Source organism: Phocoena sinus, chromosome 14, assembly GCF_008692025.1.
Source record: "Phocoena sinus isolate mPhoSin1 chromosome 14, mPhoSin1.pri, whole genome shotgun sequence".
NCBI lineage: Eukaryota > Metazoa > Chordata > Mammalia > Artiodactyla > Phocoenidae > Phocoena > Phocoena sinus.
In genome coordinates, this window is record NC_045776.1 from 73,485,649 (window position 1) to 74,062,364 (window position 576,716).

At 41.5% G+C, this 576,716-nt stretch overlaps 10 protein-coding genes, 1 long non-coding RNA gene, 1 other non-coding gene and 1 pseudogene across 29 annotated transcripts in view; 7 read left to right on the top strand and 6 right to left on the bottom strand.

Annotated features, from left to right (window-relative positions):
• Window positions 1-62,699: 62,699 nt before the first annotated feature.
• Window positions 62,700-92,371, top strand: ALDH2 (aldehyde dehydrogenase 2 family member). The gene is made up of 13 exons (XM_032603144.1): window positions 62,700-62,935; window positions 73,032-73,136; window positions 75,269-75,409; window positions 76,545-76,624; window positions 78,767-78,878; window positions 79,385-79,513; window positions 79,950-80,063; window positions 82,469-82,571; window positions 83,175-83,359; window positions 85,743-85,907; window positions 87,748-87,905; window positions 89,477-89,591; window positions 91,798-92,371. Exons 1-13 carry the CDS (start codon window positions 62,816-62,818, stop codon window positions 91,828-91,830), a joined length of 1,560 nt encoding a protein of 519 aa, XP_032459035.1. The 5' UTR covers window positions 62,700-62,815; the 3' UTR covers window positions 91,831-92,371.
• Window positions 87,901-113,647, bottom strand: LOC116739069 (putative uncharacterized protein encoded by MAPKAPK5-AS1). Of its 2 annotated transcripts, none has more exons than XM_032603155.1 (2): window positions 112,685-113,647; window positions 87,901-88,596 (listed from the first exon to the last, which is right to left on the bottom strand). In XM_032603155.1, the coding sequence occupies exon 1, from the start codon at window positions 113,643-113,645 to the stop codon at window positions 113,235-113,237; it is 411 nt and encodes a 136-aa protein (XP_032459046.1). In that variant the 5' UTR covers window positions 113,646-113,647; the 3' UTR covers window positions 87,901-88,596; window positions 112,685-113,234. The 2 variants fall into 2 exon arrangements, with proteins under 2 accessions (XP_032459046.1, XP_032459047.1); XM_032603156.1 differs by lacking the exon at window positions 87,901-88,596 and adding an exon at window positions 89,601-90,912.
• On the top strand, window positions 113,501-154,172 carry MAPKAPK5 (MAPK activated protein kinase 5). Of its 3 annotated transcripts, none has more exons than XM_032603146.1 (14): window positions 113,501-113,649; window positions 123,991-124,064; window positions 124,550-124,625; window positions 125,418-125,515; window positions 126,910-127,018; window positions 128,448-128,537; window positions 129,289-129,384; window positions 139,825-139,905; window positions 142,390-142,577; window positions 144,728-144,848; window positions 147,387-147,517; window positions 147,781-147,896; window positions 149,249-149,353; window positions 151,194-154,172. In XM_032603146.1, exons 1-14 carry the CDS (start codon window positions 113,614-113,616, stop codon window positions 151,286-151,288), a joined length of 1,416 nt encoding a protein of 471 aa, XP_032459037.1. In that variant the 5' UTR covers window positions 113,501-113,613; the 3' UTR covers window positions 151,289-154,172. The 3 variants fall into 3 exon arrangements, with proteins under 3 accessions (XP_032459037.1, XP_032459036.1, XP_032459039.1); XM_032603145.1 differs by having other exon boundaries at window positions 113,522-113,649; window positions 147,781-147,902; XM_032603148.1 differs by lacking the exon at window positions 139,825-139,905 and having other exon boundaries at window positions 113,522-113,649; window positions 147,781-147,902.
• Window positions 154,173-155,478: 1,306 nt separating this feature from the next.
• On the top strand, window positions 155,479-158,227 carry LOC116765031 (disintegrin and metalloproteinase domain-containing protein 1a-like). The gene has a single exon (XM_032654069.1). The coding sequence runs from the start codon at window positions 155,690-155,692 to the stop codon at window positions 158,225-158,227; it is 2,538 nt and encodes an 845-aa protein (XP_032509960.1). The 5' UTR covers window positions 155,479-155,689.
• Window positions 158,228-158,879: 652 nt separating this feature from the next.
• On the bottom strand, window positions 158,880-271,651 carry TMEM116 (transmembrane protein 116). Of its 4 annotated transcripts, none has more exons than XM_032603152.1 (11): window positions 257,889-257,969; window positions 257,268-257,314; window positions 256,685-256,748; window positions 249,631-249,762; window positions 194,197-194,301; window positions 188,319-188,368; window positions 187,301-187,384; window positions 186,603-186,741; window positions 184,500-184,644; window positions 183,876-183,949; window positions 158,880-159,101 (listed from the first exon to the last, which is right to left on the bottom strand). In XM_032603152.1, the coding sequence occupies exons 1-11, from the start codon at window positions 257,934-257,936 to the stop codon at window positions 159,039-159,041; spliced, it is 951 nt and encodes a 316-aa protein (XP_032459043.1). In that variant the 5' UTR covers window positions 257,937-257,969; the 3' UTR covers window positions 158,880-159,038. The 4 variants fall into 4 exon arrangements, with proteins under 4 accessions (XP_032459043.1, XP_032459041.1, XP_032459042.1 ...); XM_032603150.1 differs by lacking the exons at window positions 158,880-159,101; window positions 257,889-257,969 and adding exons at window positions 182,580-183,101; window positions 271,477-271,651; XM_032603151.1 differs by lacking the exons at window positions 158,880-159,101; window positions 257,889-257,969 and adding exons at window positions 182,580-183,101; window positions 271,402-271,651.
• Window positions 256,867-256,974, bottom strand: LOC116739388. The gene has a single exon (XR_004345565.1). It is a non-coding gene; the product is annotated as a U6 spliceosomal RNA (small nuclear RNA).
• A 157-nt stretch (window positions 271,652-271,808) lies between the features above and the next one.
• On the top strand, window positions 271,809-279,542 carry ERP29 (endoplasmic reticulum protein 29). The gene is made up of 3 exons (XM_032602378.1): window positions 271,809-272,105; window positions 276,675-276,813; window positions 278,717-279,542. Exons 1-3 carry the CDS (start codon window positions 271,962-271,964, stop codon window positions 279,217-279,219), a joined length of 786 nt encoding a protein of 261 aa, XP_032458269.1. The 5' UTR covers window positions 271,809-271,961; the 3' UTR covers window positions 279,220-279,542.
• A 1,437-nt stretch (window positions 279,543-280,979) lies between these two features.
• NAA25 (N-alpha-acetyltransferase 25, NatB auxiliary subunit) lies at window positions 280,980-355,816 on the bottom strand. 2 transcript variants are annotated; one of them, XM_032602377.1, is made up of 24 exons: window positions 355,728-355,816; window positions 344,477-344,562; window positions 343,521-343,659; window positions 340,227-340,345; window positions 335,755-335,829; window positions 334,515-334,622; window positions 334,076-334,154; window positions 330,140-330,251; window positions 329,030-329,119; window positions 327,808-327,977; window positions 325,540-325,652; window positions 318,562-318,769; window positions 317,649-317,738; window positions 313,674-313,854; window positions 312,656-312,755; window positions 307,517-307,668; window positions 306,856-306,981; window positions 302,306-302,549; window positions 301,755-301,878; window positions 300,286-300,351; window positions 298,234-298,331; window positions 296,357-296,467; window positions 290,259-290,405; window positions 280,980-283,841 (listed from the first exon to the last, which is right to left on the bottom strand). In XM_032602377.1, the coding sequence occupies exons 1-24, from the start codon at window positions 355,783-355,785 to the stop codon at window positions 283,719-283,721; spliced, it is 2,919 nt and encodes a 972-aa protein (XP_032458268.1). In that variant the 5' UTR covers window positions 355,786-355,816; the 3' UTR covers window positions 280,980-283,718. The 2 variants fall into 2 exon arrangements, with proteins under 2 accessions (XP_032458268.1, XP_032458267.1); XM_032602376.1 differs by having other exon boundaries at window positions 290,244-290,405.
• Window positions 332,232-333,240, top strand: LOC116738722 (60S ribosomal protein L22-like). Its single transcript, XM_032602380.1, has 3 exons — window positions 332,232-332,266; window positions 332,514-332,842; window positions 333,212-333,240. The coding sequence occupies exons 1-3, from the start codon at window positions 332,232-332,234 to the stop codon at window positions 333,238-333,240; spliced, it is 393 nt and encodes a 130-aa protein (XP_032458271.1).
• A 19,463-nt stretch (window positions 355,817-375,279) lies between the features above and the next one.
• Window positions 375,280-396,005, top strand: TRAFD1 (TRAF-type zinc finger domain containing 1). Of its 2 annotated transcripts, none has more exons than XM_032654310.1 (12): window positions 375,280-375,401; window positions 377,292-377,350; window positions 383,531-383,666; window positions 383,776-383,829; window positions 387,931-388,333; window positions 388,996-389,202; window positions 390,604-390,680; window positions 391,914-392,144; window positions 393,194-393,314; window positions 394,017-394,356; window positions 394,801-394,873; window positions 395,103-396,005. In XM_032654310.1, the coding sequence occupies exons 2-12, from the start codon at window positions 377,304-377,306 to the stop codon at window positions 395,160-395,162; spliced, it is 1,749 nt and encodes a 582-aa protein (XP_032510201.1). In that variant the 5' UTR covers window positions 375,280-375,401; window positions 377,292-377,303; the 3' UTR covers window positions 395,163-396,005. The 2 variants fall into 2 exon arrangements, with proteins under 2 accessions (XP_032510201.1, XP_032510202.1); XM_032654311.1 differs by lacking the exon at window positions 375,280-375,401 and adding an exon at window positions 375,666-375,942 and having other exon boundaries at window positions 395,103-395,995.
• A 10,108-nt stretch (window positions 396,006-406,113) lies between these two features.
• HECTD4 (HECT domain E3 ubiquitin protein ligase 4) overlaps window positions 406,114-576,716 on the bottom strand; it is a 190,588-nt gene continuing 19,985 nt past the window's right edge. For 2 of the 9 annotated variants that reach the window (XM_032654312.1, XM_032654318.1), the window contains exons 2-76: window positions 546,875-547,392; window positions 542,791-542,880; window positions 541,997-542,127; window positions 538,757-538,865; window positions 537,946-538,084; window positions 534,957-535,127; window positions 524,726-524,918; window positions 520,363-520,521; window positions 515,007-515,120; window positions 514,128-514,268; window positions 509,648-509,880; window positions 509,093-509,238; window positions 508,202-508,272; window positions 507,193-507,298; window positions 506,477-506,597; window positions 505,661-505,789; window positions 503,539-503,663; window positions 501,819-501,972; window positions 501,259-501,359; window positions 499,262-499,460; window positions 497,024-497,170; window positions 495,794-495,898; window positions 494,573-494,736; window positions 493,749-493,982; window positions 492,553-492,745; window positions 492,255-492,359; window positions 491,687-491,775; window positions 491,125-491,300; window positions 488,522-488,657; window positions 488,287-488,428; window positions 488,031-488,197; window positions 485,390-485,536; window positions 484,521-484,705; window positions 482,350-482,503; window positions 480,960-481,240; window positions 480,557-480,746; window positions 479,483-479,564; window positions 478,266-478,468; window positions 477,430-477,565; window positions 476,440-476,622; window positions 475,809-475,973; window positions 475,244-475,413; window positions 474,219-474,334; window positions 465,927-466,030; window positions 464,596-464,757; window positions 464,332-464,480; window positions 463,965-464,044; window positions 461,747-461,910; window positions 459,130-459,367; window positions 458,182-458,318; window positions 457,567-457,693; window positions 450,726-450,863; window positions 449,014-449,150; window positions 447,245-447,405; window positions 436,794-436,975; window positions 435,164-435,369; window positions 434,747-434,877; window positions 434,250-434,455; window positions 432,452-432,631; window positions 428,822-430,128; window positions 427,605-427,812; window positions 423,712-423,935; window positions 423,464-423,615; window positions 421,982-422,088; window positions 421,158-421,281; window positions 418,057-418,247; window positions 416,759-416,905; window positions 415,565-415,684; window positions 414,521-414,676; window positions 412,778-412,881; window positions 412,306-412,527; window positions 410,197-410,363; window positions 409,716-409,911; window positions 408,915-409,137; window positions 406,114-408,348 (exon numbers count right to left, since the gene is read on the bottom strand). In XM_032654312.1, the coding sequence (XP_032510203.1) occupies window positions 408,212-408,348; window positions 408,915-409,137; window positions 409,716-409,911; window positions 410,197-410,363; window positions 412,306-412,527; window positions 412,778-412,881; window positions 414,521-414,676; window positions 415,565-415,684; window positions 416,759-416,905; window positions 418,057-418,247; window positions 421,158-421,281; window positions 421,982-422,088; window positions 423,464-423,615; window positions 423,712-423,935; window positions 427,605-427,812; window positions 428,822-430,128; window positions 432,452-432,631; window positions 434,250-434,455; window positions 434,747-434,877; window positions 435,164-435,369; window positions 436,794-436,975; window positions 447,245-447,405; window positions 449,014-449,150; window positions 450,726-450,863; window positions 457,567-457,693; window positions 458,182-458,318; window positions 459,130-459,367; window positions 461,747-461,910; window positions 463,965-464,044; window positions 464,332-464,480; window positions 464,596-464,757; window positions 465,927-466,030; window positions 474,219-474,334; window positions 475,244-475,413; window positions 475,809-475,973; window positions 476,440-476,622; window positions 477,430-477,565; window positions 478,266-478,468; window positions 479,483-479,564; window positions 480,557-480,746; window positions 480,960-481,240; window positions 482,350-482,503; window positions 484,521-484,705; window positions 485,390-485,536; window positions 488,031-488,197; window positions 488,287-488,428; window positions 488,522-488,657; window positions 491,125-491,300; window positions 491,687-491,775; window positions 492,255-492,359; window positions 492,553-492,745; window positions 493,749-493,982; window positions 494,573-494,736; window positions 495,794-495,898; window positions 497,024-497,170; window positions 499,262-499,460; window positions 501,259-501,359; window positions 501,819-501,972; window positions 503,539-503,663; window positions 505,661-505,789; window positions 506,477-506,597; window positions 507,193-507,298; window positions 508,202-508,272; window positions 509,093-509,238; window positions 509,648-509,880; window positions 514,128-514,268; window positions 515,007-515,120; window positions 520,363-520,521; window positions 524,726-524,918; window positions 534,957-535,127; window positions 537,946-538,084; window positions 538,757-538,865; window positions 541,997-542,127; window positions 542,791-542,880; window positions 546,875-547,392 (13,107 nt within the window). In that variant the 3' untranslated portion in view covers window positions 406,114-408,211. Of the gene's footprint in view, window positions 408,349-408,914; window positions 409,138-409,371; window positions 409,912-410,196; window positions 410,364-412,305; window positions 412,528-412,777; window positions 412,882-414,520; window positions 414,677-415,564; window positions 415,685-416,758; window positions 416,906-418,056; window positions 418,248-421,157; window positions 421,282-421,981; window positions 422,089-423,463; window positions 423,616-423,711; window positions 423,936-427,604; window positions 427,813-428,821; window positions 430,129-432,451; window positions 432,632-434,249; window positions 434,456-434,746; window positions 434,878-435,163; window positions 435,370-436,793; window positions 436,976-447,244; window positions 447,406-449,013; window positions 449,151-450,725; window positions 450,864-457,566; window positions 457,694-458,181; window positions 458,319-459,129; window positions 459,368-461,746; window positions 461,911-463,964; window positions 464,045-464,331; window positions 464,481-464,595; window positions 464,758-465,926; window positions 466,031-474,218; window positions 474,335-475,243; window positions 475,414-475,808; window positions 475,974-476,439; window positions 476,623-477,429; window positions 477,566-478,265; window positions 478,469-479,482; window positions 479,565-480,556; window positions 480,747-480,959; window positions 481,241-482,349; window positions 482,504-484,520; window positions 484,706-485,389; window positions 485,537-488,030; window positions 488,198-488,286; window positions 488,429-488,521; window positions 488,658-491,124; window positions 491,301-491,686; window positions 491,776-492,254; window positions 492,360-492,552; window positions 492,746-493,748; window positions 493,983-494,572; window positions 494,737-495,793; window positions 495,899-497,023; window positions 497,171-499,261; window positions 499,461-501,258; window positions 501,360-501,818; window positions 501,973-503,538; window positions 503,664-505,660; window positions 505,790-506,476; window positions 506,598-507,192; window positions 507,299-508,201; window positions 508,273-509,092; window positions 509,239-509,647; window positions 509,881-514,127; window positions 514,269-515,006; window positions 515,121-520,362; window positions 520,522-524,725; window positions 524,919-526,700; window positions 526,782-534,956; window positions 535,128-537,945; window positions 538,085-538,756; window positions 538,866-541,996; window positions 542,128-542,790; window positions 542,881-546,874; window positions 547,393-576,716 lie in introns of those variants that run through there. The other 7 variants (XM_032654317.1, XM_032654314.1, XM_032654316.1 and 4 more) reach the window with 7 other exon arrangements.
• Window positions 409,911-412,719, top strand: LOC116765112. 2 transcript variants are annotated; one of them, XR_004353149.1, is made up of 4 exons: window positions 409,911-410,255; window positions 410,588-411,799; window positions 412,357-412,491; window positions 412,581-412,719. It is a non-coding gene; the product is annotated as an uncharacterized LOC116765112 (long non-coding RNA). The 2 variants fall into 2 exon arrangements; XR_004353148.1 differs by lacking the exon at window positions 409,911-410,255 and adding an exon at window positions 412,031-412,211 and having other exon boundaries at window positions 410,357-411,799.
• On the bottom strand, window positions 515,106-517,099 carry LOC116765110 (annotated as a pseudogene).

Below are 576,716 nucleotides of genomic sequence, written 5' to 3' on the forward strand. Positions count from 1 at the left end.
GCAGTGCGCGGGCTTCTCATTGTGCTGGCTTCTCTTGTGGAGCACAGGCTCTAGGCATGCGGGCTCAGTAGTTGTGTCTTGCAGGCTCTAGAGCACAGGCTCAGTAGTTGTGGCGCATGGGCTTAGCTGCTCCGTGGCATGTGGGATCTTCCCAGACCAGGGCTCGAACCCGTGTCCCCTGCATTGGCAGGCGTATTCTCAACCACTGTGCCACCAGGGAAGCCCCTCCATTTCCTTTTAAAATAAATTTATCAAGTTAAAAAATAGTCAACTCAATAAAAATAATAAATAATAATGTGTCACTGGGTAGAGCAAAATCATGACGGTGGTATGCAAATGACTAAAGTTGGCATATAGTGCAGTTACTGAGAGTGATGACCTGAGGCTCCTGGATTAGATCTGTGTTTAACCAGCTGTGTACATTTGAGAAAGGAATTCAGTGTGTTTGGGCTTTGGTTTCCTCATCCGTATGGTACAGGGTTGGGCTGGATGATCATCTCTGCATCCTCTAAACCAGTGGTTCTCAACTGGGGGTGATTTTGCCCCCTGGGGACATTGGGCAGTATCTGGAGACATTTTTGCTTTTCACAACTGGGGATGGGGGTCGCTATTGGCATCTAGTGGATAGAGGCCAGAGATGCTGCTAAACACTCTGCAATGCATAAGACAGCAGCACCCACCCCTAACAACAAGAATTATCTGTCCCTAAATGCCAGTAGCACCGAGGTTGAGAAATCCGGATCTAAAACAACAGGCTTCTACAATCTGACCATGGGATTTGTTGCCTGAGAAATATATAAATGGGTTATACACAAGAGAGGCTGTGATGTGAGCCCAAGGGTGCCTTTGGTTGCTCTTAAGAATTCGCGTCTGGAAACCAGCTCATAATAGAGCCATACCACTTAGGCAAACAAACAAATAAACAACAACAACAACAAAACCCTTCTGTTTTGGGCTGAATCGCCCCCAACACTGACTAAATTGCTCCGTACATTCACTCTCTCTTCTAGTGATTTGGCAGTCTCCACTGCTCAAACTCATCAGAAAACAACTGCTTTATGCTCAAGAGTTGGGTATTTTCGGGTCTTCCAATGCCCAAATATAGAAAGATTTGTGATTTAATTTTCTGTGCTCACATTTTCCTACTTCTTTTCAATGATCTTGGCCCTAAACACACTACTGATGTGTTTTGTACATAGATCATTCATCTGAAGCTATTTTTAGACACTTCCAATTTTTTTTTTTTTTTTTTTTTTTTTTGCGGTACACGGGCGTCTCACTGTTGTGGCCTCTCACGTTGCGGCGCACAGGCTCCGGACGCGCAGGCTCAGCAGCCATGGCTCACGGGCCCAGCCGCTCCGCGGCACGTGGGATCTTCCCAGACCGGGGCACGAACCCGTGTCCCCTGCAACGGCAGGCAGACTCTCAACCACTGCGCCACCAGGGAAGCCCCTAGACACTTCCTAGTTTTATTTCATTTCAAGAATTTGCCAAATATTTGTTATGTCTTATTCTTTCTGCATCACATTCTGATTTAATCTGTTGGCTGGCAAGTTAATTATACCTATTGATACTGCTCATAATAACTGTTTCTTAAGTGAATTCCCCTCCCCCCATTTTCTCTTTATTTTTCTTTGTCATTTTCAGAGTAAACTGATTGTAGAAGTAGTATATCATCCAGTTGTCAGGACAACTGAAAACTTTTGCTGGTGGATAGGCAAAATGCCTTTAATCTATTTTTCATAGTTTGTGTTATCACTGCTACTACTACCCTTCTTGCTCTTAGTAAAAAGCCTAGATGGGCTTCTTGGTGCCTTTCTGTGATAAAAGGAAACATCATTATCTGAAGAGTCAAGGTTTAATTGCCTGTTCTGCAGGATGTAGTTTTGTGTCTGAGGTGTGTATGTAGGCAAGTTAAGTGTTCTGGGAAGACAGGTGGAATAATGCACCAGTTAATATTGGTAATTTAATTTACACTTGACAGTCACTGGGAGAAATAAGCTTTTATTGGGGATTAATTTTTTACGGTGAACTTTGAAATTCCCAAGTCATGAAGAAGTCCACTGGATTATATAGTTATCAAGGTAGTTGGCCAGTAAGTATTTATTAAGTAACCATCAGAAGTTGGTATGGGTTTGGTATTAACATTATAAAAGCCCTTTAGGATTTATGAAAATACAAATCCCTGTCCTCGAGAATGATTCCATCATTGCTTGTGTAAGAGAGTGTGGTCAAACTGGGCAATCACCAGTCTCCTATGGCTTCTCTATAGCTCACACCAGAGGAAATAGAATATAGTGGTTAAGAACATGGTTGCTAGGGTAAGACCCAGTTTCCAACTGAGGCTCCCCCAGTTACTAGCTGAATAACCCTGGGTAAGTTAGTTAACCTCTCTGACCACCAGGCATTGTGTAAGTAAACAATTTTGTTCACTAATGTCTTCTTAAGGCCTAGCACAGTGCTTGATAGAGTAGGAACTTGATACATTTTTATAATGAATGATGTATGTAAAGCACTTAGCACATTGCCTAGCACAGAGTCAGTGCTCACACAATAAGACGTTAAAAAAAGCCACCTTGGGAATTCCCTGGTGGTCCAGTGGTTAGAACTCCACACTTTCACAGCCAAGGGCACGGGTTTGATCCCTGGCTGGGGAACTAAGATCCCACAAACCACTCAGTGCGGCCAAAAAAAGCCACCTTGATCTCAGAATGTCAGATGTGTTACATATTAACTTGGCCTGTATGGTTGATATTAACCTCTTCATTTATCCAGAACATTTATTGCATAGAAGCTGTTATGTAGGAGAAACAAGGATTTATATGTTATGATACTTGTCCTCAAAAAGTTTACAGGGGCTCCCCTGGTGGCGCAGTGGTTGGGAGTCTGCCTGCCGATGCAGGGGACACGGGTTCGTGTCCCGGTCCGGGAGGATCCCGCGTGCCGTGGAGCGGCTGGGCCCGTGAGCCATGGCCGCTGGGCCTGCGCGTCCGGAGCCTGTGCTCCGCAACGGGAGAGGCCACAGCAGTGAGAGGCCCACATACCCCAAAAAAAAAAAAAAAAAAAAAAAAAAGTTTACAGTTTAATAATGGATAGAAAACGTGACTAGAAATAACTATAATAATAACCAGTATTGAATTATATTAAACAGTATATTAAATACCTTATAAATGATGCTTTGCATTTTTTGGAATTCAGAGAAGGGAGATATTATCAGATACAGTAGCATAAAACTAAAAGTCTGTGTGCTTTCTATTATCACTATGAGCTGGCAATTCTAAACAATGTCAGTGGCAACACATTCTTACCTCCCCCCTTGGCATGCCACTGACAATATTTGACAAAATTGATCAAGGAACACTTCATGACTGTGGCCCTTAAAGGACATAGGGAATTATATGGGCAAAGATGGAAGGCAAGGCAAGTAGAGAGAACAGCTTCTCCAAAGACCCCGGGGCAGGAAGTTGTGTTTGGAGAACAGCCAAGGAAGAAGAATAAAGTTGTAAAGGTAAAGATAGGTTGGCATTGGCTCCCAGAAGAAGGAAAGATGCCATTTATTGAGTACCAACTACGGGTAGCCAAAGGATTGGCTTACATTGTCTAGCTTAAAACTTACAATAACCTTTCCACTTGGGTATTATTACCCCCATTTTATAGATGTGGAAACAGGTTCTGAGAGGGTCAGGGTCTTGCCCAAAATCCTGCAACTAGTGAAGGGCAGAGTTGGTATTAGAACAGAGATCAGATTGCTTATAAAACCTGTGGTCTTTCCACCTATGTAGCTTTGAATGCTGAGCTGAAGACAATGGGGGGGCCATTGGAGACTTTAAAATCGTGAAGTGATCTGAATAAAGCTGTAGTTCAGGGAGGAGAATCATCTGGCACTGGTGTTAAGGATGAGCTCACGGTGAGAGCTGGGAATCAGGGAGGCCAGTTATGATGCTGCTGGAAGAGTCTAGATGAAAGGGATGATGGAAATGGGGAAAAGATGTCAGAGAGGCTGAAAAGAAAGAATTGCTAGGATTTGGAGACTGACTGGAGATTAGGGAGTGGAAATGAGGAAAAAGAAGGATGCAGAGATGCCTCTGAGGTTCTAACCTGGGAATCAGAATGATGGTGCTATTGCCAGAAACAAGAAAGCCAGAAAAAAGAGGGAGAATCACACAATCATGCCCTTTGATCTGGCTATGGCCGAGGACATTTGGCCTGTCCAGGGAAATAAGACAAGCATATAATCAGTATAAACATAGCAATTCTAAGAGTGAGTTGTTGATGAGATGTTGGTCAGGAATTATATCAATGGGCTTGAAAATGAAAAGAGTTGGCCTCATCTGGAAGAAACCTCCTTAAAGGAAGCTACACTGGATGGAAGAGAAGGGCTAGAATACTTGACAGGAGGAGAAAGGTTATTCTCTGTAGTTGGAAAAGCATTAGTCAAGGCCTGGTGATAGGAAACAGCTCACAATGGCTCCATGCCTGCGGGAATGGAAGCGCCTCTCTTTTACTGGGCCAGGGTGACTACAGGTGGAGTGACCGTTTTCCCCATCTTCCTCAGTTCCCATCTATAAGCAAAGAGCATTGGACTTCTCTTCCTGACAGCTCACTCCACCCATCCACCCCCAATCTAATAAAGGAAAGGATTAGGGAGAGAAGCAGGCCTCCCTGATGGGTTTGGAAAATAACTGCATAGAAAAAAGCTGGATGCATGTTCTATTATACATTTGCAATTACAAAAATCAAGAATTTGCAAAGGCTTATATTCAAGAAGGCAAATGAAATCACCCAATTAAAAGAAAAGAAGATGGCAAGGACTCAAAAACTGGTTACAGAATGTAATTTAATTGAAGAAAAACCAAGTCTGGCAAAGGTATAATCTGCATTTCCCCTGGGTCTCAATTGAGTGATTCAGCTTTTTTTAGTAAGTGGGTCAGAAAACTGTTAATCCTATAATGATTCTGTTCAACTGCATTCAGCTGGTACATTTGTTTCTTGCAGATTTTAAAAAGCAAGTATGTTAAGACTGTCAAAGTTGTTGTTAACCCAATATCACATTGCTTTGTTTATCACCCATGAATAATGTAGTTATTTTCTTGATTGAAGTCTGTTCTTTTAATTGACAAGTAGTGACAATATTGTTTGCGGTTTTACTTTGAAATTTTGTGTTTTGTGTTGCATAGCTCTATGGTATAGCTGATACAGTGATACCATATAATAGGGAGTCTCAAACAGAAATTTAACAGGACAAGCCATTGCACTACATGAGGACAAATATAGGAGCTGATATATTGGTTTTGTGGAGGCAAAGCTCAGGTTTAAAAACATAAGCCATGAGTCACCATGGAAGAGCTATTTTTTTTCAGTCAGTCCCTGGACGTAGTAATCTTAATTAACATGAGTCCTATTCTAAAATGTGGACCTGCTCTTGATGTGCTGGCAAATCAAAGATTTCAAAGCCTTTTAGACAATAGACCAGGGCCAGGTCATAGATGTCTCTGAAGCTCAGTTTTCTTATCTGAAAATTGAGTTTAAAAATAGTGCTTACCTTAGGGTTTCCATGGTGGCACAGTGGTTAAGAATCTACCTGCCAATGCAGGGGACACAGGTTCGAGCTCTGGTCCAGGAAGATCCCACATGCCACGGAGCAACTAAGCCCACACGCCACTACTACTGAGCCTGTGCTCTAGAGCCCACGAGCCACAACTACTGAGCCTGCGTGCCACAACTACTGAGCCTGCGCTCTGGAGCCTGCGAGCCACAGCTACCGAGCCCATGTGTCACAACTACTGAAGCCCATGCACCTAGAGCCTGGGCTCCACAACACGAGAAGCCACCACAATGAGAAGCCCTCACACAGCAATGAAGAGTAGCCCCTGTTTGCCACAACTAGAGAAAGCCTGCATGCAGCAACGAAGATCCAACCAGACAAAAATAAATTAAATAAATAAATTAAAAAAAAACCCCTCATATTAAAAAAAAAAAAAGTGCTTACCCAGGGGCTTCCCTGGTGGCACAGTGGTTGAGAGTCCGCCTGCTGATGCAGGGGACACGGGTTCGTGCCCCGGTCTGGGAAGATGCCACATGCCGCGGAGCAGCTGGGCCCGTGAGTCATGGCCGCTGAGCCTGCGCGTCCGGAGCCTGTGCTCCGCAACGGGAAAGGCCGCAACAGTGAGAGGCCCGCGTACCGCAAAAAAAAAAAAAAATTTTTTTAATTAAAAATAAAAATAAAAAAGATAACCAACAAGGACCTACTGTATAGCACAGGGAAATCTGCTCAATGTTATGCAGCAGCCTGGATGGGAGGGGCGTCTGGGGGAGAATGGATACATGTATATGTATGGCTGAGTCACTTTGCTGTGCACCTGAAACTATCACATTGTTAACAGGCTATACTCCAATATAAAATAGTTAAAAAAAATAGTGCTTACCTTATGGAGTTGTTGTAATGATTAAATAAATAAATACATGTAAAGCGTTGAGAACAGTGCCCCGCACATAATAAACACTATAAAAATGTTGATCTTATTATTGATGGGAAATTCTCCAAGGCATTATTACCGTATGAACTTTGCTGGTAGACAAAGTCTGACCTCAAGGAACACATTTGCTTCTTTTCTGTTGGAATCTGCATAACTCTTATTCTCAAAGCACAAGCAAAGTTGCGAGGGATTTACCTGGCTTGTCTATTCTTACCTCTTCATTTAGTGCCCCTCCCTCTGCTTCCAGGCACCCCACACCCTCAGGATTTTGTGCTCTGGCAAGACAAAGCCAGCACCCCACAGGCAGTAAGTACCCCAAGCTCTGGCCTTCACATAACCCAGCTTGCAAGTTCCTAAGAACTGGTCACTGTAGCCAGTATGAGAAATTGACTGATGCCAATGAAGTCATGACTGATAATGACAATGGATTACACACAGGTGTGTTTTAACCTTCCTGGCAATTTATCGCCAACATCCAAAGGAATGCTCTCAAATTGTAGAATTTAATTGACTGAGATTGGCCAATAGGGAAAAAACCCTATTTTTTTGGTGCCACCTCTCAAGTCTATAGTTTTCTCTACTGTCCCTTGGAAGAATTCTGGGCCATTACAGAAAGAGAACTTTTGCTCTTGTTGTGAATTCAAGGGGTTTTATGAGATTTGCAGGACTTCGGGTGAGACTAGAGAAATTCTTGGGCTAAATTAGGGGTTTCCAGGTGTGGGCAAGCTGTGGAATAGTAAGTATAAGGTAGTTCCGGGGCAGGTGCAAAAGAGTAACAATGAAATGGAGCTGGTCCGAGCCTAGGACAGACATTGTTTCTTTTGGAGCAAACTAGGCTTGGTCCAGGGGACCTAAAGCAAAGAGATGGACTGGCCACCATTCACTTTGCTGCCTTCTAATTGTGAGTCAGTATATGTTGCCCAAACTAGCAGATGGTTCAGAGAATCACAAAATATGGTTAAACAATTGGTAAATAGAACTTACAAAGAAAATGTGAATGAAGAGAATTATTTAACCAGAGACAGGTAATAACATACCCTGTGTTATTTTACTGAAGGTTGGTTGTATCAGTTCTCCTGGAAAACAGAACCAATAGGAGATATCTATCTATCTATCTTTATCTATATCTATCTATCTATCTATCTATCTATCTATATATATATATGTAGAGAGAGAGAGAGAGAGAGATTTATGATAGAAATTAGCTCACATGATTATGGAGGCTGAGAAGTCCCACCATCTGCCCATATGTCTTCTGGAGAAGCAGGAAAGCTGGTGGTGCGATTGAGTCCAAGGCCCAAAGCTCAAGAAATGGGGGGCTGCTATTGTAAGTCTAATTCCTAGTTCAAAGGCCTGAGAACTGGAAGAGAAACTGTCCAACAGCAGAAGATGAAAGTCCCAGCTCAAGCAAAAAAAAAAAGCATATAGAGCTTTGCTCTGTTTTTTTGTTTTGTTCAGGCCCTCAACGGATTGGAGAGGGTGAACTTCTTTGTCAGTCTACCGATTCAAATGCTAATCTCTTCCAGAAGCAGACGCACACAGAAATAATGTTTCACCAGCTATCTGGGCATCTCAGCCCAGTCAAGTTGACTCCTAAAATTAACCATCACAGTGGTGATCAATTGTTCGCTAATTGCACTGAGGGTTTTAATTAAACATCAAAGAAAACTTTCAGAAAATGCTGGTTACCTGACTCTGGGATCATTTACTGAGTTTACAGACTCGCTGGACACCTTTAAAAAACTGGGGAGGTGGGCTAGGATGGCTTGGATGTGGCCATGGTAAACATCTAAATATGAATGAATGATACACAAATGCCTTATCTCTATTATAATTAACCATGAAAACAGAAGTTAGTGTGTATTGACCTAAGCTCACCCACTATATTGGTCACATATGTCAGCATGTAGTGACAACATTTCCAGAAAGTTCTTGACCTTAATTTAACACTTAGGTCATTATGGTAACTAGCCTTTGCAATGTCTGCAAACAGATCAGGATGGTTCGTGTCAGCTGTGGAAAGTTTTGACAATGAAAAGTGAAGGATACAATTTTTATCAAAGACAGCTGCGACTTCCATGATAAATATTTCTTTTCATACAAATCGACTTTGACTTTAAAGCTAAGATTAAATTTTCAGAACATAAGTTGGGTTATGGAAGCTCATTAGATTCTTGTGTAATAGATATTGTGAATTAGGTATTACCACAAACTGTTACTCTTAAGAAATGAATTCATGACCATTTCCTGGGTATGGGAAAGCTTTCTATGTCAAAGCCACCTAGAGAAGAGTGAAAAGTCCATTGTTCACACAGGTTTGGGCCACTTACCTCATTTACCTTCCATTCGTTTTTCCCTTGAAGTTTTGAGTAAGTGGGACTCCCTTTTGGGAGGGTGCAAATATAGGAGAGAGAGGAAGAGGCCAGAGGAGAAGGAGTGGAAAAATTAAGCGAGGAAATTGTTTGATCAGGGTGTCAGATCAGAGCCAGCTGTCTCAGTCAGCTAGCAAGGGAAAGGGGGTTTTAGATTTGTCCACGTTTTGGCCAGTTAAAGGGGGAACTATGGAGAAAGTCAGAGATGTGCTGGGGATTTTTGTTTTGTTTTGTTTTTTGCCAATTTCTTTTTCTCCTTGAAATGAACACCAGGGAAGTCATTTAAGGTATAGAATCATTGTACAAAACTGAGAAAATATACAGTATCACATGCAATTGCTCTCATAAAAATGGGAATGTCCCAAGAGGATAAATTTACCAACTTTAGTTATGCTGCAGCTCACTAAAAATTGAACCCTAACTACGTAACTTTTAGGGTTTAGTCTTTTCAGAACACATTCTTGAGGGTGTGAAGCATAGTCATCTGGTATTATTTCAAATGATGATTAAAAGTGAGTCCTTTGTGGTAAGGAGTTCTGTTATTTTTATTTACTTACTTACTTATTTATCTATCTCTTTATTTATTTATTTTAAGCCTCCTTGCCAACCACTGTGGTATAGTTCTGCTTATTTTAGGAAGCATGCATACAATTTGCCATTATTGTATTCAGTATCAATTATCCACTTGCTCTGTGTGGGTGAGTTGCAGAGTTGAGAATTTCCTTAAGAAAATGAGTTCTGATTTTTAAGTTTACTTTGATCACTTTCTCATTTCAGCTGGCTACCTGGGGTGAAGAAAAGCTCAAAAGACATCTGATGCTGCTTTTAACTTTTGGCTTGAGTCATACAGATTGGATTTAACTTTAATGAAAACAGAGGAAATAAACTCTGAATGTATGTGTTTGTCCAAATAAATAGGTCTTGGACAAGAAGCCTGAGTTGTTTTTAAAAATTCATAAAGAATGCACTTTTCACTTTTGCTGTTTGAAATCTCAGGTATTGCTTAGCCTAAAACAATCAGGCCAAGAAAATGATGTACTATTAGATTCTTGGCAAAAATTTTTTTAACTCTACCTCTCCCTTGTCAGCCCTCCCAGGGTCTACCTCTCCCTTGTCAGCCCCTGCTTTCCCCTCATCAACACAAAGACACCCTCATCAGCTTCAGTATGGTAATGAGCAGGGCCCCTGCCTACCTTATTTTCTTTCATCATAGAGACTGTTTCTCAAAGTCCTGTTTGTGATTAACTAACCTTGGTGGTTACGATAACAAAAGGTCAAACAGTTCAAGCAGCATGTGGGAAATTTCCTTTACAGATGGTTTCTTTCCCTTTGGTGGAAAAAACAGAAACTACTGGATGGCATATATTGGCTCACAATTAATCATAAGCCAGGTTTGATATCCATCAAGCTGACTCTCCCAGAGTGTTCTGATTTATAGGATTGCCTCCTTAACAAGAAGGTAGGTGGTTCATCCTCACCTCTGTCTGGGTCTAGAAGGAGTTAAGCCAATGAAAGATTAAAAACGTCTCAGACAAAAACATCTTAGATCTGGCTTTTTATCCAGAAGAATTTAAAGCAGGGTCTTGAAGAGATATCTGTATATCCTGTCCACAGCAGCATTATTCACAATAGCCAAAAGGTGGAAGCAACCCAAGTATCTACTGACAGATGAATGGATAAACCAAAGGTGGTAGAAACACCCAATGGAGTATTATTCCTTACCAAGGAAGGAAATTTTGATATGTGCTTCAACATGGTTGAATCTTGAGGACATTATGCTAAGTGAAATAGGACAGTCTCAAAAAGACACTTATATAAGGTACCTAAAATGGTCACATTTCTAGAGACAGAAAGCCAGATGGTGGTTGCCAGGGTCTGGGGAGAAGGAAGAATGAGGAGTTATTTAATGGCTGGCTATTGAGCTTGCCTTGCAAGATGACAACGTTCCAGGTGTTGGTTGCACAATGCCATGAATGTACTTAACAATACTGAACCGTGCACTTAAAAATGGTTAAGATGGCAAATTTTCTGTTACGTGTATTTTACTACAATAACAATACCTGGAAAGAGGAGTCAGTGAGAAACACTGACTGGTGCCAAGTTTGAGACCGCGACAGGGAGAGGCAAGTGTTGGGTCCTGGACACAGATGGGGCTGTTGTGGTTGGCACCAGCCGTCCCCCTTCGGGACTGAAGGGCACTTGTCACAGCTGACACACCCCTGTTACCAGCCCTCAGCTGTCAGCCTTGTATGAGAATTGCCCTCGGCATAAGAAAGCCATCCTACCCAGTGTCACAGCCACTTCCCCAGGGCAGCTCACATCCAATGAGAAGTCAAGGCAGGGGCAGAAAAGGCCCAGTCCTCTTGGCCCCAGATGGGGACAGCTCTGAAGGGTAAGCCCAGCTTCAGAGCTCCCTGAGGGGTCAGCTGGAATCTCCCTGTGACTATGTCACAACTTCTCTCTCTGTCCCATCTTGCTTCCTTCAATTGCCCCACAGGTGTCGTGCTGAGAGCCTTCTCTAATAAACTTCCTGCCTGCTAAGCTCAGCGATAAGGGTCTGAGTCACATCACCAGCTAAGACACCAAAGCCAGCAGTGGTGGTAGCTGAGATGGAGGTGAATCCAGACCGGGTAGTGGAAGAGGAAGAGAATGAGGACCAACTGCAGCAGCAGGGGCCGCGGCTCAGCCCACTAAATCCCGCTTCCAAGTTCTCCCTCAAGAAGAGAGACCCACGGGGCCATGGAGGAGCCAGTCCATGGAGGAGAGTACATGGAGGCGGGGTCCAAGCAGAGCAAGAGGTGGACTGTGGTAGACACAGAGATGTCCCATTCAGATCCCTCTTCAAGGAAGGGCTTGCTGCCCAGCTGTGAGGAATGCGGTCAGCAGATGGCCTCCAGCTGTCAGCTTCTTCAGGGTCAGCCTCACCTGAGATCATGCCCTTCCCAGGGCAGCCTGCATCAGGGCTAAAAGGATGAGGACATATAAAGGAATGGCTGTTTTGTCCTGTGAGTTTCCTGCTGGGTTGACCCAATATTTGTGTCCCTGTAAAACCTGTCTGTTGAAACCTAATCCCCAAGGTGATAGTATTTGGAGGTAGGACGTTTGGGGGATGATTAGTGCCCTTAACAAAAGAGACCCCAGAGAACTCCCGTTCTGCCACGTGAGGTTATAGCAAGAAAACAGCTGTGTGACCTAGGGCTCTCATCAGACACAGAATCTGCCAGCACCTTGATCTTGGACTTTCTAGCCTCCAGAATGGTGAGAAAAATGCCTGCTGTTTATAAGCCACCCGGTCTATGGTATTGTGTTTTAGCAGCTCAAGCGGCCTAAGCCATGGGTTGACCAAGGCTCTGTCAAGCTTGCATTTGCACTTTGCCTTCTGCCTCTTCCCAACCTTTAAATATCCTGCACCCCTCGAAAACTCTACCTTGGTGTTTGCTTCCATATAATCCAACACAACATAAGCACCGATACTTTTAGCAGGTATTTTTAACTTATTTCATTGTCTACCACATTGTAGGTCCTCACTAAATGTTTGTTGAATAAATAAACAATATTAACTACTATGTAAAAAGCATTATTATGCTGGTTATACAAAAAAGAATAAGTAATTCTGTCTTCACTGGGGCTTGTTGTTCAATGCCCTCCTAGCTTGCACAATGGGCCCATGAACAAAGGGACTGGGGTGGCAGAGGTGGAGACGGTGCCTTTCTCACAATTATACCCAATGATTCTCATTTTTGGAGGAGCACTTAGGCCGGGGACACAGGGAGGGTTCCACTGAATCGCACACTGTGACAACACTTAGTCACTTCAGTCACATCCTCATGTCACCGAACCAACAGACAGAGAAGGGAGTTACTGCACTACCTGGGTTAATCGGTTCTGATTGCCGGGGTAATTACTAGGGCTGCTGCTATAGTTGGTCCTTGAACAACATGAGTTTGAACTGCGAGGATCCACTCATACTCAGATATTTTTCAATAGTAAATACTACAGTACTACATGATCTGGTCTATGGTTGGTTGAATCCATGGTTGCTGAGGAACCATGGATGCAGACAGCCAACTATAAATTGTACGTGGATTCACCCCCTCGTAGTTCAAGGTTCAACTGTATTTAACAGGGGCAGGATAGAGAATGTCTGGAACCCAGAGGGTTCACTAGTGTTATCACTTGATACTTCTATGCTTGGGATGACTGTTAGTGGGCAGTTACAATAACTGCGACCCGACAAGGGCACCTAATCATTCGCACCCCTTGGGGATGAACGTCTGGGTATGCCATCAGGCAAGTCACCTTGACCAACAAAAATACTAGCTGAAGATGAGGGAAATCCAGGTGGGTAGTGGAGGAGGGAGATGATAAATGAATTATGGCCCTAGGACTTGCTATAGCAGTAGAGACTGTGTATTAGTTTCCTATTGCTGCTGTAACAAATTACCACAAACTCTGTGGCTTGGAAAAACACAAATTTATTTTCTTACAGTTGTTTAAGTCAGAAGTCTAAGATGGGTCTCACTGAGCTAAAATCAAGTGTCATCAGGGCTGTCTTCCTTTCTGAGGCTCTAGGAGAAAATCTGTTTCCTTGCCTTTTCCAACTTTAAGAGGCTGCCCACACTCCTTGGCTAGTGGCCCCCTTTCTCCACTGCAAAGCCAGTAACGTAGCATTACTCAGATCCTTCTTATGTTGTCCTGTTTCTCTTTAACCACAGCTGGGAACAATTCCCTTATTTTAAGGATTCATGTGATTAGATTGGGCCCACCTCGATAATCCAGGCTACAGTCCCCTTCACCCAAGTCCTTAACTTTATCGTATATGCATTTTGCCATGCAAGATAACATATTGACAGGTTCCAGGGATTAGGATATGGATATCTTTTGGGGATGGGGCATTATTCTTTCTACCACAGACTGCAACTTGTGTCACTAATCCTCTTGTCTCAGCCTTCCTGGAGTTTGTGACTGCCACCTTCCTGAGACAAACTCTGTAACTGATTGAACTCGTTTCTCTCCTCTTTGGGAAAGAGTAAGGGCAGTGTGGTTCTTACAGACACAATGGTGGCCCAATATTATCCTATGGAAGGGCATGAATGGACCTGAGTCACGCAGGGGAATTGCACTTTATAAACCTTTCCAGGTTTCTCGACTACCATCTTCTTTCTTCTTTCCTGATCAGCTTCCTACCCACACTGAGTTGTCCTTCTACTTCCGGGCTTGATGCAATGCCATGCATGGGAATTTTCCAGCCTGGGTGGCTGCAAGGTGCCAGGTTACACAACCAGGAAGTGTAGGGAAGTTAGTTTCCCAAGCAATGAGTCTTGACCACTGGGAAGTGGGAAATGGGAGAGAGCTGAGCAGATACATTCTCTCTCCTTCCACCCCTTCACAGATCCGCTCTTAGCTGTGTTTTTTTCTGTGGCCCCTCTGGAAAAATCTGTCTGCCAAGCAAACAAGCTTCAGCTTCCTGCTGTGAACGATTGGGATCAGTGGCCAGCATGGAAATGCATCACGTTGCTTTGCATCTTTTCTCACCTCTTTTCTCTTTTTTTCCCACATCCTCACTTCCATAGGATTTTACCTCCTAAATAAAGTGTCAGCACATTAATCTTTGTCTCAGTCTCTGTTTTCTAGATGAACCAGGCTAAGTAAGTAGAACCAAGGAAAGGAAACTTTGTTTACGATTGGGGAAGGTCCATAGTGTCAGGCCTCTGGGTACTTATCAAGAAGGTTGTAAGATTGTAGAAAAAACTAAAAAGGAAGGCCCTAAAGGCGTGTTTCCCTGACTTAACACTTCTGTTGAGGCAAGCCTCTACAATTGGAGATAAAAAAGGGAATGTGGCCTATTCAAATGTCACAGTGACACAGAGAATGTCAAGACAGAAGGAATTCAGAACTTAAGGGGAGAAATTCCATAAAGCCTTCTTTCCTATAAGCTACAGTCTAGTTTTTCATCCATCCACCCGTCCATCCATCCATCCATCCATCCATCCATCCATCCATCCATCCATCCTCTACTGAGCACCTCCTTTGCGTCAGGTACCACACTAGGTGCTAGGAAATAGCAGTGGAGGGAGATAATGATTCTGGTCCTCATGGAGCCCACATTTTGCAGGGAAGACAGAAAGGACACATATAAATGAAAAGTGCAGGATTAAAGGGGAGAATTTTTTAGGAGCTTTTGGTGTCAAGAACCAAATGGTCTCCTATTACTACAAGCATATGAATGGAAATGAGCAAGGTAGAAATCTCAAAAGGCTGCCAGGTCTCATGGGAATCCAGATAAAAGCATACAATTCAGCTTCCCTGCATGTGTGGAAACTGGATCTTGTTGGGTTTCTGAATGACTAGATTGTAGGCAGGAACTGTAAGGCCCTTCAGATCCAGTGCAGTGATCCCAGCTCTATTATTTCCATGAATAGGCTACTATAACAAACAGACCCCAAAATACAGGGATTAATCAAGTTAGACATTTCCTCCTTTCTCACATTCTTGCCCATAGGTAGGAGTTGGTCCAAGGCGATGAGGCAGCTCTGCTCCTGGAAGACGAATGGGGACCCAGGTTCCTTCTGTGTTGTTGCTCTGCCATACCGGGGTGGGTACTGTCTGTATCTACACAGTCCAAGCTGGCTCTCCAGCACTGCATCATCATTTGATCCTGTGAGAAGGGGGGAAATGGAGGAGTTGAGTGGGCAAGTTGCTGAAGTGACACACTTCACTTCCACTTGCTCTACTGACAAGAACTAGTCACATGACCACTCCTACTGCCAGGGAGGCATGGAAACAGTCTCTAGCTGGGCTGAAACTCCTATTACTAAAAGGAAGAAAGGGAGAATAGGTACTGGATAAGATGGCCAGAATTAGCACATAATAATCCCAGTTAACATTGAATTTTAGATAAACAACAATTTTTAGTATAAGTATGTCCCATTTAGACATATTCATTGTTTATCTGAAAATTATTTGTCAGGTATCCTTAATTCAAAGCTAACCGTGTGTCCTATATTTTCTGTGTCAACACTAATAATAGGGCACAAAGAGCATTGTCACTTTTGTCACTGATATTGTCTTTTTGCATTGGTTACAAGTGAGCCATTAAGGCACCCAGGTTCAAGGGGAGGGATTAGAACATCTCTTGATGAGGAGGGAGTGACAAGGTCACACTGCAGAAGGGTGTGTGGGATGGAAGTCATGATTGTGGCCATCTTCAGAAAACACAGTTTGCCTTACATGTTTTATCTCATTTGAGCAAATCAAATGTCACGCCTCTTAAACACTAGTTTCATCTTTCTCTTGCACCAAGTCTGTTTAAGGGCACCTGACCCACCCTGGGCTCTCTCCCAGGAATCTGAAATTGGAAATAGAAAGGAAGGAAATGGGAGGAGACCTGGAACAAAGTGTGTGCTCTTTAATGGCAGTGCTCTGGAGAAAAAGTTCATTAGTTGCTATTGAATTCTCAAAACTCACCCTTGGTTTCTTCCTTTTATAAATTTTAATTGTTCAACTCTTCCTTTGATGCCACAAAATACCTCTAGCATCCTTTCATTAACTTCTTCTTCTCTCATTCGGTTTTTTTTTTTTTTTTTTTTTTTTTGGTTTACACTAACTATAGGACACTTCTGTTAATTGCAATCAAAATTTTGCAAGCAAGACATTGCACACAGCCAAATTTAACCTTGAAAGAGGTATAAAAGACGGACACTCTTTGGGGAATATTTGTCATTTCTCCTGACGCATCTATAAAAGACATCACTTTTGTCAGCAACAGGACTGAATATGCCACCATGGTTTATATTTTACTGTTGTTGTCACTGCTGTTTAAAGAAACTATCCACCGTCTGTGTTATCAATAAATAAGAGGTATAGATTTATGGTGACAGCTATCACTCCAGTATTAGAAAGGTAGAATTTGAATACATTTCCACTATTAGACTGGCCAAGAAAAAACTGACCAGTGGAAACTTTATTTACTTTTCTCTCCAATCTAATAAAGAGGGGGGAAAAAAGGGCAGTGGGGAACAAGAAAAACAGAGAGAGGATAAACAGTCCAGGCAGCCTACAAACTGAAGAATCATATTGGGATATAGAAGCATCAAAAATGAGAAAATGCTAAGGAGATACTTCCAGGTAAAGGGTCCTGATATTCAGGCTTAGCTGGGAGGTTTAAAAGATAAACTAATAGGAGAAGTTTTGATAAGAAAGTCTTAGAGGAACACTTCTTGATACCTGAGAGGTATGATTCAGTGCAATGAGAAAAACAAGAGGGGTTGTTGAGCGTTATCTCTGGGGGAGTTGAAAGAAAGAGCAAATTACTTGTACCCATTTGGGATGGGCCATGTGAGCTCATCAGATCCTTCAGAGCCCTATGAATCATCCTTGGGGTTTCTTAAGGTTTTACGCTCCTAATCATTTAAGCTGCTCTTTTCATGTGTGTCGTGACCAGCACAGTGCCTGCTCTCTGTGATCTTCCTTCTCTGCTCCCCTCCAGCTCCCTGGAGGGGATGGCTGTTGGAAACCATTATAATGACTTACAATGTACTTGAAGCACAGACCACAAGTTTCTGGATGCCGGGCACCCTTCAGAAAAACTATTAAAGAATCACAACATGCTCAAAAGTGCGACGGACTTAACAATCTGTCACCCAAAACGTGCTGATCATGTGGAACAGTAGCAATCAGATTCATGGCTAACTCTTGTGAAATAGAAACGTGACACTTCAGTGGCTGCCAGGTGGTGCTTAAATAAACTGGGACACTTCACCTTGAAAGCTTTCAGTAAGTGCGGGGAAGCTGTGTCCTGTAAAAACAGAAATAAATGATTTTAAAAGCCCTGGCCTCGGCATAAGAGTAGCTTGGTCCCGTGCTGTACAATGTCAGTCTAGTGCTGTTGAGCACTTGGATTGAGGCTAGTGTGATGGAGGAACTGAAGTTATAATTTTAATTAAATTTTATTAGTTTCAATTTTTAAAATCAAGGTGAAATTCACATAACACAAAATTAAACACTTTAAAATGAACAATTCCATGGCATTTGGTACATTCACAATGCTGTGCAACCACCACCTCTACTCAGTTCCAGAACATTTTTATCACCCCAGAAAAGACCCCGTACCCATTAAGCAATTACTCCTCACTCCTCTTCCCCCAGCCCCTGGCAACCACCAACCTATGTTCTGTCTCTATGGATTTACCTATTGTGGACATTTCATATAAACAGAATCATAAAATATGTGACCTTCTGTGTCTGGCTTCTTTTACTTAGCATAATGCTATTAATTTCCATGTTAAATTTTAAAACTGATAAACTTGATTCCATTATTGGAAAAACTTTTAAGTATTTTTGGAATTCCTTGGGTATGTGAATCTACTTTTTTTTTTTTAACATCTTTATTGGAGTATAATTGCTTTACAATGGTGTGTTAGTTTCTGCTTTAATAACAAAGTGAATCAGTTATACATATACATATGTTCCCATATCTCTTCCCTCTTGCGTCTCTCTCCCTCCCACCCTCCCTATCCCACCCCTCTAGGTGGTCACAAAGCACCAAGCTGATCTCCCTGTGCCATGCGGCTGCTTCCCACTAGCTATCTATTTTACGTTTGGTAGTGTATATATGTCCATGCCACTCTCTCACTTTGTCTCAGCTTACCCTTCCCCCTCGCCATATCCTCAAGTCCATTCTCTAGTAGGTCTGTGTCTTTATTCCCACTGTACCCCTAGGTTCTTCATGACTTTTTTTTTTTTGGCATTTTTCACAGAAGTAAAACAAAATATTTCACAATTTGTATGGAAACACAAAAGACTCCGAATAGCCAAAGCAATCTTGAGAACGATAAACGGAGCTGGAGGAATCAGGCTCCCTGACTTCAGACTATACTACAAACCTACAGTAATCAAGACAGTATGGTACTGGCACAAAAACAGAAATATAGATCAATGGAACAGGATAGAAAGCCCAGAGATAAACCCATGCGCATATGGTCACATTATCTTTGATAAAGGAGGCAAGAATATACAGTGGAGAAAAGACAGCCTCTTCAATAAGTGGTGCTGGGAAAACTGGACAGCTACATGTAAAAGTATGAGATTAGAACACTCCCTAACACCATACACAAAAATAAGCTCAAAATGGATTAAAGATCTAAATGTAAGGCCAGAAACTATCAAACTCTTAGAGGAAAACATAGGCAGAACACTCTATGACATAAATCCCAGCAAGATCCTTTTTGACCCACCTCCTAGAGAAATGGAAATAAAAACAAAAATAAACAAATGGGACCTAATGAAACTTCAAAGCTTTTGCACAGCAAAGGAAACCATAAACAAGTCCAAAAGACAACCCTCAGAATGGGAGAAAATATTTGCAAATGAAGCAACTGACAAAGGATTAATCTCCAAAATTTACAAGCAGCTCATGCAGCTCAATAACAAAAAAACAAACAACCCAATCCAAAAATGGGCAGAAGACCTAAATAGACATTTCTCCAAAGAAGATATACAGATTACCAACAAACACATGAAAGAATGCTCAACATCATTAATCATTAGAGAAATGCAAATCAAAACTACAATGAGATATCATCTCACACCAGTCAGAATGGCCATCAACAAAAAATCTAGAAACAATAAATGCTGGAGAGGGTGTGGAGAAAAGGGAACACTCTTGCACTGCTGGTGGGAATGTAAATTGATACAGCCACTATAGAAAACAGTATAGAGGTTCCTTAAAAAACTGCAAATAGAACTACCATATGACCCAGCAATCCCACATACCCTGAGAAAACCATAATTCAAAAAGAGTCATGTACCAATATGTTCATTGCAGCTCTATTTACAATAGCCAGGAGATGGAAGCAACCTAAGTGTTCATCATCGGATGAATGGATAAAGAAGATGTGGCACATATATACAATGGAATATTACACAGCCATAAAAAGAAATGAAATTGAGTTATTTGTAGTGAGGTGTCTAGAGTCTGTCATACAGAGTGAAGTAAGTCAGAAAGAGAAAAACAAATCCCTATGCTAACACATATATATGGAATCTAAGGGAAAAAAAAAAGTCATGAATCTACTTTTTCAAGTCTAAATTTTTGAAATCTAAATACAAAGCAATAATTTCCAATCAAATTTATCATCTCGGGAGTTCCCTGGTAGTCCAGTGGTTAGGACTTGGCACTTTCACTGCCGGGACCGAAGTTCAATCCTTGGTTGGGGAACCAAGATGCCGCAAGCCGCACGGCACGGACAACAAATTTATCATCTCAATTGAGATACGCTGTAAGTATAAAATAAGAAAGAATGTAAAAGATCTAATTTATCTTTTTTAAAATTTATTTATTTATTTATTTATTGGCTGTGTTGGGTCTTTGTTGCTGCGCGTGGGCTTTCTCTAGTTGTGGTGAGCAGGGGCTACTCTTCATTGCAGTGTGCGGGCTTCTCATTGCGGTGTCTTGTCTTTATTGTGGAGCACGGGCTCTGGGTGCCCGGGCCTCAGTAGTTGTGGCATGCGGGCCCAGCAACTATGGCTCGCGGGCTCCAGAGAGCAGGCTCAGCAGATGTGGCACACAGGCCCAGTTGCTCTGCAGCATGTGGGATCCACCCAGACCAGGGATTGAACCCGTGTCCCCTGCATTGGCAGGCGGATTCTTAACCACTGCACCACCAGGGAAGCCCTCTTTTTTAAAAATATTGATTACATGTTGAAATGATACTATTTTGGAAAACTAAGTTTAATGAAATGTATTACTAAAGTTAATTTCAACAGTTTCTTTTTATTCTTTTCATTGTGGGTACTAGAAAATATAAAATTATGTGTGTGGGGAAAAAAATTATGCATGTGACTCACATTATATTTCTATTGGACAGTGTTGGTCTAGTCAAAAGATCTAACTTGGGCTTCCCTGGTGGCGCAGTGGTTGAGAGTCCGCCTGCTGATGCAGGGGACACGGGTTCATGCCCCGGTCCGGGAAGATCCCATATGCCGCGGAGCGGCTGGGCCCGTGAGCCATGGCTGCTGAGCCTGCGCGTCCGGAGCCTGTGCTCCGCAATGGGAGAGGCCACAACAGAAAGATCTAACTCAAACTAGATACTAATTCAAAAAAAATTTTGAGCACCTACTGTGAACTTTTTTTTTTTTTTTGCCATGCCACATGGCATGCAGGATCTTAGTTCTCTGACCAGGGATTGAACCCATGCCCCCTGCAGTGGAAGCACAGAGTCCCAACCACTGGACCGCCAGGGAATTCCCTACCATGAACTTTTTTTTTTTTTTTTGCTATCATGTGAAAAAGTTGGTTAGAAATAATGTTTGCCAATTTTATTGACCTTTCCTTAGACTTTACCCTGGACCAGAAATTGGTTATGCGTTAGGCTGGGGAGTTTGATGAAGCTTTTCTCCTCTCCTGCCAGTTACTGATGTTCATACAGATCAGAATCACTAGGAAATGTTTTACGATACAATCATTAAAATATTTTAAATGAGGGAAAATAAGGGATGTTTGCTGGCCTCCCTGCTTTTTGACTCATACTTAATGATATACTCTCAGTTTTGGATGAAACAAAAGTATGCATCTTTCTGCTACTGAGAACAGAAAATAAGCACTTGTTTATGTACATTCACTCATCAACATATTGGATGGATATTGTGTGCACTATGATTGGTGTTGAGTATTTAGCAGCAAAAAACCAAACAAGGTACCTGTCCTCAGGAAGCTTACATTCCAGTGAAAGGAGACAGAAAACCAATGAATAAGATAATCATAGATTCTGACAAGTTCTATGGAAAAAAATTAATATAATGATTTGGTAAAGAGTAACTTTATCAAATGGTGGGGAGAGTGTGTGTGTGTGTCTCTAATTTAGGTCAGGTAACTGGGCAATCTCTTTGAGAAGATGACATTTGAGCAGACACTTGAAGAAAAAGGATTCAGCCATAGGAAGAGCCATGGGAAGGGCAGTCCAGGCAGAAGGCACAACAGACGCAAAGGCCTTGAGTTGGAGGAGAGTTTGATGTGTTTGAAGAACAGAAAGTAAGTCATATGACTAGGATGTGGTGAGCAAAAGGGAAAGGGATAGGAGATGGGATTGGCAAGCAGGAGCCAACAGCAGCCAGTAGGTCATGTTAAGAAGTCTAAATTTTATTTTAAGGGTAATGGGGAGCCATTGAAGGTTTTAGAGCACAAGAGTAACCAGATGCTTTTTTTTTTTTCTCACACAGATGATCCAGTAGTAGTTTCAACGACAGCTGACCCTGTTCTATAATTGCCAGAAAGAACTAAGAACTGATTGGTTTGGGTAGGTGCCCTCCAATATGCAATAGTATTTTAGTTAATAATTCCATATACCAAGACACCTTGCATGTACCCTGTTTGCACCAGGGGCTCAAGAACCCCCAGGAGATAACTCATCAAAAGGAAAGACAGATCAGTCAAATAAATAAGTCAGACTCAAAATAAGGTTAATATTTGGCTAGAGTTTGGATGGGTGATTTCTGAGGAGTGCGGTGTACCTGTCACTCAGATTAGTTCTCACGACCAGTCCTTATAGACTTACCATGCCTGAGTTTTATGTGGCTATGGCTGTGAGTAAAAACTAAGGGGGTTGTTTAATGAAAACCTCTTCTTGGTCCCCAAATCAATGTTGGTCTAGCAACTCATCCACACGGTGGAACACAGAGTGGCTGGGGAGGCATTCCCCTTGACTGAACATCACCATTGAACATCCAACTGCTTTGGCACCTGGCACCTTGTGTTAGTTAGTACCTGATAGGAGGCAGCAGTGCCTGGTAGGAAAGGTGATACCCAGTGATACAAGGTGGCGATGACTCTTGGATAAAGTGGAAATCAGTCAAGGTAGTCGGTCATAAGCAGCAGAAATAGCAGCATGCCTGGTTGATACAGGGGTGCCCAGAATAGGAGAAAAAGAGGAAAAATCCACAAACATCGTAGCTGACTAGACTTGTTTCTGACCATATGTGACTCCCTCCTGGGCACCCCCAGAAATCCTGATAGGGAGTGAACTTTGCAGGAGCCTGGAGTTCTACAATAAATAGCAGATGAGGGTACGGTGGGCTGTTTTGGGCTGGGTTCCCCAAGAAGCTCATTCTGAGACAAGGATTCAAGGGCAGGTAGTTTATCTGGGCGACGATCCCAGGAAAAAACAGGATGGGGAGAGGGAAAGGGCAACACAGAAAGGAAGACAACCAATAAAAGGCATGTGGCAAGCAAGTGACTGCTACAGGCAAGTGGAGCTCAGCATCCCCAGAGGGCATTATCCTGGCCTCACATTATCTCAGTGGAAGGACAGGAAGCTGGGAGATTCCTCTACCAACACCCATCCATCACTGGGTGGGGCTGTTTCTAGGGACACAAACTCTTTGGAACTTCCAGGCCATCCTGCTTGCTGGCCAGGTGTGCTTCCACAGCCAGAACAAAGCCCTCACTCAGAGTCACAAGTGTAGCAATGAGCATCCTTTGGTGTGTAGAGAGGAGTGTTGAGGGACTCTGGGCAGGGCCCCAGCTGCATCTACTACACAAGAGACTACACCAGGTACAAGCATAGAGGAATTTATCATATAGTCTCATTTCTGGCCCAATTGCATCCTCATTCTTATTTTGTTTTTCTTTTTCTCCCTTCTCTCCTACTTATAATTTATGCAATCTGGTTGTTTTATGTATCCTTGTAAGCTGCCTTAAATCTTTTTTTGGAATACAGCAGCACATAAATAAATAAACACTAGCAAGGTTTAACATTTTCCCTTTATTTATTGACCATTTTTCCCTTCTCTGAACTTCTTGGACCAGAGCCTCATTTACCTGCATCTATCTCTGTGCTGGGCACATCAGAGGCATTTTATCATTGTTCTGTAGACCGGCACAAAGATATACAGTTGGTTTATAAACTGGCTCTGTGACCAGAAGCAGATACAGAGGCACAGGACTCTCTGGCCCCTTCTTTCTTGAACCCAGTGCTTAGAACAGTGCCTGCACATAACAGGTGCTCGGTAAATATCTGTTAAATGAAAGAATGAGACTTGGAGGACCTATATCCATAAGGGTTCCCATAAATCACCATTTAGAAATCCATCAACATACTGGAATTGTGTGCTTTGTAAGGTCAAACTTGCCCTGGAAACCACTATCATGTGGATGTACTTATTTTCATGAGCACAAGCTGGAAGGCAGGGACTAAAGATAGATCTAGAGATGGTGTTTTAAAGTATATACCCAGCAGGCTCCGTGCATCTCAGAACACCCGGTGCTAACTCAAATGCAGTCCGTTTATGAACGTAATCTTTGCTTGTAGGTGTCCTGGCAAACATCCCTATTGAGAAACTGGGTTCCTCAGGAATCTCAGATGCTAGAAATTGAGTGACTGCTTTACATCCCGTGAATCAGAAAGAAATTGTTAAGTGGTGGGTCACATGCATGTAGGTATCTGGGTTTTTTGTTTTGTTTTGTTTTGTTTTTTGCTGTAATATTTTTCCCCTTAAGAGGCAAGCACAGTAGTTTTATTTAATAAAACACTAACTAGAAATTTTTTTTTTGGCTGCATTGCACAGCGTATGGGATATTAATTCCATGACCAGGACTGAACTCGGGCTCTCAGTGGTGAGAGCATGGCGTCCTAACCACTGGACCACCAGGGAATTCCATAAAACACTAACTAGAAATTTAAAAGTTTAGCCTTTGAAAAACAAATTTTTCCGTTTAATAAATCAGCATTACCCATAAGTAGGTTACTTCTAGGAAGCTCCATTTTTATGTAGATCTTAGCAAAGAAGGAGAGAGAAATAGTTTGGCACTTCTGCTATTTGTGTTTAAATTAAGATAAAATTTACATAATATAAAATTCATCCTTTTAAAGTGAACAATTCAGTGGTTTTTAGTATATTCACGATGTTATGCAAACAACACCACTATCTAATTCCAGAACTGTTTCATCACCCCCAAAAGAACCCTATACCCATTAGCAGTCATTTCCTATCCCCCCCTCTTCCCAGCTCCTGGCAACCGCTAGTCTATGTGGATTTGCCTATTCTAGATATTTCATATAAATCGAATCATACCATATGTGACCTTTCCTTTCTGGCTTCTTTCACTTACCAGGATGATTTTAAGTTTCATCCATGTTGTAGCATGTATTAGTACTTCCTTTTTTTACGGCTGAAGAATATTCCATTGGTGTATGGATACACCACACTTTGCTTATCCATTCATCCATGGACAGACACTTGGCTGTTTCTACTTTTTGGCTATTGTGAACAAGGTTGCAGTGAATGCTGGCATACAAGTATCTGTTCAAGTGCTTGCTTTCTATTCCTTTGGCCCTAGGAATGGAATTGCTAGGTCATATGAGAATCACCTGTTTTCTAAAGTGGTTACACCATTTTACATTTACACCAGCAATGTATGAGAATTCTAATTTCTCCACATCCTCACTAACACTTGTTATTCTGTGTGTGTGTTCAAAGTATAGCCAACCTGGGACCTCCCTGGTGGTCCAGTGGGTAAGACTCCACGCTCCCAATGCAGGGGACCCGGGTTTGATCCTTGGTAGGGGAACTAGATCTCGCATGCATGCTGCAACTAAGATCCCACATGCCGCAACTAAAAAAAAGATCCCACGTGCCATAACTAAGGTCTGGCACAGCCAAAAAATAAAAATAAAAATAAAATAAAGTATAACCATCCTAATGGGTGTGAAGTGGTATCTTGTGGGTTACCTCTGTTATTTTTTTTGAAAATTTAAGTTTCTCCCTGTCCTGGAAAAAACATCCATTTTCCCCCCATCTTTCCTCTTTCACACACTTTTGTTTTGTTTTGCTTTTAGAACAATTTTAGGTTTACAGAGAATTGAGCAGACAGTATAGAGAGCTGCCATATACCTCTTCTCTCTTCCTGTCACAGTTTTCCCTCTTAGTAACATCATACATTAGTGTGATATATTTGTTACAATTGTTGAACCAATATTGATACATTATTATTAACTGAAGTCCCTAGTTTACACTAGGGCCCTTCTTTGTGCTGCTGTACATTGGTATGGGTTTTGACAAACACGTAATGTTATATATCTATTACTGTAGTATCACACAAAGTAGTTTCACTACCCTGAAGATCCTCTGTGCTCTACTTATTCATTCCTCCCTCCCTCCCCCAAAGTGCTGGCAACCATTGATCTCTTCCTGTCTCTTTTAACTAGAATCCTTTTTACTTTTGACTATAGTTTTGTCTATTCCAGAGTGTAATGTAGTTGGAATCATATAGAGTTTAGCCTTTTCAGAATGACTGCTTTCACTTGTTTGTTTACCTTTTGAAGGACATCTTGGTTGCTTTCAGATTTGGGCAATTATAAATAAAGGTGCTATAGGCATTCTCAGATTGAGTGATGACCTGGAGAAGCCAATGCCATTGAACGACTGTTTATTACTTACATTCCTGAGAGAAGGGGACATGCCATGCCACTCAGGGCCACAGGGAAGGTATCAGGTTTTGATCAAGAGGCAGAAGCAGGAATAAGAGAAAAGCCTAAGCCAGAGCCTTTATTGGAGTTTCTTCAGAAAAGGAGAGACAGTTAAACAGTTTAGGATGGGCTCCTTTGAATAATTCCAGTGGGCTCTAGGGCATAGGACCTGTCTTCAGCTGTCTGGGACCTGATTCTGGGATGATTAAGACAGAGGAAATATTGGGTTGGTATGTGAGTTACATAAGCAGGTGGGTGGGGACGTGGCACTGGGTCAGGTGGTCTGCGCATGACTAGACATATTCCAGGCAAGCAGTCCACCTCCCCTAGGAATTAGCTAGCCCTATAAGGGCAGTCTCCTCTCAAGTCTGAAAGGTCCCCCAGGATGTCAAAACATCATAAGATACAGAAAATAAAAAACATGATGAATACACTGAGCTTCCCTAGAGGGATGGTTTTGGGATAGGTTCTCTGGAAGCAGATGCTTACATGGAGTTTGGGAAACAAAATGCTTATTAAGGATCAGCCCCTCTGAAAGGAAAGGAAAAGTCTAGTAGCAATACTAGCTTGACAAAGGCTTGGCCAACCCAGAGGGAAGCTCTGGAGTGAGGACTGCCCATCAGACTGTCCCGCATCTGGAGGAAATGGGCAGCCGTTATAGCCTGGCCTTGCTTGGTCAGCAGTGCAGGCTGCTCTGGGAAGGACGTGACCTTGAACGAGGCAGCTCTCTGCCCCTAAGGCAGACCCTGAAGGAGCTGACAGCTGGGGGCCATCTGCTGACCCCACTCCCTGCAGGTGGACAGCAAGTCCTTCCTCAAGGGGGAATGTGGGCAGCACATCTGTGACCGCCTCAGGGATCCTGTTCCAGTTGGCCTCAGCAGTTGCTGGCTTGAGGACACACTCTTATTGGCTACCTTTCTTTCCCTGCCTCACTTCCACACTCTCCTTTACCTCCCTAATAAACTACTCTCACCGAAATCTTTATCTTAGAGTCTGCTTTTGGGGGAACTGAAACGAAGACACATCCAACTCACCTGTAGAGTGATGTCCCTTGGGGCTGTTCTGGCAGTTTCCAGTTACATAAAATGTACTTTTCTTGCATTACATATACTTAGGGTGATTCCAGTCCTGGTTTGTTCAACATAATTCCTGTTTAATATGTTGCCCTGATGTTCCATTCCATTGATGCCCCTTTTTATCTTAAAACTATCCTGGTTTGGATGATACATTTTATGATCAACCTACAACTCTTTAAAGTGAGTGATCCTTAATAAGATCCATGGACAGGGAAAAGTGGTTTCTTTTGATCTTGAATGCCATCAACTCACAGTTTATTTGGGGTGAATCATCCAATTTTAGAGCTGGAAGCAACTCTATGGCTGGCTTATCCATTGACTCAGCCTTTGGCTTATCCATTGACTCAACCTTTCTTTTTTTTTTTTTTTAACTATTGGAATGCACATGGTTGGATATTCACATTTATAACAATCCCATGGGAATTCCCAATATGCCAGCTGTAACTCCACTCCTTTCCTCCTACCAGGAAAGCGTATTGAATGCTGGCAAGAATTAACGTTGTTACAGGGATAATGTATTATTTTTAAAATGATGAATTATTCTCAAGTCCTGATACTTTAACCATTAGCATCAAATCAGTCATGACACAGTTCATGACTGATTGAATTTGAGAACTGCTGATCTCATTCTAAATCCCTGCATTACATAAAGAAGTCATTTAGCCACATGGTGGCTCCATCTTCTCACCTGGAAATGGGGATGCTAAAATCTCGTTCCCTGTCTGGCTGAATTATGGTGGAAGGCAAATGAGATAATGAATGTAAAAGCTTTGGGAAAGGGACTTCCCTGGTGGCGCAGTGGTTAAGAACCCGCCTGCCAATGCAGGGGACACAGGTTCGAGCCCTGGTTTGGGAAGATCCCACATGCCACGGAGCAACTAAGCCCGTGCACCACCACTACTGAGCCTGTGCTCTAGAGCCCGTGAGCCACAACTACTGAGCCCGTGTGCCACAACTACTGAAGCCTGCGCACCTAGAGCCCGTGCTCTGCAACAAGAGAAGCCACCGCAATGAGAAGCCCGCGCACTGCAATGAAGAGTAGCCCCTGCTCGCTGCAGCTAAAGTCCATGCGCAGCAATGAAGACCCAACACAGCCAAAAATAAAGTTAAATAATTTATATTAAAAAAAAAAGCTTTGGGAAGTATAAATCCTTTGAACCAATGGAAGCCATTGTGGTGGTATCTGTAGATGGGAAGAAGCAGCCATATTTGCTAAGCATTTTCTAGAGCCACACCAGAATTTACAAAATAGCTGAATTTGCACCCATCTGGTTTGCACAGTACATCTATGAGTGAAAATTTTACCAGTGCTCCTGGTCATTATGTGAATTCTCTTTACAACTTTGCTAAGATGTCTTAGTCAAAACCCAGTGGTTGCAGGAGAAAAAATCCAACATGAATTAGCTTGAATAAATTAGCTCACATAATGAAAACATGGGAACGGCCTGGTCGGAGTTGGCCACAGCGATGGCTGGAACCCGAGACTGGAACATCGCAAGGATTCTCTGTGTCTCTCACCCATGCTGTTCTCTATGTATTGGCTTCGTTTTCTCAGAACAGCTTCTTCAGTAGGTGCGGGCTACTGAATGCTGGGCTCCCATCTTTACCTCTTTGTGATCATAGAGGAGAGATACCCTTTTCCCCTCCCTGCCCCCTCAGATTAGTTAGAAGAACCCTAGAGAGGTACTCTGATTGGCCCATCCGTGGACCAATCACTGTATTCCAGGAAATAACCTGTAAACTAAGCCCGTTAAGCCAGATGCCCACACCTCAGATCAATTACTCAAGGGCTTCTCATGTACACAGTTGCTTCAGGGATTTTTGGGAGCTGGCAACCATCAGATCTGTGCCTATCATTCAATGAAAATAAAGTCTTATAGATTGTCAAACCTTTATTCCTAATGAATCTTTTATATTCCTAGAGCTATAAATAGTAAATCCTTTCCCTTTCCTTCCAAATGCAAATATTTTGAATTTTTAATGATTGCTTTCCAAAGCCTACTTTCAGAATCACTCTTCAAAAGGTTTGTGCCAACGTATACTCCCACAAACAGATGGTGGTAGGCATTCTTGAATTGTAAACTGTCACTGATCTATGCTGGTGGTTCTCCATTGAGGGTGATTGTGACTTCCCAGGGTATAATGGCAATGTCTGGAGACATTTTTGATTGTCACAACTGGGGTGATGCTACTGGCTTCTAGTGGGTAGGAGGACAGGATGCTGCTAGACATCCTGCAATGCACAGATAGCAGCTCCCCACAATGAAGAATTATCTGGTCCAAAATCTCAATAGTGCTGAAGTTGAGAATTTCTGATCTATGCAAACAGACATGGTCTTTATTTTTGTATATAGAGAAGTCTCAACAAGAAGACTTGCCTCGACAGAAAAACTTTGGCAGCACACTCTATGGCTGGTCTTGGCATAGGGAGGTACACTTGAAGTCCTATTTTCCCAATTTGGGAGGAGGGCATTGAACATGGCAGGTAAAAGTTTTCAAAGTGCCCAGTTAAACTGCTTGGAAAACTCACTCTCCCAAGCTCTGCTGTACTCTGTTTTAAGGATAGTATTTAAAACACTTTAGCAAAAAGAGGGGTAGCTCAGTATACAACTGAATGTGAGAATTACCCATGCTTGGTTTATTTCTATTCTGATCCTTGGAAAATAATAGTCATATACTATCATTAAGGAAATTTAATGCAGGACAAAATAGAATGTAAGAAAACCCCCACTAACAGGGTCTGGTCTCAGCAAATTATACAACAGGAAATAATTTATCTTTAGCTTTCAGCTTCCTGGTTTTGTATCTTTCTCCATGTTACTCACTGCCTCCCTCTACCCATTGACCCCAACTAATGGTACCACCTGCTGCTTCTTTTCAGAAGTAGTAAAATGAGGCACTAAAGAGTAAAGGCTCTGGCATTAGCCCACCTTAATTCAAAGCCTGACTCTGCTAATTACTATTGGTGCAACTTTGGGCATATTACTTAACTAAGTTTCCTCATCTGTAAAGTAGAGATGATAATAGTGCCTCCTCATAGGGTTGTTGTGAGGGTTAAATAGGTAATATACACAAAGAACTTAGAGCAGTGCCTGGAACATACCAAGTACTATGTAAGTGTTAGTAATGTTATTTTCAATTCTCTACCACTTTATCGAAACCTGATGTTAGACCAATACCCAGTTTGAAGGCTTAAATGAATGGGAACAACTGAGTATGGAGTGATGGTGATAGCCTTTGGGTTTCAGAACCTGAAATCTCAGGACTTCCCTGGTGGCCCAGTGGTTAAGACTCTGCACTCCCAACGCAGGGGGCACGGGTTCCATCCCTGGTCAGGGAACTAGAGCCCACCTGCCGCAACCAGAGATCCTGCATGCTGCACGCTGCAACAAAGATCCTGCGTGCTGTAGCTAAGACCCGGCACGGCCAAATAAATAAATAAATATTAAAAAAAAAATTTTTAAAGAACCTGAAATCTCAACTGGACAGTACCCCACATACAACCCAGCCAACACATTCTCTACATACTTAAAGCTCATCCAGGAATAGAAATATCTAGAGCAGGGGTGGGCAAACGATAGTCTGAAGGCCAAATCCAGCAAGCCTTTTGCTTTTATAAGTAAAGTTTTTCAGAACCCAGCCACACCCATTTTTTAATGTATTTTCTAAGGTTGCTGTTGTGCTATAATGGCAGAACTGAGAATTCACAATGGCGGAGTTGAGTAGTCACAACAGAGACTGTACAACTTGCAAATCCTCAAATATTTCATCCACCACAGGACAAGTTTGCTGGCTTCTGCTCTAGACCCTTGCGACTCAAAGTAGCAGTCTGTGTACCTACAGCATCAGCATCACCTGGGGGCTGGTTAGAAATGCAGTCTCAGGCCCCACCCCAGACCAAGTGCATCAGAAGCTGCATCCCCAGGGAGTTTGTGCGCACAGTAAGACTGGAGGACACTACATAGAGTACACTTGCTTTCCAAGGAAGAGTAATTTATGTGACTTTCAGGGTTCCTTCTAATGCTGAGCTTCAAGTGAAGAACTTAGTTGATTCCTTTTTACTTTTTGTTTAAAATTAATTTATTTTATCTATTTTTGGCTGTGTTGGGTCTTTGTTGCTGCACGTGGGCTTTCTCTAGCTGCGGTGAGTGGGGGCTGCTCTTCATTGTGGCGTGCGTGCTTCTCATTGCGGTAGCTTCTCTTAGTGTAGAGCACGGGCTCTAGGGCGCTTGGGCTCAGTAGTTGTGGCACATGGGCTTAGTTGCTCCACGGCATGTGGGATCTTCCTGGAGCAGGGATCAAACCTGTGTCCCCTGCATTGGCAGGCAGATTCTTAACCACTGCGCCACCAGGGAAGTCCCCTTTTTACTCTATTTTAAAAATTTACTTTTAATTGAGCTATAATTGACAAGTAAAATTATATTACTTTTAGGTGTACAACAGAATGATTTGATATATGTATACATTGTGAAATGATTACCAGAATAAGTTTAGTTAACCTCCATCACCTCACGTAAGTTTTTTTTTCTTGTGATGAGAAATCTTAGCAACTTGCAATTGTACAATACAGTATTGGTATCTTAGTTGATTCTTATTTGTCTCTCACTGATCTGAAATCTTAAACTTTGGGGGTATTACTTGAAATTAATAAATTTTGAGCTGGAAAAAACTTTAGAGATGCCATTTCTTTCTTCTCCCTCTTCTTGGTCCATTTTCCTTTTCTTTGTCACTTTTCAGGGTTTATTTATTTATTTATTTATTGGCTTCTACCCAGAATAAAACTAAAGAAGTAATATCAATTTGGTGGTAGCCAGCGAACTAGGAGTCAGATAACGTGGGTTCCAGCCTCGTCTGAACTCTGCTCTTTCCCTGCGGCAAGGGCCTGTGCAGGCTGGGTCTCAGTTTCTTCACCTGCAAAACGGGAATAATTTTACGTGCTCAGGGCCTCCCTCACAGGATTGCTATGAGGACAAGTTGCAATACTGTATGTGACAATGCTCCATCATTGGTAAAGGAGCATAAAAATGTAGGGAATTATTTATAGATTGCCTGGCATAGAGCCTTGAATACAGTAGGTGCTGCGTAACTGTTGGGTAGAATTTTTTTTTTTCTTGTGGGAACTGCTCCAATAACAGCCAGCAGATGGCAGCAAAAAGCAAGCTTCCCCTCAGAGGCTCCCTCTGGTCCGCTCCCGGGGTTTTACAGTAGTAACGTAACTGAAGGTTCTCCCTGATTTCTAACAGGTTCATACCCCTTCACTCACTTTCTGCCCACATTTTTGAGGGCACTAGGGACTGGGCCTGCTGGGGCCGATGGAGAAGTTGGCCCTGAGTGAACTCATCCATTTCCATTTCTCCGACTATTGCCTTTGTTCCAATGACACTCAGGTCTCCATCACCAGCGCCATCATCTTTCTTGATGGCACAGCTGACCATCTAGTCACTCAACAGTATCCACATAATGCATCTGGTCCAAAACTGAACACATTGCTTTTCTCTCCAAATCTGCTTTTGCTCCTATGTCCTTATTTGCACCACTATCCAACAAGTCATGAATGGAGAAACTTCAGGATCATCTATGACTCTTCCCTCTCCTTCATTCTCCACATCCAATCAATCACCAAATCCTGCTAACACCACCGCCTGAAAAACACTAGGGAAAAACACAACTCCAAAGCAGATACAGACTCGTTTTTGAAACATTCACAGAAAAAACACTGAAAAACACACATCGAACTGTTTCACTGTTTGGAAGACTGGTGTTTTCTTTGTGCCTTCCGCTTTTCTTTGTTTTCTAAAATTTCTGCACTGAGCTTGTGATTCTTCTGAAATTAGAAAATTTTAAAACCTACAATAAATGTTATTTTTCTCCCGAAAGTACATGTACACACAATTGCTAGGACATCACACATAGCTCTAGTGTACTAACATGCAAAAATAATTTGGCCGTGAGTACAATATTTTGCCAGGCATCTGTGGTGAGGCTGCTCAGTGGATCAGCTGGCATGGTGACCCTGTAAGCCCTTCGTTAAAAACGGCACTTCCGGGCTTCCCTGGTGGTGCAGTGGTTGAGAGTCCGCCTGCCGATGCAGGGGTTCGCGCCCCTGTCTGGGAAGATCCCACATGCCGTGGAGCGGCTGGGCCCATGAGCCATGGCCCGCAGAGCCTGCGCGTCCGGAGCCTGTGCTCCGCAACAGGAGAGGCCACAACAGTGAGAGGCCCGCGTACAGAAAAAACAAAAACAAAAACAAACAAAAAAACGGCACTTCCTCCACACATGGCTCCCAGAAGCACTTCATTTTTGGATCCATTTATTTAATGTGGAAAAAATTTCTGCTGTAGAAATTCATTGTTATCTCAAGTTTATAGAGAAGATATTTTCTTCTCATGGAGTGCCAATACCTCTGAAGGGAAGCAGAGCCCTGCCGAGTCCTTCTTTCAACAAACATTTATAGGGCGCTGACTTAATGCCCTGGGTATAGTTTTAGGAGTCTGGGTTCCAGGGGTGAAGGAGACATTCAAGGTCCCTGCTCTTAAGAAGAGGACATCATATAGCTGGTAAACAGATGAACAAGATGGTTACAGAGAGTAATAATGCGAGGGTGGTGAGGGAGAAAAACTAAATCAGTAAGGGTGGCTAATTTTGGGTTGTGTGATCACCCCATAGGAGGGCACATTTGAACCAAGAAATAAACTACAAGATGGAGCTAGCCATCTGCAGAGCTGCTGATAGAGCCCAGCCAGAGGGAATGGCAAGTAGAAAGGCCGTGGGGCAGGAACAAACTTGGCTTATTTGAGGAAGAAAAAGGCCAGTGTGGTTTTTGAGAGGTAAGCCAGTGAGGAGCAATGGGGCAGATGAGGGGGAGAAGGGGGACAGAGTTCAAGCAGGGTCTTGTAGTTTATTGACAGAGGTTGGATTTTACTCCAAGTTAAAAACCAACAATATACAATAGCTTACACGTATGTATTATGTACCTACTATGTGCAGGTACTATTCTAAGCATTTTACAAGTATTGTTTCATTTAATCATTACAACAACCCTGTGAAGCAGGGATTATTATAATCCTTATTTTTCCCGAGAAGAAAACAGAGTCATAGAGACTTAAATAACTTCAGGTTACACAGGGAATAAGCAGCTGAGCTGGGATTTGAACTCTGGATGGAGTTCTACTTCTGTACACTGTCCAGTGAACCAGGCATATGAACTCTACATCTAATGTGACCAGAAACAAAAAGCTTGTTCCAAACCAATTCCATCTTTGCTACTGTGAGATCATCACAATAATTTGTATAAATAGTTGGAAAAGTCACTTGCTTAACAAAAACATATCAAATACCTTCAATGTGCCAAGTATTGTGTGGATTGTGTTGTTTTTTTTTTTTTTTTTGCGGTACGCGGGCCTCTCACTGTTGCGGCCTCTCCCATTGCGGAGCACAGGCTCCGGACGCACAGACTCTGCGGGCCATGGCTCACGGGCCCAGCCGCTCCACGGCATGTGGGATCTTCCCGGACCAGGGCACGAACCCGTGTCCCCTGCATCGGCGGGCGGACTCTCAACCACTGCACCACCAGGGAACCCCAGATTGTGTTTTTTATACATTTCTATCATTTTGTCTCCTCAAAGCCAGCATCTTAAAAAAATCTGATAAATGACTTCCTGCTTCAGAACTCCACACTATCTTGCCACCATTGTCAGCCATCGCTTAATAATGGTGGTAATGAGCAAAACAGCCAAGGAGCCAGCCCTTTTATACCAAGAGTAGAAATAATAGAAATAATCTCTTAAATTGCGATAGCTTTTTTTTTTTTTTTTTTTGCGGTACGTGGGCCTCTCACTGTTGTGGCCTCTCCCGTCGCGGAGCACAGGGTCCGGACGCGCAGGCTCAGCGGCCATGGCTCATGGGCCCAGCCGCTCTGCGGCATGTGGGATCCTCCCGGACCGGGGCACGAACCCGCGTCCCCTGCATCGGCAGGCGGACTCTCAACCACTGCGCCACCAGGGAAGCCCTGCGATAGCTTTTAACCGTTCTCCAAAGGCTTCCCTACTTGCTATTTAACTTGATCCTCTCAGCAATCCTTACTCTTTTCCAGTTGGATGTGCCTGTGTGACTTGCTTTCGACAACGAATTGTGAACAGAAATGACAGCACAGCTTGGTGGGGCTTTGAAGAGCCAGTTCGTGATTCACCACAGCTTTTCCCTTGGTCATGACCACCAATGGCTTTCAAGATGATGGCGGCTCCATCAGCCTGAATCCCAGGGTGACTATGGTGAACAGAGCCTCTTGTCAACAGAAGATGGGCATTTAGTGTGAGCAGGAAATAAACCTTTGCTGTATTAAGTCATTGAGATTTTGAGTTTGTTGCCTTGGTATAACCTAGGCTAGTGGTTCTCGAATTTGAGTCTGCATCAGAATCAACAAAAGACCTTGTTAAAACACAAAATGCTGGCCCCTCTCTTAGATTTTCTGATTCAGCACATCTGGGGTGGAGCCTGATAATTTGCATTTCTAACGAGTTCCTCAGGGCTGCTGCTGCTGCTGCAGGGACCATACTTTGGGAATTATTACCTCGCCTCTCTTTACCAATTCAATATTATCCCAAGGAAATATTACTCAGCCATAAAAAAGAATGAAATAATGCTATTTGCAGCAACATGGATGGACCTAGAGATTATCATACTAAGGGAAGTCAGTAAGAGAAAGACAAATACCATATGATATTACTTATATGTGGAATCTAAAATATGATACAAATGAACTTATCTATGAAACAGAAACAGAGTCACAGATATAGAGAATGGACTTGTGGTTGCCAAGGGGGAGGTGGGGGGGGAGGGAAAGATTGGGAGTTTGGGATTAGCAGGTGTAAACTATTATATATAGGATGGATCAACAACAAGGTCCTACTGTATAGCACAGGGAACTATACTCAATATCCTGTGATAAACCATAATGGAAAAGAATATGAAAGAGAATATATATATATAACTGAATCACTTTGCTGTACAGCAGATAATACAACACGGTAAATCAACTATATTTCAATAAAATTAAAAAAAATCTATTATCCTGAGGCAATCAAAGCTCAGGCAAAGCTTGTTCATTCCTTCATGTATTTACTAAGCCAGCTACGTGCCAGGCGCTAACCTAAGTTCTGCATAATCAGTGACAAACAAAGCAGACACAATCCTTGCCCTTTTGTCTCATAAACTAGTGATTTGCTCAAGTGTACACAGCTAGTGGTGGAGCTAGCAGTTGAATCTGTGTCTTCTTACTCAAAATCCAGTATGTATTCCATTATGCAATAAGCAACATTGACAAACACCTCCTTGGTTGCTATTTATTTCCCCCTTCAATATCTTCTAATAAGGAGGTAACTCTTAGTTCGGGGTAATTCTCAGACCCTTTGTTTGTGGATGGGTTTGCATTTGCAAGTTTGGAGAAGGAAGCTTCAGTGGGGGTGAGGAATGTGAGGGGTCCTCAGCCCTGTGAGGAGACGGGAGAAGAAGGGAAGCCTCCCTGATGGCAGCTGCAGAAAGAGAGAAGTGAGTAAGGAAGTGCTGTAGGTACTGTGATGTGCTGTCCAGATTCCCCTTCAAGGATGAAGGACTTACTCTCCCAGCTGCTGGGTGTATTGCTGGCCGGCAGTCCTCAGCTCTCAGCTCCCTATGAGGACTACCTTTCCTAAAGAGAGCCACTTCATCCAAGGTCTCAACCCATTCCTATAACCAATAATTGATGGGGGACCAAAAAGCTCTGAAAGGCCAACCCAGCTCCAGAGTTCTTCACAGGGCCAGCCTTTGGGGTGACTGCATCACAGCTCAACTTTTCCCAGTCCTGCTTTCCTTCCGTCCCTTCCCAAAGGTTGGGGTCCCAAGAGCACTCTTTAATAAACACCTTTCATGCTAATCTTCATCTCAGAGTCTGCTTTCCAGCAACCCAACCTGTGACAGGGGATTTCAAGGTATCTGCTGTGGGGTACCTCGAATCTAAATCTTCTCCTGGTCCCTTTCAAAAGCTTTGGTGAAATTGGCATTTCTCACTCATGCTTTTGTGAGACAGTATTATAGTGGATAAAAGGGTGTTCTCCCCAATCAAAAGAATTTTTTTTCATGCCTACATGGAACCTAAGAATGTGACCTTATTTGGAAGTAGAGTCTTTGCAGATGTAACTAGTTAAGGATCTCAAGATGAAATCATTCTGGATTTAGTCTGGGCCCTAAATCCAAGGACTGGCATCTTTATAATATGAGGAGAGGATGCAGGGAGGCCCACATGCAGAAGAAGGCCACGTGAAGACAGAGGCTGAGATTGGGGTGATGTGGCCACAGGACAAGGAACAACTGGCACCACCAAAGGCTGGAAGAGGTAGGAAAGATTCTTCCCTGGAGTCTTCAGAGAGAACATGGCTATTCAGACACCTTTATTTGGGACTTCTAGCTTCCAAAACTGTGACAATTAAATTCCATTGTTTTAACTCTTCAGTTTGTGGTACTCTGTTATGGCAGCCTTAGGAAACTAACACAGTATTCTATTGATGAGGAAAATGAGGTGACAGCTGACCGTCATATGAATGGAAATGAAATGTTCAGTGCTGGGCATGGAGTAGGCATTCAGTAAATGCTTGTTGAACTAAACTGAACAAAATGCTCATAAAGGGGGAAGAATGTGTTTCTTAGGATAACTTCTTGATTTATTTTCTTTAGGCTCTGGGTATGTGGGCATCTGCTAATATGCATAGTTGCTCATGGTATTTGAGTGTATCCAATGGAATTGTGGAAGGGTCAGTATTCATTTTTGGACAATTCTAATAACTCCTTAAAAGTTAGTCACTAATGAGGTCCCTGCAGGGACCTAGATTTATAATTTTAAAATGTCCCTGGCCTTTTCTTCCTTCCTTTCTTTCTTCCTTCCTTCCTTTCTTTCTTCCTTCCTTCCTTCCTTTCTTCCCTCCCTCCCTCCCTCCTTCCTTCCTTCCCTCCCTCCCTCCCTCCCTCCTTCCTTCCTTCTTTTTCTGCTCCTCCCAGCCCCTCAGGAGAACTCCAGTTCTATTTTTAGGCATCTAGGCAGGTGGATAACATGCAATTTATATACAAAGGTTATTTAAGAGCTCTGCACAGCATTAAATGTGAATGCCCTTGCTAGTGCTTGTCTTGTTAAGTCACAGCTGAGTCAATCACCACCACATGCCTCAGTTGGCCTTATCTGTAAAATGGAGCTCATACTTCCTTTTCATAAGTTAGCAGCAGTAAGAGGATAAAGTGAATTACCTGATCAACTCTCATAAGCTCAGCTGCTCCTCTGATCACTTTTGCAAGTCCCAAATCATTTCTGAATCCTGCAGGTTGAGTCTTTGGATCAACATCACCCAGAGGAGAGTTGTGTTTATCAATGGCCAGAGATGTAAAATAAATGATTTTCTGAGCTTTATGTGGGTTGTAAGAGCCCGGAATTAGCCCCAAGACACTAGCTTTCTTTGTTCTTGCCTACTTCTTCACACTTAGGACTATAGGAACGATTTTCAAAGACTAACTAAAGTCACAATGAAAATTTCCGGTCAATCATAAATTGATTTTCTTGCTTAGGTAGGACACTCTAAAAGATTCCATTGGAGGATGCAGACATAGGGTTTCTATAACTGAAGGGGCTCAAGGAGGATCTGTGAATACCCCTTAAAGTGCCAAGAGAGCCTGCAGAGCTTGCTTTGGGAGTTGGGTCCTCTTCAGTGACACATGGTCTGATGTTCCTCCATCTCTTACCCCCTAAAGAAGTAGCAGGTTATTCTTATTAAGAGATAGTTGTCAGTGAGGGTGCTTTTGATTGCAGCCTAACTCCAGATGGCTTAAAATTACAGGCAATTTATTATCTATTTGCTCACATAACTCAACATCTATACGTAGGGCTCCCTTCAGGTAAGGCTTGATCCAGTGGCTTACAGAATGTCACCAAGCATGTCTTTCTTTCTGCCTCTCCGTTCTAACTCCTATAGTATTGGCATCATCTCCAGAGTCTACCCAGTGGTCCTATGGCTGCTCTGGATTCTGCTACTTTTAGTACATCTCATATCTTCATGCCACACCATTTAGGGGAGGAAAAAATAGATCTTCTGGTATCTCTCTCTCTTTTTTTTTTTTTCTTTTTTTCTGGTATCTCTTACATGAGTCCTGGTGTAGGGCTAGCCAACTGGAGGATGAGAGGTCATGTGGAGGAGAACTGAGGCTCCTCAGATGACAGTCAGTCCCCACTACCAAATATTGAGTGAGACCATCTTAATCTTGTAGCCCAGCCCAGCCAAACTTCTAGCAACCCAGGAGTATTGCTTGCTGGTCCCACCAATATGTAGAAAAACAGCATCTCTGATGCAACTTAAACTTAGATTAAAGAAGGTTGGCCATTGTATTTATACTTGGAAAATAACAACTACTAACTCATATAGAACATTTTTAATGTACCAGGCACTATGCTACCTTTACATAGCATTTCTCCCTACAACAGTTCTGTGACATAGGTACTGTATATTAGCTCCTTTTTATAGATGATGAAACTGAGGCGCTGAGAGATGAACTGACTTGTTCAGAGTCATACAGCTTGTAAGAGCCCCCGTTACACAACCCTGGGGAAATGGAAGGGAAATCATTCACGTGGACTGCAGCGCTGGAATTTTCCTTCAGGGGGCACAATTCACATTGCATTCTATGTGTACATGCTGTCCAACCTTGTGCTTCTTTACTCATTATTCTGTACTGTACTGACTCCAACTGCCCATTCTGGATGCACAAATTAGGCCAACAGAACCTTTGAGAGACGAAGGATACAAAATAGCGTGACATTAGCCATCAGTGCCATGCTGGGGATCTGGAGTCTTGGAAGTCGTCCACAGCCAGGGAACTTAGCAAGGGGGTGGGAACCAGTCGGCAAGCATTAGATGGAACCCTGAAGCTGCAGCTGGGGACCCAGGTAAGACTATGTGTCAATCTAGGCTGGTATGCAGAGACTAGAAAGGCAGAAACTTTAGAAGGCAAAAAGAAGGGAAGTGGTCAAGACTGGGTGGCTGGTTGGAAGCTAGAAAATGCACTGATAGAGGCAGACAGCAAAAGTCCCTGTGCCTTTGCTGCAAACTCGGGCACTCTCTCTCCCAGACTGGTTTGGTGGGTGCCAGTCCCAGGGGTATCCATCATCAGGAGCAACAAAGAGGGTGAACTTGAGAGGTACCACTGACATAAAGAAAGCAAGTACCCAAAGCCAGGAAATGGATACCTATAGCTAGGTATGAAGATGTGTTTCCCCCCCCACCCTCCTCTCTTTCTCTGTCTCTCTGTCAGTTTCTTAGTCCAGGCCCTGAACCTTGCTAATAATAGGAATCCATATTTGCATCTCATTGGAGGAACATGCCAGAGACTTGAATGCCTTCCATCAAGGTTACTAGTCCACAGGATCAGCACGATCTCAGGAACTTGCACCACAGGGCAAGTTTCAACAGGGGTTCAAACTCTTTATAAAGCTGTTTGGGAGGCTTATTAGCATGTTTGAGGTTCTGCCAACGGTTTGTAATAAAAACACAATGGAAGGACACAAGAAGTTTTAGGGAGATTATTTTCTATAACAAAACACTCTTCTAAACAGACCCCACTGGTTTATATTCCATTCCAGGACTTGATTCCCTTTTGCAAGTGCAAAGGTCTCTATGCCATGTTTTACTGAGTCAGGTAAGAAAATAACTGTCAACTCCACATTCTTAGGTGCAGGTAACTTAGATTTTTTTTGGCTGACAACTCGAATAATGCATGCTTATTATTAAAAATAATCGGATGGGCTTCCCTGGTGGCGCAGTGGTTGAGAATCTGCCTGCCAATGCAGGGGACACAGGTTCGAGCCCTGGTCTGGGAAGATCCCACGTGCCGCGGAGCAACTAGGCCCGTGAGCCACGACTACTGAGCCTGCGCGTCTGGAGCCTGTGCTCCGCAACAAGAGAGGCTGCGACAGTGAGAGGCCCGTGCACCGCGATGAAGAGTGGCCCCCGCTCGCCACAACTAGAGAAAGCCCTCGCACAGAAACGAAGACCCAACACAGCCAAAAATAAATAAATTTATAAAAAAAATAAAAATTAAAAAAAAAAAATAAAAATAATCGGATGTGGCCAGGTGTGGCAAGGCCCCCAACGGTAACGAGAGCTCTCACCCTTGGTCCACTCTGAGGCTGCATTCAGTGTTTAAATGCAATGCTAGGAGACCAGTTCCAGTCTGCTATACATGATGGAGCGATAAAGTTTTACTGAAGATTTTTTGGAGAAGGTGTGGAAGAAGAGTGACATTGCATACCACGTGGCAAACATCACAGCAATTCCCTTTAAACATCTATGTTCCACTGGAATTTCCTCTCTAAATATCAGCCTCCTGGTACTTCCCTGGTGTTCCAGTGAGCAAGACTCCGAGCTGTGGTGTTTCAAGGACAAAGGACGACCCTGCCTGAAAAGGTTTCAGCGTCACACGCCCTACTGGACCCTTAATCACCCTCCCTACCATGTTTCCATGGTTACGAAATTCCTGAGCCCACCTGGGCAATGGGACCTGTCCCAAATAAGGAAAGGCATCTGCCCTGTCCCAATCGCACTCTATAGAAGGAAGGTATATGTGCCTCGACCAATCAGTAAATGAAATTTTCACCTCGGACCATTCCTTTGTTCTCTGGCTATAAAAACTGAATAATAGCACATGTTTGGAATAGGAAGTCAGCCCACTGTTCTGGCAGCAACCCTTCCCTCTAATAAATTCTATCTTCTTTACATTCTGCCTTGTGTCTGGAAATTCTTTTCCAACCCGCATTTGGACCACGACACGCGCTCCCAATGCAGAGGGCCCGGGTTCGATCCCTGGTCAGGGAACTAGATCCTGCACGCGTGACGCGACTAAGTCCACATGCCACAACTAAGAAGCCCACATGCCGCAATTGAAGATGCCATGTGCCGCAACAAAGACCTGGCGCAGCCAAAAAAAAAAAAAAAAAAATCAGCCTCCTGTCCCCCATCCCCTTCTCCTTCCCTGTCTCTGTCTTTGTTCCCCATCAAAACATAAATTCCCCTCAATGGTCTGGAAGAACTCAGTTCTGGCTCTCAACTTGCCTATCCCACTCAAAAAGAGAAAAGCTCAGTAGATGGCTGATTGTACTCTGACCCTTTTGAAAAAGAAAGCAGCTCAATATCCAATTATTTGTCAAGAATGGCTGGGAATGGGCACTGGAGCTAGCTTTCTCAGGCTTGAGAGACCTAATTGCGTGTTTTTCTTCTCAGTTGCACATTCAATGAAATCACGGTGGCAGCTTGAAACGGGCTGTGGTTGTAGCATTTATAGCACAGAAATTGGCGAACACTGTAAAGCACCACCTCCCCCCCTCCACCCCAGAAGCTAGCTCTTAAGCATTTACCAGCACACAGCTGGACCCACTCTACAAGATATATCTAAAAGTTTTTACCAAACAAAATTAGGTCTTGTTCTGTGGAAGGCAGTGCCAGGGCGTGGGGTTAGGGTGGGAGATAATTTTTGACGTCAAGAAAATAAAAGATTTCTCCATATAGTGACATGTATAATATATATTGTTAAAGAGAAAAAACACTGGCCCCAAATGGCATCACTTGTGCTAGTGCCCATGGTACCAAACCTAGATTTCATACCTAATCTAATTGCAGTTTTGACCTTCACCAGAAATGCAATCTTAATTAACCAGCTTGGAATTTTCTGGTCAGCACGAATGTGGTAATCTGTCATGTGGGTCCTCTCCATTCCCCCCACCCTCACTCCTGTACCAGTGGATGGGGAGGAAATCTGCATGATAATATCCTTGCCTGTTACCTCTCTCCAAAAAGATATCCTGGCCTGAAAATAATCCTTATTTTCTTCTGCTAAGAGCTCCCTTGCCCCACCCTTCTTCCTATAAAAACGTTCCATTTTGTACAACCCCTAGGAGTGCCCTTCTAGTTGCTAGATAAAATGCTGCCTGGTTCCTGAATTGTTGAAACCAGCCAGTTAGATCTTCAAACTTACTAGGTTGAATTTTAGTTTTTCAACAATATAGAAAGTTTAACTGCCATTGCTTTCCCCTCTCACAGCATGCATTCTCCCCAGATAACCACTGTTAAGTTCTGTACATACTTTCCTCATTTTTTTCCCAAGCATCCACAATACTCTTGTAATTTGTATGGGATTATGCTCTACTTCCTGTTGCTGTCTTACTTTTTTTTTTTAATCTAACAAGGTATCTTGGACATTTTTCTTTGTGCGCATAGAGTTAATTTTTAAAAGTGGATGCATAGTATTCAATTGTGTGGTTCTAGATATGGAAAGTAATGGGAAGGGCGTTTGAAGGGGAAATTAAGCATCTGGTCTTGGCCCAGTTTACAGTTGAGAATTATCCACTGCATGGGCTCTCCCTGTGCGTGGCCTTTAAGGCAGGGTTTCTCAGCTTTGGCACTACTGACATTTGGGCCAGTTAATTCTCTATGATGGGGGTCCTGGCCTGTGCAACAGCCGGAGTTAGTACCACCCTCATGTCCAAAGGTGCAAGCCCGGGCTCCAGTTACAACTACAGCACAACACACAACTCCAAAACTGCGTGCCTGTCAACAGCGACAGCAATGATCTTACTCATGAATCTGCAGTATGGGGACAGGATGGCTTGTTTGTGCCACTGAGGTGGGTGGGTCTCAGGCAGGGGACTGGAATCACCTGAAGGCTTGCTCACACCTGCATGGGGGCAGAAGGGAGCTGAGTTCCCTGAGCCTCTCTCTGTGTCTCTGTGTTTTCCCACCTGGTCTCTCCAGTATGGCAGCTTCCGGGTAGCTGGACTTCTGGCTCAGGGCTGCAAAGCTGTGTGTTCTGAGGGGAGAGGGCCAGGCGGGAGCTGGTCACCTTTTCTGTCCTTGTCTTGGGAGTGAGTCACTCAGCACTGCTTCCACCTGCATTGTAATTGTTAGAAGTGAGATGTTTCCAGGGGTGAAGGATTAGACTCTTCCTTTTGTGGCAGGAGTGTCAAAAACCTGCAGACTTGTTTTAAAACCATCTCAGGGAAGGAGTAATTACCAGAACCCAGACATGGCCGCTATGTGGAGAGGGCTACCTGACCAAAGCTGTGGCCCTTGGGAGAGGAATATCCCTCAGTCTTCTGCTGAGAGGGAGGTGGGGAACTAATAAGCAAGCCCCCTTCCCACCACCGGCTGGTGTCCCAGTTGGCTGAGCCCGACTGAGCCAGAGGGCAAGGGAGCTGGTGGATGCAGCCCATGCAGGCTCCCGGGGAACATGGGAGGGGTGGGGAGTGCTTCTGAAGGGGTCAGCAAAAGACGCCCAGCACAGAATACACCCTAGCGGTCACTTTTCTTAGCGCTGTCTCCATCCCTTCTGTAGCTCCTTCAGGCTGGACAACGTGCTATTCCATCCGGAAATGGCCGAGGTGCTTGCCGTCCTTGACTGGGAACTCGCTACCTCAGGTGACCCCCTTGCCGACGTGGCCTACAGCTGCCTGGCTCACTACCTGCCATCCAGCTTTCCCATCCAGCCAGGTAGGAACTGCCGCTGGGGGAGTAAGGGATGGAGCCAGCGCTATTCTCAAAGCATAGGACAAACTCGGCTAAGCCACTATTCCCCGTTTTTGTTACGGTTTTGCAATAAAAGATAACCAAGAACATTTAAGTAAACAGAATGGCTGCTAAGTCCAAACGGTGATGAACAGGTCTGATTGCCTGTAGGCCTTTTCTAGTGGGCTGCTGAGTTCTCACTGCCTTCTGCTCCAGTGCCTGGGGATAGCTGGATTGATTCTGCCATTAAGAATTATCCATTCTAGGGACTTCCCTCATGGTCCAGTGGTAAGAATCCACCTTACAAGGCAGGGGATGCGGGTTCGATCCCTGGTCAGGGGACTAAAATCCCACATGCCGTGGGGCAACTAAGCCCACATGCCACAACTACTGAGCTCATGTGCCTCAACTAGAGAGCCTGCGTGCTGCAAATTACAGAGCCCACATGCTCTGGAACCTGCACGCCACAACTACAGAGCCCACACACCCTGGAGCCTACGTGCCACAACTAGAGAAGAGAAAACCCGCATGACACAACTAGAGAGAGGCCCGCGTGCCGCAACGAAAGATCCCACATACCTCAACAAAGATCCTGCGTGCTGCAACTAAGACCCGATGCAGCCAAAAATAAATAAATAAATAACAAATAAATCTTAAAAAAAAAAAGAATTATCCATTCTATGGATAAAGAAGATGTGGTACATATATACAATGGAATACTACTCAGCCATAAAAAAGAATGAAATAATGCCATTTGCAGCAACATGGATGAACCTAGAGATTATCATACTAAGTGAAGTAAGTCAGAAAGAGAAAGACAAACATTATATGACATCACTTATATGTGGAATCTAAAATATGACACAAACGAACTTATTGATGAAACAAAACAGACTCACAGACATAGAGAATGGACTTGTGGTTGTCAAGGGGGAGGGGTATGGGGGAGGGATTGATTGGGAGTTTGGGGTTAGCAGATGCAAACTACTATATATAGGATGGATAAACAACAAGGTCCTACTGCGTAGCACAGGGAACTATATTCAATATCCTGTGATACAGCGAAGGAAAACATAAACAAGACAAAAAGACATCCCTCAGAATGGGAGAAAATATTTGCAAACGAAGCAACTGACAAAGGAGTAATCTCCAAAATTTACAAGCAGCTCATGCAGCTCCATATCAAAAAGACAAACAACTCAATCCAAAAATGGGCAGAAGACCTAAATAGACATTTCTCCAAAGAAGATATACAGATTGCCAACAAACACATTAAAGAATGCTCAACATCATTAATCATTAGAGTAATGCAAATCAAAACTACAAGGAGGCATCACCTCACACTAGTCAGAATGGCCATCATCAAAAAATCTACAAGCAATAAATGCTGGAGAGGGTGTGGAGAAAAGGGAACACTCTTGCACTGTTGGTGGGAATGTAAATTGATACAGCCACTATGGAGAACAGTATGGAGGTTCCTTAAAAAATTAAAAATAGAACTACCATACAACCCAGCAATCCCACTACTGGGCATATACCCTGAGAAAACTATAATTCAAAAAGAGTCATGCGGGCTTCCCTGGTGGCACAGTGGTTGACAGTCCGCCTGCCGATGCAGGGGACACGGGTTCATGCCCCGGTCCAGGAGGATCCCACATGCCGCGGAGTGGCTAGGCCCGTGAGCCATGGCCGCTGAGCCTGTGCGTTCAGAGCCTGTGCTCTGCAATGGGAAAGGCCACAACAGTGAGAGGCCCGCGTACCGAAAAAAAAAAAAAAAAATCAGATACCTGGGAGAGGCCGGGGTTCCAGCATTCAGTCTGCACCACCCTCCTCCCCTACATGTCCTAAAAACGTTGTTCTTCTGTGACCCCCTCAAAGGTTGGAAGCCCACACAAAAGAAAGCTCTTGCTGGGAATGGCAATTCAAATCAGTTGTATTGATTTCACAAAGAAGAAGCAAACCATTGAGACCAAACAAATATTTCACAACACTCTGTACAAAGAACAGAAGTGGTCCAGTGTGTTTGGATTACTGAGCAAACCTGAGATTCAAAATCTTCTGAGTTGAGACCGTGTTTTTTTTCTTCTTTGAAAAGAAAATGCTCCTCTCTAAGGGCTCAGGTATAGTATATAGTACTCCAGTCCCATCCTGCAGAGAAGTTTGACCATACGTGTCAGAAGTCTTACACAGTGCCATAGTATTCACGTGGCTGTTCCACTCACAGGACTTGGTCACAAGGAGTAATTAGATTTGATACTAGGAGGCTCACCACAGCCATGATTATAATATGTCGGAAACAACCTATAAGGATAACAATCGGAGCCTAGTCTAGATAACTGTGATATGGGCATGAAATTCCAAAACAATGCTATAGAAATCTATTTCTTTCTTTCTTCTTCTTCTTTTTTTTTTTTTTGGCTGCGCCACGTGGCATACAGGGATCTTAGTTCCCCAACCAGGGATGGAACCTGTGCCTCCTGCAGTGGAAGCGTAGAGTCCTAACCACTGGACCGCCCGGGAATTCCCTAGAAATCTATTTCTTAATATATAGAGAGATGCTCTTAAATGTAAAAAAAAAAAAAAAAAGCAGGCTACAAAGCATTATATAGAGTATGACTCCATTTTTGGTAAAAAGTACAGATGTATGTATATGCACGTACAAACAGTGTAGAAGGGTATCCACCAAATATTAAGTGTAAGTGACTAGATGATGGGATACCGGGTGTTTGTATTTTCTTTTTTTGTCTGCAAATGTGTACTATTTCTGCCATGAGATATATTATTTGTGTCATAACTATTTTTAGTTAAAAAAGCAGAGGGAGAAGGATCCCTTATAACCTTTTCTGATCACTTGTGGCTTTCAAAGACTGTAGAATCCCCGTTGCAATAATGGTTGGCAACAAGGGGGCTCTGGCAGCCAGACTTTGCTCCCGAGGGCGCCCTCTTGGCCTGTGTGAGGCGCCCACAGTCACTGCCTAGTTTGCAGAGTAGCCCCGGGCCAGAGGCGGCTCAGAGCAAGCACTGTCCCCGCCTAGCAGCGGAGCCTGCCCAGAAGGGGTTGGCTGGCTGGAGTAAACGGGTTCCCAGAAGTAATTTGTGCAGCCACCACGCTGACTAGCTCCGCAGTGCCCACGAACTTTGTCTGCGTTTGACTCTTCTCCTTGGAAGTTTCCAGTGGCTGGAGAGCTGGCAAAGTGACAAATGCTGCATGGTCCCGCTTCTGCCCCTCTTCCCCTCCAGCCCTCTCCTGTGTGCTTCCACCCACCTCCTCTGCAGGGCACAGCCCCGAGCCTCCCATCCTGTCTCCTGTGTCCGCAGGCGAAGTCCCGAGTGGGCCCCTGGTAGAGGAGGGCACGGTCTTGGCCGACACCACCCAGTCCCGCGTGGAGATTGAGCAGGCCCGGCTGCTGGTGCTGAAAGCTGCCCACCTCCTGGACGTGGCGGGAAGGAGGTAGCAGGCCGAGGGGCCTCACAGAGGACAGGTCCTGAGGTCACGGTGAGGGACGGAATCTGTAGACTCGAACTCTTCCCTCCCCATTCAGCAAACCACAGAGAAAGCGCTTGGCTCTTTGACATAAATAACTTTGACAAACTCTCCTTGGGACTGCTCGGGCAGCTTTTCAAAAATGGAAAAGGTACAATAAAAAAGGATGGAACTGGGCTTCCCTGGTGGCACAGTGGTTGAGAGTCCGCCTGCCAATGCAGGGGACACGGGTTCGTGCCCTGGTCCAGGAAGATCCCACATGCCGTGGAGTGGCTGGGCTGGTGAGCCATGGCCGCTGAGCCTGCACGTCTGGAGCCTGTGCTCCGCAACGGGAGAGGCCACAACAGTAAGAGGCCTGCGTACTGCAAAAAAAAAAAACTGAACTTTCTGTTTTATTGACCCGATGAATTTCAGGGTCCAAGACAGTGGGCCTGACAGGGCCACACGGCCCCCGGCCTCAGCTACAGCCCCGCCTGGACTTCCAGGCATCAGGCAAGCTAAGAGTAAACAAAGGAATTAGCCAAAAGAGAAGCTTTACTTTCAGGTGTGACTTTATTCCTTAAACGGCTCTTCTGAGGGCCTCTATCTCCAAGCACGATGCCACGCTGACCCCTGCCTCCTCCAGCTCTCCACGGGGCCTCCACCCTTTAGCCGAGAGCCTCGGTATGGGTGGGGGTGACCCAGACTCAAGTTCCCAGTTTCTTGGTTCTTTAGTGCCAGCATTGAGGGCTATAAGGGACTTCACTCAAATGCCCACACTCAGGGTAGATCCTTGCAGCTCAATTCCCCAGAGTCCTGGCTGGCCTTGGTCCAATGTCCAGTTGGAAACAGAGTGGCCATGACCCTGAACAAAGCACAAGCCAGACTACACACCCACTCACACTACACAACATCCTGAGTCATCCTCCTAGTCACCACCGCCTCCCCCTCCACCCTCCTTGGTGCTGGATACACACTGTACACGAGGCAGGGCTGCCTCCTGGAGCTTGCGGTCCAGCGGGACCTCAGGTTCTGTTCTGCGCTGTAGTTTCTACTCTTCCCTGTGAAACCGATCATTCTTCCAAGCGTTTGGCCCTCGGGTCTGCCCTCCTAACCACACTCCCGCTTCCTTGCAGGCTGCAGGTTTGGATATTGCCATGATTTAAATGGTGGCCCCATCCATGGCCTGCTGAGTGACTGATCATTCTATTCTGGTGAGCACAGACAGCGGATTGGTGGTTCCGTTGAATCATTTACAACAGATGCAAAACTCCCTCTCCTTCAGCTGCCCTTTGCGCACACTCACCACACGTGACTTTCCTTTTCCTCCTCAGAACAATGCTATGAGGGGTCCTATTCCCTCCTCTATTTTGAGTATGTGGAAACAGAAGCTCAGAAAAGTGAAGTGACTTGTCCAAGGTCACTCAGCTTGCAAGGAGCTGAACTCAGATTTGGGGAACCTAGGTCCTTCTTTGAGCAGGCCCAGCCTCCTAACCATGCAGGGTTGCCTCCTTCCCAAATCTCAATCCCTGGCCCCAACAGAGGGATTTCCCGATGGCAGAAGTCACCTAGCAGAGCAGACCTGGGAGTCTGGCATCCCTGGGATGGCAAGTGCGGCCCCACCTGAAGTCTTCCAGAACATCGTTATCACACAGGTGTCAGGGGACATGCCTGGGAACGTGGCTGTTATGAGCTGTTCTGAGATCTTAAGAGCAGGCACTTGTTCCTGGGGTGCTCAGGGATGAGGGCTCACTCAGGGCTTCCCCCTTCCTGCCCTGTGTCTTCCAGGCCTTCAGAGCAGCAGGGCTGAGCAACAACTACCCACTGGCTCAGTTCTTCGCCTGGGCCTGAGCCCTGCACTTTGCCCTGATGAGGTACACAGGGCGGCAGTGGCCAAGACAGAGCTGAAGCGCTGCATTTAGACCCACAGGACTGCAGGAGCCCAATCGTCCCTGCAGGGCCTGCAGGGCCTAAAACTTTAAATGATGTGCTTTGAAAGTCCTGATATGTGTGATTCTTGCACCCTGCCTTGCAGGTCTGTCCTGGGTCCCTTACTGTGAACTCAGCCTTGGTGGGTCCCCACAGAAGACACTTCTGTGAGAAGCCTGGAGTTGCCTGTTTCAGGCAAGGAGGGAGGGGATTAGCCAAGAGCTGAGTGGGTTTCAGGACAGAGGGTGGAGAGCTGGTCTTCAGTCCAGGCACCCGGTTGGGCAGCCAGGCCCCCTTCTCTCTGGCTGTGGCGCGTAAGGGCTGTGGGACTCTGCGCGAACGTTAGGAGTCCTGCTGGCATGGGGGGGGGGGTGCCCGTGCTCGCTCACTGCTCTGTGCCTCCACACCCCCGCTCCCAGCTGATGGCTGCAGCCGACAGACCCAGGGCGGAAGTGATCCTGGGAAAAAGGAATGAAACTCCAATCATGAAGCCACTGCCATCTGATATTCTTCCTTTGAATGTACAAAACACAGAACACTGACATCTATTTTGCAAAGGAACTCTGGGAACACAAAAGAACAAGAAAATATACCTCAGAGATGTCACGAATGTTCAATGTCATACAAAAAGAATGAAGAATAAAGGCTCACACTTCAGCCCCTGTCTCAGTACATCAGTTGCCTCCTAGTACCTGAGTTTACTTGGGATCCTGCCCAGTGCGTCGGCCCACTTGTATGCATGGGGGGCACAGACGTGGTGACCCCTGGTAGGTCCTGAATTGGCTGCCTCACTGCTGCTCATGTAAAGGTCAGCAAAAGACCACGGCTTTCCGGTGTGTGAGGGCCACTCCTCCATCTGCTCTATAGTTAGAATGTTCTGGGGGGAGGGGAGGTGGTGGACAATATGTCATTACAATTCAGAGAGCAGCATTTTTCCCTTGGAGAAAGGTGGACATGCTTGCTCACCTGAGGTCCGAGCTCTTCAAGGAATGGGTGTCCCATGAACCCAGGTGGCAGGCAGAGATAAGCCACTGGCTGTTAGGACCTGGACTGCTAATCTCATGATCTGGGATGATGTAGCAAACAGCTGCCCATTTCAGGTCAGACCAGATGGGCAAGGACCCTCATCCCCTTGTCTGCTGCATTGCAGACTTGACCTCTTTGAGGGAACTGCTTTACTGGAGAGAGCGCCCACCTGCTGCAGCCAGGACAATGGGCCTTCAGGGTACAGGGGAGTCATGGGGGTGTTGTGAAAGGGCTTCCCAGACATTCTTGCCCCAGTGGTCTGGGGAGACAGGTCCTACTGCTTGTTGCTCACAAAAGGTAAAGTTAAATTCAAACCCCCAAACGAATTGCTGTCACAACACCAGCCACACTGGCAAACAACCTTTTGCAAACTCTGGCAGGGTTCTAGCAGCCTAACCTCCCGTTTCAAGTCTTAGGAAGGAGGAAGATGCTTTGAAAAAGGAAGTGCTTTGGCTGGTGGCCCAGTGTATCACATGGCCCTAGAATTTCTCTCATGGCCTCTGAGGTTAACTTTGCTTGTTAAGTAGTACAGCTGCAGGGATGAAAATAGAAGCAGTGCTGTGGGGCGACTCCATGTGTCCCTCAGATACTGTGCTGCAAAGTGGGGAGGCCCAAGCGTGGGACAGTGAACAGTGCCTGAAGGATGTGAGTCACAGAGATGTGGCCTCCAGCAGCCCCTCAACCAGGGTCTCCCATTCTGTGAAATAATTCCACTCATTGCTGTCAGTTGCACCCCACCTCTGGGCCTGGTACTGGTCTAGGCCTTGGGGAATGAGCAGGAAAACAAACAGGTCAAGCTGCCATTATCAAAGGGCCCATATCTCAAGTAGGGGATGGTGGTGAGAGTCCGAGATCATGGTGGGTGATGTGGGTGCTGTGGTGGGTGATGAGGGTGCCGTGGTGGGTGATGTGGGTGCCGTGGTGGGTGATGAGGGTGCCGTGGTGGGTGATGTGGGTGCCGTGGTGGGTGATGTGGGTGCTGTGGTGGGTGATGAGGGTGCCGTGGTGGGTGATGTGGGTGCCGTGGTGGGTGATGAGGGTGCCGTGGTGGGTGATGTGGGTGCCGTGGTGGGTGATGTGGGTGCTGTGGTGGGTGATGAGGGTGCCGTGGTGGGTGATGTGGGTGCCGTGGTGGGTGATGTGGGTATGTGGTGGGTGATGAGGGTGCCGTGGTGGGTGATGTGGGTGCCGTGGTGGGTGATGTGGGTATGTGGTGGGTGATGTGGGTGCCGTGGTGGGTGATGAGGGTGCCGTGGTGGGTGATGTGGGTGCTGTGGTGGGTGATGTGGGTGCTGTGCTGGGTGATGTGGGTGCCGTGGTGGGTGATGAGGGTATGTGGTGGGTGATGAGGGTAGTGGTGGGTGATGTGGGTGCCATAGTGGGTGATGTGGGTGCTGTGGGTATGTGGTGGGTGATGAGGGTGCCATGGTGGGTGATGTGGGTGCTGTGCTGGGTGATGTGGGTATGTGGTGGGTGATGAGGGTGCTGTGGTGAGTGAGAGGGTGCTGTGGTGAGTGCTGTGGTGGGTGATGTGATAGGCACTGCTGGGGGTGAGGAGCTGCGGGCTCAGGAGGGGCACTCGCTCCAGAAGAGGCATTTGAGCCAGACGTGCATGACATGAACAGGCAAGCATGCTTCAGAAGAAGGAGCAGCAGATGCAGAGGCCCTGGGGGGCAGCCCAGTGTGTCTGGGTGAGGAGCACAGAGAGTGGGAGGTGCCAGGTCTCGTGAGGCCTCAGGGGCCTTGGTCAGGAGTTTGGTGTTGATTCTAAATGTGACAAGTGTGAGTTTAGATAGCGGTGTGACTTGCTTTGATTTGAGTTTTTAAAAGATCCTTCTGCTTTCCAAAGTGCACCAGGATGAAGAAGGAATAAAGGAGGATTAGAGCTGGTTCCCTAATGCTGCAGAAGGCTCCAAAAGAACCACCCACAAAATTAAAATTAAAATTAAAAGAAAGAGGGACTTCCCCGGCGATCCAGTGGTTAAGACTCCATGCTTCCACTGCAGGAGGTACGGGTTTGATCCCTGGTCGGGGAACTAAGATCCCACATGCTGCACGGGGCAGCCAAATAAATAAATGAATAAACAAACAAACAAATAAATAAATAAAATAAGATAAAAAAGAAAGAAAAGAGAAGGAAAGCCAGGGGAATGGGGGCAGAGCCTTAACAAGATACGAGCCAAGAATCTAAAGGATAAAGGAAATCTAACCTGGCCCTCATCTGGCTTTTTCCCCACCTTCAGCAGACAGTTGGCATTTCTGGTGGGCCAATGCTGTAACTGGTGTGGTGATGCGCCAGCACTGTGGTCCTCTGGAGTGGGGTCAGCGCGTGGTGTGGGCGCACGCTGGGCGTGGACAGGCTTGGTGTGGTGATAAGCATGCCTGACCAGTTTTATCTGTGGCACACTTAACATCTTGCCACCAGCCCTACGTGGCTGGGCCTGCCTTCCTATTAGCCTGCCTTGGGAAAGGGAACAAAATGTGATCATAACATATTAATGATTTTTTTTTTTCTTTCTCACAGCAATTTTCTATCCCCAAACGATTGAACACACATTCCTCTGCTCGTCCCTTGGCATCAGGGGCTAGATTCCTGTAGGGCTGAGCCCTCCCCAGCGGTCCCGAGACAGTCCCCGGGCCTCAGGGTTCCATCCAGGATGCCAGCTCTGGAGAGGCTTCCATCCTTCCCTTCCTATTCTCCCCAACCTCATGCTCCCTGCAGCGACTTGTGGTCTTCGCATCCACAGCTGCCTGTGCTCCTCCAAGCCCTGATTTCAGATTCTGTCAGATAATTCCAGAATAATCCTAGAGAGGCTGTAAGAGACCAGATTTCAGGCAACTCGCCTGGGTGCGACCCCTTCAGGACGTCACTGGGAGTGATGTTGAAAGAACAGGCTCCAGCGTTCTCCACCAACATTCCCATCCTAGAGTCCCCCGTGGTTGTCTAAGAGATGGCTCCTGTCTGTCACCACCCAGGACTTCAGAGTTCCCCAGGGATGCCTTGGGGATGCCAGGGCTGTGCTGCAGCTCACCTCTCTGCACTCACAAGGAAACCCAGCGCGAGCCCAGGGCTGAAGCATTGGTTGAGCCCCTCTGGGACATCTGGATTGGTATTTATACTGCCCTCCACGGTGCCTTGTGGCTACAGCCTTCTCCCCTCTATTGACCTCGCCAATGTGTGTGAGCGTCAGAGCAGAAAGATGGAGGAGTCCCAGACTCCAGCAACCTGGGGTCCAAACCTGTGATCACCTATTGGATAAGTACTCTGGGAACAGAGTTCTTTTAATCAAGATGGCTGAATAGAGAAATGATTTCAGGGAATTCTATATCTTATTAGCATTAGATAGATAACCTAGTGGTAAGGAGCTGTCACAGGTAAACAAAGACAGACACTAAAGTATTAAGAACAGATATTAATCAGTAATATGCTATTTCATATATGCTATTTTCTAGTAGGAAAGTGGGCCCGGCATAAACTGACCTCAACTTCCATTTGTACAGAAGGCATTTTAAAGGGAGAATGAGGGCTTCCCTGGTGGCGCAGTGGTTGAGAGTCCGCCTGCCGATGGACGCGGGTTCGTGCACCAGTCCGGGAGGATCCCACATGCCGCGGAGCGGCGTGGGCCATGGCCACTGAGCCTGCATGTCCAGAGCCTGTGTTCCGCAATGGGAGAGGCCACGGCAGTGAGAGGCCCACATACCGCAAAAAAATAAAAAAAAATAAAAAGGGAGAATGAGAGAGCAGGGAGGGGCAATGGCGGGGTTTACACATGGAATTGCCTGCTAAATCTATAAAAAGTGGGAAGGTGGAGGGCTCTGGTCCACATGAAACTTACCTGGGTTTGCTAACTGGCACTTAAGGAAGTTTGGCTCCTAGCCTTTCAAACAGACTGGGAGATAGGGCCCTATCTTGAGGCGTTGGATGGAATAAACAGTAACTTCTGGCAGCTTTGAGTTTTCTCAGGCAGGCACATTTGCCAGGTTCCGGTGTGGCCTTGAGCTATTAGAAACTGTGTTAGTGTTTGTTCAGGTCTTCAGATGTAGTGGAGGTGGACTAAATCATTTGTGCTGCAGTTTTTATAGGCTGAGGTTGAGGCTCAGTCAGGAAGAGAGTTTAGGGACTTCCCTGGCTGTCCATTAGTTAGGACTCGGTGCTTCCACTGCGGAGGCCTGGGTTCAATCCCTGATCGGGGAACTAAGATCCCGCAAGCTACGTGGTGGAAGAAGAAGAAGAAGGAGAGGGAGGAGGAGAAGGAGGAGGAGGAGGAGGAGGAGGAGAAGGAGAAGAAGGAGAAGAAGGAGAAGAAGAAGAAGGAAAAGAAGGAGAAGAAGAAGAAGAAGGAGAGAGCTTAGAGAAGCCTAGCAAGAGTCCTGTCAAGGAGAGGCTCTTTGTCAGCTGTGCTTCTGGATTCCAACTTCCCTGGGTTTCAATCCTGCCTCTGTAACAGACAGGCTGGGTGACAAGAGGGAAGTGATTTTTCATCTAGTAGGGCTATTTTTCTCATTTGGAAAATGGGGAGAACAGCATTCCCTCCCAGGATTGTTTGAAGATTAAATGAGCTGACCCACAAAGATTACATATGAAGCCTGCAGTACATGCCAGTGTTTCACGTGGCTGGAGTCCAGAGGGGGCTAAAGAGGAGGCTGTGCTTCAGCTGAGATACAGTCCTGCAGGGGCCCCACCAGGGCCTGGCACAGCTGGACCAGCTGAGGCTGCAGCCTCTCACAGGCTAATGTGCAGAGGAATGAACCCGGGGATCTGGTTATAGTGCCGAGTGTGACTCTGCAGGTCTGCCTTCCTAATGCGCTCACCGTGAATGCTGCTTGTTTGGGGACCCCATCTGGAGAAGCTGGGCAAAGAGAATGGCTAGACTCCCCTCACCTCATTCCCTGGATGGAGTAATAGCTCCTAGGTATTTAGTACCTACCAGGTGCCAAGAACTGCACATGTATTATTTTGAACCCTTAAAACAACTGGCAGATACATTTTTCTGCCCATTTAGGAGGTGAGGAGACTGAGGTTCAAAGAGTTTACATGACTTGCCTAAGATCACACAGCTAGTCAGTGAATTCAAACCTAAACTACAAGACTGTAGAGCTCTTTCCACTTGGAGGCATGGATTTTTACCATCTCTGAGGGGCTTCCTGAGAGGTGCTGGCTGCCTCACCAGTAAAAGGAGGAAGAGGAAAAAGCCCCACCCAACCAAGGAGGGCATGTCCTGCCATGAAGAAAGTGTGTGAGTATGTTTCCAGAGCCGGGGAATCTCGGGGGTACCTCCTCACTGCCTTAGGGGGCAGTCCGTGTGGTGGGTGTGTCTCCTCCAAGGGCTGGGCTGCAGGTGGGGCAGGGTGAGTTGCCTGCGTGTGTGTGTGTGTGTGTGCGTGCGCACACAGGCAAGTAAGGAGGGCAGCCTGCACACAGGCTGGATCACATTTTTTCCTCTTGCCTCTGAGAGAGAATGTCTTCCTGTTTAAATGTTGCTTTGAATTAACCCCACCATTTTTTGCAAAAAACAAAACACACCTTCCATTTGATAGTGTCAGTGTCCCAGCACTGGGACTATATAAGCAAAGAGCTAAAATCTCACCATTTTAGATGGACACCTCAGTTACCACCGTTTTTGGAGAGCAGGTGGGAGTAGATCTTTTTCAACCTGAAAACACACTGTTGGGCCATAACAATGAAATGTTTTGGAGTACTTCAAAGTTAAGACTTTGTATATTTTCTTAGAGGAAGTGAATGACTATTTCTTACCCACCTCGGTGCTTCTCCCAATGATCTCAGCACTGTGGGAGGACAACATTTATTCACGTCAAAGTGTTCCGCATCTCTCCCCTCTGCGGTACCTGAAAAGAAGTTACATTTTGCTTGCTTAGTTCCTCCCCCTGCTTCATTCTTCTTCCCTTTAAGGATGATTTGCTTTTGTCAGTTCCTTTCCCGGCAGTGAGTTCCATAGACAAGGGGCAATGGAGAATAAGAAAGTTGGACCCAGAGAAAAAAGAGATTAAAACAATCAGAATAGGGACTTCCCTGGCAGTCCAGTGGTTAAGACTTCACCTTCCAATGCAGGGGGTGCAGGTTCGATTCCTCCTCAGGGAGCTAAGATCCCACATGCCTCGAGGCCAAAAAACCTCGAAGCAATATTGTAACAAATTCAAAAAAGACTTTAAAAATGGTCCACAGTCAAAAAAAATCTTAAAAAAAATCAGAATAAAGACTTACAGAAGAGCACGAAAACAGATTGAAAGAAAGATGGAAGAAGGAATAGAGCCAACACAGATTGTCAGGGAGAAATCTAGGTTGAGAGTTGAATTGTATTTAATGCTTTGGTCAGACTGAGCCAAATGGAGCCACAAATATATTAGGGTTTCAGTACATGCAGTTAATCTTTGGCTGCAGTGTTTGGTTGACCTTGAACTGAAAATTGTGTGAAAGCAGCTAAAGGAGGCTAGTGTGGTTACAGAAGTCTTCCCCAGAAGACGGGATTTGAGTTGAATCTTGATAGGTAAGATTTCCTTAAGCAGAGAGGGTAGGATGGGCATGGGGAAGATGGGTCCCCAAAACTAGGGGACCAGGGGTGAGAAAGCTGCTGGTGGGGTATGGTGAGCACCACAGACGAACAAACCAGAATAAATGAACCTGTGAACCAACGTGTGCTAAAATGATACACACAACCATGCATACCAGTGGGGATCCAAGCATGTCGCCTCACGCTATCTCAGCATAAATGAATGTCTATATGTTAATGCATTTCTCCTTCCTGTCCCCACAAGCAAATTTACTGTTTTTCCTGGCTTCCACTTCTTAGTGAACAGCAGAAGGTAGAAATCTCAGCACCATCTTCCACTCCTCCCTCACCCTCATCTCTACCAAGTGACCTGCCAATTCTACCTCTGTGCCCTCCTTCCTAACCATCCCTGTTGCTTCTAACCAGGCCCTCATCATTTCCCAAGTCAGCTCTCTGCTTCCAGGCTGTCTCTTCTTTACAATCGATTTTCCACGCTGTCTCAAGAGGGATCCCTCAAAAGCATATTTGCAAACTCATCACTTCCAGGCTTAAAAATCTTGGTCAAGAGAAATGTTAGTACAAGAGATTAAGACTTACAAGAAAGCTATAGTGGCCACAACAGCATCATACTGGCATGTGAATAGGCAGATCCATGAAACAGAATATAGTTCAGAAATACTCAACTACTCAAGCGCATTTAGTACAAAAAGATGGCTTTTCATATGGGTGGGGAAAAGATTAATTATTGAATAAATGGTGTTAGGAACTCCAAGTAACATCAAAAAAAAAAAAGAAAAAGAACTGGATCTTTAAATCTTTCCTTGTACCAAAATTAATAAAAGAATCAAATTTTAGAGCATAAAATATGAACAATAAAAGTACTAGAAAATAAAGAAATACTCAATAAGTGGTGTTGGGAAAGCAGAAGAATGAATCTGGACCCCTATCTTACATCACTCACAAGAATTAACTCGAATTAACTGGAATAAAGACTTAAGCATAAAACTCCTGGAAAAAAAACCATGAAAAAATCTCCTTGACATCAGTCTTGGCAATAATTTTTTGGATATGACACCAAAAGCACAAGCAACAAAAGCAAAAATTAATAAATGGGACTACATCAAACTAAAAAGCTTCTGCAGAGCAAAAGTAACAACAAAATGAAAAGGCAACCTTCAGAAGGAGAAAAATATTTGCAAATCATATATCTGATAAGGGGTTAATATACAAAATATTAAAAAACTCATATAACCCAATAGCAGAAAAACAAATAACGTGACTAAAAAATGGGCAGAGGAACCAATAAACATCTTTCCAAAGAAGACATACAAATGGCCAACAGTTCCATGAAAAGAGACTTGCCTCACTAATCATCAGAGAAATGCAAGTCAAAACCACAATGAGATATCACCTCACACCTGTTAGAATGGCTATCAACAAAAAGTCAACCATAGCAAGTGCTGGTGAGGATGGGGAGAAAAGGGAACCCTTACATACTACTGGTGGGAATGTAAATTGGTACAGTTACTATGGAAAACAGTATGGAGGACTGCCTTTTGATCTCTCCATCCTACTTCTGAGTCCAAAGAAACTAAAATAACCATCCCAAAGAGATATCTGAACTCTCATGTTCATTGGAGCACTATTCACAATAGGTGAGATACAGAAACAACTATCAACAGATGAATGGATAAAGAAGATGGAATATTATTCAACCATGAGAAAAAAATCCTGCCATTTCAACAACATGGATGAACCATGAGGGCTTTATGCTAAGTGAGATAAGTCAGAGACAGAATGACACTGTATGACTGTATTTGTATTGGAATCTGCAAAAGGTAAACCCATAGAAACAGAGTAGAATGGTTATGGTGGTTGTGAGGGGCTGGGGATTGGAGAAATGAGTAGATATTGGTCAAAGGGTACAAACTTCCAGTTATAAGATGAATAAATTCTGGAGATCTAATATACAACGTGGTATTACAGTTAACTATATTGGTAATATAGTTAACAATATTATGTACTCGAAAGTTGCTAAGGGAGTAGATCTTAAATGTTCTCACCACAAAAAAGAAATGATATTTAGGTGATGTGATGGGGGTGCTAGTTAATATATCAAATCAACATGTTGTATACTTTAAACTTACACAATGTTTTATGTCAATTAGATCTCAACAAAGTTGAAAAAAAAGTACTTGAAAAAATATAGGAGAAATTAAAAACAATCTCAGAGTGGAAAAGGCTTTCTAGACATACTATAAAAGTCAGAAGGCACAAAAGAAAGCATTGGCAAAAAAACCCCACCAAAAACGAACAAAAAAATCTCTAAAACAAAAATAAAAACAAGTTATAGACTGAGTAAAGAGATAAATGAGGACTGACAGAAAGTATTTGCACTACATGTGACAGAATAATGGTTAATTGCTTTGATATAAGTGAAGTCCCTACAAATCAATTTTAAAGAAACCAACAACCAATCCAATAGAAAAATGAGCAAGGGACATGAACAGTTAGTTTGTAGCACATGAAGAATATGTGACTTTACACAGGCAAAGACACTCAAGCTCATTCCTAAGAAGAGAAATTCAAATTAATGCTATTTTTCATCTACCAGATTAGCAAAGCTAAAAAATATAATCTGATAAGCTGTATTTGTGAGGGTGTGAGGAAACTCAGACATGATAGGGGGTGGGGCATAAATTGATCAAACCTGTACGGAGAATAATATAGTAATAGCTATACTTAAATTGTAAATATCCTTCAGCTTAGTAGTTCCATTTCTATGAATTTCTCAAGCAAGACAAGGATATACATTGCAGCATTGTTTATAATGACAAAAGATCAGAAACAACCTAAATGGTCATTCAAGAGCACTTTCCTTGGGTGCAGGTACAGAAGATCTCCCACACACATTACTAAGTGAAAAAAGCAAGATGTCTTGGGGAAGGGGAACAGGAAGTGGGGTCTGGGTGCTGCATTCAGAGAAGAGAGGGAGACTCACTTTGCAGTTTATCTCTGCAGCTGATCTCCAAACTTATTTCCCCTTCTTCCTGGGGACATAGCCTGTTTTCTAGACTCCTTTACATGGAGGAATGGCCACATGACTGAATTCTAGCCAATGAAACAGGCTCAGCCCAGAAAAACCTCCCTTGTGCCATCCTTAATGCTTTTTTCTCTTTTGGTTGTCTGGAATGGTGCTGAGACCTAGGGCGACTTTGGGAATCAGGTTTTGACCTCAGAGTCACCTGGAGGGGAACTACTGTGTGAGACTCATGTGGGCAGGGACTTTATTGTGTTTAGCCATCAGAATTTTGTGGCAAATCTATTTTAGCAGCTTTGTTAACTATCACGATATCCTTTTGACATCATATTAGCTCTTCAAAGCAAAACTCTCTCTCTCTGCTGGTCTCCTTCAGACGCTGGATCAACACCTTTGCCTGGTACTTCATACTTGGGCCTTGTTCAACCTCTTTGGCCTCAGTTCCAATGGCTGGAGTCTTAAACAGCTCCCCAGGTTCGAGCCCTAGTCTGGGAAGTTCCCACATGCCTTGGAGCAACTAAGCCCGTGAGCCACAACTACTGAGCCTGCATGCCACAACTACTGAAGCCCGTGCACCTAGAGCCCATGCTCCACAACAAGAGAAGCCACCGCAATGAGAAGCCCGCGCACCACAATGAAGAGTAGCCCCCGCTCGCCACAACTAGAGAAAGCCCATGTGCAGCAACGAAGACCCAACCCAAACAAAAATAAATTAATTAAAAAATATATAATTGGCCAAATGTAAACAAAAACCTGGAAGAACTGTCCTGTATGAGAGATTTAAATCACCTCTTTATTGCACTCCTCCTCATTAGAGAGGATGCCCATACCCTTTCTCTTTGGGTATGTATTTCTGCCTAACTTCTGACTTACATAAATAAACTGCTTCTCTGTGTGTTCTCCCATACAGTTGTGCTGTGTCTCTAATAATAAATTTTGTACCTGATTTTACAGTTTTTGCCTCTTTGAACCATTCTTGCTTTCAAATGGGGGAAGGAGCCAGGGCCACTTTGCTTCTAGCCTCTAGCCCCTGGTGGTCTAGTGGCTAGGATTTCTGGTTTTCATCTAGGCTACCCAGGTTCAATTCCTGGGCAGGGAACTAAAAATCTCTGCTCAGGACCACTCACTGCTGTCTCTCCGAGATCTATCCTTCCCTTCCAAATCCCTCACCACTGCCTCTAAAATCCTTCCACCTCTGGCCCTGCCCACCTCTCTCTTCTCACCTCCCAACCCTCTCCCCCTTGTTCACTGGCCTCCAGTTTTTCCCTTTCTGCAACACAAGTCAGATGTCCCATCTCAAGGCCTTGCCCTTGCTGTTCCTCCCCCTGCAATGCTTCCCTTAGTCACAGGACCTTAACAATTCAGGTCTCAATTCCTGACCAAGGGATTTAAAAGCAGTGCCTTCTGCCCCAACTACCTCTTCACCCTATTCATTTCCTTCACATCCCTTATCACAATCTGAAATTACCTCGTGTTTGGTTTAAGGTTGGCCTCTCCCACTAGAGTGTAAGCCCCCTGAAGTCAGGGCCAGGGTCGCTTCGGTTCTTGCCTGTACACATTAAGGGTTCAGGCACACAGTAGGGGTTCAGCCAACGTGCGGTGAACTCGCCAGATCCTGACACGTTACACCCACGGCGCGCCACGCGCAGGAGGATCAACCTTCGATCCCCATCCGCCCCTTCGCGGGCGCGCGCGCGCGCGTATTGGTGGCGAGCGGCCGAGGCGCAGCTCCGCCTGGGGCGGGGAAGGCGCGGGTACGCCCCAGGGCCCCGCCGCGCGCCTGCCCATTGGCGGCCGCGCCGGGGACCGGAAGAGGTCGCGCACGGGGCTGCCCGCCCGGCCGTCCTTCCAGTTCGAGCCGCCAGGGCTCCGCTCGGCACTCCAGCGCGAGCCTCGGCATGTTGCGCGCAGTTGTGCTTGCCGCCGCCCGGCCCTACCAGGGCCGCCGGCTGCTGTCGGCCGCCGCCACCCCGGCCGTGCCGGCCCCCAACCAGCAGCCCGAGGTCTTCTACAACAAGGTGAGTCCGCCCCAGCGCTTTGTTCTCTGGGGACGGAGGCCGCCGGGTGGGAAGGGACTGGATCTCTTCGGGCCTCAGTTTATCCAGCTGGGACTCGAGGGGTTTGCTGCAGTTGCTGTTTCCGCACATCTTCCCTTCCCTGCCTGCGAGCAGTTTGGCCCCTTCGCCGCCCCTGACACCTCGGTTCCATTATGCAGCTGTGACTTTGGCCACTTATTTGTCTTGTCTGGCCGCTGCCCGTTTTCCAGTTCCCATCCCCCGCCCCCTCCCCCATCCCCAGTCGTTCTCGGCTTTCGGGCCTTAGTCGTCCTGTGTCTGCGCAGAGTCTTCACGACATCACCCACCCAGAGGACATGTCCATTTAAGACCCTCTTTGCAGGAACAGTTTTGTCTTTTCGTAGTCTTTTATCCCTTGACTCATGCCCTCGTCCAAGAACGTCCAAAAGGAAAAACAAAAAGGAGTCCTTTTCAGCTAAGGGTCACCAGTTCGCCGAGAGGCCAAGGCCACGGCCCCGGCCGCTCGGCGTCCTGGCTCTTCCACTGCTGGCAACTGGGAAAGGGTGGAGACCTTCGCTACAACAGCGCAATCCCCAAATGGTGTCTGTGCCTTCCAAGGCTCTTTCTTTGGTCAAAGAAAGGAGGGACTTTCCAGGATAACGTTGACTCCCAGTAGCTGATTTCTTGCTCAGTCAGGACTTGGGAATATTTTCTCTTTTGATCTTTGAGTTTGGGTAAAGTGCTGAAAGTCACAGAGAAGGAAATTGGTTATGAGAGTTCATTTTGTTTGTGTAAAAAGTGTAGTTGCTGCCCTTCTCTGAGCTTCAACTTCTATAAAGTGGGAAGGGGTCAGAGGGTGAGCACAGGGGTTCATACACCACGTGGGCACTTAACAGGAGTAACAGCTCATATTCTCTGTGTACCTCCTTTGCACCTGGCACCAGTCTAAGCATTTACTTGTTGTGCCGTTTAATCCTTAAACAGCCCGGTGGGGTAGGTACTGTGATTATCTCCATTTTACAGTTGAAGAGACTGAGTTACAAAGCGGTTTAGTGAGTTACCCAAAGACTCGAGTCAACGGCAGAGTTGGGGTCCACATCTAGGCCCCCAAGAGTAAGCCGATAACCAGAACCTTCCATGGTACTATTGTTGCAGCTCTGGGTGGGAATAAAGGGGTCACTGCTGACTTAGGATGCTGTAGAGATGGCCCCTGACTGGCTGCTTTCAACAGGGGACCTGCTTGTCTGGTCAGGAGCTTGGCTGCAAATCTGCACAGAGACAGTGGGTAAAGGCACATCTGTGTGATTTAAAGCGTGTTACAAATGGTCATTTGCAAGGGAATAAAAACAAAAGGTAAAATAAGATGCCCTTTGCATAACACAAGCCAAAAAGGCAGCGGCTGCTGCTCCTTAGGCTGCTTAAGGAGGAGTTCATGCTTGGAAGACTTGAACATCAAGCAGAAATATCCTCAAGGGAAAGGCAGCAGCATCCCAAGCCTTTGTGGCCACGGGATCTAATGAAGATCATCCTCCTTTGTGCTTATGTGGAGGTGAGGAAACAGGGTCCAAACGTGCACACAGCTCTGGTCGATAGCACGAGTCCTGTTCTCTAGATTAAGTTCATAAGGTAAGTTGGAGCAGAGTGAAATCTTCCTGCAGCTGCTTTTCTTTATCAGATTTTTTTGAGATCCTAAAAGTAACCCTTGGACTTACCAGCTGGTCCACTGGTTAAGACTCCACGCTTCCACTGCAGGGAGCCCCTGTTTCGATCTAAGATCCCACAGGCCACGTGGTGCAAGAGAAAAAAAAAAAGAATGCTATTTAAATAAAAAAGGAACCCTTGCTCACTGTATACAAACGCAGAAGTAAAACTTTCCGCATACCCCATTGCACTCCCTTCAAGAGCACTGTTAACTGGTAGGTCTGTGATCTTGCAGACTTTTTCTTTGCCTCAGTGTGTGTGTGAGAGCGTGCACCAGGTTTTTTTTGCTTTTACTTAAATGAGATCCTTGCACTTACTGTTCTGAAGCTGTCTTATTGAACAATGTATCTGGATTGTCTTCCTAAACTAGTACATTCAGATCTTATTTATTCTTCCCAGGGGTTGCAAAGCAATCCGCATGAGCAGTCCACACTCTGCTGGAACAGGCCCCTTTTAAAGCTTCTTGGGCCATTTTCAGTGTTGAGTTGTTGCAATCCCTGATGGCAAGAATGCCAAGGTCTAATCCTAACATTTTGAGTCTCTTACCAGGAGCTCTAGGTACAAACTAGATCATATGCCTGGACATTTCCCTGGGGATTATTGATTCCTTGACGTTCAGTGAACTGTTCTGGAGTCTGGAGTTTCCCCAGAAGGAGCTGTTCCAGGCTTTGAAGTTGCTTCTATAGGCGCTAGATTTTCTCACCCAAGGGTATTTGGGGGAATGTTGCATTTCAAGCTTGTTGGGTCTCTCCTTGAAGAGGGGGTGGCACAGGCAATAGGTCTTTTCCTTCCCACATCTATTTCATAACCAGAAGAGTCTATAGAGTGGGGTGGTTTGGTCAGCCTTCCTGGGGTCCTCTTGCCTCTACTTGTCCTGGGTGGAGCTGCAGGGTTGGGGGAACTTCTTTGTTGGGTTAGGGAGATTACAGGACAAGTTCCTCCCCCACTCACCAGCAGGGACCTGTATGGGGAGCTGATGATGGCCAGGCTTCATGAAGATCAACATTTCTCATCCTTGGTGGGTTTCCGGGACACAGCTCTGTCAAGGAAACTGATTTTCATTCCTTTTTTCTTCCCTGACTTGGAGAGTAATTAAGGTCTGGAAAGACAACTCAAAGGAAAACTCAAGGGAGTGTGGTTTCAGCAGAGTAATTCCTTTGGATGAGGTGTGACTAATACTTTTCATCTTCAACATCACCAGTTCATGTTGGTTGATAATAATAATGAAGATGAGAAAAATCACTGGACACTATTTCACTCTCTGGACTCAGGCTGCCTGTCACTCAGTAACATCAATCCGGGTAGGTTCACTCATTCAAAAGACACCTCAGCAACCCCAATTCCAACCAACAAAACAGGCAAGAATCCCTGATCATGGGAAGTTTGCATCCTGGAAGACAAGCGAAATGCATAGTATGGAGCAAGCTGATCGATCGGTGCTATGGAGAAAAATAAGGCAAGGAAAGAGGGATATGGAGGGTGGTACAATTACTTAGCTCTGTACCTTAGCTGCTACATCTGTAAAATGGGTAAAAATCCCATCTACATCATATGGTTGCTGTCAGGATAAAAGGGAGGCATCCTTGCACAGCCCTTAGCAAGTGCCTGGCTCATGGCTTCTTGCACCTCCGTATTTACTGCAGCCTTAAATAGGAGATAACAGTGATGCTTTTGAGCTTAGAATATAATGGTGGTATAACTCCATTTTATGCGGGCACTGTTGCAGTTGTAATTTGCTTCCTGGAGGGCTGCGCTAGGTTGCGGTAAAGTTGAATGGGAGTTCGGGGTGAATTAAATTTGTGTCTTGGGAACTCCCTGGCATTCCAGTGTTTAGTTTTCTGCGCTTTCACTGCCAGGGTTCAATCCCTGGTCGGGGAACTAAGACCCTGCAAGCTGCGCCTTGTGGGCAGGAAAAAAAGATTGTGTCTCTATTCTTAACCTTTTGACCACAACATTCAGGAACTAAAGAGAAAACTGACAAAAAGAGAATTAAAAAAGGGTCTCTCCTTATATCGAATTTTCTGATTCCAATAGTAATACATCCTCAGTACAAAAAGTCAAGCATTACAGAAGTATGTGAGGTGGAAATTCACTGGACATATACATAGGCACATATAGATGTTCATTGCTGCATATTAGCAAAAACCAAGAAATAAGCCAGCCTGCCTTCCACGGGGAAACAGATGAACAACATATGTTACAGCTATAGGAAAGAATAATTCTGTGCACACAGTAGTTAAAGGAATTAGCTGGAACCGTATGAATAATGGATCTCAAATACAATGTTTCAAGAGGGGAAAATGTCTAGTACTCTGAGTGATGTGAAACTAATTAAAATTATCAAAACAGACTTTCTATCAAATGTGGATAAACATAGGTCCATATAAATGGCTAAAAATATCCTGGAAGGAAAATGCTCCTTGGCGTGAGGGCAGGGCTGCATAAGGAACCTGCTTGTGGTCAGTGATTCAAGGGGACTTTAAATGTTTTATTTCTTTAAAAATAAGTGGCCTATAAGCTAATATAAAAATGAAAAAGAAAAGAAAAACAGTCCTCTGATATCCCACCCCTGCAATTAATCACTGCTAATAGGTGGTATATACAGAATAGGAGTTTGATTTATCTTGTTTTCCTTGAGAGATTGTTATGGAATGAGCCAAAACCTGTGTTGGGCTAAGCAGTGGTTTGGAATGGCTGTGTGCTGAGTGAGTCAAGTGACATATCTCCACACTGATCACGTTGCTTTTATTGCTTGTTTAGGAGTTTTAAGATCTTTGTAGAAATAACAGAAAGTCCAGGAATGTGAGACCAAAGGCCCTGGGGGATGAGGAAAGAATGTTCAGGGAGACATTCTGGGGGAGGTGGCTGCCCTTGGCCTTAACCCCAAACTAACCCCGAGGTACCTAAATGATTGTGTGGATAAGTGTGAATGTGGGTGGCATTCCATGTTTATGTTTCTCTCCTTATGATCTGTTTTCTCTTAGACATAAATTACCCAACTGCCACTGAAAAAGCAGTTGCCAGCAGGATTCACCCCAGGATAGAAAGCCACAGCATTTCCTCACTCCTTCTTAGGGAAAATAACATATTCCAGGGGTGTAGATTTCCTAGGTAACAGATCCCTAATTCTTTCATGCATCAAAGCTTGAAAATAAAGTCTTTCTAGGATGGGTCCTGCATCTGTAAATTGGAGCTGCTGAGTGGCATTTAACCTTTTTTGGCGACCTTGGGCAGATTATGACTGTCCATTGCCATGGGGTGGAGGTGGCACTAGAATATCACTCTGTCCTCACTTTGGTTAAGAGTCCTCTCCAGGGTCCTGCAGTCCTGCTCCCAGGTCTACTGTCCTGCCCCAGCTTCTCACCCCTCCCCACAAGTTTCTGTTTGCAGTTCCTAATCCGCAGGGGCCTGGAATAGAAGATATCCGAGGAAGCCACGGATCATGTTATCCTCCAACTCAGTAATTCTAAATACAGTAACCTGCCGCAGCTTTGCAAAGATGCATGTCTAAGGATGTTTGCAGCAGCAGCACTGTCAGGAATACAGGCAGGCCTCGTTTTATTGTGCTGTGCTTTATTGTACTTTGTAGATACTGCGTTTTTTACAAATTGAAGGTTTGTGGCAACCCTGCATTGGGCAAGTCTACTGGCGCCATTTTCCCAACAGCATTGGCTCACTTCCTGTCTCTCTGTCACATTTTGGTAATTCTCACCACATTTCAAATCCTCCACCAGCAAAAAGATTATGACTTGCTGAAGGCTTGGAGGATGATTTTTTTAGCAATAAAGTTTTTTTAAAAATTTAATTTATTTATTTATCTATTTTTGGCTGCATTGGGTCTTCGTTGCTGTGCCTGGGCTTTCTCTAGTTGTGGCGAGCGGGGGCTACTCTTTGTTGCGGTGCACAGGCTTCTCATTGCAGGGGCTTCTCTTGTAGAGCACAGGCTCTAGGCGCGTGGGCTTCAGTAGTTGTAGCACGTAGGCTCAGTAGTTGTGGCTTGTAGGCTCTAGGTGCAGGCTCAGTAGTTGGGGCGCACGGGCTTAGTTGCTCTGCGCACGTGGGATCTTCCTGGACCAGGACTTGAACCCACGTCTCCTGCATTTGCAGGCGGATTCTTTTTTTTTTTTTTTTTTTTTTTTTTTTTTGGTGGTACGCAGGCCTCTCACTGTTGTGGCCTCTCCCGTTGCGGAGCACAGGCTCTGGACGCACAGGCCCAGCGGCCATGGCTCACAGGCCTAGCCGCTCCGCGGCATGTGGGATCTTCCCGGACCGGGGCACGAACCCATGTCCCCTGCGTCGGCAGGCGGACTCTTAACCACTGCGCCACCAGGGAAGCCCTGCAGGCGGATTCTTAACCACTGTGCCACCAGGGAAGCTCCAGCAATAAAGTATTTTTAAATTAAGGTATGCACATTGATTTTTTTAGATATCATACTATTGCACCCTTAATAGACTGTGGTATAATGTAAACATAGCTTTCATATGCACTGGGAAACCAAAAGATTCATGTGACTCCCTTTATTACAATACTTTATTGCGATGGTCTGGACTGAACCCAAAACATCTCTGAGGTCTGCTTGCAGTGAAAACTTTTCCTAAAAGTGCATTTGTAGGACATGATTAAATAAATTGCGGTCCGTTAGTTTTTTTTTTTTTTTTTTTTTGCGGTACGTGGGCCTCTCACTGTTGTGGCCTCTCCCGTTGCGGAGCACAGGCTCTGGATGTGCAGGCTCTGGACGCTGCAGGCTCAGGGGCCATGACTCATGGGCCCAGCCGCTCCGCGGCACGTGGGATCCTCCCGGACCGGGGCACGAACCCGCGTCCCCTGCATCGGCAGGCGGACTCTCAACCACTGCGCCACCAGGGAAGCCCGGTCCGTTAGTTTTGAAGATTGCTATGTTGCTTAAAATAATGAGGCAGATATGCCTGTGGAATAACGTCCAAGATAAACTTACTCATAAAAGCAAGTTACAGAATAAAAGTCCATTATCGGACTTCCTGGTGGCACAGTGGTTAAGAATCCAGTGCAGGGGACACAAGTTCAATCCCTGGTCTGGGAAGATCCTACATGCACAGAGCAACTAAGCCTGCGTTCCACAACTGCTGAGCCTGCGCTCTAGAGCCCGCGAGCCACAACTACTGAGCCCGCGTGCTGCAACTACTGAAGCCAGCATGCCTAGAGCCTGTGCTCTGCAACAAGAGAAGCCACCCCAGTGAAAAGCCCGCGCACCGCAATGGAGAGTAGCCCTCGCTCACTGCAACTAGAGAAAGCCCGTGCGCAGCAATGAAGACCCTACGCAGGCAAAAATAAATTTATTTAAAAAAAAAAGTCCATGATCCCCACTGAGAATGGATACTCCCCACATCTGTCCCGTTCCCTCCAGGACCCCAGCACCAGTGCAGGTCCTGGCACACAGTAGGTGCAGAACCCAGAGCCCCCTCTGTTCTCCCCCACCCTCTCTCTGCAGCCACGGGGCCCTTTTGGTTCCTCGTGTCCCCAAGCCCCTGCCTCAGGTACCCCCTCTGGTCCTCACTGTTGCCTGCTTGTTTCTGCTTCTCTCTTCATTTGCTTGTTGATCATGTCTCTCCTTCCGGGACTTTGGTTCAACGAGCCAGGACTTGGCTGTTTCACTCAGTGCCCAGCATGGCAATGGCACTTGGTTAACACTTAACCACTGCATGGATGAGTGAATCCAACTTATAAAATGCAGTGAGATGTATTTATTAAAATGTAGAGAAAATAGAGCATTTTGATGGAAAAGCTCTATGAGTTTTGCCAGCAGTCCAGATTCAAAGTGTCAGCTTCTGATGCCATGAGGCTGTCTGTCCCTCTGCTTCTAGAAACTATAATGGGGAAGTGTGAGCCCGGTAGGACCCCCTCCCAGGGAGAGTGAGTTAACATGTTATGTAAGTTAGGCGTTGGGTTTTTGGCCGAGCGGTTATGAAGCATTTGGCCTAGAGTCCACTCTTGTGTTTATTCAAGATGAGTCACTGTGAAGCTCTCCTCACTTGAAGCAGAACTTTGGCAGAGGCTTAGTATGAGAACGGTTCTCACCCTAGCTCCCCCTCCCCAAGGAGGGCACCACTGAAGTCTGGCTTTAGGAGAAGGGAAGTGGGAACTCTAAACAGAAGGAAGGAAGATTCCAGGTTCCTGCAAACCCCAGCTTATCCTATTAGTTAGAAGGGAGGATGGACTATTGAAAATCCAGCAGTGGAGAGTGACTCAACAAATCCAGGGCATTGAGAGGCAGACAGGGACCAGGGAGTGCTCTTTCCAGGGTCCTAGACAAGATCAGGGGACGGTGTGGGCCCCGCCCAGGGAGGAAGGGGTGAGGACCTGGGGAGTTTAACCAGACTGGCCCACTCTCCGCTTCATACTTCCTGATCTTTGCAAAATAACAACGAAAACTTTTTCAGGATAAACTAATTTAGTATGCTGCTGTGCAGGTATCTGGAGTAGTGTACTGACTGTGGTGGTGAGACACACTGTGTGTGGGGTCCTGGCTTAGGAGCTTACACCCCTCGTTGAATTTAGTCCTCACGTTTAAGCCCCCGGATGTGTCATCCCCAGAGACTGATGAAGCATCTGGAAAGGAAGGGATTGGCCCCAAGGTCACAGCTTGTGAGGGGTAGAGCCAAGATTTGAACACATGTCTGTCTGGCTTAGAGGCTGGTGCTTTTTATAGCACCCATAATAAAAACTCAAAATCAAACTTGCAGCAGGGCAGTTAAGTAAACCATAAAGATGGAGATTAGGAAACAAGAGTTCTGACCTCCTCGAAGGCAGACATGGGCTCTGACTGGAGTCTGGAGTTGGGGGGAAGAACTGGGCAAAGAGCACAGGCCTTGGAGTTCTGAAGACCTGGGTTCAAATCCCAGCTCTGCTTTCACTGCTGTGTGACCTTGAGCAGGTGGCTTGACTTCTCTGTGCTTCAGTGTCCCCCAACTGTAGGGAGGATGCAGCTTACCTAGGTTTGCTATGAGGTTTAAATGGGAATGATCCAGTAATGGAAAGCTTCTGGTACAGGGGCTGCCACATAATGAGTAGCCAGGAACAGTCAATAGCCATTTCCATGACATGCAGGTGATGGGTAGATCATTCACATGGTTCCAGGTGCTGACATCTTGGTCAGCAGAAGGAAACAGTACAAGGCCAGCCAGGCTCACCCCCACCCACTGCGGCCTGCCTTTCTCTGTAGCTGACCTCCTCCTTAAAGTGCTTCAGCGAATCGGTGTGAGGCTGTGAAACCTGAGCCAGGGCCTTTGCACTTGCTGTTCCTGCTGCCTGGATGGCTCATCCTCCCATTCTTCCCATGGCTGGCTCCTTTTCATCAGTCAGGGCTCAAGTCAAATGTCTGCTCTTCAGAGAAACCCTCCCTGACCATCCCAGCTAGAGCTCTCTCTCTTCCTCCACTTCGGTACTCTCTATGGATCCTGTTTTTCTCCTTTGCACTTATGACTGCAGTCTGAGACTGCCTTGTATATTTGATTGCTTCTTTATTTTCTGTGCCTACCAGAACGCCAGCTCCATGAGAGAAAAGTTCCTGAGTTTGGTTCCCACTGTGTCCTCAGCCCTAGAACCGTGCCTGGCCCATTGCAGGTGTTCACTAAATATTTACTGAATGGATGAAAGAATAATCTAACTTGGTTCTCATAACAACCCTACTACAGTAGTGTGGTAGAGGAACAGTGGTTGCCAATTCTTCATTGCTCCTCCCAGGCAGAGGTGGAGGCTCTCCTCCCTCCCTGTGAATCTGGACTGGGCCTGTGACTCATGCTGACCAATGGAATTGGTGGCAGAAATAAGGCCATGTGACTTCTGAAGCTAGGTCTTAAGAAGCCTTTCAGCTTTTGCCTGGTGTCTTGGAACACTCTCTAGGGAAGCCAGCTGTCATGTGAGAGGTCTGACTAGCCTGAGTCTGCCATACAGTCAGGAAGCCCAAGCAACCATGTGGTGCCAGACATATGAGTGAAGAAAGTATCTTGCACCTGCAGCCCCAGGTGCCCTCGCTCTGCAACCACATGACCGAGCCCTGCCCAGCTGAGCCTAATCAATGGACACAACTGTGAGAGATAATAATAAAGCATTTTAAGCTACCAACTGTTGAGATGATGTTACACAGCAGTATATACAGATTACTGATAAGAAAGGAACATAGTCTTCATTTCTCAGGTCAAAGAAACCAGGGCATTGAAAGGTCAAATGACTTACCCACAGTACTTGGCAGAGTGGGTGCTCCAGCTTGAATTGTCTCCAAGGCCTGTGCTTCTAACTTCTAGGCCACATCCCTCTGAAGCTAATTCCTATTTGTTCTTTCTGATTTTTTTTTTTAACATGGCTGGTGGTCAGTATCAGGTTGAGAGCTGATCCTGAGGACTTTCTTCCTTCTCATTGTAGATCTTCATAAACAACGAGTGGCATGATTCTGTCAGCAAGAAAACTTTCCCCACCATCAATCCATCCACTGGGGATGTCATCTGTCACGTAGCTGAAGGGGACAAGGTGAGATATGGTAACTAAACTTCAGGGCAGGGCTGAGTGGGTTGGGGGTGCACAAGGACGGTTTCATTCTCTAACATGTTTTTTTATGGTTGAAACTGTGTGTGTATTACTTTCATAACTAAAAATGCCAATTAAACTTTTTGAGTTAAGTGAAACCACAGAAACTCTTCCTTGCAGGTAAAAGTGCTAGATTGTACCCGGGTTCAAGAATTCATACAGTTGTGCAAAGAAGATGTGGCACACAAATACAATGGAATACTACTCCACCATAAAAAGAAACGAAATTGAGTTATTTGTAGTGAGGTGGATGGACTTAAGAGTCTGTCATACAGAGTGAAGTGAGAGAAAAACAAATACCGTATGCTAACGCATATATATGGAATCTAAAAGAAAAAAAGGTACTGATGAACCTAGTGGCAGGGCAGGAATAAAGATGTAGACAGACGTAGAGAATGGACTTGAGGACACGGCGGGGAGGGGGAAGCTGGGGCGAAGTAAGAGTAGCATCGACATATATACACTACCAAATGTAAAATAGATAGCTAGCTAGTGGAAAGCAGCAGCATAGCACAGGGAGATCAGCTCCGTGCTTTGGGACAACCTAGAGGGGTGGGATAGGGGGGGTGGGAGGGAGGCTCGAGAGGGAGAGGATATATGTGTGCATGTGGCTGATTTCACTTTGTTGTGCCACAGAGGCTAGCACAGTCTTGTGAAGCAGGTTATACACCAATAAAGATATATTAAAAATAAAATATAAAAAAATTCATACAGTTGCAGAATTGTAGACTTGGAATTTAATTTGAGAACATCTAATCCGATCTGTCCATTTCAGACCTGGAAGTTGAAGGTCAGAGAAGGGAAGTACAGAGCTAGATGGAAATCTTCTTCAGCAGAATTCAGATCTCCTGAGATCTAGCTATGGTGTCTATAGTATATTTGGATTTGATTATATATACCCATAGTAATGAAAAAACAGTAATACTAATTTTAAAGTTAAAAATTAGACTTTCAGGGGCTCCCCTGGTGGCGCCATGGTTGAGAGTCCGCCTGCCAATGCAGGGGACACGGGTTCGTGCCCCGGTCCGGCAAGATCCCACATGCCATGGAGTGGCTGGGCCCGTGAGCCATGGCTGCTGAGCCTGTGCGTCCGGAGCCTGTGCTCCGCAATGGGAGAGGCCACAACAGTGAGAGGCCCGCGTACCGCAAAAAAAAATATTAAACTTTCAGTAAAAAACATTTCATTTATTAAAATAGAAAAAGCATTAAAAATAATTCAAGAATGCCTCCTGTCCTCTGCTTTAAAACAGTCTTCTATATGTACATTTAAGGCCTTTCTCCCTTTGCTAAAGGAAAGTGTGAATACTTTCCTGGCTCATAGAGTAGTCTAATGGTAAATGTATTTAATATTAATGAAAACTATGCTCCGTACCTCCTGATACACATCTCCCTATATGGAAAATGGTAGCTGTGTTGATTTTATTGCTTTCCCAGGAGAGGGAAGCTGGTTAAACCTGCATTAGTTGCAGACTGCCAGTCGTCTCCGAAGGAATGGTTAATTTCACTGGGCTTGTTTTGAAAGGAAGAGGGGAAAAATGGCCAATTTCTAAGTGCTGATCCCTGAGTGCCTCTCCCTACTTAACTCTTTGGGGGATTTTTTTTTTTTTTTTTTTGTGGTACGCGGGCCTCTCACTGTTGTGGCCTCTCCCGTTGCGGACCACAGGCTCCAGACGCGCAGGGTCAGCAGCCATGGCTCACGGGCGCAGCTGCTCCGCGGCATGTGGGACCTTCCCGGACTGGGGCACGAACCCGTGTCCTCTGCATCGGCAGGTGGACTCTCAACCACTGCGCCACCAGGGAAGCTCCCCTCTGGGGGATTTTGAAATGGAAATCCAGAAATGGAAACCATCAGGATCCTCATTCCCACCATGACTGCTGGGAAGGAGAGAAGCCCAGTCATTTAATTCTGAAGCTGGTCAAACAGAGCCCTTTTGAGGCTGGGAGGAACTGTTTGGGGCAGTTCCCACACAGGCATTGACCGAAGCTCCTGTGGGCACGTTCGGCAGCGGGGCAGGAGGTATTTGGAGGTGGTTATTGCTGAGAAGGCCTGAAGTACCTTGGTGGGTGTTTTCCAGGAAGACGTGGACAGGGCAGTGAAGGCTGCCCGGGCTGCATTCCAGCTGGGCTCGCCCTGGCGCCGCATGGATGCGTCCAAAAGGGGCTGGCTGCTGAACTGCCTGGCTGATCTGATTGAGCGGGACCGGACCTACCTGGCAGTAAGTTCTCCGCCCTCTCCCCTCTCATCCCACATGGCGAATGGATATCCCACGGATAGCCAGGAAAGTGTTGCCTTGCTGACAAGTAACTGGCCAGAATGGCGTAGGCTGGACACCTTTGGGGTACCCTCCTGTACCAACCTGGGAAGCCTCAGTGTTTCCTTTGATGCAGTGGGTTTGGCTAAGAAAGGAGGAGACTCGGGTGGGGAGGGGGCTATGATGGGAAAGCCTTCCTGGAGAGAGACCCCCCAGAGGGATGGACACCTCTCCCAGACCCTTTCTGTGTGGTGGGCCTCCTCCCTGTCTGCAAGAGGCAGAAGAAACCAGGAGGCAATACCCTCTCCTCCCCCAGTCCATACTGCACATAGCAGCCAGAGTGAAGCTTCTAGAAGGCAAATTATACCATGGCACTCTGCTCTTAAGCCTTCCATCACATTCTGTGTCCTTAGGATAAAGCCCTGTTCCCTCAACATAATCTACTAGGCCTTCCTGATCTGGCTCTATCTCCCAACTGTGGCCCTCACACACACAGCTCAACTCACCAGCTTTCCCTCAACTTCTTCGCTGCCAAGCTTTGGGCCTTTGCACATGCTGTTTCCTCTGCCCAGGGTACTCTTCCCTTTGTCACCATTCATACCTTCGCCTTTGCCTTGTTCCTCCTACATATCCTTCAGGTTTTAGCCTAAAGGGTGCTTCTCAGGCTGGAGTTTCTCCAACTGGGTTGGGCACTTTGTAACACTCTTTTAACACTTGTGACTAATTCATGTCATTATTTGCTGGCTTTTTGCTCTTTTTTCTTTTTAACATCCTTATTGGAATATAATTGCTTTACAAAGGCATTTTGTTCTATAAGCTCCATGATCGCCTCTGTATTCCTAGCACCTGGATCCGCCATAGAGTAGAAGCTTGAAAAAAATATAGTGAAATGATTGAATGAGAAGTTGGTGCATCCTTCCTCCCATCCCCCTCCTCTTGCTCCCTGCCATTGAAGAGGCCCAGAAATGCCTCAAAATTTAGCACAAAGGGGCCACCAGCCCTTCTCAGACCATGCTGAGCCTCAATGCTGTTTGTCACCTGATTTACTGATTCATTCCTGTGCCCCTGTGTCCGTGTTGATCTTGTTGTCTTTGCTCAGGCCTTGGAGACCCTGGACAACGGCAAGCCCTACGTCATTTCCTACCTGGTGGATTTGGACATGGTTCTCAAATGTCTCCGGTATGGGCTCAGGCTTCCTGTTCTTTGTTCTGGCCGTGCCAGAGGGGAGGGAGTGTTGCTGGAGGGGTGGAAACAGAATAATGTAAAAGGATCCACAGGAGTTGGAGAAATGTATTCTAGTTAGACTCCATCTCATGGGAATCATCCCTCAATACCAAAACTGTAATTGAGTCATACACGTTTTCTCTTTCAGTTTTGGTAATTTATATGTTAGTTGGAATTTGTCCATTTCTTCTAGGTTATCTAATTTGTTGACTAGAGTTGCACATAATATTCTCTTATAATGATTTTTATCTCGTTTTTACAATGTCCCCGCTTCCATTTCTGATTTTAGTTATTTGTGCTTCTCCCTTTTTTCTTAGTCTGGCTAAAGGTTTGTCAATTTAGTGAATGTTTTCAAAGAACCAGCTTGTGGATTTGTTGATTCTCTGTTGTTTTTCTGTTTTTCATTTCACCTATCTCTGCTCTGATCTTCATTATTTGCTTCCTCTTGCTAGCTTTGGGTTTAGTTTAATCATAAACATTTTAATAACCAAGAAATACAAGATGAGGAATAAGAGCTTTGTCAGAGCCCTTGGGTCATAGGTAACAGGAACTCACTCAGCCTAACTTGGGCAACTGTGGAGAGTGAGGGGTCTGAAATCCAGAAGGCCATTCAGTCTAACTGCTGCCTACTTGCTTCCTTCTTCTCTCGACTACACTGGCCTCTCCTGGGGCCAGTCTGCATGTTGGAACCCGGCTGCTCACACCTGGGCTGGCTGCTGTATGAGTGCTTCCGGCCAGACTAAGCTGCAGTCCCTTAGTCCTCGTGCCAAATTCCTGGAAGGGGGGCCCTGACTGGCTGGCCTTGAGTCTGACCAGATGTGGTTCAGGTGGACAGATCATTGTTCAAATAATGGCTGTTCCTCCGTGACCATGTGGACAGAGGTGGAGGGGAAGAAGCGGTGCCAGAAAAGTATGGGTTGGACAACAAAACTGTAGTTATCCCTCATAACAGGGTTTCTCAACCAGGGCAATTGCGTCTCCCAGGGGACAGTGGCTAATGTCTGGAGACGTTTTTGGTTGTCACAACTGGGAGGGAGGGGTGCTACTGGCATCTAGTGCATAGATGCCAGGGATGCTTTAAAAATCCTGCAGTGCACAGGACAGCCTCCCACAGCAAAGAATTTTCCAGCCCCAAATGGCAGCAGTGCCAAGATAGAGAATGCTCTGCAAGGATGCCCCAGAGGGAGCAGCCTGGTGAACAGCAGGCAGAGTCCCAGGCCTTCCTGTGTTTTAGCAGAGTGCCTCTGTGCCCATTAAATACCTGTTCTGAGGCGTGCAAACACACGTAATACAGACCTGGGAAGACGGGAGCAGCGATGCCTTAATTTGTTCAGATTGGCAACTCCGTGGCTGTATTTCTCCCTGGCGTCACAAACCTATGTTCACACCCAGGTCAAGTCTGGTCTCAGGCTAACCTCAGCAGACACATTCATTTCAGAAATCTCTCTTTTACACTGCATGTTGCATCTCTCCCCCATCTTCCATTCTTCCTACTTCCCTGAAAATCATCACATACTATAAACACATGACTCTTCTTTTCCCCCCAGCTCTTATTTGCTGTGTTTTTGCCATTTGTGTCCCTATGTGTCTGGATAGTAAGCTTTACAGGGTTGGGACCCAGTCATTGATTTGTTTCTGGTCACTGTTCACTCAGTCTTAGTACGATGCTCTGCACACAGCAAGTGCCAGCTGTTAGATGGGTTTGCACTTTCCCACTAGAGTCGATCCATGGTTCTCAGATGCTAATCTGTGGTACTGGGCTGGTGCGACAGTCACAGTTTAATAAATCTGAATGTTTATTAAAAATACTGATTCCTGGGCATCAGCCCCAGAGTCAGTTGAGTAGGTCAGAAGTGGGTACCTGGAATTTGGTATTTTTTATGAGCACCCCAGGTGATTCTGAGGCTTAGAGGTTAGTTACTGAGAATGAATTATTGTGACCCTAGCAGTTAGTTAAGTCTTTCTGGAAATAAGCCCAGAGCCAGGGCAATAATCAGAAAGACCCAGTTGGACCAGTTTGAGTCTTCTCTTTCTGCCAGAGTTTACAGGGGTCCCTGACAGTCATTGACGGAGTTTGGAATTTTTTTTTTTTTTAAGTTACTATGCAGGCTGGGCTGATAAGTACCACGGAAAAACCATTCCCATCGATGGGGACTACTTCAGCTACACCCGCCATGAACCTGTGGGAGTGTGCGGGCAGATCATCCCGGTGAGTGTTAGACTCATAATAAACAAATGAAGGTTTAGCAGGAGTGCTGTGAGAGGCAGCAATCTTGGGCAGGTTCATTGCCAAGGTGGGAGGGTCTGTGGGGTGATGTTGGAAGGCGGCCTGGGCAGTGGTTGAGAACATGGTCTTTAACAAAGCCAACCAGCCCTGCCACGGGTGAACTCTGTGACCTTGGGCAAGTCACTTATCCCCCTAGGACTTGGTTTCCTTATCTGAAAAGTGGAAGTGATAGTAGCTGTCTTAGGGCAGTAGGGAGGATTGAAGGCGATGATGTAGCATGGTGCCTAGTATGGAAAAGCATGAATGCGAGTCACTAATATTATCACCCACCACCTGCCTTGTTTATCTGTCTTAAATCTACAATTGAGTTGTGAGGGGAACACGAGAGGTTCAGAGAACCTGGTGTTGCTTCTGCTCCCTGGCTGCCACTTTCTGCTGCCAGTGCAGCTCTCGGCTGAGATTTCGGGAGTGGCTGTTGTTGATTGCAGTGGAACTTCCCGCTCTTGATGCAAGCATGGAAACTGGGCCCAGCCTTGGCGACTGGAAACGTGGTTGTGATGAAGGTGGCTGAGCAGACTCCACTCACTGCCCTCTATGTGGCCAACTTGATTAAGGAGGTGCGTGGCTTGCGTCCATCTTGACCTCTATATGCCTTTGTAGAGGCTTGCTCTATAGGAGTGCTGATGAGGGGCCCCCGTAGTGGGGACGGGTATTTGTAGAGAAGGGAGTGAACCCCCCTCATCCCTGCTCATCACACTTCACCTGAAGTGACCTGCACCACCTCTCTTCTACATTGGGTTTCATTGCAAGACCCCTCTGAAGGATGAAAACCATTCTAAGTGAGTGCCATGGGGGCAGGGGCAAAGGGCACAGGGAATCCCACAAAACAGGCTCCTTGCTGCACCGTTTGGAATTCCTGAGCAGTACCCGGTAAGACTGCTCACCTGTGTGCTGGGCAGACTGCCGCAGCTTCTGGGAGGGGATGTGTATTCCTCTGTCCAGACCCTTTGGAGCGGGAGAACGACTCGCGGTGTCCCTGGTGTTTGCCTACAGGCCGGCTTTCCTCCTGGCGTGGTCAATATCATACCTGGATTTGGCCCCACAGCTGGGGCCGCCGTTGCCTCTCATGAGGATGTGGACAAAGTGGCCTTCACAGGCTCCACTGAGGTAAGGCATCCTAGGACCTCAAGCTTGTGGTATGTTTGGCTCAAACGCCCCCAGTCCTCAAAGGATGATGCGTTCAAGACTAGCCTCTGAGGGACTTTCCTGGCGGTCAAGTGGTTAGGACTCGGTGCTTTCACCGCTGTGGCCCAGGTTCAGCCCCTGGTTGGGGAACTAAGATCCCGCAAGCCGTGCAGCGCAGCTAAAATAAAGTAAAATAAGATTAGCCTCTGGGTACTGCATGGGGGTCTACCCCAGGACTGCCTTTGAGTAGCTCAAGTGAGGGGCCCCATGTGTGCCAGCAGGGACCATCAGGGTGGAACCCTTTGTGGATTGGTTGACACTCCAGCTGCTGTAGGGGGGTGGCCTGGCATCCCATGTGGGATAAAGAGGCCAGGACTGTCTATGTCTAGACTTTATAAAGCCCAGAGCTGACTGCGTGCCAAAGGTCAAAGCACCTTGGCTGTGTCAGACTCTTTGACTGGCACTGCCCTGGCAATTAAAGAGAGTGGGCTTTAGGGAGACATGAGTTCAAATCCCAGCCTTGTCATTATGACATGAGGCAATTCACTGAGTGTCTTTGGGGGCTCCATTCATTGTGTTTAAAATGAAGATGGCAGTGGGCTTCCCTGGTGGCGCAGTGGTTGAGAGTCCGCCTGCCGATGCAGGGGACACGAGTTCGTGCCCCGGTCTGGGAAGATCCCACATGCTGCGGAGCGGCTAGGCCCGTGAGCCATGGCCGCTGAGCCTGCGTGTCCGGAGCCTGTGCTCCGCAACGGGAGAGGCCACAGCAGTGAGAGGCCTGTGTACTGCAGAAAAAAAAAAAAAAAATGAGGATGGCAGTATCTACGCAGTACAGACAGTGGGTGTGGTGTAGTGGGGAAGATAATGCGTTTTGGAGTCAAACTAACTGTTTCAGCAGCACTTACTTAGCTATGCGACCTTAGGCAAGTCAGCCTCCTGAAGCCTCCTTTTCCCCACCTATAAAATAGGGATAATAACTGTGCCCACCTCCCGGGGTTGGCCTGAGTGAGATAAAGCTTATGATGTATTCTGCGAAAGTCTAGCCCAGAGTAAGTGCTCAGTGAGTGAGTGAATGAATGAATGAATGAGTGAGTGCTGCTCTGTGCCAGGCTCCGGAGAGACAAAGACATATAAGATGCCTGGGGATTCCTTAAACATAATCACCTTGAAAGCAGGGACAAAACTCCTTTTTCCTATCCTTGAATTCTTGGAAGGCTTCATTGCATGACTTTAGAGAAGGCATGCTGAATAGTATAATAAAGGTGATCTTTAAAATGATCCCCGAGGTAAAGATACCTTCAGACATTCAGTCTGTATGCAGAGATGGCGGTTGCGGGAGGGCAGAACTGTGGCCTAGATGACACAGTCCAGGCTCTTTCTTGGCTTAGTCACCACCTAAATTAATGCCTCAAGGGGATGTTGAGAATCTTGCAGATGGGATGGTTTCTTTCTTTCTTTTCAAATTAATTTATTTTTGGCTGTGTTGGGTCTTCGTTGCTGTGCACAGGCTTTCTCTAGTTGCAGCGAGCGGGGGCTACTCTTCATTGCAGTGCGCGGGCTTCTTATTGCGGTGGCTTCTCCTGTTGCGGAGCACGGGCTCTAGGCGTGGGCTTCAGCAGTTGGGGCTCGCGGGCTCTAGGTGCTTGGGCTTCAGTAGTTGTGGCACATGGGCTTAGTTGCTCCGCGGCATGTGGGATCTTCCTGGACCAGGGCTCGTACCCGTGTCCCCTGCATTGGCAGACGGATTCTTAACCACTGCACCACCAGGGAAGTCAGACGGGATGGTTTCTTGACCGCGGTATGTGTGCTCATTCAACAGATAAGCACAGGGGTTCTTTGTGCCAGGCTCTTGGAATATGGAGGTGAGAAGCACACCATCCTTGCCCTGTGCTAGGAGATACCATTTAAAACACTGTGAGAATGAGGCAGGATAGCAGGTCTGAACTGGTGCTGGATGCAGTTTGCCCAAATGTGAATTCTGACTCCACATTTACTGTGTGACTTTGGGCAAGTGACTTGACCACTCTGAGCTATAGCTCCCACATTTCTATATCAAGGGAAAGAGTCGGCCCTACCTCTGAGGTTGACGTGAGGGTTGAACTTAATGCACACAAAACACTTAGCACAGTGTCTGGGATGTAGGTGGTGCTGAGTGTGTAGAAGCCACACAGCAATGACCCTGCTCGTGTCGTTACTGTCATTGTCATCCTAGGAGCTCAGAGGATGGGGCAGTGATGGTAAGTGAATGGCCAGATTTGGTGAAATTCTCCAGGTCTCTTGTAGTCCAGCTACTCCCTAAGGTTGCGGGGGCTTCTGTTCTGTGTGTCTGAGAACATTTGGTTTTGTTTTCCTCCGCTGAGTTTGTCTCTGTTCCTGCTTCCCTATAGGTTGGCCACCTAATCCAGACTGCTGCGGGGAACAGTAACCTCAAGAGAGTGACCCTGGAGCTAGGAGGAAAGAGTCCCAATATCATCATGTCAGATGCTGACAGTAAGTTTTCAGGGGGGAGGTCTGATATCAACCTTCCGCTAGCTCTGTATTCTGTGGTTCCACTCAGTTCCGCAATCCTCAGCATCCCTCGGATTGGTTTCTGCCCCCAGGGCCTCAGGATGAAAGTAAGACTCCTCAGCATGGCCCTCTGGCCTACACGATGTGGCCTCTCCCCCAGCCTTTCTCCTCTCTGCTCCCTGTAATCCAGCCAGGCTGAGCTACTCACTTGCACAAGAATGCAGCATGCTTTCAGATTAGACTACTTTTCCTCCATCACATCCTTTTTCCTGGTCCTGCTGAGGTGCTCCCAGATTCATCCTCCTTGAGGGAGTCTTCCCTGATGGCCATAGGCCAGTTGGTTTGGTCCTCCAGCCGCCCTTGGCTCTATTACCACAGTGGGTGATGACCACTGTCCTTCGTGTCTATCTGTCACTTGGTCTCCACACTCAGAGAAGGGAGCGATCGGCCCTGCCTTGTTCCCACACAGAGTCTGGCACCCAGCAGGCATGAACACTGCTGGTAGTGTTAACGGGTTAAGGGTAGCAGCCACTGGGGCCAGGCTGCTCCTTATCCTCTTCTTATGGTTGCCTTCTGCCTCCACAGTGGACTGGGCTGTGGAGCAGGCCCACTTCGCCCTGTTCTTCAACCAGGGCCAGTGCTGCTGTGCAGGCTCCCGGACCTTTGTGCAGGAGGACGTTTACACCGAGTTTGTGGAGCGGAGTGTTGCCCGGGCCAGGTCTCGTGTGGTCGGGAACCCCTTTGACAGCCGGACTGAGCAGGGGCCGCAGGTAAGCCCAGTGGTTGCACGCAGGTCTCGGTGTCCGGAGCCACCATGGAGAAGCGGAAAGGGCCTTGGACTCTGAATCCGGCAGGCCTGGCTTCAAGTCTCAGCTCTGCCAGGTACCAGCTGTGCGCCCTTGGGAAGCCGCACGCTCTCTCCGAGCCACCATTCTCTCATCCATAAAGCCTGCCCTTCGTAACTCACAGAGTGGCCGTGAAGTGGAAATTAATAATGGAAAGCCCTTTGTAAATTACATACACATAATAAATATGAGGAATGGCTGTGAGAAAGGGAATGCATGTTTCCTGGACCTTGGCCATCCATATAAATGCATCTACCAGAAAGACACACACATACCTGTTGTTAATCGCAGTTACGTCTGGGAGAAGGGCGGAGGGCTGTTGTAGCAGAGGGACTTCATTTCACTTTATACTCTTCTGAGCTGTTTGATTTAAAATTAAAAAAAAATTTTTTTTTTACAGTGAGCATGTATTCATTTTAACTAATAAAAATATAGTCAATAATAATTATAACAAAAGGAAACACAGTGCCTCACCCCACCACATCCTGATCCTTTTTCCAGCATTGGCCTTAGACCCAGCCTGTCTTGGGCTCACTCTCCACAGGGCCCTGTGCTGGCCTCCTCCAGCCTCCTCCTCCCAGGGATGAGGAATCCACAGGGTCAGGGATGCTTCCTCCCACAAATCCCTTGCACGCAGCCCTGAGCCCACTTCTGGGGCCAACAGGGGCCTCTCTGCAGGCTTCATTGTCCTGGGGACGTCTGTGTTCCTTGTGTCTACTCCCCAGGCTCCAGTGCTGGCCAAGGCAGCCTTTTTTTTTTTTTAATTAATAAGTTCTATTCTTTTAGAAAAATGAGCAGAAAGTACAGAGTTCCCATATATCCCCTAACCTCCCCATCCCCTAGTTTCTCCTATTATTAATATCTTGCATTGGTGTGATACATTTGTTATAATTTGATGAGCCAATATTGATATATTATTATTAAATGAAGTCCGTAGTTTACATTAGAGTTCACTCCTGGTGTTGTACATTCTGTGGGTTTTGACAGATGAATCAAGACATGTACCCATGATTACAGTGTCACACAGAATAGTTTCAGTGCCCTAAAAATCTCCTGTGCTCCACCAGTTCATTCCTCCCTCCCCCTAACCCTTGAACCACTGATCTTTTTACTGTCTCTGTAGTTTTGTCTTTTCCGGAATGTCATATAGTTGGAATCGTATAGTCTGTAGCCTTTTCAGATTAGGCTTCTTCCTCTTTTTCTTTCTTTTCCCCGCAGATTGCCTTCTTTTACTTAGCAATGTACATTTAAGTTTCCTCTATGTCTTTTCGTGACTTGATGGCTCATTACTTTTCATGGCTGAATAATATGCTACTGAGTGGATAGGCCACATTTTCTTGATCCATTCATCAGTTGACAGACCCTGGGGTTGTTTCTACTTTTCAGCTATTGTGAATAGTGCTGCTGTGAATCCCAGCGTCTTTTTTTCTCTCATTTTTCTTTGTGGTTTGTGGCTATATAATTATTAAGGTAATACAAATTTGTATTAAAAACTTCATAAAAAGGAGTTTAAAGTAAAAAATAAGATCCCCTTGTCCCCTTCATGTCCATTCCTCATAGGTAACCACATACACACAGAGTTACATTTTGGCATGTTTGTTTTAGCAAAAGTAGGGTCATATAATATATTTCATCCTACAAGCTTCCCCCCTCTTTACAGAACATCTTAGGCTGCCATTCTTTGTCTGTCTGTGGACAGGTCTGTTGTTAATGATGCCAACATATGGGTGTGCCATATTAACCAGCTCCTCTACTGATGCATACTTGCGATTGTTTCCACTTCTTGCTTCTGTAAGATGTTCCCCAGTGACTATCCTTGTTCAGGTCCCTTTGTCACATGTAGAATAAATTCCTAGAAGTTAAATAGCTGGGTCAGAGGATATGAACATCTAATTTTTTGTCTGATATTAATAAGCCATTTGCCCGAAGAGCTGTACCAGCTTACAGTCCTTTTTCTTTTTTTTAAATTGAGGTGTAATTGACCTATAATGTTGTATCAGTCCTTCTAATAATGTATGAATATTACAGAGTATGCAACATACCCTTGGTATCAATGTATTTTCTTACTATTTAAAATTTTTAGTAATCTCATACTTGAAAAACAAAAACAGTAGGCTTGATATTCATTTTGATATTCATTTCTTTGAGGGCTAATGAGTTTGGTGGAACCTATTCTTATGTTTTTGGCCTTGCTTATTCATGATCTGGCCCATTTCCCAGTTGGCTTCTTGCCTGTGTGGTTCTAAGCCTGAAGCTGGGAGAGGTATGGCTGTAGCATCTCTGTAACTCTGGGCTCCTTCTCCCTCAGGTGGATGAGACTCAGTTTAAGAAGGTCCTTGGCTACATCAAATCTGGGAAGGAGGAGGGGGCGAAGCTGCTGTGTGGTGGAGGGGCGGCTGCTGACCGTGGCTACTTCATCCAGCCCACCGTGTTTGGAGACGTGCAGGATGGCATGACCATCGCAAAGGAGGAGGTTAGCATGCGTCCAGCGCTCGAGGGAATGTTCCTAGGAGGAGAAGCGGACAGTTCAGTCCAGCATCTTGACCCAGGACCCATCCACTGGCCTTGGGCCAAATCCTGGCTCTATGCATAAGACAAATGATTTGCAATTCACTTCTGATCTTGTGCCTCTCCTCTTCAGTCTCTTATGGCTGCCAATGGTTGGGGAGAACGTCTGAATTCCCCAGCAGAGCCTACAGGTCCTTTGTGTTCTGGTCCCTGCGAGCTGTGAGTTAAAGGAATGACTCTTCCCAGCCCTTCTCATGGCCTTCATGTAAGCAGACACTGGACTAGATCAAAGGGCTGACTTCCCCACATGGCGAGAGTCCCTTGATCTTCTCTCCCCCTTGGCACTGATTACGAACGTAGGGCAGCAACTCCATCTCATTCATTCGTTCATTTCACAAAATTTTTTTTTAACATCTTTATTGGAGTATAATTGCTTTACAATGGTGTGTTAGTTTCTGCTCTATAACAAAGTGAATCAGCTATAGGTATACATATATCCCCATATCCCTTACCACAAGTAATTTTTGAATTCCTACTATGTGCAAGGTGCTCTACAGACACTGGAGATCCAGGGGTATCCGACATGTGTACTCTGCCCTTGTGGATTCAGACTCCCTCCACTTCCCCCAGCAGGATGAAGCCCTTTAGCGGCCCTATGCAGGGAAAACATTATACTGCCACCCCCTTTCATGGATAATTCAAAATAAAATAATATTAAAATGCAAAATCAGGGTAAGAGAGTACAACAGAGTTCTGCCTCTTTTCCCATCATGACTACTTTGATGCTATTTTTTTTTTTAATCTTGATGGAAATGGAAAATATCCATTTTCGAGAAGGGCAGGGGCTGCCTTTGCTTTGCTAGTGCCCGAAGTGCAAGATGCCCCGTCTCGCAGTCCTCGCTTCAACCATGATGGGCTCCTGGCAGTCTTCTCGCACCTCCGTCTTGACACTCTCCACCCAGTCCTAGAATCAGTGATTTCTTCAAGAAGTCCTAGTTCCTTTAGTGGAGAATGGGATGTTGTAAGAATGGGTGTTGCGTGTGCCGGTGCCTGGAACTCCATTTCCCTCCTCCCTGCTCCTCATCCTCACTCTGGTTTGGCCAGTTTCTGCTCGTGTGGTGTCACAGCTTGACTATCACCTCTCGAGGCCTTCCCTGATCCCCTGCCTCCCATCACTCAGGCCAGGTAGCTCCTCTGGGCTCCCACCACTTGTCACGGTCACATGCCAATCACTTGATTACATCAGGATCTGTTCCCCGGGGTCTCTCCCCTGATAGGGCTGAGAGCAGCCACACCCCAACCGCAACAAGCACGCCTAGCTCCCATGTTTTGGTTTCTGAAGCCCACTAAAGCCCACTAAAAGGAACCAGGATGCCTTGAAGAAATGGCTTAGAAATAGGGCAGGGAAAGTATAAGATAAACTCAGAACATCTTGAGATCAGAGACCCTGTTTTGTTCATAGCTTTTTCTTCAGCATCTAGTGTGTGCCTTGTTGAATGACTGACTGAAATTCTTTGAAACTAAATTTCCATGTGACCTGTCAGTGCAAGCCCCTACCTCACAGGACTGTTTAGAAATAAGATAAGGTATGTAAGGTCCATGGCACACAGAAGGTAACCAGTCCCCTTAGCTTCCTTCCCTTTGTATTCCAGTGAGTGTGAGAGCTGTCTTCTCCCTCTGGAACTGTTAGGGTGTTTCTGGAGGCTTGCTACCACATCTGGAATCATCTGCTCAGCGCTGTGGAAAGCTGGGTAACAGGTGGTTCCGTGTCTGCCCCACCCACCCATTGTGCTCTCTAACCCCAGATCTTTGGGCCAGTGATGCAGATTCTGAAGTTCAAGACCATAGAGGAAGTCGTTGGGAGAGCCAACAGTTCCAAGTACGGGCTGGCCGCAGCTGTCTTCACAAAGGACTTGGACAAGGCCAATTATCTGTCCCAAGCCCTCCAGGCTGGCACCGTGTGGTAAGTGCCTCCCAGCAGCCTCTCGCAACCCAGGTAGTAGAGATCCCCAAGCCAGGGTCTTCTGGAATCCACTACTCACATCCCAGAATTGGGGTGCCGGGCTTAGTTCCTCCTGGGTCAGGGTGTGGTATAGCAGATGGGGATGTCCTTCCCCCTCTCCTCCAGATGAAACTCCCCTCCAGTACATATGCCTGTGCAGCTGTCCTTGGGCAAGCAGATGGATGACTGGGGCTCCTTACCAAGCTGTAACAAGAGCAGGAAACCAGAGCTGAGGGCCCACATCTATGTAAACACTGGTCTTAAAAGCTTAGCACCTATGGCACACCCACTAGGATGGCTGTAATTTATTTATTTTTAATTTTTAAAAAAAAATTATTTTATTTTTGGCTGTGTTGGGTCTTTGTTGCTGCACATGGGCTTTTCTCTGGTTGCGGCAAGTGGGGGCTACTCTTCGTTGTGGTGCGCGGGCTTCTCATTGTGGTGGCTTCTCTTGTTGTGAAGCACGGGCTCTAGGCATGTGGGCTTCAGTAGTTGTGGCTTGCGGGCTCTAGAGCGCAGCCTCAGTAGTTGTGGCGCACGGACTTAGTTGCTCCGCGGCATGTGGGATTTTCCTGGATCAGGGCTTGAACCCATGTCTCCTGCACTGGCAGGCAGATTCTTAACCACTGCACCACCAGGGAAGCTCCGATGGCTGTAATTTAAAAAACAGAAAATACCAGGTGTTGGTTAGGATGTGGAGAAACTGGAACCCTTACACATTGCTGGTGGGAATGTAAAATGTTGCAGCCACTAGAAAAGTCTGGCAGTTCTCAATAAGTTAAACATAGAATTATCATAGGACCCAGCAATTCCACTCCTGGGTACATACCCAAGAGAAAAAAAACATACATCCACACAAAAAAGTGTATCTGAATGTTCATAGATTATTCACAATAGTCAAAAGGTGGAAATAACCTAAATGTCCATCGACTGATGAATGGATACACAAAATGTGGTTTATCTGTGCAGTGGAATATTCAGCCTTAAAAAGAAATGAAGTACTGATAACCTGCTACAACATGGAAAACATAATACTAAATGAAATAAGCCAGACACAGAAGGTCACATATTATATGATTCCATTATATGACATGCCCAGAATAGGCAAATCCATTCTGGAGGGGGGGGGGGGGATGGGGAGTAACTGCTTATTGGGTATAGGGTTTCTTTCTGGGGTGATAAATGTTCTGGGATTATATAGAGGTAATGGTTGCACAACATTGTGAATATATCATAAAGCACCTTTAAAGTGGGGAGTTTTAAATTCAGTTAAAATTTAATAATTAAAAAAAATTGCCCCCAAAAGCTTAATACCCAATTAGCAAAAATGATTCATTAAAATGGGAAGGATGAGATGACTTATGGCTTTATTTCATGTGGCCTGCTTTTGACTTCTATATACCTAGCTATTAGTAGGGTTCTACCCATCCATTTTTCTCAATAAAATTTTAGAACAATACAGGAGGTCCGAGGGGTATGATGCTTATCCTCCACCCCAAAAGTTACTTCTGAAATCTCATCTTAAATTATAGGGTCAACTGTTATGATGTGTTTGGGGCCCAGTCACCGTTTGGTGGCTACAAGCTGTCTGGGAGCGGCCGGGAGCTGGGAGAGTATGGGCTGCAGGCATACACTGAAGTGAAAACTGTGAGTATGGGCACCTTCTCAGCCCTCTCCCTCGTGCTGGGGTCCATCAGTATTGACTGCTAGTTTCTTGTTTTAAGCCATGGAAGCTACCAAAGAGGGTAAAGACCCAGTCTCTGCTGTGTCTCATGAGGAATAAGTAGGGACTTGATCACCACTATGCCTACACAGTCCTTTGCTGGGCTTTGTTATACACTGAGTTCTGTAAAACCTGAGAGGAGGCAAAGATCCCAGTGGGCTGAAGCAGTGAGGAAAAACTTCTAATAAGAATCAAGCTATGAGGCATTAGATATCAAGGGGCATATCCTTTGCTTCTGCAATCCTGAAGAACTAAGCAGAAATAAAAAGAAAGCTTTACTTCCATAAATAGCCATCACAGCATTCTCCAACAGGGAAAAATCAGATGTAACCTAAATGCCCAATAAATTATGGAATATTAAGTAGCTGTTAAAGTATTTTTGTAGAATATTTGATATGAAAAATGCTTATCCTTTAAAGTAAAAAAGCAGGATACAAAGTGATGTATGCAGTATAAGCTCAACTTTAAAACTGTATATGCCCATATACAGATACTCAGATATCTTTATCAAAGTGAAAAAAGACAGGAAAGAAAGATACTAAGGTAAAAATGATTTTCTGTCTACAATAAATACTAATTATAATTTAACCAGGAAACATACTCACAAATGATATTTTAAGAAAAGAGAAATGGGCACAGGGCAAGCAAACCAGCCTGGGGGTAGGGGGCGGCGATGGGAGCAGGATGAGAAAGGGGGAACAGAGCAAGAAAAGGTAAACAGTGGTCTTCATTCAGTATATACTATATAGTACGAAACTCTAATAAGATACAACCTAAGCTCTCAAGAAGATCACTGGAATAAAGTAAACATGTTTACTTGTTTATTGAAATGTTTCCATTATATACAAGAGGTGAGACCCAGATTTGATATTGACATTGAGATGTCATTAGCCTATAACTGTTCATCAAAACAATAGTTATGGAGGAGATTATTTAGGTATGGAGTGAGGGAGGAGGGAGGCCTAGGACTGAGCCCCAAGGAACTGCAGTATTTAAGGATTGACTGGAGGGCAGTGGAAGAGCCTGAAAAGGAGAGGCTTGAGTTGAGGTGATTTGTGGAGGAATCCAACTGTAAGCTGCGAATGCTGGAGCCCTCAGGAGATGAGATGTTGGGGAGAACTCAAGAAGGCTTTTGAAGAAATGGCAGGACTTGATGGCCTAGGAGGGTTAGAGGATGTGGGTGAAGGGGGCAAAGCTGATTCAGCCCAGCATCCACACTGTGCTTGGTGCTCATGATAAAAAGTCCTGTAAAAAAAAAAAAAAAAAAAAAAAAAAAGTCCTGTATTTTGAGCTTTAGGAACTCGAATGATAACACTAACAAAAATAAGGATTTGTGTGTTATCATTCACTAACAAAAATGACTGTTGCATGCTGAAGGTCTCAGAAGTCAAGTTTGCAAGGGGGACTGATGAGAAAATTTCTTTTTATTTTTACTGAAAGTTTACTTTGTGCCAGGATCTGTGCTAGACTGTCTTATGTATGTTACATCATTTAATGCTCACAACAACCCCATGAAAGAGATACTGCTGTTGCCCCATTTTACAGATGAGGGAACGAGTCACACAGAGGTGAAGCACTTGCCCAGTAGCGGGGAACGATGGGATTCAACCCCATATCCATCTGAATCTGGAACCTTCCCCCTAACACACTGAGACACCTGTGAGCTTGAGCACATTATCTTTTCCTGGCTCTGATTCTTGTGGAGGAACATATGGATCTCGGTCAGGGTCTCTCAGCCTTGGAACTGTGGACACTTGGGGTTGGATAGTTCTTTGTGGTGGGGCTGTCGTGCAGCATAGGATGTTGAGCAGCATCCCTGACTTTTGCCCATTCAATGCCTGTAGCAACCCTCCCCCCAACTGTGACAATCAAAAATGTCTCCAGACATTGCCCACTGTTCTCTGGGGGGCACAGCTGCCCCCGGTTGAGAATGACTAGGTCAAGGGGAGGCAGAGTGTGATCTCATGCAGAACACAGCCCTAGCGGTTGCTGGGATTGGCCACTGGCCATCGAGATGTTAGAAGTCAGGAAAGCCCTTCTGTTTATAGCTCAGGCAGCACCCAGCTGAGGGGGCCTGCAGACCAAAGGGAAGCATGAAGATTTAACAGCTTCTCTGCACCCCTCTTACAGGTCACAGTCAAAGTTCCTCAGAAGAACTCATAAAGAACCATGCTGGCTTTACTCATCCAGTGATGGAAAGTTCAAGGAGATAAGCAACAAAACCAAGAAAAATGACTGTTGCATGCTAAAGGTCTCAAAAGAGAAATTCTGCCAGAAAAATCTCTTGGATCAAGAAAGTTCCAGAATTTGAATCAATAAATAGGGTGGGAGTGGGACAAAGGGTATATGGAAAGCCTTTTAAACTGCAACAATACTACTAGCTTTCAGGGTGATCTTTCAAAGATAGATTCAAATATCTCATCCATTCCATCTGAAACACTTCTGTAACTTGCCTTAATGGGGGAAGAAAAAGCCATTGTTTACCACTGTTCCATCTTTGAAGTAGCAACTAGCACCTTTCTTTGTATTCTGGACTAAAACTCATTAAAAACAGTGCTGCTCTTCACTTTTTAGGTAACTCTTCCTCCATCTCAACCCAAGGAGATGCTGTCACATAGATATGTTGTCCCCTCTGTGTGTATGTCACATTGTAAACAACTGTCACCCATCCCCTACTGTGGATAAATAGCCTTTGTTTCCTGCACGTAGTTAACAGATGTTTCCGGCCTGCCCATGTGTGGTGGGCCCTGTACAACACACTGAGGACGACACCTACACAAGACTCCCAGCCCCTGCCCTCAGAGAGAGGGAGGTAAACCAGGAAACACACACTTGACACCTAAGGTTGGTTCTCAGTGTTTTAAGTTCAAAAACTTGGTCAGAACAAATGAGACAGATTCCTGCTGGACCAGTTTTGTAAGAGATTAATTTGAAATCCAGATGTCAATTTACTCACTTTAAGTGAGGTCTGTATTTCCAATAGCCGGACCTTTTGAATCTTGTATCAAGAACACTGCCTTACTTTAGTCAAGGGACCTGGCAAATTAGTAATCAGTATTATTAGTAAATTAGCAATCAGAAGATTCCTTAGTGAGCAATGGAATTGGAGCAAAAAGAATTGACTCACAGTAGTAGTTTGTGAGTGATCACATTTGGGTCACAGATTCCTTTAAGAATTTGAGGCAAAGTTTGATCCTTTCCTGAGGAAAAAACACCTGTATAATATTTGCAGACAGTGTCAGGGAGTGATGGAGCTCACTGTTTAACCCCTGGCTTTATTTCACTGAGGCTTATAGGCGATCCCTATTCCACTAGAGACTAATTGGACTTCTTTGAATAGCACTTCTCAATTTTTGTCATATATGCATATACCTGTACTATCATTTACTTTTTTCTTTAAATTGACTCTTATTTAGATAAAAATTTTGAAAAATCCTTACTGCAATACCTAAAAAAGAATAATAGCATTTAACTGCCATAAATAGAAGACATTATAAAAAAGATGAAACAATGTTACTAAATTTAAAATAATGAAATACAAGTAAAGCTAATCTTTTAGATTTTATATATGTATGTATACAAATTAATCATTCTATAGCTGAAATAAGTGTACCTCATTGAGGAGACAAGGATTTTACGACCAGTCAGCAGTAATGGGATATTCCAGTTGACGGTGCTTCAAGAAATGATTCTGTATTTTAGCTTTGATGATGAGCAGCAGCAACAGTGCCATTACACGTGAACCGAGCAGCAAAGGGCAGAGCTTTGAGCTCACCCCCGTTCTCCCATCTTCTCTGCAGCTTCTTAGGCTTAAGGTGGTGCACGGTGGCACCAGGTCAACTGAAACGTCTGTCCCTGTGCTCATGGCACTTGCATCTACCTGGGGAGAGAGGCATTAAACATAGGGATATAACAGGAAGAGGGTGTTCCGAGAGTGCAAAAGGGGATGCCTGGCCTAAGCTGGGCCTGGTGGAAGAAAAGGTCACGCCCCTCACACATGCATCCATCATAAACAGTTACTGGGAGGTTACTGAGTGCTAGGTACTGGCGATGCAAAGACAAATAAGACTTGTAAGACACTATCTAGAAGCTCAGGATCTGGTGAGGGGAACAGACTCTCAAAAGTGATGATTGTAATATAATATAGATGCCAGATATTGACAATGAGAGCGATCAGGTAATGACATCATGGAAGGATAAGAAGGGCCCCTGCTGACTGCAGGCAGGGAAGAATGCTCCCTAGACAATACTCATGTATTTTACTTGCTTTCCAGGCTTCTTGCCAGAAGTTAAATTCTTGAAGGTTTGAGCCTGGGTTATTTGCCTATAATTTATGCCCTTTATGTAAATGGGAGTACCACTATTATCTGCTAAATATTTACCCTAAGCAATAATAAATGCATGTCAAAATCTGATTTTCAGAAGTTAAAAACATGACTCCTATGTGAATATAAGATGAGCACAGGTCAAAGATTTTACTCATTAATTAATAAGATGATGAAGCGGATAAACAACAAAGTCCTACTGTATAGCACAAAGAACTATATTCAATATCTTGTAATAAACCGTAATGGAAAAGAATATGAAAAAGAATATATATATATAACTGAATCACTTTGCTGAACACCAGAAACTAACACAACATGGTAAATCAACTATACTTCAATTAAAAAGAAAAGATGATGATAAACAGAAAGATAGATCAGTGGAACAGGATAGAAAGCCCAGAGATAAACCCACGCACATATGGACACCTTATCTTTGATAAAGGAGGCAGGAATATACAGTGGAGAAAGGACAGCCTCTTCAATAAATGGTGCTGGGAAAACTGGACAGGTACATGTAAAAGTATGAGATTAGATCACTCCCTAACACCATACACAAAAATAAGCTCAAAATGGATTAAAGACCTAAATGTAAGGCCAGAAACTATCAAACTCTTAGAAGAAAACATAGGAAGAACACTCTATGACATAAATCACAGCAAGATCCTTTCTGACCCACCTCCTAGAGTAATGGAAATAAAAACAAAAATAAACAAATGGGACCTAATGAAACTTCAAAGCTTTTGCACAGCAAAGGAAACCATAACCAAGACCAAAAGACAACCCTCAGAATGGGAGAAAACATTTGCAAATGAAGCAACTGACAAAGGATTAATCTCCAAAATTTACAAGCAGCTCATGCAGCTCAATAACAAAAAAACAAACAACCCCATCCAAAAATGGGCAGAAGACCTAAATAGACATTTCTCCAAAGAAGATATACAGAATGCCAACAAACACATGAAAGAATGCTCAACATCATTAATCATTAGAGAAATGCAAATCAAAACTACAATGAGATATCATCTCACACCAGTCAGAATGGCCATCATCAAAAAATCTAGAAACAATAAATGCTGGAGAGGGTGTGGAGAAAAGGGGACACTCTTGCACTGCTGGTGGGAATGTGAATTGGTTCAGCCACTGTGGAGAACAGTATGGAGGTTCCTTAAAAAACTACAAATAGAATTACCATATGACCCAGCAATCCCACTACTTGGCATATACCCTGAGAAAACCAAAATTCAAAAAGAGTCATGTACCAAAATGTTCATTGCAGCTCTATTTACAATAGCCAGGACATGGAAACAACCTAAGCGCCCATCATCGGATGAATGGATAAAGAAGATGTGGCACATATACACAATGGAATATTACTCAGCCTTAAAAAGAAATGAAATTGAGCTATTTGTAATGAGATGGATAGACCTAGAGTCTGTCATACAGAGTGAAGTAAGTCAGAAAGAAAAAGACAAATACCGTATGCTAACACATATATATGGAATTTAAGGGAAAAAAATGTCATGAAGAACCTAGGGGTAAGATAGGAATAAAGACGCAGACCTACTGGAGAACGGACTTGAGGGTATGGGGAGGGGGAGGGGTGAGTTTTGACAGGGCGAGAGAGAGTCATGGACATATACACACTAACAAACGTAGTAAGGTAGATAGCTGGGGGGAAGCAGCCGCAAGGCACAGGGATATTAGCTCGGTGCTTTGTGACAGCCTGGAAGGGTGGGATGGGGAGAGTGGGAGGGAGGGAGACGCAAGAGGGAAGACATATGGGAACATATGTATATGTATACCTGATTCACTTTGTTATAAAGCAGAAACTAACACACCATTGTAAAGCAATTATACCCCAATAAAGATGTTTAAAAAAAAAAAAAAAAATCAAATGTTCCCCAAAAAAAAAAAAAAAAAAAAAAAAAAAAGAAAAGATGATGAAGCAGGTTCAAAAATCACTGAGGAACTGGCCGTTTGTGGGCATTTTAATAAAGGTTTTTGCAGCAACGAAGACCCAACACAGGCAAAAATTATATAAAAATAAATTTATTTTAAAAAAAGATTGCTAGGTTAGATACAAAACTGGTTAATGTCCTAGAAAGCAAGAAACAGTAACTAACCATGAGCATTTTGTTTTTACCAGATAGAAATCATTTGCAGCTGTACTGGACATAAATCTATATATAAATTATAGGTCACTTCACAGAGTGAGCTCTTAATTAGTTAACAGCAAATTCAAACAATGCTATGATCTCCTAGGGCAGAGTTGACAAGCTTTTTCTGTAAAAGGCCAAGGTGATAAACATGTTAGGCTTTTCAGGGTACATAACATCTCTGTCACATTTTCTTTTTTGGCTTTTAGTCCTTTAAAAACGGGGGAAAACCCAACATTCTTAGCTCGAGGGCTGTACAAAAATCGGCCACAGACTGGATTTGGTTTCCTGGCCGTAGCTTGCTGACCCTTGTCCTAGAAAATGAGAAAATCTTGGGTGGGCCTGTGAAATGGGGTTAGGCATGACTTTGAAAGGACATGCACTTGGCCATACTTTTAAGTTTTGGATAATTTACAAATATGTAATCATTAAGACAAAGTTTGCTTTTGTACCACCTGAAGTCATCTCAGTAACACCACTGGTGGGCAAAGCTTACTTTGGGAAACAGGATTCCTTGTACATCCCAGCGCCAAGAGTCTCCCTCCAGCAGTTCAGACTGAACAAATTCATAGCCTTCGGTTCACTGCTTCTCTGACGAGATTTGGGAACTGCCCAAGCCAACTTGGAGGAGATAAATGGGGGGACCTGAGATTACCATTCCCTTGCAGCAATGTGTTAACAAATCATTCTGGCAATTTTTTTAGATTTTTAAAATTTTACCTTTTTTCCATTCATTTATCTGTTCCTTGTTTCAGGAAGTCTTAAGTAGCACTTATCATAGGCTAGGTACTGTGCTAGGTAACTGCTTCCTCAGGGAGTAATAATGCTGGTGACATTACTGGCTCCCAATGCTTAGTCTAGCTGTGGAGATAATGAAACAAGCGATTGCACTAAAGTGAAGTGTCACAATAAAATGACTAGACACTCCCAGATTGTGGGATTACAGTATTGGGGGCTTTGTCACCCTCCATGCACTAAACACAGTTTTTAATGTAATATTTATTTTGTTAATCATAATAAACACTCTTTTAATGTTTTGTTTTACTGGTTACAGGGAACAGTGAATTAGGAACTATAGAGGCAAAGCTAGCATTATATTACCTAGGTTGGTGTCTCTTTCACTGAGTTACAAGGTTCTGACTCTTCCACTCCTTGATTTTGTTCCCAGTCCACATTTCTCAGGCAAAAATAACAACTAAAATAAGGATAAAAGTTTATTTCTCTCTCAAGTAAAAGAAGTCCAAAGTTGGGCAGTTAAGGGCTATTAATGTGATTCCACAAAGTCTTTAAGCAACCTGGGATCCTGCTATTTCAATGTTCCATTATCCCTAGAGTATGACCCTCATCCTCAAGGTTTAATATGGCTGCTAACATTCCAGCCATCACATCAACATTCCAGGGAGTAGGATGGTAAAAAGGACAAAGAAAGGTGGGACACTCTTCTCTGTAAGGCAACTTCCCAGAGGTTGCCCACAAAACTTCCATTTATATGTCTTTGGACAAAATTAAGATACATGGCCACATCTAGCTGCAAAGAAGGATAAGGAATATTGTCTTTTCAGCCAGGGATCAGCGTGCCTAGCTAAAACTGAAGTTCTTAATTCTAAAGAAGAAAAGGAAAATGGATTTGGGGAGGCAAATAGCAATCCCTACCATGATGTGAAACAGTACCCTCAAAATTTTGGGTGATGCCTCTCCTATGCCTAACCTTACCACAAATTTAATCCAAATCTCATGATGTAGGGTGAGAGTACTGGGAAGATTTTCTGAACAGACAGTGTATTACTTAAGAATATTTTAGTTGCAAGTGTCAGAAAACCAAATTCAAACCAGTGTAAAAAAATGGTTCCTATATTCCAAAATCCTGACATCTCAGCTTTGGCCATGGCTTGATTCAGAAGTTCAAAAAGTTTCCATCTCTTGGCTCCACCTCTGCCAGGTGGGCTTCATTTTTAGACCATACCCATTTTGGTTCTGGTGGGTCTGGATCCTTAGAAGAGCCAACTGACTTCAACAGCTCTCATCTCACACCCAGCCAGACTCAAGTCCACTGGCTAGGAGAAAGTCCCTTTTTGCTAGCCCCAGCAAAGAGGTTCATGCTAATTGGTCCAGCTGATGTGACATCCTGCCCCTCCCTCAACCAGTCACTGTGGCCAGAGGGTTGAGGTGTGATGATTCACTTAGACCTGAGTCATAATGGTCCACACTTGTGGCCAGGACTGGAGTCCCCTCTAGTCCATCTGGGCTGAAAATGAGGGAGGGATGGATCCCCCAAAGAATACTGGTGCTCTTATCTGAGGAGAAGACATAGAGATTGGAGAGTTTCCCGAGTTACTGCCGACCTTTTAATATTTCAGTGTTGCCAAAACCCCTGTTGGGGTGAACTGGAGAAAACAGAGGAATGTAATGTTTCTTGCCCCCACCCTGTGAATTAGACTCATTGTAATTGTAAGAGAATCTGTTTTTCAAACTGACAAATAACAAAGGAAATGCTAGCTATTAAGAAATGTCTATAATGTTGATTCTGACATCCTAGACACATTAATCTCCTTATGCTTTTAGTGACAAACCAGTTAGAACACTAGCTATCTAAGCAAAAAGATCTCAGGTTATAACCTAATCTCTCTGGGTATTTGGATATGGGTCAGTCACAGGAGTATTGGGTGTAAAGCTGCTGTTTCTGCCTTTAGCCTTGCCCAGTGCCCAAGAGGAAATGTCTGAATAAGGGACACAAGGAACTACGCAGCCCCAAGAACCGAGCTGATGAGGCGTTTTCTGAGTCTAGGCGCCACCTCGTGGTCAATAAGTACAACTACAGTGTTATGCTCTCCGAGAGCTGATAGGCTAGACCTACCAGGCTGGTGTGTTTCAAAGATGGTGTTACACAAATGAATTTATTTACAAAACAGAAAAAGACTCACAAACTTATGGTTACTAAAGAGTATAGTGGGGGGCGGGGAGATAAATTAGGAGTTTTGGATTAACATATACACACTACTATATATAAAATAGATAAGCAAGGACCTACTGTATAGCACAGGGAACTATATTCAAAATCTTGTAATAACCTATAATGGAAATGAATCTGAAAAAGATTATATATATTATATATTATATATATATATAACTGAATCACTTTTCTGTATATCTGGAACACAACATTGTAAATTAACTATACTTCAATTTTAAAAATGGTTAAAACAAGCAAAACAAAACAAAACATGGTGTTACATACAACAAAACTGTATATGGGCAATACCTAGCAGGCAAATGCAATGAGAGAATCAAGAGGCCAGGGTCACATACCTAGAATAACTGAAAACAGGGACTCCAACAAAAACTTGTTCACGAACGTTCACAGCAGTACTATTCATAATAGCCAAAAGGCGGAAACAACCCAAATGTCTATTAACAGATGAATGGATAAGCAAAATGTGGTCCATTCACATAATGAAATATTATTCAACCATAAAGAATGAAGCACTGATACATGCTATAATATAGATGAACCGCAAAAACATGATGCTAAGTGAAAGAAGCTGAACATAAAAGGCCACATATTGTCTGATTCCATGTTTATGAAATGTTCAGAATAGGTAAATCCATAGAGACAGAAAGTAGATTGGTAGTTGCCAGGGGCTGGGGAAAGGAGGAAAGGGGATGGATAATAGATATGGGTTTCCTTTGGGGATGATGAAAACGTTTTCAAACTAGATAGAGGCGATAGTTGCACAACATTGTGAATGTACTGAATGTCACCGAATTGCTTACTTTAAAATGGTCAATTTTATGTGAGTTTTACCTTAATTTAAAAAAATCAGCCACATTACCTCTGGGCCTCCATTTCCTCACGATCCCTACAGTAACATCCAGTTCTCACTCAGCTCTTTTGTGAAGAATAAAAGGGAACTGATATTCATTTACATTGATCTTATTAACCCTTTTCTGAAAAGGAAATAAAACAAACACGGTAAAAAAAAATGTTCAGTGAAATACACCCCTAGCTCCCAATCTGGTGGCCCCAGGAAGAAGTATTTACTGTGTATCTACTAAGTGCCAGGTGATGCTGATGCTGCTGGTCTGGCGGCCACACTTTGCGAACCACCGCCTGAGGAAAAAATGTATCAGGTCGTTCTTTGACCCTTCCATACAGAAACCCTCATTTCCTTAATATGAGAGGGATCTGAACTTCCTTCAGAAAGACTTGTGTTAGCTCTTTATTTTTTATTTTGAAATTATTTCAAACTTAGAGTTTTGAGAAAAGTACAATCATCTCTCATATACTCTACCCAAATTCATCCATTTTTAGCATTTTCTCCCATTTGCTCTATCCCTTCTTGCCCCCCTTCCCAACTCCCATTATATATTTTCTTTTTTTTCTGGACCATCTATGAGTAAGTTGCAGGCATCATGCCCATTTACTTCTTAATACTTTAATGTGTTTGAATTTTTATCTTGGATATTCCCTTAAGTAACCACAGTTCAGTTACCTAATACAGGGAATTTCATTTGATACACACTGACCCAATACTTGTGGGAGCTTTTGACAACACTAGGAACATCTGGGGAACAGGATTATCCTGGGGGAAGCTGGTGATATTTCCTGGCCCTACTCTGCCTCCTTAGAGACTCTTATATGCCAGCTATGATCCAGGAAGAGGGCCCTCACCCAAACCACGTTGGCACTCTGGCCTCAGACTCCTATCCTCCAGAACCGTGAGAAATACGTTCCTGTTGCTTCTAAGCCACCCAGTTTGTGGCATTTTGTTGGAGCAGCTCGAATAGACTAAGATAGCACCTGCCCTTCACTCGTTTCTGACTCCTGCTGATTCCTCTCTTCAATCCCATTGCAAAGGGTAGAGATAAGGATATCAGTTCAGTATATTACCTGTCAATAACAACAATAAAAACCATCATCACCATAATCATCTGAGCATTTAATGGTTTATTTTTAAAGCTATATCAAAATGTCATGTTCCTGTGTCTCGTTTCAGGTAATCTCTCTGTCTTGTTTCTCAGCTGAAAAGTGGGAATCACAGTCGTCAAATGAGATATTGTAACTCTTTGGAAATTGTGCCTTTTCAGAATCTTACTTTCCCCTTGGGGCTTCAAAAGACTACCAAGTGAAGTGGTTGTTTAATGGGTATAGAGTTTCACTTTTGCAAGATGAAAAAGTTGTGAATATACTTAAAACTACTAATTCATACACTTAGAAATAATTAAGATGGTAAATTTGATGTTTTACAGTTTTTACCAAAATAATACTTAAAAAAAAAAAAAAAAAAAAACTACCAAGTGAGACATCTGAGGAGCTGTCCCAGAAGAGGGATGATGTTTCTGTGGCTCCCAAAGGAGAGACCCGAGCCAGTCGGTGAACAGTGAGGGAAGCAAGCAGGAAATCTCTGGCAATGGGCAGAAAAAGCTGCATGTGGGAAGGTTCACGCCAGGTCAAGGGAAGTGCTCCAGCAGGGGCTGAGGAGCTGCAGAAATGCAGAGCTGCACTGTGGGCACAGGGTTGGACTTGATGATTGCTAGGGTCCCTTCCACCTCAAGAGGCTGAAGGAGTTGAACTGAGTCAAGTTGAGCAAATGCTAGAACTTTCCATTCACAGACTGTCAAATTTTATTATGCTATATTTGAGGAACAGAAATTTAGGTAAAATCCAGTGCATGCTCTCATACTATAGGAGAATATAACTTGGTATGACTTTTCTGGTAGGAATCCACTGCTAAAAATTTATCCAAGATAACAAATGGACAAGTGGACAAAATATGTTTATTTCCTAAGTGCTCTTTCCAAGCACTATTTTTGATAGCAGAAAACTTCAAACAACTTAAATGTCCATTAAGTGACCACTCGGTGACACTCAGAGGGTCGAGACGTCAATCTGAGTATCAAGCAGAAGGGAGATGTTTGGGGCAGGATGAGGGACAGCAAATACCAAGAGAGACTGGATGCTGCTCCTCTTTGCTTCTCTCCACAGCCTTCTCCTTCCTCTGCAGGTTGGCTTTCACTGCTTTAATATTCATGCAGCAGACGATGACTGCCTCAGCCTGGACAGCACGACTCACCGTTGGCTTAATGTTCCAGTCTCAGTTCCCATGAGCTTCTGATAGGTCCAGCTTGGCCCAGAAGTCCATTCCTGAGCCAGTCAGCTGTGGCTGCAGGATGGGGCCACATGGTACTCACTAGATGTTAAGCCCATCCCCTAAGCAGGGGCTGTTGGGTGATGGGCACCCTGGAGGTGTCTACACTCACTCATCAGTGTGGTCCAGGACCAACTGGCAGCATCTATAGCACCAGGCAGCTTCTTAGCAATGCAGATTCCCAGGTTCCACCCCATACCTAATGAATCAAAATCTGCATTTTAATAAGGTCCTCAGGGGTCAGTCTGCATTAAAGTTTGGAAGACACTGATTTATCACAAGAAAGGATGGTTCCTTCCCATTTTCTTCCTTCCTTCCTTCTTCCTCCACCCCCTTTCCTCATTAAAATGCCTTTACTGAGGTATAATTCACATACCATACAATTCACCCATTTATTTAAAGAGTACAATTGAATTTTTTTAGTATGTTTACAGAATTATACATCTATCACCATAATAGATTTTACAGCATTTTGACTGCTCTAAAAAGAAGCCTGTACTCCTTGGCTGTCATCCCCTAATCCCCCCCACTCCCCCCACCCCAGCCCCTGGCAATCACTAATCTACTTTGTCTCTAGGGATTTGCCTACTCTGGATATTTCATGTAAGTGGAGTCATACAGTATGTGACATTTTGTGTCTGTCTTCTTTCACTTTTTTCTTTGGCTGTGCCTTGCAGCTTGCAGGATCCTAGTTCTCCGACCAGGAATCAAACCCGGGCCCCCTGCAGTGGAAGCACAGAGTCCTAACCACTGGACTCCCAGGGAAGTCCCTGTTGGGAGTTTTTAAAAATTACGGATTCAATTTCATTACTGGTAATTGGTCTCCTTATATTTTCCATTTCTTCCTGCCTCAGTCTTGGTAGATTGTACATTTCTAGCAATATACCCTTTTCTTCTAGGTTGTCCATTTAATTGACATATAATTGTTTGTAGTAATCTCTTATGATCCTTTGTATTTCTGTGGTGTTGGTTGTAACTTCCCTTTCATTTTTAATTATTTATTGGAGCCCTTTTTCTTTTTTTGATGAGTCTGACTAAATTTTCTCTTTTCAAAGAAACACCTCTTAGTTTCATTGATCTTATTTGTTGCCTTTTAAATCTCTATTGCACTTATTTCTGCTCTGATCTTTATGATTTCTTTCCTTCAACTAATTTTGAGTTTTGTTTGCTCTTCTTTTTCTAGTTCCTTTAGGTGTAAAGTTTGGTTGTTTGAGATTTCTTGTTTCTGAGGTAGGCTTGTATCACTATAAATTCTCCTCTTAGAACTGCTTTTGCCGCATCCCATAGATTTTGGATCACTGCGTTTCCATTTTCTTTTGTCTCCAGGTATTTTTTTATTTCCTCTTTGATTTCTTTGGTGAACAATTTGTTGTTCAGTAGCATATTGTTTAGTCTCCACATGTTGGTATTTTTTGCCATTTTTTTCTTGTAGTTGACTTCTAGCTATCACTGTGGCTGGAAAAGATGCTTGATATAATTTCAGTTCTCTTAAATTTATTGACACTCGTGATCTTTCCTGGAGAATGTTCCATGTGCCCTTGGAAAGAATTTTCAGTCTGCAGCTTTTGGATAAAAAGTTCTACTTACATCTATTAAGTCCATCTGGTCTAATGTGTCACTTAAGGCCAGTGTTTCCTTATTGATTTTCTGTCTGGATGATCTGTCCATTGATGTAAATGTGATGTTAAAGTCCCCTACAATGATATGTTACTGTCAACTTCTCCCTTTATATTTGTTAGTATTTGCCTTATGTATTTAGATGCTCCTGTGTTGGGTACATATATAATTGTTGTATCTTCTTATTGGCTAGATCCCTTTATCATTATCTAATGTCCTTCTTTGTCTCATTATGGTCTTTGTTTTAAAGTCTGTTTTGTCTGATATAAGTATTGCTATCTCAACCTTCTTTTTATTTCCATTTGCATGGAATACCTTTTCCCATCCCCTCACTTTCAATCTGTTTGTCTTTAGATCTGAAGTGAATCTTTTGTAGGCACTATATATATGGGTCTTTTTTTTTTTTTAACCATTCAGCCACTCTAAATCTTTTAATTGGAGCATTTAATACATTTACATTTAAAGTAATTATTGATAGATATGTATTTGTTGCCATTGTGTTAACTGTTTTCTGGTTGTTTTTGTAGTTCTCTTTTGTTTGTTTCTTCTTTTTTTGCTTTCTTCCTCTGTGATTTGATGGCTATCCTTAGTGTTGTTTGGATTCCTTTGTCTTTCTTGTGTGTGTATCTATCATAGGTTTTTGGGTTGTGGTTACTATGAGGTTTATATATAACAATCATATATACATATGTGATTATTTTAAGTTGATCTCTTAAGTTTGAACACATTCTAACCACCCTGCATATTTACTCACCACTGCGTATAATATTTAATGTTTTTGAAACCATATTTTATGTCTTTTTGTTTTGCGTAGCCCTTAACTACTGATTATGGATATAGATAATTTTACTACTTTTGTCTTTTAACCTTTCTACTAGCCTTATAAGTGGTTGACCTACTACCTTTACTGTATATTTGCCTTTACATTTTTCCTTTAGTAATTTGTATATTTCTAGTTGTGGTCTTTTCTTTTTTTAAAGATTTATCATTTATTTATTTATTTAATCTATTTTTGGCTGCATCCGGTCTTAGTTGTGGCATGCAGGATCTTTCATTGCATGCACAGGCTTCTCTCTAGTTGTGGCGTGTGGGTTTTCTCTTTTCTAGTTGTGGCACACAGGCTCCAGGGCATGTGGGCTCTGTAGCTGTGGTGCGCGGGCTTAGTTGCCCCGTGGCATGTGGGATCTTAGTTCCCTGACCAGGGATTGAACCCATGTCCCCTGCATTGTAAGGTGGATTCTTTACCACTGGACCACCAGGGAAATCCTGTGGTCTTTTCCTTTTCACTCAGAGAAGTCCCTTTCACATTTCTTGTTAAGCTGGCTTATTGGTACTGAACTCTTTTAGCTTTTGCTTGTCTGTAAAACTCTTTGTCTTCCCTTCAAATCTGAATTATAACCTTGCTGGGTAGAATATTCTTGGTTGTAGGTTTTTTCATTTCATCACTTTAAATATATTGTGCCATTTCCTTCTGGCCTGCAAAGTTTCTGCTGAAAAGTCAGCTGACAGTCTTATAGGAGTTCCCTTGTATGTAACTACTTCCTTTTCCCTTGCTGCTTTTAATGTTCTCTCTTTAATTTTTTTTCTATTTTAATTACAATGTGTCTTGGTGTGGACCTCTTTGTGATGATCTTGTTTAGGACTCTGTGCTTCCTGGTCCTGGATGTCTGCTTCCTTTCCTTGGATAGGGAAGTTTTCAGCTATTATGTATTCAAGTAAGTTCTCTGCCTCTTTCTGTCTCTCTTCTCCTTCTGGGACCCTATAATGTGAACTTCAGTATGCTTGATGTTGTCCCAGAGGTACCTTAAACCATTCTTATTTTTCAAAATTCTTTTTCCTTTTTTGTGTTCAGTTTGGGTGATTTCCACTACTCTGTCTTCCAGTTTGCTGATCTGTTCTTCTGTATAATCTATTCTATTGTTGATTCCTTCTTGTGTATTTTTTATTTCCACTATTGTATTCTTCGGCTGTTTGGTTCTTCTTTATATTTTGTTAAGCTTCTGTGTTCATCCATTCTTCTCCTGAGTTCATTGAACATCTTTATAATAATTACCTGGAATTCTTTAATGGTTAGATTACTTACCTCCACTTTGCTTAGTCTTTTTCTAGGGTTTTACCTTGTTCCTTTGTTTGGAACATATTCCTCTATTGCTTCATTTTGCCTAATTCTGTTTTTAGTTCTATGTATTAGGTAGATTGGATACAATTCTCAATCTTGGAGAAGTGGCCGTATATAAGAGATGTCCTGTGGGGCCTAGCAGCACCTTCTCCTCTGGTTACCAGAGCTATACACTCTAGGGGTGCCCCCATGGGGGTTTCATGGGTCCATCTGTTGTCACAGGGCTGACTACTTTGAGCACACTGGTAGGCAGGGCTGGCCTCCAGCCCAGTTGGCTGCCAGGCCCTGCCTTGTGTGGAGGCTGCTGGCCTACTGGTGGGCGGGGCATATCCCTGCATGGCTGGCTGTTCAGCTTGGGGATCCTGGGATCCCCAACTGGCTGGTGGCGGTAAGGCCCTGGTACTAATAGGCTAGTAGGAGGACTCCAAAATGGCACTTGGCAGAACCAATGTCATGGTAGAATGAGCTCCTAAAAATGGCTGCCACCAGAGTCTGTGTCCCCATGGGGAGTCCCAGTTGCCTGCTGCCTCTCCTGGAGGCCCTCCGAGATCAGCAAGTGGGTCTGACCCAGGCTCCTTTCAAATTATTGCCTCTGTACTAGGTCTCAGAGCATGTGAAATTTTGCATATGTCCTTTAAGAGCCAAGTCTGTTTTGTATAGCCCTCTGGTTCTCCCATACAGAAGCCCCTCTCATCTTCAAAGCCAGACGTTTTGGGGCTGGACTCTTCTGGATGGCCTACCCTGAAGGTGTGGGTCTTAACTATACTGTATCTCTGCCCCTCCTATCTGCCTGGTTGTGGTTCCCTTTCTTTCTTTTTTTTTTCTTTTTGGCCACACTGCACAGCTTGTGGGATCTTAGTTCCCTGACCAGGGATTGAACCCAGGCCCTTGGCAGTGCAAACAGAGTCTTAACTACTGGACCTCCAGGGAATTCCCTGTAGTTCCTTCTTTCCATCTTTAGTTGTGGAAAATCTGCTAGTCTTCAGGTCATTCTCATCAATAGTTGATCTGTAAATAGTTGTAATTTTGGTGTGCCGATGGGTGGAGGTGAGCTCTGGGTCTTCCCACTCCATCATCTTGGCCACACCCATAAATGTCTAATTCAAAGACACCCAGTCTACAGTATTTCCTTATAGCAGCCCAAGCTATGACAGATTTTGGTGCTGAGAAGTGGGGTGCTGCTATAACAATTACCTAAAAATGTGGAAGCAGCTTTTGAACTGGGGAAAGGGCGGAGGTTGGAAGAATTTGGAAGTACATGCTAGAAAGATAGATGTTTCTGGTGAGGGCTCAGAAAGAAAAGAGGAGAGGTGGAGAGAAAGCTTTCATTTTCTTAGCAAACACATAAATAATCATGAAAAGAGTGTTGGCAGAAATATGGATGGTAAGGTCCACTTTGTTGAGGTCTTAGAGGGAAATGAGGAACATGCTGTTGCACAATGGAGAACAGACGATCCTTGTTATAAAGTGGCAAAGAACTTGGCTGAACTGTGTCCTAGTGTTTTTGCAAGGTACAGCTGGAGAGCAATGAAAATGAATATTCAATAACTGAATTATTTTGCTGTACACTTGAAACTAACACAATATTGTAAGTCAACTATACTCCAATAAAATTTAATAAAAAAGAAAAAATCCTGCTGCAAGTAAAAGATCAAAGTTAAATATTTAAGTCATATTTGTAAAAAAAAGAAAATGAATATTCAGTGAAGAGATTTACAAATAAAGTGTTTGGAGAGTAGCTTGCTTCCTCCTGACTGCTTACAATAAAATGTGAAAGGAAAGAGATGACTTAAAGAAGGAATTGTTAAGCAAAGGGAACCAGAATTTAATGCTTTGGAAAATTCTCAGCCTGTCCATATCCCCAAAAATGAGCAAATGTGTTTGGAAGAGAACACTAAACGGTGTGGATGGACTATCAAATGATAAGAGATTATTGGATTATAGGAACAGAAACACTGCCTGTTTGTGCTGAAGGGGACTGAGATGGGAAGAAATGCTTTCAGATGTTGATTCTACCAGACAGGATGATAAAGCTACTTGGCTATGAATGTGCACTATTCAAGAAAGGGGAAGAATGATCCCACAAGCAATTCAGAAATCATCAGGGCCATCACCTTGGTTTCAACAGGACAGACAGGTTTCATCTGAAGTCATCTGAAGTCAGGACCCTTGCCTGGGCAGAGCTGCAAAGGTAGGACCACAACCCAGTGGATCCAGAGGGCAGAGCATCAAACCAAAGAGGATTATTCTCAAGCCTTAAGATCTAAAGGTATTTGCCTTGCTAGAATTGGACTTGGTTGGGACCCATCACTCCTTTCTTCCTTCTGATTACTCCTTTCTTTCTTCTGATTACTCCTTTTTGGAATGAGAATGTCTACCCTATGCCTATCCCACCACTGTATTTTGGAAGTAGATAACTTATCTGGTTCCACAGGTTCACAGCTAGAGAGGAATTTTGTTTCAAGATGAATCATACCTAGAGTGTCACCTATATCTGATTTAGATAGTATTTAGATACTTTATTTTTTTAAGGAAGGCTTTATTCTTTTTTTGACTGCACCACACAGTATGTGGGATCTTAGTTCCCTGACCAGGGATTGAACCCATGCCCCCTGCAATGGAAGCATGGTGTCTTAACCACTGGACCACCAGGGAAGTCCAACAGTATCTAGATACTTTAGACATTAGAGTTGATTCTGATGAGTTAAGACTTTGGAGCTGTTGGAATGAAGTGAATATATTTTGCATGTGAGAAGACATGCATCTGCAGGGCCACATATTTTGTAATAGCAGCCTGAACTGACAAAGACAGATCATGTTTTCCTTACAGGACCCTGGGTTTGATTTTGCTTGAAAGCCATAGCTTAATTTTAGCCCTGGTTGCCATCTAGAGAGACTAAAAAATTTCAAAATCATCAAGTCCTGACTCCTTATTGTTCAATAATTTATCTCTCTTCTCCCATTTTACTACAAGAAGGAAGACGAAACCAGGCAGCACCTTCTGTTTGGTAACTGCTTTAGTTAGATCACCCAGTTCACTAGGAACATTTTCTCTTTCCACATACTTGCAGATGATACTATTGCTAAACCTTCTGCCACTTCATAACAATGATCCTCTTTCCTTCAGTTTCCAATAACATGTTCCTTACTCCCTTTTGAGCACTCATTGGCAGCATCATCAAAGTCCAGATTCCTACTAAATTTGTTCAAGATAATTTAGGCTGTCTCTAACACACTCCTCAAAATCTTTCCTGCTTCTGTCCACTGCCTGGTTCCAAACCACTCCCACATTTTAGGTAGTTGTTATGACAGCACCCCATTTCCAGGCACCAAAATCTGTATTAGTTATCTATGCTGCATGACAAATTGCCCCTAAATTTAGTGCTTTAAAAACACTTATTATCTCACAGTTTCTGTGGGTCAGGAATTTGGACACAGCTTAGCTGGGTGCCCCTGGTACAGAAGGTTGCAATCAAGTTGTTGGCCAAGGCTGCAATCATCTCAGGGTTCAACTAGGTGAGGATTCATTCTAAGCTCACTTATGTGACCACCGGCCAGGCCTCAGGTTCTCACTGACAGTTGGTGAGACATTAGTTCCTTGACATATGGAGCCCTCTATTGGGCAACTATAGTGGGCTGACTAGTATCCCCTCCCCCATTCATGTTCACATGGAACCTCAGAATGTGGAAATAGGGTCTCTGCAGATGTAATTAGTTAGGTTAAGATGAGGTCATACTAAATTTGGGTGGGCCCTAAATCCAATGACTGCTGTCCTCATAAGAAGAGAGAACATAGAGGCACACAGAAAAGGTCATGTGGAGATGGAGGCAGAGATTAGAATAATGTACCTATAAGCCAAGGAATGCCAAGGACTGCTGGAAGACTCCACTCTTCCCTAGAGTCTTCAGAGGGAGCATGGCCCTTATGACACCTGGATTTCAGACTTTTGGCCTCCAGAACTGTAGAGAATTTCTGTTGTTTTAAGCCACCCAGTTTGTGGTAGTTTGTTATGGCAGCCCCAGGAAACTAATAAAGCAGCTCACATTTTTGACCTGCCTTTCCTCAGAGCAAATAAGCAAGAGAATAGGAGAGAGAGGGTACCCAAGATGGAAGCCACAGACTTTTTGCAACCTAATCTCAGACATGCCATCCCATCATTAGAACCAAGTCACTCGATCAGCCCACGAGCAGGGTGAGGGGATTAAACAAGATCATGAATACCCAGAGGTGGGCATCATTGAAGGCTATCTTAGGCTATCTGCTACCTCCCCAGCAAAAAAATGGAAAAAATGGAGGAAACCTCTCCTTCCTCAGGGCTCTGCCTTCTCCATTCCTTGATTCCTTCAACAAATATTTATTAAACACCTACAGTGGGCCAGCTGTTGGGGATGTGACCAATAATACAGACAAGGTTCTTTCCCTTGAGAGTATTTAGTCTAGTGTGGGAGAGAACACTAAAGAAAAAAAGCAAGTGGATATATAAATTAAAATTGTGATAAGTACAACGAAGTAAATTATGAGGTAATAGGAATATCTGATTTAGATTGAACCAAGGGTCAGGCCTACTCTTTCTGATAAAATAGTATTTCGAATGTGGTTGAAGACTGTGTAGAAATTGGGCTGTGTGTGTGTGTTGGGTGGGGAGAGTAAGTCTCTAGATAGATAGTAATGTGCAGATAACAGCCAATAAGTTTAACTGCCAGACTCAGAACATTTAAGGCAGGGATTTCATCTCTGCATCTCTACTATGTAGCACAGTGCCCGGCACAGAGAGGCACTTGATAAATTCTTACTGAATGAATGAATGAATCCAAGGTACCTTCTATTTCCTAACTGTTATAGATAATGTCAATTCAAGTCATTTTGAAGTTTTCTCCCAAAGTTCACTGCTGGATCACTGTTCTTATTTGTATTAGGTAGCATAAACAAAGCTGCTATAATAAAAAGACGTAAATAGATAAAAGCTCAACACAAGAGGTTTTTTTTTTTTTTTTCCTCATGTAACAATGCTGAGTGGGTGTTTAGGTCAACAGGGCAGAGTTCTCCTCCACCCAGGTATCTTCCATCTTAAAGCCTTGCCTTCTCCAGAACCTGGTCATCATCTTCCAGCTGGCAGAGTAAGTAACAGCATCTGTTGACAGATTTTCTGGTCCAGGCCTGGATATGTGCACATCCCTTCTGCTCACTTTCCACTGGGGGAGAGCATAGGCATATGGCCACTTTAAGGGGGTTGAGGAATGTACTGTAGGTGTATGGCCAACAGAGAGAACAACTAAATAAGTCAAATACTTGACTTATTCTCTGGTACATTACTCAAGAACCTCAAATTAACCAGATAAAAAAGAACTCTGGATTCCCTGCTTTCACTCTCATCTGAGTCTTTCATTCACTGAATGGCACCACCATCCATGCAAGTTGCTTAAGGCAGTCTCCTGGAAGTTATTCTTGATTTGTTTTTGTTGTTTTGGCCGTGCTACGTGGGATGTGGGATCTTAGTTCTCCACCAGAGATCGAACCCATGACCCCTGCAGTGGAAGTGCAGAGTCTTAACCACTGGACCGCCAGGGAAGTCCCCTTGATTTGTTTCTTATTTTCATCTTCCACGTGGAGTCCTTCAGGAAGCCCTTTCAACTCTACCTCCAAAACATATCATAAACCCATCTATTCTATCTTTACTGCCACTTTCTTAGTTCAAGCTTCATAATAATCTGGGTTATTCCAAAAGCATTTTAATAACTTTCCATGTCTCCACTTTCGCTTGCCAATATTTCATTCTCCATACAGCAGAGTCTTATCTTTTAAAACATAAATTTGATCATATCACTCTTTAGTTTAAAACCTTCCAGTGGCTTAGAATAAAACCCAAAGTTCTCACCATGACCCCTAAGGGTGTATATGATACAACCTCTGCCTACCTCTCCAACCTCATCCTTTATCACTCTCTGCTACTCACCCTGCTCCAGCTACAATGATCTTGCTGCTCCTTGACCACATTTACCTTACTTCCACTTTAAGACTTTTGCACTTGCTGTTCCATCTGCTCAGAAATCCCCTTGGATTTCCAATAGACAGTTCCTTCTCATTAGAGGTCTCAGCTTCAAGGTTACGGCCTGGGAGACCTTCCCTGATTATCTACTTGGAAAAAGCCCCCACACCGTTATTCTCTTACCTCAGCATCCTATTTATTTGCTTTTTAGTATCCACAAACTCTGTTTTTCCCTCTTTATTTTCTGCTTCCCTTTCCTGAAAATAAGATCCATGAGCAGGTACTGTGTCTTTTTTCTACTGTTTCCCCAGGGTCGAGTAGGCGTGGCACACAGCTGTGCTCAGTAAATAAGTGAATGAATGAAGAGGCATCAAGAGGTAATTAACCAAAAGCTCCTGAAAGGTTCTTTGACAGATTGTTGGTGTCGTTTAAGGAGCACAAACCTGGGTTCCGGTTCGGACTTAACCACTTCTCAGCTGTGCGCAAATGAGTGCCGCTCTCTGAGGCCCTCAGTTGCCGCATCCGTTAACAGGAAATAAGCACAAACTTACCTGAAAAGGCCAAATGCCTACTTTATAAAGGAGAAAGGAACTAAGAGAAGAAAAGGGCTTCACGTAAAATAAACGCTCCGTATATATAACTTATTATATATAATTGTTTTTACCGTAGGACCCGCCCGTGGCCTCAGTTTCCTCTTCTCTCTCACTAGTCGATATCCCCGGCTCCTTCCGCAGGGTGTTTCTAGCGCCACAAATCTCGTCCGCGCCGCTAGGAGAAAAGAGAAACGCTCCCGCAGCCACTAGAGTCCGGCGCTGAGGCCCAACAGCCCCGCCCCGCGAGCCTGAACCTTTTACGTCATCAACTCGGCGCCAGCGCTGCGGAGGGCCCGGGGGCCTATCCTGGGTGTGGCGCCACCTTGGGGAGGCCTTGGCGGACGCCTGCAAGTCAACTGCTTGGTTCGGGGGCGGCTCGGAAACCGCAGCTGACCGTGACGAGGGGCGCGTGGAGCCGTGGGGACACGAAGTCGGGCGGCAGGAGAGGCGGCCCGGAGCTCAGGCGGGGCACAGCGCCGGCAAGCGGGCGCCTGGCGGGGCTGCCCGGCGCGGGTGTCCCGGCGATGTGTGGCGCTGAAGCGGCAGCGGGAGCAGCGGCGGCGGGCTCGGCCTCGGCTTCGCGGCGGTGCCGGCGGCGGAGGCGGAGGCGCAGGCTCCTACTCAGGACCTGGCGAGCCCGGGCCTAAGCGGCGGCCCCGCGAGGCCCCAGCACATCGCCCCGGGTCGGGGCCTTCGCCGCCTCGCCCTGCCCCGGGAGCCTGCCTCCCCGGCCGGGGATGAGGCCGGGAGGCGGCCGCGCGGGGCCCAGCACAAAGGCTTGTTCCCGGGGGCCGCTGCCGCCGCCGCCCCCAGCCTAGAGCCGCCCGCCGAGGCCGAGCCGGCGCCGGGGCCGTCATCCCCGCAGGTCCCTGGGGGCGGCTGCTGCCCGTCTCCCCGAGACCCAGGGCCCCGAGCGCTGAGCCCCTTGTTCCTTCGGCTGCGGCGGGATCCGGCAGCTGCGCAGCCTCCGCTGCTTCCGGCCGTGCGGGCCCCGCGGAGCATGTGGGAGGAGAGCGACATGGAGAAAGCCATCAAGGTAAGGGGGAGATGCCCCCTTCCTCCCCGCTTTGTCTCTGTGACATTCCTCTCGGCTCCAACCTCAGAAAGCGGAGAGAACTTGGAGCAACTCCCGGGTTTCGGGTTTCACTGGGTTCCGTGGACTGCGTTTTACAGCACTGGGGCGAAGGGTTTGTGTGTGTAGGGAGGGACATCCGACTCTCTCCAACTTACCTGCTTAAAGCAGGGATATGATTCCCCGCTTCGCTAGAATGGAAGGTGAGTGGCGTGGAGATACTTGATGTGAGTAGGACGGAGGGGGCCCCACTACTGTTTTCGATCATTCCCCAAGTGCCATTAGCATTTGCTTTCAGATGATCTGCTGCAACACCACTTGGAGAGCTGGACCTTACCCATCGCTCCAGATTTGTTTTAAATCTGCTGCTGCGGAAGGAGGTGATCGCCTTCTTACAAGACCTGTCCTTTGGCAAATAAGTTGTTCTCACTTTTCCGTGTGGTCCCTCCCCTATTCCTGTTTCCTTTTCCTTCTCCTCCTAGGTAGCGCTAAATTTATTTAGAAGGAGCTAATGGTGTCCTGTAAGTTACTGCTCTGTTAACCAAAAGAAAAGCAAATATGTGTGTTCCAAAGTGACCCAAATAAAATGACACATTTTTTAAAACCTGCTTTTTACTCTTTTTTAAACAGGCAGACACTGAGGCATTCAGTCACAGGAGTCAAAGTTATTATTTAGCTGTACTTAGGAAATTAGGTTCTTATGTGAATTGAACACTGAATCTTAAAGTTTGATATGTATTATTTACTTATTTTACAGTATTAGGTGAACTCTGTGCATTTAAGAATTTCATTTTCCCTTGAGGGACAGGCAACTTGGGGTTATTTTCCCCATCAAGACACAATCACTACAGTCAATAACGAATTAATAACTTACACATCTAACAATTTTGGGGGTGGTAAAGTTTATAGAAGTCATCAGTCACTTCAAAGAAAATTCACCATTTAAACGAGGCATCAAAACAGAACATACACATTAAGGAAGATCAAACTTTAAATAATAGAAATAAAGGTTCTAAAAGACTACTTTGATAGATACATTTTTTTTCTTTTGGTTTGGATTTTATTGGTATAGCGTCGTGAATTGCCTAAAGTTATATGATTGGGTTGTGAATCAAAATATGTTTGGCAGATTTTTAAATACAAGAAGTATTATCTGCTTTGTGCCAGGTGCAGTCTTAGGCACTTGTGGTGCAAAGCCAGACTCCTAGATGTCCCTCTTTCATAGAGCTTCTATCTAGATGGTGGAGTTAGGTAATAAACATTGCCAGGTGATATAATTAAGTATTAAAAAGTGGGGAGTACTATGTTAGGAAGGGTAGGCAGGGAAGGCTTTCCTGAGGAGGTGACATTTGCATAGAGCTTTGAAGGGAATGAGGGAACAAACCTCCACTGTCTTGGGGAAGAATATTATAGGCAGTGGGAACAGCAGGTACAAAGGCCCTGAGATAGGTGCGGGTCTCGTGTGACCCAGGAACAACAAGGTGGCTGGAATACAGTGGGTCAGTATAGATTATGTTAGAGATAGGTGATGGGAAGCCACAGTATACACAGGGCCTTGTAGGCCATCGTAGGAACTTTGGCTTTGACCCTGAGTAGAAGGGGAAATCTCAGAGAGTTTTGAGCAGAACAGGGACATAGTTCTAGTGGGCAAATGTATAAACGGGGAAGCAGTGTTACTGAGTGGTTGTTATAGTTTCTCCAGGTTGACTGATGAGTTGAAATTCAGCCTGGCCATTCATTTAACTGTGTCCTTGAATAAGTCACTTTACTTCTTTGTCACTTAGTTTCCTCATCCATAGGAAGAGGATAAAAGAATCTCCTCAGCTTAGGGTTTTTTTGAGAATTTAATAAGCACATGTATCTAAATGTGCTTACAGTACCTAACATTTAGTAAGAACTCAATGGATATTAGCTCATAGCAACCTAAGAATGGTTTAGAAAGAGTTGGGGTTTTCTTCAGTCGGTCACTATTGTCCAACTTAGTTTTCTTAAAACTTTTTAGCTTTTCTTCATGTACTTACTAATAGGTCATTGGTGAATCTTGCGACTAATTTGGGTGTGTCCAACCAATACAAATTAGTGGAGTTGAAAATATCTGATCTAACAACCAGTACTGATGAGGATATATTCCCTTGGCAGCAAGCCAGCATCACATCAAATAAAACTTTTGGTCTGTGGCATTGTGTTGTATTCATTGTTTTGCTTTTTTGAGGCTGTCCCTCATTTGGTAAGAACTGAGACCTCTGGAGTTCAGCTGGAAAAGCTATTTCCCTGGGTTCTAACCACAACATTTAAACTTCTGCTGCCTGATTACCTGAGAGTGGGTGGATTGGACTTTAAGATCTCATCCTATTACTCTTCAAGGTATTAGGATAAGGCCAACTGTCTACAACCATAGACTCTGTCTTCTCATTTCTGTCTCTGCTGCCATAGGCCATGACTTCACTGCTCCCAAGTCACTTAGCTAAACCTAGATAATGAGCATTTTGGGATTAGAGATTGCCTTACATATTTGTTTTCTGTTGTATATGGCAGAGTTTTTAATACTTTATGAACTTAATGAAAATTCATTTTCTTAGTTTTAAAAACATTTAAAAAATTGCAGTTATAAAATTCGCCCAAGGTAAGTGTATAATTCAGTAATTTTTAGTGAGTTTATAGAGCTGTGCATCTGTCTTCACAATCCAGTTTTAGAATTTTTCTATCTCGCCTCCGTCTCCCCCACCCCACCCCCGTCCCTGGAAAGTTCCTTCTGCCTCATTGTAGTCAGCCTCTACTGTGACTCCCCACCCCAGACAACTGCTGATCTGCTTTCTGTCACTATTCTTTTGTCTTCTCTAGAAATTCCAAATAATCAAAATTATATAATATGTAGTCTTACGTGTTTGGCTTCTTTTACTTATACTTTTGAGGTTCATCCATGTTAGTGCATGCATTAGTAGTTCACTCCTTTTTATTGTTGAGGAATGTTTTTATTGTTTATCCCTTGTTGATGGACATTTAGATTGTTTCCATTTTTTAGCTATTATGAATAAAATGATAAATAAAACTTGTCCATACAAGTTTTTGTGTGAACGTATGTTTCATTTTCTTCTGGGTAAATACCTACATGTGGAATTATTGGGTAGTACAGTAAGTTTATGCTTAACTTTTTAAGAAATGGCAAAACTTTTCCAAAATGGAATTGTTCCAAGACCATTTGTTCAAAACACTGTCTTTTTGCTTGTTGAATTACCTTTGTTGAAAATCAGTTGATCATAAATGTGTAAGTTTATTTTTGGATTCTCTTTTTTTCTTCTTTTCCTTTTTTCTTTTTTTTGTGTTTGTTTGTTTGTTTGATTGATTCTCTTTTCTGTTTCATTGATCCATATAACTATCCTTATGCCAGTGCCACACTGATTTGATTACTGAAGCTTTATGGTAAGTTTTCAAATTGGGTAGCATGAGAACCAACTTGGTTTTTCTTTTTCAAAATTAAGCTGGCAGGACTTCCCTGGTGGTCCAGCGGTAAAGAATCTGCCTTACAATGCAGGGGACGTGGGTTCTATCCCTGGTCAGGGAACTAAGATCCCACATGCCGTGGGGCAACTAAGGCTGCACGCCACAACTACTGAGCTTGCATGCCTTAGCTAGAGAGCCTGTGTGGCCACAGAGCCCACGTGCCCTGGAGCCTGTGCGCCACAACTAGAGAAGAAAAAACCTGCCCGCTGCAACTAGAGAGAAGCCCGTGAGCTGTAACAAAAGATCCCGCGTGCCGCAACTAAGACCCAACGCAGCCAAAAATAAATAAAATAAATAAATAATAAATAAATCTCAAAAAACAAACAAACCCCAAGAAACCTAGGAAACTGAAGGTTTCTCTATATATAAAAAAATTAAGTTGGTTATTTAAGTTCTTTGTATTTCCAAATAAATTTGAGAATCAGCTTGTCAATTTCTACCAAGAAAAGTGTGCTGGGATTTTGACGGGGGATTCCATAGAATCTGTTGGTCAGTTTGAGGACAGTTGCCATCTTAACAATACTGTCTACTAGGCCAAGAACATGGTATAACTCTCCATTTTTTTCTGGGCTTTCCCCTATTTATCAGTGTGTTTGAGTCTTTAGTGTATAGATCTTCTCTTGATAAATTTATTCCTAAATATTTTATTCTTTATGATGCTATTAAGGGTGGAATTGTTTTTAAAAATAAATTTATTTATTTAGTTATGGCTGCATTGGGTCTTCGTTGCTGCGCGCGGGTTTTTCTCTAGTTGCAGCGGGGCTTCTCACTGCGGTGGCTTCTCCTGTTGCGGAGCATGGGCTCTAGGTGTGTGGGCTTCAGTAGTTGTGGTGCACAGGCTCAGTAGTTGTGGCTTGCAGGCTCAGGAGTTGTGGCACACAGGCTTAGTTGCCTCGCAGCATGTGGGATCTTCCCGGATCAGGGCTCAAACCCGTGTCCCCTGCATTGGCAGGTGGGTTCTTAACCACTGTGCTACCAGGGAAGCCCCCATTTCTAATGTTAATAACTTGTGTTTTTTCTCTCTTTCTCAGTCAGTCTAGCTAAAGGTTTGTTAATTTTGTTGACCTTTCAAAGAATCAGCTTTTGGTTTTCATTTATTTTTCTCTATTTTCTGTTTTCTACTTTATTGATTTCTGCTCTACTTTTTAATATTTCTGCTTGCTTTGGGTATAGTTTGTTCTTTAGTTTTTCAAGGTAGAAGCTTAGATTATTGATTTGTGATCTTCCTTTGTTATAGAGGTGTTGATAGCTAAAGCAGTGTTTAGTGTTTTCATCTAAATGCTGCTTTAGCTGCAGCTCATACATTTTAGCTTATTGCGTTTTCATTTTCCTTCAGATCAAAATATTTTCTAATTTCCCTTATTATTTCTTCTTCATTGGTTATTTAGAAGCATGTTACTTAGTTTCTATATATTTTTAAATTTCCCAAATTTTCTTCTTTTGATTTATAGCTTAATTCCATTATTGTTGGAGAACTTTACATAATTTTAATTTTCAGAAGTTTATTGAGACTTATGACCTAGCATGTGGTTTATCCTGGAGGATATTCCGTGTGCACTTAGGAAGAATATATATTCCCCTGTTGTTGAATGGAGTGTTTTATAGATGTCAGGTCAGGTTCATTGATAGTGTTGTTTTCTACATTCTTGCTGATTTTCTGTCTAGTTTATCTGTTATTGAGAGTGGAGGTTTTGAAATCGCCAACTATTATTTTTGTTTTTCTTTTCAATAATTATTTATTTATTTGGTTGCACCAGGTCTTAGTTGCAGCAGGGGGGCTCCTTTAGTTATGGCACTTGCGCTCCTTAGTTTTGGCATGCCTGTGGGATCTAGTTCCCTGACCAGGGATTGAACCTGGGCCCCCTGCATTGGGAGTGCGGAGTCTTAACCACTGCACCACCAGGGAAGCCCTTGAATTGATCTTATCATTATAAAAAGTTCCTCTCTTTCTCTATTAACATCTTCTGTTTTAAAGTCTGTTTTATCTGTTGTCAGGTATAGCTACTCCAGCTTTCTTTTGGTTACTTGTGGTATATTTTTTTCCATTCTTTTTTTTTTTTCATTTTTTTAGTAAAGCATACATAGCATGAAATTTACCATCTTAACCATTTTTACCTGTATAGTTCAGTGGTATTAAATATACTCATAATGTTGGGCAACCATTACCACTATTCAACTCCATAACTCTTTTCATCTTATAAAACTGAAACTCTACCCAGTAAGCAGTAATTCCCCATTGCCTCCTTTCCCCCAGTCCCTAGCAACTGCCATTCTACTTTCTGTCTATGATTTTGACTACTCTGAATACTTCATATAAGTAGAAGCATACAGAATTTGTCTTTTTGTGAATGGCTTATTTCACTTAGCATAATGTCCTCAAGGTTCATTCGTGTTGTGGCATATTGCAGAATTTCCTTCCTTTTTAAGGGTGAATAACATTCCATTGTATGTATAGCCCACATTTTGCTTATCTGTTCATCCATCAGTGGGCACTCAGGTTGCTTGCATGTATTAGCTATTGTAAATAATGCTACTTTGAACATGGACATACAAATATCTCTTCAGGATCCTGCTTTCAACTCTTTTGGGTTTATACCCAGAAGTAGAATTACTGGATCATATAGTCATTCTATTTTTAAGTTTCTGAGGAACCACCATACCATATTCCACAGCAGCTGTACTATTTTACGTTCCCACCAATAGTGCACAGGGGTTCCAGTTTTCTCCACATTCTCTCCAATACTTGTTCTTTTCTGTTTTGTTGTTGTTGTTGTTTTTAATAGTGGCCATCCAAATGGGTTTGAGGTAGTATCTCATTGTAGTTTTGATTTGCATTCCCCTAATGATTAGTGACATTGAGCATTTTTCATGTGCTCTAGGCCATTCATGTATCTTCTTTGGAGAAATGTCTGTTTGAGTCCTTGGCCCATTTTTTGAATTGGGTTGTTTGGGGGGTTTTTTGTTGTGTTTTAGGAGTTCTCTACATATTCTGCATATTAATCCCTTATCAGATATATGATTTGCAAATATTTTCTCCAATTTTGTGGGTTGCCTTTGTTACACTGTTAATAGTGTTTTTTGTTTGTTTGTTTGTTTGTTTGTTTTGCGGTATGAGGGCCTCTCACTGTTGTGGCCTCTCCCATTGCAGAGCACAGGCTCCGGATGCGCAGGCTCAGCAGCCATGACTCACGGGCCCAGCCGCTCTGCAGCATGTGGGACCTTCCCGGGCTGGGGCACGAACCCGTGTCCCCTGCATCGGCAGGCGGACTCTCAACCACTGCGCCACCAGGGAAGCCCCTAATATTTTTTTTTTTTTTTTTTTTTTTTTTTGCGGTACGCAGGCCTCTCACTGTTGTGGCCTCTCCCATTGCGGAGCACAGGTCCGGATGCGCAGGCTCAGCGGCCATGGCTCACGGGCCCAGCCGCTCTGCGGCATGTGGGATCTTCCCGGACTGGGGCACGAACCCGTGTCCCCTGCATCAGCAGGCAGACTCTCAACCACTGTGCCACCAGGGAAGCCCTAATAGTGTTTTTTGATGCACAAAATTTTAAATTTTCATAACATCCATTTTGTCTATTCTTTTGTGCCTGTTCCTCTGGGGTTTTTTTAAAATTTAATTTAACTTTTTTATACAGTAGGTTCTTATTAGTCATCCATTTTATACATATTGGTATATACATGTCAATCCCAATCTCCCAATTCATCCCACCTCCACCCCACCCCCCACTTTCCTCTCTTGGTGTCCATATGTTTGTTCTCTACATCTGGGTCTCTATTTCTGCCTTGCAAACTGGTTCATCTGTACCATTTTTCTAGATTCCACATATATGTGTTAATATACGATACTTGCTTTTCTTTCTGACTTACTTCACTTTGTATGACAGTCTCTAAGTCCATCCACGTCTCTACCAGTGACCCAGTTTCACTCCTTTTTATGGCTGAGTAATATTCCATCGTATATATGTACCACATCCTCTTTATGCATTCATCTGTTGATGGGCATTTCAGTTGCTTCCATGACCTGGCTATTGTAAATAGTGCTGCAATGAACACTGGGGTGCATGTGTCTTTTTTTTTTTTTTTTTTTTGTGGTACGCAGGCCTCTCACTGTTGTGGCCTCTCCCATTGCGGAGCACAGGCTCTGGATGCGCAGGCTCAGCGGCCATGGCTCACGGGCCCAGCCGCTCCACGGCATGTGGATCTTCCCGGACTGGGGCATGAACCCGTGTCCCCTGCATCAGCAGGTGGACTCTCAACCAGTGCGCCACCAGGGAAGCCCCTATACGTGGATTTTTGACTGTGCCAGTGCCAGCACCCCTAACCCCCTATCTTGTTCAAGGGTCAACTGTACTTCATTCCATGAGTCTATATCCTTATTTAAGACAGTGTATAGATTAAAATATATATATATATATTTATTTATTTGGTTGTGCTGGGTCTTAGTTGCGCCAGGTGGGCTCCTTAATTGTGACTTGAGGGCTCCTTAGTTGTAGCTCGCCTGCTCCTTAGTTGCAGCACGTGGGCTCCTTTGTTGTGGCTTGTGAACTCTTAGTTGTGGCATGCATGTGGGATCTAGTTCCCTGACCAGGGATAGAACCCAGGCCCCCTGCATTGGGAGCACGGAGTCTTAACCACTGTGCCACTGGGGAAGTCCCAGTGTATAGATTTCTTTAGCAGAACCCAGTCAATGTATTTGTCATTGATACATTTGAGGTAGTCCATAATTTTCTTCAATAAAGTGTCTTAATTGACCCATGCCTTTTTACCTTCTCTTTGCCATTAAAATATGTGAGAAAATATGCCATCTACACATAGAAGAGTCAGCTGATGTGAGAATGTTACTTCTTTTGCCCAGCTGGGCTTAGTGAAGTCTTAGAACTGGTTAGTGTTTATGGCACCATCAACAAATGTGCAAGAATTAAACCTGGTAAAGAGGACAACAGACGTAAGAAAAATAGGGTTCAGAGATCAGGGCTGTAGAGAGATCTGGTAGTGCTTCTCTTACCTTCTGCAAAGCCAAGTGTCAAAACTTCAGTCAGAGCCTCTATAATTTGAACTTTCTTGGCTGTCCATTAGGTAGAGTACCATCTTAATAAGCACCAGTGCAGTGAAGAATTTGGTCTAATACTATTTTTACATCCCAGGAACTGGACATATGAATAGTCCTTTGATCTGACTGTAACAAATAATTCCGTAGAATGAATCTGTCTTTTCCATTGAGTCTCCAGTGAGTGTATGTCTTCATTAGAGGCCTGGCAAATTTTACTCTACCATGAAGCATAGACTATGCTCCAATTCTTTCTTTCCCAATTCTGTCTTCCTCTCTGTCTTCTCAAATACTTCTGAATCCGGCAGGATAGGCAGTGGAAACATGAAGGAGGTAGACAGGTTAAATGGGTAGGTTTGAATTCTGTTTAGGAGATGGTGAGTGGAGACCTGGGACCTCCCTAATTGGGCAGGATTCATTCCTAATCCTCATGCAGGGGCCTGGGCAGTTACCCCTGATAGCTGGGGATGATGCCAAAGATGAATGATGCTGGGGAAGAGGCCAAAGCCATAGTTTCTCGTCTTATCAATGCCTATAACTCACTGTGTGACTCCTTAACCCTGATATACAGTTTTTCAGAAGAGAGTTTGTGTAATGATTTTGCTAGTCTCTCGCAAATCAATGTCCTTCCATCACCTGGTTTTAGTCCACCTTTCTAGTCATTCATTCCATAGTTATTGAGCATTTACTATATGATGGGAACCTTTATCAAGAACTGGCAGCAGGAAGGTGTGGAGATGAAGGCTATTCTAAACTTGTTTTATACACTTACATATTCATTGGACAGAAGCTCTATTTTCATCTCTGAACTTATCCTGGTGTCTGGCACTTACTAACTTGCTCATTGAGTTTGTGTTACATGGACAAATATTCTGTTCCTATACCTGGGAATCAAGATTCTGTTGCTAATTATAATCTATCAGATTTTCATTGCAACAAAACAATTTGATAGTCTTATGAGTTTTGGCCTAATTTCTCCAGGTCTGTAGTCGGTTTTCTTTTCTACCCGTGGAACCCTGAAAAATGAATTTTAGCCTACCACAGTTTAAGTGTATGGCTTTCTTGCCTAAAAACATATGGCAACAGAAGTTCAATATTTGGTGACTACACAGTAATTCCATAAAAACTTTAATTAAACTGTAGAGGCTCTATCTGGAACTATTGAAAGCTATTGGAATCTATTAAAACTGTGAAGAATATAGTTATACAGTGAACGTGACAATATCTTTGTACTCAAAATAGCACTTGAAAACTAGATAAATGTACTACAATATTTATTACTATTTTATTTGAACTTTTAAGTTTTAATTTATTCAGTTATTCCAATTTGATCTTGTTCAAGGATATAGACCTCTATATCATAGCAGCATATATCAGACCAATCTTTCTAGAATCTCAGAAAATATACTTGACCATTTGGCAAATAAGTACTTAGTAGTGAAACATTTTGAAAGAATATCTTCTTCCCACACTCAAAAAAAAAAAACACGAGTATTTACTCACATGGACCTTGCAGATGAGCTGAAGAATTTCTTTTTATCCTAAAGTTTGCCTTCTCTTGTTGGAAAGCAATGCCTAGCATGGTCCTGTAGGCGAAATGTGTAATTATAAAGCCCTACACAAAGCTCTACTTATCAGCTTCTTTCAGAAGCTGAGATGTTGAGCATTAAGGTTTTCTGTTGTCCCACCTCTACTTAACTATTCAGCTTTTTAACTGGAGAATCATTCTCTGCCTCCTCCATTTTTATTTTAATAGGAAACCTCCATTTTAGAGGAATACAATATCAATTGGACTCAGAAGCTGGGAGCTGGAATTAGTGGTCCAGTTAGGTAAGAGACCCATGTGCAAACTATGACACAATTGTTCTCAAGAGGACCTGTTCGAAATACATCTTAAGTTAGAAGCATTAGGTTTGCCAGATTTGTGAAACAGCCTTAATTTAACAAGCAGAGGTATTTATGATAGGCTTTTTCTCATCCATTTAGAAATATATTTAAGTGACGAAGTCACATGATCTGTAACAGAATCATTTAAGATGTTGATACCATGGAGCCACTGTATGAGTCACTTGTAGCCAGCAGAGGCCATTTTGTCTTTCTTGGCCAGCATCAAGTTGATTTCACATGTCTAAGGCCTGTGAAGGGTGGGCGAGATGCATTTCTGCCTTTCCATCTGCTAGACATGGGGGCAAGTTTGTTCTGATGCGCCTGGATATATTTTTGATTAGAAGCACAGTTCTCAAAGAATAGCTTGCTAAATTAGTTTTCACTGTAACTTAGATAATTTCTGATTGAACTTTTTTCTCCAAATCTAGAGTCTGTGTGAAGAAATCTACCCAAGAACGGTTTGCACTGAAAATTCTTTTTGATCGTCCAAAAGCTAGAAATGAGGTATGGTCCTTTATTGCCTTGATTTGCCTAAATATTTGAAGTGCCTAAGAATTATTCTTTTTACAAGTAAGGCAGCTTCATGGAGAGAATACAGAGATTCACAAAGAATTTTATGTTCACACTTACTCTCTTTATATTCATACTTTTTGCTATTCCATGTTATCATTATAAAGCAGTTCTTCATCCATCAATACCAAAAGCTGTTAGTGAAGTCTTGCTTCCTTTCAAACCACCTTTTGTTCTTTTTCAATTAATGCGATTCTTATACCCCAAAATACTCAGGTTTACTTCAGCTTTTGCTTATTGGAAAAGGTCTTTAAAGAGTGGAGATAAAATAGTATGAGGAAGGTTCTAGTGAATAGTGTATTGAAAAGGTGTTGCAGGAGAACTCTGAGGATGTATTTCTAGTTTTTAATAATAGGCATTTGTTTAAAATTATTTGGATGTGGTGATGACATGTTAATAATATGCAATGAAGGACTTATTCTTTTGCTTAGAGATATATGAATAATTTCTGAAATAAGATGTATTATTTACCAAATTTTTCATTTGCTAATAGATAGGACAGTAGAAGTAAATAAACCTGTTGGTGAGGTTTTTTCATGGAAAGAGCATTAAGGAGGTAATCTGTGTATGAAAACACTTTTTTTTTTACATCATTCCAGGTGATAAGGTTTTTTACTGTAATAGGCTCATCCACAGGCCTAGTGTGGTCAGTTTTGGGGGGAAAGTTTGGAGAGAAAATGTTGGCATCCCCTATGTACAGAAACATTTCCTCTGTTCTTCTTTAAGGTACGTCTGCACATGATGTGTGCCACACACCCAAATATAGTTCAAATCATTGAAGTGTTTGCTAACAGTGTACAGTTTCCTCATGAGTCCAGCCCCAGGTAAGACTACACAGGGTCATTATCACATGACCACCTCTCCATATGTAAGCCAAGGTGTAGTGGGGTCTTCTTTTCTTTTGTGCCCTCTTTCTCTCCCTTCCCTTCCCTCCCTGCCTGCCTCCCTCCCTTCCTCTTTCTTTTTCTTCTCTCCTTTACTTTTTAATTTGGAAATTTTCAAACATTTGTAAAAGAATCATGTAATGAATCCTTAAGTACACATCACCCAGCCTCAACAGTTATCAACTCATTGCCAGCCGTGCTTCATCTATACCCTACCCACTCTCCTGCCCCCCCCCCTCCGCCGAGTAATGTGGAATTAAAACAGATTCTATTTCAAATTAGCAAAAGGAGACCAAATATTATTCTAGGCAATGTCTTAGAAGTTGATATGGCAAAAAGCCCTTATTGCTGAATCTGACATTCCTTTTAAAGGAGGAAATCAACATCATTCTTTTAGCCTCCAAATGTTTGGCAAGCTCATTGGGTGTCATTCTAAATCTTTTCCAGGGAATTCAAAGTTAAATAAGGTATGGTTTCTATTGAAGGGACTAGCAGTGTGATAGGTACCAAGGAGAGGCATGCATAAAATATTTTGAGCTTACAAAGGAGGAGAGCTGCCCTCTGTAGGCTAGGGAGGCGAGGTGTCTCAGAGCAGTTACGTGGGGGCGAGGACTTGAAGGGGGTGAGTAGGAGTTTTCCAGATGGAAAAAGATGGAATTTGTAAAGAAGAATGGGAAATCAAATGATTATTTCTTAAAATTGTGCTCTGTTGGTGAAAGCATTTGGATGGAAGCTCGAAGCATTTATATCAAAGAGTGGTAACCAAAATTCGGATTTTTTTTTTCACAACATGAGAATTTTTGCTTTTATTTAGTAGCTGTGTAACCCTATCTGGCTATCTTGCTGGGCATGCTGTGCCTTGTATGGAAAACTAGTGGAGTGGGGGCAGGGAGTAGAGAGGGGGAGACACACACACACACACACACACACACACACACACACACACGAGAGTGAATAACCAAGACAGCCCAACTGAATGACTTGATATTCATGTCCTATACAAAGTCGTATTCTGTTTTCGATACACTTTCAGTGTAGCTTCCCTAAAATGTATATACAAGTTAAGTACAGAATCTTCAAAAGGATCATTGTCTTCAAAACTAATTCTTCTGCTTTCTTTTAGCTTCTTAGAAACCTTTAGGTCAGGGATAGTCCTTATTCATATTGTCCAGCTGGTAGTGACAAGGGACCCAACTCAAAGGGGCTTGGTAGGACTAGATTTAGGAAGTAGTAACACTTTGTAGATGAGGTATCTAGGTTAGCTACTTGATGTTTCAGTTTTGTTTTGTTTTGCTTTGTTTTTTAACTTAACAAAATCAAATGCTTTCAAACAGGGCTCGACTCTTAATTGTAATGGAGATGATGGAAGGGGGAGAGCTATTTCACAGAATCAGCCAGCACCGGCACTTTACAGAGAAGCAAGCCAGCCAAGTAACAAAGCAGGCAAGTTAACCCCGGGTACCAATCAAACTGCCAACAGTGTTGGTTAACAAGCACAATTTCATTGAGGGGAATAAAAGAAAGCTTGAAGAAAAGCTCTATTTGATCTCTCATTGCCTGCTTTGTTATGTAATTAGAAAAGATACCTTGACAGGAGGAATGTGACCCCCTTTTATGCTTTGGTGGGGGGAACCTGTATTCTTAAGTGGTTTTCAATTGTTTGCCTATGATAAGATTTAAATAAACTCTGGAAGGAAGGTAATCTTAACTCCTTTTTAGATTGTAGATAATCTTTAGACGTATAGCTTCCAAGCACTGTTATTGGACTTTGAGATAAAATGCTAGTGATACTCACCTGAAAGACTGTATGGTGTAAAAATATGTTCAAGGCAATTACATATAAGATACTTTTTGCTTATGAGTCACCTTTCTCTCATCAGATTTTAATAGTAGTCTAAGGTCTTTGTAATTCTGGGTTATTCCTGGTTTTATGTTCTATTTTGACATCACATTTTATTGCTAGAGGAATGATGTACGTCACAAACAATACTAGGAATCCAACTGGAAATAACCTCATGAGGAGATGAAAAATCTAAACCCTCAAGGTTTCTCTTCAGGCCAAGCAAGCAAAGCAGAGAGAAGCAGGACACATAGCCCAACTGGTTCTTAATGAAAAAATTCTTCCAAATTTTCTGTGAGCCTCAAGCATTTTTTGATGCCTCCTTTCTAGTAGGGAGGAACTGATATTTGGAATGCCAAGGCAATTCCATACAGAGTGTTAAAGAACAGATAAAATCTGTTCTATTTGATTTTAAAAATTATAGCTTGTATTTTTCAAATATTAGGCCTAAAGGATGAGCTCTGATAATCTTCTGTAAAACCAAACTCCTTTAAATCCACCTAAACAGGCAACATTTTCAACCAGTGGGACGGGCAGATTAGAACATCAGGTGGAAAAATCCATTCAGCTGCTTTCTGTTGTTCTTGAAAGCAGAACTTCAAGTTGGGCTCCCTGAAGAGTGCAGTTTCCTTTGAGTCAGGCGTTAGTGCCACTGCCCTGCTAGGGGGAAGCCAGGCCCTCTGAAGACTGCCTGGCCCAGTGTTTGCTTTGCAGTACTTGTCACATCTCAGATTAATGGAAGTGCAAGTATTTCATTTTTCCCATTTCATACAGGATTTAACCATCAGTTGATTATGACAAAGAATTGTTTTACTGTTGTATTTTTTCTTTTTGTTGAACAAAATACAGCTTAATTCATTTCTATTTCTTGATATCTGAAATCTTACTTAATTTCTGCTTTAAAATTGAAAACTGACCACAGTCTTAATTGACTTAGTAAGGATCATTTTTTAACATCCTGAGTTCTCTAAACCAGGGGAATTAAAGAGCTATCTTTTCTAAGATATGGTTGCTCCATTATGTCCTTTCCAGATAGCTTTGGCTCTACAGCACTGTCACTTGTTAAACATCGCACACAGAGACCTCAAGCCTGAAAATCTGCTCTTCAAGGATAACTCTTTGGTGAGATGACTTGCCCTTCTGTATTTTAGTGCTGCTACTCTGAGTACAGTTCAGGAACAGTGTGTAGGTGTGTATATGTTTGGAGTGCTCTGAATCCATGGTGAAGAGGCTTTAGGCCAAAGTGCTGCAAGCAGCTTACTTTTCCCAAATCTGTTTCCTTGCTAGAGGCTCAGAGAAATTGTACCATACCCCTGGCATCGATCATTGTGGATGACACTGATGTGTGTTTGTACATAAGGACTTTAGATTTTGGATATTATTTGGAAGGACTTTGGGAAGGGGCAGGAATCTATATGCTGTTATATGTTACCTTGGAACTTAATGGTTGTGTTTAGTGTTAACCTTCATAAGGTGTGTTTTCCTCTCCAGCCCCAATCCATGCCCCATGCACTGTGTCCCACCAGATAACTTACTCTGGCTATCATGAAGCTGATGTTGAGGGTGAAGCAGCACCCTAGATTGATGAGAGATAATGGGCCAATAGAGTCAGGAAGCATCTTGATTTTAGTGCTGCCTTTACAAGTTATAAAACAGGGATGATTGTGAGTGGGTAGAAATTCCTTACTTCTGTATTACTAAGAACAATTTCTAAATATTAATCATTGTCTCCAGAGCTAAGGACATGCTACTCATAGGTTCAGGTCTCAGCTAGAAACTCCTGAGAGCTTAAGGTAACATGTCTTGCACCTGCATTTTCCTTTAACGTTTTCCAAGAACTGTGGAGCAGTGACTCCCATTTGTTTTATTTCAGGATGCTCCAGTGAAGTTGTGTGACTTTGGATTTGCCAAAATTGACCAAGGTGACTTGATGACACCTCAGTTCACCCCATATTATGTAGCACCTCAGGTAAGCATGTGCTGTTTCTTCCGTAGGATGTGTCACCAAGCTGCCTGTAGACTCACGTTTCTTCCATTCCACAGCATGAGTGGGTATATATTACAAATGGAAGAAGGAGGACTCAGCTTCATAAACCTATAGGCTGCTTAATTTGGTGCAGGCATTTTATTCTTTTAAAAGCAGCCTTATTGAGGTATGATTAATATACAATAAAATACTTCTACATTAAGTGTAGTTTGATGAGTTTTGACAAATGGATACTCCTGCATGAACATCACCACAGTCAAGATGCAAAACATTTCCATCACTTCAAAAACTGTCTTGTGTGCCTTTGCAGTCATTCTGCTCCCAACTTAATCCCCTTAATTAAAACCACTGATCTACTTTCTGTCATTATTGGTTAGTTTTGCCTGTTGTAGAATTTCATAAAAATGGAATTCTGTACCTTTTGTGTTTCACTTCTTTGGCTCAGCATGTTTTTCAGATCCATCCATGTTTCTGTATGTATCAGTAATTAGTTCCTTTTTATTGCTAAGTAGTATTCCATCATATGAGCAAGCCACATTTGTTTTTCCATTCACTGACTGATGGCCATTTGGGGTTGTTTCCTATTTTTCACCATTAGGAATAAAGTTGCTAGGAACATTCATTTACGAGTTTTGGGGGACATACCCCTCCCCTTTTGGTAAAATCTTTTTCCAAAATGGTTGTATGCACCACTAATGTAATGTAAATGTTCCAGTTTCTTCACATTCTTATCACCAACTTATGTTTGTTAGTGTTTATAATCTTGGTTATTCTGGTAGGTATGTTCGTGTTATTTCGTTATGGATTTAATTATAGCATTTTCCTGATGGCTACTGTTGTTGAATATTTTTTCATGTGTCTACTGGCTGTTCTATTGTGAAATATGGGTACAACATTCTGTTGTGTAGTATGGGTACAAACCTTTTGCTCTTTTTGTGTTGTCTTATAAATGAGATATAAGAATTTTTTAAATTATATTCTGGATACAAGTTCTTTGTCATATATATGTATTAATATTTTACTGCTGCTGTAACAAATTGCCACAAACTTAGTAACTTAAAACAGCACACATTTATTACCTTACAGTTTTGGAGGTCAGAAGTCTGAAATGGTTCAGGATGTCAGCAGGACTGTGTTCCTTTTGGAGGCTCTAGGGGAGAATCCATTCCCTTGCCTTTTCAGCTTCTGAGGCCACCTGCATTCTTTGGCTTGTGGCCTCTTTTTTTTTTTTTTTTTTTTTTTTTGCGGTACGCGGGCCTCTCACTGCTGTGGCCTCTCCCATTGCGGAGCACAGGCTCCGGACGCGCAGGCTCAGCGGTCATGGCTCACGGGCCCAGCTGCTCCGCGGCACGCGGCATTCCCCCAGACCGGGGCACGAACCCGTATCCCCTGCATTGGCAGGCGGACTCTCAACCACTGCACCACCAGGGAAGCCCTGACTTGTGGCCTCTTCCTCCATTTTCAAAGACAGCAGTGTAGGTAGCATCTTCCAGTCTCTCTGACTCTGACCAAGGATAATTGGTCAGATTATCCTGGGTAATCCAGGATAATCCCCCATCTCAAGATCCTTAATTTAATCAAATCTTAGAAGTCCCTTTTGCTATGTAAGGTAACATATTCATAGATTCCAGGGATTAGGACAGGACTTCTTTGGGAGGCCATTATCCTGCCTACAACATATGTATTATGAATATTTCTCTCAGTCTGTGGCTTGCATTTCATTTTTTTTTTTGGCCGTGCCACATGGCATGTGGGATCTTAGTTCCCTGATCAGGGTTCGAACCCATGCCCCCTGCATTGGAAGCACAGAGTCTTAGCCAATGGACCGCCAGGGAAGTCCCCATCAGTTTTCTTAATGATCTTTTGGATAGTAGAAGTTTTAAATATTGATCAAGTCCAATTCACCAATTTTTTTTCAATGGTTAGTGCTATTTGTTCCTAAGAAGTCTTTCCATATCCATGGAGATGAAGATTTTCTCATGTTTTCTTATTAAAGGTTATAGTTATAGCTTTTACATTTTAGACTGTGATCCATTTGAGGGGTGTGTGTGTGTGTGTGTGTGTGTGTCTGTGTGTGTGTGTGTGTGTGTAAAGGGTCAAGCTTCTTTTTTCCCCTTATGGATGTCGTTGTTTCCATATCACTTGTTGAAAAGACTATCCTTGCCTCATTGAATTACCTTACAGTTTTGTCAAATTGAATTATTTTGCAGTTTTGTCAAAAATCAGTTGACCATATATGTGTTGGTCTATTCTAGGCTCTATTCTGTTTATTTGATACATATGTCTATATATCATCTGGATCACTGTAGCTTTATATTAAATCTTGACCTATAGTAAGTCTTGACCTCAGATAGTGTAATAAGTCCTTCAAATGTATTCTTTTTCAAAATTGTTTTCACTATTCTGGATCCTTTGCATTTCTCTGTAAATTTTAGAATTCAATTCTCTATGACAGAAAAGCCTCCTGGGATTTGATTTGAATTGTATTTAATCTATAGATGAATTTGGAGAGAATTGACATCTTAACAATATAAAGTCTTCTATTTAATGAACGTGGTATATCTTTTTTTTTTTTTTTTTTTCCTGTATGCGGGCCTCTCACTGTTGTGGCCTCTCCCGTTGCGGAGCACAGGCTCCGGACGTGCAGGCTCAGAGGCCATGTCTCATGGGCCCAGCCGCTCCGCGGCATGTGGGATCCTCTCAGACCGGGGCATGAACCCGTGTCCCCTGCATCGGCAGGCGGACTCTCAACCACTGTGCCACCAGGGAAGCCCAAACGGTATATCTTTCCATTTATTTAGGTCTTTCATTTTTCTCAGAAACATTTATATTTCTTAGTGTATAGGTTTTATGCCTATTTTCTTAAATTTTTTCCTATATTTTATGTTTATGGAAATTATTGGAAATGATATTTTTAAAAATTTCATTTTCCAATTGTTTGTTTATAGTTTGTAGAGAAATAAATGATTTTTGATCCCTTGAATCCTGGGATCTTGCCTAAATCGCTTATTAATTCTAGTAGATTTTTTAATAGATTTGTTAAGATTTTCTACATACAAAGTCATGTCATCTGTGAATAAAGATAGTTTTACTTTGCTCTTTCCAGTATGTTTGCCTTTTATTTCTTTTCCTTCCCTTATTGTGTTGGCTAGAACTACCAGTTGAATATAAGTGATGAGAGCAGACATCCTTGCCTTGTTCCTGATCTTACAGAAAAAATGTTCAGTCTTTCACCATTAAGTATGATATTAACTGTTATGTTTTTTGTAGATGTCCTTTATAAGGTTGAGGAAGTTTCCTTCTGTTCCTAGTTTACTGAAAGGGAATGTGTTAAATTTTACCCAATGCTTTTTCTGCATCTATTGAACTGATGATATATTTTTTCTTCTTTATTTTGTTAATATGATGAATTAATTGATTTTCAGGCATTATACCAATCTTACATTCCTAAGATAAAACTCAGTCATGATGATTGATTTGTTTTGCTCATATTTTGTTAAGGATTTTGTGTTTTTTAACAAAAGGGATATTGGTCCATAATCCTTTCCATAATGTCTTTGCCTTGTTTCAAGGTATCAGGGTAATAATGCTGACATCATACTATTAGTTGGGAAATGTGTCTTCCTCCTTTATTTTCTGAAACAGTTTATGTAAGATTGGTATTTTGGAGTTTTCATTGTGGATTTTTAATGATGTAATCAATTTAAAAATAGGTATAGGTCTATTGAATTTTTATATTTCTTCTTGAGCCAGTTTTAGTAATTTGTGTCTTTAAGAAATTTGACTGTTTTTTAATTTATTGGCATAAAATTATGATAATCCCTTATTAACCTTTTAAATCTTTGTAGGATCTGTAGAGATGGAGGTGGAAGTTTGGAAGTCGGCTTGCTGCTTCTGCAGTTAGTCCTTTAGTATGGGAGTAGGGAATTGAGTCAGTCTACTTAGGAGTTGAGCTTAGTGTGAGCTCTGTTGTTGCTATTGTTATTTTTACTGTGTCACTGGCTTGAGATTCCTCTCTTGTTACCTTGTGCTTAGGGTGGGGTTTGGGGTGCCACAGGTTTGTGTGTTTTTTTGTGTTTCTTCTCCATCTTTATCTTTGGCATTGGCTGTGTGCCTCTGCCTCAGAGGGGCTTTTGCTTCACAGTCTTTTTCTGCCACTAACAGTGGACTGCTGTTACTTATTACTTGGTGCTTGCTAGCCTGATGGAGGGTGATGGCAACGATGGGTGGAGAGGTATCTCTTTTCTGAACCAGCCTCAGTCTTGGTCAGGTCCTCTTTTCTTGAGTCTCAAGAGCAGAAGAGCATGCGAGTGGGTGCGAATGCCCCTTGTTTCCATGGCTCCTAAGGGGTCTGCTAGCCCCAACTTTGCCTTTAGCAATTCGTTAAAAATTTAGCCAAATTCTTTTTATGCTTATGGCATGCTATAATGCTTTCTCCTGGGCTCTGTCACAGATGAGCCAGTCTTTATGTGTTGTCTCTTCTTGGAAGGGACAAGAATACTTTGTTGCTTTGAGACCTCTGATAAGTTCAAGAAAAGTGATGATTTTATAGTTTATCTGGATTTTTCTTGCTGTTAGGGTGAGAGTGACACCCTTTCCAGCTCTCTACATCCTAGCCCAGCCGTTTGATTATAGTATGGGTGTTTGTTTTTCCTGCTAGGGGTTTATTGAGCTCCTTGGATCTGTCGGTTTATGGTGTTTACCAATTTAGGAAATTTTTCAGACATTTATTCAAATATTTTTGTGCTTGTCCTCTCTGTGCCATTTTAACGAGACTCCAGTTATATGTATGTTAGATCACACACTGAGCATTGAGGTTCTGATCTTTTTTTTTTTTCCTTCATTTTTTTTTGATATCTGTGCTCCACTTTGGCTAGATTCTATTGCTAGGTCTTCAATTTCACGACTCTTCTGCATTGTCTAATCTGTGAATTTCCTCACTTCAGATTTATATAATCTGTTTATCTTCTCATTTTGTTAATGTTTCCCTTTAAGTACCTCAGCATATTTAATAATTTATTTAAATCCTTGTCTGCTGATTGCATCATCTGTCGTTTCTGAGTCTGCTTCTGTTGATTGATTTTTTTCCTTCCTGGCTATAGATCCCATTTCCTGGCTCTGGATAACATTTTTCTGCTTCCTTGCATGTCTAATAAATTTTGATTGGATGCTGGATCTTATAATATTATGTTGATGAATGTCTGGATTTTGTCATTGAAGAGTATTAAAGATTGGTTTGGCGAGTGGTTAAGTTACTTGTGGATTAGCTTGATTGTTTTGAAACTCATTTTTAAGTTCTGTCAGGGCAAGTCTAGAACAGGATTTATTCTAGGGCTACTTCAACCCTACTCCCCAGATGAATCACTTCTGGGTCCTCTATTGATGCCACACATGTTCAGCGAGGTCTCTTTACTCTGGCTAGTTGGAGCTCAGATACCTCCTAGACTTGTGTGACATCTGGGAATTATTTAGCTTACAGCTCCAGTAGTCATTACAGTACCTGGTTGCTTCCCTGGCTTCATGGAGTCTTGCTCTACTATGTGCAGCTTACTATTTAGCTAGACTCAAAGGGATCCTTATGCAGGTTTTTGTGTACCTTCCCCACAGTTAATACTCTGCTCCACTAATTTCAGCCACACTGCTGAACTCTGTGAACCCCCTGTGCCCTGCTTAGATTCTCTTTCCCTGAACTGCATTCCACAAAGTGCCTTTTGGTAGTTCATTGGACTTCCCACATTTGCTTGCTCTCTCTCAGGGTTCACTGACCTGTATTTATTGCCTATTCAGTGGCAGAAAAGGTATTTTTTATATTTTGTCCAATATTCTAGTTGTGTATGGTAGAAACGCAAGTTGTACTGGTTAATCCATCATGGCCAGCATGTCATTTATATATATATATATATATATATATATATATATATATATATATATATATATATACATACATACATACATATATGTGTGTGTATGTGTGTGTGCGTATATATATATATATATATATACATATATATATACACATATATACACATATATATACATATATATAGCTGGTGCTTATTCTTTTCGAGATTTGTTTTATATAAGCCTTCTTTTAAAAATTTTTTTTATTGAGATGTAATTGATACATGATAAACTATACATATTTAACTTGCACAACTTATAAGTTTTGACATACACAAACACACTCATTAAACCATCGCCACAGTCAAGGTAATGAACGTATTTGTCACCCCCCAAAATTTTATTGTGCCCCTTGAAATCCTTCCCTGCCTCTCTGTTTTTCCCTTCATTGCCAGGCAGCAGTTGATCTGCTTTCTGTCATTATAGATTAGTTTGCATTTTCTGTAGATTTATATATAAAGTAGCACATCATATGGTATTTTCTTTTGGGGGGGTTTTCTTTCACTCAGCAAAATTACGTTTAAGATTTATCCATGTTATTGCATGTATCAATAGTTCTTTCATTTTTACTGCTGGGAAGTATTCCACTATGTGGATATACCATGGTTTGTTTATCCACTCATCTATTGATGGACATCTGGGTTGTTTTCAGTTTTTGGCTGTTAAAAATAAACATGTTACAAACATTTTTGCACAGGTTTTTGGATGGACATTTATTTCCTTTTCTCTTTGGTAAATACCTAGAGTGGAATGGCTAGATCATGTGGTAGATGTATTTAACTTACTTAGAAACTGCCAAGTTGTTTTCCAAAGTGGTGTTCAATTTTACATTCCCATCAGCAGTGTATGAAAGTTTCAGGTCCTCCACATTCTTACTAGCATTTGGTATGGACAGTCTTTTTATTTTTTGTTTATTTATGTATTTTAATTTTTTTTAATATTTATTTGGTTGCTCTGGGTCTTAGTTGCAGCAGGTAGGGTTCTTAGTTGTGGCTCACAGGCTCCTTAGTTGAGGCTCGCCGGCTCCTTAGTTGAGGCTCGCCTGCTCCTTAGTTGTGACACGTGGGTTCCTTAGTTGAGGCAGGCAGGCTCCTTAGTTGTGGCTCGAGGGCTCCTTAGTTGCAGCTTGCTGGCTCTTTAGTTGCAGCACATGGGCTCCTTAGTTGTAGCATTCATGTGGGATCTAGTTCCCTAACCAGGAATCAAACCCGGGCCCCCTGCATTGGGAGCATGGAGCCTTAACCACTGTGCCACCAGGGAAGTCCCCTGGACAGTCTTTTTAGCCATTTTAGTGACTATGTAGCAGTATTTCATTGTGGTTTCAATTTGCATTTCCCTAATAACTAATGATGTTGAGCATCCATGGTGCTTCTTTGCTGTCTGTATATTTTCTTTGGTGAAGTATCGGATCAGATCTTTTCCCCATATTTTAAATTGGATTGTTTATTTTCTTATTGCTGAATTTTACAGTTTTTAAAATATATTTTGGATGTAAGTCATTTATCAGATATATGCTTTGGAAAGATTTTCTTCCAGTCTGTGGCTTATCTTTCATTCTCTTAACAGTGTCTTTTTTTTTTCTTTTTTTAAAAATTGAAGCATAGTTGATTTACGGTGTTTCAGGTGTACAGCAAAGTGATTCAGTTACACACACGCACACACGTATATATACTTTTTCAGATTCTTTTCCATTATAGGTTATTTCAAAACATTGAATATAGTTCCCTGTGCTATACAATAGGTCCTTGTTGTTTATCTATTTTATATATAGTAGTGGGTATCTGTTAATCCCAAATTCCCAATTTATCTCTCCCCCACTTTCCTCTTTGATAACCATAAGTTAGTTTTCTAAGTCTGTGAGTCTATTTCTCTTTTGTGAATGAGTTCATTTGTATCACTTCTTTAGATTCCACATATAAGTGATATCACATGATATTTGTCTTTCTCTGTCTGACTTCACTTAGTATGATAATCTCTAGGTCCATCCATGTTGCTGCAAATGGCATTACTTCATTCTTTTTTATGGCTGAGTAATATTCCTCTGTGTGTGTGTGTCTATCACATCGTCTTTATCCATTCCTCTATCGATGGCCATTTAAGTTGTTTCCATGTCTTGCCTATTGTAAATAGTGCTACTGTGAACATTGGGTGGCATATATCTTTTCAAATTAGTGTTTTCATCTTTTCTGGATATACGCCCAGGATTGGGATCACTGGATCATATGGTAACTCTATTTGTAGTTTTTTAAGGAGCCTACATACTATTTTCCATAGTGGCTGCACCAATTTACATTCCCACCAACAGTGTAGGAGGGTTCCCTTTGCTCCACACCCTCTCCAGCATTTATTATTTGTAGATTTTTAAAAAATATTTATTTGGTTGTGCTGGGTCTTAGTTGCAGCAGGTGGGATCCTTAGTTGTAGCTCACCAGCTCCTTAGTTGCAGCTTGCAGCCTCCTTAGTTGCAGCACTTGGGCTTTTTAGTTGCAGCAGGTGGGCTCCTTAGTTGTGGCATATGAACTCTTCGTTGCGGCATGCAAATGGGATCTAGTTCCCTGAGCAGAGATCAAACCTGGGCCCCCTGCATTGGGAGCATGCAGTCTTAACCACAGTGCCACCAGGGAAGTCCCTATTTGTAGACTTTTTGAAGATGCCCATTCTGACTGGTGTAAGGTGGTAACAACATCTTCTGAAGAGCAAAAGATTTTAATTTTGGTGTGAAGGCCAATTTGTTAATTTTTTAAAAAAATTTTATGGACTCTGCTTTTGGTTTTCTATCCAAGAAATCTGTCTTAACTCAAGATCACAAAGATTTTATGCTACAAGTTTTATAATTTTAGACTTTACATTTAGGTCTGTGATCCATTTTGAGTTAATTTTTGTATAATGTGTGAGGTATGGATCCAAGTTCATTTTTTAGCATTTGTATATCTAGTTGTTCCAGTACCATTTGTTGAAAAACTATCTTTTCTCTACTGCATTGCTTCTGAGCCTTTGTCAAAAATCAGTTGAATGTATATGTGTGGGTTTATTTTTGGATTTTCCACTCTGGTCCATTGATCTCTTTGTCTGTCTTTACACTAATACCATACTGTTTTGATTATTGACACTTTTTAATAATTTTTGATATAAGGTAGTTTTAGCCCTCCAACTTTGTTCTTCTTTTTCATAGTTGTTTTGGCTATTAAAATTTCTTTGCATTTCCATATGAACTTTAGAATTGACTGTTTACTTCTACAAAAAAACATGCTAGGATTTTGACTAGGGTTGTTTTAAACGTATAGTTCAGTATGGGATCACTGACATCATAACAATATTGAGCCCTCTGACCCATAAGCCAGCTGTATTTTTGTCTTTGGTTTTGCTCAGCAATATTTGTATAGTTTTCATGTACAGGTCTTTCACATGTCTTTTTAGATTTATTCTTAAATTTTTTTTTTTTTTTTTTTTTTGCGGTACGCGGACCTCTCACTGTTGTGGCCTCTCCTGTTGCGGAGCACAGGCTCCGGACGCGCAGGCTCAGCGGCCATGGCTCACGGGCCCAGCCGCTCCGCGGCATGTGGGATCTTCCCGGACCGGGGCATGAACCCCTGTCCCCTGCATCGGCAGGCGGACTCTCAACCACTGCGCCACCGGGGAAGCCCAATTCTTAACTTTTTATGCTCTCATAAGTGGTATTTTCTTTTTCAGTTTTAATTAATTCACTTTATTATTCTTGTGTGAAAACACAAGCCTTGTGCAACACAAGATGGTCAATGAATTGCTGATAGGGAGCCTTGGTGAGCACAGTCCCCTTCGAGAGGTCAGGTGTAAGATAGCTGTAGGTCTTAGAGGTGGCATCGAAGGTGGCCTTGGTAAAGTTGCCCAATGAGGCTGTGCAGCCGCTGACCAAGGTGTAACAGTTTTCAGTGCCTGCTGTCAGCAGCAGCTTTGTGGCCACGAAGACCAAGACACTAGCAGTGGATCTGGGTGCAAGGATGAAGCATACCAGCAGAGAGCTGCAGTATCCTGTCACCTTCAAGGAACTGTATGGGGTTTGCCAATCTTGTGTTTCCAGGAGTCCCATTACCCATGACAGCGGAGTGGTTGGCCAGGAGGATGGCCCTGTGGATGGCAGTGGTTACCTCCTTGGAGCACTTAACACCCAGACCCATGTGACTATTACAGTCCCTCATGGCAACAAATACCTCGAACCTGAACTGCTGGCCAGCACCATTCTGCTTTCACTGCTTTCAAAGGCATAAGGGACTCCTCTAGGGAAAAGTAACCTCAGATCGAGAGGAAGAAGAGATAAATCTCCTTCAGGGACTTAATCTTCATGTCCTTGACCTCGGCAAACACTGGTAAATTGCTGATTCCAAGAAAGAAAAAGGTTTTTGAAAGTATTTATGTAGAGTTTTTTCAGTTGTTGATTGTTGACTGCCAGTGACTACCCTCTTCAGCCTTCCAGCAGTCTGTCTCAAGCTGCAGGTCGCTGGTGTGATTTTCAGTAAACTGTCCCCTTTGGTATAACTCTGACAGGTACTGGAGGCACAGAGAAGGCATCAGAAGGAGAAATCTGGCATCATACCTACCTCGCCAACACCCTACACTTATAACAAGGTAGGAGAGGAGATACTAATCTTTACCCCTTGGGTGTAGCCCCTCTTCTCCTATGAGGTGTTTGTGGCTCTCTGGGAAGGTGGCAAATTCCATTCTTATCCCTTAATATTGCTGCCCAAGAGGCTGAAAGCAGCCACATATGCAGAAGAGTGGAATTCAAGTATTTGTCGGATGAAATAAGATTCATACCAGTTTAGGTTTTACAGCAGGAACCAAAGGCTATGGTCACCTGGAGGTTATATATTTGGCTAGCTGTACAGTCCACTGATCACATTTAAAGATATGTTTGTCTTGCTTTTTTGAGGTGGAGGCCATTTCAGAGAATATTATTTGTCTATTTATGGTGCCATTCTTTCTAACCCCATAAAATACCCAACTTAGAACAGTGTCTAGTACACATAGCAAGTGCTCCCAAGTGTTACCTGGTACTTCACAGTTCTTAATCAGTAGCCTACACATCAAGCTTCTCTGTTCTAAAGTATGAGAGGTTTAGGGCCTCTTGAAACAGGTCCTAGAGGTCCTGGAGTCACTGAGTAGATCAGAAGAAAATGATGCTGCTTGGGGACTCCAGGTGATATAGATGGTAGAGAGGGAGCTGAGGATGGTAGAAAGGCAGGCCAGCTCTTCCTGGTCCCACACCTTTAGAGGGCCCCACATATTCCTAATGCATGTGCGTGCACACATGCAGGCATACATATCGAAGAACACACAGGCTTCTGTGGCACTCAGGACCCTCCACTTGCATTGGCACTGGCACTGGCACAGCATGACCAGAACGCTAAACAACTACTTTCATGATTAACACTGTTCAGTCCCCAAGTAAGAACTGCTCCACATCATCTTGATCTACTTGCAAAACTGTAGGCAGCTGTGCCCTTATATAGTGAAGGTTGGAAGTGAGGGCTGTGCTGATTATAGTCAGTCAGAAACTGCTTCCTGCTTCCCAGTGCAGACAGGAATTGAGTGGTAGAAGCACTTAGCTAACAGAGATATTAATTTACTTGATACGGTCTTCTCATCATGAATACAATAGATTCTTGTGTGATACATTATTTCCCAGTACTATTTTTTTCTCCTCTTCCTGTTCCATTTTGTGAATCTAGTGGTGTTTGTGAATTAGCATGGCATTCATAAAATTTACACTCCACAGATGAGTAGTATATTGAAATAAGTTCATATTACTTTTGAATGTGTATATATGTTGGTCTAGTTATAATCTTTATATTGGCAACAAAGTGAACACTGACTGCTACATTTACAAATAATTTTTTAAATAAAAATAAAGTAAAAAGATGTAGTTAAAATTTCAAAAGGTAAATAAATACATTAACGTTAATTAAAAAGAAAAAGAAAAAGAGGCAGTAGGCCAGGTGACTTGCTGTGACTCCACCACCATTCAGCTGTATGATGTTGGTGGTGCACTTAGTTTCACTCTTGACAGATGACCTTAGAGATGACAAGATCTCTGTAGTATCAGTTTCCTCATGTGAACTATTTTTTAAGATTTCTCTCCACCTCTATAATTTTATAAGTATGTTCTACAGCATGGGTCATGTCATCTATAAATGTCTACTAGTATGATGCCAAGACATGGCTGAGAGTACCTGAGACACCTCATTTTCCAGGCTTCACTCAGAGCAGCGCCCAGCTGTGGTGTGAGGAGCGTGTGGCCACAGTGGCAGGTTCCCTGGGCTGCCTTTCTCAGGTGGACACTGCTTTTGTCCTGCAATTCAGGAGGACAAGCCTCTGTGTTGAAGCCTCTGAGGACCCAGTTTCCGAGGCAGGTAGAGCTACGTTTAATTAAAATAGGAGTCCTTTATTAATAAGCATGCTGTGACTACAGGCCATGAAATCGCCTTAATATCTACAGACATGGTAGTTGGTGGCAGTTTTGTTTCGTTCAGAATATCTTCCCCAAGAATGGTCTTGCAAATGGGCACAGTGAGTCCTTCATGGCCAAAGGATTGCTTTTAGCTTCCTGTTTTTCCCTGCAGTGCCTATCCCTAAGCTTTGTCAGACTGCTTTGGGCCTTTATAAAATGACTTGTGCTGTTTTATAGAGTCAGCCCACCCGTGTCCTAGCTGCTTTGTTCCTGCACCCTCAGCCCTGCCCAGGTGGACAGAGTAAATGTTTCACAACCAGCTGGCTTATAGCTATCACTTTTCTGGCTGGGGACAAAGTATCCTACATCTGTACCCAATAATCAGGTAGCAGCTTGGGCCTAAACAGTGAGAATAAGTGACTATTTTACCCCAGACTGGCCTTGTATATATGGTGTGCACACGTGTAGTGTTGGTAGCACGTAACAAATAAGGAGAGAATGGTTAATTCTCTTAAGACTTCCTGAAGCTTTTACAGTCTCTGTGAAGTGATTCTCAGAGATATCAGCCTGTGTATATCAGGGGCTGTTTCTGGGTCAGTCCTAGGGACTTTATTTTAGAGCTGTGCCTCTGCTGTGAGTGACCATGTTCTTTTTGCTTTCAGAGCTGTGACTTGTGGTCCCTAGGGGTGATTATCTACGTGATGTTGTGCGGATACCCTCCTTTTTACTCCAGACACCACAGCCGGACTATCCCAAAGGATATGCGGAGAAAGATCATGACAGGCAGTTTTGAGTTCCCAGAGGAAGAGTGGAGCCAGATCTCAGAGATGGCCAAAGATGTTGTGAGGAAGTGAGTCCCCAGGCCACTGCGGGGGGAGGCCAGGGAGGCCTTAAAAGTGGTGGAACACAAAGGAATGTTGGGTAAAGGAAAGTCATTTGTTTCCCAGGCATGCTCCTTCTCATTTTAGCATCACAGAAAATTTTCCCTGGAGCCTGAGATGAGAGTTCTCAGTGTCCACACCTTGGTGAAATTGGAGCTTTGCTCCCTCCTGTTGCACTCCTAGAATTTGTCCTTAGGGTTGAATCCAGGTCCCTTGGTAGCCATTGTATCTGTGAGCATTAATTTAGGACCTTAAATGGTAACCCCCCTGGTGTACCCTTCCTGCACGGAGGCCGGTCATTTGGGACAGACATGATTCCAGGAACTGAACTGGGGTGCTAAAATGACCATGATGCTTTTGGCTTTTCATTCCTTAGCTGCTGTGGGAGTGTGTGATTGGTTGTGCGGGGCCTGGACCCCACCTCCTGCCCTTCCTACTGCTAGTTGGTTGCTCTGGTGTATATTAAGATGGAAAGATTTAGAAGAATTAGGGGTAGTGAATGGATGATGGAGACTTGACATTCAGAGTCCTTTGGAGAAATTAGCTAGAGCACTAAGAAAGAAGTCAGACCTAAATATGAGGTGTCTTTGCTTTTTCTACCCACCTGTGTCAGAGGCTTAGCTGACTGGAACTTGGACGCTGTTCTGGTATCCTACTGCTTGTTCTTCACTGAGTAACTTTTCCTCTTTTGGTTTCAGTTTCTTCATCTGTAATGCGATAAAGATAAGCATTAAAAGGGCAGTACCTGGGAACTGTCTCCTAACAGTACAGCTGTTTCTGTATGGAGATTACTCTCTTTCAGAAGTGAGCTTGTTCTGTTGGTTAGGTGTTTATGTATTCAAAAAGGGACTAGTTTCTAAAATATACAGGTGAAAGTTTTTTAGGAGGGTGGAGGCAATGTTTAAATCATCATTTGTCTTCCTATGCTCTTTCCCTGCTGTATTCTCAGTTACTTAACCAAAATATCAGTATCCTCTAATTGGTTCTTTGCAGTTCTGTAGAATATATTTCCTCTCCCTAGAGCAACATTGATTATCTTCTTTCAGCATTGAGATTCTTTTCTAAATAATCCTTTCTTTAGAATCTGAAGCTGTTTGTTCACAATGATCCAAAAGGTTACAGAGAACATGAAAGAGCGAGTAGGCACGTTGTCCTGACTCTGATGTTTGGAATGGGAGGCTATGTATTTGGAAGAAGGTGCTGTAAGAGGCCCAGGGAACATGCTGGGGTGAGCTAGGAATTGCATTAGGATAAATGTACAAGATGTAAAGAACTATGGTCAAAAAGCCGATGGTACAGAACAATACATTAGGCTTAGAAGGAAATGCCATCCCCTTCTCAGAGATTAGATTTTTAGCTTTTTGTTGTTGTTTTGTGTGGTTTTTTTTTGTTTGTTTTTTTTTTGCGGTACGCAGGCCTCTCACTGTTGTGGCCTCTCCCGTTGCAGAGCAGTAGGCTCCGGACACGCAGGCTCAGCGGCCATGGCTCACAGGCGCAGCCGCTCCGCGGCATGTGGGATCCTCCTGGACCGGGGCACGAACCCGTGTCCCCTGCATCGGCAGGCGGACTCTCAACCACTGCGCCACCAGGGAAGCCCTAGATTTTTAGCTTTTGAATGTCTTTGGAATAAAGGGTTCATGTCCTGCCAAATGGTGACAAGAGTTTTATCACAAGTAGCAACCTGGATTTTCAGAACCGTATGACCCCTCGACTAATTCTACAGTCACTGTTAGCCAAAAGAGCACTTTGAGTCCCTTTTGGAAATTATAGCCCACTGTCCTAGAAACATTAGTCTGGGGATTCAGTGTCTCAGGAACTGTAAGCCATATGTAAGATTACTTTACTGAACCTAGAACTCAGTCTGAGGTATCACTGGACTAAGCCTTTTCCTACCATTCTTATCTCAATTTATTTAGTATAGAAAGAACTGCCTAAGGACAGAGTGCCCTCACAACTAACGGTTAGGGACGAGAGCCCCACCTCTGTCCTGCAAATAGAAAGCCTAGGCTTATAAGAGTTGGTGGAAAGTCAGAAGCTGGAGCTGGTTAGAGCCAGACCCAGGAACTTCCCGGCCTCTGGAAGCAACTGCATGGCAGCCCTGTTGGCCTTTTCTCCACAGGCTCTTGAAGGTCAAACCAGAGGAAAGACTTACCATCGAGGGAGTGTTGGATCACCCCTGGCTCAACTCAACTGAGGCCCTGGATAATGTGCTACCCTCTGCTCAACTGATGATGGATAAGGTTTTGAATGATGCTTATTTTGTTGGCCAAAAAGGCTGTGTTGGGAAGGAATGCTGAGGCTTGACTCAATGAGGGGTTAAAGGCAAAACAATGCAGAGCACACAGTCTTTCCCAGAGAAATATCTCTGGTCTTCCAAAGATCAGGATTGGAAATAAAGAGATTATTTCCGTAAAAGACCAGATCAAGGCCTGGTAAATACACTAAGGGAACACTCAAAGGACTGTCCTTCATATTTGTGCTATGGGGTTGGGGGCCCAGAGCAGTATCAGACACCGTTCTTTTGCCCAAGGAGTTTAAACAAGACTGGTTGGAAAGACCAATAAACACAAAACAAAGAGGGAACATTTTCAGACATCAGAGCTTTTGCATGCTAAATTTTCTGTGAATGCTATGGAAATTCAGAAAAAGAGAACATCTTTGAAGGGCTGTAATTAGGGAAGGGTTCCCAAAGAGAAGGCAAAAACCATCACAATTATTAACTGTTGTGTGGCATTTCTTAACCCCTTTACATGTTTAACCCCTTTACATGTAATGAAGCCTGACTTCATTGATGGGAAGTTGGTAAAATGGGTGTGGCAGACCTGGCTTTGAAAGTAGACAGAGGGGTTTAAGTCTTGGTAGGACATAATTGAGAGGCTATTGTAGATTTTTGAGAAGAGATTTGCCACAGGGAAGGTGTTTAGAGATGGTTAGTCAGACTTGCAGACTTTCCAACCTAATACTTTTACAATAATCTAGAAGCTGAGAAGCTGCTCTAGGAGCAGAGAAGTAGAGATGAATGAATAGGCTCAATATTTTTGAAGACAAATTTCTACAATTTTTGGTGACTGACTGGATATAAGGGGACAGTGGGCATATCTGGTGACACCATTGACAGAGGGAAATCAGGAATGAGGCTGGTTTTGGGTGAAGGGAAGTCTCTTAGGTTTTAGATATTGTTTAAGGTGGTAGATGGATGTGTGGTGTGGAATCAGAATGTGGCTGAGAGGGAAAGGCAGTGACACAGACTTGAGTGTTACTGACTTAGAAGGGATGGAGTTGAAATGTAAGCGAATAGGAAAAAAGAATGCTAAGACCTCCCTTAGTTTAGCTGGAGTATGAGAGAGAAAGGAGAGCTAGAAGGAACAGAGTTTTCTGCTATCTCTGATTTGTGTGCAGTTGTCTTCCTGGTTTAAATGTGCCCAGTAGTCCAGAAATGGTTTGTTTGGTCAGTCCAGAATACAAAAGGATTACTTATACCCTCTGGTTGTCAGCAATTGAGTGTTACATTGTGGCTTTCCTCAAGATCTTGAAATGGAGAAATAAGATTGCCTTCTGGAGTTACTTTAAGATTAGTGTATAATGAAGCCAAGTATGGATATGCATAATCTTCTTAATGAGGAGGAGTAGCTCCTGGGCCTATAAGATGGAACTGCAATGTGACAGTGTATTCCCATTTTTAAAGAAATGATGTGGTCAAGATGCAGGCTGGTCAACTTTGGAAGTGTAGAAAAAATGTCCACATATGCAGAAACTGAATAGTGTCCATCTAAGCTGTGCCTAAGAGATGGAGCCTGAGCTCACAACCTTGAGGTGTTCTCATCTTTTTGGTCGGGCTGTCACGGATAAGGAAATAGATTCAAGGGTCTGGGGGCGTGTAGCCAGGGCCAGTTAGTATAGTTCTCTTAAATGAGTTCAAACTCTTCCTGATCTAATTGCATGCTTACCAAGGAACTATTTTTGTAAATTGTCAAATTTTGTTGTTGAAATTCAAACAACGCGGAGGTATATAAAATAAAAAGCAAAAGTTCCCTTTCATTACCCTGCCTCAGTCTCACCCCTCAGAGGTGAGGTGACCTATGGCTTGGTGTATTCTTCCTGATCTTTTTCTGGGGAGACACACACACACTCATGGAGTTTGTCTTTTTTTTTTTAATACAGAAGTGGGATCGTCTCATTCTTACAAAGCCATTTCTGATTATTTGCCTTCCCTTATTGGTCTGCCCGTAGTGAGAGAACGCACTGGTCATAAAGACAGACTTGAAGAGTGCTAGACCTTATGACAATTATTTCTCATTGTAAATTAATTGACTGGCTTATAGATCAGTTTGTGAGGGTCTGCTATGCTCACCAGGTGAAATGCTTGGGGTTCTGAGCCATCAGGGCTAAGGTGACTGTCTACACCATGGGGGCAGTGAGGGAGGCTTCTCAGGCGGCAGGGAGGCTTCTCAGGCGGCAGCCTGCTAGCTTTTCCCCTGATGTACATGTATGACTCTCTTTACACTTGCCCTTGCCAGTGACTGTGAGTATGAGCCTTGTTAGTATTTCTTACTTGCATTTCTGTCAGCCCACAGGAAAGAAGGGCTAGCTGTTGGCCTGGTATTCCCTGGGCCCTGCTGATCCATGGGGAAGAGTCCTCTGCCTTATCAAAATTTGTATACTGCCAGCATAAGAATGAAATTGCCACCTTAGTTCTTTGTGATTCTCCTTCCCACTGTCTTAGATTGGCTTTTTAGGTGCCCAGAATGTGGAAAACTGATGACAGTGTTTGCATTCAGGCGGTGGTTGCAGGAATCCAACAGGCCCATGCAGAACAGTTGGCCAACATGCGAATCCAGGACCTGAAAGTCAGCCTCAAACCCCTGCACTCTGTGAACAACCCCATTCTAAGGAAGAGGAAATTACTCGGGTAACTGAGCTTATTTCTTCAGTTCTCCCTCATGGCTGGTGTGGTTGAGTACAGGGTTCTGAAAGGTCAGCCAGGGGTCTGCCCTTTTTTGTCTCTTAAGAGGGTGGAAAGGATATGTTCTTTAAATAGCATCAGAAGTTGGAGATACTCTATAGTTAATTATTTATCTGAAAAATCTGTTCCTTATGTTTAGCATTAACATCTGTTAAGAGTTGGGTTTTGGAGTCTCACCTTGTTATTACCTCTCTCCCAAACTTCTAAAGCACCAAGCCAAAGGATGGTGTTTATATCCACGACCGTGAGAATGGAGCCGAGGATTCAAATGTTGCCTTGGAAAAGCTCCGAGATGTGATTGCTCAGTGTATTCTCCCCCAGGCTGGTAAAGGTCACACCATTTATGAATGCTCTGTGCGTGTCTGTGTGTGCACACATGCACATGACTAAAGGAGTGGCTTAATTTGAAGTTGTCTGTTTCATCTTTGTGTTATAAGAAAATAAGTACATTATACAGTTTGTGCCCACTGAAAAGAATGGACGGTGGGAACTCAGAAAAGTGAGGCTCTGACCCACCTTTGGTTTCCTGTAAAATTTCTAGTTTCGGTTTAATTGCCAGCGTCAGACACAGCACGTAATTTTGTATTTTCCTAGTTTGTTAATGAGATTACAGGATAGAGGATGAAAAATGTGAACAGGGTCAGGATTAGGTTGGGAAGGTCAGGAGGGTTGGGAAACACCATATCCAGAGCCCTTAGAGTACAAGGCTGTCATTAACTTGTGAATATAAAGAGACGATCTCTCAAGTTCAGAAGCGGCCCTGGCTGCTACTTGTATCATGGGCAGGGTGGGACTTAAACAGAAGTCCTTTCGAGGGAGAGCTCTCTTTTCAGTATGTTCTCCTTCCACCTAATGGGGTATGATGGGCTTTTCTCAGCAGATGAATGAGATGCTTCAAGTAGTAGGCCAGGAAACTGTTGAGTTGACCAGTCTTCCTAGATTCCTTGGCTTTTAGGGGAGCTTACTAGTGTGCCTCAGGTAGCCTTCCAAAGTAAGAAATGAGCTTAGGAGAAAGAAGGTAGCCCACTCAGTCTTATTCTCCCTCCGGCTCATGGTCTCTTAAGTTAACCAGGTGCTTTTGCTCAGCAATAGTCCGACATCCTATGGGTGCCTATTTCCCATCCCCCAGTGCTAAGACTCTGGGGGCATCAGGGAATTTGTGTGAGGTGGTCAGAGCAGGAAGAGTTGAGAAACCAGAAGCGGTCTACATCAGTGGTCCCCAACCTTTTTGGCACCAGGGACTGGTTTCGTGGAAGACAGTTTTTCCATGGACGGGGGGCGGGGGGGGTGGTTTCAGGATGATTCAAGTGCATTACGTTTATTGTGTGCTTTATTTCTATTATTATTACATTGTAATATATAATGAAATAATTATACAACTCACCATAATGCTGACAGGAGGCAGAGCTCAGGTGGTAATGTGAGCGATGGGGAGTGGCTGTAAATACAGATGAAGCTTCCCTCACTTGCCCACCACTCACCTCCTGCTGTGCGGCCCAGTGGTTGGGACCCCTGGTCTACATGTAATGTAGGGACTAGAAGTAATGATAGTCTGGTAAAGCTTGCACCTTTAATCATCACTTCTCAATAAGTTGGACCTCATGTCCTTCCATCTCTGACACTAAAATCCCATGATGCTGCAGGAAAATGCAACTTCTTCTTCATCTTTATCAATAGGAGAGAATGAAGATGAAAAGCTGAATGAAGTAGTTCAGGAAGCTTGGAAGTATAACCGGGAATGCAAACTCCTAAGAGATACTCTGCAAAGCTTCAGCTGGAATGGTAGGAGCCTTAATTATGCCTTTCCCCAGGAATGCAGAGAAGTAATTGTGTTTAGAATATGTAGGATCTCTGGGGGCTAAGCTGGGACTGTTTTCAGGTAAAGTAGGGCTGGCGAGTGAGTGGAATACTGTGGGACAGGGGGTTAGCCCTACAGTAACTGCCCAGGCATATCTGGACATCTGGCCCTTTCGCTTGTTTTCCAGAGTTCAGATGAATTATGTGTCGCAGATTCATTGCTGCAGAGCCCCCGTCACATAGCACTTGGGCAAAAAAACAGATCTCAGAACTCCTTCCAGATACCTGAACTGTTGTTCACTGGGTATTAAGGAGCAGTATACTCTGAAGGGGAGAAAGAGGGCAAAGTACCACAGAGTCCGCCCTGCTGATCTGCTTAGCTTAGAGAAGACCTGTTTCACTGAAGAGTAGAGAATGCCAAATCTGCTGCTCTTTGAATTTTTTTCCCCACAGGCAAACAAGGTACAGGTGTGTTTTTTGAGCTGCTTTTGTATTGTCTTTCTACTTTAGCAGACTAAACTAGACTTAAGGTCTAGGATGCTCAGGGAAGGAAGCAAACTCATTGCCTAGCTTGATTCTTGGACATGAGAAATCCAAAGTGCTAGCCTGGCCATTCCCATACTTGGAGGAGATTAGCTTCCCTAGGATTTTTTTTATTTTTGAAGATTTTGAAATATCAATACAGAAAAGTGATCACATTTGAGGTATGCACGTCCGATGAATTTTCACAAAGTGAACACTCCCATGTAACAGGCACCTAGAACATGTAGTGGAGCATGTGCCCTCTTTTAACTGCTACCTCCCTCCTCACAAGGGTAATTATGATCCCAGTTTCTAGCAGTATGTATTAGTTTTGCCTGGTTTTATATTTTATGTAAGTGGAGTCAGAGAAGTCTATGTTCTTTTGTGTCTGGCTTCTTTTAGTCAAGATTATATTTGTGAGATTCAACCATATTGTGTGTAGCAGCAATTCATTCTCATATATATGTATGTAACTATATATATATTCTCTCTGTATATATTTTTCTCCATATATATACACATATATATTTTTTGTATTTATATCTATCCATTCTGCTGTTGAACGGACATATGGGTTGTTTCCAGGTTTTGGTAATTAAGGAAAGCACTGCTATAAACACTCTTGTGTACATCTTTTATGAATATTTTAATGAACTCACTTCTCTTATGTATCTAGGATTGGAGTTGCTGGTTCATGGGGATATTCATCTGTTTAGCTTCAGTAGGTACTGCCACCAGTTTTCCAAAATGGTTGTACCAATTTACACTTCGACTAGCAGTGTTTGAGGGTTCTAGTTATTCTATATCCACACCAACCCTTGCTATTGTCTTTTTCATTTCAGTCATTCTGATTAATAAGTACTACTGGTATTGCGTGTCATTTTACTTTGCCTTTCCCTGATGACTATGAGCTTAAGCACGTTTTAATGTTTATTGGCCATTTAGATTTTGTTAAGTGCCTATTCTTTTGCCCATTTTTCTATTGAGTTGTATCTCTCTTATAGATGTGTAGGAGTTCTTTATATAGTCCGGATATGAGTTCTGTTGTCGACATACATATCACAAAGAACTTCTCCCTCTTTGTGGTTTCTTGCTGTGCTGTTGTACTGAACATTGGATTTTTACAGCCAGGTTAATAAGCTGCTCAGTTCTACTTGAAAAATGGGGGAGTTGAACTGCTTTTGATCAGTGTTGGTGATGGTTCCTCACATACTGGTGAGATGTACCTTATTGGGGCTCTGTCAAGAATCTTATCACCTCCCAAACAGTTTGGAGACTGACCTTTTTCTTTTTTGGGTTTCAGGTCGTGGATTCACAGATAAAGTAGATCGACTAAAACTGGCAGAAATTGTGAAGCAAGTGATAGAAGAGCAAACCACATCCCACGAATCCCAATAATGACAGCTTCAGACTTTGTTTTTTAACAAGTTGAAAATTTATTCATTAATGTATAATTTGTATGTAAATTAATAAATCATAATTTCATTTCCACATTGCTTAAAGATGCTGTATAAATTTAGATACAGGATTTACTTATAGTTCATTTGTTTTTAAGAAAAGCTCAGTTCCTAATATATTATTACTTTAGGATTGTTTAGTCATATGTGGTAAAGCTGACAGATGGTATTGTCAAGCAGGATTGTTTTATTTGTAATAAAGTATACAAAAACCATTTGCCAGTGGTAGGCAAAGGACCAACTATACTGACCTTAGTAAACAGTTGAATCAAGTACTGTGGAATCTGGTTTCAATTGCCCTGTGTATTTTACTTTCTGCACTATCAGTGGATTAGCTCTGGTGCCAAGAAATTTTTGTGGATCCATGTTGCAGACTGCTTGCCTGTTACAGGGTGCCACCTCCCATGATGGAAGAGGCAGGGAGTTGAGCCCTCATTTCTCTTATCCCTAATTCCCTAGAGAAGAGTGGTAATATTCCTTTTTTGTCATATTTTTTTAAAAGGTATTGGTGTATTTCTTAAATCTAATGGGATTCTCTATTGAGTTTATTCTTTTCATGTTTAACCAGAGCTTCAGCCCTCCCACCTCCTTTGAGATCCTACTTTGTCCTCTCCCTTTCCTGCAGCCCTCACCAGCTCCATTGCTTCTTATCTCCTTTCCCTGTTCTTCTGGCCCCTTTTATGGGATGATTTTTCTGAGAAAGTTACATATCATAAAAACTGGACTATTGGGTTAGCATCTAAAGATGGTCCAAGTTTTTTCTCTTAAAGCTACCCTTTTTCTCTAACTTTTCTGCCTGGGTTTCATGGTGGCATCCCCTGGGATGCATGTATTTTAATTTATCACCCTTCATTTTCAGGAAGCATGGTTCTGGCCCAGAGATCAGATACTTGAATAGAAAACAAGGCTGGGTGCTTTTCTACTTTGTTGTTGTACATATGGGCATCCATAACACACCATTTTTATTTATTTTTTTAGCAGTTCTTGATTGGTGGTTCTGTGTTGGTAAATGGGAGAGCTAATAGGCCAACTCCAATTCACAGAGGAGAAGAAAAGGATCAGTAGGCTCAGTTATTCAGTTTCATCCCATCAAATTCTCTTCAATCAAAATCAACCCCACAGAGCTCACTTATTTTCTAACTCTTCCACTTTGTTGAGTATGTCTTCAGGGTGACATTTGCTTAGTATGTCCCATATGTGTGTGAATGACTGTAGGAATATATGATAAAAACATTAAGTATCTCTTAGAAATTACCTTACACATTGGTTCCCTTTTACTTTGGAGAGTTTTAAATTCAAGGCATTTTTTGAGGTAAGGCTCACTAATCTTCGGTGATTGATAACTGCTACAAATGGATACCCTGTAAGGAGAATTCAATACTTTTTTTTTTTTTTTTTTTGAGGTACGCGGGCCTCTCACTGTTGTGGCCTCTCCCGTTGTGGAGCACAGGCTCTGGACATGCAGGCTCAGAGGCCATGGCTCACGGGCCTAGCCGCTCCGTGGCATGTGGGATCTTCCCGGACTGGGGCACGAACCCGCGTCCCCTGCATCAGCAGGCGGACTCTCAACCACTGCACCACCAGGGAAGCCCGAGAATTCAGTACTTTTAAACATGGCAGAATCTAACAAACAGGCAGCAGAGAAAAACAAAATGTTTTCTCATTTACTAACCAGAAAACTTAGCTGAGAGTTGAATTAAGGGTTGAATTATTCTGTTTTTTCAGTGAAATGCAGTCTTACAAATCAAAATCACTTCTTACAATCAGGAAAAACTCTGCAGTTGTTTCTGGAACAACTGAATACCTGTTATTTTTCTTATCTTAGGGTAGAGGTTCAGTATTCGCTTGGGAGAGAAAGGCAGTAATTAACTTTGTTACTCTTCTTTTTCTTCAGAGGAATCTTCTAGCATGCCCAGTCTACCATTAACTTCTCAAATTTGTTATCTGGGTGTCTTCTAGAGGCTCAAGATGATTTCCTTCCCTGTGTGGTGAATTTTAGGCATGATCTAAAAGGGTATCCAAAAGATTCTTCCTTTTACTCTGAGCAGCAGTTGCCCGTGTCTCTTTAGTCTGAATTAAACTGGCCGTGAAAATGAGTGCTGTATCCAGACAGGTCCATGCTGAAAGTTTGTGAATACCCTGGAGGATGCTCTAGCTGTTGTAACTCAAAAGTGGGTCCTATCCTACAGAGAGCTCCTTGACAAAACAACAGCTTCCAAAAGACTCAGCAATGTTTGGTCTTTAAAGTGGAGTGTTGTTTATGGAATTTGTTTGTAGGCTTTAACTTTACCAGTCAGGTTTACTAATAAAACATTCACATGTACTGGAAGTGAAACACAATCATCCTTGTCTCTTTTGGCCTGTCTAATGCCTGTACCTGCAGGAAGTTCACACTGTAAGAACAGTTCTCATAGGCAGGAGGTTAGAGTCTTCAGTTTTCCTACATGATTTGCTAACCCTCTGCTTACTATAAAACCATTACTCAAATACCTTTAGACTTTACCATAGTTATTAATCTGCTTGATGCGAAACAACTTTTGTATTTTTCTAGCTAATGTATTGTATAAGCTATAGGAGAACACGTGGGAAATTTATTGTCTGAAACATATGATAGGAGGAACTGCTTTTTAAAGAGTTTTGTTTTTGTATTCATTTGAGATAGAACAAGTTGAAGGAATTATTGGTTGAAGAAGTCAAATGATTTAAATCAGATCTTGTGTGTGAATGCTTGCGTGCGTGTGTATTTATTGAAGAAAATGTGTCTCAATTTGAGAACTGGAAAATTGGATATTTGATTTTAATTATATTTTTATTTATTTAAAAAAGTAGAAGTGGTCTTTCATTATTGATTTTTTTGTCCCACAGAATGACTTAAATTTTCCCTGCCTGTTTGGTTAAGACACAGGGAAACATCTTAAATCTGTGATCATTTCCAAGTTACATAATTTTAAGAGGCTTTCCTCTTATACAGAACACAAGGAGAAAAGAAATCCAGCTGGAAATCATTTCACCATTTTTGCTATAAATTTTTTAATGTGTTTGTGATATGATAGTATTAATTTTCTTGCTAGATGTAGATGATTAATTTTTTCATCTGTATTAGGAATTAAATATTATTAACTGGGGATAATGAGTTGATCTACTCTCATGCTTATATCTGAGATCTTGTAGTACTATTCCATTCTCTTTTGAATTATATAAGGCATTTCTCCATTTTTGTGTGGTACTTATAGCCATAACCCTTATTTTGAAGGTTTTATATTGTAGATATTTGACTTAATATAAAATTATTTTTATGCAAGATAAAAGATGTAGAGTCTTTAGTTCATCTTATGATGCAAAGGAGAATAACTGGGCAAGGAATGTGGTTAAATAGGGCTTTTTTCCTTTTAAATTTATACTGCTAAATACACCAGGAGATCAACATCAAAATCAAATCCAAGGACTTCCATAGACATTACAGTTCAAGAAGTCTTTAAAAAGCTCTTATACAGTCCATTTTTATTTTCTTGATGAAATGGTAACTAGATACCTGGTTAATCAGAGTTTAGTTTTATTCCAGACTTTGTTTTTATGTTGGGAGGAACTGAACTTTGATCTTAGTCACTTGTAAGTCTCCGTAGTGAAACTGAACTCCTTTCATTTAACACTTAGTACGTTTGTGCATTAGGAAAACTTATTAGAGGAAAATTATGTATATATGCAGACACAAAGTGGCTAAACTCATCTGTTATGAACAAAAGTTAATGAGGGAGAATTTGTGCATCCACATACAAGTTTTCTTGAATTAAAGGAGAAAAACCAGACCCTGACAAAGGAGGGCTGGACTGAAAAACAGTACCCTCAATACTACAGAAATGAGGAAAAGAGGTAATGGGCAACAGAGAGCTTCGTCCTGCTCTGAGATCCCGAAGAATCCCCATCCCCTCCCCCCTGACCTCCTGCCAGAATGTTGGGTTTCAAAGAATGCGCAGATTAACGGATATCAGGAGTAGTGTGGCCCTGGGCTGAGGATAAGGATAATTTACCTGAGTAACAGTCCTGGCTGAATCATTACAGGCCTTCTACTTGGTATATCTCTGTGTAAGCGTAAAGGGAACTTAGCCAAGGAACATTAAAACCATTGCTGTTGGAAGGAAGTCATATAGTAAGGAAACCACTGAAGGCCGAGAGAAAAGCAAGAACAGAAACACAGCCCCAAGGTCTCTAAGACTGAGTTGGGCAGTACCCACCCATAAGGGAGCCAGCATAGATCTGAAGTGAATACCTGTGACAGAGGGTCTGCGTGTCAGGGAAAGCTGCTGCTGCTGGACATAGGCCCTGCATCATCAACTGATTTAACATGGCAGCATCTGTGACACACTCTGCCTCTATACTGCCTTCTCTACGGAAAAACCAAGTGGCCCTGAAGGAGGGTAAGATAAAGTTTCAGACTTGGGCTCAGCAGAAGAGGGATTTGAGGCTGGGGGCAGTGCCAGGATCTTCATGTTTCAGTTTGAGGATTGTGTTGCTGTTGGTGATTTCTCTGCCAAGCTTGTACTGTGACCTGGGATCAGTATATTACTCTTCCTATGAAACAGTCACCCCCAAGAGTCTGACAGTGGAAGGAAGGGAAGACCAAGTGGAAAAGCTCTCCTATGTGCTATTTATGCAGGGCCAGAAACAGCTGATTCACCTGAAGGTGAAGAGAGACTATTTTGTGAATAACTTTCCAGTCTTCAGCTACCACAATGGCATCCTGGGGCAAGAAATGTCTTTCATCTCACATGACTGTCATTATGAAGGCTACATAGAAGGAGTCCCAGGTTCTTTTGTTTCTGTCAACACCTGTTCAGGCCTCAGAGGCATCCTGATTAAGGAGGCAAAATCCTATGGCATTGAGCCCATTCACTCTTCAAAACGGTTTGAACATGTGTTGTACACCATGGCCCATGAAGCTCTAGTCTCCTGTAGTGTCACTTCCAATGACAGCCAAGTGGCATTCACCAGCCGGCAACAGGAGAGCAGCAAGCCTCGCAGTCAGCAGGTGCCATCCTACTTGTGGTCACATACCAAATATGTGGAGATGTTTGTCGTGGTCGACAACCTGCGGTTCCAAATGTGGGGCAGTGACGTCAATGAGACAGTCCAGAGAGTAATGGACATCATTGCTCTGGCCAACAGCTTCACTAGGGGAATAAACACAGAGGTGGTGCTGGCTGGAATGGAGATCTGGACCGAGGGGGACCTCATACAGGTCCCAGTGGACCTGCAAGTTGCACTCAGGCATTTCAATAGCTGGAGACAAGAGAGGCTCTTCCATCGCGTGAAGCATGATGTTGCCCACATGATCGTTGGACACCATCCTAAAGGGGATACAGGGCAGGCATTTCTCAGCGGTGCCTGTTCAAGTGGTTTTGCAGCAGCCGTTGAATCCTTCCACCATGAGGATGTCCTCCTGTTTGCAGCGCTCATGGTCCATGAGCTTGGGCACAACTTGGGTATTCCGCATGACCATTCGGCCTGCGTTTGTAAAGATAAACCCTTTGGCCTCATGCGTGAAAATATCACTAAAGAAAGTGGCTTCAGCAACTGCAGCTCTGACTTCTTCTACCAGTTCCTCTGGGAACACAAAGGGGCCTGCCTATTTAACAAGCCTGGGCCCAAAGGCCGCGTACGGAGGGATTCCCGCTGTGGAAATGGTGTTGTAGAAGAGGGGGAGCAGTGTGACTGTGGTTCTGACTGTGACAATCACCCATGCTGTGACCAAACATGTAGGCTGAAGGAGAATGCAGAGTGTGGTGATGGACTCTGCTGCGTTAAATGCCAACTGAAATATAAGGGATTCATGTGCCGTCCTGCCTTGGGGGAGTGTGACCTCCCAGAGTATTGTGATGGTTCCTCTGGAGAATGCCCCATAGACAGCTATAAGATAGATGGTACAGTGTGTGACAGAATTCACTATTGCGCTGGAGGTCGCTGTAAGAACCCTGATAATCAGTGCATGGATATATATGGGTTCTCTGCAAGGTCTGCCCCAGAAAACTGTTACATTTCAATGAACAGAAGAGGGGACCGGTTTGGAAACTGTGGTATTACCAACTCACCTAGGTTAAGATATTTGAAGTGTGTAGATGATAATATATTTTGTGGGAAACTTATATGTACAAATGTTAGACAGGTACCACAAATCAAACCAAATCATACACTGATCCAGGTCGCTCATGAAGATGACTGGTGCTGGAGCATGGATGCCTATAACACTACTGATATCCCTGATGATGGAGATGTACACACTGGCACTCTTTGTGCTCCAAACAAAGTCTGTGTAAATTACTCTTGTACTGATTATGCTGTGCTAAAGTATGACTGCAAACCAGCAGAAATGTGTAATGGTAAAGGAGTTTGCAACAATTTTAGGCACTGCCATTGTCAGGCTGGCTATGCTCCCCCTGACTGCAGAGGTCCAGGAGATGGTGGTAGTGTAGACAGTGGTCCACCTGGCAAACCAACTGAAATTCAAAGTGTAGGTCTAGGTGGTGGTTCTTTTCATCGTAGCATTCAGTTTAGAAATGTTGGCAAGCTAATTTTCATACTCCCTTCATTTCTTTTAATATTGTTGTTAGTTTTAATATTTTACATTACCCTCAGGGCTGTAAATGAGTCAGTAGAGACCCTAGGGCATACCTTGGAGCAAAGTTCAGAGGAAACCACTAGTGAGGGATTCTTAACGAAGTTTCTACCAGTGGGGCTACAGGAGGAGGAGTCAGAAGAGAAGGACCAGGAAGAGGAGGCCCCCCCACCGGAGGAGGCCCCCTTGCCGCTGCTGGAGGCTCCCCCCCCGCTGGAGGCAATGCTGCTGCCGCCGGAAGCCCCACCAACAGGAGAGCCAGCACCATAAGAGGTAGCAGGTAAAGGAAAAGGATAACCAAAGGCAGAAGTGTATTGGTGGAAGAATCCAAAAATATCGAATATCTCAAGCACTGAGTGGGAAAGAGGGGCTCAGAGAAGCAAAGGTGAAGTGAGAATTGATGGCTTCTGTAGCTCTGAACAGGATATATAGTCTACAGAAACATACTAACATGGGAACAGAGACGCCCCTGCTTTCAGTATTCATTTTAGTAATTTGGTTATATGTTCATATATGAACTCATAAAATATTCAATTTTTTGCTTTTTTCCCATTTCATGAAACAATTTTATTTAAGCTCTTCTCATGAATCATACCTATCAATATCATCTTTCATTTGGGCCAATTTCTGATCTGAAATTACTTTTCAGGGCCTACCATCTTCCATCTACATTGTTTGATACACAGTATTATCTCTACCTATGACTATCACAGGGTCATTAATCCCACTCATAACACATTATCTTAAAAATGTTATCTGTTGAGTAATCTAATTTGCTCCAAAAGTTGCTATTCACGAATAAAAGGTAATTTAAAATAAATAAAAAGCTATTTTAAGATGAAGCATCGCTTCAGACTCCATACAGCCTAGTCCTTGAGGCTTCTTTATTTTGGGGCTCTCTTGGAAGGGGCTACATCTGATCCAGGGTTGTCCGATCACCCTGGGTCTGGGTGCATGGGGGAAGGGGAGCAACTTAGGCAAGAGACAACCTTGTCTAGTGCAGAGTTCAATTGAAAGTATTAATCGTTCCTTCTTTTCTGTTTTTCGACTGCACTTATTATATTTATTTCTCATTTCCTTTTTAAGTTAACATATTGTTGACTGACAGTCCAAAGGAACAGAGCTTTGGAGGGTAGTCAATTGTCTGTAAAGAGAGCACATACAATATAACATTATGCATTCTGTGCAAGACACTGTGCTACTTTACATTTGTTGTCTTAAATTAATCCTCCCATCCACCCTATGAGACCTCCATCTTGTACATGAAGAAACAGAGACCAAAGACTTTTGCTCTAGAGTTGATAAGGGGTGGAACCTGCATACGGCCCCAGGTATGACTGAATCTACATTCGCCACTGCCTCGTGAGCCTGTTCCTTTAGTAAAAAAAAGTGAGCAGGAAGACAACTGACATGTCCTTAATTGCCCAGGTGATTAGTGATGTTGAGCACCTTTTCATGGACCTGTTGGCCATCTTTATGTCTTCTTTGGGAAAATGTCTATTCAGATTCTCTGTCCATTTTTAAATTGGACTTTTTTCTTTTTGATATTGAGTTGTATAAGTTCTTTTTATATTTGGATATTAACCCCATATCAGATATATGATTTGCAAATATTTTTTCCCATTCGATAGGTTGACTTCATTTTGTTGATGATTTCCTTTGCTGTGCAGAAAGAAGCCTTTTAGTTTGATGTAGTTCCACTTGTTTTTTCTTTCCTTTTAAAATATTTATTTATTTGGCTGCTCCGTGTCTTAGTTGCAGCATGCAGGATGTTCATTGCCACGTGAGGGATCTTCCTTGAGGCACGCAGGATCTTTAGTTGCAGCACGCAGGCTTTTAGTTGCGGCATGTAGGATCTAGTTCCCTGACCAGGGATCGAACCCAGGCCCCCTGCATTAGGAGCATGGAGTCTTAACCACTGGATCACCAGGGAAGTCCCTAGTTCCACTTGTTTTTGCATTTGTTGCCTTGGCTTTTGGTGTCAAATCCAAAAAGCCATTGTCAAGGCCAGTGTCAAAGAGCTTACTGCCTATGTTTTTTTCCTAGGAGTTTTATGGTTTCAGATCTTATTTTCACATCTTTAACCCATTTTGAGTTAATTTTTGTATATGGTATAAGACAGTGATGCACTTTCATTTTATGCATGTGGTTGTTCAGTTTTCCCCTTTATTGAAGAGACTGTTCTTTCCTCATTGTATATTCTTGGCTTTTTTGTTGTAAATTAATTGACTATATATGTATGAGTTTATTTCTGAGCTTTCTATTCTGTTCCATTGATCTATGTGTCTGTTTTTATGCCAATACCATAGTGTTTTGATTACTATAGCTTTGTAATATAGTTTGAAATCAGGAAGCATTATGCTTCCAGCTTTGTTCTTTTTTATCAAGACTGCTTTGGCTATCTGGGGTCTTTCATAGTTCCAAACAAATTTTAGGATTATTTGTTCTATGTATGTGGTAAATGTCATTGGAATTTTGATAGTGATTGCACTGAGTCTACAGATTGCTTTGGGTATTATGGAAATTTTTTTTTTTTGCGGTACGTGGGCCTCTCACCGTTGTGGCCTCTCCCGCTGAATTCATTTATTATAGTTCTAACAGTATTTTGGTTGAGTCTTTAGGGCTTTTTATATATAACATGTCATCTGCAAGTAGTGACAGTTTTACTTCTTCCTTTTTCTTTTTTTTTTTTTTTTTTTTTTTTCGGTACGCGCCTCCCACTGCTGTGGCCCCTCCTGTTGCGGAGCACAGGCTCCAGACGTGCAGGCTCAGCAGCCATGGCTCACAGGCCCAGCTGCCCCGCGGCATGAGGGATCCCCCCAGACCGGGGCACGAACCCGCATCCCCCGCATCAGCAAGCAGACTCCCAACCACTGCGCCACCAGGGAAGCCCACGTCTTCCTTTTTGATTTGGATGCTTTTATTCCTTTTTCTTGCCTAACTGCTCTGCCTATGACTTTTAATACTATGTTGAATAAAAGTGGTGAAAGTGGGCATCCTTGTGCTGTTACTGATCTTAGAGGAAAAGCTTTCAGCTTTTTCACCACTGAGCATAATGTTAGCAATGGGCTCAAATTTCATTCTTGAGTAGAATTAATCATTTGGGGTGGGTGTGGACCAAAATCTCACTGAAGTAGTCTCTTAAAAAAAACAAAACAAAAAACAAAGGCAATCTTTCTCCACCAATGAAAATGCTGAACAACTTTAAAATAATTTTCACCTGCTTCTATACATAAAGCTGTCAAAATATTTAAGCTCCATTATTACACAACCTAAATGTACAACGTTAGATGAATGGATAAAGAAGATGTGGTACATATATACAATGGAATATTACTCAGCTGTAAAAAGGAACGAAACTGGGTCATTTGCAGAGATGTGGATGGACCTAGAGTCTGTCATACAGAGTGAAGTAAGGCAGAAAGAGAAAAACAAATATTGTAAATTAACACATATATGTGGAATCTCGAAAAATGGTACAGATGAACCTATCTGTAGGTCAGGAATAGAGTTGCAGACGTAGAGAATGGACATGTGGACACAGGGGGGTAAGGCGAGGGTGGGACGAATTAGGAAATTAGGTTTTACATAAATACACTACCATGTGTAAAATAGATAGCTAGTGGGAACCTGCTGTATAGCACAGGGAGCTCAGCTTGGTGAGCTGTGACGACCTAGATGGGTGGGATGGCAGAGTGGGAGGGAGGTGCAAGAGGGAAGGGATATAGGTATATATATATAGCTGATTCACTTCACTGTACAGCAGAAACTAACACAACATTGTAAAGCAATTTTACTCCAATTAAAAAAAAAAGGCTATCTTCCTCTAGCAACGAAAATGATGAACAACTTTAAAATAATTTTTCACCTGCTTCTATACATAAAGCTGTCAAAATATTTAAGCTCCGTTATCACACTCCATAATATATGTCATGGCTCCAGGTGATTACTCTGGAATGAGGAGATGAATCTTTCGTAACCCTCCCCCCAGAAATATGCACACTCCACCACCTTATGTTCTGTTATGGAAAATCCTTCTAATTCCAGATGCTGATTGGTGGGGGGAGCTAAATACTTTGACTATGACCTTACCTATGAGATAGATTTTGTGTTTTTGAAACCTGTAGCATAATGAACTATAATTACAGACATTTCAAATTCTCAGTAGTTTTTGCTTAATCAGAGTCAAAGGCAAAATCTGCATTTACTTGTGGGAGAACCTTTCAGTGAAATTTTAAGATAAAACTCAAGGCCTATTCCTCACTAGAGTGGTTGAGACATGATTTATACAGCTCGACTAAACTTAAAGATGAGCTGTCTTCAGTGTAGGCAAAATTACATCCTTATGGAGCTCATTGTAATGTTGATCACTGAGAAGGAAGGATTTTGTTGAGAGAAAAGTTGGAAGTTGGGGACCTAGGGTCTGTTTAAGAGGGTCCAGGTAAAGGACCGAGGCACAAGAGGCTGGAAGGTACTGCCCTCTGGAAGACTGCTGCCTCTTGAGTTTTGATGCATTGATGTCACACATCCATTATCTCCTGTTTTCTGAATTGTAATCCCTGTTATTTTCAGAAAGCCCAGACCCAAATACTTTTTTAAAATGGGATCCTATCCTACATGCTCCATTTATTTTGGACTCCCTCCCTTTAAGAAGATGCTATCTTAATTTATTTCATGATCATCTCCTCTTTTTACCCCCTTCACTGGCTGCAGCTCTCACTTTGTTCTTGAAAATCACTGCTAACTTAGTGTACAACTTTCCATATCCTTTTCCATAGTCATGTAAGTATATATACATATATATATATATATATATATATATATATATATATATATATATATATATAGTGTGTGTGTTTTAGGGGTAATCTTTTAAAATTGAGCTCACATTATTTATATTCCTTTGAATCTTGCTTTTCTCTGCATAGTGGCAAGCTCAGCAAGTCATCCTATATTTCTAAATCATTTCTTTTCATGACTGCATAGTATTCCATGGTATTTTGTTAAGTATCTTCTACAGTTAACTCAACCATTTTCAATAGTTGGCCATGAATTTTGTTTCCATGGTTTTGTTTTTAGCCTCTACAAATAATACTGCCAACAAAATACTTCTAAATACACAAATCTGAATATAGTACATCTAGGATTTTCTTCTGGGCCCTATTCTCCAACTATGCTATCTTCCTGTTATTCCTTTCTCTTCTCCACCACTCCTCTTGGCAGAATTCTACTCTCAGGATGACTGACAGACATGTTCAGGAAACTAAGACCAGGTGAGAAGCACCTCCCAGTATCATGCTTCAAGCAATCCTGTTACCTTGAGTTAACTCAAGCTTTGGCTGCTTGTGTTGTGCTGGTTCTGAGAGGCAGTAACTCCACAGCTAGAATTCATTATTGCTAGCAGGGGATAAGGCTGAGGTGATTTATGGGAGCCTGCCCCTCTCCTTTAAGGCCTTGCAGAGGTAGTTTCAGAGGACATCTCTCTATGAAAAAAAAATTAACAAATTTTCCCAGACACCTCATTAAGGGTTTAGGAATAGTACATTGGGCTTTGGGGCCTTCTGCTCCTTCAATGCACTCACTAAGATGGAATCTAAACTTCTAATCCAGGCATACCACTTCCTATACCACTGGCCAACTCTAGGGCTATTTTGAGAGGTTGGCTAAATCATTTGGGTTTTGAAGTCACAGTGATTTAGCTCTGAATCTCTACTCATCTTTCTTAGCAGTGAGTTTGGATAACTTAATTTTACCCTATGAACATCAGTTTTTTTCAACCATAAAACTGGATAAATCATAAATACCCTGCAGTGTTATCGTGTGGATTACTAATATGTAAAACTTTTAGACTTCTGCTCAGAACAAAATAAAGTCAATAAATATTTGTCCAGGTTACTATTGTTTTCCTTTGTTGCATATCATATTAACAAATTAGGCCTTTATAGGGTATTTCCTGCCCATCCTACATCCTCTTAATCTCCACAAGTTATAACAAGTTATAAATCCCAGAAATTTCTAACTAGGGTCTACCCTGAAATGAGGACTCAGTTTATGCTTTCCAAAAATTCCACTTACATTTAACTAGATCAAACTGTCTTCTTTTTTTGTAATACTTATCTTCTTAAATGAATATTTATGGGAAAAAAACCTGTCAGGAAGTTATAGAAGAAGAGGGAACTGGTAGAGTGGGAAGAAGGATCTTCAGAGAAGGAAAGTAAGGAGCTGAGTTAGCCTCAGCGTATGTGGTTTTGCCTAGAGTTTAGTGGTCAACTAAACTAATAAGTCTCTTATCGGGACCCAGCTCCACGGTTGAGCTATTCATATTCATCCTGACCATCCATTAGATGTCCCAAACTGGTACTTTCTCATGTCTTTTCTTCTTTTTTTCAATTGAAGTATAGTTTATGTACAATGCTATATGTTACAGGTAGACAGTACAGTGATTCACAATTTTTAAAGGTTATACTCCATTTACAGTTATTATAAAATATTGGCTATATTCCTTGTGTTGTACAATACTGTCTTTTCTTATTAATAACACAAATGTCTTTGAGGTTAATAGAAATAGCTCAATTTTATATATGAGGCTCAGAAAGGAGAACTGTTTGGCAATGTCACATAGTTAATTAGTAGCAGAGTCAGGACTGGAATTTTAGGTCATTTGATTTCATCGTCAGTTTTCTTTTTGGTATTAGTGATGTGCTGGAGCAAGTTAATATCGCTGGTGAGAGCTCACTGTAGCATATCTTACCAATTCTGTGTTCAGTGACATCATACTGGTAGCTTGAAATTGGCCATGGTGGTGGGAGTATTTACAGCACAGAAATAGGTAAATCATACAAATTTGAGTACCAATTGTCAAACACTTACGAGCATATCACCACAATTATTTCTGGTAATACAAAGAAATTATAAACCATGTTCCCTGAATCCAAGGAATTTATAATCTACCTGTCTTTGTAGACAAAACAATATTATATGAACCCAACTGGTTGTGATATGTATAGGACTAACTGTAAGTTCATTAATAGAATAATGTAAGTTCATAACACCAAATAACAGTCAATTGATCAAATGTAGGTGATAAATCCATGGACCTTGACTTACCCTAGAATTATGAATCAGGATTAAAATTGAGAGACTTCCCTGGCGGTGCAGCGATTAAGTATCTGCCTGCCGATGCAGGGGACACGGGTTCAATCCCTGGTCTGGGAAGATCCCACATGCTGCGGAGCAACTAAGCCCGTGCGGCACAACTACTGAGTCTGTGCCCCTAGAGCCTGTGCTCTGCAACTTGAGAAGCCACCGCAAAGAGAAGCCCGTGCACCGCAACGAAGAGTAGCCCCCGCTTGCTGCAACTAGAGAAAGCCCACGTGCAGCACCGAAGACCCAACACAGACAAAAATAAAATAAATAAAAAAAAATTAAAAAAAGATTACAATTGAGAAACTAACGGTCAATAGCTTTACTGTGAATTGCTATTAAATATGAAATCTGACCTCAACACATTTGTTCACTTTTTCATTGATTCATTCTTTCATTCAAGCTTTCACATTCAAGAAACATTTATATGCCAGGAACTGCACTAGATGCTGAAGATAAAAACACAGATTCTGGATGTGGAAAAACTGGAACTTCTACATATCATTGGTGGGAATTTAAAAATGGTGCAACCACGTTGGAACAAAGTTTGGCAGTTCCACAAAATGCTAAACATAGAGTTACCATATGACCTAGCAACTCCACTCCTATAAACATATATATCCAAAAAATATGAAAACATACACCCATACAAAAATTTGTACACAAACGTTCAGAGCATCACTATTCATCCCCAAAGTGGAAACTATGTAAATGTCTATCAACTGAAGAATGGATAAATAAAATGTTGTATAGCTATACAACAGACCATTATTCAGCAATAAAAAGGAAAGTAGTATTGATACATGCTACAGTATGGATGAATCTTGAAAACACTATGCTAAGTGAAAAAAGCTAGTCACATAAGGTCACATATTATATCATTCTATCTATGTTAAATGTCCAGAATAGGCAAATCCACAGAGACAGAAAGCTGGGGTGGAAGAAGCTGAGGGGGAAAGTGAGGAGGGACTGCTAACCAGAACAAGTTTCTTTTTGGAGTGATAAAAATGTTCTAAAATTAAATTGTAGTGATAGTTGCACAATATTTATTCTAAAAACTTTTGAATTGTGAGCTTTAAAAGGGTGAATTTTGTAGTAGCTTAATTATACATCAATAAAGCTATTCTTAAAAGTAAAAAAATTAGGGAATTCCCTGGTGGTCCAGTGGTTAGTACTCCACACTTCCACTGCAAGGGGCACGTGTTCGATCCCTGGTTGGGGAACTAAGATCCTGCAAGCTGCGTGGTGTGTACCAAAAAAAAAAAAAAATTATAAAAGTAAAAATATTAAATATAAGGCTAAAGTTCCCTTTTATCAGTAGTCCTAATCACTTCCTAATCCTCCTCATTGGGAACCATTATTATCAGTTTAGGGTATTTGTTTCTAGACCTTCTTTTAAGGTAGAAAGAAAATATATAGTATTGTTTCATGTATGTAAGTATAACATAAATAGTACCATGCTTTTTTTTTTAACTCATTATGTCTTGAAGATGGGTCCATTTATATATAAGCTCCTCAAAGAAAGTGCTCTGGTGGGATCTTGGGCATTATAAATGCTTACTGTATTTGATGTAATTCAAATAAATAGCATCAAGATATTTGGGGAAAGGCATTGTCATTTCTGCAAAGGATTTCATGCCTGGCTAATTCCCTGGACCTTCATGGTGGGTTAAATATTCCTGATGATATAGTAAGAACTTTGCTACAATCTTCTTCAATTAAAAAAAAACTTTGCTCCAGCAAAGGGTTGAGAGTACAAGCCCTGGGACTTTGTATGGAGGAGCCATACTGGAGGTAAAATAAGAAACAGGAGAGGGTCACGTATGGAAAGCCAAGTGCAAAAGTGTTTGAAGGAGTGATCAACAGTATTTATGTAGGTTATTAACCAAAAAGCTTAACTAAATGGGATTCTAAAAATTAATATGAACATACTTTAAACAACTTGAATATTCGTCTATTGGACTATTGTTTGATGTGGTAGGGAAGAACCTTTATTTCTGTTTGGTTCATTAATGGAAGTAAAATGTAAATAGAGAATGATTCATGATTTTTTTTAAAAGAGCCTCTCTGCCATTTACAGTTGTCGTGTTCACATCTAATGCTATAATATATATTTTCAAGTAGCTTTTCCAAATCATTTGACTCAGTGCAAAAACGTTTTCTCTTTACAGTCACATCTTAACACTTTATGTAATATTTAATTGGGTACTATAGTCATAGGTACCATAGTCGTAAGTATAACTTGCACAAATAAGTTTGGAAATAAACATAACTTGGTACTTGGTGGAAGCAGATACGTAAGGAAAGTAGATATTAAAGTATAGCCTACTAATGCTAAATGTCCAGTGAGTTGTGACTGTCACTTTGTTTTAGAGAAAGAATGGAGAACATCAGTTAATGAAATGAGTAGGTCACTTTGTTTTACAGAAAGAATGGAGAACATCAGTTAATGAAATGAGTAGGTAAGTGAAGGGTAAGAGAACTTCCAGTACATACCAAAATATTAATGTTAAATGAGTATGTTGGGCATTATAGGATAGTTTAAAACAATTACAGTCATCACCCCAAACTTGTAAGGTCAACTAGGCTGCAGTTTAAAAATGTGTCCTGAAAAGACAGACTCTTCAGCAAGTGCTGTTGGGAAAGCTGGACAGTGCATGTAAATCAGTGAAGTTAGAACATACCCAAAAATAGACTCAAAATGGCTTAAAGATGTAAATATCAGACATGACACCATAAAACTCCTAGAAGAGAACATAGACAAAACATTCTCTGACATAAATCATAGCAATGTTTTCTTAGGCCAGTCTCCCAAGGCAACAGAAATAAAAGCAAAAATAAACAAATGGAACCTAATCAAACTTAAAAGCTTTTGCACAACAAAGGACACGATCAACAAAACGAAAAGACAACCTACGGACTGGGAGAAAATATTAGCAAACGATGCAACTGACAAGGGCTTAATTTCTAAAACACATAAACAGCTCATACAATTCAATAACAAAAAACCAAACAACCCAATCAAAAAATGGGCAGAAAAGCTAAACAGACATTTCTCCAAAGAAGACATACAGATGGCCAACAGGCACATGAAAAGATGCTCAACATCGCTAATTATTAGAGTAATGCAAATCAAAACTACAATGAGGTACCACCTCACAGCGGTCAGAATGGCCATCATTAAAAATTCTACAAATAATAAATACCAGAGAGGGTGTGGAGAAAAGGGAACCCTCCTACACTGTTGGTGGGAATGTACATTGGTGCAGCCACTATGGAAAACAGTATGGTGATTCCTTAAAAAACTAAAAATAGAGTTGCCATATGATCAGCAATCCCACTCCCAGGCATATATCTGGACAAAACTCTAATTCAAAAATATACATCACCTGAATGTTCACAGCAACAATAGCCAAGACATGGAAGCAACCTAAATGTCCAGCAACATGAACATGAATGGATGTTCATGAATGGATAAAGAAGATGTGGTATAGATATACAATGGAATACTACACTCAGTCATAAAAAAGAATAAAATAATGCCATTGGCAGCAACATGGGTGGGCCTAGAGGTTATCATACTAAGTGAAGTAAGCCAGAAAGAGAAAAACAAATACCACAGGATATCACTTATATGCGGAATCTAAAATATGATACAAAATGAACTTACTTATGAAACAGAAATGGACTGACACACATAGAAAACAAACTTATGGTAACCAAAGGGGAAAGTGGGTAAGAGAGGGATTAGGAGTTTGGATTAGCAGATATAAACCACTATATACAAAATAGATAAACACAAGGTCCTAATGTATAGCACAGTAAACTACATTCAATATCCTGTAATAAACCATAATGGAAATGAATTAGGTATATATATGTATAACTGAAGAATAGGTATATATATGTATAACTGAAGAACAGGTGTATATATATGTATAACTGAATCACTCTGCTGTACACCAGAAACTAACACATTGTAAATAAAGTATACTTCAATAAAAATAAATAAATAAGCAAATAAATAAATAAAACTGGGAAAAAATTCATGGGAAAGGGGAAATCCTAGGAAAGTTCTCAGTCAAAAGGGAATATGTGAAGGAAGTTGATAACAATATCCTGTGCCTGTGTAGCACTTTTTATTTTACAAAGCATTTTTACAAATATTATTGAATCATCAGAAAAGCTCATATAGATATTATTTCCACTTTACAAATGAAGAAGCTGATGCCCAAAGAGAGTAAACGACAAAAATAAAAAAATTTGCAAATAAACAAACTAAGCCTTGAATTCGGGTTTCTATGTTAAAAAAAAAAACAAAAAAAAACACCTTGTAGTAAGGCTCCATATCACAGTTCATGAAAAAAATTGATTTACCATAGGATGTAGCATTCAATTTCTTAAAGGCTACAAAACAAATTTAAATATAAGGAAGAGAGATTTTCAGAAGGTGGCAGCAGCAGTGCAATTTTTAAAAATCTCCTCAAATCACCCCATAAAAACAGACAAAGCACTATGATGGTAAAAAATCAAACCCTACAAACAACAACAAAAAAAGGTGATAAGTCATCTTACAAACCCCAAGGTATGGTGTATAAGGACAAACTACCAATAACTCCAAGACCCAAGTGGTAAATAGTAACTGTCATGGAGAAAGCAGAGAGAAGTAATGGGATGCCTATTGGACCTGAGAACAGGATAAAACCAAATATCCAATAGATACTCGCTGGAAAGCATAGTGAGCCAATTTGAAAAAAAGCACCTGAAACTGAAGTTTTTGACACTTAGATTTTGGGGAAAATGCAAGGCGTCGATTGTAAAGGGTGAAGGGGCCAGAGAAGTCTGAGGCCTACAACTTTAAAAATTAAAGGACAAAGTCTTCTAGGACAAAGTCTTATGCTGGGGAGAATCTGCTGTTAGTAGAATTCAAATTGTCCAGGATGAAAAGACAAAGGAAAGAGATTTTAACTGGAAACACTTTCATTGTTTCACTAATTAATATGTTATTTGGCATTACATTTTGGTAAATGGTCTTCACCATGTTTATGTAGTATCTTTGTTTTCCCATTAAAGTTTTAAAATAGGGGGCTTCCCTGGTGGCGCAGTGGTTGAGAGTCCGCCTGCCAATGCAGGGGACGCGGGTTCGTGCCCCGGTCCGGGAAGATCCCACATGCCGCGGAGCGGCTGGGCCCGTGAGCCATGGCCGCTGGGCCTGCGCGTCCAGAGCCTGTGCTCCGCGGCGGGAGAGGCCACAGCATTGAGAGGCCCGCGTAAAAAAAAAAAAAAGTTTTAAAATAGGAATAGCCAGTGAATTTTAACAACTTTTTGGCATGCATTCATATTTTATATTTATTTCTCCTTTAACTTTTTTGTGTGATGAATTATGATGATACACTTCTTAATGCTAAAACTCATGCTTATGTTTCTGGCATAAATTCTTTTTGAGCATGGTGTTTTCCTTGAATATACTACAAGGTTCTATTTCTAACATATCTTTTAAAATTATTTTAATCTACATTCAGAAAAAGTGAAATTTATTTTGGAGTTTTAAAAAATGCCATCTTTATCAAGTTAGGGAATTAAAATTATATTACCTCCAGGCTTCCCTGGTGGCACAGTGGTTAAGAATCCGCCTGCCAATGCAGGGGACATGGGTTTGAGCCCTGGTCCGGGAAGATCCCACATGTCGCGGAGCAACTAAGCCTGTGAGCCACAACTACTGAGCCTGCGCTCTAGAGCCCACAAGCCACAACTACTGAAGCCTGCATGCCTAGAGCCCGTGCTCCACAACAAGAGAAGCCACCACAATAAGAAGCCCGCACACCGCAATGAAGAGTAGCCCCCGCTCGCCACAACTAGAGAAAGCCCACGTGCAGCAACGAAGACCCAACGCAGCCAAAAATAAATAAATACATTTAAAAAATTATATTACCTCCATAAAGAATTTTTGGTATTTTCCTTTGGATTTTAAAATTTAGCGATGATAGAGTTGCACAAATAGTTTTGTATAATTTAAAATCCTCTGTACCCATATTATACATTCCTAACTTATTCATTTTTGTACTGTGGTAAGAACGCAACAATTTTTAACAAAAATTTAAGTGTACAACACAGTATTTTTTTTTATTTGGGGTATAGTTGTTTTGCAATGTTGTGTTAGTTTTACTATACAGCGAAGTGGAGTTCCCTGTGCTATACAGCAGGTTCTCATTAGTTATCTATTTTATACATATTAGTATATATATGTCAATTCTAATCTCCCAATTCATTCCCACCCACAACACAGTATTGTTGACTCTAGGTACAATGTTGTACAGCAGATCCCTAGAAATTATTCATCTTGCTTAACTGAGACTTGATGTCATTGATTGGTAAATTCCCATTTCCCCATACCCCAGCCTGTGGCAACCACCATTCAACTCTTTGATTCTATGAATTTGACTAATTTAGATACCTCATATAAGTAGAATAATGAGGTATTTGTATTTCTGTGTCTGGTCTATTTTACTCAGCATAATGTCCTCAAGGTTCATCCATGTCATCACATGTTGCAAGATATCCTTATTTCTTAAGGCTGAATAGTGTCATATGTATATCACATTTTCTGTATCTGTTGATGAACATTTAGGCTGTTTCCACATCTTAACATCTGGTTATTGTGAATCTTGGCTGCAATGAACAAAGGAATGCTAATATCTCTTTGATATCATGCCATTCCTTTCTGGCCTACAAGGTTTCTGCTGGAAAAAACACTGAGAGTCTTTTGGATGTTTCTTTGTATGTTACAAGTCACTTTTCTCTAGCCTCTTTCAAAATTCTCTGTCTTTGACTTTTGACAATTTGATTATATGCGCCTCAGTGTGGATTATCTTTAGATTCATCTTGCTTGGTGATCTCTAGAGTTTGTGGATCTGTATGTCCACTTGCTTCTCTATATCTGGGAAGTTTTCAGTCAATTTTTTGAATATGCTTTCTGGTCTTTTTTGCTCTCTTCCAACTGGGACTCCTATAATGGTTGGCTTGATGATATCCTGAAAGTCCCTTAAGCTTTCTTCACTGTTTTTCATTCTTTCTGTTTTCTCCTCTGACTGCATTATTTCCAAAGTTCACTGATCCTTTCTTCTGCTTGATCTAGTCTAATGTTGAACCCTTCTAGTGAATTGTTTTTCAGTTCAATTATTGTGTTCTTCAGCACCATGACTTCTGTCTGGTAGTTTTTAATATCTTCTATCTCTGTGTTGAAATTCTCACTTTGTTCATGCATTGTTCTCTTGACTTCAGTGAACATTTTTAAAAGAGTATTTTTAGACTCTCTATCAGATAAATAATACATGTTCATTTCACTAGGGTCAGTTTCTGGAGATTTATTTTGTTCCTTTAATGTGGAACATCTTTGCCTGATTCTTCATATCTTTGACTTTCTGTGTTGGAGTCTGTATATCAGACAAACGAGGCACCTCTTTCAGTCTTCATAGACTGGCCTCATACAGGAGAAGACCTCAACCAATAACTCTGGCCAGAGATTCTAGGGGCCTCTACCAACTCTTTCTCTCCCCAGGAAGCAGCAGGCATCTGTGTTTTTTATATGCTTGCTTTGTGCTGAGCCAAGGGGAGGAGCTGTCTTTAATTTTTGCCAATTTGATTACTGTGTGTCTTGGCATGTTCTTCCTTGGGTTTATCCTGCCTGGGACTCTGTGTACTTCCTGGGCTTGGGTGACTGTTTCTCTTCCCATGTTAGGGAAGTTTTCAGCTATTATCTCTTTCAATATTTTCTCAGGTCCTTTCTCTCTCTCCGTTCTCCTTCTGGGACCCCTAGAATGTGAATGTTGGTGCATCTGACGTTGTACCAGAGGTCTCTTAGACAGTCTGCATTTCGAGTCATTCTTTTTTCTTTATTTTGTTCTGCGGCAATGATTTCTGCCATTCCAGGTCATTTATCCATTCTTCTGCCTCACTTATTCTGTTATTGATTCCTTCTAGTGTATTTTTCATTTCAGTTATTGTATTCTTCATCTCTTTGTTCTTTAGTTCTACCAGGTCTTTATTAAACATTTCTTGAATCTTCTCGGTCTGTGCTTCCATTCTTTTTTCCAAGATCTTGGATCATCTTTACTATCATTACTCTGAATTCTTTTTTGGGCAGATTGCCTACCTCCACTTCATTTAGTTGTTCTTCTGGGGTTTTATCTTGTTCCTTCATCCGGTACATAATCCTCTGCCATCTCATTTTGTCTTACTTTCTGCAATCGTGGTTTCATTCTGCAGGCTGCAGGGTTGTAGTTCTTCTTGCTTCTGCTGTCTGCCTCCTGGTGGATGAGGCTGTCTAAGAGGCTTGCACAGGCTTCCTGGTAGAAGGGACTGGTTCCTGCCCACTAATGGGTGGAGCTGGGTCTTGTCGCTCTGATGGGTAGAGCTGTGCCAAGGGTTGTGTCTAGAGGGCTATGGACTCAGGAAGACTTTAAGCAGCCTGTCTGCTGATGGGTGGGACTATGTTTCCACCCTGTTGGTTGTTTGGCCTGAGATGTCCCAGCACTGGAGTCTGCAGGCTGTGGGGGTGGGACCAGGTCTTAAGAAAATGGTGGCCTCCAGGAGGGCTCATGCTAATGAGTACTTCCCAGATCTGCTGCCACCAGTGTCTCTGTCCCTGCAATGAGCCACAGCTCCCCACTGCCTCCACAGGAGACCCTCCAATACTAGCCCAGTTTAGTAGGCCTGGCCCAGTCTCTTATGAGGTCCCTGCTTTTTCCTTGGGCCCTGGTGCACATGAGACCTTGTGTGCATGCTCCAAGAGTAGAGTTTCTGTTTCCCCCAGTCCTGTGGAATTCCAGTGATCAAGCCCTGCTGGCCTTCAAAGACAGATTCTCTGGGACCTCCTCCTCCCATTGCCAGACCCCCAGGCTAGGAAGCCAGACGTGGGGCTCAGTACTTTCATTCCTGTGGGAGAACTTCTGTGGTATAATTATTTTCCAGTTTGTGGGTTGCCCACCTGGCAGGTATGGGATATGATTTTATCATGATTGCACCCTCTCCTACCATCTCACTGTGGCTTCTTCTTTGTCTTTGGATGTAGGGGATCTTTTTTGTTAGGTTCCAGCGATTTTTTTTTTTTTTTGGTCAGTAGTTGTTAAGCAGTTAGTTGTGATTTTGGTGTTTTCATAAGAAACAGTGAGCTCACATCCTTCTACTCTGCCATCTTGTCTCTTGTCTCAAGCTAAGGTTCTTGACAAGAGCTTTTACTTTTGACGAGATCCAATTTATGGATTTTTTTTAATGGATCATGCTTTTTGGTATCATGTTTAAGAATTCTTCACCAAGTCTTAGATCCTGAAGATATTCTATGTTTTCTTCTAAAAAGTTTTATATTTTACATTTATATCTATGATCCATTTGAGGTGATTTTTTTTTTTTTTTTTTTGCAGTACATGGGCCTCTCACTGTTGTGGCCTCTCCCGTTGTGAAGCACAGGCTCTGGACACGCAGGCTCAGCGGCCATGGCTCATGGGCCTAGCTGCTCCGTGGCATCTGGGATCTTCCCGGACCGGGGCACGAACCCGTGTCCCCTGCATCGGCAGGTGGACTCTCAACCACTGCGCCACCAGGGAAGCCCCTGAGGTGATTTTTGTATGAAGTGTTAGGTTTAGGTTGAGGTTCCTCTTTTTTGTCTATGTATATCCAATTTTCCAGCACAATTTATTGAAAAGATGCTCCTTCCTCCACAGAATTGCTTTTCCCCTTTGTCAAAAATCAGATGACCATACATGTGTGGGTTCTCTATTTCTGAATTCTCTATTCTGTTCCATTGAGCTATGTGTCTATCCCATCACCAATACTACACAGTCTTGAAACTCAGTAGAGTGGTCCCTCCCACGTTACTCATTCCCAAAATTATTTGAACTATTCTGGTTTTTCTGCCTTTTAGAAAACATATATTCACAATAAATAAATATTTCACAATGTGTACATATATATCAAATCATCATATTGTACACTTTAAATATATAAAATTTTATTTGTGAATTATACCACAATAAAGCTAGGGGGAGAAAGTTGAGAAGAAAAAAATGCCGAGAGCTTGATAGAAAAAGGGGAAAAGACATTAACCGACAATTGTTAAAAGATATAAAAATGGCCTTTAAACATATTAAAACATTTCAAATTCACTCAAAATCAGAAAAATACAAATTAAACAATATCGACCTGCTACTTATCACCTATCAGTTTGGTGAAAATTAAAACGTATGGCATGGCAATATACTCTGTTGCTTAGACTTTGGAGAAATAGGCACTCTGATACACTGCCAGTGGAAATGAAAACTGGAAAAAACCTTCTGAAGGGGAATTTGGCAATATCAAACAAAGCTACATATGCAATTAGCATGAACACTACCATCTCATTTCTAGGAATTTTCCTCCACAAAAATATACATGTGCAATATTATTTGCTGATGATAGCGTACAATTTCAAAATTATATAAACAATGCAAAAACCCATACATAGGAGAGTGATTGAATAAATTATGGTACATCTATAAAACTACTATGTAGCTATAAAAAAGAATGAGGAATATTTCTATAAACTGATATGGAGTGATTTACAGGATGTATCTTTAAGTTTAGAAAGTGGAAAATATTATGCTACATTTACATAAGAAAAAAAGGGGATACAAGGAAATGTATCTGCTTATTTGTGCAGAAAGAAATACAGGAAAAATAAACCAAGTACTATTGAGACTGATGAATGAGAAGTGGGTGGAAAGAATAAGGACATGGGAACAGGTTAAAGGCTTTGAATACACTTTTTTGAATAGTACTGACTTTTAGAATCATGTAAACATTTCACATACTCCCTCCAAATCATCAGCAACATCCCAAACATGGGGGCAAACCAGAATGAAATACAAACAGTAACATATGACCCTAACTGAATTAAAAATGAATAACATGACCATACTGAATAGGTCTGGATAGAAAAGTACCAATCTAAATAATTTTGGGAAGCATTATTGCAACCTCATACTGTAAGGCTAAAGATAAAAAGAACTGAACATATTGGGTTGACCAAAAAGTTCCTTTGGTTTTTAAGTAAAAATAAAAGACACATTTTTCCTTTTTACCAAGAACTTTATTGAACAACGTATTCACCACTTTGTTCCACTACCTTCTGTCATTTTTCAGGCAACTTCATAATTCCATCTTCCCCAAACTTTTTTTTTTTTTTTTTTTTTTTTTTTTTTTTTTTTTTAAATTTATTTATTTATTTATGGCGGTGTTGGGTCTTCGTTTCTGTGCGAGGGCTTTCTCTCTCTAGTTGCGGCGAGCGGGGGCCACTCTTCATCGCGGTGCGCGGGCCTCTCACTATCGCGGCCTCTCTTGTTGCAGAGCACAGGCTCCAGACGCGCAGGCTCAGTAGTTGTGGCACACGGGCCTAGCTGCTCCGCGGCATGTGGGATCTTCCCAGACCGGGGCTCGAACCCGTGTCCCCTGCGTTGGCAGGCAGATTCTCAACCACTGCGCCACCAGGGAAGCCCTTCCCCAAACTTTTTAATCTTTTTGAGCAAAGAACTGTTCCAGGTGCCTTTTACAGTCTTCCAGGGAATTGAAATTTTTTCCATTAAGAGAATTTTGTAAAGACCGAAATAAATGAAAATCCGAAGGTGCAATGTCTGGTGAGTACGGCAGATGAATCAACTTCCCAGCCAAGCTGCAACAGTTTTTGTCTGGTCATCAAAGAAATATGCAGTCTTGCATTATCCTAATGGAAGATTATGCATTTTTCTGTTGACTAATTCCGGATGTTTTCCATCAGGTGCTGCTTTCAGGTGGTCTAATTGGGAGCAGTACTTGTTGGAATTAAACGTTTGGTTTTCTGGAAGGAGCTCATAATAGAGAACTCCCTTCCAATCCCACCATATACACATCACCACCTTCTTTGGATGAAGACTGGCCTTTGGTGTGGCTGGTGGTGGTTAATTTCACTTGCCCCACGATCTCTTCCACTCCACATTATTGTACGGTATGCACTTTTCATCACCCGTCACAATTTGTTTTAAAAACAGAACGTTTTCATTATGTTTAAGTAAAGAATTGCATGCAAAATACGGTCAAGAAGATTTTCTTCACTTAACTTCTGTGGAACCCAAACCTCAACGTGAATAACATAACCAAGCTGGTGCAGATGATTTTCAACGCTTGATTTGGATATTATGAGTATGTCGGCTATCTTCTGTGGTATAACTTTGATTGTTCTCAATTAACGCCTCGATTTTTAAAAAATATTTTAATTAATTAATTTATTTGGCTGTGCTCGGTCTTAGTTGCAGCACGCAGGATCTTCATCGCAGCATGCGGGATCTTTAGTTGAGGCATGCGAACTTTTAGTTGCAGCATGTGGGATCTAGTTCCCTGACCAGGGATCGGACCCAGGCCCCCAGCATTGGGAGCACGGTGTGTTAGCCACTGGACCACCAGGGAAGTCCCTAATATCTCAATTTGATCACTAACAACTTCAACTAGTCTACCCGACCATGGAGCATCGTCCTGCAAAAAATCTCCAGCATGAAACTTTGCAAACCACTTCTAACACATTCAATCAGTCACAGCACCTTCTACATACACTGCACATATCTTTTTTTGCATTTCTGTTGTGTTTTTACCTTTCTTGAAATAATAAAGCATAATATGCCGAAAATGTTGGGTTTTTTCTTACATCTTCAATATTAAAATGGCTACACAAAAATTCACCAATTTTGATAAGATTTTTTAAAATGCATGCTGTTATGACAGCTATCACGATACAATCTACCAAAATTGTTTCAAATGAAGTTAGAGACAACTAAGCACTACTAGAGCCATCTTACAGAAAAATCTGAACGAACCTTTTGGCCAACCCAATAAACACTGTTCTCCAGTTCATATACTTGCTTTTCACAGAGGCATGGGTTAGTTACTCTAAAAATACTTTACATGTATCCTAGGATTGAGCAAATAAACAAACATATTGTGAATAATTAAAAAAAAAAAAGGAAAAGGATTGGATGTTTGAAATGGGCTGTATGGTACAGAGTAGGGAATGGTGCAAAAGGCATTAAACAGCAGAGCCCTGTGACCTACCCAGAAATCCACAAACCTCTGCTCTGGAAGTTAAGTTTCAATGACTCAAAAGAGTACTGGATGACAGGAAGGGAAGGCTGTTCCATGGGAACTGGGACTAAGGGAAGAGGTTATATATTTTTCTTTTCTTGGGGCCTGATCCTGGATCGTTGTACTGACTGGACCTCTGAAAGTTTCCTCTCCTTGGTATACTCCTCTATGAAGACAGCAGGAGCTCAGCTAAGGAGCACTAAAACTGTTGTTCTTTGAGGGTGGTTGCAAAGTAAGGACACTCCAGAAGAGAGAGAGCTCAAGAGTAGGAAGAGACATAGTCAAAAGGTAGGTGTCATCATGTAATACTCTGAGGGTGGAAGCAGCTATCCTTCTGGCAGGCAGCATAGCTTTGATCTTTGGCCAAACAACTGTGTCACTGACAAAGATTTGGGTCCAAGGGAAGTCAACTCACAGAGGTCTGGGATCATTTGCTGTTTCACTTGGGCCATGACAATGACAACCCCAGTTACTTACTTTGCCTGCCCCCTGTCTTGTCTTCTATGAAATCAAGTGGTCATGGATAAGGTTTGGAGTGATGTTTCTTCAAGGAATGCCGCTTAGAGCATTTGAGAAAGGGCCCTTCCCATATTAAGCTGCATGTCACTTTATTGGTAATTGTGACTATTCTTCCAGGGATGCACTGTAGTGGGAATCTCTTTATTATGAAATAGTCTTCCCTAGGAACCTGATGATGTTCAGAGAACTAGAAGAAAAAGCAGGAAAGGTGTCCAATGTCCTGCTCAAACAAGAAAAATGGCATACTATTACGTTGAAGCAAAAGAAAGAATTATTTGTCAAGAAGTTCCCTGTTTATACACATCAAAATGGGAAACTAGTCTTGCTTTTATTCAGGATGACTGAGTATTCAGAGGATGACCTGGATTCTTTTGCGACAATCAGCACTTGCTCAGGGCAAAAGGGAATCCTGACCTTAGATGGCACTGTCTTTGGTATCAGGCCTATATATATTGAGCATATATGGTTTACAGCATATCTTTAAAATCAGGTGAGTCTTGTGTAATCCGTGGAGGTAAGCAAGAGGAGCTCTTAAGCACTTCACAATTTCCGAGCAAAATAGAACCTTCCTCAGCTCCTATGTCCTATATGTGGCCACTTCCCAAGCATGTACAAGTTGATTGTGGTTGACAATAAGTGATTCCAAATGTGGAATAATAATGTTACCAAGACCACAAAGATGTTAATAGATGTCCATGCTCTGGTCAACAGGTACGCGAAGGATATAATGTGAAAGCGGTGCTTACTGGGTTAGGGATATGGATAGAGAAAACCCTTGTGCAAATCTTCCTGAATTTGCAGGAAACACTTCAAAATTTTAAACACTGGAAAGACTGGAATCTCTTGAGAGGGGTGAAACATGATGCTGCTCATGTGATTATTGGCCAAATTCTTGGGAAGTCTGAGGGCCATGCAGTTCTCAGTGGTTACCTGCACTGCCAAGAATGAAACCATTGCTGAATCTTTCTTTCATGAAGATACACCACATTTCACAGCTTTCATAGCTCATGAGGTTGGCCATGACTTGGGAATGAAGCATGACCATGTGGCCTCCAAGTTCCATGGCCAGCACCTCTGTACTATGCATGACTTTATTACTGTAGATATGGGCTTCAGCAACTGCAGCTTCCACTATTTCCACCAGCTGTTGCATAAGCACAGAGAGGGCTGCTTATTTAATAGAACTGAGCTCCAAAGCTCCTTTTGAAAGCCATATTGTGGGAATAAGATATTAGACAAAGGAGAAGAATTTGACTACGGCAGTGTTCTTGACTGTCAAAAGGATCACTGTTGTCCGCCCTCATGCCAGCTGAGGAAGGGTTTAAATTATGCATTTGGATCTTGCTGCAAAAACCGCAAATCTCTAAAAGCAAACACAACTTGCCACCTCAGTGTGGATAAGTGTGACCTCCCAGAATACTGTAATGGCACCCCCAAGTGCTGCCACACGGATACCTACAAGCAAGATGGCACTCCTTGCAAGGAACAAGGTTATTGTTGCCAAGGCCGGGGTTGAAGCCTGGAGAATCTGTGTGTTAAAATCTTTGAAAGGGGCACAAAGGTTGCCCAGAAAAGTTGCTAACATTAATGAATACCAAGGGAGACAGGTTTGGAAACTGTGGCAGTGAATCTAAAGGGATATTTAAAGTCTTCAGCAAGTGCAAGGCCAGAGATGTAAAAAGTGGGAGGCTGCTATGAGAAAACATCCAAAGGCTCCCATGCATTGAAAAACATCAAACACCCAGTTCCTCATGCAGAACACGTGGTATTGGGGTGCAGAGATTTTTTGAAGCTACAGACTGGGCTGAGGAGGAGGAGGTGAAGGATGATACAACATATGGTTCAAGGAAGATCTGTATTAATCAAAGCTGCATCTGTATTAATCAAAGCTGTACTCCACTATGACCGTAAACTGGACAAGTCATGGAGTCATGGGAGGGGTATTTGCAGAAATTTTAAGAACTGCCACTGTATCTATGTCTATGCTCCTCCTACATGTGAATTCAAGGGTTACATAGTTTGAATAGTGGCCCTCCTACTCTCAGCATGACGAAGAGTTGATAATCCCAATCTTGCCTACCATTTTATTATTTTCCATTCCTACTATCTTTTTATTTGCCTACATCTATAGAATATCTAAGACCAGTGTCAATGCAAAAAATTCATCAGAGAAGATGAACAAACCTGACATATATTTGATAATTATCTTCTTTCTGATAATAAAGTCAAATATGAAGTGATACCGATAGGACATTTTAAGAATTGGACTCCTAAATTCTGGTGTCCCTCAAGGTCTACGGAAATGAGAATCTTGTTTCCATCTGTCTTTCTATATGCTGAATTCTTATTAGTTTTTAAATTAAAAGAAATTAAAGCAGCTCTCTAGGTAAGGCAATCTTTCTTGTTCTGTGCTACCCAGTAATCTGTACTATACATCTTAGGAGGCCTCAAGATATGTTCTTGACATAATGAAGTCAGGTTACCATCCATAGTAAGGCTGAAGCTCATGGCCTAAAACCTAAAGAACTATTATTGAGCTCCCTAACATTTCTACTGAGAACTCCTTTGGAAAGATCTCTGGAACTTACTTTTCAGAGTATACTGTCTAATGCACCATTATAATCTACTCTGTCAATTTCCTCTAATCTTAAGGATTTTGCCTTGCACTGATGAAGGGAATTTATCAGGTGAAAAGTATCTGATTATTAGTTCCAGATGTTTTAGTTGATTGTCATTCCAGTTTTTGTCCATTTGGCTCTCCCCTTTGTTTTGGCATCATAGTACCTGATGCCCTGGCCTCAGTTTGGCCTTGTTAATGACTTACCTGGAGAGACCAAACATCACTTGTTATGTGGCTAAAGAGGAAGAAACATTAAACATCCCTACCCATGAATGAGCCTCTTCAGTGTGGGAATCTTTTCTTTCCCCAAAGGTTAAATTCTACTTGTTAGTCATTCATTCATCTGTGCATTCATTTATTCAATACACATATATTTAGCACTTACAGCCAGATTGAACCATGTAAAATTGACATTAGACCATTTTCACCTACAAAAATGGCAAGTTCATATGGTTCAACCTAATTCTACGTCCAAGCACTATGAAACCTACCTTGAGTTTTTGCTTATAAAGGAGAGTTGAGAAGTTTTTGATTCAGAGTTTTAGTCCTAATTTCTCTTAAATCTTATTATCCACTGTAACTTCAAAAGACTGGCCTTAATTTTCTGGAGCAGGAAGGTTCCTATTGCTAAGGCCTAGAATGGCATGGAATATGTAAGAGACTAGGATGTGGTGTGTATGAGGATCCCACTATCACTTTTTTTTAATTAATTAATTTATTTTGGCTGCGTTGGGTCTTCATTGCTGCACGCAGGCTTTCTCTAGTTGCGGCGAGTGGGGGCTACTCTTCTTGCGGTGCACAGGCTTCTCATTGCGGTGGCTTCTCTTGTTGCGGAGCCCGGGCTCTAGGTTGTGCGGGCTTCAGCAGTTGTGGTTCACGGGCTCTAGAGCGCAGGCTCAGTAGTTGTGGCGCACACACTTAGGTGCTCCACAGCATGTGGGATCTTCCCCGACCAGGGCTCGAACCCGTGTCCCCTTCATTGGCAGGCAGATTCTTAACGACTGCGCCCCCTACTATCACTTTTTTTGGCAGCTTCTGTCCTTGCTTCTTCTGAGTTTCCAAAACTCTTCAAAGAATGTAAACCCAGGACTTTGTACAACCAAAAGGAGAGTAATAGCAATGTGAAGATCTGAGAAAGTTGTTGCATGCCACACTACTTCCCCCACAACCATGGAGTAGAGAGCCTAGAAATACTTTATATAAATAATAACTTGGAATTTATTTTTTGTAGAACAGACTTAGACAAATCTAATATCTATTGAAATAGTATGAGTCTATCTCTTAGGTGGAAAGTGGCTTCATCTCCCTGAATAGTGACTTTACTTGTGAATCAGAGAATAATGATTAGATCCCACCCACTTCACCTAGAGTAGCTACTAACCATGGCACTACACTCGCTTTCACTTCCGTAGTTTAAGGCATGGTTAGAAAAGACTTAAGATGTTCTTCCCAAACATTCCTCCCAAACCATTAGTGTAGAATCATTCCAGTTCTGGATGTTCCAGTTTTACAGTTTCAAAGAATGGTGGAGGTGCTAGTAGCAAAAGCCATGGTAGACTCCAGTGGATCTAGGCCTCTGCTATAGAATCTCTTCTGTGAGCATAATAATGGTGTCTGGGTGTCTGCATCATGCCGAGCTTCTTGCTTTAGTTGGTAGAACTTGTACTGTGTCCAGCTGTACACTCCACAGTTGAGCAGACCCTGAGATGATGCTGTTAGAGCCTGGAGAAGATGAAGGGGTGATGGAGCCCATCCTTCAGATTTTCAGAGATTTGGGGAATAGTTTCCATTCCTCTTATTTATAAATCACTGTTATATTTATTCTATCTCAAAATCAAAATTTGGTGTCAGTTTTTAAAAAATATTTTTCTAGCTCTTCCTGAACTCACTCTTCACACCATACCTTGTTATGGATGACTGAGAGTTAGTCATATTTCTTAGTATATACATAAGGATAATGAAGTCGTTTCAATATCCCTCCTTATTGCCCCATTTCCCAGGTTAGGCTTGAAGAAACTGCCCTATCACCATAGTCAGATAGCCCAAAAAACCCTTCTTAAATCTGATAAAGGATGAAAAGAGAGAATCATTTTTTCTTTACTTCTCTCTCTCCATTCACCTAGAATAGCTAATTTATCCCATTCATTTCACTCTGGGTGAGAGAGAATCATGTCACTATCAGAGTTTCATAAGAACATTATCTGGTAGATCTTGTCTTTTGTTACTCATCCCTTAAAAGAAAACACATCAATGAAATGAAGTTGGCCTGAGATATACATGCTCTGGAATGCATGGCAGCACTTTCACAAAGGTATCTACCTCATCTGTGAGGAAATTTCCACATTCTTCATAACTGAATATAAATAATATATTTCTCTCTTACAATGCAGAAAGAAATACCCTAAGGGGAAAAATTGTGCTTACTGAATAATGGCAATGTAAGAGAACAGGATAAGAGAGTATAAGAACAGAAATGCTGGATGTTCAAGGTGTTACCTGGAGAACATAGAGGGCCATGTGAAGTTTGGTGTCCTGTGGCTTAGTCATCTTTATGATCATCAGAATGACAGCTGTGAAAACACAAAGTATAAATCTTGCTGCCAGCCCTGGCTGCCTGAGCATAATTTTTTTCAGTATACACGCCTAAGCATTGTGAGAATTATAGGCATAATGAAGACTAGCAGTGAGATTAACCAGTTATATAAACCACTGGCCTCAGATCTCCAACCGCTATTCCTCATTGATTAAACTTTGCAGATGATTAGAGTAGCAATGGTGGCAAGACATACTACAGGAACATCATAAGTTACAATTCTTAACTTCTTATGTTTACCAAGCCCTTTCATAAACATTATCCTATCTGATCCTTACACTTTAACTTTATGTAGTAGAAAGGGCAGGTGTTAATGTCTCTGAGTTCTGTCAGTACATTTCCTCTCATATCATCTCACATCTAATTCTCTTAATTTCTAAAACATAAGAAGATACGGGTGGAATGAAGGTAAATTTCACATGCTGGACAGAAATTTGTAGTCATCCTTCTTGGTGAGACTACTTTGCTTGACCACAATCTAATGGTTACCCTTTTCACTGCCCAAATCTTTCCATTAAGATACCCACCTGGGCCCCAGCAGCAAAAGAAGGCCACTGGGTAGAAGCGTACTCGCTGCTCCACAATGTGAATCACTGCCCACTGTTCACTCCCCAGAAAGCCAGTCGATTTCAGAAACTTCTTATAAAGTGTCTGGGCTTGAATGAGTAAGACCTAAACATGAGTATAGCGGTGAGTAGTCTGCCTAAGGCTTACTAAAACTTCCCAGGTCTAGCCTATCATTTTGGAGAGATCCTTCTCTTAGGATCTGACAGCAGGAAAGACCATCCTCCTGTCTGTACCATCTGAGACCAGGCTTTTTTTGAGAGAAAATTATCTCTAGCGTGATCTTTTGCTTGGCCAGGTAAATTGACAGATATTAGTCAAACTATATATGTTCAATACATAAACCTTACATCAACCCTCAGGCTTTCATTTTTCTCAATGAAGTTAATCACAATATGCATGGGAAGTTAAAACTAAGATATAACCAGATTCTCTTTTAAAACACTTTATTAAAGGTTGTGTTGCAGGGAGATCAGCTCGGTGCTTTGTGACCACCTAGAGGGGTGGGATAGGGAGGGTGGGAGGGAGACACAAGAGGGAGGAGATATGCCGATATATGTATATGGTGAATTACATATACAGTACAGCTGATTCACTTTGTTGTAAAGCAGAAACTAACACACCATTGTAAAGTAATTATACTCCAAAAAAGATGTTCAAACTAAATAAATAAAGGTTGTGTTATTAAGTGTTCTGTGCTTAATACCCCTAAAATAAATACTTTAGCACTGTGACAGAGCTTTAATTCTCAACTCCCAGAAAAAAAAGTTTTAGGAAGTCTCTTTTTGCACTTAGATGGAAAACAGATTGTTTTTCCCTTGCATTTGGGAGCAATTTGAATACGGTTTAGTTAATGAAATAAATATAAATCAGTTCAATGTCCTTTTTGTGGGGAGTAAATTAGGTAATAAAATCTGTCCAAATCTGAAACTTTTCCTAATAATCCAGATCCACTCTGTAAGTTAATAACCCAATTACTTAAGGTTAGCCATGTGGTTTCCTTTCCCCACAGACACAGGAATCATAAAGAGGCTTGAACTTATTTGAGAATATTTACATCTAGTAGAATCAGTTCGCCGTTTGCTGATTACAAAAGAATCAGAAGGCCAGTCCTGAATGCCCACTGAAGTCTGGGTTATTCTGAAGGAGCAAACAGGAATCCCTAGGGTGCCAGGTTTTGGGACACATGTCTCTCCTGTCAATCAGTTCTAAATGAAAACCATCAAGGCCATTTTAATATAAACTAGTCATTGTGCATTCTTTACAAAGTTGCTGATTTGATCTAAGCTATCTCCATAACTTATTTTTGAATTGTCAAAGAAAATTTTCCACAATTGTATTTCATTCACAGATGTTGGCTGTGTTAGCAAAAGGAAAAAAACTGTGGGATAAAGTTGGTCTGCAACCAGATAGTTTATAATTCCTGAACTAGCATATGAAAAGTGGAGAAAATGATACTGAAAAGTAGATATGACAAATAAAAAGGCATGTTCACTTGCTTACTGATTTTGTACTGGGCAGTTATATATATAAATAATGTATTGTCCCATGGATGATTACTTGTCCATCAGTCTGATGGTGTCAAATGAGTATTTAATAACTGTCTGAGTCACTCAGCACTTTAAACCCAGTTAGACATAGCATAAATGCAAATTTATAGTCAATAAAGAACTGAGAAAAGAAAACTCTTTAATTATTTGGAAAATTAAAACAGAGAAGATGTCCTGTGTTCCAGAGTATCATACTTTATAAAGAATATACCTGACACGTACTAGTTTTCTGGTCTGGTCCTCCATGAGGATCCACAGGAACACATTATTTCTAGAGTGAGCATAATTCTCGCATAATGAATATAGGCTCTTTTCCCCACTCATCATTTGATCTTGGGAAGTCCAAAAGACTGAGGTAGTAATTAAATTAAATTAATTGATAATTAAATTATCAATATCTACTAGACACTTTCTTAGTTCTAGGACTATAAGAAGTGCCTCTCCGCCCCATCTTTCCCAGGCCTGGGTATACTGCCCCATCCCACCCAACCGCCCCCCCTCTCCATAAAGCCATACCACAATGGTGAGGAGGCTGAGTAGAAAGCTGGCCAGGAAAATGATAAGCCCATAAAAATAAAGTGTGCTACAGACTGATATGTTGGCAGAAGGCAGGACTTTAGCCATGGCTGTTGGTGGTGAGTACATCAGGATACACCTAGGAAGAGAACCAATGGTCAGGAAAGTTGCTACAGGTATAAGACCAGAGAGATACCTATTTGGTGCAACAAAAGTTAATGAGTATGTAATTTAACTTATCATTTAGCTAAGCCTTGCCCATAATACCTTATTCCTTCTCACTGACACATAATCATCTAGTCATTTTGTGTTGTATTTCTGCTTATATATTTTTGGCCTTGACTGTACAACTTGTCCAAAGCCCATTTCAAATACAAGCACCTTGGCCAGAATGTATGTACAAAGTCTTCCTCCATCTTTTTTTTTTTTTTGTGGTACGCGGGCCTCTCACTGCTGTGGCCTCTCCCATTGCAGAGCACGGGCTCTGGGCATGCAGGCTCAGCGGCCATGGCTCACAGGCCCAGCCGCTCTGCGGAATGTGGGATCTTCCCGGACCGGGGCACGAACCCGCGTCCCCTGCGTCGGCAGGCGGACTCTCAACCACTGCGCCACCAGGGAAGCCTATTTCCTCCATCTTTGTTTATAGAAAAGAACAGGTGTAGTCTATTATAAAAATGATAGGTTTGGTCCTTACTTACCTGTGGCTCTGGCTGAAGTTGCGGAAACATTCACTGGCATTGCCCAAACAGAATACAGGTATCATCAATAGTAGAGGTATCAGGCTGGGAGGAAAAAAACTTATCACCCCAATATTCAAACTTTTTTTATGCCATTTTCCCTTTGCAAAATATTCTCCTGTCCTTCTTCCAACTCCATCACCCCACCAGCTCTCCGCAAATACATATACATTTAATTCCTTCAAGAAAAGTACCTCAAAAACTTTAAGTATACCTTCTTTTCAAGTTCCTGGGGAAGTGGAGTGGGAAATGTATTTTATACCTAGGTTAATAAACCCTAACAGAGTTTCACAGAGAGTCTCTGGGAGCTGTATGATCAGATTAAAAATCCAAGTGGGTAATCGTGAAATGAAAAAGCTACCAAGGAGCTCTGTGATCAGTCTGTTTCACTTTTCATGGTGACCAGTAATAACTTCATTCTCATCAGCTCCTTCCTGAGAGCTTCTCCAAAGCACAGCTTTAATCAACCAGTTATTTATGCAGCTAAATATATCCAGATTCCTATAAGAGGAAAAGATCTAGGTAGGAGTAAAAGGTATAAAGTCTAAAACCAACTCAATGTGACTACCACTTTAGGTGAGATCCAGATCCTTTCTGAGCTTAATAACTTTAAGAGTCTCACCCAATGTTATAAAGGTGAAGAAGATCTTGAAAACCACCTACTACAACTTTTCATGATATATGAAAAGGAATTAGAAGTCAAAAGACTTAAAGGGAAATATTTATTGAAGGTCATACAGAGTTAATGGCAGAATTGCGACTAAAACCCAATCTGAAACTTCAAATTGCTTGCCTATTTTACCTGGGAAAATGGAATCAATGATCACACATTTGTTGTTTCTTACTTAGTAAAGCTCTGTGAGGACTCAGGAGTGACAGAATCAATGGAAATAAGGGCATTGTCCTCCTATTTGTTCCTACCTAGACCCAAGACTAACAAGAGTCTACACCTTGCTAGGAAGGAAAGCAAAACTCTTACCTTGACAAAATGATGGCTATTTGACTAACTCGACAGGTATAACCTATAACCTATGAAAAGAATAAATGTGAGTAATGTCTTAGGATATTGCCAATCATATTACAATAAATACCAGATCATCACTTACCATTTGATAGTACAAAAATTCCCAACAGCAGGTTTACTTCAGTTAAGCAATATTTGATATAAAATTCAATGAAATAGGGGGCTTCCCTGGTGGTGCAGTGGTTAAGAATCCGCCTGCCAATGCAGGGGACATGAATTCGAGCCCTGGTCCAGGAAGATCCCACATGTCACGGAGCAACTAAGCCCGTGCGCTACAACTACTGAGTCTGTGCTCTAGAGCCCGCGAGCCACAACTACTGAAGCCCGTGTGCCTAGAGCCCGTGCTCCGCAACAAGAGAAGACACCGCAACGAGAAGCCTGAGCGCTGCAGCGAAGAGTAGCCCGCGTGCAGCAATGAAGACCCAATGCAGCCAAAAATAAATAAATTTATTTTTTAAAATTCAATGAAATAAATAGCTCCTTAGCACTGAAGATAACAGAATTTTATCTGTATTACTATATTCTAAAAAATACACCACAAGCCACAAAGAGGGCCTGTAGAAAGTAGCTTAATATAAGATTTGGATACCACAACAAATTCTCTTAAGAAGAAAGGCAAATATGAAATCACACCATAATCCTTCATCTTCTAATAATAGTTCAATCCTCTCCTCTTTTAGATCAAAGGAGGTGTAGACTTTTCAGATCATATGGGTGGAGTAAAAGTCTATGTATAAGATGACCAGCAGAAACCATTATAGGCCAGTTTCAGTATAATAGGGCAGAGTCAAAAAAGCCCTTTGAATATAAGACCTATCTAGAAGAAAGAACATTTCAAAAATTCCCAGTTGCATTAGACACTGTAAAACAACTTACAGAAGAATGGCCCATATCCCCTAGGAGTTTATGGAGAAAGATTTTGAAGAGAACGTCTTAATATAATAGAAAACAAAATTTTTTCTATTGGATTGGCCAAAAAGCTCCTTCGGTTTTTAAGTAAAAATAAAATACACATTTTTCATTTTCACCAGGAACTTTATTGAACAACGTATTCACCATTTTGTTCCACTACCTTCTGCCATTTTCCAGGCAACTTCATAATTCCATCTTCCCCAAACTGTTTAACCTTTTTGAGCAAAGAACTGTTCCAGGTACCTTTTACAGTCTTCCAGGGAATTGAAATTTTTTCCATTAAGAGAATTTTGTAAAGACCGAAACAAATGGAAATCCAAAGGTGCAATGTCTGGTGAATACGGCAGATGAATCAGAACTTCCCAGCCAAGCTGCAACAGTTTTTGCGAGGTCATCAAAGAAACATGCAGTCTTGCGTTACCATGATGGAAAATTATGCGTTTTCTGTTGACTAATTCCGGATGATTTTCCTCAAGCGCTGCTTTCAGTTGTTCTAATTGGGAGCAGTACTTGTTGGAATTAATCGTTTGGTTTTCTGGAAGGAGCTCATAAAAGAGGATTCCCTTCCAATCCCACCATATACACAACATCACCTTTGGATGAAGACTGGCCTTTGGTGTGGTTGGTGGTGGTTCATTTCGTTTGCCCCACAATCTCTTCCATTCCACATTATTGTACAGTATCCACTTTTCATCGCCTGTCACAATTTGTTTTAAAAACAAAATGTTTTCGTTACGTTTAAGTAGAGAATCGCATGCAGAAATACAGTCAAGAAGGTTTTTTTCACTTAACTTCTGTGGAACCCAAACCTCAACGCGATTAACATAACCAAGCTGGTGCAGATGATTTTCAACACTTGATTTGGATATTTTGAGTATGTTGGCTATCTCCTACGTGATATAATGTTGATTGTTCTCAATTAATGTCTCAATTTGATCGTTATCAACTTCAACTGGTCTATCCAACCATGGAGCATTGTCCACCGAGAAATCTCCAGCACGAACTCCGCAAACCACTTTCGACACGTTCGATCAGTCACAGTACCTTCTCCATACACTGCACAAATCTTTTTTGCACTGCGTTTTTACCTTTCTTGAAATAATAAAGCATAGTATGCCGAAAATGTTGCGTTTTTTCTTCCATCTTCAATATTAAAATGGCTACACAAAAACTCACCAACTTTGATCAATTATTTTAAAATGCATGCCGATATTGCTGTCACAATACAATCTAACGAAATTGTTTCAAATGAACTTAAAGACAACTAAGCACTATTAGAGCCATCTTACAGAAAAAGCCAAATAACCTTTTTGGCCAATCCAATATTTTAAGGCAGAGATCATATTATATTCTGGAATGCCATTGTTAGGGATCAATAAGGATTAAGTGAGCAATTAATCAATAATCAGAGGTGGGGGCTTCTGTGGTGGCGCAGTGGTTGAGGGTCCGCCTGCCGATGCAGGGGACACGGGTTTGTGCCCCGGTCCGGGAGGATCCCACATGCTGCAGAGTGGCTGGGCCCGTGAGCCATGACCGCTGAGCCTGCGCGTCCGGAGCCTGTGCTCCGCAACGGGAGAGGCCGCGGCAGTGAGAGGCCCGCGTACCGCAAAAAAAAAAAAAAAATCAGAGGTGGGTAACTGATTTTCCCTAAGAACTTTGGATCAGGAATAGCAAATGATTTAAAGTAGAACAGCCAGTGTCGACTTCAGGTAAAATGGGAAATCAGTAAAACTAGTCTTTGGTGACCTCTCCCACTCACGTTTCTTCTTCTCTTTTTATTCTATCATCTATCCATCATCACGTGGCTATCCTGTGTTTAACTGCTGTTCTTATCCACTGTCAATGAATCTCTGGTAAAAAGCTTACTAGTAATAGTTTAGGGCCGAAGTCTTCCTGGGGTATTTAAAAGAGAACTCAAAAATGAAAAACAAATCTTCAAGGCTCCTGATATAAAGCTATAATGACAGAATAATAGGCAGTGGGGGCAAATTTGGAGATAGAGTTTGTTTTCTTGGAATTAGTGTCATAGCATGGGTTATAAAGAGAAGTATCAATACTGCATTTGTATGCATAGAAAGCAACAGAATATTATATATGAGAGTTAATCTTACATCTCTCCTTCTATTTTCCTTCAAAAATTAAATTGCTCTGTAAGCAACAAGGATATATTATATGGCACAGGGAAATATAGCCATTATCTTGTAATAACTTTATTTTTTTTTATTATTATTATTTTTTGAGGTACGTGGGCCTCTCACTGTTGTGGCCTCTCCTGTTGTGGAGCACAGGCTCCGGACATGCAGGCTCAGCGGCCATGGCTCACGGGCCTAGCCGCTCCGTGGCATGTGGGATCCTCCCAGACTGGGGCACGAACCCGTGTCCCCTGCATCGGCAGGCGGACTCTCAACCACTGTGCCACCAGGGAAGCCCCTGTAATAACTTTAAATGGAGTATAATCTATATAAATACTGAATCAATATGTTGTACACCTGAAACTAATATAATATTGTAAATCAACTATACTTCAATTTAAAAACAAGGTTAATTTGTTCTACTACCAGGAGCCCAAGACTCAGGATAATATTCCCCCATGTTGTCCCCATCCTTGGCTTCTGGTCTCATGACTACTTCTTTAGAGAATAACTCTGTGCCTGAAGAACTTCTCTCAAATTCCAGTTAGTCTCTTAGCTTATGAGTGAATGAATGAATAAAAACTTTAAATACTATATCTATACATTTCTTGAACTTTTTTGACATTAATCTGCTTGAAGGGAGGGAACTGAACTAATTGTTTCTTTGTAGTATCTTCTAGCTCCAGGATTGCAGGATTATGTAAACAAACATGTAAAATGGATATATAGCCATGGGTCATTACTAAACTGCAGGGAGTTAAGAAACTATACAAGTTGAAAATATAAAAGAATACTTATAAGGGTTGAATCCTCAGAGGTAAACAAGAGATAAAGGGATCAGAATATAGTCCTGGGCTGTACAATACAGTAGCCACTAGCTTCACGCGGTTAAGTTAAAATTAAGATTAAATAAAATAGAGATTAAAAAAAATTAAATGAAATAAAAATTCAGTTCCTCAATCGCATCAGCCACATTTCAAGTGCTCAGTAGCCACATATGACTAGCGGCTATAGAACTGAACAGTACATAAAATATTTTAATCATTGCAAAGAGTTCTATTGACAGTACTTGTACAGACTGTAATATCCTGTCTGGGATGCTGATAAGGGGGTCTCGTCATATTAATTTTTCAAGGATTTCCTTACTGCACTTTGTCCTTACAACAAAAAAGAAAAAAAAGAGAGAAAAAAATTTAAAAGCATTCTATACTCCTGCCCTTTTCCAGCAGTATGTATCTAGAGCAAGGCTACAAAAAGCAAGAAGAGTATCTTCTTAAGAAGTCAGTCAAGTGAGAATTTAAGAGAATTGTAGCATTTTAGAGCTGGAAGAAGACATTAAAGATCACAAAGACCAGCACTTCATTTTTGTGATGAAAAGTTGAGGCCCAAAAAAGGGAGATGACATGTCCAAGGACATACAGGAGATAAATGACAGAACTAGGTTTATAAGACAGATCTCCTGATTCACTTTCAAATGCTCTTTTCACAGTGCTATAATACCATTTATTCATTCAACAAACATTTGCTGAGTTTCCCCATATACATGACAGTATACCACTTTCATTTGTTCTAGAACTGATCTGTAGGCTCTGGAAGAAGTATGTTGGGAGGATTTCCAGATTCACTTACTCCATGGTGCTCTTGAACAAAAATTCCCCTTCAAAAAGCCACAACAGAATGGATACTACAGAAATAAAAGGGCTAGAATATTTGTAAGATATGTATAGTAAGATTAAAATACATAAAGACATTTAAAGAAATGAAAATTGCTAACATCAGAAAAATGTCTTCTGTTAAATCACTTAGTGATTTACTGAAAGAATCAGAAATAAGAAACTAAGTGTACTATACAATAGAATACTATTGAGCAATAAAAAGGAACGAATTACTTAGACACACTACAATGAATGAACTTCAAAAGCATTATGCTGAATAAAATAAACCAGACACAGAGACTACATTTTGTATGATATATGAAATGTCTATATGAAATGTCCAGAAAAGGAAAATCTATAGAGACAGAAAGTATATTAGTGGTTGCCTAGGGTAGGGTATGGAAAATGGATTAACAGTAAATGTGCATGAAGGATCTTATTGGGGCAAATAAAATATTCTGAAACTGATCTATGATGATAATTTTACAACCTGGCAAGTTTACTTTTAAAACCACTGCATTGTACACATGAAATGGGTGAACTATGTGACATGTAAGATATGTATACACAAAAAAGAATACAGATGTACTGACTCACTGACTTTGTGTTCTCCCCTCTTTTTGTAATGCTAGACAGTGCCCCAAACTCTTTGTGAACCAAAGAAGGAAAGACAGTTGCTCCCTGGATCCATCTTGTTTTCTGATTACCACACGTGAATTCCTCTGCCCTTCTTCATACCAATACCTGTTACCCACATGTACCAAAGAAATACATCAGAGCAGAACAAACACCCTCCCTTTCCAATACCTGTAACCCAAATCCCATGTTAGCTGGCTGAGCACTTTCCCTAACTGCTCTCCAAGATCTTTTTCTTTACTCTAAAAATAATGACGGATTGGCATAGAGCCAAGAAGGATTTCCCTTACTGAAAGGAACCAGGCAGGAATGGCAATACTATAAATAATATTTCCTATAATCAAATCCTGTTGGTGGTGGTGGTGATGGCAAGAGAGAAGAGAAAGTCAAGCCAACAGACCGGAAACTCCGCCAGTGCTGAGTGCTAACTGTTTGTCAAGGTTGTATGGGTTTGTCTTAGCATACTGTTCATAACAATTAGCTCTGAATAAAACTTACCAGTGGAACTGTGCTCTGTCCACTCTGGTGGGGTTTCATCCTCAGCTCTTTGTACAGGTACCAGATGTAATTGACAGTGTAGAAAAATGAGGAAATGTAGAGTATCTAGATGAAAATCAAAACAGCCCATCATAACTGTCCCACTATGGCTTCCTTCAATTTTCTACATTATTTTCTGCTGTAAGAATCCTACCTACTGGTCTATTAGTAACTTACCATCTACTATCCATACCATGCAAAACAGGGCCAAGTCTGGGAAACCTACCCAGGCCTAAAATATGTCCCAGCTTTCTTATTTTATCCTTTTGAATATTCAGAAGAACCACAGCATTATCCACCTCCTCTCACCCAACTGTTCCAATTTTATGAGGATATCATAGAATCTTCTTCTACTTTATTTTTTAATTGAAAAGGACATAAGAAGGGTACAAATGACCTTGTTTACAAAACAGAAGTAGAGTCACAGATATAGAAAACAAACTTATGGTTACCAGGGGATAAGGGGTGGGGGGAGGGATAAACTGGGAGATTGGGATTGACATATACACACTACTATATATAAAATAGATAACTAATAAGGACCTACTGAATAGCACAGGGAACTCTACTCAATACTCTGTAATGGCCTATATGGGAAAAGAATCTTAAAAAAGAGTGGCTATATGTATATGTATAACTGATTCACTTTGCTGTACACCTGAAACTAATACAACATTGTAAATCAACTATACGCTAATAAAAATTTTCAAAAAAGAAAAGGCCATAAGAATTTCCATTTCTAATAATGATAGCCTAGGCTGTCTTAACCAAACTTTCCAATCAAAAGAACTAAATATGCTGAATAAAATGTTCTTTAAATCTTTAAAAGCATCAAAGAGCTGACAAGATCACAATGAACCAGCAGCACAAAATCCAAGAGAAGGAATTTCTGCTTCCACCTTTGATGAAATAACATGAATAGAACTTGTCTTTCAGCCTTAAAAACTAAAAATTGGACAAAATATATGAAAACACCCTGTTTTCAAACACTGGATAACATCATTACAGAACAGTAATCCCTGAAAGAAGAAAAACGAACAAATTGAGTTCATCAAGTTCCCCAGCTACCTGGCTAGGAAAAGTGAGTACAGTGATGGGGAATCCAAACAGAGACAAGCTGTCCTGGTGAGTTGAGGAGACATTTCAGTGTTTGGGGAGGCCAAGGCAGCTAAAATGTGTGAAGCAAATTATCAGAGAAGAGGCAGACACACAGAGACATAGTGCTCTGGAGATGTGCAGAGGTACCTTCAAGTCTTTGATTAAGTATTGATCTACACACATGGGATAGAAAACCATGAAGAGAAGAGAAAGAAGCACCAGAAAGGAATAGGTGGAACAATCTCCAAAGGAATCCCTGAAGGAGTAGTTTGTGTTCCCATCAGCCAGTGTGGAATGACTTCCTAATCCATAGGCTGGAATGGCAGTACTGTAGAATAATAAGGTAGAATCATATGAAGAGTATTGCCTCACTATTGGGACCAAATTAGCTGTACATGAAATACTTCCCTAACTAAAGCTTGAAAGCAAGCCTTCAAAAAATAAAGGATCAAACAGACTCAGAGTTAACTATATATAAGACAAAATCCCCAAATTTAAATGGGATTTATATATGTATATAAAATTTATGCATGTATATAAAACCTAATACCCAACAATGTTAAATCTAGAATGTCTGGTGTCTACTAAAATATTGTAAGTCATGTAGATAAGCAGGAAATTATGGCCCATAACTAAGAGGAAAATTAATCATAGAAATGGACCCAGATACAACACAGATTATAAAAATTAGGAGACAAAAATATTAAAGGAACTATTGTAAATATACTCAATATGTCCAAGAAGGTAGAGGAAAGCATGAGCACAACATTGAGAAATGGAAGATATAAAAAAGATCCAAGTTGAAATTCTAGAGATTTTAGAAAAATTCTAGAAAAATATAATATATGGAATTTAAAATATGGAAAATTAAAAAACACAAAAAATTAGTTAACTTGAAGACACAGAAATAGAAACTAAAATGAAACATCTAGAGAAAAAAGACTTTGAAAAAAATGAACAAAACTTCAGTGAGCTGTGGAATACAAGTGGGCTAACACACCTGGGACTGGAATTCCAGAAGGAGTAGAGAGGAAGGGAAAAACAAAGAAAATATGTTTGAGGAAATAATAACCAAAAATTTTCCAAATATGATGAAAATATTAACCACCATGTCCAAGATGCTTAACAAAACCAAACATAAGAAACATGAAGAAACCACACCAAGGCACAAGGTAATCATGAATATAGATGCAAAAATCCTCAACAAAATATTAGCAAACCAAATTCAACAACACATAAAAAGAATCATACACCATGATCAAGCTGGATTTATTCCAGGGTCACAAAGATGGTTCAGCATATGCAAATCAATCAATGTGATACACCACATCAACAAAAGGAAAGGCTAAAACCACATGATCATCTCAATAGATGCAGAAAAGAGCATTTGACAAAATTCAACATCAATTCATAATAAAAATTCTCACCAAAGTGGGTATGGAGGGAAGATATCTCAACATAATAAAAGCTATTTACGACAAACCCATAACCAACGTAATACTCAATGATGAAAAGCTGAAAGCCTTCTCACTGAATTCAGAACAAGACAAGGATGCCTACTCTCACCACTTCTATTCAGCACAATATCGGAAGTCCTAGCCACAGAAATCAGACAAGAAAAAGAGATAAAACGTATACAAATTGGAGAGGAAGAGGTAAAACTGCCACTATCTGCACATGACATGATACTCTATAGAGAGAACCCTGAAGTCCCACACAAAAACTGTTAGAACTAATAAATGAATTCAGCAAGGTAGCGGAACACAAGAATATACAGAAATCTGTTGCATTTCTTTGCACTAACAATGAAATATCAGAAAGAGAAGGTGAAAAAACAATCCCATTCTAAATCGTATCCAAAAAAAAAAAAATACCTAGAAGATGGAAGACCAAGGAGATGAAAGATGTATACACTGAAAACTACAAAACATCGATAAAGGAAATAGACGATGATTCAAAGAAATGGAAAAATATCCCATGTGCTTGGACTGGAAGGCTTAATATTGTTAAAATGGCCATACTACCCAAAGCAATCTACAGATTTAATGCAATCCCTACTAAAATAACCATGACATTTTTCACAGAACTAGAACAAATAATCCTTAAATTTATATGGAACCACAAAAGACCCAGAATTGCCAAAGCAATTCTGAGGAAAAAGAACAAAGCTGGAGGCATAATGCTTCCAGATTTCAGACTATACTACAAAGCTACAATAATCAAAACAGTGTAGTATTGGCACAAAAACAGACATATAGTACAACGGAACAGAACAGAGAGCCCAGAAATAAACCCACGCACCTAGAGCAAAAAGACACATAACATACATAGGTCAACTAACCTATGACAAAAGAGGTAAGAATATACAATGGAGAAAAGACAGTCTCTTTAACAAGTGGTGATGGGAAAGCTGGACAGCCGCATGTAAATCAATGAAGTTAGAACATTCACTCACACCATATACAAAAACAAACTCAAAATGGTTTAAAGCCTACATATAAGACATGACACCATAAAAGTCCTAGAATAGAACATAGGCAAAACATTCTCTGACATAAATCGTAACAATGTTTTCTTAGCTCAGTCTCCCAAGGCAATAGAAATAAAAACAAAAATAAACACATGGGTCCTGGTCAAACTTAAAAGCTTTTGTACAGCAAAGGAAACCATCAACAAAATGAAAAGACAACCTATGGAATAGGAGAAAATATTTGCAAATGATGCAATGAACAAGGGGTTAATATCCAAAATATACAAACAATTCACACAAATCAATATCAAAAAAAAATCAAACAACCCAATCAAAACATGGGTAGAAGACCTGAATAGACATTTCTTTAAAGAGGACATGCAGATGGCCAATAGGCACATGAAAACATGCTCAACGTCACTAATTATTAGAGAAATGCAAATCGAAACCACAGTGAGGTAACACTTCACACCAATCATAATGATTATCATCAAAAAGTCTACAAATGAAAATGCTGGACAGGGTGTGGAGAAAAGGGAACCATCCTACATTGTTGATGGGAATATAAATTGGTACAGCCACTATGGAGAACAGTATGGAGGTTCCTTAAAAAACTAAAATTAGAGTTACCATATGATCCAGCAATCCTACTCCTGGGCATATACCCAGAGAAAACTCTAATTTAAAAAGATACATGCACCCCAATGTTCACAGCAGCACTATTTACAATAGCCAAGACATGGAAGCAACCTAAGTGTCCATCGACAGATGAATGGATAAAGAAGATGTGGTTATACATACACAATGAAATATTACTCAGCCATTAAAAAAGAATGAAATAATGCCATTTGCAGCAACACAGATGGACCTGGAGATTATCATACTAAGTGAAGTAAGTCAGGGAATTCCTTGGTGGTCCAGTGGTTAGGACTTGGTGCTTTCACTGTTGTGGCTTGGGTTCAGACCCTGGTCGGGGAACTAAGATCCTGCAAGCTGTTCTGTGTGGCCAAAAATGAATAAATAAGTAAGTGAAGTAAGTTAGACAATGAAAGACGAAACATTTATATACGGAATCTAAAAAAAAATGATACAAATGAACTTATTTACAAAACAGAAACAGACTCATAGACATAGAAAACAAACTTATGGTTACCAAAGGGGAAAGGTGGGAGGGGGATGGATAAATTGGGAGTTTGGGATTGACATATACACACTACTGTATTTAAAACAGACAACCAACAAGGACCTACTGTATAGCACAGGGAACTCTGCTCAATATTCTGTAATAACCTAAATGGGAAAAGAATTTGCAAAAGAATAGATATATGTATATGTATAACTGAATCACTTTGCTGTACACCTGAAACTAACACAACACTAAATCAAAATAGTCCAATATAAAATGAAAACTTTTAAATAAAAATAAATTAAAAAAATAAAAATTAGGGCTTCCCTGGTAGCGCAGTGGTTGAGAGTCCACTGCCGATGCAGGGGACATGGGTTCGTGCCCCGGTCTGGGAAGATCCCACATGCCGCGGAGCGGCTAGGCCCGTGAGCCATGGCTGCTGAGCCTGCGCGTCCGGAGCCTGTGCTCTGCAACGGGAGAGGCCACAACAGTGAGGCCCACGTACTGAAAAAAAAAAAAAGATGGAAAAAAATAAAAATAAAAAAAAATATTTTTAATTTTAAAAAGTTTTAAAAAAGATGTGGTATATATACAATGTAGTATTACTCAGCCATAAAAAAGAATGAAATATTGCCAATTGCAGCAACATAGATGAACCTAGAGAATATTATCCTTAGTGAAGTAAGTCAGAGAAAGACAAATATATATGATATCACTTATATGTGCAATCTAAAAATAATACAAATGAATCTGTACACAAAACATAAACAGACTGAGATATATGAAACAAACTTATGGTTACCAAAGAGAAGAGGGAATGGGGAGGGACAAATTAGGAGTATGGGGTTAACAAATACAAACTACTATACATAAAATAGATAAGCAACAAGGATTTCCCATATAGCACAGGGAATTATAGTCAATACCTTGTAATAATCTATAATGGAAAATCTGAAAAAACATATATATAGAACTGAATCACATTGCTGTACACCTAAAATTAACACAATATTGTAACTCAACTACACTTCAATTTAGGAACTTCCCTGGCAGTCCACTGGTTAAGACTCTGCACTCCCAGTGCAGGAGGCACAGGTTCACTCCCTGGTTGGGGAACTAAGATCCCGCATGCCTCATGGTACGGCCAAATAAATTAATGAATTAAAAAATATATACTTCTAATTAAAAAAGGGGACATCATAATCAAATCACTGAAAGTCATGGGAAAACAGAAAATACCAAAAGCATCTAAAGCAAAAAGACACATTACATACATAGGAACAAAGATGAGAATGATAGCAGACACAATGCAGAAACAATCAGAAACAATGCAATCCAGAAAACATTAGGAGCAACATCTTTAAAATACTGAAAGGGAAAAAAAAATCTGTCAACCCAGAATTTTATACACAGTGAAAATACCTTCCAAACAAAGGACAAAAATAAGGACTTTTTCAGACAAACAAAAGCTGAGAGATTACACTGAAGCACACCATTACTATAAGAAATGTTAAAGGAAGTACTTCAGGGAAAAAATGTAATAACAGATAGAAATTTGGATCTACACAAAGGAATTAAGAGCATCAAAAATGTGAATCATTTGGTGCTTCCTCAAATAATTAAACATAAAATTACCGTATGATTCAACAATTCCACTCTTAGGTATATACCCAAAATAATTGGAAATAAGTATTCAATCACATGCACGTGCATGTATATAAAGGTGAAAAGATAGAAGCAGTGCAAATGTCCATAATCAGAAGAATAAATAAGCAAATTATGATTATACACACAGTGGAATATTATTCAGCCATTAAAAGGAATGAAGTACTGATACATGCTACAATGTAGACGATCCTTCAAGACATTATGCTAGGGCTTCCCTGGTGGTGCAGTGGTTAAGAAGCCACCTGCAAATGCAGGGGAAATGGGTTCAAGCCCTGGTCCAGGAAGACTCCACATGCTGCAAAGTGACTAAGCAACAACTACTGAGCCTGCACCACAACTACTGAGCTTGCACTCTAGAGCCCACGAGCCACAACTACTGAAGCCAATGCACCACAACTGCTGAAGCTCGTGTGCCTAGAGCCTGTGCTCCACAACAAGAGAAGCCACCGCAATAAGAAGCCTGCGCACTGCAATGAAGATTAGCCCCCGCTTGCCGCAACTAAAGAAAGCCCACACGCAGCAACGAAGACACAATGCAGCCAAAAATAAATTTATTAAAAAAAAAAATCTTCCCTGTGTAAAAAAAAAGACATTATGCTAAGTGAACAAAGCCAGACACAAAAGGTCACATTTTGAATGATTTTATTACTACATCAAATAATATAGAATAGATATAGCCATAGATACTAAATTCAGATTGGTGGTTCCCAAGTGTTGGGAGTAGGAAAGATGGGGAGAAACTGTTTAATGAGTAAGCTGTTTTACTTTGGAAGGACAGAAATGTTTTGGAACTAGATAGAGATGGTGGTTGCACAACACTGTGAATGTACTAAATACCACTAAACTGTTATTCACTTTAAAATGGTTAATTTCATGTTATGTGAATTTCACCTCAATAAATTATTTTTCAAAACCTTTGTGCATGAAAGGACATTATTAAGAAAGTGAGGGCTTCCCTGGTGGCGCAGTGGTTGAGCGTCCGCCTGCCGATGCAGTAGACACGGGTTCGTGCCCCGGTCCGGGAAGATCCCGCGTGCCGCAGAGCGGCTGGGCCTGTGAGCCATGGCCGCTGAGCCTGCGCGTCCGGAGCCTGTGCTCCACAACGGGAGAGGCCACAACAGTGAGAGGCCCGCGTACCGCAAAAAAAAAAAACCAAAACCAACACCAGAATATATTTTAAAAACTCTTACAACTCAACAACCAAAAGACAAAGCTGTGGTGTCACTCTACACAGCTCACCTCCCAATACACACCAAGAGTCCACACAGGCCTCCACCAGCTCTATGGAGCAAAGAGGGCCAAGAGCAGTGGAGGCTGGGAAAGTGATTGGCTGTGAGGGACAAAGGACACCTGCATCCGAGGCTGCATCTGAGTGGAGTCGCAGGCACTTACACAGGCAGCACATCAGACCTCTATCTGCACATGAGCCCCCCTTGCTTTGGCACTCCCCTCCTCAGGGGCAAGAGACCTGGTGTGGGGAGAGCGAAAAACACACATTTAAAGGGAACAGAGCCAGCCTGAGTCCAACCCTCAGGGGTTCTGCTCCAATAACTTGGGATCAGACCCTGCCCCACATAGGGTCATGATGGTCACTGAGGAGAGGGAAAGCCCTGCCTCACACAGTGCCAGTTCGCGCCCCTCCATCTCCAGCGCCACCCCCTACTGGGGTGATAGCTGCCAGCACATCCTGTGGAAAGATGTGACTGGCATACAAGTCAAATCCAGGTCTCCCACCAAAGGCACTGGACACATGCAGTCCGTATAGGAACACTCCCTCATAAGAGTACCCCTTCAAGACTGCAATAGGTAACTATTTCACCTAAATTCATAGAGGCAGAGGAAGTTACACAAATGAAAAAGCAGAAGAACTACTCTCAATTGAAAATCCCTGAAAAAATGAAATGGAAAGAAACAATTTACCAGATAAAGAATTCAAAACATTGGTAATGAAATTACCAATGTTAACTGAATTAGGGAAAAGAATTGATGCAAACAGCGAACATTTTAACAAGCAACTAGAAGATATAAAAAAAGACCCAATCAGAAATGAATAATTCAATAGCTGAAATAAGAAACAACACACTAGAAGGGATGAATAGCAGACTAAGTGATACAGAAGAATGCATAAGTGATCTGGATGACAGAATAATGGAAACCATCCAATCATAACAGCAGAAAGAAAAACAACTTTTTAAAAAATTAAAGCAATTCAAGAGATCTCTGGGATAACATTAAGCCTACCAACATTCACATTATAAGGGATCCCAGAAGGAGAAGAGAGAGTGAAGGGGATCTAAAATGCAATTAAGGAAATTATGGCTAAAAACTTCCCAAACCTGAAGAAGGAAATAGATATCCAGGTACAGGAAGCACAGAGGGTCCCAAACAAGATCAACTCAAACAGACTCACGACAAGACATATCATAATTAAAATGGCAAAAATTAAAGAGAATACTAAAGGCAACAAGAGAAAAACAAAAAGTCATATACAAGCGAATCCCCATAAGGCTAAGAGCTGATTTCTCTGCAGCAACTTTACAGGCCAGAAGGGAGTGGCATGATTATTCAAAGTGCTGAAAGGGAAAAACCTGCAACCGAGGATACTCTACCCAGCAAGACTATCATTTAGAATAGAATGAGAGACAAAGAATCTCTCAGATAAGCTAAAACTAAAACAGTTCATCAATATTAAACCTACCCTAAAAGAAATGTTGAAGGGTCTTCTCTAAGTGGAAAAGAAATAAGAATCTACAGGAAAGGGGAAATCCCACTAGGAAAGGCAAATATCTATATGGTAAGGACTGGGGATCAACCATTAAATAAGCCAGTATGTAGAATAAAAGATAAAAAATTGTAAAAGTGACTATGACTAAAATAAATAGATAAGGGATAAGCACAAAAATGTAAAATATGGCATCAAAAACACAAAACGTTGGGGAGGGGAGTAAAAAATGTAAATATTTTAGAATGTGTTTGAACTTAAAAATTACCAGTTTAAAACAAGTTGATATAATTATAGGTCAACATATGAGTCCCATGGTAACCACAAATCAAAAACCTACAATAGTTACACAAAAACTAAGAAGAAAGAAACACAAGTATACTTCTAAAGAAAATCATCAACATAGGGGAAGAAACTAAAAGAAGAAATGAACAGAGAAGAACTATAAAAACAATGAGAAAACAAGCAATAAAATAGCAATAAGTACGTATCTATTAAAAATTACTTTAAATGTCAAGAGACTAAATACTCCAATCAAAAGACATAGTGTGGCTGACTGGATGAAAAAAACAAGACCCTTCAATATGCTGCCTACAAGAGACTTCACTTCAGGGCTAAAGACATACAGACTGAAAGTGACAAAATGGAAAAAGATATTTCAAGCAAATGGAAATGACAAGAAAGCAGGGGTAGCAATACTCATATCAGACTAAATAGACTTTAAAACATAGGCTATAATAAAAGACAAAGAAGGGAATTATATAATAATAAAGGGATCAACACAGAGGAGGCTAGTACACTCATTAACATATATGCACCCAATACAGAAGTGTCTAAATATATAAAGCAAATACTAACAGACATAAAGGGAGAAAGTGACAATAATAAGTAGGGGACTTTAACACCCCATTTACATCAATGGACAGATCATCTAGATGTAAAATCAATAAGGCAACAATAAACTAGTTGGACTTAGATATCAACAGGCCGTTACACCCCAAAACAGCAGAATAGACATTCTTTTCAAGGGCACATGGAATGTTCTAAAGGATAGATCACATGCTACACCACAAAACAAGACTCAACAAATTTAAGAGGATAAAAATTGTATCAAGCATTTTTTCTGACCACAAAAGTATGCTAAATACATTAAAGGGATCATACACCATGATCAAGTGGGATTTATCCCAAGATGCAAAGATGGTTCAATATCGGCAAATCAATCAGTGTGATACATCACATTAACAAATTGAAGAACAAAAATCATGTGACAGGGGCTTCCCTGGTGGCACAGTGGTTAAGAATCTGCCTGCCAATGCAGGGGACATGGGTTCGAGCCCTGGTCCTGGAAGATCCCACATACCACAGAGCAACTAAGCCCGTGGCCACAATTACTGAGCCTGTGCTCTGGAGACTGTGAGCCACAACTACTGAGCCTGCATGCCACAACTACTGAAGCCTGCACGCCTACAGCCCATGCTCTGCAACAAGAGAAGCCACTGCAATGAGAAGCCCGCACACCACAATGAAGAGTAGCCCCCAATTGCCACAACTACAGAAAGCCTGCACACAGCAGTGATGACCCAATGCAGCCAAAAAATAAATAAATAAAATAATAAATTTATAAAAGAAAAAAGATCATGTGACAATCTCAACATATGCAGAAAAAGCTTCTGACAAAATTCAACACTCATTTATGATAAAAACTCTTAACAAAGTGAGGATAGAAGGAACATATCTCAACATTATAAAGACCAATTATGACAAGCCAACAGCAGCATCATACTCAACAGTGAAAAGCTGAACGCATTTCCTCTAAGATCAATAACAAGACAAGAATGCCCACTCTTGTCACTTCTATTCAACATAGTATTGGAAGTCCTAGCCACAGCAATCAGACACGAAAAAGAAATAAAAAAGGAATCCAAATTGGAAAGGAAGAAGTAAAACTGTCACTGTTTGCAGATGACATGACACTATGCATAGAAATCCTATAGACACCACCAAAAGACTATTAGAACTCATGAATCAACTCCATAAATTTTCAGGATACATAATTAATATGCAGAAATCTGTTGCGTTTCTATACACTAACAATGAACTACTAGAAAGAGAAATTAAGAAAACAATCCCACATACAATAGCATCAAAAAGAATAAAATACCTGGTAATAACTCTAACCATGGAGGTAAAAGACCAGTATATGGAAAACTTTGCGACATTGATGAAAGAAACTAAAGATGACACAAACAGATGGAAAAATATCCCATGTTCATGGACTGGAAGAATTAATACTGTTAAAAAGAACATAGTACCCAAGGCACTCTACAGATTCAATGCAATCCCTATCAAAATACCAACGGTATTTTTCACAGAACTAGAATAAATAATTTAAAACTTTGTATGGAAACACAAAAGACCTTTAATAGACAGAACAATCTTGAGAAAGAAGAACAAAGCAGGAAGAATCATGATCCCTGACTTCATATTACACTACAAAGCTACAGTCACCAAAACAGTATAGTACTGGCATAAAAACAGATACACAGATCAATGGAACAGGACAGAAAGCCCAGAAATAAACCCATGCACTTATGGTCAATTAATCTACAACAAAGAAGGCAAGAATATACAATGGAGAAAAGACAGTCTCTTCAATAAGTGGTGCTGGGAAAACCAGACAGCTACATGTAAATCAAATTAGAACATTCCCTAACACCATATACAAGAATACATTCAAAATGCATTAAAGACCTAAATGTAAGACCGGATAATATAAAACTAGAGGAAAACATAGGCAGAACATCCCTTGACATAAACACAGCAATATTTTTTTGGATCCTTTTCCTAAATAAAGGAAATAAAAGCAAAATAAACAACTGGAGGGCTTCCCTGGTGGCGCAGTGGTTGAGAGTCCGCCTGCCGATGCAGGGGACACGGGTTCGTGCCCCGGTCCGGGAAGATCCCACATGCTGCGGAGCAGCTGGGGCCGTGAGCCATGGCTGCTGAGCCTGCGCGTCGGGAGCCTGTGCTCTGCAACGGGAGAGGCCACAACAGTGAGAGGCCCGCGTACCGCAAAAAAAAAAAAAAAAAACAACTGGAACCTAATTAAACTTAAAAGCTTTTGCACAGCAAAGGAAACCATCACAACAAAAAGACAACCTACAGAATGTGAGAAAATATTTGCGAATGATATGACTGATAAGGGATTAATATCCAACATACATAAACAGCTCACACAATTCAACATCAAAAAGCAAATAACCTGATTAAAAATGGGCAGAAGAACTGAATAGACATTTTTCCAAAGAGGAAATGCAGATGGCCAACAGAAACATGAAAAAGTGTTCAACATTGCTAATCATCAGGGAAATGCAAATCAAAACCACCATTGAGAGGAGCTTCAAGATGGCAGAAGAGTAAGACGCGGAGATCACCTTTCTTCCCACAAATACATCAGAAATACATCTACATGTGGAACAACTCCTACAGAACACCTACTGAACGCTAGCAGAAGGCCTCAGACCTCCCAAAAGGCAAGAAACTACCTACCAGGGTAGGGCAAAAGAAAAAAGGAAAAACAGAGACAAAAGAATAGGGACGGGACCTGCACCAGTGGGAGGCAGCTGTGAAGGACGAAAGGTTTCCACACACTAGGAAGCCCCTTCGCAGGCGGAGACTGCAGGTGGTGGAGGGGGTAAGCTTTGGAGCCATGGAGGAGAGTGCAGCAACAGGGGTGTAGAGGGCAAAGCGGAGAGATTCCCACACAAAGGATAGGTGCTGACCAGCACTCACCAGCCTGAAAGGCTTGTCTGCTCACCCGCCGGGACGGGTGGGGGCTGGGAGCCGAGACTCGGGCTTCAGTCGGATCCCAGGGAAAGGACTGGGGTTGGCTGCGTGAACACAGCCTGAAGGGGGCTAGTGTGCCACAGCTAGCCGGGAGGGAGTCAGGGAAAAAGTCTGGAGCTGCTGAAGAGACAGGAGACTTTTTCTTGCCTCTTTGTTTCCTGGTGCGCGAGGAGAGGGGATTCAGAGCACTGCTTAAAGGAGCTCCGGAGACGGGCACGAGCCGCGGCTATCAGTGCGGACCTCAGAGACGGGCATGGGACGCTAGGGCTGCTGCTGCAGTCACCAAGAAGCCTGTGTACAAACACAGGTCACTCTTCACACCTCCCCTCCCGGGAGCCTGTGCAGCCCGCCCCTGCCAGAGTCCCATGATCCAGGGACAACTTCCCCGGGAGAATGCATGGCGCACCTCAGGCTGCTGCAATGTCATGCCGGCCTCTGCCACTGCAGGCTCGCCCCACATCCGTATCCCTCCCTCCCCCCGGCCTGAGTGAGCCAGAGACCCCAAATCAGCTGCTCCTTTAACCCCATCCTGTCTGAGCGAAGAACAGATGCTCTCAGGCGACCTACATGCTGAGGCGGGTCCAAATCCAAAGCTGAACCCCAGGAGCTGGGCGAACAAAGAAGAGAAAGGGAAACTTCTCCCAGCAGCCTCAAGAGCAGCGGATTAAATCTCCACAATCAACTTGATGTACCCTGCATCTGTGGAATAACTGAATAGACAATGAATCATCCCAAAGTGAGGAGGTGGACTTTAGGAGAAACGATATATATATATATTTTTTTCCCTTTTTCTCTTTTTGTGAATGTGTATGTGTATGCTTCTGTGTGTGATTTTGTCTGTATAGCTTTGCTTTTACCATTTGGCCTAGGGTTCTGTCTGTCCGGTTTGTTTTGGTTTTTTTTTACTTAAAAATATTTTTTTCTTAATAATTATTTTTTTAATAACTTTATTTTATCTTCTTTCTCTCTTTCTTTCTTTTTTTTCTCCCTTTTATTCTGAGCCGTGTGGAGGACAGGCTCTTGGTGCTCCAGCCAGGCGTCAGGGCTGTGCCACTGAAGTGGGAGACCCAAGTTCAGGACACTGGTCCACAAGAGACCTCCCAGCTATACGTAATATCAAACGGCGAAAATATCCCAGAGATCCCCATCTCAATGCCAAGACCCAGCTCCACTCAACGACCAGCAAGCTACAGTGCTGGACACCCTATGCCAAACAACTAGCAAGACAGGAACACAACCCCATCCATTAGCACAGAGGCTGCCTAAATCATAATAATGCCACAGACACCCCAAAACACACCACCAGACGTGGACCTGCCCAACAGAAAGAAAAGATCCAGCCTCATCCACCAGAACACAGGCACTAGTACCCTCCACCAGGAAGCCTACACAACCCACTGAACCAACCTTAGCCACTGGGGACAGGAACTATGAACCTGCAGCCTGCGAAAAGGAGACCGCAAACACAGTAAGTTAAGCAAAATGAGAAGACAGAGAAACACACAGCAGATGAAGGAGCAAGGCAAAAACCCACCAGACCTAACAAATGAAGAGGAAATAGGCAGTCTACCTGAAAGAGAATTCAGAATAATGATAGTAAAGATGATCCAAAATCTTGGAAATAGAATGGAGAAAATTTTTAGAATGAAGAAACATTTAACAAGGACCTAGAAGAACTAAAGAGCAAACAAACAGTGATGAACAACACAATAAGTGAAATTAAATATTCTCTAGAAGGGATCAGTAGTAGAATAACTGAGGCAGAAGAATGAATAAGTGATCTGGAAGACAAAATCGTGGAAATAACTACTACAGAACAGAATAAAGAAAAAAGAATGAAAAGAATTGAGGACAGTTTCGGAGACCTCTAGGACTACATTAAACGCACCAACATTCAAATTATAGGGGTCCCAGAAGAAGAAGAGAAAAAGGAAGGGACTGAGAAAGTATTTGAAGAGATTATAGTTGAAAACTTCCCTAATATGGGAAAGGAAATAGTTAATCAAGTCCAGGAAGTACAGAGAGTCCCAACAGGATAAATCCAAGAAGAAACACGCCAAGACACATATTAATCAAACTATCAAAAACTAAATACAAAGAACAAATATTAAAAGCAGCAAGGGAAAAAAACCAAGTAACACATAAGGGAATCCCCATAAGGTTAACAGCTGATCTTTCAGCAGAAACTCTGCAACCCAGAAGGGAGTGGCAGGACATATTTAAAGTGATAAAAGAGAAAAACCTACAACCAAGATTACTCTACCCAGCAAGGATCTCATTCAGATTTGATGGAGAAATTAAAAGCTTTACAGAAAAGCAAAAGCTAAGAGGATTCAGCACCACCAAACCAGCTTTACAACAAGTGCTAAAGGAACTTCTCTAGGCAGGAAACACAAGAGAAGGAAAAGACCTACAATAACAAACCCAAAACAATTAAGAAAATGGGAATAGGAACATACATATCGATAATTACCTTAAATGTAAATGGATTAAATGCTCCAACCAAAAGACATAGACTGGCTGAATGGATACAAAAACAAGACCTGTATATATGCTGTCTACAAGAGACCCACTTCAGACCTAGGGACACATACAGACTGAAAGTGAGGGGATGGAAAAAGATATTCCATGCAAATGGAAAACAAAAGAAAGCTGGAGTAGCAATTCTCATATCAGACAAAATAGAATTTAAAACAAAGACTATTACAAGAGACAAAGAAGGACACTACATAATGATCAAGGGATCAATCCAAGAAAAAGATATAACAATTGTAAATATTTACGCACCCAACATAGGAGCACCTCAATAAATAAGGCAAATACTAACAGCCATAAAAGGGGAAATTGATAGTAACACAATCATAGTAGGGGACTTTTAACACCCCACTTTCACCAATGGACAGCTGATCCAAAAAGAAAATAAATAAACACAAGCTTTAAAGGATACATTAAACAAGATGGACTTAATTGATATTTATAGGACATTCCATCCAAAAACAACAGAATACATATTCTTCTCAAGTGCTCATGGAACATTCTCCAGGATAGATCATATCTTGGGTCACAAATTAAGCCTCGGTAAATTTAAGAAAACTGAAGTCGTATCAAGTATCCTTTCCGACCACAACACTATGAGACTAGATATCAATTACAAGAAAAAAATCTGTAAGAAATACAAACACATGGAGGCTAAACAATACACTACTTAATAACCAAGAGATCACTGAAGAAATCAAAGAGGAAATCAAAAAATACCTAGAAACAAATGACAATGAAAACACAACGACCCAAAACCTATGGGACGCAGCAAAAGCAGTTCTAAGAGGGAAGTTTATAGCAATACAATCCTGCCTTAAGAAGCAAGAAACATCTCAAATAAACAACCTAACCTTACACCTAAAGCAACCAGAGAAAGAAGAACAAAAACCCCCCAGTTAGCAGAAGGAAAGAAATCATAAAGATCAGATCAGAAATAAATGAAAAAGAAATGAAGGAAACGACAGCAAAGATCAATAAAACTAAAAGCTGGTTCTTTAAGAAGATAAACAAAATTGATAAATCATTAGCCAGACTTGTCAAGAAAAAAGAGGGAGAAGACTCAAATCAACAGAATTAGAAATGAAAAAGGAGAAGTAACAACTGACACTGAAGAAATGCAAAGGATCATGAGAGATCCTTTGAGATACTAGATACAAGCAACTATATGCCCATAAAATGGACAATCTGGAAGAAATGGACAAATTCTTAGAAATGCACAACCTTCCGAGACTGAACCAGGAAGAAATAGAAAACATAAACAGACCAATCACAAGCACTGAAATTGAAACTGTGATTTAAAATCTTGCAACAAACAAAAGCCCAGGACCAGATGGCTTCACAGGTGAATTCTATCAAACATTTAGAGAAGAGCTAACAACTATCCTTCTCAAACTCTTCCAAAATATAGCAGAGGGAGGAACACTCCAAAACTCATTCTACGAGGCCACCATCACCCTGATACCAAAACGAAACAAAGATGTCACAAAGAAAAAAAACCACAGGCCAATATCACTGATGAATATAGATGCAAAAATCCTCAACAAAATACTAGCAAACAGAATCCAACAGCATACTAAAAGGATCATACACTATGATCAAGTGGGGTTTATCCCAGGAATGCAAGGATTCTTCAATATATGCAAACCGATCAATGTGATACACCATATTAACAAACTGAAGGAGAAAAACTATATGATCATCACAATAGATGCAGAGAAAGCTTTTGACAAAATCCAACAACCATTTATGATAAAAAACCTCCAGAACATAGGCATAGAGGGAACTTACCTCAACATAATAAAGGCCATGTATGACAAACCCACAGCCAACATCATTCTCAATGGTGAAAAACTGAAAGCATTTCCACTAAGATCAGGAACAAGACAAGGTTGCCCACTCTCACCACTATTACTTAACATAGTTTTGGAAGCTTTAGCCACAGCAATCAGAGAAGAAAAAGAAATAAAAGGAATCCAAATTGGAAAAGAAGTAAAGCTGTCACTGTTTGCAGATGACATGATACTATATGTAAAGAATCCTAAAGATGCTACCTGAAGACTACTAGAGCTAATCAATGAATTTGGTAAAGTAGCAGGATACAAAATTAATGCACAGAAATCTCTTGCATTCCTATATACTAATGATGAAAAATCTGAAAGTGACATTAAGAAAACACTCACATTTACCACTGCAATAAAAAGAATAAAATATCTAGGAATAAACCTACCTAAGGAGACAAAAGACCTGTATGCAGAAAATTATAAGACACTGATGAAAGAAATTAAAGATGATATAAATTGATGGAGAGATATACCATGTTCTTGGATTGGAAGAATCAACATTGTGAAAACGACTCTACTACCCTAAGCAATCTACAGATTCAATGCAATCCCTATCAAACTACCAGTGGCATTTTTCACAGAACTAGAACAAAATTTTTCACAATTTGTATGGAAATACAAAAGACCCCGAATAGCTAAAGCAATCTTGAGAAAGAAAAACGGAGCTGGAGGAATCAGGCTCCCTGACTTCAGACAACACTACAAAGCTACAGTAATCAAGACAGTATGGTACTGGTTCAGAAACAGAAATGTAGATCAATGGAACAGGATAGAAAGCCCAGAGATAAACCCACGCACATATGGTCACCTTATCTTTGATAAAGGAGGCAAGAATATAAAATGGAGAAAAGACAGTCTCTTTAATAAGTGGTGCTGGGAAAACTGGAGAGCTACATGTAAAAGAATGAAATTAGAACACTCCCTAACACCATACACAAAAATAAACTCAAAATGGATTAAAGACCTAAATATGAGGCCAGACACCATCAAACTCTTAGAGGAAAACATAGGCAGAACACTCTATGACATAAATCACAGCATGATCCTTTTTGACCCACCTCCTAGAGAAATGGAAATAAAAACAAAAATAAACAAATGGGACCTAATGAAACTTCAAAGCTTTTGCACAGCAAAGGAAACCATAAACAAGACAAAAGGACAACCCTCAGAATGGGAGAAAATATTTGCAAACGAAGCAACTGACAAAGGAGTAATCTCCAAAATTTATAAGCAGCTCATGCAGCTTAATATCAAAAAAACAAACAACCCAGTCCAAAAATGGGCAGAAGACCTAAACAGACATTTATCCAAAGAAGATATACAGATTGCCAACAAACACATGAAAGAATGCTCAACATCATTAATCATTAGAGAAATGCAAATCAAAACTACAATGGGGTATCATCTCACACCGGTCAGAATGGCCATCATCAAAAAATCTACAAAGAATAAATGCTGGAGAGGGTGTGGAGAAAAGGGAACCCTTTTGCACTGTTGGCTGGAATGTAAACTGATACAGCCACTATGGAGAACAGTATGGAGGTTCCTTAAAAAACTAAAAATAGAACTACCATACGACCCAGCAATCCCACTACTGGGCATATACCCTGAGAAAACCATAATTCAAAAAGAGTCATGTATCAAAATGTTCACTGCAGCTCTATTTACAATAGCCAGGACATGTAAGCAACCTAAGTGTCCATCAACAGATGAATGGATAAAGAAGATGTGGCACATATATAAAATGCAATATCACTCAGCCATGAAAAGAAACGAAATTGAATTATTTGTAGTGAGGTGGATGGACCTAGAGACTGTCATTCAGAGTGAGGTAAGTCAGAAAGAGAAAAACAAATACTGTATGCTAACACATATATATGGAATCTAAAAGAAAAAAAATGGTCATGAAGAACCTACAGGCAAGATGGGAATAAAGATGCAGACCTAGTAGAGAATGGACGTGAGGATACAGGGAGGGGGAAGGGTAAGCTGGGACAAAGTGAGAGAGTGGCATGGACATATATACACTACCAAACGTACAACAGATAGCTAGTAGGAAGCAGCTGAATAGCACAGGGAGATCAGCTCGGTGCTTTGTGACCACATAGAGGGGTGGGATAGGGAGGGTGGGAGGGAGGGAGATGCAAGAGGGAAGAGATATGGGGACATGTGTATATGTATAACTGATTCACTTTGTTATAAAGCAGAAACTAACACACCATTGTAAAGCAATTATATTTCAATAAAGATGTTAAAAAAAAACACCATTAGATTTCACCTCACACCTGTCAGATGGCTATTGACAAAAAGTCAACAAATAACAAATGTTGGCGAAGATGTGGAGAAAAGGGTACACTTGTACACTGTTGGTGGGAATGTAAATTGATGCAGCCGCTATGGAGAACAGTAGGGAGGTTTCTCAAAAAACTAAAAATGGAACTGCCATACGACCCAACAATTCCATTCCTGGGTACATGTCTGAAAAAAGCAAAAACACTAATTTGAAAAGATATATGCAACGCAATGTTCATATCAGCATTATTTACAATTGCCAAGACATAGAAACAACCTCAAAGCTCATCAGCAGATGAATGGATAAAGAAGAAATAGTATCTATATACAATGGAATACTGCTCAGACATAAAAAAGAATAAAATTTTGCCATTTGCAGCAACATGGATGGACTTGGGACAGCATTATGCTAAGTGAAATAAGTCAGACAGAGAAAGACAAATACTGTAAGATATGTGAATTCTAAAAATACAACAAACTAGTGAATATAACAAAAAAGAAGCAGACTCAGATATAGAGAACAAACTAGTGTTTACTAGTGGGTGGGGGCAATATAGGGATGAAGGAGTTGGAGGTACAACTATTGGGTATAAGATAGGCTCAAGGATGTATTGTACAACACAGGGAATATAGCCAATATTTTATAATAACTGTGAATGGTAACCTTTAAAAATTGTATAAAAAATAAAATAAGTAAATTAACTACAAAGAAAAAAAGAAAGATTCTGAACATCACTGAGATCACTCAACATCACTGAACATCATCTGAGAAATACAAAATCAAACCACCATGATGTATCACCTCCCACCCATCAGAATGACTTTCCTTATCAAAATGACAACAAATAGTAAGTGTTGTAGAGGATGTGGAGAAAATGAACTCTAGTGCACTGTTGGTGGGAATGTAAACTGGTGTAGCCACTATGGAAAACAGTAAGAAGGTTCCTCAAAAAAACTAAAATTTGGGCTTCCCTGGTGGCGCAGTAGTTGAGAGTCTGCCTGCCAATGCAGGGGACATGGGTTCGTGCCCCAGTCCGGGAATATCCCACATGCCGCGGAGTGGATAGGCCCATGAGCCATGGCCGCTAGGCCTGCGTGTCCGGAGCCTGTGCTCCACAACGGGAGAGGCCACATCAGTGAGAGGCCCACATACTGCAAAAGAAAAATAATAATAAAATAAAACTAAAAATTGAACTACCTTATGATCCAGCAATTCCACTTCTGGGTATCTTTTGAATACAACAAAAACACTCGAAAATATATATACACACATATGTTCACTGCAGCATTACTTACAATAGGCAAGATATGGAAGCAACCTACATGCCTATGGATAAAGAAAACATAGTGTCTGTGCGTGTGTGTGTGTGTGTGTGTGTGTGTGTGTGATGGAATATTACTTGGCCATAAAAAAGAATGAAATCTTACCATTTGCTACAACATGGATGGACCTAGAGGGTATTATGGTAGGTGAAATAAGTCAGACAGACAAGGACAAGTACTGAATGACTTCACTTATATGTGGATTCTAAAAAAACAAAACAAATGAACAAACATAACAAAACAGAGTCACAGATACAGAGAACAAACTGGTGGTTGACAGAGTGGAGAGATGTTGGGGGATGAGTGAAATAGGTGAGGGAGATTAAGTGGTACAAACTTCCAGTTGCAAAATAAATGAATCTCGGGGTGAATTGTACAGCATGGGGAATATAGTCAATAATAATGTACTATCTTTGTACGGTGACAAATGGTAACTAGACTTATCATGGTGATCATTTTGTAAAGTATAGAAATGTAGAATCACTATCTTGTGCATCAGGAACTAACATAGTGTTTGTAAGTAAATAATGCTTCAAAAAACAAAGTCATAGAAAAAGAGATCAGATTTGTGGTTACCAGAGGCGGGGGTGGGAGGAGGGGGAATTGACGAAGGTGGTCAAAAGGTACAAACTTCCAGTTATAAGATAAATAAGTACTAGAAATGTAAAGTACAACATGATAAATATAATTAAAACTGCTGTATGGGGCTTCCCTGGTGGCACAGTGGTTAAGAATCCGCCTGCCAATGCAGGGGACACGGGTTCGAGCCCTGGTCCGGGAAGATCCCACATGCTGCGGAGCAACTAAGCCCGTGCACCACAACTACTGAACCTGAGCACTAGAGCCCACAAGCCCCAACTACAGAGCCCGTGTGTCACAACTACTGAAGCCCACGTGCCTAGAGCCCGTGCTCTGCAATGAGAAGCCACCACAATAAGAAGCCTGCACACTGCAACGAACAGTAGCCCCTGCTTGCCGCAACTAGAGAAAGCCCGTGTGCAGCAACAAAGACCTAATGCAGCCAAAAATAAATAAAAACAAACAAACAAAAAAACAAAAAAACTGCTGTATGTTATACATAAAAGTTGGTAAGAGTAAATCCTAAGTGTTCTCATCTCAAGGAAAACTTTTTTCCTTTTCTTTTATTTTTATCTACATGTGATGATGGATGTTCACTAAACTTATTACGGTAATAAATTCCTGATTTATTTAAGTCAAATCATTATTCTGTACACCTTAAACTTACACAGTGCTATATGTCAATTATATCTCAATAAAACTGGAAGAAAAAAGTTTATCTCCTATTGACAGCAAATAGTTGGATCTCTGCCTCGATTCAATTGTTTAATCCGTTCACATTTAATATTATTATTGATATAGTTGTATTTTATCTGATATTTGCCATTTATTTTCTATTTATCTCATGTCTACGTTCTCCTTTGTTTCTCCTTTATTACCTCGTTTTTGCTTAAGTGAATATTTTCTAGTGAGCCATTTGAATTCTTTAATTTTTTTCTTTTCTTTTTTTTTTTGTGGTATTCAGGCCTCTCACTGTTGTGGCCTCTCCCATTGTGGAGCACAGGCTCCAGGCGCGCAGGCTCAGCGGCCCTGGCTCACGGGCCCTGCCGCTCCGTGGCATGTGGGATCTTCCCGGATTGGGGCACAAACCCATGTCCCCTGCATCGGCAGGCGGACTGTCAACCACTGTGCCACCAGGGAAGCCTAATTATTTTTTTTTTAAACATCTTTATTGGAGTATATTTGCTTTACAATGGTGTGTTAGTTCCTGCTTTATAACAAAGTGAGTCAGCTATACATATACATATATCCCCATATCTCCTCCTCTTGCGTCTCCCTCCCACCCTCCCTATCCCACCACTCTAGTTGATCACAAAGGAACGAGCTGATCTCCCTGTGCTATGTGGCTGCTTCCCACTAGCTATCTATTTTACATTTGGTAGTATATATTAGTCCATGCCAGTCTCTCACTTTAATTATTTTAAACTATATTTTTGGAGCTATTTTCTTGGTGGTTGCCCTAGGGCTTAAAATGTACATTTTAATTTATCAAAACTGACCTCAGATTTATACTAACTTAATTCCAATAGGATATACTCCTATATAATCTTTAGATAATTTAATTCCAGTAAGATTACTCCTATATAGCTCCATCTACTCTCCTTTTTATTTCTATTTTTTATTCATATTACATCTGTATATGTTAACTATACATTGTTATAATTATTGCTTTCTATAATGTCTTTTAATGAACCTAAGAGAAGAAAGGGGAGCACAAATCTATAAAGTTATATTAACCTTCTTATTTATCACTTTTGGTTCCCTTTATTTATTCATATGATTTATCATCTAATAAAATGTTCTTACTGCAATATAGCCTTATTCCCACCCTAACTTTTGTGTTGTTATTGTTAAATATATTACATTTATGTATGTTATAGGCCCAACAATATAATACAATTTTATAGATAGTTTTATGTGATTGCTTTTTTTTTTTTTTTTTTTTTTTTTATGCGTTACGCGGGCCTCTCACTGTTGTGGCCTCTCCCGTTGCGGAGGACAGGCTCCGGACGCGCAGGCTCAGCGGCCATGGCTCACGGGCCCAGCCGCTCCGCGGCATGTGGGATCCTCCCAGACCGGGGCACGAACCCGTGTCCCCTGCATCGGCAGGCGGACTCTCAACCACTGCGCCACCAGGGAAGCCCTATGTGATTGCTTTTTAAATGTAAGTTGGGACAAAGTGAGAGAGTGGCATGGACATATATACACTACCAAATGTGAAATAGATAGCTAGTGGGAAGCAGCCACATAGCACAGGGAGATCAGCTCGGTGCTCTGTGTCCACCTAGAGGAGTGGGATAGGGAGGGTGGGAGGGAGACGCAAGAGGGAGGGGATATGAGGATATATGTATATGTATAGCTGACTCACTTTGTTATAAAGCAGAAACTAACACACCATTGTAAAGCAATTATATTTCAATAAAGATGTTAAAAGAAAAGAATTGAGGGCTTCCCTGGTGTCACAGTGGTTGACAGTCCGCCTGCCAATGCAGGGGACACGGGTTCGTGCCCCGGTCCGGGAAGATCCCACATGCTGCGGAGCGGCTAGGCCCATGAGCCATGGCCACTGAGCCTGCACGTCCGGAGCCTGTGCTCCGCAACGGGAGAGACCACAACAGTGAGAGGCCCGCGTACAGCAAAAAAAAAAAAAAAAAGAATTGAGAAGAAAGAAGCAGAAACATGTAATCACACTTTCACCATTACCTACATAATTATTTTTACTGGAAATCTTTATTTTTTCATGTGGATTCACATTATTGTATTGTATCACTTCCTTTCAGCCTAAGTAACTTCTTTTAATATTTGTGTTTGTTTTTTTTTTTTGGCCACACTATGCAGCTTGTGGAATCTTAGTTCCCTGACCAGGGATCAAACCCAGGCCCTTCAGAAATTGAGACACAGATGTAGAGAACAAACGTATGGACACCACGGCGGGTAAGTGGCAGGGGGGGCAGGGTGGTGGTATGATGAATTGGGTGATTGGGATTGACATGTATACAATGATGGGTATAAAACTGATGACTAATAAGAACCTGCTGTATAAAAAAATACATTATATTTAAAAATTAAAAAGGAACGAATATATATATAGGAATACAAAAATATCCAGCACCCAATTAAAAATTACCAGGCATGCAAAGAAGTAGGACATTAAGGTCCATAATGAGGAAAAATATCAATCAACTGAACCTGACCTAGAAACGACACATATGATAGAATTAGCACACAAAAATAGTTATAAAAACAAAAACAAAAACCCAGGCCCTTGGCAGTGAGAGCACGGAGTCCTAACCACTGGACCACCAGGGAATTCTCTCTTTTAATATTTCTTGTCTGCTAGCAACCAATTCTCTCCATTTTTATTCATTTGGGAGTGCCTTTATTTAATCATCATTTGTAAGAAATAGTTTTGCTGGGTATAGGACTCTCTTGGTTGGCAGAATTCTTCCTTCAGCACTTTGAATAAATATTCCTCCACTTGTTACATGTCTTTAGGAAAATTCCCAGGGGCTTTAAATAGTTGTTTTTTGTTTTGTGTTGTTTATAATTTTGACAGTTAAATAGCTGCTTCACTGGGGATAGTGTCTGCCAGGCTCTTCATAGCATCTTTCCAGAAATCCGGCCTCTGTGATATTCAGATTTTTTAAAATATCTTTTAATCACCAGGTTCCCCTTCCATTTTTTGATCTTTTTTAAATTGAAGAAACAAGATTTTTTTTTTTCCTATAGTTCCCCCCAGTCTGGATTTTTCTGATTGCATCCCTATTGAGACAGGCTGGGACCTGGGACCCAGGTCCCTTTGCTGCAGTGCTTGCACCTGGGTCTCCTCAAGCAACAAAATACAAAGAAGCTACACAGGACTAAAAATAACTGTGTACATGTGCAGTTGGGGCAAATTATGAACAAGATACAAAAAGACCAAAACCCCACATAGCACCACCAAGGGGACAGGCAGACCACCTAAGCCACCCCTCTGCCCCAACCCCTGGACCACCCTTACCCTCACTACCCTCAGGGAGCGAGGAGAACCTGTTACTTGTTTTTGCTCCCCCTGCTGCAGCAGGGGCCCCAATAAAGCCTTGCCTGAATTTTTTTTTCTGGTTTCTTATCAATTTCTATTGATTAGGCCAAGAACCCTGGTTGATAACACTATGGTATAGTTTATCATATTTTTCTGTCTCTGTATTTCCCATATATTAGATATATACCACCATCCCAATAGATCAATTTCAGATTTGATAATTTTTTGCCAGTAATACTTCGTAGTTTGTGTTGTGTTCTTCAATCGGAGACACATAAATCAGATACTCTCTCTTTTTGTAATATAAGCAGCTGTCAGTGTTCAATACTTCCATCTTTTAGTTTATTGGGGGAACATTACCTTTAAAGGATGGATACTGTTCACTACTTGTATGTACCATTATTTAGTAAATCATTCCCTAACAGGGATATCTGGGTTCCAACTTTTTGCTATTATAAAATATTATGTATGAATATCCTTGCAATTCTTTGCCCAGTTGTGCAAACATTTCCTAGATTCCTAGAAGTAAAATTGCTGTAAGATATGAAAAATTATTATTTTGAGAGATGTCACCAAATTGCCTACCAAAAATTTTTTTACCAATTTATATTTCCATCAAATATGCCTGTTTTCTCACATTCTTACCAGCTGGCGTTACCTGTCTTTTAAATTTTTGCCATCTCATTATCACCTTAATTTATACTTTAATTATTAGTGGGGTTGAACATATTTTCATTTATTTGCCTTTGTACTTCTTCTGGGAGCTGCTCATTTACACATTTTGTGGGTCAAATTCCTTCACCTCTTGTAAAGTCCACCAGATTCAGCCAAACAATCAAACTCACATGACTACCATTAGCCACATTTTATACTCAGAAAGATACGGGCCAGGAGACACAGTGTAGGAGCAAGGCAGCATCAGGCATTTCTCTTCATTGAAGACTTTGTGACACTCCAGGAACTAGTCACTGCCCCCACCCACACCAAGTGAAAGCTTAAGTAGTAGGGGACACAATCACATTGTCATTATCAGGGTGTGAAAACCACCTTGGTTAATGTCTCAAATAGGAACCAATATCTCTATTACTGCCCATGAACTTAGCTTCCAGGTTCTCTGTAAGGAACATGCCTAATTCCAAGATTCACTGTATTCAGAGAAGCCTAAAGATATCACTTCCTAACAGATATTTATATTTTATTTACAATCTTCCTGGTCTAGGTGTATTTTATCTAGCAGAGGTCATTTTTACCATAATCAATGTTGCCTGGTAACAGAACTGATGTTCCATCTTATCAGGTATCCAGGAGAAGAGAGCAGAAAATTAATTCAAGGTCACATTTGTCCACAGAGACAGAGAAAGGAGTTTTTCTTAATACTTTTCCCACACCTTTCTAAGCATCAGTTTCAGTACAAGAATAAAAGTATCTACCTTTGTAGGGTTGCTGTAAAAATTGCATGAAATAATATATAAAAAGTACTTTTTGTAGTCCATGGCACATAGTTTAAGCATTCAAAAACTAGTATGTGTCATTATTTACAGGGATTTTGCAAAGTTATATTGTGATATTTAAATAAAACTAACAGGGAAGCTGTTATTAAAAATAACAGAGAAAATAATGGATGTCAGTTGAGTCACAAAAAGATATGGGGTGTAGCAGTCTCAGTGTCAGAAAGGAAATCAGTGGCAAGAATTTGGGTGAACTACATTGAGCTCGTGTACAAACAGCCTGAATGAGATCACTGGGTAAAATGCCAGGTCTCCATTTTTCAGTGGCTAACCATAAAGTCATGTACTACCTATATCTGCACTGTCCAATAAATTAGTTACTAGACACATGTTGTTATTTAAAATTAAACTAATAAAGTTGAAATATAACTTAAAATACAGTTCCTCACTCATTCTAGCCATATTTCAAGTACTCAATAGCCCAGTGTGATTACCAGTTACCATACTGGACAGCGCAGACAAAGAACATTCCTATCACCACTTATCTTGAGGCCTGATGTTACATCCTTCCTTACATTGCCTGGCTTCAGACCATTTTACTGTTCAAGTTGCTCAGGAAAATAATGAAAGAGAGGAACCTCAGATAAAATACATTTTGTTCCTAAGATGTACAGTAAGAAGAGGCTGAAACTTTTGGTTAAGTGAAACTTTTGGTTTTGTTACCCTTTCTGTGATATTTTTCTCAATTTCTCCAGTTAGAATCAATCACTTCTTTCATATTCCTAGTTTATACTTTTATTAAAGAACTGAATTTGCTTTGTGCTGTAATGATTTATATAAAGTATATATGTCCATCCTCCCATTAGGTTTTTTTTTTTTTTTTTTTTTTTTTTTTTTAAGAATTTATTATTATTATTATTTTTTTTTAATTATTGATTTCTTTATTGGCTGTGTTGGGTCTTCACTGCTGCGTGTGGGCTTTCTCTAGTTGCGGAGAGCGGGTGCTACTCTTCGTTGCGGTGCGTGGGCTTCTCAGAGCGCAGTCTCAGTAGTTGTGGCACACAGGCTTAGTTGCTCCATGGCATGTGGGATCCTCCGGGACCAGGGCTCAAACCCGTGTCCCCTGCATTGGCAGGCGGGTTCTCAACCACTGTGCCACCAGGGAAGTCCCCTCCCATTAGGTTTTAAGCTCCCTGAGGTAAGGAACCATATTTGTATCTATATTTATACCACCATACACAGAGCCAATCTCACCTTCTAGAAGCTTAGCACAGAGCTTTATATACAGCAGGCACTCAACAACATGAGGTGAATTATTACTAGAACTGTAAACTCCATGAAGGTAGGAAATTTATTTATCTTTTTCATCAATGTGTGCTCCAGAGTGTAGTATAGTGACTGGCACATTGTAAACACTCAATAAATATTTATCTAATAATTCTGAGTTCCTTTATCCAAGGCCACAGGCAGGTTCAAATTTAGCTTTCTGAGAAGATGTGTAGAGAAAGATCCCCCAAACTTAACCATCATTACTAAGTAGACATGTGAGAGAAGTGATGGTCTATAATAGGAAATAATGTCCTCTAAATTACATGGCTCTCCAACACTGGCAGTAAAATTTTAAATGTGATCTGATTCCCTTGTCTTCCCCTCTCCTATTGCTTCCATGCTGAGGCTGAAGTCTTATGAAGCAATAGGTAATTTCATTTAAGCCCAGTAGAGGGAATCAGGATGTCATTATATCCGATACATTCCTCCACCCTCACACTAGACACATAAACATTCTAAATTTGACCTTTCTTGCAATTTTCAGATTTAAAAGTTTGTTAAAGCCTGAGAGGTATTCTTGTCAATAACCTTGACCATTGTGATTAATGTTAACATTCTACAATGTCAAACAGAATTGACTAATCGTAAATTTATCATCTTAACTACTTTGTATTCTTTTGAGAAACTTAAGACTCATCAAATCCATCATCTTTATTTTCCTAAAATCCCAGTGAGGCAAATAGTTATTGAATGGTTACCATGTACAAAGGAGAATCTATAATAGGGAAGACAAACAAGAACACTCCACTCAATCTTATATTTGTATGATGCTTTATAACTGAAAAGTACTGTAACATATATGCTGGCATTTATTTACCCAATTTTTGTGATGAGAAAACCAAGACTATAAGTGATTTAGTTTTTTAAAGTGACTGAAGGTCTGTTAGGTGGTGGAAAGTATTTTGCTTCTATTACTAAATTAATAAAAAACTAATGTAAAAAGTTATTTGCCCAAAATTTCTCCTACACCAGCTGGAGGCAGATCCAAGAAGGTAACTCCAGAGCCCTGGTTTTCAACCAGACTTTTTAATTGCCTGTGTCTAAATGAGACCTCAATAGCTTATTTAGTGCACTCTTTTACAAGATGAACATATCTAAAACTATCTCAAACATGTAGTTTTCTACTTCTTTGTAAAATTGTCTTGAAAAGATGGCAGCCCAACCTTGTCACAGAAAATAGAGACAGAGTACAATTAAGTACAAAAATACTCTCAGATGAGGTTTTCTGAACAATTTAATTCTGCCTCTATGCAGTCAGAAGCCATTTTCTGAGGAACAGAATAAAAGATGGGAGAGTTCCACTCTAATGTAGACTCTAGACATCCCAAAACACTTGGGATGATAGGTAAAGCTATTTCTACTACATGGACCTAGGGTACAAGGGATTTTTGTTGCTGTTTTTCAGTGCTTACTCCTAACAAATGGAATTGGTCATGATACAAATCTGTTCTGCTACAGATCAGACATGGTGCCATGGCATTAATCAGATGTTGGCTAAAAGAGGTAAAAGCTAGCTCAAGGGGGCTAGGATCAGAAATATACCCATATAGAATGGCCTAGTGCCCCTCAGCATAGCATTAATCCAGGGAGGTGAGCTATGAAATAGCAAAAATTATTTGAACTCTTTTGATATTTAATCCATTAGAAGACCCTAAAAATCACAGTAAGAATGTTATGTAAACCCCCAGCCACTCTAAAATTTAAGCCTTGAAGTTAGGCAGGTTAAGTGCAAGAGGTCAGAGGGGCAGTGAGAATACATTAACTAGCAAAGATCATGAAATCTAATCCTAGATGAAAGAATCTTTTATTAGACCCAGATTTCTATTGCCAGACAGATTCAGAAAGTAACAGATAAGTAACTACGTGGAGGAAAAGAAAGGCCTGACAGTCAATTCTGTTCCTAAGGAGGTAAGCAGAGATTCTATTTTACCTCCATAAATAATTATAATTTAAAAAACAACAATAGTTTACACTAAGGGCAAGCACTTTGCATTTGTTATCTATTTAATCTAATAAAGAATACTACCATTATTCCTATTTTACATGGGGAAACTAAGACTTAGAGAAATTAACCTGCTTAAAAATCACACAGATAATCAGAGATGGGATTTGAACAAAGGTCTGTTTGACTCCAAATCCTTTGCCTTAACTCTAAGCTACAAACTTCAAGTCATTTGCAATCTAAACTGGTATCTCTAAATTACCTGACTAGCACATTCTTTCAGGAAATGAAATGGTTCATTCAGAAAAGATGACTGTTGACATTTCAACTTGTGTCAAAATAAACACTAGAATAGCCAAGAGTAAATAAGACAGGCTGGACAGTGTCTGGCGCTGTCATTTCCCCCCCATCTTGTTTCTCCATAGCAGTTACTTTTGATAAACAAAAATATAAGCACAGTAATACTTCCAGATCCTTTTGGGAAAAGCATGGAATTTTTTCCTGACCCCAAGACTGATCTGGGGGACAATCATACACAACCAAATTAATCCTCTCAGTGAAGAGCTAGTCATCTAACAGAATTTTTAAAATCTCAGTATTTTAGACTATGGATCAGATTCCATCTTTCTGAGCCTGATGCTGGAGTCTAGACAAAGTATTCTGATCCAAATACTATTCCAGTACTGTAACATCTACTTAGCTGGTTGCCTGAGCTCACAAAGAAACAGCACTTGGAAAACCCCACATCTCAACTTATTAATCAAAGACTAAAATTACTTCTGATGGTTTGGTTCTCAAACTTACTTTGCTCCTCAGGTAAGTTCCAGAACAAAAGACTGAGATCGGCTGGGACCTGGGACCCTTTACCAGAGTGCTTGTACTTGCACCTGGAGAAACATCTCCTCCAGCAACAGAATACAAAGAAACCATAAGGGACTAAAAATAACTGCACGCATATGCAGCTGGGGCAATTATGAACCAATAAGATACAAAAAGGCCACGAATCAACTGCCATTTCTGAGGTGCTGGGAGCAAAGGCAGGTACTGCGCATGATCCCTGCACACAGCATCACCAAGGGGGTGGGTAGACCACCTAAGCTGGCCTCCTGCCCAACCCACGGATCCACCCCTACCCTCACCAGCTTGCCACCCATCCCACGAGCAAGGGCACCTGTTACTTGCTTTTGCTCCTCATGCTATAGCACGAGTCCCAATAAAGCCTTGACTGAACTTCTTGTCTGCCCTCTTATCAATTTCCATTGATTAAAGAGTCCAATGATCCCAGTCTGTAACAAGAATAGCTCTTGGTAAATGGTTGATTTCTTCTGCTTCAGTTCAGTGAAGTGGCATAAGAGTGACCCAGCTATATTGAGCCAGTTCTCTCCCCAGTCAGCTCTGGGTTTCCTACAACACTCTTTTCATTATCTGAATCAGGCAGGAACCCAATAACTTTATTATGTAGGCACATAATAAAGTTATAAGAAGTGAATAAGCCTGGTTCTAATTTGCACTCCACATCCACCCCAGTAGAGGAGAAAAAGCTCAAAACAGAAAAACATTCATGCGTCCTGAAGCTTTAGCATCCTAAACCTGGAAAAAACTTTGAAAGGAGATTTAGTATAATAATTTCCAAATGCTGGTTTACAAATTAGTGCTGATCCCTGACAAAACAGTCATTAGTCTAAGAAATACTGAGAAAAATATAGGCTATGTTATAAGTTTTGCCTATGGCTAAATTTACTGATTTAAAGAAACCATCCTTTATTCTGAGATTATATTTTGCCCAGTTTTTAAGTATCAATTATTATGCCCACAACTAGGGTGCCTGTAGGCTGCTGGCGGAGGACTCTGACGCCCAAGGAGATGCGAGGAACCCCAGAGTGAACCAGTAGGACGTAGGGGGACTGAGGGGGGAAGGAGGAGTGGAGGCCAGACAGGATTGGCGACCCTGAGGTGAGGGAGATCAGGAGAGGCAGGTGGGAGGGACTCTCCGGGAGGAGCTAAGGGTGATGGCCTGGCCCACTCGGGGCGGGGAGCCTGCTGAGCTCCCAGGCTGGTCCCCTGCTGTCCAAGGCACCCCCTTACCCACCTGGCCACATTGGTCCTGGGGCCATAGGAGGGAGGCCAGGAAGATCAGGAGAGTCAGGCAGGAGGGGCCCTCCCAGACCCCAGACCAGAGGAGCAGGAGAGGAGAAGAAGGCGTTTGCCCTGCCCACTCGAGCCCAGGAAGACCGCTGGGCTCCCAGGTGAGGTCCGCTGCCCTCTGAAAACAGGGGTTGGTGGCATGCCTGGGCCCCTTCTGTTCCTTGAGCCTAAGCCCCACTGCCCACAGCCCACAGGGGTCCTAAGCATTGGCCCTGCCCACCACCCAAACCTCGCCCTTTTTTTTTTCTTTTATTTTCCTCCTCCTCTTTTTTACTATTGTGGTACTGATGTACCTTCCGGTTGTGATTCACCTATATTTTTATTTTTACATTCTTTCTATCATGTCTGTTAGTTTCCTAGTCTAATCTTACTTTTTTACTTTGGTATTGTTTTTTTTGCCACCCCATGTGGCTTGTGGGATCTTGGTTCATGACCCTGGGGTCGGGGGTAAGTTCCTGCACTGGGAGCTCTGAGTCCGAACCACTGGACTAACAGAGAACCTCAGAACCAGGGAATATTCATCGGAGTGAGGTCTCACAGAGGTTCTCATCTCAGCACCAAGACCCAGCTCTACCCAACAGCCTACAAACCCCAGTGCTGGAAGCCTCAGGCCAAACAACCAATAAAACAGGAACACAACGTCACTCATAAAAATAAAATGAGATGGCAAAAAAATATATCACAGATGAAGGAGCAAAGTTAAAACCTACAAGACCAAATAAATGAAGAGAAAATAGGCAATCTACCTGAAAAAGAATGCAGAATAATAATAGTAAAGATGATCCAGAATCTCAGAAACAGAATGGAAGGATTGAGAAAATACAAGAAAAATTTAACAAACATCTAGAAGAACTAAAGAACAAACAAACAGACATGAACAACACAATAACTGAAATGAAAACTACACTAGAAGGAATCAATAACAGGATAACTGAGGCAGAAGAACGAATAACTGAGCTGGAAGACACAATGGTGGAAATAACTGCTGAGGGGCAGAATAAAGAAAAAAGAATGAAAAGAATTGAAGAAAATCTCAGAGACCTCTGGGACAACACTAAATGCACCAACATTAGAATTATAGGGGTCCCAGAAGAAGAAGAGAAAAAAAAGGGTCTGAGAAAATATTTGAAGAGATTATAGTCGAAAACTTCCCTAACATGGGAAAGGAAATAGTCACCCAAGTCCAGGAAGCACAGAGAGTCCCATGCAAGATAAACCCTAGGAAAAACACACCAAGACACGTATTAATCAAACTAACAAAAATTAAATTCAAAGAAAAAATATTAAAAGCAGCAAGGGAGGGCTTCCCTGGTGGCACCGTGGTTGGGAGTCCGCCTGCCGATGCAGGGGACACGGGTTCATGCCCCAGTCCAGGAAGATCCCACATGCCGCAGAGCGGCTAGGCCCGTGAGCCATGGCCGCTGGGCCTGTGCGTCCGGAGCCTGTGCTCCACAACAGGAGAGGCCACAACAGTGGGAGGTCCGTGTACCGCAAAAAAAAAAAAAAAAAAAAAAAAAACAGCAAGGGAAAAACAGAAAATAACATACAAAGGAACCCCCATATGGTTATCAGACGATTTTTCAGTGGAAACTCTGCAAGCCAGAAGGGAGTGGCATGATATACTTAAAGTGATGAAAGAGAAAAACCTATAACCAAGATTACTCTACACAGCAAAGATTTCATTCAGATTCGATGGAGATGTCAAAAGCTTTTTGACAAGCAAAAGCTAAGAGAACTCAGCACCACCAAACCAGCTTTACAACAAATGCTAAAGAAACTTCTCTAGACAGGAACCACAGGAGAAGAAAAAGACCCTCAAAAACAAACACAAAACAATTAAGAAAATGGTAACAGGAACATACATATCAATAATAACCTTGAATAAATGGATTAAATGCCCCAACCAAAAGACACAGACTGGCTGAATGGATACAAAAACAAGACCCATATATATGCTGTCTACAAGAGACCCACTTCACACCTAGGAATGCATACAGAATGAAAGTGAAGGGATGGAAAAAGATATTCCATGCAAATGTAAATCAAAAGAAAGCTGGAGCAACAATACTCGTATCACATAAAATACACTTTAAAAAAAGACTGTTACAAGAGATAAGGAGGGACACTACATAATGATCAAAGGATCAATCCAAGAAGAAGCTATAACAATTATAAATGTTTATGCACCCAACATTGGAGCACCTCAATAAATAGGGCAAATGCTAACAACCATGAAAGGAGAAATCGACAGTAACACAATAATAGTAGGGGACTTTAATACCCCACTTACAGCAGTGGACAGATCATCCAAACAGAAAATAAATAAGGAAACACAAACTTTAAATGACACAATAGACCAGATAGTTCTAACTGATATTTATAGAACATTCCACCCAAAAGTCGCTGATACACTTCCTTCCCAAGTGCACACAGAACATTCTCCAGGATAGATCACATCTTGGGTCACAAATCAAGCCTCAGAAAATTTAAGAGAATTGAAATAGTATCAAGCATCTTTTCTGACCACAATGCTATGAGACTGGAAATCAATTACAGGAAAAAAACTGTAAAAAACAAAAATACATGGAGGATAAACAGTGCAATACTAAATAACCAAGAGATCACTGAAGAAATTAAAAAATACATAGAAACAAATGACAACAAAAACACAACGACCCAAAACCTATGGGATGCAGCAAAAGCAGTTCAAAGAGGGAAATTTATAACAATTCAATCTCACCTCAAGAAACAAGAAACATCTCAAATAAACAATCTAACCTTACACTTAAAACAACTAGAGAGGGCGTCCCTGGTGGCGCAGTGGTTAAGAATCTGCCTGCCAGTGCGGGAGACACGGGTTTGAGCCCTGGTCCGGGAAGATCCCACATGCCGTGGAGCAACTAAGCCCGTGCGCCACAACTACTGAGCCTGTGCCCTAGAGCCTTCAAGCCACAGCTACTGAAGCCCGCGCGTCTAAAGCCCATGCTCAGCAACAACAGAAGCCACCACAATGAGAAGCCCATGCACAGCAACGAAGACACAACATGGCCATAAATAAGTAAATTTTTAAAAAAAACTAGAGAAAGAAGAACAAAGAAAACCCAAAGACAGTAGAAGGACAGAAGTCATAAAGATCAGAGCAGAAATAAATGAAATAAAAATGAAGAAAACAATAGCAAAGATCAATAAAACTAAAAGCTGGTTTTTTGAGAAGGTAAAGAAAACTGATAAAGCCTTAGCCAGACTCATCAAGAAAAAAAGGGAGAGGACGCAAATCAATAAAATTAGAAATGAAAAAGGAGAAATCACAACTGACACTGCAGAAATAAAAAGGATTATAAGAGACTACTACAAACAACAATATGCCAATAAAATGGACAACCACAAAGAAATGGACAAATTTTTGGAAAGGTACAATTTTCCAAGACTGAATGAGGAAGAATTAGAAAATATAAACAGACCTATCCCAGGTAATGAAATTGAAACCGTAATTTAAAATCTTCCAAAAAACAAAAGTCCAGGACCAGATGGCTTCACAGGCGAATTCTATCACACATTTAGAGAACAGCTAACACCAATCCTTCTCAAACTCTTCCAAAAAATTGCAAAGGGAGAAACACTCCAAAATTCATTTGACAAAGCCACCATCACCCTGATACCAAAACCAGAAAAAGATATCACAAAAAAGAAAATTATGGACCAATATCACTGACGAACATAGATGCAAAAATCCTGAACAAAATACTAGCAAACAGAATCCAACAGCACTTTCAAAGCATCATACACCATACCATGGTACATCATACCATCATACATCATACCATGATCAAGTGGGATTACCCCAGGATGCAAGGATTCTTCAATATACACTAATCAATCAATGTGATACACCACATTAACAAATTAAGGAATAAAACTATATGATCATATCAATAGATGCAGGAAAAGCTTTTGACAAAATTCAGCACCCATTTATGATAAAAATCTCTCCAGAAAATGGGCATAAGAGGGAAACTACCTCAACATAATAAAGGCCATATATGACAAACCCACAGCAAGCATCACACTCAATGGTGAAAAACTGAAAGCATTTCCACTAAGATCAGGAACAAGACAAGGATGTCCACTCTCACCACTCTTACTCAACATAGTTTTGGAAGTCCTAGCCATGGCAATTAGAGAAGAAAAAGAAATAAAAGGTATACAAATTGGAAAAGAAGAAGTAAAACTGTCACTGCTTGCTGATGACATGATACTGTACATAGGTAATCCTAAAGATGCCACCAGAAAACTACTAGAACTAATCAATGAATTTGGTAAGGTTGCAGAATACAAAATTAATGCACAGAAATCTCTGGAATTCCTATACACTGACAAATGAAAAATCAGAAAGAGAAATTAAGGAAACACTCCCATTTACCATTGCAACAAAAAGAATAAAATATTTAGGAATAAACCTGCCTAAGGAGGCGGAAGACTTTTACTCAGAAAACTATAAAACACTGATGAAAGAAATCGAAGACGACATAAACAGATGGAGGATTATACCATGTTCTTGGATTGGAAGAATCAATATTGTGCAAATGACTATACTACCCAAAGCAACTTACAGAGTCAATGCAATCCCTATCAAACTACGAATGGCATTCTTCACAGAATTAGAACAAAAAATTTTACAATTCATATGGAAACAAAAAAGACCCCGAGCAGCCAAAGCAATCTTGAGAAAGAAAAATGGAGTTGCAGGAATCAGGCTCCCCGACTTCAAACTATACCACAAACCTACAGTAATCAAGACAGTATGGTACTGGCACAAAAACAGAAATGTAGATCAATGGTACAGGATAGAATGCCCGGAGATAAACCCATGCACAGATGGTCACCTAATTTACGACAAGGGAGGCAAGAACATACAATGGAGAAAGGACAGCCTCTTCAATAAGTGGTGCTGGGAAAACTGGACAACTACATGTAAAAGAATGCAATTAGAACACTACCTAACACCATACACAAAAGTAAACTCCAAATGGATTAAAGACCTAAATGTGAGACCAGACAATATAAAACTCTTAGAGGAAAACATAGGAAAAACACTCTTTGACATAAACCACAGCAAGATCTTTTTTGACCCACCTCCCTGAGTAAGAGAAATAAAAATAAACAAATGGGACTTAATTAAACTTAAAAGCTTTTTCACAGCAAAGGAGACCATAAACAAGACAAAAAGACAGCCCTCAGAATGGGAGAAAATATTTGCAAATGAAACAACAGACAAAGGATTAATCTCAAAACATACAAACAGCTCATGGAGCTCAATAACAAAAAAACAATCCAGTTAAAAAATGGGCAGAAGACCTAAATAGATATTTCACCAAGGAAGACACACAGATGGCCAACACACAGATGGCCACATGCAAAGATGCTCAACATCACTAATTATTAGAGAAATGCAAATCAAAACTACAATGAGGTATCACCTCACACCAGTAAGAATGGCCATTATCAAAAAATCTAGAAACAATAAATGCTGGAAAGGGTGTGGTGAAAAGGGAACCCTCCTGCACTGTTGGTGAGAATGTAAATTGATAGAACCACAGTGGAAAACAGTATGGAGGTTCCTTAAACAACTAAAAATAGAAGTACCATATGACCCAGCAATCCCACTACTGGGCATATACCCTGAGAAAACCATAATTCAAAAAGGGACATGTACCACAATGTTCATCACAGCACTATTTACAACAGCCAGGACATGGAACTAACCTAAATGTCCACCGACAGATGAATGGATAAAGAAGATGTGGCACATATATAAAATGCAATATCACTCAGCCATGAAAAGAAACGAAATTGAATTATTTGTAGTGAGGTGGATGGACCTAGAGTCTGTCATACAGAGTGAAGTAAGTCAGAAAGAGAAAAACAAATACTGTATTCTAATGCATATATATGGAATCTAAAAAAAAAATGGTACTGATGAACCTAGTTGCAGGGCAGGAATAAAGAAATAGACATAGAGAATGGACTTGAGGACACGGGGTAGGGGGGGAAACTGGGGCAAAATGAGAGTAGCATCGACATATATACACTACTGAATGTAAAATAGTTAGCTAGTGGGAAGCAGGTGTTAGCACAGGGAGATCAGCTCAGTGCTTTGTGATGACCTAGAGGGGTAGGATAGTGAGGATGGGAGGGAGGCTCAAGAGCGAGGGGATATGGGGACATGTGTATGCCTATGGCTGATTCACTTTGTTGTACAACAGAAACTAACACAGTATTGTGAAGCAATTATATTCCAATAAATATCTATTAAAAAGAAAAACCTAAATGATGAAAATATTCCTTTTTTAGGGAAGTAAGTATTTCTGTCTTGATATCCAGGTTTCTAAAGAGTATTAAATTAGGTACCAGGATGCTCCAATAACATGGAAAAAGAGAAAAGAGTCAAGTTTGGGTTTGCTTTTGTGACATAATAAGAAATATAAGGGTAAGCTGGGACAAAGTGAGAAAGCGGCATGGACATATATAGACTGGCATGGACATATATACACTACCAAATGTAAAACCGATAGCTAGTGGGAAGCAGCCGCATAGCACAGGGAGATCAGCTCAGTGCTTTGTGACCACCTAGAGGGGTGGGGTAGGGAGGGTGGGAGGGAGAGAGACACAAGAGGGAAGAGATATGGGGATATATGTATATGTATAGCTGATTCACTTTGTTATAAAGCAGAAACTAACACACCATTGTAAAGAAATTATACACCAATAAAGATGTTAAAAAAAAGATTTAAAAAAAAAGAAGAAAGAAATATACATTTGGTCTCTGTCCCTGGTTGCTGACACAGAGCTCAAAAACCCTTGGAATTTCCTGGGTGACAGGAGTGTCTTTTGTTCTAATGAGGCGATTCGTGGTAGGCTCCTGGCTAGCTTCAGGATTGGGGCTGGTCACCAAACAGATCAAGCCATAATTAGAGGCTTGGAACTTTCAGCCCTATGCCCAATCCTCCGGGGAGGGGAAAGAGATTGGAAATTGAGTTAATAATTGATCATGCCCACATGATGAAGACTCAATAAAAATCTCTATAACAGTGGAATTCGGAAAGCTTCTGGGTTGGTGAAGACATCTGTGTGCCAGGAGGGTGGCCCACCTCAACTCCATGGGGACAGAAGCTCCTGTGCTAAGGACCCTTTTGGACCTCGCCCTCTCTCTCTTTTTAAAAAAATGTATTTATTTATTAATTTATTATTTTTGGCTGCATTGGGTCTTCGTTGCTGCGCACAGGCTTTCTCTAGTTGCGGTGAGCAGGGGCTACCCTTTGTTGCAGTGGGCAGGCTTCTCATTGCAGTGGCTTCTCTTGTTGCAGAACACAGGCTCTAGGCACATGGGCTTCAGTGGTTGTGGCAAGCGGGCTCAGTAGTTGTGGCTCATGGGCTCTAGAGCGCAGGCTCAGTAGTTGTGGTACACAGGCTTAGTTGCTCTGCGGCATGTGGGATGTTCCTGGACCAGGGCTCAAACCCATGTTTCCTGCATTGGCAGGTGGATTCTTAACCACTGCACCACCAGGGAAGTCCCCGTATCTCTCTCTTCATCTGGCTATTCATCTGTGTCCTTCATTATATTCTTTATAATAAACTGGTAAATGTTAAGTATTTCCCTGAGTTCTGTGAGCCATTATAATTATATTATTAATAGCAAATTACCAAACCTTAGGATGGGGTCATGGGAACCCTGATTTGTAGCCAAGTTGGACAGAAGAGAGGGTAACCTGGGCACCCACTTCTTGCAATTGGTGTCTGAAGTGGAGACCAGTTTTGTGGGACTGAGCCCTTAACCTGTGGGATCTGTGCTAACTCCAGGTAGTTAGTGTCAGACCTGAACTGCAGGATACTCATTTGGTGTCTGGAGAATTGAGGAACTGGTTGGTTGGGAACAACACATTAGGTGTCAAAAATGTTGTGAGTAGAGAAAGTTTTCCTTTAGCTTTTTAATGTAATAATAGAACAATCAATTATATCATCTAATTCCCAGCTCAAAAGTGGAGAAAATAGAAAGTATTCTTTTTTTTTTTTTTTTTTTTGCAGTACGCAGGCCTCTCACTGCTGTGGCCTCTCCCGTTGCGGAGCACAGGCTCCAGACGCGCATGCTCAGCAGCCATGGCTCACGGGCTCAGCCACTCTGAGGCATGTGGGATCTTCCCGGACCGGGGCACGAACCTGCGTCCCCTGCATTGGCAGGCGGACTCTCAACCACTGCGCCACCAGGGAAGCCCTAGAAAGTATTCTTAAACAATTCTTACTGAGTAGTGTAAAGGTGAAGGTTAGGTCCTGAAGACCTACTTAAAATATTTTCATCTGAATTTGTCTAAGGAGAAATTTAGCTATAGTACCAGACTCAAGGTGATCTCTTAACTAACTAACAAGTTATGATCTCATAAGTAGTGCTAGGAAACTCTGATTCTGTAAAACTGATGCCTGGGTGTGCTCTCAAGTTAAATAGGTAAATAGTAATGGATTATCAGAAGATCCAGACTGGCTATATAAAAAAATGACTCTGAATGGAAATTTCCACTCTATAGACAGGTGAAAAGGGAAGAAACAAGGGTCTCTCAATCCACCCTTTTCCCCTGGATCCCAATCAGGAGAGGGAAGAAAAAGGCAGCTCTCCTTTCAGGGGTGGCTGTGGCTCACTGTGGGGACAAGGACACAGGTGGTAATGGGGAATATTCATTGGTATGAGCTCTCCTGAAGGCTGCCATTTTGACACCAAGACCTGGCCCCACCCAACAGCCTATAGGCTCCAGTGCTGGGATGTCTCAGGCCAAACAACCAACAGTGTGGGAATGCAGCCCCACCCATCAGCAGACAGGCTACCTAAGTCTTCCTGAGCCCACAGCCACGTCTAAACACACCCCTTGAAATGGCCATGTCCACCAAAGAGACAAGACCCAGCTCCACCCACCAGTGGGCAAGGAGCAGTCCCTCCCACCAGGAAGTCTGCACAAGCCTCTTAGACCAGCTTCACCCACCAGAGGGCAGGCACCAAAAGCAAGAGGAACTACAATCTTGCAACCTGCAGAACAGAGGCAGCAAACACAGAAAGTCAGACAAAATGAGACAGCAGAGGAATATGTTCCAGACAAAGGAACAAGATAAAACCCCAGAAGAAAAACTAAGTGAAGCGGAGATAGGAAATCTACCTGAAAAAGAATTCAGAGTAATGACAGTAAAGATGATCCAAGATATCAGAAAAAGAATGGAGGCACAGATGGAGAAGATACAAGAAATGTTTAACAAAGAGCTACAAGATACACTGAACAAACAGAGTTGAACCATACAATAACTGAAATGAAAAATACTGTAGAAGGAATCAATAGCAGAATAAATGAGGCAAAAGAACAGGTAAGTGAGTTGGAAGACAGAATGGTGGAAACACTGACATGGAACAGACTAAAGAAAAAAGAATGAAAAGAAATGAGGACAGTTTGAGAGACCAACATTAAATACACCAACATCTGCAGTATAGGGGCCACAGAGGAGAAGACAGAGAGAAAGGGCCTGAGAAAATATTGTAAGAGATAATAGCTGAAAACTTCCCTAATGTGGGAAACAAAACACTCACTCAAGTCCAGGAAGCACAGAGAGTCCCATACAGGATAAACCCAAGGAGGAACATGCTGAGACACACAGTAATCAAACTAACCAAAAATTAAAGAAAAAGAGAAAATATTAAAAGCAACAAGGGAAAAGCAACAAATAACATACAAGGGGATCCCCATAAGGTTATAAGTTGATTTTTCAGCAGAAACTCTGCAGGCCAGAAGGGAGTGGCATGATATATTTACAGTAATGAAAAGGAAAAACCTACAACCAAGAATACTCTACCCAGCAAGGCTCTCATTCAGATTCAAGGGAGAAGTCAAAAGCTTTACAGACAAGCAAAAGCTAAGAGAATTCAGCACCACCAAAACAGCTTTACAACAAATGCTAAAGGAACTTATCTAGGTTGAAAAGAAAAAGCCACAACTAGAAATAAGAAAACTAAAAATGGGAAATCTCACCAGTAAATGGAAACATACAGTAAAGTTAGGAAATCATCCATAAACAAAGCCAGCAATCATGAGAAGAGGAGAGTACAAATGCAGGATATTGGAGATTTATTTGAAATAAAGAGACCAGCAACTTAGAACAATCTTTTATATACGTAGACTACTATATCAAAAGCTCCTAGTAAGCTCAAACCAAAAATCTACAATAGATATACACACTAAAAAGAAAGAGGAATCCAAACACAACACTAAAGATAGTCATCAAGTCACAAGAGAAGAGAACAATAGAGGAAGGGAAGGAAAAAGACCTACAAAAACAAGTCCAAAACAGTTAATGAAATAGCAATAAGAACATACATATTGGTAATTACCTTAAATGTAAATGGATTAAATGCTCCAACCAAAAGATATAGACTGGCTGAATGGATACAAAAAACAAGACCCATATACATGTTGTCTACAAGAGGCCCACTTCAGATCCAGGGACACACAGAGACAGAAAGTGAGGGGATAGAAAACGGTATTCCATGCAAATGGAAAGCAAAAGAAAGCTGGAGTAGCAATACTCATATCAGACAAAATAGACTTTAAAATAAAGACTGTTACAAGAGACAAAGAAGGACACTACATAATGATCAAGGGATCAATCCAAGAAGAAGATATAACAATTGTAAATATATATGCACCCACCAAATGAGCCAAAAAAGGAGAAATTGATAGTGAGGGACTGAAATACCCCACTTACATCAAAGAACAGATCACCCACACAGAAAATCAATAAGCTAACACAGGTCTTTAATGACACATTAGACCGGACAGACTTAAATGATATTAATAGAGCATTCCATCCGAAAGCAGCAGAATACACATTCTTTTCAACTGCACATGGAACATTCTCCAGGATAGATCACATGCTGGGCCATAAAGCAAGCCTCAGTAAATTTAAGAAAACCGAAATCATATCAAGCATCTTTTCCGACCACAATGCTATGAGATTAGAAATCAACTAGAAGAAAAAAAAAAAACTGTAGAAAACACAAACATGTAGAGGCTAAAAATATGCTACTAAACAATCAATGGATCACTGAAGAAATCAAAGAGGAAATAAAAAAAATACCTAGAGGGCTTCCCTGGTGGCGCAGTGGTTGAGAGTCCGCCTGCCAATGCAGGGGATACGGGTTCGTGCTCCGGTCCGGGAAGATCCCACAGGCCGCGGAGCGGCTGGGCCCGTGAGCCATGGCCGCTGAGCCTGCGCATCCGGAGCCTGTGCTCCGCAACGGGAGAGACTACAACAGTGAGAAGCCTGCGTACCGCAAAACAAAAACAAAAACAAAAAAACCCCTAGAGATAAATGAAAATGAAAGCATGATGATCCAAAACCTATGCGATGGAGCCAGCCCTTCTCTGGCTGGAAGCAGCATTTCTCTGGGCGCCAAGGTGAGAGTGGAAGTGGTGTTGTGCAGGGAATGGGGGCCAAGGCACCATGGGTCGGCAGGCAAGGCGCGAGGTTCACGGTGCTGGGCTGGAGGTCAAGGATGCATTCCAAGACAGTTCTAAAAATATGTCACCAGCTCCAACCTTATAGTTGACCTAGCCATGGAAAACCTCATTGGAACCTCACGAGATCAGACCATACTGGCACTCTTAAAAATCCTTCCCATCAAAAAGTATCAGGGGGCTTCCCTGGTGGCGCAGTGTTTGAGAGTCCACCTGCTGATGCAGGGGACACGGGTTCGTGCCCCGGTCCGGGAGGATCCCCTGGGCCCGTGAGCCATGGCTGCTGGGCCTGCGCGTCCGGAGCCTGTGCTCCACAGTGGGAGGGGCCACAACAGTGAGAGGCCCGCAAACTGCAAAAAAAAAAAAAAAAAAAAGTATCAGGAATGAAAATCAGGAATGATATATACCTACGACTTAAAGAAAGTTCCTGTATCAGCTAACAGTTTAGCAGATCAGCTAGTTTCTTTGATCATCAAGCAGACAGTCAACCCAGTAACACAAAAGAGGAAAACGTCTCTATATCAGTGTTTTTCACATTATGCATGTGACCCATTTAGTAGGTCATGAAATCAATTTTGTGAGTCACAACGAACATTTTTAAAAACAAAATAAAATATCAGAGTGCTTTGCATGAATCCTTTGCCAGAATTTTACACCTTGCAAGGAATACTAAGGTCAGTTTCAATATGTGGAAAGATATTTGATGGAGGGGATATGAGGAATAGAATGTACATTGATTGCCTAAGAAATGTTTTTTCAATCATTTGTCTGCTGATGTCTTATTTGGTTTTCATAATAACAGGTTGATGTGCAATCTAGTTTATATATTACCATGACTTGCAACTGGATATAAAGTCTGAGATGTTCCACTGAGATTCAGCTGCAAACTTCATTTTTTGGAAAGATGTTATCTAGGCTATAAAAATATATATATATAAATATATATATATACATGAATGGCAATTATAGTTAATGGCAAATATTATAACTGCCTCTTTTCAAAATTGCTTTTAAAATGGATCATTTCTTTTTTAAAAGAAAGAGGAATAATGAAGTGAAATATGCAGAAACATGTTCAAGTCCTATTGCTGGATCTCGAAGTATGAATAGTGACAATATAGAGAAAAATGTTGATTCTAATCTGCAAACATCAACTTCGTTTGAGCCACATTTCAAAAAGAAAAACATAACTGCAAGACATTATAATGAAGATTATTTAAAATATGGTTTTATCAAATGTGAAAAACCCTTTGAAAATGACAGTCCTCAGTGTGTTATTTGTAATATTCTTGCAAATGAAAGCTTAAAACCTTCAAAATTAAAAAGGTACTTAGAAACACAGCATGCTGAACTTATTGATAAGCCTCTTGAATACTTTCAAAGAAAGAAAATAGATGTAAAGTCATCAACACAATTTCTTAGTTGCTCTACTACTGTTAGTGAGAAAACATTATTATCATCATATTTAGTTGCATATCGTGTGGCAAAAGAGAACATGGCTCACACAGATGCTGAAAAAATTATTCTTCCAGCATGTCTGGATATGGTGCATACAATTTTTTATGATAAATCTGCTGATAAATTAAAAACTATTCCTAGTGATAACACAGTATCTCTTCAAATTTGTACGGTTGCAGAACATTTAGAGGCAATGCTTATTACTCAGTTACAGTCGGCAATAGACTTTGCAATCCAGCTTGATGAAATCACGGATACTGGAAGCTGCACAGCACTTTTAGTCTATGTCAGATATGCGTGGCAAGGCGATTTTATGGAGGATTTTTTGTGTTGTTTAAACTTAACCTCACACCTAAGTGGATTAGATATTTTCACAGAATTAGAAAGGTGCATTGTTGGTCAGTATAAATTAAACTGGAAAAACTGCAAAGGAATTACAAGTGATGGAACAGCAAACATAACTGGAAAATAGAGCAGAGTAATTAAAAAGTTGCTACAAGTTACTAGTGCTGCGTGGAGTCACTGTTTTTACATCGTGAAGCGTTAGCATCCAGAGAGATTCCACAGAAGCTCATGGAAGTACTGAAAAATGCAGTGAAAGTTGTTAACTTTATTAAAGGAAGCTCACTAAATAGCCGAATTCTTTTTTTTTTTTTTTTTTTTTTTTTTTTTTTTTTTTATGCGTTACGCGGGCCTCTCACTGTTGTGGCCTCTCCCGTTGCGGAGGACAGGCTCCGGACGCGCAGGCTCAGCGGCCATGGCTCATGGGCCCAGCCGCTCCGCGGCATGTGGGATCTTCCCAGACCGGGGCACGAACCCGTGTCCCCTGCATCGGCAGGCGGACTCTCAACCACTGCGCCACCAGGGAAGCCCCATAGCCGAATTCTTGAAACATTTTATTCGGAGATTGGAGCTAATTATACCCACTTACTGTATCATACCAAAGTTCGCTGGTTGTCACAAGGGAAAATACTAAGCAGTGTTTACGAACTCAGGAATGAGATCCACGTTTTTCACATTGAAAAGAAATCTCATTTGGCAACTATTTTTGAGGATGATATTTGGGTAACGAAACTGCCATATTTAACTGATATTTTTGGAATCCTTAATGAACTACGTTTAAAGCTACAGGGGAAAAACAGTGATATATTCCAACATGCCGAACGTATCCAAGGACTCCAGAAGGCATTATTGTTGTGGCAAGTGAGGCTTAAAAGCAACCGTCCTAGCTACTACATGTTTCCAAGGTTTTTGCAGCACATTGAAGAGAATGTTGTTAATGAAAACATTTTGGAAGAAATAAAACTAGAGATATTGTTGCATCTCACTTCTCTATGTCAAACTTTTAACCATTTATTCCCAGAAGAGAAATTTGAAACATTAAGACAGAATTGTTGCATAAAAGATCCGTTTGCTTTTTGAAACCCAGAATCAATAATTGAGTTAAACTTGGTGCCTGAAGAAGAAAATGAATTATTGCAGCTCAGTTCTTCATATACATTGAAGAATGATTATAAAACACTAAGTTTATCAGCATTTTGGATTAAGATAAAGGAAGACTTCCCTTTGATAAGTCGAAAGAGTATCCTGCTATTATTACCATTCACAACAACTAGTTTGTGTGAACTAGGATTTTCAGTCTTAACCCAGTTAAAAATAAAGGAAAGGAATGGATTAAATGGTGCAGCAGATATGCTAGTAGCATTATTCTCCTGTGTTCCAGACTGGAATGAACTTATGAACAGGCAAGCACGCCTACCACGTTAAATAAATCTTTTTTTTTAACTGGAGTATAGTTGCTTTATAGTGTTGTGTAAATAAATCTTACCTGGGTTTTTTTTTTTTTTTTGCAAAAAAAAAGCCTATGTGACACATCAAAAGCAGCTCTAAGATGGAAGTTTATAGCAATACAATCTTACCTCAGTAAACAAGAAAAATCTCAAATAAACAAGTTAACTTACACCTAAAGCAACTAGAGGAAGAAGAACAAAGAAAACCCAAAGCTAGTAGAAGGAAAAAATCCTAAAGAGCAGAGCAGAAATAAATGAAATAGAGATGAAGAAAACAATGCAAAAGATCAATGAAACTGAAAGCTTGTTCTTTGAAAAGATAAACAAAATTGATAAACTGTTAGCCATACTCATTAAGAAAAAAAGGGAGAGGGCTCAAATTTATAAAATTAGACATGAGAAAGGAGAAGTTACAATGGACGCCACAGAAATGATCCTTTGATCATAAGAGACTACTACAAGCAACTCTATGCCAATAAAATAGACAACCTAGAAGAAATGGACAAATTCTTAGAAAGGTACAATCTCCCAAGACTCAACAGGAAGGTACAGAAAATATGAACAGACCAATCACAAGTACTGAAATTAAAACTGTGATTTAAATACTCCCAACAAACAAAAGTCCAGGACTAGATGGTCTCACAGGTGAAACATTTAGAGAACAGTTAACACGTATCCTTCTGAAACTATTTTTTAAAATTGCAGAGGAAGGAACACCCCCAAACTCATTCTATGAGGCCACCATCGCCCTGATACCAAAACCATACAAAGATACCACAAAAAAAGAAAATCGTAGACCAATATCACTGATGAACATAGATGTAAAAATCGTCAACTAAGTACTAGCAATCTGAATCCAACAATACAATAAAAGGATCATACACCATGATCAAGTGGGATTTATCCCAGGGATGCAAGGATTTTTCAGTATTCTCAAATCAATCAATGTGATACACCACATTAACAAGCTGAAGAATAAAAAACATATGATCATCTCAATAGATGCAGGAAAAGCTTTTGACAAAATTCAACATCAATTTATGATAAAAACTCTCCAGAAAGTGGGCATAGAGGGAGCATAACTCAACATAACAAAGCCCATATGTGACAAACCCAGAGCTAACATCATACACAACAGTGAAAAGCTGAAAGCATTTCCTCTAAGATCAGGAACAAGACAAGGATGTCCACTCTCGCCACTTTTATTCAACATAGTTTTGTAAGTCCTAGTCATGGCAATCAGAGAAGAAAAAGAAAGAAAAGGAATCCAAGTTGGAAAAGAAGAAGTAAAACTGTCACTATTTGCAGATGACATGATACTATACATAGAAAATCCTAAAGATGCTACGAGAAAACTACTAGAGCTCATCAATGAATTCAATAAAGTTGCAGGATACAAAATTAACACACAGAAATCTGTTGCATTTCTATACACTAACAGTGAAAGGTCAGAAAGATAAATTAAGGAAACAATCCCATTTACCATCAAATCAAAAAGAATAAAATACCTAGGAATAAACCTACTAAGGAGGCAAAAGACCTGTCTCTGAAAACTATAAGATGCTGATGAAAGAAATCAATGATGACACAAACAGATGGAAAGATATACCATGCTCTTGGACTGGAAGAATCAATATTGTGAAAATGACTATACTACCCAAAGCAATCTACAGATTCAATGCAATCCCTATCAAATTACCAATGGCATGTTTTGCAGATCTAGAACAAAAAAATCTTAAAATTTGTACGGAAACACAAAAGACCCTAAGGAGCCAAAGCAATCTTGAGAAAGAAAAACGGAGCTGGAGGAATCAGGTTCCCTGACTTCAGACTATACTATAAAGCTACAGTAACCAAAATAGTATGGTACTGCACAAAGACAGACTTATAGATCAATGGAACAGAATAGAAAGCCTGGAAATAAACCCACACGCCTATGGTCAATTAATCTATGACAAAGGAGGCAAGAATATACAATGGAGGAAAGATAGTCTCTTCAATAAGTGGTGCTGGGAAAACTGGACAGCTACTGTAAGGGAATGAAATTAGAACATTTTCTAACACCATACACAAAAATAAACTCAAAATGGTTTAAAGACCTAAAGGTAAGACCAGATACTATAAAACTCCTAGAGGAAAACATAGGCAGCACACTTTTTGACATAAATTGCAGCAAAATCTTTTTCAATTCGTCTCCTAGAGTAACGGAAATAAAAACAAAAATAAACAAATGGGGCCTAATTAAACTTAAAATCCTTTCCACAGCAAAGGAAATCATAAAACGAAAAGGCAACACAAAGAATGGGAGAAAATATTTGCAAATGAAGTGACTGACAAGAGATTAACCTCCAAAAGATGTATGCATCTCTATGTTCACTGCAGCACTATTTACAGTAGCCAAGACACGGAAGCAACCTAAATGTCCATTGACAGAGGAATGGATAAAGAAGATGTGGTACATATATAAAATGGAATATTACTCAGCCATAAAAAGAATGAAATAATGCCATTTGCAGCAACGTGGATGGACCTGGAGATTATCACACTAAGTGAAATAAGCCAGACAGAGAAAGACAAATATATGATATCAGTTATATGTGGAATGTAAAAAAAAATGATACAAATGAACTTATTTGCAAAATGGAAACAGACTCAGAGACTTAGAAAATAAACTTATGATTACCAAAGGGGAAAGATGGGAGGAGAGAAAAATTAGGAGGTTAGGATTAACATATACACACTACTATATATAAAGGGAACTCTACTCAATACTCTGTAATAACCTATATGGGAAAATATTTTTTTTAATTGGGGTATAGTTGTTTTACAATGTTGTCTTAGTTTCTGCTGTACAACGAAGTAAATCAGCTATATGTATACATATATCCCCTCCCACTTGGACCTCCCTCTCACCCACCCCTATGCCACCCATCTAGGTCTCCACAAGGCACCAAGCTGAGCTCCCTGTGTTATAGAGCAGGTTCCCACTAGCTATCTATTTTACACATGGCAGTGTATAAACATCAATCCCAATCTCCCAATTCATCCCAGCCCCATTCCCACCTGCCGTGTCTACACATCCTCTCTCTACATCCGTCTCTATTCCTGCCCTGCAAATAGGTTCATCTGTACCATTCTTCTAGATTCCACATATATGCATTAACATATGATATTTGTTTTTCTCTTTCTGACTTACTTCACTCTGTATGACAGACAGGAAAAGAATCTGAAAAGAATAGATATGTGTATATGTATAACTGAATCACTTTGCTGTATACCTGAAACTAACATGACATTGTAAATCACTTATACTCCAATATAAAATTAAAATTTAAAAAAAAGAAAAGAAAATGGCTCTGCCTGTTTACCTAGGGCTGGTGGAAAACTATACTTAAGCCAGACTTGGAAAGTTTCAGGCTTCAGTGCTATTCAGTTTAAAAAGAGACTTCAGAGACAAGAGAGGTCTCACTGGGTGGTTAGAACCTTAACTCTTAGAAGAGGTGTTGAGGGAGTTCTCTGGTGTCCTAGCGGTTAGGATTCCTGGCTTTCACTGCTGTGGCCCGGATTCAATCCCTGGTCAGGGAACTGAGATCCCGCAAGCCGTGTGGCACGGCAAAAAAAAAAAAAAAAAAAAGAGGTGTTGAACTATATACAATGCAGTTCTGGTTTGATATTGACCAAGATTTCCTAATCTCTGATTCAGTGTACTTTCTACTATTTCTTTTCTAATGGATTGTACAGTTGGAGCATATTTTATCTTCTCATCGGCTCTCCTGGGCCTGTTAGCTTTTGATAAATGATTGATTTCTTCTGTTCCAGTTCAGTGAAGTGGCATAAGGGTGCTGTGGCTGTATTGAGTTAATTCTCTCTGACCAGCTCTGGCTTTCCTATAACTAGCCAAACATCTGAAACAGAACATCTAGGCAATTTCTGACCAATTTTGGGAGGAGGCACTAATGCCTCGACAGATCAGCACAGTCAACCTATCTTGTCAAGAGAAGTTTCTGCCTTATCAAACATATTTATCCATAGGAAAGTATCAAAAATGAGGTTCTGAAACCTTGCCAAGTGGAGAGATAAACTGAATCCACTTTCAGGACTAGGAAGAAGCAACTCTTGGTATAGGATACAAGATTAACATACAGAAATCTGTTGCATTTCTTTACACTAACAATGAAGTATCGGGAATTCCCTGGCAGTCCAGTGGTTAGGACTCTGCACTTTCATTGCTGAGGGCCTGGGTTCAATCCCTGGTCAGGGAACTAAGATGCCAGAAGAAACACGTGGACATAAATAAATAAATAAATAAATAAAGTGTTCATCTGTTTAAAAAAAAAGCAATGACGTATCAGAAAGAGAAAGTAAGAAAACAATCCCGTTTAAAGTCACATCAAAAAAAAAATAATAAAATACTTAGGAATAAACCTGACCAAGGAGGTGAAAGACCTATATACTGAGAATTATAACACACTGATAAAGGAAATTGAAAATGATTCACAGAAATAGAAAGATATCACATGTGCTTCAATTGGAAGAACTAATATTGTTCAAATGGCCATACTACCCAAAGCAATCTACAGATTTAATGCAATCCCTATCAAATTACCCATGACATTTTTTACAGAACCACAACAAATAATCCTAAAATTTCTATAGAACCACAGAAGACCCAGAATTGCCAAAGGAATCCTGAGGAAAAAGAACAAAGCTGGAGGCATAACCCTTCCAGACTTCAGAAAATACTACAAAGCTATAGCAAACAAACAGTGTGGTACTAGCACAAAAACAGATGTATGGATCAATGGAACAGAATAGAGAGCCCAGAAATAAACCAACACACCTACAGTCAATTAATCTTCAACAAAGGAGGCAAGAATATACAATGCAGTGTATAATTCAGCCAGTGGTGTTGGGAAAGCTAGACAGCCCACATGTAAATCAGTGAAGTCAGAACACTCCCTTACCCCCTACACAAAAATAAACTCAAAATGTCTTAAAGACTGAAATATCAGATATGACACCATAAAACTCCTGGAAGAGAACATAGGCAAAACATTCTCTGACATAAATCCTAACAATGTTTTCTTAGGTCAGTCTCCCAAGGCAAAAAAAAATAAAAACAAAAAGTAAACAAATGGGACCTAATCAAACTTAAAACCTTTTGCACAGCAAAGGAAACCATAAACATAATGAAAATACAACCCACAGAATGGGAGAAAATATTTGCAAATGATGCGGCTGACAAGGGATTAATCCAAAATATACAAACAGCTCACAGAACTCAACAGCAAAATACCAAATAACTCATTCAAAAAATGGGCAGAAGACCTAAATAGACATTTCCCCAAAGAAGACACACAGATGGCCAACAGGCACATGGAAATGTGCTCAACACTGCTAATTATTAGAGAAAAGCAAATCAAAACTACAATGAGGTACCACCTCACACAGATCAGAATGGCCATCATTAAAAAGTCAACAAATAACAAATACTGGAGAGGGTACGGAGAAAAGTGAACCCTCCTACACTGTTGACGGGAATATACACTGGTGCAGCCGCTATGGAAAACAGTATGGTGGTTCCTTAAAAAACTAAAAACAGAGTTGCCATATCATCCAGCAATCCCACTCCTGGGCATATATCTGGACAAAGCTCTAATTTAAAAATATACATGCAGGGCTTCCCTGGTGGCACAGTGGTTGAGAGTCCACCTGCCAATGCAGGGGACACGAGTTCGTGCCCCAGTCCAGGAAGATCCCACATGCCACGGAGCAGCTGGGCCCGTGAGCCATGGCCGCTGAGCCTGCACATCCGGAGCCTGTGCTCCACAATGGGAGAGGCCACAACAGTGAGAGGCCCACGTACTGCAAAAAAAAAAAAAATATATATATATATATATATATATATACATGCACCCAAATGTTCACAGCAACACTATTTACAATAGCCAAGACATGGAAGCAACCTAAATGTCCATTGACAGATGAATGGATAAAGAAGATGTGGTATATATACACAATGGAATACTACTCAGTCATAAAAAAGAATAAAATAATGCCATTGGCAGCAACGTGGATAGACGTAGAGATTATCTTACTAAATGAAGTAAGTCAGAAGGAGAAAAACAAATACCATATGATACCAAATTTGTGTGGAATCTAAAATGACACAAATGAACTTATTTATGAAAGAGAAAGAGACTCATACACATATAAAACAAACTTATGGCTACCAAAGGGGAAAGGGGGTGGGGGAGGGATAAATTAGGAGTTTGGGAATAGCAGATACAAACTACTGTATATAAAATAGATAAACAACAAGGCCCTACTATATAGCACAGGGAAGTATATTCAATATCCTGTAATAAACCATAATGGAAAAGAATATGAAAAAGAATAGGTATATACATGTATAACTGAATCACTTTGCTGTACAGCAGAAATTAACACAACACTGTCAATCAACTATACTTCAATTTTTAAAAAAAAGAGAACATTGGACAACAACAACAAAAAAGAAAAGAGCCACGTAAAATAGTATTTTTTTTTCCCTCCAAACTGGCAGAATTTATCAGGAGGAAATGCAACGGGGAATATTAAAAGTTTTACTTTAATCTGGAAGAACCTGGACATTTTTTCTTTTCTAAAGAATAATTTAGACATTCACTAAGAATTATTTATATAGTATATTCTCCTGAATCTGCCAAGTTAACCCTGAATATCAAAAGGCTGAAGTTTTTTAGCATAATCTCAGTCCCTGAGCTTTATTTATGACATCTGTACCAAGCACCTGTGATTTAAAAAACACTTGATATTACAATAATAACACAATGAATCCTGGCCTAATAAACATCACATAGGTGGTTAAAAAATACACTTTATAGGGTTTCCCTGGTGGCGCAGTGGTTGAGAGTCCGCCTGCTGATGCAGGGGACACGGGTTCATGCCCTGGTCTGGGAAGATCCCACATGCCACGGAGCGGCTGGGCCCGTGAGCCATGGCCACTGAGCCTGCATACCACAACTACTGAAGCCCGTGCGCCTAGAGCCTGTCTCCGCAACAAGAGAAGCCATAGCAATGAGAAGCCTGCACACTGCAACGAAGAGTAGCCCCCACTCGACACAGCTAGAGAAATCTTGCGCGCAGCAACGAAGATCCAATGCCAAAATAAATAAATAAATAATTTTTAAAAACCCACACACGGGGGCTTCCCTGGTGGCGCAGTGGTTGAGAATCTGCCTGCCAATGCAGGAGAAACAGGTTCGAGCCCTGGTCTGGGAAGATCCCACATGCCGCGGAGCAACTAGGCCCGTGAGCCACAACTACTGAGCCTGCGCGTCTGGAGCTTGTGCTCCCTAACAAGAAAGGTCATGACAGTGAGAGGCCCACACACCACAATGAAGAGTGGCCCCCGCTCGTTGCAACTAGAGAAAGCCCACGCACAGAAGCAAAGACCCAACACAGCCAAAAAAAAAAAAAAAACACACACACGTGTTTAAAAAAATAAATAAATTTATATAAGATAGGTAACATATTAGTACATGGATTTCATACCACTAACTACATATTAGTATTTTCCTACTACATTGAAACAAATTTCCCCTCTAGTAACAAATCCCAGAGGAAGCATCCAGCAGTGAGTACAGACTGCATATTAACCTCTACTTTTTTCACATCCCAAGTCTCAGAAACATTATATACTGATGGTACTATGTGGGTGAATCCATTGATAAAATCTATGAAAGATATATAACTCATATATAATCATATGTAGTATTTCCAAAAGTTAATGTTTATTAATGTAATAAAAAACATGCAATAATCTCAAAAGATGTAGAAATATATTCCATTACATGGAAATATGGTCACACTATGTTGAATAATAAAAGCAGGTTACCAAAAGTATTAATGTGTTATTTGTTCTAAAATGCATATACCTAAAGAGAAGAAGACTGGAAATATATAATATACATAAAATATTAAAGAATGATTATATCTGGGTGATTTTAATTATTTTTCTGCTTCTCTGAATTTCCCAAATTTTCTGTAATAAATAAGTCGTTTTTTAATGGGGAAAAACAATAAAAGCTATTGTTTCAAAGTGTAACAATAAACAAAAGGGTCCTACTTCCCAGGATGGATTATCTTTGCTTCTTATTTAAATAAGCGTGTGCCTTTCATACAAGGTACTATCACAATCTAGTAGCACTCACCTGTCCAACTGCTTGCAAGTTATAGCAGACGATGTCCTTATTGGCTGCTGAAGTTCCATAGAGAAGTGCCTCAATGAGCCAGTATATCCCCAGGAGGAGGTCAGAGAAGCTCAGATAAACGAGTGGCCTTATCTGTAAAGGAATAAAATTCATAATTTCAAAAATGATATAGACAGGAGAATGTAACAATTAATTACTTTTATGTTTTACCCTTCTAGAAGAAATCTGGACATAATTTTTCTGGGGCCTCTGCTATTGGTTGACTGGGGAATATAAAGGAATACTCCAGGTAGGAAGTAACCTGTAATCACAACTATCCCAACTGTTCTGGAACCAGACTATTCATGGAAGTATTAGCATTGGAAATTCTTCCTCAAGGAAAGAGTGAAAAGATGAGAAATTCTGTGATGGAGACATACCACAAATGGGAAATTTTAAGTGCTCTAGCTGCACAGTCAACATCTTCTAACAATAAGAAATGAGGGGCTTCCCCAGTGGCGCAGTGGTTGAGAGTCCACATGCCGATGCAGGGGACACGGGTTCGTGCCCCGGTCCGGGAAGATCCCACATGCTGTGGAGCAGCTAGGCCCGTGAGCCATGGCCGCTGAGCCTGCGCATCCGGAGCCTGTGCTCTGCAGTGGGAGAGGCCACAACAGTGAGAGGCCCGCGTACCGCAAAAAAAAAAAAAGAAAAGCAATGAGATTATCACCTGAGTGTTTTAGGATATGGTTGAGAACTCAAAGAAAATGAAAACAGGTTTTTTTAAAATCTTCATGAGTTTAATTTGCATTTTTCTTTTTTTCTTTATTGAAGTATAATTGGTAAATAAAACTGCAAGATAAAGTGTATGTGATGATTTGATGTACATATACATTGTGAAAGGATTTCCCTCAAGTTAATGAACACATCCATCACCTCACATATTTACCTTTTTGCATATGTGTGTGAGAACATGTACGTTCTATTCTCTGAGCAAATTTCAATTGTACAATAGTGTTATCAACTATTATCAACTATTATTATCAACAATAATATCAACTATTATCTAGTACATAACATGGTGATGTTATGTACTAGATCCTAAGACCTTATTCATTTTACAGGTTTTCATATCAATAAAAGTCAAGGTGGAGAAAAATATCAGCATGAATTGTATATGTTGTCTTTCAATTTCTATCTACATTGCTGAAGTCTGTCTTTCTCATTTTCTAATATCCTTCTCCTTTTGGCCTCCCCAATCCCACTTTCCTGATAATAGTTTTGGCCCCTCTGTAGAGAAAATTATAATATGTTTATTGAAAGATACCAAAGATCTAAGGTAAAGAAATATACCATGCTCATGGACTGTAAGATCCAATGTTATGAAAATGTCAGTTCTCCTTAAAGTGATACACAGATTAAATGCAATCTCAATTATGTATCAACATATCTTCTTGTGGAATTTGACAAAGTTGGCTCTAAATCTGATACTGAAATACAAAATATCAAGTTAATTATGACACTCGAAGAAAAAGGAGAAGGAGGACTTGTCCTACACATACCAAAACAATATAAAGCTGGACACGATATAAAGCAGATGCAGTGGTACTAGCCCAGAGATGGACAAATAGACCAATGGAACAGAATAGAGAGCCCAAAACAAGCCTAAGCATATATAAATAAATGTTTTTTTAAAAATAAGTTTATTTATTTTTGGCTGCACATGGGCTTTCTCTAGTTGCAGCAAGTAGGGGTTACTCTTCATCACAGTACGTGTGCTTCTCATGTGGTGGCTTTTCTTGTTGCGGAGCATGGGCTCTAGGTGGGTGGGCTTCAGTGGCTGTGGCACGTGGGCTCAGTAGTTGTGGCTCACGGGCTCTAGAGCGCAGGCTCAGTAGTTGTGGCGAACAGGCTTAGCTGCTCCGTAGCATATGGGATCTTCCCAGACCAGGGTTCAAACCCATGTCCCCTGCATTGGGAGGTGGATTCTTAACCACTGCGCCACCAAGGAAGCCCCTAGAAACTATTGATATATGATAGAGGTGGCTTTTTAGATGAATGGAGAAAGAACAGTCTTTTCAAAATGTGATACTAGAACAACTGGGTATCCATATGGATAAAAATTAAATTGGGCCCCTACTTTCTACCTCACACGCTCAAAAATCGGCCCCAAGTAGTTTAAAGGCCTAAACGTGAAAGACAACATTTATAAAGGTTTTTTTAAGATAATATAGGACAATGTCTTTAATTACTGGTTAGGGCAAGTTTTTCCTAAGCAAAACACAAAAAGATCTAAAAGAAATAGTTGAAAAATTTGCCCACATTCAAATGAAAAATGTCTGTGTCAAAAGACACCATAAAGAAAGTGAAAAGACATGCCACAAAGTGGGAGAAGATATTTGTTAACACATATGACTAACAAAGGACCAGTATCCAAACAATATTAAAAACAAAGCACGGACTTCCCTGGTGGTCCAGTGGTTAAGAATCCGCCTGTCAATGCAGGGGACATGGGTTTGAGCCCTGTTCTGGGAAGATCCCACATGCCGCAGAGCAACTAAGCCCGTGTGCCACAACTACTGAGCCTGTGCTCTAGAGTCCATAAGCCACAACTACTGAGCCCACGTGCCACAACTACTGAAGCCCGCACACCTAGAGTTTACGCTCGCAACAAGAGAAGCCACTGCAATGAGAAGCACGTGCACCACAGTGAAGAGTAGCCCCCGCTCGCCGCAACTAGAGAAAGCCCGCGGGCAGCAACAAAGACCCAGCGTAGCCAAAAATAAATAAATAAATAAATTTTACTTTTAAAAAACAAAGCAAACAAAAACTCTTACAAAGCAATAAGGAAAACCAATAGAAAAAAAATGGACAAAAGATTTGAACAGGTACTTAAGAAATCCAAATGGCTGTAAAAATGTGAAAATATGCCTGACCCCATTAGTAATCAAGGAAATTAAAAAATTAAAACTATAAGGAGACCACAAGTCAATAAATCAATCAATCTACAATGGGATGAAAATTACACACCCATGGCAAAAATTTTTAAAGTCTGACAATATCAAATATTAACAGGAACATGAAGCAATAGGACATTTCATACACTGCTGGCACAATTATTTGGAAAAAGTCTGGCACTATCTAGGGGATATGAATATCCTATATTCTGTTATTAGGTAAAATCACTAGAGAAATTTTTGCATGTGTGCATCAGAAGACATGTAAAAAGACTGTTTATAGCAGCACAGATAGATATATTGTGGTATGTTCATAATATAGAATGCTAAGCATCAGTGAAAAAGAAATGAACCAGAGCTGTACACAAGCCATGGACAAATCTCAGAAGTGATACTGAGGGAAAAAAGCAAATCACAAAGCAATACATACCAAAAAATAGTATTATCCCATTTATGTCAAGTTCAAAAATGCAAAACTAAATTGTTTAGGGATATATACATTACTGGTAAAACTATACATAAAAGCCAAGAAATGATTAAGCAAAAATCCGGATAGTGGTTACTGCTAGAGGTGAGGTTGTGATTGGGAAGGAGCACAGTAGGAATGTTTGGGGATATGAGCGATTCCTATTTCTTGTCCCAGGTTTTGTTTATAGCCATCCATTATATAGCACACTTGAGTTTTATGCCTTCTAAACCATGGCTGGTATATCTCACAGTAAAAAAGTAAAGTTAAAAATTTTTGGTGCCCCCACCACTGGGTCCACAGGCTGGCCCGGTCCCTGGGATGTGCCCCCGCTGCAAAAAAATTTCTAAGTTATCAACAGATACTACCTAATATAAGAACTAATCTCCTCAACTGTACAAAAGGGAATTTTTCTCATACTTTTCTTCCAAATGAGAGGAAAGTTAAGATGCTAATACCTTGCTAATAGGGGTAAATGGTCAAGCTGCTTTGGCTAACACAAACAAAAACAAGTGAAATAATATTTTAAACTGTATTTACTAAATATCAGATACAATTATTTTAACAACATATATTCTTTGCTACAAGGAAGCCTGTTAAGGTTCCAGCCAGGTGGCATATTCATAGATTTTACTGGTCTATGACCTATCACAAGTTTATAACTGTTAATGGGTAAAAAATTAAAACTGAATACAAAATAAACTCTGGAGCAGAAAGGCGGCCAAGCAGCTTTTGTGAGCAAGAACATAAGTATGGTCATTGAGTCAATAAATAGCCTTATATATAGGGAACTGTTGGCCATTAAAACACACCTAAGGTCTTTGGCACAGAAATAAAGGATAAAAAGAGGTTTATATACTTTCACTCATGGTTGGAAAATCATGAGTTCTAGTAACAGGAGATAAAATCAATCAATTAAACAACAAAACTTAACTGAGCACCCAGTATTGAAATTAAAAAAGATTCACCCCTTCTATGTTTAACAAGATATTGTGTCAAAGGTAATACAGAGAAATGTATGATACAGGTCATGCTTTAAGAAAAATACAAACAATCAAAAATTTTTAAAAAGGGACTTCCCTGGCAGTCTAGTGGTTAAGACTCCGTGCTTCCACTGCAGGGGGCACAGGTTTGATCCCTGGCTGGGGAACTAAGATCCCACATGCTGTGCAGCGCAGCCAAAAATTTTTTTTTTAATAAAAAAATTAGGGATTCCCTGGTGGCGCAGTGGTTGAGAGTCCGCCTGCCGATGCACGGGACGCGGGTTCGTGCCCCGGTCCGGGAAGATCCCACGTGCCGTGGAGCGGCTGGGCCCGTGAGCCATGGCCGCTGAGCCTGTGCATCCAGAGCCTGTGCTCCGCAACGGGAGAGGCCACAACAGTGAGAGGCCCGCATATCGCAAAAAAAATAAATAAATAAAATTTTAAAAATTAAAAAAAAAATTAAATTAAAATAAATAAAAATACAATCAGCATAGTGCATGGTAATAAGAAGAAAAAGCTTAAGACATGATCCTAAATATGAAAGCAAAAACTTTAAATATATTTGTACTTGTCTCATTTAAATCAAGAGCAAAGTAAGGTGCAGGGACGGAATGCATTGTGTGAAAGGCTTTCCCTAAGGAGGTTCTGGGTCCAGGTCTAACCTGGTAAGGTAAAACACCTAAAGCAACTCATATTTATACTCTTCCAAAACCCTGCTTCCTGATATTTCTAGTGAAATCAAGTTACAAAGAATATCAAAAGTGACCTTCACAAGGAAATGAAGTACACTTCACACAAGTGCAGCAAAGTATATCTGCCTCGTGTTTTTTTTTTTTTAACACTGGCTGGCCCGGGTTACTTTCTTCTCTCTTAAGGTTGCCTCTCTGAGTTACTCTGAGTTACTGTCTAATCAGCTAGTCCCCTCAAAGATTTCCCATGAATTTCTCCAATTTACTATAATCATTAATTTAATAATTTTTGTCTTTTTCAGATTATGCCTTCCATGTGTTTATGCTGTTAAAAATGTTATTTGATGAAGAAATAAAGGAAAACGGTGGAGCATGGCTGACATTTTTAAGCTGGAAAAATTGGAATCTTCCCTACGCCAAAAAAGCAGAATGTGTAGGAACCACTGAATTAATGATTACTAAGGTCCTTCAGGCTCTGGTTATGTGAAAGGTATGAGAACCGAAGCCAGAGAAATTAAAGGTCACATCCCAGGCCAAACCAGACCCTACATCTTTATAAAGCTCTAACCCACTGTTATGGCAGAGGTCACCCTAGAGCAGTGGTTTTCAACCAGGAGTGACTGCCTCTCTCAGAAGACATTTGGCAGTATTTGAAGATATTTTTGGTTCTCACAACTGGGTGAGGAAGGTTGCTGCTACATCTATTGGGTAAAGTCTGCTAAATATCCTAAGATGCAGGACAGCCACCCATAACAAATAACCATCTAGCCCAAAAGGTCAGTAGTACTGAGAATCTCTGCTTACCTCTCTCCACAACGTAACTTATACTTTATTAACTTAACCACATCTGAACTCAAATTTCAACAAACATTCAGGAAAGAAACATTAGGGAAATCCACATCACAGGAAGATGTGTGGCCTAAGATTACTTTGGCAGGCAATTGGCAATACAGTATCAAGACTTCTACTTTCTAGTTTTACTTACATAGTCACATTCTACCTCTGAAATTCAAAATTCTCTTTTCATTAGACATTATATTTCAGTGGTTTAAAAGTGTATGTGAGAAGAAGCTTTGGAACAAGACAAGTCTGCCTCAACTTCTAGCTCTAACACTTACTAGCTATGAGACCTTAGCCATAGCTAAGCTAAATGTGTCATTTTCCACTTTACAAAAGCTCTCTCATACATGTCCTAAACTACATTTTGCTTAATTTTGTGCCACTTGGCCTGATTAGAAAAACAGTTTTGTTACATTTTTCTTAAAATCTTTTTTTTTGAGGGGGAGCACACCATGCAGCTTGTGGGACCAGGGATTGAACCTGGGCCACAGCAGTGAAAGCCCAGAATCCTAACCACTAGGTCACCAGAGAACTCCCTGATTGATTTTTTTTTTAATACCTTAAGTATATACTATTTTTATTTGTCAATTATACCTCAATAAAAGGAAGCTTTTTGATTTGACTTTTTTGGTATGAATAGTTTTACATAGGATGTATTTTTGTTCTATTTTCACCATTAAATTGTAATTGCCTAGAAAGCCAGAACAGCAAAATAAATACCTTTTGTATAGCAGTGCTTGAACTACTTCCAGCCCCACCAGCAATTTTACCAAGATATGAACATCAGAAAACTCACCTCTAGGCAGGACCCTACCATGCTTAGAATGAATATAGGCTTCAAACAATACTCTGTTTCTTTGACTTTAATAATTAATGCATACCCCCAAAAAATCTACATTTATCCACTAATCCACATTTAGTCAATTCCTCAGTATTAAAAATTATAATTAAAATAACTACCTAAAAGAAAAGGGAGACCTTTGGGGCAATGTCTAAAATATCTCAATGTATTATATCAAAATGACAAATTTACAAGCAATTCATAGCATTATTCCATCATTTATAGGGGACCCCTTTCTTTTTTATTTCAAAGGCTAAGTCACAAAAAGTTCAAATCCAACACAGAAAGAGACTGCTCACCTCTGGAGATTTCTGTATGTTCTGGAATACAGCATAGGCAATAAGTGAACTTGAACCTATAACACTGGCAGAGATAAAAGACTATCATTAAACAGGACAATTGGGGCTCCTTTGTTTTTGCTACTTTTCTTTACAGCTTTATTGACATATAATTGATGTAAAATAAACTGCACAAATGTTTTAAAAATATGGAATGCTTCACGAATTTGTGTGTCATCCTTAAGCAGAGGCTAAGCTAATCTTCTCTGTATCATTACAATTTTTAGTATACGTGCTACCAAAGTGAGCACTTCACAACTGATTTTGCAAATCAATCCTGTTGACCAAATTGTCCTTTGATTTTCAGATGTTACCCTTCAATCTGGTTTTTTTTTGTTATTATTGTTGTTGATGTTATTACATTTTATTAATCAGATAATGTCAACATGGTAAAGAACAGCATTTCTAACTAATGAGTAAAAGCAAATCCCCAGGGAAAAAAAATATATATAGACACTTCAGAATTCTCCAGTTTTGCTTGTCTCCAGTTTTGCTAGTTGTACTAGTTCAAACAGTCACATTACATGAGGTTAAATAAACTTACCTCAGAGTAGCCATAACAAACTGTATCCACTGTATTGCAGGAAATAACTAAATAAAAAGAGAAAGTAAGAATAAAATTAAGCCTTTTAAATTTAATATTCAACCTTTCTCTAATTTCACTGTTTGTTAACTATCTGTGCAAAGCACAGACTCTTCAGTGCCTAATCAAAACACACTACAAGACTGAGAATGAGTAAAAAGGGTGAATAGACCCCTGGAAAGCCAGGGTGGCTCCTTTATTCCTCCCTTATTGCTACATTGCTGGGAAACCGTAAGATAAAAAGAACAGACAGGTGGATAGAAAATGACTGAAGGAAAAAAAGAGAGTTGGATGAGAAAATTAATAAAGGGAAGAATAAAATGGAAAAGAGGTAGAAAAAGTTAAATTTTAAGAGAGAACAGACAGATATGTGGAAAGAATGGGTAACAGTAAAGGCAAACAAATACTAAATAAAGTTAACTGACAGAGAGCTAGACAGACAGAAAAAACAGAATAGTAAGCAACAGGGGAAAAGGAAGAAGAAAAGTTAGTATGGAAAGAGATGCTGTGAGTGAAAAATACAGAACAGGGAGGAAGGAAGGGGGATCGAAAAACGAAGAAAGGGGCTGCTTCTAGTCTCACCAAGTTCCAATTATCCTCCAAAATGCTAGCCTCCAGTAGGCAGGCCATACGGACTTCAGCCTCAGCTAAATTCAAGCAGCCTGATCCTTCCTGGTCAGGTTCTGAATCCCAAGCAGTAAACAGGTAGCTCCACCCTTAACCCAGCTGGGCTCCTCCCTACCCAATCCTGCCCCGTATCTTGAGGGCAAGGAGAGAAAGTAGCGACAAGTGGAGGAGAAAGCCAAGCAGAAAGAACAAAAATAGAAAGAGCAGGTGACAAGGAAACAAAGTTCTAAAAAGCATTAGGAATTGTAAAAAGGGGCAAGATGTAGGACTAATAAAAAGTACAGAGAATGAGTTACCATGAAAAGGTAAATAGAGCTGCAAGAGAGAAATAGAATAGAAAAAAGGGAGAGAAAAATAGGGAAGAAGGGAGGTCTGTTTGAAACCTGTCCTGTTTAGGGACAGAAGCCTGTGTTGGGGAAGACAGACTATATATTTACTCAATCAGTAAGTTTTTAGTAATATCTGGAAAAGGCGTGAAGAGAAAGCGTTATTAATATCTCATAATACGAATGTTTTCTTAAATATTCTGTACCAAAATTCCCACCATAAATATAATAAATGTAATATTATATAATATTTGTAATATTATATTTGTAGTAATATTACATTTATAAATGTAAATATATTACTAAATTATACAATTCATTGAATATGCTTATGTTTATATATCAACTTTGTGTAAAATGCTGTGTTATGGAAAATATAAAGACAAAAAAGATCAGACCCAGACTTCCAGGAGCTTATAATATAGTAGGAAAAATAGCTTGAATACCAAATCTCAAATAATCTGTACACAAAAATAATATACACTGATTGGCATTTGAACATTATTTGGAAGAACTGATAAAATTTGGACAAAAACTGGGGGAAGGAGAAAGCAGAAGGAAGAACATTTCATTTACATAACCATTTATCTTTCATCTAACCATACACTCATACATTTTACAAATATTTATTGATAACATAAATTAGATCATTTGCATGGCTTGAGTAATTTAAATATATTATTCATTTATTCATATGAAATTAAGAATATCATGTGCAGTGGAATACAGGACATTGTTAAGTAGAGGTAGGCTCTAATCACTTTGCTTACATTATTAGATAAACAAATTAAAATACCAGTATATTTCTGGATCAGAAATCCCTACCATAAAATCTTAGGGAGTCTTTTGAGGCCTCTAATCATATGTCTATCTAATAAGGGTGAGGGGACTAATGACAGTCTCACCAAGTGATAAGAGAATGCTTTTGGACAAAGGACTCTTGTCTCAGTCAAGAACAAATCTCAGATTGTTCAGAGAACAACCATGGCAAATCAGTCTGCTGCTCTTGACAAGAGAACTTTTCTCTTTTGGCATCTATTCTAAAATGTCTTATGCCACCAACCAACATTTGGGGGTTTACTTTTCTATTTTTCTCTCTAAATTAAGCCCCTCCCTTCTGTATATTTAGCACTGTTCCCCCTTGAAGTGTCTTTGGAATCATAATTCTCCCATTTCTTTTTCTACAAGGGCTAACCCAAGCCCAAATGATGAACTGGGTGATATTTATTTTCAGTTTTGTCTTTTCTTTTTACTTAGCTCCTTAGCAAGCTCAAACACATCTCAGTTCTCAATGTAATGGGCTACTACTATATATTACATATCAATTTCAGTTAACAGATATTCATTAAACTTCTACCATGAGCGAGTTACTGCAGTGGATACAAAGTCAAGAAAAACACCTATGTAGTAAAGTATTTTAATTTAAGTAAAAATAGTACTTAAAGAAAATTTCTAGTAATAATAGCTACCAATCATCAAGTGCTTTCTCTGTAAGCATTTTAATCCTCAACACAACCTTTGAGGTAAGAAGTATTATTCTTACTTAACAGATGAAGAAACTGAGGCTTAAAGAAGTTGTGTCACTTTCCCTCTGGTTACAGAATTATCAAGTGGTAACACCAACATTCAAACTCAGTCAGTCTGATCATAGTTCTCACTCTTAACACATACAGTACTCTTAACAGGAAACTGGTTAATGGGAAAACAGGTTAAGGTAATTTAAAAAATTAATGGGACATCAAAAGAATTATTAGGCAATTGCTTCTTAGATATGACAACAAAAGCACAAACAACAAAAGAAAAAAATAGATAAATTGGTCTTCAAAATTAGAAACTTTACTGCTTCAAAGGATACCATCAAGAAAGTAAAAAAGAAAACCCGCAGAATAGGAGAAAGTATTTGTAAACCATATATCTAATAAGGGACTTTTATGTAGAATATATAAAGAATTCCTACAACTCAATAACACAACCCAATTTAAAAATGGGCAAAGGTTTGTTTTTTCGTTTTTTGTTTTTTTGGCTGCACCTCACGTCTTGTGGGATCTTAGCTCCCCGACCAGAGATCGAACCCAGGCCCTGGCAGTGAAAGCATTAAACCCTAACCACTGGACTGCAAGGGAATTCCCGGGCAAAGGTTTTAAATTAGAGATTTCTCCCCAAAATAATACGAATAACTAATACACATGAAAAGATGATCAACATCATAAGCCACCAGGGAAATACAAATTAAAATCACGAGATGACATTTCACACCTACTAGGATGGCTATAATAAAAATACAATAGCAAGTGAATGTTGAGAAATAGGAAACCTCATACACTGCTGTGGAAATATAACATATTGCAGCCACTGGTCAGGGAACTAAGATCCCACATGCCGCGGGGCAACTAAGTCCATGCGCCACAACTACTGAGCTTGTGCGCCTCAACTACAGAGCCCACGTGCTCTGGAGCCTGTGCCACAACTAGAGAAGAGAAAACCCGCACACCACAACTCGAGAGAAGCCAGCATGCCACAACAAACAGCTCACGTCGCAATGAGCGCCACAACGAAAGACCCCACGTGCTGCAAGGACGATCCCAGGTACCGCAACAAAGATCCAATGCAGCCAAATAAATTAATTATTTTTAAAAATGTCCCAAACAGGCAAATTTACAGTGACAGAAAGTAGATTAGTGTTGCCTAGAGCTAGAAAGGTAGTTTGGGAGGGAATGGGGAGTGACTGCTAATGGGCACAGGCTTTCTTTTTAGGATGATAAAAATATTCTAAAATTAGATAATGGTGCTGGTTGTACAATTCTATGAATATACTGGAAACCACTGAATTGTACACTTTAAAAGGATGAATTGTATGGTACGTAAATTATATCTTAATAAAGCTGTTATCCAAAAAAATGACGTTTGGGACAAAAGCAAGGAAGGATATATCCCATTGCTGAAACTCATGGTATAGTGATTAATGGATAACATGTTTCTCTCTCCTACTGAAAAGAATAATATTTAGAATAAAAAGTGTAAAACATTGTAAGAGGGAACTGAAGATAAAGATTGTAAGAGAGCATCTGACTGCTCTAAATGAATACAGCACTCCTGGCCTGAACAAATTACACGCCAGGGCTTTGGTAAAACTTGCAGGTTAACCCAATAAACCATTGAATGAAATCTGAGAGTTCATGTAAAACTGGAAAAATTGCTAGAAATTGCAGAAATTGCTACAAGTTGTAGAAAGCTGTTGATAACTAAACACTTTTTATAAGGAGAAAGGATAGTAGAATCTGCAAAGATCTTAGTATTTATCTCAGACAAGATTCTAGAATGAACTATCCAAAAGATGTGTTTTTATCAATTTATTTATATTTGGCTACATTGGGCCTTTGTTGTTGGGTCTTACTTGAGGCACACGGGCTTTCTCTAGTTGTGGCAAGTGGGGGCTACTCTTCGATGCAGTGCACAGGTTTCTTATTGCAGTGGCTTCTCTAGTTGCAGAGCTTGGGCTCTAGGCGCGCGGGCTTCAGAAGTTGTGGCACGTGGGCTCGGTAGTTGTGGCTCGCGGGCTCTAGAGCACAGGCTCAACAGTTGTGGCACACGGGCTTAGCTGCTCCACAGCATTTCAGATCTTCCTGGACCAGGGCTCAAACCCGTGTCCCCTGCATTGGCAGGCAGATTCTTAACCACTGTGCCACCAGGGAAGTCCCAAGATGTGTCTTTAAAGAATTAGAAAAAAGTAACCATTAATTCAACATGGATTTATAAAAAAAAATCATGCCAGACTAACCCCATTCTCTTTTTGGACAGAATTACTAGACACAGTGTATATGGTATTTTGACAAAACATTTTGTGAGAAATTTCATGATATAAAAATAAGAAAATATATTGGGAATTCCCTGGTGGTCCAGTGGTTGGGACTCCGCACTTTCACTACTGGGGCCCGGATTCGATTCCTGGTCGGGGAACTAGGATCCCATAGGCCGAGCAGTGTGGCCAAAAGAAAAAAAGAAAGAAAGAAAAGAAAAGAAAATGTAGACCAAGTAGAAGCACAATTAAGGGCATTTCTAAATAAACCTAAGGTTGTGCTAACTAATTGATAAATATCAACTTAAAAATGGCTTCTAAAAAAAAAAATGGCTTCTAGTGGAGTGAACCAGAATTCTGACTTGACACTGTTCTGTAAAACATTTTCATCAATAACTTGAAAGAAAATACAGTGAGCATATTTATCAAATATGTGTGTTACTTATCTATTGCATCATAACAAATGTCCACAAATTTAGCAGCTTAAAACACACGTATTATCTCACAGCATCTGTGAGTTAAGAGTTCACGAATAGCTTAGTTGGGTCTTCTGCTTCAGTGTCTCTCACAAGGTTATGACCAAGATGTTGACCAGGGCTGGGTCTCGTCTGAAGGCTCAAATGGAGAAGGATCTGCTTCCAAGTTCATACAGTTGTTGGCCTAATTCCGTTCCTTGAGGGTTGTGGGCCTGAGGGCCTCAGTTCCTAACTAACTCTTGGTGCAAGGCTACACTCAGTTCTTTGCCATGTGGATTTCTGCAAGATGACCTCCTAGCGACATGGAAGTCTCAATCTTCTGTAAGCAAACGACTGAAGTGACATCCCATCACCGTTCCTGTATTCTACTCATCATAGATCTTGTCAACACTCAAGTGGAGAGGATTACACAACAGTGTGAATACCAAGAGGCAGGCATCATTGGGGGCTATCTTAGTGTCTGCCCACCACTGTGTGTTTATCCAACATGTCAAATACTTTTCCAATTCAGATAATTTGCAATAGCTCTTCCCTCTCTGGAATGCTCTTCCCCCAGATAATCACATGACTAGCTCCTTCTCATCCTTCAAGCATCAGGTCAAATGTCATCACCTCAGAGATGTAACATTTATTTAAATTCCAAAATATCTTGTTTGTTTGTGTGCCTATTTCTCCTTACTAGACTGTAACTTCCTTGGGGCCAGGCAACTTATCTGTCTCATTAACCTCAATATCTCTAGTGCCTAAAAGTGACTAAAATAGGCATTCAGTATTTATTGAATGAATGTACCAAAGTTGTGAGGGATAGATCTTATACTTTAGAATAATGAGTTTTATTTTATAATAATATAAAAGTTAATAGAAATAAATGCAAGTATACTGCACTTGGGTCTAAAATATCAACTGGACAGAGATTAGGATGAAATGGTAACCCAATCCCATTTACCATCACATCAGAAAGAATAAAATACCTAGGAATAAACCTATCTAAGGAGGCAAATGACTTGTACTCTGAAAACTAAAAGACAATGATGAAAGAAATCGAAGATGACACAAACAGATGGAAAGTTGTACCGTGTTCTTGGATTGCAGGAATCAATACTGTTAAAATAAGCATACTACCCAAGGCAATCTACAGATTCAGTGCAATCCCTATCAAATTACCAATGGCATTTTTCACAGAACTAGAACAAATTTTTTTTAATTTGTATGGAAATACAAAAGACCCCGAATAGCCAAAACAATCTTGAGAAAGAAAAACTAAGCTGGAGGAATCATGCTCCCTGACTTCAGACTATATTACAAAGCTACCATCATCAAAACAATATGGAACAAAAAAGACACACTGATCAATGGAACAGGACACAAAGACCAGAAATAAACGCATGCACTTATGGTCAATTAATCTATGACAAAGGAGGCAAGAATATACAATGGAGAAAAGACAGTTTCTTCAATAAGTGGTATTGGGAAAACTGGACAACTACATGTAAATCAATGAAATTAGAACATTCTCTAACACCATACACAAAAGTAAATTCAAAATGGATTAAAGACCTAAATGTAAGACTAGATAAACTGGACAGCTACATGTAAATCAATGAAATTAGAACACTCTCTAACACCATACACAAAAGTAAATTCAAAATGGATTAAAGACCTAAATGTAAGACTAGATAAACTGGACAGCTACATGTAAATCAATGAAATTAGAACTTTCTCTAACGCCATATACAAAAGTAAATTCAAAATGGATTAAAGACCTAAATGTAAGACTAGATACTACAAATGCTGGAGACAGTGTGGAGGAAAAGGAATCTTCCTACACTGTTGGTGGGAATGTAAATTGGTGCAGCCACTATGGGGAACAGTACGGAGGTTCCTTAAAAAACTAAAAATAGAGTTACCATATGATCTAGGAATTCCACTCCTGGACACATATCCAGAGAAAACTCTAATTCGAAAAGATACATGTACCACAATGTTCATAGCAGTGCTGTCTACAATAGTCAAGACATGGAAGCAACCTGAATGTTCATCGAGGGATGAATGGATAAAGAAGATGTGGTATATGTATACAATGGAGTATTAGCCATAAAAAAGAATGAAATAATGCCATTTGCAGCAACATAGATGGACCTAGAGACTATCACACTAAGTGAAGTCAGACAAAGACAAATATATGATACCACTTATATATGAAATCTCAAAAAATGATACAGGGACTTCCCTGGCGGTCCAGTGGTTAAGACTCCATGCATCCACTGCAGGGGGAATGGGTTTAATCCCTGGTTGGGGACTAAGATCCCACATGACGTGACGTGCAGCCAAAAAAAAAAAAAAAAAGATACAAATGAACTTATTTACGAAACAGAATTACACAGGCATAGAAAACAAATTTATGGTTACCAAAGTAGAGAGAGGGGAGAGGGATAAATTAGGAGTTTGGGATTAACATATACACACTACTATATATAAAATAGGTAAACAACAAGGTCCTACTGTATAGCACAGGGAACTATATTTAATATCCTGTAATAATCTATAATGGGAAAGAATCTGAAAAAGAATCACTTTGTTGTACACCTGAAACTAACACAACATTGTAAATCAACTATACTTCAATAAGAAGAGAGCAAAATTTTTTTAGAAAAGAAAAAGTTAGCAACATTTTACTTTAAAAATCTAGTCATTCTATCCAATAAATATGTAATGTGAGCCATATATGTAACTTAAAAGTTTCTAAAAAACTTTTAAAAAAGTAAAAAGAAACAGGTAAAATTAATTTTAATAATATATTTTATTAACCCAAATATTTAAAATTTTGTCATTTCAACATACAATCAATATAAAAATCACTGCAATATTTCACTTTCTTAATTTTGTACTTTGTAATTCAGGGTGTATTTTACACTTATGTCTCAATTCTGGTTAGCCACATTTCAAGAGCTCAGTAGCTACATGTAAATTTATTTATTTATTTATTTCTGCATTGGGTCTTCGTTTCTGTGCACAGGCCTCCTCTAGTTGTGGCAAGCGGGGGCTACTCTTCGTTGCGGTGCACAAGCTTCTCATTGTGGTGGCTCCTTTTGTGGCAGACCACAGGCTCTAGGCCCGTGGGCTCAGTAGTTGTGGCTCACAGGCTCTAGAGCACAGGCTCAGTAGTGGCACATGGGCTTAGCTGCTCCACGGCAGCTAAGATCCTGGGAAGATCCGGGGATCTTCCTGGACCACGGCTTGACCCATGTCCACTGCATTGGCAGGCAGGTTCTTAACCACTGTGCCACCAGGAAAGTCCTACATGTAATATTATAAGTGGCATTTTTATTTACAACTAGATTGTAGAGGCTCTTGCATTTGAATTTTATCCTGCAGAGGTGCCATTATAAACTTCTGAGCAAATAAATGACATGACATAATTACCATATAACTCGTCCTTAGTGAGTATGTAGTATATGCCAGGCCCTATTCTAAATGCTTCCTATACATTAATTTAATCCATTCACAATCCTATGAAGCAAGTATTATTATTATCCTTTTACATGATACTATCATGAGTAACATGTTGGCAGTGTGCAGGATAGATTAAAAAGGGAAGAGACTGGCAAGAATTAGGTTATTTTTATTTACTTATTTACATCCCACTTTGACCTAGACAGTATTTCAGGTGGCTTATGACAGTGCATAAGATAAGACAAAACAACATGAATTGAACATGGGACAAAAGAAGAAAGAAAAACATCTCTGCTGAAATGGTCTGATCCCTGGATGTTAAAATCTCTATGCATTTTTTTAATGTTACTTTATTGAAAAAACAATATTGAAATAAGAGAAATCTAAAGTAAAAAGTTTGCTGCAATCTCATCTAGTCAAAATGAGTTTTATTTTTGTTACTTTAAGTCTTTGTCCTTATGCATATTCGATTTTTACATGTTTGTAGTAATTCTATAGCTAGTATTTTATATTCTACATTTTTGCTCAACATTATTCCATAATAACCTTTTTTCCTTTTGTTAGAGTATTATTTTCTTTCTCTCCACTCCCCTGAACTGTAACCAATGCAAAAAGCCTGGTATATTTCTCTACATCATTCTCTATTCTCATTAAAACATATCCAAATATATATATATATATATATATATATATATGTGTGCTTCTATATACACACACACACACACACACACATATACAGAGGTTGTTGCAGTGGTATGGTAGGTTTTTTAAAATGGGATCATATATTTCTGTATACATTACTGTTCTCACCTGTTATTTCATGGATATCTCTCCACTTTAATATAAATAGTTCTAATCAATTTTGATAGCTGTATAGTATTCCACATAAGATAATTTATCCAGCAATTCCTCTCGTGATGGACATGTAGGCTTTTTTCAGGTTTTGTTTTTAATTTCCTTTATTTATTTTTCGTTCTGCAAACAATTCTGTGGTAAACATCCCTACATCCCCGCATACATAATCTCCTTCTTTGCTGATGTTTTTATTACTAAAAGACAGATTCCAGAATGGAATTCTTTTTGTTCCTCAAATATTTCAAGCTTTTTCATTCTGTATTATTTTATTGGTCACACCATGCAGCTTGGGGAATCTTAGTTCCCCCACTACAGATCGAATCCAGGCCCCCAGCAGTGGAACCACAGAGTCCTAACCACTGGACCGCCAGGGAACTCCCTCTTTCTCATTCTAGAACCTTTGCACATACTAGGGTTTTTTCCTAAAATGCTTCCTAACACATAGTAATGTGTAATTTAAATTTATTTATATAATTATTTAATGTTTGTTTCATCAATCAAGGGTAAGTTCCTTGAGAGCTGAATCCCATTCATGCTTTAGGTCTTATATCAGCTCAAATATAATTGTTTGTAGAGGTCTTCCATGCACCTCAATGCAAATTTATTCCCCCTATCATATTCTTTCATAAGCCCTCAACTTTTCTTTCTTAGAAATCATCACAATTTGTAATTATATATTTATTTGTATACTTATTTAATGTTGGTCTCTCCTCTAGGACTGCAGGGAGCACAACTATTTTGTTCACCAGTGAACCCTTGCCTCCAGAAGAGTGTGTGGCGTGTAAAATATGTTCAGTAAATAGTTATTAAACACTGAAAGCTTCTTGGGACTTCCCTGGTGGTCCAGTGGTTAAGAATCTGCCTTCCAACGCAGGGGACACAAGTTTGATCTGTGCTTGGGGAACTAAGATCCCACATGCCATGGGGCAACTAAGCCCGCTCACCGCAACTACTGAGCCCGCATGCTCTAGAGCCCGCACGCCACAACCAGAGAGCCTGAGCGCTCTGAAGCCCACATGCCGGAACTAGAGAGAAGCCCACAGGCGGCGATGAAGAGCCCGCATGCTGCAACAAAAGACCCCACGTGCCACAACTGAGACCCAATGCAGCCAAATAAATAAATAAAATATATTTTTTAATTGGTATGATGTGAATAATCCTGCTATTAAAAAATATTGAAAGCTTCTTAAAGGAGGATGGGGCTTGGAGAAAATCATACTGTGGAGTAAATTTTCCTTCTATAACACTTTTTTAATGTGAAATCTGCTTTAAGTGTTCATTAAGACATCTATGTCAAAAAAACTAGTGTTAATATCACCAAAACCTTGCAGGGGAAAAGCAATTAGCTCTAAGGGATGGGATAGCTCCAAAGTACAATATGTGATCTAAGAAGGGAATGCAGAAAGGACCAATGGAATTTTGAGAGACAGCTATGGAATAGTTCCTCTTCCATTGACTTGACTCATTTATTCACTGCACAAGAATGTACTGAGCATCTACCATGTGCCAGACACTGTTCTAGGTGCTGGGGATGTAACAGTGAACCAAAAAGACAAAACAAAAATAAAAACAAAAACAAACCCATCCCTCACGGGAAACAGATACTTAGAAAAATAAGCAGGGACTTCCTTAAGTGGTCCAGTGGTTAAGAATCCGCCTTCCAATGCAGGGGACGCAGGTTCAATTCCTGGTCGGGGAACTAAGATCCCACATGCCGTGGGGCAACTAAGCCCATGCGCTCTGGAGCCCGTGCACCACAACTAGAGAGCCCATGCGCCAAAACTACTGACCCGCATGCCCTGGAGCCCACAGTCCACAACTAGAGAGAAGCCCGCATGCCACAACGAAGAACCCACGTACCGTCACAAAAGATCCCGTGTGCCACAACTAAGACCCAATAGAGCCAAATTAATTAATTAATTTTTAAAAAGAAAATAAGCAAATTATACAGTATGTTAAGCTGAAGAGTGCTATGGAGAAAATAATAACAGAGAGAAGGGAGATGGAAAGCAGGAAGGTATCAGGGAGGAGCGATTTTTTTTTTAAGTATGGTCAGGGTAGATCTTAGGAAGCTGACATTGGGTCAAAGACTTGAAGGAAATGAAAGAGCCGGCCATATGAATATCTTGAAGAAAAGTGTTCTAGAGGGAGAAAGCCAGCACAAAGGCTCTGAGGCAGGAACATGCCTTGTGTATATGAGAAATAAAAGATGTCAGTGCGACTGGGGGCTCACCAGCTGGATGATGTTAGAAAAAAAGATGGGAGAATTTATGTATTAGTTGTCTTAGCAGACCATGCCATTTTCCTTCTCCCTTACTCCAGCTGCTACACCGAGTCATATGCACATTCAAGTAACATACCTTGCCACCTCCTCCTTCCTACCTCACCCAGGTGAGACTTTTGATTTTCCACAACAGAGTCAACTGCGGGATTTTATGACTTCCTAAATATGGAGAGTTTTACTTGGCTTATTTGTGTAGATTGTTGTTGTCAAGGTCCTGAAGCCAAGAATCTAATTATACCATGAGGTAACTGACTGGGACCAGGGCACTATTAAAAGGCAGCATTAAGACAATTACTGCACTTTTGCAATTCATAACAAAAGTACCAATATTTCCCTTCCCTCTCCAACCAATCCACTTCTTGCACTTTTCTCAAAACCTACTTCTAAACTAATCATGACTAAAAAGTCACTCCTGATCAATCATAGTAACTACTGTAGATGTGCTCAATGCATTTATATACTCAGAAGTGGATAATAGCTCCTTATTGACTACAGGACAAAATAGCAATTTCCTAATTTGATTTTCAAGATTCTCCCCTACCTGGGCTTAAAACTGTCTTACTATCTACTGTTTTGAGAACTCCCTCAAGCAAGCCGGTCATTCCCCAAAACATCATGCTCTTTTCCACTTCTGCTCTTTTTTCACTTGTTCTCCACCTAAAATGTTCTCCGTTTCCACCTCCTACATGAAGCTTTCTTTAACCACCTTAGCTCACAGTAATTATCCCTTCTTCTAACTTCTATTCATTTGTCTATGTGGTGCATTTTCTTTAATAATTTATTAGGGCAAACTCAAAATAAATTTTTCTGAACCTTCCCAACACACACACACACTGGACTCTCAAAATTTCTATCTAAACTGGCTGCCCAAGATTGGCTATTATCTTTGATGACTACTTTATACATACATACATACCTACACACACATTTATTGGACACATGCAATGGTTAACTTGGTGCTAAGCCCCTTATAATGCATTATATAATTTATTCTCTTACCAGCATATCCATTTGTTCAAGTCTTGTGAATTCTACCGTATAAAAGTTTCTCAATCCCAACCTCACCTTTTCATCTTTTTTTTTTTTTTTTTTTTTTTTTTTGCGATACGCGGGCCTCTCACTGTTGTAGCCTCTCCCGTTGCGGAGCACAGGCTCTGGACGTGCAGGCTCAGCGGCCATGGCTCACGGGCCCAGGTGCTCCGCGGCATGTGGGATCTTCCCGGACCGGGGCACAAACCCGCGTCCCCTGCATCGGCAGGCGGACTCTCAACCACTGCGCCACCAGGGAAGCCCTCATCTTTCTATTAGGTCCTATTACAGGACCTTAATCTCTCCCACCAAGACTATTGCAGTGAACCTCCCTGACCTCAGCTTTCTCCATTCCAATGCATCCCCTTTATTCCCGAGTGACAGCAAATCTAACATCACTCTCCTAGCTACAGCCTCTGGTGGCTCCAAACCCTTTAGCTTGATAAGACCCTTTACAACGTGCCCATTTACCTTTACAGATTCATCATGCTTTCCCCCTTGCTAGAGATATCCTTTGGTGTTTGCCCTGCAAACACCTCCTCTTCTTTCAAGATCCAGTTCAAAAGTCATCTCCCGTCTATAACTTTCCCTGACATTCCTGAGCAGGGCTGACTGAATCTCCATTTGTGCTTTCACGAGACTGTAATATAGTCTTATTTTCTACCGATTACACTGTAATGATTATATTGCTATTCCCACGTCTCCTTCCACCACTGAGTTTGTTCAGTACACTGCTATCTCTTTCCTCTTGATTCTGTATTACCGCAGGCAAAAACCAGGATCTGGTGTAAACTATCCTGAACAAACACCTGTTGAAGAGAATTACTAGGATTTAAAAAATATATATCTTCAGGGCTTCCCTGGTGGCGCAGTGGTTAGGAGTCCGCCTGCCGATGCTGGGGACGCGGGTTCGTGCCCTGACCCGGGAGGATCCCACGTGCCGCGGGACGGCTGGGCCCGTGAGCTATGGCCGCTGGGCCTGCGCGTCCGGAGCCTGTGCTCCGCGGCGGGAGAGGCCACAGCGGTGAGAGGCCCGCGTACTGCAAAAAAAAAAAAAAAAAAAAAAAAAAATCTTCAGAGAGCCCAGGACACAGCTCGACGGGTACTCAGCTTTCAGGGAAGCCTGTTTTTATAGGAGCCTGGAGCCTCCCTGGTGAGGCACTCACCACAGCGTAGGCCTCATATCGGACTGGGAAGCGGCAGGAGTGGCCCTGACTACAATACTGACGAATAGCTGAGTCTCACTTACCAACTCGGGTCGTGGCTAAGGGAGGGAGAGGAGTATGACTGAGGGGTAGTAGCACAGTCAGACTGACAGACTAACCGAAGGTAGCAACAGGTCCCAACCGACTGCCTGACGGACCAAAGGCAGGAAGAAATGACGGCTGGCCTCGTCATCTTCTTAAAAGAGGATAGCCATCGAAGAACTGCAAAGACGCCGAGCACGCGCTTCCCGCCGCGGCTCACGCGGAGAAGGACGGGAAAAGAGCAGGCTGGTAGCAAGCCTCGCTGAGTGCGCGTGCGCGGCAGTCTCTCCTTCCTCCCCTCCCCTAGCCTCCCCGGCACTGCCGTCCAACCCCCACACTGCCACGCGGCCAGGCCCGCTCTCCCTAGGCCTGCTGGGGCTTCGCCGAGTGCGCACGCGCGGCAGCTCCATTTCCCCGCCCCTCACGTGGCTCCTCCCTCTCGCCACGCCGGCCTGGCTGTACACGTGAGCGCACCCGTGCCCGCCTTCCTAGCCACGTGACTCCCGGCTCCGCGCTTGCTCCACTACAGCCTTCCGATCTCTTACTGCCAGAATCCGGCGTTATGGCTGCCGCTGTTCCCCGCGCCGCTTCTCTCTCCCAATTGTTTCCCCTTCTCCTGTTCCTCCTGCTCCTCTCTGCTCCGCAAGGCGGCAGCGGCCTGCACACCAAGGGCGCCCTTCCCCTGGATACAATCACTTTCTACAAGGTAACGGGGCGGGGGACATCGCGCACAGGTGCAGCCAGACTGCCCAGGGGAGCGCGCACCCGTGGGGGACACAGGGGACAGAGAGCTGGCAGGAGGTGGTCTGTAGCGACAATCCCGTGACTTCCCACCGTCCTGTAGGACTGGTGGAATCTGGGCCGAGGCCGTATCATGACCATGGAGCATACGTGTTCCAGGGTCCTCGCGCACCTTTGCAGTATTTGCACTTGCTTCCTCTTTTGCAAGAGAACTGCAGAGGTGCAGCTGAGGGCGCCGGGTGCCTTCTTCCCGTCGCTTATGGGAAGAGGGAGGTGCCGGGCGAGATCCAATCCTCAAATCCCAAGTAGGAGACTCGGAGGGCGGTGCTAGGCGGACGCCACCCGTCTGTGGTGGGGCAAGGTTGGAAACGCGGCTCGTTAGCCTGCGTTTCAGCGCCCCTCTCCCTTTGGCTTGGCTTGGATTGCAGCCACTGTCCAGATATTCTGCGTCTCCTTGAAAAGTGCTAGGGTTAAAAATAAGCTTCGGTTCAACCACCCTACAGTGAGTGTCTTGGGCCTGGTGACAAATCAAATCGGGTCGAGACATGGAAGGAAGGATTCGCCTCTACCCCCGCCTTCATATTTACAGAATTGAGGTCTTGGCCTCGGTAAATGGAAGTTGGAAATATTGAAGGCTGAATGCAGTCCCAATCCCTTAATTTTACACCCACTGGCACCTTTTTAACTTCGCCTATGAGATGGGCAAGCTAAGTGTTGAGATTTATTAAGTTATTTTCTTAATTTGTACCCACTGCTGGGAAGTGAACCAAGAAGTGAAACCAAGAAGTGGAGCTCTAAATCTCTAAATCTATCTCAAGTGGTTTAACTCTTCGTATTTTCAAAAGGGTTCCTTGTGGAGTTGGCACCTGTGGCTCATGGAATGCAAAGTTTCAAGAATTTAAAACTTTGCTGGTTGTCAGGCACACACCCCACAGCACCCTTTGCTTTAGGGGGCTTTCCTGGCAAAGGGACACCCCTACCACCCAACATGGATATGGGGTAACATCACAGACCACATGTGACTTAGAGGGAAACTGCATTGTAACAGTAGTAGTATTTCCTAATCAATTGGTGTGCTTCCATCTTTACAGCTACCACGCTAGTCTAGGCTATGGTTATATAGCCTCCTCACTAGTCTCCCTGTTTTCACTCTGGAGCCTCTCAGTCCAGTAGCCTAAGACCTACGTGATCTGACCCTTGCTTCCCTCTCCTCTCATCTCCTAATCATTCTCTTCTTTGTGCCCTCTGTCCTTTGGCTGTTACTAGCTCAGTACTGCCTTTAGGCCCTTTGTACTGGCAGTTCTTTGTGACTAGAACATTCTTTGCCCAGTCTTTGAAAGGCTGGTTGCTCCTCGTTGTTCAGGCTTGGGGTTAAATGTTACCTTCTCAGATTTACCCCTCCCCCAGTCTAAAGTGCCAGTCACATTACCCTGTTTGATTTCTCTGTAGAGCACTCATCACTGATTTTTTTTTCTTGTCTAGTGTATTGTGTCCCACACTAGGATGTTATATGCTTGTGAAGAACTACCTTGTGTATCTTGTTCACTGATCATCTGCACAACCTAGGAGGTTACCTGTTACATAGAAGATGCTCAATAATAATTTGTCGAATGAATGAACAAATGTTTTCTCCAGTCCCTTTCTAAATCTCACTCTCTTCCTTCACTATTGAACAAAAAGGGAGCTTCCTAGGGTTACCATATCCAGGAGACTTGTTCCGTGCTTTGCCTTTCAGAGATTTCCAGTGTCTTTTTTTTTTCTTGCCCTTTACCATCACTAAAAATGAGAAACCCTGTCTGTTTTCTTTACTGCTGTGTTCACTTAGAACAGTGCCTGGCACACATGTTAGGTCCTCACTACCTTTTTATTGAATGAATGAATGAATGAATGATGAATTCATCTATACATTGAAGAAGCAAGTCAACTAAATGTAGTTTATGGTGGAGCTGATTCCTCAAGGATGAAGAAAGGAGAGACTTCTATTTCTTTCTCTTTTTTTTGGCCACGCTGTGCCACATGTGGGATCTTAGTTCCCTGACCAGGGATCGAACCCGTGCCCGCTACATTGGAAGCACGGAGTCTTAACCACTGGATCACCAGGAAAGTCCCGAGAGAGATTTCTAAAGCAGTTAAGGGGTACAGGTTGAGTAAAAGAACAAGAAAAAATTAGCTGTGCAAATGTTTGCCATTCAAAACCATTCTGCTGATGGCTAAGAATGGTGAAAATAAAAGATGAAGGCCTCTCAATTCTATTTCAGTGTTACACCACTGTATGATTATTAATATTATTCCATAATATAAATGTAGGCCCCTTGAAGTTAGGTTTTCATGTGTTCTTTTATAAAATTTTCTCCCTGGACATGTAGCATCTGCTATCAAAGCCTGCCCTGGTTTTGTTCATTTATCAGATATTTTCAGAGCATCTGCCACATGCCAGGGCACTGCTGGGCACTAGCGATAATACAGCAGAAAACAGGTCAGAGACGGTCCTTATTCTCATAAATTATATTTTAGTGGAGAGGACCGACAATAAGCAGATAAGGATTTCAGAGAGTGGTTAATGCAGTGAAGAAAGTCGAGGGCAGTAGCCTGCTAGAATATGATGGAAATGAAGCAGAATTAGATGGTATGAGTGGGGGAGGCCTCTCCGTTAGGAGACGACATTTGAACTGAGCTTTGACAACCATGGAAAGAACCAGGGAAAGGGCACTCTAGCCAGCAGAGACAGCAAATGAAAAGGCCCTGAGTGGGAATGTTTGGTGTGTTGAACTGAAATAAGGCCAAATGGGCCAGAGGGATGTGATCTGATTTATATTTTTAAGTCTTCCCTGCTCTTAGACTCCAGAACTCAGAATTTTTGGGGTCAGTGACCACTTAAGGATTACCTGTTCTGGTCCCTTCTCTCTCTTCCCTTGTGTCCTCTGGTACTGTTAAATATTTTTGAAAACCTAAAACGAAATGGACAGCAACCCACAGTAAGAAACAAGGACTAACAAAAACTGGACTGATGTCAGCTTGTCTTAATTATGGCAGGATTGCCTGTGATGAAAAATTAACCCGTAGTGATGACTTTGATTAGAAAAATTAAAAGTTGTAGGAGGAGGGGAGGCAGTACTACCAACCAGAGGCGGCTTATTAGATAAAATCTATGCATTAGGGGCTTCCCTGGTGGTGCAGTGGTTGAGAGCCCGCCTGCCGATGCAGGGGACACGGGTTCATGCCCTGGTCCGGGAATATCCCACATGCCGCAGAGCGGCTGGGCCCGTGAGCCATGGTCTCTGAGCCTGCGCGTCTGGAGCCTGTGTTCCGCATCGGGAGAAACCGCGACAGTGAGAGGCCCACGTACTGCAAAAAAAAAAAAGTAGAGCAACTGAAAATCTATGCATTGGGTGAAACCATCAAAATGAAGTTTTAGAATTCCTCAATAAGTTAAATATAGAATTGCTATATGACCCTGCAGTTCCACTCCTAGATATATTCCCAAAAGAGATGAAAACAGGTGTTCAAATAAAAACTTGTACACAAATGTTTATAACAGCACTATTCACAAATAACCAAAAGGTGGAAACAACCCAAATGTCCACCTACTGGTGAATGGGTAAACAAAGTATGATATATCCATACAGTAGAATATTTGGCCATAAAAAGGAATGAAATACTGATGCATGCTACAACATGAATGAATCTTGAAAACATTATGCTAAGTGAAAGAAACTAGACACAAAAGGTCACTTATTGTATGAGTCCATCAGAATAGACAAATCCATACAGACAGAAAGCAGATTAGTGGTTGCCGGCAGCTGGGGGAAGGAGGATTGGGGAATGACTGCTTAATGGATACGTGATTCCTTTTCGGGTGATGAAAATGTTCTGTAACTAGATGTTAGTGATGGTTGTGCAACACAGTTAATGTAATAAATCCCTGTGATGTAAATTTTACCATAATTGAAATAGAAGTCTGGACCGTGACAGTTTAGGTCTTAGAGATCTAGCTTCAAGGAAACTGTAGTTTAGGGAGGGGACATTGTCCCAAGCCTGGCCTCTCAGCAACTTCCTATGAGCCCTGAAATTGCAGAGTGCAAACTCTGGACTCCCTAGCCAGAGCATCCTCCGTGGTGCCAACTCCTTTATAGACGGTTGTTTGGTTTGGGTCAGATTTCTGGTTCATTGCCAGAGAAAGGCCCCTGGGATGATGGGCACGACAGGGGCCAACGTAAAGTGGCTAAGGATGCGTTTCCTTAGCCTTACCAAAAGGGCCACTGGAGGAGAAGGCCTTAGTACATCTATAGCATTGTTTGTTCCAGACAGTTTGATTAGTGTGAGCAACTACTTAATGGGGTACTCAGTAGTAGACACCGTCAAATTGTTAAGTGAATCAATGGGTGAATGAATGAATGAAGGTTAGTATATGAGAGCTTGTCTCCCTTGTGGGCTTGTTTTCCACTCTGTTTCTTAAACAGGGGTCCCTTGGGAAAGGGAATTAGCCCCAGAGGTCCTTGGGAACCCCCACTTGCTCAGCTGTGTATGCCCTCAGGTCATTCCCAAAAGCAAGTTCGTCTTGGTGAAGTTTGACACCCAGTACCCGTACGGTGAGAAGCAGGATGAGTTCAAGCGTCTGGCTGAAAACTCGGCTTCCAGCGATGATCTCTTGGTGGCAGAGGTGGGGATCTCAGGTATGGATAAGTCTGGGATGACTGAAGAGGGCAGAGAGGGAGGAAACTAGGAATTATTTCCCTACTTATAGGGGGAATACCCAGTGCCTTTCTGTCTGAGCCACACACGAGGAGTATAAATGGGGTCATGTCCTCTCAAGGAGTCTGGTACCCACAGTAAGCTTAGCTTGAGCAGATTCTGTGACCACAGAACCTCAGCTCAGCCTTACAGGTGCCTGAGGGGAGGGAATTCACCATCCTTCACCCTTCACCCACACTGACATCAAACTTATTGTGAGAGCTTGGAGCTCTCCTTGCAGGGGACTGTAGTCAGAAGGGGTGCCTTGCCTCCCGGGGGACAGCGTAGTCAGTTTTTCCATCTTCATTTCAGCTCTTTTGTACCAAAACTATTGGGTTTGGGCTTTAGCTCAAATCCACCAGAGCTGCCACTAAACCAAGGGTAGCTCTGAATGATAGGGACACCTTTAATACATAGTTGCCAACATTTAGTGGTTTTTCAGTCTGTAAAGATGTAAACAGACATTGCATTTTTAATCTTTACTTGAACCTCGCCTGAGAAGCGAGATGCATTATCTCCTTTTTATACTTGAGGAAAACTGAAGCTCAAGGAGCTTAAATGATTTGTCTCAGGCTGTGGGGTAGCAAGGGGCTCATTCAGAACTCCTCCTAAGTGTGTATTCTTAGGAGGAATGCAGTAGGTTCTTCCCTCTCTGCTTCCTCCCAGCTGAGATGCCACAGTTCCCTAGTGAGCTCTTGAGTCTGGTCTTGGATAGAGGTAGCTGTCACACTTCTTCAGGGCAGTTGATCAAGTCTAACTCAACTGTGAGTCCACTCCTTTGGGGCTTTAATAATATTAACAATAGCTGACATTTCTGAAATGTTTATTATGTGCCAGGCCACTGTGCTAAGTGTTTTACATGTATGTCATCCTGTGGCAACTCTGTGAAGGAAGTTTTATGACTCCCCAAATGAAGAAACAGATGCTTAGAGTAACTTGCTCAAGATTATAAAAGCGCCAGAACTAGGATTGGAACCCCACACTTCCTATACTACTACCCAGTAATAGGTGGTCTTGGCCATTTCTTCTGGCCAGGTGTAAGAAACCAGTTGTAGCCCTTGGGGCTGCTGCTGCCTTTTGGGAAAGACATAGCAAATACTAACAGCTACCACATATTAAACACTTAACTCTGCCGGGTTAAGTGCACATATCCCCTCATTGGGTCCTCCCAACAGCCCTCAAGTGATAGGGACGGAGTTCGTTACCTACCACATATTCACTAAGCTCCAGCCAGACTACACTTTGTAATCCTTAAATATACCCAGCTCATTCCTGCCTCAGAGCTTTTGCACTTGCAGTCGTTTCTGCCTGAGACACTCTTCCCACAAATTGACGTGTCTGCTGTTGATGTGTCTGATATGTCTCCTACATATTCAGGTCCCTCAGTTCATGTCATCTTCACAGGGAGGCCTTCCATGACCGACCAAAGTGGGCCTTCTCACCCAGTCACTGTGTCATATCACCATTTTATTTTCGTCATAGCACTAATCACTTTGGTTCATTTTATTATCTCTCTTCTCACTTTTTGAAGAGTATGAGCTCTTTGAGGTCAGAGAGCTTGATACTCTTAATCACTCTAAATCACAACTAAGTCCCCAGCACTTAGAACAGTCCCTGGCACATAGTGGGCATATAATAAATATGCAGAATTCCCCTTTTTCAGATGAGGAAAATGAAGTTCAGAGAGATTAAAAGGATTTGACTAATGCCACATGGCTAGGAAGTAGCAGAGGAGGAATTCAAACAGCCGAGATTCTTCTTCCCTTCAGCTCAGATAGGCTTCACAGCAGCCTCCTGCCATACCTTCCTCATGTTTTATTCCTCATTTCTGGTTTCTACTCACAGATTATGGTGACAAGCTGAATATGGAGCTGAGTGAGAAATACAAGCTGGACAAGGAGAACTACCCAGTCTTCTACCTCTTCCGGGATGGGGACTTTGAGAACCCAGTCCTATATAGTGGGGCAGTTAAGGTTGGAGCCATCCAGCGCTGGCTAAAGGGACATGGGGTTTACCTAGGTATGCCTGGTTGCCTGCCTGCGTATGACACCCTTGCTGGAGAGTTCATCAGGGCCTCTGGTATGGAGGCCCGCCAGGCCCTCTTGAAGCAGGGGCAGGACAACCTTGCAAGTGTGAAGGAGGCTGAGAAGAAGTGGGCTGAGCAATACCTTAAGATCATGGGAAAGATCTTAGACCAAGGTGAGGACTTCCCAGCCTCAGAGATGACCCGGATCACCAAGCTGATTGAGAAGAACAAGATGAGCGATGGGAAGAAGGAAGAGCTCCAGAAGAGCCTAAACATTTTGACTGCCTTCCAGAAGAAGGGGGCCGAGAAGCAGGAGCTATGAAAAGGCACTCCAGGGTTTTCAAGGGTTTGGTGGGGTGGGGAGGGGTAAGCTACCTGTTGGCTGTGAGACCCTCCTGGGATGTAAGGGAGTGGTAGGAAAAGTGGCACTAAACCAGAAATCTGAGTATGCCCAGATATTGATGCTGGTGTGACAATGCTTGGAACATCGCTGTAACCAGTCTGGTACAGCCAGTACATTTACTCAGATGGCTTGTGAAATTCCCCCTCAGAAGGAACTGGTGCTATAAAGAAGAGTGTACTGCCCAGGTTTTTGATAGATACAATTCTGATTCAATTAAAGTTTCTGTGTTTTGGTTAAAAGGACCTGAAGCCATTCAGTTTTCTTTTACAAATTATACTTTGGCCTATGACCTGCTTTCTCCTTTGAATTTATTTTTTAATCTAAGGTGGTGTGGACTCTGCTCTACCAGGGTAACAGACTACCAATAACTGCTATTCTCATATGGAAAATAGTACATTACCTGGGGCCCACTTTTACTAAGATATATGGAAGCGGAGGTTGCAAAACTGTTCCCCAAGCATAAACTACTATAGGCACCCCACAAATAATTTTTATAAGCATTTGGCTCATGGTTGCTTAGCCTCCACTTGTTAATATGAAACACATGTCTGCGTCGAGGCAGTGACAGCATCTCAAAAACGGAACATGAAGAAGTATAAACTGAGCCCACCTTTTGGGGAAAGTCAAAAATGGCAGTGAGGTATATCCAAGTACCCACTTTTTGTTAAAGGAAAAAGAGAATGTTGGGGTGGAGTTAATTCATAACTGAAGAAGCAGGCAAGAACTTTTTCAGGGCTCAAATAAGGGCATTTAGTATCATAGGACAGAAAGGAAACTAGGAGGAAAAACAAACAGCTCCTCTTTCTGCTGTGTGTGTGTCTGAATAAATGATCTCAGCCTGTGGGTTCATATACCCTTGGATAAATCATGTCATCCGCCTGCCTGAAATCCTCCAGTAACTTCCCACTAAATTTAGAAATCTCATTTCTTCCCCTGGCTACAAAATCCTGATTGCTCTAATCCCCACTCCACCTTCTATCTCCATCTGTACCCCTTTTCCGCTCCTTTCATTAAGTCCCAGGCACTTGAGCCTTTTTTTTACAGTCACTGGAACATGCTCAGCAGTTTCCTGCCTTGGGGCCTTTGACTTGTATTCACTTTTCAATGGCTGACTCTTCATCATTCAGGTCAGATGGGACCACTCAAGAGGTCCTCTTGTGACCCCACGTATCACATACCCTGACATATTTTATTAATCAGGACTTAATTACAAACTAATATTTTTATTGTCTCTTCCCCCACTTCAGCCACTAACTAGGATATAGAGTTCATTTACCATTATATCAGCAGAGCCTAACACGGAATCTGGCACGTAGTAAATAAGTGCTCAACACATAAATGTTGAATTAATGAATGCGAGCACGCAAGGTACTTTAAACAAAATAACTAGTGGCCTTGGAATAATTTTAAATTCACAAATATTACCATCTTGCTGAGGAATATAACAATACAAAATTGAGATGACTCATACCATTTAAAAGGTTGTGGCTTCTAGGAATCTGAACAAAAATGAACCAGGCAGAAATGCCAACTTAAGATGAAAGTGTTTAAATAAATTAACCCATCCATTTTAAATAGATTTGCTATGCTTCACTTAATTCTGAAGGAAGAATATATACTTCCCATATTAATAAATCACAGCAAAAAAGTAGGAAGAGTTTCAATAACAAGGCTGTAGATACATTGAAACCCCTTTTTATATTAAAAGTTAGAATGAAAGACAAATCCAGATTGAACATAGTGATTGCAAAATATAATGCAATTTTAAACAATTAAAATTATGAAAATATACAAAATTGATGGGCAACACAGCTAGGCATTTGTACATTTTCCATTATGTGGAGAACACTAAAAAGTTCTCTACCTTTTATCCACATCAGATAAATGATTTAAACCAAATGTTTGCTTTGGAGAGTCTTAGGATCTCAGTAGTATAAAAAGCAGTAATTTTTCAGTCTGTAAACAGTAGTCGTGTTTTTTCTCCTTTCCTTTTCTTTTTTTTAAATATCAGTTTTCCACACAAAAACAAAATAAAACAAAAAACCCACACAAACTAAAAACAGCAGCAGCAGCAATGAGTTATTTGGGAATTCTCTTCAAATACCAATTACATACAATTGCTGGAGAGGGTGCTTTTTACTCATGTAAGAATATATGTGTATATATATATATATTTTTTTAACTGTACACAATTTATAGTGCATGACAATTTCCAAAAGAACAGATCAATAAAAGATATTGGCCATTTCTGCATAATTTCATTCTTTTTACAATTATCTCAAAATGTAAGAGGTTGGATGTAATTGAAATGCTACATTTAGTAGGGAAATCAACATGTAACAAAGGAAGCATAACCCCAACATAACATTATCTGTCACTAAAACCAGTAGAGGACCCAGATGCCCCTAGACAAGAGACTAGGTAGGTAGACCACTGGAGTCACACACTGTCCCTGAGGACCAAGGCCAGCCCACTGAGCACACATATGCTAGAACGATCACTGTCAGTTAATAGACTTGTTTCAAAGAACATTTCTGTTTCTACGTATAGTATTTTTGGATATTCAAAGAAACATCATTTCAAGAACACATGCCATACACATACCCCCAACCCCATACACAAAGTTCCATCTAAATAGACCATAGTTTTATGAAATTATGTTATTAAGTTAGATTCAGAATCAATCAGAATTTTTAATTCATCTTGTTCAAGGCAGTTCTTTTCTTTTGGGATGGGGTATGACAGTTGTGGCTACCAATTAACATCAAAACTGGTTTTTTTAAATTACTGGATAGACTAGGATTTCCAACAAGTCTTATTTTGACCATGTAATTCAGTAATTTTCAAAAAAGTTTCCCTACAAGTTGAGACAGTTATTAATCACCCTACCAAATTGTGAATCTAAGAAAGTCAAAATGATAGGGACAAAATGCAATTGCTTTGCATACAGAGATTTTCCAAGCTCTTTTTTGGTTGCTTTTAAAAGAAAAAAGTATCACATTTCACTGGAGAAGTGAGTTGGAAAGGACCTTAAAGGTCTTCAAGACCAATCCTCCATCAGATATTTGAATCTCATCAAATTCATTTCTTTGCTTTTCAGAATTATTAACTTTAACGGTATTTGGGTAACACAGACCAAAAACAGAGGCACAGATTCAAACACAAAAAAGTTACCAAAGCAGTTGTATAAAATGTGTAACATTTTCAAGAGCAATGTTTATCTTTTCTGTCAAACCAACCTCTGAAGCCATAGTCTTGGGGAGCTCCAGATGAACAACGTAAACACCATCCTGGTAATAATTCTCAAGTTTGAAAAAGGTAAACTGAACCTCAAGCCCAATTGATAACATTTCTTTTGCCAGCCTAAATCTTAAAACCTAGGTCAAATCCATATTAATATACATTCCTTTCTTCCTTCTCAAACCTCCCACTTAAAAAACACTAAAGTATTAAATCTTTACTTTCAAGCATATATGCATGTATATACATTTACATATACATGTATATACGGTTGAAAATATACGTATATATGTAAAAGCATATACATATATATATAGCTCACAAAACCAATGACACTGTTATTAGACTTGCCTGCATAAATTATGTACACCTCTCTTCTTTAAAACAGTGATTCCCATCTTTCCCAAGTAGACAAAAGACAGCAAGCTAGTCCTCAGCAGGCTTATAAGTGGTCTGCACTACTTTCCCCTCCAAACAGCTGTAAGGTAACAGAAGGCTACTTCTGATTTAACTCTCACAGGAGCTAGGATGGGGATGTCTTGGCCAAGACATCGGCCATTAAGCTGAAAACCGACAGCCTGTGGGCATCAGAGTGATGTCCTTCAGTGGCAGGTGCTTATGCCAAATTTCATCTGAGGTCCTTTGGGTACCTGCCTTGGGTTCTGTGGGAGCCAAGCATTTGAGGAAGCCTCAAAACTAAACTGCTAATGTGGAAAGAGGGCCTGCTCCCAATCATGGTCCCCCTCTTCTTCTGCTTTCTGCTTCCTAAGGCTCAAGGACCAGACCAAAACACACACTGCTATAATGGTAGGGCCATTCAGCTGCTCTGAGGTCAATGCTTTATGCTTAATTTCTATTGCTGCTTTCCCCCCACCCCACCAGATGTTTCTGGTGATAGAAGGGAAGAAGAGTGGGGTTCTCTTGTGGCTGCCATATGCATATGAACATGTATAAAAAGTGGTAAAACCCAGATGAGGGTCCTGCTTCTGGTTTATATACAATAATTTAATCAGTTGTACACATTTAATACCTAAAAAATTAATTCACGATCAAAGTCCTTCATGCATTTTATGAGGAAGTTCTGGATTAAAATGATGGTCAATCAGATGTAGCTTTTGCCTGGGAAGATGATGTCATTTTCTGTTGTAGAGTCATCAGTGCTTGTGGTTCACACTAACTTAAATTTTTAGTTTCTTTGTAGTCTCAAGTCTTTTTTTCAGCAGCTCCCCAATTTCCAGAAGTGAGTGCAGGTAACTGCTCTGCACCTTCCCTTGTACAGTCTTTGAAAATTTTCTCTCTTCCTACAAAGGAAATAAGAATTAGTGGTCTTGCTCAGAAAGCATTCCCCCAGATTAGAGATCCTCAGGTATAAATTAAAATTACCACTACCTCTGGTCTCACTGCAAGCTCCATCAGAATAGAGTGGGTCATTTTCAATTTCATTAAATGCAAAGATGGCTAAACTCATCACAGATGTATATTTTTCCATGTGACTTTTCACTGAGACCCCTGTTGCTTTAGCATTACCAATCTTTCAAGTAACCTTTGTTATAAATTATATCAAGTCGGAAAAGCGAGATTTCTGATTTCTAGTTTTCATCAAGAGAAAAAGTTAGGGGCTTCCCTGGTGGCGCAGTGGTTGAGAATCTGCCTGCCAATGAAGGGGACACGGGTTCGAGCCCTGCTCTGGGAAGATCCCACATGCCGCGGAGCAACTGGGCCCGTGAGCCACAACTACTGAGCCTGCGCGTCTGGAGCCTGTGCTCTGCAACAAGAGAGGCCGTGACAGTGAGAGGCCCGCGCACCGCGATGAAGAGTGGCTCCCGCTTGCCACTTCTAGAGAAAGCCCTCGCACAGAAACGAAGACCCAACACAGCCATAAGTAAATAAATAAATAATAAATACTTTTTTAGAAAAAGAAAATAAGTTAGAAAATTATTACTAAGTACTTTAGCCATAAAATCACTACTATTTTGTTATGAGCTGTACAAAGTGGAAAAATTGAGATTTCTTATTATTAGTTTCATCGGAAAAAAAGTAGAAATTTATTATTCATTTAGACTTATCACAGCCACTTTTTAAGGGCATCAAATTTACCAGTATCATCTTTTCTAGTTACAATATTGACAGGCCTCCCTCCATATTGACAAAGTCCACGATCGTGTTCCAGAGGCCAAACAACTAAAAAAGACCAGTTTTCCTAAGGCTGCTCAAATATGTGAGTTAAATATTTGCTGCACGTTTGACCTGTGGTAGAAAGCACAAAAAATAAAGGGGATGGAGTGTTCAAACACAGAAAGAAGGTTGGCTGAAAACTGGTTAGCTTTACATGAAGTTGGCAGTACTTTAAAGCCCAAAAGAAACCAGATAAGCACATTTTATGACCCAACAAGTGCATAAAAAGGTATGTACACAAATACATTTCATTCAGTACTATATGTAAAAGCAAATGTACAGAAACAACCTAAAATATGTCCAATGGAAGTGGTACATTCATATTTTGAACACTGTACAGTTGTTTAAAAGAACAAGATTGATCTAGATGCAGCAGCCTGAACAGAACTCTTGAATATTGGTTGAGTGAAAAACTCATTGGTTGAGTTTATGCTTCTGAATAAAATAAAGTGTATATAATTTACTTTAAAAAAACCTAACAGATGTTAGAGTACATTATAAAGTTACATTAAGACCAGATGGATTTTTAAAAAAGGGTGGGGAGGAGGACACTTCCCTGGTGGTCCAGTGGGTAAGACTCCACGCTCCCAATGCAGGTGGCCCAGGTTCGATCCCTAGTTGGGAACTAGATCCCACATGCATGCCACAACTAAGAGTTCGAATGCCATAACTATGAGCCCACATGCTGCAACTAAAAGATCCCACATGCTGCAACAAAGACCTGGTGCAACCAAAATAAATAAATATTTTAAAAAGGAGGGGAGGGGTGTCTTGGCATACAACCAGTTTCAGTGGATACCGCTAGGGAAGAGGAAAGGGGACCAGGACTAGAGGTAGTACTCCAGAGGCCTTGTTCACAGTGTTTCAAGTTTAGAAAGAAAGGAAGGAAAGAAAAAAGTGAACCTAATGTAAATGGAACTGAAGTTGTTCTTTTTTAACCCAAAAGAAAGTACTGAGCACTACATGGATCCAATATTTGGTGGCCCGTGCTGCTCAGTATGTTATATGTATCATGACTTTAACAAAATAAGGCAATATGCAGCCATTATTGTTTTGTTTAATCTTCACTATAACCCTATGAAGTAGGTATTATTTTATCTGAGCAGGACACTATGGGGCCTTCCTGGGACAGGCCTTCCCCCATATCCTCTGCTTTAGCTCTTCTCTGAAGTACCTAGATAATAGTATTTGATGCAAATTTCCTGAGTTGTTTTGCAGATGTGAAATCAATCCCCCCACCAAATGGAAGATGTTAACTACTTGATGACCATGAGCACATAAGCCCCAGGCCTCCTGGAGCCTAAGGACTGATAAAGTTAACCCCTGTGACACCACCCTGTTCCCCCATCATCAGCCAATCAGAGAACTGTGCACGATCTGATCACACACCCTGCGACCCTCCTCCCTCACCTGGCCTTTAAAAATGCTTTGCTGAAACCCTTTGGGGAGCTCAGGGCTTTTTAGGGCATGAGCCACCCGTCTCCTTGCATGGTCTTGCAATAAACCTTTCTCTGCTCCAAACTCCAATGTTTCAGTTTGTTTGGGCTCACTGTGCACTGGGCATGCGAGCTTGCATTAACATTATTATGATTTCCATTTTCCAAATAAAGAAATTGAGGCCCAAAGAGGTTAAGCGACTTTCCCAAGGTCAAAAGATGAAGACAGAACCAGGGCTTGGAAAATCTAGCAAGTAGCCCAGAGTTAAGGATAACCTCTAGAATAATCAAAATGAGAAATCTTATTCCTCATTTCAGGAGGCAGATAGATCTTTCAACAAGAACAACCACTCAATCCTCTTGACAACAGCAGGGCTACTATGCCTGTCACCTTTGTATCCAACAGTCCTTCCCACATACCACTGAGGCAGGAGATAGATGGGCTCCAGGCTAGGCATTTACAACTGGCCTTCTGTTCACACCTCATGGGATAAGGAGAAGATAAGCTCCAGGCTGGACATTCATTACCAGTCCCTATTTACATTTCCTGAAGCAAGAGACAAACGGGCTCCAGGACTACATGTTTATGACTGGACTCCTGTCTATATTTCGAGATGTGCACCTCAATATAAAAACCAGCAACAGGGGCTTCCCTGGTGGCGCAGTGGTTGAGAGTCCGCCTGCGGATGCAGGGGATATGGGTTCGTGCCTCGGTCCGGGAAGATCCCACACACCGTGGAGCGGGTGGGCCCTTGAGCCATGGCCGCTGAGCCTGCGCGTCCGGAGCCTATGTTCCGCAACGGGAGGGGCTACAGCAGTGAGAGGCCCGCGTACCGCAAAAAAAAAAAAAAAAAAAAAAAAAACCCAGCAACAGGAACAGGGTAAATAACCGGACACTGGGCATTTTTATGGCAGGGACAGACTGGGACTAAACCCTATTAAATGATCCAGAGGTCACACACCTCCCATCCTTGGGGCAAGGGAAACACTATGCATGTGCAAAAGCCTACACAGCGTCAAAAAGGCAGGAGACGCCAGACCATAGTAAGTCCTGCCATCTCCTCCCAGAGGCCTTTGCAGTGGGATCCATCTTAACTTAGAGGTGCGTGCGCACCCAGGGGAGGGTCCAGAATTAGCCCTGGGGTCAAACAATACAACTGGCCAAAAAGAAAATGAAGACCCGAAGACTGACACCTTATAAAGGATTTAAACTTCCCAAAGGCGCTACTCTCTGAGTTCGCCCATGCATCTTTCCACATGTACTTTGCTTTTCCAATAAACTTCTTACTTTTCTTTACCTTCTGCCTCCTTGCCTGAATTCTTTCTTGCCAAGGCATGTAAGGACTAGGGACCCAGGCCCTAGCTGCTGGGCCCTGTGGTCCAGTGGTTAGGACTCCCAGTCTGGGAACTAAGATCTTGCTTCCTACTACTGCTCACTGCTGCTTGATGCAAGCTGCCGCTTACTACTGCCTGCGTCCGAAATCACCATGGGCTCTGGCTCTGCCAAATGACTCATGGTGCACCACACAATTCACTTTCCTGCCTCTGTGCTGTTGTCTGTGCCTCCTCCTGCTTGGGATTCCTTTCCTCCATTCCTGTCTGCCTGGTGAAAATTTATTAATTCTCAAATGTCCCCTTTCCAGTGAGACTCTTTTTGACTCACTCAGATTTCTGTGCCTATATCATATCTCCAACTTAGTAATTTGTATGCATCGCTCTACAGCCAGACTCTACAGTAGGTCTTTGATCATTATATTTCTACAAGCTTTAAGCCCAACAATAGTGAGCTCAATAAATTTATATCTACTTATTGAAAATCTCAAAGATGTCCGGCAAAGCCCAACCACATGAAGCAATGTGACATCTGTCCAAGTGTGCAATCCTTAAGATTTTAAAAAATAGGTACTATAATTTCGAGTTCTTACTTTTCTATACTATTCACAAAAGGGGATGGGAGTTTAGAGCACAGAATGAGTTTGCATTTAATCTAAAAAGTCAAAAGTTAAACAGCTCCAAATTACTACTATGAATTACCAGATCTCTTTATAGGTAAAAGGGGTCCAAAAGGACTAGCAAAGACCTTTTGGCATGCACGTGGGGGCGGAAGGCAGATTCCTGCCTGGGATGTACCTGTTTCACAAGGATTTAATTACTAGGCCTTTACTGGGTAACCAAGTACCTGGAAGTCATAAAGGCTAATGGCAGACACAAATGTGTTTAAAGGGGATAGAGAAGAGGGAGAGGTGGAGGTGGTTCTGGATGGTGGGACTGGGAGGTGCTACTCTCTATTTTCTAATTCTCTTGTAACAAGCATACATTTTTGTCTGTAAAGAAACAGTGAAACACTACAGAGCAGTTAAAAGGAACAAGGTAGATAAGTTACTTATATGTAACGATCTCCTAAAGACTAAACACAAAAACAAGAGACTAAACAATATGTATAATACGCTATCATTTGTGTTTAAAGGCAAGATGTGGGGGGGAGGGGCACGGTCATAACATACTTGTAAATGGGTTCTCTAACTCAGGAAGATTACACAAGAAATCATTGATAACAGCAGTTCCCTCTAAAAAGGGAACTAGGGAATGGGTTAGAATGGAAAGGAGGCAATTCACTGGATATTCTTTCTTTACTCTGAATTTTTTTTTTTACCATGTACATATTTTACTTTTTAAAACAATGTAAGGCTTAAAAAAAGGAAGACAAAAATACTAAAGAATTAATAATCCATCAATCAGTACCTCTAATTACCACTGAAGTCTATATTCATTCTAGTGTACATAAGAAAGCAGTTGAATATATAGCTTAACTGGCTAAAACCAAACTTCTAGCCAACACTCGTCTGCTTTCTTTAATCAGTCTTTGGAAATGTTAAATGCTCTGAGCCCTTTCCCACAGCAAGCCCTTTTTTCAAAGCTCTAACATGTTGACATTTTACAAAAGAGGGGCTTACAACCTTTTAAAGCTGGTGTGCCAAGCAAGATTCCATTCACTCCCTTCCCTAGAAGGGCCTGGGTGGAGGTCTTAGGCTAGGATGATGCCTGCCCTCAGATTGCTGGATGAGCTTCCTCATCAGCAGAGGCTTAGGTCAGACAAAATACTCAAGGAAAGCGTTTCCTCATGATCGGAGTTTCATCACTGGAACAACTAGCCAGAATCAGGTGGCTCCACCATTGCTCTTCTGGCTCCTATCAAAATCCTAAACCTACTCCAAGCTGGTGCATGTTAACTCACCTGACACCATTTGTTTGTTTTATTTAATTAACTTTTTTAAAAGAATCCACATTTTTTTTTTTTTTGGTACGTGGGCCTCTCACTGTTGTAGCCTCTCCGGTTGCGGAGCACAGGCTCTGGACGCGCAGGCTCGGCGGCCATGGCTCACGGGCTTAGTCACTCCACGGCATGTGGGATCCTCCCAGACCAGGGCATGAACCCGCGTCCCCTGCATCGGCAGGCAGACCCTCAACCACTGCACCACCAGGGAAGCCCAAGAATCCACATTTTTTAAAGTGAGACTTTATCAGGGATTTTGCTAGCAGAATTTTAAGAAACCAGCCTAAAATAATGATCAGGAGAAAACTGACTAGTACCTTTGATTCCATACTTGTTTCCATTCCTTTTTGGCTGGCTTGCTCTGGCCTCATTATTACTGACATAATTAGTTCTGATGTCCAGCATCTTTCCTTTTCCATGTGATAATAGCTGGGCTGGCAAAGAAACCAGCCAATCCAACAGCAGGTAAGTTCTCAGTCAAGGAGATTGTCCCTGAATCTCAAAAGTATGGCTGGTTTCCTATGGTGCTCAAAACAGGGACAATGCTAATTCTACTCTTCAACAATTCATCAGTTGTTTTCATAATAAAAGAACACCCCCAAAAATGTATTCAAAGGTGGAAAGCGGGAGGGGGGATGAAGGGGGAGGAGACACCACCACCACCAAGACCACAGCAAAAAACCAGTGCCAGGCACCTTCTAATCACAAGTCCCATAAGGAGAGAATAATGAATTAAAAATTAACTTGTCCCTGTGATAACAATAAGAACACTTGAATATCTATATATAAATTATTGCTGATCAACTATAGTCTCTTACCATACAGTCTCTTACCAGTGAGAGGGAAGTGTCTTCTAAAATAAGTTCTTCAAGTTTAAGTGCAATTAGATGTGTTTCAAGTCCTTTAATATGATCCACAACATTCGAAATTAAAGTCTGAAGCCCAGTAACATAGTCTTGGAAACTGGTAAAGACAGGTGGCTGGAAAAAAAGATTTTTAAAAAGTTGAAAGATTATCAAACATATTTCTCCCATGCTATATCACATAAGATATACTAATTTCATGCTATACCATTACTTAATTCTATTAATAGTAACAGGATGGGACTTCCCTGGAGATCCAGTGGTGAAGAGTCTGCACTTCCACAGCAGGGGGCGTGGGGGTTCAATCCCTGGTTGGGGAAATAAGATCCCACATGGTGTGTGGTGTAGTCCCCACAAAAAAAAATAGTAACAAGGATAGATACAGTTTTGGATATTAAGAGAGTCTCTCAAACCAAGGTAAATTTAATAGCCACCAAATGCTAACTCAGTAATGATGACTTTTTTTCAGTGTGGTTTTATTTCACTCTGGGGAAGTAGAGGTGAAAAAACAAATAAAAAATCTTAGTTGGTCATTATTCAACTTCAGGTTGGGAATCTCCTAGACCACTAAAGGAGATGAGAAGAACCAAGTCTTCATTTCTTCTCTTTATGTCTTTGAGATTTCCTCTAATGTTAATAACAGAAACAGAAATTCTAAATTCTAATGGAAAAAATGATGGGTGACAACAATCAAGAAAATTCTGAAAAAGAGCCGTTATGGGGAACTTGCCCTAATAGATATTAGAGTATATTATAAAGTTACATCAAATCCCAATGGGACTGGCATATAAGTAAATTGACAAAGACTGAAAGAACACAAATCCCAAGATAGAGCAAAGAATATAAAGGAATTTAAATGGTGACCTTTCAAAACAGTGGTTTTCAAGTGGATGAATGGTACTGAATAGCTAGCTAGACATATTGTGAAATATAAAATAAATAAAATAATAAATAACAAAATAAATTCCAGACAGATTTAAATACTTAAATTTTTAAAAAAAATCCATCGACGCACCAGAAGAGGATTTAGGTAGTGGCTTTTGCGATCATAAATTGAAAAGGTCTTTCTAAACATAATACTAACCTAAGAACAGTTTAAAAAAAATCTTGGGGGAGGGGCAATAGGTGGGTAGGGGAGTGGGAGGTACAAACTACTGGGTTAAGATAGGCTCAATGACGTATTGTACAACATGGGGCATATAGCCAATATTTTGTAATATCTGTAAATGGAAAGTAACCTTTAAAAATTATACAAGAACTAAAAAAAATTTTTTAATCACCATACATTTGGAAGTTATTGAATAGCACCTAAACAATGGTCAAAGAATAAATCACAAGAAGTATTAGAAAAAAATGTTTGCTGTGTCAGATGAAGATATGAAGTACCAAATTTGTGGGATAAACATAAAGTGGTGATTAGCAGCAAATTTGGAGTCCAAATCCCATTAGAAAAAGGATAAAACCATAAAACCAATGATCTAAGCATTAATTCAAAGGAGTTAGGCATGACAAAAAATCTTATTTTTTAAAAACTACTATATTGACAAAAAAATCACTCAAGTTAAAAGACATGTCAAACTGAAAAAAACTGCATCATATATGAAAAAGGACTGTGTTAACACTACTATGTTAAGAGTATCTAATAGCTCAAAATATATCAATGGAAAAAATACTACCACCACAATAGGAAACTTGGGCAAAGACAGAAACAGAAAATATATCAAAGAAATCCCAGCAGTGATACAATTTAAAAAACAGATAAACACAAGAAACCTAGCCAATCAACTAGTTAAGGCCAGCTTTTCACTCAAGAAGTCTTCTTTGAAGGTGCAACATCAATAGAATTTTTTTAACGCAAATTGGAAAAAGGAGAGTACCAATGTTTGCCTATCTAATGGGTAAGGATACAGACACACCACACCACTGGGGAATGTAAAAACAGGTATCTCCAGCTTTTTGAAAGTTCGCTTCACGCCACTTAGCTTTCACGAAAGACCTACATTAGTACCTGTTTTGGCTAACCAAAAGAAATCCAAAGAGGATTTTCGCTTTTACAGTTAAAAGGTGGCAAAAAGCGTTTGCAGCAAGCTGTTACAGAAGCAGCGCACACCGTTAGCAGCAAGAGTGGCACCGGAAGTGCCACTCAACATCAAGCCGCCACAGCGGTGAACTATGTCTGTAAGCATCTGTGCTTTATCTCAATTTACTTTGTGCATCCATCGTCCTAAGGTAATTGCTTCTTCCCTTTATGCCACCTGGGCTTACGAAAGGTTTCAAAGGAATGCTATACTTCTGGATAGCAGGGGAAACCTGTATACATAGTAATGTCAGATCTAAGAGATAGCCTAAGGAAATCATATTATAAATTCATCTTGTGCTTGTCCTTTTTTTTTTTTTTTTTTTTTGCAGTACGCGGGCCTCTCACTGCTGTGGCCTCTCCCGCTGCAGAGCACAGGCTCTGGACGCGCAGGCTCAGCAGCCATGGCTCACAGGCCCAGCCGCTCCGCGGCACGTGGGATCCCCACGGACTGGGGCACAAACCCGCCCCCCCTGCATCGGCAGGCGGACTCTCAACCACTGCGCCACCGGGGAAGCCCTGTCCATGTTTTAATAGCAGCACTATTTATAATATTAAAAGAAAATCAGAACTAAACATTCAACAATGGGAATAAGTTATGATATATTAATATAACAGGATAGTACATAACCATTAAAAGTAATGATACATCTATATTTGCTGAAATGAAGAGATGTCTAAGATACCCTATTAAGTGAAAACAAAAACAAATAGCAAAGTTGCAGAACTTTCTATAGAGCATGATTCTGGTTTGTATGCAGTGGCTATCTCTGTTTGCTGGGAAAACGGGTGATCTTCACTTTATTCATATATTTAGGTTACACTGACAATCAGAAAAATAGGCGGCTATTCTCATTTTTGGAAATTAGAAAAGCAGTAACTACAAAAACTCTCACAAAATTCAAATACCAAAAGCTATCTGACAAGTACTAGGAGTGTAGGTTTTCATTAGAAGAGAAAGTAATCACACAACTCTGATCAATTCTTTCAAACTGCACTCATGGTCTGTTAAATTATCTTGAACAAAGTGAAAGAGAGAAATGAATGAATGGCAACACCCAGGACAAGTGTCAAATCTAAAATTGTTACTGAATTGTGCAGGAAGTTAATATTACTAATAAATCCATCAACATTTTCAAACAACAATGTTACTATATTCCTACAGTGAACAAAAGTCTTCCATTAATAATAAGATAAATTCGAACATTAACAAAATAGCATGCCATTAGAGAATAAATCCTAAACATCTTTCCTTATGAAAAGGATATAAATTATGTTAATGTTTTACACATGCAAAAATTAAATCAATTAAGATGGGAGGAAACTCCAAAATTGAATACAAACAGAAATAGATGAATCTTATTTACATCACACTAATATAATCTGAGTTTTTAATTCCAGTGCTTTTACAGAGTACCTCAGCTGTCTACATTCACTGGAACATATTTTAAGGACAAAAAAGAAATGCAAAAATTTGAACTTTATTTAGTGGGTTTGTTATTGGAACTGGTAGTGGAACCAATGTACTAATTCCAAAACTATTTAGTATTTATTGTAAAACAGCAAATGAATAAATATATTGATGCTGTTGGGAACCATGGTTCTTACTCTGAAAAGAAAACTACAAATATGGAATGAGGGAAGGAATGGAAGGAAGAACACTGATATTGGATTAAAACTGGAGGTATCAGTAAGAATTAATTATTTAAAACTGTGTGTGTGTGTGTGTGTGTGTGTAAATAAATTTCCTGTCTCTCTTCATGGCCATTAACTAGAAACAGTAAAACTCTAATAGCAATTAGTATACCTAACAACTAGATCTTGGTATTTTGAATACCATTCCCCATAAAGGAACCAGGGCTCATTGAAAAAAATGACTGATTTCAGTTCAGTGGGCGAGTACAAAGTGCTTGGAGCATTTTTGTTGTTTCAAACAGTAAGGGCTCAAAGACCAATGATGTTCAAGGACAGGAACCAGCTTAAAGTGGCTCCCATTAGCCAAATCTGTGCATCCAAAAGAAAATGATGATAATGGTTTACAAGGTAAATTTAAAAAAGAATGAGTCCACAGTGATACTAAAATAGTGATATTAAAAATATACAGCTCTATTTTTACAGAATGCCAGTTAATAAATGATAAATGATTGGTAGAATTTTTTTAAATCACCATTGTGGAACCACCAAAGAAATAAATGATTCATGCAAGTTAGACTAACAATGGATGTTAAAACCAGTGGGTGAAAGGCTGGTGGGGAACAGGATATTCAGAGTCTCAAAGCATCATCTCACAGATTAATTACACGGGGAGGAAAGACACTCTTACAATAAAGAAATCCGGCAGATACTTCCTTTATCAAATAATTAAATCTGAAATTATCAATAATGGGACATAACAACATTAGTGCCTCCTAATTTAATTGCTAAAAAGGACACAGCATCTATGTTTAACCTAAATCTATGGAAACAATTAGCCAAATCCAGACTGTGGGATACTCTACCAAAAACCTTGCTAGACTTTTCAATAATAAAGACAAACAAAAGCTAAGGAAGTACGCTTGATGAAAGAAAGGTACAGAGAAATGACAACTAAAAGCTGTGTCAGATCCTTAGTAGGATTCTAGTATTTTGAAAAAGACTATACAGGATGTAACTGGGATAACAGGGAAAAGGTTAATATGGACATTATAATATTATTGTATCAATATTAAATATCTTGAGTATGAAAATATCTTGAGTATTATGGCTTTGTAGGAGACTGCCCCTGTTCTACCCTGGTGTGTTAAGTATCACAGTCTGTACTTTTCTTTCAAATGGTTCAACAAATGGGGGTGGGGGAGGTAGAGAATGAGAGAGAGAGGTGGGGGGGGAGAGAGAGAGAGAGAGAGAGAGAGAGAGAGAGAGAGAGAGAGAGAGAGAGAGAGAGGAGAGAGGGAGGGAGGGAGAGGGAGGGAGGGAGAGAAGGAGAGAGAGAGAAGGAGAGGGAGAGGGAGAGGGAGAGGGAGAGGGAGAGGGAGAGGGAGAGGGAGAGGGAGAGGGAGAGGGAGAGGGAGAGGGAGAGGGAGAGGGAGAGGGAGAGGGAGAGGGAGAGGGAGAGGGAGAGGGAGAGGGAGAGGGAGAGGGAGAGGGAGAGGGAGAGGGAGAGGGAGAGGGAGAGGGAGAGGGAGAGGGAGAGGGAGAGGGAGAGGGAGAGGGAGAGGGAGAGGGAGAGGGAGAGGGAGAGGGAGAGGGAGAGGGAGAGGGAGAGGGAGAGGGAGAGGGAGAGGGAGAGGGAGAGGGAGAGGGAGAGGGAGAGGGAGAGGGAGAGGGAGAGGGAGAGGGAGAGGGAGAGGGAGAGGGAGAGGGAGAGGGAGAGGGAGAGGGAGAGGGAGAGGGAGAGGGAGAGGGAGAGGGAGAGGGAGAGGGAGAGGGAGAGGGAGAGGGAGAGGGAGAGGGAGAGGGAGAGGGAGAGGGAGAGGGAGAGGGAGAGGGAGAGGGAGAGGGAGAGGGAGAGGGAGAGGGAGAGGGAGAGGGAGAGGGAGAGGGAGAGGGAGAGGGAGAGGGAGAGGGAGAGGGAGAGGGAGAGGGAGAGGGAGAGGGAGAGGGAGAGGGAGAGGGAGAGGGAGAGGGAGAGGGAGAGGGAGAGGGAGAGGGAGAGGGAGAGGGAGAGGGAGAGGGAGAGGGAGAGGGAGAGGGAGAGGGAGAGGGAGAGGGAGAGGGAGAGGGAGAGGGAGAGGGAGAGGGAGAGGGAGGGAGGGGGAGGGAGGGGGAGGGAGAGAGAGAGAGATAAAGCCAATGTGGCAAATTGTTAACAAGTGGTGAATCTAGGTAAGGATGTCTGGGTGTCATTATACTAGTCTTTCAGCTTTTCTGCAGGTGTATATTTTTTTTTAAAAGCTGGGGAGAAAAAATGAATGCATATTGGGTACTATGATCTCTTACAAAATGCAGGAAAACAGTGAAAAGAAAAGGCAGCATGCAGCCAGATTGTTACTTGTGTTTTCTCTGTTATTACCATGATGATGCTGGTTTCTTTTTTCTTCTTCTTCTTTTTCTGTAAATTTAATTTGTATGGTCGCAGGACACTCTCACAGTAACTGGACACCCAAAGGATAATAGAAATAGTCTGAAAGAGGAAAAATTGCAAATTCATCAATAAGGATTACACTCAAGATATCTATCAAGAACAAAGATTATGAACTATACAAATTCTATGCAAACAGCTCTTCTATGCAAATCTCTTCAAGTTCTCTTGTAACTCTCCACTCTCTAATTTCTACAATCACCACACTGATCCAGGTCTTCTTCATCTCCCACTCAGAATACTGTCTTTATTCTTTCTTCTGGCTCTCCCAGCTCTAAACTCATCCTCTACTCCAGTGGTCCCCAACCTTTTTGGCACCAGGGACTGGTTTCGTGGAAGACAATTTTTCCATGGACGGGGGGATGGTTTGGCGATGATTCAGGCTCATTACGTTTATTGTGCACTTTATTCCTATTATAATTACACTGTAATATATAATGAAATAATTATACAACTCACCATAATGCAGAATCAGTGGGAGCCCTGAGCTTGTTTGTTCACTTGATAGGGTTTTGATATGAGTCTGCAAGCAACTGATTTATTATGGTCTCTGTGCAGTCAAACCTCTCTGCTCATGATAATCTGTATTTGCAGCCACTCCCCAGTGCTAGTATCACTGCCTCAGCTCCAACTCAGATCATCAGGCATTTAGATTCTCATGAGGAGCACGCAACCTAGATCCCTCGCATGCACAGTTCACAGTAGGGTTCGCGCTCCTATGAGAATCTAATGCCGCTGCTGATCTGACAGGAGGCAGAGCTCAGGCGGTAATGCAAGTGATGGGGAGCAGTTGTAAACACAGATGAAGCTTCGCTCACCTGCTGCTCACCTCCAGCTGTACGGCCCAGTTCCTAACAGTCTGTTAACAGACTGGTTAACAGTCCGTGGCCCGGGGGTTCAGGACACCTGCTCTACTCAGTCCAATTTTCTTTCACTTCCTTGCAGGAGATGGGGATCCACTAAAATCCTTTTCAGTGAAGTGAAAAGTCCAAATTCCTAGGTATGGAATCCAAAGGTTCTGTAAAATATGCCTCTCCCCACCCACCTCTCCATCCAGGTAAGATACTGCCTCACCTGCAAACCTTAAATTGTGTATGAAGAAATCTCCCCAGTTGGTCAGCACATATTCTCCTTTGAATTAAGTTAGGTGTTTTCACGTCTTCACCTATGCTACAGCGCATTCATGTACATATATACATGCAATTATTTCTCATTCACTCATTAAGTATCTCTTAGGCACTTAAAATGTCACCAAAACAGAGAATATTGCCTTCAGGAAGCTTACAGACTAGTAGAAAAAGAAAGTAAATAAACATGTGACAAAATAAACGGAAAAAAGATAATGGATTATGAGTGTTTGTGATCCTTCTCTCTCTCTCTGGCTAAAAGAAAAGAAGTGTTTTGCTACATCAGCTCCTGGATTCTCTTTCATAATGCAGAATCTCAGCAATTAGTGAACAGCAGCAACAAATTTAGAAAGCTGGCAGAATTAACTTAAACTACATAACAGTTGAGTCAAAAAGGAAAATGAACAGAAGAGAGCTAGATTTGCAGTGAATCTGAGGAATCTTTAGAGATTTGTAAAGCAAATTTCAAGAAGTTTTACCCTAACATTATGAATGAAATTCTCCTGATACCCTTGGAAGGAATTAGTTCAGAAAATTGAAATTGCTTTTCAATTAACAAAAGGTGGGAGTGAACGGTTAAATTACAGGCATAAGGTGCCTATTACCTGTTCATTTTTGAAAAATTAATCCTGCATACAATTAAGGAAAACTGAGTTTTTCACAAAGAGAACAAAAACATACCTCAACCAAGAAGACTAGATTTTCTAAAAGAGTAGGATGTGTTTTCAAGTTACCATCTTTAACTTCTAAGAGATCACCTTTACATTTACTAAAGACATCTGAAAACAGAAAAATAGTTTACGGTTTTAGTCAGCTTTTGTTTCAATGTTATTTTTAGGAACACAATGCACAATCTAATAAAGAATAAGCAAATAAAAAGACTTAATCCAGAAAGCTCCCCCACCCCAATGAAACAAACACCAAAGAATATCTGTTTTAAGCTCTTTATTTTTTTTAAGTTTATTTTATTTTATTTATTTATTGTTTTTGGCTGCATTGGGTCTTTGTTGCTGCCCTCAGGCTTCCTCTAGTTGTGGCGAGCGGGGACTACTCTTCATTGTGGTACGCAGGCTTCTCATTGCAGTGGCTTCTCTTGTAGTGGAGCACAGGCTCTAGGCGCGTGGGTTTCAGTAGTTGTGGCACGTGGGCTCAGTAGTTGTGGCTCGTGGGCCCTAGAGCGCAGGCTCAGCAGTTGTGGCTCATGGACTTAGCTGCTCCGCAGCATGTGGGATCTTCCTGGACCAGGGCTTGAACCCGTGTCCCCTGCATTGGCAGGCAGACTCCTAACCACTGTGCCACCAGGGAAGCCCTATTTTAAGCTCTTTAAAAAGCCACACGACTACTGCTCTATTGTCTTCAAAACATAAAAGGCAGACTTATAAATTATATATTCTAGGGTCTAAACACCAGCTACGGGGACTTCCCTGGTGGTCCAGTGGTTAAAACTCCACACTTCCAGTGCAGGTGGCCTGGGTTAATCCATGGTCAGGGAACTAGATCCCACATGCACACCACAATTAATAGTTCACATGTCACAACTAAGGAAGCCCACGTGCTGCAACTAAGGAGCCTGTGAGCCGCAACTAAGGAGGCTGCCTGCCGCAACTAAGACCCAGCGCAACCAAATAAATAAATAATTTTTAAAAAATAAATAAAATAAAATATGGGATAACTGTTTAAAAAATAAATAAACACCAGCTACACCTTTCCAGAGATAGGCCATTGGCACAATAAAAATAAGACTTCAAGTGGATGGTTTAAAAGAACTTGTGCCATTATAGACTAAAAGACCAATGTGCATGGTAGAAATGCACCTTCATAACAAATACCAGGTTTTATTCTCATAATCCTGATCATCTTTTAATTCTCAGTCTTCATTTGAGCAACAAAATAAAAGACTTTTTAGGCTCCTAAAAAGAAAGACCCTTATAGATTTAAAATGCACAATAATCTATAATGGAAAAGAATCTGAAGGTGTATACCTGAAACTAACACAGTATTGTAAATCAACTATAGTTAAATAAAATAATAATAATTTTTTTAAGTATTTGAGAGAGTTAAAAGAAAATTCATATGTATATTCTTTACCAAATAATTTCATTGCTAGGAATTTACCCCAAGGAAATACTCAAATAAGTACCCAAACAATTGTGTCCCAAATATTTATGTCATCATTGTTATGCATAATATATTATGTACTCAGAGCATATAAATAAATCTGGTACACTGATACAATACTGTGGAATATTATGCAGCCCTTAAAACAAATGGGGTGTGTATATAACTGACATGGTAAAATGTCCAAGATAATAATTAAAGCCAGAAAAGCATGTATTATACCTTTTCATATATATTTTTTTAAATAATCACTACTATGTATTTCCATACACACATATATGACTGTTTAGGTGGTATGTAGAAATACAGACTGCAAAGTGCCAACAGCACGTACCTACTTACTTCTGCAGGAATGGGGCTGGGAAAGGGGAAAAGACCATACCCACTTGTGTACTGTTTTACAATAGGTGTCTACTACTTTTGTAATCAAAACTTTTTAAAGTTAGAAACAAAGTCTTTAAAAATACCAAAAACGAAAAAAAAAAAAAAAAAAAAAAAAAATACCAAAAACGTGTGTATTATTATTTTTCAAAACCTCTTGCAAGTTTCTACGGAAAAATGAGCTATTGTCAGACAATCAGATACAATATGGGAATCCACAGTAAGACCACTTACCTTTTAACTGTTCTAGTAAAGACTTAAGACTATTCTCTACTCGCTCCTGGATCTCCATTGTATCCTCTAAAATTGAAACACAATGAAAAACTTTCAATTCAATTTTTAGTAAGATAAAGAAGTAAGACCAATACCTGGAAGCATAGGCAAGGACATTTTGTTTTCTCTTAAGACCCACAGGCCTCTAAATTCCATTACTGAGAGAAAGATGAAGGACAGGAAAAGGAGAAAAGGAAAGAGAAAGGGAAAGAAAAAAGGCAAAGAAAGGTATTAATTACTGTTCTGCCAAAAGCACTACCTAAGATTCTCTAGGAGGACCAGAAATCTATGTGTTTCAAATACTCTAAATGACAGGATCCACAAGCCTTATGACTTGTGAAAAACAAAACACAAACAAAAAAACATGACCTATATGGTATTTGTGACTCTCGCTGGGTTGACAGCTTAGAAAAAAATCTTTTTCTCTACAAAGTTTAGGCCTTCTTCTTTCTTTTTTTAAATACTTATTTATTTATTTTGGCCGCACCAGGTCTCTGTTGTGGCATGCGGGATCTTTAGTTGCAGCATGCAGACTTCTTAGTTGTGGCATGCAAACTCTTAGTTGCGGCATGCATGCGGGATCTAGTTCCCCAACCAGGGATCAAACCCCGGCCCCCTGCATTGGGAGCACAGAGCCTTACTCACTGGACCACCAGGGAAGTCCCTAGGCCTTCATTTTTAAGTAAAGAATTTAATCTGATGCAAATGAAGTTATTTATAAAACAGAAACAGACTCATAGACATAGAAAACAAATTTATGGTTATCAAAGGGGAATGAGGGAGGGATAAATTAGGAGTTTGGGATTAGCAGATACAAACTACTAGACATAAAACAGATAAACAACAAGGTCCTACTGCATAGCACAGGGAACTATATTCAGTATCCTATCATAAACCAGAATGGAAAAGAATATGAAAATACATGTATATATATACAGGTATAACTGAATCACTTTGCTGTACAACAGAAACTAACATAACATTGTAAATCAACTATACTTCAATTTTAAAAAAATTTTTAAATGAATGAATGAAAAGAATTCAACTTGAAATCCAACAATATTTCAACAAATCAAGGATTTCTTCAACTTTTGGCCCTAAAAAATGATTTTAAATATGGAACAGACTTAAAACAAAAGTGGGAAAATGAGGGAAAGGGAGTGAGCAGCATTTAGAGGTGCTGGGGTGGGGGTGGGGGCGCAGCAGGGCGGATTAAAAAAAAATATGGAATGGACTTAAGCTTCTAAACATTATTTTGTAAACTGTTTAATGGACTTTCTTGTATAGCAAACCAGAGATTCCAGAACAGCTTCCACCTCCCATCTCCTCCAAATTTTTCCAAATATGTGAGGTTATAGATATTTTGTTGCATTTACTAAGTTTTCAGTGACAAAGACCCTGTAAACATACTCATGCAAGTATACACTTACCTAAACCATTGATGTCCAGCTCATAAATATCACTAACAAGATAAAAAGAGCTGGTCTGACACTGAGAACAGCCAGAATTAAAGAATCCAGCCATTCTGGTAGGTACAGGACCAAGGAAAGGATACTGGAAAGGAAAAAAAGTTCTTTAAATGTTCTTTAAATCCACTGAAATTTAAATTCATAAAATACAAAATGAGAAAACAAGGAACTGGATAAAAATCTATCTCCATGATTAAGTTACAAAGCACTGATCAGCAAGCTAATAATAACCAAATCATTATGGTGAAAACAGAAACGCTGTATTAATTTGTTGACAGGTATTAAGAAGTTTACCATCACAAAAAAGCTATTTTGCTTTTCCTCACTATCCAATTTGGATACTGAGGAAGCATCTGCAATTCCCCAAGTTTAAAAAGTTTGTCTTTTTCCTATAGATGCCATAAAGTGGGACAAAATGCTGTTCTTTACTACTCACCCATCCCCAATTCCTATTTTCAAAAAGACAGTCACATATTATTGCAGCTTTGATTGTAAATACGCACTGATGATACCTGAATGTCCTTCTCAATAAATCGCTTTCCCGTCTCCAGGGCCACCTCCAGCTGTTGAAGGAGCAAACGGAAAATATCAATCCGGGAGGATACTCCATTCTCAGTGGTCTTCTCTGAGTTCTCTGGCCCAACAGAATGGTTAAGACTTGGAAGTCCACTGATCAGCCTCAAGGTTAAGGAACGGATTCTTAACCACATTGTCTCCTCCTCCAAGGAAAGTTTCTTATGTTCTTCAGAAACATCCCTTAAAAAGAAACATCCGCAAACCATCCATTTTATTCATGTTAACTTTAAAGCTTTCAAAGTTCACTTTCATCAGTCAAGACGCCTTTGAATGGTCTCAGCTTTCATTTAATAGCTGAATGATCTTGGACAAACCAAAACAGTCCAAGTCCCCATTTCGGTATCCATAAAATGGGAAAGATAACCTACCTAACAGGTCGTTTTCCCCTTACATGAGATTCATTTTTCTGATGATAAAATACATAATATAAAAAATTCAAATGACAGAAAAGTAAAAAAAGTAAAAGGAAAACGGGACCTGATAACCAAGAACCCACAATATATATATATTTTTTAACCACCAAAATGGTTTTATTTTTGACTGCCAACATGCACAACAATGCATTACTTTGGTTTCCTTAAACATTACTTAAGTACGCATTAGAAATATATGTTTACATTTAAGAAATATAACACATTAAAAAACTCCTCCATAAACAAATTCTTTCTCAATATATTTTCCTGCTTTGTTTCACACATAAATAACATAATCTACACAAAGTAATAAATAAAACTATTAACTCTTATGACCTAAAAGTATATACAAATTTTGGAACCTGACAAGAATGTCTTTTATCTGATTTTACATAAATAACAACATGCAGTATTTGCAATGTTTTTTTTTTTTTTATGCGTTACGCGGGCCTCTCACTGTTGTGGCCTCTCCCGTTGCGGAGGACAGGCTCCGGACGCGCAGGCTCAGCGGCCATGGCTCACGGGCCCAGCCGCTCCGCGGCATGTGGGATCCTCCCAGACCGGGGCACGAACCCGTGTCCCCTGCATCGGCAGGCGGACTCTCAACCACTGCGCCACCAGGGAAGCCCTGCAATGTTTTTTAATTAAATGAATGACTTACAATCAAAACTTTTATTTTCTTCCAACCAGTTCTCCCTATAATAGACCTTCAGTGTACTTGGTAAAGATGTCATGTATTTAAAAAGTCAAAGTGGTCAAAAGACTAGATTTTTAAAATAGAACAGAAGGTTGCCATTAAATATTATTAAGCCTTATTAAAATCACTTCTGTTTGTCTGAAGAACAAAAAATGCTCCCAAAGAATATATGCTTGTACTATCTTTTTTTTTCCTTCTTTTTTTAAAATTTTTGGCTGTACCCCGCAGCATGTGGGATCTTAGTTCCCTCACCAGGGATCAAACCCGCACCCCCTGCATTGGAAGGTGGAGTCTTAACCATTGGACCTGATTTCCAGGTAAGTCCCTATACTATCATTTAAATGGAAGCTAACAAAGTCTTAAAAAAATCAGATTAAATTTGTATTAGTCTTGGGAAAAATATTCCACTGAGATTCTGTTATAGGAACAGAATCAATGCTATCCTAAGTTTTCTAAAATTTATTTTGAACCATCACTTCAATTAGTTAAAACTTTCAGGGTAAAAATGACACATAAAAAGGATCTTAGAAAGGCATATTTAGAATTCCTGATACAGAACACTTGATTATTTAGTTTTTGTTTAATGACTGGAAATCTTTATTCCTTCAGAAAATAATAACATTATTTGTTGAGTGATACCATCTATTTAGTGATTTACTAGATAACCTCTCAAGGTATATTAAGTAAGCACTCAAATTATTTTTATGTAACAAAAGTAAAAAACACTTTTCATGTTGGAATTGTTTCATTATGCATTATTATTTTTAAGGCCGTGATTTACAGAGTATAAAAATTAGAAAGAAAAACATTCTCAATTAATATTCTCACTAAATTTAGATGATTCAAATGATAAATAATAGTAAGCTAAGTACTGTCACTAGATTTTAAATTAGATTTTAAAATCTAAGTTTCTAAGTTTCATTTTTTAATCAATACAAATATGATCTGCTTCACACTATTAACTGCCAGTCAAACTTTATGTTAAAAAAAACTAAATATTCTTTGTTAAAGAGCAGTTTACAACAAATGTTTTTCCATGCTCTTATAAAAAAAAGATTCTGATATGCATAATGAATCTAAGTCAAAATCCACAAATGGTAGCCAAAATTGTCAACTTTCAGCCTAACACAACATAAATCCAGTTATTCTGCATAAACAATTCAAAATTAAAGTTTATAACGGAGGGCTTCCCTGGTGGCGCAGTGGTTGAGAGTCCGCCTGCCGATGCGGGGGACACGGGTTCGTGCCCCGGTCCGGGAAGATCCCACATGCCGCAGAGCGGCTGGGCCCGTAAGCCATGGCCGCTGAGCCTGCTCGTCTGGAGCCTGTGCTCCGCAACGGGAGAGGCCACAACAGTGAGAGGCCCATGTACCGCAAAAAAAAAAAAAAAAAAAAAAAAAAAGTTTATAACGGAAGTGTCAACAAGTCATAACTACAACATTACTACTGATGGAGAACCCCCAATATTAACATGCTTGGTATAGAGCCTTTCAGACTTTTGCAATACGATGTACGAAAATGAACTACAAATATTTATGTAATATACTTTAAACAGATAAAATGGGTTCACAGTGTTTATACTATTTTGCAAACTGCATCTTTTTATGACAGTGTGTACAGAAAACAGTTAACATAGGGCTTGCCTGGTGGTGCAGTGGTTAAGAATCTGCCTGCCAATGCAGGGGACACGGGTTTGATCCCTGGCCCGGGAAGATCCCACATGCCACGGAGCAACTAAGCCTGTGCACCACAACTACTGAACCTGTGCTCTAGAGTCCATGAGCCACAACTACTGAGCCTACGTGCCACAACTACTGAAGCCTGCGTGCCTAAAGCCCGTGCTCCACAACAAGAGAAGCCACGACAGTGAGAAGCCTACTCACTGCAACAAAGAGTAGCCCCCACTCACCGCAACTAGAGAAAGCCCACACACAGCAACGAAGACCCAACACAGTCAAAAATAAAACAAACAAATAAATAAATAAATAATCCCCCCACCAAATATTCTTTAAAAAAAAAAAAGGTTAACATAGCAACCGTGAAGCTATTATCTTCAGAAGGGCCTACTTGCAAGGTTGGCCCTTGCCTGATGTCTGGGAACCTAGCAGGCCAACCATTCCCTAAATGACAAGAGTGGCTCACCTGCCTAGATTGTTCGTACAAATTATGTGGTTAAGGGTGAACAGTGCTTTCCTTCTGGGAGTCTGAAATGTTGGTACATGCTAGATAGACTGAGGGTGCCTATATCACCAGCCGATGAAAACCTTGGGCACCAAATCTTTAATGGGCTTCTCTGGGTAGAAATATTGCACAGAAATACCGCATTTTTTGCTGCTGGAAAAAGGAGCACACGCTCAGTATATTCCTTCATAGGAGGGAGAGAACACTGGAAGTCTGTGCATGGAGTTTTCCGAACTCCACCTGTATGTCTTTCCCTTTGCTGATCCTGTCATGTATCCTTTTGTTATAAAACAACTTAGTTGTGAGTCCAACTGCATGTAGAATCCCATGAGTCCTGGCGAATCACTGAATGTAGTCTTGGCAGCCCCTAAATTACAGCATATTCAGAACTACCTTCTATACATGTCTCTACATACTTGTGCACTTATTCCTTAGTTTCCACTTTCCTAGAAGTGGTTCTCCTGAATTAAATGGTACACAGCCTTTTCAATCTTGATACATATAACTAAAATTCCCTATAGAAAGGTTATATAAAGTTTTACTGCCATATAAACTCACAACAACCACTTTCCCGTAACCTAGCTGAGAACAAGGATTAATCTTTTTTTATGGGATAGGTTAAATCTTCGTCTGATAGATTAAAATCAAATCTTTATTGCTGTAAAGTACATTTCTTTAATTTCCTATTAAACCCTTTGCCCCATTTGTTTTTCATTTATCTTCTTCTTATTGATTTATTGAGTTCTCTGTATATGTGAAGGATATTAATATATATGAAGAAATTTACCAATTTACCAGATACCTCTAGAACTTGTTAACAAATTTACTTCTATATAGAAGACTAATATTTAGAGGTCAAATCCTTTGTTTCCAGATCTGATGTAATGCTGAGAAAGACTATCCCAACCATTTAAAAATATTTTTTATATTTTCTTCTAAGTTTTAACATATATAATCTTTAATCCATCTGGAATCTGTTTTCATGTATGCTGTGAAGGAGGAATTAACTTTTAGATTAACCAGTAATCTCAACATAGGGGTGAGGTTTTCTTTTCTTCCTTTGGCTTAACTATAGTTTCTGATCCCTACAATAAAAATGTTATTATATATACATAATATATAATATAATATATAAAACTCTTAAATTCATCTTGATTCTTTAAAAATAAATTGCTTGGGGTTAAATTCAAGTTACCTGTCTTTTGGATCCCAGCTAAAGAAAACATTTAAGTCTCTGTTGTCTCGCAAGGCTTCCCATGGAATGTCATCTTCTTCTGGCCGAAGATTCATTGACTTTATACTTTCTGCTAAGCTGGTTGATCTGTGATAATGAAAATTTATTTCAGTATTATTCAATAATAAAATAGTCATGAAAACATGTTAGCCAGGACTTTGTTTTACTAGAAAGAGAGAAAAGGAAAGAGTGAAGGAAGAAAGGAAGGCTTTAATATTAGGAAGTAAAAGCTCATATAACGTGAAATAGAACCAAGCACTGGTTCTGGCCTGCTACACAGCAAAAGAAAGGCATCTGGAGGCCCAACCAAAATAAAGTTCATCAGCATTAATTCCTGAAATCCCATGTTTGCAGGGTATGGGGAAGCTTGTAAACATAATATGGGCCAGGGATGATGACCATGGTCTAGCTGGTTTCTGTATGGAACCTGGGATGGTGCTGGCAGTACCCTATCATTCCCCGTGACAGGCACCTTCCCCTTTCTTCCCTGTTCCCTCCTACATATTTTTTTTCTCATTTTTCTTTAGCTTAAGGCCGCTAATGACACCCATGAGGCCCATTAATGGCTCTCAGCATCTGATCTAATCTCTTAGTTCCTTATTAGCTCTTGTGCAATACTTACACATTTGCTTCAAGTAGAAGGTCTAACAACATCCGTTCAGTACGGACTTGTGCAAAATGAAGAGAATTATTCAGCCTGTTCCTAAAAGCGATAAACTCTGGGATCTTCTCAAATGCACCATATTTGTAAGCTTGAATAATATATTCTGAGGTCTGGGAAGGAAAGACATCACCTTGGTATAAACATTTCACATGTCAGGTAACGAAGACATACCTTGCCAGACAAAACAAAACAACACTCAAACTAAAATCAAGATGTTGAATCTAATCTTTAAAGTTCTTCGTCACCAAACAGAATATCAGCTTTTAAAAATGACATTTTTCTTCTATCCTATACTGGAGTCAAATGTCTTCTTCACTAATATTACTACTAATAATATTTAGCTGCTGCTACCACCATGTAGACTTTCTCCTAGCAGTTATGTTCATTTCAACAGGACTGAAGGTTTTGTTATACTACAGCAATCAAGGTTTTGGTTAGTGCCATTGTGGAAGGGATATTACTCCATGTTTTTCTGCATCTAAGATAAACTTTGTTTTATACAAAGGTTCCCAAAATACCAGAATAATATAACCATCCCACCACCACCACAAATAAAAATTACTGTCCTTCAGAAAAAAGACAGGCTGCTCCTTGGTTTTGTTTACTTCTGAATAATATATCACAAACATAGGAATATGTGTATTGCATCAAGATAGAAGACACCAAACAAAAGACCTATAAAAATTCATGTCATCATCCATTCTGAGGACAGAAAATGCAAAAACCAGGTTACCTGTCCATCCAAACTACTATGCTAGAAAATCCCATAACATACACCACATGTGCGTTAATTAGATTAATACATATATACAGATGAAACATGAACAGAGGCAAGATAAAGAATCCTAAACAGAAATTCTGGCACAACAGAAGAAAATCTCAGGGAAGAACATTTCATGGGTGTGGGCCTACGCCATCAGGATCGGAAGTCAGAAGGGCACCCTTTTGGGCTAAGTACTAAACTCAAAGTTGATGTCTGCCCCCAAAGATCCTTTCTAGAAAAGACAGTCTTTTTGCACAGCCTCAGTCAGCTCTGCCCCCATCTCCATTATGACCGAATAATTTGCCCAACAGGAAAATAGGCCAATAGTCAACAACATACCCTCTGATACACAGCCTCGCAGGGTTCATTTCAGGCCGCGGGATTGCGCCACGGGCGCTAATTCAACTGCATTCGATGCGGCTTTTAAACCCCCATGGGACACCTCGGCGAGCTGTTTGCCTGCAGTATCTGGAGAAATTAAAGACGGACGGACACAAGAAAATTAAAAAGATTACTTGTGATCCTGCAGGTTTAAAGAAGGACTATCTGAAAAAGCTCAAGTGTACCTTCTAGCTTGATTAAAGGACAGTGATACGCTCAGTCAAGAAGAGGCCAGGATACCCTAAACACATATGCCTATCCAATGGCCTCTTGGTTTGGAAAACATAGCAAGGTTTACCAACAGCCCTTGCAACAGGACCTTACAGTTTGAAAAAAACGGCTGGTTAGGAACATATGATCCAGCAACTAATCAGGATAAAAATTTGACTTTGGTGATTCCAATCAAATTTATTAATTACAGCTCCAAAATACACTATGGTTAAAGGAAAGAACTCAGCCTTACCAAGTGTAGAGGAAGTTTTAACTTCTGAGTGGTCTATGGAATACCACTTTAGAAAAAAGGCAAGAGAAAAATAAGGGGCCACAAAAAAGGAATGCAGTCCTTTAACAAACTAAGAAGGCAACTATAGTTCTCTGGCTTCTTTTTTTAAGATAGTCCTCCTTTAATACTGCAGTAAAGTATCACTGCAGAGCTAGAAAAGGGCCTGGGCAGCTACCAATAGGACAGACTGAGGAAGCACCATGATTTGAAGAAACAACGACCTATTGGAACTGCAGGCAAAACTGGAAGCCATGGGTACTTTAAAGACTTCTGAATATCAGAGAATGTTGTCTGTACCCATTTCTACTCATTTATGCACCAATGAGGCTATTGAGATCCCATATGGATTCCTGAAATGAACCCTGGTCACTGTAAAAATTAGCGAAATACATGGACATCAAACCCTTGAATAATGATCTTCATGAATACCTAAAATGCAGACTTGTAAAGGCAAATTTTTTTTTAAGTACGAACATGGAAGTTACTTTTGGAGATATGTAAATCTAAACTCTAGTTTTATATTATAAAACTCTATTCCAAATAAGATGACAGCAGACAACGACCTTTCCAAAAAGAAAACCCCTATATCGACCTTCCAAATACAACTTTCAATCCCACAGCACAAAGCCTTACAAAGCAGATTTCCATTTAAGGAGTAGATGTTCTTTCAAAGAGCTAGTTGGTAATTGAAATACATCAGTCACTCAAGGAAAAACCATCTGGGGGTGCCAAAAACTACCAAGAATAAAAGATGTAGAGCATAGAGCTTTAGCTTTCCAGAGATGTATTTCTAATACTATCAGAAGGTTTAACACATACAGTATAACACTACAATCGTGATCTATCTTAGCTTCAAACTCCTGTAGGAAACAGTCCACACCACAGTCTCCATTTTCCTATTCTGGAACTTGGGCTGGGCATTACGGTTTAAGGTATGTTTTCCTTGCTGTACTGTGTTTTGCTTTTATCTCCAGGACCTAGCCCCCTCCATGCTCTCTCCCCAGTTATCTACTTTAATGTGATTAAATAGCTGTTTTCTTAGTTAGTAGTAATAAAAATAAATTTCAAGCAGAGAGTCCTAGTCCCAGATTAATAAAATGCTTTACTTTTATCAGCTTCAGCATCACATACATTCAGATGAATTAGTCACTCCTGTCACACACAACCATCAGCAAAATATCAAACAAAGATACAAAAAGCCACTGAGGACAACATGCCCTCTCATATCACTCCTGGGGATCTCCTTTCCCTATTACAATACTTTCGGTTGGTGTGTGTGTGTGTGTGTGTGTGTGTGTGTGTGTGTGTGTGTGTGTGTGTGTGTGTGTGTGTTGTTTTCAAAACACTTCTTCAGACACAGTATTTGTGGGAAGAAAAATTAGAGCTTGATTTTTATTAGTGTAAAATAATGTGCCTTTATTGACCAATTCATGAACAATATAGTTCTTCTAGGATACTGGATGACTGAAAATTGGAGTAAAACCAAACACCAGGCTTGGATTAATCCCTTATTTACACCCCACATCCACATCAAGCTATTTGAGAAACAAAAGTTTGAAAAGGATTCTTCACTATATCAAATGTTTACTTAACCTCTTCCTTAGAAACACAGTAATCAGAGCCAGAATAATGAGATTTGAAATATACTTTTCTTTTGATTTTTTTCCTCAGTTAGTGAAACTTCTTGAAAACAGAGAAGGGCAAGCATGGATACTTTTTTTTTTTTTAATTTTTATTGGAGCATAGTTGCTTTACAATGTTGTGTTAGTTTCTACTGTACAGCTAGGTGAATCGGCTATATGTATACATATATCCCCTCTCTTTTGGATTTCCTTCCCACTTAGGTCACCACGGAGCACTGAGTAGAGTTCCCTGTGCTATACAGTAGGTTGTCATTAGTTATCTATTTTATATATAGCATCAATAGCGTAGATATGTCAATCCCAATCTCCCAATTCATCCCACGCTCCCCCATTCCCCCTTGGTATCCATGTCTATGTCTCTATATCTGCTTTGGAAACAAGATCGTCTATACCAATTTTTTCAGATTCAACATACATGCATTAATATACGATATTTGTTTTTCTCAAGCACAGATACTTGAATATACAGTGAAAACTCACAGATTTATAACTCAACTGCCCACTTATGCTAAGAGATTTTAGAGCCAAGGTCCTAGAGATGCCCTTCTGACAGTGAAGCCAGGCTAGCAGCTTCTGAGCAATATGTTTAAACGCTGATGCCCACTTCTGTCTCTCCCTGATCAGAAGCTAGGGCACAAAATGAGGTTTGAACAGAGATACAATCACTGTTGGGAAGTGGAGCCATGGGTGGAAAGGGATAGAGCTCAAAAGCCAACTGATGATGCAAAGATCACAACCCCGTGCTACACCAGCCCTCTAGGCCATGACCTGAAGTGTGTCAGAATATAATCATTGCAAGATGAGAACAATAAACCTATATTCTATTGGTCAGAAATGCTTTTGCCCTGTCCCAGCTTTCTATTTAACACAAGCTTAAAGAATTAGATGGAAGATAAATTAGGTATAGCAGTCATATTTACAAAAGGGTTTTTAAAAAAATCCTCATGAGTGCTTTGCCAAGAAGAACCTCAGAAACCAGCTTCTTTGCCAAGTTTCTTAGCTGCTGTCAGACCATGAAAAATGGAACACTATGGGCAGATACCTGGCATGGCGAAATTCCAGGTGATGAGTCTTAGAAGCACATGAGAAGCAAGCAGGTAGTGTGACCACTGTAGAGAGGTACCTTATCTCCACGTATGTTCCTGGGTGGTTTTACATACCTCGACTGAGTAGAGACCATATAGTTTTTCCACAATAACTTCTGCTTAACTGACAAGTGGAGATCACATCTGCTTGCAGTGAAAAATATGGTGCAAATCCCATCCTTTCATTATGGCACATAAAAGCTCTATCTTATTGTTACTTTAAAAAACATACTACTGACCTAAGTTTCTTAAAGTGTCCTGAATTGGTCAATTTTATAATTGTAAAAAAAGGTAAGTATACTCTGTTGATAAAGAACATGGTGGTTATCAACTTCAGAAAGCAATAAAAGTAAGCGAGAACTGCTATTGCAAAATCATATATGGCATCCCAGGCTATACACTCTTATGGGCTATTTCTTATACCCTTAGAAAGTCTCTTAGAGATTAAAACACAGACCTAAGAGGCACTTCATATTCTGCTAAAACCCAGTTTTAAATGCACCTTCTCATGGATTCTATTAAACATACCCTTACGAACAACCACAAAAACTCCTTACCTCTACCTAACAGCCTTGGCCAGTAAGCTATAGACTAAGGGCACATGTGAGTACAGCGTGGTGCACCTTAATATGTGTACTTGTGACCCGAGGGAAGACGCTCTCTGAATCATGTTCTTTCAGCAGGCCAAGACCATATTAAAAAATAAAATTTTTTTTCACTTACATCTTTCTGGTTGGAGTGGAAAAACCTGAGCGCGAAGTTACAGGACTGGGATGCAGCAGCATACTGACCTAGGGATTCGGCGTATCGGGTCAAAAGGTAACTAGGTCGGAAGGAAAGAAAAAAAAAGGTTATACCTACCCACCTCTAGTATCAAATACTACACTTCAAATTACTATGGTAGAAAAACAGCTAAGCATACGAAAAGTTAAAACATGCGGCCATAGAAATGATCTATTTCACAGAATCAAATTTTAAAAAACAGCAAAGTTAATTCAGTTTTGTGGGAGACCTAAAGCTCTATGCCATGCTTTCTTACACTCAGATGATTAATGGAACACAAGTTGTTAGAGAACAGAATATTGTCTTCCTAAAACAGCTCTACAGGACACAGAGAAAATACCCTTGATTCATCACAAAGAACAGTCAAAATACAAATTCAAAGGATCTCTGGGGTCAACATACAAGTGTCAACCTCAACTGCAAGGCAGAAGTAAAGACTTGAAAACAATGTGTGCTAAGAAAAAGAGTTCAAAGTATATAACTGTTACCTGTATCTGGGGAAAACTTTTTTTTTTAACCATTTCTAAATTATACACATTTGAAATTACCACAAAATGCTGAGAAAGATAAAACTTTCTGCTTTGCAATGGGTCATAACAGGTGATTAATCTACAAAGCTTAATACTGGGAACAACTTTTCTGCTAAAATCAAAATGTTAAAAAAAAAAAAAAAGGGGCTTCCCTGGTGGCGCAGTGGTTGAGCGTCCGCCTGCCAATGCAGGGGACGCAGGTTCATGCCCCGTTCCGGGAAGATCTCACGTGCCGCGGAGTGGCTGGGCCTGTGGGCCATGGCCGCTGGGCCTGTGCGTCCGGAGCCTGTGCTCCGCAACGGGAGAGGCCACAACAGTGAGAGACCAGCGTACCACAAAAAAAAAAAAAAAAATGTTAAGAATTCCATATATGAGGACCCCACACTGCTGTAGCTGGCTGCTCATTATTCAGAGTATATACTACCAACCCAATGGTGTCATGCTGGATATGCTTAGCATCAAGGCTGGAATACAGATCCACCACCGGTTCAAATGCCCCCAGCATACAGTAGATTCGAACAAGCAGCAATTTGAATTGAGCATTGGAAGGGCTGTGAGTTAGTCCCTCTTCCAGCAAAGTCAGGGCCTGCCACACAGCGGTCTCATCACCTAGAACCAAAATATAACAGCATTATCCACAGACCTTGACAGCAAATGGGGGTTTCTCAAAATTAAAAAATAAAAACTAACTGACACCATCACCTCCCCTAAGTATTCTAAGGATGTGGTTGGGTGGCAGAGAACAAATTTTAGATACACACCTGTAACCAAAATAGGGAATTTCCCTGAAAAGACAGTCCCTCAATAGTTACCTCAGTTCTTAAACCTGCATCTGCAAAAATGATGCAAACTTTGAGCTGCCAGGTCTTAAAAGAGAAGTCTGGAATCTCACAGGATCCTAGATTCTGAGAAGAGATGGACTTTGAAGGAGAAGTAGAATCCACCAACTTTCCCAGTACAGGATTTTCTCTACAAGACCCCAGACAGATGCTTTCTCTTGACATCATTTTTCTTCCACATGTAACTCTACTAACAGATGTCAACTAATATTTGAAAAAAGAACTGCTCATTAATAACCAAACTAAAATGATACACATTTTTGGCCTACTAAAATTCAAAACGTTACATGCATCAATATTCTTAAAGAAAAATAATTTCTCTTTTATGAAATTATCTGAAGAAAATAATATGAAATGCAGATAAAGCTTTATATACAAAAACATTCACTGTACTAATAATGGGGGGATGATTAAGTAAACTGTAGTTACACCCACACAGGGAAACACCATACAGCCATTTAACGTTAACAAGGAGTTTTTAACAGCAAGGGAAAATAATTATGCAATAATGATCAGTAAAACGTACAGAATTCAAACTATTATGAAGAGTTCATCTCAAGTATTTAAAACATTCACAGAGAAAGAGAGAAGGAAATATGCAAAAATGTTAGTCTTTTGGAAGTTGGAAAAGTGAGATTAAAATAAACCATTTGCCAAATTTTTACGAGCTACTTTTACAGTTAGAAAAAACAGCTAAAATAAAAAGCTCCCCCCCCAAAAAAAAAGCTCCATGCACTGAGCTTTTAAAATTATATTCTATATTTCCAAAAGAAACAAGACATAACCAAAAATTGGGGATTTAGATAAATATCATCCATAATCCTACCCAAACTACGTAAACCACCCATGATCTACTCAAACTACCATTGTGATTAATGTACTGCTTTTGAACTATCAATTATGTATACATAACATTACTATGTAATGTATCAATTATAGCTCAATATAACGAGAGGAGAAAAAAATGACATCCTTCACTCCCTATTTTATTTTTGCAGCACAATTTTACACAGTAGTAATCATGGCATACACCCGATTTTGTGTTTTCCCATGTTGCTCCCTGGTCTTCACAATCATAATTTTATTTAATTCAACACTCAGTGACCTAAACTCTGCAGTAACACTAGATATAACACCCAAAGATAAGAGTCATAGGTGGTTCCAGGCCTCAAGAGGTTCAGAATTGAGTAGAAGAGATAGTTGGACAATTATAGATAATAGATAATTTTTTTAAGTCCTACTTATTCAAGGATAACCAATATCAGAATTTTTTTAAAAAAGTTCTTGAAGATCTCTTTTAAATGGAAACAAAATTTCAAAGTAAATAGTTTTTAAAAAAAGGTTTAATTTACACTTCTGAACTATTAAACCCAACATTATGATGACATTTATCATCTTATTTTATTTTGCAAAATTTAGAATATAACTACAACTCTATGCCAAATCAAAGAGCATCAAGGGTTGATGAGGATTTGGGGGACAAAATTTTTTAAATCAAATTTTATAATATAACAAAATGATATAATAAAAAGATATAAGATAAATAAATTCTGGGGATATAATGTACAGCATGGTGACTACAGTTAACCACACTGTACTGTGTATTTGAAAGTCGCTAAGAGAGTAGATGTTAATATTTCTCATCACAAGGGAAAAAAAAGTAGCTATGTGAGGTAATGGACTTTAACTAAACTTATTGTGGTAATCATTTTGCGATATATCACTATATTGTATACCTTAAACTAATACCATGTATCACTATATTGTATACCTTAAACTAATACAATGTAATGTATCAATTATAGCTCAATAAAACTAGAGGAGAAAAAATGGCATCCTTCACTCCCCATTTTATTTTTGTAGCACAATCATAAAGAAATGCTTTTTTGCAAAAAATATTTGAGAGCATCATCAATTTAACCTTAAAATGCTCTTCTTAATCCTGTCACATTCAAATCAGTCTCTTTCAACATCCTCACCAATTTTCTATACATTTCTAATTTTTGTCATATCCACCTTGAACAATGACTATTGTTCCAGCCTACAACTGGAACATTCAACATCACTTTCACTGACTTCAAGAAAACTTGCATCTATATATATATAATATCTAGAACTTCCCATGTATTTGCACTGTATGATTTTGGACAACCCACCTAACTGCTTTCTCTCTGCCCTGTATTTCCCACATCTGTAAAACTGTAACGATCTTAACTGTATTGTTACAAGGTTTAAAATTAGCTAATTCATATAAAGCACTTTCAAGTGCCTGATGATCCACAACTGTTAACTGTTATTACTATTATATGGTCAGATATCTTGCTCCAAAACCAAGAGATTAGCAAAGCCACAGTCACTAAGAGCAAGAATAGATGCCAGGAATAAGTGGGGAAGGGTATGAGTAGGGGCCAAATTACTAAGTAGTCAGTTCATTAACGGTTTTACATTAAGATGACTTTTACAGCCCTATGCAACCTCCTGAATGTGGGGTTCCAGATACCAAGTACTCTGATGAAAAGGATTTCATCCCCATCCCCGGTACAATACAGTATAACAAGTACTATCATATGGATATACACAACGTCCTACAAAAGTTCAGAAGGGGCATAAAATCTGCAATGAGGAAGGGGGTGAAATCAAGACAGGCTTGTCAGAGGCACTGTTTGAGTAAAAGTGAGATGAAGGAGGTAAGAAAGTTATTTCAAAGAGAGGTAACATGATGTTCAGTGATAGTAGCAAAAAAAAAAAAAAAAGTAGATTCAGGGCCTTAAGTACTAAGAATCTGGAGATGTAGACAGACACTAGATTATAGAGAGCATTGTAAACCATCCTAATAAGGCTGATCTTTATCCTCAGGAAAATAGGGCATATCTGAAGGACTTTAAGCATGAGGAAGATAGTATCAATATTGAGTGCTTGGTTAAATGACCCATGAGGGCAGGGTGGTGTCTGTCTTGCACAGCACTGTCTCCCAGCCCTGTTTCTTCTGCAGTTTATTCTCATGAATAATATGCAATAAGTAGCTAAAGTTATTTTTTCTCAAAAACTGCTAATAAGAGAAAATGTCAGAAAGTGAGACCTAAAGAAAAGGCAATCTCAGTACCCTCTGCTGAATCATCCTTCTCTTGCTTAATGACTCATGATGCTTCCTTTACCATGTAGTATATATTTGTCTTAAATGGGCTAATCTGAACTATATTCCAAAAAAAGTTTATTTTCCTATATAAACTGAAGTGAACAAAAATGGCTATTTCATTCCATGGACCCATACATCTATATCTGAATCAGTTTCTCTGTATTTTAATTATTGTAACTTTGTAATAGGTTGTTTACTCACTATGCAGAAATATTTTAAAACAGAACAGATATCCACTGATTTAAGATTATCCTAATTACAGAGAGGAGGATACTTGGAGACTTTGGTTCTTCTAGAAGCACCCTGGAGAAGGGCAAGGAAGAAAAACCTAAAAGCATAAATCAAATTCTTGGATTATATACTTAGTCTAAGGATTTATAGTCAACAAAAACAAAGAGTAAAGTTAAACTGAAATCACTGCTCTTTACCTGTTTCTCTCCATATATCAATAAGCACATGGACAGCAAGGAGACAGTAATAGTCTGAAAATTGCAATTCGGTTTTCAAACAGGATTTCCCTATAGGGAAAAAAAAAATCATATCTGTATTTTAAGATTTGTTCAATTATTACTGCCCCAAAGGAGTTTTTTTAAAGCAAGAAAGTGACAGGAGGAAGAAGAGAAAAAGAGGAAAAGAAACTAATAAGAATGGAGTAAATACCAGAAGAAAAATATAAGCCATGAATCAAAAGAGTCAAAAGAAGGTGAGACCACACTCAGCTGGAGCAGAAGGAAGGGTTCCAGAATAGAGGTGGTATTCCAAATGGTCCCAAAAGGAGAGCAGCAAGATTTGGAAGGAGGTTTTAGGTGAAGAAAAGAACAGAATCCAAGAGCCATGTACAACTAATGTAATATTATGCTCATTACTTCACCTAATTTTTTAGAATACAGTTAGAGAAATACTAATATCATCTAGTCAGATAATTTATATTTTATCACACATATCTAAGCAATCTGAAGATCATCTACTTCTAAACTAAATATTTATCTCACAATTTACAATTCTTTTTGGTCATTTACACAGGCTATATATTTAGAATATTAAGGCCTATAAGCAGAAAATATGACAATTATCATAAACTCTGCAATTCATCTGAGCCCCACTGTGATAAAGAGTTGGCTGGCCAGATCAGGAAGAATATGGATATCTGGGAGCCAATTATAATTTTTAAAACTCCAAGCTTAAGAAAGGGTTTGCATTTTATTACCTGGATAGTGTTCCCACTTGACAAAATATTTTCCTTGCCAAAAGCATTACAACAGCATGCTATGAGAGATAAAAAACTAACTTCTAAATCTTAGCAGATCAGGGAACTACTGCACATTTTGAAAGGCTGCTCACCAAATTCTAGTCCATGCTGGTACCTTAACATCAATTCTCTGACCACACTCAATTTCTGATTTTTATCCATCATGTGGTACAAGCCAAGTAACCTCGTCAGCTGCACCACACACAAATGTTGCTGCAGAGCTCTGATGTCAGCAGGCAGTGCCAGCTTATCCTCTGTTGGTGTTGACAAAGGAACAACTCCAAGTAACTGATTAATAAACTGCAAAGTTGAAAGAAAAAAAGAAGTACAGGTCTCAAAACAGAACTAGTCTTTAGTAGGCCACAATTAACAAATACTGAAATGGTCTAGAAAAAGGTATCAAGAAAAAATACAAATTAAAACCCCTTTAGTATACCACTTTCTATCTACCAAAATTGCCAAAACAAAAACACTTCTAACAGCACACAGTGCTGGTAAAACTCCAGTGAAACTGGCACACCCATTCATTGCTGGCCAAAAGTATTATGTTAATACCATGTAGTATATGCACTAAAAGATTAAAAGAACTGTGAAAATGTTTCCTAAATTACAATACATTGACATAATATGTAACGTAGCAATGAAAAAGTTTAATTAGGAAGACTGTAAAAAGAACAATTACCCCAAAACAAACCTATCATACTGATATACTACAAATAAATTCTTAAAGGAAACATTATACATTGAAAGGAATGGTTGTCCTGTCAATAGCCTTAAATTGTTTTTTTGATTAAAGCTTTAATTTTGAGATAATTATAGATTTGCATGCAATTGTAAGAAATAACACAGTTCCTGTGTACCCTTCACCCAGTTTTTCCTAATGGTAACATTTTTCTTTTTCCTGTGGCCGTACCGCACGGCATGCGGGATCTTAGTTCCCTGACCAGGTATTGAACCCATGCCCCCTGCAGTGGAAGCATGAAGCCCTAACCACTGGACTGCCAGGAAATTCCACCCCAATGGTAACATCTTGCAATATAAAATGTTTTTAATTCTCTAAATTCGGTATAAATTTTTAAGAACACCAGTTCCACAACCAATACAGTTGCAATATTGGCAGAAGTGAGAAGGGACCCCTGCATCACATACAGGGTGTCTGTTTAAACTTCCCACATGGTCGTATACTATACTCTTCAGCTGTTAGGATGTGAGAAAATGCTTGGGCAGCACGAGTCTGGGGTTCTAAAAGGTGTTTATGGACAGGAAGTGCAGCCAAGGGGTCACAGGCATCACCCTTGTGTCTTCCCTATATTTTGTGATCCAAAACTAATAAATTATTTTTAAAGCAAAAAAACCCAGTTCCATTTACACATGTATTAAACACAGGCTATTTTCACTCCCTTCCAAGATCCTATTAGGATGACAGTAAAGAACAAAAAAGGAATCAACCCCAAAGGATCAAGAACATGTGAAGAGATGACAGCAAATAATAAACATTAACAAGATTTCAAAAGATAAAAAGCAGAAGGGCAGGTGGTAAGTAATAACCAATGTACAGGGCCAAGAAAGCTGGAATCCAACAGTATGAATGGGGAGACCACCAATAAGCAGCAAGCCTCTTCCAGCCACAGAACCTTGGAAGACTCAGAAATTAAGGGCAAGAGGTACGTCTGAAAGCTAAAGTGCTGGTGGGACTGAAACAGAAGAATTTGCTAAATTCTAAGAAATTAGACCCCTCCCCAAGCTCACTGACTGACTTCCTAAACCCAGCAGAAGCCACGGGTTTTCTTTACCCCCAGGAGATACTGAACCAGAGACACTGTAGACTCAAGGGGAGAATGGAACAGATCTATTACCTCATGTTTCAGAATACACTAAGAGGAGTTTTAAACTTTTATGGTTCTGTCAGATTGATTGGGGTAAACTGAACAAAAAAATATTAACTCCAAGAAAGAAAGTTAAGAAAGGTAATCTCCACATACAAAGTGGCTTAGCTGTGAATATTTAGTCATTAAAATATAAATACTGCATAATTACTAAACTATACTGGGGGAAAAGTAGGTAAGGGGAGAAGTGGGATGTTATGAACGAAATTATTGCCTTCCACAGTAAGATACAAATAGATGAAAACTATAACTGTAAAAATAAACAAATAGCTAAATAAGCCTATAATTTAGAAATATGGAGTTAAATAACAGAAGAAGCAGCTAAGGGTTGAAAGTGATTTGCCTGTACAGAGCCAGAATCAGGGCTAGAGAAGGCAAAGAGCTGCAATTGTTTTTCAATATAAGCCTTGTAGCACTATTTGACTTTTTCAATTTTATACATGTAATTTTTGGAAACAAAAATTAAATTAAAATAAAAATCCTACTCAACATGCAGTTTCACATCTGTAATGATTTTACTTCAATTTTCTACAATTGTGTGAATTTTAATTATTATGATCAGATAATCACATTTGTAACAAAGAAACTGTGGCACTAGTTTCATGTTTTTGATTAAGTACCTATATAATTTCTATTGCCAGCTCTTCCATTCTTGTAAGCCATTTTATATACTAGTTATGTTTATTATTAAGGCCTTCTTTATTGAATGCTAAAGAATCTTCCAAACAGGTTTTGTCATGAAACAATACGTTCATTTGCTATTCTAGTCTGTACAGTTTCACTGCTACACAAAAAGCTTCTTTAAAAACTGGAATTATTTTATTGTTAGCTTAAAACCCCAAGGCAAAGGAAACAAAATATAAAAACGTCTCTATGGGTGAGCCTCTTCAGGATAACTGGACTCAATGGCCTCCTCTTAGGGGCCAGTCCCATTTTAAAATGCGTCTCCTAATTCATTGGGACAACAGTTCTCAGTCTGAACCTTACTTGGACAGTTTGCAATCCTCTGACAAACATACTGCTGAGTGGCAGGATTTTTAGCTATTGAAGTCATCCTACATTTAAAAAGTTGTGGCAGCAAAATTACCCCTCTCAATTAAAAATTTACACAGGACTACAAAACTCACTGCAACAGCTTTAAATCCTTTGTCTCACTGAACAATGACCACTTCATCACTGCTAGTATTTCACTATTTCTAGAGGGTTCCTCCCAGTAGATTATTAGTATATGCAGTCACAGAGGTGATCTAAGATTTTCAAACATGCCAATAAAGTAGAGCTTCTGGTACTAAAATTTATGCTAGCAAACCTATATGAATCTCAGCTAAATATGATATAAGCATTCCTCTAATGCTTTCCCATCATTTGATGCTTTAACTTACAAGACAGTAAGCACTATAAAACATGATCAATCATTCCTTACCTTAGCACTTAGCACATAATATGTGCGACAAACACTTAGTGAATGAATCTCTCCCACGTGGTTTTATTTTCTGCTTAAATCCCTCCAGTAACATGAAACTCCCACACTGTGTTTTTTAGAGAATTGTGACTATAAAAAAGATCTTTCTCTCACTGAGCCAAATTCTTAATTCCCTGCAACAACTTCTTGCTGGCCCTGTTCTCTTCCCTCTTTTACAGGACAGCTTTTCAAATTATGAGAAATAAAGTACTCTGTCATCACCATACCAAACCTATCTCTTCCACTCAACCATTTCTCTCTCATAGGCTTTCAAGTCTTTCTATAACCCAGAACCCTCTTTTCTGGATATGTTACAATTTATCTAGAAAACTTCTAAAGTTTAGCCTGTGCCCTATAAGCACAGCAACCCAAGAACAACTTTTTCTAAACCAAAGTGAACAATGGTAGTCATTTCAGAACCCAGTAGAGACCACTGGCTCCTTAACAGTTTGGGAATGCACTGCTCCATCTGCCCTAGATGTGTAACCTCAAGACTGCCAAAGTATCAAGTGCTGGTGAGCTAAGGATATGGTCACGAAACAAATACTGTAGTCATTGCCACTGTGTTCCCATTGAGTTTCACTCATTCCATATGGGGATGATAGTCTTTCTGGAAAAACAGGTTGTGGTAGCCCTGTGATAGCAAGACTTCCAACATTCACTAATTAGAGTTTTTTATGAGTAAAGCTGACCAAAGTCACAGACTCTCTTGATACATATCAGTATTTCTTTACATGATGTTGATATACATATAATTGATTTACATTGATTCTATCACATCAAAAACTCCCAATAGATGACAATTAACTACAATATGGTACCCAGGCTTAGATCCCAGAAAAGAAAAAGGACATTAATGGAAGAGCTACAGAAATATAAATAAAGTCTAGAGGCCAGTTAACAGTAATGTACCAAAGTTAGTTTCTTAGTTTTGACAAATATACCACTGTAATTTAAGATGTTAATGTTGGGGAAAGCTGGGCGAAGGGTAGAGTATAACCTTCTTTACTATCTTTACAACTTTCCTGTAAATGTAAAGTTATTCCAAAATTAAAGGGTTTCTTTTCTTTAATTTTATTGAAGTATAGTTGAGTTACAATATTGTATTAGTTGCAGGTATACAGAAAAGTGATTTAGCTATGTATTTTTTTCAGATTCTTTTCCATTATAGGTTATTACAAGATATTGAATATAGTTCCCTGTGCTATACAGTAAATTCTTTTTATATATTTTGCTATAGTAGCCTGTATCTGTTAATCCCATACTCCTAATTTATCCCTTCCCCTTTGGCAACCATAAGTTTGTTTTCTACATCTGTGAGTCTGTTTCTATTTTGTAAATAAGTTCATTTGTATTATTTTTTAGATTCCACATATAAGTGATATCATATATTTGTCTTTCTCTGTCTGACTTACTTCATTTAGTATGATAATCTCTAGGTCCAACCATGGTGCTGCAAATGGCAATATTTCATTATTTTTTATGGCTGAGTAATATTTCACTGTGTATATATATACCACATCTTCTTTATACACTCATATGTTGATGAACACTTAGGTTGCTTCCATGTCTTCACTACTGTAAACAGTGCTGCTATGAACACTGAGGTGTGTGTATCTTTTCGAATTAGAGTTTTCATCTTTTCTGGATATATGCCCAGAAGTGGGATTGCTGGATCATATGGTAGTTCTATTTTCAATTATTTAAGGAACTTCCTACTGTTTTCCATAGTGGCTGTACCAATTTACATTCCTACCAACAGTGTAGGAGGGTTCTCTCCACACCCTCTCCAGCATTTATTATTTGCAGACTTTTTGATGAAGGCCATTCTGACTGGTATGAGGTGATACCTCATTGTAGTTCTGATTTGCATTTCTCTAATTATTAGTGATGTTGCACATCTTTTCATGTGCCTGCTGGTCATCTGTATGTCTTCTTTGGAGAAATGTCTATTTAGGTCTTCAAGTTTATTTTTTTTTAATCCCTTAGATTTAAGAGTCTCAGACTGCTTCAGCAAGAATGAATCATGATTTGACATAATCAGCAATTAACTGCTACAGTTTTGAGCAAATCAGAGACAAGATATTAAAAGGAAAGTCCACTGGACTTCATCAAACTTTAAAACTTTGCTCTGAGAATTCCCTGGCGGTCCAATGGTTAGGAATCAGTGCTTTCACTGCCGGGGCCTGGGTTAGATCCCTGGACGAGGAACTAAGATACCGCAAGTTGCATGGCATGGCAAAAAACAAACAAACAAACAAAAAAAAACTTTGCTCTGCAAATGATCTTGTTAAGAGGATGAAAAGACAAGCTACAGACTGGGAGAAAATATTTGAAACCACATATCTGACAAAGGACTTGTATCTAGAATAGCTAAAGAACTCTCAAAACTCAACAGTAAAAAAACAAATCAACTAGAAAATGAGCAAAAGACACTTCACTGAGGAGAAAATACAGATGGCAAATTAGCACAGGAAAAAATGTTCAAACGCATTAACCATTAGGGAAATGTACATTAAAACCATAATGAAACATCACTACACACTTACTAGAATGGCTAAAATAAAAAATAGTGACAACACCTAATGTTGATGAGGATGCAGAGAAACCAGATGACTCATACATTGCTAAAGGAAATTTAAAAGATATCGAGTCACTGTGGAAAAGTCTGGCCATTTCTTTAAAAAACTAAATGTGCAGCTACCATAAGACCCCACAACTGAACTACTGGGCATTTTTCTCAGAGAAATGAAGACTTAGGTTCCCATAAAAAAAACCTGTATACAAATGTTCACAGCAGCTGTATTTGTAATAGCCAAAAACTGGACATACCCACATGTTCTTCAACACGTTAAAGGAATCATGGTACATCCATACCATGGAATATTATTCAGCAATAAAAAGGAATGGACATGGTACATGTAACAACATGATGAATCTCCAGGGAATTACGCTGAGTAAAGAAAGTCAATCTCTAAAGGTTATAAATAATATGATTCCATTATATAACATTCTTAAAATGACAAAATTATAGGAATAGAAAATATCAGTAGTTGCTGAGGGAGAGGGATGGGGAAAGGAGGAGATACAGGGAGGTGGCTGTAGGTAAAAAAATGTAGGGAGCACATGGAGGGACCCTGGTGGTGAAACTACTATGCATCTTGTCTAGGTGGTGGTCACATGAATCCATACACTATATACGGCACTAAATATACACACACAAACACACCACACGTATACACACAAATGAATGCATGTAAAATTGATGAAATCTGAATAAGGTCAGTGGATTTTATCAATGTCAGTTTCCTAATTATGACATTATACTATAATTATGCTAGATCTTACCATTGGGACAAAGTGGGTGAAGGGTATACAGATCTCTCTGTATTATTTCTCTTACAACTGCATGTATATCTACAATTATCTCAAAAAATATATATATATATACACATACATACATACACACACACACACACACACACACACACACACACACACACACACAACAGAAGAATCCAATTATCTACCAGGGGCTTATTCTCATTGCGGCTCAACTTTACAAGAAATCATGCCTTTAATCTGATAGCACCTAGACTACTTGGCTTGATAGCACAATATCTTGATATCTCATGTTCACCACTTTCACCCATTTTAGAAAGGAAACCCAAACACTTAACCTAGTTGCAATAAATACAGGTACCCAACAGAACTCTGCTTACTTTTGTACACTGTGTAGCAGGCAAGAGGTCAACAAACACCTTGAGGTCTGTGAAACAACAAGGTTTATCCCCAAACTTTTTAAAATACTGGAACATTAATTCTTCTGGATCACCTAAGAGAGAGGGGGGGGGAAATATCACTAAATTATTCATGGACTGAAGCAATCTCTAATTTAAGTGAGAAGTCTGACTTGAAAAACATTTATTTCAATTAAATGAAAATTTTGCTTGAATGAGAATGAGGATGACAATGAGGGCCGGAAGATAGCTTGCCAGTTTAAAAATAAATACTAAAAAGGAGTTGAATCTTGCGAACTCAGTTTACCTGTTATTACACTGAGGAAATGTGAAGTTTTTCATTCAATTAAAGTTTAAATAGTTTAAAATTTTTCATTAAAGTTTAAAGACAAGTTTATATGCAAACATTAAACAAACATGCTTTTCTCCACAACAGTTCCTGAACTACTTAACAAATATTAAATATATGTTAACTAAATGAAAGGTAGTGTTTGTTAACAGGCACACCAACAGAAGAGAAAATAAATGGGAGAGCCAAGGGCCAATAACTCCAAAGTCACTCACTATGGAAAATTTAAACCTGGATATGCTGAAAGCTACCAATTCATTTTATTTTTCCTCAAATTAAAAATAAAAATAATAAAAGTAAAATACTCTCAAATTGGACTAGATTTAGGAAGGAGAGATTTTTAACAAGGTCTCTGTAAGATTTTAGGTCTGGGTTCCTGCTCACACATTTCTGGGAACAGAGATTTCATGGCTTTAATCAGATTCTCACATGCCTCTGTGATCCAAAAGAGACTAAGAATCACTCACTGGTCTGGTAAAAAAACAAAAAGAAAAAAATTTTTTTGTGTGTGGAGACAAATTTGTAAGATTCACCAATTTGTAAGATTCAGGCTGGTGAGAGAGAAGAGAAAGACAAGGGATGAATATAGGAAGTGTGAAAACAGATCCAAGTAGTTTTATATCCAGCTTTGGAAAGAAAGCAACTCTTTTTTATTTTTGGCCACATCAGGCGACTTGTGGGATCCTAGTTCCCCGACCAAGGATCGAACCCAGGTCCCCTGCAGTGGAAGCACGGTGTCCTAACCACTGGACCATCAGGGAAATCTGAAGAAAGCAATTCTTTGCAATATACTTTAACAATATTTTGCTGAAGGTCACATAAAAATTTTCATTTGCGATTCTAAAACAAACACCAACTAAAGTAATTGAGGTAGACCCAAAGAAAGAAGTCAACATGGAATTCAAAATTGGTTATGAATAATCTACATAGGAAATGACAGAGAGATAGTCACAGTTAATTTTAGAATGAGCTGCAAAGAACATTAATTACATGATTAAAATGGACAAAGATGTTCTAGGATAGGTTTTAGGTATTGAGAAGTGCTCATCATCTCAGGACAACTGGTCCCTAAAGAAACCTTCTTAAAGTTATTCAAGTTTTAATGAGAACTAAATTTCTATAATGACGAGTGGGGAAAAAAGTTTTCTTTGGAGCTTTATCTTAAAAAAATGAAACTAAAGAAATTTTTAAAGTTTATTCTCCTAAACTTAAAAAATTTAGGGTATAATTAAAACTAAAGCTAATTCTTAGTATGAGCAAAGAATTACTGATTTTGGGGGGAGTGGTGCTTTTTTTCCCCACAAAACTGTGAATTAGTACAATATGACAACATTTACTTCTTATGTAGTATGCTCAAAAAGAACCATTTTACAAAAACCTCTAAGGGTTTCATCAAATTTCCTGAAGGCCTCTCTTAATGCTTTACTATCCAAATCATACTTTTCTCCCATCTTGTCATTGTCCTAATAAATTTTCTCAACTGTTAACTGCTCTTTAACTGCTCTAACTCTGCCAGATGTTATTTCGTCAATGGTTTTGTGAGTGCTTAGGGTAGATTTTCAAGAAACCTTTCATTCACTTCTTGAAATCCTGAAACTTTTATAAAACTGGCTATTTACTTTGAAATTGATTTTGACATTATTGCTGGGTCAGCAAAAGAATGCCTGACAGACTCTGATGGAATAGGGAGAGATGCTAAAGTTAAGCTGAGTTGCATGTGTGATTGAGGGTTAATTTTATAAGTGATCCATTCATTAGTTAATATTTTCAGGTTATGAAGACATTTGCTTCTCAAACACAACTTTATCACTGTAGGCTTCAGAGAATAGATACTGCACTTGGGTACTGAGGGCATCCCTGTATCTTCTCCAGGGTTCCCAAATATCATTACAGCTTCTTACCCAGTTTGTACTCATCATTAAAACCTTGACGTCGCAAACGTCTAATCAGCTCCAGTTTAGCCAGATGTGGTCCTCGGAGATGGCGAGAACTTTTAGATTCTTCTGTTATCCGATCTTCTATAAATCTCACAGCCTCTTCTGCAGAATAATGTACTTCTCCTTCTAAAGAACTAGGTATAAACACATGAAAAAGGTATTTTGTGCCTCTATCAAGCCAAATTGATTTTAAGAAACAAATTAAAAATAACAGAAAGTACTGTGATAATTATAAAACAACACAAATTAGAATAAAAGAGAAATATGAGCATATTCTGACAGTTAACATGGCATATGATTCCTCTCAATTTTGTCATTTGATTATTGCAGAGTGACTAACCACCTCTACCTCTTTCTTAAAAAAAGAATGAATAATTTTGCATATATAAAATATTACCTAATTAAAAACATAAGTAAATTTTATTGCTAGAAAAATGAGGCTGAGAAAAATTAGATGACTTACTTAATATTATAAAGTAAGCCTCAGTTCATATTTGGTATCATAAACCCTATTTTGTTATTCACTTTTTTAAAAGAGCTCATTATATTTATTGTGGTATTGTCTGTAATAGCCCCCAAAACAGGAAGCAGCAACAATAATGGTATCTATCAACAGCAGACAGATTAAATGAATTTGGTACATTTCTAAAATGGAGTTCTCTTAAGTCATTAAAAAGAATTAATCAGATCTGTATGCACCATATATGGAAAGATGCCCAAGATACACTTTAGGGGGTGAAATACGAAGTTGTAAACCATTACATCTAACATAATTGCATTCTTATGTTAAATAAGAATAATTATATTAGTATATGCATAATATAAATAAATCTGGAAGAAAAGACACCAAACTGTCTTTTCCAAATAAATCTGGAAGACACCAAACTGTTATCAAGAGTTATTTCTGTGTCAATTACATCTCAATAAAACTGGAAAAAGAAAAAAATCATCCTGGGATGATAGGAAAACTAGGAACTAACACTTTCCACACCATACATTTCTGTACTAATTTAAGATTTTTGCAATGAACACATATTTATTTTAAAATTTAAAAATGGAAAAATGTCTTGCTTTGAAAGGGATACATTATTGAGACAGAAAAAGAGAATTCAATTAGGCTTACAATGAAATCATTTTGCTACACCATACTAAAAAGTGTTGTAATTCAGGAAAGAAGACAACTTACTGTTCACCTTCAGCAGGAGGAGTCCAGGCTTCTTCAATCAGTCGAAAGACAGAATCGAAATAAGTCAGATAGAACTGCCAGTCATCTGAGCTAAAATCAGATTGAATGGTGCACACAGGATTAAACCCAAGTTGTGACAAATCTGCCTGAGGAACCATGTTATTCAACTTATTTTCTAAGTTATATTTTAGTCTTTACTAGGAGAAGCCCAACCTTCCCTCTGGGTTTCTTCTACAGCCCTAAAAGGGCAACAACTCCAGAGGCATTTTCAAAGTCAAACATTTTCAAGAAACTACTCTTTCCTTCAATAAAATGACCAGGTCTAAAAAACTAATATTCTCAGGACTTCCCTGGTGGCCCAGTGGATGAGACTCCGCACTCCCAATGCAGGGGGCCCGGTTCAATCCCTAGTCGGGAAACTAGATCCCGCATGCATGACGCAACTAAGAAGTCTACCTGCCACAACAAAGATCCCGCGTGCCACAAGTAAGACCCAGAGCAGCCAAAATAAATTAAAAAAAAAAAAAAAAACAGCTCATGCAGCCCTTAATAAAAAACTAATATTCTTAACAGAAAACTCCCCACATTAGTGCTTTCTAGGGGGGCTAAGGGGAGGGTCTCTCTTTTAGACCAATATTGAGTTTGACAAATTAATGACTTTTCAGCATTCATTCTGAATACTTAGCACCCTGGTGGCTTAAGTTCCATTACACCTCTTTATTGAAAGATGAAGGCTTGGGCTTCCCTGGTGGCGCAGTGGTTGAGGGTCCGCCTGCCGATGCAGGGGACATGGGTTCGCGCCCCGGTCCGGGAAGATCCCACATGCCGCGGAGCGGCTGGGCCCGTGGGCCATGGCCGCTGAGCCTGCACGTCCAGAGCCTGTGCTCCGCAACGGGAGAGGCCACAACAGTGAGAGGCCCGCGTACCGCAAAAAAAAAAAAAAAAAAAGATGAAGGCTCATTAAAAACTTTAAAAAAAATATCCAGAACACACAACTAAAAGATTTCACTTTATGCCCAGAAATCTCAAAATATATAGACCAAAAAAATCAATGGTGAGACCTGAAAGCCCCACTCCAGTCTCATAGTCCAAAAAGAAGCATCTACTTACTTTTTCAGTAAGAGGCGCCGAGAAAGGGCATTGCACTCTGGCCACCTGCTCAGCTTCTTGTACATAGCCATGCATTTATTTTCCCGACTCTGAATCTCACTTGTTAACTTCTCTACAATTAAAAGTTATAAAAGTTGGTAAGCTGGTTTCATTTCTGCTCAGAAACCAGAACAAAATCCATATACAAGAAGGAAACTGTCACATTTTCTTATTCACTCTTAGAAAATGGGACCACTATTAGATACAAACTACTATCTCACTAAAGATTACTTTCCTGAAAGGAAAAATCGTATATTTCTGATACTAAACTTTTTAATCCTTTTCTTCTACAAAATACAAGGATCCAGAATGTCTTGAGTTGAGGATCTAGTGTGTGGGATACACATAAAATCCCAACAGCGTCTAAGGACTGGTATATTTAGACCTGATATATTTAGACCATAGACAGACCATCCATACATTTCCAAAACATTGAATAAGCTTGGACTGGAATGAGATGAGAAAGGGGAGATGTTATGAGGAAGATAAAAAAAGAAAAGAGATGAATCAAACTCTTCCAACAGTTGAGAACAAAAAAACTAGGACTATATTTCTGACCAAATTAGATATGCCCTGTCCTTTTAGAATGGTTTAGCAGATTAAGGATGCCAACAATTACATTATGAATTTTCTATAGAGAATCTAAAGTGTAACTATCCATACAACTACAACCTAACTGAATAAAAACAAAGTTGACTTGTACCCACCTGCAAGGAGGCTAAAGTTAGAGAGTAACATTAAAAATAAAAACAAAAACAAAACTCTTTCTACATTTTATATAATTAAAGTACTTAACTCAGTTACTATTACAGTTTTGTGATAGCACAAAGTCTAGTAAAGGATATACATACTTGTAAAAAACAAAGTCTTTTTAATGGCTGGACCTAATGAGAGTTCTGAGGCTACTCATCTACAGTTAGTTACTCCCAATAACCATAAAGGCACAATTAAAAAACCAGGGTTGTCAAAATGATAACTGCATTCCCACGAATTTCTCCTAAGGAAATCAAAGATGTGTAAATATTTAGGAACCAAAATCCCCTATGTGTCCAAAAATAAGGGAATAGTTAATGCTATCTATGAAGTTCATACAAATCAGTTTTCCAACAACAAAGGAGGAAGTATTTTCACAACAATGGAAAAGAGCTAACTTCTTTAACATGTAAAGTACTCTTGCAAATCAATAAGCAGATTAACCAAATTTTTAGAAATAGGAAAAGGATAAGAAAAAGCAGCTCAGAGGAAAAAAATATATTAATGGCTTTTAAACAAATGGAGAAATAATTATCCTCCCTCATAACTAAATAAAAACTGTAAGGTATGTTTTACCTATCTCATTGAAAAACATAAAAGGTTTGATATGGGACTTCTCTGGTGGGCCAGTGGCTGACTCCACGCTCCCAATGCAAGGGGCCCAGGTTTGAACCCTGGTCAGGAAACTAGATCCCACGTGACACAACTAAGAGTTCACATGCCACAACTAAAGATCCCGCATGCGGCAAGGAAGATCCAGCATATGGTAGCGAAGACACGGCCTAGCCAAATAAATAAATAAATATTTTTTTAAAAGTTTGATCTAAAATTTTGATAATATAAGTGGGTAAATATGCAAAGAAACAGGCCCTCTTACAATCTAATAGCAAATACAGCTGGTGGAAATGCACACTGTAGCCTCTTAGAGGGCAATTTGGTTTATAGCAAAGATGTTCCTTGCAAATAGCCTAAATACCCTTCAAAGATGAGCTATGTAGTAAACTGTCTACGTTTATACTATGGAACACTGGGCACCATTAAAGAGAATGAGGTAGTGAGGTATATCTCTAAGACACACTGTTTAGGTAAAAAAACAATGGGTCTAAGAGTATGGAGAGAAAAGGTCACAAACTCAAATGCCTTCATAGGACAGACACAATAAACATTTTAAAATTTTAAAGAAAAAAAATATTTACTAAGAACATTGTGCAGAGTAAGATTACTCTTAGGGTCAAGGTACAGTATATTCTCAATTGTGGTTTAAAAAAGTGGGGGGCCCCTTTCTGCCTCCGCTGCCACCATGGCGCCTGGTAGAAAGTTTGTGGCAAAGGGGGGGCAAAAAAAAAGAAGCAGGTCCTGGGGCCTCCCTGGTGGCGCAGTGGTTGAGAGTCCGCCTGCCGACGCAGGGGACACGGGCTCGTGCCCCGGTCCGGGAGGTTCCCACGTGCCGCGGAGCGGCTGGGCCCGTGAGCCATGGCCACTGAGCCTGCGCGTCCGGAGCCTGTGCTCTGCAACAGGAGAGGCCACAAAAGTGAGAGGCCCGCGTACTGCAAAAAAAAAAATAATAAAATCAAATTTAAAAAAAAAAAAAAAAGCAGGTCCTGAAGTTTACTCTTGACTGTACCCATCCTGTAGAAGACAGAATCATGGATGCTGCCAATTTTGAGCAGTTTTTTCAGGAGAGAATCAAAGTGAATGGAAAAGCTGAGAATCTTGGTGGAGGTGTTGTAACAAACGAAAGAAGCAAAAGCAAGATTACTGTAACTTCTGAGGTAGCTTTTTCCAAAAGGTATTTGAAATATCTCACCATAAAATATTTGAAGAAGAAAAACCTATGTGATCGTGATCGGTTACGCGTAGTTGCTAACAGCAAAGAAAGTTACGAACTGCATTACTTTCAGACTACTCAAGGTGCAGAAGAGGGGCTTCCCTGGTGGCGCAGTAGTTAAGAATCCGCCTGCCAATGCAGAGGACACGGGTTTGAGCCCTGGTCCGGGAAGATCCCACATGCCACGGAGCAACTAAGCCATGCACCACAACTACTGAGCCTGCACTCTAGAGCCCGCAAGCAACAACTACTGAAGCCCACGTGCCACAACAACTGAAGCCTGCACGCCTAGAGCCCATGCTCCACAACAAGAGAAGCCACTGCAATGAGAAGCCCACACACTGCAACGAAGAGGAGCCCCTACTCGCTGCAACTAGAGAAAGCCTGCGTGCAGCAATGAGAACCCAAAGCAGCCAAAAATAAATAAATTTCTTTAAAAAAAAAAAAAAAAGATGAAGAAGAGGAGGAAGATGAGGATTAAAACTCAATTATCTGGGGACCTCCCTGGCGGTCCAGTAGTTAAGACTTCACCTTCCAATGCAGGGGGTGCAGGTTTGATCCCAGGTCAGGGAACTAAGATCCCACATGCATCATGGCCAAAAAACCAAAACATAAAGCAGAAGCAATGTTGTAACAAATTCAATAAAGACTTTAAAAAAAAATGGTCCACATCAAAAAAAAACAAAACAAAACTCAATTATCTGGAATATTTTGTATGAGTTCTTAAATAAAACTTAGGACCCCAAAAACAAAAAAAAGGGAAGGGGGAGGGGCAAGATACTACTTTAGAAGGATATACAGAACAGGTAACTGGAGAAGGATGTAGAGGGCAGAGGGTTGGAGATCTGGGGTAAAATCATACTCCCTGAATTTTCTGAATCCATGAATTATTTTCATTCATTCATTCATTCATTCGGCTATGCCAGGTCTTAGATGCGGCACATGGGATCTTCGTTGCCACGTGTGGGATCTTCCGTGTAGCATGCGGGATCTTTAGCTGCGGCATGCGGGATCTCAATTGTGGCATGTAGGATCTAATTCTCTGACCAGGGATCGAACCCAGGCCCCCTGCATCGTAAACGCGAAGTCTTAACCACTGGACCACCAGGGAAGTCCCCATGAATTATTTTCAACTAAAAATTATTTTAAAAAAATAAATACAGAAAAACCTGAAAGAATCTAAAATGATCGCAAGTGATTTTTTTAAAGTCTTTATATCTTTGTTTCTGTATGTGGAAGAAATTTTCCACAATAAAATGTCATGTTTAAATAGGAAAACAAAACAAAAAAAACTTTAAGAAAACTCTAAAAATTACCTCCTAATTTTCCTCTGATGACATCCAAGGCTTCCTGGTACTTTCCCAAACGTTCTAGGATCATATAATAAAGTTCAACCTTACAAAACAAACAAACAAGAAGTGCAACCATTGAAACTTTTCAATAATAAAAAGATAAGTCATTTGTATGTTTTTAAAAAGCTATCTAACAGAAAAGAACACTATATCTTCAAATAAGATGAAATTAACAGTGAGAATCAGACCATAGTATCTCTCCTATCTATATCTCAGCAGGGTACTTTCTAGAAACATGCTAGAACCTCACTCATTATACCTAGGCTGGGGAGTTCCAAAGCTTCACATTTACACAAAAGGCAAGAGTGAGGACCCAGTTCTCTAAATGGAATAAAGCAACAGTTCATAATATTGTAACAACATCAAAAACATGCAAATACAAAGTGGGGCTTAAATTACTCACTTCAGCCTCTGCTTCTATCTTGTCCTCTTTTACCATTTTTTCTACCATTCTCTCAGCAAGGGGCAGAAACATCGTTTTTGAGAGGTTTTCATCCTGCGCTGATATAGACTGAAGGAGAAAAGAAAAATGTTTGCACTATTTATATTATTACCCTGCAGACCATTATTGTGACTCTGGCACAAAATTATCAACCCACTATGTCAAATATCAGACCTAATTTGAACTTGAGAGTGGTTTGCTTTATAGGAGATTTCTTTACTAAAGATTCTTATTGTATGCATTCTTGAAATACATAGTTTCCACAATATGACCTAACTTTTAAATATTAGACCATTCATACATTTTTTTCTAGAAATATGTTAAGAGGGGATACATTTATACTATTTAGTATATATAAAGGGTACCAGGTATTTGAAGAGTCAAAAACCTTTGAGATGTCTTCTTGAGACCTTCACATATTAGAAGGAAAATGCCAATTCCTTCTATTTATAGTATGGCTTACTATTAGCTACAGTTACCTTAACATGATATTAATCATTTTAACATTGCCAAAGATTCTGCTCAGAGCTCATTTACCCCCTGAAAACAACCTTTCAGGGTAGCTATTATGCTTATTTTATAGTTAAACTAAGGTTAAAAGATTCTCCAACAGCTCAAGAGACATGGTGAAGCCAATGTTTGAAAGCAGACCTGTCTGAACCCAGAGCCTCTCTGTTCTTAACCTACATTTTAACTCCAGAGCCTCTCTGTTCTTAACTGCTACATTTTAACTCTTTTCTCCCCATCCTCTCATACACAGTGTCTTATCTTGGTACTTATAGCTGCTCTGGGAGATGAGCATCTCCATTCTGCAAAAGAGCAGACTGAGGCTCAGAAAGCAGAAGTGATGAAACAAGGTCACCCAGTTCAATGATCCGTTCAACAACCAACAATAGTGCCTTAAAGACAAACCTCAAGTTAAAATATCAAACATTTCGAGGCTCATACTTGATCAAGTAACCCAGTAATGGATCTAAGATTCAGAGGAAATACACTCTGTGCTACACACAAATAAACCAATATATCAACTCAAAAAGAATACTAAAACTCCTCAACTCAAAAAAATCAACTGACAATATGTCACATCCCTATTTGACACATGCTGCAACACATTACCCAAGATGTTCAGAGGACACATTAAGGACAATTACTATATACAAAAATAAAAACAAATCTCAATCCCATTGAATGCCATACTCACTTGCATTATTAAGCTCATCACAGACCAAAAGTAGTAAGGGTTTTTGGGGACAATCTTATATAGAGCCATGCCAGCCTGAAAGACAGAGAGCCATAAATACTTAACTTAGAAAACATCATACAGAGGGTAATTAATGACCTAGACATGTGGCAAGAAGTTTCCTAGGAAAATAGCAACATGTTTACATATGCTGGTTACTGTAAGTGCCTAGTAACTTGATGGATGTTCTCTACAGCATAACAATAGAGGTAATCCCAATATCAAGAATGATATTTCACCTTTTGAATCAGATTTTCTTAAACTGAAGACCCAGTGTTCCTAGAGAATACTGCAATCCAATATAGTTCTGGTAGACTACCAAGCAAAAACAAAAGTTGGGTTATGAATGTATATCAATAAACTTTACTGAAGCCATTGCACTAATCAGTTATAGTAAAACAAAGAAATCCACACAGTATATTTAAACTTCAAAATCAGACAAAATTACTCTGATACAATTCAAAAAATAGTTCTTAGGTTAGGAAAATATTCAGGTTCTTTCAATATACCATTAATTAGAACTGAAGCCTCTCATTGTGAAATGTATAATATGCAAATACTTAGAAGTAGGAACATGGCACAAAGGAGCAAAGTAGATCTATTCACGTAAAACTGAGAATCTGTCCATAATTGCCAACTAGTAGTCAATGCTAAGAACTCTGTCAGCTAATTATCACAGTTACTATTTTATTTTTTAATCTTTTGCCTATCTTCAATCCACTTGAAAAAAATACATGGAGCCCCTATTAAGTGGAAGGAAATGTCTATTCCTGCCAAGGATACAAAGATTGAGTCCCGATCCCCAAGGCACTTAAAAGCAAGGGAAAGAGATAAGACAAATATTCAAACGACTAAAATATTCTTGGCAATAAAAATAAACATCTTATACAGGGAATTCCCTGGCGGTCCAGTGGTTAGGACTCGGCACTTCCACCGCCAGGGCCGGATTCGATCCCTGGTCAGGGAACTAACAATATCTCACAAGCAAAGCGGCACAGCCAAAGAAAAAAAAGGAAAACAAAAACACCCTATACAAAAACACCACACTAGGGTGTTTCCAAGGAAGGCAAGGTTAGTATGTTTGTTTATTCCTTTCTTTTTCTTTTTTTAAGGAAAAGTAGGGAAGAGCATTCTCCAAAGTAGCAGTCTTTCAGATGGACCTTGAAGGTGAAACAGAATATCTATAGGCAAAGATGGGGGGTAAGAATACATATACAAATAATACAATTATTTGGGGTGAATGGATAAGTGAATGAATCAATTCGAAGTAGGAGCAAAATGAGTAATTAAACAAAAACATTAAAGAAAGAAAAGATATATGTTGACAAGAACAAGTAGGACATCTAGCTGAAACAAAAAATTAAGAGCAGGAGAAGGGAAAAGGGCTAAAAGGTAGACAGAGGTACCTTTGTTATAAGGCATTCCAAAAGGAGTCTATACAGAGTAAGCGAGTGATATGTATAAATCTATACTCTTCTAGGAAGAGTATTTTAGCAGTACTGTGAAGAAAGAAAATAGGGAAAAATAAGAGGTGAGGCAATGAAGAACTAAACCAGGATGAGGTAGATCAAATAGAAAAAGAGACCTCAGGGAATTTCCTGGCAGTCCAGTGATTAGGACTCCGAGCTCCCACTGATGAGGGCATCGGTTTGATCCCTGATCCAGGAACTAAGATCCAGAAAGCCCCGTGGCCAAAAAAAAAAAGAGAGAGAGAAAGAGAGAGAGAGACCTCAAAGACACTGTGGAGGTAGAATCAAGATGATCTGGAGACAAAATGGACATAGAAGATGAGAAGGAGAGTCTAGAATGGCTTGAGGTCCCTGCTCTTAACACCAAACCGGAGAAATGAAATAGAAAGTGTTAGAAAACCAATTTTATTTGATAACTTGGGGAAAGAAAACATTTTTATAATGACACACAGAAATAAAAAGGAATAGAATATTAAATTAACATGAACTTTTAACATAAAAGAGAAATTTCATGCCCACACCCTACTATCTTATAGGTGATAGCATTCTGCTGCTACAGAAAACTTTTGACCAGAGAGAAATTTGAAAAACGTGGCTGCAAACTGGTGACTCAGAGAATAGGAATGTCACTTACAGAAAAAGGAAAGTCTAGTCACCATATGAATGACTAGCAACTCTTTATTCAAGGTGGTTTTAAATTTACCTGCCAGAGATGATCTGTGGGGCAGAAGTCCTTAAATCTTGTGATTCCCTGGCTTCCCTCCTTCCTACCTCCACCAGTTTATGCAAATCACTCATTTATTTAACAAACATTTATCATGAAGTGAGGATTCAGCAGTGAACAAAACAAAAGCCCTTATGAAACATAACATGTAATTTATAAAATACCTATTACCCCAGACTGACATTCCCCTTTCAAAATAAGCATACATATAAGCTAAGAACTGTAACTACCTTAAGCAGCAACAAAGACAGAATAAAAATCAGACGTTCCATTCTAAGACATTTAACACTAGAGGACTCCATTCTTCCAACATATTAGACTAAAATAATGCAAAAGCAGGCTATGGTTAAAACATATTAAGAAACCATAACTACTAAGCCACATCAAAGCTATGTCTCCAAAAAGCAAGATGCAAAATTGTATATATCTCTGGCAACATGTAAAGTTAAACCATACAAAAATATAATCTGTTCAAGTGGTAGATTATTTTTTTCCCTTTTTCAAAATTTACCTTAATATTGCTATTGCATGAACTTGTACTTTTTGTTATTTTATAAATGTGTGTATAATACATATTTCAAAAATATATTTCGTGGGATCATAAAATTAACACATGCTTAAAAAAAAAAAAAAAAGAAAGAACAGAAATTAAGATGGAAAGTATCCACAGCCCTATATCCTGGCGACATTTCGGTACATATACTTAATAAGGAAGGGTGGAGGGGAAGGGAGTGAGAGAAGGCCATTTTACAACCTGCTCTTCTCACTTAACATATATTGGGAATATCTTTCTATGTCAACAAATAAAGACACACAGTACCATTTGGGGGGGGGCGGGGTGTTGCATTATTTTCTACCACATAGGTGAACTATAATTTCTTTCACTCTGTCTGTATTAATGTACATTTAATATACTTTACTTAAAACATATTCCTAGGGGCTTCCCTGGTGGCACAGTGGTTAAGAATCTGCCTGCCAATGCAGGGGACATGGGTTTGAGCCCTGGTCCAGGAAGATCCCACATGCCATGGAGCAACTAAGCCTGTGCGCCACAACTACTGAAGCCTGCGTGCCTAGAGCCCATGCTCCGCAACAAGAGAAGGCACCTCAGTGAGAAGCCCGTGCACCGCAACGGAGACCCAACGCAGCTAAAAATAAATAAAATAAATTAAAAAAAAAAAAAACATATTCCTAGAAGTAAAAATGATACTAAGGATTTATATGTATATATGGTTAGTGCTGCCAATTTAAAAAATATATACCCATTTTACAATAAAAGAAAAATTATAATCTGTGAATATTTTTCCTGAGAACATATCAATACTCCAATGATAAATAAAATAATGATAAAATTTCTTCAAAGAATTATATTTGGGCCAAAAAATCTCTTCCAATTTAAAAACTTACATAAGCAAATACAAAAACTGATTTGAAAGAGAAAGGGTTTATCTTAATATAGTATCTTCCACCCTCCCTGGTCTACCTACCTATTGTTATAGTTTGATATTTCAAGTAAACAAGACAAAATAAAAATCCAAGTAGGAAAGCTCTGCCTTCCAAACACATTATACCCCCAAACAAAGCATTTCTTTAAAAATTCTAGCTTGACATCATAACCCTTTATGAGCTTAAGAGTGCAAATTTCATTTCTCTGGGATGCCAGCTTTATGCACCTATTAGTCCAAATGTATCCAAATAAGGCTCCTTCACATGTGTACAAGGAACACCTAAAATGTGCTAACTGGCAGATAAGCTGCATCCAGAAAAAAAAAAAAAAAAAAAAACAAGCATCCCAAGCAATAGGGGTTTTCCCGCCATGGATTTAAAAATCTTAGCAGGCTATATAAACAGTTAAATTTACAAAATAGATGTAAACTTTTACAGTTAATCTTTCTATAGTCTGTTCATTTTTTGCTCTAGGATTTCTGCCCATTTTCTGAAAATACAACAGCAATCTGATGCAGTGAGACAATCTGAAGCCAACTTACCAGAACCAAACAAAACATACCATCAGGCCACAAAGGAACAATCACATTTCCCAAAGAAAACATTTAAAGAACTTGAATAATTGTTCATCTTTAAAACACACACACAAAATAACTGGCTGATCTCCACACACAAATACATAGATTCACTTCTACACATATATGCAAACACACACATGCAGACACACATACCACTGCAGTTAAACCACATTAATAGAAAATCCTGCAGCCCAGGAGGTTTGGGCATCAAGTTACCTGTTGCATTTTCTTGTATTCGCCCACTCTGGCATAGGCCATGAAGAGGTGAGAGTGATATTCCTCACTATTGGGAACTTTCTTCACAGCTGCCTCATAAAGTTTTGTGACTAACTCCGCTAAAACAAAGAGAAAGAGAATTTTCTTTAATTACTGAAGTATAACAAATCTTAACAGCATTTAATTTTTTTCCTATTTGGAGGAAATAGATGTCTCCTATCATTAAGGAAGGAGAAAGTATTTGCTTTGCCTCATCTGCTCATTACTCTTACCTTGCTTAGGTGTTTTCCGATGAAGCATGGAATAGGTCAGGCCTCCCCATGATGTTTACAATGTACAAGACCCTCCAGGATCTATCTAGCCTTTCTATCTTCTTCCAAACTCTTCCCTCCTGCACTTTATGCTCTAGCTACATCAAACTACTTGTAGTTCCACTAGATTCTCTGTGCTGTATCAGACCTGCATGACTTTAACACTGTTCCTTCTGCTTGGATTCCCTTTTCCTCTCTTTTCTACTGAGTGAACATCATCCAAGACCCAGTTCAAATGTAATCCTTCCCTGAACACGATCTCTGCTCCTCCATCCCAGTTTGTACACTGCTTCCTTCTGCCATCTTTAAATCTTTTAAATAACGCTCTTATACAATTTATTAATACATAATGCAACATACTATCTATTGATCTATGTTTCCTCATAGACTATGAGTAACATGAAAGCAAAGAATACCTTTCATCTTTGACTCTGATACAATATTTTTCATAGAAAAACATTCAACCAATACTTTTAGGACAGATAATTTTTTTTTTGAAATGCTGGGAGAGAATCCATATCCCTAAATCAACATAATCCCTAAATAATCAGATATAATACCTCAATTCTTAAGTTTTATCTTTCATAAGAATGAAACACAAAATTGAACTATAAAATAACATTTTCTGCCTGCTAGGTTGGCAAAAAATTTATTTTATTTTTTTCAGTTTTACTGAGAAACAATTGACAAAAGCTGTATATTTTTAGGAGTACAACATGATGGCTTGATGGCAAAATTTTTTAAGTCTAAGAATACCAATGACGGGACTTCCCTGGCGGCGCAGTTGTTAAGACTCCAAGCTCCCAATGCAGGGGGCCCGGGTTCAATCCCCAGTCAGGGAACTAAATCGCACAGGCATGCTGCAACTAAGAGCTCACATACCACAACTAAGGATCCCATGTGCCGCAACTAAGGAGCCAGTGAGCTGCAACTATGGAGGGCGCCTGCTGCAACTAAGACCCAGAGCAAATAAATAAATATCACATTAATTTTAAAAAAAAAGAATACCAATGACAAGCATATGGAACTCTGATACACTGCTAGTGGGAAGGTAAATTTAGAAGATAAGTTGACACCATGTTTATCTTTAAGCTGAACCTACCCTATGACCTAGCACCTCCACTCTAGATTCTAGTGTAGTCAACCAGTGAAGTATACTGTGGCAGTAAACATGAATTAACTACAACCACTTGGAAATTAGATGAAAAGTGCAAGTCACAGAAAACGTACAGCATGAATCCATTTATGTTAAGTCCAAAATAAGTGAAACTAATAATGTATTACTTAGAAAAACAAATGTGATAAAGATTTAAAGACAAGCAAGAGAATAAAAAATATTCAAGATAGCAAATCCCTCTTAGGAAGTTAAAGGGGAAATGAGATTGATGAAGGACACACAGGAAGTCTTCTTAGTACAGACATACCTCATTTTATTGTACTTCCCTTTACTGTGCTTTGCAGATATTGTGTTTTACAGATTGAAGGTTTGTGGCTACCTAGCAACTAAGCAAGTCATTAGCACCATTTTTCCAACAGCATTTGCTCACTTTGTGTCTCTGTGTTACATTTTGGTAATTCTCACGATATTTCAAACTTTTTCATTATTATTGTATTTGTTATGGTGATCTATGACCAGTGATCTTTGAAGTTACTACTGTAATTGCTTGGGGGCACCACAAATCACAACCATATAAGACCCTGAACTTAATCAACAAATATGTGTGTGTCCTGACTGCTCCACTATCTGGCCGTTCCCATCTACCTCCCTCTCCTCAGGCCTCCCTATTTTTTGAGACACAACACTGAAATTAGGCCAATTAATAACCCTACAATGGCCTCAAGTGAAAGGAAGAGTGCCACATGTCTGGCACTTTAAATCAAAAGCTAGATATGATTAAGTGTAGTGAGGAAGGCATGTCGAAAGCCAAGAAAGGCTGAAAGCTAGGCCTCTTGTGCCAGTTATCCAAGTTGTAAATTCAAAGGAAAAGTTCTTGAAGGAAATTAAAAGTACTACTCCAGGGAATTCCCTAGAGGTCCAGTGGTTAGGACTCCGAACTTCCACTGCAGGGAACACAGGTTCAACATCTGTTCAGGGAACTAGATCTCACGAGCCGTGAGGCACGGCCAAAAAAAACAAGTACTACTCCAGTGAACACATAAATGATAAAAAAGTGAAACGGAGAAAGTTTTAGTGGTCTGGATAGAAGATCAAACTAGCCACAATATTCCCTTTAGCCAAAGCCTGACCCAGAGCAAGACCCTGACTCTCTTTAATTCTATGAAGGCTGAGAGAACCGGGAAACCAAAAAATTCATATGACTCACTTTACTGCAATATTTGCTTTAATGTGAAACCAAACGCACGATACCTCCAAGGTATGCCTGTACTGATAATGCTCTATTTCTTAAATTGGGTGGTAGGTTTATGAATGTTCATTTATTCCACATCAAATGTTCTAGTGCTACATAAAACATATTCTTCTATAATATGTATTACTAAAGATATGTATTTCATAATAAAATATTTAAGAAATCAACAATGAAAAACTTTATTTATAGATGAAACTAGGCAGACTACCTAGGATATGCTTAGAAATAATCTGGCAGGCAGAGGGGTATACATAAAATTGATCATGTCTCAATAATTGCTGAAGGTGAGAAATGGACACAAAGGGATTTATTATGCTATTCTCTGTTTCTGTGTTTGAAGTTTTCCATATTAAAAAGTGGAAAAAAAAGCAACTCTTTCATTTAGCAAATCAAAATGTCATAAATGAAATTCAAGTCCTCATTCCAATCCAAGGATCCTAATACATGTAAAATATCCACTCTGCCTACAGCCTTTGCAAGCCATGGTTAATGCATTTTTTACCTGTTGCTATCCATCAAATCATGAGTGATAAGTAAATCGGACAAACAGAGAACTCAGAAATACCCAAAAAATTAAGCACAGTTTTAAAGACAATGAAAAGAAAGAAACATACGTCGATGCATCTCCCGGTAAAGAATGGTCAGTGCCTGCAGCGAGTTGTCGTCTGTGGGTTCAAGGGCTGCCACCTCCTGCGCCAAGGTGAAGGCTTCCTCTTGCTTTCCAGTTCTCTGTAAACCAATTGCTTTTAAAACCTGATAGAAAGAAAACACAAATCAGTTTTAAAAGGACAGAAAAGGAAATATGAACCAAAGAAAGACAATTTGAAATCACAAAATAAGTTATAAGGTATGCCTAGGTTGTGAATCAACTATTTTACTAAAAATATCAGCAAATAAAGATTATTGCCAGGGCTTCCCTGGTGGCTCAGTGGTTAAGAGTCCGCCTGCCAATGCAGGGGACACAGGTTTGAGCGCTGGTCCGGGCGGATGCCACATGCCACGGAACAACTAAGCTCATGCACCACAACTACTAAGCCTGCGCTCTAGAGCCCGCGAGCCTAACTACTGAAGCCAGCGCCTAGAGCCCGTGCTCCGCAACAAGAGACACCACCGCAATGAGAAACTTGAGCACCACAACAGAGTGGCCCCCACTCGCCGCAACTAAAGAAAGCCCATGCAGCAATGAGGACCCAACACAACCAAAAGTAAATAAATAAATAAAAATAAAGTTCCCTTAAAAAAAAAAAGATTATTTCCTATTTCAGTCATATTAAGAATGCACAAAACAAAAAGAATGCACAACGTTGCTTAAAAGGACTTTGTGGGGTGGGGGGGGAAGGACTTTGTGAAAATAAAATAATTAAATTAGATAAGTCATGTCCAAAAAAACAAGCAGCTAGCTTTTAATTAAATACTCTTTATGGCATTTCATTTAAGTGATCAGGCAAATAAATGGCCTAAAAAATACTCTGAAAAACACAGTCACTAAAGAGATTAAACACCTCTTCCCTTTAAAGATTACAGTACATAACCCACCAAATATAAGTAACTCAAGGGCAAATGAACTTACCTTAGCACAATGAAGATCCTTATGCTTTTTCAACAATTTATCTGCTTGCTGAATTGCCATTTTATTATTACCATTATCAAGATAATCTATGAAAACAGAAATTATGAGTTATTATATTCCTTCAAAAACAAATATGAAAAATGCATAGGCTAGTATCAGCTGTTTCAGAAAGTATCCTAACTCGGTATTAAAAACATCTTGGAGCTGATTTTAACTCTAAATGGCTAGGATGGTCCAGAACACAATCTTAAATTTCTATAGTCATCTCTCATCCAAGAGCAGTATAATCCAGTTATACTAATCCTTAATGAAGATTCAAGACCAAATATATTTAGATGATAGATGACGCTAATATTTTTACCTATGGAAAACAAATGGGTTTACTTGCACAAAAATTAAAATATCTAAAAAAAAGAAACCTTTATTACATTCAAGCTTCAAATCTACCAAATGGACCATGTTACCTCAATAAAATGTTCAGTGAATCTTACTATGCCACAGAGTTAAGAATAATTCTTCGAAGAAAAGAATAAGAACAGTGAGTGGGGGAGTAAATCCAGCAGTATCAGGAGTAGGCAAGGATGTAGAGAAAGCAGCACTTTCATACACTCTGGTTGAAATAGAAACTAGCACTGACTTTGAAGAAACATTGACTTCTAGGTTCCCTAAGCTATGTGTCCATTCCAAAATTCAAGGCATATAGAGACCTGCTATAAAATTGTGTTAAGGAAGAAAAGCAATCAATTATTATTCAAAAGTCTAACAAAAGCAAAGATTAATTTTCAGATGAGAGGATCTGAAAGAAAATGATTAGTGTTTTAGATGGGAAACGGTGGTAGCTGTCAATTCTATATATAGAAAGATGACTAAACACAGGCCAGTCCACAACCTACTACTACTACCAAGTCCCTCTTTGCTCATCAAGGTCCCAAATCAGTATAGGGACAGACAAAACATAAACAACTCAAATTAATCTGTGGACCAAATGCTGGTGAGGACATGGAGCAAAAGCAGCTCTCATTCACCGTTAGTGGGAATGTAAAATGGCACAGCCACCTTGGAAGACTGTTTGGCAGTTTCTTAAAAAATTAAACATACTCTAACCATATAATCCAGCTCCTTGTTATCTACCCAAATGAGCTGAAAACTTACTTTCACACAAAAATCTGCACGCAAATGTTTATAGCAGCTTTATACAAAATTGCCAAAACCTGGAAGGAACCAAGATGTTCTTCAACAGGCAAATGGATAAACAAACCGTGGTATATCCATCCATACAATGATATATTATTCAGTGATAAAAAGAAATGAGCCCATGCGCCACAACTACTGAGCCTGTGCTCTAGAGCCTGTGAGCCACAACTACTGAGCCCACGTGCCACAACTACTGAATCCCACGGGCCTAGAGCCTGTGCTCCACAACAAGAGAAGCCGCCACAATGAGAAGCCTGCACACCACAACAAAGAGTAGCCCCCACTCGCCACAACTAGAGAAAGCCTGCATGCAGCAACAAAGACCCAACACAGCCAAAAATAAATAAATAAATTTATTTTAAAAAAAAAGAAATGAGCTAGCAAGCCACAAAAAAATATGGGGGACTCTTAAATACATATTGCTAAGTGAAAGAAGCCAACATGACAAAGCTACATACTATATGATTCCAAGTGTATGACATTCTGGAAAAAGCAAAATTATAGGCAGAGTAGAACAATCAGTGGTTGCCAGGAGCTGGGGGAGGGATGAATAGGTGGAGAACGGGATTTTTCAGGGCAGTGAAACTATTCTGTATGATACTGTAATGAAGGATACATGTCATCATACCTTTGCAAAATGCATAGAATGTGCAACACACAGAATGAACCTTAATGTAAACTAGTAAACTATGGACTTTAGTTAGCAATAACATATCGTATTGGCTCAGCAACTGTAGCAAATGCACCACACTAATGCAAGTGTTAATAACATGGGAAACTGGGGGAGAAGAGAGGTGTGTGGGGGTGAATAGGAAGGAACTCTGTACTCTCCACTCCTTTTCTGTAAACTTAACCTAAAACTGCTCTAAAAAATAAAGTCAATTAATTAAAAATATATATCTAATAAAAGCAAAAATTAATTTCTAGAAAAGGAACATGAGAGTGTTATAAATGGGAAATAGGGTGGTAGATGTAGATTTGAAATACAGAAAGATGACTGAACTCAAGCTAGTTCACAATCTACTACTACTATTGGTCCCTCTTTGCTCATCAAGGTCCCAAGTCAGCAACAGGGACAGAGGAGGGACAGACAACTCAAGATCATCTATGGCCCTGGTGGCCCAGGGCCAAATAACAGAAATACACTATCATTTTACCTAACGGTTTCAATTTTTCTCCTATGAATACTTTACCACAACCTTTAACAGACAGCTACGTGAACACATGAGTTTCATCTCTTTAGTTTTTCTTCAATGCACCTAATGTTGATGAGCACCAATAACGCTAGGTAAAAAGATTAAGAAGCCTTACTCTGGAGGGAATCACAGTCTAGAAAAGATCAAAGACTTAACACTCAGGTAGAGAGATTAGAGAATCAGAAATCACAATCTTGGCCTGAATACCCAAATATCTAATACCAGTTTTCTTAAGTCCTCATCTCAGCCGATAGGCCACCATTTGTCCTTACAGAATATCTGACAGAGACATTTCAGCTCAATAAATGATATCTTCTCTTCCTAATAACTTGGTGCTGATCTCATGCTGAGTGAGCTCTAAGTCACGTCTGACTCAGTCTTCTTGCAAGACTCCAGGTTCACAAAACGTATCTTGAAGTCTTCTCAAAGAGCAGGTATCTTTGATGAAACCCCAGCTGAGGGTCTGCCCATAGATGGATCAGACCAGAGGTCAGGACTACAAGGATATTGAACTTTTCCCTCTGTTGTTGACAAGGCCCTGATATATAAATACACTGCACCCATGCCCTCTTCTGTGGGCATGGTTTCCACAGACTGCTGAAGGGGTAGAATTGGATAAGCATGTCTAGATCATGCAACTGAAGTCTAATGGAGTGGACATTTGACCCAAACTGGGTAAATCAAGTTTCTTCCTGGTAATTTGTAATTACAACACTGAAATCTGGAATCAGAAAGCTATGGACAGACTTCCCTGGTGGCACAGTGGATAAGGCTCCACGCTCCCAATGCAGGGGGCCTGGGTTCGATTCCTGGTCAGGGAACTAGATCCCACATGCATGCTGCAACTAGGAGTTCGCATGCCACAACTAAGAAGCCCACGTGCCACAACTAAGGAGCTGGCAAGCCACAACTAAGGAGCCCACGTACTACAACTAAGGAGCCCACGTGCCACAACTAAGACCCAATGCAACCAAATAAATAAATAAATATTAAAAAAAGAAAAGAAAAGAAAGCTATGGAGAACCCCATTTGGAAGGCAATAAATATTTCCAGTTTGAGATTACTAGTGGCAGCTCCAGAATCTCCATTTGGAAGGAGCCTTGGGAGATGCAAGTTAGTTAATGGGGAGTGAAAAAAAGGAGTTATCTCTTGACTCTTCATTCATATAACATTTATAAAAGAATAAAGAACGTCAATTATCTTTATCAAAAAATTGGGGGAGGGGCAGTGCTGATGAAGCTTGTGGGGGGAGGCTAATGACCTCTCCTTACTCTATTCTCAGCTTGGTGTGGCCACAAAGCCAACATGTTGGGCCCCAGGTAAACTGATGAGTAAGCAGAAAAAACAGTTTGAAGAACCTAGCAGAGAAAAGAAGAGCCACAAACAGATAAGAGCAGAGATGAGCATCTGAGAAAGAAGCTTCAGATCCTGACAGCTTTCCAGTTTCCATCAGGCTCTAGAACACTGCATTCCTGCCCTAAGCTCCCACAAGGGTTTATAAACAACCTCCCTCTACTTGAGCTTGTGTCAAAGGGTTTCTGTTCCTTGCACCCAGAAGAGTTTTAATTTTAACTAAGACACCCCACCACATTTAGACTGCTGTCAAGGTCCCCCTTCCTGGACACCTAGGTGATTGCTGATTAATTGGTTGCTGAGGCTTTTGGGAAAGTTTACTTCCATTTTACATTGCTGACTTTGTAATATAAATTATGTAGTCAGGGCTTCCCTGATGGCGCAGTGGTTAAGAATCTGCCTGCCCATGCAGGGGACACGGTTCTGGGAAGATCCCACATGCCGTGGAGCAACTAAGCCCGTGCACCACAACTACTGAGACTGCGCTCTAGAGCCCACAAGCCACAACTTTTGAAGCCCGCACGCCTACAGCCCATGCTCCGCAACAAGAGAAGCCACTGCAATGAGAAGCCCACACACCACAACGAAGAGTAGCCCCCACTCTCAGCAACTGGAGAAAACCCGAGTGCAGCAAAAGACCCAATGCAGCCAAAAAATTAAATAAATGAATAAGTAAATTTATTTTAAAAATAAATAAAATAAATTATGTAGCCCTTGGAGAAAACAGGCCAATAAAAATGATACCCTAAGTCTGTTTTTTAGCCTTTTTAAAACTTACTCAAGGGTAACTGTGGCTTGACCATGAGGACTGGTATTGTTCCCTTAATATGAGGAGTAAGCCAAGTCAGCCGTCCACAAATCAGGCATAGGAAATAATAAGATGATGATGTATCAGTTAAAGCAGTGTTTTTCAAAGCATGGTTATTACTCCAACTAAAATGTTTTTAAGTGGTCCTTGCAGGCAGCACTAGATAACACGGATAGTGAGAAAACTGACCTTTTGTAATATTTCCCTTATATTAAGGAGATAGTCTCATTTTGGTATCAGCCTGTCATTTCTTTAACACTTGCTGATGCCTTTTTTTTTTAATGGAAAAGGAACAGGTCTCAGATTTAGAGTTTCTCAACTATCAGAAACTAGTTAAGACCTTAATAACATTGTTTTGTTTTCACTGTGTGTACTTAATTTTATGGTTTTGTTTTCTCAGGGCAAGTGACAGGTATTCCACTGATGGTAATGATACATATTATTTCTATTTTTAATTTTAAAAATTTATTTATTTTTGGCCACGCAGAATGTGGAATCTTAGTTCCCTGACCACGGACTGAACCCATGCCCCCTGCAATGGAAGCGAGAGTCCTAACCACTGGACAGCCAGGGAATCCCTCCCACTGTCTCTAAAACAAACTTCAAAATCCTTAAAATGGCTTACAAAGTTGAGTCCCTCTACCTCTGTAGCCTCATCTCACCCTTCTCTACATTCCAACCACACAAGTCTTTTCTTAGGTCATCAAGTACATACTCTATCTTTCTTACACACTCTGTCCATCACTCCTTTCCATCTGATCACCTGACTAACCTCTGCTCTTTTTTCTTTTCCAAAGTAAAATGTCACTTCCACAGAGAACCTTTTCTTGAAATGTTCCCAACAGTCGAGATGCCATAGTGTGTGCTCTCACGGTAACCAGTACTTTTCCTTCAAAGTCCTTAACACAAATGTAATGATTATGTATACTATTGTATAAAAAACCTCTTGAGACTACAAGCTCCCTGAAAGCAGAAATCGTGTCTGTGCTGTCTGGTACTCTCTCATTCCCTGAATCTACATTGTGCCTAACACATATTAGGCTCTCAATAAATAAGCTGAATGAAGAAAGGAATACATAAATGAACAAACTGTATAGGAAAAAAAATCTTCTAGAAATTGAGTAGTCCATCAGGGGAGTGAGAGATATATACATACAAAGTGACCACAACAGGATGTTCTAAGAACCAATTATTAGTGATGGCTTCCTGCTATTAAGTTAGATTTTTTAGTCTTTTCAATTAATTTCTTAGGGGACTCCCCTGGTGATGCAGTGGTTAAAAAATCCGCCTGCCAATTCAGGGGACATGGGTTCAATACCTGGTCCAGGAAGATCCCATGTGCTGCGGAGCAACTAAGTCCATATGCCACAACTACTGAGCCTGCACTCTAGAGCCTGCGAGCCACAACTACTGAGCCCGAGTGCTGCAACTACTAAAGCCTGCATGCCTAGAGCCCGTGCTCCACAACAAGAGAAGCCACCGCAATAAGAAGCCCGCGCACCGCAACAAAGAGTAGCCCCCACCTGCCACAACTAGAGGAAGCCGGTGTGCAGCAACGAAGACCCAACACAGCCAAAAATTAATTAATTAATTAAGAAAAAAAACCCAGACATTTAAGAGTGAAGACAGAGGGAACACAAATTTATTGGGTGTCTACTCAAAACCCAGCAAGGTACCGTTAGCAACTCCATATTACAGAAGAGGCTCAGGGAGGTAGGTTAATTGACAAAATCATAGCAGAGAGTGAAACCCAGTTCAGTCTGGCTCCGAAGGTCTGCACCCTTCATTGCCTCAATTTCTCTAGAGAGAACTCTTAGAGCAAGAAACTATATAAGTACAGATAGCTCATTGATCCTAAGGAGACGAAGAACAAATTTGAAATTTATTTTTCTTTTCTTTACTACCTTGCCACAATCCAATCACTTCAGTGAACACACAAAAAACATATCCCAAATGGCCAACTGGTTTCTCCTAATTCTCAAGAAGATACTAAGTGCAGTATTTTTAATTAAAGTATTAATCACATGCTCTGACAGAAGAGCATGAACAAAAGAATGAAAAGGAAGTATGCACCTTTAAAACCCGATTTACACCCACCATCAGGCGTGCACTGGGGTAGTTCCAGCACTGACTGCCTCAACACCACCAGGCTAAGCCTGCTGCATTTGGTCTTGGTAAATCATCCCAAACCAAATGTGTTCCCTGGCCATCTGCCCTGCTGAGAAGGCTGTGCGCCAGTCATCACTGTTTATTAGGGGGAAAGAACATGGACAAGAATATTCTGCCTTCAGGGAAATGTTTCAAACACTCGGTTTACATCTGAGCAATTTTTTAGTAAGAGCTGGACTTCGGTGCCAGAAAGGCAACAAGAAGCCCACGCACCGCAACAAAGAGTAGCCCCACCCCCCCACCCCCCCCAACCCCCGGCTCAGAGCAGCTAGAGAAAAGCCCGCGCGCAACAACGAAGACCCAACACGGCCAAAAATAAATAAATAATTTTTTAAAATAATAAATAAATTTATATAAAAAAGAACGTTATCTGAATGAAACCATACAGTATCTGATCTTTAAAAAAAGTAATGTCTTAAATAATAAAAATAATACATGTCATAGTAAAAAAAAAATCCAATAGTTCATACAAGTATAACATGAAAAGAATTATCAGTCTCTTAATCTTGCCCCATGCTCACACTACCCTCTACTCTATGCATTCTTCCAGGAATGTTCTGTGCATTAACATCTGTCTTTTTAAGTTTAAAATGTTTTTAGAATTTAAACGTCTAAGAGCTTTTTAAACGGTCATAATTTCAGAACAGGAGAAAACAGGTTGTGCCAAGTGACTTTTCTACAGAAAGGCAAGATAATCTTCACTCACCAAGATGCCCTGCCCCGGCCGGGCAAAGGACAAGACTCACTGAGCTAACACGGCCCAACAGAAGGCTCAGAATACATACAACACCTGACCGAAGACCTGGGAAATTTTAATAACGAACTATAACAGAATAATTACCTGGAGTCTGGCCACACATGGGAAGGGAAATGTCCTAACACAGCAAAGAAGTGACTATCATTCAGGAAACACAGCTGGGAAATATGTTACACCTGATTCAGGCTAGAGCAAGACTGCAAGTCAGGAACCATCAAGGACCTACTGTATAGCACAGCAAACTCTACTCAATATCCTGTGATAATTTATATGAAAAAAGAATCTAAAAAAGAGTGAGTATATGTATATGTGTAACTGAATCTCTTTGTTGTACACCTGAAACTAACACAATGTTGTAAATCAACGATACTCCAATAAAATTTTAAAAATAAGTATTAAAAAAAAAAAAAGACTGCAAGTCAGTAACACAGATTAGAACAAAGGATCTTGTGCCATAAAAGTAAATGTGTGTGTGTGTGTATTCTAAAGACTATGGAACTTTGAAGCCTCTATTTTTATTTTACAATTCCTGCATCCTATAAAAAAATTTTTAATAAATGAATTTTCTATACTTTTTTATACAGAAATTCTTATTTATCTATCTATCTATTTATTTATTTATGGCTGTGCTGGGGCTGTGCGCAGGCTTTCTCTAGTTGCGGTGAGTGGAGGCTACTCTTCGTTGCGGTGTGCGGGCTTCTCATTGCGGTGCCTTCTCTTGCTGCGGAGCACGGGCTCTAGGTGCGCAGGCTTTAGTAGTTGTGGCTCGCAGGTTCAGTAGTTGTGGCTCGCGGGCTCTACAGTGCAGGCTCAGTAGTTGTGGCGCACGGGCTTAGCTGCTCTGTAGCATGTGGGATCTTCCCAGACCAGGGATTGAACCCGCGTCCCCTGCATTGGCAGGCGGATTCTTAACCACTGCGCTACCAGGGAAGTCCCCTATAAAATTTATTAAGTGCCATACCTGACCATCTTCCAACTCTACCCATCCCCTAACCACTATAAACATTTTAAAACAATAATGGTAGAAGAAAGCACTAGGGCTCACCAAGTCACATGAGGATACAACATCTGTTCAGAACCACATAGCACAAGAGAATAATTTTAGCAAAAGAAGAAAGAATAATAAAGTAGGTGTTCTGGAAGGTCAAGGTGGTTTTCAAAAACCAAAAATGCACTACCCAAACTTACCAATTTATGAGTAAAGAGAAGCACTCTGAAGATGTTCAACTAATCAACTAGCTATTTCATACCTAGACACCAAAAATAGAATTTCAACCCACCATAATTTCACAATTAATGACCCTGTCCACTTCTATCCTCAACAGTATCAGCAAGAGCTGAGGTCATAGGCAAAGTTTCTAACAGCTGTAAAATCCTAAACCTTGGCAATATAAATAATGCTGCATAAAGATCGTGATGCTGTGGGATCTGAACTCAGTGAAAGGCTGAGCTCTCCAGTGGGAATGCTTGTGTTCAAATCCCAGCTCTACAGTTTACTAGCTGCAATTCTGAGCAAGTTAATGTCTGGCATTCAGTTTACTACTATGCTCACAATAATCTTATCTACCTAATAGGACAGTTAGCACACAAATAAGCACTCAGTCAACACTGAGTGTTGGTGAACTTTTGGCTGGTGGGCAAGCACAACCATGCATAAGCATGTTCATCTGTCAGCTAATGAAGGTCTAAATTCAAGAACGACAGTGGTTTAGGGATACTAATATATTTAAACACAAAAGCAGAGGCTGTCCCAAAGTCTAGAGGTCAAAAGTCAAAAGTGCTGAAGTCAAGGTCAGTCTTTCTTTTCCTATTTCTGTCAGTTTATAATTGCCTTGGAATTCCTAAAGAAAGTATTTTCTTATCTTCTTCCCATGTAACTATAACAAAAGCTACATAATTCTGGCTTCAGTTTTGAGAATATGACCTATCACATCTGTTTAACATATCCTGATGTTTACCAGCATGAAACGGACTAGAGGTTTTCCTTATTGGATAGTTTCAAAACATTATTATTTCTAAGTGACTTATGGGACCCCAAAGGCATTTTCTTTGGTTCTCAAGAATAATTTTAGAAATCCAATTATTCCTAAAAGTTAAAAAAGAAAAAAATCTGCAGGCAGCTGCTGCAGAGAGCTGTAACCAGCCACCAATTGTGAACCCTGGATTCAGTTCTTACTCTCAAGCACCCTTACATATGTCATCTCTGCCCTTTAAAATGTATACTGGAGGGCATGAGAATATGTAGCCCTGGGAAAATGGAAATCCACCACTCTCCACCTACATGACCTTTGGCAAGTCAGTGTCTCCAGCTCAAAGTGAGGTGATTTCTAGCACAGTGGTTAAAAGAGTAAGCCTGGGACATTCCACAGGGGTTAAGATCCTAGCTTCATGTTAGCTGAGTGACCTTAGACAAATTACACATCAGTAAAGCCCCAGTTTTCTCATCTGTGGAAAGGAAAGGGGGAGAGAGAGGGAAGTGGGACTGGGGGAAAGTAGCCACCTCCGAAGAATGTGTGAAGATTAAATACTTAAGACCAAGGACAGTGACTGACATAATTAGCAGTCTATACATACATATTAGCTATTATTATTATTTCTCACCTCACAAGGTTGTTGTTGAAATGAGATGCAAGAGCAAAGCATCATGTAAATTACAAAAAGCACTACCAATTGTACCAGAAACATAGTTATTACCTCCTTCCAAAAAAGTTAAATGATCTCAGCTATTGCAAAGAAGCCCCCATTTAGTAACATCCACACTACAAACAAGAGATCTAATTCTGCAAAAACCACTGAACTTGAAGCCTTCCTCACCATGAACTGAGCTAGACCAAGACCGCACAACCATCTAAGAGGAAAGGAAATACAAAAGGGACCACTATCAAATTATTGAACAACTTGGTTACTGAAGAGGTATTTCTCCCTGACTCAAATGTGTGATTTTTCACAACCGGGATAGCAGAATGCCATCAAGGTCTTAAAGCCTGAGGGTTGAGGTCAACGTTATGGAAGGGGATCCACTTAGCACGCGGAAGACAAGCTGCAGAGAAAAACCAGAGAAGCTTCAAAAAAGAAAAGCCCTGCATGCCCCTCGACACGGGCTATTACAGTCGCTTCACCGCTATTTTGGGCCCAAGCCAACCCCCCCCCCACCGCCTCGCCCCACCCCGCCCCCGCCTCCCACGTGTGCCCAGAGCAGCTGTTCCTCCGCCAAAGAGCTCTGGATTGGGATCCTCAAATCCGGGCCTGCTCCAGACTCGATCTGGGTGACCTTGCGTCAGCCCCTTCCCCTCCCGGGACCTCTGTTTCTCCATGTGCACCAAGTACAGTTAGTCAGACAACACTTTAGGCCCCGTTCCCATAGGTAAAAAGTCATGAGCGGGTAATTTTCCCTCAAGTAGGGTATCCCACCCTCACGTCGGAGCCAGCTTCCACCTGCGGGCAGACCTCGGGTCTCCCTTGGCGTGGCCCCGACAACGTAGCCTGCGTGTAGCGCAGGTCTCTACGAGAGGAAGTGTCTCACAGGGCTCGCCTGTCAGGCCAGCTCTGCCGACCTGCCGCTGCCCTGACCGCGCCGCTGCCACCTCAGGGCTCAAGAAAGCCAGGCCGGCGCTTACGCGAGGCCCGTGGCTGCGGCCTAGAGGCCCGCGCGGCCCGCCCCCTGTGCCCGCCAGCCCTGCTCCCGGCCCCTCAGCGCCCCTCCCGGGCCTTTGCCCCGGGCTCCGCAGCCCTCGGCGCCTCTGGCTGGCAACCAGACTGGCCCCAGGTACTCACCGTAAATGGGCCGGAGGCGCCTGTCGTTAGGGTCCTGCACATGGCCCCGCGTCGCCATGATGACAAGCGCAGAACCGCAGTGCGCACGCGCGGGGCAGGCCCCCGAGAAGGGGCTGTTAAAGGGCCAGCTCCGATCTCTCTCTGTCGCAATGGTCGCGGGGTTGTGACAGAACGCGCCGGCGCGGAAAGGGACGACACCCACACCGCAAACTCCCCCCCCCCCCAGTTGTCACTTAAATGGATCTTTTTCCTCCCCTTTGCTAGTAGAATCAACCTAGCTGGTAGAAGCGGCCGTTGCTATTAAAATCCCTTCCGAGTCACATACTGGAGAGTGAGGAAAGGAGGGGAGAAAGTCTTGGTCAAAGTTAGGGCTCTGCTGCTCCTGCTTATCCTGTTTCTCCTCTGTGCTGTAGGACCAGTTAGACTTGTCTTTGTTTAATTGTTGAGGACCCGGGAACTCCTCTGGGAAGGTGACCCAGGGGACAGCAGGGGACAGAGGTGCTGATCAACTGTAGAAATCTGCCAGAAAAGTTCAAGATCCCTTCACCCCTATCCCGGTGCTCAACCAACTAAGAAGAACCTTAGATCTATAGTAATCCAGTCAATTTATTTATCAATTATATCTCAATAAAACTGGAGGGGAAAAGTAATTCAGTCAGTATATGCCTAGACACTGTGCTGCAAGCTCCAAATGTATTATCTCATTAATATTCGTAACAACCCTAGTATCTCCCTAGGAGGTAGATTTTTTTAAATTTAATTTAATTTATTTATTTTTGGCTGAGTTGGGTCTTCGTTGCTGCGCGCGGGCTTTCTCTAGTTGCGGCGAGTGGGGGCTGCTGCTCTTCCTTGCAGTGCGCGGGCTTCTCCTTGAGGTGGCTTCTCTTGTGGAGCACAGGCTCTAGGCGCACGCGCTTCAGCAGTTGTGGCTTGTGGGCTCAGTAGTTGCCACGCGAGGGCTCTAGAGCACAGGCTCAGTAGTTGTGGCGCACGGGCTTAGCTGCTCCGAGGCATGTGGGATCTTCCCAGCCAGGGCTCGAACCCGTGTCCCCTGCATTGGCAGGCGGATTCTTAACCACCGCTCCACCAGGGGAGCCCCTATTTATTTATTTATTTATTTATTTATTTATTTATTTATTTTAGTATTTATTTGGCTGCACAGGGTCTTAGTTGCAGCACACGGAATCTTTAGTTGCGGCATGCGGGATCTAGTTCCTTGACCAGGGATGAAACCCGGCCCCCCTGCATTAGGAGCTCGGAGTCTTAACCGCTAGACCACCAGGGAAGTCCGGGGAGGCAATTTTATATAGATAGTGTGGTCAAGGATAGCCTAGCTGAAAAAGTGACGATTGTCAAAGACTTAAAGAAAGTGGGAGAGAGAGGGAGCCAGGCAGGTGTGCCAGGCTCTGTGGGGTCATGACCTAAGGCCACACTAGTAACTGTGATTCAAACCTAGGCCCTTCTAGGGGCTTCCCTGATGGCGCAGTGGTTTAGAATCCGCCTGCCAGTACAGGAGACACGGCTTCGAGCCCTGGTCCGGGAAGATCCCACATGCTGCGGAGCAACTAAGCCCGTGCACCACAACTATTGAGCCTGCACTCTAGAGCTTGCGAGCCACAACTACTGAGCCCGTGTGCCACAACTACTGAAGCTCACGCGCCTAGAGCCCGTGCTCCGCAGCAAGAGAAGCCACCGCAATGAGAAGTCTGCGCACCGCAACGAAGAGTAGCCCCCGCTCGTCGAAACTAGAGAAAGCCCACGCGCAGCAACGAAGACCTAACACAGCCATAGATAAATAGATAAATAAATAAATAAATAAACAAACCTAGGTCCTTCTAGTACAGAACCAGAGTTAACCCCTCCACTATGCTGTCTCAAACCCAGTAAATATCCCCAGTGTCAGCCTTGACCAGCTGGGGTTGACCCCTTTTATTGGTGTTCCATCCCTCTCCCTTTCTGTGTCTTTTAGGGTGTAAGAAAATGATTCTCCAACTTTAGTGAACACCTTGGGAAACTTGATAAACATGAGTTTCCTGGGTTCTACCCCCAGAGGTTCTAATTCGATCCGAGGACCCCTCTTTGAAAAGTAACTAACTAATGGATCTAAATGAAATGATTTTAGAATCCACCAGAAGAGCAAGTTAGAAATTGCTATTCAAATTTTAAATATACATCCCCAGGGGGGAAAAAAAAACTGTAATGTTAGTAGTAGCAATAATGATAGTGTGTGTTTATTGAGCTCTTATTATGTGCCAGAAACTGTACTAAGCTCTTTTACATACATCATCTTATTTCATTCTCACAAACTGGTGGGATAGGTCCTATTGTGATCCTCATTTTAAAATGAGAATTTTGAAGCATAGACATATTAGGTCATTTGCCCAAGATCACACAGTATTCTCTGGTGAAATTTGTGGTGGTCTCACTCCAAAATCCACACTCTTAGCAGTTAACACCAAAAGTATTACAGTGGTTACCTCTTAGGAGAGCAGATGTTTTCTCCTCTTACTTCATGCATAGCTGCACTGTATAATGAGCGTTATTACATTTTTAATTTCTAAAAGGACTTTAAATTTCTGTTTACAAAAATCACACACACACAAAAAGGTAAACAATGTCAAGCCTTTTGAGCCAAAATAAAATCCTTTTATTCCAAGGAAATAATCAGCAGACCACAGAAAAATATAAAATAGAGATTGTTTCCTAACAATCCTAAGGTCCTAACTATCCATCAAGAGGGACTGATGAAATAAATTATGATACACCATGAAATGGAAAAAGGCAGCCATTAAAATTAATGAAGTAGGGCTTCATTTATAGATATGGAAAGATGCCCATGACATGTTGAGTTTATAAAGCAGGTTGTAGAAGAGTATGGATGGCATGAAAAAAAATTATGTGGACAGATAGCTACCTAGCTAACATAGACTAGATTTCCATGGTGGTCCAGTGGTTAAGAATCTGCCTGCCAATACAGGGGACACAGGTTCGAGCCCTGGTCTGGGAAGACCCCGCATGCCACGGAGCAACTAAGCCCGTGCGCCACAACTACTGAGCCTGTGCTCTAGAGCCCACGAGCCACAACTACTGAGCCCACGTGCTGCAACTACTGAAGCTCGCGTGCCTAGAGCCCATGCTCTGCAGCAAAAGAAGCCACCACAAAGAGAAGCCTGCACACCTCAACGAAGAGCAGCCCCCGCTCGCCACAACTAGAGAAAGCCTGCGCCCAGCGATGAAAACCCAGCACAGCCATAAATAAATAAGTAAATAAATAAATAAAAATTTAAAAAAATAAAATATTTATTTAAAAAAGACAGATGTCATATATATCTAGAGAGAGATCTAAAAGGACATTTACAAATGTCAAGCTTCCTCCTCTCTTAATGATGGAATTTAGGAGGCTATTAACTTAATTTTTTAAAACTTTTCCTTACTGTTTGAATTGTTTATAATTTTTTTTAATTTTAGTAGCAATGAGCACACCTAACATCAAGATTTTGGTTTCTAATACCACTCTCCAATGAAAGAAAACAGGGCTCCTTGGGGAAATGACTGATTCAAGGGCCGGGGCAGGAATATACCAGATAAGCTTGAAGCATTTTGTATTGACAGAAAGAAGGGAAGTGCTCAAAATATAAAAGGATGGAGGGGGGACATGTCAAAGGGATACAGGAGTCAACCTGAAAGTACTCCCAAGAGCCAAAACTAGAACTATTTGAACAAGAAAATAAATAACACAGTATTGGGTTATAACCTAAAGTGTAAAATATGTAAACATACTAAGCCCATGCTGATATAAATGTTATCAAATAAATAAATGGAGAAGAGATTCATTGTCCTTATAGAATTCCAAGCAATGTGTGTAGATACTCCTTGCTCCAGAAAGTGAAGCTTAACTTTTCCCTTCCCTCCTGAGTGTGGGCTCTAATTATTGACCAGTTTCCAAAGAGTTGAGTATAGAAAAGGAAAAGTAATAACTTCACAGCTAAGAAACCTGATAAGCACTACCTTAACTAAGGGATCAAAGTTAACATTACCAGTGAAAATTCATGTTGATATCATGGACCCCAATTTGAGGTGATGATAAAGGAACTTCACTTTTGTAGTATTTTTTCTGGAAAACCCATAAACCCAGACTAGTCATAAGGAAAACATCAAAAAAATCAAATTGAGTGACATTCTGACCAGTACCCTTCAAGACTGTCAAGGTCATGAAAAATAAACAATGAGAAACTGTTACAGACCAAGGATGTCTAAGGAGACATGACAACTAAATGTAATGTGATATCTTGGTTGGTATCCTGGGACAGAAAAAAGGGCATCAGTGGAAAAACAGTTGAAATTCAAATAAAGTCTAGAGTTTAGTTAATAATATTGTGCTAATGTTGGTTTCTTACTTTGATGACTGTACCATGGTAATATAAGATGTTAACGTTAAGGGAAACTGGTTGAGGAGTATATGAAAACTTTCTCTACCCTCTTTTCAACTTTTCTGTAAGACTAAAATTATTCCAAAATAAAAGATTTTTAAATGCATTTTTTAATAACCCGGGGGGGGGCTTTTTTTTTTTTTTAAACCAGATGCACCGGAAATTCTCATCCCAATTCTGTCCTGAGGCTAGCTGAAAGAGAAAATCCTGGAAGCAAAGTGCACAGAGAAATTCTTATCGAGAATGGGGATGGTTGGGGGATGGGGGGGTCCCTCCAATGAATCTATAATCTGTGATCATCATGGAAAATCCTTCCTAAGGCTGAGGTTTTAAAATACCCCAGATAGAGAGCTTGGCATTGGGGGAAGTTCCTTCCCAGATCAGTGGTTCTCAAGACACGGTCCCTGATCAGCAACATCAGCATCACCTGGGGACTTGGTAGAACGACAGATCATTAGGCACTACCCCAGACCTACTGAATCAAACACTCTGGGAGTGGGGCCCAGCAATCTGTGTCTTTACAAATCCTCCTGTGATCTGAATTCAGACAAAAGTTTCATTCTTCTGCTTTAGGTCAGAAGTGGGCAAATTATGACCCACAGGCCAAATCTAGCTTACTACTGTTTTTGTACAGCCCGTGAGCCCAGAATGATTTTTACATTATTAAATGGTTGGGGAAAAATAATCAAAAGAAGAATAATATTTCACAGCACGTGAAAGTTACATAAAGTTCAGAGGTCAGTGTCCATAAGTAAAACTTTATAGAACACAACTATGCCCATTCATTTATGCATTGTGTGTGTTTGCTTTGGTGCTGCAGCTGCAGAACTGAGTAGCTGCAACAGAGACCATATTGCCCAGAAGGTTAAAATATTTACTACCTGACCCTTTACAGAAAAATTTTGCCAACCCCTGCTCTAGAATAATGGAAGCCGTCTAAATACTCCCAGGGTAATTGGGATTGACACATGTACACTATTGATACTATGTATAGAATAGATAACTAATGAGACCCTACTGTATAGCACAGGAAACTCTATTCAGTGCTCTGTGGTGACCTAAATGGGACGGAAATCCAAAAAAGAGGGGATATATGTATACGTACAGCTGATTCACTTTGCTGTACAGTAGAAACTAACACAACATTGTAAAGCAACAATACTCCAATAAAAATTAAATAAATACTCCCAGGGTGATAAATAAATACCCACAGGGTAGAGTCGTCAGATAAAATATGATGCAATATTTGGGGCATACTTACACTAAAACGATATTCACTGTTTATCTGAAAAATCACATTTAACCAGGTGTCCTATATTTTTTAAATTGAGGCATGGTTGATTTACAATATTATACTAGATTCAGGTGCTCAGGTGTTCTGTATATTTATTTGCTAAATCTGGAAACCCTATCCCAGGGAGAACACCATGCTCCCAAAATCATGCTAACCAAAAAGAATGAAAGTCAGCAATGTAGCCAAAAATAAATTAAAAAAAAAAAAAAAAGTCAACCTCCTCCCAAGGCTGTGTATACTGATCAAGTCTAAAGTGCCACCCCCAGTCCACCCCACCTCCCCACCCCCGTCACTGTATCCCATTATCCTGTAGTAATGTTCTTCATTACACTTATTATATAAATGTATCTTACATATCTTAAAAAAAAAAAGAATGAAGGTCAGGAGCCTCCAGTAAGCTGACCCCAGGCTTGCTCTGAGGTGATGTGGCCAGGTAGGACCGGGCTGAGGTTGGGCTTGGAAAGGGGAGAGGTGGGAGGAGACATGGGGTTCATCTATGGTACAAGCGAAAGAGCCGATGAGTTACCTGAGTTTCAAGAATTTCCAAGAATGGAAAAATACAGCACCTTAAAGGGGGCACATACGAGGCTCCTGGCCAGGACTGTGGTTACTTAGCTATGTTCTTAGGTTACCTTTGATGGCCTGGCCCCAGAGGAATGCTGACACTTTTCACCCTGTTCCTGAACTTGGCAGGGCCAGAGCCTTATGGACCTACCTAACAGAGACCTCTAGATCCTTGAGTCACCGTTCTGGGTGGAGTATGTTTCCCTCCACCGTGAAAGCCTGTTTGGCATTCAAGCAAAATGAATGGGCCTTTCTCTTTTCTTATTCTTACCCCTTGTCCTCAGAAACTAAGGCTGAAGCAGTCACTTGGCTCTGGGCCTGTCCTTACCTGCTCCCTGGGAGGCAGCTTCCACACCCTTTGGCCTGAATCATTTCAGGTAACAAATGAGAGGACCCCCCAAAGAAGCCAAGAACCTATCCTTCTTACTGTACATTAGAGCTGACATTATGGAAAAATGCTTGGTATACAACAGATGTTCATTATATAGTGGTTTCCATTTCATTGACTTAGAACAGGGGACCAAGCCCTTCATTCTTGTCCTATGTGGTGGCAGATTTGCTCTGGTGAGAAACTCTTTTGCTCACGAGCATCTTAGGCACACAGGTGCATTGTGCCAGTAGCTGGGGGACACAGGGCAGGGGATTGCATTACTTGGATATGGTGGTTGTGGGTATCTCCACTAGATGACTTTTCCAGTTTTTCTTTTTTCTTTTCCACCTTGATCCAATACCTAACCCTCCACAGAATAAACAGAACAGTGACATATTTCATAGTTTTCATGGTTGATTTCCTGCACTTGTGTGTGTGTGTGTGTGTGTGTGTGTGTGTGTGTGTGTGTGCGGAACTTACCTGACCAGGGATGGAACCGTGCCCCCTGCAGCGGAAGTGCCGAGTCTTAGCCACTAGACCACCGGGGAAGTCCAGATTTCCTGCACTTTTGACAATAGAATAAACAGCAACTCTGGATTTGAAATCAAACAGACTTCGGTCCAAATCTGGGCTCTGACATTTATCAGCTGTGTGATCCTAAGCAAGTGACTGAACATCTCTGAGCCTCAGTTTCTGCATTTGTAAAATTATGATAATAAAAGGACCTACTTCATAGGGTTGAGGGGAAGAATAAATGTCCATGCAAAGAAACAGGCAGAAAGAAAGTATTCAACAACAGTTATGTACTATTATTATCTTTAATATTAGTATTATTACTCCCTTCTGTTAAAACTGCAGAAATCACCTCCTGATACTTCAGAACACCAAGGAAGGAATTTTTTCCAAGTCTGTCCACCAGGTGGCATATGAGTGCTAAATTGCCTAGGCCACTTTTGTACCAGAAGGATCTCATTTTAATTGTTTTTTTAAAAATAAAACGTAACAAATATTTTTGTAAGCAATATTATACATGTGCGTGTATATATTTACTTATTTATTTATTTTTTGGGCTGCGCGGCTTGTGGGATCTTAGTTCCGCGACCTGGGATTGAACCTCCTCGCCCCAACAGTGAAGCTCGGGGTCCTAACCACTGGACCGCCAGGGAATTCCCTATATCTTTATAATCTTTATACTCAACTTTATTGAAGTGTTATTTACATACCATAAAATTCACTCGTTTCAAGTGCACAATTCAATGATACTTTACTACATTTTGACCAAGTTGTGCAACCATTGTAATAGTTTAATTTTGGAACATTTACATCACCCTAATATCCCTCTATATGCTATATTTCCTAACTTAAAAAATTATGAAATGTTTGGGAACTTCCCTGGTGGTCCAGTGGTTAAGAATCTGCCTTCCAGGGCTTCCCTGGTGGCGCAGTGGTTGAGAGTCCGCCTGCCGATGCAGGGGACACGGGTTCGTGCTCCGGTCTGGGAAGATCCCACATGCCGCGGAGCGGCTGGGCCCGTGAGCCATGGCCGCTGAGCCTGCGCGTCCGGAGCCTGTGCTCCGTCCGCAACGGGAGAGGCCACAACAGTGAGAGGCCCGCGTACCGCAAAAGAAAGAAAAAAAAAAAAAAAAAAGAATCTGCCTTCCAATGCAGGTGACTCAGGTTCGATCCCTGGTTGGGGAACTAAGATCCCACGTGCCGCGGGGCAACTAAACCTGCATGCTGCAACTAGAGAAAAGCCCGCGTGCCTCAACTACTGAGCCCGTGCACTCTGGAGCCCAAGAGCCACAACTAGAGAAGCCCGCAACAAACAGCCTGCACGCCACAATGAAGACCCAGCACAACCAACAAAAAAAAAGTACAATAAAAAATTATGCAATGTTTCAAAATCTGTAAAAGTAAATAGAATAATAACCATGTGTGCATATCACACAGGTCTAACAAATGTTACATTTTATAAGCATAGACTTGATACTGCAGGTACACTTCTGCATCTCCTCACCTCCCTGCCTCTCCAGAAATAGCTAGTATTCTGCTATTAGCCAGTGTCTTTCCTTCTATGTTTTAATATTTTTATTGCATGTGTATGTATCCATAAACAATATATGATAGTTTTGTTTCCTTTAAAATTTCCATAAATGTTATCATATTATTTATAGAAAAGTTGTTTTTTTAACCTAATATTGGGTAAATATTCTCTAATTTCACCTCACAAAGGTTGTATCAATTTGCATTCTCACAACCAGTGTGTGAAAACTCCAGTTTCCCTTGCCAACACAGTGTGCTCTCAAAGTTTTATCTTTTATCTTTGACAATCTCATAGTGAAAAATGACATCTCAGTATAATTCTAATTCATGTTTCTCAGGTTATGAATGATACCTAGCATATTTTAATCTATTAAAGATCAATTTGTAATTCATTTACTTTTATCAATCTGGTCATGTCCTTTGGCCTTTTTTTTTCAGTTTGTCAGATTTTTCTTATTAATTTATAGTCACCCTTTATATACTAAGGAAATTAACCTTATGCCATAAATAGGTGTTTCAAATATTTTTTTCCAGTGTATTGTTTGCCTTTTGACTTTTGGGATACAGGGGCAGGGTTTGCAATGAGAAAATGTTTTATTTTTTTCAGGCTTTTCCTACCCCAATATTATTTTTAAATTACTTTACGAATTCTAGTATTGTTTTTATTATTTTTTAATTTATTTATTGGCTGCATTGGGTCTTCATTGCTGCGTGCAGGCTTTCTCTAGTTGTGTCAAGCAGGGGCTACTCTACGTTGCGGTGCGCGGGCTTCTCATTGCCGTGGCTTCTCTTGTTGTAGAGCACAGGCTCTAGTCATGGGGGCTTCAGTAGTTGTGGCACATGGGCTCAGTTGTTGTGGCTCGTGGGCTCTAGAGCACAGGCTCAGTAGCTGTGGAGCATGGGCCTAGTTGCTCCACGGCATGTGGGATCCTCCCGGACCAGGGATCGAACCCGTGCTCCTGAATTGGCAGGCAGATTCTTAACCACTGCACCACCAGGGAAGTCCCCAAATTCTAGTATTTTTGTGGTTTCATTTTTAACATTTATATCTTTTATCTGTTTGGAATTCTATTCAGTGTGAATAATGAGGTAGGGTTCCAATTTTACCTTTTCCCGTTGCTTCAAACCATATTTATTGAATAATCCATCTTTTTCACAAAGCATACAATGCCATCTTTATCATATAATAAATTCCATATGCATTTCTGTCTAGTCATGGAACAGTTTGCAGGCTCCTTTCAAGGGCAGGTCAAAGCTGGAGGCCACAAATAAAGAATCTGCAGAGCTGGCTGGAGTCTGTGTTCTGAGTCAAATTTCTCTATACAGCCTCTGAGTTGCTGAACTCTGGGGAGAGCCTTGTCGGCTGCATTTGGCTGCTGGATGCCAAGAAGGTGGTCTTTGATTTAGAAAGATGGAGTTCTCTGGTTAAGATAAAGCATAAAAGGTAAGAGATTAAAACTCACAAACTGATTCTAAAATTTATATGCAAATGACCTATAATAGTCAAGATAAATCTCAAAAAAAGAGGAACAGAGTAGGAGGACTTACATTACCAGATTTCAAGACGTACCATAAAGCCGCAGTCATTAAGACAGTGTGGTATTGGCCTAAGATAGACAAATAGATTAGTAGGACAGAGAGTCCAGATACAGCCTCCTACATATCCTTGGATTTATGACAAAGGCCCAAGTGCAATTCAATGGAAGAAAGAAATCCCCCTCTCCCCCGCTCCCCAGTAAATGGAGCAACAGGATATCTCTTAAAAAACAAAAAACCCGGGACTTCCCTGGTGGTCCAGTGGTTGAGACTCCACATTTCCACCGCAGGGAGCATGGGTTCGATTCCTGGTCATCGACTAAGATCTCACATGCCCAGGTGTGGCAAAAAACAGAAAAACAAAAACAAAAAGCCCTTTACCCCTTCCTCAGACCATACACAAATATTAACTCAAGATGGGTCATAGAATTAAATGTAAAAAAGTAAAACAATAAGGCTTCTAGAAAAAGACATAGAATATCTTTGTGACCATGGGGTAGGCAAGGATTTCTTAAATGGGCACAAAAAGCACAAATTATAATAGATAATTCTTCTCTTTATTCAAAATTTGTTGAGTGCCTACTGGGTGCCGTTCTATGCTAGGTACCAGACATGCCTTAGAGGAGCTGGTTCAGTTTAATGGGACAGACAGGCACCTCCTCAGGCAACAATACTGTAGCTTTCTAGGGGCTCTGATTAGGTAATCACAGTAGGCAGTGGTGGCAAGAGGAGGGGAACCTTACCCAGAGTTCTTAGAAGGCTTCTTGGAATATGTGAAATCAAAGCCAAGCCTTAAAGGATGAGGGAAGTCTGACAGGTTGTAGCAGAAAGAAACAGTGTTTTTGAAGTGCTGGCAGGGCCGGAGTTGGTGGGTAGAACTGCAAGATATTCACTTTGTGGAGAGCAGGTGGTTGGGACTGGATATAGTTTCAAGAATGTATGTATGTTGTTAATTTTCCTTTAATTGATCACTTAAGCCAGAGGGTTCTCCAAGATCACTGAGCACAAAAATCACCCACAAACTTCTAAAATGAACATTCTGGGACGCTGCCACAGAAATATTTACCCATTTATCCAGTATGTGTGAAGTGGGCCTGAAAATCTGCATTTTAACAAGCAGATTTTCCCCCTCTCCCCCAATGACGCTAATTCTGCCAGCCATCAAACCACTCTTTGAAAAGCAGTGATGATGCATTAAGGTTCTTCCCCCTGGGAAATTGAAAGTACTTTCTTAGGCAGCATGGGGTAAGAGAGCTGAGAGCTTTTCTGGATAATCAGACTATGATGCAAGTAAGCCTAGTAAGTTTCCTCTGGAACCAGAAGGGCCCTGTGCAAGCATCTGAGGGATGAGGAAGCAAGGAGGCAAGAGCAGCAGCTCCTGGGAATTCTGCCTAGTAACCAGGAGGTCTAGAAAATTTCCCAGCATGCTCTGGGGACTCAGGTCCAATCTCCATTCTCCTTATGAATATGTATGAGCCCCCAGAAGTCAGCTGGTTTCCTAGCCTCCTGCTTCAGAATTGACAAAATAATGTAAACATTACAGAGCCTGAGGACATACACATAGCATGTTTCAGGGCCTGGCACCTCGATTAGGAAACTGTTTTCTAGCAGTGGTTTCACAAGTATTTCTCCAGTAATAGATGAATATACTTGTGACTATGTGCAAAATATCAAACAAAATGGATTTTTTAAGGACTGCCCTGAAAGTTCTACCTCTATCAACAGGGTTAGTGTGTATGATTAGTGCCTTTCCTATAGCAGACACTGGGTTGACAACCTAATAGCAACCTCCTGGGAATTCCCTGGTGGTCCAGTGGTTAGGACTCCGGACTTTTACTGACAAGGGCTGGGGGTTCAAGCCCTGGATGGGGAACTAAGATCCCACAAGCTGCACAGCACAGCCAAAAGAAAAAAAAAACAAAGTCATTGCTAATAGCAACCTCTCCTTTACTCCCTGGCAGAGGCCTTATATCCCCTTCCTAGCTTGTCAATTGTCTAAGCCCATCTGGGTCATCATAAGAGGACCAGCTAATGGATCAACCCCTGGGGTCATTGAGAAATAGAAGATAGAACCCAGAACTCACAGGTGGAAATTAATAGGCTAGTGGGGAAAAAAAAAAAGCAAAGGCTAACTATTAAATACTTGAGAATCACCAACTCATGAGAGCTGGAGATATTTATGAATACATGGATGGCTGGAACTTTTTTTTTTTTTTTTTTTTTTTGCGGTACGCGGGCCTCTCACTGCTGTGGCCTCTCCCGTTGTGGAGCACAGGCTCCGGACGCGCAGGCTCAGCAGCCATGGCTCACGGGCCCAGCCGCTCCGCGGCGTGTGGGATCTTCCCGGACCGGGGCACGAACCCGTGTCCCCTGCATCGGCAGGTGGACTCTCAACCACTGCGCCACCAGGGAAGCCCGATGGCTGGAACTTTTAATAACCAAAAACTAAATAAATGCATACCCTACAGCCCTGCCCAGCAATTCCACTCTTGGGGGTATATCTAACAGAAATAAATGTCATATCTAACCAAGAACTAGAATATTCATTCTTGGGTGGAACAGAAACAAACCAAATGTTCATCACTGTAGAATGAGTTAATAAATTGTGATATGCTCACAATTTATTTGGAATACTATACAGAAATGAAAATGAACAAACTAAGGCTATATGCAAGAACATGAGTGAATATAAGAATCAAATATTGCATGAAATAAGTCAGATACAAAAGACTATATAATGTATTATTCTGGTTTTTGTTTGTTTGTTTTTTTTTTGGCTGCGTCATGTGGCATGTGGGATCTCAGTTCCCTGACCAGGGATGACCAGGGATTGAACCCATGGTCCCTGCATTGAGAGCTCAGAGTCTTAACCACTGGACCGCCAGGGAAGTCCCCATAATGTATTATTCTATTTACAGGATGTTCAGGAACAGGCAAAACGTATTCTTATTTATTTATTTGTTTATTTGAGATATAATTGACATAAATTATTGAGTAAATTTAAGGTGTACAACATGTTGATTTGATTTGATACATTCATATATTCCAATATGATTACTACCTCAGCATTAGCTAACACCTCTATCACCTCACACAATTATTTCCTTTCTGCGGTGAGAACACACAACTTATTCTTAAATGATAGAAGTCAGAAGACTGGTTATCTTGTAGGAATAGGGAATAGGGTCATACAGGGAAGGAGCCTAAAAGAACTTACTGGTGCTGGAAATATTCTATTTCTTCATCTGGGTGGTGGTCACATGCATGTATACATATGTAAAAATTCATTGTGCAAACTCCCATCCTAGGTGGAATTTCTCCTAGCAAAATGAGAACATATGTCTACACAAAAACCTGCATACAAATGTTCGTAGCAGCATTAATCATAGTAGCCAAAAGGTGGAAACAACACTTTATTAGTTTGCTATGGCTGCTATAAAAAAGTACCACAGACTAGGTGCCTTAAAAAATAGAAATTTATTTTCTCACAATTCTGGAGGCTAGAAGTCAGAGATACAAAGTGTCAACAGAGTTGGTTTCTTCTGAGGCTTCTCTCATTGGCCTTTCTCACTGGCTTGTATCTTAACATAGTCTTCTCTCTGTGCGTCTGTGTCCTAATTTCCTCTTGTTCGAAGGAAACCAGTCATATCGGATTAGAGCCCAATATGACTCATTTTACTTAATTACCTCTTTAAAGACCCTGTCTCCAAATACATCACATTCTTAGGTACTTGGAATCAGGACTTCAACATATAAATTAAAAAAAAATTTTATTGAAACATAGATGACTTACAATGTTGTGTTAATTTCAGGTGTATAGCAAAGTGATTCAGTTATATATATATATATGTATTCTTTTTTAGATTCTTTTCAATTATACGTTATTACAAGATATTGAGTATAGTTTCCTGTGCTTTCAACACATGAATTTTTGAAGGACACATTTCAGCTCATAACAAGCCCAAATGTCCATCAACTGATGACTGGAAAAACAGAATGTGGTATATCCATTATAAAAGAATATCATTTGGCAGTAAAAAAGAAATGAAGTATTGATCCATGCTACAACATGAATAAACCTTAAAAACATCATGCTAAGTGAAAGAAGCCAGTCACAAAAATGTACATGTTGGACTTCCCTGGTGGTCCAGTGACTTAAGACTCTGCGCTCCCAATGCAGGGGTCCAGGGTTCGAACCCTGGTCAGGGAACTAGATCCCACATGCCACAACGAAGACCCAATGCAGCCAAATAAGAAAATAAATAAATATATATATATTTTTTAAAGTACATATTGTCTGACTCCATTCATATGAATGTCCATCATGGGTAAATCCATGGCGACAGAGAGTAGAATAGTGGTTGCCAGGCCCAGAGTGGAGATGAGGGAGAAATAGGGAGTGACTACTCATGAGCTCAAAGGTTCTTTTTGGGGTGGCAAAAATATCCTAAAATTAGAGTGTTGCACAACTCTGAATATACTAAGCACCACCAAAATGTTTAACTGGGTGAACTGTATGATACGTGAATTATATCTCAAGAAAGCTGTTATGAAAAATTCATTGCCCTATACCCTTAAGATTTCTGCACTTTATTGTGTGTCATATACCCCAATACAAACTAAAACAAATCAAAACTATATGAGTCCCAGGGCTTCCCTGGTGGCTCAGTGGTTAAGAATCCCCAGCCCTGGTCTGGGAAGATCCCACATGCCGCAGAGCAACTAAGCCCACGTGCCACAACTACTGAGCCTGTGCTCTAGAGCTCACAAGCCACAACTACTGAGCCTGCGTTGCCACAACTACTGAAGCCCACGCTCCTAGAGCCCGTGCTCCACAAGAAGAGACGCCACTGCTCGTCGCAACTAGAGAAAGCCTGTGCACAGCAACGAAGACTCAATGCAGCTAAAAAAAAAAAACCTCTATTAGTCCCATAAACAACAAGGTCCTACTATATAGCACAGGGGACGATATCCAATCTCATGGAAGGGAACTGAGATCCTGCATACCATGCGGTGCGGCCAAAAAAAAAAAAGTATATATATATGTGTATAACTGAGTCATTTTGCTGTACAGCAGAGATTGGCACAACATTATAAATCAACTAGACTCCAATTAAAAAATAAAACTATATTAGTCCCTTCCTCCAGAGGTATTCAAGAAGATGGGTGGAGAGGAAGAAGGTATATGCTCACTGCCAGATTTGCCCTTCACTGTATCTGAAAAAGTGCCAGAAAGATTAAGCATGCAGGCAAGTGGGACCAGGGACCTGAAAATGGGTGGAGCTGGGGAAGAACTGAGGGAAGTAAAATAGGATGCCTGAGAATAAAACGGAATTCAATTCAATGAAAACAAATTTGATTTTGGCCAAACGAAAACAAACCTACCTTTTAATATTTTCATATGAAGCAGTCCATAAAGAAAACCATCAACCACTACAAAACAGAGATGACCGTCAGGAACACCTTGATGCAATTCTGCAAGTATGAATTGAGTGCCTCCTATGTGTCAGAGTCTATGCGAGGCACCAGGCCAGGAACATGTGACTCCAGACAGCTGTTGGGAAGTACACGGGGGAGGAAGGGAAGAGAGACGGTGTTGGCTAGAGACACAAGGGAAAAGCCTCATTCAGTTAGGCAAACCCCTAACCTTGAGCAGGGGCTGAGGCTGAGAGGAGCAGAGGATGGGGGCATGTTTGTGTGTGAACTGGGGCTTCAGGGAAGTGTTGGGGAGGAGGAAGTCCATTCTGGCTTCTCAGACTGGGTAGTGACAGCTTTAGCTAGAAGAGAGGGATCGCCCTCCCCATCCGGGCTGGGACTTGAGTTTGGCAGAGCAGGGAAGAGTAAGGCAACACCTATCCTGAGGGCTTTATCAAAATTCCACTCCAGTCAATGCTGAATCTGCCTGAGCCAAGAAGGGAAAAGTTCAGGCCATGCTCCCCCAAGTTCAGATTCTGTAAATCCAGGTTGTGTTTGCAGGTATGAGAGATGAGGGGTAGTCTGGGATCAGACATTTAAATTTTTTAACAAGCCCTCAAATGATTCTGGTGCAAGTGGGTGGGAGGTAGGGGGATGTTTCTTAAACTATAGTTGGAGAAACACTGCCTAAGGGGAACTGCATCTAATCCTCTTCTACAGATTTGTCTCCTAGTAAAAAGTCTCACCTAAATCCTTTCTGCTGCTGCTGTAATCACCACACACTTACCTGGCTCTTTTCGTCAGAAATAAAATGTTTGATAAACTTTTTAAAATTTCTGCTGCTGGGTACAGGCCAGTAAAAGTAAGGCAACCCAGGGAGTTAAGTGAACTTTTGAGCTTGTCATTATTTCTAATTTATTCTTTGCTACCGTGGATGATGCCTCCCACCGTAAATTCTGAATTCAGAGGAACTTCTGGGTCATCCATGCAGGGGAAGAAAGCTAGTTATTCCCAGGAGATAGGAGCGCTATTCTTTTGTTTATTTATTCAAAATATATTTATACCAAGTTGGCATGTATGTGGAACAACTGAAACTCTCATACACTGCCGGTGGGAATCTTAAATGGTACAATCACTTTGGGAAAAACAGTTTGGCAGTTTCTTATAAAATTAAAACACAGGCTTACCAAAAAAAAAAACAAAAAACAAAAAAACACAGGCTTACCATGTGGTCCAGTAATTCCACTCCTAAGTGTTAATCCAAGAGAAATAAAAACATATGTCCTCCCAAAAGGCTTGTACAGAATGTTCACTGTAGTTTTATCTGTATTAGTTAAAAACAGGAATCAATTCTATCAACACAAATTGTGGTATATCCATATGCTGGAAAGCTACTAGACAATAAAATGGAATATTTTATTAATATGATCGATAGCATAGGTGAACTTCAAAAACGTTATGCTGGGACTTCCCTGGTGGCCCAGTGGTTAATAATCCACCTGCCAACGCAGGGGACACAGGTTTGAGCCCTAGTCTGGGAAGATCCCACATGCCGCAGAGCAACTAAGCCTGTGTACCACAACTGCTGAGCCTGTGTGCTGCAACTACTGAAGCCTGGGCTCCTAGAGCCTGTGCTCCACAAAAACAGAAGCCACCGCAGTGAGAAGCCCCTGCATCGCAACGAAGAGTAGCCCCCGCTCACCACAACTAGAGAAAGCCTGCGCTCAGCAACGAAGCCAAAAGTAAATTAAAAACAAACAAACAAACAAAAAACAATTCAAAACATTATGCTGAGTGAAAGAAGCCGGACACAGAAGTGGACATACTGTATGATTCCACTTATATGAAATTTCACTCTGCAGTATATAAAGCATAATATGGGCTGCCAGGTGTTGGGTGAGGGTGTGGATTGAGAAAAGAATGATTGAAACTCTCTGTATCTTGATTGTGGTCATAATTACAGATGTCAAAATTGTACTGTGCACTTAAAAGAGCTGTTTTGTTTGTAAATTATGCTTCAATAAAATAAAAAAATAGGGTAAAAAATAAAAAATATATTATGCTATAGATCACTCAACTAATAAGGCATACAAAGCATTCAGCAAGTATAAAAATCTATGATTCATCAGTACATTGTGTGCAGGTCAGGAGCAGAGGGAGAAATATGGATTCTTTTTTTTTTCTTTCTGATTACAAAAATAATCCACTTGTAAGAAGTAATTCTAAGTCTCTGGGCACACAATAGGTACACCAACCAGGAAGCTCCCGCCAGCCTAAGTGCCCACAGTTTTTACTGAGGTTTCGTCACCAAAGGCACAATAAATGAAATCACTGGTCATGTGACTGAACTCAGTCTCCAGACCTCTCCCCTCCCTGGAGGTGGAAAAGTCCAATCCTCTAATCATGTGATTGGTCTTTCTGGTGACCAGCCCACTATTCTGAAGCTATCTAGGGGCTCAATTTGAGTCACCTTATTAGCATAACATAGACACTTCTGTTGCTCAGGAAATTCCAAGGTTTTTCTGTGCCAGGAACCAGGGACAAAAATCAGAGACATTATATTCTTTATTATACCACAGCAGTATCACACTCATTGTCATTACCATTGTGCCTGTCTCCTTGGTAAGCTTCTGGGAAGGCAGGGAGCTTGACCTTTGTTTGCCACATATGGTGCCCTCTTTAAATTTGCTGAGGAAATCAATGAGGCTGGTGCTGATGTGGTTCTGGACTTCAGGTATTGGTTATGCTGTATTCAAAAACAGCACCTTGTAGCCAAAATGTCTATCAACAGGGAACTAGTTGAATAAATCACGGCACATCATACAATGGAATCACTACTGAAGATGTACAAAGATGCTCTAGATAGATGTGCTAATAATTAATAGATTTCTAAGGCAGAATGTGTAGTACTACAAAAAAAAAGTCAAGGTGCAGAACAATATAGAATGGTATGTTCTCTTTCACATACAATGAAGAGTGTTTAAATCCTAACTGTACAGCCTAGTGACCATTTACTAATTAATACATCCATGTTTACCACTTTGCAGATCAAATTATAGAACATTTCCAGGACTTGGAAATCTTTCTCATATTTCCTTGCAGACCATACTCTCCAAATGGGAACCATTATTCTAACTTCTCTCACCTTAGATTAACTTTGCCTGATTTTGAACTTTATATCTTTGGAATCAGAGAATATAGTGCCTATTTAAACTAAGCATTCTATCCTGTTATAAATAAATAATGCTTTGTGACCTGCTTCTCCTGCTTACCACTATGTCACGAATGTCTTGCATTTATAATCTGCAAAAAGATGATGAGTTTAAATTGTTGCATTGTAAATAATATTAGAACTGCAATAAATATAGCAGTTCTCTGCTATATTTAACTATCCTATTTTTTTTTTTTTTAATTCATGAGGGAGGAGTTCAGAGAATCCATACAGGCAGTAAGTGGAGAAACTAGAACCCAGGCCTGCGTGTCAGGCACTCACTTTTCCACTGCAAAAAGCAAAGTGCTCAAATATGGGCAGTCTTGCAGATGTCTCGCACGAGGGCATTATAATAGCAACAAGAATGACTAATAAGTATTAATGGCTCATGACAAGAGAACAAATAACATTAATTATCTTAATATATAAGGCATGTTAGTAATGTGTGTACAGAATTATTCATGCAAATATGATTAGCCTGTGTCAGGAGCAGTTGCTGGGCGCAGACCTGAGCTCACAGCTCCGGTCTCCGCCGCTCCTTCCAGATGTGCATGGGTTGAGACTTCCAGGGACACGCCCCCGTGGAGCTCTGAGGAGCCAATCGGAGCGTGGAAGGCGGGGCTCTTGGAGCGACAATGGTGCTATCCAATGGGCAGAGAGCCTGGGCCGCCCCTGGCCAATGGGCGCGCTCCTCCAAGACGGTCGGAAGTGGTGAGGCGGCTCCGGGGGCCGTTGTTCAGCGCGAGGGCCGACTGAAGAGGCTCAGTGTTTTGGCTGGCTGGTCGGTTCGGCGTCCTTCTTTTCGTCCCAGGTAAGAGAAGCGGTGGCCAGCCCTTGGGGAGCCTCCTGCGGCCTCCAGTTCGGGAGGAGGCCGGCGTCCCGAGGGCGGGGTGTGTGGGCGAGGGTCTTCTGGGCCCGGGGGTCGCGGGGGTTTCTCGTAAGGAGAAAGATGCCTGCGCCGCGGCGTCTTCCCTGGCCAGTATGGGAGGCCGTACTTTCTTCTGTGAAACCGTAGCCTCGACAGCCCCTGGCGGCACCGCCCCTTCCAGGCCTTGGCCGCGGGGGCTGGGAAGCGGCCGTCGTTCCGAGCGCCGCCGTGGGCACCGCGCCCCGGGCGGGGCTGGGCCCGAGTCCCGAGCTGCCAGCCTCAGGGGTCGTGGATGGCCTCCTGCGGACTTTAGGCCGACGGGCCTGTGTTCGAGTCACCACTCGGAACAACTGTGCGACGGCTGTCTCCCTGGACTTCCTCTTTCGCGGTCTCTGAAATGGGGATGATGGCTTTCACCTCGTAGGGTTGTGGTCTGGATTAAAAGACTGTCCGTGTGAAGCGTTTAGCAATCAGTGAACACACAGTAAGTGGCAACTATTATTTGTGAAGCTGGTGCTCTCTCCACTCCCCATCTCGGACGACCCTTGGGAGGGGGCAGTTGGAAACCGCCGCCTCCTGGGTGTGGACCCTGCGGTGGTGTCTCCACCGCCTTGGGCACAGGAAATCCCGGGGGTGCTGGCTGACCCCTAAAAGGGGCGCCTTCTAAGGTTTGAAGGAAACTTATTCTACCAAAGCGCTTCCATGCATTCGCTCATTTACTCCTCCCAGTGACTCTTTAAAATATTGTCAGTTGTCTGCGTGAGGAATCTGAGGCTCAGGGAGGTTAAATCACACATCTGCTGAGTGGCAGAACCAGAATTGGCCCTCAGAGGGTCCGACTCCGAGCCCTGCGCGTCACCCCAACTCCCTTGTTGCTAGAAAACCGGGCACTTCCCTCGTCCGAGGCTCTTACCTTGCCTTAGTGGGCTGGAATAATCTAAAGCAAATACAGGTATTAAAGTTGCAAGGGCTTTGCTTCCTGTATTGACATCTTGTTGAGAAAGAAGGAAAAATTTTCAGTGGTGAAACCTGGCAGACACGATCTCAACTAAATGAAAAAAGTTAGCATCATCCGTAATAATAAGACTGTTAACATCATGTGCTTTCTGGTATAATGCACTGAGATGAGCACGACATCACTTCTATGGTATTTCTGTCCAAAATGTATTAATCATGAGAAAACATCAAATGAACCCAAACTGAAGTATATTCTACAGAATAACTAGCCAGCTCATTTAACAAGGTTATGCAAGATGAAAGACTGAAGGAATTCCCTGGTGGTCCAGTGGTTAGGGCTCCGTGCTTCCACTACAGGGGGCACAGGTTCGATCCCTGGTCAGGGAACTAAGATCCTTCATGCCTCGAGACCAAAAAACAAACAAAAAAAAAGAAAGACTGAAGAAATTTCCCAGATCAAAGAAGATTAAGGAGAAATAACAGCTAAATGCAATATGTGACTCTGGATTGCATCCTGAACCAGAGAAAGGGCATTAATGGCATGATTTGTGAAATTAACTAATTTTAGATTAGTTATTAGTATTGTATTAGTGTTAGTTTCCTGCACTTGGTCATTTTACTATGGTTATTTATGATGTACTGGGTGAGAGGTATGTGGGAAGTCTTTGTGCTGTTTTTGCAAGTCAAATTATCTTAAAATGAAAATTAAAAAATCAAAAGGTAAAACCCTAGTGTGTTGGGTATTAAATGAAATGCACTGGTTTTGGTGACATTTTCTGTGCACTGTTTTTTTTTGTTTTGTTTTTGTGTTTTGCATGTTATTCTTAAAGCAGAAATGAAATTGAAAGATCATACTTCTTACTTTGTTGTTTTCAGGAACAGCTAAAGATGGCTGAATTTCTGGATGGCCAGGACACTCGACTGTGTGACAACTGGTAAGGAATCTAAGAAATGTTCTTGGAATGAGGACAGTTCTTTTAAGAGTTGGTTTATTTATTGGCAGGTTAAAATTGGAGCCATATAATACATTGTGCAAATATGTGGGACTAAAGCTTTTTTAACAGTTTTGGATAAAATTGCCCGTTCTAGAAATTCAACAACATGGTTGGTTTAGGTAGCATAGAGTAATGACTAGACTGATGGGATGAAGCTAGGATTCAGCGCTCTGGTTCCTACCATTAATTAGTTAATGACTTTTGGCAAGTCACTTGACTGCTTTGAAACCTCACTTTTCTGACCTATAGGTAAGGGAATTTATTTTTTGTCTTCCTGGAAAAATATTGTACTTTTAAACTTTTTTTTGCTTTTTTTTAAAAAAAAATTATTTATTTGGCTACACTGGGTCTTAGTTGTTGCATGCAGGGTCTTTAGTTGCGGCACGTGGGATCCAGTTCCCTGACCAGGGATTGAACTCAGGCCCCCCTGCATTGGGAGTGCAGAGTCTTAGCCACTGGATCACCAGGGAAGTTCCTGCTTTTTAAAAGATGCTTAAAATATAATGAAATGTTCGGACTAGAGCAGTGTTTTTGTTTTTGTTTTTTTTTTTTTGCGGTACGCGGGCCTCTCACTGTTGTGGCCTCTCCTGTTGCGGAGCACAGGCTCTGGATGTGCAGGCTCAGCAGCCATGGCTCACGGGCCCAGCTGCTCCACGGCATGTGGGATCATCCCGGACCGGGGCACAAACTCGTGTCCCCTGTATCAGCAGGCGGACTCTCAACCACTGCGCCACCAGGGAAGCCCTAGAGCAGTGTTTTTTAAAGTAAGTTGCAAGGATTTCCCTGAATGGCTACAGTGGCTGTCTTGAGGTTGATTGGGAGCAAGGTTTAGTGTGAACTTGGCTCTACATGTACAACCAGAGCAGCTCAACTGTTTTTTTTTTTTTTAATATATATATATAAATTTACTTATTTATTCTTGGCTGCGCTGGGTCTTCGTTGCTGCGCACTGGCTTTCTCTAGTTGTGGTGAGCGGGTGCTACTCTTTGTTGAGGTGCGTGGGCTTCTCATTGCAGTGGCTTCTCTTGTTGTAGAGCACGGACTCTAGGTGCCGCAGGCTTCAGTAGTTGTGGCACGTGGGCTTAGTAGTTGTGTCTCACGGGCTCCAGAGCGCAGGCTCAGTAATTGTGGCACATGGGCTTAGTTGCTCTGTGACATACAGGATCTTCCTGGACCAGGGCTCGAACCCGTGACCCCTACACTGGCGGGCGGATTCTTAACCACTGCGCCACCAGGGAAGCCCCAGCTCAACTGTTTTTATAAAGGATTTTGCTGAAGGAATGTTCCACTGCTTTAAAAAAAAAAAAAGAAAGTCTAGTCAAAGTCTTCTAGCAGTCCAGTTTAATCATTATCATTTCATGATTCCAAAACTGTTAGTGGAAAGACTGGATGCAGACTTGAATGTCAAACTTTCTTATTTTGTTGTTTTTAACCGACAAGAGTGACAAGAAAGAGCAACTCTTTCTTACTGAAACGAAACTTGAGTTCAGCTAGTAATCAGCCGATTCCTGGTTGGGATTTCTCAAGAACCTGGTATTTCAATGATATACAAGTTCCCTTACTGAAAGCAAAAGAAAAAAGCAAAGCAGAACTATCTGCGCCATGTTTAACTTACCAAACTGTGTTAGAAGGTGAGAGATGTTGTTTTTTTTTTTAAGTCAGTCACAGACCTCATTTTTTTAAAATAAATTTATTTTTAAAATTTTATTTATTTATTTATTTTGGCTGCGTTGGTTCTTTGTTGCTGTGTGCGGGGTTTCTCTAGTTGCGGTGAGCAGGGGCTACTCTTTGTTGCAGTGCGCCGTCTTCTCATTGCGGTGGCTTCTCTTGTTGCGGAGCACGGGCTCTAGGCACACGGGCTTCAGTAGTTGCAACACACAGGCTCAGTAGTTGTGGCACATGGGCTTAGTTGTTCCGCGGCATGTGGAATCTTCCTGGACCAGGGCTCGAACCCATGTCCCCTGCATTGGCGGGCAGATTCTTAACCACTGCGCCACCAGGGAAGTCCAGAGATTTTTTTTTTTCTGTTTTGAATGCTTATTAATTATTGGTTCAGTTTCATTAATAGATATAGGCCTATTCAGATTATCTATTTCTTTTTTTTAATTAAAAGTTTATTTTATCTTTTACAATTTTTAAAGTTACTTTCCATTTACAGTTAATACAAAATATTGCCTATATTCCCTGTGTTGTAAAATACATCCTTGAGCCCATCTTAGAATACTTTGTACCTCCTGCTCTCTGTCCCCTGTATTGTTCCTCCCCACCCCCCACTCATAACTGCTAGTTTCCTCAGTGTGTCTGTGAGTCTGCTGCTTTTTTGTTATATACACTAGTTGGTTATATTTTGTTAGATTCCACATATAAATGATATCATACATTTGCAACTATTTTCTCTCATTCAGTAGGTTGTCTTTTTTTGATCATTTCTTTATTTTTTTCCCATGTTCAATATTAGTTATCTATTTTATACATATTGGTGTATACATGTCAATCCCAATATCCCAATTCTTCCCCCCCACCCCCACCCCCACTTTCCCCTCTTGGTGTCCATGCATTTGTTCTCAGAGATGTTGATAAGGAAAATAGTTTGACCCAGATTGTTGAAAGGTTGAGCCAGATAAAAATTTTTCTTTTTTTACTGCCTTTTTCTTTCTGCTCAGCTTCTTGGCAGCATTAGGATATAATCAGAACAACTGCTGGTCACAATATTCTTTCCCTGCGTGGAATAAGATTTTATTTCTGTGAGGGTGTCTTGCCTTATAGGGTATTTTTTCTCCTGTGCTACTATCACTTTTGCCATTTTAAAACTATTGTAGCTCTCTGTTTAGGTTTTATGTGTACTGTTCCTGATGCAAAGTGTAATAATCAATGATACAAATATTCACAAGGAAACACTGTGATTTTATAAGAAAACAGACAAATTGGCTTTAACATCAGTTAAGATATTCTTATTTTATCGGTCCACTCCAATTTGAAGGAATCTCAAACCTAGGACAGTAAATAAATAACTATGCTAAGGGAGTTTAAAAAAAAAGTGTGGGGGGGGTAAGTTAATGGAAAGCTAATGAAAACAAGGTTATTCAAAGCCAAAGCAATTTATTTAAAGAAAAACAGATTAGCATGGAAAGCTGACTAAGCCAGCACAAACCTCCCGTTTGAGTAGTCCTGTTTAAATTCCAGGTTTTAAAATGTTGTCTCTAGAGTCATATTCCTGTTGTTCCTTAAGAAAAGTTAAGGTACTCATCAAAATATGAGCTGCGATTAAACCTGCTGGGCCAGTAAAAAGAATAGTTTGTTGTGATTGAAGATGTTTTTTGCATGTTATCTCCTTTATTACTGTATTGTCCGATTGATGGGAGAGTTTGCCGGTGAGTTTGCGTCTAGGGAACAGAAACTTCAGTGTTAGAAGGCTTTGACTTTTTATTTTTGCGTGGCTCGATGTGTTTAGCATTTGGAAGGCTACTGGGGATTTTTCTGAAAGCCTTGGCTTGCCTTTCATTCATTTCTATCTAAAATGAAATTTCATCTCTAACTTGGCTAGTCCTTCCTTGGGGCTTTTAGCAGTTTTATCTAGAATGGAATTGTGTTCTCATTTATCTCACTTAGAATGTCTTGATTTTATCTGTAAGTAGGTAGCAAGTATATTGGTATTTTGTCTGGTTAGTACATTTGGCGGAACTACCTTGGCAGTTAAATTTAAAAAGAAAGCAAAACCATCAGGCAACTGTTTCATGTAATTGTTGCAAATAGCTTTTATCTTTTTCTTTCAAGGTTTCCCAAGAGGTGAAAATGTGTAATAGTAAATGCTCTGTGACCTTACCTAACAGCTGCTTTTGATTCTTGCTTCTTTATGTTATGGTCCTTAATATATTTTAATTCTAAAATTTTCGTGGCATTATGTATGTAGAATGCTCTATGTCAAAATAGCCCTGTAAAATAAAAACTGTAGACATTTATTTTCTTGACTTTAAAAGAAAATTATTGTCAAAATTATGAAAAAAGAATGTAGAATCTCAGCACTGTAAGCAGTAGTTACTGGCTTTAATTTTTTGTGGCATTTGTGCACATAGGATTTGCAATCAGGATACAGCTTTGCTTCCTGCATTTTGTTGGTGTACCATATTTAACTAGCTGTTCCCTTAGAGTTTAGATATTTTTAATGGTTTTCAGTTTTTTACCATTTTATGACACTAGTGATAATCTTCATAATTCCTGGGTTTTTAACATATAATTACAGGGTCTTTAAATACTCTTTAAGCATATAATTTTATGGTCCTAGAGATGCATTTGTAGACAGTTTATTTTAAAAATTTTTTAATTATTATTTTTAAGTTAATTGATTAATTTATTTATTTTCAGCTGTGTTGGGACTTTGATGCTGCGTGCGGGCTTTCTCTAGTTGCCGGGAGTGGGGGCTACTCTTCGTTGCAGTGCCTGGGTGGCTTCAGTAGTTGTGGCTCATGGGCTTAGTTGCTTCACGGCATGTGGGATCTTCCCGGACCAGGGCTCGAACCCATGTCCCCTGCAATGGCAGGAGGATTCTTAACCACTGCGCCACCAGGGAAGTCCTGTAGACTGTTGAAAAGTAGTGGTTTTATACTACCACTAGCAATATTTTAGAGTACTAGTTTCATAACATCTTTAATAGTGGGACTAATTTTAATATTTATTAGTTTAATAGAGTTAGATGATAACTTCCACTATATATTTTAATATTCCACTGTTTTGAAAAACTTAGGCTGGGTTAATTTAAAACCAGTGGTTTCCTTAGAAAGCTGGGAATTTTGGAGAAATAGGGGAAGTTAAATGTATTGAAACATTGGTAATTTCCCTCTTTATCCATTGGAGTTTTCTTCCCATTTCTCACACTTAATTGTTATTCTGTATCACCTTGCAGTTTTGGTATGAGAGCTGCCTTGATAGTTCTACCTTTGGATAAAAATGAATTTGCATTTTTTGGTGTCTTGGTCTTTGAGATTGGAGTATGACTATTGCTGGAGGCACATCATTCATCCTACTTTGAAATGTTTCTTAGACTATGAAGATAAAAACTACAAAAGAAATAAGCTATCTACAACTTAACGTGGGAGAAGGTTTCTATAGTATTCAGCTTCAGAGGCAAAATGGATTATTAAAGATTTGTTGTGTAACTATCTGTATTTATCCTGTTCAGTATTTTATCTTCTGAAAATTTATTCTAGGTGACATACTTACAGGCACATTCTTTTAATGCATCCTTTAGTTAGACTGTGAAGTTGGAGCTTTCTAATGGTCATAACCAAATGAGTGAAAGGAAGGCCTTTGAGTTTTACGTGCCTCTAGTTTGAGTGTATATGTACTCTGGGAGAGGGGTTCAGGATTTCATTTCTGTACATTTCTGCAGTGAATGTAGTACATTTCTGTACATTTCTGTACAATGTAGTACATTTCTCTACATTTCTGCAGTGAATGTAGTATATTACTGTACATTTCTGCAGTGAATGTAGTACATTTCTGTACAATGTAGTACATTTCTGTACATTTCTGCAGTGAAGTTTATACCAACCCAGCCACAGAGCTTGGTCCCAATTAGCCTCTAGCCTGCTTTGAAAGACACGTTGGACGTAAAGGAGGCAAGTTCCCCTTCCCCCACTGACGATCCCAAAGCTGGCATCTGCTCCTTTTGGTTTGATTTTTAGTGGAATAAAATCTACTGAGATTAAAGCTACCTGAGACTGAGAGTGAAAATAAATGGTAGGCTGTTTTTTAAATAATCCTGGAGTGGATCATTGTGCTTTGGAGCGTGGATGGTTTTGGAAAAGCCTAGCTCAGCTAGCTCTTCCTGGCATCTGACTTCATGCTGTTAGTTGTGATAAGCTCTGACATCTAGAAAGTGAGGCTGAGCTTTTAGAGATAGTGCATAGCACTGATAACTCAGAGTGTAGCACAGAAGACTCAAAACCTTCAGGAGTTAATTCTTGAAAAGCAGGGGTAGTAACAGTCGTAAGAGCTTATACACTAGATACTCACTAAAGAGAAATAATGGAGACTAAAGATTGGACAGGACAGATTTCCGTGTGATACCTCTGGGCATAGATGTCAGTAATTCTTGCCTTTTTCTCTGATCTATTTCTATAGCAAAAAAGAAATTCCTGTGTTTAACTTTACCATCCATGAGATCCACTGTCAAAGGAACATTGGTATGTGTCCTATCTGCAAGGAACCATTTCCCAAATCTGACATGGAGACTCACATGGCTACAGAACACTGTCAGGTGAACCACCAAGTACTTAGATGTTAATAAATGGATTATACTTGCTATTGTGTAATAGCAAGTGAGCATGTTGTCACAAATAACTACTGATTCTTGCTTCTTACCCTAGGTGACCTGCAAATGTAACAAGAAGTTGGAGAAGAGGCAGTTAAAGAAGCATGAGGTTAGTTGCCCTGCACTATGAAGGCAGTGAATTACCATGGGGCCGATTCTATTGAGATTACAGAGCCACATGCAGAGCAGAAAGCCAGTGTTGTGGAGTCTTTGTTCTCCACCAGCTCCATGCACACTGCCTCTCAAAGCCTATTTGAGACTTTGTTTGCTGCCAGATTTGACTGCATGGCTTCTGTGCTTTATGCTCAAGCCTCAGAGCCTTTTTCCCTTTGGAACCGAGTCATTTCTCCTGGGGTTTATTGGCAGGCTCACTTGAGTGCTAAACCAAGCTTGGGATTGCCAGTGTGGTACGACCTCTAGCATACAGCCTGCCTTACATCTTATAATTTCATTTCGACTTCTTGATCACTTGGATGACATGCTGTTTACACCCAAAGAAATTCTCAGAGAGCATTTGATGAGAGAATATAATTTGGTGCCTAGTTGAGATAAAATTGGCTGTAGTTGAATGAGTATGTGTGTGTGTGTATATATCTATACATGTATATACATATATATATGTATTTCTTTTTTTTTTGAATGAGCCTATTCACCAGTTAAAAATCCCAACAACTATTTAGTTGGTGGTCATGCAAGAGTGTGTGTACGTATGTAAAAATTCATCAAGGTATGCACTTATGATTTGTGCATTTCATTCTATGTATCTAAAAATACTATTAACTTATTAATTTATAATTTTAAAAGGTGACTTATATTCAATGTAGAAACTTGGAAAATATAAAAAGAAAGAAAGAACTACTCATGACCCCACAGCTCAGAGATAAACATCTCATAAATAATTTAGCACTTTTACTGTCATTATTTTATCTAAGCATTTGACTTACGTTTTACTAGGCCTCACCAGCAAAAGGGAGGTTATGATTGAGGTCATATTAACAATCATAATAAGTATTTCTTTGGCTCTTAACATCTACTTGCTGCATAAAACAACTCCAATCAATTGTCACTCTCTTCTCCTTTTTCTCCCAACTATTTCTGGGAGTCATATGGTGATAACACCAATCATTATGAAGGTACAGGTACAAAGTATTTCCTAACATTCCTGCAAGTCAGGCTATGACAGTTGTAGACCACAGATTAAAGAGTTAAAAAAAAATTCTCCTTTAAAAAAAAAATGTTGACACTTTATTTGCTGTTCTTGTGAGTTACTAGCAATTTTTAGGGTTGTTAACAAAGTACTTTTATATTATGTGGTGTGTGCCAGCAATTATTTTCTCTTTTGCTTTTGAGTAACTTAAATCAATGGCATTTATCTGATAAAACTTTTCTTTAAAAAAACATCTTTCTGAATTGATATTATAGCTACCTGGTATATAATTTTAAAGCCACAAAAGCATATATATAAAAATTATCTCTCAAGGACAGCCTCTTCAATAAATGGTGCTGGGAAAACTGGACAGGTACATGTAAAAGTATGAGATTAGATCACTCCCTAACACCATACACAAAAATAAGCTCAAAATGGATTAAAGACCTAAATGTAAGGCCAGAAACTATCAAACTCTTAGAAGAAAACATAGGAAGAACACTCTATGACATAAATCACAGCAAGATCCTTTCTGACCCACCTCCTAGAGTAATGGAAATAAAAACAAAAATAAACAAATGGGACCTAATGAAACTTCAAAGCTTTTGCACAGCAAAGGAAACCATAACCAAGACCAAAAGACAACCCTCAGAATGGGAGAAAACATTTGCAAATGAAGCAACTGACAAAGGATTAATCTCCAAAATTTACAAGCAGCTCATGCAGCTCAATAACAAAAAAACAAACAACCCCATCCAAAAATGGGCAGAAGACCTAAATAGACATTTCTCCAAAGAAGATATACAGAATGCCAACAAACACATGAAAGAATGCTCAACATCATTAATCATTAGAGAAATGCAAATCAAAACTACAATGAGATATCATCTCACACCAGTCAGAATGGCCATCATCAAAAAATCTAGAAACAATAAATGCTGGAGAGGGTGTGGAGAAAAGGGGACACTCTTGCACTGCTGGTGGGAATGTGAATTGGTTCAGCCACTGTGGAGAACAGTATGGAGGTTCCTTAAAAAACTACAAATAGAATTACCATATGACCCAGCAATCCCACTACTTGGCATATACCCTGAGAAAACCAAAATTCAAAAAGAGTCATGTACCAAAATGTTCATTGCAGCTCTATTTACAATAGCCAGGACATGGAAACAACCTAAGCGCCCATCATCGGATGAATGGATAAAGAAGATGTGGCACATATACACAATGGAATATTACTCAGCCTTAAAAAGAAATGAAATTGAGCTATTTGTAATGAGATGGATAGACCTAGAGTCTGTCATACAGAGTGAAGTAAGTCAGAAAGAAAAAGACAAATACCGTATGCTAACACATATATATGGAATTTAAGGGAAAAAAATGTCATGAAGAACCTAGGGGTAAGATAGGAATAAAGACGCAGACCTACTGGAGAACGGACTTGAGGGTATGGGGAGGGGGAGGGGTGAGTTTTGACAGGGCGAGAGAGAGTCATGGACATATACACACTAACAAACGTAGTAAGGTAGATAGCTGGGGGGAAGCAGCCGCAAGGCACAGGGATATTAGCTCGGTGCTTTGTGACAGCCTGGAGGGGTGGGATGGGGAGAGTGGGAGGGAGGGAGACGCAAGAGGGAAGACATATGGGAACATATGTATATGTATAGCTGATTCACTTTGTTATAAAGCAGAGACTGACACACCATTGTAAAGCAATTATACCCCAATAAAGATGTTTAAAAAAAAATAAAATAAAATAAAATAAAATTAAAAAAAAAATAAAAGATCTCCATCTCACAAAAAAAAAAAAAAAAAAAAAAAAAAAAATTATCTCTCTTCCACTTCTATTCCTAAGCACTCTGTGTCAGTTCCTTATGTTTTCTGTAAGAGATATTCCATGCATATACAAACAATGGGAAAAATGTTTGAAGTATCATTTAGAATAAAACTTGGGTTTAATTTGTATGAAAAGAAATTTTGCTCTTTGACACAGTGGTTATAAAGTGTCTAAACTTTTAGAAGTGATGTTATATGAAAGTTCTGAGTTTAAGTTCCCAGGTTTTGGAATGTCCATATCATAGTAACATATTCTTTCTTATCTTTTTAAAGGAATATTAATTATTAGTGCTTTAGTGGCAATTTCAAATTAAGTATAAAAGTTTTGTCCTTCATCTGCTGAATACATTCACATTCTTGGGGTCATCTTCATTGGTGATTCTTGACTTATTTGGTCAATTTAAAGCCAGTGCTGGGCTTCCCTGGTGGCGCAGTGGTTAAGAATTCGCCTGTCAATGCAGGGGACATGGGTTCGGGCCCTGTTCCGGGAAGATCCCACATGCTGTGGAGCAACTAAGCCTGTGTGCCACAGCTACTGAGCCTGCGCTCTAGAGCCCGTGAGCCACAACTACTGAGCCCATGTGCTGTAACTACTGAAGCCTGAGTGCCTAGAGCCCGTGCTCCGCAACAAGGGAAGCCACCGCAATGAGAGGCCTGCGCACCGCAACAGGGAGTGGCCCCCGGTCGCCGCAGCTAGAGAAAGCCCACGCACAGCAACAAAAACCCAACGCAGCCAAAAATAAAATAAATAAAATAAATAAATTTAAAAAAAAAAGCCAGTGCTATATACAAATGTGCAGATTTGAAAAATCAATGTCTTTCTAAAGGACAATCCCTTTTCCTCATTGCCAGGTACTTAAATTGGAGTAGTAAGGGGAAATTGGTCTGGGGGAGCTTTGACAAGCAGATATGAATTGCTGTGCTTTTGCTCTTTGCTCCTGGGCTTCTCTGGCGGATTTTGGGTTACTTTGTAATGTGTGCACAAAACGATGGTAGGGTGGCTGAGTGAGTAGATTCCTTATAAGACTTTCTTTTCCTTTGTAGAACTTGGTGGCAGGACAAAGAGGGAAGGGGTGACTCTTAAATACATAGAAAACCATGGCAGGCAAAGCTAGGGTTGGAAGAGAATATTTTTGTAAATACTTTTTACTTTCCTTGCCCTGTACTTTTTAAAACATGGCCTCTCTTAGATTCACATATTATCTGCCTCATTATTCTGTTTTGCAGGAGACTGAGTGTCCTCTACGACTTGCCCTTTGCCAGCACTGTGATTTGGAACTTTCTGTTCTCAAACTGAAAGACCATGAAGATTACTGTGGTGCCCGGACAGAGTTATGTGGCAACTGTGGGCGCAATGTCCTGGTGAAAGATCTGAAGACTCACCCTGAAGTTTGTGGGAGAGATGTGGAGGAAAAGAGAGATGAGGTTGCCATGCCGCCTAATGCATATGATGATTCTTGGGGTCAAGATGGTATCTGGATTGCATCCCAACTCAGACAAATTGAGGCTCTGGACCCACCCATGAGGCTCCCTCGAAGGCCCCTGAGAGCCTTTGAATCAGAACTTTTCCAAAGTAGAACCACCAACCAAAGGAGCATGACAGCCCAGTTTCCAATTCAGAATAATCTATGTGAGTTGTGTTTGGGATTAGAAAACTGGAATGGTATGAGATCTTAGGGCTGGTGGGAACAGGGCTTTGGAGCCAAATAGATCTTAATTATAGAAACCTGATTGTAGCTGGGTAACATAAGGAAGAATACTTAACTTTCCTATAGATTGGAATAACAGAACCTCTTTGCTATTGGATTTTGTTGGATGACAGTTAGGGTTGATGGATGACAATGCTGTTAATAGCTGACACTTACTGAGTATACCCTATGTGCTTAAGGGCATTTACAAAGTGCTTTAGATGTATTAACTCATTTAGTTCTCACAACAGTTTTATGAGGGTGGGTCAGTGGTAGAGCTGGGATTTGAATTCAGGCAATCTGACCCCATGCTTTAAGCCATCCTGCTATAATGCAGAAAATACATATAAAATGCCTAGCACAGTGCCTATCTCTTAGTTATAGCTCATTAATACTGTTTATTAATAAAAGTTAGAATAATAATGGAAGCTTTTATCATGGCAGACTTAACATTTGGAATCCCATGAGCACTGAAGGGCTGGGCCTCTTTTGTTCCTGCACAGATTCCTATAAACCTTGAATATTTGCTAGGCGTGGACTTGAACTAAGGGATGGCACCATCTTTAACGTTTCTTGAATACTGGCTTTTTTTTTCCTTCCCCAGTGGAAGAACAAGAAAGGCAGGAAAGGAATAGAAGCCGACAGACCCTCAAAGAGGGTGGTGAAGACAGTGCAAACTTGGATTTCATGTTGGCCCTAAGTCTGCAAAATGAAGGCCAGGCCCCCAACTTGGCAGAGCAGGACTTCTGGAGGGTCATATGTGAGGCAGACCAGTCCCATGAAGGTCCCGGTGCTCTGAATGACATAAGGGGTATGTTTGTTTACACTAGCCTCTGTCTCTACAGTTTTTTAAAGTTTTACAGTAAACAATTGATATAAAATTGAAAGTTTTTCATGAGATAGAATTTTTTTTAATTTTGTTCATTTGCTTTTCCCAACTTTATTTATTCATTCATTCATTTACTTATTTATTCATTCATTCTTGCATGCATGCATGCTGCCCAGTTGTGTCTTAGTTGTGGCATGTGGGATCTTTAGTTGCAGCATGTGGGATCTAGTTCCCTGACCAGGGATCAAACCCAGGCCCCTGCATTGGGAGCGCAGAGTCTTAACCACTGGACCACCAGGGAAGTCCCTGTCATATCTTTAAACATGTTAAAAATACTTGTTTTCCTGTTGTGTCTGAAAATATACCTAAAGTCTATTTTTTGCTATTTGCTGTTTCTGTTGACTCTCAACGGTGGCTTGCTACTTCCCTCTGTGTGCTTGCGTGCGTGTGTGTGTGTGTTTTAACATTAAGTTTTCTGGTGTGTTCCTCTGAGGGTATTTATATATGCTTCTAGCAGGCTCCTGGGGATACTACTGACTGGAATAATTTTAAATTGAAGTTTTGGCCTGGGCTTCTTAAAACCATAAATGTGAATTTATGTAAAAACATAAATGTAGATTCTCTACTCAAACCCACATAAAGGCCAAACTCTGGTTACTGTTCCTTAGTAAAGATTTTTCTCTCTTCTATGTAGAGCCAAAGCTTAGTTAGGCAAGTTTCCTTACCTCCTCGCATCATTCACCCTCCCTTGTTCAACAGTCTGACTGAGGCTGTTGGGTTTTGGGATGTCTGGGATTAAAATTACTCTTATTTATTGGGGTTGGCCAAAACATTCTTTTGGGTTTTTGTAACATCTTACAGAAAAACCTGAACGACCTTTTTGGCCAACCCAGTATTTTCTCATTTAAGTTACTTTTATTCAGCATCTTTTGGTTATATTTTGTGCTGGGAGGGTTTTTCTTCTCAGGATATTTGTCTTCCAGTAATATCCAAGCCTCAGTTTCTTCATCTATAAAATGAGGGTCATGTGGATCTACTTCATAACATTTTTCCTGAGGATTGAAATAATGCACAGAAGGTTTTTAGATTACTGACTAGGGTTATGACACATTTAAATTTCTTTCTTAATTGGAGTAGTGGGTAAACTACTACTTTACTGCTTCTCAGGAAATGGTGACTAGTAAATCTCTTTCTGTAGTGCAGGTTTTTTGCTTAGGGTTTGTCTCTTAAATAGTTTCCCTTCAAGGATTTTCAGCCCCACAAATTGCTATGTCCAAGAAATTGCAAAGGAAATCAGACTTTCCTATCAAACCCCCTAGGGGGGATAAAAGGTAGAATCAGGTTTGTTTTTGTTCGAGTCTGACTGTGTGGCCTGATACCTAGGTGCAGCTGATGAGACCATGTTGCCTTGTGAATTTTGTGAGGAGCTCTACCCAGAGGAACTGCTGATTGACCATCAGGTGTGTTGTGAATTACCTGAGGGCTTTAAGCTTTAGGGAGGAATGTGTGCAGGCCCTATTGGTGTTGCAGGCCACACGAGATCTTGAGCAAACTATTTTAATACAACTCCTGTGATAGGAGTAGCAACTGTGTTTTTAACCCTGGGGTGACTGACATGTGGGCATGAGAACTCAGCCTCATTCCCTCTTGGGCAAAGTAACATTTACACCAGCAGGCCCAGTTGCTGACTCCGTTCTGTGGTGATAGTGTACATCTCTACTGACCATCTTGTAATCTGGTCTCATCTCATGGTACATTTGATTTATTGGAGCCATACTGAAGTCCTTGCGGTTCCCGGGAGGGTCAGGGATCTGTTTTGCACTTTACTTTTCTGCCAGCTACCCTGCTTCCTTAACACACCCCTCACTCATAGACTCAGTTCAGACATGACTTTCAGGAAACCAGCCTGTGGAACGCTCTGAAGGCTAGGCCAGAGGTCCCACCTGCATGCTCCCCGCAAGTCCTGTGCCCACAGCTCTCTTAGCCTGTTACGCTCACCCTGTGGTGTTGTCTTGCTGATCCCCTGTTGGTCTGCACCACTCGGCTGAGTTCCTTGAGAACAGGTTCTGGGTTTTCTTAGTTTCTGGAATCTCTTAATGCCTGGTATATGAAAGGTGTCAGGTATTTTGAATGACTGAAGGTTCTTGTGCTATTTAGGAATGATTAGAGAGTAGCCTTTGTGTTTGAAGAGTGGCTCCACTGATGGAGAGAGCTACTTTTCCCCTCAACACTTACTCTCTGATTTGGTTTGGCCTAGTCTGGCACTTCCATAGCTGTTAAGTAGTCCCTGTGCTCTGGGTGGAACATGCACTCCCCCCGTAAGTGGAACAATACAGCATCTGAATACATCTAGTATTTGGTTTGGGAGTAGCATGAGAAAATCCATTAATAGGGATAACAAAGAATATTTGGGCCTCTCTTACTGTATGACTGTGGGAAAAATCTTGAATCTTTTCAAATTAATTTAAAAAGAATAATCACATTAACACAGTAAAAAAAAATTAAAACAGTACAGAAATGTTTAAAATGAAAGCAAAGTGAGTGTTCCATCTGTGTTCCTCTGACCCTTCTTAGTCCCTCTCCCCAATATTAAACATTATTAAGATTTTGTGACTTCTGGAAAATATTTTCAGAATTTAGTTTGTTCCTTAACCTCTGCTTTTTTTTTTTTTAACCTATGTTTTTTGAGACAGACGAGTTGTAACCCTTCATGTGCCTTACCTCCGATCAGTGTGGGCAATGCTTCTCCCAAAGGGGTGGAGGACCCTGATGTCATCTTCCAGAAGTTGATGCAGCAGGCTGCAAGTAACCAGTTAGACTCTTTGATGGGCCCGAGCAGCTCACCTCCTGTGGAGGACAGCATCATCATCCCCTGTGAATTCTGTGGGGTCCAGCTGGAAGAGGAGGTGCTGTTCCATCACCAGGTAAGAACACTTGGAGGACCTGTCCACTTCTTTCATCCTGTTGATCCTCTGAGTGAACCTGAGGCTTTTAGAGCCAAGAATGCCTCTTTGGCCTTTAAGTTGTGTGCATACCTGATCTGGATACTGGCCATGTCCTGTTTTGTGAGCTGTCTGAGGTATAAAGTACCTAAGGCCTTTGGACTTTCTCTGCCTTCTGGCAGTGGAAACCATCCCGTCACTAGCTGTGGCCCAAGGAGCCAGGACTCCATTTAAGCAGGCATGGAGGACTTGCCAGAGGGTTTAGAAAAGCATTTCCCTGAGGTCATCGACAATTTCTACTTTTGACCAGGTGGGTTCTTCCCTGTTGGGGTGGCACTTGCGTCTTGCATTCCAGGAGACTGGGATCTAATTCTAGCTTTGCCATATGGTTGGTCTAAGATAGGTCCCATTCCCTCACTGGGGACATCTGTAAATGAAGGAGTTAAACTAGATAATCTGAAGTCCTTTTTCAGCTTTTGCAGTCTAGGATGCCAGCATCTTAATGGAAGATACGTCTTCTGCCCTATCTTGTTTGTCGTGGGAGCTAACACTGAAGGTATTTCAGGGGCATTTCTGTAATCAATGCCCTATAGCTAGCTGTTGCTAGAACACCACACATTGCATTTCTGTAATAGAGACTTTTGCCTTTGGATCAAGCAGTAGATAAGTCACTGCTTGTTGTCTCCTCGGGAGACTACAAAATAAGCAGTGGTGCAAATACTCTGTGGTCAAAATGTAGACACGCTTTTCTGGGCTCCTAGGACCAGCCCTTCTTTCATCCCTGAACAAATCAGAGAGTGCTTCTGCCAGTGCTAGTTGGAATGATTGCTGTGTTCCAGGTGTGCTTTCTCTTAGTCCCAGGCCCTTCCTCTCAGTGGTTGTCAAAGTCATCCTGTCCCATCGACACCCCCCCCCACCAGCCTCCCCATAAGGTGTGTTCACCCAACCTGCTGTTCCTTCCTTTCCTCCCGCTGCTCCCTCTCTGAAGAATGACTCAGTCCAGAGGTACTAATTCTGGTTTTTCTTGTTAGGACCAGTGTGACCAACGCCCAGCTACAGCAAACAACCACATGTCGGAGGGGATTCCTAGTCAGGATCTCCAGCCTCGACAGACTTCACCAGAGCTACCCAAGAGGCGTGTCAGACACCAGGGTATTAGCCAGGGATGAGCCAAGGCTGCAGGTCTGCTGCTGCCTTGGGCCTGCTTCCCACTTCTCATCTGCTACTCTAAAATGGGTTTTACCTTCATCCCAAATTAGCAAGCACAGTACGAGCTCACTGGGGACTCCCTTGGGGCTAGCTGTGGTCCTGTGTTAGACTCAGGTGTCTCGGGTCTGTAGCTTTATAGGGTAATGGCTTTGGGGACAGCCATGAGCTATGCATATCAGTCAGTGCTTATTCAGCCGCTGGTCCCTGTCAGTACACTTAGTGGATGATTGGAAGATAATTTTCAGCCTTACTGTGGCTGCCCTGGGCCCCTGCTTCTAGTTGAAATATGCTCAACTAGAGTAGGATAATCAAACTTATTATCAGTATTCTTATTATGTAATAGTCTCACAACTAGGCAAGTAAAATTGCTTTTGAAACCCAGTTGCCATTAGAAGCCCAAAGCCAATTAGAAATGATTCTTCAAAGTTTGCTTGTACACCATTGTTGACTAGTTAGTGAGGACTTAGGCGGTAAGTGTACAGTGTGGATTAATGTTTCCAACCCTGTCCTGGAGACATGGGTTTCAGCATCCTTTAGGGGCGAGGCAGTCATCTTCTACCTAGCATCTTTTGTTCCTGCTCCGAATCCAGCACTAACAGCAAGAGCAGCCTTTTCCCTAAAGCTGGTGCTCTTTTCTCTTCTCAGGAGACCTGTCTTCTGGTTACATGGATGACATCAAGCAGGAAATGGCCAAAGGGCCTACCTATCCTCTCCCTGCCAGCAGACCCGCTAACAATATGACGGCTACTTCTAACCGCCTGACAACATCCACATCAGGCCTCAGACCTGGGTGCCAGCCCAGCCCTCCTCGCACTCTGAAGCTCAACAACTTAGACAGCCAGGGCATCCAGGGGCACAATCGAAACAGCCATAATGGGGCCCTGGCTCCTGGGCATGTTCCAGTGGTTCACTCCGCTCGAAGTCTCTACCCAGAAAACCTTGTGCCCTCTTTCCCCCGTGGGCCTTCAGGGAGATATGGAGCAAGGTGAGAATCAGTGGCCTGGGAGTGGAGCTTGTGGGTGGCTCAGGAGAACGTGGAAGTGTGGACTTCGCTTGTATTGTGGCCTGATTCAAAATGTTCCTTTGCTCTGTGTGTTTTTTTTTTTTTTTGCAGTACGCGGGCCTCTCACTGCTGTGGCCTCTCCCGTTGCGGAGCACAGGCTCCAGACGCGCAGGCCACGGCTCACGAGCCCAGCCACTCCGCAGCATGTGGGATCTTCCCGGACCGGGGCACGAACCCGTGTCCCCCGCATCGGCAGGCGGACTCTTAACCACTGCGCCACCAGGGAAGCCCCTGTGTGGTTTTTTATTCATTAGTTTTATCTGCTACTGGAGAGCTGCTTTTGTCTGTTTCCAGCTATTCTGTTCTGAGTTTTCTGACTTTTGCTCGGGGCATCTTGGGAACTAGTTTCCAATCCTTCTCTTTCAGTGGCAGGAGTGAAGGTGGCAGGAACCCCCGGGTCACCCCCACAACCGCCAGCTACCGCAGCAGAACTGCAAAGGTGAGCGGGATCCAGCCCAGAATGCTCATTGAGGACTCAGAAGTGGGTGGGCTGGTATGGTTCTTGAAGTCAGAAGCAGCTGGGCAACAGGCCGGTTGTGGCTGAGGACTGTTCTTGTGCTTTTGATGAGGAGGTTTCCATAGAAGCCTGACATTTCTGGCGCTCTTCAGGAGGAGTGCTGCTTTCTTACTTTCTACGTAAACTTCGTCTGTGTTCTATTGTTCAACAGGCAAAACCCTCCAAGCAGCAGGGAGCTGGGGATGCAGAGGAGGAAGAGGAGGAGGAGTAACAGTGTCTGCAGGGAACTTGCGCATCGGTTCCATCTTTCCTGCACAAGTTGCCGTGGTGCAGCCCCGCCACTTGGGTTCTGTGGGTAGGGGCCATCTGACAGATGTAACTTTTTCTAGGCTATGGCCATTTTGTGTCTTTTGAGATTGTGCTGTGGGAGTTTGGGGGTTTGAGGGAGGGTTAGCAGGGGGGCTGTTGAGAATGTTTCAGCTTTAGCTGCTGCCTTTTGGCAGCATAAGTTACGGCCTCTCGGCCCACCAGGGCTTCATCTTTTGACATGCTGTCACCACTGCTTCATGGTGCTGTGTGGTCCTGGTGAAAAGAGGGAGGGTTTTAGAAACCTGGTCCCCACCAGTGAGGTGATGCTCTTCATGTGGTGGCCTAAATTGGGGAACTTTTGGATATCCTCTCCTGTGTACTGCCCATCCTCACTCGAGAATTTGGGCCTCTGGTGTGCGTGGAGGAGCTTTGGTAAAGTGTTCAGGCCAGTTGCAATATGTGTTAGGAACGAGGTTTGGAGCTGAGTTGAGCCACAGGTGAGCGGACTATGTACAGGCTTTGTTTTAATCTGCTTCTTTGGCATTTGGCATCACTGCCTTCTGTTTCTGATGGGGAGCATGGCTCCTTTGCCTTCACTGCCTTCTGATGGGAAAGGCTGGGGGCTCCCTGTCCCCTCCAGGGCCATGCTGGGCTCTGCGCTAATCAGGAGTGAGGCCTAAGCTCATGGCTTGCTCTGAAAACCAAGTATCAGAGCTCCCTCCCCCTCTTTTTATTTTACTGTTATTATTATTATTATAATTATTAACATCCTTGTGATAGAAATAAAGTTTGTACTTGGAGTTCAGCTGAGTCTTGTGGTTCCTTCTCCTGTGTGCTCTTTGGAGACTTTAGGGAGACCAGAGTGGACTGGAGTCAGCTCTGAAGAATGGGGGAAGGTGAGCAGGGCTAGGTTTTCTCTGTGCTTCTTGGAACCCCAGCAGATCCAGCATCATCCTTCTCAGAGTGCCAGACATTCAAGGTATAGTTTTCTCTTTTACTGGAGTTGGAGGAAACTGACAGGTGGCTGCAGCTCTGGGGATGATTTGGGGTGGGCTGGGGGCTGCCTCCAACTGAAGAAAGGAAGGCAGATTCCTCAGAAGCCTCAGTCCTGAGAGTTGTTGAACCTTAGCAGCATTATTCATTACCCCTCAGCACCTCATACTTTGCCCTGGACCATCTAGTACCTTAGGTCATTTTGAGCTCATTTGTTTTTCTCTCAACAACCTAGTGGGGGTGGGAAAGGTAGGAAGAATTGCCCCAATTTCATATTTGGAAAGGAGTGACTTGCGTAGGCTATGCAGCTAATTCATGACAGCCGGGACTCTGAATTATACTGAGATAAAGAAAAAGGGGACTTCCCTGGTGGTCCAGGGATTAAGACTCCATGCTTCCACTGCAGGGGTTGTAGGTTCAAAAAAGGGGATGGAACCCAGGCTTATGGCAGTGAAATCGCCAAGTCCCAACCACTGGACTGCCAGGGAATTCCCTATTTATTTCCTCTTCCGTGAACTTTGATGGTTTGTGTCTTTCAAGGAATTTGTCCATTTCAGTAAGTTGTTTAACTTATTAACATAAGGTATTCATAATATTCCCTTATTTAAAAAATATCTGTAAAGTTTGTAGTGATGTCACCTCTTTAATTTCGTTTGTTGATAATTTGTGTCTTTTCTCTTTCCCTAATGTGTTTGGCTAGAGCACGGATCTCCAGATTTTTCTTTGATAAAAGCCAAATAGTAAATATTTAAGGTTTTACAGGCTATACTGTGTGTATTTCAACTACAGTAAGCCCCCTACATACCAACCTTCAAGTTGTGAACTTTCAAAGATGCGAACGTGAGTTTGCGTGTCCAGTCATGTAAGTTAGTTCGTGTGTCTGGCGTACATTGTCACGTGTGTGCATCCTCTACAAGTGGCTGTGTTTCTGTGTACTGTACAGTACTGTATAGAGTACAGTAGTACAGTATCTTTATTTCAAGCCCAGGAGGTCTAGAAGCAAACGTAAAAGCAGCAGTAATGTAGCTGGTACTGCTAAGAGGTGCCAGGAATTGGAGGCCCAGAGAAAGGTCGAAGAGAGACAAGAGGAAGAAGTAAATGAAGAACCGAAGAGATTCATGATGCAGGAAATGGCAAGGGAATTTTCTTTATCTGAGGAGGCACTGTTAGTTTTTGAGGCACAGGAACCGAATGTAGAACGGTACACGAAGGTTACAGCAGCCATTCAAAGTGCAATCCAGTGCTACCATGTCACCTATGACGAGAAAAAAAGGAGCTAGACATCACTGGATCGTTTTCTCAGGAGGGTAGATAGAATTGAATCCAGCAAGGAACCAGAACCTGTGCCATCAACGTCAGGCATGAGTGAAATAGCAGCTTGCCCTGTGTCTCCTATTGCTGGCAATCCTTCAGCTCTACCGTCTCCCACCTCCTCTCCCTCCTCCAGTCAGTAACTCTTCTTGCCTGTTCCCTCGATGCCAGCCTCTGTATGCCAGCTGTTGCGCTGTACTACTGTACTTTTCAAGGCACTGTACTGTAAGATTAAAAATGTTTTCTTTATTGTGGGTTTTTTTATGTATTATTTGTGTGAAAACCTGTTACAGTACAGTACTATATAGTACTATATAGCTGATTCTGTTAGTTGGGTACCTAGGCTAACTTTTGTTGCACTTATGAACTCACTCTCGGAATGGAACTCGTTCATTTGTACGGGACTTATTGTACTCAACAACGCTGTTATAGTGTGAACACAGCCATGGACAATACACGAATGGGTGAATAAAACTTTATTTACAAAAGCAGGTAGCTGGATTATGGGCCATAGCAGGGCAACTACTGGGTTAGAGATTTATCAATTATATTGATCTCAGAAAATCAACTTTGATTCCATTGATTACTGTTTTTCTGCTTCCATTTCATAGATTTCCTATTCTGATTTTTATTACTTCCTTTCTTTTGCTTACTTTGAGCTTAATTTTTTTTTTACCTAGTTTCTTAAGGTCAAAGTTGAGGTCACTGATTTGAGATCTGACTTCTTTTTTAATATAACTGTTAAGTGCTTTATCTGCATCTCACAAACTTGATGTGTCTTTTCATTTCATTCAGTTTAAAAAACTTTGATTTCTTCTTTGATTTATGGGCTATTTATTAGTGTGGAATCTAGTTTCCAAATATTGTATTTTTCCAGATTTGTTTTTGTTATTGTTTTTAATTTCACTGTGGTCAGAGAACATACTCTATATGACTTGAATCTTTTAAAATTTATCGAGACTTCTTGTGTCAGTAGAATATTCTCCAGGCCATGATTGTTCTGTATGTACTTGAAAAGAATGTGCATTCTGTTTTGGTTGGATGAATGTTATATAAATGGCAGGTGGGTCAACATTGGTTGATAGTGTTTTTCAAGCCTTTATATCCTTACTGATTTTCTGTTTACTTGTTCTATATATTATGGAGCAGGAAATCTCTTATTATAATTGAGGATTGTCTGTTTTTCTTATAATTCTATAATTTCTGTTCCATTATTTTCAAGTCCTGTTATTACATGTGTAAATACTTATGATAGTTGTGCCTTTAATTGGCCCCTTTATTATTATGAAATGACCTTCTGTATTCTTTGTAATATTTGCTGTGAAGTACACTTTGATATTAATATAGCAATCTTAATAATATTAACAGTCCTCTGCTTTCTTAGTGTTAGCACAGTACATCTTTTCCATCCTTTTATTTTAATTCCTATTTGTACCTATATATTTAAAGTGGGTTTCTCAAAGACGGCATATAGTTGGGGTTTTTTTTCATTGTTTTTTGTCTTGGTTTTGGGTCTATTCAGACAATCTGTCTTTTAATCGAGGTGTATAGGCCATTTACATTTAGTGTGATTATTGATATGATTGGGTTTAAATATATAATTTTCTCTTTTTTTTTCTCTTTTTCTGCTTTCCTTTGGATACTTTTTATAATTCCACTGTACCTCTTTTGTTGACTTATTAGTTATTACTGTTTATTGTATTATTTAAGTAGTTGTTTTTTTGTGTGTGTGGTACGCGGGCCTCTCACTGCTGTGGCTTCTCCCGTTGCGGAGCACAGGCTCCAGACGCGCAGGCTCAGTGGCCATGGCTCACGGGCCCAGCCGCTGCACGGCACGTGGGATCTTCCTGGACCGGGGCACGAACCCGTGTCCCCTGCATCGGCAGGCGGACTCTCAACCACTGTGCCACCAGGGAAGCCCTAAGTAGTTGTTTTAGGGTTTATGGTATACACTTTTTTTGGCCGCGCCACATGGCATGTGGGAATCTCTGTTCCCCAACCAGGGATCAAACCTGTGCCCCCTACAGTGGAGGCCCGGAGTCTTAACCACTGGACCACCAGGGAAGTCCCATAGGGTTTATAATATGCAGTTTTAACTTTTCAGTCTACCTTCAAGTGATATTATGCCATTTCATGTTTGATATTACAACAGCATATTTCATTTCTCTCCTCCCAGGCTTTGAGCTATTGTCATAGTTATTTCTGCCTTTGTTACAAATCCCCAATATACTGTTGCTTTCTTTATAAACAGTCAGTTATCTTTTAAAGAGATTTAAATAGGAAAAGTGTCTTTGGGAGTTCACTGGCAGTCCAGTGGTTAGGACACAGCACTTTCACTGCCATGGCCCCAGGTTCAATCCCTGGTTGGGGAACTAAGATCCTGCAAGCCGTGTAGTGTGGCCAAAATAAATAAATAATAATTCAAACAGACAGAAGGTTATTCCCATATAGATTTTTGGTTTGCAGTTACCATGAGGTTTTGATATAGCAGTCTATATATATATACAAGATTGTTTTAAGTTGCTGGTTTTTTCATTTGAAATGCGTTTCCAATATCCTGCATTTGTACTCTCCTCTCGATTGCTGGTTTTGAAATCATATTTTTGTGTGGATGATTTTCTACCTTTACTGTATGTTTGCCTTTACCGGTGAGCTTTCCCATTCATGATTTTCTATCTTCTAGTTTTGTCCTTTTCTTTTCTCTCTAGATAAGCTCTTTTAGCATTTGTTATAAATCCGGTTTGGTGGTGCTGAATTCTCTTAGCTTTTGCTTGTCTGTAAAGCTTTTGATTTCTCCATTGAAGCTGAATGAGAACCTTGCTGGGTAGAGTATTCTTGGTTGCAGGTTTTTCCCTTTCATCACTTTAAATATATCATGCCACTCCCTTCTGGCGTGCAGAGTTTTTGCTGAAAAATTAGCTGATAACCTTATGGGGATTCCCTTGTATGTTATTTGTTGCCTTTTTTTTTGGCTATGTTGGGTCTTTGTTGCTGTGCGTGGGCCTTCTTTAGTTGTGGAGAGCGGGGGCTACCCTTTGTTGCGGTGCACGGGCTTCTCATTGTGGTGGCTTCTCTTGCTGCAGAGCATGGGCTCTAGGCGTGTGGGCTTCAGTAGTTGCAGCATGCAGGCTCAGTAGTTGTGTGGTGCACGGGGTTAGTTGCTCCGTGTCATGTGGGATCTTCCCAGACCAGGGCTCAAACCCGTGTCCCCTGCATTGGCAGGCGGATTCTCAGCCACTGCGCCACCAGGGAAGCCCATCTCTTGTTGCCTTTAATATTTCGCTTTGTCTTTAATTTTTTTTAAAACTTATTGGAGTATAGTTGATTTACAATGTTGTGTTAATTTCAAGTGTACAGCATCGTGATTCAGTTATACATATACATATATTGATTCTTTTTTTATTCTTTTCCCATATAGGTTATTATAGAATATTGAGTAGAGTTTCCTGTGCTATACAGTAGGTCCTTGTTTGTTATTTTACATATAGTAGCATGTGTGTGTTAATCCGAAGCGCCTAATTTATCCCCGCCCCCTCCACGTTTCCCCTTTGGTAACCATAAGTTTTTTTTTTTCTTTTTTTGCGGTACGTGGGCCTCTCACTGTTGTGGCCTCTTCCATTGCGGAGCACAGGCTCCGGACGTGCAGGCTCAGCGGCCATGGCTCATGGGTCCAGCCGCTCCACGGCATGTGGGATCTTCCCGGACCGGGGCACGAACCCACGTCCCCTGCATCAGCAGGCGGACTCTCAACCACTGCGCCACCAGGGAAGCCCCATAAGTTTGTTTTTGAAATCTGTGAGTCTGTTTCTGTTTTGTAAATAAGGTCATTTATATCATTTAAAAAACATTAAATTCCACATATGAGTTCTTTTTCTTTAATTTTTGTTAATTTGAATACTACCTGTATTGGTGTGTTTCTCTTTGGGTTTATCCTGTATGGGACTCTGCACTTCCTAGACTTGAGTGTTTCCTTTCCCATGTTAGGGAAGTTTTCAGCTATTATCTCTTCAAATATTTTCTTAGGCCCTTTCTCTCTTCTCCTTCTGGGAGAAGAGAGAAATGTGAATGTTGGTGCATTTAATTTTTTTTTTTTTTTTTGCGGTACGCGGGCCTCTCACTGTTGTGGCCTCTCCCACTGCGGAGCACAGGCTCCAGACGCGCAGGCTCAGCGGCCATGGCTCACGGGCCCAGCCGCTCCGTGGCATGTGGGATCTTCCCGGACCGGGGCACGAACCCGTGTCCCCTGCATCGGCAGGCGGACTCTCAACCACTGCGCCACCAGGGAAGCCCGGTGCATTTAATTTTATACCAGAGGTCTCTTGGACTGTCCTCATTGTTCTCATTCTTTTTTCTTCAGTCTGTTCCACAGCAGTGATTTCCACCAGTCTGTCTTCCAGCTCACTTATTCATTCTTCTGCCTCATTTATTCTGCTACTGATTCCTTCTAGTGTATTTTACATTTAAGTTATTATATTGTTCATCTCTCTTTATTTGTTTTTTAAATCTTCTAGCTCTTTGTTAAACATTTCATGTATTTCTCTGTGCCTGCATTCTTTTTCCAAGATCTTGGATCATCTTTACTATCACTACTCAATTATTTTTCAGGAAGATTGCCTGTCTCCACTTCACTTAGTTTTTCTTCTGGAATTTTATCTTGTTCCTTCATCTGGAAAATATTTTTCTCATTTGGTCTAACTTTCTGTGTTTGTAGCCTCTGTTCCTCAGGCAACAAGATTGTAGTTCCTCTCGCTTTTGGTGTCTGCCCCCTGGTGGGTGAGGTTGGTCCAGGCTTGTGCAGGCTTCCTGGTGGCAGGGACTGGTGCCTGCCCACTGGTGGGTGGAGCTGGGTCTTGTCCCTCTGGTGGGCAGGGCTGTATCAAGGGGTGTGTTTAGAGATGGCTGTGGGATCAGGACGACTTAAGACAGCCTGTCTGCTGATGGGTGGGGCTGTGTTCCCGCCCTGTTGCTTGTTTGGCCTGAAGTGTCCCAGCACTGGAGCCTGCAGGCTGTTGGGTGGGGCCAAGTCTCAGTGCCAAAATGGTGACCTCTGGGAGAGGTCATGCCAATGAATATTGGCTGGGGCCTCCACCACAGTTTTCCTTTCCCCCACAGTGAGCCACAGCCGACCTATGCCTCCCCAGGAGACCCTCCAAGATCCACAGGTAGGTCTGGCTTAGGCTCCTATGGAGTCACTGCTTTGCCCTGGGTTCCAGTGCACATGAAACCTTGTGCACCTTCCAAGAGTGGAGTCTCTGTTTCTTCCAGTCCTGTGGAGCTCCTCCACTCAAGCCCAACTGGCCTTCAAAGACAAATGCTCTGGGGGCTCCTCCTCCCAATGCCAGACCCTCAGGTTGGGGAGCCTGACATGGGGCTCAGAACTCTCACTCCTGTGGGAGAACCTCTGTGATGTAATTATATTTGTTTGTGGGTCACCCACCTGATGGGTATGAGATTCGATTATATCATGAAAGTGCCCCTCCTACCACCTCGCTGTGGCTTCTTGTCTTTGGATGTAGAATATAGTTTTTGGTAGGTTTGAGTCTTTTTTTGTCGATGGCTATTCAGCAGTTAGTTGTCATTTTTGTTTGTGAGAGGACGTGAGCTCAAGTCCTACTCTGCCATCTTGTCTCCTCACTTTATCACTGATTTTAAGCAACTTGGTTATAATGTGCCTTTGTACAATTCTGTGGCATTAAGTACATTCACATTGTTCTGCAACCATCACTACTACCTATTTCTTTGCTTCTTTTTTTTTTTTTTTTTTTTTTTTTTTTTGCAGTATGCGGGCCTCTCACTGTTGTGGACTCTCCCGCTGCGGAGCACAGGCTCCAGACGCGCAGGCTCAGCGGCCATGGCTCACGGGCCCAGCCGCTCCGCGGCATGTGGGATCTTCCCGGACCGGGGCACGAACCCGTGTCCCACGCATCGGCAGGCAGACTCTCAACCACTGCGCCACCAGGGAAGCCCTCTTTGCTTCTTTAAATTCATTAAACATCTTGCGTCTTTGAGTTTATAGCTTTCAACCAAATTCAGAAAAATTTCAGCCATTCTTTCTTCAGATATTTTTTTGTTTCTCCATTTTCCCTGTCTTTGGGGGATTAAATTTATGCATATATTAGGCCACATGAAGTTGCCCCATAGCTTATTGGCACTCTTTACACTTTTTTGGATTCTTTTGTCTGTGTTCAGATGGATAGTTTCTGTATGTCTCCAAGTTCACTAAATCTTCTGTAGTCTGATTTGTTGTTAATTCCTCCAGTGTAGTTTTCATTTGGGACATTGTAATTTTTATCTCTGGAAGTTAAATTTGGGTTTTTATATTTCTCAGGTCGCTACTTAATATGTCATTATAATAACTGTTTTAATTCTCCTGGTCACTAATTTATCATTTGTGTACTTTCTGGGTCTTCTTGTGTTGATTTTTTGCATGTTTGGTGGTTTTGATTGGATGCCAGATATTCTGAATTCTACCTATTTTGGTGCTGGGTATTTTTGTATTCCTATAAATATTGAGCTTTGTTTCTCATACTTAGTTACTTGGAAACAGTTTGATCCTTCTAGATCAAACTTTTAAGCTTTATTAAGTGGGACCTGAGCAGTGAGTAGCCTAGGGCTAATTTTGCTCCACTACTGAAGCAAAACTGATGCCCCATAAACTGTGTTTTCCACACTGGCTCTTGGGAAAAGGAACCATTTCCTGTTCTTTGACAGCTCTAATCCTTTTGGCTGGTTCTTTCCCCAGCCTCTGGCAGTTTCCTTACACGCATGGGATTATCAGTACTCAGTGAACACTTGAGTGGGATTCTCAGCAGATCTCTAGAGCTCGCTCTCTGTATAACTCTTTCCTTGTTGATACCCTGCCCTGTAAACCAGCTGCTTTGGTCTCCTTGGATGCCAAGGAGTTGGGTTGGCACCCTCAGTTTCTCCTCCCTTTGCTGCTGACAACTCTGCCCCAACTGTAAGCAGAGGCGGTGGTAGGGCCCACCACATTTGTTTCTCTTCTCTCAGGTCTCTGTCCTTCATGCCTGTTGTCTGATGGTAATTTGTCAGGTATTTTGTTGTTTTTAGAAGGGGGGGTAAGGTTTGGTTTCTGTTTATCTATGTTAGCTAGAATTAGAAGTGTCTTGAAAGCATTACTTTCTAGATTGTTATAAAATCTGATGCCATTCTGATTTGCATGTAACCGGTTTTTTCCCTTGAAGCTTTTTAGGGTGTCTCTCTGGTGTTTTGAAATTTCCCCATGTTGTATGTTGGTATAGATTCTTTGGAAACTCATGTCCTCTTGAGTTTTTCAGAATTTTCTTGTGTTATTATTTTGGTAATTTCTCTCCTGTGTTCTTTCTTTGCGGATTTCCAATTATAGTTGGATGTCGGCCCTCTTAGACTGACCATTTTTTATTTTCCTTCATATTCTCTTTTGGTTTTTTTGCCCTACTTTATGGGAGATTTCCTCAATTTTATCCTTTTATCATATTATTTCTGATATTAATTTCCAAATTAATGTTTTTTATCTTCTCTCACAGCCTTTTTCTCCCCTTACTTAATGGACACAATATTTACACTTTGCGCCTTAGTTGTTTCTTGGATATCTTGTTCTACTCCCTGTACTATTTCCTGGGAGTTGTTTATTTTTGTTTTGGTATTTTTATGTTGTACTTTTCCACAAACCTCTGATGTTTCTGGGCTATCTGTATGTACTTAAGAGTGAGGCACTTGAAGGTGATGAGCTCTCTTCACCATTCACTTTCACTGAACAGTAGGCTGGCATTTTCACTGGAGAGCCCAGGCTGGCAGGATCTGTAGGTTTTTCCTCTGGGTTAGTTCAGGGCAGGGTCTTCCAGCCTGCTGTAGGAGCCTGCGGTGGGGTGGGGGCAGGGGCTGGAGCCCTGAGCATCTCAGGTAGTTTCTCCAGAATATAACTTCTGGCCTTCTGCAGGGTGGTGGGGACTTGAATTTCTGCTTCCTACATGCATTTCCAGTCCTTGTTTTTCCCTGGCACATGAGGCCTCCAATTCCTTCCCTTTACAATGTGTTTTGGTTCTGTGTGTATGTGGCGGGGGGTGGGGGGGTATGTGTAGGATGGACACGGGACAGCGAGAAGAGGGCAGAGCACTGATTTTGGATAGCAGTTCTGAGCTAAGTCTTTACTGCTTCCCTGTATTTCCTTTTGCACAAAGTAGTTCTAAATCCACTGCCTGTGCCCAAAGGAGGACACGTGGTCTAAGAGAGGCCCAGACTCTTCCAGTGCAACAGTCCACTTGAGGAGAATCCTCACACTGGCACAAGAGTACAGACCAGCTCCAGGACAAGGAGTGGGCAGAACCTGCAGGGTTAGGTTTACCTTTGACCTTGGATTTCCATCCCTTTAATCAGACTTTCTGTATGAAAACCATAGACTATATATAAGGAGTCGAGTGGGGGGCAAGGGGTAGTTTATAAGCATAATGGAGTAAGAACCACATCAAGTGTAAAGAGACCATAATAATTAGAAATACTTTTAATTCCTAGCTTCTTGGCGACCCTCAAGTATCAGAGCCATCCAAGCATGTTGGCCTTCGAATCTTCTCAACAAGAGTAGATGATCACACAACTCTTAAGGTAAATCAAAATTAGATGAAGGTTATTTATTGGTGTGACTTTTCCTGTCATGAGCTTCTTTTACACAGCAATGGTGTAAATAGCATCAAATTGAATGAAAGGTTTGTTAGATGCAACCATAAATAATTATAATAAATATACATCAAGTAACTTTACAGCACATATTTTCTTAGGGCCAAGGTTTGGATCTGTCTGGACCTCAATGTGCTCTCTGGGAGAAGCAGTCGTGTTAGCAGCAGGTATCTTACTCACAGCTGTCATCTAGTCAAGTGATGGGCCAACAGAAGCTTTCCAAACCCCTCTTGGGGAGGTAGCTGACAATTCTGAGTCCATTCAAGGGATGGGAAGGATGGGGGCGGTGGGGGGACCAAGATGGAAAAATACAGGGAGGAAAAACCACTTCTAGTAAATCCAAAGGCTCTTTCATTATGCAGAAATGAAATAAGAGGATCCTTGTTGTCAGGACTACATCCTGGCGTGACCCCCCTCCCCCCCAGTCAAGGGGGCTGTGGCCCCCAGGAGGCAGTGGCCTACCGTATTCCTTCCAATTAGGGAAACTGCTGGCAGGCACCTCCAGACATGACTGATCCTGCATCAAATGTAACTGATGCAACCGGAACAATTCATCCAGGTTTATCCTTTCCTTAGGTCAGGGAATCTTTTCTATAATGGTCCTTAATGCATTTCCTAAGACTAACACGGAGGAGGTGGATGCTAATGCCTACTCTAAAATCCACACACCTTTCCAACAGGCCAGGGCCACAGCAGAGAGAGGAGGAGCAAATCCTCGTTCTCAGCAGCATTCACACTCCAAAGCCTCCTAGACAGCACTCACTCAGAACTTCCAATATTCACAATATTATACAATAAATACAGTGATGCGATTCTGTGAGAACTGGCAAGGCCCAAAATGACAGTGTCCAGCAAGATGGCATATGCTGCTCTCGGACAAAGACCTACTCGGGGCACAGATGCACTGGGGCCGCAGGTGGGCTGCAGCAGCTCAGCCCTGGCACACACTCACAGGGGGTGGGGAGGGGGTGCCGCGTGGGCCCGGCCAGAGGGGCAGAAGGACCCTGGCGTCTCCATCTGGACTTGAAGGTCTCAGTCACTGCAGTAGGCCCTGAATTGAGCAGAGCACCTCAGACAGCTCTTTTTAAAATGGGGTGTAGCCTTTCCTCTGCTCCTCACATCACAAATACCGTAGTGAGGAAGGGACGTTTCTGAGTACAAAAGTGGGGCAGGCTTGAGTCATGTGCTTTCCTGTTTCGAGGCTCAGAAAAAGGCCCCCAACTTGAGCACTGTCCTCTAGCTCCAGGGGTCCTCTCAACTCCTGAGCTGGGACGCACCTGGCCTGGCTCTGCATACTAAGGTCAGGGAGGAACCCTTTGGTCTTCTAATCCTGGGCTTAGCACTCAGTGGGAAACTGTCGGACCGGGGCCCAGAAGAGTCGGACAGCAGAGAGGGCTGTCTGGGTGGGAAGGGACGGGGGAACCATTGTGGGCTTTTCTTCAGGAAAACCCAGACCACGGACAAGGGTCTAAAGCCGGAAGATTAACACGTAAAGCTCCCTGTGTGTGTCTCCCATGTTTGGGTAACTGGCCCAACCACTTCAAGATGGAAGGAGGCTTGCAGGAGCCACGTCCAGGAGAAACTCCAGCTCAAGGCAGAGGGGCAGGGCTGGCCACACACTTGTCTGTGAAGACGCTCTGCAGAAAGAACAGGTGCTCTGTGGGCCAAGGGCATCTCACTACCAGCTTCCTGCTGGGTGGTTCTATGATGTGGAACCAACTGGGGCCTCACAGCCTCAGAACCTGGTGGCCACGAAGGAACATGTCCAGGAAGATCAAATGAGACAGGAGCTGTCTGGGAACTAAACTATCCTACAAACATACCACAAATAGGTAGCAAAAGAACCAACCCATCACGAAACGTACAAATACATAAGGTTAAGTCTTCCAGGAGGTCCTGGAATGTGGACAAAGGTTCGGAAAAGCAAAATGTTGCCAACTCCTCACGCAGGGCCCCGGAGGGATGTGCTCGCAGTGGCAGGCTTCCTAAGCCAGCAGAGCGGTGCCTTGGTGACAGCCTAACTCGGGCTCCCTCCCCTCAGCCACTCAGCGGGTCTTCGCGATAGTGAATGGCACAACGAAGTTTCTCCAGCATGATTTCCAGAGAGGAGTACTGGGGAAGCTTGATCATGAACATGCAGGTCTCCACTCGGATGTAGCGAGAGTCTGGGGAACCTATAGGAGAGACATCGGGCCAGCGTTAGAGCGCGGGACTGGATCCCAGGGAGGCCTGGCTGGACCCTCTGCCTCCAGGTTTGCCTCTCTGGGCTGCTCCAAGTCAGCCCCAAGGCCCAGTCGGGGGGATGAGGGCCTGGGAGGCTGGATTCTGGAGGAGGAAAGGGCAGATAACACAGCTGCTGTACAGCACAGGTACCAAATGGCTGACCCGTGACAGAATGCTGACCGCAGGCAGGTTTGTCTGGCTGGCAAAGAGTTTTGATTTTTTAATTTTGCTGCATTTAAAAGTTGGAAGATGAAAACACTTCTGGATTTTAAGCTTTTAAAAACTTTCAGAAGACACGTCAGCGTCGGGCCTATACTGCCATTTGGCGAAGGTCAGGTTCGGGAAGCACATGGCCCGAAGCCCACCCCACCACCCCCTGGCCTCTCTCATTTACATTTGGGCCTTGGTGTTCGGGGTCCCTCTCCATTCTTCCCCACCTCATGCAGGGCCTAGCAGCCCCAGCTCCAAACGGGGCCCATGTGTCCCTACTTGGAACATGACCAGGGGAGGCCAGTACCTGCTGTGCCATCCGGGGGGGCGATCTTCATGGGGTATGGGGGCACATGGGCTGTGTCGGGGCCCCCGTCTTTGCAGGGGCAGGTGAACGGGATGCGCTCTTGGTTGCAGGCAAACTTGATGAACTTGCACAGCTCCTCCTGGGCAAACATCTCCAGCGCCCCCCAGAAGAACTCGATGTGCTGGTCTGTCTCCATCAGGCCCACCTGGTACATGGTGTGGGCCTGGGGAAGAAAGGTCGCAGACGTGAGCAGGCCTGGGCTTCTAACCCAGTGCCCACCCCCCCCCCCCCCGCCCCCGACAAGGCTGGGCCCAATCCCGGGGCAGGGTGCAGCAGGGAATCGATGGCTGCAGGACACAGGGAGGTTACAATGATGACAAGGACCGCAAAGGCACACTGTCTGTGGCCTACGCGCTAGGCCCGGCAGCAGCAGTTCTCCATACATTACCCCACTGACCCCGCCGGGCAGGTCTTGTCACTCTTCCTATTAGAGATGAAGTCACTTGGGCAAGGTCTCCCAGCTGGCATGGGCAAAAGCGGGCCAGGCTGAACAGTGGAGGGGGCTTCACGTCAGGCTGGTGGCTTAATTCATGGGCTCGGGAGGCAGGTGATCTGCCACTTCCTGGCTGGGTGACCTTGGGTAAGTGACCTGTCTTAGCTTCAGTTTACACAGCAATGAGACAGGGGTGAGCACAGCTCCTCTCACATGTGAGGAGGACAGAGTGCTGGGGCCCAGGAAGTACTAAGACATGACAGGCCACTGCCAACATGCCTGTCAGCCCAGCCGGCCCAGCCACCGACCTTCAGGAACTCGAGGTTGATGTAAGGGAGGCCGCACGTCCGCAGCTCCATCTCCAGCGGGCTGAGTGTGGTGAGCAGCTGCAGGGGGATGATGGCGCCCAGGCCCGCGCGCACGGCTGTCACACACTCGACGTTTTGCAGCTCCCGCAGCCGCAGGCTCCGGATGGCTGCTGCGTAGATGTCCTTGTTCTCCCACCTGCGGGGGTCGTGGGTGAGAGGCGACGCTCAGGAGGCTGCTCCGGGGCCTGGGGGCCACACCGCGCGGGCAGAGGCCCCAGGCTGTTACCCGGATTTCCCAGGCCTGGCAGCTCAGTGAACTCCTCTCCTGCTCTGGGTGTCACCCGCCCCAGACCTGCTGTTTCTGAATAAAGTCCTTCCACTGAAGATACTCCACCATCTTTCCTGGCGCCCACCGTCCTGCCTCACACCCTCCCCGCAGTGGAAGCCACCGGTCCCCTGACCTAGGCCCCCACGCACTCACGCCACAGGGATGTGCCGGCCGCGGCTGCACAGCTCCACCTCCTCGCCCGCCATGGTCAGGTAGGTGAACCGGCAGCAGGGCTTACTGGGCCCGTCGGGGCTCTCGATGGCCAGGTGCTGGGAGGCAATCTCGGCGCACAGGGCCTCCAGCTCGCTCTCGTCGTTGATCTGGAGGGAGGCATGGCAGGGCAGGGCTGACTGCCGCCCTGCTCCCCAGGCCCTCAGAAGAGGGAACCCCTTCCCCAGTTGGGCAGATGTCAGTCATTGTTCGGGTGGGGGCTACTGTGGCCTGGCCCGCCAGCCTTGCCATCAGTTCAGTGTTGGGCACGTGACCGAGGCCTTGCCAATGAGACCCAAATTACAGTTGCCCTCTTTCCCTGGTGTGGACACAGCCGAAGGCGGCGCACCTCGTGCTGCTGGGGCCATCTTGAGATCACTCACTGACGACATCATTGGAGCACCTGGATTCAACCCTGTCTGAAGCCAATCTGTATCTGTACTTTTAGTTTTAAGATCAAATCACTAAAAAAAATTTCTTTCCTAAGCTGGTTTGACCTGGGGTTTCTGTCACTTGTCACCAGAGAGCCTTGACTTAATTCTACCTGTGGAAGGTACACGGGCTACCCCCTCCACCATCTGGCCCACTGACGTGCATGCTGGGCCACCGAGGAGAGGACGGGATCTGACCCAGGGGAGAACAAGCCTGTAGCCCGGGACAGTGAAGGCCGCAGGCAGGCACCCCCGACAGAAGTTCAGGGCATTTCTTTCTGGTTCATGTGCCTCCCCCGCCTCTCCCGGGGTGGTTCTGTCTCCCAGCACCCTCTGGGGCCTTGCCCATCCCCTCCAGACAGAAGCCTTGGCTGGACGGTCTGCCTGGACGCCATCTTACCTCCTCTGCCTGCCTCAGGCCTTTGCTGCCACCCACGCCCCTGGGAGGACTTCTCAGAGCAGCGCCTGGCAGCTACTCATAAATCCCCAGCCCGTGGAGGGTGTCCTGCTTTGACCCTTTAAACAATTCATTGTCGGCCCTCTTTCCGCTGAGAAGCCAACTGCTGTCCAGGACCCTGGCTTTGCTGCTCCCGTGTGCTGGCTTCCCTCAAGTGGCAGCTAAGGGGACTACAGAAAGCCTGGCAACGAGGCCCCTCCGAGGGCCCTCAAGTCTGGCCAGTGGAGGCCGATGGGCCAACCCCTCCTTCAGCAGATGTCCCCTGGAGAGCAGCCTCGCAAGGCCTCTGACACAAAGTCTGCCCCCCGGTGAGCAAGAGCCGCTGGCCTCGGGGAGGGCTGGATCACGGGCCACCTCCACACTCTGCCGGGATGGTCTCTAACCTGAGGAGCGCGTGTGGGCCAAAAAGCTCAGGCTTTCCAGCTGGCCAGACCCGAGCTCTGCTAGTGGCTTTGCTCCCGGCCAGCCCACCGCTCTGAGCCTCACTTCCCTCCTGGCCTCGCTGTGAGGGCTTCTGAACACAGCCCTCCAGCGTGGGCCTTACATAAATGGAGAGCAGCGGGGCAGCTCCCTGACGACAGACGTGAGCCCAGCCTGGCCTCAGCGACTCTGCCGAACCAATGGACGGACCCGACCACAGCCTGAGCAGCGACCACAGGTGGGCTGGTCTGCGTGTGGAGGGGAACGGTCGGACACTGCTGTGATCTCACTATCTCTGTGTGTCCCAAGGCACAGGGGAGGGAGGAAGAGCTCCGTTCCCAGCGCCCTGCCTAGGTGATACCCAAGAGCTGATCTGTGCTCTTCGTGAACCTCTGAAACCCAGCTCTTAAAAGTGAAACTGGCTCTGCTTGGAGCAGCTCCCTCCCACCCAACACTTCTACTCCTTTAGCTGCCGGGAACCCTTCACCCCTGTGTCCTCACGAGGCCCAGCAGGCTGGTTAAGTCACCTCTGGGCTGCTGCTGTCTGCAGGGAGGGAAGACTGAGGCTCCTGTCCCCCTGAGACAAGCCTGGCCAGCAGAGATGCCTTATGCAGCCTAATGTTCTTCAAGAGATGGCAGTCAGTCCCCAGGTGGGGACACAGAGGCCATGGGGTGGCAATAAGGGCCCCAGGGGCACTGCTCCGGGCCCCACTGTCCCCCAGAAAACGTGGGCTTTTCACTTACACTCTCGAATTTCTTGACATAATTGTAGGTGAGTATGTCTGCTTCCTGCAGGTCTTGGTCAGGGTCCAGGGGCTCGCCCACCAGCGTCTTCCAGAAGGAGGGCAGGAGGTCCAGGGGAAGAGGGACATCTGCTCGAATCGCAATTCCCAGCAACTGGCCCAGGAAGTGCAGCAGCTGCTCCTCCCCGTAGGTGATGGGGCTTGGGGTCAGGATGTACTTGCCCTGGAAGTGGAGGCAGAGGTGAAGTGACTGACGTGGGCCTCTGCTCCCCGCAGGAACATGGGTCCCAGGCCCACGGGACCCACGGCAGGCAGAAGCATGTCCAGCCAGAGCAGCAAGAGCACCGCCCAGACCAGGAAGGCTTGTGAAGGGGCTCAGAGCTGATGAGGACGCGCACGCGTGAGCCGAGCCCCTGCCCCTCGGAGCCGACCGCTGGGCCACCAGCCTTGGCTGCCCAGGCCTCGCGTCTTACCTTGTTCTTGTTGACGGCTGAGCTGGGGCACAGCAGCAGAAGGGAGAGCGAGGAGCTCTGCAGCTCTTTACACACCTGCCACAGGAAGTGGCGGAAGGAGCCGCCTGCGGGACAGGTGGGGACCTATCAGCCTACCCTGCCCGCAGGCCCTGTCCCCACCGGGAAGTCAACTCCTCTGCCCCCTGGGCTGCGGCTTCGGTGGGTGGAAACAGAACCCGCCCAAGGGCTGGGAGATCCGGGCTGCAATATGTGGGGCCACTAACTAGCTGCGTGGCTCCTGGGGAATCACTTCTCTGACGGAGCCAGCCTCCGCGCCTCTACCTAGCGGATGGGGGCAGTCACTGTACCCACCTCCCAGGCTAGTTCCAGGGATTCAACGAGATCAAAGGCAGATCCTACGCGGGTCACTTCTCACAGCTGCAAGCTGACACCGATACAAGGGCTTGTGGGACCCGTGTCCGTCCCCTGCGCTGGGCCAAGAGCAGGGCCCCATGTTTTCCTCAGCACTGCCTCCTGCCAAGCCCAGGGCTCAGTGTGTGTCCAGTGAGAGCATAAATAAATGGATGGACACACAGACACACACAAAGGGCAACAACAATGATCAGCTCCTCTCCTACTGCCATTCCAAATGTGCCTTTGGGTTTCTTGCAAAACTCCTCTCTGTGGCTGGGTCTCCTCTGCCCTTCCCCATGCACCCCATCAGTGTCCTCAGGTCAGGAAGCACTGAGGACAGCTGTGCACGCGTAGGACTTGCTTGGGGACAGATGTCAGGGCCTGGCCGCTTCCACGGAGAAGCAGGACACTCCCGCCTGCTGAAGCCGCCAAGGGCTGGGCTTTAGAATCCGACAGACCTGGGTTTGCACCCCAGTGATGCTGCTGACCTTGGGGGAGCTACTTAACTTGGTGGAGCCCCAGTTTCCCTGCCTGTAAAGTGGGACAGTGCTGGTGTCATGAGGAGCGTAAGGTGTTGATCCTGGGCCTGGCACGTTCTGGTATCTCAATGAACAGAGCTGTTCTCAGAGAGCCTCCGAGGTGTGCCCAGAGGATGCCACGGCACTGGCCGGCAAGGAGGCTGCTGCGGGAAGTGTCCCGTGATCAGGGCGGGAATGGGAAACAGAGCTGCCCCAAGAGCTCTCCCCACCCAGCGCGCCCAGTGGAAGAACTGTCTTCTCCCAAACAGCGCATTTCCTGAACGTCTGGGCTAAACGGACTGAAAAGGACCACGAAGGAGCATGTTCTGAGCGGCCATTCCTTCTCCCTGCAGCGTGAAATGGCAGGATGTGCCATTCTGATCAAGGGCTCCCCAGACCCCTGTCTCTCATGGGGCACACACACAAGCTTTTGGCCCAACCAACCCTCAGCCAAGGGCTCTTCCTGGAAAAGAAGTCCAATCCACACTGAGGGCGTCTCTCCTCAGCAAGAAATGCACTCCTAGCACTGATCAGAAGCCCGGTCCCCAAGCCTGGACAGTGCTGGGCTGAAGTTCCAGGCCAGCGGCAGGTGCCACATCCCCAGGGGACAGGGGCAAGTCCGGGGGACTGGGTTTGGAGAGCCTGGACAGATGTCACTTGGGGGCAGTCCTGGCTTCTGTGCAGAGCAGGGTAATGAGGGTGTGGCTTGACTCTTGTTAACGGGTAAGATATCGGGCCATTCAGGCTGAACATAACCCCAGGAATGTTTACATTCTAAACACAGCCTTCAGCCTGAACTGGCTGACCGGAGGGCCTGCGGGGTGCCACTTACTGGTGCCGTGGACCTCCTCCCCAGTGAAACGGATGTTGAAGGCATAGGTGGGGTCACCGCCACTCGCCAGTCTGACACAAAGCTGGGAGGATGGCACCGAGGCCAGCTGCCTGGCCGCCTGGCAGAAGTAGGAGTTTTCAGAGGCTCTGATCTCCCCTGGAACGAGAGAGGAAGTGCCAAAACCACCGGGTGGCCATCTCCTGCATCCCAGCACAGGAGAGCCGCGTGGCCAGGCCCCGGACTGCTGGGGGCAGCCACTGCCTCCCTTCTGCTCCTGGAACATCTTCAATCTTTCACGTCTGCCACGTGGGTCCCTCGAGGAGCCCGCCCCCCAACCCCACCCTCCACCCCCCCCACCCCGTTCTCCACGTGGTCAGCCCCTCCCATCCTTCCACGTGTCTCGGGGGAGGCCCCGCACCTGGGCTCCTCTCACGTGCCCCTCCCGACATCTGTCCGTTCACAGGCTGTGGCGGAGACTCCTGGCTGCCTCCCCAATATCTAGCCTCCCCGCTTTTTCAGTGCTAGAGCCCTGATTTTAGCATGTCCACGGCCAGAACGAAGCCCACCTCCCCCGCACTGAGGCGCGGCCTGTGCCACTGATGCCCCCTCCCTCTGCTGCCTGGATTGGGAGCTTGGGAGGGACTGGAGGGGGACGTCACAGGCTGGGACGTAGAGCAGGGCAACAGAAGCACCCACGCCAACGAGGGATGTCAGAGCAGCCCGGGACTCCCACTTCTAGAGGCTTCTCTTTTTTTTTTTTTTTTTTTTTATGCGTTACGCGGGCCTCTCACTGCCGTGGCCTCTCCCGCTGCGGAGGACAGGCTCCGGACGCGCAGGCTCAGCGGCCATGGCCCACGGGCCCAGCCGCTCCGCGGCATGCGGGATCCTCCCAGACCGGGGCACGAACCCGCGTCCCCTGCATCGGCAGGCGGACTCTCAACCACTGCGCCACCAGGGAAGCCCTAGAGGCTTCTCTTATGTGCGAGAAATCAACTAGTTGAAGGACTGCTGCCTCCATCCTCTGGTCTGTGTAGCTAATCTCACCTCCCACGATCTCCAGTGGGTCCAGAGTAATCTCCGGTGCCGCGTGGTCAGCTGTCCTCTGCACTGTGGCGTTCAGCACCCGGTTCATGACGGTCACCTTCGTGTCATAAAAGATCAGCCCTGGAGGGAGGAATGCGGTAGAGGCTGGGATGGGGTGGCTTCCCTTCCTTCCCAGTCACCCCGAGGCCTGGCAGGGGCCACACTGTCCCCTGTGGGTCTGTCCGGTCTCTTCTGGGACAGCCCGTGGGCCCCTGGGGGGATGTGCTGCTGGGGGCGTAAGAGGTCCCGTTCCACTGGAGGGTGATTAGTCTCCACCCAAATGTGAACGCAGGATTAAACCCTTGGACCCTGTCATGCCCACGAGACGCCTCGCTTGCAGGAATACAAACCCAAATACATAAAGAATAAGGAGGTTTCTGTGGCCACTTCTGAAACAGCAAAAAATAAAAACCGCGGAAGTGTCTATCAATAAGGACATGGACACCTACACTGTGGACAGCAAGGCAAGGAGGGTGTGTGTGTTGACAGGCAGAGAGCTGTGAAACAGAGGTGCACAACAGAATGTATAAGAGGATACCCAGTTTTTTTTTTTTTTTTTTTTTTTTTTTTGCGGTACGCTGGCCTCTCACTGTCGTGGCCTCTCCTGTTGAGGAGCACAGGCTCCGGACGCGCAGGCTCAGCGGCCACGGCTCACGGGCCCAGCCGCTCCGCGGCATGTGGGATCTTCCTGGACCAGGGCACAAACCCATGTTCCCTGCATTGGCAGGCGGACTCTCAACCACTGCGCCACCAGGGAAGCCTGATACCCAGTTTTTGATTTAAAACAAAAAGACAAATATGTGTGTCTATATGTATGTGAATAGAAAAGTCTGGAAGGACAGACTCACCTGTTAGTGATGGTCGTCGCTGGGATGCAGGAACGTTGGGGGCAGCTAGTGAGTCAGAGCTTTACGTTTATGTATTTCTAAATAATCTGAAAACTCTTTTAGTAAATTTAGTTTTTCAGAGCATATTTGTTTTCTTCAGAGCATAATTAAAGTAACTGCTTTTGGGTGGAACCACTGCTCCAGAAAAGATTCTCGTGTCCAAGGACAGGCTGGGGGTGGGGGGGTGGGGGCCTGGGCAGCTGCAGGAGTCCAGGTGATGCCGGAGACCCCACCCATCGGGGTCGGCCCAGGAGGCTCAGGCACTGACCTTTGGCCTCCTTCAGCAGGGCCGCAATGCTGTGCGTGTACATGGGTGTCTGGCGCAGCTCCACGAGTGGCAGGAAGAAGGTCTCAAGCGTGGTGTTCAGGGACTGCAGCAGGGCGAAGCGCAGGCGCAGGCTCTCGATGGGCACATCTGCAGGGCATGAGGGGCGGTCAGGCGGGGGCTCGGCCCAGCGAGGCCGAGACTCTCCGTCTGTGAATGATGCAGGTGGCCTGGTGGCAGGGAGGGACAGGGAGGCTCCCGCGGTGGGTTTTATCCCTGGAACCCAGAGGCTGTTGGTGAGTGAGAGATCCCGGCTTCCCTGAGTCTGTGCCAAGCAGCAGCAGAGGGCGAGGCCCAGGCTCGGAGGGGACCTGAGGGTCCACTCAGCCGGCCTTTGCGGCTGTGCCGGGGCTGCGTACCATCTGATTTTTAACTTTTAACTCTGAAGTAATTACAGGCTCATAGGAACAGAACAAAGTAGTACACAGGACTCTACTTTGCAGAACAAAGTAGAGTCCTGTGTACCTTTCCCCCAGCTCCTCATGGTGTGACCTCACACACTGAAACCAGGAGACTGTTACATGGCACACTGAATTTTACTTGTCTGCCCTCACGTACGTCTCCTCTCTGACCGTGAGACTGACGTCGGGACAGTTCACGGCCACGTTCCCTGTCGCGGTATCCACAAGAGAGCGAGGGCTCGGACTGTGGCTGAGTGAGGGTGAGCAGGCTAAGCGGGGCCCGAGGCGCGCACACACCCCAGCGCCGGAGCCGGCCCAGGGCCTGTTGCGTGTGACAGGGCTTATGCTCCAGGGGTGGATTTACGGAGAATGTCCGTTTCTGTGTGCGCGTTACTGTTGCGTGCATTCCTAGCTTTTGATACAAACGTGCTGCTCTCTTGTAATTAAGGCTAATGTCTCTGACACACGCTACCAGACTGCCCTGACCCCGTCTCACCCCCAACGCCAGCCTGGCATCCGAGGCGGCCTCTAGGCAGGGGCCTGGGTGTGACGGCAGGGGTCTCGCCTCCGAGCCACCGCACTTCTGTGTCTGCTGCTTGGCTTGGTTGCGAGGAGCACATAATAAGGCCTCACAAACTTTAATTTGGCCATAATCACAACTGCTCGTCTTTCGCTCCTTTTTATACCCACCTGTTCACAGCAGGTGTTCCTAAGGATTTTTGTAATGGGCACAGAAAGGGCGTCTAGTGTTTCTAAACCACCCCGTACCGTCATGAGGCAGGCCCCCACAGGGCGGTCCGGGGGGAGGACCCTGAACGGCATCCCCCTGGGGCCACATACTCAAGAGACAGGCCACTCTGGGGTCGGCGGCGTCTGTGGGGTCCAGATACACCTCGTGGGGATGCAGCCGCGCGGGCGTGATGGCCAGGTGGCGGCACAGCCGGTTGATGTACTGCACGAGCGCCACGTCCATCTCCAGGGTCCACTTCCTGGAGGCCTTGTGTGCGTGCCGGACGTCGATGCAGGCACACCTGGGGGCAGGGAGAGGCAAGGTGGGGCGGCGGCCGCTGGGGGACTGCTGGGTTCCTCCGCAGCCACGTCCCAGCTCCCGGAGGACCTTTGTAAGACAGCCTCGCCTCCCAGGCATTTCTTGGTGCCCAGCCAAGGTGCTGACTGCAGAGGAACTGCCTGTCCTGAGGGGAAAGCTCCTTTCTAAAGAAACAAGCTGAGCAGGCCGGGGCGGGGGGAGGGGGGACGGCAACACACATCCCCACGTGCCTCCCTGCTGTCTGTAGGCAGCAGGGCTTTAGGGTTAAAGACGGGGCACTGGAGTCCTTGGGTGAAATCTAGGCTACAAAGCACACCTACTTCCTGAGCCTCAGTTTCTTCATCTATGAAATGGAGCTGGCGATAGCACAGCCTCGCGCTGTCAGGAGGAGTCGCTGAGGACACCTGTGATGCACACAGCGCGGTGCCCCGCCCCTTCCGAGGGCACAGCAAGTGTCAGCTGCCGGTGTTACTGAAGCCATCATCTTTTACCCAGCGATCCCACCCCAGGGTTCCCCTACGCGGCTCCTTGAGCAGGCAGGCAAAGGTGTGTTTGTGAGGGCTGCCTTGCTACAGCAACGTCAGCCATAAGCTACGCCACCCCCAATAACGGACTGCTCGGCAGCCGTTAAAGTCATCTGGTAGAACAGTATCAAATGACGTGGAAAAATGAAAAAAGCACACTGCAGGACACTACTTCCTGTCTGCTCCCCGCTACAGTACTGGAAACATCTACTCCTGGAAAAATGTTGGGAGAGGTGTTTACTGAAACCTTTCCAAGTGACTACCCCTGGGCACAGAATCACAGGAAATCTCCTTTGTGTTTGAATATACTGCATGAGGTTTTTATCGAGTGTGTGTGTCCTTATTCTACATTGAGCTATTAACCCAAGAAAGGCCTGCAGGCAGGCAGGTGGGTGGACAGGTGCCTCTCGTTCCAGAACCTGTGGCACCTCGAGGGGGGTCACATGCCACACAGGGTGCATCGCGCAGAGGGACCTGTCTCAGGGAGGTGGTGGAGCCGGGTGCCAGGCTCTCGTCACTGCAGGCCACCTCTGTCCTACCCTAGGAGTGCTCCCAGAGAGACCTAGCGCCTTCAGGAGGTGATCCCCTCTTCCAGGCTGGATGTGTCATCACCGTGGCCCCATAACAACACGTGAACCAGCCCTTTCAGCTGTTACAAATGTGTCACCTTGGAATTAATTTGCAGTCCAATTTTGTCCCCTTTTCACTTGGAATGCAGTTTCTAGTCCAAAATAGGTGATTCTGCTTTTAACGAAAACCCCCAAAGTCGTGTCTCTTACTGGTTTCTAAAACCAGTCGAAGAACTTGGCCCTGTCACCATGATCCAAGGCCCATCTGGGCAACGACTCTGAGCCTTCAGTGAAGGTACAAAGTGCTGGTGCCAAGCAGTAAACAATTTCTCAACTCTGAAAACAGGGTTTTAAAAAAGCATGCTTCTGGCAGCCATTCCTTCTCTGAGGCCCAGTACATCTTGCTGTGGGAACGGGCGTGTAGGCCTGTGTGTGGCAGAGCCAGAGGGCGAGAGCAGGGAGATTCCTTTCGGTTTGCAGACATCTTGCCTGCTTGGGATTCACTTACAGCTAGAAAGGGGAAACCATATTTAGTTTGGCCCTGGAGACCTGGTGACTCGGGACCTTGCTGTGCTCCTGCCTGGGAGTGAGAGAGGGCAATGGAGAGTGGGAGAGAATATGTGAGTCCAAAGAAAAAAGATTCTTTGGAATAAGAAATCATCCCTGTTAGGGACTGAAATGTCCCCTTCCCGCCAATTCATATGCTGACGCTCTAACCGCCAATGTGACTGTATTTGGAGACAGAGTCTTTAAAGAGGTCATTAGGTTAAATGAGGTCACAGGGTGGGGCCCTAATCCAATAGGACTGTTGTCCTCATAAGAAGAGGGAGAGATACCAGGGATGCAGGCACACAGAGGAAGGGCCACCTGAGCACACAGCACAAAGGTGGCCGTCTGTAAGCCAAGGAGAGCCCTCCAGAGAAACTAACCCTGTTGACACCTTGATCTTGGGCTTCCAGCCTCCAGAACTGCGAGACAGTGAATTTCTGTTCTACAGAACACTGTTTCAAACAGGCTGGAAAATCCACATTAACAATTAGGAAATATGGGGAGGGGGAAGGGTAATCTGTGACAAAGCGAGACAGAGGCACGGACATATATACACTACCAAATGTAAAACAGACAGCTAGTGGGAAGCAGCCGCATAGCACAGCGAGATCAGCTCAGTGCTTTGTGACCACCTACAGGGGTGGGATAGGGAGGGTGGGAGGGAGGGAGACGCAAGAAGGAAGAGATATGGGAACATATGTATATGTATAACTGATTCACTTTGTTATAAAGCAGAAACTAACACACCATTGTACTCCAATAAAGATGTAAAAATAAATTATACTCCAAGAAAGATGTAAAAAGTATAAAAATAAAAATATTGAAAAAAAAACAATTAGGAAAAATTGGAAAATAACTCAATAGGCATTAAAAACAGGCCAGATGGAATGGCTTCCCTGGGAGTAATTGCTTGGGGAAGCGTCTAGTAGCTGAGAACAATTTTTTTTTTTTAACATCTTTATTGGAGTATAACTGCTTTACAATGGTGTGTCAGTTTCTGCTGTATAACAAAGTGAACCAGCTATAGGTATACCTATATCCCCATATCCCCTCCCTCTTGCGTTTCCCTCCCTCACACCCTCCCTATCCCACCCCTCTAGGTGGTCACAAAGCACCGAGCTGATCTCCCTGTGCTATGCGGCTGCTTCCCACTAGCTGTCTGTTTTACATTTGGTAGTGTATATACGTCCGTGCCACTCTCTCTGAGAACAATTTTTACACAAGGTATCAACTGGGTTGACAGCCTCTTACCTCTCAAAATGAAGATCGTAACCACAGGATAAAATCGCCCTCCAGACACTACGGATGTCTTGCTTGGCTCGGTCAATAACAAACTTGTGAAATCCTTCCAATGTCAGGTACTTTTCCTCAGGGACTGATGGAAAAGTGTTCACAGTGTTAGGAATCGGTGAGAAGAGGGGGTCCCACAACATGCTCCCACTGCACCCTCTCTTTCAGGGCCCAATTCATCTAACCCCACCCCCGTCTCCTGCCGTCACTCCAGGGTCTGTTAACAGACTGTCTCCACCCGACTGCTCAAGGACACACATAACCCCCAACCTGACGGGTCTGAGCTGCTGCCTCACCTCCTCGGGCTGGTGACCAAGTGGTGCAGCGCTTTCCCCCCCGGTCTCGTCTTTCTGTATCTCAGAAACATTCCCGACTGACTAGGCAATTTTTGTGACAATAATAGCTTTCTCCAAGTCTGCTTGGGCCTTTAGGAAGATAAGGTTCTAATGTCCCAGGTAAGTGCCCTTCTGGAAGAAAATTTCTGAGCAGATTTTCAATCTTTACTTTCAATCGCAATCATCTATTCTTCCCTTGGGAGTATGGTATTTCTGGAGCTGCTATTCTAACCTCCATCAGTTCAGGTCAGCAGAGATGGAGTCCTGGAGCAATAATCGCAGTTGGCCAGGGATGTCTTCTGAGTCTTGGGCAGGGCTGCCCTGCCTAAACTAAAACCCGAGGGAGCCAGGCGGTCAGGGGAAAGCAAAGAGGCTGGATCCCAGGCTGCGCCGCCATCTCTAGGATGGAAGCAGCCCCAAGCCCGCATCAGGCCCAAGTTGCTTGTTCACCTTCTTGTTTTTTGGTGGGTGACTTTTCTGGGTCCTTTTCGTCCGGCTTGCTCTTTTCCGGTGACTTCGGCTTCACAGTGGGCTTCTTCTCGCTCAAGGCAGTCCTGCTGTAGACCAAAGCACCAGAATCAGAATTCCTCACGCCCACACCTCCTCCTGGTGGGGGGAATGCAGAACCTCACCAGGCATTCGTTCACCCTCCCCCAACTACAGCTGATGGTTCAGACAGGGCGGGGGTCAAGATCAGCTTTGTTCTGACCAAGAAAAGTTTCCTGAGCAAATTATGAGGACAATTTGATGCTTTAAAATGTGGAAAATCTCGAAGAGACACTTTTCAAACATTCTTTCTACATACTTCAGAGCTGTACTGTCCAAGAAGCAGGCACTGGCCAGATGTAGCTACTTAAGTTTAAATTGATTAAAATTACAAGTCCAGTTCCTTGGTGGCACTCGCCGCACTTCAAGTGCTCAGCAGCCGTGTGTGGTTAGTGGCCACTGTGGTGAGTAGCACAGACAGAGAAATGCACATTTCCATCGTCACAGAAAGCTCTATGGGACAGTACTGACTTAAAAGCCCCGTTTATGTATAATTAATTAATAAAATTTTAAGACACTTTTTTCTCTGACGACTTAAACAAGTCCTCTAGAGACTTCTGCTCGGTAGTACTTCACTACCTGAATTTCAACTTGAGAGTCATAAACATGTTTCTAAAGAAAATTCTACTAAATATGTGTGCATATCCACACATGGAATATTATGGAGCTACTTTAAAAGAGGAACGGGGGAAGTTCTTTTTGTGCTGATATGGAATCATCTCCAAGATCAGGAGTAAATAGAAACAGCAAGGTACAGGCATTTTGTACAGTTCCCGACCTCTGGGTACGCGTACACTTGCTCGTGTACACCCAGAACAGTTCTGCAAGGCTACGAAAGTGACACTGCAGCCTCAGGCACGGGAGCTGGGAGGCTTAAGGATGGAGAGGAAGAGGAGTGGCTTTTCACTGCATATGCTTTTGAATATTGTACTAGTTTAGCCATTTACAATGTAACAAGATAATACGTATGCACAAATAAAACATCCTGCACTTAAATGTTAAAAGCAGTTGCTACGTTGGGGGTATTTCAGTGTTTTCCAATATGCACGGGTGCACTTTACAGTCTTTCATACAATAACTGTGCATTATTGTGTGGGTAAAAGAAGTTAGACTTTTTAAACAATTCTGTACATTTTAGATGTTTTATTAATTCAGACTGGTCTGCTTTCCAGCCTGCATGGTCCAGATTTTACTATCCTTGTGGGCAAAATGAAACGTTCTCTTCCAGCTGACGAAGGCAAGGGCGAAATGGACCCCGGCAGCAGAGCAGAGAAGAGCCAGGATGTCTGGCTCCCCCAAGGCGCCAACAGCCTCCCAGGAAGCCTGCTAGGAGGTGGCCCCGCGTCCCCCTGCCCGGCCCACCTTCCGAGCTCCTCGGTCACCCACCTGGCGCTGTTGAGCACGGCCTTGTCCTTGGCGGGAGGCTTGGTGATGGGCCGCTTGGTGCTCACCACCTTCCCGGGGTGCTGTTCCTTCCCCGCCTTGCTGTACTTGCTCTTGTCGAACTTGGGTTTTGGCACGCCGTACTTCCTCAGGATCTGCGGAGCACCGGAGCGGGGGGAGGGGGGGGGCTCAGACTCAGCCCCAGGGGCACGCAAGGCCCAGCACGGGTGCGGCGGGGATGGGGCGGCTACCTGGGTGAGCTGGTCCTCCAGCACCTTTTTGGGGGGCCGAACATTGGTGAAGAAGAGGTGGAGGAGGTTGCCTGGCGTCTGGGAGTTGATCTGCTCTTTGCTGAGATAAATGTCAGACACTTTGATGGGCTTTGCTGGTGTCAGGCTTAGCATCTGCTCTGAGTGGGCGCAGCTCTTAAATATCTCCGTCAGCACCTCTCTGGCCCCGGGCACCAGCTTCTCACCTGTTACAGAATGGAGGGAGGGCAAATGATTCTGCAGTGAACACGCTACGTCAGGATAAGCCCTGCAGCATCTGATTTACTTTTCATCAATGATTTATTTTTGAAAGTGGGTAATGGGTGGTTAGTGGTGATGATGAGCTGTCCACTGAGACCTGGTGTCCCCTTTCTGCCCGCACACCTCAGTTACACGCCCAGCCTTCTCTGCCGTGAAGAGTGGTGCCATGAGGTGCGGCCCCGTGACATGGGCCCCTCCTGGGCCAGTCTGCTTCAGGCAGGACACAGATGGGATCCAGGCTAGGCATTTACAACTGGCCTCCTGTTTACATTTCTTGGGGCGAGAAAAAGATGGACTTCAGGCTGGACACTTGCAACTAGCCCCCTGTTTGCATTTCCTGAGACAGGAGATAGGTGGGCTCCAGGTTAGCTATTTAGAACCAGCCTCCTGTTTGCACTTCGAAATAGAAATAACAACAGGAACAGGGTAAATAGCCAGGCTTTGTTTCCTGTGGACACTTTGAGGTAACAGTTATGGCCGGGACAGAGAGGGGCTAAACCCTGTTCTGAGTAAAGATCAAGAGGTCACATAATGTATTTCCCATCCTTGGGGCAAGGGAGACATTGCACATGCACAGAAAGGCTCCTTGGGGCTCAAAAAGGAAGGGGCACCACCCCATAATATGTGATGCCAAGGCCCTCCCATAGGCCTCTGGGGTGGAACCCATCTTGGAAAAAAGTTGTGCACGCCTGTTGGGGAGGGTCCTAGGGCAGGGCAGGTGTGGAAAAAGAAACCAAGTAATTGGCCAAAGGTAAACAAAGACCCGGAAGAACTGCCCTATAATGCATGACTTCTCCGCCTCTTTACTGGACTCCTCCTCATTAGGGAGGACACCCACACCCTTCCTCTCCCGGTGTGCATCTCTGCCTTGCTTCTGTCAACTCAACAAACTGTTTCTCTGTGTGTTCTCCCACTTGTTGTTGTTCTGTGTCCCCAATAATAAACTTTGTACCTGTTTTTACAGTTCTCGCCTCCTTGAGAAACACATTTTTCAATGGGGGTGAGGGCCAGGGGAACTTTGCTTCTAGCCTCTAGCCCTTGCTGGTCCACCGGCTAGGATTCCTGGTTTTCATCCAGGCTACCCAGGTTCAATTCCTGGGCAGGGAACTAAGATCTCACTTCACGCCACGGCTCACTGCTGCTTCTCTGAGATCATATTCTCTTCTGCACTCATCCCCGCCACTGGCTGCGTGGAGATAACAAGCCCCCGAATGGCAGACCTCAGGGCTCACCCTGGACTCTTACATGTGCAGGAAATGAACTTCCACTGGGTCTGAGTTACTGTACTCTAGGGTCTCTTTATCATGGAGGTTGAACCTCCCTTAACTTCAACATGTCTGTGATGGATAGTCCCCAAGGAGCAAGAGGATGTAGAGGCTGCAAGTACTTTTAGTGCAAAGTACAAGTTGTTCAATAGTTATTATTAGAGGATGCATTTGAAACCTGGCCCAGCCAGCAGGTGGAAAAGAAAGTTCTCTCAGATACAAGAAAACTGTCCCTGAGCACGAGAAAAAAAACACTTGTTTTTTTTGTTCCCCAAAGAAGCACTCCAGAAGATGCTCTCGCCTTTCCTAAGGGGTCAGTCAGGAATGTTCCCAGTGGAACAGGATGCTCCACTGCATCTGCATGCTCCTCGTGGCCAAGGGCCCCCACCTGCGGGCAGGACTGACTTGCTCATCACACCCTGTCCTCCTGCCCAGCCTCCTCATCCCCTCTCTCTGGGGGTCTGGCCCTCCAGAGGCACACCCAGCTCAGGCCGGGCTTCAGGAGCCAGAGCACAAAGGTCCCCTGGGCATCTGGGCTGAGGGTGAGGAGACAGGTGTGTGGAAGGCGTGGTCAAGATCTAAGAGCTGATTCAGTAGAACCACAGCTTAAAAGAGTATTGAGCAAAATGCGTGTGGCTGTAACGTGGCAAATGTGTTATCAAAAGACTGAGTATCTTACGTGGAAGGTTTGACCATAATACAATCAGGAGCTAGAACTAAATTCGGATTAAAGCATGAAAAGACTGGCAAAGCATTAATTATGGCAGAAAAAGACCCCAGGGTTCCCACAGATCGTACACTAGCCACCCCCACGTGGGGAGCTGAGAGCCGAGTGGGCACCGTACTCACTAATAAGGGAACAGGGCTGAAACCAGGGCGAGGAGAGAGAGGCAGCCCCTCACGCACAAGAGTCCCAAAAAACTCAGGGATCAAGATACACATTGTAACGCGGTCCTTCAAAAAAATCAAAATTAATACAAGAAACCCATGATGAGTGAAATATTAGAAGTACTGTGCAGGGCCATATTAAAGCCTGACGCAAAAGGAAAAATCATTAATACTGGTCCCGTCTTTATTTAAAATTTTAAGTTTGTTCACCATGGATATTTTGCATTAATTTTGACTTTCATAAGTATTATATTAAAATAATTATTTATCTAGATTACTGAGTTGTTTTGGAGCCCCATTAAATTCTGTGGCCTCATTTACCTCACTCTGGTCCCAGCCCTGTGGGAGTATTTCAAAATTTCATGACTGGGGGATAATAATTTGAAACAACAACAAAATCCATACTCAATATTACATTTCTGTCCTCAGAAAACATAAAGCAGAGCAAACTCAACAACTCTATTATGAACTTTCAAACAATATTAAAGAGTTAGAAAAAACATAAATTTAAAAATTTGAGAGAGACTGATGCAAAATAAAGACAACAACACAAAGAACTACAGTTATAAAAAGAAAGGAGAAAAATCGCTGCTGCTTCTGAAGCGAAGCTGGGGGTGAGCTCTTGGCCTCAGGATCTGCTAGATCCCCCTCTGTGGGGCCTCGATAGAGCCCGGGTCCTGGCTGAACAGAAGAAGTGGGGAAGCCAGACAGGGTAGGGTCCCCCCACATAAGATCCACGAGAATGACAAAGTGGGACTTTTGTGAAAAAGGAACCGGAATCGGTTCTTCCCCAAGAATTCATTTTAAAGGGCGAGGTGTTAGCTGTCCTTGAGCATATTGACTAAATGATTACCAGCAATGTACATGGTACATTCTAGCTCTAGAGGACAGAACAAAATAAATACACTTGAACTCAAACAAGGGGAAGCCTGACTAGACAAAAGGAAAAAAGCAACTTGAATGCAAGCCCACATTCAAGGCTGTGGCAGGAAACAGGAGCACCTGAGGGCTTGGTGTGGGGGCCTGTGGCAGGGCCTCTGGCAGGGCCTGCCCGCTGGCCTTCAGAGCCCTGATGGCTCTCCTGGGGGAGCAGCAGTGTTCTCTTCACATCATGTACACAACGCACCTTCTGTTAACCAAGCAGTGAACCATCTTCCCAACGTTCCCTGAATCACTTCTTAAATCTTTGACCCCCAGAGCTCCTCTTTAAGGTAAGATGTTAAAAATAGGGAAAACAGGACATGGAGAGGGGTATGATTTTTTTTTTTGGCCGCGCTGTGTGGCTTGCTGGATCTTAGTTCCCTGACCAGGGATCAAACCCAGGCCTGTGGCAGTGAAAGCACTGAGTCCTAACCACTGGACTGCCAGGGAAGTCCCAAGAGGGGTATGATTTTTGCTCAGTTTTTTTTCTATAAATTTCTTAAAAAAAGTCTATTAATTAAAAAAACATCTATAACCTACCTTTAATTGACTTATCATTGAAATAATCTTCTAACCCTGGGCTCCCCTGTGTATCAAACAAACTCTGATTTACTACAGACACAGTGAGTATCTCTTCTGTTGACATTTCCATCAATTCATCTTCACCATCCAAACTTGACAAACCAATCAAGTCATTATTGTTAAATAAACTCGCTCGGATTTTCTCGATTTTGGCTCGGGATCTGATCTGTGTGAACAAGGAAAAGGGTAAGGATTTGAGTGGAGAGACCAGTCACTCAGCTAGCTGTATGAACTTTCTTTCCCTTCCGTCTGTCCCTGAAACCCTCTACTGTCTTCAGCGTTGGGAGCGCAGCCTGACCGGGGCAAGCTGGCCTTCCCAGCAAAGTCTCTCGTATGTGCCGAAAGTGGTAACTTGCAGGAGAACAGCTCAACTGGACATCTCTGTTGCTAAACCCCGGTCAGGTCTGTGGCTCTACGCAGATGCCCCGGGGGTTCAAGTCCACGCTTGGCTCCGAGAAACTCCGCAGGGAGAAGGTGGACAGATTCTGGGAGGAAGCCAACCCCTGGATCTTTGAGCTCTCCTGTCAGAGCCCGTGGGGTGGGGAGCAAGGGGGTGCAAGTTCTCCTCCTAGTGCCTTCCCCTCCATATCTAATAAGGGCGAGGATGGTTTTTACTCTGCACCTGACTCCCGTTACACAGGGGGCAGGAAGACACAGGATGCAGGATTTCTAAACAAGGAGGCCCAGAAAACACATGGGATCTTGAAGTGGAAATGTAATCTGGCAACACGCGCAGCATCTGAAGCTCAGAATCACTCCGAACAGAATGGCAAGTCTGTTCTCTCCCTGCTCGGTGGGGGTCCCTCCTGCCAATGGCAACGGTTAAAACAACCCAAAGCCACTCAAAAAGAGGCCACTGGGGCCTGAGTTGGAAAACACTCGATGATGCCCACCCATCAGGAAAGGTCAGCCCCTGGAGCCCCTCCCACACTCTGCAATGAACTGTACTGACTTCCTGACAGACTTGCTATCACACTCAAGAGATGGGACCTCAAATACAGATAATCAACATGATTGATCACTGCTGTTTCCAAGAGCTGCCTCAGGGAGCCCGCTAAGTGCCCCAATGTCACCTATTACTTAGTCCCTTGGAAATAATATTGGAAGGCTTAAAGAGGCCTGGGGGATTCTAACCGCTCATGATTTAAGTGGTTGCCAAGGCGTGAGGTGCTTACCTCCACAACCGCAAAGCCTTTGATGGGGCGTGCTGTGAGGGGCTGGTTGTCCAGGGACGTGACTGTGTACATGGAGCCCATGTCTGACACTGAGGCCGTTTCTGCGTTGTCCAGTGGCTCCCCCAGGCTCCCAAGGCTGCCCAGGCTGCTGGTGCTGCATAGGGAAACGTCCAGGCTCTCCTGGCTGGACACTACGTGGGGCTCCAATAAGCCCGCAGGGATGGGCAGCTCTAGGCCCGAGGGCAGCGGTTCCGTGGAGACGTCGCTGACCGTCTGCAAGATGCCCTGGGAGCTGCAGATGGAGGCTTGACTGGTGGACGCAGACGCACTGATGCTCATGGCGGGGGTCGGGCTGCGGGACGTGCTGACCTCCAAGCTGTCTGTGCTGGGGAAGCCAAGGGTCTTCTCTGGCTCAGCTTTCCCATCACCGCCCTCGGCCTTGTCTTTTGGCTTCTTGGGGTCTTCGTCCTGCAGGGGGATGTAGATCTCGTCTTTGAAGACCCCGCCGTGGGCGTTGCAGGCCTTGCGGATGGCGCCTCTGACGATGCCCTCGTCCAGGTGGGTGGGGATCCCAGAGATCACCAGCAAGCGGCTATGGGCGGTGGGACCCACCAGGGCCTGGCAGGCGTCGGCGATGGCGTCGCTCGTCACACCCAGCCCCTGCGGGTCCTTCCTGGTGAGGTGCCGGAGGATGATGAGCAAGGTCAGGGCACGATGGAACCACAGCATGTCTTCGGGCTTGCCGCCCCCGATGCTCAGCACGGCGGGGTCCGAGTCCACTGAGCGCGAGGACTGGCGCTTCCCGGAGGAGGAGGCCTTTTCCCGCTTCATCTTGACTTTCTTCCTCTTGGACAGGAGGCTGGGGCTCTGCGGCGTCTGTCCTGGGGAGGACGACGAGGAGGACGACGAGTCGCTGAGGTTTGGGGCAGTCGCCGACGTCACCCCGCTGGCAGTGACACTCATGTTGGTAGGCAGGGTCACCTCGGCCACCGCCAGGCACCCTTCCATGAGCGCGTGGAAATACGTAGAGAACCTGCCCTGGTCGGTGGCCGCTACGGTCCCCGAGCCACCGCACGTGCTGCCCGAGACCCAGCTCTGCGTCTCCTCGTCGTACAGCTTGTGGAGCTCTGACTGCAGGGCCATCAGCATGGCCAGGCAGGGGTTCAGCTGGAGGGCGATGGACGAGGACAGGCCGGCAGGGTGCTTCCTCTGCTCCAGGCTGTGCACTGTGCGCAGGAGCTCTGCCAGGAGGTGGAAAACCAGCTCTTTCACGCAGGCCGCCATGTCTGTGGTCCACAGGAAGTTTCCTGAGGTGAATGACAGCAAAAAAAAAAAAAAAAAAAAATCACCTATACAGAGCTTACTATGTGCCAGGCACTGTTCTAAGGCACTTTAATGGAGGCAGCCCTCACAGCGACCGCGTGAAACAAACATTACATCCTTCATCCCCATCTCACAGATGAAGAAACGGAGGCTCAAAGAGCTGAAGGACTCACACGGCTGCCACACAGTCACACAATCTCACGGGGCAGAGCCGGGCAGGTTGGGCCCAGAGCCGGTGGCCTTCACCCCTGTGGCAGGTGACCGCATGGAGCCAGCTTCTACAGCTCTGACCCTGAAATCATTGTTTTCTTTCTCATAAAGTTATTAAGCAGGTTGGTGACAAATCATTAGCATAATGTTTCCTGAACCACGGGACGCTTACTACTGGGGGCATACGATCCAATTTTACCAGATAGCTCAGAAATACACACAGAAAAATGATTCCTTTTAAACTCCTCTTTCAGTCCTGATTTTGTCAACAAGAAAGCCTCACTCTGGGGCTAGAATATTCTTAATAGAGAATAGCCCAGAGACTCAGAGCCTTCGACAGGGAACAGTAGTTAGCCAGAATTTCTTAACAGTAACTGCTTAACTTTTTAATTTTATAAGTATCTTCTAGTTATGGCAAGGGATACGAATTTTCTGTTTAAAGTAGCAAGATAAAGTTTCTTTTAAAATTCAGTATAAGTTTAAAAAAAGGAGAAAGGAGTTCATTGCCATAAAAACAAATCAATAAATGGTGATAGGCATGACTTGTAGATGTGGCAGAAATCACATAAAGGTGGCATGAGAATGACTGAAGTCTAGGAAACACTGTCTAGAACAACCGTGGGCCACACACATCTGTGCCAAGGTCCCCTTCGTGCCAGATGCGTGTCTTCTATCCCCAGTCACATTGTGGACAGGGAGTCCCAACGGCCAGGTCTGGCTGACTTACCGAGAATCCCAATTAGGCCCAGCACCCACGAAGGAGGGGACTAGGCTGACTGGTCTCAGGGGTGATGCTGTTTTGATAATTCTAATTGGTAATTAACTCATGGCTGTCACGGGACATGGTGCTCATGCAGCCACTGACAGGGAATAAAGGCCAATGGGGTCTAAGGCCAGGCCCTCATGTGCTCCTATTTCCTTCTCTGTTGTCCTTCCTCTGCCATTGGACATTTCTGGAAGACGATGGCCTTGGAGAGAAATCTCCACCAAAATTGCAAATGGTGGCCCGAGAGCTGAGACCGGCCACATACATCTCGTTCCCCCAGCCAGTGGTTCCCTGCTCACCTCTTCCGACCCCCTGCCCAATGTGTTTTAAAGAATGTGAATTAGTTGTCAACATTTAGAAACTGGGAAATTCACATCAATATCTAGATTTCTGGCTTTTCTTGAAATAAAAAGTGACAGTATCTGGCAGGACTAGGGCCACATTCTTACACAGCAAATGAGTAGTAGGGCTCAGTGGCTGCCCCACAGGACACATGCCCTCCAGTTCCCTGGAGGTCCTGGGTCCACTTCTCTCTTGAATTCCTCTCACTTACATCATCTCCCTGACCCCTGAGGGGACCTGAGTTTGCCAACATGTTTTTCCCTCCAACACCAACATTTTGTATTTTTGAAAAAATACAAAAATATAAAAAAGTTGAACACCTTATACAGTCAACATTCGGATGCCCACCACCTAGATTCTACCATTAACGTTATTACATGTGTGACAAAGCTGTTTGTTTTATTACACATCTCTCTTTCCCTCTGTTCATCCACAGACTCATCTTAGTTTTTGATTATTTCAAAATAAGTTGCAGATATCAGTATTTTTATCCCTAACCACTTAAGCAGACATATCATTAATTAAAACTCAAGATTTAGAAAAATTTTGAAGTAAATTTATAGGCTAAGTTCACAACTCTTTAAGTTTACCATTCCAGGAGTTTGGCTACAATGCCCTCTCTCTGTAACCTTTCAGGTGCTGTGAGGTCATAATGTCTGAAGGTGAAGGGTGGTATGAAAGTGAACAATGTTACAGAATCAAAGTTACAACAATGGCATATGTTAGTGCTTTAAAGTAAAGTATGATAAAATTAATCTTATTTTCCCGGTTAGATGCCACCCCTCAAAATAATGGAAGTACCCTGCAAATCATGGATTTGGAAGTCTAGGCTACACTTTCCACTCAATTCCCCAAGCCCAACTGACAACAAGCTGACAAGAGCTGTCACCACCCAGGCCACTGTGGCCACCCCAGGCGCACCGGCCAGCTCCTTCCCCAGGCACCCGGCCAGCTCCACCAGCCTGACCCTGAGGGAAGGGAGGCCTCACCGAGCAGTTCCACCACTTGCAGGAGGACGGACGTCGGGATGGTGTCAGGCTCATCTTCAGATCTCCCTTCGCCATCCTCCGACTTCCAGGACAGCAGCTGCTCTGCGAAGGCCATCGCCAGTGGGAACTCGAGGGGCAGGGAGTGTAACACCAGCACGGCTCCGGGAGGGGGAGACACCCCTAGAAGAAGCGCCCAGAAGGAAAGCTCATGACTGGTAGCACCCGATCAAAACAAGCTTGCGATAAAGACCTGCCAGGTGTGCGCAGAGAAACAGGGCCGGAAAGCCTGTCCACTCGTGCACTGGGGGCGAGAGGAAATGTCACTCCGCCCACTCCAGACGGAGTCAGCCGCAGGCGCAGGAGGAGCGGAGGACATCCTCCAAGAAGTCCACCTGTTGGTGTGAGAATGGGACAAAGGGCAGCAGTGGGGACAGGGAAGGATAAACATCTCCCTGTCAGTCAGATACCAACCAGCCTGATGACCTGGCATGGAAATAGGAAGTCAGACTTTAAAAGATGCTTCACTGGAATGGTCCCAGCCTGGTAAAGAAATAACCAGCCCTTTGGTGCAGCTGCAATCCCATGGGAGCATCAGCTTATTTTAGATTTACAGAGTGGACCAGCAAGGGGCCCCCCAGACTTCAGGAACTACCAGAATTCTCTTTTACTGCCTTCAGTCATTGTCATGGCCTGAATCTGACCGAAGCTGCCTACGATGAGAGAAGAAAGACCCTGAGGTCTGATCCCTGTCACACCCTGCAACGCACCCCAACCCCCTCTGCAAGCACTGGTCAGACATAAGCTGGGGTACCAGGGGTCTCTGGCCGGCTCAGGAGGAACCATGTTGACTCGCCTGTACTTTGGGGTGAATGTTTATTTGGGGAATGACAGGTAAAACAGAGATCTTCTGTGTTTAATATAAATTTTAAAAAACAGTGTAGGCAAAATACAATGAAAAAATAGACCCTAATAAAAAGAGATCATAAACTTGTTTAGCATTGACCAAATACCTTAAGAAATGTCCTTTCATTCTATTCCCTAAGGATGCAATGTCTCCAGGATTGGAGCTGTGCAAGCCAAGGCCCAATTTTGGCTGAAAGTTCAAATACATCTTTATAATTGTTTCTAACAAACATGTGTCCATCTTCTCCTGTCCAACATGCCAAGGACGTGCAGTGCAAGTCTGAGACTAGGTTTCCCTTCCTCTGTGTGTTGATTCAGAAACAGAGTCAGCTGGCCCCAGTATACAAAGCAGACAGTCAGCGAGAGCTTCAGGATTTACAGAGATGGAGACCTCATCTAAATCTAAATCTAAATCTGCGGAGGCTTAACAAAGGATGCCAAGGAGACAAGACCACTTGGGCTTCCCAGCCTGGCCACCACCAGGCTTTGTTTAACATTGACACGGGGAGCAGATGATCACTGAGGCCCGTGCCCCAGGGAGCCACATTATACCTGAGAGAATTCAGTTTTAATGAGAACTTGAAGGGCAGCCAGGATTATTACAGCTAAATGATGGGACTGCTCTGTTTAGATCATTCTGAACAGCACACGCTTGCGAAAGGAAAGGAAATCCCCACTGTAGTCTGGGCAGCATCTGCCAGGTCTTCCCCTGGCAGGAAAGGGGGAACTTTTAATCCACTGTCTCTGAAATACACTGCCCCAAGCAGTCCTTTTCTTTACCCATAGGAAACTGGAACGCAGCACAGTAGAAAATCCTTTCAATTTTCACAAAGAAGGAAAGCAGAGAATGACTTCAAAGCTGTTCTTATTACCAGGAGCTAATTCAGAGACTTACCCAGTTTGATGTGGACTTTGTCTGTGGAGAGGATCACAGAAGGGTACTGGTTGGTGGTGGGAGGCGGCGTGAGTCCCGTGTTGGCCGGAGATGCATCCCGCGGGTAACAGATGGCCTCGATGAGGTTTAGCTGGCCATTTCGCTTCACTTTGTGGCCCAGCCCGTACACAAGCACCCGCGCCCACGGCGCCTTGTACAGAGAGGAGCTGAGGAGGAGGGATGCGTGTGAGCAGAGTCCAACCATGTCAACAAACACTTTGTTGTGAGGGGGTGGTGAGAACCGGGCACACGTAAGTCACCTCCATCACATTTTAGAAGGTCATTCTTTATATAGACTAATTTCCAAAACATGGAAATTAGGGAAGAACTGTAAATCATGTCCAAGTACACTCTGCATTAAAGAATAAAAGCAATGAGTATTTTCTTCTGTAAATTGCACCAGAATCTGTCTTACTTTTCTCTCCCCGTCACCATCTTCTACAGTACGGGCAACTTACTCTTTGCGGAATCCAGACTGACTTTCTTTGCAAGATACTACAACGAAAGCCGCCCCGGGGAAATTGACGTCCATGTTGACCTTGGACTCGGAAATTGGAAACTCTTCGGAGGGGAACTGCTCTGGTGCCGTCTGCAGAGACATTTAACAGGGAAAGCCACGGGTTGAACACAAGACAGCATTTCCTTTTCCCAGCTCCCAGGCAAAGGAGAGCCAATGCATACACTGTAACAGGATCAGGAGGACAAAAAAGCCCTCTGGGAGGAAGGACACCACAGACGGGACAAGGCAGGGGAGCTGCGAAGAAAAGCAGACTAGTGGGGCTTGGGGAAGAAAGTGTCATTTTCAGCCAGCCAATAAGATTTCCAATTGAAACCTGTAACCCTAGTTTAGGGACATCAGAACTTTGGACTTTTACCTGCAGGAAAGAGCAGATCTGTTTCGTCAGCTCCAACAGGCTCTCCTCACCCTGGTGCAGGGTCCGAGTGATGGCCACGTTGAGCCACTCTCTCACTGTCTGGGAGCTGCCCTGGTAGAAGAGGTCCGTGGCCGAGCAGTTCTGGGAATGGATGCAGTGCTGCAGGGACTGTGCCAGGAGGATGGAGCTGGAGCTGATGGTGCCGTCTGGGGACAGGAAAGAAAACACAAGTCAACAAGAACAGCAGCAGCCACGGGCTGTGAGATCCTGAGTAACGAGCCAGGAGCATTCTGTCCAGAAAACCAGGATGGGTTAGCTTGAACATACGTCTTGGGTAACAGATGTCACCAGTCAGATCCTGCAGGGGGTGGGGGATTCAGGAGTTCGGCGGCCTTTAACTTTTTGCTTTCTTTTAAGCTACAAAACTGTTGCCTAAAATAAAAACCTGAATTGAAGCCCAGGTCTACTAAGCAGGTAGAAGTGGAGCTGCTTGGATTCAGGGGTTCCCAGAGCCTGACCTATCGGCTGCCCTGGCCAACCTGGAGTTTCACCAAGGAACCACTGGAGTAGCTCAGAGTGGAGTTTATAAAGCAAGTGTTAGTCACTGTGGCAAAGCTTCTTCCACAAGCACGTTAAAGCTTTTCAGATCTGTTTTGGAGCCTCTAATTTCTTGGGGTGGGCCACTGGACCCCACGTGCTTAAGTGGCCTGTGGAGATGTAGTTCACACAGGCACTGGCTGGGACCCCATGGCTGTGAGAGATGTCCTTTATGCTTAGAATGCCACCTGCCCTCTCACTCCTGCTCCCATCTTAGTAGCTAGGAGGTCAAGGGAAGCAGGCTGGAGGCCAAGGTGCCAGAGGAAGACATAAGGGGCCCTTCAGTCTTCAACTGGGCTGAGGGCAGAGTCATCACTTAGTATTCACCAAGGGAGCGAACACACAGCATCAGCCCAGAGGAAGACATAAGGGGCCCTTCAGTCTTCAACTAGGCTGAGGGCAGAGTCATCACTTAGTATTCACCAAGGGAGCGAACACACAGCATCAGCCCAGAGGAAGACATAAGGGGCCCTTCAGTCTTCAACTGGGCTGAGGGCAGAGTCATCACTTAGTATTCACCAAGGGAGCGAACACACAGCATCAGCCCACGCTCCAAGGGCCCCACGTGGAGCAGATGCACACAGGCTGGCCCATTAAAACAGCTCTGCTTGAGGTCACAATGAATCAATTAGGTCTCTCTGGTGGTGTTTGATGGCAGGAACGTTTTCCTGTCTTTACACGTCAAACAGAATGTCTGTGACAACAGTACAGTGACTAGATTTCATAAATAAGACTTCATTTTCCTTGATCCACGATTAGTTTGCTTAATGAATGCTTAATAGGTTAATGACTAAATATGTCATCTAATACACTTAGGTTTTTCAAAGAGTGAGAAAGCACTGCAAAGACAGCTGCGATCTTTCGTACAGTTTATCTACACTAAGTCTAAAGGTCCTGTGCTGGGACTCCTCCCCCTGCTCACGTGGAGAACAAGGACACTAAGCACAGCTCCTGCTTGGCGCCCGGCTCACCCTCAGCGCTATTCCATCCTGGGCCTAATTTCTGCAGTGAGAGCCGCAAAGCCGAGGTTTACCTGGGAGGGGAGGAGCGAGGAGCTGATTGGACAGCAGCTGCAGGTGCTCCAGGGTAATATCCCGGATGGCAGGGATGTGGAAGAGGCGGGTAAACAGGTGAGGCAGCTTGGGGGCGAAGATGTTGAGCAGGGCCATGCGGCAGTACAGCCTGGCCAGTGCGGCCTCGCAGCGCAGCAGCTCCCTGCAAGGGAAGGGCAGGCGACAGGCACTGAGCTCTGACGGTCCAGCCTCCACACTGGGCCGGGCCACGGGCCGCTGAAGGGGAAGGACCACATCTCAGGCTTCTCTGGCCTCGTGTTCTGTGCTCCAAGTTAGACACTTGTGTTTTAAACAAAAAGCCACATTTAGTTATGTTTGATTTTTCCCAACTCAAAAACCACCGTGGAAAAACAAATGAAAATATATGTTCACATAAAGACTCACATATACGTGTGTTCATAGTAGCATACATATAGTAGCCAAAAAGTGGAAACAGCCCAAATGTCCAACAACTGAGGCACAGTAAATCCATACAATGGAATGTTATTCACAAATAAAAAGGGATGAAGCAGTGACACGTGCTACGACATGGATGAACCTGGACAGCCCTGTGCTAAGTGAAAGAAGCCAGACACAAAAGCTCACATATTATGAATCCATTTATATCGAGTGTCCAGAATTAAGCAAATCCATAGAAACAGAAATTAGATTGGCGGGGTTGAGCTAGGGGACGGGAGAAGGGGAACTGACTACTAATGGGTGTGGGGTTTCTTCTTGGGGTGATGAAAATGCTCTAAAACTGAGGGTGATGATGGTTACAGAATTTTGTGAATATACTAAAAACTGTTGGCCTGTATACTTTAAATGGGTAAATTACATGGTACGTGAATTGTATCTCTGTAAAGCTATTATAAAAATTTCAGTGTGGGCATTTTTTTTTAATGTGATCAATTTATGACGTGATTGGCATTCACCTTGAATAATAGCTCATTAGTGACTAAGCAGGTCTCATTTAGAAATGCATCTCTTGGTAAAGAATCTATTCTAGCTCATACTAAGCATAGGGGAGGCTCCCTGTATTTTATTAGCTAATCACCATAATTAAAAATTCTGCTGGTAGTAAGCACTTAATCAAGAAGACAAGTTAGAAGTAGCCCTTTTGGAATGTAAATTGGTGCAGCCACTGTGGAAAACAGCAGTGGAGGTTCCTCAGAAAACTAAAAACAGAGTTACCATATGATCTAGTAATTCCACTCCTGGGCATATATCCAGACAAAACTATAATTCAAAAAGATACATGCACCCCTCTGTTCAAAGCAGCACTATTCACAATAGCCAAGACATGGAGACAACCTAAATGGCCATTGACAGATGAACAGATAAAGAAGATGTGGTACATATATACAATGGAGTATTATCAGCAGTAAGAAAGAATGAAATAATGCCATTTGCAGCAACATGGATGCAACTAGAGATTATCATACTAAGTGAAGTCAGAAAGAGAAAGACAAATACCATATGATATCACTTATATGTGGAATCTAAAATATGACACAAATGAACCTATCTGTGAAACAGAAACAGAATCATGGACATAGAGAATAGACTGATGGTTGCCAAGGGGGAGGGGGTTGGGGGAGGGATGGATTGGGAGTTTGGGATTAGCAGATGCAAACTGGTATATATAGGATGGATAAACAACAAGGTCCTACTGTATAGCACAGGGAACTATATTCAATATCCTGTGATAAACCATAATGGAAGAGAGAATATGAAAAAGAACGTAAAATATATATATATATATATATATATATATATATATATATATATAAATAACTGAGTCACTTTGACATACAGCAGTAGTTAACATTGTAATTCAACTCTGCTTCAATAAAAAATAAGTTAAAAAAAAAAGAAGTAGCCCTTTTGTGTCTATAAAGTCTAGGTCTAAACCCACTCGTAGCCAACAGGGGTCACTTGATATTACCTACTGACCCAAATTAAAGGTAATGCTGGTCCATCATATAAAGTGAAGACAAAAAAGAAACCGGCTAAGATGGTGCATGTTAGGTGGTTTCTTTCTCGGCTCCACCAGTTTGTAATATTCTTGCGCCAGAATTTAAAACAAACCAACTCCACCTGCTTCTTCCCTCCTCAGAAGTTTGTCTGTTGACAGTACTAGCACAGCTCACGAGGACCAGGGCAGCAAAACAGATGAGGTCTGACTATGAAAGCTGAAAGCCCTACAGACTCCCCCCAGCTCTCTCCTCAGACTGCAAAGCCTCAAGTTGCCAGGATGAAGCTGGAGTGAGATTATTTTTGGTCGACTCTGCAGACTGTTAACGTCCCTGAAGTCTCTGCTGAGGAGCCCCCCACCGACTCTTCATTCTCTAAAGTCCTCTCTCAAACCCACGTGAGGACTTTAGGCAGAGTACACCTCTGATGAAAATCCGTACTATGACCAGAAATTCCATCATTGTATTGATCAAACAAATCTATGGCATATTTCATATTTCTCCCAATACCGAGATCACCACATTAATACTGATTGTAAATGTCCTACATCTGCAGACTGATTGTAACCTTGCGAAGCACTTTCTTGCCTTTTCTCTAAGTTGCTAGTCAACAGTCAATAGGTTTCATCTATCACAGAAATTTCCCAAAAATATGACTGAAAGTCTTATTAAAGAAGTTTTTAAAAACTTTAAGAGTACCATATTGATATTCAAGCATATATGTTTGGGGATCCTTTTCAACAAATATGTGGAGTCTACAGTGTGAGCCAGGGCCCAGATTAAGCACTGGGAGCTCTAGCAAAGAATCAGACAAGGTATCTGCTTTTAGGAAGCTTATGTTCTAGAGGGAGGAGACACACAATAAACAAATTAAAAAAAAAAAAAGCAAAAATATCAGGTTCTGGAAGGGAAGTATTGATAAAATACAGTGTTATGACAATGTGCTCCTGTGGGCTTACGTTTACATGGTGAGGCAAGGCTTTTTTGGAAAGGTGACATATACATTGCGATCTGAATGACAAGGAAGAGACAGCCGATCCACCAGAGGGCAGACAGCAGAAGCAAGAAGAACTACAATCCTGCAGCCTGTGGAACAAAAACCACATTCACAGAAAGACAGACAAAATGAAAAGGCAGAGGGCTATGTACCAGATGAAGGAACAAGATAAAACCCCAGAAAAACAACTAAATGAAGTGGAGACAGGCAACCTTCAGAATAATGATAGTGAAGATGATCCAGGACCTCGGAAAAAGAAAGGAGGCAAAGATCGAGAAGATGCAAGAAATGTTTAACAAAGTCCTAGAAGAATGAAAGAACAAACAGAGATGAACAATACAATAACTGAAATGAAAACTACACTAGAAGGAATCAACAACAGAATAACTGAGGCAGAAGAACGGATAAGTGACCTGGAAGACAGAATGGTGGAATTCACTGCTGCAGAACAGAATAAAGAAAAAAGAATGAAAAGAAATGAAGACAGCCTAAGAGACCTCTGGGACAACATTAACTGCAACAACATTCGCATTATAGGGGTCCCAGAAGGAGAAGAGAGAGAGAAGGGACCCAAGAAAATATTTGAAGAGATTATAGTCGAAAACTTCCCTAACATGGGAAAGGAAACAGCCACCCAAGTCCAGGAAGCGCAGAGAGTCCCATACAGGATAAACCCAAGGAGAAACATGCTGAGACACATAGTAATCAAACTGGCAAAAATTAAAGACAAAGAAAAATTATTGAAAGCAGCAAGGGAAAAGCAACAAATAACATACAAGGGAACTCACATAAGGTTAACAGAGTTTCTCAGCAGAAACTCTACAAGCCGGAAGGAAGTGGCGTGATATACTTAAAGTGATGAAAGGGAAGAACCTACCACCAAGATTACTCTACCCGGCAAGGATATCATTCAGATTCGATGGAGAAATCAAAAGCTTTACAGAGCAAAAGCTAAGAGAATTCAGCACCACCAAACCAGCTCTACAACAAATGCTAAAGGAACTTCTCTAAGTGGGAAACACAAGAGAAGAAAAGGACCTACAAAAACAAACCCAAAACAATTAAGGAAATGGTAATAGGAACATACACATTGACATTACCTTAAATCTGAATGGATTAAATGCTCCAACCAAAAGACACAGGCTTGCTGAATGGATACAAAAACAAGACCCATATATATGCTGTCTACAAGAGACCCACTTCAGACCTAGGGACACATTCAGACTGAAAGTCAGGGGATGGAAAAAGATATTCCATGCAAATGGAAATCAAAAGAAAGCTGGAGTAGCAATACTCATATCAGATAAAATAGACTTTAAAATAAAGAATGTTACAAGAGACAAAGAAGGACACTACATAATGATCAAGGGATCAATCCAAGAAGAAGATATAACAATTATAAATATATATGCACCCAACATAGGTGCACCTCAATACATAAGGCAGCTGCTAACAGCTATAAAAGAGGAAATCGACAGTAACACAATAATAGTGGGAGACTTTAACACCTCACTTACACCAACGGACAGATCATCCAAACAGAAAATTAATAAGGAAACACAAGCTTTAAATGACACAACAGACCAGATAGATCTAATTGATATTTATAGGACATTCCATCCAAAAACAGCAGATTACACATTCTTCTCAAGTGCTCACGGAACATTCTCCAGGATAGATCACATCTTGGGTCACAAATCAAGCCTCAGTGAATTTAAGAAAATTAAAATCATATCAAGCCTCTTTTCTGACCACAACACTATGAGATTAGAAATCAATTACAGGGAAAAAAACGTAAAAAACACAAACACATGGAGGCTAAAAAATATGTTACTAAATAACCAAGAGATCACTGAAGAAATCAAAGAGGAGGGGCTTCCCTGGTGGCGCAGTGGTTGAGAGTCTGCCTGCCGATGCAGGGGACACGGGTTCGTGCCCCAGTCCGGGAAGATCCCACATGCCGTGGAGCAGCTGGGCCCGTGAGTCATGGCCACTGAGCCTGCACGTCCGGAGCCTGTGCTCTGCAACGGGAGAGGCCACAACAGTGAGAGGCCCATGTACCGCAAAAAAAAAAAAAAAAAATCAAAGAGGAAATCAAAAAATACCTAGAGACAAATGACAATGAAAACATGACGATCCAAAAACTATGGGATGCAGCAAAAGCAGCTCTAAGAGGGAAGTTTATAGCTATAAAAGCCTACCTCAAGAAACAAGAAAAATCTCAAATAAACAATCTAACCTTACAAAGGAACTAGAGAAAGAAGAACAAACAAAACCCAAAGTTAGCAGAAGGAAAGAAATCATAAAGATCAGAGCAGAAATAAATGAAATAGAAACAAAGAAAACAACAGCAAAGATCAATAAAACTAAAAGCTGGTTCTTTGAGAACATAAACAAAATTGATAAACCATTAGCCAGACTCATCAAGTAAAAAGAGGGAGAGGACTCAAATCAATAAAATTAGAAATGAAAAAGGAGAAGTTACAACAGACACCGGAGAAATACAAAGCATCCTAAGAGACTACTACAAGCAACTCTATGGCAATAAAATGGACAACCTGGAAGACATGGACAAATTCTTAGAAAGGTATAACCTTCCAAGACTGAACCAGGGAAAAATAGAAAATATGAACAGACCAATCACAAGTAATGAAATTGAAACTGTGATTAAAAATCTTCCAACAAACAAAAGTCCAGGACCAGATGGCTTCACAGGTGACTTCTATCAAACATTTAGAGAAGAGATAACACCCATCCTTCTCAAACTCTTCCAAAAAATTGCAGAGGAAGGAACACTCCCAAACTCATTCTATGAGGCCACCCATCACCCTGATACCAAAATCAGACAAAGATAATACAAAAAAAGAAAATTACAGACCAATATCACTGATGAATATAGATGCAAAAATCCTCAACAAAATATTAGCAAACAGAATCCAACAACACATTAAAAGGATCATGCACCATGATCAAGCGGGATTTATCCCAGGGATGCAAGGATTCTTCAATATATGCAAATTAATCAATGTGATACACCATTTTAACAAATTGAATAAAAGCCATATGATCATCTCAATAGATGCAGAAAAACCTTTTGACAAAATTCAACACCTATTTATGACAAAAACTCTCCAGAAAGTGGGCATAGAGGGAACCTACCTCAACATAATAACGTCCATATATGACAAACCCACAGCAAACATCATTCTCAATGGTGAAAAACTGAAACCGTTTCCTCTAAGATCAGGAACGAGACAAGGATGTCCACTCTCGCCACTATTATTCAACATAGTTTTGGAAGTCCTAGTCACGGCAATCAGAGAAGAAAAAGAAATAAAAGGAATCCAAATTGGAAAAGAAGAAGTAAAACTGTCACTGTTTGCAGATGACATGATACTATATATAGAGAATCCTAAAGATGCCACCAGAAAACTACTACAGCTAATCAATGAATCTGGTAAAGTTGCAGGATGCAAAATTAATGCACAGAAATCTCATGCATTCCTATACACTAATGATGAAAAATCTGAAAGAGAAATTAAGGAAACAATTCCATTTACCATTACAACAAAAAGAATAAAATACCTAGGAATAAACCTACCTAGGGAGACAAAAGACCTGTATACAGAAAACTATAAGACACTGTTGAACGAAATTAAAGATGATACCAACGGATGGAGAGATATACCATGTTCTTGGATTGGAAGAATCAATATTGTGAAGATGACTATACTACCCAAAGCAATCTACAGATTCAATGCAATCCCTATCAAATTACCAATGGCATTTTTTACAGAACTAGAACAAAAAATCTTGAAGTTTGCATGGAGACACAAAAGACCCTGAATAGCCAAAGCTATTGGCAAAGACACCTACAGTCTTGAGGGAAAAAAAAAGGAGCTGGAGGAATCAGACTCCCTGACTTCAGACTATACTACAAAGCTACAATAATCAAGACAATATGGTACTGACACAAAAACAGAAATATAGATCAATGGAACAGGATAGAAAGCCCAGAGATAAACCCACACACCTATGGTCAACTAATCTATGACAAAGGAGGCAAGGATATACAATGGAGAAAAGACAGTCTCTTCCGTAAGTGGTGCTGGGAAAACTGGACAGCTACATGTAAAAGAATGAAATTAGAACACTCCCTAACACCATACACAAAAATAAACTCAAAATGGATTAGACACCCTAAATGTAAGACCGGACACATAAAACTCTTAGAGGAAAACACAGGAAAAACACTCGTTGACATAAATCACAGCAAGATCTTTTTTGGCCCACTTCCTAGAGTAATGGAGATAAAAACAAAAATAAACAAATGGGACCTAATGAAACTTAAAAGCTCTTGCAAAGCAAAGGAAACCACAAACAAGATGAAAAGACAATCCTCAGAATGGGACAAAATATTTGCAAATGAAGCAACTGACAAAGGATTAATCTCCAAAATATATAAACAGCTCATGCAGCTCAATATTAAAAAAACAAACAACCCAATCAAAAAATGGGCAGAAGACCTAAATAGACATTTCTCTAAAGAGGACATACAGATGGTCAAGAAGTGCATGAAAAGCTCCTCAACATCACTAATTATTAGAGAAATGCAGATCAAAACTACAATGAGGTATCACCTCACACCAGTTAGAATGGGCATCATCAGAAAATATACGAACAACAAACGCTGGAGAGGGTGTGGAGAAAATGGAATCCTCTTGCACTGTTGGTGGGAATGTAAATTGATACGGCCACTATGGAGAACAGTATGAAGGTTCCTTAAAAAACTAAAAATAGAATTACCATATGACCCAGCAATCCCACTACTGGGCATATACCCAGAGAAAACCACAATTCAAAAAGACACATGCACCCCAATGTTCACTGCAGCACTATTTACAATAGCCAGGTCATGGAAGCAGCCTAAATACCCACCGACAGATAAATGGATAAAGCAGTTGTGGTACATATATACAATGGAATATTACTCAGCCATAAAAAGGAACGAAATCGGGTCATTTGTAGAGACGTGGATGAATCTAGAGACTGTCAAAAAGAGTGCAGTAAGTCAGAAAGAGAAAAACAAATATCGCATATTAACGCATATATGTGGAAACTAGAAAAATGGTACAGATGAACCAGTTTGCAGGGCAGAAACTGAGACAAAGATGTAGAAAACAAACGTATGGACACCAAGCGGGGAAAGCAGTGGGGGTTGGGGGTGGTGGCGTGATGAACTGGGCGATTGGGATTGAGATGCATACACTGACGTGTATAAAACGGATGACTAATAAGAACCTGCTGTATAAAAAATAAATAAAATATAATTTAAAATAAAAATGAATGAGACAGCCATGCAAAGTTCTGGGCAAAGCATTGCAGGCAGAGGGAACAGCATATACAGAGACACTGAGGAGGAAACAAGCTTGGTGTGTGAGAGAAACTGCGGAAGGAGAGTACACTGGGAGAAGCAGATAGACTCTGAGGCTCGGGGAGGGTTTGGCGAGCCAGGTTAAGGGTTTGAATTCTACTCCATGGGAAGTGGAACGCCATGGGAACGTTTGAATTAGAGGAGAGAGATGAATGATCTGATCTGTGTTTCTAAAAGATCACTCGGCTGCTGTGGAGAGAAGGGAGAGCTGAAGCCTAGAGCAGTGTGGTGGAGGCGGAGATGGAGAGAGGCAGCCTGGGATGTACTTTGGAGGAAGAGTCAATGGGACCTGCCGATTGGTTACGTGAGGCAGTGAGGACAAAGGGTGACTTGGGCACCCCTCACAGACGTGGAAAGACCGGTGGAGGAGAAGGCCTGAATTCCACCTCACATGCGACATTTTAGGCACCTATTAGATTAGCCTTGTCCATGTAAGAGCTGATTTCGGTTAACTTGTTTTCAGCTCAGTTCTAAAAACCTGACAAAAGTAGTATTAGCCATATATATATATGTGTGTGTGTGTGTGTGTGTGTGTGTGTGCGTGTATATATATTTTTTGGCCGCACTGTGCGGCTTACGGGATCTCAATTCCCTGACCAGGGACTGAACCTGGGCCATGGCAGTGAAAGCCGGGAATCCTAACCACTAGGCCACCAGGGAACTCCCGAATATCAGCAATATTACCAGGCATGTTGCTTATGGTCAAAACCACCCCCAACTGGCAAGCTGTACTGGGAGGGCTGAAAAAAGAGTGCTCTTGGTGGGAAGCTACAGTTTCGGGCTTTCCAGAAAATGGTGACTCTTACTAACTGGGCCTGCCTCTTGCAGAAATCCCTAGAAGCTATGCCTGTGGAGTTGTTACAAAAGATACCGGCTTCTATTTGGGACGTGGGGCTCTCAGCCATCACGTGAACACAGCGACGTTAAGTCTATCCCTCACACCTGGGTTGTCACTGGGTGGGTGGGTGGGGTCAAAGAATAGCCTTTGAACTTCTGTGTGGATGACTATGACTCCTGCTGAAATGTATGCACGACACTTCCCTGTGGCACGCCACGCTTCCCATCCTGGATCCTTCTAGGTGAAGCTAGTGCCAAGTATCGCCTATTTGGGTCTTGTGAATTTGATTGTCAAGTTGAACTTAAGACCACCCAAATGGGGCGGTGAAACATCTGAGTGGAGATGGCAAGGAGGCAGTTGGATACGTCCATCTGGTGTTCCAGGGAGAGGTCTAAGCTGGAGATACACTCAAGTTGCTTCAAAATTGACAATATAATGAGAAGTTACAATGCTATTGGATGAACAGTATGAAAAATAGTTTATGGGAAGTTTTATCAGAGAGCTCCATTTATCATTATATTTTCTTCTGAATTGTTGCAAGAATTTTTATGACTGAAAGAAGGAATTTGCAGGTGCATGTGAGGGAACTTTGCCAGATCTTTAGGATTTAACCCACAGACGGCAGGCACAGGTCCCCTCAGAGACCCCCGCAAAGTGCTGGGCACAAAGGAGCACTCAAGGAGTACCTTGTTAGTTTAACAGAAATGAGCTGGCTGCTCACACAGTGCCTGGACTCCTCTTAGTTGTGCCTTCTTGATTCGGTTTACACTTTAGAACTTTTCCATGTTCTTCAAATCTCCAGACACCCCTCAACACCCCCAACTTACAGCAGAGTATCCATGGCATAGGCCAGGTGATACTGGATCCTGCAACTGTTCTTCCTAACTCTTGCAATTCGCTGTTATCTTTACTAGCTGCCTCTGTCTCTCTCTTAGCTTTGAAAGAAAAGCCTTCTTTGTCAACAATGAATGGCACATGTGATAAAACAGAGTAAGTGGATTTCTGTGACCCGCTAGAAAGAAGGGCTCAATTTTACCTGTGAATTTATTATTTATTTATTTATTAAAAATTTCTGGCCATGCCACGTGGCCTGTGGGATTTTAGTTCCCCAACCAGGGACGGAACCCAGGCCCTCGGCAGTGAGAACTCAGAGTCCTAACCACTGGACTGCCAGGGCATTCCCTTACCTGTGAATTTGAAGGTTGGTATTGTCCAGGGTGACCAGCCCATTGGTGGCAGTCCTTCGGTAGCCTGCCGGGGGCCTTTCCAACATATCAATAGGATACCAGTATCGGACCAGCACACCTTCGCTTCGGAGGTAGGTTTCTACCTGCACCAATTCATTTACCTACAATAGAAAAAGGAAATGTCTATTTGGTTTTTTATGATTTATTTTTATTTATTTCTTTTTATTTATTTGTTTTTTGAGCACTGACTTTTTTCCCCAAGTTTTAAAATACATATGTATACATATAAGACCAAACTTTTATAGCAGTAAATACTAGTTTCATGTCACTGATTGAGGCTAAAAGTTCAAAGATATCTGGATAGTGTATTTAGTTTTTTCATACCAGCTGGAAAAATTTAATTGGTACAATAAATTAAAGAACTTCAATGTAGTCATGAATTAGAAATTTAAAGAGAAGATATATTTCAAGGTATATTTCAAGTAACAGTTCAACATGCATTGTTGCCAGGTAAAATTTATGTTCATTGTTTTTATGTTAATAATTTTGTAAAAGCAGGGAATCTGTCTGATCGCTCTATTTTATTGCTAGGAAAATAAAAATGTAAGCTCATGAATACGCATTCTGGATTCAAATAGCAATGCAATCTTTATTTAGGGACTACTACTGAAACAAAGGGAATCAAACCACTTGAGACATAACAGAATTATTGCTTTAACAAAATGTCTATTTTTCTAATTTTCCTTTCACACGTTTCCATTGCTGAAAAATACTGTCAGTTACGTACTTTCTGATAACCAGAATCACAGCTTGTCTCAGAAGGCAGTGGGAGATTAACAGTATTACTAATGGAATTTTCTACTTGAAAGTTCACCTTAGTAAATCACCAGCCAACAGCCTCTCTTAAAAATGTAATGATTTAAATTATACTCTGGTAAAATGGAGTCAGTTGAAGATGTAAAATTTTCAATTTCAAAGCATTAGTGATACCTAACATTATCTGTATCCGTAGACAGACAGATACCAAAGCTTATCTATGTGGTGATAGATACTTCTATATCTGAGACTCTTAGGCTTGATCTGTGTATTACTTCATCAGTTTTTCCTGCATGGGAAACAGAAATGCAAGCATGTGCATGTAACCTAAGGATTATGTAGTCACAGCCTTCAAACAGCCATCAGGGCCTCTGTTTTCAAAAGAAAGCTTCGGCTTGGCCCTTACTCTCTTCTATTCCTTAGCCCCTGCCACCCCACCCCACCTTAAACCTTGCTGAGCCCCATGAGAGGGCTCTGCAAAGCTGAGAAGAAAACAACTGATCTAGTTTAATACACTCATTTTACAGACGGGGAAACTGAGGCTGCGAGAACCAGTGAGATGACATGATCAAAATCACAAAACTATTTCTTTGAGTCTGTATAACAATCATGACAATGATAGATCATCCATTTATCAAGGCCAACAGGAGAATTTTCCCTTGGAACTTGGTAGACATAAGGTAGGGGCAGCCTGAACATGGTTGACAGCAAAAAACGGCGGCAGCAGCATGGTCTGAAGGCGCTGACAGCACTGAGAGTTAAGAGCTTACGTTCTACAATCAGCGCTGATCTGGGCCCAAGAGAAAATCTCAGGCAAGTCATCTGGCATGACAGCACTCAGCCTGGTTTCTTTATCCCTAATTTGAAGAATAATCTATCTGTATAATCACTTTTTAAGGTATTTGGAGTCTGGGCATGAAAGTCTCAGTGTATATAAAAGGCTGTTCACTCACTGAATCAACATCTAAGACAACTCCATGAAGCCCAAAGGTTTTCAGCATCCCTCGGATGGCAAATTTTGGTAGGGCAGTTCCAACAGTACTGCTGGCTACGTTATTGCTGTCTGGAGAGCGGGTTACTACCGTGAGACCTGAGGAGGGTAGAGGGAAAAGTTTTTTCAGGAGCAAGTACCATTATTATTTTGGGACCCTATATTTTAGGGTCTAAAATAACTCTATGGCATTTACCAATACCCTCAGTTTAGCTATAACCCAAAAGGAACACGGCTCAGTCCAGAAGATAATAAAACAAAGTGTTGTAAGAACTCAGGCAATTCAACAATAAAAAGACAAGCCAAGTAAAAAATGGGCAGAAAATGTGAATAAACATTTTTCTAAAGAGAAAAGATATGCATGAAAAGATGTTCAACATCATTAGTTATTAGAGAAATGCGAGTCAAAGGCACAATGAGACACCACTTCACATCCACTAGGATGGCTATAATCAAAAAACAGGCAATAGTAAGTGTTGGCCAGGATGTAGAGAAATTGGAACCCTCATATGTGCTGATGGGAATGTAAAATAGGGCAATCACTTTGGAAAACCATCTGGCAGTTCCTCAAAAAGTTAGACATAAAGTTACCATATGACCCAGCAATTTCACTCCCACATATATACCCAGGAGGAATGAAAACATGTCCACACAAAAACCTGTACACAAATGTTCATAGCAGCATGATTCATAATAGCCAAAAGGTAGAAGGAACCCAGGTGTCCATCAATTGACGAATGGATAAACAAAATGGGGTACTATCCATACAATGGAATATTATTTTTGCCATAAAAAGAAGTAACAACATGAGCTACAACAGGGATGAATCTTGAAAAATTATGCCATGTGAAGGAGGCCAGACACAAAGGGCTGCACGCTGCATGAGTCCTTTTTTACGAAACGTCCAGACTAAGCAAATCTATAGAGGCAGAAAGTAGATCAGTGGTCGCCAGGGGCTAGTAGGAAGGAGGAATGGGGAGTGGGGAGGGTACAGGATTCCTTTTGGGGGATGAAAATGTTCTGGAATTAGAGGCAATGGTTTGGTGGTTGCACAACTTTGTGAGTATATGAAAACCACTGAAATGTATACTTCAAAAGGGTGAATTTTATGGTATGTGAATTCTCTCTCTCAAAAAAAGAGGAATTAAAAAAGAAAAGTAAATATATATACCTGCCCCTGCCCATGATGTTTGTGAAGGTCTAATAATGAGTTGTTTTATTTCCTTTTTGTGCTTTTCTGTATTTTCATTTCCTCAAGATATGTAGTAGATTTTTAATCAAACGAATAAATACATTGTATAAACTTCCAAAAAGCACAGTACAACCACATGTTCATGGTTTATTAGCTGGGCAGCCAGGACTAAGCCCGAGAGGCCTATCTGCAATCCTCCACCCACGCCCCACTTCTCTCTCAAGTGCCCTATCTCACCCTGCTCATGTGAGTGGTTCTGGGAATGTGGAAGAGGCCCCCAGAGGCCAGACAGCTTCTACTTGTGCCCCACCAGGAAGCCTAGGGCCGCACATGGGAGAGCCTGGAAGAGCTCACATCACCCAGAGTAATGAGAGTCACCCTAGAAGAGCCAGCAGCTGACTGGCTCAAACTCATGCTTGGGAAAACACAACTTCTCATTTCAGAGTAAGTTTAACAGGTGAAGGAAGGGGGGGAAGCAAAACCTTTTCGAACTTTATCAATGGTGAACTTGTTTGCTTCGTCCTTAATGTCTTCAATGGTGGGAAGATAAAGGTCTCTTGGGATGCCACCATTCTCCTCGTAGAGGAATTCAACCGTCTGCCGGGCGATATCCACCATGCCTAAAAAATATAACAGAACCGGTAACTCTCCGAAGAGCACACGATCTTCAGTCCAATCATGACACTGACCCATACTTAAAATGAAGAGATAAGGGGAATTTGTGGGAGTATGTAGCCTTTTGGGAATGGTAATTATGCAGTGTCAGTCAAGTTTAAAATACTCAATACCCTACTTCTAGGCATCTCTCAAATCTCTCCCACAGAAATATAAGCACAAGTGTGTAAAGGTATAAGAACAGTCCCTGCAGCATTGCTGGGAAATATAACAGCAACAAAAAAAGGAAATAATGAAAGTATTCATCGACAGAGAATGGTTAAAAACGATGGTACGTTATTATGTAGTCATTTCATTTCAGTTAAGTCAAGAGAACAAACTATAGGACAAATGGAGAGGAAGAAGAAAGTGAGGGTAGTGTTTTTTTCTTAGTTTATGTATTTTTGTACTGTGTTTGATTATTGTTACAACGAACACATGTTGCTTATTTAACAGAGACAGAGCGCTTCATCAACTTCTTCTATCCAGTACTGGAATTTGCTCTGTCCTTCCTACTCAGAGGGAGAAGATATCATTATATTCAATAGCAACGGCCACAATTAATTAATAAACCAAGTAAATAAATGTCCAAGGCCCTGAAGAAAACAGCACTGCGGGGAGGACAGAGGGGTGGCTGCCACTGCTGCCCCCCACACACCGCTTAAGAGGCTGTGGGTAAAAAACACCTGTTGACAGAATTTGCTTTTAAACAAGGCTTATCTCTATCACACTCATCTACCGCTCCTTTCTTTGCTGGCCTTGCTGTAATGAAAAGGCATAGCAATTTTCTGAGCACAGTTAAGAAGGGGGCTGCCCTTAGAGGAGGATGCGTAGAGAAAGAAGTGTCAGAGAGAATAACAAGAAATGTGGCCTGACAGCAAAATGTGGTTCATGCATACGAAGCAACACTACTTCATAATAGATAGGAGGGGCTTCCCTGGTGGTGCAGTGGTTGAGAGTCCGCCTGCCGATGCAAGGGACACGGGTTCGTGCCTGGGTCCGGGAAGATCCCACATGCCGCGGAGCGGCTGGGCCCGTGAGCCATGGCCGCTGAGCCTGCGCGTCCGGAGCCTGTGCTCCGCAACGGGAGAGGCCACAAGAGTGAGAGGCCCGCGTACCGCAAAAAAAAAAAAAAAAAAAAATCTTCCAACAAACAAAAGCCCAGGACCAGATGGCTTCACAGGCGAATTCTACCAAACATTTAGAGAAGAGCTAATACCTATCCTTCTCAAACTCTTCCAAAACATAGTAGAGGGAGGAACACTCCCAAACTCATTCTACAGGGCCACCATCACCCTGATACCAAAACCAGACAAAGGTGTCACAAAGAAAGAAAATTCCAGGAGAATATCACTGATGAACATAGATGCAAAAATCCTCAACAAAATACTAGCAAAAGAATCCAACAGCACATTGAAAGGATCATACACTATGATCAAGTGGGGTTTATCCCAGGAATGCAAAGATTCTTCAATATACGCAAACCAATCAATGTGATAAACCATATCAACAAATTGAAGAAGAAAAACCATATGATCATCTCAATAGATGCAGAAAAAGCTTTCGACAAAATTCAACACCCATTTATGATAAAAATCCACCAGAAAGTAGGCATAGAGGGAACTTACCTCAACATAATAAAGGCCATATATGACAAACCCACAGCCAACATTGTTCTCAATGGTGAAAAACTGAAACCATGAAACCATTTCCTCTAAGATCAGGAACAAGACAAGGTTGTCCACTCTCACCACTATTATTCAACATAGTTTTGAAAGTTTTAGCCACAGCAATCAGAGAAGAAAAGGAAATAAAAGGAATACAAATTGGAAAAGAAGAAGTAAAGGTGTCACTGTTTGCAGATGACATGATACTATACATAGAACATCCTAAAGATGCCACCAGAAAACTACTAGAACTAATCAATGAATTTAGTAAAGTAGCAGGATACAAAATTAAGGCACAGAAATCTCTTGCATTCCTATACACTAATGATGAAAAATCTGAAAGAGAAATTAAGGAAACACTCACATTTACCATTGCAACAAACAGAATAAAATACCTAGGAATAAACCTACCTAAGGTGACAGAAGACCTGTATGCAGAAAACTATAAGACATTGATGAAAGAAATTAAAGATGATACAAACAGATGGAGAGATATACCATATTCTTGGATTGGAAGAATCAAGATTGTGAAAATGACTATACTACCCAAAGCAATCTACAGATTCAATGCAATCCCTATCAAACTACCAATGGCATTTTTCACAGAACTAGAACAAAAATTTTCACAATTTGTATGGAAACACAAAAGACTCCGAACAGCCAAAGCAATCTTGAGAAAGAAAAACGGAGCTGGAGGAATCAGACTCCCTGACTTCAGACTATACTACAAAGCTACAGTAATCAAGACAGTATGGTACAGGCACAAAAACAGAAATACAGATCAATGGAACAGGATAGGAAGCCCAGAGATAAACCCACACACATATGGTCACCTTATTTTTGAAAAAGGAGGCAAGAGTATATAATGGAGAAAAGACAGCCTCTTCAATAAGTGGTGCTGACAAAATTGGACAGCTACACGTAAAAGAATGATATTAGAACACTCCCTAACACTGTATACAACAATAAACTCAAAATGGATTAAAGACATTAATGTAAGGCTAGACACCATCAAACTCTTAGAGGAAAACATAGGCAGAACACTCTATGACATAAATCCCAGCAAGATCCTTTTTGACCCACCTCCTAGAGAAATGGAAATAAAAACAAAAATAAACAAATGGGACCTAATGAAACTTCAAAGCTTTTGCACAGCAAAGGAAACCATAAATAAGACTAAAAGACAACCCTCAGAATGGGAGAAAATATTTGCAAATGAAGCAACTGACAGAGGATTAATCTCCAAAATTTACAAGCAGCTCATGCAGCTCCATGTCAAAAAAATCAAACAACCCAATCCAAAAATGGGCAGAAGACCTAAATAGATATTTCTCCAAAGAAGATACATAGATTGCCAACAAACACATGAAAGGATGCTCAACATCACTAATCATTAGAGAAATGCAAATCAAAACTACAATGAGGTATCACCTTACACCAGTCAGAATGGCCATCATCAAAAAATCTATAAACAATAAATGCTGGAGAGGGTGTGGAGAAAAGGGAACCCTCTTGTGCTGTTGGTGGGAATGTAAATTGATACACCCACTATGGAGGACAGTATGGACGTTCCTTAAAAAAGTAAAAATAGAACTACCATATGACCCAGTAATCCCACTGCTGGGCATATACGCTGAGAAAACCATAATTCAAAAAGAGTCATGTACCACAATTGTTCATTGCAGCTCTATTTACAACAGCCAGGACATGGAAGCAACCTAAGTGTCCACTGACAGATGAATGGATAAAGAAAATGTGGCACATATATACAATGGAATATTACTCAGCCATAAAAAGAAACGAAATTGAGTTATTTGTAGTGAGGTGGATGGACCTAGAGTCTGTCATACAGAGTGAAGTAAGTCAGAAAGAGAAAAACATATACCATATGCTAACACATATATATATGGAATCTAAAAAAAAAAAGGTTCTGAAGAAGCTAGCGGCAGGACAGGAATAAAGACGCAGATGTAGAGAATGGACTTGAGGACACAGGGATGGGGAAAGGTAAGCTGGGACGAAGTGAAAGAGTGGCATGGACATATATATACCAAATGTAAAATAGATAGCTAGTGGGAAGCAGCCGCATAGCGCAGGGAGATCAGCTCGGTGCTTTGTGACCACCTAGAGGGGTGGGATAGGGAGGGTGGGAGGGAGATGCAAGAGGGAGGAGATATGGGGATATATGTATAGCTGATTCACTTTGTTATACAGCAGAAACTAACACACCATTGTAAAGCAGTTATACTCCAATAAAGATGTTAAAAAAAATTTTTTAATGAAAATATTGAGCAATCAAAAAAATTTCACATAATAAAAAGTTTTCAAAAGATTGAAAAAAAAAAGAACTGTGGCCTGATATCGAAGATTATGGAAAAATAGTCTTTTGCAACATTTTCCAGAGGAATTGGGATAGGAGAAAAAAGTACTCTGCTGTCTACTAAGCAGGAATCTGGGACTATGGGGAGAATGTAAAATTAAAGCACGCACAGCACCGAGATGGTTTCATTGCCCTTCTTGGGGTCCTGACAACAGGAGGCTGACCCACCCTCACAGAGGTTGTCCTTTGAGCACTAGAGCCATCTCCCTGTTCTCGTTTCAGCCTTTGCCCCGGTTATATTGAAGGAGACTGTGTTTGAAAGGTAAATATTTTATGTTTAAATTAACATAGTTCAGATGATCTGGCATGGCCATGTGGATGGGTCCCGAGAAGACGCCTTGGCAACTGTGTCAGAGGCCAGAGGTATTTCTGGGTGACTCAGGAGGCCAGGAATCATCGGTCTGGCTCTGGTCTGGCAGCCACCTTTGGATAATCAAATTTCCTGCTGTGCTGTCCACATTTTCCCTCCTGCAAACTGGGAGCAGAGAAGGAGAAGGCACACTTGGCCACAGACATTCAGGACGGCTCTGGGACCAAATGGTAAAAGAAAGAGACATCCTGAGTTAAGCAGAACTTATGTGAAAATAAAGGCACAGTAACCCATGATCATATACAAGAGCTTTCCACCCTTATACTGTAAAGACTCTTTCTCCCTTTCCTACTCTCCCAGAGCAGCAAGAAGCACCAGTCTCCCTCAACAGCTAGTGCCTCCTGTTTCTAAACACAGCACTGCTTTTGCTGAATTAGTCCCAGGTCTCGGCTTCAATACTATGTTGTGAGAGGGGCCAAGCTAGACTGGGCACCCCAGTTATACCCACGGCGGTCTCCTGATCAACCTCACAGCCCTTCCCACAACGTAGTGCGTCATTTCATTACCTATTTCCTACTAGGATGTGAGCTCTGGGAGAAGGAAGCATCTGTGTCTTGCTCGCAGGATAGTCTTTAATCCCTAGCAAATGGCTTGACCCTGGGAGGCACGTGTTGCATGTGTGAACAAGTAAGTGGATGAACCGCTGACTGAATAAATACAACTGAAACAAAGCCTCCCAACTCTGAAAGCCACTGACCCGCTCTGGTGCTTCAAGGCATCACACTGATTAAGGAAAGTCATCTGAAAACAAGATGAGGTCTATTCTGCAGTCTGAAAAGGCATTTTTTTTCAGACGTTGAGAGTGAACGGAGACGAACGAATTCTCTATCTGTAGGATCTACTACAGCAGATCATGTTGCTCCTTTGTTTAAAACCTCCCAAAGGCTCCCCATTTTACACGGAATAAAATCCAAAGTCCTTGCCGAGGCTGCCACTTCTCCCTGCTTCCTCTCATCTCTTTCCTGCTGCTCCCCCATCACCCTCTCCTCTTCAGAGACACTGGCTTGGCCTCGCTGCCATTCCCTCAATCACACAACTTGACTCCCACCCGAGGATCTTCCTAATGTTGCTCTCGCTGCCTGAAACCCTTAGGACAGAAGAAAAAAGAATATTAATTATCTGTCCTGGTTTGGGTCGGCAGCTAAAAGAGGGCTCTGATAAGAGCAGAAAGCAATTACACCATGTCATAGGATGTGTGGCTATTCCCACAGGTTAAGTATAAACACGATCATTCCACTGTCATAGGTCTTAGCTTTGGGGACAGAAAGCATAAAAGAAAAAAGAAAACATATATATACACATGCACACACACAGAGACACACACACACACACACAGATTAGTCCTGACACCAACGTGAGAAAAAGGAATTACTCAGCTATCGCTGGAATCAGGGATTCGGTATATCAGTTGGTCAAGAAATAAGGTCTTTTGGTGGTTCTTCTCCTTACTTGTTCCTAGTCTCAGTCAGGACAAAAGTTAAGAGGAGAAAGAGCAAATACTATCTCCTTACACCACCTCTGACTGCCACAATGATGAAAGAAAACCCAACTGATGCTCCACTGGAAGGGCAGCTGTGCCTCTTGGGAAAAGGCATCTCTGCATCTCCCAAAGCAGGTGTTTCACAGATGAGGAGAAGCCTGAAAACAGAAATCAGCTATCTACACTTAAGACTCCCTAACAATCCACTGTCTGCAGTCAAACTTTGCACTATTCCATGTGCCCAGTGGGAGAAAAATCTCACCATCATCATTGTTACTGTGACATTTAGAACTACATTAACTGAATGCGGACCATATGCCGGACGCTGTTATTAAAAGCTTTATCTTATTAACTTGTTAATTTTTCATATACATATGAGGTGGTTACCATTACTGATTCCATTTTAAAGGTCAGAGAAGTCTAGAAAGGTTAAGTAACTCTCCCAAGGTCACAAAGCTGGTAAACAGCACAGGTGTGACTTCAGAGCCCAAGCCATTAACCATCAGGCCATCCAGCTTCCTAGTATAACCATGCCAGCTTCATTCTAGCAGCCCATCAACCCAAAATACTGGGTCCAACTGACAAGCAAAGAAAAGCCTAGCAAAGAAAGCAAAAGACCATAGAGTTCAGTAAAGGCCCAGGCAGAAGACATTGTTAAGCCTGGCCCAACTTTAGATGAGCCCCTCTTTTCTGATTTACGTCCTGAGTTTCATCTAAACACATCTCTTCGAGTCATGAAGTGAGTTCCCCAGGAAAACATAAAGCACCAGACCTAGTTGTAAAGCACCCTTTATCTGGTCCAGACCCGATTTCCGCTCTGCTTCATTGCGGAAGCGTCTTCGGATAGTAGGAAAAACCTTGGTCTCCCATGCTTTCACCAGCAGAGCGTAGTGGTCCTCCTGGAAGGAGAAGGCAGACGTGAACAGGGAAGGAATGCTTTGTGCAACAATCAGTCCTTCCCTGACTTACAGCTCTCACCCTGAGGTCTTCACCCCCGTCAAATGCCAGTGACAGAAACACACTATGCAGACCACCAAGCTAACTACACCCTCAGAAGCCAGGGGAGGCAACGGATGGCCTAAGGCAAGCTCTTCCTTTCCCTCTAAAGCCATATAAACGCTTCACATGATCGACAAGTTTACTGCTGAATTACTATCAGAGTACTTCATTTCTCCAACATCCGGATCGCTACTGGGCAATGGAACCAAACAGATATGGCTACTGATATGTGGTTTAGAAAAATGAATACCCCAGAGCCACTGTTCCAACACAATGACAGAACCGAAAGCGTAACAACTCTAGCCTTGCACGCTCAGATCAAAATATTCCTCGTGGCTCGTCCTGGTCACCAGGGAGCTACGCAAATGCTCTTAAGTGGGGCTCTTACCTGTGGGATGTCATCGTCATCATCGTCATCGCTTTCGTCATCTGCAATGGGGGGCGGATGGGGGTCTGGGCCAGAGGTGATGAAATTTTCATAGCTGAGCTCTACTTTATAATGACAGGAAGTGTCACTATCGTATTCTGTAACAAAGCACAATGACAGTGAATTCTAGGCAAGAGCACATGAACTTCTTACCCTTAGACCAGATTCTCCTAATTTGTGTGATAGAAAGACTCTTAGTTCTTGGAGAAATTTTAAAGCAAGACTCTTAGTTCTTGGAGAAATTTTAAAGCTCAGTATCAAGGAATAACTAATCATCTATCATTTCCTATTTGGGAATCTTAAAATAGTTTTTATGGGCATAATTCATTCAACTCAGAGAAGACTTTGGAAGGTTTTTCATCATGATAAAGAATTAGACAGACTCTTAAAATGATTTTCAAACCAGTATCTCAAAGGCCAAATATGGCTGCAGACATCTCATTTCGGGAAGCTCACTTTTATTCAATCTTATTATAAAAATTTTCAAATTACCAGGAATGTTTTTTAGTGCACACCTATACACCCATCACCTAGATTCCACAATTAACATTTTATTATTCTTTGATGGCTTCAGTTTTTAAAAAGTTTAAAAAACGATTAACTTTTAAAATTAGGAGATTTTATGTAAAATTCTGGGGCTCTTAGCTGTCTTATAAAAGTAGACAATCTTTCAGACTTGCATTTCCATGTGGCAATATTGTGCTGGCCCTGAGTCGCGGGCAGGCTTCCTGTATGTGGGGGACGCGCTTTCTAGCCTGCCATGCTTCCTCCTGCTCCCCATTTTGTTTCACCGGGCCTGTTACCCCATTACCAGTGGGCACTGGGGTATGTCCAAGTTAAATGGATTTATGGAATTAACAGCATTCGCATTCCCAGGAAGCAGTGGGGCGTTTAGAGGAGGTGGCTTACGTTGCTGAGCAGTGGCCACGGCAGCAATCCGGCACGGTGGCCCGTGAGTGCCCGGGTCTGATGCAATACTGGTGCCAGCATCATTGTCACTGTCAGATGCCATGGCAAAGGGCAGGGCCTCGAAGTTAGCGCTGATCTCCTCTGCCAGGTCGGTGCACAGGTCGGCAGCGTTGCGGTGGGCCTGCCCTTCAGCATAGGCAAATGGGCGGGAGCCAAAGTTAGCTCGCGTCTTGGTGTTCTGGAAAGGAGACCAAAGAAAAGACTTGAAAGGACTTAGGTTTATTTATGCATTCATTTCTAACCCCTCGAGGTGAACTTCACGGAGAGTCTGTGAACCCAGGGAGAGGGGCTGGTTCACCCGTGGACGCCGGCGCTTCGAGCTCTGCACGGCCCCCACTGTCCCTCGCCTGGCACTCACGCTCTTTGCTGCTCAAACGCAGTGACCTTTCTTGTTTCCAGCACTGTTCCTTTCTACCTGATGCCACTGCTCATGCTGTTCCCTTCACCTGGAACATTCTTTCCTCCAATTTTGTCCATTTAAACTGGTTAATATTCCAGACCTGGCTCAAACATCACTTCTTCAGGGTAATGGGGATGTGATCAGATTTGCTTGGTACTTGCTTCCATAAAGTCTACGATTTTCAATCATATTGTGATGATTAATTTTAAGTGTCAGCTTGACTGGCCACGGGGTGCTAGATTAAACATTATTATTGCTGGGTGTGTCTGTGAGATTAGCATTTGAATCGGTGGACATAGTAGATGGCCCTCCCCAGTGTAAGTGGGTACCATCCAATCCGTTGAGGGTCTGAATAAAACAAGAGGCAGAGGAAGGAGGAATTAAACCCTTTTTCCCTGCACCACTGCTTGAGCTAGGATATCTCATCCCATCTTCTCTTGCCCTCCCTTGGACACAGACTGAATCACACCACCGGCTCTCCTGGGTCCCTGGCCTACAGACAGCAGGTCATGAGACTTCTCAGTCTCCATACTAACAGGAGTCAATTCCTCAAAATAAATCTCCCCTCCCACCTCTGTCTACACACACACACACTCTCTCTCTCTCTCTCTCTGTGTGTGTATATATATATATATATATAGCTCCTATTGTGGGGTGTTTTTTTGTTTTGTTTTGTTTTTTGCCACACCACGTGGTATGTGGGATCTTAGTTCCCCTGACCAGGAATGGAACCCGTGCTCCCTGCAGTGGAAGCATGGAGTCTTCACCACTGGACCGCCAGAGAAGTCCCCCTGTCCTATTGGTTCTGTTTCTCTGGAGAACCTTGACTGATACACACAGTGTTTATTAGTTTGTGATTATATACATACACATATATATTTATGCAAATGTTTGACTAATGTCTGACTCCTCCAACTGGTTTTAACTTCATGAAGACAAAGGCCATAACTGTTTTGCTCATTGTTATTATATGTCCAGAGCTTAGCACACTACTTAATACATAGTAGGTACTCAATAAATATTGGCTGAATAGAACAGGCTGCCTTAAATTATTGACATCTTTAATTCACTGCACAAAGTGAGAAAAGATGCTACTATCAGAGGCATGGTACAGGGCCAGATTCTACAAGATCTTCTAAGTCATTATAAAGACTTGGGCCTTTACAACATAGACATGGGAAGCCACTGACTTGTTGAGAGTAGAGGAGTGACATGATCTAACCAACATTTTTAAGGAATCACTGTGGCTGCTGTGTTGAAAAGATGTGTAAAAGGGCAAGAACTAAGGGGCTGGTAGGGAAGGGAGATAGAGGAATATTGTAACATGCTACCCAGAAGATAAGGGTGGCTGGGCCATGACTTAAGTGGTCAGATTCCAGATACATTTTGAAGGTAGGGTCAACAAGGTTTGCTGACAGACTGGATGTGGAGCAGGAAGAAAAGAGAAGTCAAGAAGGATGCCAAGGTTTTTGGCCTTAGCAACTGCAAGGATGGAGGTGCCACTTCCCAAGACAAGGAAGGCTAGGGAAGAAGCAGGTTAGGGTATGGGGCAGAGTTAGGCTCAGTTTTAACTTTGACATGTCAATGGAACATCTATTTCTAAATGTTGCCTAGACTGCTGAATATTTGTGTCTGGAATTTAGGGAGAGATCTGGGCTGGAGATAAGGATTTGGGAGCTACCGCCCTGTAGTAAGTAGTAATGTTTCACAGAACATTAACTGTTAATAGATGCTCCTTTAAAAAAAAAAAGAGTTCCATGATTAAGTATATGTGCAGGGATGCTGGGTTAAATAAAGTTGAAGTTTTGAATCTTTACCGAAGGATTCCTCTGAGCTTCTGACATACGAAAGTGACCCGAGACGGTCACGTTCAAAACTTATTTAATGACAGACTCATTTTACTGCCATTGGAAAGAACACTAGTGTCCCTTGCATTATAGTTTTGGAAAGACTGCCAGAAGGAAGTCAAAGCAGTTAAGCACTCAGGTTCAATGCAAAGGAAGGACCCACTTCTTCAGGTTTGTTTGTGGTTCCTTCTGTTATCAGGTACCACACGTTACGTCAACAAGGCCACGTTTGGTGTCTTTAATTTTTCCATTCTTGATGGAATAAATTACTGAAGAGAATTTTGTTTCCTTTCCCAAAAAGATAACCTGCCTTTTTCTGAATGTGAACCACAGGCCACATCCCACCCGAGACATCTTCAAGATACGGTGAGAGGCGCTGCCCACAGTATGTGAAGTACACTCGGCCTTTGGCTGGCTGCCCTGGAGGAGGAGGCGTTCCCTCGGTTCTCTCCCAGCCAATTCCTGCCACGTCACCTAGGGCAGAGAACAGGACGGAAACAACACTTTTTTTTTCCCTTTTATTGACTATTAACTAAACTTTCAATTTGCAACTGGCATGAGACTACATATCATTGACTATCTTGGCTTTTATTTATTCATGCCATCAGTTACAGCTGAAAAAGACATGGAGTACCTTGTATTTATATATAGAGAGAGTAACACAATAGAAATAAACAATTTCTGTTTAGAAGAACAAAAATACCTAGTGTCTGAGGTTAAGTTATTTACCACAATTACACATTAAATTTAGCTTTTATTTTCCAGGCAGCCAAGACAAAAAGGGAAAACACTGGGTATGATTTTTTTTGGGGGGGGGTATGATTTTTTAATAGAGGAATACAAGTTTTTCTCTTTTGACACGTACCAGATTACTTATGCATAAAGGTAAAAAGGTAATATTTTCTCAGTAAGTTTGCAGAAGACTTAGAAAGGATCTAAAAAAATATAATTTTAAACTCAACCTACAATGTAAGCTAAACATACACCATTAAATCACACTCTGTCCCCTTACTTACGTGTATTTAAGGCATTTTTGCAGGAAGTGAAGATCATATAAGCCAAGCTGTTTTCTGATGAAGTGACTAGATATTGTGGTAGAACTTAAAGAACCAAGGGGACCATATCCACCACATCAGCACTACTAGAGGCTGTCTCAGGCAAGCTGCTAGCACACGTAGCTTTAAAATTAACCTTTTGTAAAATCTCCAATAAGCGCATGAAGTTCTGTGATTCTGTTTTTGATCAGAGTCTCATATGATTTTGAAACCACTAGGCTGGCCTTCCCAATGGCTGGGGACTTGTCACTGTTCACTATGGCACCCGAAGGGCCCAGAAGAGGGCCCAACATGTAGGAGATGCTCAAAGAGTATCTGCTGATCAACAGACACTGAAAATGTTGGTACAGAGATTGGGATCCTGTTGTAATAAGTGCGTTCCTGAATCCTATTCCCACACAGACACATTTCTCTGAGAAAGGGGTGGTATGTTTGCTTGAGGTCTGGTCCAAAATATTCTCAAAAACTATGATCAAACAAAATAACAATCAACTATAACAAATGAATAGAACGCCCACTATGGATCCCCTGCTGTCTCTACTACCCCTCGCTCAGTTGAGATTACAGAGCTGTCTCCATAAAGTAAGAGAGAAACAACTTGCCAGGAAGTAATTTCCAAGGCATAACTTGACCATAACTAAAAATACCATGCTCACTGGAAAAGTGCAATTTAATAAACAGCTCCCTCAAGGATAAGCAAAATTACCCCCCAGACTGCTACAAGAAGTTATCTATTGGGTTCAGTGACTTAGTAACCCCTATGCAAGCATCCAAGATCATCTGTTATATTTAATAATTTCAGTTTTATCAGAGATGATGCTAAGATGTACTGTCTGAAAATAAGTAGCCAACATGTTTGGCTGCTTCTAATGTCAAGAGGACAGTGTCTATATTTTGCTACTTCTGGAGCAGGTAGGACTGATCCCAATTCATCTACTATTACAGATGAAGTTAGTTATATGGAGGCTTAAAAAGAAGAGGGGAAAGATTTTCTTTTCATTGAATTGACTATGTGACTGAAACATCTGGGCAGAAGATGTGCTGAAGCTGGACCAGATGTTTAGGCTACCAAGAGCAAAGTCTACAGCATGTATCTTTACCTATTGATAATGAATTTCTTGAGTGCCTCAAGGCAACTGGTAGAGGGTTTTTTTTTAAGCTATTCATCAATGAAAAGCTGATGAAAGACCAAATTTTGGAGAAAAGCAAAATCTCAGATTCTTCTAATGATGGAGGAACGAAAGTCAATGTGACTCCTAAGTTACCAGATGGAGGCTTTAAGGAGAACAGTGCCTCATAAAATGAGAGGTTTTGTGTAAACTAGGGGACAACAATGACAAGTATTTCATTTTCACTGGAAGACAGTGTCCGTTTTCAGTTGCCAAGTTTCATTAATTTTAACCTATTTTGACCCAGACCTGGGAACAACAGAAATACACAGGGTTAAAAAAAAAAAACTCCCACCGCACGCACCAGGAGAGAGAGTCACGTCTAAGCGAACGCTCTTCCACTGTAATAAACTGGAGCCGTTGTAGTGCACGGCTCGGCCATTGCTGTGAAAAAAACAAAGAGAAGTCAAAGACAAGGCTAATCAGGCAACACAGAGGAAGGTAAGTAGTGAACAGTAGCATGAGAGTAATCAGAAGAGAAATCCTAAGAGCTACTCTCATTCACTAAATATGAGTATATTTCCAGCTGGTATTTTCTACATTTTTTAGAGTAGAGATTAAAATGATATTACTTTAGTTTTAAAACACCCACATGAAAAAAAAAAAAAAACCCACCCACATCCACTACTTTTTTTTTTTTTTTTTTAATAACAGCGTTAGTAGCCACTTACTTATGGAAAAGACAAGTGCCCACTGGATTAGTCCAAGCCCCGTCTCTTTTCTCTGCTTCTGTAGCAAAGCCAAAGGAAACTATTGGTCCAGTGTCATCATCACTATCTCCATAGGAAACAATTTCAATTTCCCAGTAGAAAGATGGGGCCTGAAGAAACACAAGAAGTGCGCAATCAGAGGGCTCACTGTGGGCCCTTGAACTTCCTCTTTCTCTCACATTTGAAGGAAAGAGGCAGAAGACAGTATGTCATGTGATTTCTCACCTGAATGGGCAGTGGTGAGGTGGCATAGATAAATGTGCCCCGGGGCAGACCGCCCCCAGCGCTGGGGTCAGCAAGGAAGGTGACGGAAGTGAGGTGCGATGAGAACATGCAGGCTCGGACAGGTGGAAATACTCGTGAGGGGCTCCACGTAATCTCTTTGGGCTGCATTGGGGAAAGACACCCTCATTCAATAGAATTGCAAACACAAAATGGAGATGTTGAGATTTCAGGTGACATTTCTTCTTTTACAGATTTTTAACTTTCTTATCTTGAAATAATTTCAAAGCTACAGAAAAACTGCAAGAATACAACAACTTTTGTATACTCTTACCTAGATGCACTGATTTTTTTCTGATAAAATTCACATAACGTACAATTCACCCAGTTAAAGTGTACAATTTAATGGTTTTTAGTATATTCACGGAGTTGTGCAACCATCACCACAATCTAATTTTAGAACATTTCTGTCCCCCTTAAAAGAAATGGTACCCATTAGAAGTCAATTCCCACCCTTCTCTCCTTCCCAGTCCCTGGCAACTACTTATCTGCCTGTTTTCTGTCTCTATGGATTTGCCTGCTCTGGACATCACAAGAAATGGAATCATACAATATGTGGTCTTTTGTGACTGGCTTCTTTCACTTAGCATAATTCAAGGTTTATCCATATTGTAGCATGTATTACCACTTCATTAATTTTAAAGGCTGAGTAATATTCCATTGTATGAATATACCCATTTTACGCATTCATTCATCAGCTGATGGACATTTACGTTATTTCTATTTTTCAGCTATTATGAATCATGCTGCTAAGAACATTCACAGAATGCCAATATTGAACATTTTTGCCTCTTTTGCTTTTTTTTTTCCCCCAGTGTAACTTGTTTTTCCCCGTGAGTCTGCTTTTTCTTTTGTTTTATTCACTAGTTTGTTGTATATTTTAGATTGCACATATAAGTGATATCACTCAGTACTGACTTTCTCTGTGCCACTTTGGCTTTTTAGTCACTCTTTCTCTCTATGTATACTTATTATTACGAGATGAACTATAGATCTAATTTCAAAAACGTTTTCTTTTTCTGTTATTGATAACATAGAAATTATTTACAAATCAATGAGTTCTGCTCCCCTGCTATAATCTTTCGATACTCAGAATGACAAATCAACGTGCTTTGACATTCAAGGATGAGAGTATGTCACTGCAGAGCATACACCTCCAAATGGCTTTGCAAACACCCATTCTCAGTGCCATTAACATGCTGCTTGGCATTCTGTAATTCTTCAGGCGCGTGCTGCAGACAGGCAGCAGGTGTGGGACACTGCAGAGGGCTCACCTGTCTCCGGTCAGCCTGCAGTGGAGGTGGCGGGGGCCGAGCACAGTCCCGGTAGAGCATCCTCAGCCGTTCACACTGCACTTCCACAACTGCCAGTCGCTCTCCTGGAGGGGGAGACATTGAATAAGTGAAAATAAGTCCTACAACTCCTGAGAGGGCTCCAACTCTTTTGGAGTAGGGTCAGAGCAATAAAATGCTTACAAAAGATTACTCAAATTCTTACAAAAGAGCAAATACCCTGAGACATCTTTGTCTACTACGTGTAGCTCAGCAGCAAAGCAATGGGGTCAAGTGCACAGGCTCTGGCGTTAGGCTGCCTGGATTCAGAATCTGGCTCCATTACTTGATATTTACCATCTCACTTCCAATATAGGCGTAATAATAGTACCTGTGCCTCACAGGGTGGTTGTGAAGATGAGCTAAAATAACACAAGTAGAGCCTTTAGCCAAGTCCCTGGCACAGGGCAAACACTCAATAAATGAAAGCTCTTATTATCATCTATTAAATGAAAACTACTATTTTTTTTAAAATTTATTTTTGGCTGCGTTGGGTCTTCGTTGCTGTGTGCAGGCTTTCTCTAGTTTCAGCGAGCGGGGGCTACTCTTCGTTGAGGTGCACGGGCTTCTCACTGCGGTGGCTTCTCTTGTTGCAGAGCACGGGCTCTAGGCGCGCAGGCTTCAGTAGTTGTGGCACACGGGCTTAGTTGCTCCGCGGCATGTGGGATCTTCCTGGGCCAAGGCTCGAATCCATGTCCCCTGCATTGGTAGGCAGATTCTTAACCACTGCGCCACCAGGGAAGTTCCCGAAAACTATTACTCTTATCATCTAACTTGATTTTCTAAAAGTCTATAACCTGCTGAACATCTCCTATGAGCAAGGCACAGTGCTAGATGTTGGAAAATACAAAGTTAATACGAGCTGAAGTCCCCAGTCTGGGAGAGATAAGACATGTATATGCATACACACATACAATAAAGAACATAGTGCAAGGCTAGAGTGTGTTATTATGTGACATAAGACACAAACACAGGCACAGAGGTGTGACTTCATTCCAGGAGCTAGAAAGGCTTAATAATCAGATCTCAGAAAAGTCAGAATTTCAATAAGCAGAGAAGGAAGGGAATTCTGGATGGCTTGGCACTGTGACACTACTCTAGAATAGTCAAGAGTTAGATGTCTCAGGAGTACCTCACATGACACACAAAAACTCAAAATGGATCAAAGACCTAAAAAACCTATAGCTAAAACTCTAACTCCTACAAGAAAATACTGGTATAAATATTTATGACTTCAGATTAGGCAATGGTTTCTGAGATAGGATACACAAAGCACAAGCAATGAAAGAAAATTTGAGAAACTGGATTCATAAAAATGAAAAATCTTCGTGCTTCAGGGCTTCCCTGGTGGCGCAGTGGTTGAGAATCCGCCTGCTGATGCAGGGGACACGGGTTCATGCCCCGGTCTGGGAAGACCCCACATGCCACGGAGCGGCTGGGCCTGTGAGCCATGGCCACTGCGCCTGTGCGTCCGGAGCCTGTGCTCTGCAACGGGAGAGGCCACAGCAGTGAGAGGCCCATGTACCGCAAAAAAAAAAAAAAAAAAAAAATCTTTGTGCTTCAAAAGACACTTGAGAAAGTGAAAAGATAACCCACAGAATGGGAGGGAGTACTTATAAATCATATCTGATCAGGGACAAGTATATCTAGAATATATAAAGAACTGTTATAACTCAACAATAAAAAGACAAATAACCTAACTAAAAACAGGCAGAAAAGCTGAACAGATATTTGTCCAAAGAAGATATACAAATGGTCAATACACATGTGAAAAGATGCTCAACGTCATTGGTCATTAGGAAAAGGCAAATGAGATACCATTTCACACCTACTAAGCTAGTTATAATAAAAAAGACAGTACCAGTGTTGGCTAGAGTATGGAGTAACCGGGACCCTCATACGTTGCTGGTGGGAATGTAATAAGCACAGCCACTTTCGAAAATGGTCCCTCAAAAAAGGAAGCAGTTCCTCAACTTAAAACATAGAACTGCTGTAAGACCCAGCAATTCCACTCCTATATATATGCAACAGAATTGAAAACGGAGTCATATGCACAAAAACTTATATATGAATGTTTATAGCAGCATTATTCACAATAGCCAAAAGTTAGAAGCAACACAAGTATTCATAAATTGATCAATGGATAAACAAAATGGTCTATCCATACAATGGAAAGGTATTCAGCCATGAAAAGTAATGAACTACTTGATACCTGCCACAATACGGACAAACCTTGAGAACATTATGCTAAGTGAAAGAAACCAGACACAAAAGGCCACACACATACTATATGATTCCATTTATATGAAATGCCCAGAACAGGCAAATCCAGAGACAGGAAGTAGACTGACGGTTGTCAGGGGCTGAGGGAAGGGGGTGGGGATAACGAATACAGAGGGTTTTCTTCGCGGGGGGTGGTTATAAATGTTCTGGAATTAGTGGTGATGGTTGCACAGCTCTGAATGTACTGGGTTGGCCAGAAAGTTCGTTAGGGTTTTTCTGTAACATCTTATCGAAAAACCTGAACGAACTTTCTGGCCAGCCCAATGTAAAAACCCACTGACTCGTACGCTTTAAAAATGGTAAATTGTGTGGTATGCAAATTATATTTCAACTTAAAAAGATGTCTTAGGAAGAATAAGATGTACTCTAATAAAAGTAAACCACAGAATATGTTTAGGATAGTAGCAAGAAAGATTTATTGACATACCTAGTACCTACAGACACTTAAGACACCTAATACAATCCAATGATATGGATTAGACAGTGATCAAAGATGAAATAGTCGAAGTGGAGCCAGGAGTGAGGCCAGGCCATGAGGTACGTGTCTAGTGTTCTCTATTTACACCTGGGAGTCAGGGACACAAGTCTAGATCTGTGCTTGCCAATAGACAAACCAAAGAGGGGGAAACTATTTAGTTATAGATTCGTGGAGTCCATTACATAAATGTAAAACTGACTACTCATAAAGAGCCCAATTATTTTTAATAAACATTTTCCAATTATTTTTGTTAAAATGACTTAAAAATTATTCTGAGAGACCTGATACACAGAATGCTGGAGGATACAGTGAATAACATCTGCAGCAGTGTCCTTATAAGCAACCAGTAACAAGTGTCATGGAGATACTTCAATGCAGATAGGTGGAATCAGACCAAATAATAAGGGAAAAGCAATTCTTAGGAAGAAGGAAGGGAGTGGGGGCTGTTTGGCAGAGTTGAGGCATGTCTGCCATGAAGTAGGCTTAACATAAGAGGAGATTTTTATAGCATCTAGTAAGAGAAAAAAAAGCTCCTAAGCTACAAATTCAAGAAAGAAAAGGCTGATTGTACTGTACTTTAGCCATAGTAACAAGTAAGTGCCAGACCCGGCTGTAAATTCATTCCAATCTATAAATGACAACTTAACAGTAGTAACCGCACTTAGGAAAGCCAGCCTCTCAGTGACAGCTCTATGCACCTGACAAGCAGCCACTCAAATCGGGGCTTCAGGAAGGTAACTGTGATGACAATGGGAAAATACAAAGTGCAAGAAGGAAAAGTTTGGAGAATAACGCATATGCCTAAACACGAGATAAAAAGCACCCGACTTAAAAGAGCTGGTAGTGGAGATGAACAGAAAAGAGATAAATTTCAGGAGCATTTCAAAGGAAGAATCAGATATGGCAACTGACTGGATGTGGAAGGACTCAGTGTCTGAGGGTCAACAATAGCGCAAGTATAACCAAGAATAGGGAATTCGGAAAGGAGAGTGGATTCCAGAGTAAATGATGACTTTGGTTTTAAATGTGGTATATTCATGAGGCTGGGGCTTGCGGGGGGTTCCTTCTATGAAAAATAGCTACCAGGCCTGCACCTCAAGAGAAGGACTGCCCACAGCAGAAGCCATGAAAGCACAAGGAAGGGCAGATAAAGCAAAGAAGGTGGGTCAAGGCAAAACTTAGAGCAGTTTCTTCAAGTGAGCTGTGAGGGCCACTTGCATCACACTGCCCAGGCCCACCCTTGACTTCTAACTTTTTGGTGGTGCTTGGAAAGCATTTTAAACTTGCCTCCCAGAGATTCTTACAAACTTTCCAAGTGTGAGAACCTCTGGCTCAGGGAATGTGTACATTTAGGAAGGAGGGAGAAAAGGAAATCTGAGAGATTCTGCTATCTGTAAGAGTATAAAAAAAAAGTTGAGAACTTTTTCGGTTTCCATGTCTCTTCTTCAGTTTCACAATCTATTTCCTATGCTGTTTCAACCAAGGGATCCAGTTAACTCCCCAGGAATATTTCTTTCTTTCTTTCTTTTTCTTTTTTTTTTAGTATTTATTTATTTATTTGGCTGTGTCGGGTCTTAGTTGCGGCATGCGGGATCTTCGTTGCCGCGTGCAGGATCTTCATTACAGCTGTGGGATCTTTAGTTGTGGCATGTGGGATCTAGTTCCCTGACCAGGGGTTGAACCCGGACCCCCTGCATTGGGAGACCAGAGTCTTAGACACTGGACCACCAGGGAAGTCCCCAGGTATATTTCTTTATGAGAAAAAGCTCTGTAGTGCTATCTTCCTAGACCAAATGGAACTAGGTACTCTTTTCTTTGGGTTAGAGAAGCTATAAAATTTAGCTATGAATGAGTTAACATTACAATGGCCAAGTCCGTGGCTTAATTCATCCCAGATGAAGTAAAATAATAAAAGGAATTCATTGAAAATTTTTTCATTTTAGAGAATCAATATATTATCACATATACATTTTATGACACTTTCATATATGAAATTTAAAAATCTTGATACATTAAAAAATAAAAATCAGGGACTTTCCTGGTGGTGAAGTGGTTAAGAATCCACCTGCCAAGGCAGGGGACACAAGTTCGAGCCCTGGTCTGGGAAGATCACACATGCTGCGGAGCAACTAAGCCCATGCACCACAACTACTGAGCCGGCGCTCTAGAGTCCGCGAGCCACAACTACTGGGCCTGTGTGCCACAACTACTGAAGCCCGTGTGCCTAGAGCTTGTGCTCCACAACAAGAGAAGCCACTGCAATGAGAAGGCTGCGTACTGCAATGAAGAGTAGCCCCCGCTCGCGGCAACTAAAGAAAGCCCGTGCGCAGCAACAAAGACCCAACGCAGCCAAAAAAAATAAAATTAAATAAATAAATAAATAATCGAAGAACTCTTTCTCCTCTACCCACCACTTTGGATCTCATTTATTAAACAGCATTTCTTCTGAGCACAGGCTCTGACTCCCTAGCAGGCTATAAGAATCCACTACTGGGGCTTCCCTGGTGGCGGAGTGGTTAAGAATCTGTCTGCCAACGCAGGGGACATGGGTTCAAGCCCTGGTCTGGGAAGATCCCGCATGCTGTGGAACAACTAAGCCCATGTGCCACAGCTACTGAGCCTGTGCTCTAGAGCTGGTGAGCCACAACTACTGAAGCCCGCACGCCTGGGGCCCATGCTCCACAACAAGAGAAGCCACCACAATGAGAAGCCCGCGTACCGCGACGAAGAGTAGTCCCCGCTCACCCCAGCTAGAGAAAGCCCACATGCAGCAATGAAGACCCAACACAGCCAAAAATAAAAACAAATAAATTAATTAAAAAGAAAAAAAAAAAAGAATCCACTACTGTGTTGAAAAGTAATTCAGATATGGGTTGTTTTTTTTTTTTTTGCTGCATTGGGTCTTCGTTGCTGCACGCGAGCTTTCTCTAGTTGCGGCGAGCGGGGGCTACTCTTCGTTGTGGTGTGCGGGCTTCTCATTGCGGTGGCTTCTCTTGCTGTGGAGCATGGACTCTAGGTGCATGAACTTCAGTAGTTGTGGCACACGGGCCCAGTAGTTGTGGCTCGCGGGCTCTAGAGCGCAGGCTCAGTAGTTGCGGCGCACGGGCTTAGTTGCTCTGCGGCATGTGGGACCTTCCCAGACCAGGGCTTGAACCCATGTCCCCTGCCTTGGCAGGCAGATTCTTAACCACTGCGCTACCAGGGAAGCCCTGTTTTTGTTTTTGTTTTTGTTTAAATACAGGTAAATGACTCAGGAATCAGCAAACTTGGATATCTACATTTAACCTCAGAGTTCTTTCTGATAATCTAATAAGTGAGTTATTAAGGACTGTTGCACTTGACATAGGACAGTATTTTAGAATATAAATCGCTATGTATAAGCTCATAGTCTTCTCTTTTGTAAAAATTAGTAAGAACTTCCCCCACGTTTCTTTCCAACTCTTTCTTACCACAGGGTTCTTTTCCACAGAAAAAAATGGGTTAGTGGGTTATTATTAAAACCATTTGCTCTAAATTATTATGATTCCTGGCTTGTACATTAAGTACCAAAGTTAATTTCACAGAGTAAGACCCCTTTATTCCATAAAATATATAAAAGATACCCAGAAAGAGTCCTATAGAATAGTAAGTGATTCATTCAGCAAGTTATATGCTTGCTAAAATCAGTCAAATAAGTCTTAGGATGCAATCTAAGCCAAGAATATTGAAAGCAGAGGCAGGGAACTACATACCATAAGTACAAAAGTAAATTATAAGCAAGTATTTAGCATAAGTAAGTTCACCCAAGAAAGCAAGCTCCTTTTCTTTTGTTCTTTTTCCCTTTTCTTGGGGTCTCTCTGAGGTTTTTTTTTTTAATAGTTTATTTATTTATTTGGTTGCACCAGGCCTTAGTTGTGGCAGGCAGCCTCCTTAGTTGTGGCACATGTGCTCCTCAGTTAGAGCTTACTGGCTCTTTAGCTGTGGCAGGACAACTCTTAGTTGTGGCATGCATGTGGGATCTAGTTCCCTGACCAGGGATCGAACCCAGGCCCCCTGCATTGGGAGCATGGTGTCTTAACCACTGTGCCACCAGGGAAGTCCCTCTCTGAGGTTTTTTTTAACAGTTGTTGGCTCCAGAGAACCATGCTTATTAAGGGAAGGAGATTTGAGAAGTAAAACAGATACAGAATGAAGATAAAAAGCGAAAACAAACCAACAGAAATCACTGCCACATGAAAAAGGACAAAAATTTAAGGACAGAAAAGAGATTAGAGAGTTACTGAAAAAAAGCAAACAACATGAGAGACAGTAAATAATATAGATAACAGAAATGACCAAAAAAAAAAAAAAGGATAAAACTAAAACCATTAGGGAAGGGAAGGATATCCACTTCTTCTTTACAGTTTATGAAAATACTAGTAATAGAGCATTGGAGAAATGCTAATCTAATTGTGAACAATTACATTTACAGTCCTACTATGTCCTTGAGGATAAAGGGTAAATTTTCACTTTAAAAACACCCAGGCCAACTATCAATTTACAGGAAATTTGAGGACCAAAGGACACATTAAATGACACCACAGGATATAATCAGCAAAATCCAGACTGTGGGAAACTCTTCAACAAATAAGTTGCAAGGGAAGAAAAGATATTGAGGGGAATTTTTTTTAAAAAGAGATTTAAAAGACAGCAATGAATTATAATAGATGAACTTTATTTGGATCCTGATTCAAATAAACAAATGTAAAAACAAGTATTACTTTATGAGAACATTAGAAAGTTGAACACTGACTAGATATTTAATAATATTAAAGAATTACTGTAAATTTTTTAGATGTGATACTGATATTGTGGTTATTTTAAGAGTCCTTATTTTTGACACACATACTAAAATATTTATGGATAAAATAAAGGAATATCTAAAAATCTGCTTAAAAATAATCCAGGAGGGTGCAGCGTAGATGAAACAGGATTGGCTCTGAGTTGATAACTGTTGAAACTAGATGATGGAAACGTGAGGGTTCATTTTACTAAAAAAGTCTCTCTATTCTTGTATTTGTTTGAACTTTTCCATACACACACACACACACACAGACACAGAGGAACACACACACACACAAAGATGGATGTTAGTGCAAATTCTTGATTCTGAATTCAAATGTGGCCAATGACAATAGTCAGAAAGTATCTGCAGCTCATACATAATTCTAATTGAGAAATAAAGGCAACTAATTAATATGAATGGGGAAAAGAAAACACTCTGACATAGTGGTCCTAAAGTTAAATTGAAAAATGCTGATTTCCTAGTTGGCATATACTGAAGGTTTTAATTTACATTTCTAGATCTGAAATGAAAGTAAATTGTGGTAAGTGTTGTGTTTAGAGTTCAGCTGTTGGATGTGTACATGAAAACAGTTAACATTCCATTATCAAATTATAAATGTGCTGACAAAACTTAAGACAATAGGGTAGAAAGGAAAGTAACAGGTACTTACCAGCACTGCATTCCTGGGCTACTAGGTTGAGAACTTCAACAGCTGCTGGACACTGCTGTATGAATTCTTCACAAAATAAGCTGTCTTCTAAAAGCTGGGCCATGACCAGGCATGCTCTTAATGTTAAAAGATTTACAATATTTCAAAGTCATCAATGGTCATTCTCTAAAAAGTCAACTGTGAAAAACATTTCAATCAATTTTATCCTCTAATTTAAACAAGGTTCAAACTCCCCATTCCTCTTGCTTTTTTTCTGAGCTGGACTGGCTGGGAAGTATATAACTTCTCTTGTGCCCCGCATACTAACTGCTGACACTGCGTGGACAATCGGAAAAGGGAAAAATGGCTGCCACCTCCCTAAATGAAGTCACCAAGTGCCAGGTAGAAATCAGCACCATCTCTTAACAGCTCTTCCTAACCGGCGCTCCGTGGGCAATATTAACGTTCTGGGAACAAGAGAGGTCCAAACACTTGGGAAATCTGTATGCTGATCTCTCTCACCTAACTCAAAACACATATTAGAACTTTCTGACAAGTTTCATTGTCAAAAGAAACTTGCTGTTGTTTCATTGTAAATAAACGTATTTTCTTTCCAACTCCAGTACTTGCGAGCATTCCCTAATTTCCTCCTCAGCAGTCTGGAAAGCAGATGGACCAGATAGGTACTAATGTGGTCCGAACCACTTTAAAAAAGGCAAAGCTGCAGAAGAATTCCTGTGACAGGACAAAGTTCTTTAACCAAAGCAAATCAGTGAAGCCTCATGTATGTGCTCTATATATCAATCATATTTTGTTTATTTACTTTCTTAGGGAAACAGCTAAACTTTATTTCAAAGTGCAGAAACTGGGGAATGCAACAAAAACTGTAGTAAACATAGCACAAGAGGATGGTTTCTGTTACTCAGTTTGGCATGAAGTTCACGCTGCGGACCCACTAAGCCTGGTGCAGAGGGCCCCCATGGAGGACCCCTGTCTCTGTGCCTGCACCACCTCAGCACATTAGGGGATCTTTGGAGGGTGCTCACCTTGTTCTTATTTCAGCCAGGAGCCGAACGACTGCCATCACAGGAGCTGACCCATCTCCTGTTGCAGGAAGTGAGGTATGAATAGAGAGACTTCCCTCCTGAGGAAGCAACATGGACTGGACTGCCTGTACTACCTTCTCAGTAATGGACAGTTTATGAAGAGGCAATGCCTGATGGCGGTGGGGGGAGGGGCATGGCAAAAAGTTAAATTCAAGTAGTTAGTTTATAAGAAATGAGGGTGTTATTATCATCTGGAGTTAATTCTCAAAATTTCAGTTAAAAAGAATCAAATCACCATACAGAATTGCAAGCTAGACCCAAACAATTAAACATACAATACACTGTGGAATATTCCAAACCAAAGAAATGAATTTTGTCATCCAGGTAAAAATTTCCACACAAATGTTACTATTAAATGATTATGCCCAATAGGTAAATACATGTCACGAGTAAAATTTAAGAAAACCAAGTATCTGTGCTTCTGTACTGTGTATGTGCATATTACTCATTCAGTACGGTTACCATCTGCAGTAACATTTTAAGATGCATTTAAAAATCACCTTACCTCTGATCTTGGAACACAAAGTCTAGACAATGGAATAGTCAGTGTGTCTGATGCTTGCGACGTCTTTCTACAGTCTATGGGTGGGAATTTGACTGTAGCTATACCTTCCTGCTCATTGATAGAAGCCACTACTCCGACGCTTCCTGATATTCCTCTACCTAAAACCTAGAGACACAGAGGGATTAGCACTACCTACCAGCTCTGATGGTGTGAGCAATTATCTCATGTGACAAGTGGGAAGAGGAAACTTACAGCTGTCATTACCGGCATTACAGTAATAGTTTCTTATAACGCAGATACCAAGCCCTGAACATGAGTTAAAATTATAGGTCTTAAAACCTTACGTCGAGGTGATCACAATATGATACAAATTCAAACTTTCAATTCTAAAACATTGCCAATATTAACACCACCACAGGACACAAGTACTGTAGTTAACGTTACATGGTACTGCACTAGTATCTGACTCATCTGCAGCACAGTGTGGATTGGAACTCACGAGTTTCTTAGCTTAAAGGAACCAGGATTTTTGTCCAGCTGGGTGGATGACACTTGTCTTACAGATGAGCAATTAATCAATGGACTTACATACAGGGGAAAGCGATGACTTGGGAAGATGGTGGCTGGTTACCTGAACCTCAGACCCCATCTTGATTGTCTCTTTGAAGCCTCCAAGTGCACACAGTGCAGCGACAGCCTGGCGGGCGATTCTCTGAAGTTTGGCGAGTTTTCTGCCACTACTGCTGCCATTTTCCAGAATGCTTTCTGCATATTTCCCCAATTGTGGAATGTACATCAGCGCACGAGACAGAACCTAAGTGTAAGAAGCAGCCCATGCAGTGGGAGATAAAGCTCTGGTTGTTTTGATACTAAGCATGATGCAGTGTCTACAACAGTGCCTGGGTCCCATGTGCTAAAGGAACTCTGGACATGAGAGGGGTGAAATAATTATCAGGTATGACCACTGACATTCTTGGCATATTTGCCTTACATGATTGGACAGAACTGGAAATACACAACCTCAAAATATGGGAGAATCAAACACTGTTAATAAAACCCCTAAACTAAAGCAAAAATTTATCTGCAGGAAAACCATAACAGCATACTGCCTACATCTCAATACCCAAGTATCTTTAGGACACGTTATAAGGTGTTCACATCACGAATGACTGGGAAAAGGGAAATTGATTACCAAACCCTAGTTTTCAGGAAACTGAACTACTGTTTGTAAAAATGAATTACTGACAGAGCACTCAGGGAGTGTAAATCACACAGAGGCCTCCTTAGGACTTAGTAAGTACACTTAACAAATCCAATAAACCAAGGCCACATGATTTCCTAATGTTAGTACCAATCAAATATAAGCAAGAAGGAGAAACAAGGAGTGCCATTCTTTTCCTGAGAACACTAGACTGCCTTCCGTGAAATCAGAACTGGCAGTGAAAGGGGATGTGGGTTAACAGAGTTGAAGCTACTGAATCAAAGCAAATTTCAGGGGAAACACAGTTAACAAGTATATCTGGCCAGTCTGGGAACTCTCTCTTTGTTAGAATGTCCTTTGCTAGAACAGAACATTAACTTCTGTCTTGCTTCCTCTTTTAAGCAGCAACAGCGTACTAGCCTTCTCTGCTGTCGTGGTCCATATCTGAGCAGCATTTGACTCAGGCGCCGTCAGCAAGCTGTGAAGCAAGGCGATCACTTCTGCGGCCATGCTGTTCGCCACATGCCCACTGATGAAAGGTCGGACAGGGTCAGTCCTGCAAGTGTCAACATGGAAAAGTGTCAGTGCCCAGTGATGGTGAATAAGGCAGACGAGTGGCTTCAGGCTTGACACCAGATGCAAACATTTTCTAGTTATAAATACTGGAAAAAGTGGGTTTTGGTGACTCCCATTCTTTCTGGTAACTGAAGAAGCCTTGGAAACAATGGACCTCAAACCTTTAACTGTATAAACCATCGTGATCAAGGAAAGGACCTACACTACATCTGCCTCTGGCTGGCAAGCACAGAACCTCACACAAACTTCCCAGGGGCAACACGCATTTATCTTTCCTCCAACTAGAAAGAAGCTTCTGTGTACAGTTGGGATGGTGACAAGTATCGTTTGGATGAAGAAAAGGCAGCAAGGACAGTTTACTATTTCCGCTACTCAAAAAAACTATAGCTGGTGTTCCTGGTGGTGGCCTTCCTCAGAAAAACAATCCTCCAGCCACAGATGTCCACTCAGCCTGGAGGGCCCCCCTATTCGTCCCTCACAACCTCAGATCCACCTGGATGGTCATCACTTTCTGACTTGACTTTGAGAACAACTACTACAACGGATGGGTATTTTAAGCCCTCAGTCCTCATTTCCAGCAGGTCAAGGGGAGGATATAAAATTAAAACCCTCAAAACAAATCCTTTACAAAGTAAGTCTGAGAAGAGTGCAGACAGCTTCCAACCTGTGAAAGGTTTTACCTGGCAAGTTCAGAGTTCCTCTCTCGGCAAATGGAAGTTTGGGCGGTTTTCTTTTTGTCCCCTGTGGACAGTCCACTCACAGTCTCTGGGTTGAGCGATTCCACGGGTGGCCCGACACTGACGATGAGGCCTGACTGTGCCCACTTGGTTGCTTTTCGCAGAGCAGCTGCCGCCTCTTCTGTAATCACCTCACAGCAGCCACCCTGGGGATCAGATTGAAGACATTCATGATATTCTTTTCACTCTTCTCAGCATTATACTTTAAAAAATCTGTTTCCCCTAATCCAGGCTCATTTTTATAAATTCATATATTAAAATATTATATGTAGAAAGTTAAATCTCCACAAACATCCTTTGTCCTCGCCCAGTCAGAGATCACTGTTAGTCCTCTAGAATTTTTTCCATGCAGATTCTGACATACATAATCATAGGCCACGCTACACAGTTTTGGTTTCTTTTTTATCAGTTATCAAAACATCGTGAATTGTGATCATTGATATGAACCTGATACCATAAAATATCATGAATATCCATGTCTACATATTTAGACCTACCTGATTCTTTTTATAGTTGTACAGTATTTCACTATATGAATGTAATAATTTCTTTAACAAATCCCCTATTTATGGGTACACAGATTCTATTTTGTTTTTTACAAACAGAACTGCCAAGGACAGGCTTGTCTCTGGATACTTGAAAATGCCTATTTACCCTCACCTTGGCAATAATGGGTACCATCGATCTTAACATTATCAGTGCGACAGGTAAAAATGATACACTACTATTGTTTTATTACTTCCCTTTAATTATTTATCATGTAATCTGTGAGCCTGAGCATATTTTTATATTTTCACGGGCTTTTTTGTCTTTATTTCTTATTATCTATTATTATTACTCTTTTAACCTTTCACCCTATGGTCACTTTTTTTTTTTTTTTTTGATCACTTTTAAAGTATTTTTAGGCTGTAGAACTTTCTTAACAGAGCTAAGAAAATTTCTAGGTCAAAACCAAGAGTTCTCTTCTACATTTTAACGTTAATGATACATTGATTTTGACTAGTTCTCTTGAAAATGGCCTCAGTTAAGCCACTGTCTTCAATTTCTCACCCTGTGGTAACTTGAAATTAAAAAAAAAATTTCTCCTGAAAACCTGAAGCCTGGCATATGTTCTTCGACTGTGGGTCTTGGCGGAGCGGGTTCCTTCATATTGGGGTTACCTTTGTCATGTCTCGGTCCATTTTCACGACTTTCTCCATGTTGGCACCAGTACCAAGTCGGAAGGGCCGTCCTTCTGAGCTACTAAAATGGGAAGGCAGAGAGAGGCAATGATTTTACAGGCATGGTCACAGGTGGGGGAGGCCTCAGTGAGCGATCTAAATCCCAAAGTGAGGGGATTTTAACAACAGCCTGGATTGCTGCCTTGGTGTGAATGACTGGATCTTCCTTTCTAATAATTCAGCTCCCCCTGCCTCCTAAACCTGGCTCTCAAAAAAATCTTTCACCAAATTTGTACTATGACGTTTCACAGTGCCCAGGAATGTTCCTTGGAAGTTTCTTCATCTATGTGCTGACTTGCCCTGACCACGCTTAGTCTATGCCAACAGCCTAGTAGTGCTTTCGGTTGCCACGATGGCAGACAAGGGATCCAATTATGAGGATGACACCATCATTCAGTCATTTATTTGAAGAGAGGACTCTTCCATCTGAGACATAAACACCTCTCCTAAATTCCCTTGTGCTCTGTGGGATCTTCTCGTTGTCCTGGATTCCACTGACAGGGCCCTGTAGATTTGTAATCTTTGGACAGTAATTATATATTTTTACTTCCTTGTTGAGCAATCATACCATTCATCCTTCGATTAAATAAAGCTATAAAAAAGTTTCTTATTTCTTCACCTCACAGTCAATGGTATCCCTAAATTTACTGATGGCTGAAGGATGCCAATAACTGAAAACCAAGCTGTATTATTCCTTCTCAAAGCCCAGGTCACACTATAGACTCCTCGTAGGACACAAATGATACATTCTCAACAGGATTTTCACTCTGTTGGGTCTGGAGAGACAGTACCGAGTTGTGGTTAAAAGTTTGGGTTCTGCATCAGAGGGACCTGCATTTATATTTCAGCTCTGCCTCAGTTTCTCCATACGTAATGACAGGGATGATAGTAACATTGATTACCTCTTAGGGGTGTTAAGAGGGCTGAGACAGTTGATACCTGTAAGGGGCTTACTCAGCACAGTGCCTGCAACATGGCTAGTGCTTGATGGCATATAGCTATTACAATCATCACCTTAGTAATGGTTGGAGAACTTCATGGGATGACTGGTCTTCCCGCTTGTGGATAAAGATAGAGAGCTTGCCATCCACTGCTTCACTCTCTTCTCCAGGGTCTTTATCTCCTTTTAAGGAACTCTTGGGGCTGATTTTTGTCAACGTGGTGTCAGGTTCGGAAGCGGTTGGAGAAAGGACTGTCTGACATCCTTTAAGCAAACAAAAAAATTGCGAAGTTGTTTGTGCGGCTCCCCTGTATAAGGAAAGCATTGGCTTTGGAATCTCTCGTCCTCCCTCTCTCCCGCTCTGTCCCTTTTATCACAGGAAGCACAGCTGCAGCTGTAGACAAGGGAAAGCTCGGTCTGACCGTCCACAGGAAGTGAGCGCCTCAGTGCCATTCTTCCGTCCAGGAGGCTACTCACCTGGGACCACGTAATCTGCTAGCTTTGCTAAGAGCAACGAGGCGATCTTGGACGCTGGGTCGCTGGGATCCTCTTGCTCGCTGTTTAGGGAGGGGACAGAGTAGCTCCAGGGTGGGAGCTCCACATTCCCACAGTCTTCTACGCTCATCAGCGGGAGTGCCGCCCGGCACAGCTGAAGAATGATAAGAACCAGCTTTGGGGACGGGCGTTGGTCAAGCAGCAGGGAGAGGAGTTTGGACACACAAGCTGGCTGGCTCAGGATGGCTTTACCTATGTGACTCCTGCAAAAGGAGGAAGAAAAGGTCCACAATGCTGAGAATGTTATCTACAGAAATTCAGAAGCAGAAGTTCCCTAAATGAGGTTGAACAAACTGATGACTTCATATTTAATGAGGAAGACACAGATTTGGCAATACGTTTTTATGAAGGAGAATTAAGGGTTTTTGTAAACATCTGATGAAAGCTCATAATCGGCCAATAATACTTTAAAAGATTTTTGAATATTTTCTGATACTTGATGTTTATTTAATTGAGATCCTGTAGTTCAGCACGATTCACAGAACACCAAGACTTAGAAACCCAAGGTAGGAGGCTTTTAGTTTAGTCTTTTATTCCTTTTTAAGAAGTGCTTCAAGACCAAAGAGATCATACAGTGTTGTACTGGCCTCAAGACTCTGGGATCTGCCACAGCTGAACCTGTTACATTTCAGCAGAAACCAAAGAATAAGCAGCCTTATGTGGACAAGCTTTTGTGGGCCTCACAGCTCACACATGACTAAACCTCCACAGAGTATCTTCTTTTAAAGACACAGCATGAGAAGGCGAATTAATTACAGGTCCTGGCTGATTATTCTTTAATCTTGCTATAATGAAGGTAAAGATGTTTAGTTACTGAATGCAATTGTATTGACTCAAAAGGCTAGCGGCTGTTGCCAGTCAAGTATTGAAGCAAATGATAATATGTTATTTTATGATGTAGATATTCACCTAAATAATTTTCTTATTTTGGAACTAAATGCTATTTTTCAATGACTTCATCCTCTGCTATTTTTCTTGATGCAGGAGCATATCAGGATGGCCTAGTAAGATGTTTCTAAAGACAACCACCCGCAAAGGAAGCCAAATCACTCAGAGGAAAAGCCATCTCCTCCCACAGCTCCAGCCAGGCCTTCCTTTCTTTGCGGTACGCGGGCCTCTCACTGTTGTGGCGTCTCCCGTTGTGGAGCACAGGCTCCGGACGTGCAGGCTCAGCAGCCATGGCTCACAGGCCCAGTTGCTCTGCGGCATGTGGGATCTTCCCGGACTGGGGCACGAACCTATGTCCCCTGCATTGGCAGGCAGACTCTCAACCACTGCGCCACCAGGGAAGCCCCAGCTGGGCCTTCCTTACCTCGAGAGGTCATTGAGAAGACTCAGGACGTCCTGGAGGGCATCGTTCCCGGCAGCCTGGTTGCCGCAGCTCTCTGTCGCTCGGGCGAGGTGGTTAGTGAGAAGGCTGGACACTTGACGGGCCAGACCTGAGTGCACAGCGTCTGTGGAGCCACCTTCAGAGTGCAAGAAAGGAGAAGCGCAGTGAAAGCTCCAGGAAGGCATGGAGTGTCTGCAGGTGTGGTGAGCCTGCATTAAAGCCCTCCCTTTGCCCAATTTTTCTTTAACCTGCTCAGTATTTCATTAGCCATCCAATTAGTGTCTTCTCATTAGATAACAACTGAACATAAACGAGGTAACAGTAACTTGAAAAATGATTCAGTGTTGGGGAAAGACATTCCTCTTAATTAAAACTGAATATAATTCATCCACACAAAACCCAGAAACATACTTTGATTGACAGGCAAGAATCACCATTTGACTGTGATGAAAACATCTTGATTTTTTTTTTTTTTTTTTAGTGAGGTACAGTTGATGTACAATATTAAGTTACAGGTGTATAACACAGTGACTTGTAATTTTTAAAGGTTGTACTCCATTTATAGTTATTATATAATATTGGCTATATTCCCTATGTTGTACAATATATTCTCGTAGCTTATTTTTTACACAATAGTTTGTACTGCTTAGTCCCCTACCCCTATAGTGCCCCTCCCCGCCCCTCTTCCCACTGGTAACCACTAGCTTGCCCTCTATATCTGCGAGTCTGTTTCTGTTTTGGAAAACATCTTGATGTTTAACTCACACCTACCTCTTCTCAAACACAATAAAAGACATTTTGGGGTCTTTCTATTTTCATTGTAGTTCCAGAGCCTTCCCCAAACATCTCTCGTAAAGTCCACAAAAATTATTTGCCATTTACTGTTCATTCTACCTAGAAGTCTTCTTTATCCTTCAAGAAAAACTCACATGTCACCTTCTTTGGGGAGCTTTGCCTGATCCCTAGCATAGCTGGTCTGTAGGGACCTCTATGCTCCCATAGCACTTTGTGTGCACCTTGATCATGGCATTGATCACCCGGTAATTATTTGTTCATTGGCCTATTTCCCCCACTGGACCATATATATATATATATATATATATATATTTTACATGGATCATCACAGCATCTTTATTTTTAATTGGACCATATTTTTTAAGGTGAGGAACGACGCCTTATTCATCTTATGCCTGGCTCTCAGGACAATAAGACACAGAGTGAATGAATAAATAAACAAGCTATATACCTGGGATACTATGGAGAAGTTATCCTTCAAGTTTACTTTTTAAATTGGATTGGCGACTGAAAATATAATCTGGAAATAGCACCTCAAAAGTGCAACTGGAAAATCATTGCATAAAAATATTTATTCGGACACTGTTAGCAGTGTTGACAAAAAGGAAATGAAAGATGTCTTCAATTTCCTGGGGTTACTGTACTCCTTTCAGATGGTTATCGTTCCTCCCCACCCCCGCAGCTTTACTGAGGTATGATTAGCAAATAAAAATTGTATATATTCAGATTGTAGAACGTGAATTTTTTAAAAGGTGTACAACGTGATGATTTAATATGCATATACATTGTGAAATGATTACCACAATCAAGTTAGTGAATACATCCATCACCTCCCATAGTTACCTTTCTGTGTGTGTGGAAGGGGCTAAGAACACAAGATTAATTCTCTCAGAAACTTTCAAGTATAAATAAAATATTATTAATTCTAATCACAATGCTGTACATTAGATCTCCAGAACTTATTCATCTTATAACTGGAAGTTTGTCCCTTTGAACAACATCTCCCCATTTCCCCCTGCCCCCTAACCGTGGCAACCACTGTTCTACTGTTTCTATGAGCTTGGCTTTTTTAGATTCCACATATAAATGAGATGGCTGCAGTATTTGTCTTTCCGTGTCTGGCTTATTTTACTTAGCATAATGTCCTCCAGGTTAGGATACTCTTTACTGTCATAGAGTAGTAAATTTTCATAGAACCATGCCGATGAAGAGGCTCCCATGATAACATAATTGATTCAACCAATCTACTTATGTAATTTAATATAGCTTTTCTTTCCCCCATCCAGCACAAATACTTAATACATAAACACATCAATAGAAGAAATCAATCAGCTCTAGAAAGGAATCCTGCTTCTCACCTTCTTCTTTTTCCCATTCAACACAGCGGTTGGCAAGCACCTGGAAGGCTGCCCAGGCCATGGTGGCCACCTTCTGCTTCTTGGTTTGTTTCTCACTGGAGCTGGACTCAGTCTGACTGCTCAAGCTACACAGTCGATCCATGAGCTGAACAAGGCCACTGCGCACCAGGCACTTCTCTTCACTCCTGGGCCAGGCAGAAAGGGTTGAATGAAAGAAATATAACTGACTAGCCCTTAGGAACTTCTCACTTAAGATTCAGGTTATCAAAGGGTCATAAAACATGTCAGTATAGTTTCTTGTCCACAACTTAGGATACCAATGTATAACTCAACATAGAAATTTTTTAGAATGAGTGTTTTCCTTCATAAATAATGAACTTCAAGTTCTGGTTAGTTCGTATAGAACAGCAAAGTAAAAATCGATGGAATCAACACAAGGTTACCATAATAGAAAAAAACTACATACTTTATCATAAGGGGATTCAAAGAATGACTTCATGAATTCTTGACATCTTCAAACTATTAATCAAGTAACTAAGAGAGGAAATAAATGTGCAAAGGCAAAAAATTTTGCTCAGTATATAAGTAATTTCATAGGGACCTATTTCTTTCCTTCAAACTTCTCCATTTTGACACTGTAATATAATCCCTAATGGGGATCCACATTTGATCATGCAGGAACTCAACAATAAGGAATTTACATAGTAACTTTAAGTGTCTGTCAGGAGACAAGCTCATTTAATCAGAGTGATAGTGTCACTGGATAATCAAAACCAAAAAATCCAATTTTTTTAATTAAAAAATATTTCTGTTTAATCAACTACATTGTGGTGTACCTTACTAACAATAAAAAGCATTTCCTTGCTTACCTGGTGTAAGGTATAGTACATAAGAGTCCGATGCTATTCGCACAAGCAATAGGGTAACGGGCGCACAAAGACACAACAGAAGTCATGGTCTCGCCGAAGGCTTCCTGGACCTGCTCGACCATCCCACCACAGGTTAGTTCTTCAATTCTAGGGAACAGAACCAAAGCTCAGACTTCCTCAACCATGTCAAGAACGGTGATAGTGAACACAAGAGCAAGAGAGTTCTTCTGAGAAACCCAAGAGTGTCTAGATGAATCCAGAACTGAAGGAATCTTGGAGATCAGTGTTTCCCAAACTGCAGGATCACAGAAGGCTGTCGGGCAGGATTTCTAAGTGTGCCTCAAAGACAATGCCCACACTCAAGAAGAGTCTGGGAGGGCTTCGCTGGTGGCGCAGTGGTTAAGAATCCGCCTGCCAATGCAGGGGACACGGGTTCGACCCCTGGCCCAGGAAGATCCCGCATGCCACGGAGCAGCTAAGCCTGTGCGCCACAACTACTAAGCGTGCGCTCTAGAGCCTGTGTGCCACAACTTCTGAAGCCCGTGCGCCTAGAGCCCATGCTCCACAACAAGAGAAGACACCGCAATGAGAAGCCTGCGCACTGCAATGAAGAGTAGTCTCCATCCGCCACAACTACAGAAAGCCCGTGTGCAGCAACGAAGACCCAACACAGCCAAAAAAAAAGAGAAAAGTCTGGGAAATCCCACGTTAGGTAAAGGTAAGCTGGGTTCCTCATTGCAGGACTACTCAGAACCTTTTAAGGTTAAAGTCTTTCATATCTCTGGGAGCAAGAGAATGGCACCCAACATTTCCCAAACTTATTTAATAATGAAACCATTCATTTGAGGCATGGCTACGACATTCCATGCAGCACTGAATACTGTAAATGCAATTGCACTAATGAGAAAACCAAGACACAGATAGATTAGCGAAGCGTCCTTTGCAAGTTCGTACTCTTGATTATGAGCAGAATGTGAGAATCCTGTTGGGAAATAAGACTTTCCCAATGTAAAAACACAACCTGGGATAGATTCTATGGCAATTAATGTTAGCTGAAAACTGGAACTATCGGATTTATCTACAAAGATATACAACATAATATTGTTTATAATAGTAAAAATAAATAAAAACTAAGGTTTAAAAACAGGAAATTGGCTTAAAAAAGGTCCAGGGATATGATGCAGTGCTATCCGAGCACTAAAAACATTATAGGAGATCACTACGGTTAGACTAAAGACTGGACAAATACACTAAAACATTAATAGGTTTTACTTTAAGACGCTGGATTTACAGGTCATTTTTATTTTATACTTTGGGATTTTCTGCATTTTTTTTTTAGATGTCTGACACATGGCATTAATAATGTCATGAGGGAAATGTAATGAGGGAAAAAGGAATAATGCTGCCACTGTTACAGAGAAACTACCCTGGAAGTAAGCTGTGGCAGTCACTGGTGTTACTCACTACGCCTCTGGGCACCGCTGTGGTTGGGTGGGCATGTGACTAGTCTGGCCAACGAGCCAGAGCTCTGACAAGGGCCCTGAAAGCTTTCGAGATGGTGGTCTCCTCCTCTGTCCTGAGCTCTCTGTGATTACCATGAGCCAAGACAGACCTGCAATGGACGTGAGCAAGAACTAAAATTCTGTTTCTTCCGCAGCAAAGAGCAGCCCCCGCTCCATGAAACTAGAGAAAGCCTGTGTGCAGCAATGAAGACCCAACGCAGCCAAAAATAAATAAATAAATTAAAAAAAAAAAAAGGAATCTGATCTAGTAAAAATAAGCACCAAAAATATAGGGATATAAGGTTGTTGACTGCAGTACTATTGTTAATGCAAAAGGAAACCAAAACAGAAAGAAGGAAGAAAGGAAGGGTGGAAGAAAGGAAGGAGAGGGAAAATGAAAGAGAGAAAGAAACAATAAATGAACCTAGGGCTTCCCTGGTGGCGCAGTGGTTGAGAGTTCACCTGCTGGTGCAGGGGACACGGGTTCATGCCCCGGTCCGGGAGGATCCCACATGCCGCGGAGCGGCTGGGCCCGTGAGCCATGGCTGCTGAGCCTATGCGTCTGGAGCCTGTGCTCCACAACCGGAGAGGCCACAACGTGAGAGGCCCGCGTACCATTAAATGAATGAATGAATGAATGAATGAATGAACCTATGTGTTCATCAGTAGTGGATGAGTTAAATAAAATATAACCATCTATACAACTGAGGTCCATGAAGTTCTTAAAAGCTATAATGCAGATCTATACATATTGACATGAAAAGACACAGATATCCAAGATATATTGAGGAAAACAACTGATTACAGTAAGGCCTGTGTAATATAATTTGAACTGAGTTTTAAAAAAATCATACACATACACACTTAAGCATACGAAGAGAATGAAATAGCTATTACGTATGCGTAGTTGATACAACAAGCTCTAATGAACAGAGTGGAATTTAGGAAGGGAAGGGAAGGAGGCTTTTACTTTCTGTTATATGTGCTGAATTTTTAAAATTAAATCCTGTACCAGTTTTGTTAAAGTATATTATTTTATGGGAAAACATTAAAATCTAAGATCTTGCTCCAAGAGTAATCTCTGGAATGGCTTTCGCCCATTCCAGACAGGACAGTATAAACTAACAGAAACAACTGACCTGGGTCCTCCCTGAAGGACCATCGTCACCGGACCCACCAGATGTGTCACTCCCCCGACTCGCACGGCAGCCGTCAGCAATTCCCGCATGTGCACCAGCGCCTGCTTGCGAGTGTTTCCCCGCCGCCACCTTGTCTGCGCAGCCAAAAGAAAGCTGCTGCTGGACACCTGAAACGTATGAAAAGGAAGTACACCTGACTCCTGCTGTCACACGACCCCTCGTGCTATCCACCTGTGGTCGGCAAAACGTGACGTACAGCTTGGTCAGGGTTGGTGCCGATGAAAGCAAACAGCTGCCCCAGCAGGACGCTGTAGGTGGGCTTGTCCCTGCTGTCCTCGATGGCCAATGACTGCAGAAGCGTGAAGGAGCTGCTGCGGTGGCTGGTCACGTGGCGCCGCCTACAGCCAAACAAGAAAGCCGCTCAGGGAGTGTGTTGCAATGACAGCGTTCAGCCGCAGGTGGGAATCCGACCTTGGCCATTAGCTATTTACCTCTGATTTGCTCTAGTAAATTCCAAATCTTCATTACCAATCATTTCCAGGTCAGAAGGAGCCGACATGCTGCGAAGAAAAACAGGCTGCCGCACAGCATGAGATATCACCTTTGTTTCAGAGGCTGATTTACAAGCTGGAACAGAAAGGAAGAAGAACGTTGACATATCTGCTATCCTATTTCTAAGGATGGCAGCAACAGCGAAAAGTAACAAGGAACCACCGAACTGTCTAAGAGTATCTTTGCTTTCCAGTTCAGCCACCAAACCAGCTAGCACAGCACACAGATGATTTTTAGGCCAATTTTTTTTTTTTTTTTGGGGGCGTGGGGCGCCGTGCCGCACAGCTTGTGGGATCTTAGTTCTCCAACCAGGGACTGAACCCGGGCCTTCAGCAATGAAAGTGCAGAGTCCTAACCACTGGACTGCCAGGGAATTCCCTAGGCCAATTTTTTAAAACCTTGAATACTGAGGTTTAAAACCTCGAATATCAAGGTTAAAAATTACTTTATCTTGAAAAACTAAACTCTTTTTATCAAGTTGGGTTTCCAAAGAAAGGCTAAAAAATTCATTTAATTTCGTAAACCATCAGTGTTAACTTTAATATTAAGCATTCCAAAAAGCAAGAGAGGACAGAGAAAGTAATTTCTGGAAGTAAAAAATCTTAATCCAAATAAATCCAGATCTTTTTTTTTTTTTTAGAGATGGCCTTTGTTCCCCCTTTAATGCTGGATTTATTTCGCTGACTTACTGCCATTTGGTGATACCTCTGCTTTGATCATAGTTGATGTGAGTAAATATCACACTTTAGCTAGAATCTGACCAGCCCTTCCTATAAGATATATACTCCTATCAAGGAAACAGTTGTTTTGTAAAAGAACACTTTAATGGAAGCAGACAAAACTGCATGTGAAGATAGGTTAAGAAAAAAAGATGTTAAGAAAGTTGAGGTCATTTTGAATCTGTCTTAAAAATGGTTAGATAGCTTCAATCTAAGAAAATTATAATTTTTGAAGACATTATCTCTTAGGAAACTACTGGTTCATCATCTCTAATGCCAAAAGCCTCTTGGAAAGCACCACCAGAGTGGGTAAGTCTTTCATGGGACCTTTAATGAACACGGGCTAATGTGGCCAGGGACATGGTGTAGCTGACCATCTTAGCATGTGTTCATACTGCACACCTGGCATGCTTCCCTTGCTGCAGGGGAACCCTATTACTGGGGTCAGAAACCTGGGAGTCATCCTAGACTTCTCTCCCTAGTGAGAGGAGCCCTGGGCAATCAGATGGGATGAAAACAAGTTCACTTGCTCCACAGTGTCCATCAGGCAATGGGTCTAGACAACATGGAGTCTTTCACTTAAGAACATGTTTATGGGCTTCCCTGGTGGCGCAGTGGTTAAGAATCCGCCTGCCAATGCAGGGGACACAGGTTTGAGCCCTGGCCCGGGCAGATCCCACATGCCGCGGAGCAACTAAGCCCGTGCGCCACAACTACTGAAGCCCGCACGCCGTGCTCCGCAATAAGAGAAGCCACTGCAATGAGAAGCCCACGCACCGCAATGAAGACCCAATGCAGCCAAAAATAAAAATAAATTAAATAAATTAAAAAAAAAAAAAAAGAAGAAAAGAACATGTTTATGACTTCTTCTCTCAGGGCAAGAATTAACACTTGCTATTATGGGCTCTGCCCAGTGTGTGGATCTGGTTTAAGTAAGAAGACTCGTTGATTTCCCTGAGAAATGCGTTTTCAAGCTAGCAATTAAAATGTGACCAGGAGGGCTTCCCTGGTGGCGCAGTGGTTAAGAATCTGCCTGCCAATGCAGGGGACACGGGTTCGAGCCCTGGTCCAGGAAGATCCCACATGCCATGGAGCAACTAAGCCCACGCGCCACAACTACTGAGCCTGCACTCCATAGCCCGTGAGCCACAACTACTGAAGCCTGCATGCCTAGAGCCCGTGCTCCGCAACAAGAGAAGCCACCACAATGAGAAGCCCGCACACCACAATGAAGAGTAGCCCTTGCTCGCCACAACTAGAGAAAGCCCACGTGCAGCAACGAAGACCCAACGCAGCCAAAAATAAATAAATAAAATTAATTAATTAAAAAAAAATGTGACTAGGAAGAAAATTAATAGTGGAAATTCATGCTAGAAGGTTCCACATAATTACTAAAGAGGAAATGCAAACTCAGCTTCAAGTAAAGAGAAAAATATGATGCATTCCAGGATTCACAATGTTGACTAATTATATGTTACTATGAAAATGACAATCCATAATCTAAAAATGAGGGGCACTGGGATTATAAAAATACATGTTATTGGGCTCCTTAGATGCTTCCCCTCAAAACTAAACAAGGCAGATGACGAGGCACCCCTGATGCTCAGATGACTCACAAAACACCACATGAATTCAATGAAAAGTACTTCTTGGCTGGAAAAAGTAAAAGGCAAAATTAAAAAGTTGAAATTTCCTTTTTTTCCTTTCTACGAGTACACAAGAGTGATTTTCTTTTCTTTTTCTTTTTTTTTTTAAAGCAGCTGATGTATGTTTTATGAACAGACTAGCGCAGACAGCCTTTCAGGGCTGGCTGTCAGCAGTACCCGGTGTTTCTGCGGGGGTCCCTGAGATGCTTCTTGTGAGGCCGGACTGGGCCGCAATGGTGACGTGCAGCAACAGCTCAGCTCGGTTCATTAGACTCTTCACTAACGTCTTCGTTTTAGCCAGTGGGTGCGAGGGTTTCTGAATAAGAGAATTCACTTCTTGTAGGAACTTCTCCCTATAAAGAAAGACTGATGTGCATTTAGTTGTCTTCTGGTTTACCAAAACTAAAGTGTTTCATTACAAAGGATATGAAAAGATAGAGGGGAACCTAAGCAAAAGTAACCTGATAAATATTGCTCGCCTTCCCCCTTCCCCATTCGAGGAGAGCCGTGCTATAAACTGTGGCCAGTTTTAGTTCCTTTTGCCCAGTTTCAAGTGCCTATATGCTAACTTCTGAAGGCTAAAATCAAAGTTTCCAAATACCAAATAAGTTCCAACTCTAAAATATTTAGTTGAATGCACAATATTTTTTAAAATATCTGTTAAGAGATGAGATCTTTGCATTTTGTTTTGAGCATCAAGGTGATAAATTAGCTTTACACAGTTACTAACATCACTAACCTCAGAGATAGGACCATGTTTTCAAGATCATTTCCATCAAAGGAGACTTCCTTCATTGAACACAAAAGTTCTAGTTCTTTCATTTTATTCTAAAGAAGGAAAAATCAAGAAAAGATTATATGCAGAATCTGCAAAAACTGAGTTTTACTGTACGTGTTAAAAGGAACAGAAAATTTCAGGGAAAAAACCCACCTTTGGTCCATATTTCTACACCAGAAGCACATTTGTAAGTTACTATTTGATATTTTAATGATTAAAAATGGCAATGACTACTTTCTGGGGATTTCTTCAGTGCTTATAACTCTTATTTTTTTTTTAAAGGCTTGAAAGCAGGATTTGATAATGATGATAACTGCTTTATAAAACTATTAATCAATTAAATAACGAGTAACTTATTCTTTGTATCACTGACATGCGAATCTAATCAACCTTATTTAACCCTTTTTAAACAATGGGTATGTTTCAAGGTATGCAACATTTAAAAAATGATGTTATCTCTACGCACACAGTATATACCATTGTACTACAAATAGCAATGCCCCAGTGATGAGTCATACAGCTTGCTCACCTCATTAAAATGGTAATCATAGAAGAAAGGCATGTTGTTCTCCAGTTTCCCCTGCATGGCATCATCAACCTCACTTTGCCATTTCTGTTCCAATTCTGCAACACTCTGACACATTAAAATATAAAACAACGTGAAACTAGATGCAAAATAAAAACAAATGCAATCTGTAAATTCAGAAATTTTAGTCGCAATAATCTTTTTAAAATTCAGATCACTTTTTAAACTTCATTAAATTTCTAGGAAAGAAGTCATCTCCCACAGTTATAAGAGACGTCTAAATGTTTTAACTTTCACTTACCTGCAGCTGTCTCTCCATGGCATTGAGTTTCTTAAATGTCTCTCCCATGATTTTACACAATAAATCATATTCCTCAGCATGTTCTTCTTGATACTGGAAATTTATTAGGGACTGCAGTGCATCAACCAAGTTCAAGTGCTTAATGACACATGATACCACCATTTCCTCCATCACGTCTGGCTGGATTACTTCTCTGCGATCACAAGGGAAACTAGTCAGCTATATGACTAGAATTGGTAAGTTCTCAACTTACCAATACTGTATTTTATAGATGGAAGAATGTACTCTTTGATTTAAGTATGTTAAATATCCACCACACTTTCTTTATTACAAGTTGGCAATAATTTGATATATTTACCTGATAAAACTGACATTGGCCGATGAAGCTGAAAATCAAAATTAAACAGACTTCATTTTCTATGATTTGTAAATTTTGAACTGGTGTTATATTAGAGCTGGAATAGGTCCGAGGTTAATAAAAGATCTTTGGCACGATATATCTGCCAATTAATTTTATGCAGTATTACGGCTGGTAGTATTTTGGGCGTATGGATGTTGGGCTGAAAACAATGGTGCTTTTGTATTTTTTCATGTTAAATTTCATCTATTCTTCAAATTCTTCTCTCTGAAATGGCCAATCTTGCCTCAGAAGGCAGAGCAGAGGCCCGCAAAACAGACTTAACTTTAAGCTAGAATGCCACAAAGACATTGGTAACTGCAAGACCTCACATTCTAGATTAAAGATTACCATCTCTCCAGGCATTGAAAATAAAGAAACGTCTCTAGACCCTATGGAAACCAAAGTTGATGACTACCTTCAAGTAGAAGGTCAAACCACCTGAGAAAAACCTAGAACTTGTCAAATGTTAGCATGCATCAGAATCGTATGGAAAACCTGTCAAGACACAGATTACTACTGGGCCCCATCCTCAGAGGTTCTGATTCAGCAGGTGTGAAATGGGGCCCAAGAACTGACAAGTTCTCAGGCGATACTAACGTTGCTGACTGAGAGCCCATGCTTTGAACCCACCGACCTGGAACACCACCTGGGGGTACTCTCCAGAGCACCTGGTTAACATTCATCAAGTACATGTAAAATGAAAGGTTCATCTGCTAGACTACAAGAAGAAACACACCCCCTTTGCTTGTTTAAACATTTTTTCATTGGGAAAATAAAGTGCTGTATAGCAACATACTTTATACTTGGTCTAAATTGAGGTCTGGCACGCCCAGAAATTTCCCTGAGCTTTATCATGATTCCTGGAGGCAGCCTGATCCGGGGCAGGTCAAAGTAGTTTCCAACAGGAGGCACGAGGACGTCAGAGGGGTAAGTGAATTCTCTGTCTTCCTCGATGGTCAGAGGCAGTGGAGACGGGCTTGGAGTAAGGGCAGGGGAGATCACACCATTGGCCTCCACCTGCCACTGGCACCTGAACATAAAGAAAGAGAGATTCTTCACTTCCTCTTCTATCTGGAAAGCTACTTGAAGTTTGCAGATATATCGATATTCAACATTTCAAGGATCACATTATGTATTAAGTATTTATCCATGAAACCTCCTCCAGAGGCTAAAGAAAAATGAGCATTATATGAAACCCCATCTTTGAGACTCTACCTCCTCCCCAACATTTTATTATGAAAACTTTTAAATATACAGAAAAGTTGGAAGAATTACACAGTTAACACTCATATACCCACAGCCAAGATTCCAGAAGGAACACTTTGCTATGTTTGCTTTATTGTCCATCTTCCCATCCTTTTGGGGATCCTTTAACTTAAGTATACAGTATTTGGGTTGGAGAAAAGCTTACACAGTTCAAGGGTGTAATTTCAAACTTAGTAAAGTAAGGGCCACAAGGCACTTTGATGTAATTTTCATCTTATTTCTTAGACACAGTGATACCCATGGGATTGGCAGGCAGTAGGCACAATCAGCTGGGAAATGTACTAAAAGTACTTTTCCACATAAAGTCCTTTTTCCTTTGCAAGCAAAACTAGTCCCATTTGAGCCTTTTCTTACCTTTGTAAAAGTTTGGACCGCAGCAGCTCCTGACAGGCTTCTTCTTCTTTGGTAATTTCTGGTCCGTTGTATAGGATTCTTAACATAGAACAAGCTAACACAGACAGACCTAAAGCCAGGTCTACCAGAAAAGGTAAGCCTCCCGACACATCCTCTGAAGACTCCTACAATGCAGACAGGGCAAACCAGACTGGTCAGTTACATGGAGGAGCGCTTCACCTGCGCTGCACCACACTGCACTGTCCCCAACCACAGGGGCTCATGGAGCAGTATCAAGTATCATTGCTATGGGACACAGAGACAGCACCCAACACCATGAGTAGATAGATGGCGGCACTGGAATGACCACAGAGTGAAGTCTCAACACAATTCTGGAGAGAGAAGAGTCAGTAAGACTCCATATTAGAAACAGCATAAATCACATGCAAGATTTTTTGGATAGCTTCCTCTCTGCTGTACCTATCGAGGTATAAATCACTATTTCATTTTGTCACCTCCATTCTGTGCTTGAACGAAGATGCTGTCAATGATTACGCTGAATTCATTCAATAAATATTTATTGAGTGCCTACTGTGTGCCAGCCATTGTTCTAGGTGCCTGAGATAAAGCAGAGAACAAAACAAAGAGGCCTGCCCTCGTGGAGCTTACATTCTAGCAGATAATCCCACTCCAGAGATCCTTGGCTTGGTTAAACTTAAGCAACTGCCAAGTCTGAAAATATGTTTTAATTTATTTAAATAGATTCCTGGGAGGAAAGTAACTGGTACTGTTAAAAGGAGTAGATTAAACCTATATACAGAGTGTAACATGAGTAATTAAGCAGAGACAGATCTAGACTAGCAAGAAGAGCCTTTGGGAGCAGAATAAAAATAATCCGATTCTACTACTCTTAAAACCCAGAATCCAAGGGCTCACTTCTACTAGGTGTTTGAGTCTTCCTCACCCTCTGGAAAGATGCTGGAGGCAGACCACCTCTCCAGGCTTTGAAGATGGAGCCCCTAGCAAGGGATTCTTTCTGTGGTGCTGTATTGATTTTAGGTCCCAGCTAGTTTTATTCCATAAAACTGCTACTTCTATTAGTGGTCTACTACTGCCGAATGGAAGAGATGGATGAAACAGCAGCTCATATTTTGCCTTGTTTCCAAGGCAAGTATGATGTACGTAACCAAGGCACACAGGAAAAAGTACACTATGCCTACAGCAGTGGTTAGATTCAAGTACCTGAGCGCGAACTGTGCAAGCAAAGCCCCACATAGCTTTATCGGGAGTGTTGTGTTCACGGCCACTTCTCATTTCAAAGGAGAAGGTGACGGTATCTCCTTCCACCTTAAAATTTAAGGGGGGAAAATGCACTTTAAAAACAAGACACAATTTTCAAGAGAGCAATGAATTTCAGAGATTTACTTTCAGAAGGACCACAGCCAACATTTCACTTCTTTTCTCACTCGCTTTTTGATTCAAATTCCATCCCCTCTCATCTGGACGCCAACCTTTCAGCTGTCTCTCCTGACCAGGTAGCTTTGGGAATGAGGCATCTGTGAAATGGCCACGATTGCCCAATAGCAGGATCAGAGTAAAGATCAAATCTTGAACGTAATTTCAATAAATTCCTCAGATTTCTACACTTTCTGCCCTCCCCCCTCCTCCATCTCACCACCTCACTTGTGCCAATAAGGTGGGCAAATAGCCATTAGCTTGAAGAACACAGAGTGATGAAAGACCTTGCTCTGTATTGCTGAATCAATACCATGAGTAAGAAACAAAATGCAGGAAATCAGAGAACAATTAAAAGTATTGTGCTGATCCAGATTTGGATGCATCTGGACTATACCTCTGGAGGTAACTTGCTGCCTATGGCTGAATTAAAGAGGGTACATAATATATGTGAGATAACGGCTCTGGGAGCAGACTCTGGAGAGGTTTTCAGGTTATAGTGGGCATTTCAGTTCATATTCATATTCTAGATAGATATGTTATAGTTCAAGGGCCCACATTACAAAGCATGGCTCCAATCTCATCAGTCTGAGAATGGATAGTTATTTTTGCTCCAAAGCCCCCAATTCATTTGAAAACACTGATTCCACATTTTAAAACGGCAATGGCCCTATGGTTCTAGGACACCCATCATAAGGGAGTCTAGAGAATAAGTGAGTGGGAAGAACTAGCAGTCCTTTCAATGGACAGGGAAAGAAATGCTGACAACCTCAGCCCATGGAGTAACCTATGGAACAGATAGGTACAAATTCTGGAGCGGATAGGGGTCTGATGCCTTACGAGTGAAAGGAGGGTCATTCTGAACAAAGTAGTGAGTTTACAGGCCTACCGAGGTAGCCCCACCTCAACAAAAGCCCCCGTGGCAAATGTCTTCTAGAAATAGAGTTAATACTTGGGCCCACAGGGAATGCAAGTTCATTTTCTTTTCTAGGAAGCAAATGTGCCTGGATACCATACCTTCACCAAGTCTTTCGGCCAACCAGTTCCTAAGACACTACGGCTGCCATATCCCAGTGTGTTGCCTCCATACTCAGCAACCTTCCTACTGTTTGTGTTAGGCCCCGCGTATATCACCAACTTCAAAACAGAAAATATACTGTTAGACTGTAAAAGAAAAACAAAAACAACATCTACAAATAAAAAGGCTGCAAAAAAATGTTTGTTTAAAAATACATTTATAACCAGGCACTGGTGTCAGTATAACTAATATTTCCCGATTTTTTTTTTTTTTTTTTTAAGTACAACTGATACTTGTTTAGATGCAACCAGCCATTGGTATTTACAGGGCAGCCACAGAGTAGTATCAAATATTACTGCAATTTAATTGGCTTGGGGACCTCACATTAAAATAGTTGTACTCAGCTATTATATGTATTTTTAAAAGTAGCTATTTTAATCCTAAGTAATGACATATAGCCCATTAATAACAGGTATAGTTTGCCCCCTTAAATCCTCCCCAAAATTAATAAAGTGAACAAATACAGATGGCAAGATGGTTATATCTAACATAAAAAATGAAAGTAAAAAAAAATTCAATGAATAAGGATTTTAAAAAATGCAACAAATTGAAAATAAGCCATATATTCTTAGAATGTTGCTTAATGGTGTAAAAAGAAATGACACAAATTTGGGCCAGAAAGGGGGCTGCTTCTTCTTGGGTCAGTTTTCATGTACCAATATTTTTCTTCAATGAAAGCTATTCATTTATATACAATTAACCAACTTTCTAATATGGAGGAAAAAACATTTAGACATCATTTGGCACTCAAATACTTTCACAGGAAGAATAAGGCTCTGGCTTCCGTAAATACCTAATTCTGTCTTGTAATGCACACTGTGACCACCTCTGAGCTCAGTTTGGATCTAAAAGCTGCACTTTTAGCCCTGGATGCTTAATCATTTTGTGATTTCTTACCCTTCTGCACCTTTGGGGGACACCAGCCAGGGACCACTGGAAAAGTAAGAGTTACTTTTGTCCATGTAGTAAGCCTCCACATTTAACACTAATGTCTACAGCAGGTGGAGGTTAGCTTACATCAGAAGATGCAAGTTACTGTTTTTTAAAGGAGAAACAAAATGACACCCTCTAAAATGGCAACCTCTTCCATTTCCATTTTAAACAGTCATATTATTTGAATGTAGGAAATGGGGGTAGCTACTGCCAGGAGCTGTGAAGTGGGAAAGACTGATGCCAGGAGATATATTTTTTGAAAGGCCCAATAAAGAATTTTCTAAATTCTCTTGCTTCCAGCTAAGGTGAGAGTTTGAGGGGCAAGTCTTAAACCCCTCCAGACATCTGGGAATCTTCACTACCCTAAAAGATAAGGGGAAAGAGGATTCTATAACTTGCCCAATAATGTGTTTCACCATCTCAGTATACACAGTTAAGAAGTTCCCTATTTTTACCCTAAAACTCTCCCTTGATGGGATTTAAGACCATTTGCCCTTATAGTTCAGAGAAAAAGACAAGATAGCTAACAATCTACCAAAAAAAATCCTGTGTACATAAAACACTATCAGACAATCCTTCAGTTGTTCTTATACATTACACATCACAATTTCATTAGCCTTTCCTTGTAAGTTCAACACGAGGTTTACAATGCAACAATTAGAGACAGAAGAAAATACTTCAACCCCTAACATGCTTCCTTTTACTTATAATTGTTCAGCCACTAGGTTGGAAACTATACTTCCTCAAAATCTATGTGGGCCCTGAGGTAATGGCAAAGAAGAACCAATAATTTAAATAAATATAAACCAGATCCTAGGCACATCTGAAACCCTTCTAAAAAGCCACCTTCTCCCAAAAGATACACGAGAAGCCCCAAGAATTGGGCAGTAAGACCTTTTTAGATGAGTGGACACCCACATCTACAGGAATTCCAAGCACAGAGGGAAGGCAAGAGTGAAACAGCATGGAAAAGAAAATTTCCTTTGACTTGGATCTACATCTTTGAAAGCTTACAAAAGTCTACTTTCAACACATCATTAAAACACTGTTCTTAGACTGCAGAGGTGCTGGCTCTGACTCCCCCAGTCACTACCCTTCAAGGCATTATCTTAGGAAGCTCTCCTAAGAGGTATCTGCAGACAGAAGTAAGTCAAGAATGGTGACCAGCAGCAAAGAAAAATAAGAAGCATCTAAGAAATCAGCTTATTAGAGGTGAAACCAGTACTAAATCAGTTCTTGCTTACTTTGTCATAGTCATATTGTGAAGAGCATCTGCTATCAAATCTAAGGTATAGGCAGCGAGCTCCAGGGATATGGACAGTTTCTTTAAATTTATAGTTGTCTCTGACAGGATGGACTGTTTCCACAGTCTTCCCAGCAGCCCATGGAGCAGGAATCTTTAAACCAGTGAGAAACCCTGGCTCTTCCTTCTCTTCCAGCATTCTAAAACCAGACAAAGAGAAAGTGATTGAGCTTAACAGCAAGGAAAGGAAAATGTATACACAATAAAATACAAAAGGTTAAGAAATTTTGTTCTAATTTTCCACAACACACAGTATGACAACACTGTAACCAGAAACTTTTTTTTTTTTTTTTTTTTCCCAGTACGCCGGCCTTTCACTGTTGTAGCCTCTCCCGTTGTGGAGCACAGGCTCCAGACGCGCAGGCTCAGCGGCCATGGCTCACGGGCCCAGCCGCTCTGCGGCATGTGGGATCTTCCCGGACCGGGGCACGAACCCGTGTCCCCTGCATTGGCAGGCGGACTCTTAACCACTGCGCCACCAGGGAAGCCCCAGAAACATTTTTAACATTCCTGTATCTAAGGTTCTTTTTTCTTTGTTAGACAATATATTTGCATTCCCCCCCCCCGCCCCCACCTTTTTTCAAGGGGGAATCCCAATTCATATCCAGGAGAAGATCTTGCCAACTCTCATTTAAAATTCCTCCCGGCGGCCGGCGGCCGGGGTGGGGGGGGGGGGGGAGATTGGCCACTTTCCAAAGTGTCCTGTAAAGTTTCCTTTGTTTATATCTAAATGTCAATTGTTGAAAAACCCATGAGACTGCATGACTACTTTTACTCTAATATTTACTAAAGTGCCTTCAAAGGTCCTCTTCTCTGCTGTATTTGAACTCTCAAGGACTTCACAGCCCAAGACTGTGGAATACAAACTCCTGTATCCTAAACTTAGCTCTTGTGGAATTCTCTTACTCCCTTTCAGCTCTGTACTATCCAATGTGGGGGCTACTTCGTCAAATGTGACCATTTAAGTTGAATCTAAATGAAACAAAGTGTAAAATTCAGTTTCCTGTTCACATTGGCCACACAGCAAGTGCTCAGTAACAGCACGTGGCCGTGGCCAACAGCATCGAACAACAAAGATACAAATTTTCATCACCGCACAAAGCTCAACTGGACAGCACGCTGCTCTAGAGAAACCTGAAGTCCTTCCTTTCTGATCAATGTTTTTAAAGACGGCTTTAGTGAGACGTAATTGACATATAATAAATGGCATATATTTAAAGTGTACAATTTGGTCAGTTTGGCCATATGTTACACCTGTGAAGTTTCCTCCATCCTCTTGGTAATCCAGGTGATCACTTCTTTGCTTTATTTCACTAGAAATTACTTTGTATTTTCTAGAGCTTTATATAAATAGAATCATACAGTTTGTACTTCTTAGGTGGCTCTGGCTTCTTTCACTCAGCATAAGTATTCTAAGACTCATCTGTGCTGTTGAAAATATCGGTAGTTCATTCCTTTTTATTGCTGAGTAGGATTCCATTGTATGGCTATACCACAGTGTGTTACCCCTTTACTTGTTGATGGACATTTGAGTTGTTTCTTGTTTTGGCCTATTTTAACTAAAGCTGTTAATGAACCTTCACAAAGAATCTGTGCTTTCTTTTCTTTTGTGCACATACCTAGAAGTGGAATAGCTGGGTCATATGGTAGATGTATGTTTACTTTTTAAAAAACTGTCAAACTGTCTGCCAAAGTCAAACATCTCCATTATTTGTATACGAGAACTTTTCAGTTTTGAACTAATCTCTTGATCTGTGGGGAAATTTGTTCTAACCTGTTCTTATAATCTCCAAAGCAATTCTATAATTATCTGTAAAATTTTGCCCCTGAAGTCTCCTTCTTTTCCCAGTTAGAAAAATCATTGTTGTAAAAGGAGTACTAGGCTTTCACCAGAAGAAAACGTGGCAGAGGTTCCTGCAAGGAAGCAGCATCCCTTACCTCTCATCAGGGAACAGCCTGCCCTTCTGGTCTGATGCACCACATGGGGAACAGCCCACCTCAGCAAAAACCGGACACTGGGTTTTGAGCAGCAAAGCCGTCTGAAACACAAAATCATCATGTCCTAAAGTGCTTACTTGTCAGTTATTGGGATGGTACTACAGCCAAACTTAGAATTCTCACTTAAATCATCTTTTTACAATCCTAGCCTGCTCTCTTTCACTAAGAAATGCTTTGCTACTTAGACCACTTAATACTGTTTTATTTAACATTGGAATGGAATATATCATTTATATTCGTTACCAATATCCAGCAAGGGCTCAGGAGACTAAATATAATGAAAGGATCTCAGCTGCATCGTAGACAGCATTTTTACAGCTGACCGGCAATTAATATTTGTTAAAAGATTGCAGTAAGTAATTCAGTCTAACAAATTACATGTTTTCCTTTAATATTTCAGCTTATTTTTTAGGACACAATGTTTTTCTTCATTCCACCTTTATTCTGCTTTATTTCCTGCTCCTGAAGAGCAGTTCACTTTGGCACGCCTAGGATCATACCTGACTGGTATAAAGTACCAGCTGCACTAGCTGAGGCATCAGGGCATCGGCCATGGTCAGAGTCTGTAAATTTGGATGCATCAGGGAGGTCAGTAACACAGGAAGAAGGTGACCGAGCATAGTAGCCTTAGTAACTTGTTCCAAGCCTTTTAACCTACGAAAGTTCAAGAAAACACACAGCTTAAGCAGTTCCCAAGCATGTAAAGAAGCTATTATCATTCTTATCTGACAAATTCTCTTAAACTGCACCTCCTTAAACTAGCTAAGCACTTACCTTTACAGCAATTCAGTCTACAAATTTCCCTCCTTCCATGAGGGAGAGGGAGAGAACAGAAATCTAGTAATAGATTTCACCTCCGACCTGTGATTTTGCCCCCCAAAAAGTTTACATGGTGCATTTCACAGCACCTTCGAAGCACTTTATAAATGGGTTCTAAAATGCAAACAGCTACTCTAGTTACCACCTGCCAAGTCTCCTTGCCTCTGGGGCTGCAGGTCACAGTGCTGCACTGAGTCTCTGATAAGGAGCCAGTGAATGGCTACAACACTGACTCAGCTGCCCAGAGCAGCGATACCCACTTCTGACCTAGAGAAACTGGTTCATGTCGGGGACAGTGGCAGGCAGATTTTTAATCTGCCTTTAAAATCACGTTCTTTCCACCCCCCCGCCGGTTTTACTGATATATAACTGACATCACTGTATAAATTTAAGGTGTACAATTAATGATTTGATATATGTGTATATTATGAAATGATCACCTAAAATCACACTCTTAATATCCCAATCCTCTGCTAGAAGAATTAAGGTATATGACTCACCCGAAGAAACATGTGTGTTATGTAAATTTTCTAAAACTGCTTAGGGTGCTGGGGCTGGAACCGGAACCAACCCCCACATCTCCCCAGCTCTCAGACTGTACTTCCTCCCCAGGGCAGATCTGCACCACGTGCCAGCAGTGAACCTTACATGTCCTAACAAGCCCCAGTGCAACTCCTTTCTGGATTATATTATTCTCAGTTCCAACCTGCCCACCTACTCTCTGGGAGTAGGCGAGAAACAGGGACATGGGACAGACAGGGTTACTGGAGGAAAAACACACCGCATGATTGTTTCAGATCAGCATCTCAACACTGAAATCATCAACGAACACAGGATGTAACTCATCTCTGACAACAAACCACAGCAGAAATTTTAATGGGGAGTATGGAGAAAGAGCTTTAATACTAGGAAAGAGAAGTTTACCCTATACATAGATTACTCCTGTATTTGGAGAAATAAAATTACAGTAAAATCTTGAGATATCATGTCAGTGTCATCTTTTGCATTAGCAGTTAATTATCTGTATCACTAAGTCACTTCTACCTCCCTAAAGTACTTACCATAAGGGAACTAAGTGCACATAGTGCTGAGTTAGATAATCAAAGGAAAGGCCAATTTGGGAGTGTTGATGGTAGAAGACCCAAGTGACAGAGACGATGGTGTCCACCACACCTTGCTACCCTTAGATCGTGGTTGTCAGCCCAGTCCCACCTAAAAGCACCATTAATTGAAAGTTCAACTGTGTTTAGCTTTGAAACACTTGCCATTTCAATCTGTTCTCACAAAGATCCCTCTATATTCAATGAACATTTGATGTTCTCTTCTAAAAGATTTCCCTTTCATAAGCAAATTCTTCTTCCTGAATGGCAGCAGGTCACAGTTCACAACCCATTTCCTCACCTCTGCTCCCGGTCAGCTATGTCACTATTTATGAGGGCAGTTGTGACCTGCTGTAGCATTTCCAACACTTCATCACATCCAGTCAGGATTTGGGTGGCAAGAGCCAAAATACTGACCTTTAGCTCCTAGGTAGAAAATATCATAAAATTATTTTTAAGCTTTGTGATGAATATACACTTACAATCACAACATGAAATGATGTATTTAATGATGCATTTCCAAATTAAATAATGAGGTGGCCAGAATAAGCCCAAAGCAGTAAGTTCCGCTAGGATGGCAAGTAACAATTTGAGTTGGGAGGCTAAGGTCTGGAGTGCTGACAGAAATACGCAGTATTTCACGGGCAGCACACCGAGTCCCCAGGAGAAAAGGCATTTCTCCCATCCCCTCCAGCACAAGAGAGCTCCCGGTGGCCAGCCCAGAAAATGTCCAGGTGGAAGATTGCCTTGGGTGGTATGAGGATAGCTAAAGAGAAAAACAGAACAGTAAAAGGCGCATGTATAGGCGGTGAATAAAATGAGACAAAAACACAACATTCTGAAACAGTACAAGTGACCTTTTTACTTAATGATTTAAAACATTACACTTGAAAAGAGGCAAGTTAAAAAATTCAACTAAAGTAGCAGGCAGTTACAGGCTATTAAACATTAAAAATAACTATTGGAGCGTTCACGGGAGTACAAATACTAAATAATGTGTTAAGAAACACTAGTTAAGATCATAGAAATGTTTAGTTTATGGTTATTTTCTATTAGGGAAAAAAAAATACAACCAAACTAACCCTTTAGGTGAAATCTGTATCTTTTATTTTTCCCAGAATTCCTAGATAAGCCAGCCTACTCTGCCTTTACCAAGAGTATTTCCTTCCATGGGTTAATTAAGAACTTATAACATTTAACCTTTCAAATAAAAAACACTGGTTTTCATTGTTGGAATTTTCTGGAGTCTTTTTGGGGTATTATTTAGATATTTTTATCATTAAGAGAAAAGGAATTCTGAACTGACTAGATGAGAAAAATCATGGCTTAAGTCATACTAATCAACCCGATCAGCCTTCACCTACTGACTACATGCCGGCAGCAGCACATCCAGCTACTGCACAGGCCTCAGCTCTAATCCCCACTGCAGCCTCACAAGGGAGATGTTATGGCCCCTTTTTACTGATTAGGAAACTAAGGCAAGGTAAGTTAATAAATAGTGTCAGCAATTTAAATGATTAATTCAGGTATTTCTGCCTGTTTAAAAATTGATTACATAATGAGATAAACCCATAAATATGAACTAGCAGGTATGTAAAATCTCTTATTTATATAGTATATATGCATAAAAGGGGTAAGAAAAGGGCAAACTATAGTGGCTTTTATCTTTAATTATGGCTTCCTTAGTTAATTTTTCAGTGTGTTTTAGTCAACATTTTAAGGAAGAATCGAGTTATTGATTTCTCTAATTCTCCCACAAAGATAAAATTCTGAAGAACAATGCAAACAACAGCCTCAAGCATCTGTCAAAATTATAACAACCACGGCTATAAAAAAAAAATCTGTGGATTGCTATAAATTGCCATGTGGGAACAAATTATTGAGTTTACACAGAAGCTAACTTAAAAATAATTACAGAAAATGGAATGAACTATAGGTTCAGAAATTATTCAACATAAGGATTGTGAGAAAATTATCACCTTTTAAAATTATTTGAATCAAGAGAACATAATAAACCAGCCAAAATGTCAAAACTGTTTTAAAATGTTATGCTCCCTGATTTATCTATATCTATATACATATACATACAGATATATATATATATTTATATATAAAACTTTCAGGTGCGTATGAGATCACTTGTAAGTGCCGTATTTTATAGTTCTTAAAAAGAGATGAAAATAAACAAAGGCACAAAAAGACTGACAGGAGCACGTGGATAACACATTATGAGAGTGTCACAAATGTGGTAACCACTGTGCAATGACATAAAAATCTATGAAATGAGAGACCTAATATTACCTCGCACAAAAATATAAGCCACATGGTGAAATCTGACGTCATAATACACAGAAATTTAGCCATTTAAGCTGTGCTTTACACACTGGGTAGAAAGCATCGTTAGAATAAAGCTTGGTGTTTACCTGTACCTTCAATGTCTCTCCCTGCAAGGAGTTGTCACTGTCATCATTCTCATCAGGTTTAATCAAAACAGTGTTACTGAGAAGGTGGTTCTGAACTGCCATCAGATAGCGCAGGCAGGAGGATGCAGCCTTTAATACAAATAAGGGCGTTTAAATGACCTAAACCCTACTGAAAGAAGGGCTCATGTAATCCTCATGTTTTTTAAAGATTTCGACAAGGGAAGCAAAAGAGAAAGTACAGAAAACAGACCAAGTTAGTTTCTCAGGTGACTTATTTCCCCATGGCTTTTGATACATAATTTGACACATTTACCATAACTTTCTGCCTTCTGCTACATATTTCTCACTAATCACTCCAATACTTGAATTTTTGCCTCTTAATAATTAATTCTTCCTACCCACGCTTCCCCTCACATGCATCTCCATGAGAGAAGACTCTACCCAAACCCTTAAAAGAATCTTTTATTTCTTATCAGTTTCTGTAAAACACTGATGGTTTAGAAAACAATGCTAAATTAAAAATTAATAGAAGGGAAATCCCCACCCAGTATTTTAAACACAATGAAAACATCCAAATTCAGTCTAACAATTTATTGCATCAAGACATTTAAGCAGGAGGAATAAAGTCTTTTGAGAAAGTACTTGAAGTGGATTTGTCTATTTCTACATTTCTAAGACAAGCACAGTCATTCATTGACTTTCATCAATTAAGTCTGTCCTTGCAAAGTATGTGTGTACACACACACTTCAATACAGTAAAATGAAAACAGGGAAACTTGATATAATTTTGCTTTCATTAAACACATTTTTACTTACAGGCACAGTTGAAAGGAGTTTTTGAAAATCATCTTTAGAGACAGTTTGGCACTTGGTGATTAAGATACAGGATTCTCGTACAACAATCTTCAGAATGTAGTGTAAAAGTTCGTCATTTAGTCTTTAAAATGCAGGAAAAATGTAACAATAAGATAATAATGGTTTAATAATAAAAGGATAAAATTTATACAATGGGTACAAGATGACAAATAGAAGATACAAAATTCACTGGTTCTCTAAGTAAACCATCTTACTCAGTGATGATTCTAACAACTAGGTATATTATCTGAATCAAATTTATGGAAACACAATGGTACTTAAGCACCTAGTTCAAGTATTTTATAAATAGCTTGAGAGACACACCTTCTTCCCCTCACCAGCTCGAACCACACCTTCACCCTCTCTCACAGACCAGCAGTTTGATGACACCCTCCACCAAGATTTCTTAAATAAGCTCCACCTGTTATTTCTGCTAAGTACCCTTCTTCCAGGCTCAAGTTGTTATACTCATTAAACTGAAATGTGCTATTATCATTTCTTAGGGCAACTGTGGGATTTATTACCTTTCAACTGATCCACACTTTAGACTTAACACGCCAATTATCATATAGGATATTACAGGAGACTAAAGTTGATCAAACACATTCAACTGTAAATTAATTACTGAGAAAAACACATAGAAAAGGCTAGCAGTGAATAACACAGCATCACATCACCTGTAATGATCATCCTCCTCGCTGCCAAATCGGTTGTTTTGAAGCTGTTCAGCTAAATTGGTTAGGATCACATCCCGCAGCTGGGAGAGGCCGCTATTTCTCTCTCCTAACACAGAACAAAGCTCCATAAACTACCTTGATAATTACACTTAGAAAACTGATGTTATTTTAAAAAAGTTTTTAAATGAGCAGACTGTCGACAATCTAGGGGCACCAGGCATATGTACTTACACAAACAACAGCAGCAAAAACTGTATCACAACCAGTCAGACTTTCTTTAACCAGTACATCCTGATTTAAGTGTAGTTACTGTCTTGACATTTCAGGAAATGTGATTTCTAATTCCTCAAACTAATATTGCTTATAAATGCAGGGTGTCTTTAACATGGTGAATTTTGTCATTGTCATTGAGTCTAACTTTCAAAGTTGGATTTTAATGTGTGGGGAAAAAACTGGCTTAGAAATCCCAAGAAATCATTATCTTTAATGTTCATTAAACATCTACAGTGAGGTACATTATGCTACACAGTGGGGATAGAAAGAGGTTTATAAAACTTGACAATACATAGAACATGGTTTCTGCTTTCCATCTAGTTTAAGTGTTGGCATATGTGCATTTTAAAAATAACACTGAGATCAAGCCTCGGTAAATTTAAGAACACTGAAATCATATCAAGCATTTTTTCCAGCCACAACACTGTGAGATTAGAAATCAATTACAGGAAAAAAACTGTAGAAAACACAAACACACGAGGCTAAACAATCTGCTATTAAATAAGCAAGAGATCACTGAAGAAATCAAGGAGGAAATCAAAAAATACATAGAAACAAATGACAACAAAAACATGACGACCCAAAACTTATGCGATGCAGCAAAAGCACTCCTAAGAGGGAAGTTTATAAAATAACGTTGACTAACAGATATGAAGAAAAATAAAATAAAATTCAGTCATTTCTTTAGGGACAAAAAAGGTTGTTTTTTCAAGGGTAATTAAAGGATAATTCTCACCTTCTGTTAAGACCAGCTTAAGTAAGTTATTGATTTCAGTTTCACCTGGGTACAAGATATTTAAACCAGAGCTGAAATGACAGAAAAGTCGAAAAGCTTTTAAACACGTTCTAGAAAATCCAAATTCTAAATATTTAAATTTTTATTAAAAGATGCCAGTTTGAGTACAGTTTCACCACTAAGAAAGCAACTGAAACTAAATTCATTGTTGTGATGTAGTCCAATGACCTCCCTGATAAACAGTATCCCTCTCCTTCTCATACTTGTGAATTACCAAAATGATAACTTATCTGAGGCTAGATGCAGAACTGGTTAAAGAGAATTGAGCTATAAAAAGTCAATGTATGGAAATCCAAAAAAGAGGGGAGATATGTATACGTATAGCTGATTCACTTTGCTGTACAGCAGAAACTAACACAACACTGTAAAGCAACTATACCCCAATAAAATTAAAAAAAAAAAAGTCAATGTAGTCAAACTAGCTGTATGCAGAATGTGCCAAAAAATCATTTGGGAAGTCAGTGGCAGAGCAAAGACTAGAATCCAGGTCTATCTGCTGCCAAAGCCTGTTTCTTAACCACCTTGCCACACTTTGACCCAAATGAGAAGAACATCCAGTTGCAAACCACCAAAATATCTATTTAAAGGGATTTTTTTCTGGTCTTGTTTTAAGATCCGAAAGTGAGATGAGGAGTGTATGTACGTGGACAGCCTGAGTCCTCTGGGAGTGGGGCCACAAACTTCTCTCCAGTTAGATTATCCTCTACACGTGAGGTCCTGACTGTGGGATGGGGTAAGAGACATCCAGGCAACCAGTCTGAAGGGAAAGTTACAATGTAGTGCAGAAGAAGCCCTCTGCAGAGAGCACTGAGAAAATCGGGTGCTGATTACCTGATGGCAAGGCAGACTTCCTTCTGAATTTCAGGGCAAATTTGATCTTTTGGTGCCATCAACAACTGCCAAAGAAGCAACCCTGACCGTCGAATGATGTCTCGATTCCTTTCAGTTTGTGGGCTGAAGAAAAATTTAAACACCACCTACAGAAACATAAGGGGTATATCTGAAAATGCTAATTCTACTGGGGATAAAATTATCCCTATGAAAAAAGAACACGCTAGTTATTCTTTTTTTTTTTCACACTAGTTATTCTTATGAATGAATACCCAGGTGGATTTTTAACCACAATCGCTTTTACTGCGTAATGGTATAATTACAGTAAATGTTTTACATATATTACTTGCAATGAGTATATATCAGTACATATAGCAATACTCCATTAACTGCAGTGCTATGAATATGATGATAATTCTAATTACAGGATTAGAATGTGGTAAGATGCAAAACAGGAATGTTATTACATTTTTCTTCTGGTAGAAATTAGCTGACTGAAGCCAAGGTTTGTGTTTCTTTTTCTCTATTTTATTTATCTCAAAACAGTGTATTTACCTGAAAGACAACGAGAATGCAGCGTATGATACAGGTGTCTCCATTAACCATGGCCTTCTCCATAATGTCACAAATACTGCTAAGATGGTGTGCTTCAATTGGATGCTGCTTGCCCAAGACACTTGTGATTGGAAGATTGGGGTTGGTAGCAAGAAGATTGAGTTGGTGTATGCACATCGCACCAACATGGTGCAATAATTGGTTTATAACCTCATTCGTGGTTATAGCCTCTTCTAGAAGATGAAAAGGAAAGTCAGTGAGGAAAGACATCTCTGGGTGGCCACCAAGGAACATACCTCTGACTTGCAAAAGGTGCACGCACACCAGAAGAGACTATCTTGCCTTCAATCTCTCCCACTACCTGGAGAACCCTTTTCCCTGCCACAGAATGCTGGGGTGAAAACACCTGGGAATTTCCATTTTTTTAAAGGGCATAAGTAGCTACCACTTCTTGAGTCCTTTCTATATGCTAGACAATGGGCTGAATGCTTTACATGCTTTACCTTACAATATCATTATCAACTTAGACTATTTTAGCCCTGTTTTGTAGAGGAGTGACTCAAGAATTAGAGAGGTTCAGTAACTCGCCCTAGGTCACACAGCTACTAAGTGGTAGAGCTGGGATTTGAATTCAAGCCATCTCAGCTCAGATCCCATGGTGGTAACTATTCTAGAAAAATCTCTTCATCTTCTATGCCTCCTCTCTGGTAACACCCACCACCCTCTCCAGCTGAGAAATATCTCCTCCCATGGTACCTCAAATATTTTACACAGTCTGATCTCATTTAGTTACCACAGCCTAGACAGACATCAGTTCAACCTTGGTTAAAGAGAACTGACCAGCATCCTCTTATATAATAATGAATGCCTCATCATAGTTATAGACATTCAGGGAATGGAGGTGAAAATAATCTAAACAGGCAAAGTACAGGAAAAAAAGATTGCTTTTTTCCTTAAACCAGCTGAAATGAACTGCATAAAAGAAACAAGAAAGTAGGTAACCTTGGAGAGTCAGGCTTGGGTGGGGTGACCTTAGAGCTGCAAAAGGATTGTGGGCACCGTGAGCTATGAGGAAAGGACTCAAGGAAAACCTATCAGAAGGTAAACCCAGCCAAAACTAAACTTTTCAATTGCATGTTAACCCTAAGGCCTGGCTGGGTCCCCCTCTCTTCTGTGCCTTTATGAGTCCTTGATCTCACAACAACAGAATTCAGGCTCGTATTGTTCGTCTTCACCAAACACTTTTTGAAAGGTAGCTTTGGGAATCTACCCAAATAACTTAGGTCTTTAAATTTCATTCTGAGTTAGATGGGAAGCCAGTGGAGGTGTCTGAGCAGAAGAGTGACAGATCTGACTATGTACATTGTAAAAGACTCTGGCTGCCGTGTGGAGGTAAGCCTAAGCAGGGTGGAGGAGGGCGACTGCAGGGGAAATAGGAAGACCAGTGAGGGGGCTACTATGATAATCTGGGTGAAGATGATGGCCTAGACTAGAGTTGTAGCAGCAGAGATAGAGGGAAATGGTTAGACTTGGAATACATCTTGAAGATGGGAGCTGACAGGATTTGCTGATGTCCATTTGGATGTGGGGTATTAGAGAAAGAAAGTCAAAGGTAACTTAATTTTTTGGTCTGAGCATATGAAAGAATAGTGATCCATATACTGGAATATGGAGGACCCGGTAGGTGTAGATTTGTAGGGGGGAGATACAGGGAGTTTGTTTTTGACATGTTAAGTTGAAGATGTTAGATATCCAAGTAGAGACGAATACATAGACTGGAGTTGAGGCAAGAGGCTTGGAGATAATAATTAGGGAGTCACAATATATAAATTTCTTCTTTTTTGCTGTTTTACAAGATACAATTTACACATACCATGAAGTTCACCCATTCTAAGTGCACAAAACAATGTTTTTTATTAAATTTATACAAATACCAAAATCAAGAGTGAAAGCAGAGAAATTATTACTGATCCTATAAAAATTAAACTAATTATAATACTAGGAGCAACTTTATGCTAACAAATAAGAAAACTTAGGGCTTCCCTGGTGGTGCAGTGGTTGAGAGTCCACCTGCTGATGCAGGGGACACAGTTTTGTGCCCCAGTCTGGGAAGATCCCACATGCCGCGGAGCGGCTGGGCCCATGAGCCATGGCCGCTGAGCCTGCCCGTCTGGAGCCTGTGCTCGGCAATGGGAGAGGCCGCGGCAGCGAGAGGCCCGCGTACCCCAAAAAAAAAAAAAAAAAAAAAAGGAAAAAATAGAAAACTTAGATAAAATGCACAAATTTCTAGAAAGACACAACTACCAAGACAAACACAAGAAGAAACAGAAAATCTAATAGATAATTCCAAAGTCTCAAAGTATCACCTCCTCCAAAATATTAATTACTGTGGTAATTAACATATGTCTCTGATGCTTTTCCTTCCAGGAGGTGAAGCTTAATTCCCCTTCCCATGAGTGTGGGCTTAATGTCTTGCTTCTAACAAATTGAATATGGAAGGGGAAGAAGCTTTCTTCACTCTGCAGTGAAGAAAGCTGGCATTTAAACCAAGTGATCAATTTTAATATCACTAGTAATAAGTCATGCTGCTATCATGTACCCTGTGATATGATGTAATGAGAAAAGCACTTCACCTCTGTGGTGTTCTTCCCCCAAATCTATAACCTCAGTTTTAAAGGACGAAACAACAGATGACCCCAAACTGAGGGAAATTCTACAAAATATCTGACTGGTATTCCTTAAAAGTGTCTTCTTCTATTCTTCAGATAGGATAACTCTATCCATCTATATCCAAGTTTGCTGATTATTTCTCCCACCATCTCAAATCTGCTATAGAGCTACTCCAGTGATTTTTTTCTCTTCAGTCATTGAACTTTTCAAATCCAGAATTTCCAACTGGTTCTTTTGTCTTTTTTTTTGTTTTTTTTAAATAAATTCTGTGTTGAAATTCTCTGTTTATTCATGGTCATCATATTTTTCTTTAATCTTTTAAACATGGTTTCCTTTAGTTCTTTGAATTTACTTCTAAAGGCTGCTTTGGAGTCTTCATCTGCTAAGTCTAATATCTGAGTTTTGCCTGCAGTGTTTAGCTACTGATTTCTCCTCCGCTCACTTTGTTTTCTTAAATTCTTATTTCTATTTTCGTTTTTACTTTCTTTCATTTGTTTATTTTTATTATTGTCATTTTTATTTTTAAGCCTGCCTTCCTAGTGGTTACCTCGTCTGAGTCAGAGGTTGTGCTCAAACACCCTGAGCCAGTAATACTTCCACCCTGGATGGAGGCCACGTTTTCTGGGGGAAGCACATCAAAGTTTAGGCAGTTTTAAACTATTCTGTGCTTTTCACCTTCTGTGGGCCCTCTCAAATCTCTGCATGTGTATGCAGGCTCATTTTCAGCCAGGCTTGTGTGAACTTGGGCCTTCTCTGGCGTCTTCTCTGCAGATGTTTGGGGAGCTTACGAAGGCCCTTTGTAGCTTTCTCACTACCCACATCTCACTAGTAAATTTCTGGCTAGTTTGCTGGTTCGATGCTTGCCCTAACCAGGACCACAACCTCAGGCTAGCTAAGCCACTGGTTGTCGCTGTTTGTTTGCCACCAAGACCACTACTGTTACTGACATTGCTGCTGTGTGTGAGTTTTTTTCCATGCTCTGCTCCAAATCAGTCAGCCCCTTCTAGCAGCCAAGCTGCTGGCTTCCATGATCTGCCCCACCCTGATGGAATTACTGCACTGACCGAGCTTAAGGTAGGGGACAGGAGTGTCCGCAGCTAAGAACATCACAGACTTCTACTGTTCTTAGCCAAAGTTCAGTGGGGTTTTTTTTTTTTATGAATACCGTATCTCAATTTGGTATATGCCTTTGGTCAACTTCCAGAGCCTAGAAATAGTTAATTTTTTTTTAGTTGGCATTTTAATTTTATAGAAATAGTTATTTTTGGTAATTCAGTCCATTTTATCATTGCTTTATCAGGAGAGGATTTGCTGAGCTACTCACTACACCATATATACCACTATAGTTGACTTTGAAGTCAAAAGATTTTACGTTAATATTAACTTATATTAAGAATCTTAATATTAAGAAATATAAAGGTCCTTTACCAGATAGTCTATCAAAATTGTAAGTCTGTGTATAAGTAAGTTGTTATTAATGCAAAACATTATAACAGCATATATAATCCCACACCAAGTACAAATAAAGAACGAACTTCTGTCCCAAAGTTCTGACAATTTCAGAAGGGACATAACAATTTTCCTTTAAAAAAGTCTGTGGACCACCTCAAAAGCTCTATTTATTTACACACTTATTTACTTAATCATAAACCCATCAGATAATAAGAATTCTAGGTTTCTAAATTCAAAGAGGGAAGGCTGTTGACACATTTTGCTGCTTGGGCTATGTTGCCACTTACTAATGCTGCTGTACTCTCTCCTATTTCATGGGGGAAAAATCTCTTCCTGTAGGACTATGAGTGCACCTTACCTTTGGGCTCAGTGATGATATGGCTGACTCCAAGTCTCTGACAGACGTAATGGAAGGCCTGATTCCCAGGATTACACCATTGATCGATATAGTCATTCGAGCATGTCCATAGCATGTTGTTCACTGTATCGTAACAGGCACCTGCAAAAAGAACATCCTTTATTCAACTATCATACCATTGACTGCTTGATACATACTTCTCATAAGCAGTGCTAAAGAATGAAAGGGCAAGGATTCTCCCCAGTGCTGGCAAGCCACATCCCACATCCCCCCAATGCTGGCAAAGCATTAGATTGGGGCTCAGTAGGAAGGCAGGATTCAATGTCTACTCGGCTTAACTCATATGTGAGAATGGAATAAGCCTCATGGAATAGAAAGTTTTTAGTAACTGACTTACATGTGACCTTTTTAATTCCAAAAAGGATTTAAGTGGCTTACAGTAAAACCCAGGTACAACAGGGCTAATTAACATTAACACACAGTAAAAGCCTTAGTAACTGAGCCCAAAACTTAGATATGAGCTCCCTAGGTGCCAAGGCAAAGAGAAAATCCAATGCGCTAACATAATGCTCATTTTCTAACAATAAGAAGTATACTAATCCCTCAAGGGAAATAAACCTTTTTAATGGCATAAACTTTAAGAAGAATTTGTTATAGACAACATTACACAACCTAATGGACAGTATCTTCAATAGTAATTTATGCAGAGGAATTTCACATATGACAATTTCTTATACTAATCCTCACAATTAAAGAGTAGCATAAAAAAATTCTTTCAAGGAAACTAGAATACCATAGAGAATTAGCAAGAGTTTTTAAGAGAAATTGCTTAAATTTTGAATTTTCCAAGGAAAATAAATGTGGGCATTTATTTCTTACCCAATCCTGGTACAAGAGCACCACGCCCCAATGAGCTTCCAGCAGCATCTATGAGATCGGCACGACTTGTGAACTGACCATCCGAAATATTATACACCAAGCTAGAAGCTAGGACTTCAGAAACAAATATTAAGCTGTTTAATAAGCCTTAAGATGATGGTTAGCTTAAACTTTAGCCTCTTAACAAGACTTTATAAAAATCACATCTTGGGCTTCCCTGGTGGCGCAGTGGTTGGGAGTCCGCCTGCAGATGCAGGGGACGTGGGTTCGTGCCCCGGTCCGGGAGGATCCCACGTGCCGCGGAGCGGCTGCGCCTGTGGGCCATGGCTGCTGGGCCTGCGCGTCCGGAGCCTGCTGTTCCACAACGGGAGAGGCCACAGCGGTGAGAGGCCCGCAAAAAAAAAAAAAAAAAAAAATCACATCTTTTTTGGTTGTCTATCAGTGGTAACAATGAGGAGACAGAAGACACACATTAAGACCACAAAAAGAAAACTGTCATAAAGCCTTTTCCAATACGGTGAACCATATTTTTGAAAGTGTTTTTAAAATGGCAACTTTTACATACAGGTTTTTTTCAAGATAGATTGTCAAAAGGGTAATTGCAAACGGGGTTATGATTATTAACATCACAAGGTAACAATATTTACAAGAAATATTTACAATATTTACATATATTTGATGCTCAAAACAGGTTAGTGAATGTTTAGTTGCTATCCTTCCAAGCCCTGTCTCTAAAACTTGGAAACACTTCAGCCTTTTCCCTTAACACAGGGAAGTGTAGTGATGACAAGCATGAGCTTTAGGATTCTGAATCTGAATTCCAGCTCTACCACTTCTGTGTGACCCTGGGAAATTTACTGAACCTCTCAGTTTCCCCATGTGTAAAGTGGAGATAATAAAAGTTACCTACTTTATACAGTTATTGTGAAGATTAAATGAGTTTAAATATATCAAGGATCTGCTTTTTTTTTTTTTTTTTCCTGAGAAGGTTTTATCGTGGCTGCTGCTTTCCTCATGGCGGCCAGGACACTCCTCAGCTCCTCTTGCTTCCTCTTGGCACAGATGTATGTCCCCACCCTTTTCTGGATGAACTTGAGGGCCTGCTTGTTCTTGGAGACCCTGGCATGCCACTCCATGGCATGCAGCTCCTAAGGGGCAAAGCCACACACCTTTTGGATCACATCTTGCAGGGCTGTGCCTCAGCTTGCTCATGTTCTTGGTCACCTGGTGGCCCTTGTTGAGGCCCACGGCCATGGGGCAGCAAGAAGCCATGGCGGCTGCTCTTCAATGGCTGCCATGGCAGAAGGGCCTAGCTGCTATTATTGATATAACTTTCTTCCCCACTTTCCAACAGAAAATTCTAGCACTGTCTCTCAAGTTCCTTTTTCTTATTCCCATCACCCTAGTAATCCAGATTCTCATCACGCCTGACTTGAGCTATAATCTAAACTGTACCCTTTGTTTCTTTTCTATTGTTCTGTCCTGCACACCAACAAAATGGTCTTCTCCAAATCTCTTTTTCATTGTATTTACCATGCATATGCCTTTCCCCTACGTGGCCACTTATATGAATAACAGCCATTTTTCATGACTTAAACTCAAAACTTCATGAAGTCTCTCCCCTCTACCCCACTCAACAATGACCCTTTCTTCCTCTGATTCTGCAGCACTTACATCTGCTCCCCATGGTTCAGGCAGTGATACAGCATTGTATATCATTTTCTAGTTGTTTCACACACCTGCATCATTTCTCCCAACCAGCCTATGAGCTCCTCAAGGCAAGCACCACTTTTCCCACTCACTGAGTAGCCACCACAGTGATCAATGTGGAACAGGACATAGAAGAAATTTAAACATTTATTTATTTGTTGGTCTAAAATAGAATCACTGGGTAAGCTATATCCTCATGAAAAAAATGGCACCGTGAAGGCTTGTTTTAATCAAATGGGGCTAATCTCAGGTGAGTGGAAAAAACCATGCCAAAAAGACTAAAGAAGAGTTTCAGATGATTAATGGTCAATAAAAAGACAAATAACCCAATTTTAAAATGGACAAAGGATTTGAATAGATATTTCTCCAAAGAACATATACAAATGGCCAATCAGCACAAGAAAAGATGTTCAACATCATTAGTTGTTAGGGAAATGCAAATCAACACCACAATGAGATACCACTTCATACCCACTATGGAGTACAGCTATTAAGAAAAAAAAAGAAAAATAACAAATGTCAGAGAGGATGTGGAAAAATTGGAGCCATTGCTAATGAGACTCTAAAATGGTATAGCCGTTCTGGAAAACAGTTTAGCAGTCCCTCCGAAGCTTAAACATACAGGTACCACATGACCCAGAATTCTACTCCTACACATATACCCAAGAGAAATGACAACATGTCTACGCAAAAACTTGTACATGAATGTTCATAGCAGCATTATTCAAAACAGTCAAAAAGCAGAAACAACTCAAATGTCAATGGATTATATTCATACAATCAAGTATGATTTGGCCATAAAAAGAAATGAAGTAATGATTTGTGCTACAACATGGGTGAACCTTGGAAACATTACGCTTAAAAAAAAAAAAAAAAGCCAGTCACAAAAGCACATATATTGTATAATTCCATATATTTGAAAAGTCCAGAATAGGTAAATCCATAGAGTCAGAAAGTAGATTGGTGGATGCCAGGGGCTGGGGAAAGGGGGGGATAAAGGGACTGACTGCTAATGGGTATGGGGTATCTTTTTAGAGTGATGGAAATGTTCTAGAATTAGATTGTGGTGATGGCTTGACAACTCTGAATATATTAAAAACCACTGAACTGTATACTTTAAAGGGGTAAATTTTATGGTATGTAAGTTATAACTCAATAAAGCTGTTTTTTGTTTTTGAAGTGAGTAGTAAATTTACATCATTTACCCGAGGGCTAAAGGAGGCATCCTGGTCACATGTTAGAGAAAACAGGCTGTTGAGAAAAAGTCTAACCCATTTGATTCTAAAAGCAAAAAAGAAGACTTCCCTGGTGGCGCAGTGGTTAAGACTCTGCGCTCCCAATGCAGGGGGCCCAGGTTCGATCCCTGGTCAGGGAACTAGATGCTGTATGCATGTCGCAACTAAGAATTCGCATGCCACAACTAAGGAGCTGACGAGCTGCAACTCAGAAGCCTGCGAGCCACAACTAAGGAGCCCGCCTGCTGCAACTAAGGACCCTACGTGCCGCAACTAAGAAGCCAGCGAGCCGCAACTAAGGAGCCCACTGGCTGCAACTAAGGGTCCTGCTGGCCGCAACTAAGGAGCCAGCCAGCAGCAACTAAGGAGCCTGCAAGCTGCAACTAAGGAGCACGCCTGCTGCAACCAAGACCTGGTGCAACCAAATAAAGAAAATAAATATTTAAATAAATTTTTAAAAAGTAAAGACAAAAGAGTTTTGGAGTTGTTATAAGTATCTAAATCCCAAACACGTGCACTACTTGAAATGGCCTAAAAGTTAAGTTGATACTAGATAAATGGTTTTATTTAAGCTGTTGAGGTTAAATTTATATCTGCAGGTTAAAGTTTGGGTAAGAAATGCTTTTTTAAACATCTAAATGCGAAATATAATCCTTCAATGGAATTATGGGGAGGGGGAAGGGTAAGCTGTGACAAAGCGAGAGAGAGGCATGGACTTATATACACTACCAAATGTAAAATAGATAGCTAGTGGGAAGCAGCCGCATAGCACAGGGAGATCAGCTCGGTGCTTTGTGACCACCTAGAGGGGTGGGATAGGGAGGGTGGGAGGGAGGGAGACGCAAGAGGGAAGAGATATGGGAACTATGTATATGTATAACTGATTCACTTTGCTATAAAGCAGAAACTAACATACCATTGTAAAGCAATTATACTCCAATAAAGATGTAAAAAAAAAAAACCAAATTATTTTTAAAAGACAGAATATGAAATTTTGGGAAATGAAAATAAGTAAACTGATTTTAAAACATTTTAATTTTATGTGTCTAAACAAACTTTAAGGGAAAAAGGAATGTTAAAAAAAAAGGTGTTACCATATATAAAAGGAATATTTGGGGTTTGTTTTTGTTTTTAGAAATACTCTAACATACTTTATTGCATATGATCACCAAACAATGATGTGAGATACTATTAGCCTTTTATTTTTTCAGATGGGAAAACGAGGCTCAGAGGGGTTAAACGATGTCCCTAAGGTAAGAAAGACAGAAAATGGCAATGTAAAAGGAACATTTTTTTATTCTATATTATTTTCTCTTTTTTTAATTGATTTATTTTTATTTTATTTATTTATTTATTTTTTGGCTGACTTGGATCTTTGCTACTGCCCAAGGGCTTTTCTCTGGTTGCGGAGAGCAGGGGCTACTCTTCATTGCAGTGTGAAGCCTTCTCATTGTGGTGGCTTCTCTTGTTATAAAGCATGGGCTCTAGGCACATGGGCTTCAGTAGTTGTGGCACACGGGCTCAGTAGTTGTGGCTCACAGGCTCTAGAGCACAGGCTCAGTAGTTGTAGCGCACGGGCTTAGGTGCTCCGTGGCATGTAGGATCTTCCCAGACCAGGGTTTGAACCTGTGTCCCCTACATTGGCAGGCGGATTCTTAACCACTGCACCACCAGGGAAGCCCTATATTATCTTCAATTTAACTATCTGTCCACTCTGAAGCCAAAATCACATTGCTTTAATTACTACAGTATGCCTCCCTCTTTCATAAAAATATATGTACACTTATATCCCCATATCCGCTCCCTCTTGCGTCTCCCTCCCACCCTCCCTATCCCACCCCTCTAGGTGGTCACAAAGCACCGAGCTGATCTCCCTGTGCTATGCGGCGGCATATGTATAGCTGATTCACTCTGTTATACAGCAGAAACTAACACGACATTGTAAAGCAATTATACTCCAATAAAGATGTTTAAAAAAAAGAAATACATAAAAAATATATACATGTACACTTAACAGTAATGAATTTTTGCATATATTATTTTGTATCATATACATTTTTATGTGTCCTAAAATGGAGGTATTTACAGACGTATTTTCATAGCTCTCCAGTGGGTAGAGTTCTTGCAGTGTCAGTAAATAAAGTAGCAACAGATTATTTCCTAAAATCTTCCTGACCTCATTATTATTTCTAGTAATTTTACAGGACAATAGTTTTCAGAAGTGTACTATTATACCACTTTCAAAAATTCTATTTTTAATTCCTCCTAGCCTATATTATACTGATAAGGTTTTTTGTTGTTATCAAAGAGCATCTGTAAACAGAGCAAGTGTAAAATCACTATTAGGAAAAACCTTAAATTTCAAAGTTAGGGACAAATTGGGAAAAGAGCCACAAATAAAGTTCACTTACTTTTTAAAGATGACAAACCACTTGTTCCACCAAAAAGAGACCGGGTAGCAGAGCTGCCTGATCCCCCTGGAGGTGGGACCAGCATCACCAAGTATGTACCACAGGTGTAAATGGGCGTCTTCCGAAGCATTTTTAGAGGAAGGCCACAGCTAGTATTCGCTGGTAAAAAGGAATGAAAATGGTGAGCAGAAATAGTTGACACACAGATTAATTTGATTACCAAACCAAATTAGAGTATAGCAAAGGGGCCCCCAATTCTAACAAGAATATACTCAGACTCAAAATACAGAGCAAGAAATAATAAGCTAAGGGCAAAATAATGATCTTCTGTCTCCACAGCCTGGTCCCAAGCCTCCTGGTTACATGATCTGAACATTTCTCACAGGTGTTCCCAGTATTCAGTATGTCCTTATGTCTTTTAAAAATCTTTCAATGGACTTGAGGACACGGGGAGGGGGAAGGGTAAGCTGGGACAAAGTGAGAGAGTGGTATGGACATATATACACCACCAAATGTAAAATCGATAGCTAGTGGGAAGCAGCACATAACACAGGGAGATCAGCTCAGTGCTTTGTGACCACCTAGAGGGGAGGGAGGGAGACGCAAGAAGGAAGAGATATGGGGATATATGTATACGTATGGCTGATTCACTTTGTTATAACGCAGAAACTAACACACCACTGTAGAGCAATTATACTCCAATAAAGATGTTAAAATAAATAAATAAATAAATAACATAAAGATCTTTCAAAAGAATGAACCCTCACATGGACTAAATCTCAAAATAAAAGAATAATCCTACTGTTTATGTTTCCCCCTAGGAAACTGTGCTCCAGTAGAGATCTTTTCATTTTATATAGAACAAATTATTAACAGGTTTGTGATATTAAATTTATTATAAACAGCTCTGAACATGGAATCTACTAGAAATTTCAACCCATAACTAGTTAATAAAAGCTTTCACAATGTCTATCACAAAATAACTTTATGTCCACAGAATTTATAACCCATGATGTATTTTTTTTAGGGTCAGTGACATAAACTATCATTAGGAAAATAATTATTGTATTTAATCAAGAGGTATAAAATGTACTTTAATTTCCCTTACTCACTGGTGGATCTGAAAATGTAGGGTGAATTTAACGATTTTCTATATATTAGTCCAGTGAAGATTGACGATGGCAACAAAAGTCAGAGTGCTTTACCTAGGAAGCTGTCAAGGTATAAAATATGACTGCCTACATAGACATAAAATTATCTTTGGATGGTTTAGATTAGAAAAATTAGACAAGTGAAACCTAATCTGTCATTTGCTTTGAATGCCTGTGGTTCTAAAAAGCTCCATTTTTTAAACTTCCAAGCCGCCAACAAGTATATTTTTCATTTAGGACATAAATCCAGTAGCATAAATTTCCATAAGTAAGAAACCCAAAAGGGGCAACGACTGAAAAACTAGCAACTTTGTGAGCATAACCACACAAAGAGCATAACCACACAATCGCGGTTTTCACCAAGATGTTTTTAATATACATACTCTTATTAACATGGTAATAGGTATTAGTTTATCACAGAATTAAAAATCCTAGACCCTCTGAATGTTGAATTAATTGTCAAAAGTTCACTTAGCCTATAACTGGTGAATTTTTATGTAGCAACCTCAGGTTAAATGAATACATAGAGAATGTGCATAAAAGTATGAGCGAAATCACATGTTTAGAGTTACAGATACCAGTTTTCACAGGATTCTAAATATACCCTTGCCTTCTGAGTCCACTTTCTGATATCACCCATGTTTTCTTATGTAACAAACATCCTTTTAGTATTTCTATTGTGCAGGCTAGTATTCAATTTTCTCCCAAGGGACAAACCCAGATCAAGCCTTCAGATTGTCAGGAAAATGTTTATTTAGGTAATAGGACTGTCCTCTACAAACTATTTCCTATAATTCAAATTATCCACATACCCAAGTTATAACAACTATTAATAAATTCCCTACTTACATTTGATACAATGGAGACCTGTGGAAGTAACATACTATCCTTAAATTCTAATATGGACTAATAAGTATTTAAAATTTGATAGTCTCACAATGAATTAATCACAAATATTTTCTCTTCCTAACATTTCAATATATAAAAGGATTAACGTATAAACTGCATTAAATTCATTAAACATATATTAATTCAGATTCATTTTTCTATACATGGCTCTTTTTCTAGCCTGATCTTTTACTACAGGTCATGATTTGTTATAAATTCATGTAGTTGGTATGTAATATGAAAACTCCTCAAGAATAATGGTTCTTGACTTTGGGGGGGTCATAACTGGCCTTGAACATCTGATAAAAATTATGATGATACATATGTTATTTAAAACTTTGGGAGAGCATATTTATGAACCTCTGAAAGGCTTATCCCCATGAAGAATTCCTGCTTTAAAAGTACAGAACAGTGCGTTTAGAAGGCTACCTTTTATTGAGAAAAGAAGGACAATAAAAATACATAAATTTGTCTTTCTAAATTAATTTAATTTCTCTTTGCATAAAAAAACTCTGACAGGATAAACAAAAACTAATAAATAGAGCTACCTATAGGGGGTAGGGTGGGGCAAATACTGACTATACCAGGACACGAGAGTAAGATTTCTCTGCATATACCTTTTATATTGTTTTCACTTTCAAACTCTGTAAACATGCTATTTTCAAATATTAAAGTGCAAACACTAAATGCCAAATTCCAGAAAAAGCAACCTCTGTTGTGGAAGGTTTGCCTCTCATTTTCTTGGTCAAGAATGTATTTAGAAAAACTAAAAATAGAACTACCATATGACCCAGCAATCCCGCTACTGGGCACATACCCTGCGAAAACCATAATTCAAAAAGAATCATGTACCACAATATTCATTGCAGCACTATTTACAATAGCCAGGACGTGGAAGCAACCTAAGTGTCCAGCAACAGATGAATGGATAAAGAAGATGTGGCACATATATACAATGGAATATTACTTGGCCATAAAAAGAAATAAAATTGAACTGTTTGTAGTGAGGTGGGTGGACCTAGAGTCTGTCATACAGAGTGAAGTAAGTCAGAAAGAGAAAAACAAATACCGTATGCTAACACATATATATGGAGTCAAAAAAAAATGGTTCTGATGAACCTAGGGGCAGGACAGGAATAAAGATGCAGATGTAGAGAATGGACTTAAGGACACGGGGGAGGGGGGAAGGGTAAGCTGGGACGAAGTGTGAGAGTGGCATTGACATATATACACTACCAAACGTAAAACAGATAGCTAGTGGGAAGCAGCTGCATAGCACAGGGAGATCAGTTCGGTGCTTTGTGACCACCTAGAGGGGTGGGATAGGGAGGGTGGGAGGGAGATGCAAGAGGGAGGGGATATGGGGATATATGTATACATATAGCTGATTCACTTTGTTATACAGCAGAGACTAACACACCATTGTAAAACAATTACATTCCAATAAAGATGTTAAAAAAAAAGAATGTATTTAGTGAAGATGATGCTAAATATGAGTTTTTTACATTCATGAAGCAGATGCTAAATGTGAAAACAGTTTATACTAACAGTAATGATAAGGTATTTACCATTAAACACAGAGCTGCTTTGAATTATTACAGATTCATGCTAATTCATGTCCACAGCCAACAGTATGTATTAGCTTGGAATTAAAAAAATGAAAAATGACTGGAAGGACATTAAAAACGGTGAACTACGTAAAGCAAAGTGCTTTGTATGGCACACTGTAAATGCTCAATAACAAGTATTGCCTGAATTCCACAGGCAGCATGCACTAATCACAAGCTGAACGTACCAAGCCATGAAAAGGCACGGAGGAATCTTAAAGGCATATTACTAAGTGAGAGAAGCCAATATGAAAAGGCTACATTCTGTATAAATCCAATTACATGACATTCTGGAAAAGGCAAAACTATGAAGACAATAAAAAGATCAGTGGTGGCCAGGGCTTGGGGGGTGGGGAGGGATGAACAGGTAGAGCACAGAGGATTTTTAAGGCAATAAAAGCACCGTATATGATGCCATAATAATGCACACATGTCATTATGCATTTGTCCAAACCCACAGAATGTACAAGACCAAGAGTGAACCCTAAGGTGAACTATGGACTCTGGGTGATTATGATGTGTCAGGATGGGTTCATCAGTTGTAACAAACGGACCACTCTGGTGGGGATGTTGATAATAAGGGTGGCTGTGCATGTGTGGGGGCAGGAGGTAGACGAGAAATCTGCACCTTCCTTTACTTTTGCTACGAACCTAAAACTGTTCTAAAAAATAAGGTCTTAAAAACATATATAGCTGAAAAAGCGAAGGGCAGCCTACCTGCCTGGTCCTCTTTCAGGGTGTTGGAGATGGTGGAGCCGGTAAGGGCAGCCAGCGTTGCGGATGGCGAGGCTCGGTAGCGTGAAAGTCTGCTCAGAAGCATCTCATTAATGCTTTTTGCAGACTCGCCCTCTTTTCTCATTAGAATTGTGCGTTCCTGAAGCGGGTTGGCTACAAATACACCATTTTCAACCTAATATTTAAAGAAAAAGAGGTCCTTAAATGATATCTGTTTCCATTCATTTAGCAAATTTCTACTTGAGAAGTGTATTATTGTCATCTGGTTACTCAAAAACATTTCCCAAAATTGTACCTGAGTAGGTGTATACCTCAAAACCTAACTGCTCTACAGAAACTGAGAACAAAAGGAAGGCTACGAGAAGTTTGAAAGCTTTCATTTTTCATAATAGCCCAGATTTTAAAAGTAATGAGCTAAGTTTAATAGGTTCTATGGAAGCCTGTTGATTAAAATTCCTTATATTGAATTCCACAGGCAGCTCTCACTAATTACAAACTTCTGACAGGTACAAGTAAGATGAGAGGAAAACAAGTCAATCAGATCTTGATTTACCATTAAGTACAACTATGAGGATAATGTCTTCTTGAAATATAATTGGCTAAAATCCAAACTCTGTATTAACAGCAGTCAACACTAGCCCCAGCTGCTCGGGTATTGGCAGAGCAATCGTGGAGAAAGGCAGACTTTGTCTGCTAAAAATATACGCCAGCTTCAACTGGATCCTTGCTGGTACTTGGCAGTTCTTCCTTCATCACTTGATTATTCCCCAGAAAAATCTCTGGAGTGGTGATTCCAAAATTCCTTCACCAAATTTTGAGCTTGGCTTTAAGCAGACCACCTGGCTTTCTTTAATGCTAAAAAGATCCAGACCACTTACTGTAAGCTGCTCCCACTCATCTCTCTTCCCACTCAAGAATCTTTGTATCCAGCCTCATTTATTCCTTTCCTCTTTTTCGTTTTTGCGGTATGCAGGCCTCTCACTGTTGTGGCCTCTCCCGTTGCGGAGCACAGGCTCCGGACGCACAGGCTCAGCGGCCATGGCTCACGGGCCCAGCCGCTCCGCGGTATGTGGGATCTTCCCGGACCGGGGCACGAACCGGTGTCCCCTGCATCGGCAGGCGGACTCTCAACCACTGCACCACCAGGGAAGCCCTATTCCTTTCCTCTTAATCCAGAGGAAGAAGCACTTCACCTCATGTTATTTAAGGAAGAAGTACTCTGCCTCCTCTCTAACTGCTCCCTCAGTTATCTCCCATCTGCCCCTTCACGCTCAAGGTCTCCCTCTCTGATTTCCTTGTGTCAGATAGTCACAGGCCTCTGGGATCTTAAACAAAACCTTGGTGGCCCATTGCAATACCATCCCTCTTCTCCACTCCCACTCACTATCAAATGTCCCAAATGTATCTCATGCAGCCTCTGTACCTCCAGACCCAGGCTCCTGGATCTGGCTGCAGTCTCAGAAACAGATGCCACTAGCGAAGGTGGGCAGGACTAGAGATAAGAGAGAACAGGAGTATAAAGAGGCAAGGCTTCCAGAAGCAAATAAAAAAACAAAAAAGAAGTACAAAGTGAAAGGGTGGTAGCAGAGAAGAGGCAAGAGAAAGGGAGCAAATTGAGGAGCACAGCCAGGCGAGGTTCCTGGAAGGGCTGGACCTGGTGGGGGGAGGCTTTTACAAGACATTCACACATGGTAAGGGAATGAGTTTCTTAGAGAGTTCGAAATGCTGTTTCTATTTCCTCCCCTCTGCTTTTTAACACTTTGCAGCTACTTAACTCAGCTCCCTCTAACAAGTGGACATTCTTGATGGGCCGAGAGTAACCTAGAACCAAAATCAACCTTTTTCTTGACTTCCGTGTAGGTTGTACCACGGTTGCCAGAACTCTTAAGGTTGTCCTTCCTCAGTCTCAGTGGTAGAACACAATCCCAGTTTGTTTCTTTTTAACATGAACACTTACCTATGTGTAAGGGACTCTTCTAATGAGCAAAGCCAAGATAGTTCCTGCCCTCCTTGTTCTCCTCTTATTTGCTGGTTCCCATCTCCACTTACCTAAATGGGAGTTTGCTTAGAGTTAGACCCAGCCTCTGGTGTCTAAGACCCCTGCCTGAAACACTCTGTCCCTAGATCCTCCTATGTGTGGCTGGTTCCTTCCCATCATTCGGGTCTCAGGTAAAATGTCACCGCCTCAAAGAGGCCTCCTATGATTACCAATCTAAAGAGGAATCTCCTCCACCCACCCATCCACCCCCCACAAGCCAGAGCACGTCACCCAGTTTTATCTGCACAGCATTTATCATTCTCTGAAATTATTTTACTCATTAATTCATTGATTGTTTGACCTTCTACCTTCCCCGCCCCAAATGAATATTGGCTCCCCGAGACCCGGGATCCTGCCTGCCTTGTTCACCATAACATTTCTAGCACTCAGAGGCACGCAGTAAACACTTGAAGCTTTGCTGAGTAAACAAATCGGTGCCCTGGCCCAAATCCAATACCAGCTCTCCGAGGTGGCTCCCACGTTTCTATATACAGACCCAGCCTTGCTACTGAGATCTAGTGCCGCTTCTCCAACTGCCTCCCACTCCCCAGCATTTCGACTGGAGCAGCCTTTTGTCGCCTAAAATTTAACACGTCCACATCTTACCACGTCATTTTACACACACACACACCCCAGCTAGATTACCCTTTACCAAGTATAGCTCTAGTTATGTTGCACGACTCTAAATATGACCCTTCAAAGGCATCCAGATAAAAAGCAATCACTTGGCATTCAGAAGCATTACCCAGACTAGCCCTATGAGAAAGACAGCAGATAGCTTAAGAAAAAAAATCGTATCATTGTGTTCAAGTACTTCGAAAATACTGAAAAGAAAACCTGATAAAGCGCCTGTGAGAAGCAAGGAGGACTGGGCTTTGGTGCCCAAGTGGTAAATCTGGGAACCTCTGTACTTAGCTAAGAAGCTCTTTGGGATGAAAAAGCTACTACTGATTTAGAAAGGAGGGGAAGAGCCTGGGAGGAGTAAGAAGCAGCACAGAGTTAGGAACGATGAGAACCTTCCCTCTGGCTCCCTTCCTGGCCCAAGCACCTCAAGGCCGATGACCATCCAGCCTCTCAATTCGTCTCCCCACTTTGGTCTCTCCACTTTGACCCCATATGCTTTACTGTCCACACACCAGCCAATGATTTATTTACAAATGAAAATAAAACCATCTCCTTCCCTGTTTGAAACCCTGCAGCAGCTTCCCAACACACTTATAATAAAATCCAGTCTACTGGTAAGGTCCACAGGGTCCAACATCCACTGACCTCCCCGGCTGGTCTGCCTCTGCTCCCCCTTTCTCACCATACTTTCAGCCGCACTGCCTTCTGTCGCCCCTCCAAAATGCCTGTACGCTAGGCCTGTACTTGCTGATCCCTCTTCCTGGGCTGGACTAGTTCTGGTTTGCCCGAGACTGTCCTGGTTTTAGCACTGAAAGTCCCATGTCCCAAGAAATCTCTCAGGCCCAGGCCAACGGGGATGGTTGGTTGCCCTCTCTGGCAGGATGGATGGCTGCTTCTCATCATTCTCGTTTCAGTTCAAATGTCCTTCCTCAGAATGGCCCTATCTGCCAGGCAAACTGGAGCGGCTCCCCACCTCCATGCCCCCTCACTCTCTATCCCATTATCCTGCTTTATTTTCTCCCCAGCATTTATCACTTACTGAAATTATTTTGTTCTTGTTGTTTCCTTTCTTACTCATTCCCCACACTCTAATGTAAGCACCTTGAAAACAAAGGCTTATTACCCTGCTACCCAGACAAGGCACTGGATTAACACACGAAGGATGAATGAAGGGCATCTCAGTCAGCCAGATCATAATTTAAAGGAAATAATAAACCCATCAGGTGAAGGGGGAGATGGACCTCTATGAACACATGAACACTCTATGACATAAATCACAGCAAGATCCTTTTTGACCCACCTCCTAGAGAAATGGAAATAAAAACAAAAATAAACAAATGGGACCTAATGAAACTTCAAAGCTTTTGCACAGCAAAGGAAACCATAAACAAGACCAAAAGACAACCCACAGAATGGGAGAAAATATTTGCAAATGAAGCAACTGACAAAGGATTAATCTCCAAAATTTACAAGCAGCTCATGCAGCTCAATAACAAAAACACAAACAACCCAATCCTAAAATGGGCAGAAGACCTAAATAGACATTTCTCCAAAGAAGATATACAGACTGCCAACAAACACATGAAAGAATGCTCAACATCATTAATCATTAGAGAAATGAAAATCAAAACTACAATGAGATATCATCTCACACCAGTCAGAATGGCCATCATCAAAAACTCTAGAAGCAATAAATGCTGGAGACGGTGTGGAGAAAAGGGAACCCTCTTGCACTGCTGGTGGGAATGTGAATTGGTACAGCCACTATGGAGAACAGTATGGAGGTTCCTTAAAAATCTACAAATAGAACTACCATATGACCCAGCAATCCCACTACTGGGCATATACCCTGAGAAAACCATAATTCAAAAAGGGTCATGTACCAAAATGTCCATTGCAGCTCTATTTACAATAGCCCGGAGATGGAAGCAACCTAAGTGTCCAGTGACAGATGAATGGATAAAGAAGATGTGGCACATATATACAATGGAATATTACTCAGCCATAAAAAGAAATGAAATTGAGCTATTTGTAATGAGGTGGATAGACCTAGAGTCTGTCATACAGAGTGAAGTAAGTCAGAAAGAGAAAGACAAATACCATATGCTAACACATATGTATGGAATTTAAGAAAAAAAAATGTCATGAAGATCCTAGGGGTAAGACAGGAATAAAGACACAGACCTACTAGAGAATGGACTTGAGGATATGGGGAGGGGGAAGGGTAAGCTGTGACAAAGCAAGAGAGAGGCATGGACATATATACACTACCAAACATAAGGTAGATAGCTAGTGGGAAGCAGCCGCATAGCACAGGGAGATCAGCTCGGTGCTTTGTGACTGCCTGGAGGGGCGGGATAGGGAGGGTGGGAGGGAGGGAGACTCAAGAGGGAAGAGATATGGGACCATATGTATATGTATAACTGATTCACTTTGTTATAAAGCAGAAACTAACACACCATTGTAAAAAAATTATACTCCAATAAAGACGTAAAAGAAATAATAATAATAATTTAAGGTTTAAAAAGTAAAGTTAAAAATACTTCCATGTCCCCACAGTCTACTCCACTACCTCCCCGCTGATTTCTCTCCTTTTTTCATTGCAAACGTCTGGAGAGAATTATCTATTCTTCACCACCATCTTTTCCACCTCACTTCTCAGCCAGCTCCATCTGGCTTCCACCCCTTACCCTCCCCAACAGCTCTTGCTAAGGCTACCACCAATAGCCTCCATATTCTCCATTCAAAAGACCTCTTTCAGGCTCAATCTTGACTTCTGAACAGAATTCAATGCTGTTAATAACCAAGTTCTCCTTCTTATAAAAATTTATAAAACTTTATTAAAATTTAATTTTTTTAAAGTCTTTATTGAATTTGTTACAATATTGCTTCTGTTTTATGTTTTGGTTTTTTGGCCACGGAGGCATGTAGGATCTTAGCTCGCCGACCAGGGATTGAACCCACATCCCCTGCATTGGAAGCCGAAGTCTTAACCACTGGACTGCCAGGGAAGTCCCCAAAATTTAACTTTTTATAGCCCCTTTTTAAACTTTTAAAACACATAGAAAGATGAACGGTGGAAAGCAATGCCTTCCCCACTACGTTCCCTCCTCAGACGCAACTAACGTTTCCAGTTTCTTGTGATGCTTCCACTCATTCAACAAGTATCTAGTAATCACCTATCGTGTGCCAGGCACATTGTTCTAGGTGCTGGGGACACAGCAGTCAATAAAAGAGAACAAAATCCCTGCCCTAGAGCTGACATTCTAGGCAAGGGAGACAGTCAATAAATAAGCAAATAAACTGGCAGTAATAAGAGCCACAAAGAAAAAGCAAGGTAAAAGGGATAAGGAGGGACAGGATTATATTTTACATAAAATAATTTATAAAGAATTGTCAGAAAGGTCTTTCTGATAAGGTGATATTTGAGCAGAGACCTAAAATAAGTGAGAACAAGCCACCTGGTTACCTGTGCGATGACAGCCCAGCACAAAGGTCCAGAGGGGGGAGCACATTCAGTGTGTGTGTATGTCAGCAAGGAGACCAGGTGTGGCTAGAGTGGGGTGAGAGGGGGCCCAAATCACACAGTACCTTTACAGAGGTGAATGGGATTTGGGAGACACTCTGAAGGTAAAGCAGACAGCATATGATGACTGGACATGGAATTTGGGAAGGAAAGAAAGAGGAATAGAGAGGGACACCAAGGTCTTTGGCCAGCACTGAAAGGACACAGATGCCATGAACTGAAATGCGAAAGCCTGCAGGAGAAGCAAGTCTGGAGTAAAATCATGAGTTTGGTAGAGGGCATGTTTAGCGTGAGGGAACTATCAGACTTCCAACCGGAAAAGTCTCATATTCTGTGCATATACAAACACCCACCCACATCAATACGCATCTAGAGCTTCAGGGACAGGTTTTGGCTGAGGAGCAAATTTGAGCATTATCTGTATAGAGATGTGTTTCAAGCTATAAGATAGGATGAGATCAACAGGGAGTAAGAGCAGATAGAGAGAAAGGGTCCTGGAAATAGGTCCTGGTGCCCGTGACTGTTGAGAGGTAGGGAAGACAGGCTGGGCAGGAACAACCAGTGACAGAAGAAGTCCTATGGGTGTCCCAAAGTCCAAGTGAAAACCTTTTCAAGAATGGCGGAGGGGGTGAAGCCACGTTAAATACTGCTAAAAGGTCGAGTAAAAAGAAAACTGAGTTGCCCTTGAATTGACTATTGTGGAAGTCCCTGATGAACTCGGGAAGAGCTGTTTTGGTGGTGTGATGAGGATACAAAACTGATTGGAGCAGGCTCAAGAGAGAATGGGAGGAAAGAACACAGAACAGTAAAAATAAACTCTTTTAAGCATATTGCTGTAAATGGGAGCCAAAGAATAGGGGAGTGGAGGTGGGTGTGGATCAAGGGAGTTGGTTTTGATTTTTCAAGGCTGGATATCCTCTCATGTATTTGTACGCTGTGCTGAGTGATCCACTGAGAGAGGAGAGCTGTTATCATAGGAGAAGGACAATTCCAGAGAGAATCCGCGCCTCCCCGCCAGCCACAACTTTTATCATACAGCAGGTAGTGATTACACACAGTGCTCTGAACCTAGCTTTTTGTACTAAACAATATAACTTGGAAATTAATCTGCTTCAATCGATGCAGATCTGCCCCATGCTTTTTAATGGCTACACAGTGCTCCCTTCTGTGAAAGTACCATAGGCAGAAAGCCAGATAGATATCTATGTTTACCTTCCCAAGTCAGCATTTTATTTTATGTTTTAAATATATTTTTTGATGTGGGCCATTTTTTTAAAGTCTTTACGGAATTTGTTATAACATTGCTTCTGTTTTATGTTTTTGGTTTTGTGGCCGCAAGGCATGTGGGATCTTAGCTCCCTGACCAGGGATTGAACCCGCACCCCCTGCACTGAAAGGCTAAGTCTTAACCACTGGACCACCAAGTCCCCCAAGTCAGCATTTTAGAAGCTGCTCAACTAGTGGCCGGTGATGCTTAAGAATTTTTTATCTTATGATGAAAATTTTCAAAAATGCAAAAATAGTGAATAGTATAGTGAACCTCCATATATCCATCATCCAGATTCAACTATTAACCAGATACGGCCAAATCTGTTTAACCCACCCATCTATTTTTGCTCAAGCATTTTAAAGCATATCCCAGACTTGGGACTGACATATACACACTACTATATATAAAATAGATAATAAGGACCTACTGTATAGCACAGGGAACGCTACTCAATACTCTGTAATGGCCTATATGGGAAAAGAATCTAAAAAAGAGTGGATATATTTATATGTATAACTGATTCACTTTGCTGAAACTAACACAACACTGTAAATCTACTATACTCCAGTAAAAATTTTTAAAAATAAATAAAGCATGTCCTAGACATCATGTAATTCCACTTCTGAATACTTCACTACACATCTCTAAAAATATGGACATTTTCTTATATAATCACAATGCCATCATCATACTTTAAAAAGAAGAATAGGGCTTCCCTGGTGGTGCAGTGGTTGAGAGTCCGCCTGCCGATGCAGGGGACACGGGTTCGTGCAGGAAGGGACACTACTACTACCTAGAGCTGAGGAACAAGTAATAAAAGGTTAACTATAAGTTACAAAGATATTCTCCTCCAAAGAGGAATTAAAATGAATGAAATAAATACATTAGGAAAAAGGAGGAAAGAAAGGGGATGAACTGAGCCAAATGCTCATCTATCACAGCAAAAAACAAACACACACACACACACACACACACACACACACACACACACACACACACACCATATATAGGGTTAGTAAACCAAGAAACAGCAATATAAGCCTTTTACTTAGAAATATGAAAGCAGCCACCAGAAGAAGGAAAAGCTGACACCATTAAAGTAACTGTCTATAAGGAACATGCTAGGGATGGGGCAAGAGACTCTCACTTTTCATTATGAGCCTAGATGTGCTACCTCAAGTTTTAATCCATGTACATGTTTTTCTTTGATATAGATATTTTTTAATTTAACAAAAGCATATAAGGGAAAGGGGAATTCTTTGATGTTTTCCCATTATTCTTAGGACAAAGACCTAAATCTTTTAACTAGCTCGTTAGGTCTGTTTAAAAACAACTTTTTAAAAAAGGCATTTCTAACAATTTAATTATGAACGCATCTTCTAGTAGTACAATCTCTAGCAGATCAATTCAAAGACTCACTCTGGCTAAGACATTTTATAAGAAAAGATAATGATTTGAGAATACTGAGAAACTAGATAGAAAAAAAAAAAAAGAAGAATGTACAGTTAAAGGTTACTAGACTGACAGTTAACTGGCAGGATGGATGACTTCTTTCCCAGAACAAGTTTTAACCCCATTAAAGTTTATCAGAAATTGCTTCAGTGTTTTTTTTTTTTCCTTCAGGAATGCTAATTTCTTCCCAGAAGGAGGCTGTAAATTACATTATGTAAAAAGGTTTTGTCACAGACCTGGCTTGGGGCAATTTTTTCTTTACAAGTCTCTACAAATATTATCTAGACCAGTGCTGTCCAATAGACCTTTCTTTAATGATGGAAATGTTCTCTATCTTTGATGTTCAACATGGTAGCCACTAGCCTGCCACATGTGGCTACTGAGGACTTGAAACGTGGCTAATGCAACTGAGCAACTGAAGTTTTAATTGTATGTAATTCTGATTAATTTAAATAGCCACATGTGGCTACTAGCTATTATATTAGACAGTGCAGATCTGGACCATCATGGTTTCCAGTCTCTCCTTGCCCCAAGCTCTTCTCTCTGCACTCAACCACTCTGGCCCGCTGTCATTTCCAATAAAACACATGCTCGCTCCCTCCACAGAGTTTTTCCATTTGTGGTCTCCCTTTCCTACCATGTTCTTTCCTCCCTATTCCCCAACTTCTTCATCTGGTTAGCTACTACTTTTCCTTCACTACCTCAAATTATGTTGTCCACATATCTGTTCACTTGTTTATGGTCAATGTTTTGTCTCTCCACTACCACTACAACTCAACCCACTCACCAGCCAAAATTCAAGCTCCATTTGAGCAAGGGTCCTGTCCCCCTTGCCCATCACTGTATTCCTACCACCTAGATACCACCATGCCTGGTTCTCAGTAGATACTTAGCCAATATCTAATGAATGAATGAATGACTGCCTTCTCACAATATCAACTGTCATCTCTCTTGGGGACTCCCAATATCCATCTGTAGACCCAATCTTGCTAGTGCAATTTAGTTCCAAATTTCCAAGAAGCTTATGAGCATTTCTACTTAAAAGCCCACTGTCTACACATTAACTATCCTTATCTCCACTCTGTTGCTGGATTAACCTTCAAAAACCTTGCCTTTATTTGTGTCATACAACTCCAAACAAAGAAATCTTCAAAGACATCCAAGAGAGAAGTCAATTTTGAGGCAAGAGTGAACACACTGTACAAGTACTCCAAGTTTCTTAGGTCCTTTGTAAACCAATTATAAAAAGAAAGCAAGTAAAAAATGTCTCTGCAAAGACATAAAATGAGAAAGTGAAACTTACCACAAGTTCAAAAATGTCCATGAAGACAGAATGTCCCTTAGGTGTTTTCTCATTCAGACTGGCAGGAGACCAGATCCAATAGAAGTAAGTACCATCTGAAGACAGGTGCACGGTGCTCATAGTGCTGCCCACAGGGAGGTGATTGGCTGGCATTGGCACCATCTGGCACACCTGGACATGAAAGGGAGGAAAACTTCATTAGTGTGACATGTAAATTCTGATTCTATCAGTTCATCATTAATGCCATTAAGTCCAAGAAGAGAATTCAATAGGCCTCCTGGTCAAAATAAAACTGACATTTACCTCTAAGAATAATATATGAAAATTATATGACAGAAATATGAGTTCATACAATGGGCCATGCAATAGATTAAAAGATTCCTGAGATTAATTCCCATTACATTTTAATAGGAAAAAGTATTACTAAACTCTTTGAATCTGCTATGCATGTGTGTTTTATCAAACATTTATTAAAAACAAAGTTTTTTAGGGGATATGGGGATATATGTATACATATAGCTGATTCACTTTGTTATACAGCAAAAACTAACACACCATTGTAAAGCAATTATACTCCAATAAAGATGTTAAAAAAAAGAAAAAACCAAAGTTTTAGAGAAACAGTACTTTCTGAAATTCCCTTAGTATATAAATTTAAGGCTTAAGTATATTTAAAGGACAGGAACTATATCTTATTCATCTTTATATTCCCAGCACCTAATTCAGAGTCTAACTCAGAAATTAATAATTATGGAAGGAAGGAAAAAAGCAAAGGTGAGAAAAAAAACAAAAGGGAAAGCAGAGAAGAGGGAGGAGTAAAGAGATGAAGGTACACACAGATCCTCACTTAGCACATGAGGGCTTACTGAAATTCACCACAACCAGCAGAAGGAAAAAGACAAACACCCATTCTCTGTATTAGACATGAAGCATGTGTTTCTAATACTAAACATCTTTCAGTTTCAGTGTAATGAATAAGTTCTGCATATTTTATATTAAATGTGCAGTTACATACTAATTTTTACTGCCAGAGAAAAGCACTTAAAATAAGAGAAAATGAGAATCAAGAGAACTGCTGACTAGGTTTAAAAAAAAAAAATCCAAGAATAGAAACAGAACTGAAAATCCCCAAATAAAAATAATTAGAGAAGGTCAGGTGCCTTTAGGAGACAGTAAGAATGACCTTCAGTTACTCCATCTCTTTGGGTGGGTCACTAGTTTTCCTAAGGTTACTTTAGACCCCTGAACTCATTTCATATGAACTTTTTTCCAGACTTGTTTTTGCTACCTCAAAAGTTAAAAAAGTCATTTAGTTGCTATAACCACACTTTGAAATCTGTAATGCCAAGACATCTAGAAAGTTGACGGCTACTGAATGGCTTAAGCTACCCACAAATTGTTCCAACGCACCTATCTAGTTAGTGAGAACACTGCTTTCTTGGGCAACAAAGTTTTTGCAAAAACACAGAGGATACTGACATTATGTCAAATGTAAACCACGTTCCAAGATTTAACATCTGTTTAAGTCCCCAGGCTATTTCAAATTGCCTGCTCAAATGAAAACAGGCAATGTTCTCATCTATCTGCATTACTGATAAGAAATGAAGTTAATTTGGCATCTATTTGTTATTTTATTCATCTAACAAGTTTTGAGGGCTTCCATTGTGGTGCAGTGGTTAAGAATCCGCCTGCCAGTGCAGGGGACACAGGTTCAAGCCCTGGTCCAGGAAGACCCCACATACCGCGGAGCAACTAAGCCCATGCGCCACAACTACTGAGCCTGCGCTCTAGAGCCCATGAGCCACAACTACGCGTGCTGCAACTACTGAAGCCTGCGCATCTAGAGCCCGTGCTCCGTAACAAGAGAAGCCACTGCAATGAGAAGCCCGCGCTCCGCAAGGAAGAGTAGCTCCCCTTCGCCACAGCTAGAGAAAGCCCGTGTGCAGCAACAAAAACCCAACACAGTCAAAAATAAAATAAATAAAATTTTAAAACACAAACAAACAATTTTTGAGCACCTCCTATGTGCTCTGCAGATGCAAAGGTGAGCAAGACTGTTCTCCAGGAAAGGCACAGTTGAGTGACAGACAAGAAAAGATGTGTAACATCCCACTTAAGTCCTGGATGTGACTACTCTCAGGGCACTCACTCCACAGATAGTAACTCTAACCGTTCAGTTTGACTTTGGTTAAAAGAAAGTTGTAGCATAAAGAGCTCAAACTCTAGAGCAGATGGGTTCAAGTTCTCATGCTGCCATTATTGTGTGGCAAGATACTTAACCTCTCTAAGCTCACTCCTTCATTGAAGAACAAACACTTACTGAGTGCTTACAACGTGCCTAGCCTCAGGTGCCTTAACTGTAAGATGAAACTGCCGTAGTCACACCTCACAGATAAGGAGAGGAAGTGTATGTAAATTGCCAAACCCACAGCCTGGCTAAGAGAGACACTGTTATTATCAATTATCAATCAAATGTTGTGCTACATTCTAAGGACACAAAGATGAGTAAGACAGGGTCCTGACCTAAAGGTGTGTGTGTGGGGTCTTGGGGAGGAGTTCGACACAACAGCAGGCGATTTCAGTATAATATAGCAAGTGCCATAACAGAGTGCTTTAAGAGCACCAAGGATGAGCTCAATCCCAAGCGCACAATGATTTTATCTAAACTCATTTCAAAGCTCCCATTCCCACAGAAAGGCTGTTTAGAACAAATTGAATAGGGAGATAATGCCTTTCCAAAATAGATCTAGTTAAAAAAAAAAAAAAGCTGGGATTTATACCATCTTTGACTCTCTCAAATTTTTTTAATCCTAAAATGGGAAAACTTAAGACATTAAAGAAAAAACAGAATGCCCAAACGATGACAGTTAAAAGGATGTCACTCTGGCAGGAAACTATATCAGCTGTGTTATTATTCCTTCTGATGATGTCACAAACTTCCCTTACTGTCGCCAAAATATAAAACACAAAGCCTTGGTGTTCTGTTTACCTGAAGGGTATTCTGGTCAATGACCTGGAAAAGAGAGTGAGGTTTATTGTCAAAAGATACAGGCCGGTGGAGAAGACTGCCACTGCCAAAAGCAATCCATCCTGGTTCCAGCTCCTCATTCCGGCAGTACACAAAACCTCTGTGGGGAAAAACGGTATACAGGCTAAGTCACCAGGTCATGTCTGAAACCCTGCAATGAGCTACAACAGACAAAACAACATTTCCCTCCTAATTTTTTTTCAATAACTAAGTATGCAAAACATCTGAAGGAGAATAAACATATTATATTAACTTTGAGACTCACAAACTATGGCAAATATTAATTTCCCACAACAAATTGGAGAGGAGAAAAAGTTGGGGAAACGGTCTAATTAAATATACATAAGGATCTCAAACTGTGGTTTCTTTTGGCAGCAATTCATAGATCTTATATCCCAACTGAAAAAAAAAAAATCACCACTGATCCAATGTCAAATCCAAGAACAAAAAGACTTAACTCGAAAAATACCCATTTATCAACATGGAGAAGTCATTAATATAAAAATTCTGATCACAGAGGAATTTCTGGCTAGAAGCTAGAAACAATGATTTTAGGGCTACCAAACTCTTTATAGAGTCAAAACAAAGCTGAAATGCATTAACAGAACCAGAGAGAGAAAGTGACAATAAGAGAAAACCAGTCATTCACACCTGTTTAGTCACTCATCAGTCTATGGGGAGTTAGCACGCACTCCCGGGTGTCTTCATCACAGATTTAGGTAATGAGGAAAACGTTCCAGCCAAATCATTCATCAAGTTCCATGCAACTGACCTGAGAGTACCATGTAATCCAGACCCCAATTTGCTTACTCCTCTTCCAACTGAGTTAGTAGTATACAGGTAAAGACCATCTGCCGTGACACAGCGTCCCAAGTCAGCATCTGAAATCGTTTTTTCACAAGTAAATTATATACATGCTTTTTCTAATGAAATTATAAACGTGCTTTTTCGAATGAAAAAGCCATTAGGAGGCTGAATGAAAGATAATCTCCCATTTCTTAAATAAGTGCTTCTTGGGAATTCCCTGGCAGTCCAGTGGGTTAGGACTCAGTGCTCTCACTGCCGGGCCCCAGGTTCGATCCCTGGTCGGGGAACTAAGATCCCTGCAAGCTGCACAGTACTGCCAGAAATAAAAATAATAAAATAAGTGCTTCAACGTGACTTCCAGGGAAGATGGCTTGAACACCTAAAACAAAACTCCAAAATGCATGTAGGATTAGAGACCAAGATCAGGGAAAGAGGTCAGAAAGTTATTAGCAGAAGAACCTGGTTCAGTCTCTGCCAAAGATTTTTTTTCTTTCCTTTTTTTTTTTGAATAGCAAAAATACATTCCTAACTCCAATCTGAAATGACTAAGTATACAATACTTTCGCTAAGGATTGTGTAATAAAAAAGGTGTGAGATTTAAGAGTTTGGGGCACTTATTAGTTGACCTTGGGCCTCTTTGAACTTCAGTTTCTTCATCTGTAAGATGAAGATAATATGTACCTCAAGAGTTACTGTGATGGTTAAATGAGACAACATAGGTAAACACCCACACTGCTCTCTGGTACAAAGCCAGGGCCCCATGAATGGCAAATGATTTTATGTTGATAGACTGATGATATACATTGAACTAAAATCTACTCCTTGTGGATTTTCCATCTAGAGATCCTCATTTTAAATTTCTGGAGTGACACAGCACAAAAGCATAATATCACTTCTATTTAAAAAGAGCAAGTATGTTTACCCTTAGGGATATCTTCCCCAAGCTTAAAACAAACAGTATCTCTCTGAATGATAGTAAATGGTTTACTAACATATTCTAGAGAATTTACCTTAATAAAAGAGCTTACAAATAAAACTTTGTTTTTATTTTCAAAATCAATCCACTTACTATGTTTAAGTGGAGTTTCTCTACTATTTGCCGTATTATAAGAAATCCAGTGTAATAGCACTCAAATTAGTACTAAGTATGTGGTTATCTTAAAAATTCAGTCTACTAATCCAAGATAACTGAGACTTGTTCCTATTAGTTCTTCAAAAAACAGTTAAAAGTAGGTAATCATTTTCAAAATATTAATTTCATTCCTTAAATATTTTATTTTAACTTAAAACTTATAAATATACATTTATTCATCACTCTTTAGATTAAGGCCAAGGCCTTTTGAGTATGGATCTGACAAGAAGTGAGAGTCAAGGTGACAGAGTAAAACAAGATTGGCCGGAGTTGACACTTGTTGAAGCTGAGTGATGGGTATACAGGGTTTACTGTAGTATGCTTTCAACATCTGGGTATGTTGAATGTTTCCACATATTAAAAATTAAATAAGACTACTTTTTAAATTTTTATAAGAAAAACATTCTCTAGCCAGGAGCAAAACCAAAGGTACAAGAGAGTGAAAAGCATACAGATCAGCTTAATACCATCATCCTCAGTAAGAAATTACTCCAAAGGAGATACTAAAAGGAGTAAAAGGAGAGAGTAAAGAAAAGAGTTTTGGTTTTGTATGAATTTATAAATTTCCACCTATAATGTTTAAGAACTTCTTGGGCATTGGAGGCTTTTTGCTTCTCCTATTGACTCTAGTTGAGTCAGTGAAGATAGTAACTCACATCCAGGAGTCTTGCCTCTGTTCCTCTCACCACTTTCACATGACTGTCTGGAAGAAACAGTGGACCGTGAAAAGGCACAGGCACTGGATGAGAGGTGTGGGGATGGCCCACTGCTTAGACTGAACCCCATTCCCTTACAGTTACCTAGGAAAGCTGTCCCCATCAAAAGTGTGAGAAGGGGTGGGCAGAATAGACTCTGAATCCCGCTCTAATTTCTTAGAGAATACCAATTTCTTAGAGATTGGCTTTGTTGACTCATTCTAAAGCATTCCATTTTTTAAAAAAATAAATTTATTTATTTATTTAAATTTTTTTGGCTGTGTTGGGTCTTCGTTGCTGCACACAGGCTTTCTCTAGTTGCGGTGAGCAGGGGCTACTCTTCATTGTGGTGCGTGGGCTTCTCATTGCGGTGGCTTCTCTTGTTGCGGAGCACGGGCTCTAGGCGCACGGGCTTCAGTAGTTGGTGGCACACGGGCTTAGTTGCTCCGCGGCATGTGGGATCTTCCCAGACCAGGGCTCGAACCCATGTCCCCTGCATTGGCAGGCGGATTCTTAACCACTGCACCGTCAGGGAAGCCCTAAAAGCCTTCCATTTCTAAATGTAAATAATTCCCTAGGGTTTTTTAAATTCCTATTTTATCACTTATGTAATATTTAATGATATAATCACAAGTACCAATTACAATAACAAACAGGTTTGGAAGCAAGGCAGACTCTTGGCAAGCTTGCAACTCCGTAGGTGGGAGCAGCAATGCACAGACTCTAAGAAGAGCCTACTGGCCTCATGGGTTTTGTGTGCCACAGCACCGGTCAGTACATCTACCAAGCGAATAGAGGCCTAATTCACCTGGTAAGTCAGTTAACTGCAGGTCATTTCAGAGACCTTCTGCCATTTTCACTGAGATCACAGAATAAACAGATATGTAATACCTGTAAAACTGTAAAAACATTTTAATCTAGTCTCCTTTATTTAAAGGGGATACTTAACAATTCATGCTCCTTTGAACAATCTCATTTTTTTTTTTTGCTTGTAGGACAGGAGGTTCACCAACACACACACAATAAGTTACTAAAAGAAACAGCATCAGGCAACAAGACCTGGTACTCTATTCGTGGACTTAAGGCTCCCATGCCCAAATTCAAATACCTAGGAATTTAAGTAATTCATGCCTCCTTGGCAGGAATGTATGGATGATCCTTTTCCCTTGCGATAGTAAAACCTATCCATTTTCTTACCTCACCGAGTATCAGCTTTTATACTTTTACTGATAAAGCAGACAATGATTACCCTGTATAGGAACCTTGAGCTCTTAATTAAAAGGAATACAGAGTTATATCTAAATCGTTTTCCACAATTATCTAAAACCACTCTTTTCATATCTTCATTTCAATCACAGGACCAAAACCGTTGCATTACCTTTATTTTCAGAACTGGAGCCAGTGTTGCTATCTGGTGCAGGCAACATGTCTTCATACCCCCATGATACTATGTGTTTGCCACCAAGCAAACAGGAGGGGGATCCAGGTCCCCCTTCCAAAAGCAACAGCCTAAATAGGGGAGATAGAGAATCATAAAGACACTGAGACTATCCATTTCAGCAAGAAGATAAAAGTCTACTTAACATCTCAAAGAGCAGAAAACTAAAATAGTTCTACACAAATACTATACATCTGAAAAGACATTAACAATATGTATATTTTTAAATTAGAAAATTATGAAGTAGTGCTTATGGAAATGTTATAATAAAATTGTAGCTGTGTGTAAAATGTATATATTTTACATGTATACATATCTGAGAGAGAGATAGAGAGAAGGGGTGGGATGGAGAGAAAGGGGTATGAACTAGGAAACACATATAACACATACAACATTAGGAGTGGTTATCTTTGAGTAGTGAGATTATGACTTTCACTTTTTTCTTTATACCTTAACATCTTATTATCTTGAAACCTACAATAAGAATTCATGACAAGCTATTGCATTTTTTTTACCACAAAAATTAAAAAATGAAAAATAACATGCTCTAGGAACACCTTCCAAGAAGGAAAGAAACAAAATTCTTACTTAAGATGAAAATAACATACTTATTTAAAAATGAGTCATTAATTGATTAAAAAAAAAAGAGTTTAGCAATTTACTTATTAAAAGAGCTTTTATGCACAAGGCTCCCTTGTGTAGAAGGAGGGTGAGGATCCAAAGTGACAACTTACCTATACAGCACATCAGCTACAGGCAGGGACCCTAGATCTGTCTGCTTCTGTAATAGATGGACTGTATGAACAAAAGTTTTCAATGATCCCCTAAAAATAAAAGGAAGGAACAGAAAATCATCACAACTGAAATGTCAAATAAGGTTGTTAATGTCAATTTTATTAACCACATGGAGAGCTTCCAAATTGAGTCTGCTTCTGCCAATCAGTAGATGTGTTGTACAAAATGTCAAAATAGACGTGATTCTTACCATGCCAGTTATGATATTCTTCTTGTATTTGCAAAGGTAAATAATGTTCCCCTAACATAAAAGTTCAAAGCATAAAGCTCAAGCACAAAGAATGTGTGGCTATTATGCCTGATACTGTTTCATCATCAAGTTGATCTCTAGCTGAAGGAGATACTTCATAGGAAAAGGTTATATTTTAAAGTGTAGCAGTATTTCTAGGCTTAATTTCTTAATCTCTTTGTTAAGTTCATCCATTTTACATAAACATCTCACACATTAAATGTGACTGAAGAGGAAAACATTCAAATAATTAATACTTTGTGCTGAGAGGTGTTCCTTCTGCTTCCCCCTGCTGTGCAGTATGTGACTGTAATGCTTGCAGAGCTCACTAAGACCCAATTTCCTTTTGGTTCCCAAAGCTTGAGGCTCTGGGAAGTCTATACTTTGGTCAGCAGGATCTAAAAGGTGATTTTAAGATGTACAAGACTTACCTGGCCAGATCCCAAGTATAAATCACCACAAGAACATTTCCTGAGCTAAATGATCGCCAGTATCAGATGGGCTGACTTCAGATTGCTACCTTATTCTCTTAGCCAAGTCTTTAATTGCTAGGTATCATGTGCCTAAACCCCAAAAAGAAATGGAATACCTAACACAGGACCAAGAAGGCCTAGAGTCCTCCTCTTTTTTTTTTTTTTTTAATTTTATTTATTTTTTATTTTTGGCTGCGTTGGGTCTTTGTTGCTGCACGTGGGCTTTTCTCTGGTTGCAGCAAGTGGGGCTACTCTTGGTTGTGGTGTGCAGGCTTCTCACTGTGGTGGGTTCTCTTGTTGGGAGCACAGGCTCTAGGCGCACGGGCTTCAGTAGTTGTGGCACACGGGCTTAGTTGTTCCGCAGCATGTAGGATATTCCCGGACCAGGGCCCGAACCCGTGTCTCCTGCATTGGCAGGCGAATTCTTAACCACTGTGCCACCAGGGAAGCCCGAGTCCTCCTCTTAATTGCCCCTTTCACTATCTCTGGTATTCAAAGAATCAAAACCAAAGAACCATATAAGGCAGGGAGGCAGCAGACACAGTATAAAAGCACAAGTTGGGAGTCAGGACCCACAGGCTCTGAAACCCGGCTCTGCCACTCACCAGCGGCACCATCTCAGTTCTGTTACCAAGTTCCTATGGCTTTTTACTTCTTCATCTGTCCAATAAGGATACCTCCCTGGGGTACAACGAGGTTAAAAGAAAGGGGCAAAGGCACAATGGAACATTTAAAACATTAAACCAACTATAAGATATTATTAGCTGCCAGATTCAAATTTTAAGAGTAAAATTTAGGGACTTCCCTGGTGGTCCAGTGGGTAAGACCCCATGCTCCCAATGCAGGGGGCCTGGCTTCAATCCCTAGTCAGGGAACTAGATCCCACATGCATGCTGCAACTATGTCTGCATGCTGCAACTAAAAAAGTCATTCATTCTGCAACTAAGACCTGGCACAGCCTAAATAAATAAATAAATAAATAAATAGTAAAATTGAAACTCCTTCCATGGCTCCTAAGCCCCTACACGGTCTGGACTCTCATCTCCTGCCCCTCTCCTTCTACCATTGCATTCCAGCCACCCTGCTCACTTTGCTGTCCTACCCCGAGCACAGAAAGAGGATCAGATTTATGCCACTTGCTGCTCCTCTTGCCTGGAACTCCGTCACTGGCTTTTTTGCATGGCTGGCTTTTTTTGCATGGCTGGCTGGCTCTCATCATCTAGGCCTCAGCTCAAACGTCTCCTATTCAGTAAGGCCTTCCCTGGTATCTCTAGCTAATGCTGGCCCCCACCTCCACTTAAGTCATTCTCTATTACTAAAATATCCTGATTTGTCTTGTTACAGTGAACATCCCTCTCAGAAATTACCTTATATATGCATTTGTTGCTAGTTGTCTGACTCTCTCAGTCTCATGTAAACCTTGCAATTTTAGGAACCATTTACCTTGCTCACTGCTGTATCAGCACTGCCTAGTAGAGTCTCTTGCATGTGGTAAATGAGCAATAATGACTGACAAAATGAAATCCACTCAACTGTAAGATTAGAGACCATGAGTCACCATGAGTCATTATTTCCCTAAGACCTAGCAAGGTTTCTGGCACATCAGATATGTTCGATAAATGTTAGTTGGTTGAAATGAATGAACATCTTCAAAATATTTTTTTGGAAATGCTGTTCTGTCTTTGAGAGCATCAATCTCAAAAGTTCGATAATACGCTCCTAAATAACTTCATTAAAGGAGATGATCTAACACTGAAAAGTACGTGACTGAGGTAAATAAAGTCCAGAACAAGGTGATAATATTAGCAATAATGTAGGCACCATCTAAAACAAAAACAAAAATACACACCCAAGAAGAAGAAAATAAAAAACACTCATTTCAACATTTCTGCTGAACGGAATTTGGAATCTCAAGTACATGAAGCGATTTCAATAACTCTCTCTTGGTTCAGACTAAATTGGGGTACATAATAAAAAAGTGAGTTTTATGATCCCATGTTCATTAAAAACATTTGAAACTAAAAAAAAAAAAAAAAAAAAACATTTGAAACTAAAGAGTTGATAATTATTCCAAACATCCTAAATCTGTCTAAAGATAGGACTATCTAAAAGCAAAATTTCCCAAAGTAGGACTTTTGCATTAATAACAAATCCATTTAGGGCTCAAAACTGTCTTCTGCATATCCAAAAAAAAATAAATCAGTCCAATGTAAAACCTTTACAGGGAAACTTATTTCAGTACCACCCAATAATGTCTCCAGAATTAAGCTCATGTCAGGATTTCCATAATCAACCACAGTCTTCAAGGATCTAAAACTAGGCTATGACAGTTTGCTCAGGGCAAAGAAACTGACAATAAATGCTGGTGCCATTGTGCCTTAAAAATAGCTTCAGATTCAACCATTTGAAGGTCAACTTTGAAACCATAAAAATAGGGAAAGGAGTCTTATAGCTAGGAACTTCATAATCCTCCAAGAAGAACCTTTCCACATTCTCTTTGCTAACAAAAGGAATAACTCAATCAAATAAAAAATTATGAAGGGAGAGAGATTAGTGACACTAATCTAGACCGTGGTCCTAATTGGTCCCTAGACAATTAGGTTAGAAGAAAGCAAAGGTAGTGAAACTTTTTCTCACAAATATGTGAGAGTGATCATACAGTTTACTGGGCAGGAGAATGTAAGAAATCCTCTCCTGGAAAAGTAACTCCAAGCACATTTCCTATTGACAGTACATCAGTAACATCAACTTACAAATGAAGGACAGTACACTATTAAATCTTGCTACACACACAGAGATCTTTCAGTTAAATTGATGGAGCCAAGCGTCAAGGTCCAGAAATATAATTTGTGACCAAGTCTGTGTGACTGAGTCCAGGTGAGTAATAACCCATTCACTCACTGACATACTCCTTACAGACATGCAGGAAAAAAAATTAAAAGCTCTACATATTTTTTGACTGTCCTTCCAGGAGAAATACAGATACAACATCCTCTACTAACTACCTGATGTAAAACAGTAACCATCTAAGGGTGAGCAGACAATGGCAAGTGCTGATTCTCCATTTTAAACGGTTTAAGCTGTTATCATGGTATAACAGAAAGCAAAAACTTGAACTTGGGTTTCAACTCCAGCTCCTGGTACCAAGTTTTGGTGGAAGCATCTTATGCATTGTCAAGGCTGCAAAATTCAATACTGAAAACGAAGAAGGACTTCTGAATGTTGAGACTTCCAACAAATACGCTTGCCCTCTTATTCACTCACCCAACCCAGGAAGCAGCCATCACAAGGTCACCAGTTGGCACCTTTGATTTTCCTTACCTGGCACATGCCAAAGCCACCAGGGCAGCAGCAGCATTTTCTTTTTGCTTATGTGGGATGTGTCGGCCTGTGTCAGAAGTCTCCTCTAGCCAAGAGCACAGCAAAGTTTCGATTCCATTCAGACAGTCAGCAGGCTCCTTGGTCAAGCTCAAAGGCTGGCAGTCGCGAAGGCAGTTCAATAGCACCTCAGCAGTTATGTTACAGAGAGAGGGGTCTGTTCTACTCTGGGATTGAATAAGGGGGAAGACCAGCAGGAGCCCCATCCTTGACGTGAAGGGAGCTTGCTCGGGTTGCTGCAACAAGCCCTGGCGTTTGAGCAGGGCTAAAGTTTCTTCGTCACCTGAACTTTCCCTTTCATGCTGTTCTTCCAAGGCCAGCTGGCGCTGGGCATTCCACAGTCCTCGCAAGGCATTCAGGCGGTATTCCAGCAGACGGGCATACGCATTGCTCTGATTCCCACAAACAGAGCGCAAACGTTCTGCTAATTCCGTCGGATTCTTGGTCTCAAATGTTAAAATCTAAGGAAAGAACCAATAGAAAAGTTGGTATGTATTGCTTTCACCACTGCTCTCATCTATGGAAGCAAATCTATCCAATGGTATCTAAAAATGGTCCACATCAAAAAATCTTTTAATTGTGGCCAAAGCCAGGTTGCTGATAGAGATTTTTCTCCTTGGCACTTCTGCTAATGCTCCTATTAAAAGTGAGATTAGAACCCAAATCATGAAAATAATTAACTGTGGAGGTCAAAAGTTAATTTGAGTAGCTTATTTTAGAAAGTTGAGGTGTAAATATTTATTCAATGATCAGGTTATAAATCTATGTCTCTAACTTCTATTACCAGGTAGGTTGTCAGTGAAAAGAGCACAAGTTTCATCTTCAAGATCTAATATACCAACTAATAAATGATTATTTATTATTCTTTGATTTTGAAGAACACTCCATTCTTACTACTGCTAATCCACTCTTTCAATTGGTGACATGGTATAGATTTATCCAGTTCACACTGATAATGGATCTACCCCTATTTTCTCACCAAGAACATACAAGTATCAGGAGACCTCCTTGAGATTTTCAGCAGCTGGAGAAATGATAAAACCATTAAATCCTCAATCAACTAGGAAAGGAAACAGCTATGAAGATAAAGAATCAAACTAAATTCATGATGCAAATAATTTACGCATATAAGTGTGACTAAGTTAAAATGAACAGACTGTTGTAACCAACAAATAAGAGGCCACTCTTGGAACAAGCACATTAAAACAGATTATCAGGCGCCAGAGGTGTCTGGTTCTCAGTAGACCAGAAAGTCAGGGTGGGGAGAGGCTTAGAATAAAAGCAAAGAAAATTCTGTCAAGTCATTGGCACTGAAATTTTAAAGGGTCATAGGTCACTTTATTTCTCTCATAAACCTCCAAAATATTGTTTTAATCTCAAATTTTGCCCTTAAAACTGTTAGCCCCCCCAAAAAAAAACTGTTAGCCCAATAAAACAACAAGAACTTCCAGAGAAATGTAAACCCTGTAGCTGCCTAACTTAGCTATACATGCAAGTCACTAAACTGAACTGAAAAAATGTTCAGTTTGAAAACAAATTCCAATTCAAAAAATTAACTACGTATGTATCTCATTTAACTGATTTGAAAAAATATTCATTGTTTTAAAAAGTAACCAATTCAAACTTCAGTCCTACTGTGTCAGATCAGAAATAATATCCAAATGCCATAAAATTTCAACCAACAAAGTAGCAATAAAAAGAAATGAACTAGTGATATCTACAACCTCAGTGAATCTCAATAGCATTTTGTTGAGTGAAAGTCAATTTCAAAAGGTTCCATCTGCATTATTCTATTTATATGACTTTCTGGGAAAAAAAAATCTATAGTGATAGAGAACAGATCAGTGGTTGCCAGAGGTTGGGGTACAGGCAGGGTGTGACTATATAGGGATAGTATGAGGGAGTTTGGGGAGGCAAACTGTTCTATATCCTGATTGTGCTGGTGGTTACATGAATCTATACATGTGTTAAGATTCATGGAACTGCACACCCACTCCCCCAAAAAAGGTCAATTCTACCATATGATAATTTTAAAATAAAATTTAAAACAGTTCTAATCAGGCTATGGTTGTATTCAACTAGGTATCATTGGGTAAAGCAATATTGCAAATCATATTATTAAAAATAAGAACTAGGGACATTTTAATTTAGTTTTTAATACAATAGTATCAAATAATGATTGATTAAATGTCCTTTATCATCAAGTCATACAAATTGTATTTCCCTACCCTTTTGTCTCGATTCATCAAACACAAATTACCCTTTTGATTATTTTTCGCATGACAGCAGATAAAATAACTCCAAATTCCTTTAAAAACGATCACATTTCAAAGGCAACCATCTACCCTTAAGTAATTGTATCTAAGGAAGCTAGATTACCTTTTTTTTTTTTTTTAAGATCGCTCCCCAAAAAAGTCAGTAACCAGCTTCCACCATTACGATCAACAACCAAAGACTGAGACACTTTTAATGTGAAAAATGAAAAAATTTTAAATTTGATCATCTAAACAAATTTTGTTGCATTTTTTAAAATGCTTTTCAATACTGATTTTGTGATCTCTACCCAATACAACTCTTTGATATAAAATACATATATGGACTTCCCTGGTGGCGCAGTGGTTAAGAATCCACCTGCCAATGCAGGGGGCACAGCTTCGAGCCCTGGTCCGGGAAGATCCCACATGCCACAGAGCAACTAAGCCCATGTGCCACAACTACTGAGCCTGTGCTCTAGAGCCTGCGTGTCACAACTACTGAAGCCCTTGCACCTAGAGCCTGTGCTCTGCAACAAGAGAAGCCACCGCAATGAGAAGCCTGCGCACCAAAACGAAGAGCAGCCCCCGCTCACCACAACTAGAGAAAGCCCAGGCGCAGCAACGAAGACCCAACACAGCCAAAGATAAATTAATTAATTTTAAAAAATTATTTTTAAATAAATTAATTAATTAAATACATATGTGCTCCAAATACATTTTTACTTATGCTACACTGAGCGGCAACTTATGTTATATGAAGCAACTACTAAAAAATTCAATACAGGCTTTTATTGGACACAAGAATCAAAGAACAATTCAGTAATATTAAACCCAGATATTTAGTTTTATTACCAATCTCAAACATAAGTGCTTCTGAAATACGATACTTCATGGTTCATAAAATGATGTATATGACAGAATCTGTAGCTAACTCCAAATATTAAGATTATCTGAAAAAATATATACTATACTTCTGTATTTTTCTGATGGTTCTATTTTTATAAGCACTTCAGTTATATTTTTGGCATTCCACTTGAAAGACAAATATTCTGAAAGGATTTGAGTTATAATATAATTAACCAAATATTATATAATACACACGCTTAAGTGACTGTTACGTTTATTGATTTAACAGTATCTAAAGCACACTATGCTTTCAGAAATCCATTAGATTACTCAGCATTATCCATTTCAATGGTCTTATGAAAACTAAGAACTGTCTGATATGCTGCTGTTTTTAAGAATTCTTAAGTTTGAAGGTCATGGCCTAAAATCATTTTATAAAGATATCATACCTTTGGGTTTTAGTAAGTCAGCTATGGAGGATCTATTCTGGTACTTATGAATATTAAATGATTTGTCTCAGATCCTCATATAAAACCATTGCTCTTAGTAATAGCTCTTGACCAAGATAAAAGACTGTAATGTCATTATAAAATTAATACTTTTTCTTTAAAAAGGAAAAAGGCTATTTAAGGAAAAGGGAAGATCCCTGTCACCCTTAATCAGACGACAGGTTTGCTAACTGTACTTTGGTGACAATGCTGAAGTCACCCCAATTAAGGAAACGACACTCAAAGCAATTCATAGCCTTAATATAATTTTATCATACGTGACATACATGTTTTTAAGCTAAACAACAATCATTCTAGAAAGCTAAGAGAAGGTAGGCAAAATATTCTTTGCCAGCCAAATCTGGCCTTGAACAAGACTCCAATATTTGACATAAGAAGTACAGAGGATCAGGACTTCCCCTGTGGTGCAGTGGTTAAGACTCCGTGCTCCCAATGCAGGGGGCCCCGGTTTGATCCCACATGCATGCCACAACTAAGGAGCCCACATGCTGCAAGGAGCCAGCGAGCCACAACTAAGAAGCTTGCAAGCTGCAACTAAGGAGCCCATGTGCCACAACTAAGGAACCCGCCTGCCACAACTAAGACCTGGTGCAACCAAATAAATAATAAATAAATATTTTTAAAAAAAGAATATAGGGCTTCCCTGGTGGCACAGTGGTTGAGAGTCTGCCTGCCGATGCAGGGGACACGGGTTCGCACCCCCCATGTGGGAATATCCCACATGCCGCAGAGAGGCTGGGCCCGTGAGCCATGGCCGCTGAGCCTGCGCGTCCAGAGCCTGTGCTCTGCAAGGGAGAGGCCACAACCGTGAGAGGCCCGCGTACCGCAAAAAAAAAAAAAAAAAAAAAAAGAAGTATAGAGGATCATCTTTTAGCCAATTTTTTTTTCATTTGGGAAAACACAGAACATATACCTGTCAGCCATGATGAGAAATGTAAAACGCCAACATGCATTTCAAGTAAATATGGTAGGGAGAATAAGAATATAGAGGCTTTTCAAGTAATAGAGAATACTGTATAAACACATAAGGAAATTAATTAGACTAATAATTAGTAGAAAAATCAAGATTAGGGAATGAACTACCATATTCCCTTAAATGTTAATCTCAATTTCCATCTACTTTGCTCTTCAGAATAGCAGAGATGTAATTCTCTAAAAGGGTCAAGATAGACACTAAAAGATATATTATCTCCTACCTCTGAAAGAAATAGAAAGTAATCCCATTTTCAAGAATTTATCCTGAAGAAACATTCCAGAAATAAAAATGCACAGAGATTTTCACTACAGTCTTATTATAGTGGAAAAAGTGGAAGCAATCTCAATATTCAGAAGGGTTCAATTAAATTATAACATATCACAATGGAATATTATGCAATAAATAAAAAATAATTAAAACTACACAATAAAAAGGAGTATAAAAACTGTATATGGGGCTTCCCTGGTGGCGCAGTGGTTGAGAGTCCGCCTGCCGATGCAGGGGACGCGGGTTCGTGCCCCGGTCCGGGAAGATCCCACATGCCGCGGAGCGGCTGGGCCCGTGAGCTATGGCCGCTGAGCCTGCACGTCCGGAGCCTGTGCTCGGCAACGGAAGAGGCCACAACAGTGAGAGGCCCGCGTACCGCTAAAAAAACAAAACAAAACAAAAACTGTATATGCCCCATAAAAAGAACTATGTAAAACATGCTTATTCAATTTTGAAATGTCATTGGTATTTGTGGTAATAGAAACATGAGGGTTTTTTCCTCTGTTTAAAAAAAAAAGAAATAGTGATGACAAGTTGAATAGTTTATATTGAAGAAAAGCAGTCTTAACTAGAGCTGGTATTTTACAGAAGCAAACACTACCTTTAAATAACTGCTAGTCAAACAAATAGTGACACAATTGATATAATCAACATTTGGGGGACATATCTGACAAAGAACAATCACAAGTACCATAGGAAGTGCTTTCCTTAAATCAATTCACTAGTCCCATCTATTGAATTTTGGCAGCAGTTTCTCTCACTGTAGGACTGGTGGTGGGATGGGACAGACCACCACAGATGCTGGGAACTATCAGTAAACAATAAAACGTTTCACTCTCCAAAAAGAAATGATATTTAAAACTCAGGATCACTCAAGCTCCAAATAAATTACTATACTCCCTAGTATGGTACATTAACTGATTCAATTCATTATATGAACCTGTCAGCATAAAAGGAATTTATACCTGGATTATTCCAAAGCAGATCAACTGGCCAGACTCACAAGCCCAGGACAAAACTTTTCAGTAGAGTCTATAGAATACTGAAACCCTCTCAAATGTTAGAGTGAGTTTTTAAACCCTTCTACAGATTTTCCTACCATTTTTACATTATGAAGATGGCAATCATGGCCAAATTGAATTGCATATGGCAACTCAAAGATCAGAAAGATTTCATGTGAACCAAGTAAATGAATCACGAATAGAAGGATGTAATTCTATCTCTAAAACGAAAGCCTAAATCAAGAGTGGATCCCTTATCGATTAAATTAGACCCTGAAGCTGCATGACCTTATCCAATCTTGGAAATACATGTTCAAACTCTCAACATCACCTATTTTTTTTAAAGGGTCTTGGACTTCCCTGGTGGCGTAATGGTTAAGAATCCACCTGCCAATGCCGGGGACATGGGTTCGAGCCCTGGTCAGGGAAGATCCCACATGCTGGGGAGCAACTACGCATGGGTACCACAACTGTTGGGCGTGCGCTCTAGAGCCCGCGAGCCCAAACTACTGAAGCCCACGCGCCTAGAGCCCATGCCCCGCGACGAGAGAAGCCACTGCAATGAGAAGCCCGCACACAAGGAAGAGTAGCCCCCACTCGCCACAACTAGAGAAAGCCCGCGTGCAGCAACGAAGACCCAACACAGCCAAAAATAAATAAAATTTTTTAAAATGTTTTAAAAAATAAAATAAAAGAGCCTCTAAGGGTCTTAAATGATAACCACAATTAAACTTCACACTTTATTTTAACTCACGAGTTTTAGCCCCTAGCTTGGTGCCAAAACTAGGAGTGGACCCTGACTTGTCACCAGACTAATTAGCTTTGGCTCAGTCCTATAAAGCTTTCTCCAGCACATGGTGATTTTTCCTAGATCTCTGTCCAGCTGCTTTTACGAGCAGGATTGTTAGGACTCTGAGGACTCCCACGTATAAGAAATCACTGTTCAGATTCTTTTTCATAGAAGTTCCATCTTGTCCTGTCCCTGCCCAGTTTTCATCTTTTGTCATGTTCCATGATCAGAGTCCCATTTTTCCATCTCCCTGCTGATGTGGCCTGAATGTCCATACCACTCAGTCTAAATCCTACCTATCATTCAGAACCCAGCTCTGCTCCACCGCCAACTTTGAAAAACTCTGATTTCCTCCCTCTTTTCTTCCTCCCTCTTCCCCTCCCCAGAATAACTTTTTGGTGTTCCCGTATTGTCCAGGATATACCTCTATCTGAGGGTCAGATACCTCTATCAGAGGGTCAGATACAAACTCTAAGGATAAATGTGTCTGGTATTTCAATAGGAAATGTATCAATGATTTGTTTTTAATAAATGATGTCCATAAAGGAAATGTAGTGAGTGGTATATAGAGTGATTCTTCAAAGCTGATCTGAGGCATAGAGTCCAAATCTAAAAATTTCTGTTACAAAATCATTTTTTTCACCAACACAAAATCTTGACAAAGCCAATACAGATCATCTTCCTATGCTTAGTAATCAACAAAATAAAATTTGGAGAAAGATGTAGAAATGAACTCTCAAAATGGTTTCAACACTATAAATTTTATTATTAGGAGTATTTAAAGAAAAAAGATATCTATGCAAGGACTAACTTTACCTGTTATTGCTTGAATTACGTACTTAATGTAAAGACTATCATTGTGACATATTCACCAAATGCTTAGCATAAATATATCTTAGTAAGAAAATTACTGTTGACAATTTACAAATACAAAAATATAACAAAGAAGGAAATTATAGAGCTCCCAATATGTGTAACACATACCACACTCTACCATAATGTTATTTATATCTGTCCCCCCTTTCAACTGTGAGCTCTGAAAGGGGGAGACCATGTCTTATTCATATTTGTACCCCCAGAGCTTAGCACAGTGTCTGGCAAATAAAAGTTTGATAAATTAATGAATGAAAAGATACATAAATTCCAAGAATAATTCTCTTAAGATGTACATCTGGTTCCCACTGTACATCTGAGTAACCTTCTCTCACTTGGACTAATTGTGATTCTGCCTTCTGGAGCAACGGAAAATAATTCTTCCTCTTCCATGTAAGACTATTTCAATTAGATGAAGAAAATATATGTGACAGGGAGGGAACATGAGGATATGAGTTAGGGCAGTTGCTCAACCCTGGCTAAACATTAGAACTGCCTTGAGAGCTTTTAAATAATACCGAATAGGTCCCACCCCAACCCGATTAACTCAAAATATCTAGGGATGGAACCTAGTTTTCATTTTCGTTTTTTTTTTTAACTCCACAGGTGAATGCAATGTGCAGCCAAGATTACAAACCACTGAGTTAAGGAAACTAGGTTCTAGCCCAGCCTCTGCAAATAACTCTCCCCTTAGGCATTTTACTTAAATTCTCTCAGTCTGTGTTTCTACATCTATAAAATGACGGGTTTACACTGTTAAGATCAAAGGAAATAATGTATAGGGAGTGCTCTGAAAAACTTGAAACTGCTAAATAATTGTTAGGACATTAAAGATGCTTCCTTATTTTGGACCAGGTCACCACCAAGAAAGGGAACTTTTCCAGATAACCCTATAAGGAAGACCCAACTAGATAAAACCTGGGAGTGCTGAGGGTGGGGTAAAGGAGGTTTGAATTAAACACATGCTTCATTTGAGCCACCACCATTTTTTAAAATGTTAATATAATCTTAATACATTAGTAGAATTTCAGTGTCAGAAGCAAGGGAGGTAATAATCCCATTTATATTCTGCAATGGTCAAACTATAACTGGAATATCCTGTTCAAAGTACCTCATTTTAAGAGGTCTTAAACAGACTGTGTGTCCAGAAGAGGTGATTTGACTAATCTGGCAATCACGTCACATGAGAAATGGTAAGGAACTAGGGATGCGTGGCCTACAAAGGTGAGTTGGAACGGGGAGCTGCCTTCATAAATTTCAAGGGCTGTCATGTGGAAGAGGAAGACTTACTCTCCTCCCTTATTGCTCCAGGAGAGGCAGAAACAGGAAGTTACTGGGATGCACAGCCTAACAAACAACTTGATAATAATTCAAACAGAATTCCTGGATGTATTTACTCTTCAAAAAAGATTCTTGGGATCCAATTATAAACATTGTTTCAAAGGGTCTAGGATTACCCTGGAATCTGCATCTAAAGCAGGCTCTCTGGATGACTCTGGGTAGTCCTTTTTTTTTCTTTTTTAATATAATGACCTTTATAAAAAGGCTTATTTTAATGTAATTCACACACCATGAAATTCATCCACTTAAAGTATACAATCCAATGGCTTTTAGCGTATTGACAGTTGTGCATTCATTCCAATTTTAGAACATTTGCATCACCTCCAAAAGAAAATCTGTACCCATTAGCAGTCACTCCCCATGTCCCCCCAAATCTTTCAGCCCTAGGCAATCACTAATCTACTGTTGCTATAGATTTACCTATTTTCTCTACATTTAATAGAAATGGAATCATACTCTGAGGGGTATTTTGTGACTGCCCTCTTTCACTTAGCATACTGTTTAAAATTCGTCCATGTTGTAGTATGTATCAGTACTTCACTCCTTTTTATTGCTGAATAATATTCCATTTAACGGATATACCATATCTTATTTATCCATTCATCAGTTAATGGACACAAGTTCTTTCCATTTTTTGGCAATTATGAACAATGCTGCTATGAATATTCAAGTACAAGTTTTTGTATGGACATAGCTTTATAACCAAGAGGGATGAAAACATAAGCGTGAAACTGCCAAATCATATGGTAACTCTGTTTACCTTTTGGAGGAACTGTTAAACTGTTTTCCAAAGTGGCTGCACCATGTTACATTCCCACCAGTAATGTATAAAGATTTCAATTTCTCCACATTATTGCTAACACTTGTTATTATCTGTCTTTTGATTAGAGCCATCCAAGGGGGCTTGAAGTGGTAACTCATGTGGTTTTGATTTTCATTTCCCTGAAGGCTAATGATGTTGAGCATCTTTTCGTAAGCTTTTCATCTTTTCATAAGGTCATTCACTTATCTTCTTTGGAAAAAGGACAGTCCATTTTAAAAAACAATAATTTTACCAAGCCAGTAAGGACAGTAAGTTCAATGGACAGAAACACATCAAATACATTTAAATCCACAAATTTATAATATTTTTTTAAAAACCCACCATTGGAGGATGTTGGCAAACCAACCCTATTTTTGGTAAACTGGTTAATATAGCGAAAGAGTCAATCATTTACCCTGCCTTTCTTATATAGCCTGTCCACCTAGGTAAGCAAACTGTTGACAAAAGAAAACTTCTCTGTATAGAAGAATTCCAGCTAATAAATGAAGGAATGACAGGCTATCACCATTTTGCAATCTCAGTGTACTAGATCTAGGCACTGAGCTTTAGCAGCTGCAAAAATAAGCTGACATTATGTGCCTAATGATGAAAATATACACCACCACCCGTAAAGCAATCTTGCCAAAAAATAAAGGAAAAACAAAACAAACTTAAACATGATGGAACTGTGGTCTAGAAGTGAGATTCAAATATGAATTTACAGGAAATAGAGAGGACAGAAAAAAGATGTTAAACTATACCAAGGGGGTGCAATAAGCATAATCTAGACCATAGGAAACTCAACAGGACAAAGAACCAACTTTCTTCAACAAATAAATTGCAAGGGAGAGGAAAAAAAAAAAGAGAAGAGAAGGAGAAGTAATATGTAGTTTAAAAAACATTATATCCTTATTTATATCCTCATCCAAACAACCTTTTAAAAATATTAGCATAATCACAATTGGAAATGTGAATGCTGACTGTGTATTTAAAGAAATACTGTTAATTTTTAAAGATATGAAATATTATGATTATGTTTTTTTAAGGAATCCTCATCTTTTAGATACATATTGAAATACTTATGGATAAAGTGATAGGATGTCATGGATTTACTTTAAAATAATATGGGAATAATATGGGAAAGAGAAATAGGTGGCAGCATAGGTGAAACAAGTCAGCCATGAGTTGAAAATTGTCGAAGTTGGTGATGAGTACATAAGGGTTCATTATGCAATTCTGTCTACTTTAATATTTTGGGGCAATTTTCCAAATTTTTATAAGAAAAGTGTTTTTTAAAAAAAAGCTTGCCAAAACCAAAAGCTTAAGAGGTTCTAAGAGCCCCTCCACTGGTCACAATCAAGAAGAAACTGGATGGCTCTTTATTACAGTTCTTGTAATGTAAATGACACACAAGGATTTCTTCTTCAAATGCTAGGATTCTATTAAAGAGAGCAGTCTTTAAAAAGACTAGCTAAAAAAAAAAAAAAAAAAGACTAGCTAAATCACCTCAATTAGCCACTTAATTTTGCTAATAGAAACTTTAATAAAAACTTAATTTTGGGGCTTCCCTGGTGGCGCAGTGGTTGAGAGTCCGCCTGCCGATGCAGGGGACACGGGTTCGTGCCCCGGTCTGGGAAGATCCCACATGCCGCGGAGCGGCTGGGCCCATGAGCCATGGCCGCTGAGCCTGCGCGTCCGGAGCCTGTCCTCCGCAACGGGAGAGGCCACAACAGTGAGAGGCCCGCGTAACGCATAAAAAAAAAAAAAAAAAAAAAAAAAAAAAACTTAATTTTGCTAATAGACTCTCAAAATTGTGTAAAAACAACTATGATTAATCTAGTTTCCTAAGTAAATATATTTGCTTAAATGCTTACCCTTAAGGAGCACAACAAAAGAACAAACAAATTAATCAAATGAGGATATACATTTTAAAATTACTTTTTTTTTTTTTTTTCTTGCGGTACGTGGGCCTCTCACTGTCTTGGCCTCTCCCGTTGCGGAGCACAGGCTCCAGACGCGCAGGCTCAGCGGCCATGGCTCACGGGCCCAGCCGCTCTGCGGCATGTGGGATCTCCCCAGACCGGGGCACGAACCCGTGTCCCCTGCATCGGCAGGCGGACTCTCAACCACTACACCACCAGGGAAGCCCTAAAATTACTTTTTAAAGTGCCAAATACAATTCATCCCTAAGGTACAATTATTGTTAGTATGTGCAATATGTTTATCATCAAACGATATACTTCATGAGACAAGGGCATGATAACATTTTCTGGGATTGATGACTAAACATCTGTTCCCTCAAAATACATGCACAAATATACTATCTTCCTGAGCAGCTAGGTTATAGTTACTGCCTCCCCCCACAAAATACTATTTTACCAACTTATGTTTAGCCAAAAAGATTTAACATGGGATAGAGTAAAAACAGAAACAAACCAAACAGAAACCTAAAAAGCATGCCAAATCATGTAATGAGTACCAAAGAATCACTGGATTATTTTCACGAGAAGGAAGAATGTGTGCAGAAAATATTAAGTTTAGTGGTTAGGAGACGAGGCAAGAGAAATAATACATATAACACAGTATCTGTAGCATATGTATTAATTTAACCAAACCCCTTCTCTACATTACTACAGTATTCAATATCAACATTTTTACCTTCTTATTAGTGTAGTTTTTTGTTTGTTTTTGCATTCTGAACTAAATTTTTTAAAGTTTGTACTAAATTTTATAAAATTGCTTAGAAAAATCTCCTGGTAAAATGCAAAAGAATCAAACTACTGAGAAGAATGTGAAACAATAGTAATTCTTAGACACTTCTGGTGGAAACATAAATTAGTACAGACACCTTAGAAAACAATTGGTATTGTCCAGTTAAAATGAAAATGAAAAAAAATAAAGAATTGTTTTAGCTCCTGGTGGCTGCTATGACAAATCACCACACTTAGTGGCTTAAAACAACAGATATTTATTTTCTCACAGTTCTGGAGGCCAGAAGTCCAAAATCAGTATCACTGGGCCAAATTCCAGGTGTTGCTGGCAGGGCTGCACTCCCTCCAGAGGCTCTAGGAAAGAGTTTGTTTCTTGGCTCTTCCATCTTTTGGTGCCTGCTGGCATCCTGGGCTGCAGCTACATCACTTCAATCTCTGCCTCTGTGATCACAGGGCCTTCTCCTCTTATACTCGGTGTAACTTCCGTTGGCCTCTCCTCTATTAAGGACACTTGTGACTGCATTTAGAGCCCACCTGATAATCTAGGATCATCTCCCCAGCTCAAGATCCTTAACTTAATCACACCTGCAAAGATCCTCTTTCCACATAAGGTAACATTTATAGGTTCCAGGTATTAGGACCTGTTATCTTTAGGGGCCATCCTTCAGCCTGCTCCATGCATATAGCCTACAATACAGCAATCCACTCCTGGGTAATTCCCTACAGAAACTCTTGCACATTAACACCAGATGACAAGTACAAGAATATTTACAGTAACATTGTTTACAATAACAAAATAAAAACAACTGGAAACAAATATTCATCAACAAAATGGATACACTGTGATGTATTCAAATAATTACACAGCAGTGAAAACAGAAGTACAGCTACACACATCAGCATGGAAGAATCATGTAACACATGTGGAGCAGAAAATAAAGCAAGTCACAAGAATTACATATGGCATACTACATTTATATAATAAGGTCTTAAAACACACAAAACTGGGGCATTCCCTGGTGGTGCAGTGGTTGGGAGTCCGCCTGCCAATGCAGGGCACATGGGTTCGTGCCCCGGTCCGGGAAGATGCCCACATGCCACGGAGTGGCTGGGCCCGTGAGCCATGGCCGCTGAGCCTGCGCGTCCGGAGCCTGTGCTCCGCAACGGGAGAGGCCACGGCAGTGAGAAGCCCGCGTATCGCAAAAAAAAAAAAAACAAAAAACAAACCAAAAAACACACACAGAACTGAGCTCTGTAATGTTTAGAGTTGTGTGCATACTATAAAACAATACAGAAAAGAAACACAAAATTCAAGATAGTGGTATCCTACGTGGGAGAGAGGGAGGGCTGAATTGTGGAGCATGCAAGGGTCTTTTTTTTTTTTTTTTTTTGTGGTACGCGGGCCTCTCACTGTTGTGGCTTCTCTCGTTGCAGAGCAACAGGCTCCGGACGCCCAGGCTCAGCAGCCATGGCTCACGGGCACAGCCACTCCGCGGCATGTGGGATCCTCCCGGACCGGGGCACGAACCCGTGTCCCCTGCATCGGCAGGCAGACTCTCAACCACTGCGCCACCAGGGAAGCCCAACAGGGGTCTTTAAAGGGATTGGTAAGGACCCATTTCTTAACGGGGTGGTGGAATAAGAGAATATATTTTTTTAATTTAGTTTAATTTATATATTCAAAAGTTCTACCCCAAAATACATACCTTCCATATATACCATTTGAATTCATGATATATTTAATAATGAAAACGTTGTAATTCCCACTGTTTATTCTAGCTCTGCAAAGCAGACCAAGATCATTATCCCCACTGCTGATAAGCAGTTAATGGTTTCTCTAGAAACACGGTCACAGTCTAATGAGAGTATTCCCAGTATCAGGTGTGAGTAGCCCAAGCACTTCCCATTTGTAGGAAGAGTGTGAGCGGGTGGCACAAGCTAAGCTTTGGATGATGCTGCAGTTGGCTCTGCCTCCTGGAGGAGGTGCGGACTGTCTAGGGAGACAGAGACTCTTGATGCCTCCAGGGGATGTGTGGCAATGCCGAGAAATATTTTGGGTCGTTACAAGTACAGAGGTGTTACTGGCATCTAGTGGGTAGAGGCCAGGGACAGACATCCTGCAATGTACAGGGAAGCCCCCGCAGCAGAGAATCATCTAGCTGAGGGTGAAAAAATACTGCTCTATAGTAACCATTTGATTGAATGCATGCAATAAGCCTAACTACTGCCACCTGACATTGAGTGTGACGAACAACCTCCCATTACGGACATAGGAAGTCCCGGTTTGCAAAATTTGTCAATCCTCAGAATTGTGCACAGGAGGGATTCTAATCATATACTCAATTAAAATACAAGTTCTACAGATAATTACTGTTACCAGAGGGATTCTGATAGATTGTAAACTTCTCAAGGGTGCACACTTATATTCATTCATCTCTTTATCTTCTGCACTAAAATCTCAGCATGTTTTGAATTCTTTCTCCTGAAATAAGGCACAGAGCACAGCACCTGGCATGTAGTAAGCACTCAATAACATTAGTTAATATTAGTTGAAAAATATCTTTTTCAAATTTATTTCAAACTCTCTCATTATGGCTTACAACTTTGTCTATTTTGTTCCCTAGTGTATCCCAAACACCAGAGAACCTGTTACATGACAGATGCTCAATAAATATTTACTGAATGAGCAAATGACTAAAGATGCTACCTGACAGTGCACATACATGCCCAACAAAACAAAACAAACAACAGAAAGCAATAGACACAATAAGGCACCATTTGCAAACACACTCCTAGATCAGTACTTCCAATGACTTCTTTAGTCAACATGAACAAAGAAGCTGAAATCAGTGTCATCCATACTTTGATTATAAGATCAAAGACATTAATTTTAAACCTGTAGCCTGTAATTGTTTGGCTGGGGTAGGCAAGAACATGAATAGGCACCAAACAACTACTCAGTAAAAATTACCGATAACCATGGCTGACTCCTAAATACCTCTAAGAAACATGAGAAATGCTGCATCTTTTATGCCACGAAATCTTGCCCTTCTCATCAATTCCTGCTCACAGCTGCGCCTAATTAAAACTGCCTGGAAACCTCGTCTATCACTTTACTGGCTCTTTTTTCTACTAAATCAAGATTCCACTTTAGAATTCAAATCCATCTGTCTCCCTCAGTCTGCAAAGAACAAATGTTCAGTAAAACTAACCAGCTAGCTAAAATTAAATGTACCTTTTGTAGCTAAGACTTAATATGCTGTTGGGGGCAGGGAGCAAGGAGTATAAGGATAAACCACTAAAAAATAAGGTAACAGGGCTTCCTTGGTGGCGCAGTGGTTGACAATCTGCCTCCTGATGCAGGGGACACGGGTTCCAGCCCTGATCGGGGAAGATCCCACATGCTTTGGAGCAACTAAGCCCATGCGCCACAACTACTGAGCCTGCACTCTAGAGCCTGTGGGCCACAACTACTGAGCCCGTGAGCCACAACTACTGAGCCCGTGAGCCACAACTACTGAGCCCGTGAGCTGCAACTACTGAAGCCCGCGTGCCTAGAGTCCGTGCTCCACAACAAGAGAAGCCACCACAATGAGAAGCCTGTGCACTGCAACAAAGATAGCTCCCTCTCGCCGCAACTAGAGAAAGCCCACACACAGCAACGAAGACCCAACACAGCCAAAAATAAATTAATTTTTAAAAAATCATTAAAAAAAAAGGTAACACAAAGCTTAACTATATTAGATACTTAACCATATTAGATTACATATTAGATATGCAACTCCTATCTTAGCAAATCAGGGACAAATCCAGAAACTCGTGGCTAAAAAAGATTTACATCTAAAGGCAACCTTCTGGAGAATTTAACACATGTCAAACATTGCTCTTCCAAAATAATTACATAGGGCTATCAACCCCAAAGTTTTGCTCGTCCATTTTCCTCTCATCTGAACATTAGAAAACCTAAATTGGCTCAAAATCTATAGCTTCACTTTTTTTTTTTTTTTTTTTTTAGCGGTAGGCGGGCCTCTCACTGTTGTAGCCTCTCCCTTTGCGGAGCACAGGCTCCAGACGCGCAGGCTCAGCGGCCATGGCTCACGGGCCCAGCCGCTCCGCGGCATGTGGGATCTTCCCGGACCGGGTTCGTGCCCCTTGCATCGGCAGGCGGACTCTCAACCACTGCACCACCAGGGAAGCCCTATAGCTTCACTTTTGATATCTAAAATACGGATGATTCATTGCTGAGCTATTGGTCCTGTCCCATGATCAGAAAAACGTAAGAAAAAAATCCACTTTTTATGGCCTTTATCTGGAACCTACAACTTCAAATTTCTAAGAGTTTTATAAATTATGACAGCAAAATACATAAAATTCCCCCTCTTAATGCAACTTTTATTATCACTGCTGAGTTATTAAGTCCTTGCCTAGATATGATAAAGGAGGAACACATGAAAAAGACCTATCGCATTATGGATTTTAACAGCCAGAAGTTGCTTCTGTGAGGTTTTGGATTGATTAATTTTTGCTGCCAAAGCCACATATACCAAGTTATACCATGTTATACTTATGTCCTAAAACATCAAAAAATATCTAAAGTTCAATTTTTCTTTCCAACATGATTTTTTACCAAAGAAATTCTTTCTCTAGTAAACAATGAAACAGACAACAAAATGAAGCATTAAAAATTTTACATCTTGGGGGCTTCCCTGGTGGTGCAGTGGTTGAGAGTCCACCTGCCGATGCAGGGGACACGGGTTCGTGCCCCGGTCCGGGAAGATCCCCCATGCTGCTGAGCGGCTGGGCCCGTGAGCCATGGCCGCTGAGCCTGCGTGTCCGGAGCCTGTGCTCCGCAACGGGAGAGGCCACAACAGTGAGAGGCCTGCATACCGAAAAAAAAAAAAAAAAATTTACATCTTGGAATTTATTTCAAAAACACTACAATTTACCACATCAATGCAATGTGTATTTAACTTACAACATTCCATGCTACCCAGGGGTTACTGATAAAATGAAAAATGGGGTTCCTTCATTTTCTTCAAAATCATATAACTGCAATTTTTGAATTTCACTAAAACTCTTAAAACTATAGACAAAATCACTTCCAAAGACATTTAATTTTTTTTTTTTTTTGCATGGAAAATGTGCTGGACCAAATTTAACAGAGAATAAATTACCACCAACTAGGTTTAAAAATATTTTTGTTGGGCTTCCCTGGTGGCGTAGTGGTTAAGAATCCGCCTGCCAATGCAGGGGACACGGGTTCGAGCCCTGGTCCAGGAAGATCTCACATGCCATGGAGCAACTAAGCCCATGTGCCACAACGACTGAGCCTGTGCTCTAGAGCCCGTGAGCCACAACTACTGAGCCCCCATGCCAAAACTACTGAAGCCCATGTGCCTAGGGCCTATGCTCTGCAACAAGAGAAGCCACCGCAATGAAAAGCCCGTGCACCGCAACGAAGATTAGCTCCCGCTCGCCCCAACTAGAGAAAAGCCCTCGTGCAGCAATGAAGACCCAATGCAGCCAAAAATAAATAAATAAATAAAATTTTTAAAAATATATATATATATTTGTTACATAGATTTGTTGTAAATGGGTTCAACTAGCATGATGTCCTAGAGCATATAGGTAGCTAGTGATACTGACATTCTCTCAAAACTGTACTTCAAATTTTTGATAATACTGCTACTTTGACAAATACTACTGAATTCTCTTTATAAATAAATAAATAAATCCACATTCTTCAAATTCAATTCAACAAACTTTATTTCTGACGTGGTTTCCAATGTACAAAGTACTGATAAGCACTGTGAGGATTCAGAAACATTTGGAGGTACAAAGACATTGAACATTATACTGGAGAAAAATTGGAATCAACCTAAAATGTCTATCAACAGGAGAAAGGCTAAATAATCTGTGAGGAAGTTTGAAAGAACGAAGCTGAGCAATTCATATAAATAAATAAGCAATTTGTATAAATAAAACATAATTATATATAATAATGAATTATATAAAATATAATTATATATAATCCATATATTCATATATACACAGTTCATATACAATTATATATAACTCAGTATAGTTCACATTCACATATATAATTCATACACACACACATACATGAATTAAGCTCTAAGATACACAGAGTAGAAAAAAGCAAGTTGCAAAAACATGCATATATGGACATATGTACGCTACCAAATGTAAAATAGATAGCTAGTAGGAAGCAGCCGCATAGCACAGGGAGATCAGCTCGGTGCTTTGTGACCACCTAGAGGGGTGAGATAGGGAGGGTGGGAGGGAGACGCAAGAGGGAGGAGATATGGGGATATATGTATATGTATAGCTGATTCACTTTGTTATGAAGCAGAAACTAACACACCATTGTAAAGCAATTATACTCCAATAAAGATGTTAATAAAAACATGCATATAACAACATTAATTTAAAAAAAAAAACAATACTACACATCTTCTAAAGGTAGCATCTTCAGGATCCGTGAACAAACAAGCTAAGAGCTGAGATGAACATGCCTGGAGGAGGCCAATTATGGCAGGGGGACAATGGAATAAGATTTGAATAGGGCTGAATGTGAATCTTAAGTATCTCTCCAAAGAATTCCTGAGGCAATTTCAGATCACTTCAATTTCTGTAATAAATTTTGATTTCCATTTATGTAGAACTTTCACTCTTGGGAAAACTTAAAATTTTAACTCCAAAGCATTTCCAACTCTTAATGGCTTCATGGAGAAAAATCAGCAGCCACAGAAGCATCCTACAATGTCCTGCTTTAGTGAAACAACTAAAGCTGTAAACCCAAAACTGCAGGGGGGTTATAACTGGTCCTGTGATTTCTAAAACAACTTGGATGAGTGTTCAGCATAAAGAACACGGCCTGGTAAACAGCCACACTGTAAGAAACTAAGCAAAGCAGCAATGTCTCTGTTCAAAATACAAATTCCAAGCCTAGCTTAACTCAGAGTTCATAAAAAGCTCAACACAGCAGAGGCACATAGGTAATAGCAGAAAAGAAAGGAGGCTGGAAACAAAAATGGCTGTAGGTCTCTAGACTATCTCGAGTTTTTCCTATTGCATAACAAAATTTTTGCATTAAGAAAAAAATCATAAACAATCAAACAATACAAAAACAATAAACAAGACTCTAAACGCTATCTATAAGAACAAACAGAAACTAACCAATCAAAACCTTAATGATATAAGAAACACAAAGGTAAATAGCAAAATAAGCAATTCAAGGGCAATTAAGTACTTTACAAAAGAAAATTACTAGTTATATATTAATCACATTATAACATTTCTCTACAAAGACTGGAAGTAAATTCATGAAATTATGGAGTATGAGTAATTTATATTTTTCTTCCTTTTGCTTTTTCAAATTTTCTCCAGAGGACATGTATTACTTTTTTAAAGTAATTTCTTCACTTTCACTTCACTTCACTTCAAGTTTTTTTAAAGCTTTCTTCACTTTTAAAAATCCAAGTATAGTTGATTTACAATGTTGTTAGCTTCTGCTGTACAGCAAAGTGATTCAGTTATACATATACGTACATTCTTATTTATTTATTTTTGGCTGCATTGGGTCTTTGTTGCTGTGTGCGGGCTTTCTCTAGTTGTGGCGAGTGGAGGCTACCTTCGTTGAGGTGTGCAGGCTTCTCACTGCGGTGGCTTCTCTTGTTGCGGAGCACGGGCTCTAGGCACGCGAGCTTCAGTAGTTGTGGCATGTGGGTTCAGTAGTTGTGGCTCGTGGGCTCCAGAGCGCAGGCTCTGTAGTTGTGGCACATGGGCTTAGTTGCTCCGCGGCATGTGGGATCTTCCTGGACTAGGGCTTGAACCTGTGTCCCCTGCATTGGTAGGCAGATTCTTAACCACTGTGCCACCAGGAAATCCCCATACATTCTTTTTTTATATTCTTTTCCATTATAGTTTATCATAGCATATTGAATATAGTTCTCTGTAAGAAGTTATTTTAGAAAGAGTAGAAAGCAAATGTCTTTCCTAAAGGTGCTAGAAAGCTGTAGTTCAGGAGCTCACAGAAGAGAACTGTTTGGTTGTGAGGGAACTACATTTACAAAATTTACCAAATGTTTACATGCCAGAAGCTGTGCCAAAAAGTTTCCATTCACTGTGGTCCTTAATCTGGAAAATCATAGCATGAGGCAGGTAAGTAGTAGTGCTGTCCCCATGAGATAAGGAAATGGCTGGTTTAGGGGAGTTGGGATAAATTGAGAATTTGGGATTAACAGATACACAACACTATATAGAAAACAGATAAAAAATACAAGGACCTACTGTATAGCACAGGAAACTATATTCAATATCTTGTGATAACCTATAAAGGAAAAGAATCTGAAAAAGAATATATATGTGTGTGTGTGTGTGTGTATATATATATATATATAACTGAAACACTTGCTGTACACCTGAAGTAGTGTAAATCAACTATACTTCAATAAATAAATGAATGAATGGAAAATGGCTGGTTTAGAAGGTTAAACCAATGACCAAATCACTTCATTAGTAAATGGTGAACCGGGATTAAAAGGCAGTCTGTAAACTTAGAGCCCACATTCTGAACCACAACACCAGTGTTTCCAACACATCTTAAGAAGCATCTTGGGCTTCCCTGGTGGCGCAGTGGTTAAGAATCTGCCTGCCGGGACTTCCCTGGTGGTGCAGTGGTTAAGAATATGCCTAACAATGCCAGGGACACGGGATTGAGCCCTGGTCCGGGAAGATCCCACATGCCACAGAGCAACTAAGCCTGTGCGCCACAACTATTGAGCCTCCGCTCTAGGGCCCGTGAGCCACAACTGCTGAGCCTACGTGCCACAACTATTGAAGCCCACGTGCTTGGGACCTGCGCTCTACAACAAGAGAAGCCACCACAATGAGAAGCCCACGCACTGCAATGAAGAGTAGCCGCCACTCGCCACAACTAGAGAAAGCCCGCACGCAGCACCAAAGACCCAGCAGAGCCAAAAATAAATAAATAACTGATTTTAAAAAAAAGAATCTGCCTGCCATTCTTCAATATATGCAAATCAATCAATGTGATATACCATATTAACAAACTGAAGGATAAAAACCATATGATCATCTCAATAGATGCAGAAAAACCTTCTGACAAAATTCAACACCCATTTATGATAAAAACCCTCCAGCAAGTAGGTATAGAGGGAACTTACCTCAACATAATAAAGGCCATATATGACAAACCCACAGCCAGCATCGTTCTCAATGGTGAAAAACTGGAAACCATTTCCACTAAGATCAGGAACAAGACAAGGTTGCCCACTCTCACCACTATTATTCAACTTAGTTTTGGAAGTTTTAGCCACAGCAATCAAAGAAGAAAAAGAAATAAAAGGAATCCAAAATGGAAAAGAAGAAGTAAAACTGTCACTGTTTGCAGATGACATCATACTATACATACAGAATCCTAAAGATGTTACCAGAAAACTACTAGAGCTAATCAGTGAATCTGGTAAAGTAGCAGGATACAAAATTAATGCACAGAAATCTCTTGCATTCCCATACACTAATGATGAAAAATCTGAAAGAGAAATTAAGGAAACACTCCCATTTACCACTGCAACAAAAAGAATAAAAATACCTAGGAATAAACCTACCTAAGGAGACAAAAGACCTGTATGCAGAAAACTATAAGACACTGATGAAAGAAATTAAAGATGATACAAACAGATGGAGAGATATACCATGTTCTTGATTGGAGAATCAAGATTGTGAAAATGACTATACTACCCAAAGTAATCTACAGATTCAATGCAATCCCTATCAAACTACCAATGGCATTTTTCACAGAACTAGAACAAAAAATTTCACAATTTGTATAGAAACACAAAAGACCCCAAATAGCCAAAGCAATCTTGAGAAAGAAAAACGGAGCTGGAGGAATCAGGCTCACTGACTTCAGACTATACTACAAAGCTACAGTAATCAAGACAGTATGGTACTGGCACAAAAACAGAAATACAGATCAATGGAACAGGATAGAAAGCCCAGAGATAAACCCACGCACATATGGGCACCTTATTTTTGATAAAGGAGGCAAGAATATGCAATGGAGAAAAGACAGCCTCTTCAATAAGTAGTGCTGGGAAAACTGGACAGCTACATGTAAAAGAATGAAATTAGAACACTCCCTAACACTGTATACAATGATAAACTCAAAATGGATTAAAGACATAAATGTAAGGCCAGACACCATCAAATTCTTAGAGGAAAACATAGGCAGAACACTCTATGACATAAATCACAGCAAGATCCTTTTTGACCCACATCCTAGAGAAATGGAAATAAAAACAAAAATAAACAAATGGGACCTAATGAAACTTAAAAGCTTTTGCACAGCAAAGGAAACCATAAACAAGACTAAAAGACAACCCTCAGAATGGGAGAAAATATTTGCAAACGAAGCAACTGACAAAGGATTAATCTCCAAAATATACAAGCAGCTCGTGCAGCTCCATATCAAAAAAACAAACAACCCAATCCAAAAATGGGCAGAAGACCTAAATAGACCTTTCTCCAAAGAAGATATACAGATTACCAACAAACACATGAAAGAATGCTCAACATCACCAATCATTAGAGAAATGCAAATCAAAACTACAATGAGATATCATCTGATACCGGTCAGAATGGCCATCATCAGAAACTCTACAAACAATAAATGCTGTAGAACGTATGGAGAAAAGGGAACCCTCTTGCACTGCTGGTGGGAATGTAAATTGATACAGCCACTATGGAGAACAGTATGAAGGTTCCTTAAAAAACTAAAAATAGAACTACCATACAACCCAGCAATCCCACTACTGGGCATATACCCTGAGAAAACCATAATTCAAAAAGAGTCATGTACCAAAATGTTCATTGCAGCTCTATTTACGATAGCCAGGACATGGAAGCAACCTAAGTGTCCAGCAACAGACGAATGGATAAAGAAGATGTGGCACATTATACATTGGAATATTAATCACCCTAAAAAGAAACAAAATTGAGTTATTTGCAGTGAGGTGGATGGACCTAGAGACTGTCATACAGAGTGAAGTAAGTCAGAAAGAGAAAAACAAATACCGTATACTAACACATGTATATGGAATCTAAAAAAAAATGGTTCTGAAGAAGCTAGGGGCAGGACAGGAATAAAGACACAGACGTAGAGAATGAACTTGAGGACACGGTGAGGAGGAAGGGTAAGCTGGGACAAAGTGAGAGCGTAGCATTGACATATATACACTACCAAATATAAAACAGATAGCTAGTGGGAAGCAGCTGCATAGCATAGGGAGATCAGCTCGGTGTTTTGTGTCCCCCTAGAGGGTGGGATAGGGAGGGTAGGAGGGAAACACAAGACGGAGGGGATATGGGGATATATGTATACATATAGCTGATTCACTTTGTTATACAGCAGAAACTAACACATCATTGTAAAGCAATTATACTCCAAAAAAGATGTTAAAAAAAAAAAAGAATCTGCTTGCCAATGCAAGGGATAGTTTCAAGCCCTGGTCAAGGAAGATCCCACATGCCACGAAGCAACTTAGCCGGTGCGTCACAACTATTGAGCCTGCATGCACCCTAGAGCCCGTAAGCCACAACTACTGAGCCCACATGCCACAACTACTGAAGCCTGCACACCTAGAGCCCGTGCTCCACAACAAGAGAAGCCACCGCAGTGAAAAGCCTGTGCACCGCAACGAAGAGTAGCCCCCACTCACCGCAACTAAAGAAAGCCCATGTGCAGCAACAAAGACCCAACGCAGCCAAAGCTAAAAAAAAAAAAGAAATTTTATAAAAAGAAAAAAAAGAATCATCTTGAGCACTAGTTAGAAAAACATACCCCCCTACACCTTCTATCAGAGGACCTGGAAATCTTACATTTAATAGTTGTCCCAGTAATTCATACCAGCTATAACTTGGAAAACCCGTCCATTCTGCTACCACTCAAACTTTCTGTTTAGGATGAAGATTATTGCAGCATACAAACTGGCCCTAATTTCTATGAACTGTTTAAATGCCAGATACTACATTCTCCAAAACACAAAACAAAAGAAAACCAAGACAGTCTATTGATTGAAGCCACTCTTGGGTTTCCAAACAGAGAAAATGACTACTTTATAACATAAAGCTGGAGGTAAAGCTTTTGTGTTGAGGCTGCCATAGTTTCTGAATTTCTACAGCCTCTGCAAGTGTTCTGATGAGAGTCACCGGTGGCTTGTTTTCCCCAACCACAAACTGGGGAAACCGTGGCTGAGGAAAGGAGGAAGGAGCAGGAGAATGAGTTCAGTGACCTCCCTACTCTGTTGCTCTCATTTTTGAAACTAGGAGAAAATGAAATATGGATGTGGAATTTCATATTCTTAAATAAGAGCCTTCCTAGTAGAAACAGGTTATCAATTATTTGAATTATTATTTCATACATACATATATACAGGCAATGGTGAGGTCCACCACAAACTGGAAAATGCGAGTTCCTCCTAAAGGCATTCAAACATTTTGTAAAACTCTGAATGCCAAACAAAACCTATTTGTAGTTGAATCTGACCTTCTGACTACGGTTTGCTATCCCTGTGGGCCCAAATTCTTGTTACCTCAGTTTCTTTTTCCAAAAATATGTATAATTTATTATATAAAATATATATTTATATTTCATGCAGGGGACAAATGTTGAATTTAAATATCTCTTGTTTGTCAATCATACTTCAATAAAGCTGAAAAAAACCTCTGATGATAAATGAGTTGGCATCTGTCAAGTAGGCTCTTTGAAAAATGAAACTCAGGACTGGGAATCACCTAGTGATTGAAATACTAAGCCAGGTAAAATGAGGAATTTACTTGCACTTCACTTACCTACCACTAATCATCAATACACACATTGATATTAGGAATGATATCAGACACCTAGTGGATAGAACTTAGAGCTACTATTCACAACCTTCCTTCTATTCCAGAGCTGAGAGATACATCACAGTCCCCCCAGTCACCGTGGTTTCCTAACACAGTGATGCTCGGGGCAGAAGGAGAGGGGGCCCCACGGCAGGTGTTAAGAATTGCTGATTTAGAACATAAGGACAGTATGTTGGCCCAAGCTGTGTTCGCTCTCATGCCAACTGCTTGCCATATGAACTATAAACACATTCCATTTATATGGATGACGTGTACAATACACAGAATTCCCTGCTTGAGCTTCTTCAGGCTGTCACTTCATTGGCTTTGCCAAGTCCTTGCCCCAGGCTTGAGCAGAAACAGCTCACTTCTTAGTTTGGACAAACCACAGAGATAAAACAGTGGAGCACAGTGAACATAAAGGTTGAGTGTTTTTAAAGACCAAGCATTCTAACTGAAGTAGAAAAACTTTATCTTTTATTTATTCAGATCACTGCAGCACCGAGTTATGATTGCTTTGATATTAAGAAATGAACTAGATTGGGTTTCCCTGGTGGCGCAGTGATTAAGAATCCGCCTGCCAATGCAGGGGACATGGGCTCGAGCCCTGGTCTGGAAGATCCCACATGCCGTAGAGCAACTAAGTCCATGCGCCACAACTATTGAGCCTGCACTCCAGAGCTCTACAGCCACAACTACTGAGCCCAGGTGCCACAACTACTAAAGCCCGCACGCCTAGAGCCTGTCCCCTGCAACAAGAGAAGCCACCGCAATGAGAAGCCCGTGCACCGCAGCGAAGAGTAGCCCCCGCTTGCCGCAACTAGAGAAAGCCTGCGTGCAGCAACAAAGACCCAACGCAGCCAAAAAATTTAAAAAAATTTTTTTTAATTTGTTGGGACTTCCCTGGCAGTCCAGTGGCTATGACTCCGTGCTCCCAATGCAGGGAACATGGGTTCGATTCCTGGTCAGGGAATTAAGATCCTGCATGCTAAGATCCCGCACGCTGCACGGCGTGGCCAAAATAAAAAAATAAAAATAAATTTTAAAAAATTTGTTGCATGATATTTCCATGTCGAGTTATTCTCCAGTGAAGACTCTAACTGTCAAAGATAAGGCATGCTTCTTGGGGACAAGTCAGATAAAACATTTAGCTTTGCTTCTCTCTCTCGTTGCATGAATCTCAACTTATCCATGCTGAGAACAGATGGCAAAAGAAATTGGCGTGGACTTCAGCTGAGGCAGTACCAACATGATGGTCAGCAGGAAATACATTATTCTTAATTTCAACCTTTTCCTAGAAACAGTGCCTGGAATGTTATGGAGTAAAACTGGATGAGCAAGTGTAGGAAGATTTTATTTTTGGCAAGGTCTGAGTGCAAAGGAGAAAAACTAATTGACTAAAGAAACCTACCTAATTCTAGAAAGGCAATAATGTTGAGAATACCTCAAATTATTTTATATTTCAAAATGTTTCTATTTGGGGGGAAAGGCTATTGGTAATAAATATACAGCACTTTTAATTTTGGTATCAAATGTCTTTTTAGACTCAAAACCCAAAATAAACACGCCATTCTCACAACATGCTGAAAGGAGGAAGGTAATGATCATTTATGAGGAAATAGCATATGTTATTAGAAAAAATTATTTTGTGTAACTTTTCTTGTTTTGATTTCACTGACTTGGGAAGCAATACTGTCATACTCTCCTAAGCTTCTAAGCAGTCTAGTGCAAATTCCAGACTTTGCTTCTTAGAGGTTTTAAGTGTCTATTTTGTTTTTCTTTATTAAGGATATGAAGCCAATGAAGAGGCCCTCCCCAATCTCTCAGTATATTTTTATCTAATAAACTTTATGTTTTAGTGTTCTTGGATGGATTCATTTTTCTAGGCTTCAAAAGAATCAAACATCTTTACAGCATCCCTCAAGTGAATACGACTTTATTTCATCATAAAAAAATAATCCAATTTTAAAAGTTTAAAGCTGTCAGCAAGACACACCCTCAGTTTTTACGTCCACATGCAATCAGCTCTGATTTATGATGCCAATACTTTGGCCACACATCACACCACCCTCTGCTCTCCTGGTTATTAGACCTTTCAGTGAGAGGGCTGGATCAACTCTTCGGGCTAACATGACTAGCTCAGTCAGTTGGAACCAAATACTAAGTTGTGGTTCAATCTATTGGGTTAGCCAAAAAGGTCGTTCGGGTTTTTCCGGAAAAACCCGAACGACCTTTTTGGCCAACCCAATACATTAAGGGCCTGTCAGTCTCCTAAAAGCTCCATCCTGTGTCAGAAATCCAATGGAGTGTGAATGGCTGCATAAATCATCACCTTCATTTATCAGCCACCTCGTTTCCTGTTCTAGCCATCAGTTCAATTCAGGTAAGGGTTTATTTTCTATACCTTGCAGATCTAAATGATCTGAACCCAGCTTTCTGTGTAGCTGCATCAAGTAGCCAGCCCTTGCACAGCCCTCCTGCCTCACCTTATCAGTGTTTACGAAGAACTCAAATCTCTTTGCTTCCAAAGTAAATCAAGCTTCCTGTGAGAACAGAGATCCCCAGTGCAAGGAGAGGCCAAAGGTCATCATCAGCTCTGACACACTATCACTTCTCACCAAATACGCCAGGGTGGAGTTTGTTTAGTGTCTGCCAGGACACAGATAAGGGTGTACAGCTGGCCCTCCTTCTGCTATCTCAGAATATGGCTCACAGTGCCATGGAGCTCTCCTCTAGGTAACCAATTTATAGAATCTTTTAATAGTAAAAACAAACAAACAAAAAAACAGGTGACGGGTTTAGGAAAGAGGACTATTTAAGCAGGTACCCCAACAAAGACAACTCTGGAGACTTTTAGATCTATCGACTATTCATAGTGACAAACTGACAGATACAAATGAATCTCATGCCTCAATACCTAGAAATTTCTAGAGCAAGGGGTAAAAGTGAAAGTTTTTTGTTTTGCTGCATCGCACAGCATGCGGAATCTTAGTTCCCCAACCAGAGATGGAAACATGGAGTCTTAACCACTGGACCAGCAGGGAAGTCCAAAATGTGAAAGTTTTTAATTCAGCAGGTTTAGTTGGTTTTTTCCCCGTTAAAGCTACAGATAGGGGCTTCCCTGGTGGCACAGTGGTTAAGAATCCGCCTGCCAACGCAGGGGACACGGGTTCGAGCCCTGGTCCGGGAGGATCCCACATGCTGCAGAGCAACTAAGCCCGTGTGCCACAACTACTGAGCCTGTGCTCTAGAGCCTGCGGTTAAGCCCGTGCGCCACAACTACTGAAGCCCGCGTGCCTAGAGCCCATGCTCCGCAACAAGAGAAGCCACCACAATGAGAAGACAGTGTAACACAACAAAGGGTAGACCCCACTCACTGCAACTAGAGAAAGCCTGTGTGCAGCAACGAAAGACCCAATGCAGCCAAAAATAAATAAATAAAATAAATAAATTTATTTTTTAAAAAGCTACAGATAAATCATGAAAGATCATAACACAATACTTTTACATATTTTTTATGCTACATTGCCTGACTTAAACTGTGCCAACTCACAAGGAAGATTTCATTACCAAGGCCCTCATATATACTTACTCAGTAACACAGCTTAACAGAGAAGACACACTTACTGTGTTTAAGAGGCAAAAAGTCTAATCCAAGGTATGTCAGTCACTCATCTTCCCGTTCCTCAGTTTCCTAGTCTTTAAAACAAAGACAGAATGACCCATAGCTGGCTACCTTTCAGAAATGTGACTAAATAAGGTACATGTCTAATATGCCCATTCTCTATCATATATTGGTGCTTTAGTTCAACTTAACAAATATTCAGCAAACATACCACACTGTGGATAGTAAGTAGGCTGAGGGGCTCTCATTCACAAATGTACATGCAGTTATGGGGAAACTGAGAAATTTCCCACTAAGTAGGTTTTTGTTTTTTATTTTACAGAATGCCTAGCTCTTAAAATATATCAGGAAATTTAAAATATGTCATAGTTTCAATATGACTTAGAAATAAGAAAATCACCAATAAACATAAGACATCTGTTTAGTTTTGGCCACATGAGGTCCCTTAAAAAGAAAAAGAAAAAGAATAATCCAAAATAAGATCACTAGGTACAATCCTTGCTGGCCTAAGAATAATAGGAGGCTAGCAAGCCTATGGAAAAGCCTAAAAATCGTAGGGCTGGAACAGAAACATCCAACGAAAACACTTACTATGTTAGATGAATGAATTACTGTCACTCACTGAATATTAGACTACATAAAATAGGAAAAGCTTGTAAACAAGCTTTTGAGAGTAGATTTTACTTTGTAAAGTTGATGAGGATGATATTTTTGTTTTCTTGATGGTATAGAAATATATAGTTTCTATATGCACAGAAACTACACCTTATGATAAGGCTATATTCAAGCTGGTCTTTCACTTCTTGATTTCTTTCTGCTATTTACTTGCATCCATTCAAATAAATACGATAGGATA

Bases quoted from the DNA above. Each gene is read 5' to 3' on its own strand.
- ERP29 (XM_032602378.1), top strand. From the start codon at position 271,962: ATGGCTGCCGCTGTTCCCCGCGCCGCTTCTCTCTCCCAATTGTTTCCC. The intron at 272,106-276,674 runs GTAACGGGGCGG...GTATGCCCTCAG, and splicing joins ATACAATCACTTTCTACAAG to GTCATTCCCAAAAGCAAGTT. The intron at 276,814-278,716 runs GTATGGATAAGT...TTCTACTCACAG, and splicing joins GGCAGAGGTGGGGATCTCAG to ATTATGGTGACAAGCTGAAT.
- ALDH2 (XM_032603144.1), top strand. From the start codon at position 62,816: ATGTTGCGCGCAGTTGTGCTTGCCGCCGCCCGGCCCTACCAGGGCCGC. The intron at 87,906-89,476 runs GTAAGTGCCTCC...CTTAAATTATAG, and splicing joins CTCCAGGCTGGCACCGTGTG to GGTCAACTGTTATGATGTGT. The intron at 89,592-91,797 runs GTGAGTATGGGC...CCCCTCTTACAG, and splicing joins CATACACTGAAGTGAAAACT to GTCACAGTCAAAGTTCCTCA.
- NAA25 (XM_032602376.1), bottom strand. From the start codon at position 355,785: ATGGCGACGCGGGGCCATGTGCAGGACCCTAACGACAGGCGCCTCCGG. The intron at 307,669-312,655 runs GTAAGTGAAAAA...TTTCCTTCCCAG, and splicing joins TCCACTCCAACCAGAAAGAT to ACCTCAGAATATATTATTCA. The intron at 302,550-306,855 runs GTAACTTGAATT...TTTCTTTTTAAG, and splicing joins AGCTGGGATCCAAAAGACAG to GGATGTTTCTGAAGAACATA.
- LOC116765031 (XM_032654069.1), top strand. From the start codon at position 155,690: ATGGCAGCATCTGTGACACACTCTGCCTCTATACTGCCTTCTCTACGG.
- TMEM116 (XM_032603149.1), bottom strand. From the start codon at position 257,936: ATGGCCTGCCTACTGGAGGCTAGCATTTTGGAGGATAATTGGAACTTG. The intron at 194,302-249,630 runs GTGAGTGCTACT...ATTTTCATCTAG, and splicing joins ACTTGCAAGCAGTTGGACAG to ATACTCTACATTTCCTCATT. The intron at 184,645-186,602 runs GTATGGCTTTAT...ACTCATGTTTAG, and splicing joins TCAGCCTCCTCACCATTGTG to GTCTTACTCATTCAAGCCCA.
- MAPKAPK5 (XM_032603145.1), top strand. From the start codon at position 113,614: ATGTGGGAGGAGAGCGACATGGAGAAAGCCATCAAG. The intron at 127,019-128,447 runs GCAAGTTAACCC...TGTCCTTTCCAG, and splicing joins CCAGCCAAGTAACAAAGCAG to ATAGCTTTGGCTCTACAGCA. The intron at 144,849-147,386 runs GTTTTGAATGAT...GTTTGCATTCAG, and splicing joins CTCAACTGATGATGGATAAG to GCGGTGGTTGCAGGAATCCA.
- LOC116738722 (XM_032602380.1), top strand. From the start codon at position 332,232: ATGGCGCCTGGTAGAAAGTTTGTGGCAAAGGGGGG. The intron at 332,267-332,513 runs GCAAAAAAAAAG...TCAAATTTAAAA, and splicing joins AAGTTTGTGGCAAAGGGGGG to AAAAAAAAAAAAGCAGGTCC. The intron at 332,843-333,211 runs GTGCAGAAGAGG...AAAAAAAAAAAG, and splicing joins TTACTTTCAGACTACTCAAG to ATGAAGAAGAGGAGGAAGAT.
- LOC116739069 (XM_032603155.1), bottom strand. From the start codon at position 113,645: ATGGCTTTCTCCATGTCGCTCTCCTCCCACATGCTCCGCGGGGCCCGC.
- TRAFD1 (XM_032654310.1), top strand. From the start codon at position 377,304: ATGGCTGAATTTCTGGATGGCCAGGACACTCGACTGTGTGACAACTG. The intron at 393,315-394,016 runs GTATTAGCCAGG...TTCTCTTCTCAG, and splicing joins GAGGCGTGTCAGACACCAGG to GAGACCTGTCTTCTGGTTAC. The intron at 394,357-394,800 runs GTGAGAATCAGT...CTTCTCTTTCAG, and splicing joins TCAGGGAGATATGGAGCAAG to TGGCAGGAGTGAAGGTGGCA.